Source organism: Carcharhinus amblyrhynchos, chromosome 1, assembly GCF_965287045.1.
Source record: "Carcharhinus amblyrhynchos chromosome 1, sCarAmb.v2.hapA, whole genome shotgun sequence".
NCBI lineage: Eukaryota > Metazoa > Chordata > Chondrichthyes > Carcharhiniformes > Carcharhinidae > Carcharhinus > Carcharhinus amblyrhynchos.
In genome coordinates, this window is record NC_137324.1 from 77,368,986 (window position 1) to 77,796,617 (window position 427,632).

Genomic DNA, 427,632 nt, shown 5'->3' on the forward strand with positions numbered 1-427,632 from the left:
GTTAACCAAATGGGTTTTTATAACAATCTGAAATAAAAATAGAAAATGCTGGAAATACAGGCAGCAGCTGTGGAGAGGATTAGGGGTAACATCTCAAGGTTGCAACAGACATGGGCCAGAGATTACAATTCTCTGGATCTGCATCTTGACAGAGAGATGGAGCAAAATTGAAAGGGTAAAATCAGTGTCAAATCAGACCCTGACTCTTCCTTGCTCTTTGACAGCGACAGAAGGCCACCTAGCAAATCTGCCAATGCACCCCTCATCTCAGTGTGCATCTTTATCAGTATTTTCCCATATGACACCCCATGAAATTCTTCACCTGAGTCCCCTGTAGCAGAACTCATCTGCAACCTTGGCTTCCAGTGAGCTGGCATACAAACTATGCTTTTACCAACTTGGCTGTAACCCACTGGTGCTGTTTTCCATCGAGAAGCAGATATTAAGAGGAAATTTGATAGATAAGTTCAGGCTCATGCAAGGTCTGTACAGAAATGTGAAGGGTATACTGTTATACATGGCAGAAGGATAAAGAACTGGAGGATAGCAATTTAGGATGGAAGGAAGCAATGGGAAAATCTTTCCTATGCAGCGAATGGTTAGTATCCAATATGCTGTGCCTAAGAGTGTGATTCAATCAGAGCCTTTGGAAGAGATTTTGATAATTACTTTTCAAAAATTTGCAGTGCTTTTTAAAAACATTAACCTGCAAAGAGCTGACATAAACAGACCAACGTAATGTTTTGCTGATATAATAGTTACCAAATAGTAACAGATGAAGTTTAATGTTTATTAAAGTCACAAGTAGGCTTATATTAACACTGCAACAAAGTCAGAAGGTACCTCAATTCTCTAGCAATTGAGGATAAACAATTAATAATCAGTAGTTAATAAAAGTTGGATTATACTTACTTCTGTATTTTCTATTAATATTCCAATGTTAGAATTTAAAGTATTAAAGAAGTACATGTGCTGTCACAGCCTGAGAAAGAAAACCATGAATAGAAAAGATACATAGAATCCATACAGTTCAGAAGGAGGCTATTCAGTCCATCAAGCCTGCACTGACAACAATCCCACCCTGGCCCTATCCCTGTAATCCCACATATTTATCCTGCTAGTCCCCGTGACAGTAAGGGTCAGTTTAGCATAGCCAATCAACTTAACCTGCACATCTTTGGTGAAGAACATTGGACTCCCTCCCTATTAGGAACACCCACTGTCCTTGACTATTGAAGGTCTGTTTCAGTGAAGAGAGACATCAGTAAGTCATTAAGATAAGAGACACAGCTCAAAAGAAAGCTTCATATTAAGTTTAAAGTGATCTGTGGATTAGAGCCAATAGAACTGAATCCTTATAATTATTACCAGATCTTCAATCAATTAAGGTTAAGATAGGCTTATAATTCTTTTTTGTAAACTAAAAAGGTAATGGGAACCATCCTCATACACATCTGGGGTGGAAGAACTGGTTTAGATATTTGGGGATAGTTGATATTCTTCCTGTCAGCGCAAATAATGTGCCCAACAAACTTCAGGTGGGGTTGAGCAGTCTCCTGTCAGATGGAGTTTGTATGCTAATACTGGGACTGGTTCAGTGACAATTACTCAGATAGTAGAAATTCCAGGAAGGTGTGTAGTGCTTCTCAGAGGCAGTAATGGTTTCTGTGTCGCTATGGGGAGTTGAAGTTGTGGTTTTGCTTCTTCTGGATTCACCATCCACTTGCAAATGTAAAGTTGGTAGAATTTGGTTGATAAGTATACTTGTTTTTCATGCTTTCTCTATTATTTAGTTAATAAGTTTTAGTTCTACTTTCTAGTAAATATGGGTGGACTCGGAGGCAGTCAATACAGTTTCAAAAACAAGTAACAGGATAAAGAGCAAGGAAACAGGCAGGAATCCTACTTCAGGTATGGCAAGTAATAGCAAAACTACTATAATACAAATAAATTGATTAAGCCAGAAGAGAGGAACAAGTTGCCAGAACCCGACGAACTGCATGCTAGGGTTATTATATATTTATTAGTGTCACAAGTGGGCTTACGTTTACACTGCAATGAAGTTACTGTGAATATGAGTGGTTGCAGAGATAATGGAGCCATTGGTTAAAAATTTTCATAACTTGCTAAATTCCAGTAGGCTATCAGAAGATTGGAAAACAGCCAGTGTGATCTCCATATTCAAAAAGGGAAAAAGACATTTATTGCAAGACACTGGAGTAAATAATCAAAGAGGAAATAGTTAACAATTGAGGAAAGCTGAATATAATCAAACCTAGTCAACATGGTTTTATGAAAGCTAAATCATGTTTCACAACTTTGCTTAAATTCTTTGAAGATGTAACAGAGAGCACAGATAGAGGGGAACCTGTAAATGTGGTGTATTTAACTTCCAAAAGGCATTCGACAAAGTGCTGCATATAAGGCTGGTGCATAAAGTAAAAGCCCATGGGTTTGGAGGAAGTGTGTTTGTATGGATTGAAAACTAGCTGCCACATAAGAAAACAGAAAATTGAAATAAATTGGACGGAAAGATATAATTAGTGGAGTGCTGCAGGATTAGCTCTGGGCCTGCAATTGTCAGGATGATTGTGCCTGTACCAACCCTTTGAAATACTTACCTAATTAGTCCCCTCTTCTTTCCCCCACAACTTTTGTCTTTCCAAATTTATATCCATTGATCTTTCCAAGCTGAAACAGCTTGCAAAGGGGGTTTCTTTGTTGGAGTTAATGATAACATTGAGCCTGAAAAGTTCAACTTGAAAATTTGTAAAAGTAGTGCATGACAGGGATCACGGGATACAAGAAACAATAAATACAAAGAAGCGCCTTCCAAATCCATGACACCCAACCTCCACCTAGATGGACCAAGACAGCAGATGTGTGTGAACACCATACCTGCAAGTTCTCCTCCGAACTGCACATCATCCTGACTTTAACTATATCATTGTTCACTGTTGCTGGGTCAAATCCTGGAATTGTCTTCCTAATAGCACTGTGGATGTACCTACACTACAAGGATTGTAGCAGTTCTGGAAAGCAGCTCACCACCACCATCTCAAGGCAATAGGGATGGGTAAAAATTTCTGCCCTTGTCAGTTTTATCAACAGCCCATGAAAAATAAAATTATATTTCCTGGACATTGAAGCCACAGGGAATTTCCCTTCCCATGTTCCTTTTTCCTTTTTCAAATCTGCCAACGATTTTCCCTCTCATAAAAACAACTCTTGCTCCTAGATTCTGACTCATGCCCTACACCCTCCAGTAAACGTCTGCAATTGAATCAGACAGTTTGCAACTGTCCTGTCATCTTTGATCCTGAGATGAACTTCTGAGCACATATCTTCACATCACTCACACTAATTCCACCTCAGTAACATGACCTAATTCTGACTCTTGTCGCCTGCTGCTAAAATTCTGAACCATGCCATTTTTGCCTCTCAACATGACTATTCTAATGCATACTTGGCTGGCCTCTTATGTTTTACCCTTTGTAAACTTGAGGTCATTCAAGACTCTCCTTCCTATGTCCTAACTCACACTGTTTTCCATTCATCCATGACTTCTGTGCTTGCTGACTAATATTAGCTCTCAGTTAAACAATAGTTTGGGTTTACAATTCACAACCTTGTTTTCAAATCCTTCCCTGCCCTCGCACCTTCCAGTCTCTAATGTTGCCAGCTCCACTAAATTCCTTTAATTTCAGCCTCTTGAGCATCTCTTAACTTTAACCATTCCAGCGTTGGTAGCCAAATCTTCAACTATCAACTCATTCCTTTGGATGGAGGATTTCCCTTGTGAAGAAAGGTTGAAGAGGCTGGGCCTGTACCCACTGGAGTTTAGAAAAATGAGAGGTAATCTTTTTGAAACAATCCAGATTCTGAGGATTCTTGGTAGGGTAGATGTCAAGAGGATGTTTCTTCTTGTAGGGAGACTAGTTCCAAGGGACACTGTTTAAAAATAAGTTGTCGCCCTCTTAAGAACATAAGAACATAAGAAATAGGAGCAGGAGTAGACCATCTAGCCCTTCGAGCCTGCCCCGCCATTCAATAAGGTCATGGCTGATCTGACGTGGCTCAGTTCCACTTTCCTGCCCTCTCCCCATAACCCTTAATCCCCTCGCTTATCAAAAACCCATCAACCCGTGTCTTAAAAATATTTAGCGAGGCAGCCTCCACCACTTCAACAGGCAGAGAATTCCAGAGATTCACCACCCTTTGAGTGAAGAAGTTCCTCCTCAACTCCGTTCTAAACCGCCCCCCCTTTATCTTGAGGCTGTGCCCCCTAGTCCTACTGTCTTTTTTGAGCGGGAAGAGTCTCTCCACCTCTATCCTATCCATCCCATTCATCATCTTATACGTCTCAATGAGATCTCCCCTCATTCTTCTAAACTCTAACGAGTACAAGCCTAGTTTATTCAGCCTCTCCTCATAGCTCAACCCCCTCAACTCCGGTATCAGCCTAGTAAACCTCCTCTGCACTCCCTCCAAGGCCAAAATATCCTTGCGCAGGTGCGGTGCCCAAAACTGCACACAGTACTCCAGCTGCGGCCTCACCAATGCCCTATACAGCTGCAGCAAGACCTCCCTACTTTTATATTCAATCCCCCTCGCTATGAAGGCCAGCATCCCATTCGCCTTCCTGACCACCTGCTGCACCTGCAAGCTGGGTTTTTGCAACTCATGCACAAGGACCCCGAGGTCCCTCTGCACCGTCACCTGCTGCAGTTTTTCACCACGTAAGTAAGAGTCCTTCCTACCATTATTCCTACCAAAGTGGACCACCTCGCACTTGCCAACATTAAATTCCATTTGCCAGTTCCTGGCCCATTCGCCCAGCCTATCTAGATCCTTCTGCAGACTCTCCACACCCTCCGCACAATTTGCCATTCCACCAATCTTGGTGTCATCAGCAAATTTCGACACCCTACACTCGGTTCCCTCCTCCAGATCATCTATATAAATGGTAAAAAGCTGAGGCCCCAGCACCGACCCCTGGGGCACTCCACTAGTCACCATCCACCAATCCGAATAGCACCCGTTGACCCCCCACTCTCTGCCTCCTATTTGACAACCAATCCCCTATCCACGCTAACACCCTACCCCCAACTCCATGTCCCTCGACCTTCTGCAATAACCTCTTGTGAGGTACTTTGTCAAATGCCTTCTGAAAATCTAGAAAGACCACATCCACCGGCTCTCCTCTATTCACTGCCCTAGACACATCCTCATAGAACTCCAGTAAATTTGTCAGACACGACTTCCCTTTAATGAAACCGTGCTGCGTCTGCTCTATCAAGCAATTCCCTTCAAGATGCCTCGCAATTTCCTCCTTAATGACGGATTCTAACATTTTACCTACCACAGACGTTAAACTAACCGGCCTATAATTCCCCGCCTTTTGCCTGGCACCCTTCTTAAACAACGGCGTAACATTAGCCGTTTTCCAATCTTCCGGCACTTCCCCGGAATCCAGCGACGTCTGGAAAATAACCACCAAGGCATCCACTATCACCTCCGCCATTTCTTTCAGAACCTTCGGATGCATTCCATCCGGTCCTGGGGACTTGTCCACAATCAGCCCCCTCCAGTCTGTCGAGCACCGCCTCTCTAGTAACAGTAATGTCATTAAGACCCTCCAGTCCTACCACCTTTCCATCGCTAACACCCGGCAAATTATTCACGTCCTCCTCCGTGAAGACAGAAACAAAAAAGTTATTCAATACCTTAGCCATATCCCCATCCCCTACCACTAGCTCCCCTTTCTCATCCTCTAAAGGACCAACGTTCACCCTAGCCAGCCTCTTCCTTTTCATATATTTATAAAAACTCTTGCTATCCTTTTTTATATTAAGCGCTAGCCCAGCTTCATAGTTTCTCCTACCCTTCTTTATCAACTTCTTTGTCAATCTTTGTTGACATTTAAACCTCTCCCAATCCTCTTCTCGCCCACTACTCTTAGCTACTCTAAATTCCCCCGCTTTTAATTTAACACTTTCCTTCACCTCCTTCGTTATCCACGGCTTATTACCTCTCCTCCTACGGTCCTTTTTGACCATCGGAATAAATTTCCGCTGAGCACCAAGAAAGATCTCCTTAAAGATCCTCCACTGCTCCTCAGCAGACCCTCCCTCCAACGCGCTCCCCCAGTCAACATTCGCCAATTCTTCTCTCACCCTACCGTACTCCCCTCTATTCAAACAAAGTACGCGTGTCCGGGAACCCACTTTCTCCTCCTCCATCTGCACCAGAAACTCCACCATACAATGATCACTCTCTCCAAGAGGATCCTTCACCACAAGGTCCCTAATTCTACCTGCCTCATTACATAGCACCAGATCCAAGATAGCTCGCTCCCTCGTCGGCTCCAACACACACTGTTCAAGGAAACTATCCCGGCAGCATTCCAAGAACTCCTCCTCGAGCCCACCGCGTCCAACATGGGTCAACCAATCAATATGCAAATTGAAATCCCCCATAACTACGGCCATCCCATTCCTGCACGCCGCACTTATTTGCGCGTTAACAGCTCGCCCTACCTCCAGATCATTATTCGGGGGCCTATAGACGACACCCACCAGCGTCTTCCTCCCTTTGCTGTTCCTAATCTCCACCCACAACGATTCCATGTTCTGCTCCTTGGCTCCAATATCATCCCTTGCTACCACCTTGATGCTATCCTTAATCAGCAGAGCTACGCCACCCCTTTTTCCCTCCTGCCTATCCTTCCTAAACACTTGATAGCCCTGTACATTCAGCTCCCAGTCCCTGTCACCTTGCAGCCACGTCTCTGTAATGGCCACCAGATCGTATCCATTTGTGTTGATCTGCGCCACCAGCTCATCCACTTTATTCCTAATGCTTCGTGCATTCAGATAAAGTGCCTTCATCCCAGCTTTCACCTGCACCTTATTTGCCGGAACGCCACCAACCATACTCACGCCCCCTACTCCCTCTATTATTGGGACATCCTCAGCCTCTTCCCTTACCTGTACCCTATCCTTAACTTTAGACCTCGTAACGTCACCTACCCTCGCACCCTCCCCCCCCCAATTAGTTTAAAGCCCTGTCTACAGTCCTCTTTACTCGATTCGCCAGCACTCTGGTCCCAGCACGGTTCAGACCAACCCCATCCCGCCCGAACAGGTCCCACCTACCCCAATACTGGTGCCAATGCCCCATAAATTCAAACCCATTCCTCCCACACCAATCCCTGAGCCACCCATTCACTTCCTTAATCCTGTCAACCCTATGCCCGTCTGCACTCGGTTCAGGCAGTAGCCCAGAGATAACCACTTTGTCGGTTCTACTTTTTAATTCCATTCCCAGCTTTTCATACTCCCTCCCCAGATCCTCAGTTTGCATTTTGCCTACGTTGCCGGCACCCACATGTACCACAACGACCGGATTCTCACCCTCCCACTCCAGATTCCTCTGCAGCCCAGATGCGACATCCCGGACCCGAGCACCAGGCAGACAACACACCCTTCTGTGCACTTTGTCATTGTGACAAAGGACAGTGTCTATACCCTTCACTCCACTATCCCCAATCACTACTATGTTCCTTTTCCCCTTCTCTTTACCTATGTCCTGCTGCATCACTGTACCGTGTGCAGTTTGCTCACCAACCTCACCTGCCTCGTCCTCTTCCAGAGTGGAAGCAAGAACCTCAAACCTGTTATGCAGATTAAGAGGCTGAGGCCTCCGCTCCTCACCCCCTTTCCTCCTCCCAGCAGCCCCCTCTTGTCCCTGACCCTTAGAGTTAGCCAGTCTATGGGGGGTGGATGTCACTTGCACCCCATTGACAATGGCACCCTTTCTCCCCCTGATGAGCCTCAGTGTCTGTAGCTCAGAGGCCAGCTCATCTACCTTGAGCTGGAGCTCCTCCAGCAACCTGCACTTACTGCAGACATGGTCACTGGGATGGACCCTGGGGTCCACCAGTTCCCACATCATACAGAAACCAGACATCACATGCCCCTCCATTATTCACTGTAGTAGTTTTGAAAAAAAATTTTTTTTTTCCTTGTTTTTTCAGACGAAGTCACCTGGCCTTTTTTCCCTCAAGCCCTTTTTGATATTAAGCCCTAATAGCTCACTCTGCTTCCCTCTCACTCCACTGCCCACTCCGACGCTGCCCGCTGTCTACACCAGGCCTCCTTTTAAACCTGGCGCTGATTTAAAGCTGTCTGGCCCACAACTCCCTTCTAACCACTCCCTCAGAATTCTTAAAGCAGTAATTACAATAAATAAATGCTTTAAACAGTTCTACAAAGAACAAAGTGCTTTAAACTTATTTTAAACAGGTTTTTAACAGGTAAAATCTTAGCTCTCTCTCTGCTCCTTCACTCGTCTGCAAGGAGAATATTTTTCTCTCAGGATTCTTAGACTGTGGAAGTCCCTTCCCAGGAAAGCAATGGTGGCTTGGTCACTGAATCTATTCATGGCTAATGTTGTAATGATTTTTGATAAACATGGGAGTCAAAAGTTTTTGGGGGAAGAAAGGAAAGTGGAGTTGACACAAAAATCAGATCAGGCATGATCTTTCAAATGGCGCCAATGGATCGTAGGGCTGAATTATCTCTTCTTGCTTCTAAGACTTGAATCCTAAGTCCTAAGTCAAGGTCCTAAATTCTGGAATTCACTAAACCTCTCTATCTTTCCTTCCTGCTTTAAGATACTGCTTGAAACATAGCTCTTTGATCAAGCTTTTGGTCATCTAAACTAATGGGCTGGATCCTCATCCATGAGACAGATAGCAGAAGTTAGGAAAATTCCCAACTCAGCCTGCCAATCTTGGAAGAGATTGCCTGCAAGTACAGGAGTTTCATTTTGGGATGTGGGCTGAAGTGAGGCCAGCTCACCTGGAAAAAGTTTAGAGGCAGCCAGAGCAGTTGCCGATGCAGAGATGGGCTCTTTAAAGGCTCACCTTAGTGCTGTAGGACTTTGCTCCAATTAGAATAGCAACAGAAAGGCCCTTCGCCCTCTCAGTCCTTTTATCCCCACATACTCCCTATGTCCCATCTATGCTACTTCATGCCCCCACCCATCAACCGTGGCTCCTCATGCTCCCCATGCCAAGGTATGTCCACCAAATAGCCCCTACGGTCCCTTACCAAGGTATGGTCCCACTTAACGTCTATGGCCCCTCATGTCCAGTTCTGGCACTTTCATGCCCATTCACCCACTATACACTATATATAAACAATGATTTCTATAGTGACAACAGGATGTGGAAAAAAAGTTTTAAAAAATCATTAATTGATAACTTTCCACTTCCTTAAAACCTCCTCTTCACTACAGTCCAATAAAAGTGTCAATCATCACAAGCCTATAAAGTAACAAAGCAACTGCAAGCACTTGAATCTTCTTTATCTTGTGTCAATGTGAAATTGATACAAGAGCTTCCACATCCAGGGATGTCAATCAAGCAATGCTTTCCCTGAGGCTCAGGTGTTTCAATAGCTAATGGATTTTTGTCGTCCCAGCCAAATACATTTTTTAAGCTTTTTCTTTAAACACATTCTACCATTACTGTTCAGTTTATTGCAGCGATACAATGTTTAGTTAGTGGATGGGCATACGAGTGCCATGACATGGAGGCATGAGAGACGATAGGGTTTCTTTGAGAGGCATACCTCAGTATGAGGACATGAAAAGCCAATGGACATGGGTTGGGGAATACTGCCACGAGGTGCATGAGGAGCACATTGTGAACTTACCTTTCAAAAGTTTCCTTTTTGCAGATAATGGTTCGCAATTCCATGGAGGTGCCACAAACCACAGCTCTTTGAAAACCTGACTTGACTCTATGAACGTTGCGAAAGACTCCCACAATGGGGCTAGTCAGGTCAGAAATGCAGGGTGTGGGTTCGCAACCTCAACCAGCCCACACCCTTAAATCATAGATCCCAGCAATGGGATGGGGAATCTGGACTCTCCATAATTTTTAAAAGAGTCCCGAGTCATCAAGATGTGGTGAAAATCCAAACCAAAATCTCCTTGTCTAACTTGATGTCAAATTTTGTATTGCCACATTGTTGTGAAGTGCCTTGGAACATTTTATTAAGTTAAAGGCACTATATAAATAATATTGGTGTTACACAAACCTCCCACTCTTATGTCTGCTAGAAAATAGTCAACAGAAGCTATCTGAAATTGTTACTTTGCTTTACAAATTAAAAAGAAAAATAGAATACAGAATTGTTTATAAATTAAAACAGAATCTGTCAATACATGTAAATTTTCTCCCTTTCCCTTCATCAAGTACCAGAATGTTATGAAACTTACTGCACTGATTTCATAACAGTCTCTTCATGAACTAAATGCCAAAGTCACCTTCTTAGGTAATGCTGCTGTTACCTAGAATTAAGACTTAATTCTGCTTGTAACATATAATGTGTGTTACAGGGTAAGAAAGGGATATTTAGACTACTGAGTTACATACTGGAAATATTATGAGGTGCCATTACTTGATGTAATTGCTTCATTTCAGTGCAATTGAATCTGTCAGTCTCCACATCTTGAAGAGGGGGAAAGAAATCTCTAACCTTCTCGCATTCTGTGCAGAACCCACAATTGCCCCTTCCCCGCTAAATAAAACTTTGAGCGTGTTCCCTTCTTGATTAAGTTAGGTTTTGAACTGGTCAGTGGCACTGGGGCAATGTAATGTTTTCTTATGTTGTGCTTTAAAGCCATCCAGACAGCAGACGCCCTCATTCCTGGCTATCTGTATCTGCTATCCCTCAATGTGGAGATAGCGGTGTTGGACTGGGGTAAACACAGTAAGAAGTCTCACAACACCAGGTTAAAGTGCAACCAGGTTTACTTATAGCAAACACCACTAGCTTTCGGAACTGGCCAAGAGAAGTGTCTTTGGTGCAGTGTCTCCTCTACCACTTCAAGCAGGGGCATGGAGCCAGCACACTGGACCCTGAGTCCCGGCACTGGCTGGCTGTCAGAGACTGATAGCCAAGTTCCACACACGAGGGCAGCCCCAACCGGGATCTTGGGTTCATGTCACACTATCTGTAACCTCCACAACTTGCCTGGACTTGCAAAATTTCACAAACTGTCCTGTCTGGAGACAATACACGTCTCTTTAACATGCAGTTAACGCTGTCTGCACTCACATTGTCTGTACCTTTAAGACTTGATTAGCTGTAAAAACTCACATTCCAATCACTATTCATGTAAATTGAGTTTGTATCTTTATATACCGTTTGTGATCAGAACCCCCACCCACCTGACAAAGGAACAGCCAGTTCTGAAAGCTAGTGGTGTTTGCTATAAATAAACCTGTTGGACTTTAACCTGGTGTTGGGAGACTTCTTACTCTGCTATCCCTCCCCTACCCCTCTATCCCTCTGGGGTCCCTCCTTCTCCCTCCCCCTACAGCCCCTAGGGTGCCTCAATGTCTCTGAGATCCCTACCTCTCCTTGTTGTGCCTATCTGTCCGCCTTTCCCTCTCTCTCCTCCTCCTCGGGCTGTTATGAAACTTTCTTGGTGGTTGCTTTGTGACATGTTTTTGCCGCAGTTGTTTTGTAACGGTCACTCAGGCCCCGCCCCTTTCCCACCTTCCTCCAATAGAAGCCGCGCTCCGGGGTCACGTGTAGAGTGACTGCCGGCTCGCTGCCGGTGGCTGGCCGCGCATGTGCCAGGCAGCCCAGTCTAACAACGTCGGTGGCTCCGAGTGGTCGGATGGCTAGTGCCCAAACCCGGGACGGTGACCCCACCGCCGGCACCCAAACCCGGGACGGTGACCCCACCGCCGGCACCCAAACCCGGCTGGCGGCCGGCAGCCTACGACCCGAGCAGCTGGGCGGCCTGGTGCAGTGTCTCCTCGACCACTTCAAGCGAGGACATGGAGCCGGAACGCTGGACCCGGAGCCCCGGCACCGGCTGGCAGGCGGCGGCGGCTTCCTGGACTGTGGTGGCTGCCAGGAGCTGCTGGCCCAGCCCGTCACCCTGCACTGCGGCCATACCTGGTGCCGGCACTGCCTCCGGAGGAGTCCCCGCTGCCCGGGCTGCGGAGAGGCGGCCGACCTTCAGTCGCTGCGCCCCAATGTTATCCTCAACTACCTGATGGCTAAGTGGTTCCCGGCTGAGGTCCGGCGGGCTCGGGACAGAATCAGACTGGAGGAGCTAGTGGCTCAGTGCCGCTTCCCCGAGGCTTTGAGATTGCTGGAGCAGCTGGAACTGAGTAAGTGTGGGCTGCTGTTTATTATCTGTGAGAGTCAGTGGGATGCCTGCCACTGACCTTCTGTCTCGTCCTGTTGTGTAACTGAGACACCAGGTTGTATAACTGAACCGAGTGTGAATGTTTTATAAGGACTGGGAAGCTAAAAATTCAGCCCCCTTCCAGGAAATTGATTGGTGACACCCAGAAATCAACTGTGTGTATGTTTGTATTTATTCAGTTCTTGGGTTGTTACGGTGAAACAATAACTCCTCCCTCCCCCTCCTGTCGGCAGCTTTCTTCTTACGTAAACACTCCTGGTTACTTATTGAAAGTTTCATCAGCCCTTACTGACACAGTCGTTGCGCCGAAGCCCTGTTTCTTCGCCAGGACATTCCTCGCTTGCAGCACTTTCTATCCTTAACGAGACGGGCATGTAATTACTTTAATTCGAAGGCATTTTTGTTGGAGATACTGTAATATTGCTTCCGTCGTAAATCAAACATAGCGCACATTTTCAAAACGCAGCAACCTGCTGTCAAATGTCAGATGTACTTCCCGGCATGTTTTACACACGTCAGGAGTACTGATGTAACCCGAACACTTAATTTTGGAAAATAGTTTATCACTTCTTAAAAAACACTTCCTTATGTTCTTGTTTATGATCTACGGACGTAGGAGCAGGCCATTTGGCCTGATCTCAACTCCACTTTCCTATCTCCCCGCCCTCCCCAAATACTTGGCTGCCATGGATATCAGAATCTGTCTAACCTGCATTGAATAAACTAAATGATCCAGCCATCGTTGCTTTCTGGGGGAGAAAATTCCACAGACGATTAATCCTCAAGCAAAAGCTCTCCTTTGTCTTAAAAGGGAGCCTTTTGTTCTTAAACTGTCCCCTAGTTACAGTCTTGCCCCACAAGGGGAAACGTCCTCCTGCTATCCACTGTGTACAGTGACTGATCAATTCTGCTTCAGATTGGTTCAAACGTTTCTTATTGTCTCTAGAATTTATGAAAATGCCGTAAGGTATAAGATACAAGAGTAGGTCATTCAGTTCTTTGAGCCTGCTGTACCATTTAATAAAATCATGGCTGCTCTAACACTAAGTCCACTTTTCTGCCTTATCTTCATACCCTCAACTCCCCAAAACCTGTCAATCTCTGTCTTGAAAATGTTCAAGGACTTGGCCTCCACAGCCAGTATTTAGACAGCCAGTTACAGAGACAGGGAGGGGTGAAGTCAGGACTGATGGATATATAGAATTTACGGGCTAAATCACTTTGTATAAAGAGCAACATAAGAAATAGGAGCAGGAGTAGGCCATCTAGCCCTTTTGAGTCTGCCCTGCCATTCAGTAAGATCATGGCTGATCTGAAGTAGATCAGCTCCACTTTCTCGCTTTCTCCCCATTACCCTTAATTCCCTTGCCTGTCAGAAATCTATCTACCCGTGACTTAAATATATTCAGTGAGGTAGCCTCCACCACTTCAATGGGCAGAGATTCACCACCCTTTGAGTGAAGAAGTTCCTCCTCAACTCCGTTCTAAACTGCCCCCCCCCCCTTATTTTGAGGCTGTGCCTTCTAGTTCTGCTATCCTTTCTAAGCGGGAAAAATCTCTCTACCTCTACCCTATCTAGCCCCTTCATTATCTTGTAGGTCTCTGTAAGATCCCCCCTCAGCCTTCTAAACTCTAATGAGTACAGACCCAGTCTATTCAATCTCTCTTCATAAGCTAACCCCCTCATCTCTGGTATCAGCCTGGTGAACCTTCCCTGTACTCCCTCCAAGGCCAATATATCCATTCGCAAATGCGGGGACCAAAACTGCACACAGTACTCCAGTTGTGGCCTCACCAGTGCCCTGTACAGTTGCAGCAAGACCTCCCTGCTTTTATATTCTATTCTCCTCGCTATAAAGGCCAACATTCCATTTGCTGAACTGAAACACTGAAAAGTCATTTCTCAACATTTGGAACTTGAGAGCATGGGATGAAGTTCGGCAATATTGGCCTAAACAGTTCAAATTATTTACATAATACAGTTTATTGAATGTTTTTGAAATTTCAATGCTGAGAGATACTGTAGATCACAGGAATACACTATCTTAAACCTGACATTTGTAGTTAACTAGTTCCCTTTTGATAGGGTAACATTTCTGTGGGGTGGGGGGGTTGGTTTATGGCAGAAAAACCCTATGGAAGTTGCTGGTATGTGATAATGGTGATAGCGCAAAAACAGAAAATGCTGGAAAATCTCAGCAAATCTGACAGCATCTGTGGAAAGAAGTGAAGACTTGGGAACCTGGGAAAGTTAGTGGTGATATATTGAAGACAGTTTGCATTACGGTATTGGAAGTGATGGACGTATTAAAATGTATGAAGATGGATAAATCTCCTGGCCCTGACAGGTATATCCAAGAACACTGAGGCTAGAAAATAAATTGCAGGAGTCCTGGTTGAGATTATTTGCATCATCGTTAGCCATGGGTGAGGTACCAGAAGACTGGGGGGTAGCAAATGTGCCCTTATTTAAGGACTGCAAAGAAAAGTCTGGGAATTATAGACCAGTAAGCCTAATATCTATGGTGGGTAAGTTACTAGAGAGGATTCTGATGGATAAGATATCGAGGCGTCTGGAAAGACAGGGTTTGATTAGGAGTAGTCAGCATGGCCTTGTGCATGGGAGATCGTGCCTTACAAACTTGTTAGAGCTCTTTGCAGTGACCAGGAAGGTTAATGAGGGAAGGGTGGTGGACATAAACTATATGAATTTCAGTAAGGCCTTTGATAAAGTTCCACATGGTAGGCTGCCTTGGAAGGTTAGATCACATGGAATCCAAGGCGAGCTGGCAAATTGGATATACAATTGGCCTGATGGTAGGAAGCAGAGAGTAATGGTGGAGTATGCTTGTTGGACTGGAGGCCTGTGGTGTGGTGTGCATGATGTGGAGATGCTGGTGTTGGACTGGGGTAAACACATTAAGAAGTCTCTCAACACCAGGTTAAAGCCTAACAGGTTTATTTGGTAACAAACGCCACCAGCTTTCAGAGCGCTGCTCCTTCATCAGGTGAGTGGGGAGCGGGAACGTTATCAAAAATTGCAGCAGGATCTTGATCAGCTGGGGAAGTGGGCATAGAATTGGCAAATGGAGTTCAACACAGGTAAGTGTGAGATGTTGCATTTTGGAAAGTCAAATCAGGATGGGACTTTCACGGTGAATAGGAGGAGCTTAGGGAGTATCGTGAAACAGAAAGATCTTGGAGACCTAGGTACACGGTTCTCCAAGATGGGGTCACAAGTAGGTAGGGCGATGAAGGCTTTTGGCATGCTGGCCTTCAGTCAGGGCACTGAGTATAGAAGTTGGGAAGTTATGTTGCAGTTGTACAGGAGGTTGGTGAGGCCACTGCTGGAGTATTGTGTTCAGTTTTGGTTGCCTTGCTATCGGAAAGATGTTATTAAGCTGGAGAGTGTAGAAAAGATTTCCAAGGATGTTGCCAGGCCTCCAGAGACTGAGTTATAAGGATAGATTGGACAGGCTAGGACTTTTTCCTTTGGCGCTTAGGAGAATAAGGGATGATCTTATAGAGGTGTATAAGATCATGAGAGGCATGGATAGGTTGAATGCACTCAGTCTTTTTCCCAGGGTTGGGGAACCAAGAGCTAGAGGGCGTAGGTTTAAGTTCAGAGGAGAAACAATTAGTGGGAGCCTGAGGAGCAACTTTATTTCACAAAGGGTGATACATACGTGGAATGAGGCAGGGACAGTGACAACATTTAAAAGGCATTTGGACAAACACTTGGATTGAAAAGGTTTAGAGGGATTTGGGGCAAATTCAGGCAAATAGAGTTAGCTTAGATGGGCATTTTGGCCAGCATGGACTAATTTGGGCCTGTCTCCCTGCCATAGGTTCTGAGATTCATTCATTTAAATGCAAATGACAAAAAATTGGGTTACATGGGGTAATTTGAGGTAAATATAAATATGGTAAGAATAGCCTATTTGGAAGTTATAGGTGACTTTAGACCCATGGTTGCCAAAGTTTTCAACTACTTGGGGGTTTTCTGGCTTTCTATCTGGGTCTGTTGAAGATTGATTGCCATGTTACTATGTGACTGTCAGAATGTTGAAAATGGACTAGATGGACCATGGCTGTTTCTCACTCCTATGTTGGTAGCTTACCATCTGTAGTGTTTTGACCAGTAAAAAGTCTAACAACACCAGGTTTCAGTCCAACCGATTTATTTGATAGTAAATTCACTAGCTTTCGGGTTAGCCACTTCGTCAGGTGAGTGGAGAGTTCTGGCCTCAGACAGAGTATATAAAACACAGACAGTTTACAGATTACTGATTAGAATGCTAATCTTTACACCTTCGCATTCTAATCAGTAATCTGTAAACTGTCTGTGCTTTATATACTCTGTCTGAGGCCAGAACTCTCCATTCACCTGACGAAGGGGCTAACCCAAAAGCTAGTGAATTTACTATCAAATAAATCGGTTGGACTGAAAGCTGGTGTTGTCAGACTTTTTACTATGTTTACCCCAGTCCAACGCTGGCATATCCACATTGTGTTTTGACCATGCATATATTTTTCTGCACTTGAAAACTAGCTGCAACTGTGAAGGTTAGAATTCTAAAATTTTACACTTATGGTCACTAAAAGAATGTAGGTATGGAAAATGTACTTGGAAAGATTTCTCACAGCTTAATGCATGTTCCCAAATGCTGAATCAATATATTATGATCATAAGGCATTTGAATCTTTACATTGAAGGGAATGAGTTGCACTGTCAATTGCAATGTACAAAACCTTGTCACTGGTGTTCTGTGCTAAAACATTGGTGCAAAATCAACAATAGATAATCTGTATTTTGATGCCTAACATTTCTTTAGAACCCAGTGATGTTGGTCTACAGAGCTACAGGGCTGAATCAAATGCTGGTCTTCGACTGATCAAAGAAGCGATTGAAGATATGGAAGCAGTATGTTCAAGAAGGCCTGCTTGGCCAGAGGTAGGCAATATTGTGTATTTCATCATTGTGTTCCATAGCAAAATGGAAGCTTGCCCAATCCTAATTAATTCAGTGATGAACCTAATTTATCCTATCATCTCTCCTACAATCTTGCTCTGTTCAGATTTTGTAACTTGACTGTTAATGTATGTTTCTTGAAATCCAAATTTTAAAAGAACATCTCATGCAATCATAGAATCCCCATTGAGTTTGCACTGATTCTGTCATAGTATCTTACCCAGTTCCTCTTTCCCACCCTATTTGCGTAATCATAAACATGTCCCATGGCTAATCCATCTAACCTATGCATCTTGAGACACCAAGGGGCAATTTACCATGGACAGTCCACCTCTGCATGATTGTTTGGAATGGAGAGAAGTAGAAATGGGATGGATTTTATGAATGCATTAGAATACTTTGTCAGGGTGGTTTCCTAGACTCAACCATCTTCTGTTGCTTTATCGATGACCATCCCTCCATCATAAGGTTAGAAGTGGGAGTGTTTACTAATTACAATTCAGTTCATTAACATTCACAACTCCTCAGGTAATGAAGCAGTTAGTTTCTATATGTAGCAAGACCTGGACAATATCTAGTCTTGGTGGCAAATAATGTTCATGCCACACAAGTGCTAGGCAAGACCATCTCCAACAAGAGAGAACCTAATCATTTCCCCATGGTATTCAGTGACATTACTATTACTGAATTTCACACCATCAACATTCTGGAAGGGTGGCGGGGGGGAGCTGGGGGCTGGTTTACAATTCAGCAGAGACTGAACTAGGCCAGCCAGATAAATACTCAGGCTACAAGAGCTTGTGAAGTTGTATGAATGAAGTAGTGGCATGATGGGACAATTGGCCAAGTATTTGGTACAAAATAAGGAAAGCTGACCAAGCTATTCCAAAATGCCAGACCGCTGTAAGACCTGATGAGGCTGACTCCACATGATTAGGGCTGTATGAGTTAGACAAGATAAGGTCAGAGATGACGAAGTCATTGGCCTTCTTTTGTTCTATCAAAATGACAAGAAAAAGTTATGAATAATGAGACAGAGTTCTAGGAGGTCAGCAAATTGTACCATTGTGATGCTACTATTTTTCAAATTCCTGAATAAGCTCTGGTCATGCAAACTGATAATGATTATTATAAATACTGAATTGATTCTTTATGTAATCAATTAACTTAGGGAATTAATAAGTCATAATGACAGCTCTTCGAACTCAAGTTACTGCCACTACTGCATGCAGTCTTTCGTAAATAAAGACTAATTTTTTGGGTCGGAAAGAATTTTTTTGAGTCTCTCTATCACAATCAAGAAGCAGGAAAATTTCCACTTCAACAAGCTGGTCAGAGGTAGGGAATTCTTTGGCAAGGACCTCACCACCTGACACCCCCCCCCCAAAAAAACAAAACAAAAAGCTTGTGCACCATCTGCAAGACATGATCCGGGGTGTAATGGATACTCTCCACTTGCCTGGATGAATGCAGCTCGACAGCATTCAAACCAAAACAGCCCACTTGACTATCTCTCCCTTCATCATCAATGCACAGTGACAGCAGTGTGCTTCATCTAAAAGGTGCATTGTAGTAACTTGCCAAGGTCCTTCAACAGTACCTTTTCAAAATATGTGGAGTTACGGGGATAGGCTAGGTGGACTCAGTGTTGTCTGTGCAGACTCGTTGGGCCGAATGGCCTCCTGCTGCAATGTAGAATTTCTATGATTCTATGAAACCTCTACTGTTTAGGAGGAGAACGGTAGCAGGTGTTTGGAAACATCGCTACCAGGAAATTTCTCTCCAAGCTACATATCATCTTTCACTGTTGCTGGATCAAAATCCTGGAACTCTGGAGCTGTAGCAGCGGCGCTGTCTGTCCAGAGCAGCCAGGCTCAGGCCTTGGCTCTGACTCTCAAACAAGTGCTGACCGACTTCAACAATGAATTGCAGAAAATTGGTATGCAGATGCAGTGTATAATTAAAGGAGACAAATGGAATGTTGGCATTTATTGCAAAAGGATTGGAGTATAAAAGTAGAGAAGTATTGTTGAAATTGTAAAGGGCATTGGTGAGATCACACCTGGAGTATTTTTTCAGTTTTATTCTCCTTATTTGAGGAAGAATGTGATGGCATTGGAAGCAGTTCAGCGGAGGTTCACTAGAATGTTTCCAGGGATGAAGGAAGGGGTTGATGCATGAGGAGAGATTAAACAGTTGGGCTTCTGCTTGCTGGCATTTAGAAGGATGAGGGGATCTGATTGAGGTATATCAAATTTTAAAAGGGATTAATAAAGTAAATGTATGCCAAATGTTTTCTTTCATGGGGCAATCTAGAACAAGAGGTCATGGTATAGGTTGAGAGGCAGTAGATTTAAAACTGAGATGAGGAGGAACTACTTCTCGCACAGGGTGGTGAATTTGTGGAACTCGCCCCGTAGCACAGTGGAGTCTAAATCGAGTGGTTTCAAGAGGGAGATAAACATATTTCGAATTTTAAAAGAAAGATATGGGGAATAGGTGGGGAGTGGATTTGAGACCAGGAAGAGATCAGCCATGATCTGATTGAGCCTGCTACTCCATTCAAAGGGCTGAATTTGCTTCTCGTTCCCATGTAACAAGTGGCAGGAACAGCAAGGGCTGGCCAGGAAAGGGGCCAAGCTGGAGCAGGAAGTGGCAGAGCATGAGCTCGTGTGCCACCCTGACAGAGGTTGATCCTGGTTGCAAGTGTTTCTGGACGGTTGGAGGTGTGCTGGTGGAGAAGACTGAAAAAGCTTTCTACCTGCTCTCAAAAGTAACAGAGCTGCCGAAGTGATTGAGACTCTAAATGCCTAGATGCAAAGTAAAGGCCGTGAGCTGAATGTACTTCTCGCAATACTCAACCAGCTGATGAACAAGGCCGAGAAGGCGGCTTAAGGGGGCCAGTCTTGCTCCCAAGCCGGTGAAACAAACGTCCTGGTGTCCTCGATGGGAAAAAGGTTATTGGTGAAGAGGGTAGTGATGCCTCGAGAAGCACCCAGACTCACCCCTTCCACTCACCACCACCTCAGTGGAGCTAGACTAACAGTTGTAAAATCTGGTGGCTGTTTGACCTTCGGGGAGGTATTTCTCTGAAGCTCTGAAGGTTCCTGTGAGTGTTTTTATTTGTGATTCTATTATTAACCTGATAATTAAATTTATGTGACTGAGAGCCAAAAAAACAGCATTGTTGGTGTGCCTACACGCATGGAGTGCAGCTGTTCAAGAAGGTGGCTCACCAGTATCTTAAGGGCAATTAGTGATGGACAATAATTGCTGGCCTAGCCAGTGATGTCCACATCCTAAAAACAAATTTTTTAAAAATATCGTTTACATGCTTGGACATATGCTGTACAATAGATCTACCAAGAATTATGGAAAATTACAAAGTTGCAGATATTCAAAATTAACTTATTGTAATGGTTGAAAAAACTTTGAATAATGCTCTAGCAATTTTGAGCCTTGACTGAAATATCTCTTCACGAAAATGTAGTCTCGGGTAGTTTACCTAGTGCTTCCTGGACAAATGTTGATTTTAAATTTGTATGCAATTACTTTGTGAGTTCCTATAGTGCACCTTGTAGATGGTACACACTACTGCCACTGTTTGGAGGTGCACAGAGTGAATGTTTGTGGATGGTATGCCAATCAAGTGCTCTGCTTTGTCCTAGATGGTGTCAAGGTTCTTGTGTTATTGGAACGTCACTCATCATCGAGAGTATTCCGTCACACTCCTGACTTGTGCCTTGTAGATAGGAGACGGGCTTTGAGGAGTCAGAATGTGTGTTATTTGCTGCAAGACTGCTAGCTTCTGACCTGTTCTTATAACCATAATATTTATATGGTTAGTTCATAGAACATAGAACATAGAACATTACAGCGCAGAACAGGCCCTTCGGCCCACGATGTTGCGCCAACCAGTTACAAAAACAATGACCCACTAGCCTATACCAATCCCTTTTCGTCCATAAACCTATCCAGAGATCTCTTAAACGCCCCCAAACTAGACGCATTTACAACTGCAGCAGGCAGGGCATTCCAATCCCTCACCACCCGCTGGGTAAAGAACCTACCCCTGACATCCGTCCTGTAGCTACCCCCCCTTAATTTAAAGCCATGCCCCCTCGTGCTAGCTTTCTCCATCCGAGGAAAAAGGCTATCACTATCCACCCTATCTAAACCTCTAATCATCTTATATGTTTCAATAAGATCCCCTCTTAGCCGCCTTCTTTCCAACGAAAACAACCCTAAATCCCTCAGTCTCTCCTCATAGGACCTCCCCACCATACCAGGCAACATCCTAGTAAACCTCCTCTGCACCCTCTCCAATGCCTCCACATCCTTCTTGTAATGCGGGGACCAGAACTGCACACAGTACTCCAAGTGCGGCCGCACTAGAGTAGTGTACAGTTGCAACATTACACTGCGACTCCTAAATTCAATCCCCCTACCAATAAACGCCAAGACACCGTACGCCTTCTTGACAACCTTATCTACTTGATTCCCAACTTTCAGGGATCTATGTACACACACACCTAGATCCCTCTGTTCATCCACACTATTCAAAGTCCTCCCGTTAGCCCTATACTCGACACATCTGTTGCTCCTACCAAAGTGAATTACCTCACACTTCTCCGCATTAAATTCCATCCGCCACCTCTCGGCCCAGCTCTGCAACCTATCTAAGTCTCCCTGCAGACTATGACACCCTTCCTCACAATCTACCACACCTCCAACTTTGGTGTCATCAGCAAATTTACTAATCCACCCAACTATACCCTCATCCAGATCATTAATAAAAATTACAAACAACAGTGGCCCCAAAACAGATCCCTGAGGCACACCACTCGTAACTGCACTCCATGATGAATATTTACCATCCACCACCACCCTCTGTCTCCTATCTGATAGCCAATTCCTGATCCAACTTCCTAGATTACCCACAATCCCATACATCTGCATTTTCTGCAGAAGCCTACCATGGTGAACCTTATCGAATGCCTTACTAAAATCCATGTATACCACGTCAACTGCCTTACCCCCATCCACCTCTTTGGTCACCTTCTCAAAAAACTCAGTAAGGTTAGTAAGGCACGACCTACCTGCTACAAAACCATGCTGACTATTTCTAATCAATTCATTACACTCCAAATAACTATAAATCCTATCCCTAATAATTTTTTCTAAAACCTTGCCCACAACAGAAGTAAGACTCACCGGTCTATAATTCCCGGCAAAGTCTCTGTTCCCCTTCTTAAACAATGGGACAACATTCGCTATCCTCCAATCCTCCGGGACTACACCAGAGACCAATGACGACCTGAAGATCTGAGCCAGAGGCTCTGCAATCACCTCTCTAGCCTCCCAGAGAATCCTAGGGTAGATCCCATCCGGACCAGGGGACTTATCTATTTTCAGCCCCTCAAGAATTTCCAGCACATCCTCTTTATCAACCGTAATACTGTCTATTTTACACCCCTGCAACCCAATGTCCTCCTCAGCTATATTCATGTCCCCCTGCGTGAACACCGAAGAGAAATATTGGTTCAATACTTCTCCAATCTCCTCCGGTTCCACACACAACTTCCCCCTGCTGTCTGTAACTGGCCCTAATCTTGCCCTGACCAACCTTCTGTTCTTGACATACCTATAGAACGCCTTAGGATTCTCCTTAATCCTATCAGCCAAAGTCTTCTCATGTCCTCTTTTAGCCCTTCTCAACTCACTCTTCAACTCCCTCCTAGCCAATCTAAAGCTTTCTAGTGCACTATCTGAGCCCTCCAATCTCATCCGAACATAAGCCTCCTTTTTCTTTTTAACCATCGACTCAACTCTTTTAGTGCACCACGGTTCCCTAGATCTACCAAATCCACCATGCCTGACAGGGACATACCTATCAAGGACTCGCAGTAGCTGCTCCTTGAAAAAACTCCACATTTCAGACGTTCCCAGTCCCTGTAATCCCCTAATCCAATCCATGCTTCCTAATTCACTCCTGATAGCCTCATAATCGCCCTTACCCCAGCTAAAATTGCTGACCCGAGGTTCATGCCTATCTCTTCCCATCACTAAGGTGAACGTAACCGAATTGTGGTCACTATCACCAAAATGCACACCAACTTCCAAGTCTAGCACCTGGTCTGGCTCATTTCCCAGCACCAAATCCAATATAGCCTCACCTCTAGTTGGCCTGTCTACATACTGAGACAAAAAACCTTCCTGCACGCTTTGTACAAACACTGACCCCTCTAGCGAGCTAGAACTATAGCAACTCCAATCAATATTCGTAAAGTTAAAGTCCCCCATAACAATTACCCTATTACTTTCACTCCTAACCAGGATTGTCTCCGCAATCCTTTCCTCAACCTCTCTAGAACTTTTAGGAGGTCTATAAAAGACTCCCAACAGGGTGACCTCTCCTCTCCTATTTCTAATCTCCGCCCATACTACCTCAACTGACAAGTCCTCATCAAACTTTCTCTCCGACACTGTGATACAGTCCTTGACTAGCAATGCTACCCCACCCCCCCTTCTACCTTCTTCTCTACTCCGACTAAAGCATTTGTACCCCGGAACCTGCAACATCCATTCCTGACCCTGCTCTATCCATGTCTCAGAAATGGCCACAACATCAAAGTCCCAGGTACTGATCCACGCTGCAAGTTCATCCACTTTATTGCGAATACTCCTCGCATTAAAGTACACGCATTTCAAACCCTGCTCCGCCCCACCCCCACTATGCCGTGCCTTGCATTCCCCAACTATGCCCCCCTCACTTTCACCCCCTTTCCTCACTATCCCTCCCCCCCTCCGAATCAGTTTAAACCTTCCTGCATCGCTTTTGCAAATTTACCCCCCAGGATATTGATTCCCCTCTGGTTCAGGTGTAGACCATCCCTCTTATAGAGGTCCCACCTTCCCCAGAATGAGCCCCAATTGCTCAAGTACCTGAACCCCTCCCTCCTGCACCATCCCCTCAGCCACGAGTTCAAACTTTCCCTCTCCCTATTCCTCTCTAAACTATCCCGTGGCACAGGCAAGAGTCCAGATATAACTACTCTTTCTGACTTCGCCTTTAGTTTCCACCCCAACTCCATAAATCTTTGCTTAATATCCCCTTCCCTTAATCTCCCTATGTCATGTGTCCCCACATGAACTATAACTTGGGGTTGATCTCCCTCTCCCCTAAGAGTCCTGAATACTCTGTCCGATACATCCTGGACCCCAGCCCCTGGTAGGCAACACACCAGCCCAGAGTCCCTACCCTTACCTCCAACTCTCCTATCCGTCCCCATAACTGTGGAGTCCCCAATCACGAGGCCCAATCTCTTACCCCTAACCACCTGAGGCTTGCCAATAGGCTCACCCCCAGAGACCTGCTCCCTTTGGCTATCCCCAGTTGATTTCTCCTCAACTGTAGCCTCCAGGACCGAGAACCTATTTTGGAGGGGAACAGCCCCAGGGGATTGTCCCCCCAACTGCTTTTTGCCCCTCTTCCTGGCAGTGACCCAAGACTTATTCCTAGGAGTGACTATCTCCTTATAACTCCTTTCTATGTCCGCCTCCACTTCCCGAATTATACGGAGCTCCTCTAATTCCCCTTCCAGCTCCTTTACACGCTCCTCCAGAAACTGCAATCTAACACACTTCCCACAAGTAAAATCACCTGAAACACTGTGGGAGTCCCTCACTACATACATCCCACAGGAGATGCAGCTTACAGCCTGAACTGCCATCCCTGAATCAATTACCAGCAGAAAAGTAAAAATATAAAAAAAAAACTTCCCTCACACTTATAATTAGGTTAGAGGAGGTGGAAGGGTGGGATTCTCTACCAGTGTAGAGAATCGGGAATCCTCTCTGCACTAATTTATAGTGTTAGGGGCACGAGAGAAAAAAAAAACTACAACTACCGGTAAGCGTCCTAGTGACGACTTCCGGTTTCTAACTAATTTAAAAAAAAACCGCCGAAACTCGCGACTTAACACTAAAAATAAAAAGTTAAACGGAATAAACAGAAAAATATACCTTATTTTTGCCTCCTCGCACGCCCAAAAATCGCTGCCTCTCGACTCAGCTCCACAGGAACAATGAGGCCGAGACACGGAGGTAGGTGCTTTTAAACCCGAAAAAAAAACTACAGTTCGTTTCTGGTCAGTGGTCACCCCAGGATGTTGAAATTGGGAGATATGGCGATGCCATTGAATGTTGTAGATGATGGTTAGAATCTCCTTCATTGGCACTTGTATGGCATGAATGTTACTTGCCAATTATCAGTCCAAGCCGGAACCTTGTCCAGGTCTTACTGCATATTGGCACCGACTGCTTCATATTCCACAAATGATGCTGAACGTCCCAATTTCTGACCTTATGATGGAGCAAAGGTAATTGATGAAGCAGCTGAAGATGGTTGAGCCTAGGACACTATCCTGAGGAATTCATGCGGTGATGTCCTGGAACTGAGAATTTACCTCAGAACCACAATTATCATCTTTTGTGCTAGATATGACTTCAACCCTCAAAAGGGTTTCTCTCCGATACCCATTGTCTCCGGTTTTGTAGGGTTCCTTGATGCTACACTTGGTCCAATGCTGCTTTGATGTTAAGGGCAGTGACTCTCACCTTACCTCTGGCCTTCAGCATTTTTGTCCCTGTTTGAACCAAGGTTATAATGAGGTCAGGAGCTGAGTCATCCTGGTGAAACCCAAGCTGAGCATAGTGAGCAGATTATTGTTAAAGTGTCACTTGATAGCACTGTTGACCCCTCCATTACTTTATTGAAGCAGTTGATGTAAAATGATTTGAGCTTATCATTTTACCCAGCTATTTGCTTCCAAGTTTTGTTGTTTCAGGTTTCTGGGCACTAGTTCCTTGCAGCCACTTTCCTAACATTTCTGCCTGATTTATTGATTAAAAACTTAAATGTCAATGTAATGTTTCGAAGGTACTGATTATAATATAAACATTTCCTCATGTATTAACACTAACATTTATGCCATATATAGATTTTATGTGATTTGCTGTCACCTGTTCTTGAGAATATCAAAGAAGGATTTCTACACAGAAATCAAGATTTGCCAGCACACGTGTCTACTAGTATAGGCTGTTTTCAAATGGCACCTAATTCATCAGAGTTGAAAGATGATGAGGTAAGTGATGGTAATATGTTCTCAATTTATATTTCTTCACATTTAGGTTATTATGCTGTCAGTTTTAGCAATTCTAATTACACTCAGCACATGTGATCTCAACATTTCTTGTTTAGTGGGACTACATTAAACTATCGTGTAACTGTGGTTTTGAGTTCTAATGTTAACCAATTTGTTTGCAATGCGCATGACCCAACTGGACAAACTTGATGATATAAAGCAGTTGGGTTAATCCTTTATACAAATATTTCAAGTTTGTTGCTTCAGGTTGCTAGGTATTAAATTCCTATTCAGTCACTTGCCAAATATTTACATTTGACCAAACACCACTTTTATGGATTAGAAATTAATTTTAATACCCATTTAACTTTTTAAAGAAGATACAGATTATCTACAGCATAAAAATTTTCCATTTATTAATGATTTTGTCCACAGGTGACTTAAATGGGGATAAATTAATAATGCAGTAAACATTAGAAAGCATATTTCTTTATTAATAAACTGGAGTGGAAATATATATTTAGCAACTAGTTATAGGTTCTGACATGATCACAATTTTGTTACAATCTGGTAATAGGTCTGCAACTTTTGTAAAGTAGACAAAATTTGAAATCCCCGATAATTAACAAAGAGCCACAAGATTCCACAATTTTAAATTGGCAGAAGCAGTTTTAGAATATAAAAGTTAGCAAAGCAAACAGTCAAAATTATTTACCTTGTAGCTCAACATCCAGAATTAATGAGGCAAATGTGAATTAACATGCAAACTATGGTCGAATGCACCACAATCTGCACATTAAATGGTAGCTACAACTAAGACAAATCCCAGGAACTTCTCAACAACCAACTTGGAATCAGCAATTAAACTCTTGTCTTCCTCATACAAGAAATAAAAACAGGAGTAGGCCAACAGGCACTTCAAGCTTGCCCTGCCATTCAGTACAATCGTGGTTGATCAATGCTGGCTTCAACTCCCTTTTTGTGCCTTTTCCCCAAAGCCCTCCATTCTTCGATCCATCAAATATTTATGCACCTCCACTTTGGAATTCTCTTCCCTGAAGTGTGGCAAAATCTGGAACCCTAGAAGCATTCAGAGATTCATCACCCTCTGTGAGAAGGAATTTCTACCGCCTCAGTTTTAAATGACTAGTCCTTTGTCTTGTAGCTATTTTCTTTTGTTTGAGATTCTGCCACTAGTGAAAACATCTCACCATCTACCCAGTCAAGGCTACTCAGGATCTTGTATGTTTGAATAAGGTCACCATCACCCTTCTAAAGTCCAAAGAATATGGACTCAGACTACTTAGTCTCCCTTGATAGGGATGAGCCTGATGAATCTCCTTTGGACTGCCCCCAATGTTACTATATCCTTTTTTTAGGTAAGGGGACCAAAACTGTTCACAGATGAGTCGTCTTCCTGTACAATTTTTTTTAAAAATTCATTTGTGGGATATGGGTGTCGCTGGCTTGCCAACGTTTATTGCCCATCCCTAATAGCCCTTGAAAAGGTGGTGATGAGCTGCCCTCTTGAATCACTGCAATCCATATTCTGTGGGTTGACTCACAATGCCGTTAGGGAGAGAATTCCAGGATTTTGACCCAGAGACTGCGAAGAAACTGTGATATATTTCCAAATCAGGATGGTGAGTGCCTTGAAAGGGAACTTGCAGGTGGTGGGGTTCCAATTTATCTGCTGTCCTTTTCCTTCTAGGTGGAAGTGGTCATGAGTTTGGAAGGTGCTGTCAAAAGATCTTTGAATTGCTACAGTGCATCTTGTGGATTATACACACTGCTGCTGAGCGGGGTGTTGGAGAGATTGAATGTTTGTAGATGGGCGGCATGATGGCACAGTGATTAGCACTGCTGCATCAGCGTCAGGGACCCAAGTTCAGTTCTAGTGTTGGTCACTCCCTGTGTGGAATTTGCACGTTTTTCCTGTGTTTGCATGGGTTTCCTCCCACGTTCCAAAGATGTGAGAGTTAGGTTGATTGGCCATGCTAAATTGACCCTAGTGTCAGGGGTGTTAGCAGGGTAAATGTGCAGGATTACGGGAATAGGGCCTGGAGTAGGATTTTGGTTGGTACAGACAAGATGGGCTGATTGGCCGCCTTCTGCACTATAGGGATTCTATGGATAAAAGTGATTCCAACTAAACAGGCTACTTTGTCTTGGATGGTGTTGAGCTTTGAGTGTTGTTGGAGCTGTACCCATCCAGACACACTTGACTTGTACTTTGTAGATGGTGGATAGGGTTTGGGGAGTGAGGAGGTGAGTTATTCACCCCAATATTCCTAGCCTTTGACCTGCTCAATTGCAACAAAACCTGCTATCTTTAAATTTCTTTTCAGCTTCCCCTTTGAGCATATAGCATCTGATTTCCCTCAACATCTGCTCCAAATCTCACTGTCCCAATGGATATCATTGGATCCTTGTAATTCAATAGTAAGAATAAGGATTAGAAGCAGGAGTGGGCTCCCTGGCCCTTCGAGCCTGCTCTGCCATTCAGTAAGCTCATGGCTGATCTTCTCATAGACTCAACTCTGCTTACCTGCTCACTCAGCATAACTTTTAATTCCTTTAGTGATCAAAAATCTATCTATTGTTGCTTTAAAAACATGCAATGAGGCAACCTCAATTGCTCCACTGGGCAGGGAATTCCATAAATTCTCAATCCTATGGGTGAAGAAGTTCCTCCTCAACTCATTCCTAAATCTGCTCCCACTTATTTTGAGTCTATGCTGCCTAGTTCTAGTCTCATCCACCAGTGGAAACAACCTCCCTGCTGCTACCTTGTCTATTCCTTTCCAACTTTCATATGTTTCTATAAGATCACCCTTCATTCTTCTAAATTTGAATGAGTAAAGTTCCAGCCTATTCAGTCTCTTCTCATAAGCCAACCATCTCAACTCTGGAACCAATCTAGTGAATCTCCTCTGCACCCCCTCCAGTGCCTGTACACCCTTTCTCGAGCAAGGAGACCAAAACTGTACATAGTACTCCAGGTGTGGCCTCATCAGTACCATATGCAACATAACCTCCCTGTGTTTAAACTCCATCCCTCTAGCAATGACGGACAAAGTTCCATTTGCCTTTTCAATTACCTGCCACACCTGCAAACCAACCTTTTGTGATTTGTGCACAAGGATACCCAGGTCCCTCTGCACAGTGGCAGTATGCTGCAATTTTTTACCATTTAAGTAATAGTCCATTTTGCTGTTGTTCCCATCAAAATGGGTGATCTCACATTTACCAACATTGTACTCCATCTGCCAGACCCTTGCCCACACAACAGACTATCTCTATCCCTCTGCAGACTTGGTATCCTCTGCACACTTTCCTCCACCACTCATCTTAGTGTCATCTGCGAACTTTGACACACTACTCTTGGTTGCCAACTCCAAATCATCTATGTCTTCAAAGAATTCCAGTCAATTAGTTGAACATGACTGCCTTTCATGAACCTATGCTGCATCTGCCCAATGGGACAATTCCTATCCAGATGTCTTGCTATTTCTTCCTTGATAGATTCAAGCATTTTCCCTACTACAAAAGTTAAAGTAACCAGCCTGTAATTACCCGCCTTTTGTCTACCTTTTTTCAAAACAGTGTCATCACATTTGCTTTTTCCAATCTGCCAGAACTGTCCGAGTCTAGCGAATTTTGATAAATTATCACGAGCACATTTGCTATTTCCCCCACTATCTCTAAGTGCTCTGGGATGCATTCCATCAGGGATAGGAGACCTATCTATCATTAGCCCCATTAGCTTGCCCAATACTGCCACTTTAGTGATTAATGACTGTTTCTCTACTCCCAAAACTGTTCCACTGGATTCACAAGGCTGCACCCCATCACCTAACTACCCAAATGATCCCAGCTCTCAGGCAGCTCTGACCAGAACAATTTTTGGGCATCTCTGAGCACCAATCTCAGCAGCATGGAGCTACAATGGCTCCTGGAGCTTCTCACTGCTTCTCAGCCACTACTATGTGCACTTCAGCTGCTACCTCTCAGCTCCTGACTAAAATTGTTCGCATGGGCTCACTTTTCACTCTACATTCATGTCCCATAATCTTCAATTTAGTGCCATCTTTTACTTGAAAGGTCTATCTCCTGCCTCTCTCTCTGCTTACATCAATGGTGACACATGTCTCCATAGCAAGTACCACAAAAGCACTGACAACAGGAAATGCTTTTGCCCTTATCCCACTTGGCTCTTTGCACTTATGCCGGAGCCCTGGGAACATAGATTTTATAAAAGACTTCTGATGCTTGAAGTTCATCAATAAGATTTATAATTTGCACTACAAGTTTTATCACTTTAGATGTTTCAAGTTCTACTTCTTGTGACAGATGGTCATGTGTTCTCACCAATTCTAGTTTGCCATTATTTGACTCTTGTGCATTAAAGTTGGTTCTCCACTATGATCAGTTTTTCCTCCTTTAGATCCTAGTTCCTCATGCAGCCTTTGACTTTCTTACATCTTTAATACTAACTTTTCTAGGTTGTGTGCCATTTGTCACTCCACTTCATCCTCTTTATAAGTGATAAGCCTCTTTAGTTCGGCTGTGGTAATTATAGGAAGTTTGGCAAGTTTAGTATGACCAAGCAACTGCTGCCACCATATTGTCGTCTGTGCATGCCAAATCATTACCCAGTATAATACTATCCCTTCAATAGGTAAATTAGGAACAACTCCCATAGTAATAATTCAGTTTGCTAAGTCACTTTGTAAACTAACTCTCGGAAAGGGAGTAGCAAGTTTCCTATTAATACTTTGTCTTGCCTCAAACCATCTGGAAAGCAGATTGTATCATCTGCCTCTAATGATTGAATTGCTCCAGTGTATCCCAGAACATTAATTTGTTTACTTGTTTTGCTGGAGGATTAAAGGATTATCCCACAGAGCAAAATCTATAATCTCCAGTAACTTCACTCACTTTATCAGTAACCAGGGAAGAATCCCCTTAACTATCCCAAGCCCTATCCCCCACTCTAGTGGGTTCTGGGAGACACATTGCAATTGTAACACTTTTTGTTTAAACTTCTGTTTCCTTTATAGTACTGATACAGTATTTTCTAAAGACTTCTTGGGTGTCGCTAACATTGTCACCAATTTGATATTAAGAACATAAGAACATAAGAAATAGGAGCAGGAGTAGGCCATCTAGCCCTTCGAGCCTGCCCCGCCATTCAGTAAGATCATGGCTGATCTGTTGTGGCTCAGTTCCACTTTCCCGCCCTCTCCCCATAACCCTTAATCCCCTCTCTTATCAAGAACCCATCAACCCGCTTCTTAAAAATATTTAGCGAGGCAGCCTCCACCAGTTCAACGGGCAGAGAATTCCAGAGATTCACCACCCTTTGAGTGAAGAAGTTCCTCCTCAACTCCGTTCTAATCCGCCTCCCCTTTATCTTGAGGCTGTGCCCCCTAGTCCTACTGTCTTTTTTGAGCGGGAAGAGTCTCTCCACCTCTATCCTATCCATCCCATTCATCATCTTATACGTCTCAATGAGATCTCCCCTCATTCTTCTAAACTCTAACGAGTACAAGCCTAGTTTATTCAGCCTCTCCTCATAGCTCAATCCCCTCATTTGACAACCAATCCTCTATCCACGCTAACACCCTACCCCCAACTCCATGTCCCCTGACCTTCTGCAATAACCTCTTGTGAGGTACCTTGTCAAACGCCTTCTGAAAATCCAGAAAGACCACATCCACCGGCTCTCCTCTATCCATTGCCCAAGACACATCCTCATAGAACTCCAGTAAATTTGTCAGACACGACTTCCCTTTAATGAAACCGTGCTGCGTCTGCCCTATCAAGCAATTCCCTTCAAGATGCCTCGCAATTTCCTCCTTAATGACGGATTCTAACATTTTACCTACCACAGACGTTAAACTAACCGGCCTATAATTCCCCGCCTTTTGCCTGGCACCCTTCTTAAACAACGGCGTAACATTAGCCGTTTTCCAATCTTCCGGCACTTCCCCGGAATCCAGCGACGTCTGGAAAATAACCACCAAGGCATCTGCTATAACCTCCGCCATTTCTTTCAGAACCCTCGGATGCATTCCATCCGGTCCTGGGGACTTGTCCACAATCAGTCCCTCCAGTCTGTCGAGCACCACCTCTAGTAACAGTAATGTCATTAAGACCCTCCAGTCCTACCACGTTTCCATTGCTAACACCCGGCAAATTATTCACGTCCTCCTCCGTGAAGACAGAAACAAAAAAGTTATTCAAGACCTTAGCCATATCCCCATCCCCTACCACTAGGTCCCCTTTCTCATCCTCTAAAGGACCAACGTTCACCCTAGCCAGCCTCTTCCTTTTTATATATTTATAAAAACTCTTGCTATCCTTTTTTATATTAAGTGCTAGCCCAGCTTCATAGCTTCTCCTACCCTCCTTTATCAACTTCTTTGTCAATCTTTGACATTTAAACCTTTCCCAATCCTCTTCTCGCCCACTGCTCTTAGCTACTCTAAATTCCTCCGCTTTTAATTTAACACTTTCCTTCACCTCCTTCGTTATCCACGGCTTATTACCTCTCCTCCTACAGTCCTTTTTGACCATCGGAATAAATTTCTGCTGAGCACCAAGAAAGATCTCCTTAAAGATCCTCCACTGCTCCTCAGCAGACCTACCTTCCAACGCGCCCCCCCAGTCCACATTCGCCAATTCTTCTCTCATCCTACCATGCTCCCCTCTATTCAAACAAAGGACGCATGTCCAGGAACCCACTTTCTCCTCCTTCATCTGCAACAGAAACTCCACCATACAATGATCACTCTCTCCAAGAGGATCCTTCACCGCAAGGTCCCTAATTCTACCTGCCTCGTTACATAGCACCAGATCCAAGATAGCTCGCTCCCTCGTCGGCTCCAACACACACTGTTCAAGGAAATTATCCCGGCAGCATTCCAAGAACTCCTCCTCGAGCCCACCTCGTCCAACATGGGTCGACCAATCAATATGCAGATTGAAATCCCCCATAACTACTGCCGTCCCATTCCTGCACGCCGCACTTATTTGCGCGTTAACAGCCCGCCCCACCTCCAGATCATTATTCGGGGGCCTATAGACGACACCCACCAGCGTCTTCCTCCCTTTGCTGTTCCTAATCTCCACCCACAACGATTCCATGTTCTGCTCTTTGGCTCCGATATCAGCCCTTGCTACCACCTTGATACTATCCTTAATCAGCAGAGCTACGCCACCCCCTCTTTCCTCCTGCCTATCCTTCCTAAACACTTGATAGCCCTGTACATTCATCTCCCAGTCCCTGTCACCTTGCAGCCACGTCTCTGTAATGGCCACCAGATCGTATCCATTTGTGTCGATCTGCGCCACCAGCTCATCCACTTTATTCCGAATGCTTCGTGCATTCAGATAAAGCGCTTTCATCCCAGCCTTCACCTGGACTCTATTTGCCGTAACGCCACCAATTGGGACATCCTCGGCCTCTTCCCTTACCTGTACCCTATCCTTAACTTTAGACGTTGTAACGTCACCTACCCTCGCACCCCGCCCCCCCCCCCATTAGTTTAAAGCCCTGTCTACAGTCCTCTTTACTCGATTCGCCAGCACTCTGGTCCCAGCACGGTTCAGACCAACCCCGTCCCACCTACCCCAATACTGGTGCCAATGCCCCATAAATTCAAACCCATTCCTCCCACACCAATCCCTGAGCCACCCATTCACTTCCTTTATCCTGTCAACCCTACGCCCGTCTGCACTCGGTTCAGGCAGTAGCCCAGAGACAACCACCTTGTCGGTTCCACTTTTTAATTCCATTCCCAGCTTCTCATACTCCCTCCCCAGATCCTCAGTCCACACTTTGCCTACGTCGCCGGCACCCACATGTACTACAACGACCGGGTTCTCACCCTCCCACTCCAGATTCCTCTGCAGCCCAGCTGCGACATCCTGTACCCGAGCACCAGGCAGACAACACATCCTTCTGTGCACTTTGTCGTTGTGACAAAGGACAGTGTCAATACCCTTCACCCCACTATCCCCAATCACTACTACGTTCCTTTTCCCCTTCTCTTTGCCTATGTCCTGCTGCATCACCTGTACTGTGTGCAGTTTGCTCACCAACCTCACCTGCCTCGTCCTCTTCCAGAGTGGAAGCAAGAACCTCAAACCTGTTATGCAGATTAAGAGGCTGAGGCCTCTGCTCCTCACCCCCTTTCCTCCTCCCAGCAGCCCCCTTTTGTCCCTGACTCTTAGATTTAGCCAGTCTAGGGGGGGTGGATGTCACTTGCACCCCATTGACAATGGCACCCTCTCTCCCCCTGATGAGCCTCAGTGTCTGTAGCTGAGAGGCCAGCTCATCCACCTTGAGCTGGAGCTCTTCCAGCAACCTGCACTTACTGCAGACATGGTCATTCAGCTTCCAATAATTTGCTTTTACATTCCCCGTCTTACAGCGGTGGAGGCATACTGATTTTTTTTTTACATCGCCATTATCCTCAATACTATCATCCTGATTGATGATAACAGCTTCTGCCTTCTCCCTAAAGCCAGAATCTTTTCTATTCCCCCAGTTTCCCTGTGAGTTTACAAATGGAGATCTACTTCCCCCTGGCTGCCTGCTTCTTTTATTTAAGAAACTTTGCAGTCCTCCCAGTATGACCTGAAGTTATTGAACTGATGTTTTGATATTCTTCCAGTTATCATCAGCGTGTTCTTATTTCAGAGTTCAATCATGCATCCCACTTGCTTTCTCATTGGCAAATTATTGCAAAGGTTTCATTCAACCTTTTTTAAATTCCTAAATTTTAATTGATATATTTTGGGGACAAGCTCATGAGCTTAAGTACTGCAGTTTTAGCACTCTCATAATTTGAGGATTGTACTTCTAAAAGACTAGAATAAGCATCCATTGCTTTCTTCAACAAAGCACTCAGCAAAATTTGAATCAGTGTCCTCTGGCCATTCTAACTTTGTAGCTGCTTTTAACTCCATCCTCAGTGAAGTTGGGTACTAAATATAGATTGTTATTATCAAAGCTCTGAATGGGACACCACATGTGAACTCACTCACTTAACCCTAACGTTCACACACCGATCAAGGTAGCAAATTCAACAATGGCCAATTTGACATCCTATCATATCTTGTGTACATTTCTACAAAAAACTGTAATTTTAATTAATATTCAACCAAATCTTAATCCATTACAACATTTTAATCTTTTCAATCCATATTACAAAACTGCCCTAAATTCTGCTTGCTTCCCAGTTACTTGATCTCTTTTCCCGAGACTTCGTCTCACTGGATTCACAGGACTGCACCCTGTCATATAATCATTGTCATAATCCCAAATCTCTGGCCTCTCTGACCAGAACACCACTGCTCCTGGGCTTTGCTGAGGCCCAACTCTTAGTGGCATGTAACCAGTGACCTTTGGCCACTTCTTCAGTTGCCAATAAGCTTCTAAGCCTCAGCTACAAATGGACCTATCAACAGCACTTCAACTGCCACTCTTCAGCCCCTGACTTGAACTGTTGAGCTCATTTTTCACACCATACTTCTGTTGTTTTCATGCAATCCTTTGTGCATGTGTGGGTTGTCCCCTGCTTCTCTCTGCACTTCCATCAATGTTGGCCTTCGTCTCCATGGCAAGCACCGTGAAAGCACCATCAATAGACACTCAAGTGTTGGCTGCCACTTTGCTTTCTGTGCTTGTCAGGGGAAGGAAACCATGAAGAGACCAACATTGTTGCAGGAAGTAAGTGAAGTTATGTGATTACTTGTGTCTGTAGTAAGCCATTTAGAAAGACCTGGGAGTTGATTAGCTCTTATATCATATATAATAATATGATATAATATGCAAGACTGGGCGGAGAAGTGGCAGATGGACTTCAACGTGAATAAATGTGTAGTGGTCCATTTTGGCAGGACCAATGGGATGAAGGAGTACAATATCAAGGGTAGGAGACTTAGCAGTGTTGAGGAGCAGAAGGACCTTGGGGTCCGGGTCCATAGGACTCTTAAATCAGCCTCACAGTTGGAGGATGTGGTCAACAAGGCTTATGGTGTACTGGCCTTCATTAATCGAGGGATTGAGTTTAGGAGTCGGGAGGTAATGCTGCAACTTTATAAGACCCTTGTCAGACCCCACTTGGAGTACTGTGTGCAGTTCTGGCCGCCTCTCCACAGAAAGGATGTGGAAGCTATTGAGAAGGTGCAGTGGAGATTTACAAGGATGTTGCCCGGATTGGGAGGCATGCTTTATGAAGATAGGTTGAGGGAGCTAGGTCTCTTCTCATGATAGAGGTATATAAGATACTGAAGGGAATAGACAGAGTCAATAGTGAGAGACTGCTCCCTAGATTGGTTACAAATACAAGAGGACATGATTTAAGGGTGAGGGGGGAGAGATATAATTTGGATATGAGAGGAAGGTTCTTTACGCAGAGAGTTGTGGGGGTATGGAACACGCTACCGAGTAGGGTGGTGGAGGTGGGAACGTTGGACTCGTTTAAGGTTCAGTTAGATAGGCACATGAGTGAAACGAGGATGGAGGGTTATGGTAGGGGTTATTAAATAAGGGTTAGAACCTCGAGACACCGGAAAGGCAGGCTTGTGATTAACGTTTGTCTTTTATTCCGCAGGTGGAGGTCCACCTCGTTGTCAAACGAGGGGCATGCACACGGTGGGTCGTGCGTGGGCTGCTCTTGGAGGTTCCAGGAGTGGCCTAGTACTTCGTGTCGGTGTGTGTGCTTGATCCTGGACCGGTAGACGGGCGCCGCAACAGCTCGGTGACTAGCACTGCTAGCTGTGCAGATACATGGATTTGGGCCTGTGTCTGTGGGAGTTTGTGCATTCTCCCTGTGGATGCGTGGGTTTCCTCCGGGCGCTCCGGTTTCCACCCACACCCCAAAGATGTGCTCTTAGGCTGATTGGTTTTACCAAATTGACACTATTCTCCCCTGAATCTGGCTAAGTCAGGGGTTCTATTCGTAGACACGCAGAGTAGAATAGGTGTAGGGTGATGCGGCGGCGTGGGCTCGTTAGGCCGAAAGGCCTGTTTCCCGTGCTGGGTTGTTCTTTGTTCTCCCTGGAGAGACGAAGGTTAAGAGGTGACCTGATAGAGGTTTATAAAATGTTGAGAGGAATAGATAGGGTGGATTCTCAGAGGCTATTTCCCAGGGCTGAAATGGTCACTGAGAGGACACAGGTTTAAGGTGCTGGGGAGCAAGTACAGAGGAGATGTCAGGGGTAAGTTTTTCACTCAGAGGGTGGTGAGTGAGTGGAATCGGCTGCTGTTGGTGGTGGTAGAGGCGAACTTGCTGGGGTCTTTTAAAGACTTCTGGATGAGTACATGGGATTTAATGGGATTGGGAGTTACAGATAGTTCTATGGCCTTGTAGGTTTGGATATGATTGGCGCAACTTGTGGGCTGAAGGGCCTGTTTGTACTGTAGTGTTCTATGTTCTATGATATAAGGCAAACCACCGACCAAAAAGTAAAGAGGAATTAAATGCTTAAGTTTTGAAGCTTATCTTTAAAATGCACTCCAACTTCATTACTGGCATACAGTATACTTGTTGTGTCGCTGGATTAACCCAAAGGTTGAGTTTGTATTCTGCAGTAATGTAAAATTGAACTGGTAATTTTTGGGCTTACAACAGAAAATTACTGTTTAATCTATTGAATTGTCATTTTTCAGGGGGATAACTCCTGCAAGGAAGGGAATCCTCCTTTGCAGATGCCATAGGCAATTAAGAAGACAAATGGAATTTTGTCCTTCATTGCTAGAGGGATGGAATTTTAAACAGTGAGGTTCTGTTGCAGCTGTATTGGGTGCAGGCCACACCTCAAGTACTGTGTACGCTTGTGGCCTCCTTGCTTGAGATAGGATACTCTGGCACTGGAGAGGGTGCAGAGGACATTCACTTGGTTGATTCTGGAGTTGAGAGGATTGGCTTATGAGGAAAGACTGAATAGAATGGAGCGATACTCATTGAAATTCAGAAGAATGAGGGAAGATCTTATAGAAACATAAGATTATGAAGGGAATAGATAGAAACAGGAAAGTTGTTTCCATTGGCAGGTGAAATTAGAACTAGGGGGCATAGCCTCAAATAAGGGGGAGCAGATTTAGGACTGAGTTGAGGAGGAACTTCTTTACACAAAGGGTTGTGAATCTGTAGAAATCCCTGTCCAGTGAAGCAGTTGAGGCTACCTTATTGAATGTTTTTAAGGTACATTTTTGACCAGTAAAGGAATTAGGGATATAGTGAGTGGCAGGTAAGTGGAGCTGAGTCCACAAAAAAATCAGCTGTGATCTTATTGAATGGCATAGCAGGCTCAAGAGGCCAGATGGCCTACTCCTCCTAATTCTTATGTTAACCTGCCATCCCTAGTGAGTCTGGATTACATGCGACTATATACTGTAGCTAGCCTTTAAGGCCCTGAAGCATTTATTTATAGGTAAAAGTTACTGCCTAACCAATATCATACCGGTAATTGCCACATCTCAAATACAAACCACTAAATGAATATACTGGTACCTAAACATTTTAGATTCTCAGGTGAATGAGATAATTATAAAGCTAAGAAATTGAGTCTGAGCTTTCCCTTTGCATTTTTGACTTTCAATATTCTGGTATGTATGATGCAGTATTCAGCGATTAATACAATGATGGGTTTTCACAACTTGACGTGATCTTCAGGATTTCAATGTCTTTTAAACATTGTTGACAATATTAGTGCAGAGAGGTGTTGCACATATGAATATAACTCTTTTTTTTTGCACTAACAAACTTTTGTTGTGAATCAGCAGATGTCCAATGTGCCGAACTCCACAGAGGAAGAGTTAGCATGCCCAAGTCGGACCCATTCTGTTCAGTTGTTACACAGGGTGGAGTACCTTGTTGGTCTGAAAAAGATTTCTTCGGCTCCACTGCTTTCATGCCAAGAAAAGGCTGTTCTAACGAAAAGAAAACTTACTTTCAGTGATCAAGAAGTAAAGGAAACTGGTGATGGAAAGAGTAAACACCAAAAACGGGGTCAGTTAAGTTCACAAAACTATGTTGAGCTGTTTTAGGTAGCTCAAACAAATTGGCAATGCCAAAATTTTAACTGTCTAATGAATGTAATTTTAATATTTCTTGTTTCTTCCTTCAACAACTTCATTAAGATGGGGGAAGGCTCCATTTTGTATTTACAGGAATATATTTTTTAAAAAACTCTTATTTTAAAAAGAGAACTATTTTGTTTGATTGTAATGGAAGACCTTTTGGTTACTCAACATTATGCTTACCACTCCACTGTTGAACTGCATTGATTTGAAGATAGGCTCTCTGAAGTGAAGACTTAAGTGTTTAAAAAGTGAATGATTTGCTATTTTGTTTAGTTTCACTTTGTATCATTAAAAAAACACTTAAGTAGTATCTAATTCAGAATGTTTTTCAGTGGATGATTTATTTTTCTAGTAAGAAATTTTAAAATAAGTGCATTTTTAATCAGATGCTGAACAATTGTTCCACTCATCGAGTTCTGAGAGAATAGTAACTAAGGATCTAATCGATGCATCAGATTTTGAGTGCTCTCTTTGTATGAGGTAAGAAAGCATTTTGATGGAATGGCAAATGTGTACTAGAATAAACTCTTAGACTACAGCCCCTCAGGTAAATTGCTTTCCTCATGCTTGTTCTAAGTTTTCAGTTCCTGCATCTATATGAAAAAGTTTTTTTTTAAAATATACCAAACTAATTTGGATTATTTTTTAAATAATATTTTGCCTGATTTTACTTGTTGAGGAGGCAGATTTTCTGTGTTATAGTTTTAAGTTGACGTGTACTTTTTGGCTTTAGTTTAAATTGTTTCAGAAGTACCCCCCCAGCCCATTTCACTTTATTTCCTTAAAGTGCCCTTGCTATTGCCTTTTTTCTTTACCTCTTAGCCTTTTTCAAATCCACTTTTTATTCCTCCAATCTAACATTTTACTTCCTACTACCTTTTTTATATTCCTGAGGCATTTATCATGGAAACTCTACTCACTCATTAAATGTTTTTTTGTCTTTATAACATCCTTCTATACTCTCCATCTCTCATTTGAAGATTCATTTCCCAGAGCTACATAAACATTTTTAGGACTAAGAATTTACTGATCTAGTGAAGTGCATTCTGTTAAGTATTTCTGACTTGACCATTTTTGTGACACATTTCAGTTTATCTTGATGCAGTTAAAATCATTCTAGTGTTCAAGAATAATACCACTTCCTTTTTTTCCATTCTGTCCATATGGATTATTTCTTAATGCAACCCAATGCATCTTGTATTTTACTGCTAAATTGTAATTCTTTTGTGACATTTTCATCCTTTCCAAGCTTGAGCTATATCAGTTGCATTGCTCCATGATTAAAGTTTTGTTTTAAATGCATGCATATAACTCATTCCTGATTTTAATTTTTGAAGTACCTTTTTGTTCTCTTTAATTTGTCATTCCCTCTACTCTTCCTAAGATCTTTCTTTATTTCTTCATTTTAGCTTGTCCTGTTCATATGGAGCTGTTTGTTTTTTTTAAATGCTGCCTTCTATATAGTGAGGTTTCACTAAATACCTCCAGTTGTGTGTTTTTATTATTTTGTCTTATTGCAGCTACCTATGTAATATATTTACATTACTAAAAGTAATTTTCTGAATTCGGACACTTGCAGATTGTTCTTGGAACCCATCACTACACCCTGTGGCCACACTTTCTGTAAAGGTTGTTTGGAACGAAGTTTGGACCACAATCCACTATGTCCACTTTGTAAAGACAGTCTAAAAGAAGTAGGTTGCAGACCATGCTGATTATGTCTTGAGGTTTTATAATGGTCATCAATTGACATTAACAAACAAATTCCATTTAAAAACTTAAATGCTTAACATGAAATGCTTGATGAATATTACAGGCTCCTGCAGGTAATTTTCATCAGTTTGATGTCTTTATTTGGCAATCGGGTGATTCATTAAAATTTTTAATGACAGTAGAAAGCTGCCATTTTAAGGTTTGTCTGACAGTCAACAAAAGTCATTTTTACTTTGTCCGTGAAGTGATTTGAGAGCTTGCACTTTGGATCTGTAGAATCATAGAATCCCTATAGTGCAGAAGGAGGCCTTTCGGCCCATCGAGTCTGCACTGACCACAATCCCATTTAGTAGTTTGATGGATCTGGTTTATACTTAACTTTTTTTAAGCACTTTTTCAAGCGGACATGTCCGTGTGTAGAATGGAATATGTCCTGATAGCATCAAACGCTGCTAGGTCAGGTCTGATTGTCAAATGTTGAGTAATGTTGACTGTCAACAATCGAAAAGCAACCTTCGTTACATCAGTTTGTATTTCCCACCCAGTGATATTGGCAATTTTGGGATGTGAACTCATAAACGACTGACTTGAAAATGTTCAAACTGATTTCAAGTAGAATCTGGATCTGTTTTTGGAAGAGTCCTTTCTTCTTTTCTGGGCTGGTAAATAGCCTGTTGTTCTCCATTGTTATCAACACAACAGTTTATTGAGGGTAGTTCAATTCAGCTGTACTAACAAGCAATTAACATAGATAAGATGTAAGGCAACCAGATTGCTTTCAAGAAGTTCCAACAGATTAGTAACATGAAATTAGCATTACTGTAATACAGCCTCAGGGTCTTGATAATGTTTACTGTCATGTTCCTTCAATAAAATGTACTAGTCCGAGGGACTCATAAGAACATAAGAAATAGGAGCAGGAGTAGGCCGTCTAGCCCTTCGAGCCTGCCCTGCCATTCAGTAAGATCATGGCTGATCTGTCGCTGCTCAGTTCCACTTTCCCGCTTTCTCCCCATAACCCTTAATCCCCTCTCTTATCAAAAACCCATCAACCCGCGTCTTAAAAATATTTAGCGAGGCAGCCTCCACCACTTCAACGGGCAGAGAATTCCAGAGATTCACCACCCTTTGAGTGAAGAAGTTCCTCCTCAACTCCGTTCTAAACCGCCCCCCTTTTATCTTGAGGCTGTGCCCCCTAGTCCTACTGTCTTTTTTGAGCGGGAAGAGTCTCTCCACCTCTATCCTATCCATCCCATTCATCATCATAAACGTCTCAATGAGATCTCCCCTCATTCTTCTAAACTCTAACGAGTACAAGCCTAGTTTATTCAGCCTCTCCTCATAGCTCAACCCCCTCAACTCCGGTATCAGCCTAGTAAACCTCCTCTGCACTCCCTCCAAGGCCAAAATATCTTTGCGCAGGTCAACGGGTGCTATTCGGATTGGCGGATGGTGACTAGTGGAGCGCCCCAGGGGTCGGTGCTGGGGCCTCAGCTTTTTACCATTTATATAGATGATCTGGAGGAGGGAACCGAGTGTAGGGTGTCGAAATTTGCTGATGACACCAAGATTGGGGGAACGGCAAATTGTGCGGAGGGTGTGGAGAGTCTGCAGAAGGATCTAGATAGGCTGGGCGAATGGGCCAGGAAATGGCAAATGGAATTTAATGTTGGCAAGTGTGAGGTGGTCCACTTTGGTAGGAAGAATGGTAGGAAGGACTATTACTTACGGGGCGAAAAACTGCAGCAGGCAACGGTGCAGAGGGACCTCGGGGTCCTTGTGCAGCAGTTACTAACCATGGCTATAAACAGCTGCTTCATTCAGTTTTAACCTTGGGTACACTGGGGATCCTGTTAAGCATTGGGGCCATTGCAGGATATCACACACATTCTGATTAATCAACAAAGTTACTAATTTTGGAGAGTTTTTAATGGCACTTCAGTAGCTTCTTCTACTATGCTTCATTCCTACAATGGTAGAAAGAAATCAACAAGGCTGGCCAGTATACTAGGAGCTCCATAAAGTGGAAAGAGCTTTTTTTATTAGTTCCTGGGATGTGAATGTAACTGGTACGATTAGTATTTATTCTGCATCCCTAGTTGCTCATGAGAACGTGCTGCGTTCCTGAACTACTACAGTACATGTTGTGTATGTACACCCATTGTGCTATTATGTGACAGTTTGATATAACTGAGTGGCTTGGCTATTTCAGAGGTGAGTTGAGTCAACCACATTTCTGTGGATCTGGAGTCGCATGTAGGCCAGTCAGATTTCCTCTCCTGAAGGTCATTTGTGAACCAGATGTTTTATTACAACTAGTTTTATAATGGGCATTAATTGAATTTACATTCACCCAGTGCCATTGGTGTTTCCAGGCAGTAGCCCAAGCCTCTGGATTATTCATTCAGTAACGTGCAATCAGCTAACATTAAAAAAAATGGTACGTGGGCATCAGTGGCTGGGACAGCATTTATTGCCCTTCCCTGATTGCTTTTGACGGGGAAGTTCAGAGTCAGCCACATTGCTGTGGATCTGGAGTCACACGTAGGCCATGCGGGTAAGAGTGGCAGGTCCCCAAAGTGTCTTAGTGAACCAGAGAGGTTTTTAATGACTATCGACAATGGTTTTAAGGGCATTAGACTTTTAATTCCAGATGTTTGATTTAAATTTACATTCCACCATCTGCCATGGTAGAATTTTGAACTAGCATTACTCTGGTTTCTGAATTTCCAGTCCCATGACGATACTACTACACCACTGCCTTCCCTAATGTACGCTAAACTACAGAATGGAATATATTTTTAAAATGACAAACAAATTGTCTTTATGTAATACAAAACTTGTTTGATTATTTACCCATCATTTCCTCTTCATCCCCCACACCCCACCAAGCCCAACCCCAGTCAAAAAACCTAATATTTGTTGTGTAGCAGTGGTGAAATTAACAGCTAATGAATGAATCTAAATCAAGTTATTCTCTTGGTGTTCCTGACACCTCTGCCTTAATGATAGAAATGTATTGCATAAAATAAACCAAGTGACTTAAAGTATCTTTCTCTTTAGTATCTTGAGAAGAGGAAATATGCTGTCACCTACTTATTGGAAGAAGTGATTGCAAAGTATCTTTCTGAAGAACTTCACGAAAGGCAAAGAATTCATGACGAAGAAACTGCAGAACTTTCAAAGTAAGCTATTATTTGTGAAATATCTTGTACTGCTGGAGATGAGATTTTAAATAAGTCATACAAATAGAACGTTACACTGCAGAACAGGCCCTCGATGTTGCGCCGACCAATTAAGAAAAAAGCAATGACCCTCTAACCTAAACCATTCCCTTTCCATCCATAAACCTATCCACGGACCTCTTAAACGCCCCCAAATTTGGCGCATCTACAACTGCAGCAGGCAGGGCATTCCATACCCTTACCGCCCTCTGGGTAAAGAACCTACCTCTGACATCTGTCCTTTAACTACCACCCCTTAATTTAAAGCTATGTCCCCTCGTGCTAGCTTTCTCCATCCAAGGAAAAAGGCTATCACTGTCCACCCTATCTAAACCTCTAATCATCTTGTACGTTTCAATAAGGTCTCCTCTTAGCCGCCTTCTTTCTAACGAAAACAACCTCGAATCCCTCAGCCTCTCCTCATAGGACCTTCCCTCCATACCAGGCAACACCCTGGTAAACCTCCTCTGCACCCTCTCCAATGCCTCCACATCTTTCTTATAATGTGGGGACCAGAACTGTACACAATACTCCAAGTGTGGCCGCACCAGAGTTTTGTACAGTTGCAACGTGACGTTGCAGCTCCGAAATTCAATCCCCCTACCGATAAACGCCAAGACACCGTATGCCTTCCTAACAAGCTTATCGACTTGATTTCCAACTTTCAGGGATCTATGCACATATACACCTAGATCCCTCTGTTCGTCAACACTATTCAGAGTCCTACCATTAGCCCTATACTCTACACATTTGTTATTCCTGCCAAAGTGAATTACCTCACACTTTTCTGCATTAAACTCCATTTGCCACCTCTCGGCCCAGCTCTGCAACTTGTCCAAGTCTCTCTGTAAACTATGACACCCCTCTTCACTATCTACCACTCCTCCAACTTTGGTGTCATCGGCAAATTTACTAATCCATCCTTCTATACCCTCATCCAGATCATTTATAAAAATTACAAACAGCAGTGGCCCCAAAACAGATCCCTGAGGCACACCACTTGTAACCGAACTCCATGACGAATACTTTCCATCAACCACCACCCTCTGTCTTCTATCAGCTAGCCAATTCCTGATCCAATTAACTAAATCACCCTCAATCCCATACATCTGCATTTTCTGCAGAAGCCTTCCATGGTGAACCTTATCAAACGCCTTACTAAAGTCCATATATACCTCGTCAACTGCCTTATCCCCATCCACCTCTTTGGTCACTTTTTCAAAAAACTCAAAGGTTAGTAAGGCACAACCTACCCTTCACAAAACCATGCTGACTATCTCCAATCAATTCATTACTCTCTAAATAACTATAAATCCTATCCCTAATAATTTTTTCTAATACTTTGTCCACAACAGAAGTAAGACTCACCGGTCTATAATTCCCGGGAAAGTCTCTATTCCCCTTCTTAAACAATGGGACAACATTCGCTATCCTCCAGTCTTTTGGCACTATACCTGTGACCAACGACGACCTGAAGATCAGAGCCAGAGGCTCTGCAATCGCCTCTCTTGCCTCCCAGAGAATCCTAGGGTAAATCCCGTCCGGCCCAGGTGACTTATCTATTTTCAAACCCTCAAGAATATCTAGCACATCCTCTTTATTTACTTCAATACTATCCAGTTTACAACCCTGTAACCCAGTGTTCTCCACAATTACACTTACGTCTCCTTGCGTGAATACCGAAGAGAAATATTTGTTCAGTGCCTCTCCAATGTCTTCCGGCTCCACACACAACTTGCCACTGCTGTCTCTGACTGGTTAGGGCAAGATTAGGGCCAATCTTCTATTCTTAACATATCTAAAGAAAGCTTTAGGATTCTCCTTAATCCTATCAGCCAAAGTCTTCTCGTGTCCTCTTTTAGCTCTTCTTAACTCACTCTTTAGCACCCTCCTGGCTAATCTATAGCTTTCCAGTGCACTACCTGAGCCTTCAAGCCTCATCCTGACATAAGCCTCCTTTTTCTTTTTAACCAGCGAATCAACTTTTTTAGTGCACCACGGTTCCCTTACTCGACCATTTCCTCCTTGCCTCACAGGGACATACCTATCAAGGACTCGCAGTAGCTGTTCCTTGAATAAACTCCACATTTTGGATGTTCCCAGCCCCTGTAGTTTCCTAGTCCAACCTATGCTCCCTAATTCTCTCCTAATAGCCTCATAATTACCCTTCCCCCAGCTATAACTACTGCCCCTAGATTCATGCCTATCCCTTTCCATCACAAAGGTGAACGTAAGTGAATTGTGGTCACTATCACCAAAATGCTCACCAACTTCCAAGTCTAACACCTAGTCTGGCTCATTTCCCAGCACCAAATCCAATATAGCCTCACCTCTAGTTGGCCTATCTACATACTGAGTCAAAAAACCTTCCTGCACACTGTGTAAAAACTGACCCCTCTAATGAGCTAGAGCTATAGCTATTCCAATCAATATTAGTAAAGTTAAAGTTTCCCTTAACAATTACCCTATTACTTTCGCTCATGTCCAGGATCGTCTCTGCAATCCTTTCCTCTACCTCTCTAGGACTTTTAGGAGGTCTATAAAAGACCCCCAACAGGGTGACCTCTCCTCTCCTATTTCTAATCTCAGCCCATACTACCTCAACAGACAAGCCCTCATCAAACTTCTTTTCTGTCACTGTGATACAGTCTTTGACTAATAATGCCACTCCTCCCCCCCTTCTACCTCCTTCTCTACTCCGACTGAAGCATTTGAACCCCGGAACCTGCAACAACCATTCCTGTCCCTGCTCTATCCATGTCTCTGAAATGGCCACAACATCAAAGTTCCAGGTACTGATCCACGCTGCAAGTTCATCCACCTTATTGCGAATACTCCTCGCATTAAAGTATATGCATTTCAAACCATGCTCTACTCCACCCCTATGATGCTGTGCTTTACAGTCCTCGTCTATGACCCCCTTAATCTCATCCCTGCTACTCAGGATCCCACCCCCCTGCATAGCCTTTGCAAATTTTCCCCCCAAGATATTGGTTCCCCTCAGGTGTAGACCATCTCCCTTGTAGAGGTCCCACCTACCCCAGAATGAGCCCCAATTGTTCAAGAACCTGAACCCCTCCCTCCACCATCCCCTCAGCCACAAGTTCAAACATTCCCCCTCTCTGTTCGTCTCTAAACTATCCCGTGGCACAGGCAAGAGTCCCGAGACAACCACTCTGTTTGATTTGATTTGGCCCTAAGTTTCCACCCCAACTCCATAAATTTCGGTTTAATATCCCCTTCCCTTATCCTACCTATGTCATGTGTCCCCACATGAACTATGACTTGGGGCTGACTCCTCTTTCCCTTAAGAGTCTTGAACACCCGCTCTGAGACATCCTGGACCCCAGCCCCTGGGAGGCAACACACCAGCCCTGAGTCCCGTTCATTACTGTTGACTCTCCTATCTGTCCCCCTAACTAAGGAGTCCCCAATCACCAGGCCCAATCTTTTACTTCCCCTACCCACCTGAGCCTTCACAGCAGGCTCACCTCCAGAGACCTGCTCCCTTAGGCTATCTCCAGTTGATTCTTCCTCAACTGTAGCCTCCAGGACAGAAAACTTATTTTGGAGGGGAACAGCCCTGGGGGATTGTCTCCCCGATTGCTTCTTACCCCTCTTCCTAGCAGTTACCCAAGAATCATTTTTAGGAGTGACTATCTCTTTGTAACTCCTGTCAATGTCCGCCTCAACCTCCCGAATTATCCGGAGTTCCTCCAATTCCAGCTCCAGCTCCTTAACACAATCCTCTAGGAGCTGCAAGTGTGCACACTTTCAGCAGGAACACTACTGGTGTCCCTCACCTCGTACATACTGCAGGTGGTGCAGCGTACTGCTTGAACTGCCATCTCTGATACAATTTCCAGGAGGGAAAAAAAACTTCCCACACACTTTATTATTAGGTTAGAGGAGGGGGGAGGGTGGGATACTCTACCTGTGTAGAGGATCGGGTTTCCTCACTGTACCAATTTATAGGGTCAGAGAGACAAAAAAAATCTACAACTACCGGTAAGCCTCCTTATGATGACTTCCGGTTTCTAGTTAATTTAAGAAAAGGGAAAGAAAAACTACCACTGCTCGCTACTTTAACAAAAAAGAAAAAGTTAAAAATTACTTTAAACTCAAACTCTACACTCGCCCAAATCGCTGTTCCTGTGGAGCAGCACGGAGAGGCAATGAATAGAATTCTTTTTTAATTGAGGTAAGGAATCATAAATTAATATTGAGGATATTCTGGATTACCAGTCTATATTCAAAAATTCTAGAGAAATTAGAGAATTATTGATATTAGTGTCATTATTATGGGAGATTTTAAATATCCACAAATTTAGTGGTATTATTGCTAGACTATTAATTCAGAAACTCAGTCAGGGTTCAAATCCTGCCTTGGTAAATGGTGGAATTTGAATTCAATAAAAAAAAATCTGGAATTAAGAATTTATTGACCATGAAACCATTGCCAATTGTTAGAAAAACCCATCTGCTTCACTAATGTCTTTTAGGGAAGAAAACCTGTTGCCCTTACCTGGTCTGGCCTATGTGTGACTCCAGAGCCGCAAGTAGTTGACTCTCAACTCCCTTATAAAATGGCCTAGCAAGTTCAAGAGCAACTATGGATGGGCAATAAATGCTGGTCGGCTAGCAACACCCATGTCCCATGAATGAATAAGAAAAAGTCAGGCTAAATTAGAGAAGAACAAAAACTGCCTTTGACTCTTGTTGGCCATGGTTTTTCTCCTGTGACTTTGGCTTTAAGTGCTGCAAATTGTACACCAAATCTTGCGTTTAAATTTATGGCCCTAAATGAGTGGGTGAAGCTAAAAAAATCCCTTCACTCAGGAGTTGCTTAGAAAATGCTACAAAAATTGCCAAAAGATGATTTGATACATTTATAAAAAGTAAGCAGGAGAGTGGAATTGCACTAGGTTGTTTGTGTGAAGGAAAATGGGCTGATGGCTAGGTTTTACACAGAACACCACAGCACAAACAGGCCTTCGATTAATGAAGGTCAGTACACCATACACCTTCTTGACCACATCCTCCACCTGCGAGGCTGATTAAGAGTCCTATGGACCCGGACCCCAAGATCCTTCTGCTCTTCAACACAGCTAAGACTCCTACCCTTGGTATTGTATTCCTTCATCCCATTGGTCCTGCCAAAATGGACCACTACGCACTTATCTGCGTTGAAGTCCATCTGCCACTTCTCTGCCCAGTCTTGCATCCTATCTCTGTCCCGCTGCAACTTCTGACATCCCTGCAGACCATACACAACACCACCAACCTTCATATCGTCTGCGAACTTACTAACCCATCCCTCCACTTCCTCATCAAGGTCGTTTATGAAAATGACAAACAGCAAGGGTCCTAGAACAGATCCCTGGGGCACTCCACTGATGACCGACCTCCATGCAGGACAAGACCTATCCACAACCACTCTCTGCCTTCTGCAGGCAAACAGTTCTGGATCCACAAGGCCAAAGCCCCTTGGATCCCATGCCCTCTCTCCTTCTCAGAAGTCTTGTATGGGGGACCTGATCAAACGCCTTGCTGAAGTCCACGTAAACCACGTCTACCGCCCTTCTTTTGTCAATGTGTTCAGTCACATTCTCAAAGAATGTGAATGTGTTATAACATTCTGATAAACTGGTGATGGCATAATTGATGTTAAATTTGATATTTGAAATTGTTCTATTGATGGTTTTATATAGAAACCTGATAGTAAAGTTTATCTATTAATTGATTTGAAAGAAGAAGCTTGTATTGCCTTTCACTTCACGGCCAACGCAATACCAAGTACAGCCACTGTTGGCTGCAGGAAGAGATCTAGGGGTACATTTCATAGCTCCTTGAAAGTGGAGTCACAGGTGGACAGAGAAGTAAAGAAGGCATTCAGCATGCTTGGTTTCATCGATCAGAACATTGAATACAGGAGTTGGTGGGATGTCTTGTTGAAATTGTACAAGACGTTGGCAAGGCCACACTTGGGATACTATGTACAGTTCTGGTTACCCTATTAGAGAAAGGATGTTATTAAACTAGGAAGAATGCAGAAAAGATGTACTAGGATGCTACTAGGACTTGATGATTTGAGTTATAAGGAGGGGCTGGATAGACTGGGGCTTTTTTATCTGGGGCATAGGCTGAGGGGTGGTCTTATAGAGGTCTATAAAATAATGCGGGGCACAAATCAGCTAGATAGTCAATATCTTTTCTCAAAGGTAGGTGAGTCTAAAACTAGAGGGCATAGCTTTAAGGTGAGAGGGGAAAGATTCAAAAATGTACAGAGGAGCAATTTTTCTCACACAGGGTGGTGAGTGTCTGGAACAAGCTGTTGGATGTAGTAGTAGAGGTGGGTACAATTTTGTGATTTGGATAAGTAAGTTATGTGTAGGAGTTATCGTGCATTTTGGTAATAAATGCAATACCCCACAAGTATGTTAACTTTGATTACTCTGTGTTATAGGGCTTTTATGCTGTGCATTGTATAATAGACTTTATATGATGCATGTGATCAAAATCATGCATTCTTATCAGTCCCTGATTATCCATAGGTTAGGTGCTGTTCAGTGGTAAAGTAGGAGGCCTTCTGCAATTCAATTGTGTTTCCTTCCCACAGACAATTGGGCCATAACTTGCCAATTAAGATTTCAGTATTTTTGGAGGCGAGAGATTGTGAAAGTAAGCCTTCGTACTCATAATTTATATTTGCTTCTCTACTTTTTTTTTCCTTTATAGGAAATGAGTAACCCTGCAATGGAACTTGCCCAAGTTTAGACTTTTTTTTATTTTGGCTTTCCTCTTATGTGATATAGTGGGGTGGCAAAATCAAATTATTTCCTGGGGAAGGCAGGTTTTGAACCAAGGATTTGAAAGAACTTCAGGAATGTTGTGAAATATAAAGTCCTTTCTATTGCTTTTTCTTTTCCAGTTTGACCAAAAGTGTTCCAATTTTCGTGTGCACTATGGCATATCCTACTGTGCCTTGTCCTCTTCATGTTTTTGAGCCACGGTATAGGCTTATGATTCGAAGATGCTTTGAAACTGGTACAAAGCGATTTGGAATGTGCATCAGTGATCCACATAATGGGTATGTCGTAAACTAATTATGACTCTTGTTTTAAAGTTATTAGCAAATAGCTATGGTAGCAAGGCTCAGAATGAAGGATACATAACCACAAAGTAAGTCACTTTCAACAATAAAAGTATCAACAATAATGTAATCAAAACTTAATGGTATGTTCCACAGATTGGAGTGGAATGGCACAGGATTTTCTGAATAATTGTGTAGGAAGACTTTGAACAAGTACAGGCTTCATCTGGAGAAGGAGCTGGTTCTGCCAGTTTTTTGCTCTGAAGATGGGCCTTTTTACTTTCATGATAGTAATTGGATATTATTGGGCTGAGGAAAACGGCCTTGTATTCCAGGATGGAACCATGCCTAAAGTAATGTGCGTAAGCAAGAAATATCACCAAAATTGTTACATCACGGCTTTACAAAAACGTTCTTTAGTGAACATAGCCAATGCAGCTAAAAGAGCCCACAGCATGCCCAAATTTGTAGATGATACCAAATCAGAGGATAGTTAATGCTGAATAAGGCCAATAAAAAGGTGCAGTGTGATTTTGTCTGCTGTGGGATTGGGCTAAAAAGTGGCATATGAAATTCCATGTCTGCAGATGTAACAATGATGCGTTTTGCTTTTTAGAAAGAAAACTGCAGTAACCACACTCAATGAAAGTAGCCTCATGGAAGAGCAAAGAGTTTTAGGGTACACCTTCATCCAACACTAAAGGCAGAAACTTGGATTGATTGTCTCTTTTAGTAAAAGATCAGAATTCTAGATTTTATCAGGATTGAATATGAAGTCCAAGGAATAAAACTGGTTCTAATGCAATTGTATCCCCACTGCCATTGCAGAACACCCACTCTTTACAATAAGCCACCTGTTGAACATAAAGTTCAGTCCTGAAATCTAAGTTATTGATTTATTATCCAATAAATAAGTGACAACAAAGACATGTTTAACCAAATTTATGTTAGATTTACGACCCAAATGTGCAAATGGTATCTGTAGGTACTAATATAAAATATGTCTGAAGTCCTGTAAAACTATTAACTTTTAAGGTTGTGATCATCCATGAGTCCAAATAGTATTTTAGAAAGATTTTAAACCCAGATTTCAACAGCATTGCAGAAAAGAGGACTCAATTACCCTAGTTTATAAAGTATTAAGTAAAAGAAAATCCTTATGCCTGTGACACACAACTTACAGACTTTGCTCTTAAGAGTAACACAATCTCCAATATGTTCTGTCAAAGATGGAACAAGCAGTAAACACGTTAAATTCAGGAGCAATAAGTGAAATGCCAAGCCTACAAAAGTCAGAATAGCTCAAAGGAGCAGAGAGTTTAACAATGGACCATAAATCAACTAGGGTGACAGAAAAATAAAGTTGAATATACCATATATACGTGAAATGTTTGCAAAGAAAGATGAGTTAAGAGTACAGAAATTTTAATGGGTTTCATCTAGTGTGAATTATTAGATGTATTTGCAAAGAGACCAAGTTGAGGAATTAAATATTCCAGAATAATTGATTATATGAAGCGATAGCAAATTGTAAGGGAAGATGGGTTACCTTGATTATGAAGCATGACATAAAGACAGCAAAGAGAAAGGGGTGGGACTGATCAGCTGTGCCCCAAGACTGGAAGTTCCTGACTGAGCTCAACAGGTCTTTAAAAGGTCCATCAAATTTTCTGTCTCGCCCATTACAATTCCTGCAGTGGGCAGGACAGGAAATTTCAGGACAGGATCTTGTCTCAATCAAAATGTTAAATCAGTTTGGGTGGAGCTAAGAAACAACCAGGCTAGAAAACAATTATGAGAGTTGTTTATATGTTCCCAAATGTTTGTTGGAGTGTTGTTGGATTATACATTGTGAAATTAGAATACATATAACAACAGCAGGACAGTAACCATGGAGGATGTTAAGAACATAAGAACATAAGAAATAGGAGCAGGAGTAGGCCATCTAGCCCTTCGAGCCTGCCCCGCCATTCAATAAGATCATGGCTGATCTGTTGTGGCTCAGTTCCACTTTCCCGCCCTCTCCCCATAACCCTTAATCCCCTCTCTTATCAAGAACCCATCAACCCGCTTCTTAAAAATATTTAGCGAGGCAGCCTCCACCACTTCAACGGGCAGAGAATTCCAGAGATTCACCACCCTTTGAGTGAAGAAGTTCCTCCTCAACTCCGTTCTAAACCGCCTCCCCTTTATCTTGAGGCTGTGCCCCCTAGTCCTACTGTCTTTTTTGAGCGGGAAGAGTCTCTCCACCTCTATCCTATCCATCCCATTCATCATCTTATACGTCTCAATGAGATCTCCCCTCATTCTTCTAAACTCTAACGAGTACAAGCCTAGTTTATTCAGCCTCTCCTCATAGCTCAATCCCCTCAACTCCGGTATCAGCCTAGTAAACCTCCTTTGCACTCCCTCCAGGGCCAAAATATCCTTGCGCAGGTGCGGCGCCCAAAACTGCACACAGTACTCCAGCTGTGGCCTCACCAATGCCCTATACAGCTGCAGCAAGACCTCCCTACTTTTATATTCAATCCCCCTCGCTATGAAGGCCAGCATCCCATTCGCCTTCCTGACCACCTGCTGCACCTGCAAGCTGGGTTTTTGCGACTCATGCACAAGGACCCCGAGGTCCCTCTGCACCGTCGCCTGCTGCAGTTTTTCGCCACGTAAGTAATAGTCCTTCCTACCATTCTTCCTACCAAAGTGGACCACCTCACACTTGCCAACATTAAATTCCATTTGCCATTTCCTGGCCCATTCGCCCAGCCTATCTAGATCCTTCTGCAGACTCTCCACACCCTCCGCACAATTTGCCTTTCCCCCAATCTTGGTGTCATCAATCTTCATATAGACTGAGTAAGCCACATTTGCAGTATTAGTGTGGAGGCCTAGTTCATGAAATCCACAGTGGAGATGTTGCATTGTTCTTACAGAATACAAGTAACATCCCAGAAATGACTGTAAATCAGGAATTACGAGTGCAAGAAAATAAGTCCCCAGCAAAGTTGTATTTGTTAACCCATAGTTCAACAACTTTCAAAATCCTGGGTCCTTAAGAGAAGTGGAGAGTGAGATAGTGGATATGTTGATTTTAATTTTCCTAACTTAGGGGAATGTTGCATTAGATTGGAAAATAGCTAATGTAATTCCTTTACTCAAAAAGGAAAGGCAGCAGAAAACTCAACTACAGGCCAATTAGCTTTACATCTGTAATAGGGACAATGTTAGAAGCTATTTTTAAAGATGTTATAACGGCATTTTATTAGGCAGGTTTTGTAAAAGGGAATCGTGTTTAACCAATTTATTAGAGTACTTTGAAGAAATACTACATCCTTCGGATAAAGAGGAACCAGTACTTAGATTTTTCCAAAGGCATTTAATAAGATTCCTCAACAAAGGTTATTGCGGAAAATAAAAGCTCCTGCTGTAGGGCGTTACATAGCAAATTGGCTAGCTAACAAGAAATGGTAGGTATAAATGGGTCATTTTCTGGTTGGCAAGATGTGCTGAGTGGTGTGCCACAGGGATAGGTGCTGGGGCCTCATCTCGACAATTTATCTAAAATGATTTGGATGAAGGGACTGAATGTATAGTTGCTAAATTTGCTGCTGACACAGATAGCTAGGAAAGTAAGCTGTGAAGAAGACATGACGAGGCTACAAAAAGACAGGTTAGGTGAGTGGGCAAAGATCTGGGAAATGGGATCTAATATGGGAAGATGTGAAATGGTCTATTTTACCAGAAAGAATAAAAATCATGTTATCTAATGGTGATAGATTGCAAAGCTGTATGATGAAGAGGGATTTTTGTGTCCTAGAGTGTGAATTGCAACAGGCAAGAATGCAAGTGCAGCAAGTAATTAGCAAAGTTCAAAGAACATTGTTGCTTATTGTAAGGGGAAATGAGTATAAGAGTGTGATGGTAACGCTTCAGAGTATTTCTGAGATCACATCTGGAGTACTGTGTACCATTTTGACCTCTATTTAAGGAAAAATCTAAATGCATTAGAAGCAGTTCAGAGAAGCCTTAGTAGATTAGTACCTGGAACGGAGAAGTTATCTTGTAGTGATGGGCTGGGCTTCTAACCACTGGAGTTTAGGGCAGCACAGTAGCACAGTGGTTAGCATTGCTGCCTCACAGTACCAAGGACCCTCATTCAATTCCAGCCTTGGGTGACTGTGTGCACTTTGCACATTTTTCTTGTGTATGCATAGGTTTCCTTCCACAGTCCAAAGATATGCAGGTTAGGTGGATTGGCCATTCTAAATTGCCCCTTAGGTGTAGGTTCAGCGGATTAGCAGGGTAAATATGAGGTTATGAGGATGGGGCCTGGGTGGGATGTTCTGTTGGAATGTGCGTGTTCGTGCGTGCACGGAATGTAACAGGAAGGGAAAGAGCATGCAATCATGAGTGCACCAGTAAATATAGTCCAAGAAGGGGGAAATGGTTTTAAATTGAGAGAGGAAGGAATGTTTTGATAAAGGGAGATTTAGGAAATTCAAAGATAAAAGTTGAGGCAGTAGAAAAAGATATTGATGTGGGACAGGAAGAAGCAGAGAGTTTGACAGTAATATTGTATCAGAGTCAAATTGTGTTTGTGAATGAGGATAGTGTTTGACTAATTTATTTAGCTTCTTTAAGGAAACAGCAAGCAAAATGGATAAAAGGAATCTGTGTGCTTTACTTGGATTTTCAAAAGGCATTTCACACGCTACCATGTCAATAGTTACTGTACAAAATAAGAGTTCATGGTGCAGAGGGTAGCACAATTGCATAGATAAAGGATTGGTTAGCTAACAAGAAACATCTTTAGGGTTCTGCTCCTATTTCTTGAGTTCTATTTTGGTTTCATATAAGTAATTTCCATTATTTACAGATTTACGGATTATGGCTGTATGCTACATATAAGAAACATTCACTTCCTTCCTGATGGGCGATCTATTGTGGACACTGTCGGAGGAAGTTGTTTCAAGGTTTTGCAAAGAGGGCAAAAAGATGGATATTACATTGCTAATATTGAATACTTGAAAGATGTTAAGGCAAGTATAATTTGCAGCACTTGAACGTAACACAGATTGCTATGCCCCATGTTGCAATTGTCCATTAATTTTAGTGGACAAAATATCCAGTAGGTCTACTGACTTATACATTTTGAACTTTTGATGAATGCTGTCAATGGACAAAACTTCACACCAGGAGTACAGACATGTAAATTTCCCTCAAACTATCATGTCAAATATTTTTGCATGCCTTCTGCGCTTTAAAAAGAACTTGGGTATGTTAATACGATCAAGCTTGGACTTGCCTGATGAGATGAAAATGAGTTATCTGAGCTTCCCAAACTAAGAGGAAATCCAACTGAAAATCCACACAATTAGTTCTTGTACTCTGTTTAAATTAGCAACATCCCCTGGTGCAATGTTGCTACTATGTGTACTATCCACAGGATGCACTGCAGCAACTTGCTAACACTTTGAAAACGCCTCCCAAACTCTCATCCTTTGCCACCTGGAAGTACAGGAGCGGCAGGTGAAGTGGGGACATCTAGCATTAGTTTTCCATCAAGACAGTCGCAGTCCTCACTTGGATATGTACACCATTTCTTTTTTATCACTATGTTTGAAATCCCAGTACTCCTATTTAAAACACTGTGGCGGCACTATCACACAGAAGTTTCAGTGGTTTAAAAGAAGGCTCATGAGTTTGAGGCAACTGATAATAAAGAATAATTGCTGACTTTTCCAATGACATCCACATTCCAAGAAAAAAATTAAGCAAGCAATTGCTGTGTTTTTTTGTTTTCAGTTTTCTATCATTTTGAAACAAGAGACAAAATTCCAAAACACATCTGTTGTCTCCTAGCAGTGTTGGTGATATTGGCAAGAATACAGTTTGTTCAGTATCCCAATTTTTTGATTTTGAAAATGTTGATGGGCCAAAACTGCATGATCTTATTCTGTGCTCAGATTCAGCCTGACAGCTAGTTTGAACTTAGTTTTGTTTACCTTCCTATAATTTCCATATATTGCAATAATGTCATTATGATTGGCTCAAGTGATTAAGGTAATTTGGTGTTCTCAAATTTCATTTAAATATTTTAAATGTGGTATATTGGATATGACACAAACCAACAAGAAAAGTCATTTGCTGCTGTTGGTACTTTAAAATATGTATTGAAATATAAATCTATATTTGTTTTCAGGTTACAGGAGAGGAGTTGGATAAACTTATGGATCTTCATGATGAAGTATATGCCCAAGCTTGCAGATGGTTTCAAAACTTGAAGAGTAGATTTCACATTCAAATCCTTCAGCATTTTGGACCGATGCCAGAGAGAGAAACAGATTTGCAGGTATTACAACTGTCATTAAAACATATTTATTTTTCTTGATATGGATGCCAAGATTAATAATATACTTCAGCATTGTCCACATCAATTGAATTCAGTAAGCTACAATGAATTGTGGACTCTTCAAATCCTTACTGTTGCATGCTGATAGAAGTCATAGCAGAAATACTTCACAGGTGTGATGAAAAATCCACAGAGCGGGAATTGAGCAAGTTTTGGAATGACTCAAAGCAAGTTGAAGAGGTAGCCATAAAAAAAACTTCTGATTTGTGAGAAGACAAGTGAAGCAGGATGGAGGAGTTTAGGAAGAAACTGTTTGCTAGGTATATGATGACTAAAAGCTATGCATAGGTAATGAAGTAGTGGGAGAGCAGGTATATGCTATATTCCAGGTTAGCATGGGAGATGTAGGTTAAATTTTTCTGGCATTCTAGATGTCATCACACACATTAATATAAGCTCAATTTGAAGTTCAAAGTCACCTGGTGTTTGGAAATACTGAGACTTGTGTGAGCTTGTCTTGATGTTGATTGTTTAGCAGCTTGAATACAATACTGTTTACTCCTTGACTAGCACCACCAAAGCCATTTGGCCATATCTCATTGCTGTTTGTTGGGACTTAACTGTGTAAATTGACTGTTGTGTGGTCCAATATTACAACAGTGACTAGATTTTAAAATTATTTAGCTGCAAAGCATTTTGCAATTAATGTCCCAAGGTTGTGAAAGCTGCTATATAAATGCAAGTTGTTTTTCCCTTAAAACAATATTTGTATTTAGGGCCCTCCAAATGGACCTGCTTGGTGTTGGTGGCTCCTTGCTGTTCTTCCTGTGGATCCCAAATATCAGCTTTCCGTGTTGTCAATGACATCCTTGAAGAACCGCTTAATTAAAATTCAGAAGATTTTGACATACTTCTCCAGTGCAAGAGACCAATCCAAGTGACAATTAGCCTGGACTTGAAGGACCATCCAGTCCTGTTTCCAATCATGATTGGATTATTTGCTGTTTTTTTTGAATGCAATGCTCGTTTGAGTGAGATGTAAAAAGTGGGTGTGGTTTTGAAACTAATTGCAAAATATGCTGCAACAGAAGAAAAGCCTCACCTTATTTGTATAGTACCAAGAAGGGTGGTTGTGATGAACCATATTTGACTCCAAGCTATTTCTGTGAAATTTTTGAATGGACAGAAATCCCATGATTTTTGTACTTAGTTTTGAAGTTGGTCTGATTATTTGAACTATCTGTGCTAAATGCAGAGAGTTCAGAGCACTACAGATATGTTCTGGCCTTTGAGCAATATAATTAGAAATTGAAAACTGCCATCATGATTTGCATTTGGATTTGTCACTGTCTATTTTGAATTGGCTGAATTTTGCGAGGATATGGGTGCTGGCGACCCTTCATTAGTTACTGAATTGAGACACTGATGTGCAGCAACCTATTTGACTATCACAACTATGCAACTTGTGTCCTCACTCATATCAATATGTGCTCACTTTCCAGCAAGAGTTACATCCAAAAACTGCCAACTCAACATAGAACCAGATATTAAACTTGGGACATTCTAGAATTTGTGGCTTATTATCATACAAAGGAAATGTTGCATATAGTCAGGAATCCATCGGCAAGATAGGATTCCTGATTTTCTTAATGTTACATTCCAATTTTTCAGTTCTGTGAAATGTTATGTGCTGTGCAGTAATCATATATCATCACAAGATTCTAATTACTTGTGATTAAGTAGTAATTATTGGAGGCCAATCTTTGAAACAACTGGAGACTAAACTTGAAACTACATCAACTCAAATAACATTACATTTGGCTAATCTATCTGTTTGCTTAAAAGTGAACTATAAATTATTAGTCTGTTTTTGTTTTAAAAAGCAGAATTCTTTACATTTAGTATTGTCATGGTTTGTATCTTTGCTCCATGGATTTGTTTTTTCCTGATTTGTGCTGGCATTGTGCCAGGTATTGACTTCCTCATCTGTAAATTTGTAAAAAGTTTCTACAACTTTTCAGCATTGGTTTGTATATTTAATTTATTTTTTGAATAAAATAAAGATCAGAAATGAAGTTTCTAATGTAGTTTGAATAGAATTGAATCTTTTCACTCTGCACTAATTTAATGTTGACGTGCGTTTCTACAAACTTCAATTCTGTGAGTACCTAGTTTGGGATTGATCCTACATACTATATAGGTATGGAATCTACATATTTTATAAAAATTCTTTCATCTGTTCTTTTCATTCCAACTTTTTTGGACAATTACTATTTAACAGATTCATACAAAAGAAGTAAGATGTCTTAAAATTCACTTAACCTTGTGTTTTATCCACGTTAACGTGGATAGAGGATTGGTTGTCAAATAGGCAGAGAGTTGGGGTTAATGGGTGCTATTTGGATTGGCGGTTGGTGACTAGTGGAGTTGCCCCAGGGGTCGGTGCTGGGGCCTCAGCTATTTACCATTTATATAGATGATCTGGAGGAGGGAACCGAGTGTATGGTGTCGAAATTTGCTGATGACACCAAGATTGGTGGAACGGCAAATTGCGCGGAGGGTGTGGAGAGTCTGCAGAAGGATCTAGATAGGCTGGGCGAATGGGCCAGGAACTGGCAAATGGAATTTAATGTTGGCAAGTGCGAGGTGGTCCACTTTGGTAGGAAGGACTATTACTTACGTGGCGAAAAACTGCAGCAGGCGACGGTGCAGAGGGACCTCAGGGTCCTTGAGCATGAGTCGCAAAAACCCAGCCTGCAGGTGGTCAGGAAGGCTAATGGGATGCTGGCCTTCATAGCGAGGGGGATTGAATATAAAAGTAGGGAAGTCTTGCTGCAGCTGTATAGGGCATTGGTGAGGCCGCAGCTAGAGTACTGTGTGCAGTTTTGGTCGCCACACTTACACAAGGATATTTTGGCCTTGGAGGGAGTGCAGAGGAGGTTTACTAGGCTGATACCAGAGTTGAGGGGGTTGAGCTATGAGGAGAGGCTGAATAAACTAGGCTTGTACTCGTTAAAGTTTAGAATGAGGGGAGATCTCATTGAGATATATATGATGAATGGGATGGATAGGATAGAGGTGGAGAGACTCTTCCTGCTCAAAGGACAGTAGGACTAGGGGGCACAGCCTCAAGATAAAGGGGGGGGGGTGGTTTAGAACAGAGTTAAGGAGGAACTTCTTCACTCAAAGGGTGGTGAATCTCTGGAATTCTCTGCCCGTTGAAGTGGTGGAGGCTGCCTCGCTGAATATTTTTGAGACGCGGGTTGATGGGTTTTTGATAAGCGAGGGGATTAAGGGTTATGGGGAGAGGGCGGGAATGTGGAACTGAGCCACGACAGATCAGCCATGATCTTATTGAATGGTGGGGCAGGCTCGAAGGGCTAGATGGCCTACTCCTGCTCCTATTTCTTATGTTCTTATAAATGATCATCTTTAAAACTCTGTACAAAGCAATATACATCAATCTTGCATCTAATACTTGCGTGTGCAGTTTGGTGACAAATCATGAAAACCTCTTCTCCCAAGCCTGCTTATCCAGTATTGAAGATAGCAAGAAATCTTCCTAAAGTAAAAATATTGCACCAGTTTCTTTCTGTACTGCTTCCTGCAACCTGATCTTTTGAGCAATTGGATTATCATAAACGGGATGAGAGGTCATGTGTTTTTTTTTAGAATGTTACTGCCTACCTTTTGCTTTGGATATCCTGCAGTGATAGCTGTGATCGCTGCAACTTCAGTGGAGGGTTAATCTGCACCATGATTAGCTGCTACCTAACCACATCCAGGAACTTGCCAGGTTTTCTTTTTATCTTGGTAGCATCCCTGACCTGCAATGCTGTCCTGTTGTTCCAACTATCCTTTGCTTGTGATGTCATCAACTCTAGTGGGTCAGGCCAACAATGATGCACTTACTCCAAAGCAGGAGACCCCTAACAGACCAGGCCCATCCAGGTCTCTGGAGGAGACCTGTCAAAATAATCTCGGATATCAGGACATAACCGTCAGCAGGCTGCCTTCACCTCTGCTGTGCATGTTGGAGGCAGCACTTTGACACAGCAGTAGAGTTAGGAAAATTAAATTTGAATGCACAATAGTTTCATGGGTGTTCATCCACTGTATGTTCACTGTGTTAAATATATTTCACACTTGTGTATCCTCAACTTGGGTATTTATTGGCTAATCAATGTGATGCAAGATCTCACATTTGTCCAAGTGTACAAAATGAATCCTCCAACCACTTGCCCAAAATATGTATCCTCTTGTCCTTCCATTTCAGTCAGTCATTCAATCACATCAACGATTTGCCTTTAGTTCTACATCAGTGACATGAGCAATGGCACTTCCCATTAAAATGATGGCCGCACAAGATGCGTGAACTTTGCATCTGAGGTAGCGATAACAAGACTCCTGTGAATCGTTCATAAGAGTTAGTGACCTTCCTGATGCTGTTTTCTTAATGCTACATTCCAATTTTTCAGTTCTGTGAAATGTGCTATGCAGTAATCCTGCATCATCACAAGATTCCAATTACATGGATGCATAAGTACTTTTTGTGAACAATATTTGCAGTCTTTTCATACAAATGCACTTTGCAATGTGCTTTATTTTGTGTGGTTTCAGTTTAAATATTAATCATTGAACACCACAGATGCTTATGCTTCTGAGTACTGTGATTTCTTCTCCATGCTTAAGGCTGAATGTTATTCCTCTATTAGTCCCCTATTCTTCCATAATGCAAAGCCATGGAACTTGATTCAAACTGGTTATATTTGAAATGTTGAGTTGATCCAATTTGGAAGAAGTAACACGACAAACACTCTGAATGGCATAACCTAGAAAGTTCAGAGGGATTTGGGGTGTTTTGCCTACAGATACCTGAAGGCAGCAGGACAAGTTAATAAGATAGTTAAGGTGTATGGGACACTTGCATTTATTAGTCATGGCATAGATTACAAAAGCAGGAAGGTTACACAATTTTGGTTAGGCCACAGCTGGAGTACTCTGTGGAGTTTTGGCTGGCACAGTATAGGAAGGATGTGAGCACAGTGGAGAGGTGATTTACCAGGATGTGGCCTTGTTGGAGCATTTGAGCTATGAAAAGAAGCTGGATAGGCTTTGGTGTTTTTCTTTCAAGCAGAGAAGGCTGAGGAGGGACCTGACTGAGATTGAGGGGTACAGACAGGAAGTGGATATTTTCTACTCCCTCCATGCTAGTGCTGTAGTTAAGAAAGCCCACCAATGCTGAGTTATCATGGTCACCATTACTGAACCTATTAACTAAATTCAAATTCCACCAGTTGCTTTGGTTGGATTTGAACTTGTGTCATAAGAACATAAGAAATAGGAGCAGGAGTAGGCCATCTAGCCCTTCGAGCCTGCCCTGCCATTCAATAAGATCATGGCTGATCTGAAGTGGATCAGTTCCACTTTCCCGTTTTCTCCCCATAACCCTTAATTCCCCTGTCTATCAGAAATCTATCTACCCGTGACTTAAATATATTTAGCGAGGTAGCCTCCACCACTTCAACGGGCAGAGAATTCCAGAGATTCACCACCCTGTATAGTTGCAGCAAGATCTCCCTACTTTTATATTCTATCTCCCTCGCTATAAAGGCCAACATTCCATTCACCTTCTTGATCATCTGCTGCACCCACAGACTGGGTTTTTGCGACTCGTGCACAAGGACCCCCAGGTCCCTCTGCACTGTAGCATGCTGCAGCTTTTCACCTTTTAAATAATAATCCCTCCTACTATTATTTCTGCCAAAGTGGATAACCTCACACTTGCTAACATTATACTCCATCTGCCAGGTCCTCGCCCACTCGCTCAGCCTATCCAGATCTCTCTGCAGACTTTCCGCACCCTCCACGCAATTTGCTTTTCCGCTTATCTTCGTGTCCCCTAGAGCATTAGCCTAGACTTCTGAACTGCTAGTCCAATGATATTAGCATAACTCTGCTAACATTCAAGGCTTTGGGCTGAATGCTGAAAAGTGAGATTAGTGTAGATTTAGTGTCATTTTATTGGTGCATAGTCGATGGCCTGAAGGGCCTCTTCTGAACTGTATGACTCAGAGTCTTAAGATCAGATGAAGTTAAAACAAAGCTTGTTTTGAAGATTGATTGATTTTGTTTGGAGATGCCCTCTCAAGTACATTTTTTCAGTTTCCTGATTCTATGCATAGTGCTACCACTTCACCTCTTTTTATTGCCATTTTGATGTCAGCTAGTTTGAGTTTGGTACTGCAATTAGGTCTATATAGTTAAGAAGTTGTTCTGCAACCTTTTCTTCACAACTTGTAAAACTGTCAGCAATGGATGTTGTGAAAGATCATTGGCTGGGTTGAACTTGCCTGGCTTATAATCAACATGGAAATCATACTCTTGTAATTTGAATATGCAATGTTCTTTTTTTTCTCCCAAGAGATGTGGGCATCACTGACAACGTTAGCATTTGTTGTCTGTCCTTAATTAAAGGAGAGGCTTGAATGGCCATTTAAGAGGGCGGTTAAGAGTGAACCACATTTTTGTGGGACTGGAGTTACATTTAGGCTAGATTGGGTAAGGACAACAGTTTTCTTTCTTTCATTAATGAACCAGAACATTATTATGATTGCTGAGTTAGCATGGTCACCACTATTAACTAAATTCAAATTCCACCAGTTGCTGTGGTTGGATTTGAACTTATGTCCCCAGAGCATTAGTCTAGACTTCTGAATTGCTAGTCCAATGATATTAGAAAATCTAAAGAGACAGCAGAGTTATGCTGTGTAGTTGTTGAATAAGTTCATTAGTGGTTTATGACCAGTTATTATTTCAACATCTCTACTTGTATGGAAGTGATTAAAGTGTAAGATTTTCCATGTAATTTAGAGTGCTTCCCTTTCTGTTTGCAATTAATATTACTCTACAGATGTTGATCTGCTTGCTATCACAACAATTGATTGGTTACCTGCTTTGTCTTCTTGCACCTAAGTTAATCGGTTTTGCATCCACAATTACCTAGGTGATTTTCTCAGGAAATAGAAATTTGAGCAACATGCTGATTGGCTTGTCCAACCCATGGCCCACAGACCACATTCAACCCCAAAACCTCTGCATGTGGCCTCTGAAGCTAGTTTGCGAAATGCCACTCAAACAGGTAAGTTGGAGTGGAAGATTCTGCATGGAGCTACTTCTCCAGTCACAGACCTCTCCTGTCCCATGATTACTGCTGATAGGCTGAGCCTAATGTGTGTGTGTGTGTGTGTGTGTGTGTGTGTATATGTATGTATGTGGGGTGGGGGAGGTATGAGACAAGGGAGTGTGTGTGTGTTGTGAGCAGGGATGGGTGAGGGAGTGAGAGAATTAACATTTGTGAGAGTAAGAGCATGAGTGGAAGTGTGAATGTGTGAGAGTGAGCAAGTAGTATAGACTTTTAGTCCGATTAACTGGCCCTCGTTGCACACAAGGCATCATCTCCAATGACTTGTTAATTTATCAAACCTTGATGGTGGAAAAGTGTGTCAATATTTTACTGTCTCCTGTTATAATGCAGTAACATGACTTGATCAAATTGGTCAATCTAAGAGTGAGCTTTCTTTGGGCATCATTTAATTTCAATTGGTGGCTGCCATTCTTTTTGGGAAATCAAATAAACTGAGGGACAAATTAAAAGGGTCAGCCCTAAGAGGAGGGGAACCACCTGAAATAAGAGAAAAAGCAGAAAGAAAACTTAAAACATTAAATCAAAATGTAATCAATCAAAGGGGTTGATAGTACACCCCAGGCCCTGCAGTGCCCAATGAGCTCAGAAGACCTTAATGATGTTCTCAAACACCGTATGCTTCCTTTCCAGGACCACCCAGCCACAGTACAGGGGCTGGACGATTCCCTTGGTTGCCCACTGCCTGGGCCTGTTAACAGCTCATTTGGCTAGGCACAGGAGCAGGTTCACAAGGAGGTCCTCCACTTTCCCCATTCCCCTCTGCACCAGGTGCCAGATCAGGAGTGAGGGACTTAAAGTGCAAACAAAATATCAGTAGTTTTTGGTTACCAATGACGAACAAGTTGCAACTAAAGCTGAAGCTAACTCATTTTATTACCATGGATGTCTCCTGCTGCAGGATTAAGGCTCTATTGATTCTTATACTTGCTGAACAATCAATTCTCTGTCACTGTTGATTTGTACTTGTGTTTTTATGAATTGTGATTTGTTGCATAATTTCTATTGCTGTGACATTATCCTGTTGACTAGGTCACTATTGTAAATGAGAATTGGGTTCTCAAATGACTCACCCAGCTAAATAAAAATTAAATAAATTAATACTAAAATTGAATATGCAAACTGTAAATGTTCAATTTGGTCTCTAATGGCACTGTCAAGCAAATTCCTAGCATTTTGTTTAAAGCCATGTGACACGTTTCATTGTGTTACTCAGTGTTGCATTGTTCAAAGTCCCAATGTTTGGATGACACATTAAACTGAGGACACATCTTGTCCTTTTTAGTGGACATAAAAAACCCTGACATTGAACTACTGGAGGATTTTCCTCTAATGTCCTGAGTCAAACATATCTCTCAGCCAAGAGCACAGAGATTGTGGTTGTTATTTCATCGCTGATTTTTGGACCTTGCTGTGTACAAGGTGTCTAGAATTTCTCTATTACAATGGATCCAAACTTCAAAGTGGCTTTCAGTCAGATTACTATGCTACTTCCAAATTCTTTTGCATCTTGACATACCTTTTTAACTGAAGTCAGGCAAGATAATAGTGCAATATGTCCCCAGGGCCTGATGTTGACATAGAGTGAGTGGGAATTGAGGGCAGGGGCCAAGAGACAGGCCTGGCAGATGAGGGCGATGAGTAAAGGAGTCTCAGTGGGGTGAGAGTCCTGTGAGGATGGTGGAAAGCAGCAGGGGAGGAAAAAAGAGTCAGACTGTAATAGAACCATCTAAAGTTTGCAATTTAAATTTTTTTAAAAATTTGGTTGGTTCCCAATGTAGACAAAGTTTATACTTCCAAGCAATTACATTGCAAACCTTACCTGTGAAGTTCTAAAAGAGGTTCCCCAACACATCTTTGGAGTATTCCCCCATTATGACACACAGGAGCTTAGAAGTTATGGCCCAATGGTAACTATGCTTCTTTGAGTATTTCTTGAGTCAAAGAACTTTGCAAACACCAAGTCCTTTCCTCTGTTGGCACCTGATAGCAGTAAATGTATGGAGAAGCATTTTTGGAATGGAAAATCTTTAATTCCATACTGGCCAATCCTACAGAACTATGCCAACATTTGCACACCACTAACAATTTACTCCCGATATGGTTTCAACAGTCACTTGCAGTTAATGAAAACAAGACAAGCATTAGTGTGAATAGTCTGCCTATCAATTTATTATTCAAAACAATTACCTGATAAAGCACAAGTTTTAGCTTGTGACTCTTAAATTAATAGCAATTAGTTGTGATGAAACAACTAAGTGGCTGATTTAACAGAACTGTCATATTAAAAAGCACAGAATGCCAAGCGATTGATTTACATTTTAAAAGCAAGGAAACCTAGTAGTGTGCAGTTTTGGTCGCTGTACTTACACAAGGATATTTTGGCCTTGGAGGGAGTGCAGAGGAGGTTTACTAGGCTGATACTGGAGTTGAGCTATGAGGAGAGGCTGAATAAACTAGGCTTGTACTCAGAGTTTAGAAGAATGAGGGGAGATCTCATTGAGACGTATAAGATGATGAATGGGATGGATAGGATAGAGGTGGACTCTTCCTGCTCAGAAAGGACAGTAGGACTAGGGGGCAGCCTCAAGATAAAGGGGGGGCAGTTTAGAACAGAGTTGAGGAGGAAGTTCACTCAAAGGGTGGTGAATCTCTGGAATTCTCTGCCCATTGAGGTGGTGGAGGCTGCCTCGCTAAATATTTTTAAGATGCGGGTTGATGGGTTTTTGATAAGCAAAGGGAATTAAGGGTTATGGGGAGAGGGCGGGAATGTGGAATTGAGCCACGACAGATCAGCCATGATCTTATTGAATGGTGGGGCAGGCTCGAAGGGCTAGATGGCCTACTCCTGCTCCTATTTCTTATGTTCTTATGTCACAATTGCTTGTGACTTTAAATGTTTTATGTTCATGGTGACATAATAAAAGTAGAACTTACTGTTTATTCAGCAGTTATCATTTAATGAGCACGATCAGGAACTTCCCTTGCAATGAATCTTTAAAAATATTCATAAACAAGCCAGAAATTTGTGGGACAAGCCTGAATTTCAGGATAAGGGCAGAATGGAGTCAATCACCAACATGCTGACAATTGGGAATGAAAAATATTTTAGTAAATGTCAAGAACAAACCAACATATGTAGAGTTAAATCCCTTCTACTCAAATACTCAACCTCTATGGTAATGGTGTAAGCAAAACATAAAAATCATTTGTTTTCTTACCCAACCAACATGAAGATGTGCTTTATTATGCAAATATCAAGCAAACTCATTTTAGTGAAAAAATCCACTGTAATCTTTGTTTAGATTATTCTAGAATAATCTCAAAATAGAACTTGATTTTGTAGCAGTAGTCCATAAATTGTTAGTATTATAAACAGAGTTACAGCATAAGAGTAAGGAAAGATGTTGCAACATAGAGAACTTCAAAGACTGTACAACTGGTCTCTTTGCCCAGGGAAGAATATACTTGCCCAAGATCAGAGGATGTGCAATAAAAGGTGCACTAGATTGATTCCTGGGATGAGGGGGTTGATTTATGGGCCTATATGCTAAAGTTTTCAAAAAAGTGACGATCATAAAATATTAAAGCTTTACTGAGATAGATCCAGAGAAGCTGTTTCCATTGGCTAGAGTACAGAACTTGGGAGTCATAGATTCAGGATAAATACTCAACCAGGAAAAGGAAATACATTTTTCACTCCAGTTTGTAATCAGAGGCCATTAGCTGCTGAGGTATTGAGTAAATTCAAGCTCAGTCATGCTCATCTTGAATGAGGGAGCAAGCTTGAGGGATGCCCTACTCCTATTCATGTTTTTCTTAAACTGATTTGAAATTCTTTACTTTTTATAGGAGCCAAACAAGATAATTTGTCCATTTTATAAAAGGACACTGAAGTTTATCTTTAAGTTAATATGACAATAGTGTTATTCAGTAATGGACTGATAAGTGAAATCAGGCAAATAGACAAACATTTTTAATTCAAAATCACTGTCACTCATTCAAGAACAGTAGAGAGTAAAGTGAATCTTTTCACATAGTACAATCTTTTGATCACAGGTTTCGCAACTGCTTGTCAGCTTGCTTCAAAGAGATCCAAGTGCTCAACATGTTTGCCCGCAGCTTTGCCCACACCAAGTGATCAAACTGACCAAAGATCTGAGCAGCAAATAGGGCAGCTGCTTCAGGAAATAGCACGGTAGAGCAGCCAAGACCTAGAAAAAAGGATTAACATATGGTATCTTTTAGAAAAGAAATTTTGAATTTTCATTCTACTGCATCTGGTATCTGTAGCAGATGCCACTTGATTATATCATTGATGACTTCTTTAGCCCTGGTCGAGCCCTCCACCATAAAATATCCCAGCCTGCGAATAGAAAACATACAGACAATTTTCCATACTGCCAGTTGGACAAAATACCATAGCTACTGGAATAGTTTGGCAGGAGGTAGTTAATTCTAATACACAAACCTGCAACATTATTGCAAGGACTTCAAACCTAATTGTTGGTGGCAAGTCAATTTCTTGCAACTTTGGTTGACCTGGCTTTAATGAATGTGAGGAGCTTCAATTTCATTGCATTTTGACTGATTATGCTTGTGAACTCAAACCCATATTCTTTATCACAGAAACCAACTTTTACCTCTAACATTACCTGCCTCAATCCATCACTGCTAAAACTCTTAATTGTTCAATTACAATACTCCCCTGACCAGCTAACCATCCTCTATGAATTAAGCTCCTCTAACTCAGTGTTGGGTAAGTGGCACCATGGTGGCACAGTAGTTAGCACTACTGCCCCACAGCACCAGGGATCCAGGTTTGATTCCCAGCTTGGGTCACGGAGTTTGCACAATTCTGTGTTTGCGTGGATTTCCTTCGAGTGCTCCGGTTTCCTCCCAAAGCGGTACTGGTTAAGTGGATCGGCCATGCTAAATTCTCCCTCAGTGTACCCGAACAGGCATTAGAGCGTGGCGACTAGGGAATTTTCACAGTAACTTCATTGTAGTGTGAATGCAAGCCTACGTGTGACTAATAAATAAACTTTGATATAGGCAGTTTAAGTTGCATTAAATTAGCCTGTTGTCACCTAGGTGTGTTGAAAGCATTGTTTGACTGAGAGCCAACTTAAAATGTTCTTCTTTATACATAATTCTCTTCCAATCTCAAAACCCCTTCTGCCTCTTGCCTTGTGTAGCCATCCTTTCAGGCTCCATACTTTAATTCACTCCTTCAATGTCAAAAGGTGCTAAATGCTTTCATTGTAACCTCACTTAAAACATGGAGCTCCACCACAGTCAAGGATGAGGATCTGTTGTTTTGCAGCCATCTCCAGCTCTGATTAACATTTGATTGTCTGCAGTATAGCTATGCTCTGACCTACTGGTTGTTGGACCATGCAGTTTATTTCATTCACAGCTGCTTTTGACATTTAGCAAGCAAGTCACCTTGAGCTGAAGCTTCACAAGATGGGTGCCTTGTTTAAGGCATGCCACCCAGTGGGCTTTGTGCCTGGCAGAGTCAGATAGGCTTCACATCAAACCAGGCTTGATCTGCTCTGGTTTGAGGTAATCAAGATGTAATGTACAGGTCAGACAGAGATTAAGCTGTGGTGGTATACAATGATCCCATGAAGCTGTGCAATCAAAATTGCCACACAGGCCACAAACACAGGGAATTAAAGACCAGCAGTGGCATACAATTATGCTGTTAAAAGCCTGTTACATATCCCATTAAACATGGTAATACCATGTTACACTTTAAAAGTGAAGATTTTACCTTGACAAATGATTACTACATAACCTTGAAGACAATCACAGACAGACAACATACAAGTTGGGAATGACAAGGTCAAATAGATTACATAATGTTACTATGTGTATACATAGGATTCCTTGATGCAATTACTTCCAATAAAACCAAAAGCTTACCACTAGGCATTCGCAGTGATGACCAAACATCTTCAGCACCCCAATCAGCAGAGATGGGAGGACAATTTATTACAGGGCAGGTGGAGTTTCCAGACAGCACTGGTCCTAAACCATTACTCCTTCCAGCAACTGCAACAAATACTGTACGAACTCCATCACCTAAAAATTCAAAAGAAAAATAGAGATGATTCTCTAAATTGCAATCTGACAAAGTAATGACCTGCAATCATTTATGTTCCACTTAAAAATACAGAATTAACCAAATACACAAATAAACAATAATATAGTGTATACAGAGCTGAAAGTAGTACCAATATTATACCCTGTCACTTTCTCCAATCCAAAGAATTGAATTGGTGCAGCATGAATTGGTATCATCAAATCATTTCAAATGAATCAAGTCCTGAAGATAGAAACTGACATTTACTAACAACTGAGTTGCACTGTGTTGAATAGTCCTTCATTATTTTCACATGTGGGTATCACTGTATAGACCAGCATTTATTTTCCACCCCTAACTGCCCTGATGAAGGAGCAGCATCCTGAAAGCTCATGCTATCAAATAAACCTGTTGGACTTTAACCTAGTGTTGAGACTTCTTACTGTCCAGACCATAACTTTGGTGATGAAAGTAGACCAACAGGGCAGTAATTGGCTGGGTTGGATTTGTCCTGTATTTTTGTGGACAGGACCCCACATTGTTATAGCTAATCTGGAACAACTTGTGTAAGACCCCAGCTACCATTGGAGAACCTTGGCAGGGCCCATTTTGCAGTATCCAGTCTCTTCAACTATTTCTTGATATCACAGTAAAGAGAATTCACTGAAGACTGACTTATGATGCTAGGGACCAGGGGAGGGGGGTGGATCATCCATTTGGTACTTCTGACTGAAGATGGTTTTGATTTATTGTCACACACATTCTGATACTGAGAGAAATATTTGCTAAATGTTTCAAATTTTCAAATACCTTGCCTTTTGCAATGATATACTGGGCTACCATTTATGACAGATGGAATTATTTGTGGACTCTTGGTATTAGAAAATGGAATGAGTTGTTAGTCCAGAAAAAAAAAAATGCATGAAATGCAGTACAGATTAAGGAGCAAAGGAAGTTATATAATCACAGATGGTCAAAACTGCATGAGTGTGCAGAGGAATGCAGTTTGAGCACAAGTTTGCTACTCTGTACTGCAGCAATGCCACTTGGGTATAGAGCTGGGGGTGCTGATGGAGGCAAAATGCTTCTAAGGGCAGTTGATAAAGCCCCAACAAGTTCTGAAGGAGGAGGATAGACATTTCCTGTTCATCCCCCTTTGCTACATTTCTCAAAATTAAACCAGGAACTTCTATCAAAAAAATTCAACGACTGTTGCTGGTTACATACTTATAGGAAATACCAGTGGAGATAATATTCCTCTTTATACCAAGTTAATTTAATCAATTATGGGTACTAAATTAATCACATGGATGACAAAGTCTCAATGGATGATAATTTGTGTAGTGCATGTGATATTTTTTAGAGCCAGAAAGACGCCTTTTGTTCAGGAATACCAGCTCTGATAAATTAGCCACTTAAAAAAAACTGATGTTCCAAATAGATCAACTATGGAAGGGTCTTTAAATCTATATTTTAAGGAAGTTTAGCATTTGTTTTTAGCATGTATTTCAGGCTTTACTTTATGCATTCACTGTTTTATGAACCAATTACAATTAAAAAAACAGCAAGCAAGAGGTCCAAAATGAGCATGGCATTGAGAGAAATTGGGAAGATGTAGTGAAGGACAAATAACTGGCAGTCCAAGTTAAGAGGGTGCATAAGGCAGGAAATTTTATACAGGAGACAGCTTAGAAAAAGTCAAGATTTTACTGGAAAATGAAGTACAATTTACACTTTAGTCATAATTTCCAACGCAGGTACAAACTCTGCAAGTTTTCTGAAGTGAATTATTTTGCTCAAGTTGTCAATCAAGTTCATTTACATTTTACCTAGCTTAGAATCTTACAATACGAACTGCACTTTAGAACAATTTTCCAGCATTAAAAAATGTTTTGAAATATATTTGAGTGGCAATCTAATGCAATTTTGTTAATACGGCTGTAAATGGCTTATCATAAAAGAAAATGAGCATTTTTAATGCAGGAGTGTCTAGCCCACTAGTAAATAAGCAATTTTAAATAGCTGAAAAGACTTAAAAATGCTTGGTTTTGTGTACACTAGTCAGCTTTACTAAATTTAACATTTTATCCATGCAGCTAAAAAATTTCCCAAAAGCTGCATGCAGGCACAATCAGTAACTTATATATCAACTATCATGCCATCAGGACACTCCAAGGCCATTACAGAAACGAACTACCTGTCGCAGTTGCAATTAGCAGTCAAAGCAATGTCTGCACCCATAGGTTGCAATGTGATAGCAACTAAAGTGATATTGATTGACAAACAAAGATCAGTCAGGGTAGTGGGAATAACTCCCCTGCTCTCCACTGAAATAGTGCCACAGGATAGTTTACATCAATCTAAGGGAGTAGACAGGGCCTCAGTTAATATCTCATTCAAAATACAAATCTTTATAGGAGGGATCGAGCAGGAAATCAGGAAAATTCTTCTTTTCTCGTTTGAAATACTGACCTGATCTTTTACGCCCATGAGAGAGACCAAAGTTTATAATCTCATCCAAAAGATGACACCTCTGGTTGGACAGCTCTCTCTCAGTACAGGTTAAAAAAGCTAATGCTTTAGATACATGACTTTGCACAGCTGCTGCCAGAACTTGTGTTTTCCAACATCTACAAATGTCAAAACTAAGTTAACATGGTCATTGTGGGACCTCTTACTAAAGAAAGAATCACAAGCAGCATTCAAATTATCCAGGAGAATTAGTTTCCCCTGCCCCCACTTTTAATCTTAACATGTATATTTCTCAATCCTCTGCTTACCTTCATATTCTGCTTTGATCTTTAGTGTTTCATCAGTACCTTTGTGAGCGGATGAGACACGCAGTTCACATGGTATACCATAATTTGCACAGGCCCGTTTAATTTTTTGGCTGTGGTCAAGATCACTGCGAGATCCCATAATCACCACCACTCTTCCAGATGTCCTTGCCACCAACAAGTCCTGGACAGATATTAACACAAATAAAGTCAATTTTGTGTTTAAAATTTCCAGCAGTTGTAGGCACATGCACCAAAACTACTTGATTGTTTCAATACAGACAACATTTGGAACTAAGGGATAGGAATAAAAAACAAACAAATGTAACCACCACATGTACAGATTAGTACATCAGTTAAGTTTCTTTGAGTTACTCAAATGAAGACTTCACCTAACTCAGCACATTTTTAGTGCTACTTCGTTAAAATATTTTTATTGATTTAAGGGACGTGGGCTTCACTAGCATGGCCAGCATTTATTGCCCTAAAGTGGTAGTGACCCGTCTTCTTAAAAGCACTGCAATGCTGGTGAAGTACATACACCCATAGTGCTGTTCATGAATTTTGACCCAGCAACAGTGAAGGAATGGAGATATATTTCCAAATCAGGATGGTAAGGGGCTTGGAGGAGAACTTCCAGAAGTTAGTGTTCCCACGTAGCTACTGCCCTTGTTCTTCTAGATCTTAGTGGTCATGGCTTGGAAGGTGACATCTAAGGAGCCTTAGTAAGTTTCTGCAGTACGTTGGTGATAAAAAAAAGTTTGTGGATGGGATGCCAATTGAGCAGGCTACTTTGTCCTGGATGGTGTCATATCCAAGACTTGAACACATCCAGGCAAATGCATTTCTTTGCACTCCTGACCTTGTGCCTTGTAGGATGGTAACCCTACAAGGGTAGCTTCTCAACACCAGGGATATAGGTTTGATTCCAGCTTTGGTTGATTGAGTTTGCAGGTCTCCCACTGTCTGCATGGGTTTCCTCCAGGTACTCCAACTTCTTCCCAAAGTAGTACAGGTTGGATGGGTTGGTCATGCTGGATTGCTCCTTAGTATCCAAAGATGTGTTGTTAGGATGATTAGCAAGTTAAACATGTAGCTTTTTGGGGATGGGCTGGGGGTGGGTCTGGGTAAGATACTCTGTCAGTGAGTCAGTGCAGACTTGATGGGTCAAACGACCTCCTTCTGCACTGTAGGAAGTTATGTTCCATGGTGAACAAGCTTGGAGTTGCTTGCCACAGGATTCCTACACTGACCTGCTCTTATACACAGTATTTATATGGTCAGTCCAGTTGAGTTTCTGATCAACAGTAAATCCCCAGGATATTGATAGTGGGGTATTCAGCAATGGTAAAACCATTCAATGACATGGGGTAGATATGTTCTCTTGTTAAGAGATGGTCATTGCCTGGCACAAGTGTTACTTGTCAGTCACCAGCTTAAGCTGGATATTGCCAAAGTCCTGCTTCATTTTGATATGCACTGCTTCAGCATCTGAGGAGTCACAAATGGTGCTGAACGTTGTTTGTTGACAATCACACATCCTTAATTCTGACCTTATGATGGAAGGAAGGTAATTGGTGAAGCAGCTTACGATGGTTGGAACAATTTCACTACCCTGAAGAATTCTTGCAATGTCCAGGCGTGGAGACAATTGACCTCCAACATCCACAACCGTTTTCTTTTGCACCAGGTATGACTCCAGCCAGAGATTTTTTTACCTGATTCCCACCATCTCGTTTTGTTTGAGCTCCTTGATGTCAAATTGGGCAGATTCTGCATCGATGTCAAAGGCAGTCGCTCTCATGTCTTGAGCTCAGCTTTTTGTCCATGCTGAATCAATGATGTAGTGAGGTGAAGGAGCTGAGTGCCCATGTGGAACCCGATCTGAGTGACAGCAAGCAGGTTATTGCTAAGCAAGTGCTGTTGAAAGCAGCAAGTTCTGGAGCACAAGTCTTCAATGCTACTGCTAGCATTTTGGTCAGGACACAGCCTTTGCAGTATCCAGTGCCTTGAGCCATTTGTTGATATTACGTGGCGTGAACCTCTGGAGACACAGAGGAGTCATCCACTTGGCACTTTTGGCTGAAGAATGTTAGCTAATGCTTCGACCATATTTTCTGCACTGTGCTAGGGTCCCCCATCATTGAGAATGAGGATATTCATGGAGCCTTCCAACTTGAGTCAAAGAAAAACAGCCACAGGGGTGGGTGGTGTGTGTGGTGACTAGAGGCTTGGTCAAGAGATAGAGGTGGGAAATGCACAACTATCAAATAGATTTGTGAATGCAAGAGTTCAGAGTTGAAGATTCTGCATGGGTTTTAGACAGAAATGGTCACAGACAGGGAGAAGTGACCTGTGAAGGAATTTAAACAAGAGCTCAGGATTTGAAATTTGTGGCGTTGCTAGAAGTCAAAATAAAGTCAATAACCAAAATGGGAGATGGGCCTAAATCTGGTGAAGGGTGGGATATGGACAGAGTTTTGGAACAGGTGAAGTGTATGGAAGGAGAGGGTGAGAGATGAGAGACTGGCCAAGAGAGTAATGAAATATGTGAAGTTGGAGATGAAAGATATGGATGAGGGTTTCAGTGGTAAATAGCTAAGACAGGAGCAGACTGGCAGCATGGAATCTCCACATCAAATTTTATGCCAAGAAGAATAGTTTACTTCAGAAATAGTGATAAGCAAGGTGGATGAAATTTGTAGCAGGTGCAAAAGATAATTTTCTCGCATTAATTAATGGAAAGTTCAGCTTAAATGCCAATATTCAGAGCTACAAGAAAGTGGGTTATTTACTTCTGTAATATCTTGTCGTCCAGCATACACGGTGAACACATAGTGCCAGTTAATTTTTTTAATTACTCTGGACAGAGGCACAATAATCAAATCTGACCCAATAATTGAAAATTTGCGATGTAAAGCCCAAGAACAGTTTCTGCAGATTTACAATCTATTGTTGTTAGCTTCTTTTTGAACATAGTGAACAGTTTCCAAAAAAAACAAGCTGTCAGAATGCTGGATAAGGTTTACTTACTTTAATTAGTCATAATGATAGCAATAATAGATGTACAAAAGTATTAGCAACTTGACTATATAACAATACCTGCACTCTTTCTGCTACCCACTCAAAATTTCTCTTGACCATTTGCATAGCTTCAGGAGTCACTTCTTTGAGATCACGATAAACCTGAAGAAAAAAAATGTACAGCAACTCAATCCACAAAAGGGCAGTTTCTATCATGTGCAAATCAGTGGCTTATTTCACAAGCACAATTTTTAAATTTTAATTGCTGATTATTGGTGTAAATTAAACCAAGGCTGAAGTTAAGAAACAACTACGGTTACATAATATTGGCAAAAATAGTGGAAGCATATATTTTCCAACATTGGTTTTATGAATGAGCAATACTGACAAGTTATAAACCAGAGATTCATTATGTAGCAATATTACTTACAAATATCTAAAAAAGTCAAATTGTGCACACCAATTGTATTACAGCAAGGTATCAGAGATACTCTCTATAGGAAAAGTTTTTAAATTGAAAAAAAATAGGCGGCATCTGTTGACCAGTCATATGTGCAAACAGCCACTGGCAGCCAGCCTCTTGTTGGTCACGCAGTACAAAGAATATTCTCATGGTAGAATCATCAGGCTCCACATCCAGGCATTAGTAACCCACCTAAATTTGAATTGGTCTTGAATGTGTATCCAAACAGGCACTAGAGTGTGGCAACTTGGGGATTTTCACAGTAACTTCATTGCAGTGTAAATGCAAGCCTACTTGTGACACAAATAAATTTTAAACTTAAAGCAGTAAAAGTGCTGACTCTTATTGTTCACCAAGCAGAATGCAGGTGAGAAATCGTGACTGAAGGCTGAGTTTGAGAGGATGGATGCTGAGCAGAAAGATAAACTGAGCTTAGAGATGGGGTGGGGGAAGGAAGCCACAGTGAAACCCTTATAGTGAAGGGCAGATCTGGTATTAGAAGTTATCTGGCTGGGAAACTAATTGGCAGCAACTGTAATTCCATAAGAGCACAATGTGTGAAAATTATAAAAAGGAGTGTTTTATTTCTGTAAAGTATAAGTTACCTACCAAAAGTAGTTTTTAATCATTTGTTACAGTAAAAGTTTTAAAACTTGAAAAACGTGCCTAGTCATTTTTTCAGCTAGTAAGTGGAAGCTTGAATTTCTTTTCAAAAAGTTATCCTGTTCTATGAAGAACTAGAGGACAATTCAACCTAGAAAGCCAACTACCTTCATCACAAAGCTGCAGCCTTAACAGTTCATTGATGTGCAGTGTAATTTTAACTCAAAATCAGGAAGCCTGCATGGGACCAAACTATATCCAAGAAAGGCATTAGCCGAATGGCCAGAAGAGCCAAGTTGATTTATGGAATCTCTTAAGACCTCATTGGCCAGGAGGTCATCGCAAATCTAACTTTTCCCTCCCAGCTAAAAGTCTCCATTTAAACACTTCCCCATCATTAAAATTACACTGCACTGTTTCCTTGGGAAATGGATGTCATGAACTACTATCCAAATTCAATATCCTATGGAATTAGGTAAAGATAATTCCACTAAATGTTACACAGGCCCAGGTTTAACTATTTGAGGGATTCACTCACACCTAGAGTTAAAAATTGACCCCTTGAAGTCAAGGGCCTAAACACAAACCTGTTTATCTTTTTGCAGTTTGCGATCTCCCAAAGGCCACAGTCTCCACGAGTCATTGTCAATGACATCAGCGAGTAAGATCTCCTTGGTACAAGCACAAACTCCAAATTCCACCTAGTTAAAAAAAATCAGCAAAAACAATTGATTCACAGAAAGTCAACAACATTACTGTGTCACAGTCAAGACGTGAAGGAATATGCATTATTTATTCAAAAGCTGGACTACTTTACATAAAAGTTTGTGCTTTTCAAAATGGACATTCACTGAGCTGGTCACATGCTGGCATTCAGAAGTTGAGCCGTTTGGAAGCATACAAGGACTAACACCTCAACAAGTCCTGGTAATGTAACACCTTTCATCACAAACATTCCAGCCAAGCTAACAGTCTATCTATTGCAGCTAACAGGTGCTAATCTCCAATAATGATGCTTATGGCCCAAGCATTAATTAACAGAAAAAAACCAGAAAAGTGTTGGAAAATCTCAGGCATCTATGAAAAAAAAATTAGCCAATATTTCGAATCTAGATGACCTTTCATTCTAAATGGCTTCAACAAGGCAGCCTAATTTGACCAATCCAAAATCAGTGCCTCCAACAACAAAAGGAATCCTGACTCCAAGACCTCAAGATTCCAGGGGATATACATCTTGCACCCAACTTCAGGAAGCAGCAGGAGGCATGTTATATGATCTCTCCCAAGCTGCACCATAATATTGCCTTGTAGAACTGAACTCAGGCAGTTACTCTTTGACGTCCCTCGAGACCAAAGACCCTAAGCACTAGCCCGAGTTGTCCACCAACATCAGGGACAACTCAGTGCAAGTGGAATTTAACCCTGAAAAAAGAGTGTGTGAGGACTAACAAGACTGGGGAAAACAGAATAAACAGCAGGATGCCATGAAGTACGGGGGCTCAGAGATCTTGGGGTGCATACCTGCCTTTATTAGCCACAGCATAGAACATATGAGCAGGGGAGTTATGATGGAGCTATTAAAATGCTTGTTATACTACAGGAAGGATGGGATTACACTAGAAAAAGGTTCAACAGGAAATTTACCAGGATGTTGACTGAGCTGGAGTGTTTCAACTTTAAAGAAAGGTTGGTTAGGCAAGGGTTGTTTTCCTTAGAGAGCAGAGTTGTACAAAATCACAAAGGACATAGATCAGAAGAAACCTTTCCCTTTAGTATAGTAAGTTGATCAGTAATGAAGAGGCATAGATTTAAAGCAAGGGGCAGAACGTTTAGAGGAAAAGTTTTTCCACCCAGAGGGTGATGGGAATCTGACTCTCTGGCTGAAAAGGGTGGTAGAGAGAGAAACCCTCAGAACATTAAGGAACCATTTAAATGGTTATGGACCAAGTGCTGGAAAATGGCATTAGGATAGGTGCTTGATGGCCAGTGCAGATACAATGGGATGAAGGGCATCTTTCTGTGCTGTAGAGCTCTGTGACTCCATGACCATCAAGCTGGTGGCAGAAGAACAAACTCCGGCCTTCATTAAACCTGATGGAACCTTGGAACTCGTGCTTCCTGGATTTACTCAGTATGTCTGCCTTCTCCCATCGTGGAACTTCTGGAACAGGATCACCATACAGTCGACCAACTTCCCCTTTAAGGGAACATTCCATGTGACTTTTGATTCTGGACACACCTAAAACCCCAACTTGTATTTTATCACGATTGTGCCAAATCCTCTTTTTCCATATTTATTTGTTGCGCAAGTTCAAAAGGTGTGGACGTTGCAAAACCCTTCATGCATGAATAAACCCTTATTTTATCTCACCATTGCTGTGCAAGTTATGCATAGGAAGATTGGAACTCTCCAAATGTAAGAGTTTGGGGGTGTAGGTTGAAAAGATCTACTCTAAGATTGACAGACTCTGCTAGGACTTTTGTTTAGTCAACTTAGACATAGAATTCACTTTAAATCCATGGGGAGCAAGTTTGTTAGTAATTGTAATGAGGTTTTAAATGGTACATGAAATAACTCATTATTTCATACATATAAATATTTCTACACATTTTTAGAAGTTAAACAAAGAAATTTTGATGCAGAGTGCCCTTTGACACTAAACATGTTAGATACAGTCCTTTAAAAACACCGAAATATTGGAATCACAAGGCCATAAAGGACACCTTATCAGAAGCAACTGATACAAGAATGACTTTTAATGAAGTTGCCTTTACAGTTTCTAATCAGAGTCAGAAAGACATTAATGTCTTAGCTAATGGAAGAGTTATGGTAGGGGACTTAGTGGGAACCGACAAGAATTCATGGTAACAATGACACTCCTCCTAGCTACTCCTGTAGCTAGTGATAAAGAGCTCAGTCATTGATGAGCAATATATGTGTTTCATTACATTGCCAATAAACAAACTTATCAGGTCTATAAATCAGAATATCCTGAAGGCAAGTTGAGTTGACCACATTCCTTAGCGATTCAGTTAACTTCACTGACAAGGCCACAAAATACTAACGGTTTTTGTAAAGCCCCCCTTTTAGTGAAGATGCTTTGTGAAGCTGCTATCAAAATGGAGATATGATGTCCAACTAAGAAACTAGAGGGCAGGCTTAGCAATGATGCATTGGGGTATCCTACATGGTCTCAGATCAGGATGGTTCAGTATTTTTTTCTATTGGATCAATATGTTAAGTATGTCATTTGTAATACTTTTGATTGAATTGAGTCCAACTGACTGAGCTGCAGAACTGTACAAAGCAGGATAATTTTCTTTGTCTGGTGGAGTAGTGCCTCTGACCCATTGTGTCAAGACTCTCCCCTTGCCAGCAAGTAAAATAAAGAAAGACAAACTGTTGCCTACACATCTTGTGTTAATGTGTTTGTGTTAAAGTTGAACTTGGAAGATGAGATTTTTGACAAAAACCCTTTATGCGTGAATAAACTCATTTTACCTCAGTTGCTGTGCAACTTATGCATAGAGGATTGGAACTCTCCAAATTTAAGGGTTTGGGGAAAATACAGCACATTAATAAAAAAGGGGGAAAATCAGAACATACTATCTGTTTACAGACAGGTAGTGAGCAGGGAAATGAGAGCAGTTTAAAATCAATCTACCATCCTGTCCATAACACTTGGACTAAGATAACTACTTACCTTCATGTCCACAAGTGTACAATCTTGAGTTGCCCAGGCTTTCTCCAGTATCTCAAACACAGCCAAAGTGGAACGACTCATGATATCCACTTCACACTGTTCAATTTTCAGTCCCCCACAGTTAAACTGAGCCTGAATCAGTTGCTCTTCAGACCACTGTGGGTCATTATTAGCATCATCCTTAAAAAGACAAATACTTGTGATTTAGGTTGCAAGAAAGTACAAGCAGTTTAACAAGATCATTTTACTCAAAGTTTGTGTAATCTTTGGCTCAGTTGGTAGCACTCACCACCAACTCAGGCCATGTGTTCAAGTCCATTCCAAAGCCATCACTGCAAAAGCTAGACTGAGAGGTGACAGAGATGGGCAACATGGGTTCAATGACAATTCTGCAATATGCAGGGACAGAAAAACCTATGGAATTAATGTGTATAAAATTTTGAAGTGCCTCTCTGGACCCTTTTGTATTTCTCCACTCTCACCTTAAACCTATGCCTCTAGTTTTAGGCTTCCCTTCCTTTGGGAAAATATATCTTCGCCTTTCATTATTTTACAGACTTCTAAAAGATCACCCCCAAGCCTCCTACGCGCCAAGGAAAAACAAATCCCAGTCTACCCCACCTCTCCTTCTAACTCAAACTATCAAGTCCCCATGGCATCCTACTAAATCTTTTCTGCACTCTTTCTAGTTTAATAATATCCTTTTATGTAAAAGGATGACCAGAACTGTAGACAGTATTTCAAGTGTGGCCTTACCAATGTCTTGTCTAATTTCAAGATGTCCCAACTCCTGTATTCAATAAAACTCTGGTTAAGCCACAACTGAAGTATGGTGTCCAATTCTCATCATCACTTTGAGAAGAATGGGAGTGCCCATGAGAAGATTTACAAGAATGGTTCCAGGGATAAGGGATTTTGACTACAAGGTTAGATTGGGTTGTTTTCCTTAGAACAAAGGAGATTGTGTGTGGAGATCTGATAAAGAGAGCCACACAATGACAGGTTCAGATAAGGTAGACAAAGATAACCTGTTCCAATGGCTAATAGCATAGGAACATGAGGATACCCAATTTTATTTTTACAAACAATGTGTGGTAGTGTCCAGAAACACACTGTCTATGGGGGTTTTGGAGCAGAGGTGATCAACAATTGCAAAAGGAAAATATTTCCTAATGTTTCTTCATTCAACTAGAAAAATAAACTATAAAACATCTTAAATTCATTCAGGGAAAGTAGATTGGCTGGTTAAGCCAATGTTTATTGCCCATCACTAATTACTTGAGGAAGGAATGGTAAGCTGTCTTCTTCAACTGCTGCAATCCACGTACACTTAAAAATTTTAGTCAAAATAAGGCTTACATTAACACTGCAATGAAGTTATTGTGAAATTCCTCTAGTCACCACAGTCTGGCATCTGTTCAGGTCAATTACACCTAAACAGCATGTTTTTCAGAATGTGGGAGGAAACTCACACAGGCACAGTGAGATTGTGCAGTGACCCAAGCTGGGAATTGAACCTGGCTCCCTGGTGCTGTGCTAACCACTGTACTACCATGCCATTGTATGATGCTGTTAGGAAGGGAGTTCCAGGAGTTTAACCCAGTGACCATGAAAATTGATTAAGATTAAATGTTACAGCTACCTTAAAAAACATTTCCAACTTTGGAGGGCAGAACTTGTATCCTTCTTTCACACCAGGGTTTCTTTTCAGAAAAGAGCCAGTGGCTATTCTTCTGCAGACCCACTCAATAGGAATCATTTGACAGTTAGCTGCCACAAATGCTGTTTCACTATGTTGCTTTTCAAATGCTGTTTTTATGCCTTTTAAAAAAAAAGAGTACTTTAAAAGTTTCAATCCTCCAAAAAGACCAGTACTAATAATACAAATACTCCAAAAAGCCTAGTAAAGTTACCAGCATCCTGCAGCAATTTGAAAACAGAAACAGTGGTTTTGGTAGATATTGCAGCCTTCCCCACCATCTGATCTTTCCTGACTGCATTGCCAGCTGTAATCTGGTCCTTGGACTGAATCAACACTTGTCCTGGACAATCCAGTAGTTCATATACTTCTTTGGTCTTTCCTTCATTCAATTTTTTGCCAATTTTCAATTCTGAAGAGAAATTTAATAATAAAGACATTGCAAATTGAATGCTTAATCAGTGAACATTTTAAAAATGAATTGATACAAACAAAAAACAAAAGTTTTTACACACAGTCCCCCAAGTTCACTAAAGAAACTCATCTAAAACTCTGACAGGAACAACAGTCGTTGTTGGTCAAAGATAAACTCTGGTTATTTCACACGATCAAGATTATACAATATTCTTATTACACAACTGTTCAGAAAGCAGTCATAAGATCTTAAATAGAGAAAATAATCCAGGAAAGCCTTCCACAAAGTGGTAGTAGTTTAAACAGCAAAGTTATACCAAGTATTCCAAAAAGAAAACTTTTACTCACTCACCTCCAACTTTCTCCATTTTGGAAGATTTACAAATCTGAAATTTTTTTGAAGAATATTTAGATTATTAAAGACATCAAACATATGCAGCTTAAAGCTATACAGCTACAAGCTTCCCATCTTTCACTTCACTCTAACCCCATTTTACAACCAGTTCCAGTCCTGGCTTTAGGTTTGTGAGACCTCACCATTCCATTATTAACAAAGGCGGCAAATGCAGATCTCGGGGACAGTTCAACTGAGGAGCTTTCGCTATCCCCTCCCCCCCCCGGACATCTGACGCTCCTCATTGTATTTATGTCTGTTCGGGCCCCCGAACTACCCCTAGCCCTCCCGGCGTACTCTTCTTCCCCATTCCCCAACCGTCCCGGGTACAACAACAAACCCCGGACCACCTGTTGCGCTCCAGGCCGCGGGCTCTCCAACTCGACTCGTGCTCGCGCGATTCGTTTTAGAACAGTCAGATTTTAAATGAGATGTACCAAAACAAGACCCAGGCAGGGGGTGGCGAATGGTCGTTACCAAAAATTACCTCTTTATGTAAGGTGGGTGAAAGTGTACCCATGAATTCCTCTATATAATTATTCAATATCAACACTGCACAAATAAGAAAGATCAAGGTCAACTATAAGTGACATATATTTGTATTATTTTGCACCATGCCCTCCTATGGTGGTTTTGGTGCGGTCTAGGCTTGGGGGCGGGGGGGGAAGGGGAGCACGTGGATGGTTGCTGAGGTTTGGTGGGGGGGTTGAGAGTCAGGTCGGGATTGGGGTAACTTTATTGTTGAGCGGGATAGTGGCTGGGCTGGGTATTGAGCTTCCTCTTTTCCTTCGGTTCTTACTGAGTCGGTGTGGTGCGAAGATCCTTCCGGGGTCCTAGTGGGAGCCATGGAGTTTGAAGAGTCGGGGATCGGGGAGGAGTGCGGCGTTTTCGGCTGTGTTGCCACCGGCGAGTGGCCGACTCACTTAGATGTGCCTCATGTTATCGCCCTGGGGCTGGTAGCACTACAACACAGGTAACACCGCAGCACCTTAACATGCAGCTGTGAATCCGTCCCCCAATGCAGGCACATCATGACAACACAATGAACCGTTTGCACAAATGGTTTTGTTGCAACATTTCTGCAAACTTTTTTCTTGATATTTGAGGGTTAGTTGGGCGAGAGAGAAAGAAGTGTATTGACAAACACGCTGTTTAATAATATAAAACACTGCAGAATGCTGGTAATCAAAGATTTAAAAACAGGATGCTGGAAAGATTCGGGTCAGGCAATTTTTGTGGTACGCGAATAGAGGGTTAACCTTTTAGGTTTTTTTTTATTTCATGGGATATGGACATCTCTGGCTGGACCAGATTAATTTTCTTTAATTACTCTTGAGAAGTTGGCGGTGAGCTACTTTCTTGAATCACTGCAGCCCATGTGGTGTAGGTACACCCACGGTGCTGTTAGGGAAGGGGATGCAAGATTTTATCCCAACAACAGGGAAGGAGCAGTGATTTATTTCCAAGTCAGGATGGTAATGGCTTGGAGGAGAACTTATATAGTGGAGTTCCCATGTGCCTGCTACTCTTGTCCTAATAAAGAGTAGTGGATTTGGAAGGTGCTGTCTAAGGAGCCAATTTTCATCGGTAGTGGAGGGAGTAAATGTGGAAGGGATGCCAATCAACCAGACTGCTTTGTCCTGGATGGTGTCAAGCTTTTTTAAAGTTTGTTAAAGTTTATTTATTTGTGTCACAAATAGGCTCACATTAACACTGCAATGAAGTTATTGTGAAAATACCGTAGTCACCACACTCTAGCACCAATTCAGGTACACCGAGGGAGAATTTAGCATAGCCAATTCACCTAATTAGCACTTCTTTTGGACTTTTGGAGGAAACCAGACTACCCAATGGAAACACACACACAACGTGTGCTCTCAGCACAGTGACCCAAGCCAGGAATCAAGCCAGCGTTCCTGACGCTGTGAGGCAGCAGTGCTAATCACTGTGCTAGAATGGACCATTGTTATTGAAGCTGCAGTGATCCAGACAAGTGGAGAGTATTCCATCACACTAACTTATGTTTTGTGAGTGGTGGACAGGTTTTGGGGAGATATGGAGTGAGTTATTTGCTGAGGATTCTTAGCCTCTGATTACTTCTTGCCACAGTATTTATGTTTGATTTGATTTATTGTCACATGTGTTAGTATACAGTGAAAAGTATTGTTCCTTGCATGCCAGACAGACAAAGCATACCATTCATAGAAAAGGAAACGAGAGAGTGCAGAATGTACAGTCATAGCTAGGGTGTAAAGAAAGATCAACTTAATGCAAGGTAGGTCCATTCAGAAGTCTAGCAGCAGGGAAGAAGCTGTTCTTGAGCTGATTGGGATGTACCTTCAGACCATTGTATCTTCTCCTGAAGGAGAAGGTGGAAAAGAGTATATCTGGGGTGTGTGGGGTCCTTAATTCTGCTGGCTGCTTTGCTGAGGCAGTGGGAATTCTAGACAGAGTCAATGGATGGGAGGCTGGTTTGCGTGATGGATTAGGCAACATTCACGATCTTTTGTAGTTTCTTGCGGTCTTGGGCAGAGCAGCGATACAAGCTGCAATACAACCAACAAGAATGCTGCCTATGGTGCTTCTGTTAAAGTTGGTGAGAGTCATAACTGATGTGCCAAATTTCCTTAGTCTTCTGAGAAAGTAGATACATTGGGCTTTCTTACCTGTAGTGTTGGCATGGGGAGACCAGGACAGGTTGATGATCTGGATACCTAAAATCTTGAAGCTTTTGACCATTTCTTAGTCCTTGTTGACATATATTGGGGCATGTTCTCCACAACACCTCCTGAAGTCAATGATAATCTCCTTCATTTGGTCGACATTGAGGGATAGATTATTGTTGTCACCAGATTCTCTATCTCATTCCTGCACTCTGTCTCGTCATTGTTTGAGATCTGACCCACGACAGTGGTGTCATTAGCAAACTTGAAAATCAAGTTGGAGGGAAATTTGGCCACAGTCATAGGTGTATAAGGAGTAAAGTAGGGGGCTGAGAATAGAACCTTATGGGGCATCGGTGTTGAGGATGATTGTGAAGGAGGTGTTGTTGCCTATCCTTACTGATTGTGGTCTGTGAGTTAGGAAATTCAGGATCCAGTTGCAAAGGGAGGTGCCAAGGCCCAAGCAATGGAGGTTGGAGATGAGTTTGCTAGTAATAATGGTGTTGAAGGCTGAGCTGTTGTCTGTAAATAGGAATCTGACATGGTGTCTTTGTTATCGGTGTTCCAAGGTTCAGTGCAGGCCTAGGGATCTACTGTGGAACTGTTGCAACGGTAGGTGAACTGTAGTGGATCCAGGAGGCTGAAATTGATTCATGCCGTCACTAACCTTCCGAAGCATTTCGTAATAATGGATGTCAGAGCCACCAGACGATAGCCATCAAGGCACTTTGTTTGGATTTTCTTCAGTACTGGGATGATGGTCATCTTGAAGCAGATAGGGACCTCAGATTGTTGTAAAGAGAGGTTGAAGATGTCTGTGAATATCCCTGCCAGCCGATCTGCACAGGATCTGAGTATGCCATTCACCATTTGCTTTCCGTGGGTTGACCTTCAAGAAAGCTGCTCTGACATCTGTAATGGTGACCTCAGACACAGATTCATCCGATTAGTCCAGTTGAAGGTCTGGTCAACAATAAATCATGATGTGGAGATGCCGGTGCTGGACTGGGGTAAACACAGTAACAAGTCTCACAGCACCAGGTTAAAGTCCAACAAGTTTATTTGGTAGCAAAAGCTAGTGGCGTTTGCTACCAAATAAACCTGTTGGACTTTAACCTGGTGTTGTGAGAGTTCTTACAATGGTAAATCCCCAGGATAGTAGGGAATTCAGCAATAGTAAAGCCATTGCATGTCATGGCACAGTGGTTAGGTTCTCTCATGTTGGAGATGGTTATTGCTTGGCAGCTGTAAGACATGAATATCAATTGCCACTTGTCAGCCAGACTTGGATATTGTCCAAGTCTTGCTGCATTCGGATGTGGACTACTTCAGTATCTGAAAAGTTGTGAATGGTGCTGAACATTGGAAGTAGGGATTTTCACCAACGACTGCACAACCTTATGATAAAAGGAAGTCATTGACGATGCAGATGGTTGGATCAATCACACTATCCTGAGGAACCTGTGCAGTGACATCCTGGAGCTGGGATCATTGACCTCCAATAACCATAACCATTTTCCTTTGTGCTAGATGTTTGTCCGACCAGCAGCAAGTTTTCCACTGGATTTCCATTGACTCCAGTTGTGCTACGGATCCTTGCTGCCACACTTGGCCAAATATGGCCTTGGTATTAAAAGCATTCAGTTTCACTGCACATTTGGAGTTCCATGTTTGAACCAAGGCAGTTAATGAGGTCAGAAGCTGAAGTGTCCTGGCGGAACCCAAACTGAACATCAACAAACAGATTTCTTTCATGGGATTTGGGTATTGCTGGCAAGATCAGCATTTGTTGCCCGTCCAAAGCCATTTGATTTATTATTGTCACGTGTATTGGGATACAATGAAAAGTATTGTTTCATGCACGCTATACAGACAAAACCTACCATTCATAGGGGAGAAGGAAAGGAGAGGGTGCAGAATATAGCATTACAGTCATAGCATACACCTAGGGTGTGGAGAATATATGGAAGATTCACTCAAAAGCTTGAGGGCAGTAGGGAAGAAGCTGTTCTTGAGGCAGTTGGTACGTAATCTCAGACGTTTGTATCTTTTTTCCTGATGAAAGTAGGTGGTTATGCTGGCTGCTTTACTGCGACAGCAGGAAGTGTAGACAAAGTTAATGGTTGGGAGGCTGGTTTGCATGATGGACTGGACTACATTCAAAGCCCTTTGTAGTTTCTTGTGGTCTTGGTCAGAGCAGGAGCCAAACCATTTTTGAGGGCAGCTATGAGTCAACTACATTGCTCTGGGCCTGGAGTCATGTGAAGGCCAGACCAGGTAAGGATGGCAGATTGCTTTCTCTAAAGGACATTAGTGAACCAGATATCATCAGGAGATTTCATGTTTGACCTGATGCCAGGAGGCTTCATGGAGTCTGGAGTTGATGTTGAGGCCTCTCAAGGGAACTCTCTCCCGACTGTCATGGAGTTTAACAGCATAGAAAGAGGCCCTTCAGCCCATCGTGTCTGCTGGTTATTAGACGTCTATCTATTCTAATCCCATTTTCCAGCAGTTGGTCCATAGCCTTGCATCCTATGGCAGTTCAAGTGCTCATCTAAAAGCTCCTTAAACGTTGCAAGAGTTCCCATCTCTAAAATCCTTTCAATCCATCAGTTCCATATTCCCACCACCCACTGGGTGAAAAAGCTTTTCCTCAAATTCTCTTTAAGTCATCCTATACTCCCTGGATATTGACCGCACAATGAAGGAGAAAAATTTCTTCCTATTTACTCAAGCTATGTTCCTCATAATTTTGTACATCTTGATGAAATCCATCTTTGGCCTTATCTGCTCTAAGGAAAAGAACACCAACTTATTTAGTCTCTCTTCATAGCTAAAATGCTCCAGCCCAGGCAATATCCTGATGAATCTCTTCTACGCTTTCTAGTGCAATCACTCTAGCTGTGGCTTAATGAGTGTGTTATATAGTTCCATCGTAAGTTTCCTGCTTTTATATTGTATGCTTCGATTAATAAAGGGAAGTACCTATATACCTTCTTAACCACCTTATTTATCTGTTCTGCTGCCTTTACGAATCCTTGGACATGCACCGCAAGGTCCCTCTGGTCCATTACTTCCTATCATTCTAACATTCATTGTATGCTACCTTGCTCTGTTAGTCCTCCCAAAATGTATTCCCTCATGTTTTCAGGGTTAAATTCCATTTGCCACTGTTTTACCCATCTGACCAGCCTGTCCATGTCCCTTGTGATCCTTGCTATTCACCACACTAATTTTTGTGCCATCTGCAAACTTCAGTACAAAACAAAGAACAAAACAGCCCGGGAAACAGGCCCTTCGGCCCAACGAGCCCGCACCGCCATTTTAACATTACAAGTCCCCCCATCCACCCATGACCTTTATCTATGCTTATGGCATTCCACATTGAGGGAAAACTAATTTAGGGACAATTTATTACCTCCAATCAGCCTAATAGCACATCTTTGGGGTGTGGGAGGAAACTGGAGCGCCCGGAGAAAACCCACGCAAGCACAGGGAGAATGCGCAAATTCCCACAGACACTGGCCCAAATCCATGTGTCTGCACAGCAAACAGTGATAGTCACTGAGCTGTCGTGTTGCCCAGCATCTGGTCCAGTATAAGCGTACACTAACGACGGGCTGCTGGGCTGTCTGTAGTACACCCCTAGCATAGTAATCACTCCCTTCCTATTCCTCAACTACACCCACAGAGACTCAATTCCTAACTCCTCTATATTATCCTCCCTCTGCACCGCTGTGATGTGCTCCCTAACTAACAGCACCACTCCCCCTCCTCTTTTCGACCCTCCCTGTCGTGCCTAAAACACTTATACCCAGGAATATTTAGCTGCCAGTCCTGCCCTTTAAGCACGTCTCGGTCACTGCCACCACATCTAAATTCCTCGTGAACATTAAGGCCTTAAGTTCACCCGTTTTTACCTGCCACACTTCTCGCATTAAAACAGATGCACTAAAGACCCACAGGCCCACTCGGATCCTCCTACTCCTGGGAGATTTTCCTCTCATCTGGACTTACCCTGTCACCCAACTCGCTCCCAATCCCAGTGCCCACTGAGCTATCTGTCTCCTCCCCACCACCTCCCCATATTAATTTAAACCCTGCCGAAACACTCCAGCTAACCTCCCAGCTAAAATATTTGTGCCCTTCCCATTTAAATGTTCCCCATCCCACTTGTACAGGTGCCCTTCCCTCACAAAGACTTCCCAATGGTCTACAAAAGTAAAACCCTCTGCCCTGCACCAATCCTTCAGCCACGCATTCAGCTGTTATTCTCATTATTCTTAGCCCCGCTATTACTGGGCACTGGCAGCAGCCCAGAGAATGCCACCCTGGAGGCCCTGCACTTCAGCCTGGCCCTGAACTGCCTACGTATATCCTCCTCTGCTCTTCCTTCCTACATCCTTCTCTCCTTGATAAGGTACCTCACAAGAGGTTACTGCAGAAGGTCAGAGGACATGGAGTTGGGGGTAGGGTGTTAGCGTGGATAGAGGATTGGTTGTCAAATAGGAGGCAGAGAGTGGGGGTCAATGGGTGCTATTCGGATTGGCGGTTGGTGACTAGTGGGGTGCCCCAGGGGTCGGTGCTGGGGCCTCAGCTATTTACCATTTATATAGATGATCTGGAGGAGGGAACCGAGTGTAGGGTGTCGAAATTTGCTGATGACACCAAGATTGGGGGAAAGGCAAATTGTGCGGAGGGTGTGGAGAGTCTGCAGAAGGATCTAGATAGGCTGGGCGAATGGGCCAGGAAATGGCAAATGGAATTTAATGTTGGCAAGTGTGAGGTGGTCCACTTTGGTAGGAAGAATGGTAGGAAGGACTATTACTTACGTGGCGAAAAACTGCAGCAGGCGACGGTGCAGAGGGACCTCGGGGTCCTTGTGCATGAGTCGCAAAAACCCAGCTTGCAGGTGCAGCAGGTGGTCAGGAAGGCGAATGGGATGCTGGCCTTCATAGCGAGGGGGATTGAATATAAAAGTAGGGAGGTCTTGCTGCAGCTGTATAGGGCATTGGTGAGGCCGCAGCTGGAGTACTGTGTGCAGTTTTGGGCGCCGCACCTGCGCAAGGATATTTTGGCCCTGGAGGGAGTGCAGAGGAGGTTTACTAGGCTGATACCGGAGTTGAGGGGGTTGAGCTATGAGGAGAGGCTGAATAAACTAGGCTTGTACTCGTTAGAGTTTAGAAGAATGAGGGGAGATCTCATTGAGACGTATAAGATGATGAATGGGATGGATAGGATAGAGGTGGAAAGACTCTTCCCGCTCAAAAAAGACAGTAGGACTAGGGGGCACAGCCTCAAGATAAAGGGGGGGCGGTTCAGAACGGAGTTGAGGAGGAACTTCTTCACTCAAAGGGTGGTGAATCTCTGGAATTCTCTGCCCGTTGAAGTGGTGGAGGCTGCCTCGCTAAATATTTTTAAGACGCGGGTTGATGGGTTTTTGATAAGAGAGGGGATTAAGGGTTATGGGGAGAGGGCGGGAAAGTGGAACTGAGCCACGACAGATCAGCCATGATCTTATTGAATGGCGGGGCAGGCTCGAAGGGCCAGATGGCCTACTCCTGCTCCTATTTCTTATGTTCTTATGTTCTTATGTTCTATGTGTATGATTAGATCAACCTGGGTCCCGTCGCCCTTCAAAATTCCCTCTACCCTCTCCGAAACATCCTGTACCCCTGCTCCAGGGAGGCAGACTATCATCCTGGAGTCCCGCTTTTGCCCACAGAACAGCCTATCAGTTCCTTTAACCCTCCTATCCCCCACCACTATCTCACATCCAGCCCCCTTCCTTCCCTCTGAGGCATTCTGGTCTTCCTCTCTTGCCCTTCCTACCCCAGTTGTCACCTTATCCCTGATAGTTTGCGAGACTACCTCTGGGGTGGCCTTAGTACCATGACTCCTTTTTTTTTTCTCCTTTCTAACAGTAACCCACCCATTCTCTCTCTCTCTCTCTCTCTCTCTCTCTCTCTCCCCCCCACCCCCACCCCCGGATCTCCACATGACCATGGTTCCTATCCATTATTGCCTCGCTCTCCCTGACTAAAAATAAATCTTCCACACGCAGCTCCAGTTGCCTAACCCGGGCCCTCAAACACTGCAACTCCAGACCTTTGGTGCAGATCTGGACTTTCGGGAGATGTGTTGTCTCCAGGAAATCCCACATATTGCACCTAACACAGCTGACGCGTCTCCCCAAGGACCCTGCCATTTGCCTGACCACCCTTAGAGTTTTGGATACAGAAATGGAAAACAGGAAGAAATGAACCAGTAACTCAACTTGCCTAAGCCCAGTGTGCCAAAGCCCTTACAGCACTCACTCTGCACCCACCTCACTCTGCTGCCGGCTCCCAACACTGCCCGTGGTCTACTGCGGCCTCCTTTTTATACTTCCGTGCTCCCTTCCCGACTGCCCCCGCGCCTAGCTTCCGCTACGGAAAGTGAAAATAAACAAAAACCCCGCGAACCGGCAAGAGAGAGAAAAAAAACTAACTCGCAAATTCAACACTCACCAGCCACCAAGTGTACTGCTCCAGAGAACAATGAGGTGGACCCACAGGTGAGTACCTGACCTGTACGCCCGCGCTCCCTTCCCGACTGCCACTGTGCCTAGCTCCCGCTACGGAAAGCAAAAACAAACAAAAACCCCGCGAACCGGCAAGAGAGGAAAAAAAACTAACTCGCAAATTCAACAGTATACCCCCCACATTTCCATCTAGCTCATTAATGTGCAATCCCTGTGGACATAAGCTTCCAGTCACAAAAACAACCTTCGAACATTACCCTCTGCCTGCTGTCACTGAGCCAATTTTGGATTCAGGATCCCAATTGAGGCCGTTCTTGTGTGCGCAGAACTTGGCTATCAGTTTCTGCTCAGCGACTCTGTGTTGTCGTGTGTCGTGAAGGCCGCCTTGGAGAACGCTTACCCAAAGATCAGAGGCCGAATGCCTGTGATCACTGAAGTGTCCCCCAACAGGGAGAGAACACTCCTGCCTGGTGATTGTCGAGTGGTGTTCATTCATCCGTTGTCGTAGCGTCTGCATAGTCTCCCCAATGTACCATGCCTCAGGACATTCTTTCCTGCAGCGTACCAGGCAGACAACATTGGCCAAGTTGCAAGAGTGTGTACCATATACCTGGCGGATGGTGTTTTCACGTGAGATGATGGCATCCGTGTCGATGATCCAGCACATCTTGCAGAAGTTGCTGTGGCAGGTTTGTGTGGTCTTGAGTTCACTGTTCTCCTGAAGGCTGGGTAGTTTGCTGCAGACAATGGTCTGTTAGAGGTCGTACGGTTGTTTGAAGGCAAGTGAGGGTGTGGGGATGGCCTGGGTGAGATGCTTGTCTTCATCAATGACATGTTGAAGGCTCTTGAGAAGATGTCGTAGCTTCTCTGCTCCATGGAAGTACTGAACGATGAAGGGTACGACTTACCTGGGTTTGCAAATTCACACTAACTGTCCTGGCTGGAGACATAAGAACATAAGAAATAGGAGCAGGAGTAGGCCATCCAGCCCTTCAAGCCTGCCCCGCCATTCAATAAGATCATGGCTGATCTGTCGTGTCTCAGTTCCACATTCCCGCCCTCTCCCCATAACCCTTAATCCCCTCGCTTATCAAAAACCCATCAACCCGCGTCTTAAAAATATTTAGCGAGGCAGCCTCCACCACCTCAATGGGCAGAGAATTCCAGAGATTCACCACCCTTTTGAGTGAAGAAGTTCCTCCTCAACTCCGTTCTGAACTGCCCCCCCTTTATCTTGAGGCTGTGTCCCCTAGTCCTACTGTCCTTTCTCAGCGGGAAGAGCCTCTCCACCTCTATCCTATCCATCCCATTCATCATCTTATACGTCTCAATGAGATCTCCCCTCATTCTTCTAAACTCTAACGAGTACAAGCCTAGTTTATTCAGCCACTCCTCATAGCTCAACCCCCTCAACTCCAGCATCAGCCTAGTAAACCTTCTCTGCACTCCCTCCAAGGCCAAAATATCCTTGCGTAAGTGCGGTGACCAAAACTGCACACAGTACTCCAGCTGCAGCCTCACCAATGCCCTATACAGCTGCAGCAAGACCTCCCTACTTTTATATTCAATCCCCCTCGCTATGAAGGCCAGCATCCCATTAGCCTTCCTGACCACCTGCTGCACCTGCAGGCTGTGTTTTTGCCACTCATGCACAAGGACCCCGAGGTCCCTCTGCACCATCGCCTGCTGCAGTTTTTCGCCCCGTAAGTAATAATCCTTCCTACCATTATTCCTGCCAAAGTGGACCACCTCACACTTGCCAACATTAAATTCCATTTGCCATTTCCTGGCCCATTCGCCCAGCAATACACATCTCTTTAACCTGTGCTAACCTTGTCTCCACTCACATTGTCTGTACCTTTAAGACTTGATTACCTATAAAGACTCGTATTCCAACCATTATTTTGTAAATTGAATTTGTGTCTTTATATGCCCTGCTTGTGATCAGAACTCCCACTTACCTGACAAAGGAGCAGTGTTCCGAAAGCTAGTGGGCTTTTGCTATAAATAAACCTGTTGGGCTTTAACCTGGTGTTGTGAACTTCTTACTGTCACATGTAGGCCAGACCAGGATGGCAGATTTCCTTCTCTAATAGGCACTAGTGAACCAGATGGGTTTTTAAACATCAACAATGGTTTCATGGTCTTTAATAAACATTTTAATTCCAGGTTTTTTGCTGATTTCAAATTCCACCATCTGCTATTGTCGGATTTAAACTCAGGTCCCCAAGCATTACCCTGGGCCCCTAGATTACCAATCCAGTGACAAAACCACTATGCCATCTCCTGCCCTTCCTCCCACCCCATTTCATCTAATCCCATCCCTGCATCCTTCTAGTACTTTCTCTTGTGCTTGTTTAACTTCACCTTAAATGCATCTTTACGTTTGTGTCAGTTGCTTGTGGTGAGTTCCACATTCTAAGCACACTTGGCTTGTGCTGTGTTCTTTACATAATTCAGTTCTGAATAGAATTTGACATGACTGTATGACAAAGAAGAAAATATTTGACCAAACCTATTGTTGTGAACAAGCTTGTGCAGGGTCAGGATTGTGGATAAATCAGAAAGACTATGCTGCTAGCTACTAAAATTAGCCTAATGCAAGAAATACATTTTTTGAATTCTTTTGAAACTGAAATGTAGCCCACTAATGAAAATAATTAATGTAAAATTGACTGCCATTGACTTTCTTTTACTTTCTTAGTGGACAGTTGGAATGCTACTAATGTCAATAGAATTAATGAGATAAATACTGGCCAGCTATTATGAATGGCCTAATTAAGACTGAGTGCATCATGAGTGCGCTCTTTTCTAGCCTACAAAATTAAACTATTTGAAAATGTCTTTATGGGCTATAACAAACAAAACTGTTTGGATTCTTGGAACTTGAGGCGAGGGCTTTTGGATCCTCGAAGCTGGGGTGGGGAGCTGACCAAGTTGGAGGACTGTTGGGTTCCTTAGGTTCTCAGAAATGAAAGCTGTGGGGATGGGGGTGTGTGGTTGCTGTTGTCTCAGAGCTGAGCGTGTGCTGTTGGGTGCTTGGAACTGGGGGAGGGGGTGACGGTTGCTATTTGGTGCTTGGAGCTGATGGCTGCCCAGACTTCCAGAGGGCCAAGAGAGGCAAAGCTTGGGGAGCCCAGGACAAGACAGTGAATGCCATGGTGAATATGTGGGAATTTGTGAGTGTGTGTGTGTGTGTGTTGGGGGGGGAGGGTGAGGTGAATCTGCCTACGTTCAATCTGAAGTTTAGCTTGTATATTAGAATCAGAAGTAGGCTTACATTAACACTGCAATGAAGTTACTGTGAAAATCCCATAGTTGCCATTTGTTCAGGTACACAGAGGGAGGATTCAGCACGGCCAATGCACCTAACCAGCACATGTGGAAGAAAACTGGACCGCTCAGAGGAAACCCACGCAGACAATCTCTGGTTTCTTATTCCCACAGCCATACACCAACACACTGTTTCCAATCAACATACACTGACACACACTAGCCATTTGTGATTAATTCCTCTTTGTTAAAGTAACACTTACTGCTGTGACATTGCCGTATTTTTCTTCAACAGTTTTCTTTATCTTAAGACCCTGACTTTTTTATTGAAATTTATTATTCTGCCAAATCTTATCTTTCTAAAATTTGATCATTGGCCCTTGAGCAAGAAAATATGCGAATATGGATCCCCGGGCAAAAATATTAAACAGCTTGATTTTGATGTCTTTTGAATATCATTTTTGGCAGTTAGCTGTTAGAAGTGTGACTTTTATCAGTTGTGATTTGTATAATCACTCAATTTGTATTTTCAAAGATCCTGTCGGAAATTTTTTTTACAGATATAAAACTGCTATTCACCATGTAGTTTCTTTTTAAAAAATTGAACATTTGGAATTATTCTGACCCAATTCAGAACAATCATGTAGGGAGAATGGACTATGTTATGTTATTTAATTAGCCTCTACTTGGCGTAACTGTTACTAAAATGGCTCCCAAGTGCCATGAGAACTCCTGAAAGGGTGAGACTCCATGGGAATGAAATTTATGTAGGAAATCAGGATCTTTGAAAGATATAAGACATTTATCCAATTTATATTAACAGTTATAAATTGTGTCTAATGAACACCTATATCATTTCACAGTTCAGAGGTGCAGCACTTTCAAAATTATGTTTGTGAGGCAAATAATCACCAATTATCTGTTAAGCTGACAGTCAACTGATTAAATTAAAAGTATCAAAGCAATCCTGATGAGTAATTATTAAAAAGACATGGAGCTTGATTATTTTTTTTCCTCAAAACTGCAGTTCATAAACCAGCAAGTCTATCAAGCTAATTTCTTCTCACTGATTTTGGCTGCTATTTTTCTTCAAAATTAGAAGTAGCTGTAGTGTTTATTCCCCCAACTATGTTGGGGCATGATTTGGAAAACTCTAGATATCTGCTTGGCTGGCTGATACAGTCTTCCTTGAGGTATGTTCTATGTTCTATGTAGTGGTGTGTGAGCTCAAGTGCACTCCAGGATTTGAGCACACAGTTATGGCCGACTGCAATATCTTATTGAAGGAGTTCTGCATTCTCTTGTACGCTATTATTTCAATGAGACATTGAATTGCAATGTCCTAGTAGACAAAAAATACACTAAACACTCAAAAAAGAAAAGCAAGGCACTTCTCCAAGTGTTCTAGCCACTATTCACCCCTTAACCAATACTACTCAAAAGTGATTAACTGATTGCTAATCTTGCTTTATTACTGTTCACATTGCCTGCTGCATTTATGTAAACAAGTGGCTGTGAAGTGTCTTTTGGATGTTCTGAAAATGTGAAAGCTACAATATAAATTCGAAATTTTTATTTCTTACCCCTGGTAAGCTGAAGATTTGCCTGAAATTTACCATTCATTATCTGGTCTACAATAATCAGAATGTTTTATGGAAAGCCACATCATCTTGATCAGGTACAAAAGTTCGGATGCAGGGTCATCAACCTAAAACATTGGACAAGATTGTCCGGCCTCCCAGCTGTGCTCTTCTTGACGGTGGAAAGCGGCATGCCATTTTCTGGCAGTGGGATTCTCTGGTCCTGCTGCTGTCAATGGTCCTTCTCATTTAAGGCACCATGTGCCACTGGGAAACCCATGGGTGGGGGTACACTGCGGCAGGACCATTAACACTATTTCTTTGTCCACAGATGCTTTCTGACTTGTCTGTTTCCAGCACTTTCTGATTTTATTTCAGATTTCTGGTACTGCAGAATGTTATTTTTGTGTTGTTGTAAATGGTTAAAGGCTGTGCTCGTGAACAATTTTTGTGTACGCGAGGGATGCATTATGGATGTTGCAGTTTTCACCCTGCTATTGTACAAGTCTATTCTTTTATCCGTGTGCACAGTGAAAATCTTGTAGAAAATTTGTAACAATGTAAGGTGAAGGCTTTTGGAAATGTCAGTCAGTTGTTGCATTGTTTCAATAAATTAACTTCATTTAAAGTGATATATGTTTAGACTGGATTGGGAATGTAAGAAATACTGGACGTCATATGATAGCCTAAGACTCCTCATGCTTTGTGCCAAAGAAGATCCTTAAGCATTAATGTTGACCACAGAAACATCACTCTAGAGCATGCAACCTGTCATATGAAAGGTGCCTCTGATTCTGTAGTGTGAGCAGTTGGCCAGCTGCATCGAGGTAAATTTGCTGACTGCCTGTAAAGCTTATTGTGTGATCCAGTTGTGTTTTTTAGATCATTATTTTGGCATTGGAGCACAAGAGTATTTTTTTCCCTGAAAAGGAATGCGAATACAGTATTCCAAATACATATTCCAAAAAAAATCTGCAAGATTAATTCTCTAAATTTAACACTTCTGAAAATGAAATCTAGAATAGATATGCAATTTTCTTGGACTCAGTGTATGTTTTTTTTGTTGCAGCCAAAGGTACTCTGAAATTAACTTGGATATGTTGAAGAGTTTTGAGGGCAAAGAGGTTATTCGAAGTGATTATTGGCTTGGAGAGTCAATGGTTTGATGGTCATCCAGAAACGTTGTGTGGCAATGCTATTTACTTTTTGCTGATAAATGGGTTTTATCTAGCATTCTGATAGTTGTACTACAAAGTCCACTGTGTTACAACCAAAGAGTTCTCCTTTTACTGAATAAATATATTGTGCATATTAGTTTCCGTCATACAATGTAAGAGAATTGATATCTTCAACAAAACTGTCTTTCTTTCCCCTCTTTCCTCCTCGGTATAGAAGTTTGTCAAGATATAACGACTTAGTTTCCTCAAATAATGAAGATTACTTAAATATTGTTGAAAAGAGAGACATGTTGCTGAAGCTTTTTGTCTTGTGTTCATTGAAGCAAATGCAAAAATGTCAAATTTTAAACAATCATAATTTATACTGCAGGGGAAAAGGGATGCTGCTTTGTTGGCAAGTTGTGATTGGCTAAGGCATTGCTATGGAGAAAACAACAGGGAATTATAGATTCCCCAGGTAATTCAAGAAAGACTCAAGGCTTGAACATCGTATTAATAGAAAATACCACCACCCAAAGCAAAGCATCTACTATTGTGACTGCAATTAGATAGCACTGGCTCATTTTTGCTTACTAGAAGTGACATATTCATACACAGGGATCCGTTCTGTGCAAAAAAGGAGGGATATGTTAAAGTCTTCTGCTTTTTAAAAAATTATTCGGATGACCATTGCTTTTTACAGAGCAACACCTTGGACAAATGCAGTCAATTTACCAAACTTTTGACACTCTTTCCCCTATAGTATAAATTATTGTGATTATTTGAAATTTTGGATCCTTGTATCTGTCCTGATGAATGCAAGATAAAAAAAACTCTGTACAATGTCTCTTTTTTCAGCTATATTCAAGTTTTGTGCTATCAAACTTATGCCTTTCTGTACACCTGAGATAGAAGATTACTTAAATTTCATTATTTACATTATGGTGTCTTGCATCCCTCCACCGTATCCTGAAGTTTTGGCGTATTTCAAGATTCTATTATGACAAAATTATTAAAATTGTACATTTAACACATTAGGTCAACAATCAAAGATCTCATCTCAAACACATAACATACCTCTTTAATTCAACCTATCTAACATTGGAATTGCCTTATTTCTAAGGTGCTGCCAACTTAAAAATATACTTCCTATAGCTTAAATTCTAATTGGAATAATGTTGGTTTGAGTATTTCTGTGTAAAGTTAATCTGAAGTAACTTTCACAATGGTCCATTTTTATTTTAAAAACTAAATCTATGACCTGTGGTAAGAGAAAGATTTAAATTGTTTCAAGGTATGCCTGAGAACTTCCTAGCAAAAACAAATAATAGAATTGTCTAATTAGAAAAATGCAAACTATTTTTCCATGGTAGTTACAAAATAAGTTTTGTAGAGTGAGATTTATGTGCCTACTGATTGCATTTGGTTGTACCTTGAGACATAGACTAATTAACAGCACAGAAGGAGGCCATTCAGCCCATAGAGTGCATGCTGGGAATCTGAGCAATCTGGTCAGTCCCACTTGTACTTGATCCATGTAAACCTGCAAGTTAATTTCCTTCAAGAGCCCACCCTTTTTTTTATATTGATTGATTGTTTCCACTTCCACCACCCTCCTGAGTAGCAAGTTCACAGCCATTAGCACCTTATGTGTTTAAAACAAAAGTTATTCTAAAGTGTGGTGACCCAAACTGGGTGCAATATTCCCATTTGTGGCCCAAACAGTAAACCTTCCTGCCTTGTACGCCTCTATTTATGAAATCCCATTGTCTCAGTATGACCTGCCACCTTCAAAAAATGACGCACATGCACCCACAGGTCCCTCTAACCCTGCACAAATTTTAGAACTGTGCCTGTGAATTTATGTAAGGGAATTAAGGGTTATGGGGAGTAGGCGGGTAAGTGGAACTGAACCACTATCAAATCAGCCATGATCTTATTGAATGGCAGAGCAGGCTCGAGGGGCTAGATGGCCTACTCCTTATGTTCTTATGTGCCTCTCCCTAATACTTTTTTCTAAAATGCATCACTTCACATTTCTCTAATTTCCATCCCCCATTTACGTGCTCATTTTTCTAAGACGTTGGTGGCAATTTGTCTCATCCTCGCTTTGTCACTCTCAAGTTTCACATCATCACCAAATTTTGAATTTCCACTCTATTCTAAGTTCACCCACAAAGAAAATAGTGTTTCTTGCAAGATCCCTTTGGGGAACACCACCATTGATCATTCTGGAGAAAAAACATTTACCATTGCTTGCTGTTTTCTTTCGAGTCATTTTTTTAGAATCCAATTTAACACTAACCGTCTTATTCAGTGAACCTCAATTTTGTTAACCAGCCTTTTAAGTAGTGTTTTGTTGAACAGTTTTTTAAAATCCACATAGATAACAACCACAACATTCCCTTAATCAACTTTGTTACTTCATCAGGAAATTCAATTAGATTAGTTACTTTGCCTTTTACAAATGTGCTGGGAATCCTTAATTAATTCAAACCTCTCCAAGTGTTTTTTAATTTCTAAAATCTTAATCACTGTTGGTGTTACATAACTGGCCTGTAGTTGCTAGGCAGTCCTTGCATATTCCTTGAATAAGGGTTCACATTTGTCAGTCTTGATTGCTCTGCACGTTTCCTATATCTAGGAAAATTGGAAGATTATGGCATGCCCTTGTGCCGTGTCTATCCCCACATCCATCAGAAACCTAGAATGCAAGTCATCGTCACCATGTGACTTTTTTCCCTAAATATATCCAGCCTTTTCAGTACTACCTCCCTCTCAATTTTCACTCAGTCCATTGCTTCTACTAACTCATGGTATGGATATTTCATCAGGCTCCTCTTCGTTAGTAAATATAGATACAGAGTACTCATGAAATATTCTAGCCTTGCCCTCTGCTTCCAAGCATATCACCTCTTTTGTCCATAACAGGGTCTACTCACTCTTTACTATCTGCTTGTTATTTACATGCAAGTAGAAGATTTTCAGGTTTCCTTTTATATTGATTACCATTCTATTTTCATACACTTTGCTACTCTTATTTTCCTCTTTACTTCCCCTCTAAACTTATTGTATTTTCCCTGGTTCTCACTTGAAGAATTCATCTGACTGCAAGATAAACCTTATAATCGCTATCTCTTTCGTCATCCGAGGAGTCCTATTTTTGATTCCTATGGCTTTCACCTTTGGGATGTACCTAGCTAGTATCTGAAGCATCTGCACCTTAAAGATGACTCATTGTTCCATAACAGTTCTTCCTATCAGACTTTGATTCCATTTTATCCAGGCTAGATCCCCTGCATTTCTCCCCAGCTAATCTAACCCAATGTGATCATCACTCTTACCCAAATGTGCTTCACAAGACACTTGGTCTACTTGGCCCAGTTCATTTCCCAAAGGCTGATCTAGCAAAGCTTCTTTTCTAGTTGAGTCAAGAACATACTGATCAAGGGGATCCTTCTGAATACATTTCAGGTACTCCTTCCTTTCTTTATTCTTTGCTGTAATGTTAAATATTTTGTGTAATTAAAATCACTCAAGGCAGATTCGATAGGGTCTTTTAAGAGACTTCTGGATGAGTACGTGGGACTTAGTAGGATTGAGGGTTATAGGTAAGCCTAGTAGGTAGAGATATGATCGGTGCAACTTGTGGGCCGAAGGGCCTGTTTGTGCTGTAGATTTTCTATGTTCTATGTTCTAGTCTAGCTCTGCTCTGTTGCTCCTCTATCTCTCTCACTATTTGGACACCAGTAGAATGTCACCAGTAATATGACCTTACCATTTTTTTCTTTCCCAATTCTTACCAAATTGATTCTGTCCTTGCCCCTCAAGAATAACCTTGAGCTGTTCTGTTTTTATAATTTCAAACTTCTAAGTATTTAGAAGCATACATTCAGTGTGGAATTTTGCCCTGCTATTGTAAATAGATATGGAAAAAGTCTTTCACTGATATCAGGATAAGTGAAATACCATTAATCCCACTGAGTAATATATTTATCTCTGTGAAACAAGATCTTCCTCTCTCAGTATAAATGTCATCCCTGTGCATTATTTAAAGCTCTTGCTTTATTATCGTATACGAGCTACTAAAGTGCCATAACAGACTAATGAGAAAAGATGCTTCTGTACTACAGGACTTAAAAGTTACAGAGCAGCTGAGGGATAGTTTTTTTCCATTAAGAAAACAATGGACAATTTTTGAAACTTTTGAAATTATGTTTTACAGAGGGCAGGAAAGTGCTGGAATTGTGACAAGTAATGGAGGTTCCCCACCACTATATATGACACACAAGGTATGTTTTTTATTTTGCAGTGGGCTGTAATAAATTTTCACAAAGAATTTTATTGAACTCAAATTAGGTTCAGTATTCTTTTGTACAGTCTCATTGTATTATGGTACTATACCTTTGTTTTCAGAAAACATGAATTACTATTTTCCAGTAGCTTTGCAACATTTACTTAAATTTAAATTTCCTATATCTTGGACTTTGTTGTAATTTAATAGCAAATTTCAGATAAGATTATGTTTTGATTATTTTCCAGTAAACAGATGATGTGAATTTTTTTATACTTTCGGTAAATTTTGTGTTCATTTGAACTGCAAGATGTTGGCATTATGCATCCAGTGTCTGAGATTAGTGCTGTCTGCTCTTGTCAGGGAAGCGTGTCCTTGTGCACCAATGTGAATTGCCACACATATCACTATGTCATCTCTTAATTAAAAATTGCTTAATTCAAACTACACTTTGTATGGTTAAATTGCTAAATCCAAAGTACTAGATGAATCAACAACATTCAAGAAGCTTGACACCAGGACAAAGCAGCCCATTTGATTGGCACCCCATTCTCTACCCTGGACATTTAGTTCCAACACTGCCGACATACAGTGACAGTAGTATGTACTATCAATAGCATGCACTGCAGCAACTTGCCAAGGCTCCTTCGACAGCAGCTTCTGAACCTGCAGTCATGACCGATTAGAAGGACAAGGACAAGGACAAGGACGAGTAGATGCATGGGAACACCACTACCTGCAAGTTCCCCTCCACGCCTCATAGCATCCTTGCTTGGAACTATGTCATCAAACTTTCACTGTTGCTGGGTCCAAATCTTGGAGCTCCCTGACATACTGTATTTTGTGTATACTTACATCATGCGGACAGCAGCAAGAAAGAACCATCTTATCAAAGAAAATTAGGGATTGGGCAATAAATACTTGGGGAGGCGATGGCCTAGTTGTATTATCACCAGACTATTAATCCAGAAACTCAGCTAATGTTTTGGGGACCTGAGTTTGAATCCAGTCACAGTAGATGGTGGAATTTGAATTCAATTAAAATCTGGAATTAAGAACTACTGATGACTGTGAAATCATTGTCAATTGTCAGAAAAACCCACCTAGTTCACTAATGTACTTTAATAAAGGAAATCTGTAAGACAAGACTTATTGTGTCTTTACCATTCTGGCCTACCTGCGACTCCAGAGCCACAGCAATGTGGTTGACCCTCAACTGGTTTGGGCAGCTAGGGATGGGTATAAAAATTGCTGGCCAGCCAGTGACATCCATGTCACATAAATATATATAAACCCACATCCCATGGAAGAAGAGAGCTAAGCTACAGTCAAAGTTAAGTGATTCTTCTAAGTTTAACAGAGGAATGCACTGGAAGTAGCCTACAAAATTAACTTCATGTTGATGCTGTAAATGCTTTTGTCTCATGATGTTGGCTGTTTGAATGTAGCACCTAGTAGTGAATTACAGGTGGGGAAAAAACGATTGCTGCAAACTAAATTCAATGATTTTTTTTCCATTTCATTTTGCAAATACTGAGAAGACTTGTAATAATGTTAAAATTCCTAACATTTTAGATTCATGTTGAATTTCAAGCTATAACGTCTTTGGAATAATCATAGCAATGTTGCAGTTCAGAGGCCTTAATAACCTTCAGGTCAAAGACTTGTGCAACTGCTCTTCGGAACTTAGTTTTGGATCTAAGCAAATATTTTAAGTCCTGAGGCTGTAATTTCAAAAGACAAGATAAAAATACTTGAATATGAACTTTGTGCTATTCCTCTTTGGTTTAAAAACTGTAAAGATTTTACTATGTCCTCAAATCAAAAAAAAAGGTAATGTTGAGCAGGACCTAAATTCTGCATTTGATATAGAATTGCATAATTTAATCCTTGTTGCTCCCTGCGAAGAACACCCTATGGGGTGGTCAGAGCTCATGTTGTTAAGAGTGCAGGTTCTAGAAGTATTACTTGTTCATTCAGTCCATATAAAACAAGTCTCAGGTGGACTTGGTATTTTCAAATCCTGGAGTAACACTCCTGAGAGTAGAACTACAGCTTTGTAATAAATGTATATAAAATGTAACAAGTTAGTTTTCCATTGATATAAGGTCTCAAAGTTGTAGTTAAAGAAATTATTTTAATTAAAGTAGTAAGTTATTCTTCCCTCAGAACAATGATTTTAATTATTAATTTACGGGTTATGGAGATCATCATTAGATATGCGTATAATTTTTTTTCACAGGGAATGGGCCTCATAAACAGTACTTTTCGTGAAGAGCAAATACAAAAGCTTCGCAATGGAAACCTGGGAATAGGACACACACGATATTCTACATCAGGCATTTCTGAATTGCAGAATTGTCAGCCATTTGTAGTGGAAACTCTTCATGGAAAGATTGCTGTCGCTCACAATGGAGAATTAGTTAATGCAAAAAAGTTAAAAAATAAGGTGCAGTATGGCATTATCAATAGTGTTGTTACATTTAATAAGTCAATTATGTAGAAAAATTTGCATTTTGAAAAGTTAATTGATCCTCAGTAAATAATGTACCCTAATGAGACAAAGGTTTCAGGATGGATAATAGATTAGTTCAGTTTTCTGGTAAAAATGTTAATCAAATCTTGATGTGTTGGTTACAAATCCACAGTATACACGAATAAATACTCTGGTCAAACAAAGACATTGATCAATAACCTGTCTTATTGAGCACAGAAACAAGATTCAAATGTCCTAAAAGGAGAGAGCATGGTGTAGGCATTTCCTGCCCCAATCTACCTGCAGTCCCCTTTCCTTGGAACCAACCTTGGTCTTCTGATGCACGTGTAGTAGGAGATTGCTGCTGTTTTGCCCATAATATGCCTTTAAAGTAGATACATTTTGATGCTTTGTCAAATGTTTGTATGCATTTTGTCATTTAACCTGTAATAATTTGAAGCTTAATGCAGAATGATGAATTCAATTTGTACAGTGAAGTTGAGTGTGATTGGCTATGTATTTTTCAGGTTGTAAAAGATAACTTTTTCAATTTACGTAGGTATTACGACATGGAGTTGGCTTATCAACCAGCTCTGACAGTGAGCTTATCATACAGCTTCTCGCTTTGACTCCACCAAAGGAGGAAGCTGATACACCTGACTGGGTAGCCAGGTAAGGGAAGGTTCTGAAACTTCCAGCTCCAATTTGGTACAGCAGCTCTAAGTATAATGGAGGAAGCTCATTTTGAAGTACAATTACAAGTGTAAGTTGATTCAGGGCATGGTCTGATACTGATGGAAGGCAGTGTGAGACTCCCTACAATCAGAAACAAATTCTTCACACCGACATTACAGAGAATTGTTAGATGTACGTTTAGAGTATATCAACTTTATAATTGAACTTGCTTTCTTGCCCTATTACCTCTGCGGTTTCTAAACATATTATAAATATATAGTTTGCATCATCACATAACTTGTAAATCCTTTTCAGATTTTTATTAAAATTTGTTCTCCTCCGCATGCAAATGACTCTCAAAATTCATGGGACTTGATCTATTTTTCAAATGTTGTAATTTCCAGCAATTTTTAAAACATCCATTAGCAAACATTTGTTACTTTTAATCAGAACAATTATAAAAAAGGATGTAGTAATCACCTTTCCCAAATGCCTTCTGGAAATTTAAGTACAATACTCTTTCAATCAAATTGATCACTACAAAGGACGGTGCTTCTTTTTATGTATGTGTCATAGCCTGTTGCCTCCAGTTTCAATTCTTCAGCTGATCTTTTGAGGTCTGCCATTACTTGGGTGTAAATTTAGCTGTGGTCTTTTCTTCCTCCTCTTCTTACATTCACTTGATTTAATCAATTCCAAACATTTGGAGAGTTCTGCTTGATAAGATTGAAGTAACTCTTCCACTTCATCTGTAGCCAGGCTTTTAGATCCCTCCTCCAACTTGTTTTGCAAATGCAACATCTTAGTCCAAATTGGGGAACTCTATGAAATCATTCACAGGCTCAGACCAAACCTTTTTCCAGCAGGCGTTGATGGTTAATTTTTTAAAACTCATCCCATGCAATTCTCCCTATTAATATAAGCATGTTGAATTCTACCTATCAATCATGGACAATGGCTGAAGGATTTGCTTCCATAATGTTGAGAATGTGGTTGAAACCGCTGTGCTCGTGGTAAGCTTTGAATGTTGCAACAACTCCCAGTCCATTGGCTGTCTTCAAGATGAGGTGGATGTCCAGGAACGTTATCAAGATTAAGTCGGCCCATGAAGGACAAGTTCTTTTTCCTCATAAAGTCCCCATCTCATGCAGAAAGCAAATTTCAAACAGTCTTCAAATGCTGTTGCTGTAACCCAGGTACTGCTGTTAGTTTCCAAAAAAGTCTGGATTGATGAAATTTTTTTTTACCTTTTTAAAGAAATCAAGGGCTTTCAGAGCTATAAACGAGTTGGTTTACACTTAAAACCAACCACATTGCCACAGAGAGCGTTAGTCTGATGTTTGCGGTTTTAAAACGTAGTGCTATCCTTTCTACTTTGAATATGCAAAGCCTATTTGGCATTTTAACATAAGAACATAAGAAGAAATAGGAGCAGGAGTAGGCCATCTAGCCCTTCGAGCCTGCCCCGCCATTCAATAAGATCATGGCTGATCTAAAGTGGCTCAGTTCCACTTGTTACGCTGCTAATGTTACGCTGTTGTTTAAGAAGGGTGCCAGGCAAAAGGCAGGGAATTATAGGCCGGTTAGTTTAACGTCTGTTGTAGGTAAAATGTTAGAATCCGTCATCAAGGAGGAAATAGCGAGGCATCTTGAGGGGAATTGCTTGATAGAGCAGACGCAGCATGGTTTCGTTAAAGGGAAGTCGTGTCTGACAAATTTACTGGAGTTCTATGAGGATGTGTCTAGGGCGGTGGATAGAGGAGAGCCGGTGGATGTGGTCTTTCTGGATTTTCAGAAGGCGTTTGACAAGGTACCTCACAAGAGGTTATTGCAGAAGGCCAGGGGACATGGAGTTGGGGGTAGGGTGTTAGCGTGGATAGAGGATTGGTTGTCAAATAGGAGGCAGAGAGTGGGAGTCAATGGGTGCTATTCGGATTGGCGGTTGGTGACTAGTGGAGTGCCCCAGGGGTCGGTGCTGGGGCCTACTATTTACCATTTATATAGATGATCTGGAGGAGGGAACCAAGTGTATGGTGTCGAAATTTGCTGATGACACCAAGATTGGTGGAACGGCAAATTGTGCGGAGGGTGTGAAGAGTCTGCAGAAGGATTTAGATAGGCTGAGCGAATGGGCCAGGAAATGGCAAATGGAATTTAATGTTGGCAACTGCGAGGTGGTTCACTTTGGTAGGAATAATGGTAGGAAGGATTATTACTTTCGTGGCGAAAAACTGCAGCAGGCGACGGTGCAGAGGGACCTCGGGGTCCTTGTGCATGAGTCGCAAAAACCCAGCTTGCAGGTGCAGCAGGTGGTCAGGAAGGCGAATGGGATGCTGGCCTTCAGAGCGAGGGGGATTGAATATAAAAGTAGGGAGGTCTTGCTGCGGCTGTATAGGGCATTGGTGAGGCCGCAGCTGGAGTACTGTGTGCAGTTTTGGGCGCCGTACTTACGCAAGGATATTTTGGCCTTGGAGGGAGTGCAGAGGAGGTTTACTAGGCTGATGCTAGAGTTGAGGGGGTTGAGCTATGAGAGGCTGAATAAATTAGGCTTGTACTCGTTAGAGTTTAGAAGAATGAGGGGAGATCTCATTGAGACGTATAAGATGATGAATGGGATGGATAGGATAGAGGTGGAGAGACTCTTCCCGCTCAGAAAGGATAGTAGGACTAGGGGGCACAGCCTCAAGATAAAGGGGGGGCGGTTTAGAACGGAGTTGAGGAAGAATTTCTTCACTCAAAGGGTGGTGAATCTCTGGAATTCTCTGCCCGTTGAAGTGGTGGAGGCTGCCTCGCTAAATATTTTTAAGAAGCGGGTTGATGGATTTTTGATAAGAGAGGGGACTAAGGGTTATGGGGAGAGGGCGGGAATGTGGAACTGAGCCACGACAGATCAGCCATGATCTTATTGAATGACGGGGCAGGCTCGAAGGGCTAGATGGCCTACTCCTGCTCCTATTTCTTATGTTCTTATGTTCACTTTCCCGCTTTCTCCCCATAACCCTTAATTCCCTTGCCTACCAAAAACCTATCTACCTGTGTCTTAAATATATTTAGCGAGGTAGTCTCCACCACATCAACGGGCAGAGAATTCCAGAGATTCACCACCCTTTGAGTGAAGAAGTTCCTCCTCAACTCCATTCTAAACTGCCCCCCCCCCCCTTATCTTGAGGCTGTGCCCTCTAGTCCTGCTGTCCTTTCTGCGTGGGAAGAATCTCTCTACCTCTACCCTATCCCTCCCCTTCATTATCTTATACGTCTCTATAAGATCCCCCCTCATCCTTCTAAACTCCAACGAGTACAAACCCAGTCTATTCAGCCTCTCTTCATAGTCCAACCCCCTCATCTCTGGTATCAGCCTAGTGAACCTCCTCTGCACTCCCTCCAAGGCCAAAATATCCTTGCACAAGTGCGGCGACCAAAACTGCACACAGTACTCCAGCTGCAGCCTCACCAGTGCCCTGTACAGTTGCAGCAAGACCTCCCTGCTTTTATATTCAATCCCCCTCGCTATAAAGGCAAGCATCCCATTTGCCTTCCTGTTCACCTGCTGCACCTGCAGGCTGGGTTTTTGTGACTCATGCACAAGGACCCCCAGGTCCCTCTGCACCGTAGCATGCTGCAGCTTTTCTCCCTTTAAATAGTATTCCTTCCTTCTATTATTCCTGCCAAAGTGAATAACCTCACACTTGCTAACATTGTACTCCATCTGCCAGGTCCTCGCCCACTCGCTCAGCCTATCTAGATCCCTCTGCAGACTTTCCACATCCTCCACACAATTTGCTTTTCCACTTATCTTCGTGTCATCAGCAAATTTCGACACCCTACATTGAGCCCCCTCCTCCAGATCATCTATATAAATGGTAAATAGTTGAGGCCCCAGCACCGATCCCTGGGGCACTCCGCTAGTCACCAATCGCCAATCAGAATAGCACCCATTGATACCAACTTTCTGCCTCCTATTAGACAACCAATCCTGTATCCACACTAACACCTTACCGCCAACTCCATGCCTCCTAACCTTCTGAAGCAACCTTTTGTGCGGCACCTTATCAAACTCCTTCTGAAAATCGAGAAACACCAATTCCACCAGTTCCCCTCTTTCTTCCAAAACAGGCCAGTTTTGATTGTGATAAAGAACTGCTCTGATGGTACCCTCGCTCCTCAGTGTTGCCTGGGGAAACTGCTGTAACTACATGGCCAGCTGGTGCACTATCCCCCACCAACTTCACATTATGAAGCTCAAAATGTCTTTTAAAGCAAGCAAACCATCTTGTGTTGACTGACAATCCTGTGGACCACTAAGAAGAGGCCTCTTCTTCACTGTAGCACCAGCACTACGCTCCTTACTACAATTCAAGTATCTTATTTCAAATAATTGGGCCATTAATTGAGATTTCTGCTTTGATACTGGCGCTTTCAGATTGCCAAAACTATTTCAGACAATGTTCTGGTCTTTTCTTCTTGTTTATGCTATCCTAGTTTCCTATCATGGGCTGTCTTCTTTGAGTAGAAGTGGCTCTTTTCAGCTGACTTGAATATGTGATGCTATCAAAGTGCCAACATAGCCATTGTGGATGTAATGACCTAATTAGTCTTCATGCAGTGGAATTAACAGCCGATTTTACTATAGCATCACGGAAAACATGGTAAAGTCAGGTGTGAGGCTATTAACATGATCTGCGTCCGTGTCTGTGCAGATGCTCACTTTACCAAGGCCCAGGAATGGCCCGATCTGATTTGTGCCTGAAACAGACCCAACGGCAATTTAAATGCATTCGCATGCATTTAAATTGAATTAATGAACTGCTCACCCAACTTTCAGTATTTCACCCTTTACCACCCCATTCGCCAATCCAGAATGGGGCCAAAATGGACATGCTAAATAGAAGTCTGTTTCGGACGCTCCAGCTGCTGAAGAGGTATGTTCAGAGCTTTCAACAGCTCTCTGACTCAGATCGGTGGTGCTGGTGGTGGCGGGGGAGAGAGACAGGCCTGATCATTCTCTGGTGAGAGGGTGGGGAGGGAAAAGGAGGTGGGTCAGGTGTATGTCCGACAGGGAGGGGAGGGAGGCCAGATCATTCTCTGGGGGGAGGGGGCTGCTGATCGCTCACTGGTGGAGAGGGGAGGGGAGCGGATGGTTCTCTTGGTGGGAGGGGTTGCTGCTATCACTCCACGGGCGATCGGTTGGGAATGGGGCAGGGGGTCACGATCGGTCTGGGTAGCATAGGGTGGGTAGATAAGGAGGACATGATATCTGTGGGGGCCCTTGTCCTGCTTTTCGGTCCCAGCCAGCTTTATCCACTTTTTGCAGCCCGGGAGCGATATTACACGGGCGAGCTTTTTCAGTTTTTTAACTGCGCATGTACAGTTCAGAGCTCTGATTGTTTCAGGCGTGCTAAGCCCCACTCACAGCATGATTCAGACCTGTGATTTTTCTTTCAGGCTAAGTGTGTATGGGGCCGCCTGGAATAGATTTTCAAGTTGGATCTGAATTGCGCCCAGATTCAGCACTTAGGGCCAATTTTACCATTTTCATTCTAAATGACTTGATCTGTTTGATCTGAATATATGCAAAGAGGTATATGATTGAGCACTTCCAAACATTGGCTTGCGCGGTTGAATACATGGGATTACATAAATAGGACCTGGGTGGGATTGTTGTCAGTTGATTGGCCGAATGGCCTCCTTCTGCATTGTAGGGATTCTATGTACTGAATAATAATTTGTGGAAAGTATTGAATGTAATTTAAGACTGACTGAGAGGGGAAATTATTATAAATGACAGGTATGTCAAACAGTAAAGTAATGAAAGGTGGCCATGATTTCTTTTTGTCTGAATTGATAAAAGTCACAATAATTCTTCCTACATTGCCTCATGGCAATCTTGTCCATTGCTATTCTTGGGTAGTTCGCCCAGTGGTCCTGCTGTACCTATCCTGAAAAGGTCACCATGTTTCAATTCTTCCATCAGCATTTGTATGTCCAATTTGGAGAATGCTGGGCATTCTATTTTCTGCAAACTGCTTGTAGACATGTTTTAAAACACAAGGGTACTGCCCTCAAAACTGCAATGGCCAGAATCTTATCACCGTTCACGCTGGCGAGATTTTACCATCCCACTGCATTGAACGGAGATTTGACTGGCTGCCAAATTCTCTGATCTTGCTCCATCAGGAGTGTGCGCAGAAGAGAGTGCGGCAGATAAAATTTAAATTGTCCACCGCCATGGAATTTGATTTGATTTATTACTGTCACATGTATTAGTAAACAGTGAAAAGTATTGTTTCTTGCACGCTATATAGACAAAGCATGCCGTTTATAAAGAAAGAAAGGAGACAGTGCAGAATGTAGTGTTACAGTCACAGCCTCTGCATGCATCCACGGAATGAGTTTGTACTCGCAAGCTTTTATGCTAATGGCTCTGTGAGATTGCGCAAATGCTGCTGGTTCATGAAATTCAAAGGACTATGTGAATACTCCTCTTGTACTTTCTTAGCACAGTCAGATTTATGGCTAATCAGGAATTTAAATAGTTTCATCTGATTCACGTGGAGAATAATCATTTTAGATTTCTTCACACTGCTTTGGAGTACCATCAAATAACTTCATGGCGCTTTCTGTGGACTAGCACCTGAACCAGTTCTGGGTACTGATCAGAAAGCATGTGAGCCAATGAGAAACCAATATTGACTTGAGTATTTCATTTTAGCTGCCAAATAGTAAATCCAGGTGTATTAGGTGACATAAATTAAAACATTTCCTTTTAGAATATGTCAACCATGGCTTGGATGGTAGCACTCTTAGCTCTGAATTACAGGATAACAAGTTCACAGTCCACTCCAGGGAACAGTGTTGTAGCACTGAGGAAGTACTGTACTGTTGAAGATGCTGTCTTTTGGATGAGATATTCAACTGAGATCTTATCTGCCTGTTGGGGTAAAGTGTTAGTGTGGATTGAGGATTGGCTATCTAACAGGAAGCACAGAGTTGGAATAAATGGGTGCTTTTCTGGTTGGCAGTTGGTGACTAGTGGCGTGCCGCAGGGATCAGTGCTGGGGCCTCAACTGTTTACCATATAATGTATCTGGAGGAGGGGGCTGAGTGTAGGGTAACAAAATTTGCTGATGACACGACGATGAGTGGAAAAGCGAATTGCGTGGAGGGTGTGGAAAGTCTGCGGAGACATCTGGATAGGCTGAGTGAGCGGGCGAGCACGTGGCAGATGGAGTATAATGTTAGCAAATGTGAGGTAATCCACTTTGGAAGGAATAATAGGATGGAATATTATTTAAATGGTGAAAAGTTGCAGCATGCTACTGTGCAGAGGGACCTGAGGGTCTTTGTGCACGAATCGCAGAAACTCAGTCTGCAGGTGTAGCAGGTGATCAAGAAGGCGAATGGAACGTTGGACTTTATAGCGAGGGGGATAGAATATAAAAACAGGTGGGTCTTGCTGCAACTGTACAAGGCACTGATGAAGCTGCAACTGGAGTACTGTGTGCAGTTTTGGTCCCCTTCTTTGCGAAAGGATAAATTGGCCTTGGAGGGAGTGCAGAGAAGGTTCACTAGGCTGATACCGGAGATGAGGGGGTTAGCCTATGAAGAGAGGCTGAATAGACTGCATCTGTACTCATTGGAGTTTAGAAGGCTGAGGGGAGATCTTATAGAGACGTATAAGATAATGAAGGGGCTAGATAGGGTAGAGGTAGAGAGATTCTTTCCACTTAGAAAGGATAGCAGAACTAGAGGGCACAGCCTCAAAATAAGGGGGAGGAGGTGCTGTTTGGAACAGAGTCGAGGAGGAACGTCTTCTGTCAGAGGGTGGTGAATCTCTGGAATTCTCTGCCCATTGAAGTGGTGGAGGCTACCTTGCTGAATATATTTAAGTCACGGGTAGATAGCTTTCTGATAGATAAGGGAATTAAGGGTTATGGGGAGCAGGTGGGAAAATGGAACTGATACACTTCAGATCAGCCATGATCTTATTGAATGGCAGGGCAGGCTCAAAGGGCTAGATGGCCTACTCCTGCTCCTATTTCTTATGTTGGGTGATTGCGAAAGATGTCTTGGCACAGTTTTGAAGAAGAGCAGGGGAATTATCCTGTGTCCTGACCCATTTTCATTCCTCCATCAATGTCACAATAATCAGATTAACTGGCCATCAACTCATGGCTGTTTGTGAGCAAGTTGATTGCCACGTTTCCTTCATTTTGAAGTGACCATACTTCAAAATCCACGTCATTGGCTGTAAAGCACTTTGAGACATCCAGTAATCCTGCAAACGTGCAAAGTGCTGTATAAACTCTGCTTAAGCTCTACCTTGATAATAGTATGCATATAATTTTTTTAAAAATCGGGGTGGGGGGTTGGAGTATTGGCACCCATATTGATTTGGCATATTGCAACATTGCAAATCTCCCAAATTGGAGTGCTCAAAGTTCCAGTGCAATGTTATTTGTATCTTATCCAGATTAAATCATGCATGAATTCTCTTCTGCTCAAACTTAAAAAAACATTGTATTTGCTTTGTCACGAAGATATTGTGCCATTAACAACTCAAGACTGTCCAGTAAAACTAGTTATGGAATTTTCTGGCAAGGTGATTTTGATAATCTTTTATAGTTTGTAAAGAGGAGAAATAACTTATTGTTGTTTATCTTAATCTCCAGAATTAGGAATTTGGTGACTGCAACATCAATCTCTTATTCATTACTACTTATGTACAAAGATGTAATTTATGCTGTCCGTGACCCTTATGGGAATCGTCCTCTATGCCTTGGCTGCTTAGTACCAGTTTCTAAACTGCATAGTTCAGGTAAGAAACAACTAATTTATAAAAACAAACCTTAACAGAAATGAAATGCCAGGGCATGTTCCATGGAAAGTATTATCAGGCATTATCACTATGGTCTTTTAAAATATATATTTTTGAAGTAGCAGTTTAGGACCCATTTTTAATCACTGGAAAAGATTTTAGTTTTAATCTGTAATATTCAAGAAGATTGAATTCAGATTAGCAGTAGGGAATGTTACTGAAATATTTGATTTTTTTCCCATCAGATACATCATGATATAAACAGCATTGTTTTCCTTTCTTACACTAATTGTTCTTGCCGCTCCACTGTTCCCAAGTGGTGGTTAGGTTTTTTTCCCCCAATATCTGCTGTAATGGTATAAACAACAACTTTCATTTTATATAGATTTTTTGGTGTAGAAAAAGGCGCTTCACAACTAAAGCAAACAGGTGCATAGTTGGGGAGAGAGATGTTGGAAAGGGTGACTGAAATCTTTATTGAGTATATGACTTTACTTTGGGGGTGATTTGGGAAAGAGACTAAAGTTTTGGGAGGAAGTTTGAGAGCATAGGAACAAGCTTGTTGAAATTCTGCTGTCAAAGTGGAGTATACAGAATGCTATAGGACGATAGTAGAGGTTGGGCTGGAGGATACTCAAGTGGTAGGTAGGGCGAGGCCATGGCAAGGTTTATGGATGAAAGAAAAGATTGTAAATTTAATATATTGAAAAACTCTAATCCTGTGTACGTCAGTGAGAATGGGTGGATTTAGTGGGATACATGCAGCAGAGCTTTAGATACTAATTGAATAGCAGAATGCAGCCAATGTTGGTAACTGAAATAAAACCAAATGTTGGAAATACTCAGCAGGTCAGACACCATCAATGCAGCGAGAAACAGAGTTGAAGGTTCCTGGACAAGGCATCAGATCTGGGAAAAGCTAGAGATGTAATAGTTTCTGAGTAGGACAAGGGAAGTTCTATGATGGGTTGTTGTGGTTGCCAGTTTTGAGACACTATGGGCAGGATCTTACTAGCTCGCAATGCCAGTCAATCGGCATGGCGAGCGGTTAAGATAAAGTGAAAAATTGGGTTCACTCCTGAATTCTCACATCTTGTGATTTACTAGCCCCGTTTGTGAGGCTGATTTAAATATTGATGACCCACATGCTATTGTCTGGGCTCATTTACCTTAGCCCGCTCGCCGGTGAGGATCTTAGTGTAGTCCCCACCAACGGGGACCAATCGTGATGGCCTCACTGGTGGGAACAGAGCTGCGATCAGGGGAGACAGTATACTGGGAGACTAGGGCGTCTTTGCAATGACACCCCTTGAGCTTAGCAGACAACCTCTCAGGCGAGCTGAGACTCCATCCCCCACCCCACACTTTACTTGTGAGATTTGCATTATGGCTGCTGTATTGCACAGAATGTTGCAAACATTACCATTACTTACCTCACTGAAAAGACTTCCCATTTTCTCTCTTGGCTGTTTTACGCTTAGAATTTTTTTGAGACAATTCCACACTATACCTGTACAATTTATCAAATAATAATACCATCAGTTCAATGTTTAATAACAGATTTTAGGATTGTTTAAGTATAGTTTCTGCTAACTGCAGAAATTTTATGCATTTTTGTTTTGATTCTATTATGTTCTTCCTTTTGAACTTAGGAGAACCTGTTACTGAAACAGAAACTGAAGGATGGGTAGTTTCTTCTGAATCATGCAGTTTTCAATCTATTGGAGCCAGGTGAGACTGATAATAACTTTATTAATGGTGGGAGTGAGTTATAACACAAATATATACATTTTTAGAAATGTATTGTTATGGTTTGAAGCATGTTTAAGCTTTCAGCAAACCTAACAAGTATCACATCAAGATTACAGTGCATGATAGATACATTTCCATATCAATTGAACAGTCATTGTCATAAATTTTTACAGCATGGAAACAGGTCTTTCAGCCAACTTGTCCATGCGGCCCTTTTTTTAAACTCCACGCTAATCCCAATTGCCCACATTTGGCCCATATCCCTCTATACCCATTTTACTCATGTAACTCTCTCAATGCTTTTTAAAAGACAAAATTGTACTCACCTCTACTACCTCTGGCAGCTTGTTCGAGACACCCATCGCCCTCTGTGTGAAAAATTGCCCCGCTGGTGTGACTGAAATTTTTCTGAAAATCTGTGTGTTCAGACATTGACATTTTGGTGGAGTAGGCAGAAAAGTGAAAGATGAAGTTCAGGGTGGAGGAGTGATTCATTTTGGCAGGACGAATAAAGGAGGAAGTCTAAAGGAGATGCAAGAACAGTGGGAGCTTGTTGGCATAGTGGTTAGCACTGCTGCCTCACTGCACGAGGGAACCGGGTTCAGTTCCGGCCTCAGGTGACTGTTCTCCCCGTGCCTGTGAGGGTTTCCTCCTTACGACCCAGTCTCGACCCATACTCCAAAGATGTGTAGATCAGATTGATTGCCATTCAAAATTGCCCCTTTCAGGGAATGCGCAGGGTAAGTACGAGGGTTGAAGGGAATAGGGCTGGGTGGGACTGTTGTCAGTACAGGCTTGATGGGCTGAATGGCCTCCTTCTGCATCGTATGATTCTAATATCTGCATACATTAGTGAAGGTGGCAGGGCACTTTGAGAGAGCAGTAAATGCAGTATATGGTATCCTAGCTATCATTAATGGAGGAATTGAGTACAAGAGTAAGGAGCTCATATTGAACTTGTATAAGGCACTTGTTAAGCCTCATCTGGAGACTGCATCCAGATCTGATCACCGTACTTGAGGAAGGATGCAAAGGTATTGAGAGAGTACAGAGGAGATTCACAAGAATAAGTCCAGGGATTAAGACCATAGCTACAAGAAGATAAGGCTGAGAGGAGACTTGATAGAGAGATTTAAGACCCTAAGAGGTATGGACTGGTTAGAGTGAGAAACTCTTCCCTCTCCCGAGATGGTCAGGAATTAGAAGGCACGGATTCTTAATGATGGGGAAATGCATCAGAAGTGAAGTAAGTAAAAGCACTTCACTGAGAGGCTGTTTGGAATCTGGAATAATCTTCCTTAAACCCTATTCCAATATTCATTTAAGATTTTGGCTGATCTGACATCTAACTCTCTACCTCTTTACCCCTTGGACTAAGGGAAACCCCAGATTAAAAATAATAACGAGTGAGCATCTGTGCTCCTGTATTTTCCAATCTTTGCGTATCCCAATAAAAATAACAGATCTGATAAGTACTGTTGGATCTTCAGGCTGCCCCAAAGTGCTTTACAAAACAAATGGTTTTCCAAGTTTGTTTAACTTTGCATGCTAATTTTACCTGTATAATAAAAATTAAGTGCAGGGGGTTGGGGATAATGTATTGAGATGAATAGAAGATTGGTTGGCAGACAGAAAACAAAGTAGGAATAAATGTGTCTTTTTCCAAATGGCAGGCTGTGACTAGTGGGATACCATACAGATCAGTGCTAGGACCATAGCTATTCACTATGTACATGATTTAGATGAGGAAACTAAACTTAATATCTCCAAATTTGCAGATGGCACAAAGCTGGGTGAGAGGTTGAGTTGTGAGGAGGGTGAGCTGTGAGGAGGATGCAGAGGTCCTGCAATGTGATTTGAACAAATTGAGTGAATGGGGAAAAGAATGGCAGGTGCAGTATAATTTGGATAAATGTGAGGTTGTCCACTTTGGTAGTAAAAGCAGGAAGGTGCTATCTGAATGGCCATAAATTAGGAGAGGGAAATGTACAATGAGACCTGGATGTCCTCGTACACTAGTCACTGAAGGCAAGCATGCGGGTTCAGTGGCAGTAAAAAAGGCGAATGTTATGTTGGCCTTTATAGGAAGATTTTGGTGCAGCAGCTTGAATATCTTGCTGCAATTATACACATGGCCTTAGTGAGGCCACACATGGAATATTGTGTGCAGTTTTGGTTTCCTTGTCTGACGAAGGAAATCCTTGCTCTGGAAGGAGTGCAGAGAAGGTTTGCTATGCTGATTCCTGGGATGGCAGGACCAATGTGTGAGGAGAGATTGAGTCTGTTAAGATTGTATTTGCTAGAGTTAAGAAGAATGAGGGAGAATCTCATAGAAACCTATAAAATTCCAACAGGACCAAACAGAGTAGATGCAAGAAGGAAGTTACAGATGGTGGGGGTGTCCATAAGTAGGCGAAACAGTCTGAGAATACAGGATAGATCATTTAGGACAGATGAGGAGAAATTTCAACCCTAGACTGGTCAGCCTGTGGAATTCGTTTAGGCCAAAACATTGATGGGGGCGATTCTCCCATGCTGCTGCACTAATTAATGCAGCAGGCCAGGAGAATCCAGGTGATTCGCAGGTTTCGTGCCCCTCTAGCATCTCCTGCCACCAAATTTCTGGACAGGAAATCAATGGGGAGGCGCAAATGGTCATTTAAATGGTCATTTGAATAAAATTTAAGTGAGATGAGCAGGCCTGGGACTGAAGTCTCTTTCTCCGACCGACCCCGCTGGAGTGAAGGGAGGGTACTTGGGGGCCCCCCCAGAGAGTTTAGTGGCTGCCCGAGCAGTGCCCACCTGTGTTCCTAGCACTGCCCAAGGGGCAAAGTGCCAATGGCACTGCCCGTCAGGCAAAGGGTAGTGCCAGGGGATGAGGCCTGATGAGGTGGGGCCTGGGGGGAGCCCGTGAGGTTGGGGAGGGGGTTCAGCTGCCACTATGCATAAAGATTGGTGGAGGAAGGAGGAAGGCCAGCGATTGGAGGTGTGGCGGGGTGGGGGGGATGTGGGGCCAGACTTTACCATTTGAAGGCTAAGTGCTGGATCCAGACGTAAAACGGATCTGAGCCCGGAATCCTCATTCCAGTGCGCCCATACACTTTTTGACGGCTCCGGTCCAGTCTGTGCTGTGGGCTGAGGGCTTGCGCAGTTTGAAAAAAACTGAAACAGCGCGTTGGGTGCGAAAAACAAAACAGAGAGAGCCAGGGATGGGGGGAGAGGATGAGCAGCGATCGGATCCCCTGGGAGGCGCGCCCCCCTCCCCCCCCCCCCCCCCCCCACCTCCAAGGCAGGCCCCTCCTTGGCGGAGCACACCCCCAACCTACCTGGATTGCTGCTGTCCCTCTACCATCCTCCTGACCTGCACTCAATGTGGAGATGTCAGTGTTGGACTGGGGTGAACACAGAAGTTTCATAACACCAGGTAAAAGTCCTGTAGGAATTTCCTGCAGGACTTTAACCTGGTGTTGTGAGACTTCTTACTGCAGTCGTTGGACAGCCTGCAGTATCTTCCTGGCCTTCTGCTGGCGTCTGTTCAAAGGGGAGGGGGTGGGGGGGCGGTGGGCACAGATGGATCTCTGGTTGGGGAGGGGGTAGTGGAGGATGGACTTGGGAGTATCTCCACTACCCCCCTCCCCAAGCAGAGATCTATCTGAGCTCCCCCCCCACCACCCTTCCGGCAGATGCCAGCGGAAGGCCAGGAACGTGCTGCAGGGGGGGTTCTGCCTCCCAGGCGGTTTGGATCATAGTGGCGGGGGGAGGTCTGCGAAGGGTGTTTGAGGAGGATGGGCTTCTGAGGCTCCCCTGCAGAAAAGGAATCTGCTTTGGACTTTTATTCTGCAGGTTGGTAACAGTGCGGATCCGGAACAGATCCGAAGATGGTTAAGTGGGATTTGGCAGTAGAGTTGGGCACATGGTTCATTAAGTTGATTTAAATGCATTTAAATCATTGGGCTGTCCGATTGGGGCACGGACTGGATCTGTGCCCAAGTCAGGTGTTAGTAAAGGCACTATCTGCTCGGCTTCAGGTGCAGATCGCGTTACAGGCCCGACACCTGAACTTACTGCGATTTCGCACCCGAAAAGAAGCGCAAATTTTTGGTAAAATTGGGCCCGTGGCCAGCCTGTTTGGGGGGTGGGGGGTCGGCACTGCGGTGGGAGGGGCGGGGGGGGTCGGCACTGCGGTGGGGGGGGGGGGGGGGGTGGTTGGCACTGCGGTGGTAGGGGGTGGGTGGGGTAGCACTGCGGTGGGAGGGGACTGGAAATTGCGGCGGGCTGGAAGGGGAAGGTTGGGGCGCCAGTTCTTTAGCTGTGGGGGCGCACAGGGCTGGCCAGCGATCGGGAGGCCAGCAGTGTGTGGCCACTGCACGTGCGCTGACCTTGGCATTAACAAATCAGCGCATGCACAGTGGCTTGCTCAGTGCACAGATTTTAGCTTCTCCAGTGGGAAAAAGTCCTGCCCCCTGAAATTTAATGATATTCACGCTGGTGGCCTCTGCAGCACTCAGAATGTGGGAGACTCTTCTCTGAATTCCCACTGAAAAAAACAGCATGAATTACTCTAGTTTTCGTGCGAATTCGACACTTAGAGTGTCGACACTTAGACACAGGGAGAATTCTGCCCTGTATGTTTTCAGGAAGCAGTTAGATATAACACTTGGAGCAAAGGGGATCAAAGGATATGGGGAGGAAAGTGGGATCAAGCTATTAAGTTGGATGATCAGACATGATCGTAATGAATGATGGAGCAGATTCAAAGGACCGAATAGCCTCCTCCAGATCCTTTTTTTTTAATGTAACCACTCACTGCATAAAGAATGGGGAATGGGCCACTTGGTGCCAATATTCAATAATGGCAATAAGTCAGAACCAGGATTTAATTAAAGGCAAGATGCTGGAAAAGATTATTGTAAAAACACTGTCTGACCACCTACAGACAAGGTGTTATTCATGGGTCTTAACATTCCTTCTGGAAAACCTTCCTGGTTAAAGTCACCAGGTTGATTGAATCCCATGGGATTAGCAGGCCAATTGGTGTTAGGTAACTAATTGATACCATTCTTCTAGATGCTGGTGGTTATTATTGATCGCAGTTTTGCTTAGGATCCAAATACTAATGGAGACCCCAAAGATCAATGTTTGGGTCATTTCTACTGATGCTATGGATAAAGATACGTGAACAGGCTGTGAATTTACAAATTATGCAAAAATATTTGTGGACTTCAGGATTATAAATGAGAACAATAGATGAAGGATAGATCCTGATGTGCTGGGAAATGTGCCTGTGTTTGGCAGATGTTACTTAAAGTCTGCTGTGGTGCCGTTAGTTGCACTCCCATCTATGAGTCAGAAGGTCTGGGTTTAAGTCGTACTCCAGGGCTTCAGCAAAAACTCAATGCTGACCACACTTATATAGTACTGAGGGGGTGCTGCGCTGTCAGAAGTATTATTTTTCAGATGACACATTTAACTAAGGCCCTATCCCCTACTTAAGTGGATGTAGAAGATCCCAGGATACTATTTCAAAGAGCAGAGAAATTATCCCTGATGCCCTGTCCAATATTTATCCTTTAACCAACATTGTAGACGATTATCTGCATGTTATTAAATTGCTATGAGAGCTGACTGCCTTCTTTCCTACATTAAAACAGTAACCTCACTTCAAAAATAACTTATTGTCTGTAAAGTGCTTTGAAGCATCCAGTAATCATGAAAAGAACTATATAAATGTGATTCTTTAAATATAGTGTTCTGTATTTGAGTAGGAACAACAGCAAGCATATGTATATCACACAGGGTTGCATGTTCATGGCTGTTGAGTGGGACAGTCGAGAAGTTAGTGAAACTGATTTTGAGAAAAACTTACGTTATGGTTGCTCATTCTTTAGTAACTGCTATAGGGTATTCCACTGCTTCCTTGATGACATTTATAAATTTTGAATGAAGGGCTTTGGAAAGTGAGTAATTACCGCTTGATAGATATTTTTATGAATTTTTCCTCTACCATTTTTCTAGGTACTTTCGTGAAATATTACCTGGAGAAATTGTGCAGATCTCTAAAAATGGTATTCAGACACTTGATCTTGTACCAAGGGCTGGAGGAGATCCACCTGCTTTCTGTATCTTTGAGTATGTTTATTTTGCCAGACCTGACTCCATATTCGAAGGTAATTCTGAATTTACAACAGAATGCTCCACAATTTTTAATTTTCTTGGATCTTGTTTTATATTTTAGTGGAAACTTTACTGTTATTGTGAAACTATTTGTTTTTGAATCTTTTTCTAAGATAGAATTTAATTGTACTGATACAAATTGGCCTGAGAAGGTCTCAAAACTTCAATCAGGGATACATCTGTCTGCTGTACTGATTTTTACTTCGGTGCACACCACTGTAGTTAGATTGTCAAGAAGTAGAAAATGATAATTAATAAAATCTCTCATTTTTGTCATGAAATACAAGAGCAGGAGAGTAGACCACATGGTCTATCGAACCTGCTCTGCCATTCAGTACTATCATGGCTGATTTTGAGCTTCAGCTCCATTTTCCTGCCTTCTCCCCATTTTCCTTAATTCTCTGAGAGACTAAAAATCTTACCTATCCCAGCCCTGAATTTATTCAACGATGGAGCATCCACAAGCTTCTCAGGTAGAAAATTCTAAAGATTCACAACCCTTGAGTAAAATAACTTCCCTCCTCCGTTCCAAATGATCAGTCCCTTAGCCTACAACTTTGCCCTTGGGTTTAGATTCCCTTACCAGTGGAAATGATCTGTCTGCATCCATCCTGTCAAACCCCTTCAGAATTTTATAGATTTCAATGAGACTGCGCCTCATTCTTCTAAAATGTACCACCGCCAATGAAATGTATTCTCCCTTAAATGTGATGACCAAAACTGCACACACTACTTTAGATATGGTCTCACCAAAATCCTGTAGAACTGTAGCCAGATATTTCTTATTATTATACTCCAATGCCCTTGCAATGAAGGCCAGCCTGCTATTTGCCTTCCTAATTGCTTGGTGCACCTGCATGCCAGCTTTGTGTTTCTTATACAAGTCTCTAACACTCTTTAAACATAAACACTTATAAGTTTCTCCCCTTCAAAAATGTTAAAATGTTCTGCTTTTTAATTCTTATGATCAAAATGAATAACTTCACACTTCCCTATTTTACATGCCATCTGCCGTCTTGTTGTTGACTCACTTGCCCTATCTATATCTCAGTGCAACTTCTGTGTCCTCCCCACAGCTTACCTTTCCACCTAGTTTGGTACCATCAGCAAACTTAGATATGTTACTCTCTATCTCTTCACGCAAGTCATTAATACAGATTGAAAATAATTGAGACCCCAATGCTAATCCTTGCAGTATTCCATTATTCACTGCCTGTCAACTTGAGAAAGTCCTGTTTATGCCCACTCTGCTTTATATCCATTAACCATTCCCAAACTGACATATTTCCCTCAACTCCATGAGCCCTTATCTTATCTGTTGACTTTTTATGCAGCACCATATCAAATGCCCTTTGAAAATCCAGGTTTCCCTTTTTCTACCCTATTACTTTCATTCAGGCTTAAGCACACAATCTTATTAAAATTCCAACTTCAAAATGAAACTCACACAAAAATGATACTCATATAGTTAAGCAAAAAAAGTTTCCTTGATTTCCATTTCATACAGTCACATAAATCTGTACTTGAGATGTAGCTGAACTGTATTTACATGCATATCAATTTCCTTTAATTCATAAGGACAGATGGTATATACAGTCAGGCAACGTTGCGGGCGGCAGCTTGCCATTGAAGCACCTGTTGATGCAGATTTGGTCAGCACGGTTCCAGAATCTGCTACTCCGGCAGCACTTGGTTATGCACAAGAGGTATGTAACAAATGCATAAATTAGTGGCAAACATAAATGCAATTAGTTAGAATCATGGAATGATACATAATAGGAGGCTATTTGGCCCACCTTGTGATGCCTCTTTGGTAGAGCAATCTGATAATCACTGTTCACTTCCCAGAGCTCTGCAGATTTTTTTCCGTTACAGTATTTGCCCCTCACTTTTTTTGAAAGTTACTATTAGATCTGCTTCTGCCTCTTAGCAGTGTATTCAAAATCATAATTATCCTTTTTTTTTAAAGAAGCTTTCTTTTGTTTCTTTTGGTATTGAACCTTCAGGCAATGGAAATGGGTTGTTCCTTTATTTACTCTGTTAAACCACTTCAAAGTATTGAACACCTCTGTCAGATCTCGTTAAACTTCACCACTCAGGAATCTCCATCTCTAGTCTCTCCACATAATTGAAGCTCCTTATCCCTGGCTCCATTCTAGTAAGTCTATTTTGCACCCCTCTTCAAGGCAATCTTCCTAAAATGCAGATTAGATTTAACATAATACTCCATCTGATGCCTAACTAGTATCTTAAAAGTTTAGCATAATTTCTTTGATATTAATAAAGTCGTGAATCCTATAAGCTTTTAAATAACTGTCTCAATTTACTCTGCTATCTTCAAAAGATTTATTTACGTGCACTCCCTTAAAAATTTTATTATTTAGTTTAAATTGTCTCTCCTCATCCTACCTACCAAATGTATCGCAATACACTCTGTTAAATGTTATCTATTCCCATTTCACCATTTGTTGATGTTCTCCTGAAGCTTGTTATTTATATAATTTGAGTTTTATCGCATGCAAACTTTAAAATTATGCCCTTTATACCCAAATCTAGGTAAAAAGCAATGGGCCAGAACATGGGAAGAAAATAGAATATGAGAATAAACTAGCAAGATATATAAAAACAAATTGTCAGAGCTTCTATATGTATGTAAAAACAAAGAGAGTAGCAAAAGTAAAATATTTTACTTTAATGTTGTCCTGTGCTGACACAGGAGAAATTACAATGAGAATAAGAAAATGATAGAGGCATCAAACAAGTATTTTTGTCACTGATCTTTAAGTTGAAAACACAAAAAGCATACCAAAGTAATGAGTATGAGGAACTTTATATACCAGTAAATACTAGTGCACTGTCATTACCACACTACTGCTGTCTTCCTCTACCCACCCCGTCCCAGTTTCACTGTATTTCCATCACCACTCCCGGCAGCCATCCCCAACTTATTTCTTATCTGAGCAGTTAATTCAAAAGCTTTAAGAACAGATGCTTGCCACGGGTGACGCTCTAAAGAAGTGCAAAGTTAACATTTGTGTTTAAATCTTTTTGGAATTTACAAATTGTTCTTTTTTGTAATCTCTGTTACAGGCAGGACTTCCTTATGTAGAAGTACTCTGCAAAAACCGATATGTGGGCAGAACATTCATTGAACCAAATACAAGATTGCGGCAGCTTGGAGTGGCACAAAAATTTGGAGCCTTGAGTGATAATTTTGCTGGAAAGAGGATTGTGCTGATAGATGATTCAATTGTGCGTGGAAATACTATTTCTCCAATCATTAAAGTCCTGAAGGAAGCAGGTGCCAAAGAGGTATTTATTAGAAAGGGTGTCTCCAAGAAGTTACCATTTATTAAAATGACGTGCATTAATGTGAGATTGATGCTTAGACAAATTTATGTAATCAAATTTAAAGTAATTTAAAAAGATTGTTGATGCACACGTGATCTTTTGTGCTTTGCTACTTGAGGCATTTCAGTGATGTAACACTTCGTTAAATAATCACCAAATATGAGTTTTAATTACTTGTTTTTCTTCAACTGGGAAGCAAAGAATACAAATTGGATATCTTATCTTTCTAAAATTGCCTTTGTAGGTACACATCCGTGTAGCTTCACCTCCAATAAGATTTCCTTGTTATATGGGAATTAACATTCCAACAAAAGAAGAATTGATTGCCAACAAACCAGAATTTGAAGACCTTGCAGGCTATATAGGTTTGTGGATATTTCTGTTTGCAAAGTAGCAATTACAATGCAAGTAGAGTTTACTGTCAATCTGTTGTTAAAGTAATGGACCTCTTATGGTTCCACTGTGCATTCTTAGGGATGGAGAAATGAAATTGTATTGGAATACTTTTGTTGATTCAATAATGGTGGATCTATGCTCATTACATAGTATTATGATCGGGTGAGGACGGGTGCAGCTGAATTTTTGCAAAAGCTAGTTCATGTGTTTCTCTTTCGATGCTTATTTCTGTCTCCTCCAATTCAATTTTCAGATTGTTCACCTGAGATTGAAATTTCAGGTTTCTTAGCTTTTGATTGGATTTCAGTCTGTCAATATCTAGCCATATTCTTCAATGGATATGGCCTTTAAACTGTTCCAAGTTATGTCAGTCTGCTCTAGAAAATACTAGCTTTGAAAGTGGACATGTTATTAGTACTGTAACACTGGGAATCCATTGAGGGGGCCCATAGAGGGCTGGGTGGTGGGGGTTTGTTAGCTGGGCATTGGCACCTTGGCAGTGTCAGCCTGGACCTCTTGCACTGCCCAAAGGTCAAAGTGCCAATGCCCAAGGGACTCCTTTACACTGCCCACCAGATTTTCTCTAATTTTCTCTAATTATTGCACTGTATGGCAGACATCTGTGATTATTCCGAGCCCAAATGACTCACCTATTTGCTAAATGCACTAAAAGTCGTATTTTTCTTTGTTTTGTAGGAGCAAATAGTGTGGTTTATCTCTCTGTTGATGGATTGGTATCTGCTGTACAAGAGGGAACTATGAGTCTGCAAACAAATTCCATCCTAAATAATACAGAAAATGATAAAACATCATCTTCTAGACAAACAGGTCACTGCACAGCTTGTCTCACAGGAAAATATCCTGTGGAACTTGAATGGTGAAGTTATTTTGATTGTATGGTCTTAAGTGATTCACCGATGACTTTTTTCAGCTTTGAATAAACCTTGTAAGGACATAATAGTGCTCTGCTATTTTCTAGACAGCACCTGTAAATAAGCCTTTTCTTGGTTATTGAGTATGTTTTGTATCCTCTAGATGCTTCCATGGATGCATATATTTTTGTAAGTTGTGCCACTATTATGTACACTTTGATTTTATAAATCAACATCCTGAATTATTTTCTGTTTGCATTCCGTGGTACATTGCAAGTAACAATGTGTTTCTCAATTGTAGAGTTTCTTGACTAATGTCAAATAGATTACTGTTGTTGGAAACCATTCTGACTGCAATGAGCAAATACATTTTTAACTGTTGTCAAAAATATTTCAAAAACTATTTGGATTAAAAATTCCCTTTGCTGTAGTTAATGTGAGAGAACTCAACAGTGCAGGATGTGTTTTATTAGACCTGATTCACTAATTATAAGGGTGTTATAACCTTGAACATACAGTGCTATCAGTATGTGTGTATACATGTGCTTTTTCACCTTTCTAGCATTTCACTTGAATTTTGCTTTTAACCATCCTTAAACCTGTAGAATGTTGCTGTGTATCTTCTTCTCACATGTGAGTAATAAAGGACATGATGTTTTGTAATATGATACTAGATCAAGATTATGTAATGCTGACAAGACTTTGCAGCAAAATTATCATTTTTGGTAGGTCTATTACTTCAACATGTTGAGTTACAATTTAATGTTTACAATGCATTTAGAGTTTTTGAGTGTCTAAATTTTGGGCAGGTTGTCCTAGCTCATTATCTACTTAAATTGACAAAGGTTTTTAAATGGAAAAGCCATCAATGTTTCAAAATCAGAATTGTTCTAACTTTAATGTATTACTAGATATTCTATACTTGCTTTGTCTATCGTGCCTTTCTTTCTCAAGTACAAGCATTTTCCTTTCACGGTGAAAGTTACCTTTCAAAATCTTGTATTTTTGATTATAGTATATATTTTTGATTATTATTAATGGAAATACACACATCACATAGAGAATACAATCCTGTATCTGTCTAAGCAAAAAAAAAATTGAAATAAACATAAAGGAGTCATATTGGTTCCATTCTTTTCTTTCTGTTCGTAATTCAGTTTAAGAGAAAAACAATGTTAACTTTTCCTCGATCACTGAGAACTCATAAGATGAATTAATGTAATAAATGTCTATTTCTAGAACTTCTAATAGTGCATCATTTTGTTTTAATACATACCAACTTAGCTTTATCAGACTTAAGGACATTGACAATATTGTTACAGAAAATGAAATCAGTAAATCTTCAAATAACTTTTAATGAAACCTGTTTTCATGCATTTATTTTAATCTTCCAGCCATAACTTTGCATGACTCTACCACTCAAGTATTCTGTAGGCCTGACCATATCCATGTTGTAAAATTGAACATTGTTTCTTTTTGATCTATTATGTAAAGAAATTTAGCTCCATTTCCATTGCTATGGCAGTGGTGTCAGTTTGATGTTTCTGTTTGCATTGTTTTTAATTAGTTTGAATACTTGTGACCTTTTGAATTCTGAGTAAAATCCTCTTCAGTTCCACTTGGGAATCTTAAATAAAAACATTAAGATGCAGATTTTGTGGTAAGTGGCAAAGAGATTTTGCCCTTCTGTGACAACAAAAAAAGCTGCCTGCAAAGAACTAGTCTTAGAGCCATAGAGTTTTACAGCACAGAAAGAGGTCTGTGCTCTCTTTGGTGTGGATTTCACTTTTCCTGACATTACTTTGAATCTGGCACCAAATAAAGTGGATCTCCAGGCATCTAGCAACAACAATGTCATGAAGTAGGCTGAGCAGCCAGTCATACTGAAGATTTCTCAAATAGCGAAAAAGGAATTTTAAAAACACCAATAATCAAATAGCGGTTTGCTAGTACAGAACTTGAGTATTGCTTGAAAAAAGAGACATGCTATAGAATCTTTTGTTTTGCATTTGTCAGGATCAATTCACAAAAGTACAATTTGTAAGGGGAACAATTTATTTTCAATACGTAGGTGATATGTTGCTACCTTTGAAGCTGCAGTTGCATATAAGAATGTCCTTACTTTAATGGGCTTCCTCCTGCGCTCAGATTGAAGCAGTCAATTGAGTCCCCTTTGCTCAATGTGCAAGTTGAGAAATCTGCGAATGGGTTCTCCAATACGAATTAATGCAAGCCTACTTTCGCTGGTCAGTTTACACATTGAGATTCCATAGTTCCATACATTATAAGATTGACTTTATTTGCAATATTGTAAAAGGAGTCTAACATATTTGCCCACCCTGCCAGCTCAATGCTAAAATAGGGCACATCAAAGCCATTCTGCAGGATAATGACGATCCTAGTCAGACAATTGCTGGCTGCACATCGTGCAAACTCATGGGGTCTAAGGCTGCAAGCTTTGGTCTCAAAAGTGCCCATTCGACCTTCAATTATCCTGGAAGTGTAAGATTTCAAAAATTTGAGCGACAGACGAAGTTGGCTGTTTCATGCTGTAATTATGCTGAGCATCACAAGTGGTTTGCTCTGTTAACAGAATGTTGCTGTGAAGCCAAAAAGACATTCTGCCTATCGCAAATTAATAATGTAGATGAGTTTCAGTGTTGTGTGATGTCAGTCATTAGGCTGTATGTCCTAATGACTGGTGGATTGTATCAAACAGCATGTCCCTTCAGTTATTGACGAAAAACAAAGTATCATACCCAACAACCCTGTGCTTGCAAAACCCAAAATAGTGCCCAATAGTAGATGTGATTCTGTGACTGTTTAACAAGTGCATGCCAATCACTAACAATGAATTTAAGATTATCAGTCAGGCTTTCAGTGCAGCTCACTTACACATGGGGGGAGGGGCAGTCTTTCCTTTGTAGATAGCAGCATATCCACACATTGCACCTTTCTCAACTAAATCAAAAGATTGGAGAACAATCATTCTCTGGTTTATTCCCCAGGACAATGGTTTGAATTTAAAATAAAGCTTGGCAGTTAATTGTCTCCTGGTGCCGTGGCATTTTCCATGGCAACCTCTCTGCAAATTAGTGTCTACTTGCTAACCAATGAGCACTCATGCAGTATAAATTGTTCTTCCTTTTTCAGTTGGTATTCCGGCAAATTATCCTAATATGCAAGATGAAAAACTCCAACAACATGCGTCTTTTTTTCAGCAAAAAAGTGATTATTCGCTTTTCAATATAATTTTACAGAAAAACAGATAACAGCATACACATGGGGTTAGGCTGAAATTATCATAAACTTCAAATATGTTTAAGAATATGAAAAAATTACCTTAGTGAAATTTAACATTCCAAAATATATTTCATGGTCAGTGAAGTTGTTCAGAAGTAACTAGAACTTTGTTTAAAAACCAAGTTACATCTCATTCAACCAATGCAACTTTTTAAAGGATTTTTAAACTAATAGCATAAAAGTGGAAGTTCTTGACAATTTACTGATTCATAATTGGACCTCAGCACATGCAAAGAAGGAATTGGTGACAGCCAGTTTTGGATTTCCTTATTTTAAGTGCACATGTGCGGACTCTAAGTTGTTACATGTTTCAGAATAATGATGGCGACGCTATCTTATATGTGTCACACGTTGTTTTGTATTTGCATCATTTGTAGTTTGATGAAATGTAAATTAGCACATCAGTTTTATTTCTTGACCAATAAAAAAAACCAATCATTTATCTTGCTTTCTGCTTGTAGGACCTGGTTGTAGGTAAATTAGCTGCCACATTTGTTTATGTGATAACAATAATGCTACACTTCAGAGTAACTCATTGGCTGTGAAATGCTTTGAAATGATCTGAGATTGCAAAAGATTCACGTGTAAAGGCAAGTTTATTTTACCTGGGATTTGTTTACGTTATTAGAGATCTAAATTCAGTTTGATGCCAGTTTCTAGGGTAGAAGTATTGGAATTCTAATCCATGGTATTGTTTTTATTATTTCATAAATGAAAACATTTAATTGCCATGCAAAATGCAACAGGTTTCAGCATTTTCTCTCTAATTTAAATGTAATCAGTGAAAGACATCTTGTGTAACTTTTGATTTAAGAATGTGCTAGTTAATACAAAAAGTTGCTGTTTCAGTGGGGAAACAGCTTATAGTAAGAAATGAAATCCAATTGATTTTGGCAGTTTCAGGTCCTGTTACAATACAATAGTGTCTCAAAGCCAGCTGTGCTTCAAATTGGAGTTTTGAAAACTGGACATTTTTTACAATGAGCTGTATATCAATTTTAATTGAGTCAAGCAATAGCTTAGCCAGACAATTTGGTGTTGCATTGGTGTTGTGCCTTGCTTGTAATTCCTTTTTGCCACTTGTGTACCAGTGTGTTTTTGTGGTCTGAGCAACCAGTGACCACAATATTGTGTAATACCAAATTGATTTTTCTACAATAGTTATGTATTTGGGTGTATCAATGTATGTCTTAATTTTATATTCAAGACTTACCATTTGTCATAATAAACATGTCTTGATTATTCTCAAAGTATTGTCTGGATCATAATTTAATTTATTAGTGTCACAAGTAGGCTTACATCAACACTGCAATGAAGTTATTGGAAATCCCTAGCCGCCACACTCCGGTGCCTATTCAGGTACGCTGAGGGAGAATTTAGCTTGGCCAATGCATATAACCAGCATGTCATTCAGATTGGGAGGAAACCGGAGCACTTGGAGGAAGCCCATGCAGACAAGGGGAAAATGTGCAAATTCCACACAGTGACCTAAGCTGGGAATCGAACCTGGATTCCTGGTGCTGTAATGCAGCTGTGTTAGCCACATGCTTCCTATTGTTGCAGTTTTGGGACTCCTTGTGCTCTCATTTCGAGTGGGCAGCTACAAACGTTAATAACAGTTCTTAGGATGTGACACAAGTTCCCCTCGATAAGGTGGTAAGCCACTTCATTTATTGAACCATGTTGTGAAAGTGGCAGCTGGTAGGCAGTTCGTGTGCTGGTCTAATGAAAATGAATAAATGATGATATAAGGATGGTGTGTGTTACTGTGCACTTTTTCTTGTTTTTCAGTGGAGCCTGCAGCTTTGGAGTGTTACCAAAAAAAAGGCCTAACCACTTGCTGCAGGAAAGCTTGTTGATATTGTACAGCAAACCAGTGCTGAAGGGAGTGATTTAGCTTCATATCAATCAGCTTAAATAATCAGGATAGATCATTTTGTCCTGGATATTGTCAAACTTCTAGTATTGGTATAACTGTGCCTTTTCAAAATAAAAATTACATTTATATAAAACCTTTTGCAACCACAGGAAATCAAAAAGTGCTTCACAGCCAATGAAACCACTGTTCAAAGCTCAAATATTGAGTGTGGTGACACAGCAAGGTCCCACAAACAACAACGTGATAAACAGAGAACTTTTGTGATGAGGAAGAAATAGTGGTTAGGATACTTGGCATAACTCCCTTGCTTGTCAAAGGAAAAGTGCTCTGAACTTGTTTATATTCCTGTGAGAGGACAATTAGGGCTTTATTTAATAAACCTTTTGAAAGAAAGCACCTCAGCATTCATTCCTGCAGCATTCATTCAGTACTTCCTTGAGGTATCAGCTGAGATTTTTGAGCTTAAAGCTTGGTATTGAACCCAGGTCAAAGTCAAAAGGATGTGTCTTGAATGCAATCCACTGAACCATAGGAAACGAATGACTCCCTGAAATGATTGGTGAGCAGCCGGAGACCAAAGGATTAAAAAAATGGACAAGTTGAATGGCCATTGTCTTGGTGTTGCATGGTAGCACAGTTGATAATTGAGAAATAGGCTGAGGGGAGTGGTAAATAGTCAAGTTACCACATAATTTTGCTGTTATCCAGTTTTCAAGTTTGGCTCTGACTAGGCATGTATGGAAATTAAAGTTATGGCCTAGATTTTACACAATGAAGCATCCTTTCCAAGTGTCCAGAACTGGACACAACACTCCAGTTGATGAACAAGTTTGTTTTATATACTCTAGGTAAAGCTGAGGCAGTGTTATGACATTTTTAAGTTTTTGTTTGGCCTTTATTGCAGGCTACATTGTGAAGTTCCCTCAATATTGTTACTCTGTATTTGGTACTTTCTGTAATTGGCATGCACATTTGTTCCTGTCCAACTTTTCTATTAATTGGTGGACTATGGTATACCCCTAGTTTTGAATGGATTTCACTTTTGTAGAGGAGTAGCAGAAGGTGCTGTTAGTTTTGCCCTCAATGTACACGTCAATGCTACAGTGATTCACATTTAGCACTCACGTCCACATACTCCAAGGACATCAGCACTGCCAATGCGCATGCCCCTCAAGACGGAGGGAAACAACGGCCTGACGTTACTTTCGTCAGAGGGGGGAGGCGGTGGTGGGGACCATACGGAGTGGATTGGGGATAAGCGTGTGCCGACGACCCAGGCGCCCATACGGTGATGTCTGAGGCAGGGACGGGTACAGCGGAGGCCGAGGGCCGGGCCTGGATCTGCGGGCGAACAGTTCCGGAGGAGGAGGCGGACGGCGCAGCCTCGGGCCGGCTGCAGGAGCTGGTGTGGCGCGCAGCCGCAGTGCAGGGCGCGCGGCGGGCTGTGTGCTGGGAGAGCGAGGCGGCAGGTGGCTCATTATGTTACACTTACAGCCAGGTCACCTCGCTGAGCAATGCACTGCAGCAACTACTACAATTACACTGCAATACCAACCATGGACATGTCATTGGATTATACTGCCAGCCTACAGTAAATTTACCCAGCTGTATTTTAGGGTAAATACTACTTGTATTCCTGTGATACTGCTCCTCTCATCCCACCGCCCCTTATTTATTTATCCATCATCAATGTGCAATATTCTGTCATACTTATTTTTATTAGTCAGAAGTAGGCTTACATTCACGTTGTAATGAAATTACTGTGAAAATCCCCTAGTCGCCACTCCGACGTCTGTTCGGATACACTGAGGGAGAATTTAGCATGGCCAATCTACCTAGCCAGCACATCTTTGGAATGTGGGAGGAAACCCACAGACTTGGGGAGAACATGCAAACTCTATACAGACAGTGACCCAAGTCTGAAATCAAACCTGGATCCACGTGCCACCCCACGGGATCTGGGAAAGATCCTGGAATCCATGTGGTCAGCGTAAACCAGTGGGCATGCTCATCACCATTGATATAATGTATAGAATTCTAGTGCACTTCGTACTGCTTTTAATATTTTCCCAGCAAGAACATGAAGCGATTCTATGAACAAGATTTCCATCCACTGTAGTCATATCGTTTAAAAAAAAGGCAGAATGTCAACTCATTACAAGACCCCAGAGAGACTCTGACACAATGCTCATATCCAATCTCTTTTCATAATTTCTGGTACTTCTAGAGCATAGCCTCCAAATTTATGGTGGGATTTTGTCAGATGGGATGCATTTGCTGCTGTCTCCTTCAATTTAAAAATCAATCTAAACAATCAAAGCTTTCACCCCTGTTTAAAAGATGTGGTTGATGAGTGAGAGACTGGAATTGGAGGGAAAAAAAGAACTTAGGGTGTCTAGATATACAAATCACTAAAAACTGCAGTACTGGTACAAAAGGTAGTAAAAGCTAATTATTGTTGGCCTTTATCTTAAGGATCATAATACAAAGGGGAGAAAGTGATGCTTTGGTTGCATTGAGCCTTGGTCAGACGTTATCTGGTCCTAGAGAGCATATAGTGTGGATTGATAAAAAAATAAACAGAGACTCTAAAGTTGTTAATTATGAGAACAGGTTCTATGTACTGGGGTTGTGTTTCCTTTAGTTCAGAAGATTGAAGGTAATTTAAGTTAGGCTGTGTTTTCTGCAAGCATGGTATATGGGCATTTCAACTGTTGCTTTTTTATGTCATAGAACATAGAACATTACAGCGCAGAACAGGCCCTTCGGCCCACGATGTTGCGCCGACCAGTTACAAAAACAATGACCCACTATCCTATACCAATCCCTTTTCGTCCATAAACCTATCCACAGATCTCTTAAACGCCCCCAAACTAGGCGCATTTACAACTGCAGCAGGCAGGGCATTCCAATCCCTCACCACCCGCTGGGTAAAGAACCTACCCCTGACATCCGTCCTGTAGCTACCCCCCCTTAATTTAAAGCCATGCCCCCTCGTGCTAGCTTTCTCCATCCGAGGAAAAAGGCTATCACTATCCACCCTATCTAAACCTCTAATCATCTTATATGTTTCAATAAGATCCCCTCTTAGCCGCCTTCTTTCCAACGAAAACAACCCTAAATCCCTCAGTCTCTCCTCATAGGACCTCCCCTCCATACCAGGCAACATCCTAGTAAACCTCCTCTGCACCCTCTCCAAAGCCTCCACATCCTTCTTGTAATGTGGGGAGAGCTACAAAGTAGGCAGAAGCCAAGACCAGAGATGGCACTGCTCAAGTCATCATGACTGTGTTTTAGGTGGCCAGGTACATCTCACTGGCATTTTTGACAGGCTATCTTTGTAATTTAATTAGTTCATTCTGTTTACAAATTTGCCTTAAACATTTGAAAAACAGGAAGGGAACTGCTTCTGATTTTCAGAGTTTAAGCAGGCACCTGCCTCAAGGAAGGGTGAAGCCTGTCTGGGTTAAATAACATGAAGAAACATTGTTGCATAGAAATGCAGATAATGTAGACTTAATTTCAAAAAGTTACTAACATTACCCCATCTTGTGAACAATTAAAAACCATTTTATTCCCAAAAATTTCATAGATGTAGACTGGTGATGCATGTGCATAATGACATCATTGACATGTGCAGAGGGCACTGTCATGTGTTGTGTGATGTTAGTAGATTACTGCACATATGCAAACCAGTGTGCATGCACACCATCTTGCATTGGCAGGAGAACAGTGTTTAATTTATGTGTTTAAAACATTTGATAGTTACAAAAAAACTGTTTCCTCTGCTGAGGGAATCTCTAGTCTTAAGTCCCCCATTCGCAGTACTTGGCTGGTAAATCCGAGTCTTGTCAAAGCCCTCAATATCTTTCATGAAATGTGGACCATAGAATTGGACACACTAGCTGATACATGACAAATAATGTATTGAGATTTAACCATAATATCCTTGAATTTGTATTTTGTCTCTGTTGAAAAGCCGAGGAATTAGTATATTTTTTCAATGGCTCATCAACTTGTGCTGCCGACCCCCAAGATTTATCTATTTGAACCCCAAGATCTCTTTATTACACCCTTTAAAATTGCGCCATTTAATTCATGTTGTCTATCTTAATTTTTCCTTCTAAAATGCATCACCCCGCTTTTCTGCACTGTAGTTTATCTGTCTGCTCGTTTCAGCTGTCTGAATATGCTCCCCTGAAGGCTGCACCATACACCTCATGGCAGAATACTTTTGTATCATTTGCCAACATTGAAATTACGCCATTTAAACCCAAGTCCAGATTGACCCCAATGTGTACTGCCTTCCAATCTGATACAAAACTTTTCACCACTAATCTTTGCTTTCTATCTCTTACCAATTTTCTTTCCATGCTGCTATTGTACTTTTAATCCCAGGAGTTTCAATATCTTAAGTATGTAGAGGAAAAAACATTTAAGTAGTAAAGATCACAGAAGAGTAGGCAATTTATATTTTCTGTCTTCTGTTTATTAATATAGAAGCATAAGGGATGATTCTTATTTTGGAACTAACATTTTGTATTACTGTTTCTCTACATTTTAGAATTCTTCAAATTGGAGCAGCTTTTTGCCCAATTGATCCAGAAAGTCCACCTCGCTTATCAGCTTATTTTGTTCAAAGGTGTAAGTTGAAATATATCCTTGTTCAGGTAGATATGATGCAGGTGAGTTATTGAGCGATAAATGGATATGAGCAAATAAAATTAATTAAGAAATACAAAGTTGGCAAGTTGACAACATACTCCAAGGGTGCTTTGATGAGAGGCGAGTGGAGGTTAACAACAAAATATATTTGCATTTGTGAGCACCATTAAAATAACAAAACATCCGGAGTGATTGTACAAAAGAGTGGACAAGGATGTGATTATTAAACAGAATATGACTCTGAGCCACTTAAGGAAATATTGGGACAGACGAACGAATGCTTGGTTGAGGGGCATTTTTAGGAATGATGGAAAGGGAGAGATGTGGGGCAGTTTAAGAAGGAAATTCTAAAACATAGAGCCAAGATAACTGAAGGCACAGCCACCAGTGGTGGAGCAGTTTTAGAGATGCAAATGAGGCCATAATTAGAGGGGTGAAGAGATGCCGGAGAGTGTTGGCCTGGAGGTGGAAACAGGGATGGGTGCTCTGAGGTTAGGAAAACAAGGAGGAGAATTTTAAAATTGAGGAAAAGGAGTCAGTGTCAATCAGTGAGAACAGGTGATAAATGAACAGGATTTGAGATACAGTGGCAGAGTTTTAGATGATGTAGAGTGGAAGATCGGGAGCCCAGCCAACAGTATATCAGAGTAATCAAATCTAGAGGTTACAGAGGGTTTTAGCAGCTGATGAGCTGAGGCAAGAACAGAGATCATAAAATCCCTACAGTGCAGAAGGAAGCCATTCAGCCCATCGGATCTCTGACAGAGCATCTTATGTCCCCATCCTCACAACATATAGCTCTCAGGATAAAGGGATCGAGGGATATAGCAGGAAGGAGGGAATCAAGATATCAAATTCGATGATCAGCCATGATCAAGATGAATGGTGGAGCGGGCTCGAAGGGCCGAATGGCTAACGCCTGCTTCTATTTTCTATGTATTTCTCAATATTTTTAAGTTAATAGATGATATTGCACTAGCTAATTTTAATTTCATATGAAACATAAGAAAAGCTCTCACCAAGAGCTTTGACTTATAATGAAGTTTTAAATATCAACCTAACCGCTTATTTCACATCAGGTATATGTATTCATTAACGTTTTCCGATCTTTGTTCTGAGAATTATAGAGCAATACAGCAGAGAAACAGGCCATGTGGCCCAACTGGTCTATGTGGACCATGGTGCCCTTCCAGCTAGTCCCAATTGCCCAAGTTTGGCCCATATCTTTCTAATCCTTCCCCATCCATGTATTTTTCCAAATGTTTTTTAAATGTTGTTATTGAATCTGCCTCATCCACATTTTCTGGCAGTTCATTCTATATATACACAACCCTCTGCATGAATAAGCTGCCCATCAGGTCCCTTCTAAGCCTTCCCCCCTTCATCTTAAATCTATGCTGTCTAGTTTTCAGTTCCCTGAAAAAAAGAATAATATTTCTTCATCCTAACTATTCCCCTCATGATTTTATACACCACAATAAGGTCACCCATCATTCTCCTACGTTCCAAGGAATAAAGCCCTAGCCTGGCCAATCATTCCCTATAATTCAGGACCTCTAGTCCTCCTGAATCTTCTTTGCACTCTTGCTGGTCTTTCAATGTCTTTCCTAGAACAGGGTTACCAAAACTGTACACAACTTGGCCTCACCAATGACTTATACAACTGCAACACAATGTCCCCACTCCTATACTCAGTGCCCTGACTGATGAAAGCCAGGGTGCTAAATACCTTCTTCACCATTCTGTCTATCTGTACTGCCACTTTCAACGAACTATGTACTTGTCCCTCTGTTCCTCAACGCTTTATTCTTTTGCGTAATAATCATGGACTTAACTTTTGAAGGAAACATGTACTTACAAGTTAATAAATAGTGTTATGATTTTATATTTCAGAAATTCAGGGACTCTCTATCAACCTGGTTATACATTGATGTTGAATATGATATACCAATGCTAAACATAGTACTTGTGAAGATTCAGTGGCAGGTAACTAACGTGGATTCCCAATCTTCAGAGCTTGGAAATGAAGAAAATATAATTTACGGTAAAATAGGACATTTAAGCAAAGACAAATTGGAAACTGCTGAAGAAAATAACAAAAAACATGTGCCGAAGAATGTGGATTGCCAGAGGCATGGGTTTATGGCATATATTTTACAAACATCGGGTACTACGGGAACTCCAAAAATTGTTCAAGTGCCACATCAGTGCATTGTTCCTAACATATTGCATCTCAAGTAAGTTTAATTACAAGTGATTATTGCCAAGCTGAGAATTATATGTTTATTAATGTCAATGCATCATGGTTGTTTATTCTTATTGCAGTTATAAAGAAAACCTAATGCATTAATGAAAGGAAAGGTCCTGTCAGGCAGTTGATCACGTGACATATATTACACCTGGCACATAATATGAGTGACTGTTTCACCATGAGCCCATTACAGGCTGCTGATAGAATTCATTGCCTTTGAATTAGTTTCTTCAGGTTTTTGTAAATTCGTTTGCATATTAAAACCAAAGTAGGAAGCATTGTGCAGGATAAAAATAAAAACAGAAAATGGAGGAAATGGTCAGCAGGTCTGGCAGCATCTGTGGAGAGAAAAACAGAGTTACTGTTGATGTCCTTAGTAACAAGTGAGGCTTGGCTGTGCCCTCCAAAATCAAAGCATCAGCACAGTACTGGGTTCTGTTTGATAAGTGAAACGAATTGTTGATTTTGCTTGATTGACATTGTTAATTGTTTATAATTTCTTTCTGTGATCTCTTTGTCATATTCAGTATTTAATTGGGTAAGAATAAGAACGATGAAATGTTTGAAGCCTGATTGACACTTCTATAGAATTATAGGAACTGCAGACTTGTGAATGGGTATTCTTCTCTCAGCATTTCCGCACTTACCATTGTTTTCATATAGCTCGTTAGTAACGTACAAAGTGCATATTGAGTAGTGGGCATGGAAGGTTCATGAGTTGGCATGGAGAATAAAAGGAGTTGTGCAATTGGTTGGGTTTATGAGTTGGAATGGAGGAGGCATGAACCTTCTAAAGGTTACCTCATCCAGACTGTGGTTCATGAAGGATTGGGAATCATAGAAACAATTGCCCAGTGCCACGAAAATTGCAGGGGAGCTGTGAGGAGATTCTTAGCCCCACACTTGAACCAGCCAGTCAGGAGTGCAAGGTGCAGGCTCTCCACGTGCACTTCTATCTTGTGCCACCAAAAATTGGAGACACTAGAAATGGAGCTGGGAATCACAGAATCATGTCCTACTCACTGTTTTTAAATGGCTCCGGAGTTGTCTAGAACTGTCTTCAAATCACGTCCCTGGATTCAGCGTGGAGGAGAGAGGGATGTTCTTTTCACAGCAGGCCTCCATGGTTAAGGGGAAGATCCAAGAGGAACAGTTTATTAAGGTAGGGCACGTCCATCTCCAAATCTAAGGAATCTTACAATTAAATATGATACTTAATAGGATAGAGAAATTAATCCCAAACAAAAATCTCAGATCTACATCGAGCGTAGGACAAGAAGGTACAGGATTGTCACTAAAGGAAAAATCTAGGTTGTATCTGGATATAATTCTTTAAACAGAAAGTGACTAGTAAGTTGAATCAGTTAGTTGCAAGGTGTTTTGAGACTTATTGAAAGAACCGCTAAATGTTGTAAGAGTCAATCAACACTAGCAACTTAGCAGACCAAGGAGACAAGCTAACATCTGTGACATTTTCAAAAAAGGGGATAAAAGTCAGCCAGAAAACTACAGATCTGTATCCCTCACTACAGTCATTTGCAAATTGCTTGAATATATTGTTCATACTCATGGAGCACTTTGAAGTTCATAATATCCTGGTAGATAGTTAGTTTGGTTTTCAATTGAAAAGATCTGTCAGAACACAGGTTTTACAAATTGTAGATGGCCTGGCTTCAACCTTTTAAAGAAACAAAACTACTCACTTGGCAATACTAGATTTCCTAAAAATCTTTGACACAGTTCCTCAACAAAAGCTCTGGAATAGGGAGACATTATTAAAACGGATCCAGCACTTCCTTACCAAAGAAGACAAAGGGCCCGATTTTACCATTTTGATTCTAAGTACCGAATCTGGAAGTGTTTCCGATCTGACTTTTAGACCCGTTCGCAGGCACCCCCATACACACTCGTCCTGAAAAAATAGCCGCGATTCTGAATGATGCTGCAGAAGTCTGTGGGCAGGGCCCGAAACATTGCTGCTCTAATTGGAGTCTTCAACTGCACATGCACAGTAAAAACGCTCCCCTGCCACATTGCTCCTGAGCCGCATAATGCATTCCTCCTGGCTCCCACAGATATTGCTCCACCCCCACAACATAACTGTCGTCCTTATCCCCTGCTACCCAGACTGAATGTGCCCCCCGCCCCCTTTCTCTCTCTCTCTCCCTCTCTCTCTCTCTCTCTCTCCCCCCCTCCCCCCTTCATGGACTGGTGGGAATTGGCGCAAACAAGCGCCTGATGCCCTCTAGCAATGACAAAATACGAGATAGCCATCCACACAAACTACAAAGATTATTTGTTTTCAAGACAGTATAATCTACACTGTTCTCTGCCAAGGACATTCCCGCAATGGAACAAACTGCTTAAGGAAATATACACAACCCTATCACTTGAAAATCTGCAAGACCCATCTTTACATTATTTCCATTTATATGTTTTCATTATCAGAGCTATCATTTCAGCAGATCATGCCTGGTTTAGTTAGAATTGCGTATGTAAAAGTTGGCAGAATATGGATGTTTGACGTGATCCTGACACAGCTAAATCAGAAGGTGGTCAGTTTGGTAATCTGGAAGGATGAGCACTCATGGGTTGAAGGCTCTTTTTCATTTGCCCTATTTTGTGATCTTGTAACTGTATCATTAATTAAACTGCTAACTTTAAATAATCTCATGCCTGAGCTAGATCTTTACTTTAGCTCCAGCTATGGTTTAATAGTCACTGGTTTGACTGACCAATGGACACACAGTGAGACTATATTGGAAGAAGAAGAAGAATTTGATACATTCACAGTATTTCATTATTCTGCATGTATCTTATCTTATTCTGCCAATCTGCAAAATAAAATCACTCATATTCCTCGTGGGTCATTTTCGTTGTATTCTTATCGATGACACTGCATTGTAAAATACCCTTATACCGCAATTGTTGCTATTTTGCTTTCTGTTTTTGATCCATTTTAAAGCTTCTTTTTGTTTCACAGGTCTATCTTCAAAGTTACACCAGATGATGTAATTTTTATGGCTTCTCCTTTGACTTTTGATCCCTCGGTTGTTGAAATATTTGTTGCATTGAGCAGTGGAGCAATGTTACTCATTGTTCCCCCAGTCATTAAAATGATGCCAAAGAGACTAGCCAAGGTGCTTTTTCAACATCACAAAGTTTCTGTTATGCAGGTATGGTGATACTGATCAACTTCATAATTTCATAGAACATGAATTAAAATTTATTTGGTCACAAAAATTATAGTGTTTTTCCAGCTGCAAACCTGAAGCTTTATAGCTGGCTCTAATTGGCTTTATAGATCAGCAAAGACAGCAAAATGTTAACTTGATAAATGCACATACCCGGTATAGAACTGAGCCATAGGGCCACACTTTCACAGAGTCGGGAAGATTGCACAAAGCCCCGGATTCAGAAATCCCATCCCCATTTCCTATCAAAACCATTTTCACTGGAGATGGGGTGAGGCCATGATTCGCAATTGTGCGAATGTATCTGCCAGGACATTTTCAGGTAGTGCAGAGTTTAAATAGATGCAATTTTTTTTGCAGCAAATGAATGAGCAGGGTTTTACGGTGATGACTATATAGACAAATTGTAAAAGCTTCTGAGTGCCTCCCAAAAGCTGTTTTCCTTGTGCAGAGCTCAGCAAACTCAAGGTTTGAAGACAGAGTTTGTGACAGAGCATGATATTGGGAGGGGTGGGCTTATGGATTTGGAAGGACATAATTGTGTAGTGCTTTGGGATCATTCTATATTTAGCCAAGTAGATAAAGCAGACTGTCAGACTCACTGGATGAAGGATGTGCAGCGAAAGAAGGAGTTCGAGAAGAATGGGCATCGCACCATCCTATATATGGATAGTAGAGGAAGGGTAGTGGAAGTGGGAAAGCTCGCTGATGATTACGCAGCATTCATTTGAGACTCATCATATGAAGCAGTTCATGTCCAGATGCAGCGAGAACCAGGGCAACATTCAGGCTTGGGCTGATGTGATAAATAACATGTGTGCCACACACGTGCCAGACCATCTACAATAAGACCAACATCCCTCAACATTCAATGGCATTAGCACACTGAATTCCCCACTGTTATCATCCAGCCTTATAAATACTGTGGATACAAAAGCAGGTCAGAGACCAGGAATTCTGCAGTAAGTAACTTATCTAATTACCCAAAGCCTGTCCACAATTTATAGAACATAAGTCAAGAGTGTGATGGAATACTGTCCACTTCCAGGATGAGTGCAGTTCCAACAACACTCAGGAAGCTCAAACTCATCCAGAACAAAGTAGTCCACTTGATTGGCACCCCATCTTCGACCTTAAACATTCACTCCCTTTGCCTTTAACACATGTTGCAGCAGTGTGTGATCTACAAGATGAAATGCAGCAACTTGCCAAGACAGCATCCTCCTAATCCGCAACCTCTATCACTTGGAAGGATAAGGGCAGCAGATGCACAAAACATCACCACCTGCAAACTCCCTTCCAAGCCACATGCCATCCTGACTGGGAACTATATAGCTGTTCTTTCTCTGTCACTAGGTCAAAATCCTAGAACTCTCTTCCTGACGGCACTGTAGATGTATCTACTGTAGTGGCTGAATAATGCAACTCACAACCAACTTTTTAAGGGCAATTAGAAATGTGCAATAAATGTTGATGTAGTCGGTGATGCCCACAGTCTCTGAACAAATAAAATAGTGGTCAGAGCCAAGTGACCCAGCCAGGAGTTGGCAGAACCACACCAGAGTGCATCAGGGAAGAAGACTAGGATGAGGATATGTTATGAAAGAAGGGTATACTGTTTCCAAAGAAATTATTTCACTATGACTGAAGGAAAGTGTTGATGAAGGCTCAGAGTTTCAATAGAAGTAGTTGGAGAGATCTGTGTCGTGGTGATGGAATATCTTGCACCACAACAACCAATCCCCTGTTTTATTGAAGGTCATTTGTGGCCTTCAGTTTCTAAGTGGCCAATACTTTAGGAGTCTACTGGGACCTCTGTAGTATCTTTCAGTCAGTTGACCACCGATGCATCACTACTGACACCAATTACAATCTCAGAATCATTACCTGGAAGCTGTGGCCTATTCTCTGTCAATAGACCCCAAGTTTTACTATCTACAAAATGCGCTGCAGTACTTTCCAAACTCTCAACCACTTCCATCTAGAAGGACAAAGGCAGCAGATACATGTGAACATCACCACCTGCAAGTTCTCCTCCAAGCCATTCACCGTCCTGACTTGGAAATATATATCGCTATTCCTTCACAGTTGCTAGGTCAAAATCCTGGAATTCTCTCCCTAACGACATCATCGGTCAACCCACAGCACATGGACTGCAGCGATTCAAGAAGGCAGCTTACCACCATCTTCTCAAGGCAACTAGGGTTGGGCAATAAATGCTGGTCTAGCCAGTGATGCCCATGTCCAACGAATGAATAACCAAAAATATTGTTTGCCTTCATTACTACTTATGCATAGCGTGCTAATGGTTTCGGTGCTCTATCCAGCAGTATTCCTGTCCTGAATTGTATCCAGCCCAGTAGATTAGTTTATATTCCCCTGCCTAATCTTTTTTTGTAACTTAATTTCTCTCTTACTCCACGTTAAGTAATATTTTCCACTGGTGTTGGGGCGAGGGATGAATTTGACTAAACTGTGATGCCCACGTCACTCAAATAGCACACTCGTACTGCTTCAGATCACGTGGGGAATAATCGCTTGGATGTGAGAGGGTTGCTTGAAGTATTGGAACTGGTGCTAAAAAGGAGTCTGCATTTGCAATAAAAGAGGAGACAAAATTGGGAATCAGGGAAAATAGTGATAAAGAGGCAGTGATAAATATAGATATAGACCTTTTTGTTGTCAATCTTGAAATAATTCAATTTAATTTCTTTCCCTCTCTGTCTAGGTCACCCCAACATTGATCAAACGGTTTGGATCAGAAGTCATGACATCAGTAGTGCTTTCAGCCAATACTTCGCTACGTGTATTAGCACTAGGTGGGGAAGCATTTCCTTCACTGTGTGTACTCAAAAGCTGGCGGGGAGAAGGAAACAGAACCCAAATATTCAATCTTTACGGGATTACAGAAGTATCAAGCTGGGCTACATACTACAAAATCTCTGAAGAAACCCTGTGTAGCGCCATTCAGTTGTAAGTCTGTTTAATGTCTTATATAAAAAGAAAGTTTTGAATCCTCAAGAGCTTGTCAAAGTGAATTAATTTATTTTGAAATGTAGTCATTGCTTATATACTAGGCACCCACAAAACAGTAATGAGCTGATTAACCTGTTCATTGTTTTGCTTATGTTGGTTGAGAGTTAATTATTGGTCAGATTATTGGGCACTTTTGCCTTTTGGAATGGTAGTGTGATCTTTTATGTTCACTTGAGCAAACAGATGGGACTTTGATTTTACAACTCATCAAAAAGACAGCAGCTCCAGTAATACAGCATTCACTCTCAGTACTGCAGTGAAGTGTCAGATTATGTGCTCATTCCTATACTACGACTTGAACCCATGGCCGTTCTGAATTAGAGGCAAATGTGCTATCAACTCAAGAGCGGCACAGTGGGATAGTGGTTAGCACTGCTGTCTCATAGCACCAGGGTCCTGGGTTCGATTACTTCCTTAGGTCACAGTCTGTGTGGAGTGTGCATGTTCTACCGCATCTGTGTGGGTTTCCTCTGGCTGCTCCAGTTTCCTCCCACAGTCCAGAGATGTGCGGGCTAGGTGGATTGGCCATGCTAAATTGTCCCTTAGTGTAAGAGGGACTAGCTAGGATAAATGCGTGGAGTTATGGGGATAGAGCCTGGGTGGGATTGTGGTTAGGGCTGACTCGATGGGCTGAATGGCCTCCTTTTGCATGTACAATTCTGTGATTCTATGAACTGAGCTAAAATGACCTATGAGATTAATTTAACAGTTTTTTTCTATCATTAAAATTGTTTGACATCTAAACCAATTATTTGTACCTTTGTAACACATCCATTAATGTACTATTGAATATATTATTGACTCAGAAATTGATCTAATTCTTTCATGAATCATCTAGCCAATTGTTTGCTGACTGGCAGCATTTAATATTGATTTGACAGTAAGGGAGAGTTTATGATATATGAATGTTATTGAATTATGTTGGTTTGATGTAATGCTGGAGCAGCCAAATATTTTGATAATAGAATATTTTGTTGAGAATTTTGATGACATTTTTAGAAGGAGGAAAATTGCCTCCGGAGGCAATCTCTGGGGTAGGGCTGACAACCAATAGTTTGCTCCGCAATAGGGTTTTTTTTTGGCAAGCTTCAATCCCAAATTTTCTGCTGAGTTGATTCCTTCTCTTTCAGACGTCATCATTGTTGGTGAAGTGTTATGTTCAGATTGTATTACTCAACTAGGTGTAGATCAGACTTGGTTTTCTGTGCAGTAGGTTTAATTTTTCTTAGAAGATGGGCCTCTTAATTATTTTGGGAACGTGCTGATGTGATTGTAATAGTATTATTCCCCAAAATGTAAGTAAACCTAACCATGTTAATACTTGGATGCAGAACTTAAATCATCTTTGTAAAGCATCAGTGGTTACCTCACCATTGTGACTACAGATATCGATGTACTTTGGAGTGAATAGTCCAGGTTCCTTTCATAACGGTCAGTAATGTTGGGGAATTTTGTAAAAATTTAGCATCTTAACTATGTTTTGAGAATTAATTGTTAACTGTGTTTGCATTTCAGACATGAAGGATGTGTTCCTTTGGGATTTCCTCTTTTGGGAACTATTTTGGATGTTGTAGATAACTCTGGTCAAATAATTCATGAAGGAGAAGGACAAGTTTTCATAGGTAAAGAATTTTTGTGTGTAGCTTCTCAACAAAATAATTAACATTTGCCCCTGACTTTGTCCTTGCTGCAGGTCAAAGTTCGTAAATAAAATTCTGAAAAGGATATTAGCCTTCGTAATCATTCTGTTTGATTATGTCTATGTTTTGCCAGTCTTCTCATTCACCTTAAGTGTAATTACTCAGTAAATTTTTTTTTTAATCTTGCGGAAGACATTTTTACATACGTTTGCAGCCTCAAGTTGTTAACTACTTATGTCCCTATTCTTCAAGTATATCAAATGCAAGTATTTTTCTTTAATAAATCCTACATTTTCCACTGAGATCAGTCTTTTGCTGCTTTGGTTTTAGAATTAGCATCGGAGGTTTATTATGTCCTGATTAGCCTTTGATAACATTGGTTTTGTATTTCTGAAGTAACAGCTACCAAAACTAGTAGATGCAGTGAAAACTAGCAATGTTGGAAATACTCAAAGTGATACAGCATCTGTGGCGAGATTGGAGGTATAGACCCCCAGGCAGAAGGGGAGAGAGAAAGAACAAAAGGGAAGGGCTGTGATAGAAACAAAGACAGGAGAAGTTAAATGATAAAATATTTTATAATATATGGATTGGATAATGATGCTAAGCCAACTACAGAAAACGACAATTCTCTAGCTGCTATATTTCAAACATATACTTGTAAAACTCAGTTCAACGAAAAGTCTCTGACTGAATTTGTAATTATCGCCCTCGAGGTATCTATTTTCAAATTAACAAGAGGCCAGTAGGTAACTTGAGACTGTGAAATGCAGCATATGTCACCTGTTGTGGCATGAATTATGTTTCAAATTTCCATAAGTGAGACCACGAACAATACATTTATTCACATGGATGCAAATTCTGCAACTTTGGGCGTTTGTTGACAGAATGAAAGAGTCTGTCAGAATCAGGCTTCAACTTTGAAACAAGGATGCAAAATGTCATTAAAGTGTACAACTCTGGACTGGCTGGCCAGTGCACATTGTAAGAACGTGTAAGAAATGCAGGTAAGAATAAAGGGTTTTCTCGTTCTTCCTTGATTTGGCTGCATCTCTGCAAACACTAAAGCTAAAACATCTGAGCAGATGGCACCCTCAGCCCATGAATTTAAGAATATAAGACCAAAAGAATCTCACAAAGCTCTTTGAATTGATGCTGTTGTGTTAGAGGTACTAGAAGTATGATCCTTTCATCATTCTCACAAAAAAACATGTGTTTCAGTGACTCTGATCTGTGGTACACCCCTAACGACCACAGAATCCAGATTCAGACCCACACTTCTGACCTGACCAAAAGTGGTAAACATGAGTAGAGCATATTTATCTTGCCTACTCTCTTGATGTCCATTTCAAATACAGTGCACAGAAATCCTCATTGTATTTTATTCATTGAAGGTGGTAAAGAGCGTGTATGTTTCCTTGATGATGAAAAAACTGTGTGTCCAGGCACAATGAGAGCCACTGGAGATTGGGTGATCATTAAAGATGGACACATGTATTACAAAGGTCGTCAAGACAACCAGATTAAACGCCATGGGAAACGCCTAAATCTTGAAAGTGTCCAGCAGGTAATTCTGCGATTAAGTCCACCTGTGATAAATGTGATAGAGAGTTGCTGAAATTGCAGGTGTACTAATTAGGTTCCGTAGGAATATGAATAAATCATGAAATCCAAGCAGATTTGTCTGTTTATCATTGAGCATTGAAGCAGAACTAGGTTTGGGTGCAAGATACAGAATTTTTTAATTAAAACTAATGGACTGCAAGAGAAATCTATTTAATAATATTAGAGATGTCACAAAATATGGTGGAATCTATTCAGAATTTAAACATTTTTGTTCTGGATCTGATTTTCCATCAAAGAGCTGAATTTTCCTTGACTGGATCGGCACAGGCTTGGAGGGCCAAAGGGCATATTCCTGTGCTGCATTGTTCTTTGGTAGCAAATGCGTCCATTTACACACCATTTGGAATCCTGCCCTCCCTATCTGGTAGTTCATTGAAAAAAGATGTCAACCTTAAAATACATTTTAGGAGTCACAGAGATGGTGACAAATTGGTAAAGTTTCTTCATTCAGCTAAGGGAACTGGGATGCACTCACAGTGCTGTTAGGCAGAGTGGGAGTGCTGGGATCTTCACCCAGTGACAGTGAAGAAATAGCGATATGTTCCAAGTCAGGGTCACGTGTGACTTGGAGGTGAACTTGCAGGTGGTGGTGCTCTCATGCAGATGCCCTTGATCTACTAGAGGTTATAGGTTTGTGAGGTCCTTTCGAAGGAACCTTGATGAGTTGTTGCGTTGTGTCTTATAAGTGATACACAGTGCAGCGACTGTACGCTTATTGTGGAGGGAGTGAATGTTAAAGGTAGTATATTGGGGTACCAGTCAAGCTTTCTGCTTTGTTCTGAATGGTGTCAGATATCTTCACTGTTGTTGAAGCTGCTGTTATACATAACTAGAGTTCATGGTTCATGGTAATACTTTACAGACAATTCAGATTAAAGTTTAATTGTAAATGCAACTAAAGCAGCACGAGGACTATTATACTTTAAATGTTGAGACCATGTTGGTTTAAGAGTTAACCTGGAAAGGTAAGATTATAAATTAACAGGTAGGTTTACTTAGCAGGAGAATTGGAGACGAGGTGTCTATACTGATTGCAAGGAAATACAGCCCAGAGAGTTGTTTTCTTTTGGGAGTTAGACCATTCATTTAAAGGCATCCAGTGAGCTCTAGAAAGCTATATTGGCATGGAGATGTGTGGGGCTTAAGAAAAATTGAGTGTTTTAATTTATCTGCATTTACTGGGGGAGTGAGAGGTCTGTGGTGGGAGTGAAGGCCATACCAAAAGGTTGCTGTTGTTAACAGGCTCCAGGCAGCATATTGTTATTAGTGCTGTGTGGTTGTAGTACATGAGAAGTCTCAGGAGTTGCTTGATCACTCCATGCAGTTAGGGCTCAGGAGAGACTCTAGCTGAGAATGTGGCAGCAGGTCACTGATTCCATGCTGGAAAGAGTGGGCTGAGGAGAAGTCCCAGGAGATTTTACAGCTTTGTGTAGTTGGAGAGATTGGAGGTTGGTGAAATCCAGGGACAGTGCCAGCCCAGTGAAGCTAGCTAGCTATTAAAGGGCTGAAATATCACCAGTATCGCAGAATTGTTATACTCAGGAGGAGGCCATTTGTTCATTGTGCCAGGACCGGATGGAATGCATCCGAGGGTTCTGAAAGAAATGGCGGAGGTGATAGTGGATGCCTTGGTGGTTATTTTCCAGACGTCGCTGGATTCCGGGGAAGTGCTGGAAGATTGGAAAACGGCTAATGTTACGCCGTTGTTTAAGAAGGGTGCCAGGCAAAAGGCGGGGAATTAAAGGCCGGTTAGTTTAACGTCTGTTGTAGGTAAAATGTTAGAATCCATCATCAAGGAGGAAATAGCGAGGCATCTTGAGGGGAATTGCTTGATAGAGCAGACGCAGCACGGTTTCGTTAAAGGGAAGTCGTGTCTGACAAATTTACTGGAGTTCTATGAGGATGTGTCTAGGGCGATGGATAGAGGAGAGCCGGTGGATGTGGTCTTTCTGGATTTTCAGAAGGCGATTGACAAGGTACCTCACAAGAGGTTATTGCAGAAGGTCAGGGGACATGGAGTTGGGGGTAGGGTGTTAGCATGGATAGAGGATTGGTTGTCAAATAGGAGGCAGAGAGTGGGGGTCAATGGGTGCAATTCGGATTGGCGGATGGTGACTAGTGGAGTGCCCCAGGGGTCGGTGCTGGGGCCTCAGCTATTTACCATTTATATAGATGATCTGGAGGAGGGAACCAAGTGTAGAGTGTCGAAATTTGCTGATGACACCAAGATTGGTGGAACGGCAAATTGTGCGGAGGGTGTGGAGAGTCTGCAGAAGGATCTAGATAGGCTGGGCGAATGGGCCAGGAAATGGCAAATGGAATTTAATGTTGGCAAGTGGGAGGTGGTCCACTTTGGTAGGAATAATGGTAGGAAGGATTATTACTTACGTGGAGAAAAACTGCAGCAGGCGACGGTGCAGAGGGACCTCGGGGTCCTTGTGCATGAGTCACAAAAACCCAGCTTGCAGGTGCAGCAGGTGGTTAGGAAGGCGAATGGGATGCTGGCCTTCATAGCGAGGGGGATTGAATATAAAAGTAGGGAGGTCTTGCTGCGGCTGTATAGGGCATTGGTGAGGCCGCAGCTGGAGTACTGTGTGCAGTTTTGGGCGCCGTACTTGCGCAAGGATATTTTGGCCTTGGAGGGAGTGCAGAGGAGGTTTACTAGGCTGATGCTGGAGTTGAGGGGGTTGAGCTATGAGGAGAGGCTGAATAAATTAGGCTTGTACTCGTTAGTGTTTAGAAGAATGAGGGGAGATCTCATTGAGACGTATAAGATGATGAATGGGATGGATAGGATAGAGGTGGAGAGACTCTTCCCGCTCAGAAAGGATAGTAGGACTAGGGGGCACAGCCTCAAGATAAAGGGGGGGCAGTTTAGAACAGAGTTGAGGAGGAACTTCTTCACTCAAAGGGTGGTGAATCTCTGGAATTCTCTGCCCGTTGAAGTGGTGGAGGCTACCTTGCTAAATATTTTTAAGACGCGGGTTGATGGGTTTTTGATAAGAGAGGGGATTAAGGGTTATGGGGAGAGGGCGGGATTGTGGAACTGAGCCACGACAGATCAGCCATGGTCTTATTGAATGGTGGGGCAGGCTCGAAGGGCTAGATGGCCTACTCCTGCTCCTATTTCTTATGTTCTTATGTTTGCACCGGTTCACCAAATGAGCATCATGACTTAGTGCCATTCCCCTGCCTTTTCCCTATACCCATGCACATTGTTTCTATTCAAATAGTCATCTAATGCCCTCATGAATGCCCTGATTAAACCTGCCTCCTCCACACTTCCAGGTAGTGCATTCTCAACCCAAATCATTGTATGAAAATGTCTTTCTTGCATCACATTTGTTTCATTTGCAAATCACTTTAAATCTGTGCTGTCTCATTCTTGATCCTTTTATGAATGCAAACAGCCCTATCTACTCTTTCAGCCACCCATGATATTGAACATGTCTATTAAATCTCTTCTTAACCACCTTCTCTCCAACGAGAACTCTCCCAATCTCTCCAGTCTATCCTCATAATTAAAGTGTCTCATCCCTGAAAACATTCTTGGAATCCTCTACTGCACTCTCCCAGAACTGTACATTGCAGGAAATTGGTTGTGTACTTATCCAGATGTTAGACCAGATTATAATCTGTCTAATTTTCCTGTATAACTATTCAGGTAGGTGTCATGGAACTATGCAGAATACTATAACAGAATTAGGGACAATACGGAGAGTTCAGAATACAGGGGTATTGCCCATTGGAAGTTTAAACTTCCCAAGCAATTCACATGTATGTCTGCATGTTAGTCCTTAAATAGTGCATCTTCATTTGTATGTCTAGATTTCAAAGATCCAGAGACTGGATGATTTGGTCTAGTATTGATATAAGTATAACTGAATACAAGCTTCCTACAGTAATTCACATTTAATGGAGGCACCCTGTTAACATATACAGAAAATGAAGGGAAATGGCCAGGTGAATACTTCACAGGCCTTAAAAAGCTAGAACCCAGGAAATTCATGGCAAGTATTAACATTTGTTAATAGTCTGGACAGAGTATTTTCTGCTGATGTCTTCTTCAGTACCCTGATATTATAATCATCTAACCTCTGCCCTGCTGTAATCAGTTTTTGTTATTAGGACAAAAGCATATAAGATAATTAAAAATGTCTCAATAAGATTATAATGATTTGATTTTTTAAAGAGCAGTATGAAAATTATAGGAGCCAAAATTACTAATTGCCAAAATGAAGAAAAACAAAAATGCTCTGATTACATCATCACATATTATGCCCTTAATAAACTCAGATTGTTTTTGTTGTGAACTCATCAAACATGTATTGAATTTCCTTATTGTGAAAACTGAATTGCCAATATTTCTAGGTAGCTGAAGGTTTGAAGCAAGTGGAAGCCTGTGCAGTGGCCAAATATGATCAAGATAAGCTAATTCTCTTTGTAGTGCCCAGGGGCATTGCTAAACTTCGTGAAGGAATTACCACCAATTTCCGCAGGGACACCCTTCTTGAACTTGGAAAATACCTCCCTTCCCATGCTATTCCAGATGATGTTGTCCAGATCGATTCACTACCATTTACAACTCACGGTAAACAAATTCTAAATTGCAATTTAACATTCTGAGCCATATGATGTATTTGTGTACTGTATTTTCTTAAACATGACGGAAATTTTGGTTTGCATTGGTAATATATTCTAATATATTTTTGATTGATGAAATTGAACACAGCGCTTTAGAACATGCAAAACAGATCTGAAAATGCAAAGTGTACTAACAATACCACACAAAAATTTGCACATGTAAAGGAAGCTAATTGGTCATCATAACTTTGCTCAAACACTTTAAAATTAATGCTTCTGGCTTATTCTCTCCTTTAACACTTATGTGCTACAAATATTTACTCATTTACAAGAAGCAACCACAATTGTCTTTCCATAATGAGTTGCTATATGGTACGCACAACACAGGCTTTACACATATTTATCATAGTCTTGTTCATATTTAACATAGCCTCTTTGCTTTTATCTTCTATGCCCCATATTTAAAATCCTAAATATTAAGAGGATGGGGCTTTTCTTTGTGGCTTTATGTGCACTTGCAATTTCATTTTCAAGGTATTATATTTCTGAAATCCCAGATTTCTCAGCTCATTCAAAGAACAAAGACAATTACAGCACAGGAACAGGCCCTTCAGCCCTCCAAGCCAGCGCTGACCGTGCTGCCTGACTTAACTAAACCTCCTATCCTTCCAGGGACCATATCCCTCTATTCCCATCCTATTCATGTATTTGTCAAGATGCCCCTTAAAAATTACTACAGTAACTGCTTCCACTACCTCACCCAGCAACGAGTTCCTAGCACCCACTACTCTCTTGTACATCTGCCTTGTACATCTCATTTAAACCTTGCCCTTTGCACCTTAAACCTATGCCCCCTAGTAATTGACTCTTCCATTCTGGGAAAAAGCTTCTGACTATCCACTCTGTCCGTGCTTCTCATAATCTTGTAGACTTCTATCAGGTCTCCCCTCAACCTCTGTTGTTCCAGTGAGAACAAACTAAGTTTCTCCAATCCCTTCTCATAGCTGATGCCCTCCATACCATGCAACATCCTGGTAAGTCTTTTCTGTACCCTCTTCAAAGCCTCCACATCCTTCTGGTAGTGTGGCGACCAGAATTGAACACTGTATTCCAAGTGCGGCCTGACTAAGGTTCTATAAAGCTGCAACATTTTTAAACTCAATTCCAGCCTGATGAAGGCAAGCATGCTGTATGTCTTCTTGACTACCTTCTCTACCTGCATTGCCACTTTCAGTGACCTGTGTACCTGTACACCAAGATTTATTTGCCTATCAATACTCTTAAGGGTTCTGCCATTTTCTGTATATTTCCTACCTGTATTAGACCTTCCAAAATGCATTACCTCACGTTGTCCGGATTAAACTCCATCTGCCATCTCTCCGCCCGAGTCTCCAACTGATCTATATCCTGCTGTACCCTCTGATGGCCCTCGTCGCTAGCCTCAAATCCACCAACCTTTGTGTCGTCCGCAAACTTACTAATCAATCCAGTTACGTTTTCTTCCAAGTCCCTGTTTCTTCCCTGTTACTTTTGCACCTTGCTAAAATCTGCCTACATAGCTGTTCCTCAATCTCCCGCTGCAGTTGGGTGGCCTATAGTAAGTCCCCAACATTGTGACTACACCTTTCCTATTCCTGAGCTCTACCCATATTGCCTTGCTGTAAGAGCCCTCTGAGGTGTCCTTTGTGATGGTCTCCTTAACCAGTGGTGCAACTCCTCCAGCCCTTTTATGTCCCCTCTATCCTGCCTGAAATATCTGTATCCTGGAATGTTAAGCTGCCAATCCTGTCCTTCTGTTAACTAAGTCTCTGCAAAGGCAACAACATCATAGTTCTAATACTAATTCAGGCTCTAAGTTCATCTGTCTTACCTGTTACACTTCTCACATTGAAACAAATGCACTTCAGTCCACCAGACCCTCTCTGATTAGCAATCCCACCCTGCCTGCTGTTTCTCTGTGTCTTACTGGTCTTACTCTCTGGTTCCCTTTCAGCTAATTCACCTTTGCTTTGGTCCTTACCCCCTTGCCAAACTAGTTTAAATCCTTCCATGTGACACCAGCCAAAATATTTGTGCCCCTCCAGTTTAGATGCAACTCGTCCTTCTTGTACAGGTCCCATCTACCCCGGAAGAGACCCCAATGGGGTCCTGTCAATATAGGGGAAATTAAGTATATAGTGCAGAAGGAAAGTATTGTTATTTTTGTACTCGTAAATATGTCTGTTTGAAGCCTCTCTAAAATCCAACCATTTTATCCAGAACCTGATTTAGCCCTTTCATTCTCCAAATTTCCTGCACTTTGCTGAATCAAAAACTAATCTAATTTTGTAATGTAATACTTCACTTATTGCACTAAGGTGTCATTTTTCCTCTGTATGACTAAAGGGAACATGAAACTCTTTATTTTGCTAAATTTAGTGTATAGCTTCCATCTTTTGTGATCATGTCACTTGGTTCCCCATCGTAGTATTACATAAAAATATATCAGTATTGTTTTATTATGTTAGAAGTTCCGTTCATATCTAATTTGTGTAAATGAGATTATTTTAAAATAATGCAAACCAACTATCATAATACAGTAATGTTCTTCTTTAGAACTTCTCATTAGGTTTGACCATTAAATTGATATTGAGTAATTTGAAATATAGATATGTACATACATATTTGCATTACCTGTTATAACTAGGCAAAATAGATCGAACAACTTTGATTCAGATCTATCAAGAACGGATGAAGAATTCAAACTGCACGCCAGGGAAGAAAGAACTTTGGGAGGGTATTCATCGGCTTTGGAAGGTAAGATTTTTATGTTTTTATTATTGGCTGAGTCATTTCTTTATTCATGTATAAATTAATTATGAATAACTGCTGCACCAGAGAGTAGAAGATTGGCAGTCATCAGATTCTTTAATTATCTGTTATTATAGGAGCAGAAGAAGGCCATTCAGCCCTGTGAGCCTGTTTCACCTTGCAGTTAGATCATATAGCTGATATGTATCCTAACCTCGCCAAGCTGCCTTTACTCCATATCTCTTAACATCCTTAGCCAGCAAGAGTCCATCTACACATTAATTCTCCGGCATTATGCAGGTTATGTCTTAAATTATAATGCACAGTATACAATTAACAGTTGTTGGTGTGTAGTTCCAACAATGCTGAAGAAGCTCAACATCATTCAAGGAAAAAGAAGCCTGTTGATTGTTCCCAATCCACCACCTGCAACATCCACTCCCTCCACTACCAACACAGTGGCAGGATGCATCGCAGCAATTCACCAAATCTCCTTCGAGAGCACATTTCAAACCCATAACCACTACCATATAGAATGACATGGGTAGCAAATACATGGGAACACCATCACCTCCATATTCCCTCCATGCCACACACCATCCTGATTTGGAACTATATTGTTGTTCCCTCCTTGTTGCTGGGTCAAAATCCCAGAAGGTTCTGCCTAACAGCACTGTAGGTATGTCTACAGCACATAATTGCGGAGGTTCAAGAAGACAACTCACCATCACCTTCTCAAAGGCAATTAGTGGTGAGCAATTGCTGGCCTGGGTAGCGACATCTCGTGAAAAAAATAAAAGAAATTCCACATTTTTTGTCTTTAAATTTCACTTAATCTGAACAGTATATCAGCAAATTAAGGATAATAAATGATTTAAAGAATTTGGCAGCTGCCTATCCTCATCCCTCTGGTTAAATGCAGTGACATCTGGTGTTCTCTATATGCAACTACAAAGCAGCATTGCAATGTGGTAAAGTATTTGACACACTAAAATGTAAAACTAAAATAAAGTCACAAATTGTGAGTGAAAATATTCAAATAATATTGCAAATCTCCGTTAGGTATATTAGAAGTGCATTGATAACCATTCATTGATCAGTTGAAAGAATATTACAAATCACTTGTAAAGCAATTCAGTAAATTCTACTTCAGTTTAATAAGCCTTTAGAGAGTACAGAAGATCTGTTGCTGTATGAAGAACCAATCTTAACAAGCAGTTGAAAACTAATCCTTGAAACTGTTTTTATTTAATAGAACCATCAAAAGGAAGATGACTTACACCATTTAGCAAATATCTATATCTGAGAGCTCCAAAGATATGCATGTGTGATGCTTTCTCTTTTTGGTAGAAGAGTTCTGTCTATAATTAAACATATCTTTAGGAAAATCAGAATCACAAATATAATTAGCCTTAGCTTTATGAAAATAAAAGAACCATTTCACAGTAGACATAGTTACTAATCTATGGCCAGACTAAAAATATTCAGCACATCTATTGGATATGTATACAATTGATTCATCATCTGAACCTTCAGAAGGTTTCTCTAGCTACAACTCTTGAAATTTATGAATATTAGGGAAATATGCAACAGCAGTATTCATATCATTATTTATTTTAGAAATATCTACATTGCTCTACTAAAGAATCAGGAAAGACAACATGGGCAGGCTAACCTTTCTCACCATTCTGTTCTTCTGTGATTTTATATTTATTTTGTGATCTGTAAATGTTAAAACTCTATTAATATTAAATTTAATATAAGTTGTACTGATCATTTTGGGATATAGGTAACTAAATATATGTGTTTAAAAAAACACAAGTCAAGTAACAATTTGTTTTATAAATGATATACCTTTATCTTCTCTATTATTTCTAATGTTGATAAGTTGAATCAATGCATGTCATAACATGTAATTAATCAATCCAATTTTTGCTTTCTGGCATGAGCCAAGTAGATTTAACAGGTTGCCCATATAGTTTTTTGATGCAGGTATTTATTTGCAGGTTGTACTCAATCTTCCAGAAGACATGCCGGATGCCTCTGAAAATTGTATGTTCCTGTATAGTGGAGGGGATTCCCTAACAGCTTTGAAATTTGCAGAAGAAATTGAGACATTTTTAGGCCAAAAAGTATTTGGGCTTACTGAAGTTATTTTAAATAATTCTTTTCTGGACATTTACCATCATATTAACAATTCCATATTCTGTGAAGCCAAGGTTGAGGAGGAGCCTGATGATAAAAATGACAGAAAAATGAAGAGACAAAGGATTAATGATGTAAGTACAGAGTCTCAACCAGAACTGATTGAACAGTGGCGACCAACAGCAACATTTGCTAACATTACCACTATAAGTAGGGGGAGTCAGATCACAAAACTAAACACTACTGTAAGTTACAAAAATTATGCAAATAGTCCTGATATACAAGAAGAAAAAGAGTTAATAGATGATGAATCAAATGGAAAAGAAAAGAAAGAAAACAATTCTTTCAGTGTGAATGAAAATGTGAATGCAGATGAAGAGAAAATGCCAATTAAGAACAGCAGTTGGGAATCATTGGTAACTAAAGTAATAAAACCACCACGCAATGATGGAAAGCTCATGCCGGAAGATCTTCTTGCGAATTACAGAACAATATCATTGAAAATCAGGTGGAAATCTGACACTGCAAAATGTGTTGATGCATCTCCTCTAGTGGTAGTATCAGGGGATAATGACTCAAATGAAACTGTGTACATTGGATCTCACTCGCATAGGATGCAAGCAATTGATGTCCTTTCTGGAAAGATAAAATGGGAGAGGATTCTTGGAGATCGGATTGAATCATCTGCATGCATGTCCAGATGTGGAAACTTTATTATTGTAGGTATGAAACCATATTTTTGTGCTTAGGATACATTGTAATAACCTGGCTGTATAAATTGAGCAAGAATTTGACTGTAGGGTATAGTATCTAAGCTGAGTTAGCATGCCTACAAATCAGAATTCTTAAATCTCAAGTGATATATATGTCACCTTGCAGAGGTTGAGAAAACTCGTTAATGATTACACAGCATATTGCAGCAGGAATTTTCAGTATATCTCCTTTCTGTTGCTCCTCCTCAGTTCTGATCTTTGCAAACAGGAGAAACAACAAATAGCAGCATGCTTTTCTAATATACCTGATAAACTAACATTGGCATATTTGAGTTATTACTTCCCTGTTAGGATACTCAGAATACTAAATGGCCATGAAATTCAATATGATCTGAAAATGAGTGTGAGCATCATGATGTGTGATTAACCCACTCTGTTTCCATCTGATGCAGGCAGCAATGACTTGCTTGATGCTATTAGCCTGTTCGTTGCCTTGATTATAGTGTGCACTAAACATGCTGTTGAATAGCTGAGCATGATTGTGAGTGGATAGATTTTGTCTATGTTTGAGTAGCCCTTGATAAGGAAACGATTCCCCACCCTGCCTTAAATGCCGCTGGTACAGTGGACTGGTGCAGAATAAAGCCATCAAGACTGCTGCCAGGATGCAAAGTGATGTGCTTAGTATGGGCTGGACAGTGAGGGATTGGAAGCCTTTACAGTTGCAGTACATCTTAGAATTGGCATGTGGTGTTATGTGCCCATAATGTGACCTGTGTGCATTCACTGGGGAAAGTTGAAGATCCTGGTGAAACTGCACGCTGGCTTCACTATGGAAGGGAAAAATACAATGTATTTCCCTCTCTTTTCAGACATTAGATTGCGACCTCCCTTATGTAACAGTGGATGGCAAACCGCAAAATATACCAGACACGAAGAGTGATCACCCTCACAGCCATTGGTGATGCTGTCCTTTCTAGCTTTGGGACTGCAAGTCTGCCTGCCGCAAGTGGCAGATTTTAATCAGAATCATCTTGATGAATCAGAGATATTGCATGCACTGTTCCTCACTGAGGCTGTGATTGGCAGATTGATCCCCAAAGACCCTGGCTGGTTATGGCTATTCATCCTTTCTGAGTATGTTATCGTCCTTTTTGTTGCTTCAGCTCATTCTCCCTTTTTGTGCTGTAGTTTAAGAGGCATTAAGACCATCCCACCCATGATTGGGAACACATTGTCAGAACAGACCCCTAAAATTGTCAACCTTCATTACACACCACTTCACTTCCAGTACACATTGGCAACTTCAAGCAGCAGTACAAAATCTCCAAACGCTTCTACCAACTCAGCAAGTGCTAGTCAAAATCAAAATCAATTTGAAAGTAGCTAATGATTCCTTTATGTAGCCAGTGATGGGCAGGAGGATTGACTTGTGCAATGTAGCAGTTAGCATGAGATTGAGTTACTGGACCTCTGATTGGCAGCTGTCTCTTGGAAACAGGATCTTCACCCTTAAAGGAATGGAAACTCTGATATTGCCTGATGAGCGTAGACTTGAACCAGGGCCCAGGGTGCTGTGATGGGGTTGTCCCTGGCTTCTGGGCATGTTGTTGGAACTGATACTATTTAATTCAACCCTAGGAGACAATCAAATTATCCCACTAGAAAAATAAAATTGCTTTTCTATAGCCCCTTTTACATCCTCAATGTCCAGGAAATATAGCACTTGGTGTTAAATTTTGGTTAACAACTCTGCTGTGAAGCATCTTAGTGTGGAATGGACTGCCTGCTGTGATGGTGGAGTCGTACTCCTCAGGAACTTTCAAGCAGTTATTGGATAGGCACATGGAGCACACCAAAATGATAGGGAGTGGGATAGCTTGATCTTGGTTTTGGACAAAGCTCAGCATAACATTGAGGGCTGAAGGACCTGTACTGTGCTGTACTGTTCTATGTATGTCTATGTATCTATGTATTATTACTCGATTAAATAAGCTGAAGAAATGCAAATTTTTAATGTAAAATACAGTCTAGAGGGTTTCAGAAAATTGTCACAGCACAGCAATTGCTTCAATTTCAGCCCTCCCTATATAAATACTTCCTAAGGTCTTAGTGATGATTGTATTGTGTGATTTATTATCCAGGTTGTTACGATGGTTCGATCTGTGTGCTAAGAGAGAATGATGGAGAAACATATTGGATGTTTTGGACTGGGAATTCAATAAAAAGTTCTCCCGTTATGGATCCTGACCTAGGGCTTGTCTATGTTGGATCACATGACCAGTATGTCTACGCTTTGGATATTCTTGTAAGAATTTCAGCTGTTTTGCTTTAAAAGCACTCTAAAATCTGTTTTTTGGAACAACTTATTTTGGGAAACACACTTTAAAAATTTTGTTTAGCCAGGAATGTTCCATAGTTCATTCTGTTACAAATTAGTTGAAATTTATTTTCTACACAACTTACAGCACCTTTAACCTGCTTAAAAAGTCCCAATGCAATTCAGAGGATCATTGTGATTTTTTTTAATGGCAACTTAAAGGGACTTACTTGTTTGCAGCGTGTTTAGGAACCTTTGGCTTGCTTTGTGACCACACAGCTTAGACAATTTGATTTGTTGTGTTGGAGTCCATGGAGGAATTTGAACTCGAGAGTATGAATTTTTAATTTGAGGCATAGCTAGACCACAAGCAAAGGGGTGATAGGCGAAGGGGACTTTGGGTGAATCAGAATATGGCAAACAGATATCCGGATAGATTGAAGTTTACGGAGGTTGGAAGATGGGAGGCTAGTCAGGAAAACATTGGAGTAATTGAGCCTGAAAGTTAACAAAATTTTGATGAGGGTTATGATAAAATCATAGAATCCCTCAATGTAGAAGGAGGTCATTCAGCCCATCAAGCCTGCACTGGTAACAATTCCACTCAAGCCCTAACCCCATAACCCTACGTATTTACCCTGCTAATTCCCCGACACTAACGGGCAATTTAACAGCCGATCAACCCAACCCATCAATCTTTGGATTATAAGAGGAAACCCACGCAGACACATGTGCAGATTCCACACATATAGTCACCCGAGGCCGGAATTGAACCTGGTTCCCTGGTCCAGTGAGGCAGCAGTGCTAACCACTGTGCCACCACGTTGCCCCAAATGGTATATAGATGTAACAATATATAGTACGTCTATTCTTGGGTGACATTCATCCACTAAATGATGAAATTTCCTGTGCAACAAGGTTGCATTAGGCATGAATTTAATTCCTGTGACCTTGAGACCAGATTGTGATCGGAGAGATTTAGGAACTTTTGTCTGCTAAATTTGAGTATGATCCAGTGTGCCTGAGATATTATTCTGGTGCACAACCTTATCAAGAGTCTCAAACTGTACTGTTACTGTGTTCTGTGATTTACGTAATCAGTCATCAACAGCCAATAAATAATTATTACCCTAAGGTCGCAAAATCCAATAGTTTCCAGTATTATAACCAAAATTATTTACTTTCATAATTGCTTGTTATTTTTTGTGCATAGGGTAAAATGTGTGTCTGGAAATTGCACTGTGGAGGAGGTGCTGTGTTCTCAACTCCTTGCTTAAATAAATCACCACGAATACTGTATGTAGCAACCCTTGGAGGATCTTTAGTGGCTGTCAATCCAGTAAGTAGCTAATAAGTAATAAAAAATAGTGTGTGCTACGTAACAGCACCTCCTGTGTGTACTTTCTAAATACTTGTCAAATAGTACAAATTCTATGAAATACATTGTATATAAATGCATGTTATGTTGTATTAGACATTGTAAATAATTCATGTCATTCACAATATGGCAGGATAAACCATGATTTGAATTTATAGTGTTTATATTGAATATTTTGTGCTTGCCAAGGAAAGCACTAAACAAAGAATCTGTCAAGCTCTGCTTCGATAAATAACTATCCTTCAATCTTTGAAAAAGGATAAGAAATAGTAGAGATATTCGCATGTTTAAAAATGGAAATAGGTAAATGTGATTATTTTACAATAGTTAAATGAATATGAAAGGAAAAAACAGCATTTGTATTGTTTTTATTGCAGGACACTGCGAGTGTAGTTTGGAAACGTTCTTGTGGCAAGCCTTTATTTTCTTCACCACAGTGTACTACAAAGAGTGTGTACATTGGTTGTGTTGCTGGGAGCCTACAATGTTTTAGTCACAATGGTGATCAGGTACAACTTGATTTGACATTTAAGTACCTAAGAAATATTTTGATTTAGTATCTGTTTAATTTCGTCACATTTTAAGCTGATATTTAAAATAAATTCTTTGAGATGCTTGGTAATTCTTGATTCAGTTGTATTTGATTTGTGTATCAATTCTAAAGTGTATTGGTTCGCATTGTTAGTAATTGACATGGATGAATTTTTAGATCATGCTAAATTAATTCATACTAAATTAACTCACTCGGATGTCACTTTTGGCTAACAGTAATCGTAGCTCTGAGCTGAAAGGTTGAGGAGTCAAACCCCACTCCAAACACTTGAACCCCAAAACCTAAATTGACACTTCAGTGCAGTAATGAAGTGTGGCACCTGTCTATCCTCTTATATGGATATAAGATCTAGTGACTCTCATCAAAGTAAAGCAGAAGAGGCCTTGTGGTATCCTGACCAACATTTATCCCTTATCCAAGCTAACTAAAAAATAATGGTTCATCTCACAGGTGTTTATTTACCAGAATGATAGGGAGTGGGATAGCTTGATCTTGGGTTCGGACATAGCTCAGCACAACATCAAGGGCCGAAGGGCGTGTTCTGTTCTGTGTTCTATGAGACTTTGTGTTGTGCTGCATTTGACTACCAAGTAACAGTGACTGCATTTTCAAATGTAGTTAATTATCTCCGCAGCAGCCTGAGATATCACAAGGATGTAATATGTTATACAGGTGCAAGTTTGTTCTGTTCTTTAACGTGGTTACTGACTTTTAGCTTTGGCAGTTCTCAACTGGAGGCCCAATCTTTTCTTCCCCGTGCATCTGCAATTTTGCTGCAGCAGATCAGAAAATAATATATGGATCTCATGACTGTTTCGTGTACTGCTTGAATGAAGGTGGAAGTCTACTGTGGAAGTTTGAAACCAGCAAACAAGTATATGCAGTTCCATTTGTTTTTACCAACTGTGATCTTGATGATAGAACATTAGTAGCTGTGATTTCTACAGATGGAAACTTATGGATCTTGGCTGCTGCAACAGGGAAGCTGGTTACTTCATATTCACTTCCTGGTGAGGTATTCTCTTCACCAGTCTTGTGGAAAAAAACACTTATTGTAGGTTGTAGAAATAACTATGTTTATTGTTTGGAAATGTCTGCACTAGAACAAAAAGCACAAACTGTCTTGGGTGAAAGTAAATAGTTTCCTGAATAATTAATTGCATCTTTTATATGTGTTCTCAGAGTGATTCATTTTGTTTGCTAATTCATTGTAATCATCCAAGTGCAGGCAGCAGCATCAGACCTCGAGCTAGCATTGCTTTGAGAGTTACAGGAAGTTTTTATGTAACTCCAAACACTTAACCTGAATCACACTGGGAAAGGGTGTCAGTCACTGAATACATAATTATATGAAAAGCGTGGAACTGGTAAACCAGGTTTTTATTGGTTTGGAAAAGATCTTCATCGCTCCATAGCTCTTTTCAAGGATCAATAAACCTTTCAGCCGTGGCTGAAAGTTAAATTTGATACATAAAAGAAAGAAAGCAACATCCATATTAAATCAAAACGTAGAGAGACTTACTGGGGGTGATTCTCCCATCCTGTTGAGTTACTTTTGTGGTGCAGCAGGCTGGGAGACTCTAGCAGCGACCGTTTCACAGGCTACCCACTGGGCATCAATGTCTCTGTGTATCTCCCGGATGGCGCCGGGGGGCTGCCACCTTGGCATTGCCAGCCTGGACCCCTGGCACGGCCCAAAGGGCAAGGTGCCAATGCAGTTGGGTGGGGGGAGGTCCCATTGGCACTCTACCTTTGGGCTGAGTAATGTTGGACTGGGTTATGTAGAAACTTGATGTCTATATTTTGGGCTGAGTGACAGAGGGAGGCCAGCAATCAGAGCTGGTGCACTGTTGGTGCAGGGAGGGGAATCTGCCATCCTTACCTGGTCTGGCCTCCATATGACTCCAGACCCATAGCAATGTGGTTGGCTTTTAGCTGTCTTCTGACAAGCCACCATGTCCCATGAAAAATAAAGAAAAAGTAGGTAAACTTGTCTTACAATAAGAAGGCACTGAATGATCAGACTTCTGTAATTCCCAGCCAAAGAACATGGAGCCAGTTCATTCTTCAAAGCTGATAGTTAATTAGAAATGTTTACTTATCATTTGATAATGGTGTCCTGCTGTGAAATTAACTACTTTAAGAACTTAACATAGCATCACTGATAAAAAATAATGGTGTCAGCAAGTTAGATCTCACAAATCATTCTTATTCGTTAAAAGATAATGGAAGTGATAATCCCCAAAATATTCTTAAGTGTCAAATTCATGTAAAAATTGGAGTAAATCATGCTTGTTTTGTTCATCGGGAGTTTCAAAATGTATCTCCTGCACTCTGTGCAATGCTGAGTGCACTCGTGGGACAGACTTTCTTTTCCAAAAATATACTTTATTCATAAAAATCTCAAATAAACCATTGCAAATCTACATGTCTTTGAATTGCAAACAGTGCAGAATTAAAACTTTTTACAGTTCTATACAAATTACAGTCATAACGTTTCAAAACTTAAAACTTTATACATGCCTCAGAAATTACTGTGTGCCGTTATTTCTCAGTTACGCAGGCTGAGGGTATTCTGCAGTTCCCAGGCCCTCGGTCTGCCTCCGTTAAGAGGCCTTATAGTGTGGCCTTTCCCCGTTGTGCCTTTGCAGTGGCTGCTCCAAGCTTCAGTGCATTCCTCAGCACGTAGTCCTGGACCTTGGAATGTGCCAGACTGCAACACTCGGTCGAGGACAGTTCTTTCAGCTGGAAGATCAGCAAGTTTCGGGCGGACCAAATTGCATCCTTCACCGAGTTGATGACCTTCCAGCAGCAGTTGATAATTGCCTTGGTATGCGTCCCCGGAAACAGCCCGTAGAGCACAGAGTCCTGCGTCACCGAGCTGCTCGGGACGAACCTCAACAAATACCACTGCATCTCACTCCAGACCTTCTTTGCAAAGACACACTCCACAAGGAGGTGTGCGACCATCTCATCAGCCCTGCAGCCGCTTCGAGGGCAGCGTGCGGTGATGTTGAGACTTAGAGCGTGCATGAAGGATCTGACCAGCCAAGCCAGATCTTGGCGCTTGTTTGTGAGTTCCGGTGATGAAGTGTTCTGCTAGATGACACTGACTGTCTGCTCACGGAACCATCCGACAGGATCCGCCATCTCCTTTTCTCTCAGGGCCCCAAGGACGTTACGCGCTGACCACTGCTTAATCGCCATGTGGTCAAAGGTGTGTTTGCGGAAAAATTTCTCCACAAAGGACAGGTGCAGCGGTACGGTCCAACTACTCAGAGCATTCCCCAGCAGTGTGGCCAGACCCATCCTCCACAACACTTGGGATAGGTAGAACCTCAAAAAGTAGTAGTACTTGCTGTTAGTGTACCGAGGATCTATGCACAGCTTGATGCAGCCGCACACAAAGTTGGCCATCAGGATGAGGGCGGCGTTGGGAACGTTCTTTCCTCCATTCTCCGGAGATTTGTGCATCCGTCTTTGATAAATTTGAAGATGGCCTGCGTCACTGTTGCAGCACAGGATTTGGGGATAGGCCACGTACAACAACACGGACAGCACCTTGCATCGGATCACCAGGATTTTTCCTGTCATGGAGAGGGAGTGTTGCTCCCACAAGCCCAGTTCCTGCCTGGCTTTCACGATGCACTTGTCCCAGTTTTTGGTGCATGCCCCTGCCGCTCCAAACCATATCCCCAGCACCTTCAGGTAATCTGCCCTGAAGGTGGAGGGGACAAACATGGTCTCGCTCTTACCCTGGTTGACTTTGTATCCCGAGGCCAGCTCGAACTGCTCGCAGACCTGGAGGAGCCTGTGAACAGATGAGGCCAAGCCACGTCATCCATGTACAGGGAGGCTTTTACCTGCGTGCCTCCGCTGCCCGGGATTGTCACCCCTTTGATGCCTGGGTTACTTCTGAGGGCCTCAGCAAAGAGTTCAATACAACACACAAAAAGGAGAGAGGGCAGCCCTGTCTGACTCCAGACCTGATTTGAAAGCTATCTGATTCCCACCCATTGACTGAAACTGCGCTACTGATGTCTGTGTAGAGCAGCCGGATCCAATTGCAGATTCCCTCCCCAAAGCCCATTTTGGAGAGCACATCCATCATGTAGCTGTGCAATAATCTGTCAAACACCTTTTCCTGGTCTAGGCTAATGAGGCAGGTATCCACCTGCCTGTCCTGTACGTAGGCGATCATATCCCTGAGTAGCGCCAGGCTGTCAGAGATCTTCCTGCCGGGTACAGCACAGGTTTGATCAGGATGGATCACTGACCCCAGAGCAGACGTGACCCGGTTGGCAATGACTTTGGCCAGGATTTTATAATCCACGTTCAATAGTGAAATGGGTCGCCAATTTCTAATTTCTTCCCTTTCCCCCTTCTGCTTGTAGATGAGGGTAATGATTCTTTTCCTCATGGATTCTGACATCCTGCCTTCCAGAAGCATACTCTCGTATACTTCCAGGAGGTCCAGGCCCATCAAGTCCCACAACGCCGAGTAAAACTCAGCCGGTAAGCCTTTTTACCCTTCTGAAAGGACTTGACGGCCTTCGTCAGCTCATCCAGAGATACCGGTCTGTCCAGGCTGTCCCGCTCGCCGTTGTCTTAAGACCTGCGTGATAGATGACAGGAAATACTGGGAGGCCGTGCTGTCTGTTGGCTTCAGGTCATACAGTCTGGCATAGAAGGATTTGCAGATCCTCAGAATGTCAGACTGCGATTCCCTTACTAAGCCGTCTTCTTCCTTCAGGCTGCTGATCACAGAGGTTTCTCTGTGTACCTTCGCACTTTTTGTCCTGCTCCACGGAGCAGACCCTGGACCGGAAGATGACCTTGGCTGCCTCCGAGGCAAAGAGCAAGGCTTGCTGGCTCTTCACCTCCTGGAGATCCTCCCTGACATCAACCCCCATTGACTGCAGTTGGAGCAGTTCCTGCATGTTTTTCTGAAGTCAGGACATATCCCCCCGTCTCTCCCTGGCCTTCTGAACCCCTTTGCGAATGAAGAACCTTTTGATGATATCCCACCAAAGCGATGGAGACTCAAAGAAGGGTTTCACAGTCCTCCAACCATGGTAAACGCTCCTGAGTTCCTCGAGATTCTCTGGGGTCAACAGTTCTACATTCAGCTTCCAGGACCCCCTGCCCACTTTCTGGTTTCCCTCCAGCTGACAGTCGGCCAGCAGGAGGCAGTGGTCAGAAAAGAACACCAGCTTGATGTCGGTGGGCTTGACTGTGAGCGTGCGGGACACAAAGTCGATCCTGGAGCGGACAGACCGTCAGGCTGCGACCACGTGTACCTATGCTTCCCTCCGTCTGCTGGGTTGCTGAAGACGTCGAGCAGCTTGGCATCTTTGACCATCTCCAGCAGGGTTCTGGACATAGCGTCCAGTTTGTTTTCAGCCCTGCTGGATCGGTCGGCCTTGTCAATGATGCAATTGAAATCCCCACCCAGAATGACCGGCTTGGAGGTGGTGAGCAGCAGTGGCAGCTGCTCAAAAACTGCCAGCCACTCGGTTTTGACAGCAGGGGCATACACATTAATCAGTCTGAGAGGGCAGTTTTTGTACGTGACGTCTGCTACGAGGAGGCGACCCCCCCACCACCTCCCTAACTTTGGAGCAGCACCTCCCTGCAGCAGGATGCCTAGGCCCCAGGAACAGCAGTCGTTCCCACCTGACCAGATGGACGGTCTGTGGGACCACACACTCAACCAACGCCTGTAGCTGCTGAGGTGAGGTATCCCACACTCCTGCAGGAACAGCAGATCGGCCTTGACATTGGCCAGGTAGGACAAGGTGGCCGCACATCTCAAGCCGTTTTTAATGCTGCGTACATTTATAGTGGCAAACTTTAAAGCCATTTCTACAATTTAAAGGATTTGTCAGTTCTTGTCAGTGTGCTCTAGGTGTTGCATCCCTGTGGCACTGACAAAATTCTGCAGACCTGCAGGGCTGAGGTAGCAGACCGACCCTGGCTCAGATCCCCGACAGCAACTGGGTGACATTTGTGATGTTGTGCTGCCATCAGTTGGTGCCGGGGTTGCAGGCTGGTCTCCACGCTGGACGTTGTTAGTGTCCTTGTTTCTGCTCTGCGGGGTCAGGATAGCCTCGGCAGCACTGGTGCCTCCATCGCCTGGATGGACCCTGTCTGTTACGATGGTGGTGGTGGTTTGTGACTGCTGTGGTTCCCGTGTCGCTTTTACGCTGAGCCGTTTGACGTTTTGTCGTCTGCCAGCTTTCTTTTCCTCATCTGAGGAGACGTCACCACTGGAGGCTCTACCACAGATTTCCTTTTCCGGTTGTTTTTCCTTGACCTTGCGTCCTGCCAGGGGTTCTCGGGGCCTGCTTCCTCTTGCGCCATGTCCTCTGCTGTTGGTGGTGCGGATGTGTCACCCTGCTGCATTGGAGGGTCCCACCCCTGTTTCCGAAGCTTTCTCAGGGTCAGCTTCTTTTGTGGTGGATTTCTTGTTTCCTGAGGCAGTAGGAGCATTTGCCTTCCTTGCTTCGCTTCTGGTAATCTGGGCGTAGGTGATTTTGCGCTTGGGGCTGTAAACATGGCCAGCCTCCCCATACAGGTTGCAACATTTTCTGTCATTGCAGTCGTCGGTCACATGCCCCTCCTTCAGGCAGTTTCTGCAGAATGTGATGCTGCAGCTTGCGGCAAAATGGCCGGTTTTGCCGCAGATGCAACACACTTGTGGCTGCCCTGTGTAGTACAGGAAACCTTGATTCCCCACGATGGCAAAATTGGAGGGTGGTTGCGGAAGACCTCCCTTGGGTTAGGTCTTCAGAGTGACTTTCACCTGTCTTTTGCAGGTCCAGATCCCATACTTGTCCATAACGTCCACGCTCTCTCCCTTCACCTCCACGTACCTGGAAAGGAACGTCAGCACGTCATCCGCAGGGACGTAGGGGTTATACATCTGGAATGTGATAACCCGGTTCCGCTGGGACGGCATGGCAAACAGGGGCTCTGCCGTCAGGATAGAGAGGGGCCCCTGTTTGCCTTTCTCCTTCAAGGCTGTCAGGAACTTGACGCATCTTGACAGGCTCCTGAAACCAACATCCACATAGGGCTGGTTGCTGTATTCAACCACACCGTAGATGTCTGCTGCTTGGAATCCACAGCACTCAAACAATACCTTCTTGACGAGGTAGTCGCGGCCCACAGGTGAGCCTCCACCTGAAGGCTTCACCCATGTGCTGTTGGCAGTCCCTGGCCTGTAGCTTTCGGAGCAACTGCAGCCAAAGCTCGAAAACACTGAGTCTTGATGTACCAGCGTTAGGTCCAAACCAGAGGCTTGAAACCAGCATGAAGATCCACCAATAGCAGCAGAGCTCAAGTGTTGTAGACGGTCATGCACTTGTAGATCCAAACGCGCTCTGATGCCTGGAATCTGTTCTGATAAGAACAGATACTACACTTGATCTTAGCCAAAAGGCTGAGAAGCGATCACTTTAGAAACACATTTCTCTAGGAAAACACTATAGAAATGATCCCTAAGAATATAATTGCCTTTTTGCAGGACAAGCGCACACATAACAAGTGAGTATGAGCTAGTTTATTATGTTCATATAAAGTTAATAGGTAGTTGCTGCAATAGAAACAACCTGAATTGTTTTAGACTCTCCCAAAAGTCAGGTGAACTGGCAGTCTTTGAAATAAAGCTCATGTTAATACAAAACTAAAACTTACAATAGTTTTTAAATTGAAACTAGACAGGATTCAGCATCTTGATCATTTGTACCATATTATTGTAAAAGAATTTCGCAAAACATTTATACTATTTGTATGTAAATAAATAAGAATTATTTTGTGTATCTTGTATTTACATTGAAGCATTATATCCCAGCAGATTAGGGATCATTTACATGAAGTAGAATAGTTTGTGTTCAAGTTAATTATGATTGTAGGCAATTTTTAGCCTGAAAATATAATGGAGAGCTGTTCAAGCTATTAGAATAGTTTAGAAGCTGGCAGTCTGTGGCGTGCGTGTCCCCAGAGGTCATCTACATTTACAAGTCAGAACTGTGACCCTTTACTTGGCTAGATGAGTACAGCTGCATAAACACTCAAGAGGCTCAACACCATTTGGGTCAAAACAGTCTGCTTGATTGACAGACCACCCATAACTTTAAACCATCACCCCTCCATCACCAGCAAACTGTGGCTATACTGTGTGTTACTGAAAGATGCACTGCCGCAGCTCGACAAGGCATCTCCCAAACAAGTGACTTCCACAACTTAGATGAATAAGCACAGTAGGTGCATGGGAATACTATCATTCCATCTCCAAGTCATACACCATTCCAGATTTGACATGTATCACAGTTCCTTTACTGGTCAAATCCTGGAATTCCCTACCTAACAGCATTGTAAATACATTCATCACGTGGGCAGCAGTCATTGGAGAAGCAGGCATGCCACTAGCAGCTAAACAGCAAATAGAAACAGGCAATAAATGCTGGCCTTGCTGATGACATCCATAACACAGAAATGAATAATTTATAAAACTGGGTAATAGAGATCTTAGCATCTTGTACTTACATGTGTGCTTGGACTGAACTCAACACTGACTAATATTGTAAAATATACTTGCAGTGTTGAGCACAATGTGGAATGCCACTGGATGGAGCTAGAGAGTAGGAAAATACATTAATATTCCCCTAACAGGAGTTGATGATTTCTGTTGTAGTGGCACATCCTCACAAGGAGAAGTTGGAAACCATTAGAATTTGCCAGTAATTGGCATAGGGAGCCACCAGGTGGCTTCATTGTACCCAGCTGTTTAACGCTATATGTGCCGTTTTGACTTCTAAAAGGCATATGTACCAATACACACTTCTGCTGCACCAACTAGCCACACCAAGTGCAATCTTAGGGCATTAGCATGCATAGAACAAAGAGAGAACAAAGAACAAAATCAGCCCGGGAAACAGGCCCTTTGGCCCAACGAGCCCGCGCCACCACCTCAACGCCACCAGTCCCCCTCTCCACCCATGGCCCTTGTCTAATGTTTTATGGCCATCCAGATTGAGAGAAACTGATTTAGGGACAATTTATTCCTGCCAATCAGCCTAACAGCACATCTTTGGGGTGTGGGAGGAAACCGGAGCACCCGGAGAAAACCCACGCAAGCACGGGGAGAATGCGCAAACTCCCACAAACACCGGCCCAGATCCATGTGTCTGCACAGCAATCAGCGATAGTCACTGGATGACAGTACTGCTATTTTTGAGGTCAATGGTTTGACTAATACCCTCTCCTAATAGTTGCCAAATGGTATAGAACCATAGAGTCCTTAAAGTGCAAAAAGAGGCCATTCAGCTCATCTAGTCTGCACCAAATTTCAGGAAAAGCATCCCACTCGAGCCCTCCCTTCCGTCCCATCCCTGTGACCTGGTATTTAACAGTGTTAATCCACCTAACCTACACATCTTTTGGACACTAAGGGCAACTTAGCATGGCCAATCCAGCTAACCTGCACATCTATGGAGTATGGGAGGAAACTGGAACATCTGGGGAAATCTATGCAGAGAGCAAAGCTGGAATCAAACCCAGGTCGTCGGTGCTGTGAGGCAGCAGTGCTAACATCATGCCACCATGCTGGTCCTAAAGAGTTGAACACTTTGGAGAAGTCATCAACTGCATTCCTGATCTTATGGCCTGGAGAAGGCAAGACTCCAGAGTGGTAAAAGTACATTTTCAGTGTCAGAGAGGCTGTTTGGAGGTAATTATGGCTGATCATACCCTTAACCATTGAATGGGATTTGAAAGGAAAAGACCCAACTACTTCTGGCATATTGGACTGATAACTATTAGGAGAGTAATGCAATTATATGCCCTTCTGAAGTTTTAATGCAAAATTTTTCTGTAGCCTCAGATCTTCTTAGTTTACTGCAATAAAATATTTTGTGCTGCCTATACCTAAGTGGAAGTCAATATAGATCATGGAAAGCAGTGGTCCTAGTACTGATCCCTAGGCATCTTTTTCCAGTTTCTGAAACAACTATTCAGTCATTACCATTTACTGCCATTAGTCAATTCTGTAATCATGCTGCAACAGACTCTTTTATTCCATGGGCTTCAGCTTTTCTGACAAGCATATTAAGTGGCAATTCTATCAAATATCTTTTGGGAGTCTATATTAAACTTCACTTTTCCAGATGGTTTGTTAAGTTTCTCTGGATTATCATTTCTAAAATCTTCCCCATCGCTGATCAACCTGTAGTTGCTGGGTTTGTCCCTTTGGAGAAATAATGTAACATCTGCAATTCTGCGGTGGACTGAATGTATTGTAGCCAAATTTGCTGATGTTACAATGATAGGAAAACAAGTTGGGAGGAGGACAATCAAAAGGGTATGTTAAGTGGGTGGGCAAACATTTGACAAGTGGAGTATAATATAGGAAAATGTGAAGAATAGAACAGGTGAATGGTTTCTTTCCCTGCAGGGAATTAGTGAAGCAGATGGAATGGAATTTTATAACAATCCAGTAGTTACATGGTCACCATTACTGATACTATTTTTTTTTAAATCCAGATTTGTTTAATCAACTGAACTTAAATTCCCCAGCTGTAATGCTGAGATTTGCAATCATCTCTCCATTAGTTCAGGCTTCTAGATTACCAATTAGTAACATAATCACCATGCCACTGTATCCCATTGGATCTATTCAATGAAAGCCATGCCACCATACAAAATGTGATAGAGCAAACAATTGGCATGCTTAAAAAATGTTCCCACCTTAATCCATGACCAAATGGCAAAATCATTTGTGCATTAGAAACCCATTGATAGCTTCAGCCAGCTTGGCTGAAGCTCTTTAACTGAGTTGTGTCATTTCTGTCGAATGTTTTTATACCCCGTCATGGGTCAAATTAGCTCACCGGCACTTGTTTTTCTGAGACTGCAGCCACCACAGGATTGGGAAAGTTTCTGCATGCTTATCTAGAGATCCTGATGCGGGATCAGAGAGGCTGCAAATGAGGCTGAGGTCTGCTAAGGATAGAAGAGTATGACAGCATCTCCACTTAAGCACTGTGGATTTAAGTGGCCAAGGAAATCAGTAGCAGGCATTTAATCCCCCCAACTTGGAGAGAGAATCTAAAACCTCAGGAGAGTGGGAAAGATGAGTGACGTAACACTTTCAGATGCCAAACTCTATACTCAAACTTGCCCAGCATTCTCCTGAGCGGCATTCTTCAGGATAACAGTTTGAAGCTCAACTCATTTCTCTCTTTCTTTAGGCATCTCATTATATCCCCATCTGAGCAGCCAACATGCAAACCCTAATCCTATTATTATGGCACAGCAGATGGTAAATACCAAGATGCCCAAATCTTAAAGGGAAACTTGAAACTGTTTTGAAATTTGTGTATTATGAGGAGGTTTTCAGAAAATCAGGAAGTAACAGATCAATTGTGATGATATATATAAGTGAAGCATTTGATAAGATAAAGAAAAAAATACATCTAAAACATCAAAAAGTACCCTTTTTACCTTTCTAAACAGATCTTGCCATTAGTTATCATTCCAACATGCCAGAAATAGTTGGGCTTTTTCCTTTCAAGTCCATTCAATGGTTAAGAGTGTGATCAGCCTTAATTACCACCAAACAGTGTTTATAGATTTTCTAATCTATAAAATTCCGGCAAAACAGTGCCCTGCTGTTTTGAAAGGTTTCATTGCCAGCAAACAGGTTTTCCAGATCTGGTCTTGTTCATGGTCTGTCTTTGTTGAGATCTTATCAGCCACCATACTGTCCTCTTTGAGATGTAACCAGCTACCCAGAAGCACAGTCTTCAATATTTTCTTATTACGTTTTCCACCTCTATTCATATTACTTCATGTCATGTTTAAAATTAACGGAGCACTGAGGATTTCTAAAGTGAACCTTTAAAAATACAATGCAGTATTACATTTTTCCCCTTTGAACTCACCCTGTATTGTTACCTACAGAATCAATCATTTTATTGTACCTCATGGCTACTATATTTTATGAATGCACTTATCCTATATTTCTTCATCTATTTACAGTCTTGCAATTCGTGTATGTTTCTCTTTGAAATACATCAAACAACTTCAGCTCTGACAAAAGCCCTAAAACGTCAAAACACCTTGAAAACACAGTTGAAAGTATCTTTTATACCTTTCTAAACAGATCTTGGTTTAAATAACTAATAGTGGTAACAGTGCTTATAGCTTTTCTAATCTATAATAATTTCAGCAAAACTTCACCACACAATGCCCTGCTGTTCTGAGGGGTTTCTTTGTTAGCAAACTGAAGCTACTTGAATATTTTAATTACCCGATAGGTATATGGGAGTTCTCCACTCACCTTCAATCCCATCCGGGTGAAACCCTGAAGTGAACAGGATGATGGTGGAATCCTGATGAAGTCACTCACATGGGATTTAACTCCACCAGGCTCATCCAATGCACTTCATCCAAACTCAAAACATTGGCTCTATTCTCTCCATGAATGCTGTCAGACCTGCTGAGATTTTCCAGCATTTTCTGTTTTTATTTCAGATTTAGGGCGATATGGTGGCATAGTAGTTAGCACTATTGCCTCACAGCTCCAGGATCTAGATTCGATTCCTGGCTTGGGTCACAGTCTGTGTGGAGTTTGTATATTCTCCCCATGTCTGCATGTGTTTCCTCCGGGTGCTCTGGTTTTCTCTCACAGTCCAAAGATGTGCAGGCTAGGTGCATTGGCCATGCTGAATTGCCCCTTAGTGTCTCAGAATGTGTAGGTTAGAGGGGTTAGCAGGGTAAACATGCGGGGTTATGGGGACATGGTCCAGGTGGGTTTGTTGTCAGTGCAAACTCAATGGGCTGAATGGCCTCCTTCTGCACTGTCAGGTTTCTATGATTTCCAGCGTCTGCACACAGTGTTTTGCTTTTAACTTCAAACCACTTCTTACATTGACTTATGTAAATTTTTATCCAAGTTCTCCTGGTTTCTTCTGTTCATCACCAAATCAAACCAACTGCCTTCACACTTTCTCATTGATGTTTGTCCTTTGCCATTTGTTCTGTCTCTAATCCAATTAAACCAGTCACATCCCCACAAGCCTGTTTTTCAGTATATAAGAATATGACAGCAATATTACAAAAGACAATATTAAAACTCTTGTTCTTCCCTTTTGGAAAATTAACCATTATAATTCAAAAAGATGGACTAATTTTCTAAAACCTTTTCACATGAGTTACTGCTTATCTCTATATTCAAAACTATTACATTACGAGATGCATCCATTAGGTTTTGCTGTATCAAAATAATTCATTTCAGTCCCTTCTTTAGATTTCAAATGTCCGTTATTCCTTGAAATTTCAACTCTTGATAATACACCAGCAATTAGGCTTTCTCATCCAGCCACAACTACGATCTGAGTAAAATGTTTATAGTAACAAATCCCATCTAAAGTGAGTAAAATTCCCATCTCAAAAACTTAAGTGGATAATAGGTAGCGTAAACAATTGTCTCTGATGGATTGTTGACAACATAAATTTCACAAAATGTTGCAATGCCTTTACCTGACACAGCATTTCTTTTTTGATGATGGAGTGATATTACAAAAGACAAAACATTAAAACCCTTGTTTTCCTGACAGTTGCCCTCACTGAACAGCAGACACCCTCCACAAATTAAAGTTACATTTCTCTCCTTGCTGCAGACAAGCACAGAACCATGGTGGTATTGCAGAGATCGGAGGTGGGACAGGGTGGTGGGTGACCCTCTAGTTACAGCAACCAATTAGCCATTGGCAATGCATGCCCACCTGGTCCACTGGGAAGGCAGTCTTGTTCAAGGGAGCGGCAGACATTAGCGACGACCTGCCATGAGAAGCCTGAACCTTCTGACGCATTGATAGAATCATAGAACCATAGAAAATTACAGCTCAGAAACAGGCCTTTTGGCCCTTCTTGTCTGGCTGAAACGTTTTTTGCCTAGTCCCACTGACCTGCACTTGGACCATATCCCTCCACACTCCTCTCATCCATGAACCCGTCCAAGTTTTTCTTAAATGTTAAAAGTGACCATGCATTTACCAGCAGCTCATTCCGCACTCCTACCACTCTCTGCATGAAGAAGCCCCCCCAATATTCCCTTTAAACTTTTCTCCTTCCACCCTTAACCCATGCCCTCTAATTTTTTTCTCCCCAAGCCTTATTGGACAAAGCCTGCTTGCATTCACTCTATCTATACCCATCAAAATCTTATACACCTCTATCAAATCTCCCCTCATTCTTCTATGCACGAGGCAATAAAGTCCTAACTTATTCAATTTCTCTCTGTAACTCAGCTTGTCAAGTCCTGGCAACATCCTTGTGAACCTTCTCTGCACTCTTTCAACCTTAATTACAATCTTCCAGTAACTAGGTGACCAAAACTGTACACAATACTCTAAATTTGGCCTCACCAATGCCTTATACAACCTTACCATACCACTCCAACTTTTATACTCGATACTCCAATTTATAAAGGCCAATGTACCAAAAGCACTCTTTACGACCCTATCCACCTGATGCTTTAACATATTGGGAGAGCAGATCCTTTGCCTGTAGATCCTGTGTTGAGGCTCTCACCTCCTTTCAGCTGACCCTCAGTGTCCATTCTCTCTACTTGTAGAGTGGTATGCAACTGAAGAAGGCAGCTGGTACTGATGCTGGTGCGGCTTTTGCTGGTGCTGTTGGCCATTGTGTTGCTTCTCCCTGACCTCTCATCAAAGGTGGAACTTGGAGCTGTATAAACTGCTCCTATATCATTGTGAAGGCAGCAGGCAGTGTAGCTGAAGTGATTTAAGTACTAGACAGGTGATGTGTCTTTCAAGAAATTGACAAATATCTATCAAGCAATGCCAGCAATCTGGGAGAAGGAGTGCTTTGAATAGTAACTCTCACCAAGCCACGGCTGAAGCTCTGCAGTTTCACAAATCAAAGCCTTTTGTTTTACTGAAGAAGTTACTCTACTCTGCAGTCACCTCAGTGCCCCTTTTGAGTTGCTGACAGATTGGAAACTGGTGCACAGGCTATTAAAGGTAAAATTCAGGGGGGAAACAGTGCTAAAGGAGCTGTTTGAATATTTTAAATACCTGATAGATATAATGGGGTCCTCCACTCACCTTCAATCCCATCTGGGTGAAACCCTGAAATGGATGGGATGACGCCAGAATCCTGATGAGGTCCCTTTTATGGGAATTAACTTTACCAGGCTCACCCAATGCACTTCCCCTTGCCAGAAAAAATACACTGCCCCCCCCAAACCTCCCACCATGCTGTTGTTATCTGGACCCCTCTGGAAGGGCCCTACAGTTTGTAGCATGCTGCCTGACCTTGCTATCCGAAAAGAAGAGCTGTTGTAATCCACTATCCAATGACCAACTGAGAAGCAGGAAGTGGAGGAAGGGAGAAGACAACCAATTCAGTTCCTTTCTGGCCAGGTTGTCCAAGGTTGATTCATCCAATTGTGATACCAATAAATTCCCTGTCCATCATCAACCCCACAGCTTTGTTACTGACCATCACATTGCCTGCTGGGCAGCAATCATCAAATAAAAGCCATCACAAAATAAACACTCAAAATGAAATTTATAAGGCAAATCGTACCATATTGCACACAAATACCAACACATCACCTTTGTTTATTCTCTCAGTAATATTCGTGGTCTGTTGCAGAAAAGGTTGCTTATCTGCTGTGACACCCTGCAAGTCTGTTTGAAAACTGGTAAATGCAACCATGATGGTAGCCATCTGAGCTTGCATGACTTTAGTTTGAGTACCCAGATGTTAGGTGCCTTCTGATTGTGCTACAATGAAAGCTGAGACAATGGCCATCAAATGATGCATTACGGTTTTGTCCACTAATAACGTTGATCACCATTTTCATGCTAGAAAGACTATGCTTAAAGCTCAGTGTGTAAAGATCTGTGCTAAGTTGGTTTCAGGGACCTCTGTACTCCTTGACATTAGTTACAGGCTTGTTAGTGTACTATAAGTTTCAGTGTGCATATTCATCACCTTTTTTCTGTAGGCTAACTTATTAAAGTCCTTATCCAAGTCCTTTGCAGCAGAAATTTGTATCTGATCTTGCCTTCCAGTGAGTGTTTTCATTCATGGCTGTGGATGTCACCAACAAACCCAACGTTTTTGTCCATCCTTATTTGTCTTTGCGAAGGCAGTGGTGAGCCACCTTCATGAATGACTGCTTGCATGCTGTGTCCAGGAGCTTGCTAGGTCATTTCAGAGAACATTTAACAGTCAATAACATTTCTGTGAGTTTGGAGTCACATATAGACCAGGCTGGAATAGGCTTGCCTCAAAGGACATTATTAAACCAAATGGGTTTTCATGACAATCTGATCATTTCATATCACCATTACTGATATTTGTTTTTTTATTCCAGATATATTTAATTAGCTAACTAGCTGGTGTAGGAGGGCATACAGAAACCCCTGGGATTTTGAAGATTATTAAAACAAAGTAGACTAGTTTAGAATAGGGATCACAGTATGCCTTATATATATCATAAGGAATCACAAAGTGCCTATATATTATATATATCTATATATCATGTGAAGATATTGTTTGCATAGACACTAATATAAACATTTGTAGAGAATTTCAAATAACTATTATAGATTTAAAATGTTTTTTCAAATGTCTTGTAAACTTTGGCCAAGATGCAGCCTGCCCCAAAGCATAATGGGAAATGGGCAGAACTAGACAAGCCACATTCTTTGGAAGCAATAAGGTATAGAATATATTCTTTATTATCAGTAAGAGACTTTGCAGCTGCCAGCTATCAAGATTTTAAAATGAGGTATTTAGCTTCTCGTTGCAATGAATAGACATATTCAGCTTCTACTGATAAGGGGAGCGTCCAATAGTTTGCAGGTAGAGAAGGCGATCCTTGAACCTACCGGATTTGGGTAGGTAAGGTTGCCAGGCAGTGGAATAGAACTTCCAGGTGCTGTTGATCAATGAATTCCCAACTCTGCTGGAAGATAGAATGCTGTTGGCCAAGGTAAATAATGTGTATTAATGTAATTGAATTATCCAGTTCAGATGATAGGTTGGGTGGGAGAAACAAACCTTCAAAAAGGTATATCTGTTTTACACTTGTACTGTAACGTCAGAGAGACGTTGGAATCTCCCGGCTATCTCTCTCCCAATGTGTGTTGGTCAAATAAAAAATGTATTTAACTGCAAACTGTCTTTTGTGGATCTTTGCATTAGCTGAGTTCAGCTCAAAACATGGCACCAGAGGGAAGCCCCCAGAAAACTCCCTTACAGCTGGTAACTTTGAACTCATGTCTCCAGATCAATAGTCAATACAATAAAGGGGGAAATAAGTTTTAGTCTTGATCTGTCACAGCTTTAACTACCCAGCATGTTTCACCCATTAGGGGATCAAAGGTTATGAGGAAAAGTTAGACGAATGGGGTTGAGAAATTTATCAGTCATGATTGAATGGCAGAGCAGGCTCGATGGGTCAAATGACCCGATTTTGCTTGCATATCTTATGGCCTTATTGTCTTATAGTCTTCTTCAGGTTTGTAAAATGAAGAGCAAGAGATGATGCAATGCTATGGCCATCAATTGTATGTAAAAAACAAGTCAAGACCTATTCTGCACACGCTGTTCCAAAGAAGTTAAACGAAAACTGTAGATCAAATAAATCTTCCAGTCATACACTCCAGCATGTGTTCCATTGGTTAATAAAATGTATTTATTACATACAACACTTTTATCATTACACACTACAGGACCAAATGCAGTGTTGGAATTCAAAGTAACATAAACCCAAAAAGAAAACACAATTAGAAACAATTGCACTTTGCAACACTTTAAAAAATAAAATTAAACCAAGTTACAGTAACATTATATCATAAAATTACTCTTGGATATGGAATGAGAGTAGTAATAGAAACAATTATTTTGACTAAATGTCACTTAGCCATTTATATTGGTATGGTTACAGGAAATAGTCCGTTTACAACTTGTATTTAAAAACAGTAAATGAAAATGTAAAATTACAAACACAATAAATATGTTCAGCAATGACAAAAGTTCTGTATTCCAAAAAAATTAAGAATTGTGCCCTTGAGTAAACGTTTTGATATTTTATTCTATATTAAAATTAACTACACAGTGCTTGTTCCTTTCAGTGCTGAATAAAAGGGGACTCCATATAATCAACAAATGTTGTGATAGGGTTTTTAAGGATTAATTAAAGCAACAGCATAATAGTACTTAATGTTTGTTAGTGCAAAGTATCTTGAGCAAACATTTGGACAATATACAGCTATCATATTTCCATTTCAATCAGTATAAACTGCCACCCCAAATATAATTATTTACTGGAGTAACAGGGTCGTTAAGTTTTTCGGTGCCAGGTTTGTCTGCATAGTATCTACACATGAACACAGTTAGCATATTAACTGGTTGTCATATATTTTAACACATGACCCTCATCTTTTATATATTTCAGTGTATCTCAGGACAATACCAATCAAATACATGAAATATTACTATTGATATAGCATTTGTATTTGGACAACGTTGAACCCTACCAGGAACATTAAGCTGAAATGTAATATGATACCCTAAAATGCAGTTCTCCAGGTGTGCTTCTGGAGGTACTTTAGGGTAAATCAACAAAAATCCAGTTACTTAAAATTGAATTCTCTTTACAATATGCAACAATTGAAACAATAATCTGTCCTCCTTTCCACATAATATATACTTAAAATTCCACAATTAAGAATGCACAACGAGTCACTTCTCAAGCAGATATGGGAAATAAGAAAAATGTTCCCAACAAATTAAAGGTCATTTAATCTGTAAAATCTTGCTGAAATGTTTCCAGCTTTCTTAGCAAGTGTGTGTGACACACCGCAACAGCAAATGTCTATTGTGAAAACCTGCATTAAAATTACTTCTGTGTTAACATGCTGTATATTAAGCAATAAATTCTTAATTTTCTGACCTTATTTTAAGATTTGTTTTATTTTGTATTTGCTTTAAGAAACATTGTGTAACATCTTTCAGGGGAAAATCATGTTACAAAAAATATACAGAGCTTTCTTCCTAAATTTTGATTTTAGGGTAAGTAAATTTATAGGTTACCATATTTGCCATATCTAAATAAAAATATTTTATTTATTTACATTTGAATGCTTTTCTCACCTATTTTAAAATTTCATAATCTGAACCAGAACGGGACTAACATCCTTGCAGGACATTTTGCTAGTGGTGTTGGGAGGCGTTTAAACCAATTTTGTAGGGGGAGGGGACACAGATGATTAGTAGAATAAAGGCATGGAATCATAGAGCAAAACAAGAAGTATTGTATTAAGTTTCAGGTGAGTAAGTATTAAGTTTCAGGTGAGTAAGGCCAGGCTGGATGTCCTCTATTTTAATGCCAGGAGTGTTGCTGGTAAAAGAGATGAGTTGAGGGCAATGATTGACATATGGAAGTGTGATATAGTAGCTATCACAGAGACATGGTTGAAGGAAGGACATGATTGGCAACTCAGCATTCCAGGATATAGAATCTTCAGGTGAGACAGGGGTTGAGGTAAAATAGGAGGAGGCATTGCATTATTTGTTAAGGAGTCAGTTATTGCAGTAAGGAGAGATCTTGGACAGGGTGTCAAATGAAGCTTTGTGGGTAGAGTTTAGAAATAAAAAAGGGCAGCCATATTGTTAGGTGTTTATTATAGACCTCCAAATAGTCAGAGGGATATTGAGGAGCAAATATGTATTCAGTTTGTGTAGGTGTGTAAAAACAGTAACAATAGGTTTATTGTAGTAAGTGATGCCAACTTTCCCAACATTAATTGGGTTATACGTAATGTTAAGGGCTTGGATGGATTGGATTTCTTGAAATATGTACAGGAGAACATTTTAAATTAATATGTGGAGGGTCCAACAAGGGAGGAAGCTGTGTTGGACCTGATTTTGAGGAATGAAGCCACATAAGTGGCTGAGGAGGTGGTGGGGAGCTTTTCAGTGATGACGATCGATATGGTGCAATTTAAGCTTGTGATTGGACAAGGAAGTAGACAAGCTGCAAAAAAAAGTTTGGATTGTGGGAGAGCAGATTTTAGTAAAATAAGACAGGATCTGGCCAAGGTAGGCTGGCAACAGAAGAGCAGTGGGGGGGCATTCAAAAAGGAAATGGAAGGGTGCAAGCCCAGCATGTTCCCTCTAGGATAATAGATAGGAATAATAAGCCCAGAGAACTGTGGATGACCAGAGCTACTCAGGATACAATGAGAAGGAAAAGAAAGGCTTTTGAAAAATACAAGGGAACAAATCAGTGGTGGCATTAGTGAGGTATAGAAAGTGCAGGGTGAATCTTAAGAAAGCAACTAGGAATGCAAAGAGGGAATATGAGAAAGCTCTAGTGGTAAAAGTAGGGAAAATCCCAAGGTATTCAATATCAATGGAAAGAGAATAACCAAGGAAAAAGTAGGGCCCATTAGGGACCAAGGAGGCAATCTTTTGTGGAGCCAGGACGTCGGTAGTGTTGAATGAATACTTCACATCGGTCTTCACAGAAAAGAATTTCCTACCCATGGAATGGAATTCAGTGAGAGAGACTGTGAAGTTCTTGAGCAAATTGACATCGGGGAGGAGAAGGTATTGGAGGTGTTGGCAGCTTTAAAAGTGGATAAATTTCCAGGTCTGTATGAATTGTGCCCTAGGCTGCTGAGGGAGGCAAAGAAGGAGATTGAAGGGGTCTGACCCAAATCTTCAATTCCTCTCTGGACATGGGGATGATGCCAGATGACTGAAGAACAGCTAGTATTGTTCCATTATTTAAGAAGGGTTTTGGAGATAAATCAGGGAGCTAAAGACCAGTGAGTCTCAAGTCAGTGATAGGGAAACTATGAGAGAAACTTCTGAAGGAGAATATCTATGTCCATTTGAAGAGGCAAAGCTTGATCAGAGATAGTCAGCATGGCTTCATCAGAGGGAGGTCATGTCTAACAAATGTGAGTCTATTTTGAGGAAGTAACCTGGTGTGTAGATAAGGGTAATGCTGTTGATATAGTCTATATGGATTTCAGCAAAGCCTTTGACAAGGAGACTTGTAAAGAAGGTAAATTCGCATGGGATACAGGGTAATTTGATAAAATGGATTCAAAATTGGTTCAGTTGTAGGAAACAGAGGGTGATGACAGAAGGCTGCTTTAGTGCTGGATGCCAGTGTCCACTGGCATGCCACAGGGATCTGTGTTGGGCCTCCTATAATTCATCATTTACATAAATGGCAGTGTTGACAATGGGGGGGTAGGTTTAGTATGCTTGTGGATGACACAAAGATTGGATGGGTGGTTAACTGTGAGATGGAGTTCCTTAGGCTACAAGATATAGACAGAATGGTCAAATGGGCAGATGTGGCAGATGGAATTTAACCCTGAAAAGTGTGAGGAGATATACTTTGGAAGGAGTAATTTGACAAGAAAGCACTCAATGAATGGTAGGACACTAGGAAGCTCTGTGAAACAAAGGGACCTTGGCGTGTCTGAATGAGCTAATGGCACATCATAACATTTAGGGCAATGGGCCAAGTACTGGCAGATGGGATTAGGTGGGACTTCAGATATTTCTGGTGCATTGGTCAGACTCAATGGGCCGAAAAGCTTCTCCTACACTGTATGATTCTATGAATCCCAAGATTTCATCATCCAAAGAACTATCATTTGGAACTAATGAGTTGAATTAAAATTGTGTTAGAGACTACTTGGAGAAGGAGCAGGAATAGATATTGTGGGGATGGAAAGGAATCAGAAATTAAATCAAAGGTCTAAAACATTGGTAGCAGGACATAAGCCAAACAGCAGTAAGAATGTAAAATTTAATGTTAAAAAATTGAACAACTATTTGAAGAAGTCAGTGAAACATGGGTTGTGTGTTAGATAAAATGATAAAAAATACTGGATGGTTAAAATCTGAGATAAAAACAAAAAAGTCTGCAAATGCGCAAAATTAGGAAAAATGTTGTGATTTCAAGTAAATACCTCTTGTTAGAAATAGATTGTGACACATAGCCATCATATCCCAGTTCTAACAGAGCTTCAATTTTAGTACAGCTTTTCTTTCTAATATAGAACAACCTGATGTGTTTTAAACATTTTCCATTCACAGTTATACATCTGTCTTTTTAATCAGAATTTTACCAGCTATTAGCAACAATGAAAGTTTTGAACTCAATGCAAGTTATAATTTCAGGAAAACTTAAGTCAATGTAAATTAGGATGTTCAATGTTTTCCTTTTGGCTTATTGCCATGGATAAATGCATAAATTATAAACTGGCAAATTATAAATACACTTTTACAGTCTTTTTGTGCTGATTGTATGGTTCATATCCTTCTTCTGTCCATGTGCTGCATCTCAGAGATGGTCATGTAGCCAGGGTTTAAAATGTAAGAACTATGGGGGAAAACATGTGTGTTTGTGTGTGGGTGTGGGTGTGTGTGTGTGTGGGTGGGGTGGGGGTAGGAGTGCTGGGTAAGACACTGAGTTGGTGCGGAATCAATGGGTAGGCTGAATGCCTCCTTCTGCACTGTAGGATTTTGTGATTCAACGAATAACTACTGTACCCTTGAAAAAGTCCTACAGTCCCCTGAAACAGGTAGTGCAAAAACCATGAGACCACATGGAAGGATTAATAATTTAGACTTCTAAGAAATAATTGAATTGACTGATGGAAGCAGGTTTACGTGAATTGAAAGACTCCATAGCGCTGAGAAAAACACTGCTTTAGTGAAACCACAGTTATTGAAGAAGCAATCAGTGATGACTCATAAAGATCATGAAGCTAAAATATTACCCAAGAGTGTTGCAGTAGCTTTTATTTCACTAACTGAAGGTTGTAATAACTTCTAGATTAGATTAGAATGGTTCATTTTTATCCAGACAAGCTACATAAAAGCTGTGGTCTTTATATTGTCTCATTAGTTTTATCATGTCCTACACACTTGATACTCTTGCTTTCTTTTACTTTCTGGGAGATATCAGCAAATCCCATAGAATATGTTGCTTACATCATTTTATACAATTAATAATCAAAATTAAAATGATCATGATTTTAGCTTTATGTTAGAAATTGATGATCAAAATCAGCTAGTAGAATATTCTCAAATATGGACCAATAATCCCTATTATGTCATGAAATGCAAATGCAACATAATAAGCAAAGTGCATAAATTGGCAATTTAAATAAAAATGCATATTGCTTAAATGATAATGGATGGCTTTTTGTACTATACAAGGAGTCGGAGAACTGACAGGTTCAATCTGAGTTAATTAGCCTGTTAATTCCTACTCCAGGATGCTGTACCAGCAGTGTTGCAGCTATTCCTGCCAGGTTCAGTAATATTTTCCTTTCACTAATGTTTATGAAAACATTAATATTTGGACTAAAACAGTTGATTTTACTACAAGCATGCTGAAAACCTTGTGTTCTGTTGTGTATCAGAACTAATTATTTATGCGTGAGTTTAAATTTAGCCTTCAGATACACAGACTGCTCTATTGTAATGTGATGGAATCAAGACTAAAGCCCAAATCTTTCAATCAGAGTTGGAACCTGACAAAAAGCTACCCACTTACCTGGACTCCTTAAAAAGGCTAGACCATGATGCAGAAGACTTCCCTCGGTGCAGGAATCCATGCAGAGAGCAGCAATGAGAATCAGCGCAAAAGACATGCCCCCTTTTTATGGCACTAGCTGCAATAAGATAAATTTAAATGTCCAGTCTGATTGTTGGTGAATGGGTGAGTGGATGAATGGGTACATGAGGTAAGTGGGTACAGTAGCAGATTGGTGGGGTGGTAAGGTAACAGTGGGTCAGGTGGTAGGGTGTCAGGTATGTAGAGGTTGTATGGTGGCAGATGAATGAAATGGATGAATAGGTTGGTGTGTTGTGGTGTAGTTGGATTAGTTTCGGAGGGGTTGTCAGGTCAGGGGGGTTTGTGGAAGGCGTTTGGGGGCTCAGTGTTGGTGACTGGGAGTCAGTTGTATAGCTACCCAGGAGCCAGACCAGGATTTGTCAGACTAACATTTCCTGGTATCTATTCAGGTAAGTACAATGGAACTGTCAGAAATGTCCAATTCAAACTCAGAATTGGAGACTTTTTCAGAGGGTCCTGGAAAGCAAGGAATTGCCCATTGGTTGTTCAAACTTCCTGGATAATTCCCACAGCGTCAGCACACCAGCAACTCTGGGATTCTCAAGGCATATCTTGGGTTAGATGTCCAGTGTTCAATGATCTGGAGAGCAGAAGATCTGGGCCATGTTTTTAATTAAATCTGTGGGAGTTCCTTGTTTACACTAACATTGGAAAAATGCTCAAAAATGTGCAATTTTATTTATAATCGAAGAACTGCCATAGCATTTGACCCAATTGTTCAAAATAACTCTTCTAAGTTCAGAATAGTAAACAGTTGAATAGCACTGTTGAATAGTTGTTTAAATAAAATTGAAATTATGATTGCACACTTAGACTATCAAATCCGCTGAGAGCCATTGTCTTTATAATAGTTTCATTGCATTTGAAAGCCACTAGAGATCAACAGTATTCCAAACATTTGTAACTGTCGGTTTTTCCAATGTCTGTTACTTTCCCTTGTGATTATGCTATCATTTTCATGCTGAATTTAAGCCTACGGCAATGTAAGTTTAGCATAAAATGTATGGTATTATGGTGTTGAATTTTAATCTACTATTGCCATACATGTTTTAGCAAGTCCCAAGCAATGATTGAACATTGGTAGAGAACCAGGAGGAATTGATATAATACACCAAAATGGGTCAGTATCCAAATCTCCAAGTTGGCTGCATTCAGTTTAAGAACTAATTTGCAGTTTAATTCTGCTCATCTACGAGATATTAATAGTACCATGAGATATAAAGTCAAAAAGCCCTGAAGCTGCTGCTTTTTCTTCTTGATAATGAGAAAAAATCTTAAGCAGTAAATCCTGCTTGAATTTTGTTTATCATCCTGCTTAAAACATATCCGAAAAGTTCTTTGATCTTTTGGTGGTAGCGTTTTCTCAGTTGGTGAAAATATTAGGTGTGACAATTTTGAAACTGTTTATAAGCCAGGCATTCGCAAACTTTGTTTGGTCTTGGCAAATTTGGAAGGTGACATGCATTGTCCCGCAGTGGGATTTTGAATGCTGAATGTATTGTTGGGAGTTTTCAATCCTGTGTTCTTTCCATGGATGTGAGTTTGCATTTTGGGGAGAAGGTATCAAGTAATGGAGAAAAGAAACAAACAAATGATGTGGAGTGTCATGGCAAGGAGAACCAAGATGCCAACAAATAAAAAATAATGTGCGGTAAATAAAAAAAGACAAAGATAGAGGACTAGATAGAAGTGGAAAAAGGACAGACATACAAATGAGTCAAGAAATAATTACTGTTAATATACAAAGATGGAGAAGAACCAACTGGCAAGACCAAACAAAAACTTGGGGAACTAGTGAGAACAGGCCCACAGAGGAAAGTGTGGGTGTCATGACATTGTCACTGGACTAGCAATCCAGAGACCCAGCATTATGCGCTGGGAACCCGGGTTTGAATCCCACCATGGAAGATGATGAAATTTGAATTCAATAAAAATCTGGTATTAAAAATCCAATGATGACCATGAAACCACTACTGATTGTTGTAAAATGTCCTCACTAACGTCCTTTAGGGAAAGAAATAAGAACATAAGAACATAAGAAATAGGAGCAGGAGTAGGCCATCTGGCCCTTCGAGCCTGCCCCGCCATTCAATAAGATCATGGCTGATCTGTCGTGGCTCAGTTCCACTTTCCCGCCCTCTCCCCATAACCCTTAAACCCTTAATCTGTCGCCCTCACCTGGCCTGGCCTACATGTAACTCTTAATTGTCCTCAGGGATGAGCAATAAATGCTAGACCAGCCAGCGACACTCACATCCTATGAATGAATAAAAGAAAATACAGATTTGTAATGGATTGGAGTCAAACTCAGAACAGAAGCTGCTAGAAAGGCGATTAGAATACAACACCAGAAAGTAGAAGAGGCAGATGCAGACCCAGGTGTGGATGGGAGGGGGCCAGTAGTTCAGATCTCTTCAAGGTCAAAGTACATAAAGTAACATGTCAGCTACAAAAGGATATTGAAAGGTGGATGAGATATGGGGGTGAATTTCAATGGAGGCTCTCCGACTGCTTAAACATCAATGAATAGCTGTGGAAATCCTGGCAAAATAGTGTTGACTACAATGGTGCCAATATTCCATTGGTTCCCTGATTATCAACACACAATACAGGAGAAACCCAGCAGAAATTCATCCACTGTGCCCTTTTCTAATCTTGTTACTACAGAGCAGGAGAAATAAAACAGACCTTCAAATGTCTGACACGGATTAAAGTAAGAGGGCGCCACTGATGTGCAGAGGATACATTCAGAAAAGCATTTTATGCAGCAAATGCCATTTACAATAGACATCTTACCCAAACCCTGTATAAAAGATAAAAGAAAAGAAAATTGTCTTCTAGATGAGAAGGATGGGGGCAGGGTGGCGAAACCATTTTTCATTTCTACTTTAGGCTGGTTTAATTTTTACTATGGCATTTTAGATTTGTTTCCTGATCTATATTACTCTAATTCCTATTTTAATTGTGACTGAATTAACCACCTCTTTGAAAGAAATAACCTTTCTCTCTTGTTCCTGTTAATATTATTTTGCAAACAAAACATTTCTTTTCTAGAATCACAGACATGTACATCATGCCAAAATCCAATCCAAAAATATAGTTTAACTAAATGCTAAAATTAAAATCAAGTTTCATTTACAATCAGGTTATGAAAATATTTAGTATTTTGCTGAAGGGCTTTGGGACACCATTTAGATGTCCCTACAATACAAGTCAATACTTGAGAAATTTTTGAGCAAAGGGAATGCTCTTTCTCACAGGTTTTGAAAAGTGGTGGTCGCAGGAGGAAACATTACCACACTCAGTTGAGAACTGGAACAGGTAAATGTATGCAGTGGCTTTTTGTGTATGCTGCTTTTCATCTATGTTCAAATTTACAAACAATATTGGAAAGCTACAGGGAATGTGAATCAAAATTTACATTTGCAAGCCATGTGTTATTTGCATTCTTGATATACTGAAAAAGGTGACATATGCAGCACATGCAGTGCTTTTTATGGTTTTAACCTATTTTGAAAAAAAAATACGCTTTAGCACTTTTGTTTAGTGATAGCTATACAAGATATAGTGGCAGTTCCCAAACGACTTGGGTTCATTTAATTATCTGAGGACAGTCGCTCCAAGCTTTAGCTTTTCTCTTGGCAAGGGCTAGCCAGGCAGGTTCCACAGATACCGGTGCAGCATCGGGAGTTGAGAATCTCTTCGGTAATTCTGTTGCCGCCTGAGTTGATGCCACTGAATCACAAATTTCAACTATGCAAAGAAAATTTAGAAAAGATTATACACAAAAATGGATTTTATTGAAGAGCAAAGTATAAGGTATAAGAAGTAAGGATTTCTTCTTACAACAAAATAAAACCATCAATCTAATTCAATGTGCTGTCACTTTTTTCTCTTCCCCTCGACCTTCTAAAAGTATTGACTCCTTATTCGACACAGTCCCACAGGCCAATGTTTAAGCCTTATCAGTGATTTTCAAACACATTGAGGAAAAGGAGGAATAACAGTTGGTTTGGTTTCTGTGTTTTTTTTTCATTCGTGGGACATGGGCTGGCCAGCATCTATTGCCCATCCCTAGTTGCCTTGGAGAAGGTGGTGGTGAGCCACCTTCTTGAATCGCTGCAGTCCATGTGCTGTGGGTTGACCCACAATGCTGTCAGGGAGAGAATTCCAAGATTTTGACTCAGCGACTGAGAAGGAATGGTGATATATTTCCAAGTCAAGATGGTGAGTGGCTTGGAGGGGAACTTGCAGGTGTTCCCATGTATCTGCTGCTCTTCTCCTTCTAGATGGAAGTGGTCATGGGTTTGGAAGGTATTGTCTAAGGATCTTGGGTGAAGTGCACCTTGTAAATAGGACACACTGCTGCTATTGAGCGCGGTGGTGAAGGGAGTGGATGTTTGTAGATATGTCCTGAATAGTGTCAAGCTTCTTGAGTGTTGTTGGAGCTGCACCCGTCCAAGCAAGTGGGGAGTATTCCATAATACTCATGACTTGTGCCTTGTAGATGGTGGATAGGCTTTGGGGAGTTAGGCGGTGAGTTACTCGCCGCAGTATTCCTAGCCTCTGACTTGTTCTTGTAGCCACTGCATTTATGTGGTGAATCCAGTTGAGTTTCTGGTCAACGGTAACCCCAAGGATGTTGACAGTGGGTGAGTCAGTGATGGTAACATCATTAAATGTCAAGGGATGGTGGTTAGAGTGTCTCTTATTGGTGATGGTCATTCCTTGGCTTTTGTCTAGCATGAATGTTACTTGCCACTTGTTAGCAAAAGCCTAGATATTGTCTGGATCTTGTTGCATTTGAACATGGATTGCTTCAGTATCTGAGGAATCACAAATGGTGCTGAATATTGTGTAATCATTGGCGAACATCCCCACTTCTGACCTTGTGATGGAGGGAAGGTCATTGATGAAACAAGTGAAGATTGTTGGGCCCAGGAAACTATCCTGAGAGAGTCCTGCAGAGATGGCCTGGAGCTGAGATGACTGACTATCCACAATCCCAACATCTTCCAATGTAGCAGGTATGACTCCAAGAGCAAAGAGTTTGCCCCATAAGACCATAAGACATAGTAGTAGTATTAAGTCACTTGCCTATCGAGTCTGCTCTGCCATTCAATCATGGCTGACATTTTTCTCATTCCCATTCTCCTCCCTTTCCCCATAACCTCTGATCCTCTTATTAATCAAGAACCTATCTATTTCTGCGTTAAAGATGCCCAATGACCTGGCCTCCACAGCCTTCTGCGGCAAAGAATTCCACAGATTCACCACTCTCTGGCTGAAGAAATTTCTCCTCATCTCTGTTTTAAAGGATCATCCCTTTAGCCTAAAACTAGCCAGCTGGTTCTAGTTTTTCTTCTCCACATCCACTCTATCCAGGCCTCGCAGTATCCTATAAGTTTCAGTAAGAGCAACCCCCTCCCCAATCCTTCTAAGCTCCAACGAGTACAGACCCAGAGTCTTCAACCATTTCCTCATATGACAAACTCTTCATTTCAGGGATCATTCTTGTGATGGGGTTTTAGTTAAGTCAGACAATATGGTCGGTGCAGGCTTGGAGGGCCGAAGGCCTTGTTCCTGTGCCGTAATTTTCTTTGTTCTTTGAAACTCCGCCGGACCTTCTCCAAAGCCAGCTTTTCCTTCCTTAGATACCAGGTCCAAAACTGTTCACAATATTCCAAATGAGGTCTGACCAAAGCCTTATACAGTCTCAGAAGTATATCCCTGCTCTTGTATTCTAGCCCTCTCAACTTGAAAGTTAACACTGCATTTGCCTTTCTAACTGCCAAATGAACCTGCACGTTAACCTTAAGAGAATCTTGAACAAGGACTCCCAAGTCTCTTTGTGTTTCTGATTTTCTCATTCAGAAAATAGTCTTTGCCTCCATTCGTCCTTCCAAAGTGCATAATATCACATTTTTACACATTGTATTGCATCTGCCACTTCTTTGTCCACTCTCCTAGCCTGTCCCCGTCCTTCTAAGAACATAAGAAATAGGAGCAGGTGTAGGCCATCTAGCCCTTCGAGCCCACCCCACCATTCAATAAGATCATGGCTGATCTGAAGTGGATCAGTTCCACTTTCCCGCTTTCTCCCCATAACCCTTAATCCCCTTGCCTACCAAAAACCTATCTACCCGCGTCTTAAATATATTTAGCGAGGTAGCCTCCACCACTTCAACGGACAGAGAATTCCAGAGATTCACCACCCTTTGAGTGAAGAAGTTCCTCCTCAACTCTGTTCTAAACTGCCCCCCCTTATCTTGAAGCTGTGCCCTCTAGTCCTGCTGTCCTTTCTGAGCGGGAAGAATCTCTCCACCTCTACCCTATCCATCCCTTTCATCATCTTATACACCTCAATAAGATCCCCCCTCATCCTTCTAAACTCTAACAAGTGCAAGCCCAGTCTATTCAGCCTCTCCTCTTAGCTAAACCCCCACAACTCCAGTATCAGCCTAGTGAACCTCCTCTGCATTCCCTCCAAGGCCAAAATATCCTTGCGCAAGTGCGGCGACCAAAACTGCACACAGTACTCCAGCTGCGGCCTCACCAACGCCCTGTACAGTTGCAGCAAGACCTCCCTACTTTTATATTCAATCCCCCTCGCTATGAAGGCCAACATCCCATTTGCCTTCCTGACCACCTGCTGCACCTGTAGGTTGGGTTTTTGCAACTCATGCACAAGGACCCCCAGGTCCCTCTGCACTGTAGCATGCTGCAACTTTTCGTCCTGTAAGTAGTAGTCCTTCCTACTATTATTCCTACCAAAGTGGATAACTTCACACTTGCCAACATTGTATTCCATCTGCCAGGTCCTCGCCCATTCGCTCAGCCTATCTAGATCCCTCTGCAGACTTTCCACACCCTCCTCACAATTTGCTGTTCCACTTAACTTTGTGTCATCAGCAAATTTCGACACCTTACACTTGGCTCCCTCCTCCAGATCATCTATATAAATGGTAAATAGCTGAGGCCCCAGCACCGATCCCTGGGGCACTCCACTAGTCACCAACCGCCAATCCGAATAGCACCCATTGATACCAACTCTCTGCCTCCTATTTGACAGCCAATCCCCTATCCACAATGTCTTACCCCCAACTCCATGCCCCCTAACCTTCTGTAACAATCTTTTGTGCGGCACCTTATCAAATGCCTTCTGAAAATCGAGAAACACCACATCCACCGGTTCCCCTCTATCCACCGCACTAGACACATCCTCATAGAATTCCAATAAATTCGTCAGACACGACTTCCCCTTAACGAATCTGTGCTGGGTCTGCTCTATTAAACAATTCTTCTCAAGATGCCTCGCTATTTCCTCTTTGATGCAGCCCTCTCCTTCCTCAATATTACCTGTACCTCAACATATCTTTGTAGCATCTGTAAACTTAACAATAGTGCCTTCAGTTCCTTCTTCCAAATCGTTAGTGTATATTGTGAAAGGTTGTGGTCCCAGCACCGACCCCTGAGACACACCACTAGTCACCAGTGCCAACTTGAAAAAGACCCTTTTATCCCAACTCTCTGCCTTCTGCCAATCAGAAGTCTCACAACCCAGGTTAAAGTTGGTGTTGTGAGGCTTCTTACTGTGTTTACCCCAGTCCAATGCCGGCATCTCCACATCATTTCTGCCAGTCAGCCAATCCTCTATCCATGCCAGGATCTTACCCTTAGCACCATGGGCTCTTAACTTATTTAACAGTGTCCTATGCGGCACCTTGTCAAAGGCCTTCTGGAAATCTAAATAAATCTCGTCAACCGATTCTCCTTTATCTAACTTTCTTGTTACCACCTCAAAGAACTCCACCAGATTTGTCAGACATGACCTCCCCTTGACGAAGCCATGCTGACTCAGTCTTATGTTATCATACACTTCTAAGTACCCCACGATCTCATCTTTAATAAAGGACTCAAAAATCTTGCCAATGACCAAAGTCAGACTAACTGGCCTATAATTTCCCATTTGCTGCCACTCTCCCTTCTTAAACAGTGGTGTTGCATTAGCTATTTCCAGTCCTCTGGTACCCTGCCTGCCTCCAGTGATTTCTGAAAGATCACCACCAATGCCTCCACAATTTCCTCAGCTATCTCTTTTAGAACCCTGGGGTGTAGATCATCCAGTCCAGATGATTTATTCACCTTTAGACTTTTCAGTTTCCACAGAACCTTCTCCTTAGTGTTGCCCACTGCACTCACCTGTGCCTCCTGATTCTTCTGGAGCTCTGGCATCCAACTGGTGTCTTCCACCATGAAGACTGATGCAATGTAACTATTCAGTTCCTCTGCCATTTCTTTGTTTCCTATTATTACTTCTCCAGCCTCATTTTCAGTGGTCTAATGGCTATTTTTGCCTCTCTCTTACCTTTTATATATTAAAAAAAACTCTTGTATTTCATCTTCTTCCCCCTTATTACTTTTTTAGTTGTCCTCTGCTCACTTTTAAAGGCTTCCCAATCCTTCAGATTCCCACTAATCCTCGCCACTTTGCATGCTTTTTCTTTTGCTTTTATGCTGTTCTTGACTTCCCTCATCAGTCCCCTGATACCCATTGAATCAATATTTTGCTAGAGCTCCTTAATGCGCACTTAGTTGAATGTGGCCTTGATGTCAAGGGCTATCACTCTCACCTCACCTCTGGAATTCAGCTCTTTTGCCCATGTTTGAACCAAGGCTGTAGTGAGGTCAGGAGCTGAGTGACCATGGTGAAACCCAAACTGGCGTCACTGAGGAGGTTATTGCTGAGCAGGTGCTACTTGATAGTACTGTCGACGACCCCTTCCATCACTTTACTGATGATTGAGAGCAGGCTGATTGAGCTACAATTGGTGCGATTTGTCCTGCTTTTTGTGTACAGGACACACCTAGGCAATTTTCCACATTGTTGGGTAGATGCCAGTGTTGTACCTGAAATGGAAGAGCTTGACAAGGGGAGTGCCAAATTCTGGGGCACCAGGCTTCAGTACTATTGCCAGAATGTTATCAGGGCCCATGTTTCTCTGATATTCATTGACTTTGATAATGTAATAATTACAGTCTATAACTGGATTAATAATCCAGTGGCTTGCACCAATCATCCAGAGAACCAGGGAAATGTGACTGTTTTGTACTCAGTTAAAATAAACCTCAAAATTAGCAAACTAAACCCATTTTTAAAATTATTTGCAATAAGAATGGTGAGCATGGGTGAGGTTATGAGTGCTCATTTTTATTAAGGAGACAGCAACATTTGTAGTCTGCACATACATAATTAAACATGGAAATCAGGAAGTTGCTGACTTGAGTCCCCCAGCTCCTTAGAATCATGGAATCATACAGTGTAGGAGATGCCCTTTGGCCCATCGAGTCTGTATTGATGTGCGAGAAGTACCTGACTTTCCACCTAATCCCATGTGCCAGCACTGGACATGTTATGATGTGCCAAGTTCTCATCCAAATACTTTTAAAGCATGTGACGCAAACCACCTCCACGACCATCCCAGGCAACGCTTTCCAGACCATCACCATACTCTGAGTAAAAAAGCTTTTCCTCATATCCCCCTTAGACTTCCATCCCCCTCACCTTGAACTTGGGTCCTCTCATAACTGACCCTTCAACCAAGGGGAACAGCAGCTCCCTATCCATTCTGTCAATGCCCCTTATAATCTTGAACACCTCAATTGGTCGCCTCTCAGTCTTCTCTGCTCCAATGAAAACAATCCAAGCTTATGCAACTTCTCTTCAATAACTTAAATGTTCCATCCCAGGCAGTATCCTGTGAATCCCCTCTCCACCTTCTCCAATGCAATCATATCCTTCTTATAGAAGCTTTGTTCTGGCAGTGTCTTGCCAAAAGACTCAGTGTTCACATACATCAACAACTATAGTCACAGTGTTACAGTTACAGTGTTTACCCACTCGACACCTATTAACTGCACCAGAACAAGTTAAGGCTTGTTCTTTTGAGTGCAAGTGAATCTTTACCAGCATGGCAAATCTTAATTACTGCCAAACATCTCTTATACAAAAAAAACTTTTAAAAATGTGAAGCCTCACTCCTTCCTCTTTTCATCTTGTTTTCCATACATGGTTTGGTATTGAACTAAATATTCTCACTAACAGTTACTGGTTTGGACTCTGTGTAGCTCATAAGGATTCTTCAATCTGACTGGTTAAAGAGACATGTTGTCTGTAACTCTGTTCAGACATTACAAAGAATAATACAGTGACATCGATTTGTGATGCACACACGGCCAGAATGCATGTAAGACCACACATTCTTTGTTGGGTCTAACAACTTTAACAAGTTTCTTTAACATAGGAAACCATCTCAAGATGTTTCACGGCAGCGTTATCAAACAAAATTTGCCACTAAGCCACCTTAAGAGATATTAGGGCAAATGACCAATAGCTAGGCCAAAGAAATGGGTTCTAAGAAGTGCCTTTAAGAAGAAAAGAAAGGTGGAGAGGTATAGGGAGAGAATTCCAGAGCTTGGGTCATCGACAACTGAGGCATGGCCAGAAATGATGAGGCAATTAAAATCAGGAATCCTCATGGTCAAATTTGGAGAAGAAAAGAAAACTTGAAGGATTGTCGGGCTGGAAGAGATTACATGGACCGAGAGGGGTAAAGTATGGAGGGATCTGTAATTAAAGATAAGAATTTTAAAACTGAGGCATTGTTTAACCATGAGTCAATGTAGGTCAGTGAGCACAGTGGTAATGGGTGAACAGGATTTGGTGCAAATTAGGGTATAATAGCAGAATTTTGGGTAGCCTCAAGTTCAGAAAGAGTAAAAAGTGGGAGGATGGTCAGGAGCGTTTTGGAATAATCAAATCCAGAGGTAACAAAGACATGTTTAAATGTTTCAGCAACAGATGAACTAAATCAGAGGCCAGTAGGGCAATGTTAGGGAGGTTGAAATAGGCTGTCTTAATGATGGGAACAGATATGTGATCAGAAACTCATCTTAGTCAAATATAACACCAAGATAACAGTCTGGCTCAGTCTCAGATAGCGGTCATGAAAGAGGTTGGAGTTGGTGGTTGGGGAATGGAGTTGTAGTGGGTATGAAAGACAATGGTTTCAGTCTTCCCAATATTGAGTTTTGCTCCTCCAACATTGGATGTTGGTCAATTAGTCTGACCATTTTGAGTTAGTGGGGTGGTTGGGTGAGATGGTTGTGAGGTAGAGCTGGGTGCTTTCAGTACCCATGTGAAACTGGAACTGTGTTTTCAGATGTTGTTGCTGAGATGAATGTGATATCAAGGAGCCTTGGCAAATTTGAAGTCAATAGAAATCAGTGAAGAAAACTCAAATGGCTGGTATATGGAAAGATGGCTGTTGGTGTAAGAAGTCAATCATCTCACCCCCAGGACATCACTGCCACAGCACTCAATATTGACTCAATTATCTTCAGTTGCTTCATTAATGACGATCCGTCCAATGCAAGGTCAAAAGTTGGGATATATGCTGATTATTGCACATTGTTCAGTACTATTCGCAACTCCTCAGATAATGAATCAGTTCATGCCTGAATGCAGCACAATAAGTGACAAGTAACATTCACACCATACAAGTGTCAGGCAATGAGCACCTCCAACAAGAAAGTCTAACCATGTTCCTATGATCTTCAATAGCTTTACCAGCTATGAATCCCTCATTATGAACATCCTGGAGGACTAGAAACTTAACTGAATCAACTACATGAATGCTGTGGCTACAAAAGCAGATCAGAGGCTGGAAATTCTGCAGCAAGTAACTCACCACTTGATTCCCTAAAGCCTGTCCACAAGACACATGTCAGGAGTGTAGAGAAGCAAATTAGAGTGGATGCTGGAATCTGAAACCAAAAGAGAAAATGCTGGAAAATCTCAGCAGGTCTGGCAGCATTTATAAGAAGAGAAAATAGCTGATCTTTTGAGTCCAGATGACCGTTTGTCAAAGCTGACTTGCACCAAGTTCCATGCTTTGACAAAAGGTCAGCTGGATTCGAAGCATCAGCTCTTTTCCCTCCTTACAGATACTGCCAGACCTGCTGAAATTCTCCAGCATTTTCTCTTTTGGTATCGGGTGTGTGATGGAATACTCTGCCTGAATGAATGCAGCTCCAACAACATTGAAGAAGCCTGATAATATTCAGCTTGATCAGCACATCAACCACCAATTTAAACGTTCACTCCTTCCATAGTGAACATACTGTGACAGCTGTGCGTACTATCAACAAGATGGCTTGCAGCAATTTGCCAAACCTGCTTTGACAGCACCTTCCAAACCTGTGAATTTTACCATCTAGAAAATCAAGGACAGGAGGTGCATGGAAATTCAACTCTCTGCACAATCTGTTCCAAGTCACATGCACAATCTCCCTTGAATCTAAATTCTGAAATGCCTTATTTAACAGTGCTGGGAGTGTACCTACACCACAGGGACTGCAGAGGTTCAAGAGGCTCACCACCACCTTCTCAAGGGCAATTAGGGATGGGCAATAAACCTTGGCCTTGGCAGTGATGCCCACATCCCGTGAACTAATGAAAAGAAATTCTTGTAAGGTTGAACTCGTATCTTGATTTGCTTTCTTCATTGACAGCATCTGGGTCTATACCATTTTTGAGTGAAATCATTTGAGGATTTTCAGGGCCTTTGTTTTAATTTTTGGTCAACAGAGGAGAAACTGCATTGAAAAAAATAAACTCGCTGTGGCAAGTTGAAGTTCTACAGAATGACTTTCTCATATGGAGAGAGCAGTAGAAATATTGGGAGCATACTCTTCCAGGATCCCCTCGCACTGAAAACATCTCAAAGGCTGCAACATTATTCATTCAATGTTATTTCAAAATTGTAATGCATATGAAACGGTTTCATATTTAAGACTTGGGCTGGGAATTTCCTCCCCATCTACAGCTTGTTTTGCGCTGGCACACCGTTCGCTGGCAGCAGGATTTTCTGGCCCCAGTAGGGTTTCCTGATGAATGCACCCCTCACCGCGGGAAGCCGTCGGCAGGACCATTCAGTTCCACCAGCGTAAACAGCAGCAAGATTATGGCGTTCAAGTTTCTAGGTTGTACTGTTACTTTTCAACGCAATTCTCCCAATTTCTGACAAACTGACGCAAAATCCCATAGAATTTCAAGCACAAATTGCGTTCAGCGCAATTTGAGTTTTGCGGCTTTCACACCATTTTTCAGGCCACGTTCCCAGGGCACATAATCACCATTGGAGGTTTCCTAATTGTGCACCTTTTAAGACCAATTCTTATATTTTTTAAGTCACTTTCAGAAGTTCAAGTTCAGGTTACTCGCGGTGGTAGATTGACAGACACTGGCTGTAATTCTCTGATGTCATACACCCTGCCACCGCTGCCAGCAAGAATGGAGAATTTGGCACTCAGTCAAATCTCCATTCACAGCAGCAGGACTGGAGAATCCAGACCATTGTGATTTAAGATGCTTATTGTTTAAATGATTAACCTCATTTACAGCTGTGGTAACCAAGGCCAGGATTTTCCAGCCCCCCTGCAGTGATTATTCCACTGGAGGCGGCTCACCACTGGCTGCCAGCAGTATCTCCTGGTCCTGCCAGAGTTGATGGTCATTGGCATGACTTGCTGCCATACCGCTGGGGAATCCATCACAGGGGGTTGTCTTCGGTGGGACCAGCAGATTCCACCAGTGGGAAGAGCCAAAAGATTCCTCCCTAAATTTTACAAAATTACCACTCTTAAATCTATTAAGGAATATTTTTAAAGCAATGTTTCAAAAAAAAAGTTTAAAATGCTGCCAGATTCCATGCCTTCACAGCAGATTTTATGTTTGGGGACACGCAAATCAGTTTGAACAGAAACGCAGACACAAAGGGCGGAATTTTACCGGCACGTCTGCCCAAGTTTCGCACAATCCCACCTGTGGCCAATGGAGAATGCCGTTCTCTGAGCCAAGCCTGCCCCTGGAGTCAGGGCTGGCATGCCGGTAAAATTCCGGCCTAACACTTTTCAAAATGATCTCAATTTTGTGTGCAATTTATAGCAAAACCAATGATTGCAACAAATATGAAAATGCTATCCCATCAACTAACAATAACTTCTTAATATATGCATACATGTGCTCTTCAACAAAGGTATCAAGTACCTGTGACAGAATTTGGAAGTGTGGCAGATTTTTTCAGGTGCTCACGGCGTTCCACTTTTGACATAATATTGCTCCCAATTTTCTTTTCTTCATCCTGACTGGATTTCTGCAATGTGCTCATGTAGTGATTGCCTCCTTTATTGTCCATGGAGCTGGATACTATTGTCTGTAATGATAAAGACAGACAAAAATCAACAAGAAGACATTTCTGCTTTCTCCCCAATGTATTTTATGGGTTGGTTTTCTTATTTGTTTGTTCCAACTACAAGATGATCATCATCAATAGTGGCACAGTAGCACAGTAGTTAGCACTGTTGCTTCACAGCGCCAGGTACCTGGTTCGATTCCAGGCTTGGGTCACTGTCTGCGTGGAGTTCGCACATTTTCTGTGTCTGTCTGTCTGTGTGGGTTTCCTCTAGGTGCTCTGGTTTCCTCCCACAGAATGAAAGACATGCTGCTTAGGTGCATTGACCCAAACAGGCACCGCACTGTGGCGACTAAAGGAATTTCATAGTAATTTCATTGCAGTGTTAATGTAAGCCTCACTTGTGACTAATAAACTTTGAAATGAAAAATTAACCCCTTTACAGAAAAAGTCCAGTTGTGGTAAGAAGTCCATCTTAGGATAGCTCAAGTTGGATGTGTTTCTGGAGGCTTCATCACATGACCTCTCACCTCATACCAATCTATGCCCGTGTTCCTGCCAATGGGGTGAGGTTTTTCCAGCCCGACTGCATTATTTAAAGAATGAAGGCACATAGCATAAAACGATGGCCAACCCACCACCTTACACCTGCCCTCCACCTGTTCCACATATTGTGGAGGGGCTGGTATGGGGTCAAACAACCCACTAACCCATAGGCCCATTGAGACCCTAAAGTGGATAAATAACTGCCACTTAAGGGCCTCATTTAACCTCCATTACAATCTTCTGGTCCTTTCAAAAGTCTGATGGCAGCAGAGAAGAAGCTGTTCTTGAGTCGTTGGTAAGTGATCTGACTTTTATATCTTTTCCCTGACAGAAGAAGGTGGAAGAGAGTATATCCAGGGTGCATGGGGTCCTTGATTATGCTAGCTGTTTTACAGTGGTAGCGGGAAGTGTAGACGGGGTCAATAGATGGGAGACTGGTTTGAGTGATGGACAGGGCTAGGTTCACAACCCTTTGTAATTTCTTGCAGTCTTGGACAGTGCAGGAGCCATATGTACCAAGCTGTGATACATCTGGAAAGGATGCTTTCAAAGATATGACTGTAAAAATTCGTGAGCGTTGTAGCCGACATGCTGAATTTCCTTAGCCTCCTGAGAAAATAGAGGAGCTAGTGGACTTCCTTAACTGTAGCGATGGCATGAAGGGACCAGGACAGGTTGTGGGTGATCTGGACACCTAAAAACTTGAAGCTTGCAACCATTTCCACATTGGCAAGGGGCGGGTAGTCCATCTCCTTGTAAAATCCATCTCAATGGCCCACCCTCTGGATGAATTCCTTTTCCACTCCAATCAAAAAACTGACTTTTTCAGACCGGAGTTGATTAATTTTGACTGTTAATCAGCCATTTTTCTCCATCGCCATTATGTTTATAATTAGTAAATTGAAGAAAATGAAAAGCACACAATCTTTTTAATGGCCCTTTGATTTCTCTCCTGGGTCATTCACAGCAGTGCCATGGAAATGTCCCTCCAATTCCTGGAGACTCTTGGAAGATTGGTAACTTTTATCTGTTTTGTAATATTTTGTAAGCAACTGCCTGAAATGTCTATATTTTGGTGTTACAGGAAACACCATACATGAATAACTATTCTCAAACTGTTCCACAAAATTTCAGAGAATTTTTACAGTGTGGAAGGAGGCCATTTGGCCCATCATGTCTGCACCAGCTCTGTGAATGAGCAAATGAATTGAGAGTGCCTGCCCTTCACATCAAGGCAACATTTAGCCAAATATGGCATCAAGGAGTCCTAACAAAACTGGAATCAATGAAAATTTGGAAAACTCTCTGCTGGTTGCAGTCATACCTGGTACAAAGGAAAATGGTTGTGGTAATTGGAGGTCAATCATCTCAGCTCCAGGACATTACTGCAGGAGTTCATCAGGGTAATGTCCTGGCAATTGTCTTCAGCTGCTTCATATCTGACCTTTCTTCCATCATAAAGTTAGATGTGGGAATGTTCACTCATGATTGCATAAATTTTCGTACCATTCGCAACTCCTCAGATACTGAAGCATGGTGGCACAGTGGTTAGCACTGCTGCCACACAGCACCAGGCATTCAGGTTCAATTCCCGGCTTAGGTCAGTGTTATTTGCTGCTTGTCAGCCCAAGCCTGGATATTGTCCAGGCCTTGCTACATTTGGACATGGACTGAATCATAGAATGCCCATGATGCAGAAGGAAGCCATTTGGCCCAAGTCTGCACTGACCACAATCCCACCCAGGGCCTATTGCTGTAACCCCACGTATTCCTCTTGCATCTGCATGGGTTTCTTCCGGGTGTTCCGGTTTCCTCCCACAATCCAAAGATGTGTGGGTTCGAAGGATTCGCCATGCCAAAATGGCCCTTAGCATCAGGGGATTAGCAGGGTAAATACATGGGGTTACAAGGATAGCACCTGGGTGGGATTGTGGTCGATGCAGATTTGATGGGCTGAATGGCTTCCGTATGTAGTATAAAGATTCTATGATTCTACGATTCTGCGATTCGTCCATGTCCAAACACACCATGACCTAGGCAGCATCCAGGCTTGGACTGACAAGTGGAAAATAACATATAAGACAGAGGGTAGCAGTGGAACCGTGCGTTTCTGAGTGGAGGGCTGTGACAAGTGGCATTCCTCAGGGATCAGTGCTGGGAGCTTTGCTGTTTGTAATATATAGAAATGATTTGGAGGAAAATGTAACTGGCTTGATTAGTAAGTTTGAAGACAACACAAAGGTTAGCGGATTTGCAGAGAGTGATGAGGACCATCAGAGGATTCAGCAGGATATAGATCAGTTGGAGACTTGGGCAGAGCGATGGCAGATGGAATTTAATCCAGACAAATATGAGGTAGTGCACTTTGGAAAATCTAATAAAAATAGGAAATATACAGTAAATGGCAGAACCCTTAAGACTGTTGATGGACAGAGGGATCTGGGTGTACAGATACGCAGGTCACTGAAAGTGGCAACGTAGGTGGAGAATGTAGTCAAGAAGGCATACGGCATATTTGCCTTCGTTGGCCGGGGCACTGAGTTTAGAAATTGGCAAGTCATGTTGCAGCTTTATAGAACCTTATTTAGGCCGCACTTGGAATATAGTGTTCAATTCTGGTCACCACACTACCAGAAGGATGTGGAGGCCTTGGAGAGGATTCAGAAAAAATTTATCAGGATGTTGCCTGGTATGGAGGGCATTAGCTATGAGGAGAGATTGGAGAAACTTGGTTTGTTCTCACTGGAATGACGGAGGTTGAGGGGCAACCTGATAGAAATCTACAAAATTATGAGGGACATGGACAGAGTGGACAGTCAGAAGCTTTTTCCCAGGGCGGAAGATCAATTACTAGGGGGCATAAGTTTAAGGTGCGAGGGGCAAGGTTTAAAGGAGATGTATGAGGCAAGTTTTTTTACACAGAGGGCAGTGGGTGCCTAGAACTCACTGTTGGGGGAGGTAGTTGAAGCGGACACTGTAGTGCCTTTTACGGCATGTTTGGACAAATACATGAATAGGATGGGAATAGAGAGATATGTTCCCTGGAAGGGTAGGGGGTTTTAGTTCAGTTGGGCAGCATGGTCAGTGCAGGCTTGGAGGGCCAAATGGCCTGTTCCTGTGCTGTAATTTTCTTTGTTCTCTTTGTACACAGGTGCCAGGCAATGACCACCTCCAACATGAGAGGATCTAACCATTGCCCCTTCACATCCAATGACATTCCCGTCGCTGAATCCTCTACTATCAGCATCCCGGGGGTTATCATTCATCAGAAACTGAACTGGACTGGCCATACAAATACTGCAGCTACAAGACCGTGTTATTCATCCTCTGATTTCCCAAAGCTGGTTCACCATCTACAAGGCGCAAGTCAAGAGTGCGATGGAATACTCTCCATTCGCCTGGACGCGTGCAGCTCCAACAGCACACAAGTTCGATACCATCCAGGACAAAGCAATCCGCTTAATTGCAGCTCCTTCCACAAACATCCAATCCCTCCACCCCTGACACACAGTGGCAGTAGTGTGTACCATCTACAAGATGCACTGCAGGAACTCACCAAGGCTCCATAAACTGCACCTTCCAAACCCACAACCACTATCATCTAGATGGACATGGACAATAGATCCTTGGGAATACCATGGCCTCGATGGTTCCCTCCAAGTCATTCACTAACCTGGGAAATATATTGCCGCTCCTTCACTGTTGCTGGGTCAAAATCCTGGACTCCCTCCAAAACAACACTGTGGGCGTATCTACACCTCAGAGACTGCAGCAGTTCAAGAAGACAACTCACCATCCCCTTCTCAAGGACAACTAGGGATGGGCATAAATGCTTCCCTAGCCAACTACACCAACATCCCATAAATGAATTGTTAAAAAATTTACTCAGTGCCATTCTCCCGCCTTCACTCAATAACCCTGCACATTGTTACTTCAAAAATAACAGTTTAATTTCCTTTTGATTGCCTTGGTTGAAACTGTCTCCACACAACTCTCAGGCAGTGCATTTCAAACCCTAACTACAGGTTTCTCTCTTTTGCTTTTGCTTCTTTTACAAATTACCTTGAACTTGTGCTTTCTTGTTCTCTATCCTTTCAAAGTGGCAACAATTTGTCCTTATGACCCCTTTTGATTTTGAATATATCAAATCCCCTCAACCTTCTTTTCTCCAAGAAAAATACTCCCAACTACTTCAATCTATCTTCAGAACTGAAGTTCCTCACCTTTGGAATCATTTTCATGAATCTTTTCTACAATCTCTCCATTGCATTCACATCCTTCCCGATGTGCTCAGGACTGAACACAATATGCCAGCTGAGGCCAAATGTGTGTCTTATACAAGTTCAAAATCACCTTCTTATACACTTATACTCTATGCCCCAATACTAGGCCTGGAATGAAGGGCTTGTCGTGTGAAGAACGGTTGAGGACTCTGGGTCTGTACCCATTGGAGTTTAGAAGGGTGAGGGGCGATCATATTGAAATTTGCAGAATGCTATGAGGCCTGGATAGAGTGGACTTGTAGAGGGTATTTCCACTAGTAGGAAAAACTAGAACAAGAGGGCACAACTTTAGGCTAAAGTGACAATCCTTTAAAACAGAGATGAGGAGGAATTTCTTCAGCCAAACAGTGATGAATCTGTGGAATGTTTTGCCACAGAAGTCTGCGGAGCTGAGCTTGTTGAGTTCTTTAATACAGAGATAGATAGGTTCTTGATTAATAAGGGGATCAGGAATTATGTTGAAAAGGCAGGAGAATGGGGATGACAAAAATATCAGCCTTGTTTGAACGGCAGAGCAGACTCGATGGGACAAATGGCCTAATTCTGCTCCTATGTCTTATGATCTTATAATAAAGCCTAGGAATCATTACACTTTTTCAACCGCGCTCTCACATGTCCTGCCACTTTCAATGACTTATGTACATATAGGACAGCACGGTGACTCAGTGGTTATCACTGTATCTCAATCCCAGAGACCCAGACTCAAGTCTGGCCTTGGGTGACTGTTCATGTGAAGTTTGCATGTTCTTACATTCCAAAGATGTGCAAGTTAGGTGGATTAGCCATAGTATATGCACAGTGGTATGGGAATAGGGCAGTGGGGGTGAGTCTGGGTAAAATGCTGATTTGCTGCAGAGCCAATGGGCTGACTGGCTTCCTTCTGCACTGTGGGGATTCTATGAGTCAGGTCGCTTTGCTCCTGGACTCCCTTTAGAGATGAATCCAGTGTATCTCCATGAATCACTTTACATTTTTTTTAAAATCTTCATCCGGCACCTGTCTGTCCATATCACCAACTTGTTTATGTCCTTCTGAAGTTCTACACTAACTCATCACAATGTACAATGCTCCCAAGTTTCAAATGTATCACAAATTCTTCAGTGAGATTCACCATCAACTTTCCTTTTCAAATTAAACTGTTACAAAAAATAGCAATTAATTTGTTAAACTGTTTGTCAGATAGTGTTCTGTTAATTATCTTTTTTGAGCACTTTCTGATCACAAGCATATGCATTTCATCTCGACATTCCAGGCCTCTAATTCAAATTTGTTAGCCATTTCTTTTCTAATTTCACACCCACATTTTTAAATAAGGAGACAAGCCACATTGTTTATTTCCCAGGAGTTTCATTTGATTTAAATTGTTTGCTGTCATTTTCTTCCTTCTTCCAGGGCCTGATTGTACGCAGCACAATCTCCACATCCTCGCTGATTCTGAGGCTACTTGTAAGAAGTTCTCCTTCACTGTGAACATGACATTTGTCTGTGACAGGTAAACTCAAATTACAGTGTTCTATTTCTCCTGCACAAATTGTGTCAGATATGTAAGGTGTTGGAGACATGCTACGGAGATGTCAGTGGTTAATATTTTTCTTCTAATATATTTTTCTGAGGAGGTCTTGTGGCAGCATCCATACTTCTGGGCCAGAAGTTCTGGGCTCAAGTCCCACTTCAGGACTTGGTGGCCACAGAAGGTACATAGAGAACATGACCAAAAAGGTTCATTACCACTAGGTGGTGGTGAGCTGCTTTCTTAAACTGCTGTAGTCCCTGAGGTGTAGGTAAACACATAATGCTGTCAAGGAGGGAGTTTCAGGATTTTGACCCAGCAACAGTGACAGACCGGTGCATGTGGAGTTGCCCACTCAGTGTTATGCTACCAGCCTCTCCAGCAGGAATAGGGCCCCTTTATCGCAATTCACACCCTAGGGCTTTCTGTGATATACACAGTGTGGGAGATTGATTTTGAAAATCCCACTGAAAAAAAAAGCAGCGGAATTTACTTTGGCTCTTACGCAAATTCGACACTTAAAATTTTCATAGGAGAATTCTGCATATTAAATCCAATATAACTGTTCCCCGGAACTCTGTTCCAAAGAAGGTGAAGTTCTGAAGAACAGTTATATTGGGACTTGAAATGTTAATTCTGCTTCCCTCTGCACAGCTTTCCCAGCACCTTATTTTTGTTATTTCACATCCTGAGCACTTGCAGTATCTTGCATTCATTCCTATGATTGTTGCATTATTGGGAAAAATTATTGTCACCATTATATTATTGATTCTTACTAAAAGGTACAATCCTAATAGCTTTAAAATAAAACTGGCTCTCACAGACTAGAGGTGTGGTCTATTTGATTCGGACTGGTATTTATTATTAAAGTTTAGAATAATAGAAGGTGCATACATTCTCTTTAGCCTGCTTCTCCGCCAGCTTAGCTTCCCTGGCTTGTCTTCTCTCCTCTCGGCTGGCCTGCTGCTCACGGAATCCTTTCTGCTTCTGCATCGCTAAGGTGATCCAAAGAGGCTGGGCAGATTCCACCCTATCCACGAGCCTTGAGCTGTCCAGAGAATGTCTACTCTGCAGGACAGGTTTCTCTGAAAACAAAATGTGGAGCTGATTAATTTTCACCAAAAGGATGTTAATGAACCAAAAACTGGTGATGCAGGTACACAAGTAATCAGATTATTGAAATCAACAGCATTCACATGTCAAAAATGAAAGCTAAATGCAGAAAAAGAGCTCAGTAAATATCAATCGGGAATGAGTAGATACTTAACCTCAAACTCTATCAAAAAAGAAATAAAGACATTTACTTTAACATTCAATATTTGATGGAGTTGAAATGAAATGAGTAAAAAACATATTTCAGTATTAAATAATAAATATCAAAGAGGCAAATTTTACCCCTGCCCACCATGGGAATCAGAGCAGGAGAGGGGCAGACCATGGAAAGGCCTGTTAACCTCGGGCTGGATTTTCTGGTTTCGGGTGAGCGCTGAATCCTGAATTTATTCTACATAACCCCAGATAACAAGAAAAAGAAGAGACTGAAATATTGACATGCCTGGAATTTTAACAAAGAACAGATGTGAAAGAGAGGGATTTCAAGCTGTGTTGGATAAATAATAAATTCATTTTCCAAAAACAATTATTAAATCTAATATTGTAATATTGCTATAACATTGGCTTACTGTTTCTCACTTTTCTCTGCTCTTCTTGGGAAATGCAACTTAAAAGGGAACTCTGCAATCTACTTAGAGATTTTTGTCAAATCCATCATAAAATGGTCGCCAAGTGCTAGTCTAGAGTGACATTGTGGTTACTGTCTCTCCAATTTCCCTGCCTCACCTCTACCTCCCCAAGGAAAATGTTTGACCCTCATTCTACAGTCACTGACAACATGTGTGAGGAATTGAAACTGTATTACAGAAGACTGCACAAAAAAATGGCATTTGACCAAGATCTGAAGGCAGCGCATTTTAAATAATAGCATTCTAATTGAAATCAATGATGAGTATTACAAAATATATAAATTTTAGGTCAAAATGTTAACAGTGATAGTCACATGCATTCTGTTTTAGAATTTATCACCCTTTCCACATCTGGTGGCTTGGAGCCAAATTCCGACAGCTGTGTTTTTCAAATCATGTTATATGACTTTTACTATTAACAGTGCCTGTACGGTTGAGCTGGAATGTTAAATTAGCTTCAGGTTAATAGATTAACGTTTTCGCAGCTGAGTAGTTTCAGAAACCCTTGCACAAGTCAGAAAATAATTTGCAGATATAAAGAGGCATGAATTAACATCACACATTTTCCACTGCTGCATTTGAATAAGCTGCAAAGACATTAAATCTCTAATTGTTTTAATACAGTTCTTTTTGTGTGTTTGATACACACAGTAGTTGACCTTCAGCTATTGGGTGAGACTGTCTGGCCTCCCCACAGTGTTTCCTTGGCAGACGAAGGCAGCGTGCTGTTCACTGGCATTGGCATCACCTTGTCCCCCTACTGCCAATGGGAATTCCCACTGCAGCCACCCTACGCTGCCAGGAAACCTTTGGCAGAGAGTGCACAGCCGGTAGAACTGGAGAATTCCAGCCACCATTTTTGGCACTCAAGATATATTTAGTTTACCTCCTATCAGCTGTGAATAATGGTACTTTCTAAATTCATCTTTTTCCTGTATAAGATAAATGGAATTACTTATGGAACAATGGATATCCTGAGGTATTCACAACATCATACTTCAGTCAAGGAATTCAAATGAACTCTGACAGAGGGATGCCTGAGTGCTTTAGAACCATCCTCTGACCCCGAAATGACAGTCTCACTATCAATCTATATTGCCCATGTTTTTAGTTATAAGTAAAGGTTCAAAACATTGAAACCAGGCTGTCTGTAAGCTCTTTACTGCCATCTGTATGAGCTCACCTCAGTTACCAGAAGCGAGTTTTGAACTAATTTCTGCTTGACCACTTAGCAGCAACGGGGGTCTGAAGTAGGAGACATACTTACACCTTATATGATACAAAACTCTTGATTTTATAGAACAGCGAATTGTCTGACCTGCCATGAGCAACTACACTGGAGATCTGCTCCTTGATGCATATACATGTCAACACTCTGGGTGGGGGAGGAGGAGAAGAAATTCAACTTCCATCTTAAATGGATACATAGGGCAAGATTTTCCTCCCACTCTGCAGCACGTTTCACGTGGTCAGAGGTGGTGCAATGTTTTGGTCCCACTGTTGTCAATGGAGTTTCCCATTGAAAACACTCCTCACCACCCGAAAGCCTGTGGTGAGGATGTGCTGTTGGCGGCAATGTAAACTCCTGCTGGTATAAACGGCAGCAAGATTTTGGCGACAGAAGCAGCCTGGGTGCATCACCTAACCAAGCCAGTATTGTTCAAATGTCCTCAGTGAGCAATGGACTCAAAATGGGTCAGCAGTAGTGCTGATTCCCAGAAGGAAAAAACTGCATTCTTATTTCCCCGAATTACTGGTGTGCCATTTTAAAATATACAAGACCAGTTCAGACCAATATTCTTACTAATATTGTTTTTTCCCTTGTGTTTGGGTGGATAGCAAATTGGCCATGTGTCAGGATAGGCCAGAGATTTTTAGATGGCCATGTGAAGCATTCTTCCACCTTATAAACAACAGTAACAAAAATGAAAAATTTCATTTTCCCATTTCAAAATTTGTTTACTTGGGAAGTTTTCAGAATGTAATTTTTTTATCTCTTGTGAAAACAAATCACAGAAAAATAAGCTTTCTATGCTATAAGCACAGAAAAAAGTAAATATTTCAGAATACTGATTATAATTATCTCTCCTTCTCTGTCTCTGCTTTATTCTGTACCTGATACAATAAAAAATTTGAGGGGGGTTGTGGTATCTCTGGTCTCCTAGCAGCGTGTTTCGCATGATGGGAAGTGGTGTGCCATTAGCTGGTGGTCTGATCTTCTGGTCACACCACTGTCAATGGAATTTCCCACTGATTGCACCCCATGCCACTGGGAAACGTGCAGCGGGGTGCACCATCAGTGAGACAGATATCACTGTTGTGAACAGCTAGTTATGGTATTAAGCATGAAATGTTACCTAACAATGGTGCTTGAAAATGTCATGTTTCCAAGTCTTTTGAAACAAATATATCTTCATACACATGCATAATTCAAGAGCTATTCGACTAAACCATGAGAGAAATTCTGGAAATGACACATATACAGGTATTTTATATTATTCCCTGCGGGTGTTCTGGATAAAAAAATTTCCAGTCAAATTACTGCATCTTGGAACAGTGACTGTAAAGTAAAAAATACAATAATATTCATGACAGAATCCCTACATTACAGAAGGAGGCCATTCGACCCATTGAGTCTGCACTGGCCCTCCGACAGAGTATCTTATTCAGGCCAACGCCCCATCTGTCTCCTTGTAATCCTGCACATTTACCCTGCCAATCTACACATTTTAGGACACTAATGGGCTAATCATTGTGCCACCATACCGCCACAGATTGTAGACTCAATTCCAATGTAAATTTAACAGCATTATTGTGCATCAGGATTCTGTTTTTCTCTACACATTCTATATAATTCACTATAACCACTTCTCTGTGGTATCAAGTTTCAAAGTCTCACTTTTTTTTGGTTATTAGGTTTCTTTTGAATTCCCTATTAGATTTCCTGCAATGATTTGATGACCTCTAGTTATGCTATTTCCTAAAATGGGAAATATTTTATCTATATCCACTTTATCAAAACTTTTTATAATTTTAAAAGACACTATTAGGTCATTTCTTGGCCTTTTCTCAAGAAAACAAAATCAATTCAATCTTTCCCTGGTAATGTATACCCCACAATTCCAGTATCATCCATGTAAATCTCATCTGCACGCTCTCCTGTAATTTGTTACAGTCCTCCTCAGCATTGACTATCTCCCCCCACCCAGCCCAGCAACCCCCCATCCCACCTCCACTATTTGGTGTCATCGACAAAATATTTAAATTTTTTTTCCCCAGAAAGTTTGTAATTTTTATTGGATATAATTATTATCAAAAAGATAACAGACTATGTGAGCTTGAAATTTGGATTTTGTGATGTGTGCACTTTTCCAACATGGCTAAAGTTAACCATGTGGTGGGGGGTGGGGGTGGGGGGGGGGGGGGGTGCTGCTGGGGGCGGGGGGGTGGTCAGGGGTCAGGTATTGCCTCTTTACCACCAATAGGAAGTCTCACAACACCAGACCAAAGTTCACCGGCACCATAAGCCTTCAGAGCACCTCTCCTTCATCAAGTGAGCACTCCAAAAGCTCATGATTCCAAACAAACCTGCTGGACTCCAGTTGATTAGAAAACCTGGTTTTGATTCCAAAGTCCAAATTATTAATGTGAATTGTGAACAGCAGCATTCCCAGCACTGCTCTTTGTGGGAACAACCCTTCCCACCTTCTGCCATCCCTTCCCTTTACTCCCATTCTCTGCTTTCTGTCTTGAAGGTAGTTAATAATCCATTCTGCCACTTGCCCCTGACTCCCCATTCTCTGGCATTATTCATTAGTATAAAATGGAGCATCTTGCCAAAGGCCTTTTGAAGAGCTAACCTAACCCTAATGCATTATCAGTGTCTACTCTCTCTGTTACCTCCTTAAAATATTTCCACGTGCATTGTCAGACCCACAAAACACACTTTACACCCAACCAATTACTTATGAAGTGGAGACTGTTCTGTCGGTATGCGGAGCAATTAATCTGTAGACAGCAATATCCTGCAAACTATAAATGAGACAAATGAGCTGCTTATTGTATTGTTGGCTGAGAGAAAAATCTCCAGCTCTTTCCCTGTTGTGCCATGGGAATATTTACATCCACCTGAACAGGCAGATAGGATCATGTTAGCTTAACAGATGATCTGGCAGACAGCACCTCCAGCAATAAAGTGCTCTCTTAAGTACTGCACTGAAGTACCAAACTACATTAGGTGCTGAATTCCTGGAGTGGGACTTCAGTCAAGTTGGCTCAGTTGCTGGCATTAGTTCAAATGGAATAAATTTGCAAAGCACCCAACCAATTACAAAACATTTAAATAAAATTGTTCTAAATAAATTTTATAATTAATAGATGGCAGAATCAACAGCAGGTAAATAAAGAAATAGCGTTGGATTTGCTGGTACTTGAGACTGCAACGGTGAACCAAGAGAAGAGATCACACAAATTAGGCTTGAATTACCTGTAATTTAGAATACTAAGGAATAATTTGGGGAACAGATAGGATAGATTGGGAAAAAATATTTCTGCTAGTTCTGCTTTTTCAGTCTAGGAATGACATAGCCAGCAAACAGAGTTTGAACTTTCAGAAGCGAAATGAGGAAACATTGGGGGCAATTCTCCCAAAAAGGGCTGAATTGGCGGGAGAACTGTTCTAAATCCCGACTGTTTTTTCAGTTCGTCTTCTCACCCTAATCTCTGCACTCTGTGCACTGCAGAGGTCCCAGTCATGAATCTCATTAAGTGTTTGGTGGGGGACAGAGCCTATTCGCACCAAAGAGCCTGTAATTGGCAGGATGAACAGGTTCCTGCACATGCACACATTGCTGGGAGATCGCTGGGAAGTCCTCCCAGCATTCAGATCACTGCCTCAAACCCCCACTCACATCACTGGTCTCATTGCTGGCCCCCACACCCCCCCACATAGCCATCACTGGCCTCATCGCTGGCCACACATCAATGGCCTTATCGCTGGCCCCCACACCCCTCCCACATAGACATTGCTGGCTCACTGCTGACCCCACAACCCCTCCACACACAGGCATGGCTGCCCTCTCACGTCATGCCCCCATGAATCCAGATAATGTGGGTGCCCAATCCCTCCATCCCTTTGAACATACTGTCCTTACTGCTGCCCTGCAGAGAACAAGCATTGTGATGACATGTACAATCTTAGCTTGTGATCATTCCCTCGCTTGAATGGGAGCCTGGAATATTGCACCCACCCTGGGCACAGCAGCCTATTGAATGGCAGCCAATCAGCACCCCAAGGGATGAATGACACTCAACTGAATACAGCCTTCAAAATCTCTCACAAGTATTTGTTGCCAACGGGCCCTTGACTGGCCACACTCACTGCAGCTGCACTTCCCTAATAACTAGAGCTGTATATAAGCTGTAGGAATGGGCACACAGCCGGTTATGCCACAAAGATGGTTGCACAGAAAAACCGGCACCCAGATTTTCAGAGGCCAACCAGGAACACCTGCCAGATGCCATGGAGGAGAGGCATCATTGTCTGTGCCCTGGCCAGGGCCCTAACCCAAAGGGCGTATCTGCCACTGCATTGTGGGAGGAGATGGCAGAAGTGGTGAATGGCAGGAGCCTGACACCACACTCTGACAGGCAGTATCACAAAAAAATGTACAACCTTCCTCAACCTTACAACAGCAAAGGTGAGTGAGCATCCCACTTGGAACCCTGCAAATGCTTGGCACGGATCTCCAACCCTGCTTACATACCTGAAGGGCATGCAACAAGTGACCCTTCCCCAGAACAGAATTAAACCCCTTCCCTTCACCCCTCAATGAGCACCCTTCAATGATGATCCCTTTCCCTGAAACAATGCCCGAGACACAGGCACTGCAACATGTTAATGCTTGCTATCCACCATATGTTCCCTCAGGGAAAAAAAACCCACAACGCATGGGAGATGACACAGACTGGTGGTGTTGTGCCTGACCTGCAGCAGCTGAGTAGCATGGAGGAGAGTGCCATGAAGCTGGTAGGGGGTGATGGGCCTTCCCGAATGGTCACCGACAGCCAGGCCAGTGTACAGCATGCAAGTGAGCAAAAGTGCACCCTCAACCTTGGTCCTCCTCCAAGTTAGTGTGATGCAGCATGAAATGTTTTGCCTCCCTCCTCCCTATTGTGTGTTCTTTGCTCCACCTCTGGACCCGCAGGAACCTGGCCTTTCGTGTGTTGTCACCGCTCCTACTGCTGTTTTTTTCAGCATGCCTGCCCTACCTTCCACAACATCCACCAGACCCTTGGTGTGTGCCCCCTCCCCGCACCTTGGCCAAAAAACATTGCTACCCTGACCCACATAGCTGTAAGGGATGGGGACACGTGTGCATTCGGAGTACAGATAGGAGTCAGACTTGAGATGCACCAGGGGCAGGATCCCAGTGTGCACAACAGCGAGTCATCATCATCCTCCAGCCCTCAGCCAAGACTCGCAATCATTGCCAGCCCCGGCGCATTAACGGGGTCAGATGTTTCTGGGGGATATGGTGGTGGAATGACAGGAGCAGGGGAAGGGTGATGCGGTGGTTTGAGGGTCCACGTTGGTTTGGAGGGGGAATAGTGGCTGCACTTGCTCCTGGGGTGTGGTGGATGTGTGTTGGTTGCACCCCCCCTCTCACTGCACAGCACCAGCTAGGTGAAGCAGGCTACAATCAGGCGTCTCTCACTACCCTTCTTTGCTGGACACCTGTCATCGTCACCTATCGTCTTTCCTCTGGCTCTTCATATGGCGGAACGACCACCTCGCCACCTTGCTCTTCCTCCTCCTCCTGGTCCAGCTGGTCTCCCCGCTGCAGGGCAATGTTGTGAAGAGCATAGCAAATGATAGCTATGTGTGAAGCAAAGGGTCATACTGGAGAGCCCCCCCAGAGCAGTCCAAGCAGATGAACCACATCTTTAGTGGGTTGACGCACTGCTCAACGATGGACCGGGTGGCTGCATGGGCCGTGTTGTAGCAGGTCTCCGCCTCGGTCTGGGGCCTCTGCACAGGCGTCATTAGCCATAACCTTAGTGAGTAACCCTCGTCACTCAGTAACCATCCCATGAGTCTGGGCTGTTCTTCAAAGAGCCCAGGGATGTCCGACTGTCGTATAACAAAGCTGTCATGGACAATCCCTGGATGGCATGCATCGACCTGCATGATCTTCAGCTGATGGTCGCAGATGATTTGAACGTTAAGGGAGTGGAACGCCTTCCGGTTCAAAAATTGCTGCAGCCCTGCAAGGGGGGCCCGCAAGGTGATGTGTCCCCCAACCACTGTTCCCTGCACGTTCAGAATCCCGACGATGGATGCAAAGCCAAGAGCCCGGGACTTCTGCTGTTCACGGCCCACATCAGAATTAATGAACTGTCCTGCCCTGGTATGCAGGGGATCTGTAACCTGCCATCTGTTCATGGGGGCCTGGGAGATCCCAGCTAGGTCGCCAATGAGAGCCTAGAATGACTCGGAGGCATAGAAATCGAGGGCAGCTGTCGCCTTCACGTCCACAGGGTGCAGGTGGCCACTACTCCCTGAGCTGCCAGGTGTGACAGCACCTCACAAATGTGTTGCACCGTGACCTTGGATAGGTGAAGCCATCAACGGCACATCTCCTCCGAATGGGCTTCAAAGGAATTGCAAGCCCTGTACCTCCTTGCCCTCGGCAACCTCCGCCTTCTGTGCAGCTTCTCGGGAGCCTGCTCACCCACTTCCTGCCCCTCAGTGCAGCCCCCTGTCCTCCTTCCTGAGGATCTGGTGATGGCTGCTCTTACGGTGGTCTCTCCATGCTGCCACCTCCTGAGCTGCCGCCCCCTCCTGCTCCACCCCTGCTGCCACCAAGATGGCCAGCTCCAGATTGAGCAAACTGAGATCCATCTGCACAATGGGGTTTGGAAAAAACATAGAGTGACGGATTATTATCATTGGCTGCACAGACCCAGCAACACCCCAATCCTTCACTTGGGCCAGAATCCCCACTTATTGGAGCTGGCAACCCCACACAATCCATGGTGCCATGCGTGGCCAGATTAGGGTTGTGTGAGATTCCCATCATGACAAATGCTGGCACAGATTATGCAGGTCGGTGTGTAGCCATGGGCAGCGATGCGCACCCTTGAGCCATTGCTGTGTGTGCAACTCTAGCATCTGTTACAGGTATGTGTTGCTGGTCCGTGTCACAGGGCAGGGACAGACTGCAAAACAGCACCAGATGTGTGCCCAGTGACAGCAGATTCCATGCAGTCCATGTCTGAACCTCTGCACCCTGGCCTGTAGCAGCAGCTGCTTCATCTGGTTAGGCCTCAGTCACATGGTACGCTCCACTCCCACCCCAGAACACCAGCACTTAGTAGAGTCTCTGACCACATCCCGTGCAAGATTGCCACTGCAAAGTGCTGTGGAGGAGGAGGGGGAGCTGGAGCCCTCGAGGCTGCTTCCACACTGTGCTTCAGCACTGCCCAGGAGCAGGGAGGTGGGAGACCTCAAGGCTGCTTCTTCCCATATACGCTTAAGCGTTGCCCGGGTGGGGGGTCAGGGGGGGTTACAGGAACACTTGAGGCTGCTTCCCACACTGTGCTTCAGTGCTGCCTGTGTGTGTGGGGTTGGGGGGTGGGGGTGGGGGGGGGGGGGGGGGTGGTGCGCAGGACTCTCTGACAGAACAGATGTCACTGGTCCATGGGTCAACACCTGAAGGCAGCAGAAAGAAGGCCACCAGGCATGTTCAAGGCCTGCCTGCAACATCTCCCGTGCTCCTCTGGCAGCACTTACCTCATTTGCGCCAAAGTTACATCATGCCAAAGAGTTGGGAGATGCAGACGAGGGTGGAGATTCTTGTGTGGATCCTGATAATGGCATGTAAAAGAATGTAAACTAATGCTAATTGGTGGGCCGCTGACTTTCAGCAGGTTCCCAGTGGCACCATTTTTCTCCGGCGGGGAGATGTGCGTGGGAAAAACTGGTGGGGAACCTGCAAAATATCCCTCAAACTTATTTTACCCATGTAGCTGTCTAAATGCTTTTTAACACACAAAATTGTACCTGCCTCTACTACTGCCTCTGACAGCTTGTTCCAGACACTCCCTACCCTCTGTAAAAAAATTGCCCCTCTGGGCACTTTTGTATCTCTCCCCAATCACATTAATTCTATTCCCTCTAGTTTTAGATTCCCCTTCCAATGGGAAAAGATGTTGACTATCTAGCTTATCTATGCTCCTCATTATTTTATAGATCTCGATACGATCACCCCTATGTCTGCACTCGTTGGAGTTTAGAAGGGTGGGGGGGATCTTGTAGAGACGTATAAGATAATGAAAGGGATGGATAGGGTAGGTAGAGAGATTCTTCTTGCTTAGAAAGGATAGCAGGACTAGAGGGCACAGCCTCAAGATAAGGGGGGGGGCGCAGTTTAGAACAGAGTTGAGGAGGAACTTCTTCACTCAAAGGGTGGTGAATCTCTGGAATTCTCTGCCCGTTGAAGTGCTGGAGGCTACCTCGCTAAATATATTTAAGTCACGGGTACATAGGTTTTTGACAGACAAGGGAATTAAGGGTTATGGGGAGAAAGCGGGAAAGTGGAACTGATCCACTTCAGATCAGCCATGATCTTATTGAATGGCGGGGCAGGCTCGAAGGGCTAGATGGCCTACTCCTGCTCCTATTTCTTATGTTCTTATGTCTCCTGTGCTCCAGGGAAAAAAGTCCCAGTTTATCCAGCCTCTCCTTATAACTCAAACAATCAAGTCCCGGTAGCATCCTGGCAAATCTTTTCTGCACTCTTTCTAGTTTAATAATATCCTTTCGATAATAGAGTGACCAGAACTGTACACAGTATTCCAAGTGTGGCCTTATCAATGTCTTGTACAACTTCAGCATTGTATTCAATGTTCTGACCAATGAAACCAAGCATGCCGAATGCCTTCTTCACCCCTCTATCCACCTGTGACTCCACTTTCAAGGGGTTATGAACTGTACCCCTAGATCTCTTTGCTCTATACTTCTCTCCAACACCCTGCCATTAATTGAATAAATCCTGCCCTGGTTCAATCTACCAAAATGCACCACCTTGCATTTATCTAAACTAAACTCCATCTGCCATTCATCAACCCACTGGCCCAATTGATCAAGATCCTGTTGCAATCCTAGATAAACTTCTTCACTGTCCACTATGCCACTAATCTTGGTGTAATCTGCAAACTTACTAACCATGCCTTCTATATTCTCTTCCAAATCATTAATAGAAATGACAAATAGCAGTGGACCCAGCGCTGATCCCTGAAGCACACTGCTGGTTACAGGTCTCCAGTTTGAAAAACAACCCTCTTCAACCAGGCTACCTCACCCTGGATCCCATGAGATTTAACCTTATGCAACAACCTACCATGCAGTACCTTGTCAAAGGGCATGCTAAAGTCCATGTAGACCACATCAACTGCACTGCCCTCATCTACTCTCTTGGTTACCCATTCAAAAAACTCACAAATTTGTGAGACATGATTTTCCATTCACAAAGCCAAGCTGATTATCCCTAATCAGTTCTTGCCTCTCAAAATGCCTGTAGATCCTGTCTCTCAGAATACCTTCTAACAACTTACCCACTACAGATGCGAAGCTCACTGGCCTGGCTTTTCCCTACAGCCCTTCTTGAACAAAGGCACAACATTTACCACCCTCCAATCTTCAGGCATCTCACCTGTGACTGTCGATGATTCAAATATCTTTGCTTGGGTACCCACAATTTCCTCTCTAGCCTCCGACAATGTCCTGGGATACGCTTCATCAGGTGCCGGGGATTTATCTGCCTTGGGGTGCTCTTAAGACTTCCAGCACCGCCTTCTCTGTAATATGTACACTCCTCAAGACATCACTATTTATTTCCCCAAGTTCCCTAACATCCATACCTTCCTCAGCAGCAAATACTGATAAGAAATATTCATTTAGGGTCTCATCCATCTTCTGTGGATCCGCACAACGATGACCTTGGTGATCCTTAACAGGCCTTACTCTGTCCCTTGTTACTCTTTTGCCTTTTATGTATTTCTAGAAGCTCTTTGGATTCTCCTTTTCCTTCTCTGCCAAAGCAATCTTGTGTCCCCTTTTTGCCTTTCTGATTTCTCTCTTAACTCTACTCCTATACCCTCTACATTCTTCAAGAGATCCACTTGATCCCAGCTGTTTATGCATGTCATGTGCCTCCTTCTTCTTCTTGACCGGGGCCTCAATATCCCAAGTAATCCAGGGTTCCCTACTTCTACCAGCCTTGCCCTTTACTCTAAAAGGAATGTGCTTACCCCAAACCCTGGTTAACACACTTTTGAAAGCGTGCCACTTACCAGACATCCCTTTTCCTTCCCATTTACCCCCCCAAACTAACTTTTGGAAGTTCCTGTCTAATACCTTCAAAATTGGCCTTGGTCCAATTTAAAGAACAAAAAAAATTACAGCACAGGAACAGGCCCTCGGCCTCCAAGCCTGCACCGACCATGCTGCCCGACTGAACTAAAACTCCCTAACTTTCCAGGGACCCTCTATTCTCATACTATTCATGTATTTGTCAAGGCGCCCCATGAATGTCATTATTGTATCTGCTTCCACTACCTCCCTCAGCAGTGAGTCACAGGGACCCACCACGCTCTGTACAACAAAAAGACTTGCCTTGTACATCTCCTTTAAACCTTGCCCCTCGCACCTTCAATGTATGCGGCCTGGTAATTGACTCTTCCATCCTGGGAAAAAGCTTCTGACTATCCACTCTGTCCAAGCCCCTCATAATCTTGTAGACTTCTATCAGGTCACCCCTCAACCTCACTGTTCCAGTGAGAACAAACCAAGTTGCTCCAACCTCTCCTCATAACTAATGCCCTCTGTACCAGGCAACATCCTGGTAAATCTTTTCTGTACCCTCTCCAAAGCCTCCACATCCTTCTGATAGTGTGGCGACCAGATTCGAACACTACATTCCAAGTGCAGCCTAACTAAGATTCTATAAAGCTGCAACATAACTTGCCAATTTTTAAACTCAATGGCCCAGCCGATGAAGGCAAGCATGCCATATGCCGCCTTGACAATCTTCTCCACTTGCAATGCCGCTTTCAATGACCTGTGTACCGGTACGCCCAGATCCCTCTGCCTGTCAATACTCTTAAAGGTCTGTCATTTACTACATATTTCCTTTCTGTATTAGACCTTTCAAAATGCATTACCTCACATTTGAGTTCAAAATTTAAAATTTAAAGTTTAAGATTTAAAATTTGGAATTTTAACTTTTGGGCCAGACCTCTCGTTCTCCATAGCTATCTTAAAACTAATGGAATTATGTTCACTGGCCCCAAAGTGATTCCCCACTGACACTGACATCTGCCCTTCCTTATCTCCCAAGAGGAGGCCATCCGCATACTGAATGAGAAATTCCTCCTGAATACACTGAACAAATATCTCTCCGTCCAAGCCTCTAATACTATGGCTGTCTAGTCAATATTGGGAAAGTTAAAGTCCCATACTATTACCACCTTATTTTTCTTGGTGCTATCTGTAATCTCTTTAAATATTTGTTCCTTCAATATTTGACTATTTTGGGGCCTACAGTAACAATTGATGCTAGACCAATTGATAAATTCAAAATTGAAATTGATTGACATTTGTTGTGGACTGGCAGGTCGATGCCAAGGTAGGCAGATTAAAATGCCCACCTCTATTTGCTAGGACATCAGCCCATTTCAGTAGATGAGTGTGAGATACCCTTAATCTCATCCCCCTTGCCCCCTCCTTCCTCTAGTATGTACAGAAATCATGAGCACAAGAATAACTTTGGGAAGTCTTTAAGATGTAAACGGCTTTGATGTAGGCAGGATTACAGAGACATGGCTGCAAGGTGGCCAGGGATGGGAAATGAACATCCACGGGTATCAGTATTTAGGAAGGACAGCAAAAAGGAAAAGGCTGTGGGGTTGCATTGCTTTTTAAAGAGGAAATGAAGGCAATAGTGAGGAAGAATATTAGCTCTGGCAATGTGGAATCTGTATGGGTAAGAAGTACCAATGGGCAAAGAAATGTTAGTGTAGTTTATATAATGACCTCCAACCTGTAGTGGTGATGTTGATAACAGAATTAAACAGGAGATTAGAGATTATATGATAAAGGAACATCTGTAATTATGAGTGACTTTAGTCTGCATATAGATTAGGCAAATCAAATTAGTCACAACAACATAGAGGAGAATTCCTCGAGTGTACACGGGGTGGTTTTCTTGGCTAATTCATTGAAGAACCAATAAGAGAACAGGCCATACTTGACCTGGTATTGTGTAATGAGAAATGAATAATTGGCAATCTAGTTTTGTGACACCCTTGGGGATGAGTGACAATATTACGATAGAATTCTTCATCATGATGGATAGTGGCATAGTGAATTCTGAGACTAAGATCCTGCACTTTAAAAATGGAAACTACTAATGGTATGAGGCATGAGTTGGCTGTGATGGATTGGGAAACATAACTTAAAGGGATGATGGTGGATTGGCAATGGCAAGCATTCAAAGAACGCATGAGTGAACTGCAACAATATTTATTCCTGTTTTTTAAAAAAGAAAGTAAAACAGGAAAGTTGGCCAAACCACGGCTAACAAGGGAAATTAGAAACAGTATTAGCTCCAAGAAAGAGATATAAATTGTCTAGAAAAAAAAACAGACCTGAGGATTGGGAGCAGTTTAGAATTCAGCAAATAAAGGACAGAATGATTGATCAAGAAGGGGAAAATAGAGTATGAGAGCAAACTTGTGGGAAAACATAAAAACTGACTGTAAAAGTTTCTGTAGGTATGTAAAGGCAAAAAGACTGCTTAAGAAAAATGTAGGTCAAAAACAGGGAAATTTGTAATGGGGTACAAAGAAATAGCTGATCAACTAAATGCATTATCTTCATGAAGGAGGACATAGTGTGTAGTGAGTGGGAGGAACTGAAGGAAATCAGTATTAGTAACGATGTGGTGTTGGAGAAATTGATGGGACTGAAAGCTGATAAATCCCTAAGGCTTGATGATCGACATCCCAGAGTACTTGAGGAAGTGGTTCTAGAAATAGTGGGCATATTGGTTGCCATCTTCCAAGTCTGTAGATTCTAGAACAGTTCCTACAGTTTGGAGGGTGGCTAATGTAGTCCCACTATTTAAAAAAGGGAGCTGGGAACTATAGAACATTCAACCTGATGTCAATAGTGGGGAAAATTTTACAGTTAAGGATTTTAAACTGGCAGATTGGACAGTCAGCATGGATTTACGAAAGGGAAATGTTGTTTGACAAATCGACTGGAATTCTCTGAGGATGTAACTAGTAGAGTTGATGATGTGGAGCCAGTGGTTTATTTGGACTTTCGAAGTCCCAATATAAGAGATTAGAAATTAAAGCACATGGGATTGGGAATAGTGCATTGAAATTGATAGAAAACTGGTTGGCAGACGGAGAGTGGAATAAATTGTTTTTTTTCCGAATGACAGGCAGTGACTAGCTGGATACTGCAAGAATCAGTGATGGGACCCCAGCTATTCATAATAAATACGAATGATTTTGATGAAGGATGCAATATTGCCAAATTTGCAGATCACACAATGCTGGGTGGGAGGGTGAGCTGTGAGAAGGATGCAGAGAGACTTCAGTGTGATTTGGAAAAGTTGAGTGAATGGGCAAATGCATGGCAGATGCAAAATAATGTGGATAAATGTGAGGTTATCCAGTTTGGTAGCAAAAACAGGAAGGAAGCTTATTAACTAAATGGCTGTAAATTAAGAGAGGAGAATGTGTAAAGAGACCTAGGTGTCCTTATACACCAGTTGCTGAAGGGAAGCATACAAGTGCAGCAGGCGGTAAAGAAGGAAAATGGTACGATGGCCTTCATAGTATGAGAATTCGATTACAGGAACAGGGATGCTTGTTGCATTTATGCAGGACCTTAGCAAGGCCACATCTGGAATAGTGTGTGCAATTTTGGTATCGTTATTAGGAAAAGGATGTTCTTGCTGTAGAGGGAGTGCAGTGATGGTTTGCCAGACTAATTGCTGGGATGCCAGGACTGACTTTTGAGAAGTGAATAAGTCAGTTAGGATTATATTCACTGGAATTCAAATGCATCAGCGGGAGATATCACAGAAACCTACAAAATTCAAATAGAACTAGACAGATAGATGCAGGAAGGATGTTCCCAATGGTGAGAATGTCCAGAACAGTGGTCCTCAAACAGTGTGTGTTGGAGCCGACGAGGGAGCGAGCTATCTTGGATCTGGTGTTATGTAATGAGGCAGGTAGAATTAGGGACCTTGTGGTGAAGGATCCTCTTGGGAAGAGTGATCATTGTATGGTGGAGTTTCTGATGCAGATGGAGGAGGAGAAAGTGGGTTCCCGGACATGTGTCCTTTGTTTGAACAGAGGGGAGTACGGTAGGATGAGAGAGGAATTGGCGAATGTTGATTGGGGGAGCGCGTTGGAAGGTAGGTCTGCTGAGGAGCAGTGGAGGATCTTTAAGGAGATCTTTCTTGGTGCTCAGCAGAAATTTATTCTGATGGTTAAAAAGGATCATAGGAGGAGAGATAATCAGCCGTGAATAACGAAGGAGGTGAAGGAAAGTGTTAAATTAAAAGCGGATGCGTTTAGAGTAGCTAAGAGTAGTGGGCGAGAAGAGGATTGGGAGAGGTTTAAATGTCAACAAAGAATGACAAAGAAGTTGATAAAGAAGGGTAGGATAAACTATGAAGCTGGGCTAGTGCTTAATATAAAAAAGGATAGCAAGAGTTTTTATAAATACATAAAAAGGAAGAGGCTGGCTAGGGTGAATGTTGGACCCTTAGAGGATGAGAGGGGGGACTTAGTGGTAGGGGATGGGGAAATGGCTGAGGCCTTGATAACTTTTTTGTTTCGGTCCTCACGGAGGAGGGCGTGAATAATTTGCCGGGTGTTAGCGATGGAAAGATGGTAGGAGTGGAGGGCCTGAATGACATTATTGTTACTGTCGGTGCTCGGCAGACTGGAGGGACTGATTGTGGACAAGTCCCCAGGACCGGATGGAATGCATCCGAGGGTTCTGAAAGAAATGGCGGAGGTACATAAGAACATAAGAACATAAGAAATAGGAGCAGGAGTAGGCCATCTAGCCCTTCGAGCCTGCCCCGCCATTCAATAAGATCATGGCTGATCTGTTGTAGCTCAGTTCCACTTTCCCGCCCTCTCCCCATAACCCTTAATCCCCTCTCTTATCAAGAACCCATCAACCCGCTTCTTAAAAATATTTAGCGAGGCAGCCTCCACCACTTCAACGGGCAGAGAATTCCAGAGATTCACCACCCTTTGAGTGAAGAAGTTCCTCCTCAACTCCGTTCTAAACCGCCTCCCCTTTATCTTGAGGCTGTGCCCCCTAGTCCTACTGTCTTTTTTGAGCGGGAAGAGTCTCTCCACCTCTATCCTATCCATCCCATTCATCATCTTATACGTCTCAATGAGATCTCCCCTCATTCTTCTAAACTCTAACGAGTACAAGCCTAGTTTATTCAGCCTCTCCTCATAGCTCAATCCCCTCAACTCCGGTATCAGCCTAGTGGTGATTATTTTCCAAACGTCGCTGGATTCCTGGGAAGTGCCGGAAGATTGGAAAACGGCTAATGTTACGCCGTTGTTTAAGAAGGGTGGCAGGCAAAAGGCGGGGAATTATAGGCTGGTTAGTTTAACGTTTGTTGTAGGAAAAATGTTAGAATCCGTGATCAAGGAGAAAATAGCGAGGCATCTTGAAGAGAATTGTTTGGTAGAGCAGACGCAGTGCGGTTTCGTTAAGGGGAAGTCGTGTCTGACGAATTTATTGGAGTTCTATGAGGATGTGTCTAGGGCGGTGGATAGAGGAGAGCCGGTGGATGTGGTCTTTCTTGATTTTCAGAAGGCGTTTGACAAGGTGCCTCATAAGAGGTTATTACAGAAGGTCAGGGGGCATGGAGTTGGGGGTAGGGTGTTAGCGTGGATAGAGGATTGGCTGTCAAATAGGAGGCAGAGAGTGGGGGTCAATGGGTGCTATTCGGATTAGCGGTTGGTGACTAGTGGAGTGCCCCAGGGGTCGGTGCTGGGGCCTCAGCTATTTACCATTTATATAGATGATCTGGAGGAGGGAACCGAGTGTAGGGTGTCAAAATTTGCTGATGACACCAAGATTGGTGGAACGGCAAATTGTGAGGAGGGTGTGGAGAGTCTGCAGAAGGATCTAGATAGGCTGGCCGAATGGGCCAGGAACTGGCAAATGGAATTTAATGTTGGCAAATGTGAGGTTGTCCACTTTGGTAGGAATAATGGTAGGAAGGACTATTACTTACGTGGCGAAAAACTGCAGCATGCGACGGTGCAGAGGGACCTCGGGGTCCTTGTGCATGAGTTGCAAAAACCCAGCCTGCAGGTGCAGCAGGTGGTCAGGAAGGCTAATGGGATGCTGGCCTTCATAGCGAGGGGGATTGAATATAAAAGTAGGGAGGTCTTGCTGCAGCTGTATAGGGCACTGGTGAGGCTACAGCTGGAGTACTGTGTGCAGTTTTGGGCGCCGTACTTACGCAAGGATATTTTGGCCTTGGAGGGAGTGCAGAGGAGGTTTACTAGGCTGATTCCGGAGTTGAGGGGGTTGAACTATGAGGAGAGGCTGAATAAACTAGGCTTGTACTTGTTAGAGTTTAGAAGAATGAGGGGGGATCTTATTGAGACATATAAGATGTTGAATGGGATGGATAGGATAGAGGTGGAGAGGCTCTTCCTGCTCAGAAAGGACAGTAGGACTAGAGGGCACAGCCTCAAGATAAAGGGGGGGCGGTTTAGAACGGAGTTGAGGAGGAACTTCTTCACTCAAAGGGTGGTGAATCTCTGGAATTCTCTGCCTGTTGAAGTGGTGGAGGCTGCCTCGCTCAATATTTTTAAGACGCGGGTTGATAGGTTTTTGATAGGCGGGGGGATTAAGGGTTATGGGGAGAGGGCGGGAATGTGGAACTGAGCCACGACAGGTCAGCCATGATCTTATTGAATGGCAGGGCAGGCTTGAGGGGCTAGATGGTCTACTCCTGCTCCTATTTCTTATGTTCTTATGTTCTTAACCCAGGGGTCGTAGTCTAAGGATAAGGAGTAAATCTTTTAGGATTGAAATAAGGAGATAGTTCTTCACCCAGAGAATAGAAAGACTGTGGATTTCTCTACCACAGGAAGCAGTTGAGGCCAAAATATTGTATGTTTTCAAGAAGAAGTTAGATTATGCCCTTGGGGTGAAGGAGATCAAAGAATATGGGGGGAAGGCGGGATCAGACTGTTGAGTTGGATGATCAGCCATGATCATACTGAATGGTGGAGCAAATTGGCCTACTCCTAATCCCATTTCTGTGTTTAAAATTGTCAAATTAACCAAGCTCATTGTCCTTTGATAGCTATCTCAATAATTCCTATTTAGGTGAATCAATTATTGGATTTCAAGTTCACCCAAGCATTCAAAAGTTGATTCCATCAGACCACTGTATCAACAAAACACTCAGAGCTGAATATATTAATGCCTTTGAAATCACTCAGAGTCCAGCCATATTTTCCAAGCTTTGATGCAGTGAAATAGAAGGATGAGTTGAAAAAAATGAAAAGATTAAAATACAAAGAACAATAGATGTACTCAAATCTGAATTTCAATACTGTTCAATGCAAAACAGCATTTTATCCAGTGGATAATGTAATCTAAATCATCTGAAGACTTTTTTTTCTAAAACTGTAGTCAATTTACTACTTGCCCAATTCTTAATATCAAAAGCCCTATTATCAATCACTGTATTAGGAACATTCTTCATTTATCATATAGCATTTTATTATAACTTGCAAAATTAGATACATCTTTTTTGAAATTCATAGAATTCCTACTGTGCAGTAGGAAGCCATTCAGCCTATTGAGTCTGTTAAAAGATTTCTGACTCCAGAACAGGGATCCACATGGTTCACAATACCTCTGAGCTGGTGTGAACCAAGTTGCCTTTAAATTTGTTAGGCGAGGGGGTTCTTAAATGCCCACCTCTGCAATGGAGCAGATAACGTCAATATAGCTCAAGGCGGGCTTACGAGCTGTGCCTAGTCATGGGAATGGGGTGGTTTCACTCTCAATTTTTAAAGCCCGTCCACCATGGGTTGACCCACATTGGGACAGGAAAATCTGGCTCATGGAATCAGCCTGCAAGTATTTATATTCTTTTCAAACATATCCGTTGATTCAGTATCAATAGCCACGTTCAGTACATTTCACATTCTTAAATAGCTTATATACGAAGAATTTTTTGATTCAATTTTAACCAGCTTGTTTCATAATGCATGGTGTCATAATGATGGAGAAAAAAAAACCATGGAATAATACATGGAAATATTCTCTTTAAAAAGGGCACAAATCCTGAAGCTCTCTGAGAAATGAACTGTTAGCCACAACTGGAATAGCTGCAGGGTATCTCTCTAAGGGACAATGGAACCCCTCCCTGTGTTTCCAGAGAAGGTAAAAGCATCCAGAGACTGATTATGATCACCGATAAAGACAAAGGAACATAACAACTATGTCATGTCAAAGACCCTGGGTGTAATTGCCAGATGGACTGATGTCTTCTGGTTTCCTCTTGGAATACATAAGGAAGGGGGTTATAAGCTAACAAAAAGCTACCCAGAGCCTGCTTTCTACCGGCCTACCTGTGTCTTTCTATCAGTCTTAGGCAAAGCAGCTGGAAATTTCATTATTGAAGATATGACACAGTGCTGGAAATAGTGCTCCTGCGGAAAGGATATGACCATCTTTTGCAGGAATATCTAAAACTCTCTCTCGCTGACTGTGGAAGTCACCCAGCCAGCAAAAAGGGATCACAGCTGGAAAAAAAGAACTGAAATCTCTACCAAACCACAGAACTACTGCACCGAACAATCAACTGTTCATCAGCAAATGTCAATTATACCTGATCTAATACATAATGGCTGTAACACTTCATCATGTGCTCCTTGCAAGTCAATAACTGTTCCATGTAACCTTTTATGTATATTTACTTACTTTGGACTAAATTCTTACTTTTGTATTAATGTAGATGCATGTGTTTTACCAGTTTTCCTTACCTTTTTAATAGTTAATAAACTTATTCTATCTTAACTCAAGAAAGCCTGGTTGAATTGGCTCCTTTTTAAACATAATTATTGGATCTGGAAAAGATGTCCAATGGAAGGGAATGTTGTTAGATTATGCCTTGTTGATACCAGCAGAAATAGGATTTGAATAAAGACTGAAAGATCCACCACATGAACAGCTGGAAAATTCCGGCCTCGTAGCCAGAGAGATTTTGGGAACAAGGTCAGATACAGGTGTTGCTACACCAGGCAAAGAAATAGGACTGTTTTTGGGATAACCACCAGTCTGCTGGTGAGACTCGATCCCTGTTGAAGAAATGAGGCTTGTGGAGAGTTAAAGACCAAATAGTTATGTTCTTATGTTCTTATGTTAACAGATGGTGCCTTGCTACTGGAAGCCCAATCAATTTGGTGCAGAATATTCATAAAGGAACTTTCTTTAAAAGGATCCTGAAAGGTTCACCCTGGTAGGGCAGCAGAAAGATCCTGTTAAAGCAGTTTGGAGTTTTATGCACAAGGTTACATATCTACTGAGTATGTTTGACTGCATAAGCATGTTCAAGGGATTTCTGATATGTTAAGAAGTTAATGAGAATAGTTTTTTTTATTTTAGTGCATTAGCTGCCCACCAAATAAGGTTTAGTCATTGGTGATTTTAGTTTGTTCATCACAGTAGAAGTCTTAAATATGATAAAGAGTCATAGAGGTTTATAGCATGGAAACAGGCCTTCGGCCTAACTTGTCCATGCCACCTTATATCTTGTTCATTTCTTAATGTTGGTCACTGGGAAATTCATATCTCTTTTTAAAAGCTATCTGTCTCTGTGGAAATTATAACATTACATAAGACACAAGCCATTATCTTTAGGCGTTTATCTCACTTATAACCTTTTCACCTTATGCTTTGTATACAAGATTTGTTTATTATATTGTGGGTGCATCGGCCAATTTTTATCTTTTACTGTGGCATGTGATGTCTAAGCAACAAATCCCTTATCAGGATATGATCCTTTTCCTGGACATGGATAATTATTTATCTGCATGTTTCCAAACTGTCTAAGGTTTATACACAATAACAATTCAAATTTCCCTTTCTCCCACTTTGGCTGTAGTACTAAAATTGCTAAGAGAAAAGTGCTTAAGCATGCTGACCACTTAAATCATCTTATTGCATTCTAACAGTTCCTCTAAGCATCTCTATTAGACACCCCTGAACTCCTCATTTCTAAGCACTGTAACATATGTTTACTTAGTTCACCTTGGAAGAATGTTACTGAATTTTTCTGCGATGCTGGTTTATCTTTCCTGAGATATTGCACCCAAAACTGAATGTCCAAAGAAAATCTGGCCAGTGCTCAATATATTTGCAGGAGCATGTCATTGATTTTCTACTTCATTCCATTTCTGATTTAGCCTAATGTGTCATTAGCCTTCTTGATACTTTCATGGTAGCTTTTAATGATCAAAACACTGTATTGAAAAAGCTGAATCTTGTTCGTACACTTACTTGCCTCCAGCATGTCTTGCCATTGATCAACAATATTGCTGACAAGCCCTGAATAGTTGAAACATAACTGGTTTCAAACAACCTATACTCTCGTTAGTTGCCAGGATGTTACTGCAACTTGCTTAGTAGAGATTTATCAGAGTAATAAAATCTGGGCTGAATGCCAGGACAATATTCTCACCATGAATGTTATAATGAACAGTTTTTCTAAGATCAATACTAGTTCTGTCGCACTTGTTTTATTTTCAGAATATTTCAGTTTTACTCTAATAAAACCTGGTCCAGCAATTCTGAGATAGAAATTACTGAGTGATAAGTAACAATGCAAAAATCAGCTGTGGCTCAGTTGGTTCTAAATTCAATAATAAAAACAGAAAATGGTGGAAAAACTCAGCAGGTCTGGCAGTATCTGCTGAGAGAGAAACAGAGTTAATGAGCTGAATTTTCTGGTCCCACCATCGTAGCGGGCAAGGGGTGGACCATGGAAAGGTCTGTTGACCCCGGACAGGACTTTCCGGTTTTGGGCCGAGTGCGGCCAGAAAATCCCGCCCGATTTTGCATGTCCGTATGACTCTTGTTCAGATCTGAAAAGTCATATGGACTTGAAACGTTAACCTTGTTTCTGTCTCCACAGTTGCTGCCAGACCTGTTGCGTTTTTCCAGCATTTTCTTCTTTTTATTTCAGATTTCCAGCATCTGTAGTATTTTGCTTTTATGCTAGGTTTTAAGTTCAAATCAGTGACTTGAGCACAAAATCTAGGCTGACACTCCAGTGCCACTGAAGGAGTGCTATAATGCTGTTGGTGCCACCTTTCGTAAATGAATTAAACCGAGGCCCACTTTGCATCTCGAATGGATGTAAAAGGTGCCTCGGCACTATTTCAAAGAAGACATTTCTCAAACAACACCTACAACTGGGTTATTTGGATTTATCACACTGATGTTTAAGGGAGTTGCTGTACACAAACTGACTGCAGTGTTTCCTCTAACAACAAGTGCACTCCAATAATGCTCCATTGTCTGTAAAGTGCTTTGGGGAATCAGAGGGATGCTATACAAATGCACGCCTTTCCTTTATTTTCACAATACAGTGCTCCGAAAGAATGGAAGTGCATGACCAATATATAATGAAGCACACTGATACCAAAATACCTACAAAAACTTCACACTTTGCCTACCTTTCTTAATGAAGTCTGACTTTTTGTCTGCCCTCTCTCGCCATGGAATGTTGATTGATGGGAAAAAAGATTTTCTATCCTTTCTTTCCTCTTCTTCATTCTTTAATCTGTATGTTTGGCCTGAGGTATCATTCTTCTCATCTTCATTTCTCACATTTGAATCAAGTGAAGTCTTTGTGTTTTTGAGATCTGCACTCTCAGTCAAGATTGTCTTGTTTAAGGTGTGGTGTGGGGATGGAAGTGGGGTGAACCGTGTAGGCTTGGGCGCTAAAGCAGGTTTTTGAGATGGTTGTGGCTTTGATGAGATGTTCTCATTTGAAAGTGCAGCGAGTTTATTTTTTACATGTTTTGCCACATCAATACTACTTAGATGTGTAATCCCAGTCTGTGAAATGTCTGAAATGCTATTTGAGCTGTCTTTCAAAATGTTACTATTCTTATTATCTTTTCTACAAGAGTATTGCTTACCAGGGACAGTGTATGATTCACGCTCTTTATCTTTTGAGGCGAGAAAGGCTGGAATTCCGTCCATACTATCTCCAGCACTATATCGTTTCTTCCGTTTCTGTTCTCCTTGCTGTTCATAGTGGAACCGGAGGGAATAGTGCGTCCTCCTTAATTTTATACCAAATGGTGATGTGTCCATTGGCGCCCCTTCTGTTTGCATGCTCAGATTTGCAGCAGCTTGGTTAAAAACTGGTGATTGAGTTTGCGGCAGCGAATGTTCTTTCCTCAGTGTAGCGGGAAGACTTGGAACTAGAAACGATGGAAGATCTTTGGCAAACTTGTAACCTTCAGCAGCATCTGCTATCCGAATGTTGTGATAATCTGTGTGTGAGTCATCTTTCATGTCTTTGGCTACGTCCTGTGCAATGTCTCCGGATGTCAAAGACCTACTAGGCTCAGAAGAGTCCATTGTGCAATTATGCGCAAGCATGGTTTCCTCAGGGGTAGTTTGTTTCTCTGTTTCAAAAGAGACATTTGTTTTCTCAGAATCACTGATTTTATTGCCATCTGCCCATTTCTGCCATGCAGGTGTTATGGAAAATTTTGCATTGGCAGACAGAGTTTTTCTCAAGCTGCTATGCGTACTGGAAGCTCTGAAAGTGGTCCAGTCATCGCTGAATCTGTCATGAGCTCTTCTTTCTTGAAACCTTTCATCTGAACTTTTAAGAATTTTTGCCCTAATGGTAGCCCACTCAGTTAAAGCCGTTGATCTGGACTGGTCAGCTGATTGCTCTGGATCGAATTTGGATTTACCGATTCTGGTCGCCTGGCTGGATTTACTTGGTTTTTCAACAGGTGGCAACTCAACACTTTTTCTCTCTTCTGAAAAGCCAAGCAAAGTCTTGCAGGCGGTGTCCTTGATCTGTTTCAGATCAACAGCAGTACTGCAAAGTTGAGCTCCCGTAACCAAAATGGCTGTGTGGGGAACATAAATTGAGGATGACAGGCCTTTACCTGGCTTCGTTGAGGACTGTAAGTCACTCACATCTGAGGAAGGAACAGCTTCCCTTGGATGGGTCACAGGGGTTAGGTTAACTTTCTGAAAAATGATTTGCTTTTCTCCTGAAGCAACTTGGAATGAAAATGGGCTTGGCATTGTTTGTCTTTGATCCACCTCTTTCCATCTAAGTTCCCCTCTACGTTGCTCCTCTTCCTGTGCCTCAAGGAATCTTTGTTCTTCTTGGATTAACAGCTCAGCATCCTTTTGACTCAGTTCTTCTTCCCTCTGCTGTTCCTTCAAATAATTCTGCCTCTCTACTTCTTTCTGTTGTTTCTGCCCTTCAACATCTTGTGTTCCTTGCTCTTCATTTAGATGTTTGTTTTCAGCAGCATGGCAATACTGTTCTTCTTTCCTCAGCTTATGTTTCAGATCTTCTACCTCCAAACATTTCCATTCTTCTTCCTTCACTTTCACCTCATCAGAAGATGGCTTTTCTGCTTCCCTATTTTGTTTCTCCATTTCATGATGTTTCTTTTCCTCCTCATCTACTCTCTGCTCCTCCACTTCACATCGTTGTTCTTCCTCATGTAATTGCTGCTCTTTCGTTTCACATGTTTGTTCTTCATCATGTAATTTCTGGTGCTCCAATTCGCATTTTGGTTCCTCCTCATGTATTTTCTGATCCTCCATTTCGCCAACTTTTGGTTCCTCCTCATGTGATTTCTGTTCCTCTATTTCATGACATTTCTGTTCTTGCTCATTGAATTTCTGCTCCTCTATTTCATAATGCTTCTGATCTTCATCTTGTGTTCTTTGTTCTTCTGTTTCCTGTTTTTGTTCATCTCCCCATTTCTTTTGTCCCTCCAACTCATGATGTATTTGTTGTGCTTCCTGCCATTTGTGAATCTCTGTTTCAGCTCTGCGTTGTTGTTCCTCATCCATATGATGCCTTTTCTCTTCCAGTGCTTTTCCCTCTTCTATTTTGTAATGTTTTCGTTCATGCGTGACACAAGTCTGTTCCTTCTCTTCCAGCTTATAGTCAAATTCATGGATAGTAATGCTCCGCATATCCTACAAGTTACAAAGATGTTAGTTCATTTCAAAAACTTCTATAACATTTTTTTAAAAAAGTTTATTTATTCGTGTCACAAGTAGGTTTACATCAAAACTGCAATGCAATTGTTGTGAAAGACTCTAGTTGCCACAACCTGGCACCTGTTTGGGCACATTGAGGGAGAATTTAGCATTACCAATACACCTAACCAGCACATCTTTTGAACTGTGGGGGGAAACTGGAGCACCCAGAGAAAATCCATGCAAACACGGGGAGAATGTGCAGACTCCACACAGTGACCCAAAGCCGGGAATTGAACCGGGGCTCCGGAGCTGAGAGGCAGCAGTGATTAACACTGTGTCACCATGCTGCTATTTGCACCTATCTGTAATAACAATTTAAATATCAGATACTCCAGTCTCAGCCTCAAAAGAATACTCCCACTGCACCTATTTGATGGTTTCCACTTCCTTGATCAACAATAATAATTTAGCAACAGTTCTGTCCAACGGTTAGAGGCTTGAAAGCAGTCACATGTCAACCTACTCACTATGGTTAGAATATGATAAGCAGACAACATGCAGGGTTGAGTAAAAATGAGGTTGATACTCTCAAAAGAAGAAGAAAACAGGTGCCTTGTGATCATAGCAACTGGAGTGTGAACTGACAAATCCATTGCTTCATCCAGATTCAATTATTCTACTTTGTTCAGCCAAATGATATTTCAATGGGCAAGCACAGATCAATGCCGTTGAGTGTGGTAATGCTTAATGCTTTTGGAGGAAAAATTAGGAGTGCAACTTTAAAAAATAAGGAAGTAATGATAAATATACAAATCGTGGTTAGGCCATAACTCATGCAATTTTAGTGTGCATAATAGAGAAGACATTAAATCCTCAGAGCACATACTATATAAGTTCACCAGAAATGAGAAACTCTTGAGCACAGATGTGAGTTAAATGGCTAAGAAGTAATGTAATAAAAGTTTCTAAAATTATGATTATTTTAAATTACTTGCACTAAGATTACTTCAAATTACTTAAATTACTTATAGAGTAAAGAGGGAAAGATCATTTCCTCTGGTTGGCATTATTGACAATGCATCATTCATTTTAAATTAACAACAAGAGGATAAGGAGATGGATGAGGAGACATTTCTTGATGCAGAGCATTTGGAAAGTGGACATTTTTCCGACTGGGAAAGATTGAGGCAGAAACAATTGCTTTAAGGGACATGGGCTAAACATGTGAATCAGAGAAAGTTACGGGACTCTGATCTAAGGTCAGCAGTGGGATGAACTTTGGATCATACTAGCATAGAGCCAGTAGAGACACATGCCAAAATTATCACTTTCTGTTCTGTGTGTATCATAAAATAAATGAGTGGCACCTTACTGATATTGGATGACACGCGTTACTGCAAACTCTCCTAACCTGAAAGATTAAAGCATATGAAATTCTCACAATAAACTGAACAGTTGATTTACCCGTGCAAGTCTCCCAGGTTTCTTTGAGATTCTCTGATTTCTTGGCTTGACAGAGAGTTTATGTTTTGCAGCAGTGTTGTCCAGGCGGCTCATAGACTGTGGTACAGCATCAAGGTTAATTGACTCAATAGTCCCAACAGAACACCCTCGAGTGAGGTGACTGGTGGGCCATGAAGATCGAATAGGCATGGCCTGTAAAACAACAGTTATAGTCATTACATTTTAAATAGATTTTAAATAGGCAAAGAGTTACAAATTACCTTAAGAGAAGAAAGCGTTGCTTAAATTAAAATGAAAAAGAAGCTACTATAGATGCTGGAGATGTCAAACAAAGTCAGAAGACACTGGAGCTTTTCTCATACAAGTTTCTTCCTGAAATGTTAATGTGTTACTTCCGTCAAAGTCCCAGAGAACCTAAAATAAAAGCGAAATACTGCAGTTGCTGGAAATATGAAATAAAAACAGAAAATGCTGGAAAAGTTCAGTAGGTCTGGCAGCATCTTTGTGGTGAGAGAAATTCAATTAATGTTTCAAGTCCATTCTCTGGCCACACTTGCCTGAAAACCGGAGATTCCTGCCCGAGTTCAATGGACCTTTACGTGGTCCGCTCCCCCACCCGCTAGAATTCCAATGGCAGACGTGATAGGAGAATCCCAGGCCCAATGTCTCTTCTTCAGAGCTGTAGATGACTCTTTTAAACAGCTGCCTGGCCACTCAGCAGTCCCTGTGCCACCTTCAAATCTGTGCCTAGGAAGACCCATTGTGCGGGCTGTTTGTAGTAGTCTCATAAGGAGGTCTTGAGACTTGTTTGGCTGAACATATTGAGAACACATAACTTCAGGCATACCTCATGACTCAGTGCTATTCTTCATGGTTGCTTCTACGAGACTACCACTGTACTATCATGTGACTATCCACATCATAATGTGTGGGTGGTGCTGTTTCCCCAGTTCCACCTTAACCCTTGCTATACTCAACACCTTTATACTATAACTCCATCCTGCACCAGCATTCCTGGAATGAAGATCCTGCCATTTTAGAGCACTTTCTATTGAGGCAGATGTGATGAACTGGGAAATTTCCCAATTCCTGTTACCCGACTTGGGAACAGAATACCCAGGTCACTGTATTTGACTTGTTCCAGCGCTTGTTGTTTATGCTTAAGTACTGGTGTACAGTACTAGATTTTTATGAAACAACTGTACTTTTTCTAACTGAAATATTAGATAGCCAAATTTATAGATATTACAAAATGATTGCAGTTTTACCAACTCTCTCTATTTTCAAACTTATTTGCCAGCTTCCAAGATATAAATAAGCTGTCAACCATTATCTAGGTGATGTCAAACTTTGTTACCTGTTCTTCTGCTTCACTTCCTGTTCCACCTAAACATAAGGAACTTAGCCGACTGGATGGATCATTGGGCTGGAGAATGGCAAATGAAATAGAAGGATGGATTAAAAAATACAGATGGTTATAAAAGTGAAAATAATTACAGAAGATAAAATAGAAAACACTGTGAAAGCTGCTTGAATCCAAATGGGAAATGGTGATATTAAACAATGTAATAAAAAGTACTTTGCAATTTTGAAATAAATTCTAATTTCATCAATAAGGCTAGTTTTAAATTATGCAGCAATATTCAATTCACCTCATTTCCCTATCATTCCATACATTCAAAAATTATTGAATGATAGAAATGGAATTAGGATTAATTACAAAAAATGTAAATGGTACAATGACATTAATTTCTAATGGATGCTTGAACAGTATTACAGTTAATCTGAACATATGATTAAGGAACAGGAGTAGGCCATCACCACTGCAACCACACCAGCTTTGCCATTCAATAAGGTCATGGTTGTTCTGATTATGGCCTCATCTCCACATTCTACCTATCCCCTGATAACTTTGACTCCCTTGTTAGTCAAGAATCTACCTACCTCTATCTTAAAAATATTCATTGGCCTTGCCTCCACTGCTTTCTGTGTAAGAGAGTTCCAAAGATTCACTATCTTCTAAGAGAAAAAAATTTCATCATCTTTGTCTCAAATGGGAAACTCCTTAATTTAAAATATGTCCCCCTGTTCTATTCTCTCCCACAAGGGGAAACATTCTTTCAGCACTCATTCTGTCAAATCCCCTTACAATCTTATGTTTCACTTTAAATTCCAATGAATACAGGCTTAGCCTATCCAATCGTTCCTCAAGTTAAAAGAAGATGTTGGAAGCTATTACTAAAGATGTTATAGCAGGACACTTGTAAAAACTTAGGGTAATCAGATGTGATGAACTGGGAAATTTCCCAATTCCTGCTACCCGACTTGGGAATGAAAATCCAGGCCACTGTATTTGACTTGTTCCAGCACTTGCTGTTTATGCTTAAGTACTGGTGTACAATACTAGATTTTTATGAAACAACTGTACTTTTTCTAACTGAAATATTAGATAGCTAAATTTATAGGTATTACAAAATGATTGTAGTTTTACCAACCCTCTCTATTTTCACACTTATTTGCCAGTTTCCAAGATATAAATAAGCTGTCAACCAATATCTAAGTGATGTCAAACTTTGTTACCTGCTCTTCTGCTTCACTTCCTGTTCCACCTAAACATAAGGAACTTAGCCGATTGGATGGATCATTGGGCTGGAGAATGGCAAATGAAATGGAAGGATGGATTAAAAAATACAGATGGTTATAAAAATGAAAATTAACATGGTTTTGTGAAACAGAAATCATGTCTAACCAATTTATTGAAATTCTTTGAATAAGTAGCACATGAGACCCTTTTTACCATTTTGATTCTAAGTGCTGGGCAGACTTGAAATTGAGACTGTTTCAGATCCAACTTTTAGACCCGTTCTCACTCTGCCTTCCAAAATATCAGCAATTTTGGATCATACTGTACAAGTCTATGGGCGGGGCTTAATGCACCCAAAACCGTGTAACTCCGATCAGCGCCTCCAACTGCGCATGCGCAGTAAAAACAGGTAGAGTGCCGTTCCCCTGCCACATCCCTCCAGGGCCGGATAATGCCTCCCCTGGCCCCTTCAGACATTGCCCTCCCCCACATTACTGACCCGTTTATCCCCCCACCCCCGCCACCCAGACTGATCACGGGCCCCTCTCCCTTGATCACACACAGAGTGGCAATGGACCCCCACTCCCCCCTCCACTGACCACAGGCAGAGTGGCAGCGGAATCCCCTCCCCCTCCCCCACCAATCGCAAGCAACAGACACCCCTTTCCCTCCACTGATCTTAGGCAAAGTGGCAGCGCCGCTCCCCCCTCCCTGCCCCCCACTGATTTCAAGCAGAGAGCCATCAGATGCCAGGCACTTACCTCCTCCCTAACTCAAATGCCCGAATCAGACTTTTGTGGAGCATGTCTGTTTTGTGCCGATTCTGGATGGGCAAATGCAGTGGTAAAGGGGGAAGTGCCGGTATGATTAAGCATGCAGTCCATTAAGTCAATTCAAATGTATGAAAATGCATTTAAATGGCGTTGCGCCCATTTCGGGCATGGTCCCGATTGTGTCCATTTTCCAGCCTTAGTAAAGGGGGAACAAGCGCGAAGGCGGACGCTGATTGCATTACTCGCCTCATACCCGACTTTACCAACTTTTCGCGCTCAAAAACAGATGCAACTAGATGGTAAAATCGAGCCCAAGCTGTGGATTAAGGGGAATCTCAATGGATGTACTGTCGTTAGACTTTCAGATAAAGTGCAACAAATAAAGCTTAGGATGTAGAGGGTAACACACTGGCATGGATAGAAGATTGGTTAGCTAAGCGGAAATGGGGTATGCATAACTGGATATTTTTCTGGTTGGTAAGATGTTACAAATGGTGTGAGTGAGGAATCAGTGCTGGGACCTCAACTTGTTGCAATTTATACAAATGACTTGGATGAAGAAACTGAAAGTTTGGTTGCTAAATATTCTGATGAGACGGAGATGGGTAGGAGCAGCATGATGGCACAGTGGTTAGCACTGCTGTTTCACAGCACCAGGGACCCAGTTTCAATTTCGTTCTGTGTGGAGTTTGCACGTTCTCTCTGTGTCGACGTGGGCTTCCTCCAGATGCTCCAGTTTCCTCTCACAGTCCAAAGCTGTGTAAGTTAGGTGGATTGGCCATGCTAAATTGCCCCTCAGTGTGTAGGTTAAGTGGATTAGCTATGATGGATGTGCTGGATTGCAGAGATGGTGCAGGAGGGTGGGCCTGGGTGGGATCTCCCACCATGCCACTCTAGTCCTGGACTTCCTCCATGTGCTTTCAACAAGGTTCCCAAAACATTGGTGGCGTCCCTTCACAGTGACTGAACACTTGGTCATGCCCGAATGAGGGAATGAGGATGTCTCCCAGATTATATAGGGCTACTGTCATTCATTCCGGTCACTGTCAGTGTGCACTCTGCACCTTTTGTGGTGCAGCTAGCTCCTCTATCCCACATGCCTTAGCCTCCAGCGACATTGAACATTAAAGGTATAGCTCACAAAGGCTAATGTTAAATCAATAAAATTTCACTTCTGCATCACCCATGATGTGATCCCGGTCATTGGGGGCAAGTGAGCTGCTTTCAGCCAGTCAGACAGTCACTGAAGCTCTGTGAGGATCTATGCACTGTCCCAACTACAAGTCATCATCATCTTCCTGCAATGTAGGGACTATAGGAAATGTAACAGGAGCCTTAACACGGAGAGTGTGTATTGCAGTGGCACAGTGGTTAGCACTATTGTCTCACAGCACCAGGGATCTGGTTCTATTTCCGGCTTGGGTCACTATCTATGTGGAGTTTGCACGTTCTCCCTGTGTCTGTGTGAGTTCCCTCCGGGTGTTCCAGTTTTCTCCCACAGTCTCAAAGACATGCTGTTAGGTGCATTGACCCAAACAGATGTCAGAGTATGGCAACTAGAGGAATTTCACAGTAACTTCATTGCAGTGTTAATGTAAGCCTTATTTGTGATTAATAAATAAACTTTAACTTTTGCCATCAGTCAGATGGGAATTCAGTGATCACAGAAATCAAGTGAAGATAATCCGATTTCCTCACTGGATGTCTTCATCACACTCTAACAGCAATGAGTATGTCCTGAACTTGCCTGCCTTGACTGGTCATGACCAACATCCTCCCCTCAAGGACTTCCTCAGCCCTGTCCTCTTCAAATCCTTCTCATCAAAGGCTACTCCCTCCATCTCTTTCTCGGCAGTTCCTCCCCGCGTTGCAGTGCTAGATTGTGTGGGGCACAGCAGGTGACCATGATGTATGACATCCTCTGGGATGTAGGGCTCCACCAGAATGGTCTAGCCACCAGACCCTCATCTTCAGTATCCCTATGTTCTCTGCTCCACCAAAATGCAAGTTGCAGTGTGAGCCCCATTGTATCTTGTCTCAGTTGCACTCCTGTGGCCTCCATGCAGGCATCACCAGTCACCTCCTTAGTGGATAGGCCTTGTTCCCCAAGGTGCTAACCTTGCAGATGCTGTGGATCCTGAAACATGTCAAGGATCGCCTTTTGAAACCAGTCATGATTTGTGCTGCACTGACAGCATGCTGCCATTGGTGGGTTTTTTAATGGGTATTATGATTCCAGACTATGTGCCTAATAATGAGATGCAAATGTATTCAAATGAGGTTCCTGAAATTGCACAGTGGGAAACGTAGCCCATCTCTGATGGGGGAAGGGTCAATTGTGGCAAGCTTTCATGCTGACGTAAAACACGACTTTGATCTTGCAATATTTTCCGCTCCTGTTATTGAACCTGTGTAATGCTAAATGGGAATGGAAAATCCTGGCCAATGTGTAGGACTTTGCAATGCCAGTGCTCAGTCATTAAGGAGTTTTGTCTCTATGAAAATGTGGTGAAGCCATTTATAATAAACAAAAATACAGTTTTACCATATGTTTGTAAACAATTGGCAAAATGTCACCAACTATTTCACTTGGAGGAAGTGCCCCCGAAACCTGAAAGGCCTGATTTTGTTATCTGTCCAGAGCTGTAAATATCATTCACCGAGATTCCTCTTTCCACAAGATATATCTTTTGAGTATTGCTTCATTGCTCCAATTACATCATGGAAAGCTCCCGAATTTCAACAGATTTTTGTAGGCTTTTTAATGATGCATCTGCCAACACTTTATCAGTCCTGTGGTGTTGTGAAAATGAGACTGTGGGCACCCAAATTGCCAATTTCAGTGGGTCAAATGAGAATGATGCAGCCTCTACCCAACTGTCCAAGCCTATCTTTGAAAATGAGACTATGAATCTACTTCATACAAATTGTTAGGTCAACACACCAAAATCTAATGATAACTGGATACTCACCTTGAGTGTTGAACCTGGTAATTGGACTTCCTGCAGAACGGATTGTTCCAATGGACTTTGGAGAAACACATCGACCTCTGAATTCTTCCCAGTATCTTCCATTCTTTTCCCAGTAAGAGTCAGGGGGGGCTGGCCAAATTTAATATTTTTTGCCAATTGGCGCTGAGAAATAGAACAAAATATAAAATTAATTTGTTTTCTCAAGCTTTTCAAATTGCTTGATGTTAATTTATAAAAGCAATAAGAACTCATCTGAATAAAAACACAGTATATGCTGATTATCCTGTTTTTATTCTGATTTCTAAATGAGACCTTGGATCTTTGTACATTGTTTTCACTCATAGAACCATTAAAGTATCATGCTATATAGTGGGAAAACATACACTTAATCTAACCATCTTCCTCTGCCACACCCTCCCCATAAAAATTATAGATTCATTGACGTTTGTGGCACAGAAGAAGGCCATTCAGCCTATTGCGTCCACGCTGGTCAACAGAGATCTGACTACACTAATCCCACTTTTCAGTGCTTGGCCTACAGCCCGAAAGGTTATAGCAAGTGAATATCTAAAAACTTCTTACATTTTACCCTTTCAGGCAGTGAGTTCCAGACTCCTGCCATCCTTTGAGTGAAGAAGCTTCTCATCAACTTCCCTCTTAGTCTTCTAACTCTTACCTTAAGTTTATGCCCCCAGGCTATTGACCCTTCTATTAATGGAAAAAAGTGTTTTGGCTGCACCTATTGATGGACAGCACATTTATTGTATGTATCATTTGTAGATATATATATGCAGCCACATTGTTGAGAAAAACACGATAACAATTTAATGAACATTATAAATCAATAATATTGCTGAGAAAAAAAGGATGTATTTTCTCCTACCCAGGAGGAGAAATTCTAGCTTTCCTGACTCACTGGATGCTCAGCATATTGGAGCTTTCAACTGTGAAGAACCAATCTCAAGAGAAATGCTCAACTGAGAATTGGTCAACAAAGAGCGAGGGCATTTAAAACAGAGAGAGCAATGTGGGATTAGAAGCATTCTACAGTGCAGACATTTTACAGTTCCTTTCACTTTCAATAAGCTTTCTCATCACACAAACAATCAACATCAAATTATTTGTTTCAGAGAATGAGTATTACAAGAAAGAAGGTGAGAAATGTGGGAATTTTTGTTAGTACTGATTTGAAAATAACTCAGCAACTTCTTTTGCCTGCACATTGAACTTTGCTCAGCCTATAAAATCTTGGTATATCCACTCAACGTCTCCTTGTTGTTTGTCTTTTTATTGTCATGAATATATGCTTTATACAAAGCAACAATTTTTAATGCACTGGCTGAAAATATGGTTGGAACTTTTAAGAAACAGGCTTTTTTAAAAAACAAAAGTGATTTGAATTCACAAGATGGTCCCCTAATTTGCATTACTGGATTTCAGATTCTAACCTCATTGAGATGGATATGGCAGGTCTACAAAAACCCCTCAGAGGGGTTTCCTATTCCATTAGCACAAGGCCCTGATACTGAACTGGGTGGAAACAAACCATCAAGCCTAATCAATTGAACAATGGGACCCTGGCTAAAAGGGGAAATTTCCTGACCTGATCTGATCAAGCTACAATCGGAATATGCAATCATATTGAATTATTGGTCAGTTGGAGAGGGTGGCGACATAATAAGTTATCCTTTTGGACATTTTAAGTAGATTTTCCAAGCAGATTTGAAGATAAACAGCTGAGAAGCAGAGGGAAATTTATCATCTGTCTTCCCACCTAACCTGCAAGAAATAGGTGCTTTTCTGCTTTGGTTTTCTGTACATTAAGCAAACAGAAATTTTAAAGTCACCAAACTAGAGGCTGTGAATTCTTTTCAACTTTTATGGATTCAATTTTGGGAAGTTCCCTCACCTCATCTTCCCTCTCACCCTCACTAAGGGGCAATTTAGCATGGCCAATGCACCTAACCCGCACATCTTTGGACTGTGGGAGGACAGTCCCTGCACCCTCAAATGAATGCTACTATCTGACTTCCCCCCTTCCTCACCGGCAACCCCTCTCTGAATGGCGAGGTGTACCATGCTGTGACCATGAGTGACATACATGATGGAATGTATTGCAAAGCTCCTCCTGATCTGTCAAGGCATCTGAACCTCATCTTCAGCAGCCCAAATGTCTGCTGTATGATGGCCCTGGTGTTTTCATGGCTGTCGCTGAAACTCTTCACCAAATCTGTCCTGGAGTCATGATCCATCTCTTGATAGGTTAATTCTTGTCATTTAGAAGCCAACCATCCAGGGAATCAAAGAACAAAAACAAAGAACAAAGAACAATACAGCACAGGAAACAGGCCCTTCGGCCCTCCAAGCCTGAGCTGCTCACACTTCCAACTAGGCTATTCGTTTGTATCCCTCCATTCCCAGTCTGTTCATGTAGCTATCCAGTTAAGTCTGAAATGATCCCAGCATGTCCGCCTCCACCACCTTGCTTGGTAGTGCATTCCAGGCCCCCACCATCCTCTGTGTAAAATACATCCCCCTGACATCTGTGTTAAACCTTGCCCCCCGCCCCCCACCTTGAACCTGTGACCCCTTGTGTTCATCACCTCCGACCTGGGAAAAAGTTTCCCACTGTTCACCCTACCTATGCCCTTCATAATTTTATACACCTCTATTAGGTCACCCCTCATCCTCCGTCTTTCCAGGGAGAACAACCCCAGTTTACCCAATCTTTCCTCATAGCTAAGACCCTCCATACCAGGCAACATCCTGGTAAACCTCTTCTGTTCTCTCTCCAAAGCCTCCACGTCCTTCTGGTAGTGTGGCGACCAGAACTGGACGTAGTATTCCAAATGTGGCCTAATCAACGTTCTATATAGCTGCAACACCATACACCAACTTTTATACTCTATGCCCCATCCTGTAAAGGCAAGCATGCCATATGCCTTCTTCACCACCTTCTCCACCTGCGTTGCCACCTTCAAGGATCTGTGGACCTGCACACCCAGGTCCCTCTGTGCATCTATACTCCTGATGGTTGTGCCATTTATCGTAAAGCTCCCCCTATATTAGTTCTACCAAAATGCATCTCTTCGCATTTATCTGGATTAAATTCCATCTGCCATTTCTCTGCCCAATTTTCCAGCCTATCTATATTCTGCTGTATTCTCTGACAATGTTCATCGCTATCCGCAAGTCCAGCCATCTTTGTGTCATCCGCAAACTTAATGATCACACCAGTTACACCTTCTTCCAAATCATTTATATGTATCACAAACAGCAGGGGTCCCAGTACAGAGCCCTGCAGAACACCACTAGTCACAGGCCTCCAGCCAGAAAAAGACCCTTCCACTGCTACCCTCTGTCTTCTATGGCCAAACCAGTTCTCCACGCATCTAGCTAGCTCTCCTTTTGTCCCGTGAGATTTAACCTTTTGCACCAACCTGACATGAGGGACCTTGTCAAAAGCTTTACTAAAATCCATATAGATGACATTCACGGCCCTTCCCTCATAATCATTTTGTCACCTCCTTAAAAAACTCAACCAAATTTGTGAGGCATGACCTCCCTCTTACAAAGCCATGCTGTCTATTGCTAATGAGATTATCCCGTTCTAAATGTGCATACATCCTATCTCTAAGAATCCTCTCCAACAGCTTCCCTACCACGGACGTCAAGCTCACCGGCCTATAATTACCCGGGTTATCTTTGCTACCTTTCTTAAATAACGGGACCACATTTGCCATCCTCCAATCCTCTGGGACCTCACTTGTGTCCCATGAAGAGACAAACATATCTGTTAGAGGCCCAGCAATTTCATCTCTTGTCTCCCTGAGCAGTCTAGGATAGTTGCTATCAGGCCCTGGGGATTTGTCTGTCTTAATGTTCCCTAGAAAACCTAGCACTTCCTCCCTTATAATTGAGATTTTCTCTAACGGGTCAACACATCCCTCTGAGAGACTCCCAGTCAACATGTCCTTCTCCTTTGTGAATACTGATGCAAAGTATTCATTTAGGATCTCACCTACTTCCTTGGACTCTAAGCATAATTCCCTTCCTTTGACCCTGAGAGGTCCGATTTTTTTCCCTGACAACTCTCTTGTTCCTAACGTATAAATAAAATGCCTCAGGATTCTCCTCAATCCTGTTTGCCAAGGACATTTCATGACCCCTTTTTGATCCCCGTTTGAGTTCTTTCCTACTTTCTCTGTATTCCTCCAGTGCTCCATCTGCTTTTAACTGCCTGGACCTAACATATGTCTCTCTTTTCTTTTTGATTAGATCTTCAATTTCCCTGGTTATCCACGGCTCTTGAATCCTACCTTTCCTATCCTTCCTTTTTACAGACTGTCCTGCAGCCCTATCAACTGCTCCTTAAAAGACTCCCACATGCCAGATCTGAACTTACCCTCGAACAAGATCTCCTAATCAACAGCCACCAATTCCTGCCTAATCCAGCTATATTTAGCCTTTCCCCAATTCAGCACCTTACCCGTAGGACAACACTCATCTTTTTCCATTGCTATCCTAAAGTTTACAGAATTGTGGTCACTATTTGCCACATGTTCCCCTCCTGAAACTTTGATGACCTGACCGAGCTCATTCCCCAGTATTAGGTCCAGTATAGCCCCCTCTCTAGTTGGACTATTAACATATTGTTCCGAAGAACCTCAAATGAATAGGTCTGCACCTGAGAGTTACACAAAATGCACAAATCGTGGTTGCCTGGATAGCTTGTCCATACCTGCATAATCAATTTTGGGTGGCATGGTGGTACTGTGATTAGCACTGCTGCCTCACAGCTCCAGGAACCTGTGTTTGATTCCTGGCTTGGGTCATTGTCTACGTGGAGTTTGCACATTCTCCCTGTGTCTGCATGGGTTTCCTCTGGGTGTACCAGTTTCCTCCTACAGTCCAAAGATGTGCGGGTTAGATGCATTGGCCATGCTAAGTTGCCCCTTAGTGCCTCAGGATACATAGGTGTAAATATGTGGGGTTACAGGGATAGGGCCTAGGTGGGATTGTGGTCGATGTAGACTCAATGGGCTGAATGGTCTCCTTCTGCACTGTAGGATTCTATTCTATGATTCTAATCCATCGATTATAGTCACAAACCAACAAGATGCTCAAGGAGTGAACGCCCTTCCTGTTGATAAATGTGCAGGGCTCGCCAACTGGAGCCTTTATAGTGTTGTTCGTACAGTCAATCACTCTTGAGACCCGCTGGAAACTTGCCATCACCACAAAGCCTCTGGCTCTTTCACGCTTTATACAAAGCAACAATTTTTAATGCACTGGCTGGAAATATGGTTGGAACTTTTAAGAAACAGGCTTTTTTAAAAAAGAAAAGTGATTTGAATTCACAAGATGGTCCATTGAGAACCAAATGTAACTATCTGCCCTTCTGAACATTGCATCTGTAAAGACCTTGATAGAGTAGTGTGCAGCAGACGGCAGAATGCCACTGAAATCTTCACACGTAGTCTGAAAGGATTGTGTTGCAAAGAAATTCAGCGCAAGAGTCACCTTTAGAGATACAGGTATCCACTAACACAGTCGGATGGGATTCCTCTACCAGCACATCACAAAGGGAGGTGACTGTGGATCTTGAGAACCTGAGTCTCCTTTGGCATTATATTTTAGTCTTCTGACGTAGCTCGGTCTCTACCTATATATTTGAGGGGCTGCCTCTGTTCTATACCTCTGTTGATGATTCATGATGGCTTCATCATGTTCTTGGTCTGGAAGCTCTGCCACTCTCATGCACCAGCAGTGCATTATTTACCTTCTTCCTCTCCCTCTCAATCTCCTCCTCCTTATCAGAGGATGTGTCCCACAGAGACAACTATTCTCATGTCTACCCCAGTGAGAATGCTCAGATGCTTGTGAGGGTCAGAAAGGGCCTCTTAACAGCAAGAATAAGGCTTTGAGGTAACAAAAAGTATGAAATGGAAATTCAGTTTTTTTTTAATAAGGCAGTCACAACATCCTGAAACATGGAACCATGGAAAAGTTACAGCAATGAAGGAGGCTATTTGGCCCATATTTTCCAAGCCAGTCTGAAGACACCCAGGCACCCTTTCTAATCCCATCTTCCTGCACATAGCCCATAGCCCTGTAGTTTATAGCATTTAAGATGAGCAGCTGAGTTCAAAGGACTGAGTTGGAGACTTCAAACCCACCCTACATAGAACAAAGAACAAAGAAAATTACAGCACAGGAATAGGCTCTTCGGCCCTCCAAGCCTGCACCAACTATGCTACCGGACTTAACTAAAACCCTCTATCCTTTCGGTGACCATGTCCCTCTATTCCCATCCCATTCACCCTGCAAAAAATCTTCTGACTATCCATTCTGTCCATGATTCTTATAATCTTGTAGGCTTCTATCAATTTCAGGCAGGATAGAGGGGGATGTAAAAGGGGTGGGAGAGTTGCACCATTGATTAAGGAGAATATCATAGCTGTTCTGCGGGAGGACACCTCAGAGGGCTCATACAGCTAGGCAATATGGGTAGAGTTCAGGAATAGGAAGGGTATAGTTGCAATGTTGGGGGTTTACTAGAGGCCAACCAACTGCCAGTGGGAGATAGAGGAACAGATATGTGGGTAGGTTTTGGCAAGGTGTAGAAGTAACAGGGTTGTTGTGGTGGGAGATTTTAACTTCCCCTATATTGACTGGGACTCGCTTAGTGCTAAAGGCATGAATGGGGCAGAGTTTATAAGGAGCATCCAGGAGGGCTTCTTGAAACAATATGTACAATAAAAACTAGGGAAGTGGCCATACTGAATCTGATATTGGGAAATGAGCCCAGCCAGGTGATCAATGTTTCTGTAGGGGAGCAGTTCAGAAACAATGACCACAATTCAGTAAGCTTTAAGGTACTGATGGATAAAGACAAATGTAGTCCTCAAGTGCTAAATTGGGGGAAGGCTAATTACAACAAAATTAGGCAGGAACTGAAGAATGTAAATTGGGGACAGATGTTTGAAGGCAAATCAACATCAGGCATGTGGGGGGCTTTGAAGTGTAAGTTGATAGGGATTCAGGACCTGCACATTCCTGTAAGAATGAGGGCTAAGTATGGCAAGTTTTGGGAACCTTGGATAACAAGGGATATTGTGAGCCTAGTTGAAGAGAAAAAGGAAGCAATTTTCAAAGCTAGCAGCCTGGGAACACATGAAGGAAGTGTGGAATACAAGGGAAGTAGAAAAAAAGCAAGGAGTAAGGAGGGCTAAAAGGGGTCACAAAAGAGCATTGGCCAGCAGGATTAAGGAAAATCCCAAGGCTTTTTATACATACATAAAGAGCAAGAGGGTAGCCAGGGAGAGGGTTGGCCCACTCAAGAACAAGGGAGGGAATCTATGCATGGAGCCAGATGAAATGGGCGAGGTATTAAATGAATACTTTGCATCAGTATTCACCAACGAGAAGGACTAGGTGGACGATGAGTCTGGGAAAGGGTGTATAGCTAGTTTGGGTCATGTTGAGATCAAAAAGGAGGAGGTATTGGCATTCCTGAGAAACATTAAGGTAGGCAAGTCCCCAGGGCCTGATGGAATATACCCCAGAGTACTGGGAGGGCAAGGGAGGAAATTGCTGGGGCCTTGAGAGAAATCTTTGTATCCTCATTGGCTACAGGGGAGGTACCAGAGGATTGGAGAACAGCCAATGTTGTTCCTTAGTTTAAGAAGAGTAGCAAGAATAATCCAGGCAATTACAGGCAAGTGAGCCTTACAACAGTGGTAGGGAAATTATTGGAGAGGATTCTTTGAGACGGGATTTATTCCCACATGGAAATGAGTGGTTGTATTAGTGAGAGGCAACATGGTTTTATGAAGGGGAGGTCATGTCTCATGAACTTGATCAAGTTTTTCAAGGAAGTGATGAAGATGATTGCTGAGGGTAGGGCAGTGGATGTTGTGGATATGGACTTCAGTAAGGCCTTTGACAAGGTGCCTCATGGCAGACTGGTGCAGATGGTGAAGTCGCATGGGATCAGAGGTGAGCTGGCAAGGTGAATACAAAACTGGCTCGGTCAAAAAAGACAGAGGGTAGCAGTGGAAGGGTGCATTTCTGAATGGAGGGCTGTGACAAGTGGCGTTCCTCAGGGATCAGTGCTGGGACCTTTGCTGTTTGTAATATATATAAATGATTTGGAGGAAAATGTAACTGGTTTGATTAGTAAGTTTGCAGACAACACAAAGGTTGGTGGATTTGCGGATAGCGATGAGGACCATCAGAGAGTACAGCAGGATATGATCAGTTGGAGACTTGGGCAGAGAGATAGCAGATGGAGTTTAATCCAGACAAATGTGAGGTAATGCATTTTGGAAGATCTATTACAGATAGGAAATATATAGTAAATGGCAGAACTCTTAAGAGTATCGATAGGCAGAGGGATCTAAGTGTACAGGTGAACAAGTCACTGAAAGTAGCAATGCAGGTAGACAAAGTTGTTAAGAAGGCATACGGCATGCTTGCCTTCATTGGCCAGGGCACTGAGTTTAAAAATTGGCGAGTCATGTTGCAGCTTTATAGAACCTTAGTTCGGCCGCTCTTGGAAAATAATGTTCAATTCTGGTCGACACACTACACAAACATGTGGAGGCTTTGGAGAGGGTGCAGAAAGATTTACCAGGATGTTGCCTGGTATGGAAGGCATTTGCTATGAGGAGAGGTTGGAGAAACTTGGTTTGTTCTCACTGGAACAAGTTAATTGTTAAATAAATGAGAACCTACTAGGCATGAAACACGCTCTCCAAGCATTTTATTGCTCACACCATGTATTATTGAAACAATTGGGACAATAATAAGCATAAATATCCCATTTGATCAAATTGGAAAATGCAAACAAGATCCCACTTTCTCTCACCACCCACATGCCATATTATCTGGATCTCAGGTTGAGAGATATCCACATATCATTGAACAAGTTCCCACAGGATATTAAATACAGGCAATACTTCAGTCACTAATTACCCCGAATTAAAGGTTAGCAATAAGTTACAGAGATACAGAACCATGAATTCAATTAACCTTCCTGACGGTTTGGCTGCAGAACAGCTTGGCAACTCGCCATCAGACTCCCAGATTTACACTATTTTAACGGTTAGGAGCATTTTGTTACATTTCTGGATCTTGTACTCAGATATTCCTCTCACATTCAGTGTCAAAGCTTTGTTCCTTAGTGAACAGTAGTATGTCTCTTGTATTGTCAGTACTTGATAATGTACGGCTGAAAAAAAAATCTGTATTCTATCTGATTTCTGAACATAACCTAAACCTCCTTGAATTCTCCTAGACTTCAGAAAGCTCTAGGATTAAAATTTAAATTAGGTTGTAGGAAATTGGCAGAATATATGTTCCCACTTTGATAAAGAAAATAATCAGCAGGTACAAAGTACACACATTTGAATGCACTTAATCTGATATAATCTCCCTTAGTATTACATTTCCTACACTTCTCAAGACAGCTATACAAACCCCTAATACATTCTGATACATTCAAGTTCAACAAGGAACAAAGGAAATCCTTGGCACCATCCTAGTATTCTGTCTGAGATTTTAATTTCCCAAACTGCACAAAGTTCCCTAATTCTGGCCTGTCCAAAATGTTACACCATTTACCATTACTTCTTTACTCTCGTACTCTTTGCATCAATTCATAATGCCCTTCTTAAGAACATTATCACTTTATCTAACACTTTTAGGGAATTAAATCATACCAAATTCTCTCAACCATTGCACTGGATTTCCATCCTGTGAAACAGCTCAGAAAAAGAATCTCAACCATATTTGGGAAGTTACACTCATTCTTGTAAGAGAGCAGAGACTGCACCTGCTTACTACAAGACTACATATGCAGAAGGGATGAGGCAGACAAAACTTTAGCTGGAGGTTCCTCATCCCTAAACTCTAAGGGAGCCAGTAGAACACTGCATGATTAATGAGGATCAGCTATCCGGAACACAGAACTGGCCCAGATGGAGGCATCCAAGCAAGAAAGCTGCTAGGATTCCAGGAAAGACGTTAAAAAAAGAAAATAATGTATTGTACCTCTTACACAAAGGCTAAGCTGAGAGGAATGAGTTCAGTTTCTGATGTTGGTTGGACACTTCCCCCTGGATGGCAGCCAGACATTAGAGCTATGGGAAGGGAGCACAGGAAACCACTAGTTCCATGCCAGTAAGGTGCCTCCCATTGACTTCAGCAGATGAGTGCTGGAGACACCAACAGGCCTGACCTCAGTGTGACTGTGAGGATTGTGGTCTATGCATTGTCAACAGTTATCTCTGATAACTATTCCACATCCTCCTCAAGCACACCTACATCCTCACTCACACCAACTGTAAAAACTGAAGTTGATCCATATATTTGTCTTTAAGTGATCCTCCAAAATCAAACTTCCTTCTTCATCCTGACTGGCATAACATTGATGTGGGGAATAGAGGGTTAATATGTTTAGAATGGGTTGTGTCCATGGAAGTTGTCTCTTATTGTAACCCTTGTCTTATATATGTCTGTTGTTTTCCTAGATGTGTTTGCTAGGGGTGGAGTCACTATAGTTGGTAAGCCTGAGGTGTTTATTGAGTTTAATTTTTTCACTTTATTTCTGTTTTTTTTCCACTAAACATGCAGACAAAAAAACTTGGACAGCTGTAACCGTACTGTGGATAAATGTACGATTATTGTAACTGCTCTTCAGTGAACTGAAGCATCTCTATCTTACATTCTTGTGAGAGAGATTTCTTACCTCAAACTAACTCTGGATTCTAACTCTCATTTGTTTCACAGCAAACACTATTCTTTTACATTTAAAGACTGCTAAAAAAAACACTATTTCCTTTTATATTACTTGCTAATCATTTTGTCATATTGCATTATAGCCGGTGGGTTCCTGCATCCTCTTGCCACATGTTCCCAAACCCTCGTGATTAGTTCATCAAAAGTAAACTGTAAATAAATCATAATTTCACCACAAACTGCTAGAGTGGGAGCAACTCTGAGGCATCTCCTGGCTTATGAATTTGAAGATTTCCCACAATTGATCTTTCAATTTATTTGCTAACTTCTCTGCCCCATTAATCTGGGCCAGGTTCCTACTTAATTTACAACCAGCACTTTACATTTGAGCCTTCCTGCCCTTAAATTGAACATAGTAATATCATGTTAGTTCTTTCCCAACTACTCTAAATTCATGTCAATTGCTTGCCCCACTTCATTTCCCCGTCTTTATTTAGGGTTAATCTAATTAATTTATTTGTATATTAATTTCCAAAAGTAACACCAAGCAACAGCTCTATCCTGTGAAGGCTGGAAGTTGGTTTAGTTTATTTATTAGTGTCACAAGTAGGCTTACATTAACACTACAATGAAGTTACTGTGAAAATTCCCCGAGTCATCATACTCTGGTCCCTGTTTGGGTACACTGTGGGGGCGGGGGGGAGAATGTAACATGGCTAATGCACTTAGCCAGCACATCTTTTGGACTGTGGGAGGAAACCGGAGCACCTGGAGGAAGTCCATGCAGACACAGGGAGAACGTGTTGACTCCAAACAGACAGTGACCCAAGCCGGGAATTGAATCCGGGTCCCAGGTGTTGTGAGGCAGCAATGCTGACCACTGTGCCATTATGCCGCCTCATTTCTCTAATGCATTCTAGTATTTTGCAAAATTGGTAAAAATGATTGGCTTGGTCCTGTGGACTGTTGATTTTTGAATCTTAGGTCAACATCAGAAGATTCATATCTCTAACTATTGGTACAATTTTTTTACAGTAATTTGATGCAAAGTAGAGGGCAGCTTTTAGATACTCCTGTCAGACTATCAGGAACTAGGGAAGAAGTTAAAAAGTAGAAACTCAAGGTTTGTAATCTCTGGATTACACTCAGTGCTATGAATTAACAAGAGTAGAAATAAGATCATGAGTGGCTTGAGGCATGGTGCAGGAAGAAGGGCTTCAGATTCTTGGGCACTGGGATCAATTCTGGGGTAGGAAGTATGCATTCAATAGCGGTAAGTTGCATTGCAATAGGTTCTGTACCATTGCCTTTATGGTGAAGCTCATTAGTGTGGTTGAGAAAACTTAAAATTGGCAAAAAGATGGCACTAGCATATGTGTTTGAGCGATTCAAAATACCCTGATACTAAAGCATGAATAAAGACTGTTAAAACAGAGTGGATTAACTTAGGATAAGAATCATAGACTGTCTTACACATTTATTTTATAGAGGTACTATTTGCATTGAAATACATATAACTACAGTTAGAGAATTCAAACATGTATTTCTGAAAAATGTGTTATTGAAAAAACATACATCTTGACTAATGACACAGAGTTCTAAGGCATCATGGAAAGTAGTCAAGTAAAGTGAATCACATTCTTTCTAACAGTACACTCAGAGAAGTAAAGCTCTTATGGACATGGTGTCTAGACAGTCCCCATGAATAGAACATTTCATCAGCCAACAGCAAAGCTAGTGATCCCAGATAGCTTAATGAACAAAGTATTAAACCAGATAACATGGTCTGCAGCAACCAACAGGTGGCCATGGGAAAGACAGTCAGAAATCATTCGTAACTACTATTCCCATGCTGTCAGAGAATAAATGTAATTGGCCAAAGCACATGACATTTGTTAATAATGACTGATATGTAGTAATGATGATTAGTTCGTTTCTGACTGGGATGAGCCAGTGGGCATGCAAAATGACTTTTGGAAATTGTACAGTTATACTGCCAAGTGTTGGAATGCCCAACACTTGTCTCTCAGCATATGTTGGTCAATAAAGGTTGGTCACCAGGACACTGTCATCACAAGTCTTTGTATCAGCTAGAGTTCAGCTGAACACTTAACGTCTGAAAAAAACCCTACAATATGGAAGTAGAAAAAAGGAATAAGGCACATAAAGGAGAGAGTGTTGAATAGCACTAGCAAAGAAAATAGTACTATACTCAATGGGAACAGAGTATTAAGAATATTCATTCCATGATATTACCTACAGCTACCTTCTAACTCCAAAGTAAGAGGATTAGAATTATTTTCTGTAAACAGGGACTGAACCACCCCAACTCGGAGTTGGCTTGAGGCAATTATTATATATGCAAAGCCAATAGCAACTGCATGCATTGGCTCAGGCCAGGGTCACATGGCCCATGCTGCAATCTTCCAGTCAAAGCAGTGTTGTTATCACCATATGTTGCAACATCTCTCACCTGAAGAGTTTGTATTTTTCCTGGGAGGTTTTCCTGGAATGTAACTTCTGCTGTTCCTCCTTCACCTGCTGAGCCCTCTGGGATAAAAATACTGTCATGTGACAATGCCCTGGTTCCCATGCTAGTGCTAGCAGACCTGTCAACATTTTATAAATAGGTTACAAGGTACAAATTCTGTTAATACCTTGCTTAATTTTACTCATATTAAACAGGTATAATAAAAACCTGTCACATGTGGCCCTGCCATTTACACTTCAAATGTATCTTTTTAAATTAATTCTCAGTAGTATTTATGCATCTATATTTTACCAAAGTGTATAGTTACAGATATATTTTGTAAATATAAACATGTAAGGTTTTTTTTGGATGAGTAGATTTACATCTATACGTATATATTTAAAATCACTGCATTAATGGGCTGGCTAGATCTAATTCATCAACTTGCTTCAGGCTTTCTGTCCTGTCTTGGTCAGCATTGTGGGTATGTGAACATTGGGTGGGTTGGGCTTAGCTCTACCTGTAGTTCAATAATCTGTCTGAACTCACAAGTGAAGAAAGTCAACTTGAGGAGGTATTGGAAGATTGTCAGCACTTCCAGGGGCTTGCTGCCTTCAGAAGAGAGTAAGAGGGCATTGGGCTACCATTTGCCAGAAAATGTTGAGGTTGGGTGGTGGCAGGGTTGTGTGTTAGTTAAAACAGTTTTGATCATTGAGGAACTTATTTTTTCAAAGGTTAATCATTTAAATCATACATGTGAACATCTGAAATATCACCACTGGAGGCCTTCTACCGAGGTTTGGGCCTGAAATTGCAATGGAGAAAACCAATTCAGACACACATTGCCTGAGATTGCTGTAGGAGACAGAGATTTTCAATCATATCCAATCACAGGAGGTAAGGAAGGTGTTGTGGCAAGTTCAACAGACCTTGTGTCAATTTGTTGGATAACAATTTTAAAAATATTTCAGTCTCATCCCAGGCAAAGTGTGTGACGTTTATAGGGATACATCTCCCCTCCTCAGAGTGCTCTTCCTAATGAAAAGATGGGGAATTCATTCACATGATCAAAAAGAGAAATATACTTCAGTGTTTCTAAGACTAAAATAGTTTCAAACCTAGTCTTAGAGATGAAATTAATCCATTACACTAGCACACTTCTATAATTCATTTCAATTTTGAATATGTTTAAGAAAATAGAGTTTTGCTCTATATCTATCTGCTTAAATATAAATCCCATAAATAAACAGATTACAAGAATAATGTTCAGCAAAATGTTTATGAAAAATCAAATTGTTAATTACTCATTGCAGCTCTTTTAACAGTTACCTCTATGATTCTTATTTTTGGACACACACTCCAAGTCCAAGTTTGGGAAACCCTCCTTAAAAGCATGCTTTGATTTTTCATAGGTACCCTGATTCTGTCCATGTCACAAGTATCTTCCATACCCTTATTTGCAGTGGTTCAAGAAGGCTGCTCACCACCATCTTCTGAAAGGCAACTGGAAATGGGCAATAAGTCCTGGCCTAGCCAGTGACATCCACATCCCATAAATGAATTTTAAAAAATGAGGGACGCTGATATTGAAAATACAATAGCTAGTTTTAAAAATGAAGGGAAGCCTAAGGGGAATACTGCATAGAAAAATGCAATCAGAAATATCACTTCTGCCTTTAGAGAAATAATTTTTAAATTTTCTATCTGACTTGAAAACCTCCCAATGTAAGTCTCCAGAACAGCACTAAGTACATCCACAATGGAGGGGAAGTTTCCTGTTTCTAGGAAGCAGCTCCTTTCATTTTAACAGTGCTTGAAATGTTCCACTCCTTGGTATTGTCTGTTTTTAAACTGTATGTTATGTTTTTTGGTGTGTAAAATATCAGCCAAAACCAGTCAATTGCAATAGCATATTACAAAGTCCAATGTCAATAAATTCTGTCAGACAAAACTTTTATTCCATTGAAATCTGGATTTTAAACTGTATTGTCATTTGTCCGATAGACATCCTGATATTAAATTGAGAAGAAAACATTTTCCCCACAATTAGAAGCCAATTATTTCAGACAACAGAACCAATTTACTCCAGCTTCAACTCAGTCAACCATAAGGATAACAGTTTTCCTGCCAAATTTAGAGCAAATGAAAGGTAGCATAAGAATTATACTCATAGAATCATACAGCGCAGAAGAAGCCCTTCAGTCCATCGACTCCACACTGACACATCAGAAACACCTGAACTCCCACCTAATCCCATCTACCAGCGCTTGGCCCCCAGCCCTGAATGTAACAAGTGCCCATCCTGGTATCTTTTAAAGAATGTGAGGCAACCTACCTCTACTACCCTGCCAGGCAGAACATTCCAGACCACCACTTTCCTCTGGGTAAAAAGGTTTTTCCTCACATCCCCCTAAACCTCTTGCCCTTCACCTTGAACCTATGTCCCCTTGTGACTGATCCTCCAACTAAGGGGAACAGTTGCTCTTTATCCACTTTATCCGTGTCCCTCAACATCTTGTACACCTCGATCAGGTCGCTCCTCAGTCTCCTCTGCTCCAGTGAAAACAAGATGACGGCATTGGACTGGGGTAAACACAGTAAGAACTCTCACAACACCACCCATGCCTACACAATCTCTCCTCATAACTTAAATGTTCCATCCCAGGGAGCATCCTGGTGAATCTCCTCTGCAACCTCTCCAGCGCGATCAATTCCTTCCAATAATGTGGTGACCAGAACTGCACACAGTACTCTAGCTGTGGCCTCACTAAAGTTCTATACAACTTCAACACGACATCCCAACTCCTGTATTCAATGTTCTGACTGGTGAAACCAAGCATGCTAAATGCCTTCTTCACCACTCTGTCCACCTGTGGCTCCACTTTCAAGAGTTATGAACATGTACCCCGAGATCTCTTTGTTCTGTAACTCTCCCCAATGCCCTACCACTAACTATGTCCTGCCCTGGTTCAATCGACCAAAATGCATCACCTCGCATTTATCTAAATTAAACTCCATTTGCCATTCGTCAATCCTTGGCCCAATTAATCAAGATCCCGTTGCAATTGGAGGTAACTTTCTTCACTGTCCACTATACCACCATGGTGTCATTTGCAAACTTACTAACCATGCCTCCTATATCTCCCGCCAACCAGAAAATAACCCGTTCATGCCTCCTCTCTGTTTTCTGTTAGGTGGCCATTCTTCTCCATGCCACTGTTACCTTTATACTATGAGCTTATTTTCTGCAATAACCTTTGATGTAGTACATTATCAAATGTCTTCTGAAAGTTGAAGAATAGTAAATCCAATAGTTCTCCTTAATTCATAGCAAATATTATTTCTTCAAAAAACTCCAATAACTTGATAAAACACCATTCTCTTTCACAAGACCATATTGACTCTGCCTGATTATCTTGAATTCATCAATGTGCTCTAAATTTCATCTGAATTCATCTATATGCATCTGAAAGCTTCTAACATTTTGTCTGTGACAGATGTTAAGCCAACCAGCCTGTAGTTTCCTGGATCCCTTCCTTTTTGATTAAAGAAGTGACATTTGAAATTTTCAATACGGTGAATCTGGTGAATTTTGGAAAATGAAATAACATAAGAACATAAGAACATAAGAAATAGGAGCAGGAGTAGGCCATCCAGCCCTTCGAGCCTGCCCCGCCATTCAATAAGATCATGGCTGATATGTCGCTGCTCAGTTCCACTTATCCGCTTTCTCCCCATAACCCTTAATCCCCTCTCTTATCAAAAACCCATCAACCCGCGTCTTAAAAATATTTAGCGAGGCAGCCTCCACCACTTCAATGGGCAGAGAATTCCAGAGATTCACCACCCTTTGAGTGAAGAAGTTCCTCCTCAACTCCGTTCTAAACCACCCCCCTTTTATCTTGAGGCTGTGCCCCCTAGTCCTACTGTCTTTTTTGAGCGGGAAGAATCTCGCCACCTCTATCCTATCCATCCCATTCATCATCTTATATGTCTCAATGAGATCTCCCCTCATTCTTCTAAACTCTAACGAGTACAAGCCCAGTTTATTCAGCCTCTCCTCATAGCTCAACCCCCTCAACTCCGGTATCAGCCTAGTAAACCTCCTCTGAACTCCCTCCAAGGCCAAAATATCTTTGCGCAGGTGCGGTGCCCAAAACTGCACACAGTACTCCAGCTGCGGCCTCACCAATGCCCTATACAGCTGCAGCAAGACCTCCCTACTTTTATATTCAATCCCCCTCGCTATGAAGGCCAGCATCCCATTCGCCTTCCTGACCACCTGCTGCACCTGCAAGCTGGGTTTTTGCGACTCATGCACAAGGACCCCGAGGTCCCTCTGCACCATCGCCTGCTGCAGTTTTTCGCCCCGTAAGTAATAGTCCTTCCTACCATTCTTCCTACCAAAGTGGACCACCTCACACTTGCCAACATTAAATTCCATTTGCCATTTCCTGACCCATTCGCCCAGCCTATCTAGATCCTTCTGCAAACTCTCCACACTCTCCGCACAATTTGCCGTTCCCCCTATCTTGGTGTCATCAGCAAATTTCGACACCAATCACCACCAATGCTTCAAAAACAAAAAATGCTGGAGAATCTCAACAGGTCTAACAGCATCTGTCAAGAGACAATAGGGCCAATGTTTGTCTCGATGACCCCTCGTCATAACTAGTTGATGCTTTTACCATCAATGCATCAACTATCTCACTAGCCACTTCCTTCATGACCCTAGGATGAAATCCATGAGGACCTGGGCATTTGTCAACCTGCAATTCCATGTTAAGATACAAATCAAGATAAGGTCACTAGGTTTAAACAGATATATAAACAAGTGATTGTATTTACACTCTTGTTTGCAGGGGCACTGCCTGTACTGGACAGCTGCCGGCTTCTTATTGACCAGTTGCTCTCTGAGGTTGAACTTCCTGTCATTGAGGGGTAGATTACCTGCTGCCAAATCTATTAATGGCCCATTGGCCATTCAATAGCTGCAGGTGGGGATCCCCACTGCCCCCTCCCAATATTTTAATTGGGGAGCAGCGACCATATGTTATAGTGACAGGAGGATATTATACATGCATGAGTGGCTCCATTAGACTGAAAAGATCTGGTGATCTGATCTGAATGGTTAGGTTTTATAAAACAATGTAGCACTTATATATGATATACATTCAGTATAGAAGGCTATCCAAAGTTTAGCAGCTCCAAATCACCATTTGATGAGGAAGACTTGAGGCTACAGGAGGTTAAAATTATCAAATTATCAACGTTTGATGAGAACGAGCATAAACGTTAATGCATTGTGATTTATTGTGTTAAATTGAAACCCATAAAGCTGGTGGGTGAACGTCTTATTGCTTTACTCAAAATGTTATTGATGGGCGGCACAGTGGCACAGTGGTTATCACTGCTGCCTCACAGCGTCAAAGGTCCCGGATTACTTCCAGCCTGGTTGTCTGTGTGGATTTCTTCTGTATGCTCCGGTTTCCTCCCACAGTCCAAAGGTTAGGTTGATTGGCCACGCTAAATTGCCCCTTTGTCAGGGGATTAGTATGGTAAATACATGGGGTCATAGGGATAAGGCCTCAGTGGGATTGATGTCAGTGCAGGCTTGATGGGCTGAATGGCCTCCTTCTGCACTGTAGGGATTCCATGACTATACTAATGAATCTACTAATATCTAAAAATGACACGTTCTGATCACATTTGAATATATTGCAAATATTACACACGGTAAGTGTGTATGCACCATATTCTTATACCGTATTCGTTTTTTAATTCATTTATGGGATGTGAGCATCGCTGGCTGGGCCTGCATTTACTGCCCTCCATTTCAGAGGGCATTTGAGAGTCAACCGCATTGCTGAGGATCTGAGTTACATGTAGGCCAGACCAGGTAAGGACAATAGATTTCCTTTCCTAACAGACCTTAGTGAACTTGATGGGTTTTTACAACAATTTACAATTGTTTTATGGTCATCATTAGACTTTCAATTCCAGATATTTATTGAAATTAAATTTCCCCATCTACCATGATGGGGTTTGAACCCAGGTCTCCACATCTTGCCCTAGGTCTCTGAATTACTAGTCTAGTGTCATCTTTCCTAAATGAATATATTGCATATATTATACATGGTAATTTCAGAAAGCACCATATCTTGTTTTAGCAGTGCCAAACTCAAATCCAATTAAGTTTCAGTAATTGACTCTGTGTTTTTCTCAAATTAACCTGCTGTTCTATCATTTCATCTTGGTTCCAGTTCCTCAAGCAAACACTCAACATGCACGATTAAAAATAATGCTGAATGTAACACAAGTCAGAATTATTGGTTCATGACTTTACTACGCTACAGGACTTCTATACTCTGTTTAAACTGCAATGAAAAAATATAGTTCAAGGAGTTTTTACCTTAATTCATCTTCCGATTCCCCATCAGCTGACCCAATCCCATTTCGAACATCCCCAGTCGATTGACTGGATTTTAGATTTACTTTCTCAGGAATTATGGGCGGTACCTTCCTTCGTTTTTTACCGAACAGTTTCCTTAATGGTTGGAATTTGCCCTGCTTTTTCTTCTCTGTTAATTGCAAGGATCACATACACTTTATGTATATTATTTGCTGTTATGTCAAAAGTCAACGTTGATTGCATAGAATAAACAATATTGTACAGTCATATGCAAAACATGGGCAAAGTACAATTCTGACATCAGCCAGGCATCTTCTGTAGTTTAGCAACTGGAGTTTCTTGCAGCTAAAAATATATACTTGTAAAATGTTTACTTGTTGGATGCATTTAACCTTAATACAGTTTTAAGGTTTTATAAGGTCACATCACTCTAAGGCCAATGAAATGAGGCGTCAGAATTTATAATCAACTTGCTGTGATGTGGAAATGCTGCCTGCAAACAATAGTTCCACCCATTACAATGCTGTACCTCAATGACAACTTGTGTGGGGCAGACAGGAGCATTGTGAGCTACACTAAGTGTCTCCCTATGAACATTGATGGAGAAAGGTTTTGGCCACCCAGATTCTCTAGGACAAAATGTATTTCGAGAGGTTGAGCAAAGCGGGTAAAAGTGGATTAACAGCCTGTTTTACACTCCATTTGAGAAAGAAAATCATGTGAGGTATAAAATGCATGTTTGTTATCACCTGTTTAGTGCTTTGATTTTGTCCCATATGTATGTGTACACACACACACACACACACACACACACACACACACACACACACACACACACACACACACACACACACACACACACACACACACACACACTTTACCTGATTGCTGTCAGTTGAACTGGATTGTCTGGAACCAAAAATGGATTTGCAAATCACAAAAACCAGGGAAGAACACTGCTGATAGCAGGAATGGTCTCCTTTCTAATCTTTTGTGAAGTTAGATATACAATCACCCAATGCACTGGATAACAGATAAATGCAGACTAATTGGATTAAGCCTCAATTTACACTTAGCAACTGCACAGATCTTTGCCCTCTTATTCCAGAAAGTTTTATATTAATAAAGAATTATTGAAGGATTATTTAAAGAATTTTGGGATAGGGTCATGCAAGACAGAGGTAACATGCAAACACATAACAAAGTTACAAATTTCAAACCTATGCAAACCCACTATTTTGTTAGCAAGTTATAAATAAATGAAAAATAGGCAAATAGCTCAATTTTTTAAAGAAGTGGAGCAATATAATTCCCACCCCCTTCCCCACTAGAATCTTTGGGCTGGATTTACAATTGGGGTGCCCTTTCAACCTTTTAGGGAGGTCCTGATTCCTGGATTCCCCACCCTATATCTGGGGTCTATGATTTTCAGTGGTGTCTTCACAGGGTGCAAGCTGGTTGGGTTGCAAACCTACACCCCATATTCCTGACCTGGCTGACTCCATTACAGGGATAGACATGTTCTAGTTCTCTTCAATTTTCGTGGAGTCGGATCAGCTTTTCAGAGTCGTGGTTCACTATACCTGAGAGATGTTGTGAACCCGTAATCTGCACAAGGGCGCCTTTTTGAAAAATAAGTTCAAAAGATCCTCCTCATGCTCCCATGTCAAGATATGCCCCCCATCAATTTCCTACAGCCCTTCATACACGCCCCCATGTCAAATTATGGCACTTCATTGCCCACTCACCCATTGTAGCCCGTAGGCATGAATCTAATAGTGAGAGCAGGATGTCTAAAAAAGCTGTAAGGAAAGGCATTCATTCATAAATTTCTATTGTATGGAAAACATTTGCTTATTACCCTAACAAATGTGTTAATATCCAGGCCATTTAAAGTATAAGATCATAAGAACATAAGAAATAGGAGCAGGAGTAGGCCATCTAGCCCTTCGAGCCTGCCCCGCCATTCAATAAGATCATGGCTGATCTGAAGTGGCTCAGTTCCACTTTCCCACTTTCTCCCCATAACCCTTAATCCCCTTGCCTACCAAAAACCTATCTACCTGCGTCTTAAATATATTTAGCGAGGTAGCCTCCACCACTCCAACTGGCAGAGAATTCCAGAGATTCACCACCCTTTGAGTGAAGAAGTTCCTCCTCAACTCCGTTCTAAACTGCCCCCCCTTATCTTGAGGCTGTGCCCTCTAGTCCTGCTGTCCTTTCTGAGCAGGAAGAACCTCTCCACCTCTACCCTACCCATCCCCTTCATCATCTTATACGTCTCAATAAGATCCCCCCTCATCCTTCTAAACTCCAACAAGTACAAGCCCAGTCTATTCAGCCTCTCTTCATAGTTCAACGCCCTCAACTTCGGTATCAGCCTAGTGAATCTCCTCTGCACTCCCTCCAAGGCCAAAATATCCTTGCGCAAGTGCGGCGACCAAAACTGCACATAGTACTCCAGCTGCGGCCTCACCAGTGCCCTGTACAGTTGCAGCAAGACCTCCCTACTTTTATATTCAATCCCCCTCGCTATGAAGGCCAGCATCCCATTTGCCTTCCTGATCACCTGCTGCACCTGCAGGCTGGGTTTTTGTGGCTCATGCACAAGGACCCCCAGGTCCCTCTGCACTGTAGTATGCTGCAGCTTTTCGCCCTTTAAATAGTAGTCCCTCCTACTGTTATTCCTGCCAAAGTGGATAACCTCACACTTGCCAACATTGTATTCCATCTGCCAGGTCCTCGCCCACTCACTCAGCCTATCTAGATCCCTCTGCAGACTTTCTACACCCTCCGCACAATTTGCTGTTCCACTTATCTTTGTGTCATCAGCAAATTTCGACACCCTACACTCAGCTCCCTCCTCCAGATCATCTATATAAATGGTAAATAGCTGAGGTCCCAGCACCGATCCCTGGGGCACTCCACTAGTCGCCAACCGCCAATCAGAATAGCACCCATTGATACCAACTCTCTGCCTCCTATTTGACAGCCAATCCTCTATCCACGCTAACACCTTACCCCCGACTCCATGCCCCCTAACCTTCTGTAACAACCTTTTGTGTGGCATCTTATCAAACGCCTTCTGAAAATCGAGAAACACCACATCCACCGGTTCCCCTCCGTCCACCACACTAGACACATCCTCATAGAATTCCAATAAGTTCGTCAGACACGACTCCCCCTTAACGAATCCGTGCTGCGTCTGCTCTATCAAACAATTCTTCTCAAGATGCCTCGCTATTTCTTCTTTGATGATGGATTCAAGCATTTTTCCCTCAACAGACGTTAAACTAACCGGCCTATAATTCCCTGCCTTTTGCCTGCTACCCTTTTTAAACAGTGGCATAACATTAGCCGTTTTCCAATCTTCCGGCACTTCCCTGGAATCCAGCGAGGTTTGGAAAATAATCACTAAGGCATCCACTATCAACTCTGCCATTTCCTCCAGAACACTGGGATGCATTCCATCCGGTTCTGGGGACTTGTCCACCATCAGTCCCGCTAGTCTGTCGAGCACTATCTCTCTAGTGACAGTAATTGCATTCAGGCCCTCAACTCCTACCATCCTTCTATCTTTAATACCCGGCAAACTATTCGCGTCCTCCTACATGAAGACCGAAGCAAAAAACTTATTTAAGGCCTCAGCCATTTCCTCATCCCCCACCACTAAATCCCCCCTCTTTTCCTCTAAGGGTCCAACATTCACCCTAGCCAGCCTCCTCCTCTTTATATATTTATAAAAACTCTTATAATCCTTTTTTACATTTAGTGCTAGTTTAGCTAAACTAGTTCAGTTCAACAACTGAAACTGCAAGTACTTGAAACCTCTTTATTTTCTGTAAATAAACATTGTGAAATTGACAGCATAGATCAGAGAGACAGAGCTGTCACTCAAGCAATGGTTGCCCCAGGGCTCAGGTACATCAAAAGGTTGATAGATTTAGGGCTCTCAGCCAAGCCTCATACTTTAGCACGGGTATATGAGAGGCCATAGAGGGGTGACTGGGGGCATATCTTGGCATAGGGAGCATGAGGGAAGGCACAGGGTTTTTTAGGGGGCATTTATTGGCATGAGGGGCCATAGGGGACACTTGAGGGCACAGCTTAACATGAGGGACCCCAGCAGGTGTTTAGGGGCATAAGATGGCATGAATGGGGCATGGGGATAAGGGAGAGTGTGGACTGAGGGCTAGAGGGCATTCTTGTTTTTATTATAACTGGGATGACGTCCCATTGCACTGAGGCGAGCATTGCAAGCAGCGCGCCCCTGCCCCTAACAGCCCCTGAGGCTGACACTAACCTTTCTCCTGAGTAAGCTGGTCCAACTTGTAGGACCCCACCCCAACCACCCAAAAAACAGAAAATCCTGATTTGAAATGGGCACATAAGGCAACTGAAAAAATTTGATTGCTTCCTATTAATAAGCTTTTATATGCCATTTACTTACCCTAACTGGCAATCTGTCTCTTATGAATAGACAGCTCTGCTGCCCTCGAACCCACCTCTGGGAGAATGGTCACAGCATAAGATCACGCCTACAATCTGACATGCTGGCTGGTGGAATTGATTTTTACGCCTGTCTCTCTTTGTACTTGGCCTTATATGTTCTGGTAGAGAACTGGGGATGGAGAGAAAGAAGCAGCAAACCAGGGATTTGGGGGCGGGGTGGAAGGCAGGCAGGGGAGGGGGGTGGTTGCAGAGAGAAGCATGAACAGATTGGGAGAGAAATAGAGAGAGAGAGAGAGCTCTTCACAGATGCCTATTTAATATGCTGAACAGTGCAACATTGCACATGGGCGATTAGCATCCCACCCCAGCAAAGATCACCCCCTCTTCCGAGCCTTGCCATCAAAGTTAGATTCTGGAATGGGTGATTTTAGCTTAGGTTTGATTTATTGCTTTTACAACCTGATGTGCATTGTAAGAAGTAATAAAAAAGCTTTCGTTCAAAGTTACTTCCTACATGTTTCAGTTTCTATTCTGAAAGCTTTCTGTCCTTTCGTCCTCGTTCTCTGATTTAGAATTTATGGTGTTCATTCTTCTATAAAAGAAGAGGTCAAATACTAAACCAAGATTTTATGATACGTAGCCACTCAGATAAGATAAACGCCATGATATTGGCAAACAGGCAAATGTCATGTGGAAAATGTCACATAATTTAAGCATCATACGATCAGCAGCATGTGATTAAATGCTTTGTGGCAGGCGACATGAACAAATTTCCAGAGATATGCTGAACCCTAATGCAGGGTAGTTTGATTACTTATGCTGAATCTTGTCCTTCTGTCTTTTAAATACAAGTAATCAATAAATCATATAGGTGCTGCGATACAATCTGGTAAGTTAACAGTGCATTATCCCAGAGTACATCATTAAACAGACTCACCCTTTGCAATAAACTTTTCAGTATTCCAGCTGAATTTAAACACCAAATAAATAATTACAAAAGAGTTTTTTCATCCAGAAATATAATTGATATTACAATAGAGACCTGAGTTAATAGGACGATTAGCGTATAATACTGCTGGTGCACTGGTAATGTGCTATATGCAATGATATTAAATTGGAATATATTGTATTTTTCACGTGACTGGACAGAAAAGCAATCATTATTCACCACAGACCTGTTAATGATACACAGCGCAAAAATAAAATTTATTAGGTTAACAGCATTTCCAATTAAGTAATTAATTAACCAGGGTCCACAGAGGACCATAGGCAACTCTCTCCATCAGTGAGAAAGAGACAATTGATTATATGTAGCTTGAGGGCACCACGCCACAGCATGGGGCAAGGTGTGAAGGCAGGCTTCCGCAAACAGCACAGCAGATATATGGATTGAATCCATGCTGTTGGCGCACACTCTAGCCAGCTAGGCAACTGAGCCAAATGATTCGCACAATGAAGTGATTAGCTTTTAATAGATCAAAACAATAGTTCAAACCACCAAAATCAAACAGGATGGGGAGAAGTATGCAAAAATATCAGGTCAGGCTCATTTTCGAAGTTGTACTTCAAGCCTCACCAAAATACCTCAGGCGAGCAGCAGATGTCACGTCTCCAGAGGCACTAGAGGGTTAAATGTTGGGTTACTTCCATCAGCAGCAACAGCCGTGGTGAGTCTGGGGTGGGCAGGACAAATGTAGGGGATGTAATCATGCTTAGCAGTCAAGAATGCTGTGCGGCTGGAGGGTGCACTCATGTTTCTCATCAAATCATAGAATCCCTAGAGGCAGAAGGAAGATATTCGGCCCATCAAGTCTGCACCAACAACAATCCCACCCAGACCCCATCCCTGTAACCCCATTTACCTTGCTAATCCTCCTGACACTAAGGAGCAATTTAGCATGGCCAATCCACCTAACCCTTTCGCACAGTCAGAGGTTATTGGAGCACCTGGAGGAAATCCATGCAAACATAGAGAGAATGTGCAAACTCCACACAGACAGTGACCTAAGGTTGGAATTGATGCTGTGAGGTAGCAGTGCTAATCACTGTGTCACCTTGCTGCTTCACAATCAAATTTAAAAATTATGTACTTATTCTTTTCATGCTGGACTCATGTTACGCCATATTCATGTTTGCTCTATTTCTCTGCGGAGTCCGAAACATCTGTTAGGTTCCTTATTAGAATAAGCAACAGACATAAAGTCATTTTTAGGTGGCCACCATAGACACCAAAACATTTTTCTGAGGTCAATCTGGCACTAAACATTTTTCAGGCACCTTTGAGTGCATAATTGATCATTGTTGTCCCCATTTTTCCACTGAGAAAATGGCAACAATGATGGTCAATTTATATCCTTTTAACTTAAAAGCCCGATAACTTTATGAAAAAGAAATGCTTTCAATCCTTGGTTTGTTTGGGGAGGAAGTTGAGGCTGTTGTACTTTTATCATTTTGATTTACATCAAGTTTTACGTGGAAATTTTCTAACTGCGCACTGCGGGTGGGAAGCTTTATCCGTGTTAGTGGAGGCTCCCGATCAGCAAAGTGAGAAAAATAACCCCATGTGGTTCATTTGGCAAATTTGCTAATTCATAAAAGCTTTTCGTTAAAACATTGATTTTGGTGGGATGTAAATTATCAGGTTCTTCAACGAGAAAATGACAATCCCTCCTCAGGATTGCAGCCCACCCGAAAGTAATAATTAATCCCCCCTGCACCAGCGTCTCTTTAGAGAATAGTATAACTAATCTCAGTTTAACGCTCATCACACTCAGTATTTTTAAAACAGAAAATGTACGTTTGTAATTGTAAAACATAATAATGATGTTTCATTCAAAGGATTCCTTTGTTCTTTGCTTAGCTAATCAGTTTAGAAGTACATTCTAAGGGTGTAGGGTCTGAGGTCTGTACTTCAGTCGGTAATCATTATTGTGATGCTGCAAAGCTAAATTCACCCAAAATTGTTCCCATAGCTGCTGCCTGACATATTACTCTTAAAGAACCTATTTGCTAATAAAATGGTTAGGTCCTTTGTTGTTTATAAGCTGCTTTCAAAATACTTCATACCTAAGTACCTTATTAGATTCTATTATTACATTTTAGAAGTAACCTGGATCACTTATGCTGAAAATCTGGCACTAACTTCATTCAGCATTGGTGCACCAAATTCACAGCAGTTGGAGATTAAGACAAATCTGTAACCTCATGGCCCGGCATTTCCTTGAATCTACAATTAGCATCAAGCCAAGGGATTAACCCAGATTCGAAGAAGAGTGCATGACGAAATGTCAAGAGCAGCAGAAGGCAGAGTTAAAAATGAGATGTAAATCTGGGGAAGTTACAACATGGGGCTACTTGCGTGCCAAACAACTGATGCAGTGTACAACAGAAAGAGCTAAGCAATCCATCAATTAATGGATCAGATCTAAGGACTGCAGTCCAGCGTAAATGGTGGTGAACAGTCAGACAACTAACTGGAGGGGGAAGGGGAGGAAGGTGCGGACATGGTGCTCTATAATACCCCATCATCAATAATGGGGAAGCCCAGCACATCAGTGCAAAAGACAAGGCTGGAGCATTTGCAACCATTTTCAGCCAGAGTAGATGATCTATCCCTGCCTGTGCCTGAGATCCCCAATGTCACAGATACCACTCTCCAGCCAATTCAATTCACTCCACGTGATACCAATGAATGCCTGAAGGTACCTAACATTGAAAGCCTATAGGCCCTGACAACATTCCAGCAATTGTACTGAATATGTGTGCTCCAGAACTAGTAGTGCTCCTAGCCAAGCTGTCCAGTACAACTACAACACTGACATCTACCTGGCAATGTGGAAAATTGCCCAGGTATGTTCTGTTCACAAAAAACAGGACAATTCCAAACAGGCCAATTACCGCCCCATCAGCCTATTCTCGATTATCAGCAAAGTGATGGAAGGCATCATTGACACTGCTATCAAATGGCAATTCCTCAGCAATAACTTGCTCATAGACATCCTGTTTGGTTTCTGCCAAGACCATTCAGTTCCTGACCTCATTACAGGAGTGACTGCCTTTGACATCATAGCAGCATTTGACTGAGTATTGTGTCAAGGAGCCCGAACAAAACTGGAGAAAATGGAAATCGGGGGAAACTTCCTACTGGCTGGTATCATACCTGGTGCAAAGGAAGATGAGTGTGGTTGGTTGGAGGTCAATCATCTCAGTTCCAGGCCATCACTGCAGGAGTCCCTCAGAGTAGTTTCCTAGGCCCAACCATCTTAAGCTGCTTCATCTATAATCTTCCTCCATCATATGGTGAGAAATGGGGATGTTTAGTGATGTTTGCACAGTGTTCAATACCATTCATAACTCCTCAGATATTGAGGCAGTCCATGCCCATATGCAGCAAGGCTTGGACAACATTCTGCCGTGGGCTGATAAGTGGTAAGTAACACTGGACCAGACAATGCCAATCTTCAAAAAGAAAGAATTTAGCTGTCTCCCCTTCCCTTTCGATGACATTACCATCATGGAATCCCCCCAGTAGCAACATCCTGGAAATTACCATTGACCGGAAACTGAATTGGACCAGCCATGTAAATACTGTGGCTACAAGAGAAGGTCAGAAGATAAGAATTCAGCAGTGGGTAACTCACCACCTGACCCCCCAAATCTGTCCACCATTGAAAAGGCTCAAGTGAGGAGTGTGATGGAGTACTCTCCACTTGTCTGGATGAGTGCAACTCCAACAACACTCAAGAAGCTCAACACCATCCAGGACCAAGCGGCCCACCTGACTGCACGCCAAACATCATCTTAAACAATCCCCTCACCAGTGATGCACAATGGCAACAATGTGCACCATTTTCAAGATGCATTGCAAGGCTCCTTTGACAGCAGCACCACACCTTCAATCTTTGTCACCATGGTGGAAGGGCAGCAGATGCGTGGAAACACTGCGACTTGCAAGTTTCCGTCCAATCCACACACCATTGTGACTTGGAGCTACATTGTCATTCCTTCACCGTCATTGATTCAAGTCCTGGAACTTCCTTCCTACCAGCTCTGTGGGTGTACCTACACTGAACGGACAGCAGCAGTTCAAGGAGGTTGCTCACCAGCACCTTCTGAAGATCAATTATGGATGTGAAAAACATGCTGGCCTAGCCAGTGACCTCTGCACCATGTGAAAGAATAAATAATTGCATTGAAGGCAGTGCAGCAATGTTTCACTGGGCTGGTCACTCAAATGAATGTGTTGTCCTATAATGAGAGACTGAATAAACTGAATCTAGATTCTCTGGAGTTGAGAAGAATAAGAAGTGATCCCATTGAAACATTCCAGGATATGATGACCTTTGACAGGATAGACACTGATACATGTTTTTTCTAAACGGGGGAACAAAGGTGGAACAGTCTCAGGATATGGGGACGATTAGTTCAGGCTGAGATGAGGAGAAATTACCTTATTCAGAGGGTTGTGACTGTTTAGCATTCTCCAATCTAGAAAGTTGTGGATGTGTCATCACTGAATACATTTAAGGCTGAGATAGACAGATATTTGTTCTGAGAGAATCGAGCAATATGGGGAGAATGTGTCTCTCCATGACCACGACCAACCATGACAGTATTGTAAGATGCAGCAAGCTCCACAGGTTAGATGGTCTCCTACTCTGATTTCTTAGTTTCTTAGCTTTGAATACAGGAGTTGGAATGTCTTGTTAATGTTGTATAAGACATTGGTAAGGCCGCACTTGGAATACCGTGCGCAATTCTGGTCACCCTTTTACAGAAAGGGTATTATTAAACTGAAAAGAGTGCAGAAAAGATTTACTACGATGCTACTAGGACTTGATGGATTAAGTTATAAGGAAAGGTTGAATAGATTGGGACTTTTTTCTCTGGAGGTAGGAGGCTGAGGGGTGATCTTACAGAGGTCTATAAAATAATGAAGGGCAAAGACATGGTAGATAGTCAAAATCTTTTCCCAAAAGTAAGGGAGTCTAAAACTAGAGGGCATAAGTTTAAGGTGAGAGGGGAGAGATACAAAAGTGTCCAGACGGACAGTTTTTTCACACAGAGGGTGGTGAGTGCCTGGAACAAACTGCCAGAGGCAGTAGTTGAGGCGGATACAATTTTATCTTTTAAAAAGCATTTAGATAGTTACATGGGTATGATGGGTATAGAGGGATATGGATCAAATGCGGGCAACTGGGATTAGTTTAGGGGTTTTAAAAAAAAGGGCGGCATGGACAAGTTGGGCAGAAGGGTCTGTTTCCATGCTGTACACCTCTATGACTCCTTAATGACAGCCACCTGCTCAGTTTTTTCAAAGGCTCTGAAGGTCTGGACTTTTAATCAAAGGAAAAAATCAAAGCACACGATCCAGATGGCACCTTAAGATAGGAGGTTCCAAACTATGTGTCACGAAACCTAATGGGTTGCCAAAGTTACATTTGGAATTGCAAGCTGCCCCTCTTCCAGGAAACAGAAGGTGACCAAAACACAAAGGTGATTTGAGAAATCTGTGAGCTTTATAGCGATATTGGACTCAGTATCACTGGAATAACTTGGTTGAAGAGAGACAAACAAATATAGGCCATTGTCGATAATATTGTACTCAATAAGGTGTACTTCAATTCCAATTCTCTTCTAGTGCAGCTCTAAGGCAGACTTTCACCCACTTCTATAGCTAGTAATTCATGGGACAGGTAGTTAGTTTATTGCCAGGGGCTTATAGCTTGAGGGACGCCACTCCATATTAAGTAAGGCTGACAAGGAGTGTCTCCCACTCTTTCTACCAGCTATTGGAATGTCTGGAAGGATTTGCAGGTTGACATACACAATCTGCTTAACTGCACTGTGAACGCACCTTCCATGGCCATTAAATCTTGAACTGGGACTCGAACCCAGACCTTCTACTCAGAGGTGGGGATGCTACCCATTGTGCCACAAGACCTCCTAATAAGGTGTATAGACAGATTGAATGTTCTTGAAGGGAATCAGGGACTAGGAAGTGGATTTAATTCTTTTAACAGCATTATTGAAGAATAAATGTCCATGAAGGACCAATTTCTTTGGGACAGACTCGAGGTAATTTTTGGCAGATTGGTATTCAGTCAGAAGGATGAGAAGACACAGACTATCAGACTTGAAGAAAAACTTCAAATTCATCCTAATTTTCATTGCTCAGGATTACTTTTTCGTTGAAGAGTTTTCTTCAAGAAGAAGTACTGCTTGAATGAACCGTTAGAGAAATGAATGCCAATATATTTCCAGTTATGATGTTCTTGTATTGAGTGATAAAGTCCACAGCTGGACTGTGAGTGTTAACATACTTTAATCTCTCAGAAAGTATCTCACGAATTGCATTAAAAAAAATAGAGCTTTTCTTTAAAAGAATACATTTTGTACCATTGTAGTGAGATATGGTAATATTGTAGAATAAGCAATCATTGTCAGAAAATGCTGGGAAACTCTTCAGATCTGGCAGCATCTGTGGAGAGAGGAACAGAGGTCAGGATTTTCCAGTCCCGCCCTGGTGAGACCTGCTGCAAGAACGAGGTGGGCCAGGCAAACTGTCATTGACTTCTATCAGGATGGGGCCAGAGTTAACATTTCAAGTTCAATATTACTCTTCATCGAAAATGAATAGAGGTGGAAATGTGGGGGTGGGAATGGGGTGTTTCAGATGGAGTGAAAGGGAAGGCCAGGGAGAAGGTGGTCAGTGCAGCACTCCTTCAGTAATGCAGTAAAGTGTCAGCCTGAATTATGCATTAAGTCAGAATCCTAGCATTTTGACTCAGGGCAAGAATGTTACCAACTAAAATAAATTGACAAGTGTGGATTATATTCACATGCCCAAGCAGCTCTGAATGAGGAAGCATTAATACAATGTCAGGCAATATGCATATTCTATGTTAAAAAAATCTATATTTGAGTAGGGGAAAATGTCTTTAGTGCTTTCCTCACTTCACTTAGACAGAAATCTGACAAAAGCCCTGATTACCAAATGTTTGTTGAAGCTACAATGAAAGCACTTTACACCCCAATATCTGTTTAAGACACTGATCTTGATAACCCCTTCAGGCTCAGTTTTGTACGCTGGATTGTGGCCCTTGGAGTTGACGAATCTGCAAAGGGCTGCTTCTCCAATCACAGGCTGTTTCCCTCCCTTGTTTGCTGCTGATAACTTCTCTAGCAGAGAGCCTGAGAGACAGTGGAGTGCACAGGTCCCCGGACAGTGTGGGGGCTGTGAGGAGAGAGAGGCTGCAGTGTCCATGAGGGTGAGGGAGCGAGGCTGCTCAGTCCATGGGGGAGGTTGCTATGCAGTGTTGGGGGGGGCGGGTGTGGTGGGTTGTAGGGAAGTGGGGAAGCAACTGGTTGTGGAGCTTGATTGGAAGGTGTTTGTGTGTGTGAGAGAGAGACAGTGTATGTGTGAGAGACTTTGTATGTGTAAGAGAGACAGAGTGAGAGTGAATGAAAGTGAGTGAGTATGCAAGAGAGTGAGTGCATACATGTGACAGTGAGCAAAAGTGTCAACATGTGAGAGAGAGTGTATTTGTGTGGGAGGGAGAGTGAGTGAGGACGTGAGAGTGAGAGTGTATGATTCGAGGGATTGTTTGAGAAAGAGAGAATATGTTTGAGGAAGAAAGTGAATGAGCATGCGTGAGAGGAGAGTGAATGTGTGAGGAAGAGACTGACTGAGTGTGTGAGAGAGAGAGTGAGTGAGCCTTTGTGAGGAAGAGTGTGAGTGAGTGTATTGCCGTTATTTTACAACCTCACCCACTCCAGAATTGGGGTGGGCAAGGCTCACGGAATGGCATCCTCCATTGGCCTTGGGCAGGATCTTACGAGCCTCAGATGGGCAAGGTCGTAAGATACCTGCTTATGAATGAGTGAGAGAGTGAACATCTGAAAGGGATAGAGTATGTGTGAGGAAAAGGGTGAGTGAGCATGTGAGTGAGTGAGCATTTGTGAGGGAGAAGGTGAGTGTGTGAGAGAGTGAGTGTGAGTGAGGAAGAGGAAGAGTTGAGTGTGTGAGAGGGTGTGAGTGTGTTTGAGGAAGAGGGTGTTAGTGTGAGAGAGTGGGTGAGTGTGTGTGAGGAAGAGGAAGAGTTGAGCGGTAGACAGAGGGGAACCGGTGGATGTGGTGTTTCTAGATTTTCAAAAGGCGTTTGATAAGGTGCCCCATAAAAGGTTGCTTCAGAAGGTTAGGGTGCATGGAGTTGGCGGTAAGGTGTTAGCGTGGATAGAGGATTGGTTGTCTAATAGGAAGCAGAGAGTTGGTATCAATGGGTGCTATTCTGATTGGCGGTTGGTGAATAGTGGAGTGCCACAGGGATCAGTGCTGGGGCCTCAGCTATTTACCATTTATATAGACGCTCTGGAGGAGGGGGCTGATGGAAATTGTCGGATGACGAAATTTGCTGATGACATGAAGATGAGCGGTAAAGCAAATTGCGTGGAGGGTGTGGAAAGTCTGCAAAGGGATCTGGATAGGCTGAGCGAATGGGCAAGGACCTGGCAGATGGAGTATAATGTTAGCAAGTGTGAGGTTATCCACTTTGGCAGGAATAATAGTAGGAGGGATTACTATTTAAAGGGCGAAAAGCTGCAGCATGCTACGGTGCAGAGGGACCTGGGGGTCCTTGTGCATGAGTCGCAAAAACCCAGTCTGCAGGTGCAGCAGGTGATCAAGAAGGCGAATGGAATGTTGGCCTTTACAGCGAGGGGGATAGAATATAAAAGCAGGGAGGTCTTGCTGCAACTGTACAGGGTACTGGTGAGGCCGCAACTGGAGTACTGTGTGCAGTTTTGGTCGCCACACTTGCGCAAGGATATATTGGCCTTGGAGGGAGTGCAGAGGAGGTTCACTAGGCTGATACCGGAGATGAGGGGGTTGGCCTATGAAGAGAGACTAAATAGACTGGGTCTGTACTCGTTGGAGTTTAGAAGGATGAGGGGGGATCTTATAGAGACATATAAGATAATGAAGGGGATAGGGTAGAAATAGAGAGATTCTTCCCGCTTAGAAAGGACAGCAGGACTAGTGGGCACAGCCTCAAGATAAGTGGGGGGGGGGGCAGTTTAGATCGGAGTTGAGGAGGAACTTCTTCACTCAAAGGGTGGTGAATCTCTGGAATTCTCTGCCCATGGTGGAGGCTACCTCACTAAATATATTTAAGTCACGGGTAGATAGGTTTTTGACAGACAAGGGAATTAAGGGTTATGGGGAGAAAGCGGGAAAGTGGAACTAATCCAATTCAGATCAGCCATGATCTTATTGAATGGCGGAGTAGGCTCGAGGGGCTAGATGGCCTACTCCTGCTCCTATTTCTTATGTTCTTATGTGTGTGAGAGGGTGTGAGTGTGAGAGAGTGGGTGAATGTGTGTGAGGAAGAAAGTGTGAGTGTGAGAGAGTGGGTGAGTGTGTGTGAAGGAGAGGAAGAGTTGAGTGTGTGAGAGGGTGAGTGAATGTGTGAGAGCGTGAGTGAGCTTGTATGAGGAAGAGAAAGAGTTGAGTGTGTGAGAAGGTGATTGAGCGTGTGAGAGTGAGTGTGTGTGAGGGAGAGGATGAATGAGTGTGTGAGAGATTGAGTGAGCGTGTGAGAGGAAGAGGAAGAATTGAATGTGTGAGAAGGTGAGTGAGTGTTTGAGGAAGAGGAAGAGTTGAATGTGTGAAAGGGTGAGTGAGTGTTTGACAGTGAGTGAGGGAGAGGGTGAGTGAGTGAGTGAGGGAGAGTGAACGTGTGTGAGGAAGAGGAAATTGAGTGTGTAAGAAGGTGAGTGAGTGTGAGAGTGAATGAGCATGTGTGAGGGAGAGGGTGAGTGTGTGTGAGAGAGTGGGTGAGTGAGTGTGTGAGAGAATGAGTAAGTGTGTGTGAGGGACAGGGTGAGTGTGTGAAAGAGTGAGTGAGTGTGTGTGAGGAAGAGGGTGAGTGAGTGTGTGAGAGTGAATGAGGTGTGTGAGGAAGAGGAAGAATTGAGTGTGTGAGAAGGTGACTGAGCGTGTGGGTGAGTGAGAGGGTGAGTGAGTGTGTGAGAGTGAGTGAGCATTAGTTAGTGAGAGTGTGAGTGAATGTGTGAGAGAGTGAGTGAGCAAGTATGAAGAGGAAGAGTTGTGTGTATGAGGGAGAGGTTGAGGGACTGTGTGAGGGAGAGGGTGAGTGAATGTGTGAGAGTGTGTGTGAGGGAGAGAGTGAGTGAGTGAGCGTGTGTAAGGAAGAGGAAGAGTTGAGCATGTGAGAGGGTGTGTGAGTGTGTGTGAGGGAGAGGGTGAGTGAGTGTGTGAGAGAGTGAATGAGCATGTGTGAGGGAGAGGGTAAGTATGTAAAAGAGTGAGTGAGCATGTGTGAGGAAGAGGAAGTGTTGAGGATGTGAGAGGGTGAGTGAGTGTGTGAGGGAGGGGGTGAGTGAGTGTGTGAGAGGGAGAGGTTGAGTGAGTGTGTGAGAGAGTGAGTGAGCGTGTGTGAGGAAGAGGAAGAGTTGAGTGAGAAGGTGAGTGAGCATGTGTGAGGAAGAGGGTAAGTGAGTATGAGAGTGACTGAGTGTTTCTGAGGAAGAGGAAGAGTTGAGTGTGTGAGAGTGAGTGAGTGTGTGTGAGGAGGGGGGGTGAGTGAGTGTGTGAGAGAGCGAGTGAGCGTGTGTGAGGAAGGGGGTTGTGAGTGAGTGTGTGAGAGAGTGAGTGAGCGTGTGTGAGGAAGGGGGTGCGTGAGCATGTTTGTGTGACAGGGAAAATACTCTTATTACATTGGTCAATGAATTGAATTGATATTATTCCTGGCTTGAGACAATTCACACCTCTTTAAACCTCTCTCCACTCACATTGTCTATACCTGTAAAGACTTGACTACCTGTTAAGACTCGCATTCCAACCATTATCTTGTAATTGAGTTTGTGTCTATATATGCCCTGTTTGTGAAACAAATCCTGCACTCACCTGATAAGTCTGAAAGCTCATGCTAACAAATAAATCTGTTGGACTTTAACCTGGAATTGTGAAACTGCTTACTCTTTCTGCTTAGTAAGTTATTTCTTTTGTTAATACCTCATTTTGTTTTGAAACTGATAGAACATAGAACATAGAACATTACAGCGCAGAACAGGCCCTTCGGCCCACGATGTTGCGCCGACCAGTTAAAAGCAATGACCCTCTAACCTAAACCAAACCCTTTCCATCCATAAACCTATCCACGGATCTCTTAAACGCCCCCAAACTAGGCGCATTTACAACTGCAGCAGGCAGGGCATTCCAATCCCTCACCACCCTCTGGGTAAAGAACCTACCCCTGACATCCGTCCTATAACTACCACCCCTTAATTTAAAGCTATGCCCCCTGGTGCTAGCTTTCTCCATCCGAGGAAAAAGGCTATCACTGTCCACCCTATCTAAACCTCTAATCATCTTATATGTTTCAATAAGGTCCCCTCTTAGCCGCCTTCTTTCTAACGAAAACAACCTCAAATCCCTCAGTCTCTCCTCCTGATGTTTAATGTTTTAACATTACCTTTCCAAAATTTGCTCATCGACCTTCAAGTGAGGAAAATTGGAAATGTAGCTCCCTACATAAAAAGGTTGGACAAGCCTGGCTTAAACAAACACATAACGTACCCCACAGGCTCTGGGGTGGTGGTACAGAATATAAATAGAGAACCTGCAGCCTCACTGAGTGCTCCTTGAACTTTCATGAAGCTTTTGTGAATTTGTTCAGATTGCACACGAGAAAAGAATTCATAGAAAAGCTCCTGAATGTTATTGTAATGCAAGATTGGAAGTATCCTGCTCAAGCAACATGTTATTGTTAGTCTGATGATTCATAGCCATTTACATTTCATTTTCAAGTACTTTCTTTCCAGCAGGAATTTGAATAAAACTCTACTAAAGCATATTTTTACTGTGGCATTGGAGACAAGTATCTCTCCATTCTGTTTTAAAAATGTCTTATAAAAACTTTGGCATTGAATTCTTATGGTGTAATATTTTTAGCATGAGTTCATCTTGCAATTTTCAGCACTGCTAATCAAGAAAATCATTTTTACAGGATTGCAGAGTTAATCCAATTGTAACAATTTAGTTTAAATTTATAGAAGCAAAGGTGTTATTATCTCTTGGTGGGAGACACGGTTCATTTATTAACAGACATACAAACATATGACATAGGAACTGGAGTAGGCCACTCAGCCCTTCGAGCCATCTCTACCATTCAATAGGATCACAGCTGATTTGACTGTAACCTTAAGCACACATTCCTGTCTACCCCGATAATCTTCCCCCTCCTTGTTAATCAAAATCTATCCAGCCCTGCCTTAAAATATTCAAAAGCCCTCCGCTGCTACCAGAGAGGATGGAGAACTTAATGCTCAGCCAAGTCACCATTCACTGCAGGGGGACAGGACAATTCCACTGGCGTGAATGGCAGGAGAGTCCTGCCCTGTTCTTCCACTGCCTTTTGAGGTAGAGAGTTAGGCACTTCTTTCAAGATCCCCAGGATGAAGTCCATCAGCACCTGGAGATTTCTCATCCTGCAGCTTCAACAATTTGCTCAGTACCCTTCCCTGATGATTGTAACTTTCCTGAGCTCCTTTCTCCTTTCCATTACAGGGTGGCATGGTGGCACTGTGGTTAGCACTACTGCCTCACAGTGCCAGGGACCTGAGTTTGATTCCCAGCTTGACTCACTGTCTGAGTGGAGTTTGCACATTCTCCCCATGTCTGTGTGGATTTCCTCCAGGTACTTCAGTTTCCTCTCACACACCAAAAGATGTGCAATTTAGGTTGATTGTCCATGCTAAGTTGCCCTTAGTATCAGGGGGACTAGCTAGTATAAATATTTCTTAATTTCTGAGATGTTATTTGAATCCTCTATGATGCAGAGAAATGCAAAACACTTCTTCAGTTCATCTGCCATCTCTTTACTTTCCATCATTAATTCCCCAGACTCACTTTCTATCGTACCAATGTTCCCTCTGTTTATTTCAATATCTTTAAAAGATTCTAACAATCTATCTTTATATTTCCAGCTAGCTTATTAGCAGTGGGACAGTGGACTTCAACCAGAGTATCCTAGTCAGCTTGTCTGGCCTCTGGAGCCAAAGTGGTTAGGTCAGTGGACAGGCTCAGATGTCCACAAAGATGGGGGTGAAGTGATAGTAATCAGGCAGGTTTTCTAGTGAGCAGAGGAGCACCTCTGCTCTACCCAGTTCAGAGCAAATATGGCAACTGTGATCCTTTGTATGTGATAAGACCCTGACTTGCCTTTAAAAAGGGGCTACTGGCAGCAAAGCAGCTGTGGGTCACCATCCATCATTCCCGAAGTGCCACTGCCCTGTTTCTGTCAGAAAATTCCATCGGGCCAATAAAATTGCACAGTACAAATGGTAGCCATTCAGCCCATCACAGGTCTGACGTCTCTGAAAGATCTAATTTAAAAGCTGCAGAGAATCTGGACTTAGAACCTCCTGGACTGATCTGGAAGTGAATATCTAAGCTGATACATAGGTGTTTTTTCTAGTCCAACAGTAACATTTATGCATAAATAAAGCTCAAGGAACATTAATTTTACATCATGACTTCTGGCATATAAGAACATATAAGAAACATATAAGAAATAGGAGCAGGAGTAGGCCATCTAGCCCTTCGAGCCTGCCCCGCCATTCAATAAGATCATGGCTGATCTGTTGTAGCTCAGTTCCACTTTCCCGCCCTCTCCCCATAACCCTTAATCCCCTCTCTTATCAAGAACCCATCAACCCGCTTCTTAAAAATATTTAGCGAGGCAGCCTCCACCACTTCAACGGGCAGAGAATTCCAGAGATTCACCACCCTTTGAATGAAGAAGTTCCTCCTCAACTCCGTTCTAAACCGCCTCCCCTTTATCTTGAGGCTGTGCCCCCTAGTCCTACTGTCTTTTTTGAGCGGGAAGAGTCTCTCCACCTCTATCCTATCCATCCCATTCATCATCTTATACGTCTCAATGAGATCTCCCCTCATTCTTCTAAACTCTAACAAGTACAAGCCTAGTTTATTCAGCCTCTTCTCATAGCTCAATCCCCTCAACTCCGGTATCAGCCTAGTAAACCTCCTCTGCACTCCCTCCAGGGCCAAAATATCCTTGCGCAGGTGCGGCGCCCAAAACTGCACACAGTACTCCAGCTGCGGCCTCACCAATGCCCTATACAGCTGCAGCAAGACCTCCCTACTTTTATATTCAATCCCCCTCGCTATGAAGGCCAGCATCCCATTTGCCTTCCTGACCACCTGCTGCACCTGCATGTGAAAGTAATCCACAAAGCTTTATTAATGAGGATGGATGAAAGGACTTTCATCCTTTCCCCAATGATAAATGGAGGGATTTTGGTAATAGTGGATCCATGGAAAGATGCCATTACTTATTCAGAGGGACTGGTTCACTTAGAATTTCCCTTTAGTAACTTAATAAACTTAAAGAGTTCAGATAAGGTAGACTGAGATTGGAAAGGAGTTTAAATTGGTGACATATCTTTCAAATACCCATTTATAAACAAATGAAATCATTTTACATGCAACCGCATAGATGTTGCATTGGAGTGTTGCAATTGGTAGTATTCCCACGTCAGAACCTGAAGGCAAGGCTTCAACTTTGACACCAGGCTGTCTGGGAGAGTGCTGACTAGAATTACTTACCCAAATAAAAACAGAAAATGCTGGATAAACTTAGCAGGTCTGGCAGGATCTGTGGAGGGAGAACCACTGTTAATGTTTTGAGTCCATATGACCCTTCTACAGAAGGATAGAAATGTGATGATTAATATTGTTGGGGAAGGGTGGGGCAGAGTGGAAAGTCAGGAATAAGAACATAAGAAATAGGAGCAGGGGTAGGCCAGCTAGCCCTTCGAGCCTGCCCCACCATTCAATAAGATCATGGCTGATCTGTCGTGGCTCAGTTCCACATTCCCGCCCTCTCCCCATAACCCTTAATCCCCTCGCTTATCAAAAACCCATCAACCAGAGTCTTAAAAATATTTAGCGAGGTAACATAAGAACATAAGAAATAGGAGCAGGAGTAGGCCATCTAGCCCTTCGAGCCTGCCCCGCCATTCAAAAAGATCATGGCTGATCTGTTGCTGCTCAGTTCCACTTTCCTGCCCTCTCCCCATAACCCTTAATCCCCTCTCTTATCAAAAATCCATCAACCAGGTAGCCTCCACCACTTCAACGGGCAGAGAATTCCAGAGATTCACCACCCTTTGAGTGAAGAAGTTCCTTTTCAACTCCGTTCTAAACCGCCCCCCCTTTATCTTGAGGCTGTGACCCCTAGTCCTACTGTCCTTTCTGAGCGGGAAGAATCTCTCCACCTCTATCCTATCCATCGCATTCATCATCTTATATGTCTCAATGAGATCTCCCCTCATTCTTCTAAACTCTAACAAGTACAAGCCTAGTTTATTCAGCCTCTCCTCATAGCTCATCCCCCTCAACTCCGGCATCAGCCTAGTAAACCTCCTCTGCACTCCCTCCAAGGCCAAAATATCCTTGCGTAAGTGCGGCGACCAAAACTGCACACAGTACTCCAGCTGCGGCCTCACCAGTGCCCTATACAGCTGCAGCAAGACCTCCCTACTTTTATATTCAATCCCCCTCACTATGAAGGCCAGCATCCCATTAGCCTTCCTGACCACCTGCTGCACCTGCAGGCTGGGTTTTTGCGACTCATGCACAAGGACCACAAGGTCCCTCTGCACCGTCGCCTGCTGCAGTTTTTCGCCACATAAGTAATAGTCCTTCCTACCATTATTCCTACCAAAGTGGACCACCTCGCACTTGCCAACATTAAATTCCATTTGCCAGTTCCTGGCCCATTCGCCCAGCCTATCTAGATCCTTCTGTAGACTCTCCACACCCTCCGCGCAATTTGCCGTTCCACCAATCTTGGTGTCATCAGCAAATTTCGACACCATACACTCGGTTCCCTCCTCCAGATCATCTATATAAATGGTAAATAGCTGAGGCCCCAGCACCGACCCTGGGGCACTCCACTAGTCACCAACCGCCAATCCGAATAGCACCCATTGACCCCCACTCTCTGCCTCCTATTAGACAGCCAATCCTCTATCCACGCTAACACCCTACCCCCAACTCCATGCCCCCTTACCTTCTGCAATAACCTCTTGTGAGGTACCTTGTCAAATGCCTTCTGAAAATCAAGAAAGACCACATCCACCGGCTCTCCTCTATCCACCGCCCTAGACACATCCTCATAGAACTCCAATAAATTCATCAGACACGACTTCCCTTTAACGAAACCGTGCTGCATCTGCTCTATCAAGCAATTCCCCTCAAGATGCCTCGCTATTTCCTCCTTGATGACGGATTCTAACATTTTACCTACAACAGACGTTAAACTAACCGGCCTATAATTCCCTGCAGTTGCAGCTAAGGACAGATTAAGAGGGATGTCATGGACATAAGGCTAATCTCTCCACAGCTGCAGCCAGATCTCTGATCGTATCCAGCATTTTCTGTTTTTGTTTCAGATTTCCAGCCTCCGCAGTACTTTGCTTTTACATCTCCAAATATTGGGTTGGCATTCAGCAGAATATTTCAATGCAGGCGGAGTGACCACTAGCTCAGTGGCTGTATTCCTCCTCAGAGTCGGAAGGATTGGGTTTCAACACCTCTCCTGATCATCTGATGAACAAAGCACTGACTCTGATAACTGAGTTAACATCCAACTGGGGTGCTTGCATCTCATGGGTGGGCTGCAACCCTTCCGATTGACCAAATGTAAATGTAGGCGGGACTCCTTAGCCTTGGTCACAATCCACCTCAGAGAAGCAAAAGATTGTGAGGAACCACTCAGTTACTCTTCCTTGGTAAGTGGCTCAAGAAACTTGCATATGAAGTCTGAGGTAGGAGCTTTCTCTTTTATTTATTAGTGTCACAAATAGGCTTATATTAACACTGCAATGAAGTTACTGTGAAAATCCCGTAGTCCCCACACTCTGGTGCCTGTTCGGGAGAATTTAGCACGGCCAATGCACTGAACCAGCATGCCTTTTGGACTGTTGGAGAAAACTGGAGCATCTGGAGAAAACCTATGTAGACACAGGGAGAACGTGCAGACTCCGCACAGACAGTGACCCAAACTGGAAGTGAACCCAGGTCCCAGAGCTGTGAGGCAGCAGTGCTAATTACTACGTTGCCCTTTCTTAGAGCTGTCCTCGGGCAGAACACAATGGGTGGAAATGTTGCTGGAAGGCAAACATACTTGAACAAATGCTGTTAATGGTACCTAAAGTCACTTAGTTTTCACTTGACTAGTAACTCCGTGATCTGCTAACTCTGCAGAGTCACTAATTTGTTGTTATCTTTGATATTATATCTGATGGGTTTCCAAAATTAAACAGTGGAATCTACCACAAATTAGTGACATGTCAGTGAGAATTTGGGCCATGATCTAGACTTTTAGCTCAATGCAAATGCTTTGATAATATGATATTTGATATGAAATCCATCATACAACATTTGCAGCAATTTTAGTTAACTTCAGATCTCTGAATGTATCACGGAAATCAAAACAGGAAATATCTTTACTTGTTTTCTACTTTCACCATCTGTGAGTGGTTATTGTGCCAAGTACTTAGACAGTAAGCTGAGGTTCCAATCATATACAATGAAATGAATGTTTTTAATTGAAAGGATTTATCAGCGAAACTCTCCAGAGATAACAAGGTTCGTGGAACTACATATGTTAATTATTTTAAACAGCTTGATTTCTATGCTAGATTACTGTTGCAATCTGACATTCTGAAAAGCTCTCCTCTCCTGAAAGCAACAGCCGCAAACACTAAGGAGTTCGGTGTGTATTCTGTTTTTGCTAGGATTTCCAGTGTCAAAGTTAAAATGGACAAATGGGAAAATTCCAAAGGAAATTTATCCCTCACATTTCCTCTGAGCATCAGAAGTTCAATCTGACCCTAGCCACTGTTAGGTTTCGTATAATTGTTTAACAGAACTTTAATTGTAGTAACATTCGGTGTTGCTTTTAGTTGTGAAATAGCAGGTAATTTTATGTATTTATTTATCTATTAGGCACAAGTAAGGCTTACATTAACACTGCCATGAAGTTACGGTGAAATTCTCCTTGTCGCCACAGTCTGGCACCTGTTTGGGTCACTGAACGTCTTTCAGAATGTGGGAGGAAACTGGAGCACCCAAAGGAAACCCACACAGACACGGGGAGAACATGCAAACTCCACACAGATAGTGATCCAAGCTGAGAATAAAACCTGGATCCCTGGCTCTGTGTAGCAGCAGTGCTAACCACTGTGTGACCGTGCCGCCCCTTGAAAAGTCCCTTGTAAAGATCCCTTGAATCCTCAATGCAAACTAATGAACAAAGTGCATGTTGTTTTACATCCCACAGTAATCATTCATTTGTACACAATACAAAATGCTAGGCTCCAGTCCCAGCAAAGAACCTCACTCAATAGAAGTAGCAGCTCAGAAAACTCGGGATTGAGGATAATCTGCCGAATCGGAGGTATTCCCAATTTTCCAGTCATTAAACTCAATGATTAGAAATGTGTAAATGCTGTGAATTGAGTGCTCTGGTCTCAAGTCAAATTCTCTGATTCATGCTCTTCTCACAATTTGAAGCTCGAATGAACATCCAGTAACGTCTTATACTTCTTACTATCACATAAAGTTAGAAATGACCAATCTTTTGCTTTTTATGCCCCATTAAAAGACAAAGCTGAAAATGAGACCAGAGATTTGTTGAATAACGGGCAGTAACTCCAGGCTAAATTAAGTGTAAGTTTTTAAAATGTTATCAAGACTGTGACAGAATAAGAACAATAAGAACGGTGAGCATCACTTTGTCAAGCAACTAAATGGTGCAATCTTGGAGTGGCATGGTGGCACAGTGGTTAACACTGCTGCCTCACAGTGCCAGGGACCTGGGTTCAATTCCAGCCTCGGATCACTATCTGTGTGGAGTTTGCACCTTGCTCCCGTGTCTGTATGGGTTTCCTCCAGGTTCTCTGGTTTCCTCCCATGCTCCAAAGATGTGCAGGTTAGGTTGATTGGCCATGCTAAATTGACCCTAGTGTCAGGGGAATTAGCAGGGTAAATATGTGGGGTTATGGGGATAGGGCCTGGGTGGGAATGTGGTCAGTGCAGACTCAATGGGCCAAATGGCCTCCTTCTGCACTATAGAGATTCTATGATCCTAAACATAACAACAGAAGTAGGACATTCAACCCATTGAGACTGTTCCACCATTCAATTAGAACATGGCTGATCATTTACCTCAGTACCACTTTCCCACATTATCCCCATATTCCCTGATGTCATTAGTCTCCAGTCGCCTGTCGATTTCTGTCTTAAATAACAATGATGGAGCTTCCATAGCCCTGTGGGGTAGAAAATTCCAAAGATTCACCACCCTCTGAGTGAAGAAATTCCTCCCACTCTCAGTCTTAAATGGTCTCCCCTTATCCTGAGGTTACGTCCCCTGGTTTTAGATTCATGAGCTAGGTGAAACATCTGGGGCAGATTTTCCGGCCAAGCTCACCCCAAAATCAGAAAATCCCACCTGTGGTCAACAGACCTTTTCATGGTCTGCCCCTCATTGGTACGATTCCCATGGCGGGCGGAACAGGGAAATTTGCCCGCTGATCTCCATGCCACACTCTGTGAGAATTTTGTAACTTCCAATGAGGCCATTCCACATTCTTCAAAATTTTAGGGAATATAGATGCAGTGGCAGTTGCACTGTTCACTGGAATTATCACTGGACTAGCAATCCAGGGACCCAGAGTAATGGTCTGAGGGCTGGGGTTTGAATCCCACCAATGGTGAAATGTGAATGCAGCAAAAATCTGGAATTAAAAGTCTAATGATGACCATAAAATCGTTGTCGATCACCATAAAAATCCCCAATTTGATTCTGTAAGGGAAGGAAATCTGCTATCCTTGTAGGTCTGGCCTTCATGTGACTCCAGACCCACAGCAGTATGGTTGACTCTCAAATGCTTTCTGAAATGGAGGGTAGTTAGGCATGGGCAATAAATGCTGGCCCAACCAATGACACCCACATCCTGTAAAAAATATGAATTTAAAATAATCTGTCCTCATACAATAATCGTGATATCCCAGTGATTAATCTGGTGAACTTCTGTTGCACTCCATCACTAGCAAGTAAATCTTTCTTTACATAAGGAGACCAAAACTCTGCATAATACTCCAGGCGAGGTCTCGCCAAGACACTGAGGGCCTCTGGCGATAAATTGTGGTGGCAAGCAGTTCCAGGTGGCGCCCTAGTCTCTGGCCAGAATGGCAAGGGTGCCCCAGGAGGGGGTCCTCCATGTCCATGGGAGGTGGTGGGGGAGGTTTATCCTCAGGCATGGATTGGCCCATCCACTAAAGATGGCATCCTGGGATGAGAAACTTCAATTATGAGAATAGATTAGAGAAGTTTGGACTGTTCCCCTTGGAGAGAAGGCAGCCTAAAGCAGATTTGATTGACATGGTCATGAGAAAGCTGGACAGAATAGATAGAGAAAAATTGTTCCTGCACATAAAATGATCAAGAATGAGAAGGTTAGATTTAAAGTAATTTGTAAAAGAAGCAAATGCAACGTTTGTGAAAAAAAACATTTTCACATGAGTCGTTTGGGTTTGGAATGCACTACCTGGAAGGGTGGTGGAGCCAAATTCAATCAAGGTATTCAAGAGGGCATTTAATGACTATTTGAATAGAATCAATGTGCAGGGCTATGGGAAAAGGGCAGGGGAATGGCACAAAGATACAATGATCATTTGGACACCCGGTGCAGACACATTGGGCCAAATGGACTCCTTTGGTACTGTAACAATTCTGTGATTCTGTGGCATGGGTCTTTGAATGAGGAGGAAGAGTGAGGGCTTTGCTCTTTAGAGATCTTCTTACATTCGGAGTACCTCTGCACAACCATCATTGCGCAAACATAAAACAGGTATTGTACAAGCAAACAGGTCCTGGGCAAACTGGGAGACTGGCTGAGTAAATGTTTGGGGCACAACGTTTGGAAAGGATATGAGAAGGTGGACTTGCAATAAAAGATTACAGGTCTGCTGTGTTTATTTCATTAATGCTGATTCAGGAACACACACTTAAAATAGAGCACACATTTCTGCATTTTCTAACATAATTGAAATTGCAGTGTTTTGGAGGCTTTTTTCATGCAACACGTTCTGAGGCAGCGTCACATTTTCAGATGGCTGTCAGATCTGAGACTTTGCCATGATTGATTTCAATCTCCTGTTTGCTCAGTCTGAACATTTCATGCTTGAATAATAAAAATCCATTAAATTTGATAACTCAATAAAACAATCTGGTAATTGAGCAGAACTTTGCATATGTTAATCAAGCAATTTGCAATCTGAACATGAGCAACACTATTCATCTTCCTGGCATGTTCGTATGGCATACGCATCCATTGGTGCATTACATTGAAATTTCTGCTTCTAGGATGACTGCATGTTGGTAATGTACCTGACCTTTGGTCATATGCAGAACGAAACAGGACAGCTTAATTGTGTGTTAAATATTCATCATTCTGTGAGAGCAGGTAAGATATGGGCGTCAATTTTTTTACCACGAAGGAGTGGGGCATAATTGGATTGGGGATACATTCTGTTCCTGCTCCCACTCCCAAAATGCCCACTCACCATATTCGACTATCAGTGAAGTAAGTTTCAGCAAGTCAGGTGGAAACCAACTACTAATATCCTAAATGCAATCAATGCTGTTCACAACCATAGTTTAAGGTTACGAACATGCTGATATTCCAGGAAGCGAATGGTACCCGAATTATTCAACAACCATTTATATTCAAATAACACCTTTGTAATGAAGGAAATGTCCCAAGATTTTTCACAGGAGAATTGTAAAACAAAGTATCACACTGAGCCACAGTGGGAAACATTCGGTCCAATTTTTCCATCGAGTTGCGCCCATAATCAGGCAGGAAAGCTTGGTAAAGTCAGGCCACAACTTGGCAAAGTCATGAGTAGTGTGATCTACGCCCACCTCCGCACCCATTCCTCTTTTACCAATCACCAAAAATGGCCGTTGTCTGGATCGCGTCCAAAACAGGGGCGACGTCAATTTAAATGCATTTGTACGCATTTAAATTGACTTAATGGGCTGCACGTCCAAACTTACCAGCATTTCCCCCCTTTACCATTGTGTTTGCCCATCCAGATTCGGCATGAAACAGACATGCTCGGCAAAGGTCCGATTTAGACGCTCCAGCTTCTGAGGAGGTAAATTCAGAGCTTCCAGCAGCTCTCTGACTCAGATTGGCGAGGGAGCGGCGCTGAGGGAGGTGGGTCAGATGACTCTCTGGTGGTGGGGGGGGGGGGGAGGGAAGTGGGTCAGATAGCTCCCTGGTAGGGGGGGGAGGGAGGCGGGACACATTGCTCTCTGGTGGGGGAGGAGGGGGAGAAAGGGATCTGCTGCCACTCTGCGTGTGATTGATGGAGGGGACAGGGACAGGGGGCTGCGATCAGTCTGGGTAGTGGGGGAGTGGGGGGAAAGGAGGTCAGTTATGTTGTGGGGGTGGAACAATGTCTATGGAGGGCCAGGGGTGAGGCTTTATCCGGCGTGGGAGCGATGCGGCAAGGGAGCATTTTTTCTACTTTTTTTACTGCGCATGCGCAGTCGAAGGTGCTGATCAGAGCTGCAGGATAGGGTTTCAGGCATGTTAGGCCCCATCCGCAGGTTTCTGCAGTGTGATTTGGAATCACTGCTACTTTTTCAGGCAGAGTGCGTTATGGGGACGCCTGAGAACGGGTTTAAAAGTCGGATCTGGAACACTCCCAGATTCAGCACTTAGAATCAAGATGGTAAAATCAGACCTACTAAGTCAGCTGACCAAGGGCTTGGTCAAAGAGCAAAGAGGTAGGATATAACAAGTGTATTGAAGAAGGAGAGTCAGAGAAAGAAACAGAGAGGTACAAGGAGAACTGAAGACACAGCCACCAATGCTGGAGCAATTAAAATTGGTGATGTGCACGCAAGAGGCCAGAGTTAGAGAAGCACAGATATCTCAAAGAGTTGTTGGGCTGCATGAGATTGCAGAGATAGGGAGGAGCGAGGCCATTGTGGGATTTGAAAACAAGGATGAAAAGTTTAAAATCAATGGGCTGAATTTCCCGTTTTTTTTGCACAACGTAGGCTGAGGCGAGAAAACTGGCGTGCAGCTCGTCATATTGTGTGGCAGTGTGTGCAGAAAAGGTCCGCAGGGTTGGCCGATGCTGTCACAATGGCAGGGCAGAGCTGGAAAATGGCAGCAACGCTGGGAATCCTGAGATTGCGGCGCCATTTTTAAAGGGCGCCTGGATTGCCGATAAGAAATGAAGATCTCTCCCCACCATGGACACAGAGGAACTCCCCATAGATAATGAGAACCTCCTAATGGAGCTCCCCAAATGGCCCAGCCATTCTCCCCTCCTAGCACTGCAGCGTCAGAGTGCCTGACCAGTGCCGGGGGCAATCACAGCATACTGCCCATACATGTCTTTCTCCCTCCAACCCCCCACCCCGGGGATTGTAAGAACATAAGAACTAGGAGCAAGAGTTAGCAGTCATGAGTAGTGCAATCTACGCCCACCTCCGCACCCGTTCCAGAGCAGCCTGCTCTGCCATTCAATAAGATCATGGCTAATCTTTCTGTGGACTCAGCTCCACTTACCCGCCCACTCACCATAGCCCCTAATTCCTTTACTGTTCAAAGATTTATCTATTAAATTTATCTATTAAAATCATTCAATGAGGTAGCCTCAACCGCTTCATTGGGCAGGGAATTCCACCTCAACTCAGTCCTAAATCTGCTTCCCCTTATTTTGAGGCCATGTCCCTAGTTCTAGTTTCACCTGCCAGTGGAAACAACTTCCCTGCTTCCATCTTACCTATTCTCTTCATAGTCTTATACATTTCTATAAGATCTCCCCTCATTCTTCTGAATTCCAATGGGTATAGCCCCAGTCTACTCACTGTCTCCTCATAAGCCAACCCTCTCAACTCTGGAATCAACCTCATGAATCTCCTCTGCACCCCCTCCAGTGCCAGTATATCCTTTCTCAAGTAAGGAGACCAAAACTGTACACAGCATTCCAGGTGTGACCCCATCAGCACCCAATACAGCTGCAACAGAACCTGTTGAAAATTCCATCCCTCTAGCAACGAAGGACAAAATTCCATTTGCCTTCTTAATTACCTGCTGCACCTGCAAACCAACTCCTTATGATTCTTGCACAAGGACACCTCTGCACAGCAGCATGCTGCAATTTTTCACCATTTAAATAATAGTCCATTTTGCTGTTTTTCTGCCAAAATGGATGACCTCACATTTACAGTTACCTCACATGTACTTACTTGTGCGTTCCTAATAGGTCCCTTTCCTTGCTCCTGTTATTAAAATCTGTGGCATCATGCTTGCAAAGGGAGGATTCTAAACATGGAGAGGACAATATGGCGGGGAAACCTGTTATTGAGATGTTAATTTATTGAAATGAGGATCCAGACCTTTCTGGGTGGGAACTTTGTTACATCATCAGTGAAGGGTGAGAAAAATCAGAAAACTGCTCATGAGATTCTTATTTTCTGACTCTCACAAGACTTTGCACCCATGTCACTGTCTGCCCTCGCAACGTATCCTGGTGCAAAATATGTTGCTTTAATGAAAACAGAAGAGAACATATTCTTGGATTTTCCTTCACTGTTTTAAGTTGAAGCTTTTGGATAACTGGATGAAAAAATTTCTCTTGTGATACCTATCCTAACCCACAGCTAAACAATGTTCTCAAATTATACTTTACACTTCATAAAAGGGTTTGTTAACTGACTATTGCATAGAGTCTATTCCTGGTAACGTGGTCAATTTTTGTGCTGAAGACCATGAAAGAAGCAATACAAATAACACAACAGAAGAAAAATTTGTGCTAAAATTATGTTATCAGATAATTGACACGTGATGAGATACTTCTGTGCTGTTCAAACTGTGTCCAAGTCTTGCCGTTAGTGTCTATTCCCTGCAATTGCTATAAGAACTGTTTGAAAATAATCACAATGATATTTACATGAAGAATAATACGACCGATGTTTCTATTTGTGAAGGAATTAGAATGCATAATTTCAAAATCAGTGTTTCCCCCCATTTGAGGTGGAAATAAGGAGGATTTTTTTCTCACAGAGGGTCAATAAACTTTCGGAATTCTCTTCCCCAAAGAGCAGTGGGGACTGGATCACTGAACATATTTAAGGATGAGGTTGACAGATTTTTGAACTACAAGAGAGTCAAGAGTTGTGGGGGTGGATGCAGGCAAGAAAGTAGAGTGACAGCCACAATCAACCAGCCTGCTCCAACATTCAATAAGATCTTACCGAATGGCAGAGCAGGTGCCAGAGTCTGAATGGCCTCGTTCTGCTCTTTATTCTTTGGTCAAATATGCACAATCTGTGAAAGAATTTGCTTCAATACATGAAGAATGGATAACCAAGACATACATCCGTGCATTCTCGAAAATAAGTCAAGGTGAAATATTTGGAATAATATAACTTCCTACTCTCTAAGATAAAGACGTTGAGGACATTCTCCTTTCCAGTGAATACCTCTTTTTTATGGCTAATTTCCAGTGTGAACATATTTTGTCAACTTGTGCTATTCTACCCAGAGAACAAGAAACCATCAGACCATCCATTTGTATCTTTCATATACACTCCCATTTAGAACATAGAACATAGAACATTACAGCGCAGAACAGGCCCTTCGGCCCACGATGTTGCGCCGGCCAGTTAAAAAACAATGACCCTCTAACCTAAACCAATCCCTTTTCATCCATAAACCTATCCACGGATCTCTTAAATGCCCCCAAACTAGGCGCATTTACAACTGCAGCAGGCAGGGCATTCCAATCCCTCACCACCCTCTGGGTAAAGAACTTACCCCTGACATCTGTCCTATAACTACCCCCCCTTAATTTAAAGCCATGCCCCCTAGTAGCATTTAGTACCATTCGTTCCTCCCTGAGAACAAGAGCATGGGAATATTTTCACCTCCAAGTTCCCTCTAAGCCATACACCATCTCGACTTGGACAGCCATCCCTTTACAACTCCATACCTAACTGAGCTGTGGCAATTCCTGCATCAACTCAGGTCAAATCTGCACAAGGACAACACCTACTATTTTACCACCTTCCTCAGCAATGATGAATCAGTGCACTTTCATGTTGATCACCACTTGGAAGAAACATTCAGGGTGGCAAAGACACAGAATGTATTCTGGATAGGCAACTTCCATGCCCAGGTCCACCAAGAGTGGCATCACTGCTGACAGAGCTGGCTAACTTCTGAAGGGCATACCTGCCAGACAGGGCCTGCACTGGGTGGTGAGAGAACCAGCAAGAGGAAATAAAACTTAACCTGACTGACCTGTCACAGATGCAACTCTTTACGACAGTACTCGCAGGAGTGACCACAGAACAGTCTCTGTGAAGATAAAGTATCATCTCCATACTGACACTATCACCGTGCCATAGGTGATTCAATTCGGGCACTCCAGTTCGTGAGGAGGTAGGTGCTGAGCATCCGAGAATCTCTGCTGGGTCTGCTGCCACTCTGCCTGAGACCAGTGGGGGGAGGGGAGGGGCAGGGGGATCCGCTGCCACTTTGCCCGAATTCAGTGGGGGGGGGAAGGGGAATCCACTGCTTCTCTCCCTGAGATCAGTGGAGGGGAGGGGGGTCCACTGCCACGCTGCCTGAGATTGGTTAGGTGGGAGGGGAGCAGGGGCCCATGACCAGCCTGGGTGGCGGAGGGTGTAGGAGGATAATGTAGTCAATAATGTTGTGGGGGGTGGGGCAATGTCTGTGGGGGCTAGGGAGAGACATTATCTAAATGGGATGGGATGTGGCAAAGGAGCAGCATTCTTTTTTTACTGCGAATGCGCAGTTGAGGCGCTGATTGGAGTTACACAATTTTGGGCAAATTAAGCCCACCCACAGGCTTCTGCAGCGTGTTTCAGACTTGCTGCTTCTTTTTCAGTCAGAGTGCGTATGGGTACGCCTGTGAACAAGTCTAAAAGTTGAATCTGAAACATTTCTAGTTTCAAGTCCTCCCAGCACTTCGAATCAAATGGTATAATAGGACCCAGCATGTCTGTTTTGTGCCGATTCTGGATGGGTAAATGGGGTGGTAAACGGGGAAGTGCTGGTATAGTTGGGCATGCAACCCATTAAGTCAATTTAAATGCATGCAAATGTATTTAAATGGCTGTCACATCTGTTTCGGGCGCAATCCCGATCGTGTCCATTTTCGGGCCTTGGTAAAGGGGGAATTAGCACGGAGGCGAGCGCAAATCGCACTACTTGCCTCATGCCCAACTTTACCAAGATTTCACGCCCAAAAACGGCAGAATTTGATAGCAAAATCGGACCTATAGTGAGAGAATCTATACATCGCTCCTTAATATTCAACAACATTATTATTGATGAATCCCCCCCAACTATCAACATCCCAGGAATTGTTAATATTCAGGTTAAATTAGAGAAGCCAAATAAATGCTGTGGTTCACCTCCCGACTCCCCAAAGTCTGTTCACCATCTACAAGGCACTGATCAGGAATGTGCCTGGACGTGTGCAGCTTCAACAAAGCTCAAGAAGCTCGACACTATACAAGACAAAGTAGCCTGCTTGATGCATACCCCATCCACCATCTTAAACATTCACCCCCTCCAATACAAGTACACTGTGGCAGTGGTGTGCTCGTTTTGCAAGATGCACTGCAGGAACTCTTCCACGACCTCTACCAGCTGGAAGGACAAGGGCAGCAGATGCAAGTCAACACCATAACCTTCAGGTTTCGCTCGAAGTCACACATCATCCCGACTTGGAACTATGTTGTTGGTCCATCACTGTTGTTAAGTCAAAACTTTGGAACTCACTTCCTAACAGCACTGTGGGTGTATCTACACCATATGAACTGCAGAGATTCAGGAAGGTGACTTATTACCACCTTTGCAAGGACAATTAGTGGTGGACAATAAATGTTGATATTAGCAGTGACCTCCACATTTTGCAAATGAATAAATGAAGGAATGAAATAAGAGGAAGTCAAGTTGTGAGACAGAAATTGCACAAGGTACAGGATAAATATATACAATTATACTATTCAGCAATACAAAACACTGTATTCCCAAATCCTCTCTTGCACTGCCAGGAATAGGAAGAGCCAAATTCAACCATCCCAAAATCCAGTCTGTTTGTGAGAAGGACAAGTGCAATGTCATACTTCTGCCTATCTTGAGAACCCATCATGAATCACAAACCTGGGGCCAATCTTGGGATGTTCCTGGCCTGAAATTCTTCATTACCATGAAGCTTTCAGAAGAGCTGATGTTTTTATTCAAAGCCACACGCAGAACAAAATTCCAGGCTCTGAGGATATGTGTGGTATTATCCGATTAGTCTCAGTACATGAAGGGCTTGCTATGGGAACATCCTGTCTGTTTTTGTTTCCCGTCTTGAGAGGAAAGCAAAACATGAAATATCAAACTGCAGAATTGCTTTTGTTCCTGCCTGTGTTATTAAGAATCCTAATTATATACAGTAAATCGAATTTATTGGTAACAATTGGGTTTTCGGTTCAGCCAGTTATTCACCAGATGAATCTATTTGAATTTAGCATGCTAATGCAAATCATTTTACTAAAGCTACCATCAATATTGCATCTCATCACCGGTAAATCAATTTAATAATTCTATTGCTGACTTTTCAATGTCTCATACTTATCTGGCTTTTAACTAGCATTCAAACCTGGAATTGTCTTTTGATCTAGAATAAAATGATTACATTAATTCATTTTATTCTACCAATAAACATCAGAGGGAATTCTATTATCGTTATTCTACAGTTAACTGTTCCAATGGAGATATATTAACTGTTCCAATGCAGATGGAGTATAACGTTGGCAAGTGTGAGGTTATCCACTTTGGAAGGAATAATAATAAAATGGACTATTATTTAAATGGTGATAAACTACAACATGCTACTTTGCAGAGGGACCTGGGGATCCTGGTGCATGAATTGCAAAAACTCAGTTTGCAGGTACAGCAGGTGATCAAGAAGGCAAATGGAATGTTGGCCTTTATCGCGAGGGGGTTGGAATATAAAAGCAGGGAGGTCTTGCTGCAATTGTACAGAGCACCGGTGAGGCCACAGCTGGAGTACTGTGTGCAGTTTTGATTGCTGCACTTGCGGAAGGATATATTGGCTTTGGAGGGAGTACAGAGAAGGTTCACCAGGTTGATTCTGGAGATGAGGGGGTTAGCTTATGAGGAGAGATTGAATAGATTGGGCCTGTACTCACTGGAATTTAGAAGGCTGAGCGGTGATCTTATAGAGACATATAAGATAATGAAGAGGCTAGATAGGGTGGAGGCAGAGAGATTCTTTCTACTTAGAAGGGAAACAAGAACTAGAGGACACACTCTCAAAATAAGGGGGAGTCAGTTTAGAACAGAGTTGAAGAGGAACTTCTTCTCTCAGAGGGTAATGAATCTCTGGAATTCTCTGCCCATTGAAGTGGTGGAGGCTACCTAGTATGTTTAAGTCACAGGTGGATAGATTTCTGATCAATAAGGGAGCAGGCGGGTAAGTGGAACTGAACCACTACAAGATCAGCCATGATCTTATTGAATGGTAGGGCAGGCTCGAGGGGCTAGGTGGCCTATTTCTGCTCCTGTTTCTTATGTTCTTATGTTCTTAGTAACTATTTTGCTCCATGTTAAGGGAGCCTTATTTTAGTGTTGAAATTTCATCAAATATTGAATATCAGTTTTGTTTCATTGCCTATGAGTCAGAAGATTGTACACTCAGGCTTGACTTGAGAATGTAATCCACGCTGACACTGTGTATTGAGGAAGTGCTGTGCTGTCAGAGTTGCTGGGTTAAAAATTCTTTTGTAGACCACTGCAGACTATGTAGATTTCCCAGGGCAGCCATTTTACCTGCGTGGCCCATGTAGGATGGTGAGCACCATGTAGGTAACATCCTTGCATGGTCTGGAGAAACAAATTTTGCAACGAAGCAATGCTATCTGAAATAATTTTTAGCCTGCAGTCTTTCAGTTAAACTTTGGTTTTCTTCGGTTGGACATAAAATCCCATCCTATTTGAAGGAGAACTTGGAAATTGTCCTGGATCCTGACTAATATTTATACCTCAGCCAATAGCATTAAAAAAGATTATCTCATCATTTACTTCATGGCTATTTGTGGCAGGTTGATGCTAACAAATTGCATAAAGGAGCAATGGCGCAGGTTGCGCAACTCATCTCACACCCAACTCAACAAATTTTTGTGCCCAAATATGGGCACTACTTGATGATAAAATCATGCCCAGATTCTCTGTTAAGGAGGTCTTCAAGATGCTCCTTCCAGCACATGCTGACTGCCTCTGTGTTCTTGATGAGCAGCCCTTCATTCTTTTCCATCATGGGCTGGAGTCTTGGTACTTGGGCCGCAGGTGATGTTGACTGCACGAACAAACTTCTCGCGTCATGGTTTTCCACTACCTCCTGGACTTTCTCCATCTGCCGTCTGTTCTTTAGGTCATGGATTTTTGCTGGACTTCAGCCATATGTAGAGCTGCTTTTTTGCTCTCGAGATGGGTTGCTGTATCAGGTTCAGAAATGCCTTGCACATGCAGCTTATCAGATACTGGTTCTCATTGAACCAATTCTGATGTCTTCTGGTTGAATGACCAAGTGTTTCTTCACAGGTGCTGATTATGGCGGCCTTGTGGGCCGACCAGAAGCTGTGGGCACTCTGCATGTCTGGGTCCCGAGAGACATTAGGTTGGCAATGAGTTGCTGGCTGAATTGGGCTGGCTTATAAGGGTATTTGAGTGCTTCGGTGCTGATTTTCCTGTGGCAGTGGTTCTGTTGCCAATGCTGCTTTGGGGCAACATTGATGTTGATCACAGATAGTGGTCCGTCCAGTAGTCATTGTGTCCTGTCAGGACATGGGTGATACGCGCACGTCCTTTTAATCTCTCGCTTAGTCAATGACGAGAAATTTCCAGCGCTTGTAATGAGGGTGTTGCCATGAGGCCTTGTACTTGTTTCTCTAATGAAACAAAATGTCGGCTATGACAAGGCCACTTTCTAGGCATTTTGTCAGCAGAAAAGCCTCCTGGGGAAAAGCCTCTGAGAGTCTACCCGATCAATACTTCTCATCATCTTATACACCTCTATCAGGTCCCCTCTCATCCTTTGTCTCTCTAAGGAGAAAAGATTGAGCTCTCTCAACCTATCCTCATAAGGCTTGCCACCCAGGTAGCATCCTTGTAAATCTCCTCTGCACCCTTTCAATGGCTTACACATCCTTCTGTAATGAAGTGACCAGAACTGAGCACAGTACTCCAAATGGGTCTGACCAGGATCTTATACAGCTGCAACATTATCTCCCAACTCCTAAACTCAATTCCTCGATTGATGTAGGCCGGTACACCATACGCCTTCTTAACCACGGCAAAGCCGATTTGAGAGTCCTATGAACCTGGACCCCAAGATCCTTCTGATCTTCCACACTGCTAAGAGTCTTACCCTTAATATTATATTCCTTCATCCCATCTGACCTGCCAAAATATACCACCACACGTTTATCCAGGTTGAAGTCCATCTGCCACTTCTCTGCCCAGTCTTGCATCCTATCTATGTCACACTGCAACTTCTGACATCCCTCCAAACTATCCACAACACCTCCGACCTTCGTGTCATCGGCAAACTTACCAACCCATCCCTCCACTTCCTCATCTAGGTCATTTATCAAAATCACAAACAGCAAAGGTCCCAGAACAGATCCCTGGGCACTCCACTGGTGACCAACCTCCATGTAGAAAAAGACCCACCTACAACCACTCTCTGCCTTCTGCGGACAAGCCAGTTCTGGATCCACAAAACAATATGTATCCTGCCAATGTGTGCATGACTTCATACAGCATCATGAGACATGTGGTCAACAGCTAGTCCTTTTTGTCCAGAAGCCACCTTCTGGCCTGTTGTGGTGACTTAAATACAGATGAACAAGGGGATTGCCACAGGATGAAAGAATCATGACAGCTGCCAAGATACTGGGAAGTTACTTGCATAATGCACGGTGTATGATCACACACCAGCTGGTTGTTGGAGGCATGGAAATACTTTCAATTTCAGTATATCTTAGAATTGACATGTGGCACTGGCTGAGCGATGGGCACATTGTCAATGGCACCTTGTATTCTGAGGAAGTTGATAATCTTTGTGAAATTCAGTGTTCATTCCACCCACTCCTCTCCGGCAGTGGGATTCCGAGGCTCAACGACTTTCCTTATTCAAGAGTGGATGGCAAAGTGGAGGATGTTGCCCGCTCCAGCAGGAAGAAACTAGGTGATAAAAGTTCACGGGTAATGCCACCTTCACAGTCATCATCAAAATGGCATCTAGGGAAGCCAAGCGCCAGAAGTGTGCATTGGCACTACAGATACCATCGCAAAACCAGATGCTACAGATCTGAAATTCATGTCCCCTCTTTTGAAGCCCTTAAATATCAAAAACAAATTTTTGATTAACTTCTCGATGCAGTTTTCTGGATGCGCTCAATTATACTTATATGTAATTAAGAATAGATAACATACTAATACAATTATATACAGTCAGGAAAATATGAACACTTTGTACATCTGTGGCAAACATACAAATGGTTATAGCAATCCATTTCTTTTTGATCAGGGAAACAATGCTATTAATTAATTCAGGGAAATGAACTGATTTGATCTTTCGATCAAAGACACAATTGGAGCTTTATTTCAATGAAACAAGCAATTCATACTTTGCTACACTGTATCCAAAGTCACACAAAACTGCCTACTTCACACCAGAGTTTCCTGACAACAGTTCAAACATGTGGGTAGATTTCCAGTCCTACCAACTAAAGCAGCACCGGAAGAGTTGGTAGCGCTTGACAAACACACATCATGCTTATGATGGTAATAAAAGGACCAGGCAGGTGCTTTGCAAACTTCTTTTTACTAATTTAGGAAACCAAAAGCCTTGCTTGAATGTCCACGGCTGAAATTTTCCCTGGGATTCCACCTTATTGTACATGAGTAAATTGGATGGAAATACAGGAGAGAAGCCCAGCACAGAATCCCAAGCAGTAAATCTGCATCCTTTATTTTGCTCCTACTTCATTGGTTGTGTCTTGCCCAGCCCACAAACAACCAATGGCAGAAGAATCAAACTAAAATACTGCGAGTGCTGGAAATCTGAAATAAAAACAGAAAAGCTAATCCAAGTTCTTGCCATATTTTCACAATACACTCTGACCTTCCCTCTCTGATGCTGAATGTTTGCTGCAGTCAGCAAAGGACACTTTATCCCCTTACACTCTCACCTCAATGAATTTTGAACATGGCACAACGCTGAACTCTCCTTTCATCACTTCCACTTCCGTACTCACTTTGAGCGGAAGTCCTCCCTTCATTCTCAATGGATCCTTTCACCCACTTCCAGTCTTATTTGGTCCTCTCCCACTGGTCTCCCACCCTTGATCTTCTTGAGAACTGTTAGTGTGACATTGGTCATCTTTATTTCTCTGCTCTCTGCACCTGTCACCCTCCATTCTCTCTGGTCCAATCCTGACTATTATTAAACCCGCTGACAAGGGTGCTGCTGTTGTTGCCTGGTATACTGACCTCTACCTTGCAGAAACTGAGTGTCAACTCTCAAATACTTTCTCCTACTTCTTCCTGGATCATGATCCCACCACCAAACATCAAGCTATTGTTTCCCAGACTGCCACTGACTCACCTCTTCTGGAGATCTTCCCTCCACAGCCTCCAACCTCATATTCCGAATGTCACACAGCCCGTTTCTACCTCCTTCCCAAAATCCACAAACCAGACTTTTCTGCTAGAACCGTTTCAGCATGTTCCTGTCCCAATGACCCTTATTTTTCCTATCTTGCCTCTATTGTTTTCCACAGTCTCTTCCCACCTACATTTCAGATTCTTCTGAATCACATTACTGTGACAATTTCCAGTTTCCTGGCCCTAATTACCTCTTCTTCACTTGGGACATCCAATCGCTTCACATTTCCATCCTTCACCAGGACATTCTGATGGCTGTCCGCTTCTTCCTTGACTAGAGGCCCGAACAATCCCCATTCACCAGCACTCCCCACTGCCTGGCTGAACCTGTTCTCTCATTAAACAATTTCTCCTTTAACTTGTCTCACTTCCTGCAAGCAAAAGGTGTGGCTGTCTACAATTTTACCAAGGCCAGGCTTCCACCAATCAATCGCTCCATATTTACAGTGAGTTCTGAATGCCATTCAGTGGCTAGAGTACAGATCAGATTGACTGACAATCCTCCATGGTCATTACAACAGTTTGGGTATTTGCATGGGCCCCAGTTACACCAGCCTTTTTATGGGGTATGTGGTACATTCTTTGTTCCATCCTATTCAGGCCCTCTCCCATAACTCCTTTTCCGTTCCATTGGTGACAATATCCATGCTGCTTCCTGCTTTTATTTGTACCCGGAAAAATGCACTAATTTTGCTTCCAATTTTCACTCTTTTCTCACCTTCATAGATAGTCTACATTTGACATTTCCCTCCTTTTCCTTGATTTCTTTGTCTCCATTTCTGGTCATGGACTGTCTATCAATATCATTACAAACCTGCTGGCTCCCACAGCTACCTTGACTACACTTCCAGACACCCTGGTTCCTGGAAGGACTTCATTGCATTCTCCCAGTTTCTCCTCTGTCATGTCTGTTCTGGTGAGACTAACTTCCATAATAGCATTTCTGACATGTCTTCCTTTTTCCTCAGATGGAGATTCCCCCCCACTGTAGTTGACAGGGCTCTCAATAGTGTCCCAACTCTTTCTCCCACTTATGCTCTCACCCAGAGCCACAATAGGGTTTCCTTAGTTCTCACTCTCCACCTCACCAGCCTCTGTATTTGAAGGCTCGTCCTCTGCCATGCCTACCAACTCCAGCACAATTCCACTTGTCAGTGTTCTGAAGTGACCATTCCCTCCATGACACTGTAGTCCACTTCTTCATCATTCCTTCCCACAGCACCTTCAACAACTGTTTGACTGATTTTGGATTATATGAAGTTGGTGGAACAGCATAGACCACTGCAGTTTGACTTCAATTAAATAATGAGGCATTTGTATTCCTGGCTTAACTACTGGTACTGGTCTTGTTGCATCCTTTATCATGATGTGGAGACCCTGGCGTTGGACTGGGGTAAACAGAGTAAGAAGTCACACAACACCAGGTTAAAGTCCAGCAGGTTTATTTGGAAGTACAAGCCACTAGCTTTCAGAGCGCTGCCCCTTCATCAGGTGAGTGGGAGTTCTGTTCACAAACAGGGCATGTAAAGACACAAACTCAATTTACAAAATAATGATTGGAATGCGAGTCTTTACAGGTAATAAAGTCTTTAAGATGCAGACAATGTGAGTGGAAAGAGCGTTAAGCACAGGTTGAAGAGATATGTATTGTCTCCAGACAGGACAATTAGTGAGATGTTGCAAGTCCAGGCAAATTGTGGGGGTTACAGTTAGTGTGACATGAACCCAAGATCTCAGTTCAGGCCATCCTCATGCGTGCGGAACTTGGCTACCGGTCTCTGCTATCATCCATTACTATTGGCCTTCCTCTAAAGCCGAGGCATATACAGCTTAAAACTTCATTTGTATATTTCAAATTATAAACAGAAGCAATTCAAGCATTGAAATTGCTGCAGACATTGAACATTTGTTCTACAATTGATTGCATTGTTTTATGAATCTGTTTGTTCCTGCTCGAGTTTCTAGCTCCCATTGTGGGGACGTGAGTCATGATTTTTAGGCCCTATCTAGAAAACCAGAAACCAGATTGCAAATTTAAAACAAGTTTTGTATTTGATTGGTGTATATTAGTCATAGTTGTTGTATTTTTTTCCTTTTTTTTAAAACTTGTTGCCATCTACTGAGGCATTGGAAAAAACTATGATGGGAATATACCAGGAGATTGAACTCGGACATATAATTGACTACATCCAATAGCCTAGACAAGCTGACGATGTTTCTCCACACACTGGGAAAATAGATGGCATTGGTACACTCACAGTGAATCTTTTGAAAACAGGCGCTTGTACAGTCCTTGAAGAATCAATTTCTGAGAGTACTTCTGATGGAACATTTTCAATTGTCCTCTAAAGTAGCTAAACCTACTTCAACTGGAGTAAGGTAGGGTTAAAGCAGACATAAGAACATAAAAGTGAAAGATAAATACCATTTACCCGAGTGAGCAAACTTTTCTCATTGGCAACCTACTCTGTCAGGGACCTTACCCCAGCTCACTAAACTCCAGAAGGTCAACACCATCAAAGGACACTCTAATTCTCAAAGGCAACCGAGTAGAATGCTGGAATGGCTACCTTCCTCACACCTCTTAGAACACAGAACATAGAACAGTACAGGTCCTTCAGCCCTTGATGTTGTGCCGAGCTTTGTCCAAAACCAAGATAAAGCTACCCAACTCTCTATCATTCTGGTGTGCTCCATGTGCCCATCCAAAAACCGCTTAAATTCCTGAAGTGTCCAACTCCACTAACACAGCAGGCAGTCCATTCCACACCCCAACCACGCTCTGAGTAAAGAACCTACCTTGGACATCCCTCCTATATCTCCCACCATGAACCTAAAATTATGCCCTCTAGTAACAGCTATATCCACCCAGGAAATAGTCTCTGCATGTCCACTCTATCTATCCCCATCTTATAAATCCATAGTAAGTTGCCTCTCATCCTCCTCCGCTCTAAAGAGCCCTAGCTCCCTCAATCTTTTCTTATAAGACCTACCCTCCAAACCAGGCAGCATCCTGGTAAATCTCCTCTGCACTCTCTCCAATGCTTCCACATCCTTCTTATAGTGAGGTGACCAGAACTGCACACAATATTCCAAATGTGGTCTCACCAAGATCCTGTACAGTTGCAGCATAACCCCACAGCTCTTAAACTCAAACCCCCTGTTAATAAACACTAACAACTATAAGCCTTCTTCATGGCTCTATCCACTTGAGTGGCAACCTTCAGAGATCTGTGGATATGAATCCCAAAATCTCTCTGTTCCTCCACATTCCTTAGAACCCTGCTGTTGACCCTGAAATCCACATTCAAATTTGTCCTACCAAAATTAATCACCTCGCACTTATCAGAGTTAAACTCCATCTGCCACTTTTCAGCCCAGCTCTGCATCCTATCAATGTTTCTTTGCAGCCTACAAGAGCCCTCCAACTGATCCACTACTCCACCAATCTTGGTGTCATCAGCAAATTTACCGACCCACCCTCAGCCCCCTCCTCCAAGTCATTGATAAAAATCACAAATAGCAGAGGACCCAGCACTGATCCCTGTGGTATACCGCTGGTAACTGGTCTCGAGTCTGAAAATTTTCCATCCACCACCACCCTCTGGCTTCTGTGAGATAGTCAGTTACTTATCCAATCAGCCAAATTTCTGTTTATCCCACACCTCCTTACTTTCTTCATGAGCCTACCATGGGGAACCTTATTAAACGCCTTACTAAAATCCATGTATACGACATCAACTGATCTACCTTCATCTACACATTTAGTTACCTCCTCAAAGAATTCAATCAAATTTGTGAGGTAAGACTTACCCTTCACGAATCCATGCTGACTATCCTGGATTAAGCTGCATCTTTCCAAATGGTCATAAATCCGATCCCTCAGGACCTTTTCCATTAACTTACCGACCACCGAAGTAAGACTAATTGGCCTATAATTGGCCTATTACCTCAATGGATATGTGATGTGGAGCTACATCTACAATCCTGTGTGTGAAATTCTCTGTCAATATTAAATCTTTTCATATTATTTCTTCTGTCGAGGTACATTTGATTCTATTTAGTTACCCAAAACTCAAACTCTACTTGTCAGCAAAGGAACATGCTGTTCAAGAAAGCAGTTCTGCACAACTTATATCATTTCCATTCCCTTTTCTACATTTACTCCCCCTTGGAGCTCATCAATGTGTAGGTAAGTAAAATCTCATTGAATATTAATTTTATTATCACTTATGTCCCTCATTACTCTACAGATCTTAATTTCCATTTTGCTCTTATCATTAGGAATTGGGAACAAACCCTTCTTTTAAATGAGTGTATTCTATAAAATATGAAGATCAGAATAAAAATACAATAGTCTGGAACTGTTATCATATAAATGCCTGACATTTTCTCGTCTCCACCATCTCAGCAGAAGCATCGACCCATTCATTTAAAATGAACAAATGCCTATGTTAAAACAGTGGGGAAGAATTTAAGAGAAGCACATTGAGGATTTATATAAAAGACTGCTTACAGTAATTTCCAGGCTAATATTACAAATAGGGGCGTCATGGTGGCACAGTGGTTAGCACTGCTGCCTCACAGCACCAAGGAACCAGGTTCAATTTCGGCCTTGGGTGATTGTGTGTGCAGAGTTTGCATATTCTCCCTGTGTCTGTGTGGGTTTCCTCCAGGTGCTCTGGTTTCCTCCCACACTCCAAAAGATGTCCAGGTTAGGTTGATCTGCCATGCTAAATTGTTTCTTCGTGTCAGAGGAGATTAGCAGGATAAGTACGTGGAGTAACGGGGATAGTGCCTGGGTGGAATTGTTGTTGGTTTGGACTCGATGGGCCAAATTGCCTCCTTTTGCACTGTAGGAATTCTATTCTATTCTAAATGCATCTTCATTAGTGATTTACACAAAGTTGCAAAACTTGTTTCAAACTATAGTCAAATACCAATAACATGGATTCTAGAATTTAATTAATATTATAACTAATAATTTTACATTGCATGCAAATACTGATTAAAATTCATAGCCAAATCTATGGTAGTATGGCCTCTTTAAAGGGGGCAATCCCTGAAGGCCACATGATCAGGCCAGACCCTATGGAGAGGCAGTGTGGAAAGCCAAACTGATTGGGTGCAAGAATGCGCGTGCTGGGTTGTGGAAAAAACTCAGTTGAAGCCAGGGAGGAATGGAGAGTAGCAGTGTGTTCAGTCTGTCAGCCCCTCGTTTTATATATATAACTACTTGTCTTTGGAAAAAAACCCTTCATAACTTTAAGCTACAATGAGTCACCTTCACGTTATTACAAAATCATTTCTCTGCTAATACAGAACCAAAATACTACAGAGCTGGACAATATCCAGGCTTGGGCTGACAAGTGGCAAGTAACATTCGTGCCACACAAATGTCAGGGAATGACCATCACCAGAAAGAGACACTCTAACCACCATCCGTTGACATTCAATGGTGTTACCATCACTGAATCCACCACCCACCACCCCCCCCCCCCCGCCCACTGTCAACATCTTTGAAGTTACCATTGATCAGAAACTCAACACATAAACACAGTGGCTACAAGAGCAGGTCAGATGCTAGGAATACTGTGTCAAGTAACTCACCTCCTGACTCCCCAAAGCCTATCCACCATCTACAAGGCACAAGTGTGATGGAATATTCCCCACCTGCCTGGATGTGTGCTGCTCCAAAAACACTCAAGAAGGTTGACACCATCCAGGCACCACACCTACAAACATCCACTCCCTCCACCATCGATGCTCAGTAGCAGCAGTGTGTACTACCTACAAGACGCACAGCAAAAATTCACCAACGACCCTTACTCAGCACCTTTGAAACCCACAACCATTTCAGATACATGGGAGCACCACCACCTGCAAGTTCCCCTCCTAGCCACTCACCATCCTGACTTAGAAATATATTGCCATTCCTTTGCAGTCGCTGGGTCAAAATCCTGGCATTCCCTGCCTAACGGCATTGTGGGTTTTTAATTCCCATTTTTTGCTGGTCATTTGTTACTTCCTCTTCTAATGTGCATCACTTAACCTCTATCTAGATTAAAATCCATCTTCCATTCCACAATTTGTATTATGTTGATCCACATTTTTAAACTACTGCTTGGACATATAGACAGATTAATGAATTTAGAACTACAGCCTGTTCTTGTTAATTTGAAATTTGAAGCAATCTTAATAAAACAAGACAGGGTGCATTTCAGATTTCTATTTGAATTAACAAATAATTTTAACTTAACCATTAGAATTAATAGAATTAGATGAGTGTAAAATTAACAAGCTTAGAAGTCAGCAAGTTTTTTTCATATAGTAAAGTAGATACGATGAATAAAAACCCAGGCAAGCAGTAATTAAACAAAAAAAAATCAGCTCTTTTAGGATATAAAAGTTAATCACAGGGTTAATGAAGGTGAAAGTAGCTGAATAAATCCTATGCTACTAGAACCATGAGTAATCCATTTGTATGATGGAACTGAACAGAGTTGAATAGAATGGGTGAAGGCTGAATTATGACACTGGACACTTTATTCCATTACCTTTAAGGGTTAGGGAGAAATTCTGGTGGTGCATCTTTTTGCAAGTTGTACTTGTGATTGGCTACCTCCCTCAGAAGACTGAGATCGTTGGTTAAAATTGTACAAATTGTAACAAGCAGGGTTAATGGGCCAAATGACCTTCTTTATGCCAGTTATGTCACCATCGCAGTCTCTTTGTCACAATCTATCTGGCATTAGCATTCTGGTGCTAACACCATCACTTCAATCACAGAATATGAAGAAATACTTAAAGGCCACCATCTTGTTGACGCTTCAACCTTCCCAATGACCAATGTGCCATTCCTCACAGCATTCAAAATTAACTATCAGCTTTTCACAAATATCATTTTCTCACTACTAATTGTTCAAACGTTTTGTTTCTCTCATCTTCTCTCTGTCTGACAGTGTCACATGTAGATCCAAATTGCAACTCCAACAAACTGTGTAATTCTTGTATTTTTCATGATGTGCACTATTTAGGAAAACATCATGCTCATGATGCCAGTATTTTTGAGCTCCAAAGTGGTTTCTTTGACATAACAAATGGATTTTACCCAGCTATTTCAGTTTCTTTTTCCTCTGATTGCTGTTAAACTCACATGACGAAAATTAGACGATCTAGTGCTCAGTGAGAGCACCCCAGTGGATGTGCCCCTTCACAATAAGTACTCCTGTCTGAGTACTGCTGGGGGGGGAAGCTCACCTGGGGGAACCAGCAGTGGCTGTGTCTCTGGAGCAGAGTCCGGCCCTGAAACTCAGATGGCTAAGGAAATGAGGAGGAAGGCAGTATTAATTGGGGACTCTACAGTGAGGGGATCAGACAGACGATTTTGTGGAGGCAGACGGGAGTCTTGAATGGTGGTTGCCCTCCTGGTGCCAGGATCCAGGTTGTCTCTGGTCGCGTCCCAGAAATCCTGAGGTGGGAGGAAGAGGAGCCAGACGTAGTGGTACATATTGGTACTGCTGACATAGGTAGGAAGAGGGGAGGGGTCATGAAAAGAGAATATGGGGAGTTAGGTAGACAGTTGAGAAGGAGGAACACTAAGTTAATAATCTCGGGATTGCTGCCTGTGCCACGGGAAAGTGAGAGCAGGAATGGAATGAGATGGAAGATGGATGCATGGCTGAGGGACTGGTATTCAGGTTGTTGGATCATTGGGACCTCTTTTGGGGCAGGTGTGACCTGTACAAAAAAGACGGGTGGCACTTGAATCACAAGGGGACCAATATCCTGGCAGGAAGGTTAGCTAAGGCTACTGGGGAGACTTTAAACTGGAAAGGTTTGGGGGGAGGGAATCGAGATGAGGTGACTGGGAGCGAGGAGGTTAGCTTGAAAATAGAGAAGGATTGTAGACAGTGTAAGAGGGAGGGTAGACAGGTGATAGAGGAGGGGAGTGCTCAGACCAAAGGTTTGAGATGTGTCTATTTTAACGCCAGGAGTGTGGTGAATAAAGTGAATGAGCTTAGAGCGTGGATTGCTGCTTGGAAATGTGATATGGTGGCCATTACAGAGACTTGGATGTCTCAGGGACAGGAGTGGATACTTCAGGTGCAGGGTTTCAGAAAGAACAGGGAGGGAGGCAAAAGAGCAGTGGGGGAGGAGTGGCACTGTTGATCACTCCTCAACAGTGATGGTCAACAGTGTCACGGCTGTAGAGAAGGTGGATGCCATGGAGGGATTGTCTACGGAGTCTCTGTGGGTGGAAGTTTGGAACAGGAAAGGGTCGATAACTTTGCTAGACCGCCCAATAGTAACAGGGATGTTGAGGAGCAGATAGGGAAACAGATGCTGGAGAGATGTAGTAATAACAGAGTTGTTGTGATGGGAGACTTTAATTTCCCAAACATCGATTGGAATATCCCTAGGGTAAGGGGTTTGGATGGGGAGGAGTTTGTTAGGTGTGTTCAGGAGGGTTTCCTGACACAGTGTATGGATAAGCCTACAAGAGGAGAAGCTGTACTCAGTCTGGTACTGGCTAATGAACCTGGACAGATGTTGGATCTCTCAGTGGGAGAACATCTTGGATATAGTGATCATAACTCTATCTCCTTTATGCTAGCATTGGAAAGAGACAGGATCAGGCAAGCTAGGAAAGTGTTTATCTGGAGTAGGGGAAATATGAAGCCATCAGGAAGGAAATTAGACGAGTAAATTGGAAGGAGGTGTTCTCGGGAAAAAGTACCAAAGTAAGGTGGCAGATTTTCAAGGAATGTTTGTCTAGAGTTCTGTACAACAACATTCCATTGGGACAGGGAGGTTTTGGTAGGTCACGGGAACCGTGATGCACGAAAGTTGTAATGAACCTAGTCAAAAAGAGAAGTAAAGTGTACAAAAGGTTTAGAGGGCTAAGAGATGTTAGGTATCTAGAGGAGTATATGGCTTATAGGAAGGAACTTAAGAAGGAAATTGGGAGAGCCAGAAGGGGTCATGAAAAGGCCTTGGCAGGTAAGATTAAGGAGAACCCTAAAGAATTCTACAAATATGTGAAGAGTAAAAGGATGACATGTGAAAGAATAGGAACTATAAAATATGAAGGTGGGAAAGTTTGTAGAGAACCGGTAGAAATAGCAGAGGTGCTTAATGAATACTCTACCTCAGTATTCACAGTTGAAAAAGATGTGGGTGGTTGTACTGCAGGCTTGTGGCAGACTGAAAAGATTGAGTCTGTGGACATTAAGAAAGATGTGTTGGAAGTTTTGAATAGCATCAAGATAGATGTCGCCGGGACCGGATGGGATGTACCCCAGGTTACTGTGGGAGGCCAGGGAAGAGATTGTAGAATCTCTGGCGGTGATCTTTGCGTCATCGATAGAGACAGGAGAGATTCCAGAGGATTGGAGGATTGCAAATGTGGTTCCTACATTCAAGAAAGGGAATAGAGATAGCCCAGGAAATTACCGACGGGTGAGTCTAACCTCAGTGGTTGGTATGTTGATGGAGAAGATTCTGAGGGACAAGATTTATGAACATTTAGAGAAGTTTAGTATGCTCAATAGTAGTCAGCACAGCTTTGTCAAAGGTGCATCATACCTTACGAGCCTGGTTGAGTTTTTTGAAAACACATTGATGAAGGAACAGCGGTAAATGTGATTTATATGGACTTCAGCAAGGCGTTCGATAAGCTCCCCCATGCAAGACTTCTTGAGAAAGTAAGATCCAAGGGGCTGTTGTCTTGTGGATCCGGAACTGGCTTGCCTGCAGAAGGCAGAGAGTGGTTGTGGATGGGTCTTTTCTGCACGGAAGTCGGTCACCAGTGGAGTGCCCCAGGGATCTGTTCTGGGACCCTTGCTGTTTATAATTTTCAGAAATGACCTGAATGAGGAAGTGGAGGGATGGGTTGGTAAGTTTGCTGATGACATGAAGGTTGGTGGTGCTGTGGATAGTTTGGAGGGATGTCAGAAGTTGCATAGATAAATGTGTAGTGGTCCATTTTGGCAGGTCAAATGGGATGAAGGAGTATAACATCAAGGTTAGCAATGTAGAGGATCAGAAGGACTTTGGGGCCCAGGACCATAGGACTCTTAAATCGGCCTTGCAGGTAGAGGATGTGGATAGAAAGGCGTATGGTGTACTGGCCTTCATCAATCAAGGGATTGAGTTTACATAAGAACATAAGAACATAAGAAATAGGAGCAGGAGTAGGCCATCTAGCCCTTCGAGCCTGCCCCGCCATTCAATAAGATCATGGCTGATCTGTTGTGGCTCAGTTCCACTTTCCCGCCCTCTCCCCATAACCCTTAATCCCCTCTCTTATCAAGAACCCATCAACCCGCTTCTTAAAAATATTTAGCGAGGCAGCCTCCACCACTTCAATGGGCAGAGAATTCCAGAGATTCACCACCCTTTGAGTGAAGAAGTTCCTCCTCAACTCCGTTCTAAACCGCCTCCCCTTTATCTTGAGGCTGTGCCCCCTAGTCCTACTGTCTTTTTTGAGCGGGAAGAGTCTCTCCACCTCTATCCTATCCATCCCATTCATCATCTTATACGTCTCAATGAGATCTCCCCTCATTCTTCTAAACTCTAATGAGTACAAGCCTAGTTTATTCAGCCTCTCCTCATAGCTCAATCCCCTCAACTCCGGTATCAGCCTAGTAAACCTCCTCTGCACTCCCTCCAGGGCCAAAATATCCTTGCGCAGGTGCGGCGCCCAAAACTGCACACAGTACTCCAGCTGCGGCCTCACCAATGCCCTATACAGCTGCAGCAAGACCTCCCTACTTTTATATTCAATCCCCCTCGCTATGAAGGCCAGCATCCCATTCGCCTTCCTGACCACCTGCTGCACCTGCAAGCTGGGTTTTTGCGACTCATGCACAAGGACCCTGAGGTCCCTCTGCACCGTCGCGCGTCTGAGCGGGCAGCGGAGTGAGTGGGAAGCAGAGTGAGTTAATAGGGCTTAATATCAAAAAGGGCTTGAAGGAAAAAGGCCAGGTGAGTTTGTTTGAAAAAAAAACAAGGAAAAAAAATTTTTTCAAAACTACTACAGCAAGAAACAAGGAAAAAAATTTTTTCCCCATAAAAAATTACAGTGAATAATGGAGGGGCATGTGATGTGTGGTTTCTGTATGATGTGGGAACTGGCGGACCCCAGGGTCCATCCCAGTGACCATGTCTGCAGTAAGTGCAGGTTGCGGGAGGAGCTCCAGCTCAAGGTGGATGAGCTGGCCTCTGAGCTACAGACACTGAGGCTCATCAGGGGGAGAGAGGGTGCCCCTAGACTGGCTAAATCTAAGGGTCAGGGACAAAAGGGGGCTGCTGGGAGGAGGAGGAAGGGGGGTGAGGAGCGGAGGCCTCAGCCTCTTAATCTGCATAACAGGTTTGAGGTCCTTGCTTCCAGTCTGGAAGAGGACGAGGCAGGTGAGGTTGGTGAGCAAACTGCACACGGTACAGTGATGCAGCAGGACATAGGCAAAGAGAAGGGGAAAAGGAACGTAGTAGTGATTGGAGATAGTGGGGTGAAGAGTATTGACACTGTCCTTTGTCACAATGACAAAGTTCACAGAAGGGTGTGTTGTCTGCCTGGTGCTCGGGTACAGGATGTCGCAGCTGGGCTGCAGAGGAACCTGGAGTGGGAGGGTGAGAACCCGGTCGTTGTAGTACGTGTGGGTGCCGGCGACGTAGGCAAAGTGCGGACTGAGGATCTGGGGAGGGAGTATGAGAAGCTGGGAATGGAATTAAAAAGTAGAACCGACAAGGTGGTCGTCTCTGGGCTACTGCCTGAACTGAGTGCAGACGGGCGTAGGGTTGACAGGATAAAGGAAGTGAATGGGTGGCTCAGAGATTGGTGTGGGAGGAATGGGTTTGAATTTATGGGGCATTGGCACCAGTATTGGGGTAGGTGGGACTTGTTCGGGCGGGATGGGGTTGGTCTGAATCGTGCTGGGACCAGAGTGTTGGCGAATCGAGTAAAGAGGACTGTAGACAGGGCTTTAAACTAATTAGGGGGGGGGAGGGTGCGAGGGTAGGTGACGCTACGAGGTCTTAAGTTAAGGATAGGGTACAGGTAAGGGAAGAGGCCGAGGATGTCCCAATTGGTGGCGTTACGGCAAATAGGGTCCAGGTGAAGGCTGGGATGAAAGCGCTTTATCTGAATGCACAAAGCATTCGGAATAAAGTGGATGAGCTGGTGGCGCAGATCGACACAAATGGATACGATCTGGTGGCCATTACAGAGACGTGGCTGCAAGGTGACAGGGAATGGGAGATGAATGTACAGGGCTATCAAGTGTTTAGGAAGGATAGGCAGGAGGAAAGAGGGGGTGGCGTAGCTCTGCTGATTAAGGATAGTATCAAGGTGGTAGCAAGGGATGATATCGGAGCCAAAGAGCAGAACGTGGAATCGTTGTGGGTGGAGATTAGGAACAGCAAAGGGAGGAAGACGCTGGTGGGTGTCGTCTATAGGCCCCCGAATAATGATCTGGAGGTGGGGCGGGCTGTTAACATGCAAATAAGTGCGGCGTGCAGGAATGGAACGGCAGTAGTTATGGGAGATTTCAATCTGCATACTGATTGGTCGACCCATGTTGGACGAGGTGGGCTCGAGGAGGAGTTCTTGGAATGCTGCCGGGATAATTTCCTTGAACAGTGTGTGTTGGAGCCGACGAGGGAGCGAGCTATCTTGGATCTGGTGCTATGTAATGAGGCGGGTAGAATTAGGGACCTTGCGGTGAAGGATCCTCTTGGAGAGAGTGATCATTGTATGGTGGAGTTTCTGGTGCAGATGGAGGAGGAGAAAGTGGGTTCCCGGACACGCATCCTTTGTTTGAATTGAGGGGAGTATGGTAGGATGAGAGAAGAATTGGCAAATGTGGACTGGGGGAGTGCGTTGGAAGGTAGGTCTGCTGAGGAGCAGTGGAGGATCTTTAAGGAGATCTTTCTTGGTGCTCAGCAGAAATTTATTCCGATGGTTAAAAAGGACAGTAGGAAGAGAGGTAATAAGCCGTGGATAACGAAGGAGGTGAAGGAAAGTGTTAAATTAAAAGTGGAGGAATTTAGAGTAGCTAAGAGCAGTGGGCGAGAAGAGGATTGGGAAAGGTTTAAATGTCAACAAAGATTGACAAAGAAGTTGATAAAGGAGGGTAGGAGAAGCTATGAGGCTGGGCTAGCACTTAATATAAAAAAGGATAGCAAGAGTTTTTATAAATATATAAAAAGGAAGAGGCTGGCTAGGGTGAACGTTGGTCCTTTAGAGGATGAGAAAGGGGAGCTAATGGTAGGGGATGGGGATATGGCTAAGGTCTTGAATAACTTTTTTGTTTCTGTCTTCAGGAGATAATGTTGCAGCTTTGTAAGACCTTAGTCAGACCTCTCTTGGAATACTGTGCTCAGTTCTGGTCGTCTCATTACAGGAAGGATGTGGAAGCTATTGAAAGGGTGCAGAGGAGATTTACAAGGATATTGCCTGGATTGGGTGGCATGCCTATGAGGATAGGTTGAAAGAACTCAGTCTTTTCTCCTTAGAGAGACGAAGGATGAGAGATCACCTGATAGAAGTGTATAAGACATTGAGAGGTGTGGATCAGGTGGATTCTCAGGCTTTTTCCAAGGGCTGGAATGGTCGCTCCGAGAGGATTCAGGTTTAAGGTGCTGGGGAGTAGGTACAGAGGCGATGTCAGGGGTAAGTTTTTCACTCAGAGGGTGGTGGGTGAGAGGAATTGGCTTCCGTTGGTGGTGGTGGAGGCAAATTCGATAGGGTCTTTTAAGAGACTTCTGGATGAGTACATGGGGCTTAATAGAATTGAGGGTTATAGGTAAGCCTAGTAGGTATGGATATCATCGGCGCAACTTGTGGGCTGAAGAGCCTGTTTATGCTGTAGTTTTTCTATGTTCTATGTTCTAGGCAAATATATGAATAGGTTGGGAATGGAAGGATATAGACTCTAAGTGCATACGTTTTTAGTTTAGGCCGGCATCATGATCGGCGCAGACTTGGAGGGCTGAAGGGCCTGTCCCTGTGCTGTACTTTTCTTTGTTCTTTGTTGCTCTTTGTATGAAGGGTACATTCACTTTAACATTAATTGAATAGAGCGTAAAAAGTCCAGGTCACTTCAAATCACAATATATTCCAATCAAGTAAGAACCAACTTGCACATCAAAGCAACAGTACCCTACTTAGCAATCCCAAAACTCTGGTTATTGTTACAGTTCACACTTCAGTCAAAGAGAATGCCTTGAAAAGCTCACATATTGTGGCTTAATGTCCCTTTGTACTTTGGTTTCTCACATCTTAGGCCCTCACACATTTCAAAATAATAAGATTTAATAGATCGTAAGAAGTTTTAATCTCTAATGCTGTTGGAAATGCAGTGGATGTATTATAATTACTATAATTGTATTATAACTACTATAATTGTTACAGTAATATCTCTTGAGAACTTTGTCTGAACTACAGACTTGTTTTCAGCATTTGGAGAGAAGTATAGTTAGGTGACAAGGGCTCACTTTGGAAGTAAACAGAATTCAGTTTAGTTATGTACAGGTAGTAAGTAACATATTTTGTGCAAAGTGCATTGAATTTTACAAATGACGTTCTTCAAACAATTGTATCTATTTACCTGCAGCATCAGTGTCAATACACTTTGCACTAACATCTTGTTTAGTATCCATTATTTCTGTTGTCATGATTACATCTGTATCACTGAAAAAAAACAGTAAGTACAGCAATACTGATTGTGCATGGTAATTCTCGCTTTGCATCATTTTTAGTCTCATGTATACAATATTAGCAAGAAACAACACATATCTTTACTGAGTATCTCTCTGAATAGATCTCTTAACTCATCAGGTACTGCTGAAATTAAATTGACCATCGCTGAAGTAAATGGGATTCAGATAATTTATATGGGGAGAGGCTACACAATACGGGGAGATCCAGGTGTCTTCGTACACGAATAGCAAAAAATTAGCATGCTGGCCCAGCAAGTAGCTAGGAAGCAAATGGAAAGCTGGCTTTTATTGCCAAAGGAATGGAATATAAAGGTAGGGGATCAAAACAAAGCTGGAAGTACATGTCCGTCAGCATCTGTGGACAGATAAACAGATAAGTTTCTGGACAAGGACTTTACTTCAAAAGTTCAAACTGGCGACATACAGGTCAGAGGAGGTGATAGTAGTGTTCTAATCAAACTTCAAGTTTAATACTGCATCTAGGTCTGCCATTCAACAAGTAAGAAAGATGTTGAAACACTGGAGTCAATGCAGGAAAGAACTGGATCTCAGAGTTATGAGGAACTGAAGGAAAAACCAGGTGTGTTTAGCTTAGAACGAAGGGGCTGGAGGGTGAGCTGCCTGAACCCCAGTGTAAATGTTGGGGCGAGCTCACCTCTGTTTGGCTGGATTGACCATTTAGTTTTTCAGCTAACTGGTTTTTAATTATCATGCAATGGGATATCTCTAGAAGGATGTCCAACTTAAAAAATTGCTGGCCAATTGGAGATTGGCAGCTCTGCACTGCCAGCAGCATCACCAGGAGTGATGGCCACTGCTGGTACTACACTGAGGACATTGAGAAAACAATCAGCGGTGGAACCAGGCCTAAAAGGTAAGCAGCTCTGAAGAAGAATCTGAATTCTAATCGTTAACTTTGTTTCTCTCTCCATGATACTGGCAGACCTGCTGTGCATTTTCAGCACTTTCTGTTTTTATTTCAGATTTTCACCATCCGTTTGCTTAAATTTTAACTCTTGCTTTCCATCCCACCACTTTCCCTCAGCCTGACCCTTCTTTTTTAGATTTATGCTTTCAGATCCCACAGGAATTGCAGTCAGGGCAGCTTCACAATGAAGGGTGAGAACTATACCCGACCTCTTGATCTGACAACTGCAATCCCCAGCTCAGATACTGAAACTGTAGAGGGCAGCAGAGAGTCTGAATCAGGACACATGATGTGACCCTAGACATGAGTGGATGCCTGTCAGGCGAGGGGGAAAGGATAAATCATGTGTCAGCTCACCAGAGGACATGAATTCTGTTGTAGAGGACACAGATGAGGAGGTTAACTGGGCAACATACAGGCATGCACGCGGAGATGTACTCAACAAGTGCCCTTGCTGTTTCTTCTCAGCCAATAAAGAAGTCTCACAAAACTAGGTTAGAGTCCAACCAAGATCTGCCAGTATCGTGGAGAGAGAAACAAAGTTAACTATTCGAATTCAGATTCTTCTTCAGAGCTGCTTACCTTTAGGCCTGGTTCCATCGCTGATTGTTTTCTCGATATCCTCAGTGTAGTACCAGCAGTGGCCATCACTCCTGGTGACGCTGCTGGCAGTGCAGAGCTGCCAATCTCCGATTGGCCAGCAATTTTTTACGTCAAGGACTATCAAATAAACTGGTTGGATTCTAACCTGGTGTTATGAGACTTCTTACTGTGTTTACCCCAGTCCAACGCTGGCATCTCTACATCTTCTCAGCCAACGAGTCCACACTCTTACTACCAATGCCGAGATGGCACAGTCCACAGCTGGGCCATCTATGCCCTGAACTGACGGAGAGCATCCTCCAAGGCCATCTGCTGTCTCCGCCAGTGAAAGTCAGCAGCCTTCTTTAGCCTTGCCACAGCCACTGGGGCAGCATTACACGGAGCGCTGAAAAAGGCTTGGCTGGAATATGTCAGTTTTGTGTCTATTATTGGATGTTTATTTTTTATTTGTTCATGGGGTATTCACATCACTGTCAAGGCCTAACTGCTCTTGAGAAGACTGTGGTAAATAGCTTCTTGAACTGCTGCAGGTCATGTGGTGGTGTTCTTCTACAGTGTTATTTTTATTTTTATGTCAGGATTTTAGCCAAGAGAGTATTGTGACAGTATGCAGAGAATTGACTGTTGATGGGATGACATCTCAAAGGAGTCTGGACAAAGGGATGCTCTCCCTCCAGGTTCCTTTCCTTTCTTCTTCCTCCCTTTCCATAGAACATAGAATCCCTACAGGGCAAAAAGAGGCCATTCAGCCCATCAAGTCTGGGCTAACTCACTGAAAGAACATCTTACCTAGGCCCACCATTGGCTTTCCATTAAGATTAAGGGCAGCATGGTGGCATAGTGGCTAACACCGCTGCCTCACAGCTCCAAGGACCTTGGTTCGATTCCCGGTTTGGGTCACTGTCTGTGTGGAGTTTGCACATTCTCCCTGTGTCTGCGTGGGTTTCCTCTGGGTGCTCCAGTTTCCTACCACATTTCAAAGATGTGCGGGTTAGATTGATTGGCCATGCTAAATTGCCCCTCAGAATTTTGGATTGTATAGGTTAGAAGGATTAGCGGGGTAAATATGTAGGATTGTGTTGTTGGTGTAGACTCAATGGGCTGAATGGCCTCCTTTTGCATTGTAGAGTTTCTATGATTCTATGATTTCTAAGATGTTTCACAAAAAATATATAGAGAATAGGAACAATGTCAAATCTCATTGCAAACTAGCTTTATATGACGTGTATCATTTTGTATCACAAGAAAGCATTCTTCACCACCATCTCAAAGGAAATTAGGAATGGCAATAAAAGTGAGTGAAGTCCATATCCTTTCAATCAGTTGAATGAATTTAGAAAAAATTTTGCATGTTCTAAGGACCCCCTCAAATGAACTGGAAAGACTTGCAATCGGCAGAGCAAGCAAAGCACTTCCGAGATGAACCTGACTAAAATGGTAAGGTCATTCAGCAAACTACTAGAATGAATGATTATTTCTGCAGTGATCATGTCAATGGTTCAAAATTAACATGTATCTGAAGAAAGGGGAGAGCATTACAGGCAAATGACAACCTGTTACAAAGCAGCACATCGTATGGTGTACAGTTACTCTTTCCATCTAGGTTTACCGGCAGCTAAAACGTCACTCAGCTTAAAAATGGGGCAACCACTTCCAAAAGGGCTTTATTTCACAAAGCAGTAATAACATAATTGCAAACAGATTAGATAAAGTTGGGGAAGAGGGGCAGTCCTTTGGCATGTTGCTAATTATGGTTCACAATGGAGTTGTTCTTGTCATAACTATCAAAGTTTAATTGCCTGATTAAACCTCAGGTTAAGTTAAACTAAATAAATTAAATCAAAGGGAAGATTTTGTCATGATTTGTGTCTAAGGATTAGTTTATCTTGTTGCTCAAAGTGCATCACAGAATGGATCCCTCTACCTTCCTCCTCCCAAAAACCCACTTCTTGAAATCATTAGCAATTAACAACCTTGCACTGAATTATTAATAAATGCAGTTCCACCATAAAGATCAGTAACTGCAATGGAGCCCTGTAAAACAGCAGGGAATAGAGAGGAAATACTGAACACACAGCTTAGCAATTCCAATTGCTGTTTGTCTCATTTATGAAAAATCTGATCATTGGTAATGATAAATGACTTCCATTAAAAACTTGCGTATTTTAGCACCATTCTGTCATAAATGAGACATTTAAATTGCTATAACATGTTGTGCTCTTTCTTTTTGATGTTTCATTGCCATTATCAAGAACAAACACCAACTGAATTGATGCTGTGTATGTAAAAACACATTTATTCTACACCTGAAGTTGACTGTAGACTCAGCTGACTTAACAGTACTATAGTTGGGTAATCATTGTTCTTTCCCCTCTGCATTTTACTTTGCATTTGTTATGCCATAAACAGCACATTTAAACACTAGTAATATAAATAATTAACATTATGAACTATTCACGTAACATTTGCTATAGTAATAAAGATAAATGGCCACTTTCACATCTTACCTGTTTGCATTTTATGAGTTCTGCTACTTCAGTTCCATCTTCTATGTAGCAAGGTATAAATGGAGCCATTGAGGCACTAGACAAGGTGTCAGGTAACTAAACTGCTGCACTCACACTGTGTTTATTGTTAGAACCATTCGAACCAAGCCTCGTCACCAGCTGCTCCATGTGTATTAGTGCAGATACCTTTACACCTAAACAGCAGAGTCGCTCTTCCATCACTGCAAACCGGATGGTTGGCTACAAACCTCTAAGTAGAAAATCAATTTATCATTGCTTAAAATTTGCTGTATCTCTGAGAATCTATTAGGCTTCCGTCATAGTTCATACAAACATAGGAAATAGCAGCAGAAGGAGGGGCACTGGGCTCCTTGAGCCTGCTCACCATTCAAACATATTATTGATGATCTACAATCTCAATGCCACTTTCTGGCACTATCCCAATATCCCTTGATGTCTTTACTATTTATTCCTACTGTATGTTTTCTGTCCATTAACCAATTCTCAATCTGTATCGGTATATTACTCTCAATTCCACATGCTCAAATTTTGCTTACTAACCTCCTGTGTGGGGCCTTAACGAAAGTCTTCTGAAAATCCAAAAACATGTCCACTCTCTCACGCTTATATATTGTTAGTTATATCCTCAAAAATTTCTAACAGGTTTGTCAGACATGATTCCCCTTTCATCAATCTATGTTGGCTCTGTCAAATCCTAAGTGTTTAGTTATCACATCCTTTATAATTGATTCTAGTTACTTCCCTACTACTGATGTCAGGTTAACACATCATACAGTGGAGTTATATTTGCACTTTCCAACATGTAGGAACCATTCCAGAATGTACAGTGTTTTGAAACATGATCAACTCGCATCAGTCTATCACTACACCCATCCCTTTCAATACCCTGGAGTGTAGATCAACTGTCTGTAGGGAAATTATCAACTTTCAGTCCCATTAATTTCTTTACTATCAATGCTATTTTTTTCAGTTCTATATCTTTTCCTTAAAGAGACACATAAAGGGCAGCTTTTTCTATTTCTGCCAATGCGGGGAATCGTGGCAGGCAAAGACATTTAATTTGTTGAAAGACAAAAAGTCTGTTTCCCGACAATGAGATAAACTGTGCAAATTTGTTCTCCCAACTTTCAAGGTGAATTGAATTTCTAATGAACAAGGTTGGAAATCCCATTGTATTCATTAGCATATCACCTCAGCTCTTTAGACAGGATTTGGAACAGTCCATTTTACAATTTTATGTAAATGGTGTGCACTTGGCAAGCTTCACCTCAACCATGACTCTGAGGGCCAATGATGTTGCGTTTTCCTCCTTGGGGACATCGTGTAACTTCACTCATGGTGGGGCGGAGGGGGAGACGGGGTGTAGAGTGGCAGGTTGGAGCAAAGGCTGGGTAGAGGAGGCAGGCTTACAGGAGAAGGGTAGGAAGAGCATCAGGCAAGGTGGGGGAGGATAGCAATCAAGGAAAGGGGAAATGTCAGGATGAGAAGGGTGGAGTGTCTGGGGAAGCAGGGAGGAGAGTGTCTTTGAGGGCAGGGCTCATGGTATCAGTAGAGAGGTCCTGAGCGAAGGACCAGGGTAAGTGATAGGACAGAACAGTAAGAGGGTGTAGCAAGATGCAGTAGGGTGCCAGGTGCAGGGTGAGAATCTGATAGGTAAAGGTCTCTTTAGGTGGGTTACGGAGAAGGACAAGACTCAAATAAGGGGAGGGGCAGGATCAGGGTGGGCATGAGGATGGTAATGGGTGTTGGCTCTGAGGGGAGGAGTGGAAGCGGAGTAGCCTATAGTCCAGGGCAAAGGGCAAGGTTCCAGCGTGACAGAGGGGAGAGGAATGGTGATATTGGGTGGGTCTACAGTGATGGGGGTGATGGGGGTGTTGGTGGGTGACAGGGGGAGAGTGGTGTTGGTGGAGGGAGTTTGAAAGGTGATGCCTACCGTTTTTCTAAACTGACCTAATGCAGTTGGTCTGAAAGTGAGATCTGTCGAGGTAGGAGGGGAGTCTTTTTGGGTGGGGGGAGTTCAAGGTCAGCACATGGATGAATAAAGGGACACCTTAATAATAATGAAGCAACTGGATGTCAAAGATGCTCAGTTGTGTTTTCCTCCCCATGGTGAAATATTGCAGTAAATTTCTTCCTGACCCGTCGCTCTCAGAACATGGAGGTCCCAGCAAGGTGTGGAACTGCTGTTCATTCTGTGCCATTTGCACTGGCTGCAGTCAGAGGCAGAGATGAAGGAAGAAGCGAGGAAGGTGAATGCCTGAAAGATGAGGAGAGGGACAGCCCATCACCATCTGATGCCAAACCATAAGGAGCAAAGACCTTGCGAAGTGAGAGGCAGCGGGGCCTCTATACGGTCAAGATGCTGGTGAACCTGGGCAGCTGCAATGGTGACCATGGGTGTAACACAGACATCAGCCTTATCCAGGGCTAAGTGAAAGGTAATGCCAGAGGCACCCTTGTATGTCTCAGGATGTGGATGTACACATCTGCCAGCTTCTCAACTACAACCTGCTACCACAAGGATTTTGGAGAACTAATGTGGAGTTTCTAGCCTGCATTGAGTGCATGAATGACCAGGTATCCTTTAAATATGATGCCAGGTCCTCTAACTCCACAAGATAACATCAGCTGCCCATCTCACCACAAGATTCACTGAGTTCCTAATTGCATAACTAATGAGCTAAAAAGTGGAAGATTGTGCATGTTCACCTGCCCCACCACCCAGTGGGAATCACATCAACTTTCCTACCTGCCATCAGACAGAATTGAAAATTCACCACCATTTCCTTATTCTCCATTATACATCCTTCCATCTCTGCCTGTAATTGGGCCCATATCTGTCTTTGCTTCTCTTTTCCTTTTCACACAGCTAGAGAAGCTTTTGCGGTCTGTTTTGATGTTTCTCGCTGGTTTGTTTCTATTATCTCTTTCTTGTCAGTCTCTTGATCGTCCTTTGCTAAATTCTGAAAAGCTCCCAATCCTCAGGCTAGCTACTTATTTTTAGCAACTTTGTAAGCCAAAAACAGAAAATGCTGGAAAATCTCAGCAGATCTGACAGCATCTGTGTAGAAAGAATACAGCCAATATTTCGCGTCCAGATGACCCTTTGTCAGAGGCTGAGCATGCTGTGCTCAGCAATAGACTCAGCTTCGCACCCTTACGTCCCCACCTTAATGAATTTCAGGCTTGACATGATGTTGAACTCTTCTTCCGCTGCCTTTGTCCCCTTGCTCACTTCTTTGGGCAGGAGTCCTCACCCCATTCAGCAAACCTTTCACCCACCTCCAGGATTCCCCCTCCGCCTGGCCCTCTCCCTCCAGCCTGCTCTTGATCTTTTCATCAAGAACTGTCAGCCAAACATTGGCCATCTCAATTTTTGTGCTCCTCTCAACCAGTTTAACTTGTCTCTTTCTGAGCTTGCTGCACTTCAGTGTCTCGGGTCCAACCCTGACATTGTCATCAAACCCGCCAACATGGGCGGTGCTGTTGTTGTCCAGTGTATGGACCTCTACCTCACAGAAGCTGAGCGCCAACTCTCAAGTGCTTCCTCCTATCTCCCCCTGGACCATGATCTCACCACTGAACATCATGCCATTGTTTTCAGGACTTTCAATGACCTCATCTCCTCCGGAGATCTTCCCTCCACAGTTTCCAACCTCAGTCTCCCAACCCCAGATAACTCGCTTCTTCCTCCTTCCCAAAGTCCACAAATCCGACTGCCCTGGTAGGCCCATCATGTCAGCCTGTTCCTGACCCTGCGAACTAATTTCCTTCGGTCTTGTCTCCATTCTCTCTCCTCTTGTTCAGTCCCTTCCCACCTACATCTGCGATTCCTCTGATGCCCTACGTCATATCAACAACTTCCAGTTCCCTTACCTAAGCTGCCTCCTCCTCACCATGGATATCCAGTCTCTACACCTCCATTCTCCCACCAGGATGGCCTCAAAGCTCTTTGCTTCTTCCTCGAAGAGGTCTGAACAATCCCACCCATCACTACTCTCCTCTGTATGACTGAACTGGTTCTCTCACTGAATAATTTTTCCTTTAGCTCATCTCACTTCCTCCAAAAAGGTGTGGCTATGGGCACCCACAGTTATGCTTGTCTCTTTATGGGTTATGTGGAGCATTCCTTGTTCCAGCCTTACCCCTGCCCCTTCCCAAAACTCCTTTATCGGTACATTAAGAACATAAGAACATAAGAAATAGGAGCAGGAGTAGGCCATCTAGCCCTTCGAGCCTGCCCCACCATTCAATAAGATCATGGCTGATCTGTCGTGGCTCAGTTCCACATTCCCGCCCTCTCCCCATAACCCTTAATCCCCTCTCTTATCAAAAACCCATCATCCCGCGTCTTAAAAATATGTAGCGAGGTAGCCTCCACCACTTCAATGGGCAGAGAATTCCAGAGATTCACCACCCTTTGAGTGAAGAAGTTCCTCCTCAACTCCGTTCTAAACCGCCCCCCCTTTATCTTGAGGCTGTGCCCCCTAGTCCTGCTATCCTTTCTGAGCGGGAAGAGTCTCTCCACCTCTATCCTATCCATCCCATTCATCATCTTATACGTCTCAATGAGATCTCCCCTCATTCTTCTAAACTCTAACGAGTACAAGCCTAGTTTATTCAGCCTCTCCTCATAGCTCAACCCCCTCAACTCCGGCATCAGCCTAGTAAACCTCCTCTGCACTCCCTCCAAAGCCAAAATATCCTTGCGTAAGTACGGCGCCCAAAACTGCACACAGTACTCCAGCTGCGGCCTCACCAATGCCCTATACAGCCGCAGCAAGACCTCCCTACTTTTATATTCAATCCCCCTCACTATGAAGGCCAGCATCCCATTCGCCTTCCTGACCACCTGCTGCACCTGCAAGCTGGCTTTTTGCGACTCATGCACAAGGACCCCAAGGTCCCTCTGCACCGTCGCCTGCTGCAGTTTTTCGCCACGTAAGTAATAATCCTTCCTACCATTACTCCTACCAAAGTGGACCACCTCACACTTGCCAACATTAAATTCCATTTGCCAGTTCCTGGCCCATTTGCCCAGCCTATCTAGATCCTTCTGTAGACTCTCACCACCCTCCGCACAATTTGCCGTTCCACCAATCTTGGTGTCATCAGCAAATTTCGACACCATACACTCGGTTCCCTCCTCCAGATCATCTATATAAATGGTAAATAGCTGAGGCCCCAGCACCGACCCCTGGGGCACTCCACTAGTCACCATCCGCCAATCCGAATAGCACCCATTGACCCCCACTCTCTGCCTCCTATTTGACAACCAATCCTCTATCCACGCTAACACCCTACCCCCAACTCCATGTCCACTGACCTTCTGCAATAACCTCTTGTGAGGTACCTTGTCAAATGCCTTCTGAAAATCAAGAAAGACCACATCCACCGGCTCTCCTCTATCCACCGCCCTAGACACATCCTCATAGAACTCCAGTAAATTTGTCAGACACGACTTCCCTTTAACGAAACTGTGCTGCGTCTGCTCTATCAAGCAATTCCTCTCAAGATGCCTTGCTATTTCCTCCTTGATGACGGATTCTAACATTGATTGTTCCAGTGCCACTTCATGCTCTCATTGGGACCTGGAAAAATTTATCAATTCTGCTTCCAATTTCTATCCCTCTATCACCTTCGCATAGCCCTTCCTTGGCCTGTCTCCATTTCTGGTGATAAACTGTCCGCCAGTATCCTTTGCAAGTCACCGACTCCTACAACTACCTTAACTACTGCTCTTCACACCCTGCATTTTGTAAGGGAGCTCTGACAAAGGCCATCCAGACTCAAAACATTGCCTTTATTCTCTCTCCACAGATGCTGTCAGACCTGCTGGGATTTTCCAACATTTTCTGTTTTTCTTTCAGATTCCAGCATTCACAATATTTTGCTTTTGTTTTATTATAAGCCTCATCCTTGGATCTAATACAATCTTTAACTTATTTTGTTAGCCATGGTGGATTACTTTTCCCACTGGGTTTTTGTGCCCCAGAGGAATGCACATTTGTTGTTGACCATGTATTAATTATTTACATGCTATTGTCAGTCTACCATCATAATTTTTAATGGAGCTTCCTAAGCTACTACAGCCAACTTTCCCTTCATAGTTTTGTCATCTGTAAATGTATTTCTTTTGCCAGAGATGTATGAAGAAATTCTCTTAGGTAGTCTTTCTCAAATGTTCTTCCCCTTTCCTCCTGAAAGTACTAACATATGCTGAGATAAGGATCTACATGTTTGTGCAACACTCCAACACTCAAGAGCTGCCTCTCAATCCAGTGCACACTGGGAGACAGGATGTGTTGATATAGCAAGGATGTCTGTCAATTGTAGGGGTCCTGCCCTGGGTTGTTTGAAGCTTAATGGGCTGGGGACAACACTACTGTAGCACTCCTGGCTCATAGGCAGTGTAATAAAAGCACTTTAGCTCACAGGTGGTGACCTTTCACCCTACCATTAATCTGCACAGATGTCTAAGGCAAAGTAATCATAACCTGCAGGTATTAAAATACAATGAATTGAAATGGGTGCTTCCAACGTTCTTTAGTAGCTGAACCACTTCCTGAGGGCAAGTCAGGAACCAATATCCTACTGACCTGCCTCCACAGATGTGTATGGGATGGGGTCAGGATTCTGTTTATTACCATTTTTAACCTGCTACCCACCTCCTTCCCATCCAACCTGGGAGTTAAAACTACACAAGTTTCTTCCCATTGACAGAAAACTATGGAGATTTGATTTGATTGTTTTAACATTTTTCTCCCCTTGTCAACTGTAATATGGGAATTGATTAGGGGTGGGAAACCTGCACTCCGAGGACCACAGCTGCCCAGTAGGGTTCTGAGTGTGGCCCACAAGACATCTTGTTGACTGTGGTCCATGAGCAGAGCTGTTACGTTCCTCTGGTTTCCATCCACATAGCTTTTTTCCGACTGCTATGACAAAAGTGATACATACATAAAGTAAGAGCAAATGAAATGAGGTGCATGCTGATTGCACCCAACATTGATTATGAGAGCCATGTGCTCCCTCTGTATCCAAACAAGCGTAAATATTTATTTTGTTTTTACCACTTGAAGTTTGATGACAGTTCTATTAATAGATGAATGATGAAGCATTTTCTATAACTTGTTATGAAATATTCAGCATGTATTAAATGTATTCAATCTTATTCAAGCTCAAGAACAAGCTCAATTTCAACCTTGTAGCCCACTGAGATGAAGGAGAGCCATTTAAGCAGCCTACTCACCAGCCTAGGCTGCCCTTCACTGGATTAGAGTGTTTCTCACACCCTATCGTTTTAGTCCTGTTCTTCAATTAATAAAGTTAATTAAATTTAGTTTGCTTTCACTCCAAAATCTACCAAATTTATTGTTTTTGGGGAGGAGAGAGGAAAGCAAATCATAATGAAATTGTAATAAAACTAAATTTTAGTCTCAGGGCTATAAAAGGGTGAAATACCTTCATTCAAAGCCAAAGACTGACTGACCATACCTACTCATGTTGCGCCTGCAAAGGCAGCTGACTTCAGTTTGTGCAGAGAATGCATTACCTTCCAGCCAGCACTTGACAGGAGACTCATTGTTCAATCAATGTTACAAACTGTTCATACAGTGTCTCACTCTGAATGATTTCATCCACCAACCTGATTTTCAGTGGGAAGTCACCGATATGCTACAATATTCTTTTGTCCACTACCACACATATATTAAAGGCATGGAATTAATCTACTCATATTATTAAAGATTTGCTTTACAGAATAAGTATTAATTCATTGTCAGCAATTGGCCTGATTGATTTCTTTCCTTGAGTGGGGTTGATGGGCCCAGCCTGCCACCGGGATTGTTTGGGTCGCACCGAAAGTCAATAGACATTTAGCTGGGCTGCTGAATCTCTGCAGTGCGTGTCCTTCCATAATGGGATGGAAAACCATGGCCAATATAGTCAAAATGGTTTAAAAACAGAAACTTGTTGGTAAATTATACTGTCGATTCGACAAATTGATTTTTCTCACACATAGACTGGGATTTTATCAGCCCTACGGAGATGGGTTGGGAGGCAAGAGGACTATTAAATGAAGGTGTTGTTAAAGCAATCCAACATTTTCTTCCTGAATATTATCAGAGTTGGGAATGGCAGTGGTTATTGGTGCTCACTTTACAACCTTGCTGGAATTTTACCAACATTGGAATAGTCCCCTGTCTCTTGGTGAGGTGAGAACTATGAGTGGCATCTTGGGGGTTGGGAGTAAGGGGGTTTTCCTTTCCCAAGGCTCCAATGCCCAATGCAGGCTGTTCCCTGGCAGCAATGATCTCTCCAAGCTCTGGCACTGACACTGGAAGGTTCACCCCCATGCACACTGCAGCCTGCCTACCTGGTACACTGGCATTGGCATATAAAATACATTTTTAATGTACCTACAAGGGTACCTTCCCCCCTTCCTACTAGAGCCTTAATTGTCAGCACCGTACAAATGGTACTGCAGAGGCTACAGAGCTGCCAGCCCTCTGATTGAACACTGATCCCAGTGGGGGCCTCTTAATTGTTCATCACTGGTAAAATCACCCCCATGGTCCTACCATTAATCAGTGCAAGCTCGGAAACTGGATTTTGTCTCAAAACCAGGACCCACGTCACGCCTGTAAAATCTCAACCATAGAATCTATGCTTTTCTCTATCGTGATGATAACTATGGTGACCATGAATTCCCCCAATGACAATGCAAAGAGTCATGAATGACAGACATTGCCATTAAGCTGAGAAAACACTGAAGTAAAAGTGTAACTTAATACTGAATATAATGGACTCTAAGTGATAGATAATTAATGTTACATCCAAAACTCTTACCTGTTTGATTATTGAGATATTTCTACCCTTCCCCACCATACTAGTGTGCCCAACATTAGTACTATTTATATTTATATGGAAAGTCATCATGAGCTTTTAGAAAAAAGGTCCTAGCAACATAAACCAAAACATTGTACAGATAATGTGAGTATTGAAGATTCTGCATTCAGCTCATTACAAATAAAAGTTCTGTCATTTCAACAATCTACTGCAACTGTTTATTGACTCCTGAGAAAGTGGGAGGCATTCTGAAATGGTTCAATGAATAGTATACATTCATACTTTCAGAACAGTAAAGAAAAAAATGAGATTGTGTAACAGGGCTAAGTTTTTACATTCCAATTTTACATTCCAGAGGCATACAATATATAAAACATAAAAGAATAGTGAAATTGCAAGAGAAATCTAACTGAGGACTGACCTGCTTCACTTTGCCAGTAGTTTTATTGATCTTACTAATTTTCTTAAAGCTATGCCTTGTAATGCATTATCTTTATTGAATGGCAGAAAGGCACATTTTATCTACCATTGAAAACAGTGGGTCAAAGCAGAACATCTACAACTATGGTAACAAGATGGGAATGAAAGTTCCGTCAGAATTTTAGTCTAAAGAGAAGCAATTCCTTTTCTGAAAATTCCTGAGGACATAAGGAGGTTGTGGGACATAAGAAGGTCACAGATGGTTATAGATAGGTTGAGTAGGTGGGCAAAAATCTAGCAGATGGAGCATAATGTGTGAAGTTGTTCACTCTGGCAGGGAGAACAAAATGGCCGAGTATTAATTAAACAGGGAATGCCTGCAGGATTCTGAAATGCGAAGAAATCCAGGTGTTCTGGTGCATTAGTCACAAAATGCTAGTAAGCAAGTACAGCATGTAATTAAGAAGGCTAATTGAATGCTATCCTTTATTAAGAGACGTATTGAACGTAAAAATAAGGATGTTATGCTTTAGTTATACAGGCTATTGGTGGGACCACACCTTGAATGCTGTGTGCAGTTGTGGCCTCCTTATTTAAGTAAATGCATTGGAGGCAGTTTAGAGGAGGTTTACTATATTGATACTGGAATCAGTGTGTTTTCTTATGAGGATAGATTAGACAGACTGACCTTGTTTCCACTGGAATTTAGAACAGTGATTGAAGTATATGAGAGATGAATGGTATTAACAAGGTGGATGAGGAAAGGAAGCTTCCTCATGTAGGGAAATCCAGAACCAGGAGGCACAGTTTTAAAATTAGTAGTCACCCTTTTAGGACAGAGATGAGGGGTATATTTTTCTGCCAGTGAGTTGTACAACTTTGGAACTTTCTGGCTCAGAAGGCGGTACAGGCAGGGTTATTGATTATTTTTAAGGTAGAGATAGATAGATTCTTGTTAGGTAAGGGAAATCAAAGATTATTGGAGGCCACAGCATACTATGCTAACAGTACAAATCATATTAAACAGAAGCATTGTGCAAGGTTAAAAGAAAGTAATAAAAACTGGAAAGCTTAAAAATTGCTACAAAGCAGAAAAATACATTTCTGGAGTCACCACATTCTTGGTCACTCCATTAATACCACTCATCACTATCTCTAGTTATGTAAGGATTGCTGCTGTCATAACGATGACAATGTCAAATTAAATACTTGAACATTGAGAATGGATCCAAGTCAAGCCAAAATTAAGCAGTGGCAAAATTTTAACTTGTTACGCAAGCTACCTTTGCTAAATAATGACCTTTTGAACATAATAAGACATTTATTTTGGATGGATGTTACCTAAAATAAATAAAGTTAATAACTAAAGATAATATTGTTTAAATGTTGCTGACAGACAGAAAACAAGTTTAAGTTTCCTTAACTACTTGGGAATGTTGTTCCATCATTGGACAAAATAAAAGGGGACAATAGGGTGAAAATAGTCGGTTTTGACTTGTTTTTGAAATGACCAATCATTTAAAAGAAGTCTGGGAATTATAAAGAAAGTTTTGCAGTTTGCTTCCCCACTGCCCATCGATTGGAAATCAAAGAATTATACGGTGCAGAAGGAGACCATTCAGGCCATCTTGTCTATGTTATTCCTGAAAAGAGCTAGCAAACTAGCCTCTCTCCCCTGCTCTTTCCTCGGAGCCCTGTAAATTCCCACATTCTGCCCAAGCCAGAGGAATAGTGGTTGAACACTATCTGAATGGAGCAAATAATTCCTCTAACTTCTTAAGCTTTAACCCACCTCCTTGCCAAAAGCATATAAAATATTATGTGCAGTCTCTATCGCAGAATAGAATGATTTCCTAGGCCTCTTCAGAGGCAGTATCCTGATGCCACAGTCAGAATGAATCCTGGAATCCTAAGCTTCAACTACCACCTTAGCACAACATAATATTTCAAAGGACTTTTTTCCCCTACCCAGCTAACAAATATAGGGGATTAAATCTAATTGGTCTATTCAATTCTATTCTATCAGTCCCAGCATGATGCCACCAGTCAACACATCTTCCCCTCATTCCCCCTGTCAGCATTCTGTAGGTACTATTCTCTCTAAGACACCCTGGTCTACTCCTCCATCACACCCAACACCTCACCACCGCCAACGGCACCTTTCTATGGAATCCTAGAAGGTGCAACACCTGCCCCTTCACCTCTTCCCTGCTCATGATCCCAGGGCCCAAACACTCCTTTCAGATGAAGCAGCGCTTTACTTGCACCTCCTTCAATCTGGCTGATTACATTCACTACGCCCAGTGCAATCTACTCTACATCGGAGAGACCAAACACAGACTGGTGACCGCATTGCACAACACCTTCAATCCAGCACTAAGCAGGACCCAGACCTTCCTATCACTTGCCATTTCAATACATTAACCTGCTCTCCTGTCCATTTTTGGCCTTTTGTAACGTTCCAGTGAAGCCCAACACAAACTGGAGGAACAGCACCTCAACCTCCAATTAGACACTTTACAGCCTTCTGGAGTGAATACTGAGTTCAACAACTTCAGAGCATGAATTCGCCCCTCTACCTCTACTCCATCTCCATTTATTTTATTTTGTTTCTTCGTTTCATCCTATTCATACATTTTTATTACTTTATATTCTTTTTTTCCCACTCACTTTCCATCTTGTTTAAACAGCCCCCACCCCCTCCATCCTACTAGGGCCAAATGCCACATTCCTTAAGATGGCACCGGAGTGTAGTGACTTCTTGCAAGCTGTGTCCAGCATACCTTCTAATCCTATCTTTTACTCTCATTCTATGCTTCTAAAACTTCATTCCAACTCTTTTCTTTGCATCCTAGCTATGAATGTAACACTGCATTCTGCTCCTTTCCTTCTCTATGAACGGTATGCTTTGACTATAAAGCACGAAAGAAACAATACTTTTCACTATATACTAACACAGGTGACAATAATAAATCAAATCAAATTAAATCAAATCAAATTAAATCAAATCAATAAAACACTTGTAACATAAGCAGGGCCTAGTTTTATGGCTGATATAAAATTGCTAAATTAAAGAATTGGGCATATTAAAAATCAAGCCTCAGGCAGGCTAGTTGTACAATACACAAACCTGTCTGGGCCTGACTCATCAACCTCCTACCAAAGGTCATTGCACCCTACTGATACTTGGCAGGAGATCATTGCACCCCATTGAAATGCACCAGCCTATTGTTAGAAGCCCAGGTTGGGCCAGACTTTCTGTCACCAAGAGTTCCTGCAGTTGGCTTAATCTGATAACAGGTTACATGTAAGCAGCAGCATGGAGATGGACACCTGGGGGCGGACCCTGGTGTCCTGTCAGGCAGACATCAAGAAACCCACTGGGTATTGGAACCCCTTCCTGGGACCTCATTGGCCGGAAGCCAGAGAAGTTTCTGGAAAGGCAAGCAGGCAGGGGATAAAGGAACACACTTGCAGACACCAGGAGGGAAGACTGGAGAAGACTCGATGAAGGAGACGACCCTTGACCGTTCGGAAGGTTGACCAGAGAAGAAGGAAGGAAGGAGCTGCCATCGAGACTCACCTTCATGACGACAGACTCGAGGGACTCAGAGAATCGAGCCTGCAGTTTGAGCCAAACCACCTTTGTGGGTAGTATATCTGATTTTGTTGTTTTATGTGGGTAATTTAAGGGTTAGTAGTGTTATTGTTAATAAACTTGTTGAACCTTTACTTGTGTTTGTCATTTGTCCACCTTGCAAATAAGGGCATCGGGGTAAAACATTAGAATAAGTAAACTGGTTGAAAGAATCAGAGATATTTTAACATTTCAGCCCACTCTCACCTCTGTTCTGCCATCTTCACATTCTGATCTCTTAATGGACGCTCTTAGCACTATTCGCAACCTTTATCATCACCATTTACATTCTCTTTGTCTTTCTATCTGTGCAATTCCTATTTATTACAGCATCCCTCCCTCTGCCCCCCTCACCCTCACAGTATAAATCTTGTCCATCTTTTCTTGTCTTCAGCTCTGACAAAGGGTAATCCAGACTCAAGACATTGGCTCTATTTTCTCTCCACAGATACCATCAGACTTGCTGAGATTTTCCAGCATTTGCTGTTTTTGATTCAAACTCCAGCATCTGCAGTATTTTGCTTTTAGCCTATATACTTTGTGCTCCATGCCCATGCAGATGGTTTTACACTTCAGTAATCAGGTGGTGAAATAGTTTGGGCATAATCAAATTAATATGTAATGGAAATGTTCATTTTAAAGTTTCATTTTAATTTATGTCCTTAGGCCTCACAGGAATATTCTTGATATTAGAAAATCAGCAAGAATTGCTAAAACGGGAGGGGGGTCAAAAAACCTCAGTTAGTGGAAAGTAGAGCAGATTTCTGCTCAGGGCAGGAATTTGGAATGGAGATTGGTTTCTTTGGAATCCTACTAAGGTGGGGGGGGGAGAGATACAAAGGTGTCCATAGGGGCAATTTTTTCACACAGAGGGTAGTGAGTGTCTGGAATAAACTGCCAGAGGTAGTAGTAGAGGCGGGTATAATTTTGTCTTTTAAAAAGCATTTAGACAGTTACATGGGTATAGAGGCATATGGGCCAAAGGTGGGCAATTTGGACTAGCTTAGGGATTTTAAAGAAAAGGGCAGCATGGACAAGTTGGGCTGAAGGGCCTGTTTTCATGCTGTAAATCTCAATGACTCTACTCCACTTATAACATCCCTTTAAATTTTGCTGGCTGGGAAAAGGGTAAATCCTCTTGTTATGATCCCAGACCAAACCCTCAAATTTTGATACACCCCAGGCATAACCTCCAAATTTTGTTATGATTCAATTAGGGACCTGTGACATTTTTTGTATTATAGTAGATTTAAATTACAGTTACTTGTTAAGAAAACAAAGGCATAAGATTCCACAGTTTTAGACACACAGGAGAACTTCTACTATACAGGTCCCACAAATTTTCCAAACAATCCACCAAGGTGTCAATAATTACTGTGAGATACAAGAATCCTTTAAAACTCTTGCCTTTCCCATGTGAGATTTTAGCTCCACTCTTTTGAGGACCAAGGCCAGAACTCTACTGCCCTGCAAGTCGCGGGAATCGAAGCAGACACGGGCTGGACCGTGAAAAGGTCCGTTGACCTCAGGCACAATTTTATGGCTTCGGGAGAGTGAAGTTATAAAATCATAAGAACATAAGAAATAGGAGCAGGAGTAGGCCATCTAGCCCTTCGAGCCTGCCCCACCATTCAATAAGATCATGGCTGATCTGTCGTGGCTCAGTTCCACATTCCCGCCCTCTCTCCATAACCCTTAATCCCCTCTCTTATCAAAAACCCATCAACCCGCATCTTAAAAATATTTAGCGAGGTAGCCTCCACCACTTCAACGGGCAGAGAATTCCAGAGATTCACCACCCTTTGAGTGAAGAAGTTCCTCCTCAACTCTGTTCTAAACCACCCCCCCCTTTATCTTGAGGCTGTGCCCCCTAGTCCTGCTATCCTTTCTGAGCGGGAAGAGTCTCTCCACCTCTATCCTATCCATCCCATTCATCATCTTATACGTCTCAATGAGATCTCCCCTCATTCTTCTAAACTCTAACGAGTACAAGCCTAATTTATTCAGCCTCTCCTCATAGCTCAACCCCCTCAACTCCGGCATCAGCCTAGTAAACCTCCTCTGCACTCCCTCCAAGGCCAAAATATCCTTGCGTAAGTACGGCGCCCAAAACTGCACACAGTACTCCAGCTGCGGCCTCACCAATGCCCTATACAGCCACAGCAAGACCTCCCTACTTTTATATTCAATCCCCCTCGCGATGAAGGCCAGCATCCCATTCGCCTTCCTGACCACCTGCTGCACCTGCAAGCTGGGTTTTTGCGACTCATGCACAAGGACCCCGAGGTCCCTCTGCACCGTCGCCTGCTGCAGTTTTTCGCCACGTAAGTAATAATCCTTCCTACCATTATTCCTACCAAAGTGGACCACCTCGCACTTGCCAACATTAAATTCCATTTGCCATTTCCTGGCCCATTCGCCCAGCCTATCTAGATCCTTCTATAGACTCTCACCACCCTCCGCACAATTTGCCTTTCCACCAATTTTGGTGTCATCAGCAAATTTCGACACCATACACTCGGTTCCCTCCTCCAGATCATCTATATAAATGGTAAATAGCTGAGGCCCCAGCACCGACCCCTGGGGCACTCCACTAGTCACCATCCGCCAATCCGAATAGCACCCATTGACCCCCACTCTCTGCCTCCTATTTGACAACCAATCCTCTATCCACGCTAACACCCTACCCCCAACTCCATGCCCCCTGACCTTCTGCAATAACCTCTTGTGAGGTACCTTGTCAAACGCCTTCTGAAAATCCAGAAAGACCACATCCACCGGCTCTCCTCTATCCACCGCCCTAGACACATCCTCATAGAACTCCAGTAAATTTGTCAGACACGACTTCCCTTTAACGAAACCGTGCTGCGTCTGCTCTATCAAGCAGTTCCCCTGAAGATGCCTTGCTATTTCCTCCTTGATGACGGATTCTAACATTTTACCTACAACAGGCGTTAAACTAACAGGCCTATAATTCCCCGCCTTTTGCCTGGCATGCCCCCTAGGCACCGATTTCCTGCTGCAGTGAGACTCCCTCACCGACAGATCACCTCCCAGTTCCTCACTCTGTTCTCCCAAGATTGTTTCCCATAGGTAAAGTGGACTCAGAGTTAGGGGATGCACAGAAAGAAGCCAATTCTGGAATGAGACATAGTTAGACTGTGTCATTGGGAATTTGGTCCTGGTGGGAATTCAGTGCCAAGGCGAATAGAGATGCTGTTTTTTCTACTTTTCTTTCATCCTCCAGTAGTTGGTACATTTTCTCCCACAGTCTCCAAGCTAGGTGAATGGAATTTCCTATTGCTTCATCTGTTTAGTGATTACCTAATTGACTAATTAAATAAATATGGTTGGACAGAAATGGCAGGGCTGCTGTTGTGGTATGACTGTGGGAATCTGTGCAGTGCACTGCAATCCTAGGGTAGGCGATGGCCTAATGGTATTATCGCTAGACTATTAATACAGAAACTGAGCTAATGTTCTGGTGGACTTGGGTTCGAATCCCACCACAGGGCAGATGGTGGAATTTGAATTCAGTAAACATATCTGGAATTAAGAATCTGATGACCATTGTCAGGAAAAACTCATCTGGTTCACTAACGTCGTTTAGGGAAGGAAATCTGCCTTCCTTATCTGGTCTGACCTACTCATGACTCCAGAGCCACAGCAATGTAGTTGACTCTCAACTGCCCTTGGGCAAGTAGGGATGAAGAATAAATGCTGGCCAGCCAGCAAAGACCATGTCCCACAAATGAATAAAAGAAACCATAACCAGAATCAATGTCTTCAACTTAGAAACTTCAGCTCAGAGTTGTGGACATTGTGGGACAACAGGGAGGGGAAGAGTTACCATGACATTTTGTTCCAGGAGGCAGTAAGGATTCTGCCTAACTCTTTAGGTTAGGGAGAGTCTTAGTTAATGGTCAGGGACGGGAGGATGTAACTTTAAGTCAGGCATGTACGGGGAGTCAGCATTTAGTTTGGAGAAGCCTCAGACTTTGTCCAACATGTATGAGGTGTTTTCCACCTGTGTGGATGAAGAGAAGGACTGCAAGATGGATGAACAGATTAAGCATGGTGAAGGCTGCCATTCAAGTAAAGTGAGCAAAAAGGAATGTAGCGATGATAAGAGCCAGTATAAACAGGGGATAGATAACATTCTCTCTAGCTGTGATCAGCAGCTCCAAAGGTTGCCTAGCCTACCCAGTGTCAGGTTGAAGGAAATCTCCTCACGATTGGAGCGGGAGGAGAAGATCCAATTGTCATGGTCTATGTGGGAACCAAAAACAAAGGTAGAACCATGAGTGATGTTTTGCCAAGAAAATTTGGGAAGCTAAAGTTCAAATTAAAAAGCAAAACTTCAAAAATTTTTGGATTGCTTGAGCCGCCAGTTGGCATTGACTCAAGCAGATTAGAGCGTTAAGTGCATAACTCAAAGAGTGATATACGAAGAAGAAGTTTTGATTCATGGGGGCACTGGCATCAGTACTTATGGAAGACTGAGCTATTCCATTGGGATCAGCTCCACATGAGCCAGGCTGGGACCAGTGTCCTGGCCAGTCATATAACTAGGGCTGTGGACAGGGCTTTAAAATAAAAAGAGAGAGTGGGATGAGGATGGGTTCAGCTGACGGAAGGTTTAGAAATCCAAAAATAAGGATTGAGGCATCAGAACAGTGTAATGATTGGGGTAAAGACAAGCAGTATAGGATAGAAGGTGACAGAAGCTTAACAAAAATTGTAACATTGCAGGGAATAGAAGCAAAAAAAATGAAACAAAAGAATTTCTTTAATTTACTTTACCAAGCATCTGCAATAAGATGAACTCGTGGCACAAGTAGAGGTAAGTGATTTAGATATAATTGCCATTACAGTGACAATGGTTAAAAGAGACAGGATCGTGTTGAGGGAGGGGCGGGGGGTTGGTGAGGGGGGGGTGGGGGGGGGGGTGGTGTTATGGCACAGTGGTTAGCACTACTGTCTCACACGCCAGGGACCTGGGTTTGATTCCTGGCTTGGGTTGCTGTTTGTGTGGAGTTTGCATGTTCTCCCCGTGTCTGCATGGTTACCCGAAAGAACCCCGCCCCCGTGTCTGCATGGTTTTCCTCTGGGTATGCCGGTTTCCTCCCACAGTTTGAAAGACATGCAAGTTAGATGTATTTACACAAACAGGTGCTGGAGTGTGGCGACTGGGGAATTTCACAGTAATTTCATTTCAGTGTAGATACTTGTAACTAATAGATTAACTTTATCTTCCAGCCCTGCTGTGGCAGGACTCACTGTGGGGCATGTGACAGACCAGCCAAAGTTCCACTGGCTTTTGGAGAGACCAGAAAATCTCAGCAGCGAGTGGTGCTGGAATATCCCAGCCAAAGTGATAGAGGTTGGGAAAATATTCACAGATCCACTGGAAAATAGTGATCAAAATACCACTGATTTCCATGTTAAGTATGAAAGTGAAATACTCAATTGCGAGCAAGAATTTTAATCTTAAACAGAGCTAATTACATAGCTTTGAGGTGAGAACTGGCTAAGGTTAATTGGATAAATAAACTAAAGGCATGGAGGCAAATGAACAATGGGAAACATTTAAAGAAACATTTCAAAATGTTCAACAAAAATACATTCCGTTGAAAAAACAAAAACTCAGCAAGAAAGACCCATTCCTGTCTCACTCAGGAAGGACAATATTAAATTTGAAGTAGAGACTTACAATGTTGCAAAAAAACAGGAGCAAGTCTGAGTATTGTGAGCAACATGACTGAGCTGCCTCCAAATTCATCATAGAAAAGGGCTTAATATATCCCCCTTTGAGTGAATAGGTCACCTACTCCTCCACCCTCCCTGTCAGGATGTATCAACACTCTGGCAAATGAGAGAATTCACCAGGACACTGCCAATAACCCAGCAGAGTACTTTCAGACACTTAACAAATATCAAAGATTTAACTTGCCACAATCAGGGTACCTGCTTTTTAATTTTTTCTAATTCACTGGATGTGGGCATTGCTGGCTGCGCCAACATTTATTTCTCTTCAACTAAGTGACCTGCTAGGGCAATTAAGAGCCAAACACATTTGTGTGGAGCCAGAGTGGGGAGGGCAGATTTCCTTCTCTAAAGGACTTACTGAACCAGATGGTTTTTACAACAATCAACAGTATTTCTTGCTCTTCATTAAGCTTTTAATTCCAGATTTTTATTGAAATCAAATTTCACCATCTGTTGGTGGGATTCGTACCCAGGTCCCCAGAGCATCATCCAGGGTCTCTGGATTACCAGAATACTGACAGTATCATTTTGCCACAGCTTTCCCACTATTGAGGCACAACTTGCCACTTTACACTTATTTTATCAAAGCAATTGTTGCCTGGATCTGCTTAGTCCAAATCTGCAACCCTAATTTCTCATAAACCGGTAGGGCTGCGTGACATGAGGGTAGTGCCAATTTGCTGCATCTGCGCGCACCCATATTTTTGGTAAATGCCACACAGCCAAACCATGCAGGTAGGCAACGATGCCACAACCTTCCCCCAGGTAGACCCTCATAGTGCTGCAATAAGCAATGCTATGCATAGAATTCCATGCTCCTTATCAAGGAGTCTTCTGCTCCCATATCCCTGGATACCTATGGCTAACAAAAACCTAGCAATTTTAACCCACATCCATTAATAGAAGTGGCGTGTGAAAAGAAGACTGAGGACAATAGGAATCCTACACTTGTGTTGCATTTCCTTTGCTCTGCACCACAGAATCATAGAATCCATTCAGTGCTGAAGGAGGCCATTCAGCACATTGAGCCTGCACTGGCAACAATTCCACCCAGGCCCTATCCGCATAACCCCGGGTATTTACCCAGCTAGAACCCCCTGGCAATAAGGAGTAATTTTGCATGGCCAATCAACCTAACCTGCACATCGCTAGAAAGTGGGAGGAAATTGGAGCACCAGGAGGAAACCCATGCGGACACAGGGAGAATATGCAAATTCTACACAGTGACTCAAGGCTGGAACTGAAGCCACGTCCCTGGCTCTGTGAGGCAGTAGTGCTAACCATTGTACTACTGTGCTGCCCTCTAAATGGAATGAGCTTAGTTTGACAAAATCTCAATTAATAAACACTGCATCAATTCACAGACCAAACAGCTGCTTCGAATTGGGGGCACACAGTGGGGAATATAATAATATTTACAGGACGTCTCCTTCTGGGAGAAGTGTTTGACCTTTGTTTGCAATCACACACTGCAGCGATGGAACTCATGGTGAAAAGTACCATTGTGTTTGTGGCACATGATGTGATCAGAATGAAATTGGTACACTGCTCTTTGAGTTCTTTCCTTTCTCCACTGAAGAGTCCTGGGTGCATCTATTCTTTAAAACAGCAGGTTAGAAGTAAAGAATCGCCCCATCTATGAAGATCTAATCCTTCAATGTGCACTTTTTAAAGCTCTTATTAGTGTGTTTACACTAACTCGTTATTTGAACTCCATCTTTTGAAACAGCCAGTTAATGTGAATACAATAATCAGTGCACTAAAGAAAGTACATAAAGAGAGTGAAACCCTGTGTGCACAAAACAAATCATTCAAAGTGAGGAATGAATTGCTGTCGGTTGGAATGGATTAGTTAAGTGTTGTTCAATTTGCAAGAATGGGTTAAAAGCAGCTGCCTAACCCAGTTACAGGCGCATGCTACTTTGCTGAAAAGAATGACCTTGACGGAAGTGTAGAAGGTGACTGAGCAATACAAGACTAGTTCCAATTTAATGACATTTTTAAAATGTTTGCAAAAATAATGGCCATTGATTTTGGATAATCAGTAAAAGAGGATCATTACCTTATAAAAATCAATAGATTTTATGCTTCATGTATTAGGTTACCCAGTATAATGTAGAACAAATTTGTAATAATTATTAACAGGGGTTAATACCAGCTTAACAGTCCATAATAAACAGCAAAAGCTTTAAATGCTTGCGGAATTGCACAATTGCTGGAAGGGTGGTGCAGCAGATGCTAATTCTGAACAGGCCCGGGACCAGTCCAGGGCCCATTCTAAATTATACAGCTGGATAATCTACGTATAGGAGAAAAGAGCACACTGCAGTGTCTAAATTACTGAATTTTTGAAGATGTGACATAGACAATAGATAATCATAATGCAGTAGATATAATTTATTTATATTTTCAGAAGGCATCGAAAGATAAGGTATCTCATTATAGACTACTAATGAATAAGGTCAGAGAATGTGGAGTCAGTGGACAAGTAACAGACTGAATTGCTGGCTGACTTCAAGCCAGAAAGCAGAGATTGAGAGTAAAGGGTAGTTATTCAGAAAGTGGCAGAAGGTGGGAAGTGATGTTTCACAAGGATCAGCACTGGGATGTCTACTGATCACAATTTATGTCAACAATTTGAATTCTGGAATCATAAACACTAAATTTGCAGATACCATATTGGACAGGGAAACCATAGTTAACCCCCTTCATCTTTAAGTGGCTATTAGTGATCTTAATCAACTATCACCTGCAGGTGTGTGACCCTGGTAAGCTTCCAGTTCTGCCTCCAGGAAAGTGGCCTAATTGGTGGGGGTGGGGGCGGGGGTGTGGGAGGCAGCCGGGGAACTGGTACATCAGCCAGGGTTGCCATTTTCAGCATCCCCGCATCTCTATTCTCGGCTACAGCAGGAGCTCAAATTCTAGCCCCATGAGCTGACCTTCCTGGACCCTGAAGGTCTCCTGTGGAACCATGGTGTCTCTCCACATGCCCACTTGCACCACCATTGTCTCCAGCAGCAAATCTGTCACTGCTGATCTCTCTGTCTGCCCCGATGTTTTATTTCCAAGAATTTACATTGCAGCAATCTTTCTGTGCAGCTTCCCTGCCTTTAAGAAAGAGCAGGCTGCCTGTACTGTGTGATAAGCAAACAACCTCCTGCTGTGAGCAGAGCTCATCACAACACTCACAAGCATAGACCAGGAGAAAAAAATGCAAGCAGAGACCAATATTGGTGGCACAGCAGCTAACATCACAATCTTTCAGATGGGGAGATATGTGAATTTTGCGTGTCACTCACCTCAATCAGGATGGGTGTGAACACCATAAATTGGAACTGCCGTTCCCAAAATGAGCCAAACTGAATTTCTCAGCCAAGGTGCTCCCATTTCATATTGTAATAGTTCTGAACACTATAAATAAATCCATTGGAGTTGATTGCATTTGCCTGTGTTTGTATTTTTAAATTTATTCTCAGCGTGTAGGTGGTGATGAATCCTCTTCTTGATATGCTGCAGACAATGAGCTATTCTTTGCATCAGCTCAACATCGGGCACAAAGGAAGAAGGTTTTACTTTTAGAAGGTCTATCATTTCAGCTCCAGGCCATCTCTGCAGGAGTTTCTCAGGGTAGTGTCAGAGACATAATCATTTTCAATGGCTTCATCAATAATCTTCCCTCCAGAAGTGGGGATGTTTGCTGATGATTGAACAATGTTCAGCGCCATTCGCCACTCCTCAGATACTGAAGTAGTCTGTGTTCGCATACAGCAAGAGCTGGACAATATTCAGACTTTGGCTAAAAAGTGGCAAATAAATGCTGGCCTATCCAGAGACACCCACATCCCAAGAAAGAATTTTCAAAATACATCTGAAGAACTTGCTGGGCCACTTCAGAAGACAGGTAAGAATTGACCACATTTGCATAGAACTATAGGGCTGACCAGGTGAGGGAAGACAGATTTTTTTCCAGAAAGAAAATTAATGATCCAGTAGAAATTTAGTCCAACTCCATTGCTTTACTGTCCCTGATAGTGATTGCTGACTTTTATTCCCAGATTTTTAAAAATTGAATTCAAACTGGCCTTCTGGTTGGCTGGCAGCTCTTAGAGGTGCTCTCTTGCCCCTTAAAGGAAAGGGGCTTCCAACAGCATCTTGTTAGGGGGCTAAGTTGCTATAGAGTACAACCGTGGCTCCCCCAAGCAACCAAGGTTGGGATGCCCATGATTTTCCAGCCCATGGGCAGGGCCACAATCACACCAACAAAATCTAGCCTGTTAACTGGCCTCTGGGCTACTCATTCAGGAACATACCTGTTATACCACGTTACCCTTTCTTGGCAACAAGCACATTTTAAAACAATATCTTAAACCATTAAAATTGTAACAATTACTGAATTGACACTCTTAAAGTTTGATTTCTAGGTTCATTTTTTAAGATCCAAAAGCAATGCCAGAAGTCCTTTATGGCAGTTTCAGTAAAGCGCACAGTAAGATACAGCATTATTTTCTCTAATGAGCAACCAAAAAAGGAGACTGATTGATTAGAAAGACAATGGTTTTACATCTTTGACAACAAGTAACTTGATTTCATGAGATACAATACTAAATTTTCAATTAGGAATGTAAACTTCATTGGAATTGATGCTAGCTCTTATTTTGCTTGAATGATGAGGATGTTTCTTAATCTTATATGGCTCAGCAGAAGGCAAGACTCTTCCCAAAGTAACTATAGTTACCTAAGCAGTTAGCATAATGAGGTTTGTAGTGGTACACAAGAAAAAGATCATTTCATCAATCAAGAAGGATGGCATGAATGAGGAAGTTTGGATGGAGAGGGGAAGAACAAGAAGAAAGATATTGTGAGAAATGATAAAGGGTGCCACAACTTGTTTTGCTGTTTTCCTTACAATTAGATTGACAATCTGATTTTAAATAATAATCAGTTTGGAAAGTTCAGAAATGTCAGACGCCAACTCAAGAGTTTTTATTATTTGAAATGGTTATCTTGTTAACTGTATTGGTGAAATTTAATTTTACTTTATTTCTTTTGGTGTCATTATATGTTTTACTTGTTTGCACTGATTCAAATTCATGGCTGTTCTTATTCATACATGTCTCATTTTGACCTCTGCCTAAACCTCTCTATCAGATTCCCTCTTGCTTTGACAGAACACAAATTAGAGGTGGGCCCAGGGCACGCTAATATTATTTCAGATTTGTTGGTATTCAATGCATGATGTAAATTATGAAACTAATTATGTGGTATTAATTATTCTGTAGCCCTGCATGCATTTGATAAAAACTGTTTCAGAACAAATCACATCATCAGCAAATATTCAGTGTAGCTTTCTTTGAAGATTGAATAGGCTTTAAAAAATAGCAAGCTTAATGTGATTAATGCCAGGAAAACTACTGGAGAAAGAATTTCAGTCATTTTATTCTTGTTTTCTGTTACTTGTAGTGTAAATAATTTTAAAAGAACGTGCCCGAGCACTCACCCAGTAAAGCACCCGCCACAAAGGATGGAATTAACACCACAGCACACAGAAGAAGATAATTTACATGAGATGATTGTTGGCTGCTTTTATCGTTGACAAGGAAAGCCAGAGGCCTGTTACTAAACAAATTCTACCATTACTGTCAAGAATCTAGATGCAACTGATGTTAAGACCCTTCCTCATCTAACAATCAATGGAACAATCTAGACATGTTTTATCATGGCTCCTGTTCTTCTCCAACCTTGGGCAAGTGGGAAGCTACAAGACTTGGCTCTCAAAGATAGGCAGAACTTATGCTCCTACTTCCCCCCACCGCAGTCTCCCCCACCTCAGCCCATCTGTATGGACATTGCACAAGAAATGTTTGAAAAGTCCGTCAAGTCTCATGATTGGGTGACATACAATAAGGGACTGGCAAATGGCCATTTTTCTTACCTGAAATAGCGAGTCTTCCATTGGTGAAATGAATTATTGAACTCCAAAAACCCAAATGAGACATATTCTTTTCTAAATGTCAAGGGTATCTATGACAACACTCTGCAATTAGCTATGCAAAGTTCACAAGATCTAGAGGAGGGCCCTTCAGTGTGAGCTGCAGTGCCAGGAGTAGTGCATTGTAGTACATAGTTTTAAAGGAAGCTTAATAATAGTGGCTACGCCGAGCGGGGGCTGGGAGTGGGGTTGGAGGGGGGAGGGATGTGAGAGAGATAAGCCATTTACAAAAGCATGAGCTCTGCAAATCGATCAATGCATGAAGATAGTCATTTGCTTTTACAGCCATAGAAAACGGTGTGAAGACGTAGCATAACTCAGTCCTGTCCCTTTGGGCCACACTCAAAATGATTCAAAACCAGTGAGTGTGGTACAATAGCACAATGTCATGCACCCAGCCATCTGTCATTCTTAACAGAATCCAGGAAGTGAAATTCTCCGATAAATCCTGACTTTGCACTGATGCTAGCTTATTCATTAAAATTATTGTCAGGCAAAATTTCACTTCATCTCGTGTTAAGAACAATGGAGGAAGATTTCTTCTGTGCTATAAGCATAGTGATTTTGTCACACATTTCAAACAGAGGAAATCTCCTCATGTTGTTTTCTTACCATGTCTCTGACAATATCAATTTTTAAATTTTATTCATAAGAACATAAGAAATAGGAGCAGGAGTAGGCCAGCTAGCCCTTCGAGCCTGCCCCACCATTCAATAAGATCATGGCTGATCTGTCGTGGCTCAGTTCCACATTCCCGCCCTCTCCCCATAACCCTTAATCCCCTCTCTATCAAAAACCCATCAACCCGCGTCTTAAAAATATTTAGCGAGGTAGCCTCCACCACTTCAACGGGCAGAGAATTCCAGAGATTCACCACCCTTTGAGTGAAGAAGTTCCTCCTCAACTCTGTTCTAAACCGCCCCCCCTTTATCTTGAGGCTGTGTCCCCTAGTCCTATTATCCTTTCTGAGCGGGAAGAGTCTCTCCACCTCTATCCTATCCATCCCATTCATCATCTTATACATCTCAATGAGATCTCCCCTCATTCTTCTAAACTCTAACGAGTACAAGCCTAGTTTATTCAGCCTCTCCTCATAGCTCAACCCCCTCAACTCCGGCATCAGCCTAGTAAACCTCCTCTGCACTCCCTCCAAGGCCAAAATATCCTTGCGTAAGTACGGCGCCCAAAACTGCACACAGTACTCCAGCTGCGGCCTCACCAATGCCCTATACAGCCACAGCAAGACCTCCCTACTTTTATATTCAATCCCCCTCGCTATGAAGGCCAGCATCCCATTCGCCTTCCTGATCACCTGCTGCACCTGCAAGCTGGGTTTTTGCAACTCATGCACAAGGACCCCGAGGTCCCTCTGTACCGTCGCCTGCTGCAGTTTTTCGCCACGTAAGTGATATTTACCATTTATATAGATGATCTGGAGGAGGGAACCGAGTGCAGGGTGTCGAAATTTGCTGATGACACCAAGATTGGGGGAAAGGCAAATTGTGCGGAGGGTGTGGAGAGTCTGCAGAAGGATCTAGATAGGCTGGGCGAATGGGCCAGGAAATGGCAAATGGAATTTAATGTTGGCAAGTGTGAGGTGGTCCACTTTGGTAGGAAGAATGGTAGGAAGGACTATTACTTACGTGGCGAAAAACTGCAGCAGGCGACGGTGCAGAGGGACCTCGGGGTCCTTGTGCATGAGTCGCAAAAACCCAGCTTGCAGGTGCAGCAGGTGGTCAGGAAGGCGAATGGGATGCTGGCCTTCATAGCGAGGGGGATTGAATATAAAAGTAGGGAGGTCTTGCTGCAGCTGTATAGGGCATTGGTGAGGCCGCAGCTGGAGTACTGTGTGCAGTTTTGGGCGCCGCACCTGCGCAAGGATATTTTGGCCCTGGAGGGAGTGCAGAGGAGGTTTACTAGGCTGATACCGGAGTTGAGGGGATTGAGCTATGAGGAGAGGCTGAATAAACTAGGCTTGTACTCGTTAGAGTTTAGAAGAATGAGGGGAGATCTCATTGAGACGTATAAGATGATGAATGGGATGGATAGGATAGAGGTGGAGAGACTCTTCCCGCTCAAAAAAGACAGTAGGACTAGGGGGCACAGCCTCAAGATAAAGGGGAGGCGGTTTAGAACGGAGTTGAGGAGGAACTTCTTCACTCAAAGGGTGGTGAATCTCTGGAATTCTCTGCCCGTTGAAGTGGTGGAGGCTGCCTCGCTAAATATTTTTAAGAAGCGGGTTGATGGGTTCTTGATAAGAGAGGGGATTAAGGGTTATGGGGAGAGGGCAGGAAAGTGGAACTGAGCCACAACAGATCAGCCATGATCTTATTGAATGGTGGGGCAGGCTCGAAGGGCTAGATGGCCTACTCCTGCTCCTATTTCTTATGTTCTTATGTTCTTATTATTCCTACCAAAGTGGACCACCTCGCACTTGCCAACATTAAATTCCATTTGCCATTTCCTGGCCCATTCGCCCAGCCTATCTAGATCCTTCTGTAGACTCTCACCACCCTCCGCACAATTTGCCTTTCCTCCAATCTTGGTGTCATCAGCAAATTTCGACACCCTACACTTGGTTCCCTCCTCCAGATCATCTATATAAATGGTAAATAGCTGAGGCCCCAGCACCGACCCCTGAGACACTCCACTAGTCACCATCCGCCAACCCGAATAGCACCCGTTGACCCCCACTCTCTGCCTCCTATTTGACAACCAATCCTCTATCCACGCTAACACCCTACCCCCAACTCCCTGTCCCCTGACCTTCTGCAATAACCTCCTGTGAGGTACCTTGTCAAACGCCTTCTGAAAATCCAGAAAGACCACATCCGCCGGCTCTCCTCTATCCACCGCCCTAGACACATCCTCATAGAACTCCAGTAAATTTGTCAGACACGACTTCCCTTTAACGAAACTGTGCTGCGTCTGCTCTATCAAGCAATTCCTCTCAAGATGCCTCGCAATTTCCTCCTTGATGACGGATTCTAACATTTTACCTACAACAGACGTTAAACTAACCGGCCTATAATTCCCTGCCTTTTGCCTGGCACCCTTCTTAAGCAACGGCGTAACATTAGCTGCTTTCCAATCTTCCGGCACTTCCCTGGAATCCAGCGACGTCTGGAAAATTTAATGAAGATTTTCTCGCAGTATAGCCATTTCAAAATTCATGTGCCTGTTCATTTTTAAAGTATATCATGTTATGGTGCAGGCTTGCAGGGCTGTTCCTATGCTGTAATTTTCTCTGCTCTTCACAGAATCCCAGAATCCCAGATTGCAGAAGAGGGCTTTTGGCCCATCCAATCTGCACTGATGCATGAAAGGCCCTGACCTGCTCACCTAATCCCACTTGCCAGCACTTGGCCCATAACCTTGAATGTTAGGTTATGCCAAATACTCATCCAGGTAATTTTTAAAGGATGAGATGCATCCCGCCTCCACCACCCTTCCAGACAGTGCATTCCAGACCGTCACCACCCTCTGAGTAAAACAATTTATCCTCAAATCTTCCCTAAACCTCCCACCCCTCACTTTTAACTTGTGTCCCCTCATAACTGACTTTTCAACTAAGGGGAACAGCTGCTCCCTATCCATCCTACCCATGCCCCTCATAACGTTAAACACCTCAATCAGGTCGCCCTCTCAGTCTTCTCTGCTCCAGAGAAAACAACCCAAACCTATCCAATCTCTCTTTATAACTCAAATGTTCCATCCCAGCCAACATCCTAGTGAATCTCCCCTGTACCCCCTCCAGTGTGTTCACATCCTTTCTACAATGTGACAACCAGAACTGCACACAGTATTCCAGCTGTGGCCTCACCAAAATGCTATACAACTCCATCATGACCTCTCTGCTTTTGTAATCTTTTCCCCGATCGATTAAGGCGATTGTGCCATATGCCTTTCTCACAACCCTATTAATCTGCCTTTCCACCGTCAGAGATTCTTTGTTCTTTATTAGTCCACTACCTGTTATTTCAGAAGAACTATTGATAAATTGTGGAACACAACTTAAAGAATGAGAAAAAAACAATTACAGTTTTAACATTTTTGATGCTTACAATTTGCTAATATCTTAAGGTATTAGTAAGTATTGTTGCTGGTATGTTAATCAATAACTCACTAATTAAAAGGTACAACCCCAAGTGGCAGTTGCTGATATTAACTGACAATTGCTTAACATGTTTCTATTTCACTGTTAATCTACCCTACAATAAACTAGATTTACCATTATATTATAATTGCAGACCATGGAATGTTGTTTGAATCGATTATTTATTTGTCTACTAATGTTCATCTCTGAGTTACAATATATGAGTAAAAAGTAAAGTCACCATAGTCCCAGATGATCATAGGCTGCTCTCTCCTTTGGGGGGGTGAGCTAACTGGTGGTGATTTAACCTGACAATCACCACAGCTCAGACAAGGGACAAAATGAGAAGGCAGGTCCTTCATGAATAACCTCAGCTGGTTTGGGAATTGAACCCGTGCTGTTGGTGTTGCGCTGCATCAACTGTCCAGCAACTGAGTTAACTGACGCCCAAACAATGGCACCCAAAGACGTACAAGTACAACTTCAGAGACTTACTTCTGTAATTTCAGCAGAAATCTCAGAGAAATGGTCAAAACGGGTTTTTCCATTCTTTATCTGGAATTTCGGCCAATCTTTTGCCAAAATGACAATGGTAGGTTGGATGAATCACTGCAGATGATAATATACTAAATGTATTCTGAAATTGAGAAGACCTTCCAATTTTCCAAAATTGCTAAGAATCCATTTCTTAAAAACAATTTTTTGCATTTGCAAAATATGCCTGGGGCAATTTTGAGACTTTATGACACTGAGCTACAATTGCCAGGAGTACAGATGGGCTATTGGACCAGAGACTAGCATTCTTGTTTATTACTGCATGCTGATTTGAGGGGAAAAAAATGGCAGTATCATTAGTCATTGCTAGCTTTGTTAAAGGTCCAAATTTTACATTAGTAAATCCTGGGTGAGATGTTGCAGCTTTCTTCCCACTCATTCTCACTGCAAGGGGGCCCTGTGTGTTTGTGTCATCAAAAATGACTTAATTTGATTCTGGCTTCTGTTGGTAAAATTGCTTCTTGCCTAAGAAATCTTCAAAAGCATTCTCTAGCAGTGTCGCTATTGTCCTGACTAAAATCCTGGAAATTTCTTCGGAGGAACAAATCAGATAATTTCATGTTATCCATAACTTTGCATGAAAGAAGGCATGTCAGGATGATCAAGAACCAACATTGCCCCTTTGGTGCCAAGTTGCACTAATCAATATTGCAGACAGTTATGCAGCTATCTAACAAAGCCATGTGGACTTGTCTGCTCAAGGTTTGGATCAACAATGTAAAGCTGCACCAACTGTTGCAAGAAATCGTGTAAACTACCAAGCAGCGCAATCTGGTATATTTAACGACTGCGATGATTACCCAAGGCCTGAAACTTAGCTGCTCCAACATAGCCTCTTTCAATTCTCACTGCATAATTTTCTTTCTGACCATTACTTGAAACAATTTCAATATAAGCTTCTGGAACAGTTGAGGTAAACTGACACTGTGCTGCCAGCAGGGAGAAGGTACACAGGCCTGAAATAAGACTACAATACTGCAGCATTAAATTACCAACCTACACTCCCTTCCAGCATAATTTCCCTCTGAGAGTTTGAGACCAGTAAATCAATGTTGGCATCATAACTTCCTCCTTGATGTACTAAAGACCTCCGTTCCTTGCATAGATATAAATTAATTCAGATCTCAGCTGTCAGTTTCAGTTTTCTGCCTGCTCCTCACGCCCACATTCCACAGTCCTTACTGTTTGAAGTTATTTTAATACTTTTCCTAAGCTGTTTTACTGCATTTTCCAAAATAAATTCTCCCCTCTTTCCAGCTTTCTATAAGACTGTTTACACATCATGTCTCAGACCATACAGGTTATACACATTCACTGTCTCTTCGTAAGGCAGATACCTCATTAATGTCTTTAATCTGTTATCCTCCTTCCCCTTTCTTTCAATACTAGATTGAGTCTTTTCCGGTTTCCACTTTATTCAAAGGCTCGCAAACCAAAACATGAATCCACCTTATTTTTTTCTGATGCTGACCAACCTGTATTATATTTGTGAATAGTTAACCACCATGCTGCCGTGTTGTACAACATCTTCTGGAATGAGTTCAAAGAGTTGTTCTCCATTGTTCAGGTCACCATGGCAAATCAACACGACCAGCATACACGGTTGGCATAAACAACCCTCATTGAAAAGTCCACCATATATTAATCCTGGTAAATAAATAGCAGTGATGTAGAGATGCCAGCGTTGGACTGGGGTAAGAAGTCTCACAACACCAGGTTGAAGTCCAACCAGTTTATTTGATAGTAATTCCACAAACTTTCGGAAACGGTGTACCTTCGTCAGGTGTGTGGAAGGTTCTGATCAGAGAAGGGCGTATAAAGTCACACACAGTTTACAGAATACTGATTAGAATGCAAGTCTTTGCAGCTAACCTGCTATTCAAGTCTTAAAGATGCAGACAATGTGAGTGGAGATAGCTCTGACCTTCGGGCAAGCATTCTCCAAGGCGGCCTTCACGACACACGACAGCGCAGAGTCGCTGAGCAGAGACTGATAGCCAAGTTCCGCACACGAGGACGGCCTCAACCGGGATCTGGGGTTCATGTCGCACTATCTGCAACCCCCATGATCTGCCTGGGCTTGCAAAATCTCACCTACTGTACACCTACTGTACTGTAATAAATAGCAGCACATATATAGAATCACTCCATCTATACATTTTGCAAGTAATTTCCAATTTGTGCTTGGAAATGTAGGATTGCAACTGTTATCGAACAAAATTTGACAACAGGACACATAAGGGAATATAAGGTCCAAGCTTTTGGCCATCGATCCTAAAATCCTCTTATGTGGCTTGGTGTTATATTTTCTTTTATATCTGTGAGGGGCACTGTGATATTTTATTAAGTTAAAGGTACACATATACCGTATATACTTGTGCAAAAGTCAGCCTCATGTAAAAGTTGATCCTTGTCTTTCAAAACCCAAGGGCAGAATTTTCCGACTGTGCTCACCCCAGTGCTGGAAATTCCTGCTCAAAGTCAACAGATCTTTGCATGGCCCACCCCAGCTCACTACGATTCCCACGGCAAGTGGGACAAGAAAATTCTGCCCCAAAACTTTCAGAACCAAAATATAATCCTGGAGATGGTAATGATTCAGTGCTGTTATAATTGTATAAATGCTAATGAAATGAGTATCCATAAAGAAATAAACATTAATTAATATGGAGAAAATGTACATATTTTGTTCTTTTTATATTCTTTCATGGGATATGGGCATCATTGGAAGGCCAGCATTTGGTGCCCATCCCTAATTCACCTTGAGCTGAGTGGCTCACTCACCATTTCAGAGGGCAGTTAAGAATCAACCACATTCCTGTGGATCTGGAGCCACACATAGGCCAGACCATGCAACAATGGCAGATTTCCTTCCCTAAAGGGCATTCGCAAACCAGACAGGCTTTAGCAACAACTGATGGCAGTTTTGTGGTCACTATCATGGAGGTAACCTTTTGATTCCTGAATTTATTAATGAATTGCTGTGGGATTTGAACCCATGTCCCCAGAGCATTAGCCTTGACCTCTGGATTATAAGCCCACAGACATTACCACGAGGCCACCCCAGAGAAATAAATGTTAGATAATTAATATGAATTGATCATTGTTGTTGGTTTATACTTTATTGCATTGCTTTAGTCTTTTTGAATTTCACTTAAACCCAAATCAAGCCTGGATAGCAACCCCTCAAAAGCATTAATCGTGTAAAAATCAATCTCATAACTTCTGGCTGAACAAACTGGTCTCAAAAATTCAATTTTCACATGAGTATATGTGGTACTTTATGACCAATTTATGCTGTTGTTATGACCAAATACCCTTTTAGAAATTCGTTTATGGCATGTGGGAGTAGCTGACTAGATCAGCATTTATTGCCCATAACTAGTTGTCCTTCAGAAGGAGGTGGTGAGCTGCATTCTTGAAATGCTGCAGTCCATGTAATGTAGGCACACCTATAGTGCTGTTAGGGAGGGCATTCAAGGATTTTGGCCCAGCGACAGTGAAGGAACAGTGATATTGTGACAGATAGCTTAGTGATAAATAAAGAAGAGGTGCTAAAAGGGCTGTATGCACTCCAAGTAGAGAAGTCACCAGGCCTGGATGATGAAATGCATCTTAGAGTGCTGAGAGAGGTAAGAGATTAAATTGCAAAGCCATTGCTTCCCTGAACACAGGTTTAGCCCTGGGGGACTGAAGGAATGCAAATGTGACGCCGTTGTTTAAGAAAGGTGCAAAGGATAACACAGGAAACTATAGACCTGTCAGCTTTGCATCAATAGTGGGAAAACTGGTGGGGGCCATAATACAGAAGAAGATAAATATACACTTAGGAAAAAATAAATTAATACTGGACAATCAACTTGGCTTTGCCAAGGGCAGATCATATTTGACAAATTTAATTGATTTCTTTGACAAGGTGAAACAGGCAGTGGATGAAAATAGTGCCATGGATATTTTATATTTGAACTTTCAGAAAGCATTTGATACGGTGCCACATTGGAAGGTTGGTTAGAAAATTAGAAATATTTGGGATTGATGGATCTTTAGCAGCTGGATTAGAAGTTGGCTAAGAGGTAGGAAACAGAGTGCAGTAGAGATAGGCATTTCTTAGACTGGAGACAAATTGAAAGTGGTGTGCCCCAGGGATCAGTGTTAGGATCCTCGCTTCTGATATAAACAATTTAGAGATAGGTTTTGAGGGCAAAATCTCTAAATTTGCAGATGATGCTAAGCTAGGGAGGATAGTGAATTGTGAGGATGACTCTGAGTGACTTAGAGTCAAAGAGGTTTACAGCATGGAAACTGGCCCTTTGACCCAACTTGTCCATGCTGCCCATTTTTTTTAAAACCCCTAAACTAATCCCAGTTGCCCACATTTAGCCTCTATACCCGTTGTACCCATGTAACTATCTAAATGCTTTTTGAAAGATAAAATTGTACCCGCCTCTATTACTACCTCTGACAGCTTGTTCCAGACACTCACCACCCCCTATGTGAAAAAATTGCCCCTCTGGACACTTCTGTATCTCTCCCCTCTCACTTTAAACCAATGCCCTCTAGTTTTAGACTCCCCTACTTTTGGGAAAAGATATTGACTATCTACCTTGTCTATGCCTCTCATTATTTTATAGACCTCACCCCTCCAATGCTGCAGAGAAAAAAGTCCCAGTCTATTCAGCCTCTCCTTATAACTCAATTCATCAGGTCCCGATAGCATCCTAGTAAAGCTTTTCTGCGCTCTTTCTAGTTTAATAATATCCTTTCTATAATAGGGTGACCAGATTTGCACACAGTATTCAAAAGTGTGGCCTTGTAAAAGTCCAAAAGTCTCGTAAACTTCAACGAAATGTCCCAACACCTGCACTCAAATGTTCTGACCGATGAAACCAAGCGTGCCAAATGCCTTCTTCACCACTTTGCCCACCTGTGACTCCACTTTTGAGCTATGAACATGTACCCCTAGATCACTTTGTTCTGTAACTCTCCCCAGTGCCCTACCATTAACTTCAGAGGGACGTTGACAAGTTGGCCAGTTGGGCAGACACCTGGTAGATAAATTTCAATGCAGTGAAATGTGAGGTATTTTGGTATAAGAAACATGGAGAGACAATACAGGATCAATGATACAATTTTGAGGGGACTACAGGAGCAGAGGGACCTCAGGGTTCAAGTGCATGATTCTCTCAAAGTGGCCAGACAAGTTGAAACAGTTGTTAAGAAAGATAAGAGAATAGTTGAATTATAAATTAGAGGCATTGTGTATAAAAGCAAGGAAGTGATGCTACACCTCTACAAATCATTGGTCAGACCACATTTGGAGTATTGTGATCAGTTCTGTGCACGTTACTCAAGGAAGGATGTTAAATTCCTAGAGAGAGTCAAAGGAAATTTACTAAAATGATGCCAGGAATGAGGATTTTAGATAAAAGAAAGATTAGAGAATTTGAGTTTATTCTCCTTGAAGCAGAGAAGTTTAAGATGTGACCTTAGGTATTCAAAATTATGTTCAATTTGGCAGGGTAAACAAGGATATTCTGTTTCCACTAGATGGTATATCAGTGACTTGGGGTCACAATTTCAGGATGGTCGGCAAGAGAGCCAGGAATGAGAGGAGGAGAAACTTCATTATTCAGACAGCTGTTGGGATTTGGAACGCACTGGCAGGGAGATTGGTGGAGGCAATTGCATCAAAAGTTTAAAAAGAGAGCTGGATATATATTAGAGATTGATGAATTTATAGGGCTACGGAGATAGATCTGGAGAATGGCACTAAGTGCAGACATGATGGACCAAATGGCCTACTTCTGTGCTAGAAAATTCTAATGATTCTATGATGCTGGGATGGTGAGTGGCTCGGAGGGGAAGCTCCAGTTGGTGGTGTTCCCAGGTATCTGCTGCCCTTGTCCTTCAAGATGGTAATGGTCGTGGGTTTGGATGCTGCTAAGTGAGATCCTTGGAAGGAACCTTGATGAGACCCTGCAGTGCATTTTGTAGATGGTACTCACTGCTGCTATTGTTTGTTGGTGATGGATGGATTGAATATTTGTGGGCTGCTTTGTCATGGTTGGTGTCTTGAGTTTTGTTGGAGCTGTGTTCATCCAGACAAGTAGAGAGCATTCCAACATATTCCTGATTTGCGCCTTGTAGCTGGTGGACAAGCTTTTAGAAGTTAGGAGTTGAGTTACTCGCCACAGGATTCCTAGCCTCTGACCTGCTGTTGTAAATATATAGCTAACCAGCTCACTTTCTGGTCAATGGCAATCCCCAGGAAATTGATGGTGGGAAATTCAACTATGGCAATGCCTTTAAATATCAAGGGGAGATAATTAGATCCTCTATTGTTGGAGATGGTCATTACCTGGCACTTGTGCGGCGCAAATGTTACTTGCCACTTGTCAGCCCAAGCCCGGATATTTTCCGGGTCTTGCTATAATTGGACATACACTGCTTCACTATCTGAGAAATTGTGACTGGTGCTGAACATTGTGCAATCATCAGTGAATATCTCCACTTCTGACCTTATGATGCAGTGAAAGTCATTGACGAAGCAGCTGAAGATGGTTGGGTTTAGGACACTGCCCCAAGGAACACCTGCAATGATGTCCTGGAACAGAGATGACTGATTTCCAACCATCACAACCATCTTCCATTGTGCCAGGTATGACTCCAATCAGTGGAGGTTTCCCCCCAATTCCCAATGACTCCACTTTTGTTGGAGCTCCCCGATGCCACGCTCGGTCAAATGCTGATGTCAAGAGCTGTCACTCTCATCTCACCTCTGGAGTTCAGCTCTTTTGTCCATGTTTAAATCAGGCTGTATTGAGATAAGGAGCTGAGTGACCCTGTCAGGACCTACATTGAGTGCCAGTGAACAATTTATTCCTGAGTAAGTGCCACTTCATAGTATTGTCGATGACCCCTTGCATCACTTTGCTGATGATAGAGATTGATAGGGTGGAAATTGGCTGGGTTGGATTTCACTTTGTCAAAAAGGTAGGTTTTGAGTAGCATTTTAAGGGTGGAAAGAGAGGAAATGAGGTAGCGGGTTTACTGTGTCTGAAAAGTGAACAGCCACTAATAGTGGAGTAATTAAAATTGGAATTTCTCAAGAAGCCAGAACAGAGGATCACATATATCTTGGAGGGTTGTAGGGTTAGAGGAAATTACAGAGAAAGGTGAGACCATGGAGGAAATTGAAAACAAGATTGAAAATGTTAAGTTAGAGACATTGCTTAATCGTGAGCCTACAACGGTCAATGAGCAGAAGGGAGATGGATAAATGGGATGGTACAAGTTAGGCCACAAGCAACAGTGTTTTGAAGTACCTCAAGTTTCTGGAAGACAGAACATGGAAGTCTGGCTAGCAACACAATGGAGCACTCAAATCTGGAGGTAACAAAGCCATGGATGAGAGTTTCAGCAGCAGATGAGCTGATGCATAGAACCGTAGAAAATTACAGCTCAGAAACAGGCCTTTTGGCCCTTCTTGTCTGTGCCAAACCATTTTTTGCCTAGTCCCACTGACCTGCACTTGGACCATATCCCTCCACGTCCCTCTCATCCATGAACCCATCCAAGCTTTTCTTAAATGTTAAAAGTGACCCCACATTTACCACTTTATCTGGCAGGTCATTCCACACTCCTGCCACTCTCTGCGTGAAGAATCCTCCCCCCTTAATATTCCCTTTAAACTTTTCTTCTTTCACTCTTAACCCATGCCCTCTGATTTTTTTCTCCTCTAGCCTCAGTGGAAAAAGTCTGCTTGCATTCACTCTATCTATACCCATCAAAATCTTATACACCTCTATCAAATCTCCCCTCATTCTTCTACGCTCCAGGGAATAAACCATTGAACCCTACAGTACAGAAAGAGGCCCTTTGGCCCATCAAGTCTTCACCGACCACAATCCCAACCCGGCTCTATCCCCATATCCCTACATATTTTACCCACTAATCCCTCTAACCTATGCATCCCGGGACACTAAGGAGCAATTTTAACATGGCCAATCAACCTAACCCGCACATCTTTGGACCGTGGGAGGAAACCGGAGCACCCGGAGGAAACCCACGCAGATATCAGGAGAATGTGCAAACTCCATACAGACAGTGACTCGAGCCAGGAATTGAACCCAGTTCCCTGGAGCTGTGAAGCAGCAGTGCTAACCAATGTGCTACCATGCTGCCCAAATAAAGCCCTCACCTATTCAATCTCTCTCTGTAACTCGGCTTCTCAAGTCCTGGCAACATCCTTGTGAACCTTGCAGCATGCAGCATGTAATCAGGGGAGATTATGAAGGTAGGAAAAGGTGATCATAGTGATAGCACAGATCTGTGGTCAGAAGCTCTCTCGCGATCAAATAAAACACCAAGATTGAGAGCAGTCTCGTTAAATTCCAGGCAGGGCGATGGAGTTGGTGGCTAAGAACTAGGTTTGTGACAGGGACCAAGGCATTGGCATCCCAATATTCAATTGGAAGAAATTTCTGATCATCCAGTCAGGTATGTTGGACAAGCCATTCAATAATTTAAATATAGTGGAAGGATACCAGAGGCAGAGCTGGGTGTCGTCAGTGTACTAGTGTAAATCATTCTGTGTTTTCAGCAGTGCAGTGAGAAATAGGTGTATTAATCCTTAAGGTCACCAAGATAATGGTGCAGGAATGGAAAGAGAAACCATTGCAAATGATACTCTGGTTACAGCAGGTTAGATAAGAATAGAACCAGGCCACTGTACTCCCATTCAACTTGACGACCATGAAAGATTTTGGAAGAGGATGGTGGTTGAATGAAAGCCAATAAACAGGACAAAAATGGACCTCCGACACAGTCACATAGGATGTCATTTGTGACATTGATAAGATCTGTTTCAGTATTGTTAAAGGGCAGAAACTCAATTGGAGAGATTCAACCATTCACATGTAGAAAACAATTTTATGGAAAAACATGCTGCCTGTACAGAGTACAAATTGAAAATAAAACAGCAGCTTGTGCAACACCCTAATGACATCACCATCAAAGCATGTGACTGGCTCTTAAAGCAATCATGAAACAGTTAAATATATAACAACAGCCCCCATTGGTAAAAAGTGGCCATCAGATACATTTGGAAGCATGTTTTGTTACGGCAGTTGGCGTGAGACCCTCAAGCTTCCCCAAACACTGGTGTTCTGACTATCAAGAATGTTTATCCTCTGCGTGTATATGCAGTGTGATAGACATGGTCTCCTGTGAGCTGCATCTCTCTGCTCATTCCTTCTCTCCTGTGGAGTGACAGCTCTGTGAGCAACAAATTGTTGTTGCTCCTGTCAATACTCCTACTGGTGCTGTTGATACTACTGGTGATCACATTCTCGTTTGAGGTCCAAAGTAAAACACTTTGGGTGAGATTTTCCGGCCACACTCACCCCAGACCTGGAAAATCCCATCCAAGGTCAACAGACATTTCCATGGTCCGTTCCTCACTCACTCCGATTCTGGTGGGGAGCGGCACAGTAAAATTCGCCCCTACGTCGTTCTGATAGTTCACAGCTGCAAAATGAAGAGCGGCCGTACAAACCTCCTAGAATTGTAAAGTAACCTCCAGAATAATGAAAGTGACCTCAAAGTTTAAAAGTAACCACATGTACAAGGAACAAATCCTTTCACAATATCAGGCAAGAAAGGAGCTGCAAAGTATCAGTATGTTTTGGCTTATTTCCCAGTCATGTCTTCATTCCTCTCAATTACTGCTGTATTCTCACCTTGTTCTTACTGTTGAATTCCAGGAAGCCTGGTAAATCTGTGCATCTACAGTTAAATTGCAAAAGCCAAGTTATTATCGCTGTAATTCTAATTGAGCAATTAACATATCGAAACTTCCTCTCTGAGGGGGGTCATCCACACACACAGCCTAACTCGCTGCAGTTAAGTGTGGAAGTTGGTGGGTTGGAGCCAGTTTCCCATCATGTTTATCTATTTCCCTGCTTTTAAACCCCTCAGCTGTTCCCCATATACTCCCACAAGTTAAAATGCACCCATGACTTAACCAGGGGCTTCGTATAAAACTGCAGTATACAGAACACTAACTATAGTGTAATTATAAACTTCTTAGCAGTGGTCACAGAAGTAATGACATGCAGGATGATAATATCCACAATATTTTCTTCATGTTGAATGAATCTAATTACATATAGTTAACTACCACATTTTTGAAGAAACTTGAATTATTCATTCTCACATTATGCAGTTTTCTGTTATCTTATTATTCATCTCATTAGAACATTGTCCAGCAGACATTATTTGACACAGGTTTTTACTCATAATTACATGATACAACTTCTAGCAACTAATAAAGACAACCTTAAAATTGTAACAAAATCTTGTATGGTCACTAATAATAAAGGGAGCAGCAAGTGAGCCTTCATTATCTTGGGAAAAGAACAATTACTCTGCAAAAAAGAGAACTGTTTACCAAAGTAATAAATACAAATAATAAATCTCTGATAATAACTGATACAACTAATATACCTGTTGTGGTGTCAGTCGTCTGTATATAAAAAGAAAACCAAATCCAACTCTGGCCTCTTGTGCAGCCCCAATTTTCTTTGCTCCATTGCTGATGGCTGCCTACCCCTTAAACTCTAGAATTTCCTCCCCGAAGCTTTCTACTCCTCTCTCCTCCTTTAAGACAACACTTAAAACATATTCATGTGAGTCAGCTTTTGATCACCTGCTCCAATGTCTCCTTTGATTTGGTGCCAGTTTTTTCCTTTTCCTGTGAAATACTTTGGAATATTTTACACAGTAAAGATCTTATTTATCTGCAAGTTGCTTTTGTGAATTGCCTCTGACTTCCAGTCAATGTTGAGTTAAATGATCTTAGTTATTACAGCACAGTCTAGATTCACACCAAGAAGAGTGGCAACTTGGTCAGACAGTACTTGTGCAGGCATGTTGAAGCATGAGATCAGTGCCTTCAGTAGAGAAAAAAAAACAGAGGAAATTAAAACATAAGATAAGGAATGATATGGAAGCAGAAGGTCACTATTAAATACAGATGAATTAAATCAGTGGAGCCAGAGCAGGAGTCAAATACAAAAAAAAAGCTACAGAAGTAATTGTCCTTAAAGGAATTATGTCCTCTGGAGGGAAAACATTTAGCAAACTTTTTCCCAGTTCTTTATGAATGCAAGATGTAAAGTGTTTTGTTTTTTGCAGCCATTTTGCCTGTTATCCACCACACCAAAAATGCACTTTTCAAAACACTTTCTTAAAAAGGTGAATTGTACATGATGGCAAACGAAATGTTGATGAATAATCCAACTATGTAAAATAGTTGGAAAAAGTCAGCTGTCATAAAAGACACGTGAGCAGAAGCAATGGAGTCTTAACTTTCTTTTTACGTTATTTTGATATCTAATGATTGGGAGCAGATACAGCTGTAACAAATAAAGCTATCAGCTGGTTAAAGGCACAGAAAGCCTTTAAAAAATGGCACTGGAGCATTAACCCATTCATTACAGATTTCCAATAATCAGAACATCCAGCTGGCTTGTCTTGACTACTTTTTAAGGCCAAAGCAGAGATGGGGTAGGAGTGTGAAGGTTCCTATATCCACAAAACAAATCTAACAGTATTTTATATGTGTGACGGTGAAGGTTGGAGCATCTAAAAGTCTGGAACAGGTGTTATCGATGTTTGCAAGAAATTTAAACAGATTAGCAACACAATGAAACATTTCACTTTGAGAGCTTCACTCTACAAATACAGTGCTCAGGGCGAGGTGGCTTGCCACAGGGATATATCCAATTCCACAAGGTAAAGTATCACTGCAAGTCCCCAACTCAGGATGAAGGCAAAAAGATCAATCTAACTAAATGTTTGCAGTCAGAATATGGTCTGGTTTTCTTCAACAGTGTAGGTGATGCCCAGTGAGTGCTCACTAGTCTCAGGTTTCAAGTGATGGTAGGTGCCATGCAATCTCTTTCTAAAGTTACCCTGGGCATTTACAAAGCATGAAAACAGTGGCAAACAGTCCAAGTTGGTCAGCTGACCAGCAGCTGATACAGTGCATTCTAAGGACCATACCTTGTTTTCATTGCACCAATGGCTGGAAACTGAGTGGCCCCAGAGCAACCTCTGTCAGGTGCATGGCCTGACAGGGGATGGCGACTGAGCAGAGCTGGAGTGAAAGTGGCCCAGATGTTTCTTTTAATTTCTTCATTCATGAGATGTGGGCACCGCTGGCAAGACCAGCATTTATTGCCCCATCCCTGATTGTCCTTATACTTAGTGCCTTACTAGACCATTTCAAAGGGCAGTTAAGAGTCAACCATATTGCTGTGGATCTGGAGTGATAGGTAAGGCTGGCAGATTTCCTTCCCTAAGGACATTAGTGAATCAGATGGGTTTTACACCAATCAATGATTGATGATGGTTAACACTTACCTAATATTTCAGATGAAGGTATTAATTGATTGTATGTTAGCATCCCACAATGTTTTTGTTACATCAGCAAAGGTTTATTTTTAGCTATCTTTCTTATTTTTGTTTTTCTCGTAAATGACTCCATCCTTTCCTTTTTTACTTTCCTTCTTCCTTTTCTTCAGACTTCACGTCATTTTCCTCTGCTGTTGTTTCCTTCAGTTTTTTTTACTGTTTAAAGAGTTGAGGTTATATTTAAAATTAAAATAACATATGCTAGTGCTTTATTTTGAAATTGAATAGATTTGTTGAGGCAATTTTGGTTATAAAACCATTTTTAGCCTAGTTGTTTTTCATTATTTGTTCAAAGTAACGTGATTACACATTGTCAGGCATTCCTCCTGAATGGAGCAGACACCTGTCAGGCTATCAGATTGGTACCACTGTTGAATACAATAGGCAGCCCATACTGCATTTACCTCTTGAATCCCAGCCACTTTAACATGCAATTAGTTTATTTATAGCTTGTAGTTAAACTGCAAGGCACCTTTCCTACTACATTAAAGATCCCGGTTTTCACCACGATTTATTGCCAAGCTATAAAATCCTGTTCCTTTGGCAGACATTTTATATTTCTCATTAAGTTTTATATTTTAACTGTCTCCATGGATATGTGCCAAGAAACTCCTAGTTCAAGATGAATACTAACACATCTTACAGTCAGTTGTCATCGCTAAAAGAGTGAGAATAAAAGCCAGTGTGAAACCTATTTCCCCTGAAGCACCAGGGATCAGAATTAATCTCCTTTCATAGGTCAACAAAGGAACAGCAACGAAAGGATCTCTGTTATTATAAGCGTGGATTTGACTTTGTGCAAGTATAAGACAAGTGACAGTGAGTTGGCAGCACGCATTACAATTCTTTCCCATTTTCACTTCCATTTACAATCTTAGATAAAGGTAAGAACCAATCCAAAAGCAGCTTTTACAAAAACACTCAAGCATTTTACATGTGGAGACAGAGAGGCAGGCCTTGGGGTTTTGCATTGGGATATTAAGAGAGGTGACTTGAAGCATAGCCAAGAAATAGATTTTAGGAAGAAGTTTACAGGTTGGGAAGATCATGGAGGGATGAAAGGTACTGGGAGTTCAGACAGTGGGATCAAGTCGGCTAAAGTTTCTCCAGAGAAAGTGACACAGACCTAAATGGCAACATCTTCTACAGAACTGAAAGGAAAAATAGATCATTGCTAAAGCAACAGTTGGAGAGGATGGATAGGTTGGGGACAGGGATTTTCAGACGGGATTGATAATAGAGAATTTAAAAGGGAGAGTCGGTGCATGAGGAAAGAGAACCAAAAGCAAAATCATCTGGGAGAGGGGTCATGTGCATGGGAGGAAGGAGGAAAGTTTGAGCAGTCAATAGTTAAGTCGGGAGGGTATCAATCAGGCAGGAGATGAAGGGGAAAATGAGCAATGGGAGAGTGGTGAGGAAGATGGAGAAAAGTGAGAGAATGATAGAAGGTAAGTGATCCAGTAAAAATGGATAAAAGAAGGTTAGGAACACAGGGGAAGAGAAAGTGAAGGTAACAACCAACACATCTACACAGATAATCTCAGTTTTGGAGATAGAGAAATTCAAGAATTCTGAGCTCTTCACATTATTTGTTGGGAATTAAGGTGGAGAGAACAGAATAATGGGATAAGAGGAAGCAGTCAGCTGTAGAGGCAAGAAAGGGAAGCTTAACCCTGTCCCACTGGTATTTCTGAGAGAGGAGTTAGGATAAACTGAGCGGGTTTGCATCTCATTCCCACCATTCACATTTTAACTAGAGGAGTCAGGCCCAAATTTAAGTAGTCCCCGGCACCAGACTGGGCCCATACGAATCTTGACTTCAAACCACCAGGAGTGATATCGTTCCTAACAGCTTCAGACAACGGTTGGTATTAATGAATGGTAAAGTAGCTTGGAAGCCAAAACAACTCTGAGTCTCAAGTTCTGAGTGTCCAGACTGCTCGACAACTACTGCAGCTCTCCATTTCCAATTTCTATCTTGTTATAATCAGAAATAAAAGCAGAAAATGTTGGAAAAGCTCAGCAGGTTTGGCAGCATCTGTGGAGAGAAGTAGACATCTTGAGTCCATTTGACTCTTCTTAGTTGATAACAAAGTGGGGGTGGGAGCTGAGAGAGTGGAGTGCACAGGTTCAGAAAGAGACAGGTTGAAGTGGGTGAGAGGAGCAGAGAAATTAAGACGGCCAATATCACACTCCCCTTCTTAATGGAAAGGTCATGAGCAGGTATGAGGCCAGAGGGGGAGATCTAGGCAGAGGGAAAATACTATAGGTGGATGCAAGGATTGTTGAAAATGGCAAGGGGGGAGTAGTTTCCTGCTTTAAAAAGTGAGCACGGAGACAAAGGTGGTGGAAGAAGCAGGGGAGTAAGCAGATAAAACTGAGTTCTTTGCTGAGCACAGAACATTCAGCATCAGATAGGAATAGTCTAAGGGTATAGTGAATACACAAGAAGAGCTGGGATTAAAAGAAGGGATTGGGTCAGATGGATGGGAAGGGGTCCAGGATGGCATTGGTATAAATAAATTGTTGGAGCTCATGTTCCTTAATACCTGAAAGGAAGAGAAAAAGTTTCTTGTTAAGGCATTGGATGAGATGAAAATGAAATGGAACTGAGGACAAGGACAGCTTTGAGATAGGGCAAGTTGATGCTGCTAGGGAGATAGCGGTCGCGTGTGTACATAGAATGGCATATGGCACTGAGTGTACTCTTGGGATGCAATGAGAACAGGAGGTCCAAGCAGCATTTCAAAACATGAAGGATGGAACTTGATTTGTAATCCACATGGGGTAAGTAAGAGACAGGGACAGTAGCTGTGAAAGCAAGTTTTGGTAAGCATCTTATCAAAAACTGGAAGGGAAATGGAAAGCAATGAAGATGAACATGGTGAAGGAGACAAATGAAAATCCTGTCAGAGAGAAAAGCAGAGTTAAACAGATTTGAAGCTTTGGATGGCATCATGCCTTCCATGTTGATCCTGAAGGAAGTCCTCACTTAAGGATGTTGCATTCCAGAAAACTCCAACTTTATGATTTTAAGTGAGTCATAGGTTTCCACAGGAATCAATGTTAAAGCCAAAGTTAGTTTCCTTTGGACATCTCTCAGGCAGAAAAAACAGTATAGTTGAAAAACTGTACCATGTAGATGCAGCACAGTGCATTCCCAAATGAAATAACTTGCAAAGTAAAATAAAATGCAATGTTAATTATTTAAAAGAGTTACAGTACACTCACCTAAATACAGTACTTTTAGATTGACTAGGCTCCATTTAGTAGCAGAAGTCAGTGCAGTTAGCAGCTGAAGTCCTCGAGCTACATGCACCAACCAAGTCAGCCATTGGGCACTAAGGTAAGAAAAAGGCCAGAAGGCCAGGAGGTGAGACTGAGAGGTCAGGATGGGAAGCATTGCCGGGGCGGAGGTAAGGTCTGGAGAGGCAAGGCCAGATGGTGGCATGGCTGGGGGAGAGGCAAAGACAGGCGGAGGCATGGCTGGGGGAGAGGCAGACAGGTGAAGGCATGGCTGGGGGAGAGACAAGACCAGGTGGAGGCATGGCTGGGGGGAAGCAAGGGCAGGTGGAGGCATGGCTGGGGGAGAGACAAGACCAGGTGAAGATATGGCTGGAGGAAAGGAAAGGCCAAGTCGGAACATGACTGGGGAGCAACAGAAGGGGGCAGCGGAAGGAAGAGCGATAGATGGCGAGAATGGAGGTGTTATAGGAAATATTATGTAAGTTTGGTCAAAGAGGTAGGTTTTAAAGATCATCTTGGAAGAGGAAAGGGAGGTAGAGAGTTGCAGATTTTTACAGAGGAAGTTCCAGAGCACATCGTCTTTGCCGCTAAAGATATGACCACCAGTGGTAAATGGCTTAGTACTGGGATACCCAAGAGGTCATGATGTGGGTATGCCGGCGTTGGACTGGCGTAAACACAGTAAAAAGTCTGACAACGCCAGGTTTTAGTCCAACCTATTTATTTGATAATATATTATCAAATAAATAGGTTGGACTGATACCCAAGAGGCACCGGGAACAATGGAGGTGATCTCCTTGATCTTTCCATAAGAATCTGTAGTCCAACCATTGCACCATCAAATGTCCTCTTGAACAAATCCAGTACTTTCTCCTCCATTAATACCTTTGCAGTCAATGGGAACTAAATTTGGGAGACATGTAAAACAGCCTGCTGATTCACTATCATGTATTTTACACTATCACGCATCGACATAATTGACCCCTCTTTCGCAGATGTCCTCCCGACATATATGTAAAGAAAGAGGGGCAGTCTGATGGAGTTTGGAAACGGGGGGTCAGCGAAGCATTTGCTTTGCGCTTGATGCAGGGTCACTTCTGACCCCAGGACTCCTTTGAAACGTAGGATGAGGTTTCATGAACTCAACAAAGCAGCCAATGCAAGCTGAGAAATTATTAAGAATAATACATTCCCTACTGCTGAACAATATTTTTGAACCTCTCAAAACCTCCGTGCCCACGCAAACAAGCAAGATCGTTCATTCACCCCTACGAGTATGTTGCTTTCACTCTGGTACGCCAAATACATGCAAAACGCATATTGCTTTTCTTCCTAAATCTTAGGATTATCAGTTACATGCCAGAGAAAATACAATAGTAATCTTAATAGTGGATACAATTATCATTCAAATCACCAATTTGGAAGACACTTTCATTGGTGCTCTTGATCCTTTTCTTTATATCACTATCTGTTTGCTTCAATCTTCAAGACTAAATAGCAACCTTTTTTCAAAGGGGACAGAATGCCCCAGCCTGTAAGAATCTCAGGCATCTAGCCAAATTCACTCCTTCATTCTCATACGTCTGCCGTCGCTAAAACAGTAATACTGATTAAGGAAATAAGAGCTTTTGGCTACATGCCAGATTGCACTGTGGGAAGCACAAGGCTCCACATGAAGTGAGTAATTATGATTTCTTTCAAATTTTGTTTTCTGCAATTGGTTATTTCAAAATATAAGAATACATGAAAAATAAAGGGCTCGTACTTTTATCTTTGTTCAATATAAACAAATCCAGTGGGTCAATAATGTGTTGTTCAGCAACTAAAGGGCTGATGCACAGCGGGTCCTAGTAACACATATTGAAGCCGGTTGCATTGTGAAATGCTTGTGGCACTGTTGGTCTGTCCTTAGGTCTAAAAGAATGTTAATGAAGTCCTGTCTCCATATTAGTTTCAGCGCCTGAATAGTTGCCAGAGTTCAATATCCATATAAAACAGATGCTGTGCGGCTGGCCTTATCAGTCATATTGGGTTGCTGTTCGTTATAGGGGAATGTACTTTGCAGTTACATTAAGTGGTTGCATGCTGACCCAGCAATTTCACTGATTATTCTATGGTGTCCTTGAATTTTATGAAAGCAGTAGTTCACATCTTCTTAAAGCTGCATCCCATCTGCTATCAGTGAGAGCTGTAATAACCTTTGCTTAAGTGATATCTATGAGTATCCCAGTGATCATCTTTGTTTTTGGTAGAGGAAATATAGGATCAGAAAAGGCAAGCAGTGTGTTATCGCTACTTGTTGGCTCCTAAGCTCTGTCTCTTGACATGCTTGTCTAACAGCTATTTGCCAGCCAGATGTTGTTGCAGTGAGTTTGGCAGTAACAGAATTTTAAAAGAGGTCTCAAAATCAGGGTTCATTGCTCAAGGTTCATGTTGGTAAGCCAGGGCAAGCTTGGCAGTCACCCCATTGACCCCCTGCTCCCTGCAAATTAAAATTTGAGTTGCATTTATTTGTTGCTCTCTCCACTTCGTATTTCCAAGCTGGAAATGGAGATGGTGTTGTGGTGCTAATGTCACTGGCGAATACTCCAGGTTCAAGTCTTATTAAGCAATTGGTAGAATTTAAATTCAATTAATTAAAAAAAAACTGGATTTGAAAATAATGCCACTAAGCTACCACTGATTGTTGCTAAAAACCCAACTGGCTCATGAATGTCCTTTAGGGAAGGTTACTTTCACCATTTTTCTCCCTCACTTCAGAAGAAGAGTCATGCAGATTCAAAACTTTATTACCCTCTCCACAGACACTGCAAGACCTGCGGAGCCTTTCCAGCATTTTCTGTTTTTATTGCAATCTTTACCTTACTCCAGGTACACACCAAAGTGGTTGACTTTTAATCATCCTCTGAAATGGCCTAGCAATCCATTCTCTTCAAGGGCAATTATTGAATTGAATTGATTTATTATTGCTAAGTACTAAGATAGAGTGAAGAGTATTCTTTCTTGTGAGCTAACCTGACAAAACACACTGTTCATAGAGTATTTGGGGAGAAGGAAAGGAAAGGATGCAGAATATAGTTTTATAGTTACCAGTATGGTGAGGAGAGGAAAATCAGCTTAAAATGTGATATGACCATTTAAAAGTCTGATGGCAGCAGGAAAAAAGCTGTTCTTGAGTTGGTTGATATGTGTTTTCAGACTTCTGTATCTTTTTCCTGATGGAAGAAGGTGAAAGAGAGTATGTCTGGGTTGTGAGGGCCCCTTGATTATGCTGGCTGCTTTCCCGAGGCAGTGGGAAGTATAGATGGAGTCAAAGGAAGGGAGGCTGGTTTACATGGACTGGGTTACGTTCACAACCCTTTGCAGTTTCTTGCGGTCTTGGTCAGAGCAGAAGCTATATCAAGCCGTGATGCATCCAGAAAGAATGCTTTCTATAGTGCATCTATAAAAATGATAGAGAGTCGTATTGGACATGACAAATTTCATGAGCCTTCTGAGAAATTAGAGACGTTGTTGTGTTTTCTTAACTATAGCACCAGCATGGAGGAACCAGGACAGGTTGTTGGTGATCTGGACATCTAAAAACTTGAAGCTCGTTACCATCTCCACTTCATCACTGATGTAGGCAGGGGCATATCCTCCACCAAGCTTCCTGAAGTCGATAACTATCTCCTTCATTTTACTGACATTGAGGGAGAGATTATTGTCATCGCACCAGTTCCTCTATCTCTTGTATTCCGTCTCATCATTGTTTGAGATCCGCCCCTCTACAATGGTGTCATCAGCAAACTTGAAAATGGAATTGGAGCAGAATTTAGCCACACAATTAGGGATCAGCAATAAAGGCTGACCTTGCTGGTGATGCCCACATCACATGAAAGAGCAAAATAAAAATTGCAGCCATTTCATTGGCCTGTTTGCTAAGTTTTCTACTCAGTTATTTTGGGGCAAAACCTTCCTTATTTCAGCAAACTTTCTATTTTTTTCCAATTGCACTGGGCCAAAAATTCACACTCTAAATTCGGGCGTCGGGCCTTTTACGTGATCTGCACTCAAATCCGAGCAGATCGCAGCTTTACCGACACCCGATTCAGGCGCAGATCTGGTCTGCGCCTGAATCGAGCGGCCCGATTTAATGAACCGCGTGCCCAACTCTCCCACCAAATCCCACTCTATCTTCTTCTGGTCCGTTCCAGATCAGCGCTGTAAGCGACCTGCAAAATAAAAATTTGAAGCCAATTTTTATTTTGCAGGGGAAAGTGGCTTCAGAGCCTGCATCGGCTCTCTGATCCAGATCATCCTCTGGGGGGGGGGGGGGGGGGGGGGGGGCATCCTCGGGGGAGAGAAGGAGGCGGGTCAGAGTATCCTCTGGGGGTGGAGGAGGAGGTGGGTCAGACGTATCTCTGGAGTGGGGTGGGCGAGAGGGCTGATCATTGTCTGGTGGTGAGGGGGAGGTCCAATCGCTCACTGATGGGAGAGTGGGGGGTGGGGGGTGTGGATGGATCTCTGAGGGGGGGACAGGAGGTTCCACTGCCACTCTGCGGATGATCAGTGTGGAGGGAGGGGGGTCATGGGTGTCCAGTGCCACTCTGCAGGTGACCCCTCCTCCCCACCAGAGGAATGAATCCCTCCTCCTGGAGTGGATGTGCAGCCATTCTGGGAGGAGGGACTTGTTCCTTCAGTGAGGAAGAGGGATTGCCCACAGAGTGGCAATGGACCCTCCCTGCCTCCCCCCCAACCACAGATCCATCTGGGACCCCCGCCCCCCCCCCCGCTCCTTCCCACCCACTCCCCTCCGCTTCCCCCCCCCCCAGTAAGCGATCGGGCCTCACCCTCCCCACCAACGATCAGCCCTCTTGCACCACCCCCCTCCCCGAGATATATCTGACCCGCCTCCTCCTCCTCCCCCCCAGAGGATGCTGTGATCTGCCTCCTCCTCTTCCCCCCCCAGAGGATGCTCTGACTCACCTCCTGCGCCCACACCTCCACCACCATGCACCCCCCCCCCCCACCCCCACCACTCCCCCAGAGGATGATCTGTGTCAGACAGCGCTCCCTCCACCTTCTGCTTTTTCCTTCTTTCCTGACCTGGGCATGTTTTTTCAAATGTTTTTTGAACTGCGCATGCATAGTTCAGAGCTCCGATCGTTCTGGCAGTGCTAAGCCCCGCCCACAGCACAGATCGGACTGCAGCCAGCTGAAAGCATACAGGCGCACTGCAAAGCGGATTTCAAGGTCTGTACTACACCCAGATTCAGCACTTAGAATCAAAATGGTAAAATCGGGACCACTGTTTTGATTCTTCATTGTCCTTTTAGTTTTATACCCTGATCACTACTGTTCTCTTATTCTCACATCGCTACTTGATCCTTTGCACTTATCGTAGAATCATAGAACCCGAGAGTGCATAAGGAAGTCATTCGGCCTATTGAGTTTGCATGGACATAGCATCTTTCCCAGTCACACCCCCTGCCCTATGCATGTAACCCCATGCATTAACCCAATGATCCCCCTAACCTGCACATCTTTGGACTGTGACAGAAAGCCAGAGCACCTGGAAGAAACCCATGCAGACATGAGTAAAATGTGCAAGCTATACAGGCAGTCAGCTGAGGCTGGAATTGAACCGGGCGCCTGGTGCTGTGAGGCAACAGTGCTAACACTGTGCCACCATGTCACCTCATTCTGAGAACTAAATCAAGCAATTCTTTCCTTATTGGATTAGAATCATATTGGTGCAAAATTCATTGCCACAGGGCTGCAGGGAATGGCATTGAGGAGGCTTAGCGTCACTTTGCTGAGGTACAATGCCACTTCCTCCACAGTATTCCAGCAGGAAGAGGATGAATGCACAGGCATTCCTGGCATGCCCTACAAAGCTGTGAATTTATACTGTCCTGACGTAACATAGACAAACCAGCTAGCATCATGCATTAAACATTGACTCCCTCCACCACTGACACACAGTGGCAGCAGTGTGTACCACCTACAAAATGCACTGCAGCAACTCGCCCAGCTCCTTCAACAGCACCTTCCAAACCTATGATCTCTACCATCCAGAAGGACAAAGACAGCAGATTCACGGGAACACCATTATCAGTAAGTTCACCTCCAAGCTGCACACCATCCCAAACTGGAACTCTATTGCTGTTCCTTCACCATCGTTGGATCAAAATTTTGGAACTCACTTCCTAACAGCACTGTGTGTGTACCTACATCAGACATGTTGCTGTGCTTCGAAAAAGTGGCTCAACATCACTTCCCAATGGCAATTAGGGATGGGCAACAAATGCAGGCCTCGCCAGCAATGCCCATACTGCAGGAAATAGTATAGTGTGTATCCAATGCAGTAAGATATAAAATCAGGCTTCAACTTTCCAACTAAAACTGCTTTAAATTTATGGGTATTTCAGATAGCAGATTGCTCTAATAGAAGCTAGCTGTATGATAAATGCTCTCACACACACTAGTTTTTAGAATGAGTATTTGTTTGTCACTATACATGCTTTAGAAACTTGTAGTAATTCATTGCAACTTATCTCTTTGCAAGACAATTTTGCACGTTACAGAAAAGATCAGGCCGAAACTGGAAATCTTTGATTGCTATTAAAGAGGCCACATCAAGCAGTGTCCTTTGGCCGTTGAAGGTGTGGATCCTGGGTGGAATTTCCTGTGATGCCTCAGTCCTCCACTAGTCCCCTTTAATACAAATGAACTAGCAGTAAACCCCTCCACTATTCAACTAAGCAAATCTGCCAGACTCCCCTCTCTGGGATGGGGTCGCCACTGCGACTCTACCTTCACCCACTTCAGTTTCTACACAGGTCATGTTATTATTTGTCAGTCTTTACTCTCTGCTATAAGATTCTATTCTCCAACCTCCACCCCCCATCCTTGCTGTCAGCTGTTCCTTATCCCACCTTCTCACAAAAAGCCTCTGTTACTATCCTTTTATTTCCCTTCCAAGTTTTTTGTATGTTTCCCAGCATTTTTCTGCATTTTTAGCATTAATTTTATTACCTGCCTCCTTCTACAACTGTATCGTTGATTTATTGGCTACAGGCCTTCATAGGACTCTAGCTTTTTCTCCTGGTAAAAATGTTTTAGTTTGTATCTGATCCAACTCTTACTTAAAATATTTCCTGTGGCTGACTTGCTGTTTTATCTGCCACTCTTTCATTTTGTCTGATTAAATCCAATGTTATTGTTTCGAGCACAGTTTTGTATCCATTTGATGATAACCAGAGTTATGTTGTGGTCAGTTTTTTTCTTCTGCCAGGTTGCTTACCTGTCCTGGCTTGTTATTTAGATAGTTAAACATTGCAGGCTGCTGAAATTCCAAATGGGTTCCAATGGTGCTCTATCAGAATTACAGCAGAAGATTGGTTGGATCATCTCAGGATTTTAGCCTTGACATCTTTTATCATTCATTACTCTGTGGAGCTTTTGCAAAACAATATCAGAAACAGAACAAATTAAAGCAGGAAAGCAAAAAGTACAGCAAACAAAAATAGAAGTGCTCGCTGATTTTTCCTTTCTCATTTTATACAAGGCTGGGAATGACAGTCCTGTACATTCATGTTATTCTGCATTATTTGTACATTAACTCTGCATCAAACTGGATGCAAATATTTCAGAATTCTTGAGGGTTTTCTGGCAGCTTTGCTAGTCTACAAAATCAAGAAAATAAACATCTGGGTACATCTGTGTCAGGCTTGTATATATAAGAGAGAACTGCAACCTTAAATAAAAAGCGGGCTATATATCTTGATGGTACTTTGTGACATCAGCACCACTACATTATCCAACCTATGTAACATATCCTGTTCTTTTTGTCTAATCCCAATGGTTTGCCTTAATTGAAAGATTTCAAGCTTTCACGTCATCTGAAATCATTACACACCCAGTAACAACAATTTCTCAATCCTTCTCAGTTAAGAAAGATAAGATTAATGGGTGCTCGGTGAACATTAGATTGAGTTTAAAAAACGCACCCATGTTGCTTATCTCACAGAGACAAGTGTAAAAACAGAGAAGCATTGGAGATGAAGCCAAAAAATTAATAAAGTAATAGACCTAGAAGATCCACACAATGAATGACATTATTGTTACACCAATGAGAAACCATATAAACCTGTTAGACTTTAACCTAGTGTTGTGAGACTTGTAACTGTGTCTACCTCAGTCCAACACCAGTATCTGCATATCATGGCTAATGAGAAAGGAACTGTATCCACAAATAGCCTGGAGAGGTATTTCCGTGAGAATTTCCTAGGTCATTTGATTATCCATGAGAGTAACTATTGATGCAAAACCTATGTAAAATGGGCCTTATATGTTGTGATACATTTCAATTAGATTGCAGTGTTTGAAAAATTAACTGTTGCAGTTATTGGCATAAACCCCATATAAAACCTAATCCAGACAACATCCTTGTAAATCTCCCCTGCACCCTTTCTACGGCTTCCACATCCTTCCTGTAATGAGGCAACCAGAGCTGAGCACAGTACTCCAAGTGGGCTCTGACCAGGGTCTTATACAGCTGCAGCATTATCTCCCGACTCCTAAACTCAATTCCTTGATTGATGAAGGCCAATACGACATACGCCTTCTTAACCACATCCTCTACCTGCGAAGCTGATTTGAGCATCCTATGAACCCGCACCCCAAGTTCCTTCTGTCTTCCACACCGCCAAGAGTCTTACCCTTAATATTATGTCCCGTCATTCTATTTGACCTGCCAAAATGAATCACCACACACTTATCTGGATTGAAGTCTATCTGCCACTTCTTCGCCCAGTCTTGCATCCTATCTATATCTCGTTGCAACTTCTCACATCCCTCTTCACTATCCACAACACCTCCAACCTTTGTGTCATCGGCAAACTTACCAATCCACCCCTCCCCTTCCTCATCCAGGTCATTTATAAAAATCACAAAGAGCAAGGGCCCCAGAACAGATCCTTGGGGCACTCCACTGGTGACTGACCTCCATGCAGAAAAAGACCCATCTACAACCACTCTTTGCCTGCTGTGGATAAGCCAGTTCTGGATCCACAAAGTAATGTCCCCTTGGATCCCATGCCCCCTCACTTTCTCAATAAGCCTTGCATGGGGCACCTTATCAAATGCCTTGCTGAAGTTCATATGAACTACATCTACTGCTCTTCCTTCGTCAATGTGTTTAGTCACATCTTCGAAAAATTCAACCAGGCTCGTAAGGCCCGATCTGCCCTTGACAAAGCCGTGCTGACTATTTTTGATCATACTAAATGTTCATAAATCCTGCCTCTCAGGATCTTCTCCATCAACTTACCAACCACTGAGGTTAGATTCATCGGTCGATAATTTCCTGGGCTATATGTTCTCCCTTTCTTGAATAAAGGAACCACACCCACAATCCTCCAATCCTCCGGAATTTCTCCTGTCTCCATTGATGATGCAAAGATCATTGCCAGAGGCTCTGTAGTCTCTTCCCTCGCCTCCCACAGTAACTGGTCCTGGTGACTTATCTAACTTGATGCTTTTCAAAAGCTCCAACACATCCTCTTTCTTAATGTCAACATGCTCAAGCTTTTCAGTCTGCTGCAAGCCTGCACTACAACCACCAAGATTCTTTTCCACTGTGAATACTTAAGTATTCATTGAGTACCTCTGCTATTTTTACCGGTTCTATACAAACTTTCTCACCATCACACTTGATTGGTCCTATTCCTTCACATCTCATCCTTTTGCTCTTCACATACTTGTAGAATGCCTTGGGGTGTTCCTTAATCCTACCTGCCAAGGCCTTCTCATGACCCCTTCTGGCTCTCCTAATTTTCTTCTTAAGTTCTTTCCTACTAGTCGTATACTTCTCTAGATCCCTAACATTGCCTAGCTCCCTGAACCTTTTGTAAGCTTTTCTTCTTGACTAAATTCATTACAGCTTTCATGCACCACGGTTCCTGTAACCTACCAAAACTTCCCTGTCTCACTGGAACGTTGTTGTGCAGAACTCCAGACAAACATTCCTTGAAAATCTGCCACATAACTTCTGTACATTTCCCTGAGAAAACCCGCTTCCAATTTATGCCTCTAATTTCCTGCCAATGGCTTCATAATTCCCCTTACTCCAGATAAACACTTTCCTAACTTGTCTGATCCTATCTCCTTCCAATGCTAATGTAAAGATGATACAGTTATGATCACAATCCCCAAAATGCTCTCCCACTGAGAGTTCTGACACCTGTCCAGGTTCATTTCCCAATACCAAATCAAGTATAGCCTCTCCTCTTGTAGGCTTATCCACATACTGTGTCAGGAAACCCTCCTGAACACACCTAAACACCTCCCCATTCAAACCCCTTACACTAGGGAGATTCCAATCGACATTTGGGAAATTAAAGTCTCCATCACGACAACTCTGTTATTAGTACATCTCTCCAGGGTCTGTTTCCCTATCTGCTCCTCAACATCCCTGTTACTATTGGGCGGCCTATAGAAAACACCCAGTAAAGTTATTGACCCCTTCCTATTCCGAACCTCCACCCACAGAGACTCCGTAGACAACCCCTCCATGACGTCCATCTTTTCTACAGCCGTGACACTATCCCTGATCAACAGTGCCACTCCCCCACCTCTTTTGCCTCCCTCCCTGTCCCTCCTGAAACATCTGAAACCCATAAAAATGCCTACAAAACTGTGTACATTTTAATGGTATAATAAAATTCTGTCATCAGAAGTGCCAAATTAAGCTAACAACAGCCCATTTTTGTGAAACAAAACATTAAGGTAGCTCTCGCCTGGAGTTATGGTATTGAAGATACACAGTAGGAACTTCCATTATCTGAATTGTTCATTTGAAAAAGGCAGCAGGAATGATTCAAATAACTAGCACAAAGTAAAACATTTCCTGTAGTTAAAAAAGATTAAATTATATAAAAATGTGGTTCTAATTATTAAACAGATTAAGCTGTACTTTCACATCTTCATCATTGTAAAAATACGGACAAGAAATGCCAAAATACGTTGGGCCTGACATTCTTAATCTACTGAACTCACATGGGAGAAAACAGAAAAAGATCAACCGACATAAATGACTTCCTTCCTGACATCTTTCTTTCTTCCTTACATTTTGCTCTGTCCATTAATTGAAATCATCATCAAGAAGTTTTATCATTCCTCTTGTCTCCATACCTACGAGAGATTGGGTGGGGTGTAAATCAAACATCTAAGCAAAACCCATTTCATTCATGTCAACTGGGTTAGGCTAAAAGAAGGGCTTCTGAAGTCATTCAAAGAGCAACTATACGTTACGCCAGAGGATTGTGGGTTTCTAAGGATAGAATGTAGCAAATAGCCTAGATGGTCTCTCTCTCTCTCTCATCAGCACTCATCTTCATGAACTAGCTTACTTAGAGTAAATGGATTAAGACCTCAAGTTAAAATAGAAACAGAAATTTGATACTTATATTTGCATAATTTGTTTGACAACATCGCCCAATGCAGTTATCTCTAAATGTAATTCAATCTTTCCCAAGCTCAAAACTGTTAAATTCTCTAGTCCTCACAATCTTAAATTCTTCCTGGAATCCTCAGACTTTTCAATAGTCTGTAATATATATAGTATATATATTTATGTGCGTGTGTGTGTTTTTGGGGGGGCGGGGGGGGTGGTGAACGAATGCAGAATTTTGAAGTTACACCCGATTTACATTTGTCAAATGCTGTTCTTGCAGTTAAAGCTGAAATTTCCCAAGAATTAATTACACTATGCCAGAGGGTAAAATAACCGTGTGTAATGAAGGAATAGTCCCTAACATTATCCTGACTTGTCAAACCTGTGGTTAGCACTGCTGCCTCACAGCACCAGGGACACGGGTTCAATTCCCGGCCTTCGGTCACTGTCTGTGTAGAGTTTGCACATTCTTCCCATATCTGTGCAGGTTTTCTCTGGGTGCTCCAGATTCCTCCCACAGTCCAAAGATATGCAGGTTAGAGTCAGGGGGGCTAACAGGGTAAATACGTGAAGTTACTGGGATAGGATTTGTGTGGGATTAATGTTGGTGCAGGCTTGGTGGGCTGAATGGCCTTTTCTGATCTATAGGAATTCTATGATTCTATGATTCTCTATCAGCAATTTGGCAGTGCTTGTTATTTTATACATTGAGAAACAAAGGTGATAGCTATGTAGTGAAGAATTGTACCTGTTTGACAATAAATGCATTAATAAAATTCTACATAGATAGGGCATTAACAGCAGCTGTGAGGTGGACTTCTTCTACCTGATCAATGCAAATTTATGCATCATGGGAAACTGCACCCCATCCTCTCCTCCCCCCCAGCCTGGCTGCTCAGAGATAAAACGGTGCCCAATCTCTGCACTGACAGATAGTGCCCCCTGCTACCCCCTTCACCACCAATCCTGCATCAAAGAGGGGCATCTCCCCCCCAACATGAAAAGAATTTGTCAGCCCCTCCACCCCACACCACAGATATGAGGATGACCTGACCCTCCACCAGCAAAAGGCCTGTACGTGGCTGCCCCCTCTCCCACCATAAGAGACACTCAAAGATGTACCCCACTCATGTCCTTTCCCATGATCCCCTCAAGACCCACAGTGCCAATCGTACATTGGCCCTTGGCACCCTGGCAATGACACTTTGTACTCTGAGGGGAAGGGATGTCAAGGAGGTATGTGTGTGGCTGTGTGTCTCTCCACCAATGCCAGGCTGCTGAGAGAGATCCCCCAGGTGTCTTGGGGGTGTGTGGGTTTGGATTTGGGGCAATTGGTGGACCTTGGCTCCATTCCCTGGAATAAGGGTCTTGTGTCTAGACCGCCCCTTCTAGCCCTGGGAAACATAAACATCACTCTTGGCATTTCATTTCAGGCCTCTCTCTGATCAAAGTTTTCATTTTGGTCTGTGGACTATGAAAACTTTGAGGTGCCTAATCATTTTAAATTCCACGCTCCCTGCACACCAGCAACCTTCCAAGTCCCAGCAGCACCCCATTCTGCAAAGGGATTCCCCTTACTCTATCTAAGAAGCTGTAGTTATGTGAAGACCCCTTGCTCACTCAGCTCCATTCACTTATCACAGCATTTATTTCAAGTCTCTGAACCTTCATAGAAAGCTCAAAGCCTTTGAAATCCCTTCAAACCCTTTGAAAACCTTTGTTTCCACTCAACTGCAGTCCAGTCCTTTTATCCCTCCTTTGATTGACAGCTTAACTGTTTTAAGACAGCATATAGTCAGCTTTGTTTGTTTATCTTTCCCTTCGCTGTTGAATGCAGCTGAATTTGGCCCATTGTTCCTAACCACAATGTTTATCCAAGGAGGACCTAAGAAGTTGCCTGCAGCTGCTGTGGTCCCAGCAGTTTTTGAAGTAGCTGTAGCTACGTGCTTTTTCGAAATCTGATCTATTTACCACTGTGGTGATGTCACACAACATGATGGATATGATGACAGGGCTTTGACAGAATTTTCCATTTTTTTCCAAAGTGCTGGCTCAGGTGAGAAAAGTGGTGGGTAGCCCACCAGCCACACTGCTGAATTTTCCCACCATATTTTCCAACATTTTGAGAAAAAAAATTGCTGGAAACCCACACCGCCAGTAACTTCAGGCTTTCAGAGATTAGGGCACTGTTTTTAAAGGGTGCCCCAATCTAACAGCACTAAAAAGAAAACCAAAGATCCCTTCATAGACATGGCGAACCACTCCGACCTCCACCACCCACCCCCCCACAACAATACAAGGGCACAGAGAACCCCTCCTGCACAGGCACAAGAAACTCAAACAGACATGGAGAGCCTCCTATAGCCCTCTGTCTGTATTCTGGTGAGGCATTGGCAATTTAAAAATCCATACAGATTTTAAAATTGGAAAATCATCAAAAGTCATTTGTCAATCACGAACATTTTCTAAAATGAGTCACTTGGATTAGTGGTGAATCAGACACATTAGGAGTGTTAGAATATTTAATTTCTCCCTGTTTATTACGGCAGTGTTAGAAAAGGCCTGAGGTAGATTCATCACTCTGATGTGAAGTGACTATGATTTCTAAGAATTTGTGCTGAGGTCAGGTTCTTAGAATTTTAATGAAAAAAAAATTGCTTAATCTCCTTTCAGTTTTGTCCATTGCCATTCCATGCAGTGATTAACTTTTATCTCAGCTTCAGAGACTGTCAAAAGCAGACATCCGGCTATGTTGCTGATATACATGTCGAAGGTCACATTCAAATCATTTACACACTAAACAGGACATATTAGTGCTTTGGATGTAGAGTTGCACATTTATCCAGTAAAAACTTTTAAATATCTTCCCTGTGAATGTATTTCTCAGAGCATTAATGGAAATGTATCCAGACACAAACAATTGCACTGTGGTAGTGACCATTTGAATTCCATTGTGTCAATCTCTTTGAAGAGATAGAAAATCCAATGGAAGCCAAGTTTAGGGGTTTGATTTGTACCTGCTCTGAATTGTAGGTTGTTCTAATGGGTGACATGAGCACGTTGGTGAACAGTGGAGAGAATGGTTGAAGGTTTCAGGGAAACATCACAGAAACTAAGTATATTTAGGCACAATATAAGAATGAGCAGAGATCAATTATACAGAAGTGCCAAAGAAGCAAATCCATGTGTTTCCCAATCGGAAACCATGGATGAACAAGGATATCCACTGCTTGTTGAAGCCTAGGTCTGAGGCGTTCAAGTCAGGTGAATCACAGTTTGGCATGGCTCCTTCTCTGTCCAAGACCACAAAAAACTATAGAGTCATGAACGTAGCCCAGTCCATCATGCAGACCAGCCTCCCATCCATTGATTCTGTCCACATTTCCCGTTGCCTCAGAAAAACAGCCAGGACAATCAAGGACACCATGCACCTTGGACATACTTTCTTCCACCTTCATCCATTGGGGAAAAAATACAAAAGTCTGAGGTCGCATACCAACTGATTCTACCTTATATTACGTTGTGGACCTATCTTATATTAAGTTGATCTTTCTCTACACCTTAATTATGACTGTAACGTTGCATTCAGCACACTCTCCTTTCCATCCCTCTGTATGGTGTGCTTTGTCTGTACAGTGTGCAAGAAACAATATTTTTAACTGCATACTAATACATGTGACAATAATAAATCAAATCAAAACAAATCAAGAAAAATTAAGCAGATGTTGGAAACATGAAATAAAGCACACAGAAGGTAGAAAATACCCAGCAGATCTGACAGTGTCAGCGTAGAGAAACCAATCTAACGGACCAGGCTTTCCCCTCCCAGTACTGAGTAAACCCCTGCTGGGATGACCAAACAGGTGATGTACAAAATAACAATTTTATACTGACCTCACCATTCTCACTACCCTCCATTATCCCTAGGTCAGAAACTGTGGCAGGTTGCACACTTTGAGTAATGTTGGGTTTATGATTTAAATGCCTGCTCCAAACACAATAGGCGAGATTTAGTGGGCCTGTTCACCATGGGTGCAAATCCCATTATGGACACTAAACCTGGCAAGAGGGTCATAGAAGGATTTGCACAGGAAGATCTCAGTTTGAGTTCTTCACCATTCCCCGTCAAGATCAGGTTCACGGTCAGAGAGTTTGACTCTGTCCAAGTAAGTGACTAATTGCACTTAACTTGCATCAGGCCTCCTAGAGAGCAGTGATGTTTTCACCAGTTTCCCGGTTGGTCTCACAAACTAAATTCCATGCATCAACTCTGTTTTTCTCTCTGCGATGCTGTTGACTGGCCAATTAACACTTCCAGTATTTTCTGTTTTCATTTCAGATATCAGTTATGCCCAACGCATTTCAATGTTTTTCATTGCAAATTGTGCACCAATTATGCCATTTTGTGGGCAGGAATTAACAGAAATTCTCAGGGCCTCATACCACAGCATCTTAATTCATCATTTACCTTATTTAGTCTCTCATTGGTTTCAAATTTGTTGATATCTTGCACTGTAAATGTTAGAAGTTTAGCGATATTTCTGAACTGGCTTGAATATCCTGTTCCAACATTCTTGAACAATTATGCAGAAAATGAGGTTTTGAAATTGAGCCCTGGTTTTTAGGTTACAAGTGGTGTTTTGCCTTCAGAATGTCCAATATTCGCCATGTCAGATGCACAGGGAACATCCGCTGGAATCTTTAGAAACATAGAAACATAGGAAATAGAAGCAGAAGTAGCCCATTCAGCATTTTGAGCCTGCTCCTTCATTCATTTTTGATCATGGCTAATCATCAAATTCAATATCCTGATCCTGCCTTCTCCCCCATATCTCTTGATCCCTTTAGCCCTAAGAGTTACGTCTATAAAAATATTTATGGAATAGGTAATGGTAACCCCAATCAGCGCCACATGTAGATTTGATGGCCATTGCTGCCAGTTTGGAACTCAAGTAGCCAGCTAATGTCATCTCTTAAGCTTACACTGGTAAGCACTGGTTCACACAGTAAAAAGTCTGACAACACCAGGTTTTAGTCCAACCTATTTATTTGATAATATACTCACAAGCTTTCGGGGTTAGTCCCTTCGTCCTGTGCATCTGACATGGCGAATATTGGACATTCTGAAGGCAAAACACCACTTGTAACCTAAAAACCAGGGCTCAATTTCAAAACCTCATTTTCTGCATAATTGTTCAAGAATGTTGGAACAGGATATTCAAGCCAGTTCAGAAATATCGCTAAACTTCTAACATTTACAGTGCAAGATATCAACAAATTTGAAACCAATGAGAGACTAAATAAGGTAAATGATGAATTAAGATGCTGTGGTATGAGGCCCTGAGAATTTCTGTTAATTCCTGCCCACAAAATGGCATAATTGGTGCACAATTTGCAATGAAAAACATTGAAATGCGTTGGGCATAACTGATATCTGAAATGAAAACAGAAAATACTGGAAGTGTTAATTGGCCAGTCAACAGCATCGCAGAGAGAAAAACAGAGTTGATGCATGGAATTTAGTTTGTGAGACCAACCGGGAAACTGGTGAAAACATCACTGCTCTCTAGGAGGCCTGATGCAAGTTAAGTGCAATTAGTCACTTACTTGGACAGAGTCAAACTCTCTGACCGTGAACCTGATCTTGACGGGGAATGGTGAAGAACTCAAACTGAGATCTTCGGAAGGACCACACCCCCACCAACTCCCCACCTCTGCCCTCCGACCCAGAACATTTCCTGGGATCATTATCCCCTTCAGGTTAGTTGCTGCTGGATTTCTATGCATTCTTGTTGAGACTGTTGATGTGTTTGGTGCTTCCTGGGATTGGTTAAAGTTGCTAAGATCCACAAGCAGTGAGGTGACACATGCTGCAGGTCTTCATCCTGACTTCTGGAACTTGACACAAACCATCTACTTCCAGAAATGGAGTAGGATTTTGCATTTTGGATTGGGACTTTCATTTGACCCCAATGCAGGGGGTCCCTCACCATGCCGGAAGCAGTCACCCAATGGTGAATTGCCTGGATTGGTCAATTAGCCCAACATTCAATTAAAAAAAGCAGGTGGGGGTTCGAAGCTGGAAGACCAGTAAGAAGCCTTCCAACCCTGAAGAAACTGCAGCTAGCCATTAAAGGAAAGAGAGAGAGAGAAGGCATCTCTATTTTCAGGTTCCTCTCAGCAACATTAAGAAAATATGAAATAAAAAAATGGCCACACTAGCCAGACCACCATTATGGTGGTTATCCCTTTCAAAGGATGGCCTGTGGTCACAGCTGTGGTCTGGTAAGCTGGAGCAGGGTGGGTAGGAGAGTTAGGTTTGCTGCTGGGGGCTTGAAAGCTGACTGAAAAATTCTAGTCTGTCTCTGATCACTGGCCTTAAATGGCCTCTTAACTAGTTTAATAAGCTACCCACCGGCTGTTCTACCCCTGAGTTAGCCTCCAGAAAAATGGCTCAGGGATGAGATGGCACCAGAAGCCACCGGCACAGAATTACACACAGGAGAGTCTTAATTCCCACCCTACATCCTGCCCATGGATATAGTAGATTGCCTTCTCCTTGACCGACTGCACGGCAGGATGAATGAACGGTGGCATCCAGGCTGGCTTTAATAGTGCAGACTTGCTTTAACTTGTGAGAGCCTCTAATAATTTTGTGTCCTACTCCCAGTTGTGCAGCCACTCAACACTGGGCAGCACGGTGGCACAGAGGTTAGCACTGCTGCCTCACAGCGCCAGGGACCCAGGTTCAATTTCAGCCTCTGGTCACTGTTTTTGTGGAGTTTGCATGTTCTCCCAATGTCTGTGTGGGTTTCCTCCAGGTGCTCCGGTTTCCTCCCACAGTCCAAAGATGTGCGGGTTTGGTGGATTGGCTATGCTAAATTGACCCTTAATGTTAGGGGGATTAGCAGGGTAAATATGTGGAGTTATGGGGATAGAGCCTGGGTGGAATTGTGTTCAGTGCAGACTCAATGGGCCAAATGGCCTCCTTCTGCACTGTAGGGATTCTATGATTCCATGAACACTTGGCTTGGGCTTGTCCACCATAATCATTTATTTAGCAAAACAGAGTTTCCACTCCACCTGCATCAGCAGCATTGGGCTAGGGGAATCCCCTCACCTATTTTGAGGGGGTCATTATAATTTTGCAGCCAACATTTTTCAGGGAATAGGTAGCAGAATGTACTACAGAATGGGCCTTTATTTCCTCAGACATTTGTAACCACTGTTGTAGAGGTCAACTGAATAAATCATGTGATTTTGTGGGTTTTATTTATGGTTGCTATCAGCTGCTGCTTCAACTATGTTAATTAAAAGATGTTCATAAAACATTATCAGGGCTTAGGGGCATGTTGGAAAATTAAAGGCAAGTGGCTTATTATGAAAGGATGGTTATCATTTCAATTAGCAGGAAATGAGAGAGCATTCCACAAAATAAATATTTACTATTATGAAGTAATCTTCTCACAATGAGTGCCCACAGATCACTTTCCAATCATGGAATTTTCATGCGCAACAAAATATCAACTGCAATCAATTCTGCATTAAATTAATTCCCTATGTTTTCACAAATATATTCCTCGACTCCCCAGTTAAGTAAATTGCTCACATCCTTGTGAAGTTTTTCATCAGTATTTTTGACGGTCATTGATGGAAAGAGATTAAATGGGGGCAATTTTCAGCCCCTGTTCACTGTCAGAGAGAACGGTGAGGCAGGCTGAAAATCCGGAGAGAATCGGTAAGCACGATTCCATCAGGAGAGATTGCGTTCTGTGATTTTCCCCGCCCTCGCCGGTGACATAGCGAGGTACACTCCCACAAAGGGCAAAAATCTCATTTAGACCTCATCTGGGTGCCCTTTCTCCAATCTTTGAGAGCGGCATGGTGGCACAGTGGTTAGCACGGCTGCCTCACAGTGCCAGGAACCCAGGTTCAATTCCAGCCTCAGGTCACTGTCTGTGTTGATTTTGCACTTTCTCCCTCTGTCTCCCCACATGGGTTTCCTCCGGGTGCTCCAGTTTCCTCCCACAGTCCAAAGATGTGTAGGTTAGGTGGATTGACTGTGCTAAATTGACCCTAGTGTCAATGAGGGTTATGAGTGTGGAGTCTTGGTGGGATTGTGGTCGGTGCAGTCTCGATTCTATGATTCTATGATAAATGTATTTTCAATGGGTGGTGATAACTGTTTTGGGGAGGGGTTGAATGGGTCCAATTGCTGTGATGACTGTTTTAGAGAGGAGGGGAGATATCATTGTTGACTGTTGGTGGGCAGGGTGTTGCCAGTGTTGATTGCTAGAGGTGGAGAGGGGGGAGGGGGGGTGCATGTTGCTGGCTTTGATAGCAGAGAGTTGGGGGGGGAATGCTACCATGGATTGTGGGGGTGCTTTGATCACCCCTGCGACCTCGGTGATGGGGTGGGGCAAAATGGTTTATTCCCCTGATCCCCTTTAAAAAAGTGTCCTGATCTGAATCAAGCCAGCTTTGCTGTCATTTTCAGGCTCTGCCTCTTAACCTGACACTACTCTTGTGGAGCTGGCCACGCCTGTCTCCCTTCTACTGTCAGATTTCCCGAGCCCTGGAAAATCATGCAGAAGCAGTAAATTTTAAATTAGACTTCCGGTCGCATTGAGAACTCAATTTATATAGGTTAGTAAAACATTGCACCACTCCTGAGGACAACTGGTCAGCCTGTCTCCGTCACAAAAAGCAGCAACAGATGCATGTGTTACAGCCACATTCTGCACTTGTGATAGTTTAACCCCGCTCTCACTGCCCAACTCTTTCTTGCCTGACATTGGAGGGGCGAGGGTTGGAGGTTAATATTAAAGCCATTGTTTTCTCCTGGGTATTTTCCCTAAAGTTATGAGCAAGTTGGATGACAAGGGTTTTTGGGCATACGGTGTAAAGTCGGAGACTTTCAGGGAAAAAAATGCCAAGTAGCAAGTCAGCTTATTGACAAAGCAGGTTTGAAGTTCAGAGTGTTGCTAACTTTGCCAGGGCCCTCAGGTAAGTATGCATCTAAATGCAGAGAGATTTAGAGCTGAAAATATTGTCCCTTATACAATTGAATGATATTTCTTCATTGCAATGTTAAAAACTTTCTGAGCCATATTTGCTGTCAGCTACCTAATGTTAGTTTAATGTATAAATTCATCATGTCAAACTGCAGCCTCCTTTTTCGGCATTTTTAGACTTATATAATACATGACAAGCCTTGTTTTATCATTTCAAGTCAGCTGTGAATTCACAAGCAAATGGTAAAGAGACAGAAATAAATATTTCACAGGCTTGAGGACTTTCCATTGGGGAATATGGGGAAGGCCCATCAGGAGCATAGAGAATATTGCAGGTGCTTAAAAAAGAAATTAGGAGGGCAAAGGGGGTGTCATGAAATGTCATGGTCAAGGCATTTCATAAGTATATTAGGAGCAAGAGGATGACCAAAGAAAAAGTGAGGCCCATTAGATACCAAAGGGGCAATCTGTACATGGATATTTTTCCTTAGTGAATACAGATTCAATATATTAAGGTTTTAAGTTAATATATTTAATCAGTATTCAGTAAGGAAAAAGACATTGTAGCTGGAGACTTCAGTTCAGAGGATGAAATTCTAGAACACATTACGATTAATAAGAAAGGGGTCTTAGAAGTTTTAATGGGCATATAGGTGCAAAAAGCCCCAGGGCCTAATAAGATGCATCTTAGGCTATGTGAGGCAAGGGAGAATGTTGTTGGAGCTCAGGTGGAGATATTTAAATCTTCACTGGCCACAGATGAAGTGCCAGATGACTGAGGGTAGCTAATGTGGTCCTTTATTCAAGACGGGCAGCAGGGACAAGTCAGGTATTTACAGGCCAGATAGTCTGATGTCAGTGGCAGTTGATGTGGTTTACAAAGATTTCAGTAAGATCTTTGACAAGGTCCCACATGGAAGGCCAATCTAAAAGTTAGAGCCCATGGGATCCAAGGCGAGTTGGCAAATTGCATCCAAAATTGGTTTGTTAGTAAGAGGCAAAGGGTAATGATGGAAGTTTGCTTTTGTGTTTGGAAGCCTGTGACCAGTGGTGTACCTCAGGGATCAGTGCTGGGACCTTTGCTCTTTGTTATATAAATGAATATTTGGATGTGTATATGGAAAGTGTAATTAGTAACTTTGCAGATGACATGAAAATTGGTGGTGTTGTTGATAGTGAGGAGGACAGTTTGAGGCTACAGATTGATATTGTTCAGTTGGTAAATTGGGCAGAGCAATGGCAGATGGAATTTAATTCTGATGAATGTAAGGTTGTGCAGTTTGGGAGATCAAATAAGGGTAGGATATACAGAATGAACGGTAGGTCCCTTGGGAGTATTGAGGAACAATGGGACCTTGGTGTACAAGTCCATAGATCCCTCAAGGTGGCAGCACAAGTGGACGGGTGGTGAAGAAATCATACGGAATGCTTGGGACATAGAAAATAAGAGCAGGGGCAAATTAATAAAACATTGGTTAGCTCACAGATGAGGTATTGTGTGCAGTTCTGGTCACCACACTTATCAGAAAGATGTGCTTGCACTGGACAGGGTGCAGGAGAAATGCATTAGGACATTCATAAGTTCATAAGATACAGGAACACAATTAGGCCATTCGGCCCATTGAGTCCATTCTGCAATTTGATCAAAGCTGATATGCTCCTCATCCCCAATTTCTTGCCTTCTCCCCATAACTCTTCAACTCATTGCCAATTAAAAATCTGTCGAACTCCTCCTTAAATTTACTCACTGTCCCAGCATCCACTGCACTTTGGGATAGCGAATTCCATAGATTTACAATTCTTTGGGATAAATAGTTTTTCTTCAACTCTGTTTTAAATTTGCTACACCTTTTCCTAAGACTATGACGTCTCGTCCTAGAATGCCCCACAAGAAGAAGCATCAACTCCAAGACTCTTTTATCCTTACCTTTTATCACCTTGTATACCTCAATTTGATCTCTTATTCTTCTAAATTCCAAAGAGTATTGGCCTAAACTGTTCAATCTCTCTTCATATGACAAACCCCTCATCTCTGGAATCAATCTAGTAAACCTTCTCTTAACTGCCTCAAATGCCACAGCATCTTTCCTCAAATAAGGGGACCAAAATTGTGCACAATACTCCAGGTGCAGCCTTACCATTGCCTTGTACAGTTACAACAATACTTGCCTGGGATGGAAAGTTTCAGCTATGATGAGAGAATGGATAGGCTGAGTTTGTGTTCCCTAGAACAGAGGAAGCTGAGGGAGGATTTGATACAGGTATACAAAATTATGAGAGGCATAGATAGGGTAGATCATAAGAATCTTTACCCCATGGCAGAGGTGTCTAAGATGTCTCACAACACTGGGTTAAAGTCCAACAGGTTTAATTGGAACAAACGCCACTAGCTTTCAGAGCGCTGCTCCTTCATCAGATAAGTGAGAGATCTGTTCACAAACAGACCATATAGAGACACAAACTCAATTTACAGAATAATGATTGAAGAGTCTTTACAGCTAATCAAGTCTTAAAGGTACAGACAATGTGAGTGGAGAGAGCATTAAGCACAGGCTAAAGAGATGTGTATTGTCTCCAGACAGGACAGTTAGTGAGATTTTGCAAGTCCAGGCAAGTCGTTGGGGTTACAGACAGTGTGACATGAACCCAAGATCCTGGTTGAGGCCGTCCTCATGTGTGCAGATCTTGGCTGTCAGTCTCTGCTCAGCGACTCTGTGTTGTCGTGTGTCGTGAAGGCCACCTTGGAGAACGCTTACCGAAGATTAGACATCACCAACATTCAGCCTCTGATCTTCAGGTAAGCGTTCTCCAAGGCGGCCTTCACGACACACAACAGCGCAGAGTCACTGAGCAGAAACTGATAGCCAAGTTCCACACACATGAGGACGGCCTCAACCGGGATCTTGGGTTCATGTCACACTATCTGTAACCCCCACAAGTTGCCTGGGCTTGTAAAAGCTAACTAACTGTCTTGTTTGGAGACAATACACATCTCTTTAACCTGTGCTTAATGCTTTCTCCGCTCACATCGTCTGTACCTTTAAGACTTGATTAGATGCAAAGACTCGCATTCCGATCATTATTTTGTAAATTGAGTTTGTGTCTTCATATGCCCTGTTTGTGAACAGATCTCCCACTCCCCTGATGAAGGAGCAGCGCTCCAAAAGCTAATGGAATTTGCTACCAAACAAACCCGGTGTTCTGAGACTTCTTAGACATGTTTAAGACCAGAGGCCACAGGTTTAAGGTGAGGAACAAGTTTAGAGGAGACCTGAGGAAATATTTTTTCACCCAGAGGGATAGAAATATGGAAAATGCTGCCTCAGAGGGTGCTGGTGGCAGGAATTCTCACAACATTTAAGAAGCATCTGGATGAATGCTTAAATTGTGAAGGCATAGTAGACTGTGGACCAAGTGCTGGTCAATTGATTAGTATAGATTTGTATTTGATGGTTGGCATAGGCATGGTGAGTCAAAGGGTCTGATTCTTGTTGTGTGGCTGATTCTAATCTTATTGAAAGGTGGAGTCAACTCATGGAGCCAAATGGTCTGTTCCCACTCTTAAATCATACATTGGGATGTAAAAGTGCTGATAACTGCATTTGTTTGGACATCAAGTATTATAATCTGCTGTAGGAGGTTATTTTCATTCATTCATGGGACATGGCTGTCACCGGCTGGTTGGCATTTAATGCCCTCATGCCATTCCTTGTGGCATGAGGGCAGCTGAGAGTCAACCACATTGCTCTGGAGTCACATGTAAACCAGAACAGCTAAAGAGGACAGGTTTTCTTCCCTAAAGGATGTTAGTGAACCAAGTGGATGTTTCCGACAATCTACAATGGTTTCGTGGTCATCAGGAGATTCTAGCGTCTTGGAAATTTAATATGCTAAAGAAACTTTATATATCTAAGTTATATTTCTTTCTCAGCCAATGCACAAAGTGGACAAAGCAAGCACCGGGCGGCACAGTGGTTAGCACTGCTGCCTCACAGCACCAGGGACTGGGTTTGATTCCCAGCTTGGGTGACTGTCTGTGTGGAGTCTGCACATTCTCCGCGTGTCTGCATGGGTTTCCTCCAGGTACTCCGGTTTCCTCTCACAGTCTGAAAGATGGGCTGGTTAGATGCAGTGGCCATGCTAAATTCTCCCTCAATGTACCCAAATAGGTGCCGGAGTGTGATGACTAGGGGATTTTAACAGTAACTTCATTGCTGCATTAAAGTAAGTTTGCTTGTGACACTAATAAATAAACTTTAAACTTAAACTTTAAGCCCTTAACCTATCACCTTGCTTGCTCCAAAAACCAATTCAAATTCACATTGAATCCAATTCATAATCCCCACAAAAGAGACATACTAGATCCAAGCTGACAAGAACAGGCATCATACCTGATCTCATGCTTGATCCTATGCTTGCTCTTGGCCAAAAGGTTGAGATATATATGTGTGCTTCCAACAAAGCTGTGCTATTCACAACTACCCAATCTTTGACACTTTTGATGTGCAGACTGCACATTAGGTTGGTGCCATTAACTTGCATTTATATAGTGCTTTTTAAAAAAACACATGAATTTACTAGTGTTGCTGGCAAAAGCACCATTAATATTCTGATATCTAAAGTTAAAATTTTAAAAATTTATTAGTCATAAGTAGGCTTACATTAACACTGCAATGGAGTTACTGTGAAAGTCCCCAAATCATCACACTCTGGCACCTGTTCAGGTACACTGAAGGAGAATTTAGCAAGGCCAGTGCATCTAACCAGCACATCTTTGGATTGTGGGAGGAAACTGGAGCACCCGGAAGAAGCCCATTCAGACACAGGGAGAATGTGCAGACTCCACACAGACAGTGATCCAAGCCAGGAATCGAATCTGGGTCCCTGGTGCTGTGAGGCAGCAGTACTAACCACTGTGCCACCATGCCATCTATCTCATGTGGAATAGACATTAGCGTTTATTTATAGTGGATCATTTGAATACCAGAACATGTTGGCTTCCTGAAATCATATGGTGCAGCAATGTTATTGCACCTGTACACTAGATGGATACAGCCTTTCAAATGTCCTCCCATGTGTTAACATTTCATACTGGCTACAGTAAGCTTAACTCTTGCTACAATATCTGTACATTGAGGATTGCTTTTATTATTACAGGGAGAGAAAAGGTTAAAACTTTGCCTGCAATTTCCTTCCACTCCCAAGATATCGGCTAATTCCACAGCAATTTCACTGCTTGCCACATGGCTGTAACATAATACAGCATTTCTGCCTCAGAGCCTGCAGCAGCTTCCACCATGGAAAGTCCCCAAGAGGATAAAGTCATTGAGGTTTCTCAAACTTACAAAAATAACTTGAAATTAAGTCAGTATGTGACATAAACATCGGAGTCCTACTTGGGTTATGGGGAAATAATGCGTGAGTCACCTCAGACAGCATCCACACAGTGAGAACTGTCTACCCTGCAGCATTCAATGGTTTATTTTCCAATAATGCAGAGTCTCTAGGTTATCTGCTGTTTCTGACACCTGTCAAATATTTATGCTGTTATGCTATCTGAGTAAAAAGTCTGACAACACCAGGTTTTAGTCCAACCTATTTATTTGATAATATACTCACAAGCTTTCGAGGGACACCCTCTTCGTCAGGTCACCTGACGAAGAGGGTGTCCCTCGAAAGCTTGTGAGTATATTATCAAATAAATAGGTTGGACTAAAACCTGGTGTTGTCAGACTTTTTACTGTGTTTACGCCAGTCCAACGCCGGCATACCCACATCATGCTATCTGAGTCCAGGGATGGTGATTTTAATGACTTAGAAGAGTGTAACTGCTCATTACCACCGCCCTGTATGATCCAACATTGCTTCATGCAAACAACAGGCTCTCTACCCCAGCCTGGCCACCAACAACAACAATCTTATCAAAAGACTTACATTTATAAAGCAGTTTCCACTACCTCTCCCGACAGCGAGTTCCAGGCACCCACCACCCTCTGGGTAAAAAACTTGGCTGGTACATCTCCTTTAAACCTTGGATATCTCAAAGTGTGCTTTGCAGCCAATGAAGTACTTCTGAAGGGTGATCATGTAGTAAGTTAAAAAAAAATTGATGGTTATGAAAAGCTCCAAGGCCCGTCTCACAGGCAGTGATAAGTTTTGAGATAAGTTTTGACCCCGAGCCACATAATTAGAGCAGGTGACTAAAAACTTGGTCAAAGAGATAGGTTTAAAGAATCAGCTCCTGGAATAGTTAAGTGAGGAATTCCAGAGGAGGCTCAAAATCACCAAGGGTGCAGCAAAGGGATTTAGAGAGAGGAGCAGGCGCATGAGTGTTCACATATGATAGTATATTACAATCACTTGCCTCTCTGAAGAGAAAGTCTCCTCACCAGGACCTCTTTGAAAAATCAAACAGCTGAGGAAAATTGATAAGTTGTAACATGGTGAGGATTTATTTGCTCAACTGAAAACTTTAATTTAAACAGTGAAACTTAATAATATAAAGCAGCAAGGACTGGAGAAAGGATGGGTAGGCAACAAGCTGGGAGATCCATCTGAGCCTCAGGCTGCATGAGCATCGAAATTAATAAAAATTGTGAAGTAACAAGTTTTCTGAAGCTGGCAGGTTTAATGATTAAATCCACTGGCATTAAATCAGCTCCTCCGCACACAGGAACAGTCGTGTCTCCAGGCAAGTATATAAAAATGCATAGAAATTATAACGCATTGCCATTCAGCCCGACTGGTCTGCCTCAATATTTGCCTTCCACATGAGGAAATACTTCAAATAGCCTTTATCCACCCAGCTCCCATAATTCTTTGACCCATTTGCCTTCCAATTGAAGTCTGAACATTGGCAAGTCTTTTAGTGTAGTCACAAGGGGGGGCAGTGGTGTAGTGTTATTGTCACTAGGCTAGAAATCCAGACGCAAAGAACAAAGAAAATTACAGCACAGCAACAGCCCTTTGGCCCTCCAAGCCTGCACTGACCATGCTGCCGACTAAACTAAAACCTCCATCCTTCTGGGGACTATATCCCTCTATTCCCATCCTTTTCATGTATTTGTCAAGATGCCCCTTAAAAGTCACTAGCATATCTGTTTCCACTACCTCCACCGGCAGCCAGTTCCAGGCACCCACCACACTCTGTGTAAAAAAAAACTTGCCCCATACATCTCCTTTAAACCTTGCCCCTCGCACCTTAAACCTGTGCCCCCTAGTAATTGACTCTTCCACCCTGGGAAAAAGCTTCTGACTATCCACTCTGTCCCTGCCCCTCATAAACTTGTAAACTTCTATCAGGTCATCCCTCAACCTCTGTCATTCCAGTGAGAACAAATTAAGTTTCTCCAACCTCTCCTCATAGCTAATGCCCTCCATACCAGGCAACATCCTGGCAAATCTTTTCTGTACCCTCTCCAAACCTCCAGATCCTTCTGGTAGTGTGGCAACCAGAATTGAACACTATATTCCAAGTACGGCCTAACTAAGATTCTGTAAAGCTGCAATATGACTTGCCAATTTTTAAACTCAATGCCCCAGCCGATGAAGACAAACATGCCGTATGCCGTAATGACTACCATCTCCACCTGCATTGCCACTTTCGGTGACCTGTGTACCTATACACCCAGATCACTCTGTCTATCAATACTCTTAACGGTTCTGCCATTTACTGTATACTTCCTATTAGACCCTCTAAAATGCATTACCTCACATTTGACTGGATTAAACTCCATCTACCATTTCTCTGCCCAAGTCTCCAAACTATCTATATCCTGCTGTATCCTGTGGTGGTCCTCATTGCTATCTGCACATTCACCAATCTTTGTGTCATCCGCAAACTTACTAATCAAACAAGTTACATTTTCCTCCAAATCATTTACACATATTACAAACAGCAAGGGTCCCACCACTGATCCCTGAGGAACACCACTTGTCACAGCCCTTCATTCAGAAACACACCCTTCCAATGCTACCCTCTGTCTTCTATGATTGAACCAGTTCCGCTCGCCTCTAATCCCAAGCGACTTTATCTTCTGCACCAATCTGCGATGAGGGACCTTGTCAAAGGACACGGAGAACCATACACAGAAACTAGAAGCAGGAGTAGGCCATTCAGCCCTTTGAACCTGCTGTGCCATTCGTTATGATCATGGCTGATCATTAAATTCAATATTCAATTCAAATTCAACTCAAATTCAAGCAAAGTTTTGACAAAGGGACTTGAAGCATCAGTTCTTTTCTCCCCTGACTGGTGCTGCCAGACCTGCTGAGATTTTCCAGCATTTTCTCTGTTGATTCCTGTTTGAATCTTATAAGTTTCTATGAGATCACTTCTCATTCCTCTAAACTCCAATGAATATAATCCTAACTGATTTAATCTCTCCTCATATGACAATCTTGCCATCCTCGATAAACCTTTGCTACATTCCCTCTATAGCAAGAACATCTTTCCTCAGATAAGGACACTAAAACTGCACATAATTTTCCAGGTGTGGCCTCGCCTATACAATTGTAATAAAACAATCCTATTGCTTTGCTCAAATCCACTTGCTATGAAGGCCAACATATCATTGCCTTCTTTACTGCCTGCGGTACCTGCCATCTTATTTTCAGTGGCTGATGCACAAGGACAGCAAGGTCTCGCTGAGAATCCACCACTCTCAATTTACACACATTCAAATAATAATCTGCCTTCCTATTTTTGCTACTGAAGTGGATCTGTTCTCACTGCACAATATCCAGTGCAAAATGGGCAGTTCTCTTGTTGGTTCATCAAAAAATTGATCCAGAAAACCATCCCGTATACACGCCAGAAATTCCTCCTGTACTGTGACTGATTTGATTCTCCTAATCTATATGCAGATTAAAGTTATCCAAAATCACAGATGTTCCTTTATCACATGCATCTCTGATTTCCTGTCCAATGCTATTCTCAGCATTACCATGACAGTTTGGTGGTAGGTATTCCCCCCCCAACAAATATTCCTTGAACCTTGCTATTTCTTAACTTGATCCATATAGAATCCACAATGTCTGTGCTAATACCTTTCCTAACATTGTATCAATATTTTCTTTAACCAGTAATGCAATTCCACCACTTTTTCCTTTCTGTCTGTCCTTAAACACTGAATAGCTCTCAATATTTGGTTCCCATCTTTGGTCATCTTGGAACAATGTCTCCTTAATCCTAACCATATCACATGCCTTAACATCTATCTACACAACTAATTCATTCATTTTATTTTGAATGCTCCAAGTGTTCAGGTACAAAACCTTAAGGCTAGTCCTTTTAATGTTCCTTGTCCCATTCCTACTATTTCTTAACTGTGTCCTTATCTGATTCTAGCATTTGATTTTCTTTTTTTCCTTGCTGTCTTTTTCTCTTGTTCTTGATTCCCCTGCTCTGAATCCTTACATAGGTTCCAATTTCCCTGCCATATTAGTTTAACTGTCTCCTCTCCCAACCATTCTAGCAAGTACACCCCCCCCCCCCCCCCACCAACCAATAAAGCATGCCCCACTCCTGCCCAGGTGTAACCCATCCAGCCTGCACAGGTCCCATCACCTCCAGTGCCAGTCCCAATGCCCAGGAATCTGAAACCATCTCACTCACACCATCTTTTCAGCCACATATTCATCCTATATATCCTGCTGTTTCTACTCTGACTAGCATGAGGTACCAATATGATCCTGAGACAACTACCTTTGAGGTCCTACTTTTCAACTTACTTCCTAGCTTCCTATATTCTGCTTTTAGGACATCATCCCTTTTTTCACCTATGTCGTTTGTACCAATGTATACCCTGACAACTGGCTGTTCACCCTCTCCCTTCAGAATGTCCTGCAACTGCTCTGAGACATCTTTGATCCTAGCACCAGGGAGTCAACATATCATCTTGCAGTCTCTTTTGCAGCCACAGAAACATCCAACTATTTCCCTCACAATTGAATTCCCTATGACCATTTAATTTCTGAACATTTTGCTCCTCCCCTGTGCAGCTGTGCCAACCTTGATGCTGTGAATTTGGCTGCTACTATTAGCCCCTGAAGATGCTATCCCTAACCTTTTTATTTAGCCACATCCTTCTACTAGAGTTCTAAAGAGGAGGCATTGGACAATATTTTCCTGCAATGGTTTTCTTTAGACCAAGAATATAGTTATCTGAAGTCACCTGAGTTCAAAACCTTAAAGATTAACAAATGAAACTTAATAATGGAGAAGTGTTCAAACATTGACAGGCCACAGGGAGTTCAGAATCCCAAAGGTCCTATCATTAACACAAGATTTTATATTGATTCACTGTGCAGAGTGACTGATTTGGGTCAAGAAAATGTAACAGCACAAGTGTGTCATTAACATAATTATTAAAATAAGGGATCTCAGTGAATTTCACATCTTAAGGTGAGACTCCACTAACAGCATGTACCTTGAGTACTTATTTAAAGTCAGGTCACAAGGCTTGATAGAACACTGAACAAAGGCTAAGTGGAGTAAGTGGACATGGTAGCAGGAAGCAGCTGAATGGAGGCCAATGTCTAATCCTCCCTCAGTAGCAGTGAGCCAGATTCCTACTTTATAATCAGCAGCCCATAGAGGAAGGGCTGTTAATTAACTGAAGTGCCTCATGTAATCTCTTTGGAACATTATGATCATTCAGCATGACTTAGTGAAGATTCTGTTGAAATGCAGCATGAAAACCTCTGTCGCAAGGCAGAATAGTTTCCTAAACTTGAAGTTCACCATGGAAGAAGTAGTAACTCCATGGGCATCTGTAAGGGAGTTTGCAGAGCTTCAACTCAGAAAATTATTATGGCCTGATGTCAGATGCATAACTAATTGTGACACACAGCATGCATCCGAATCAGGAAGTGTTAAGTTCAACTGGAAGCTGACTCCAAATTATTGGCCTTCTCAGTGACAAATTCTCCCTTCACTACAGAGATCTGAACAGCTAAGTTTAAAATTTGGAGCACTGGGCAACTGGGATTCAATGTGGTCCAATGAGGAACAAAGTGATAGGTGAGTGTTGCAGGACAGGATACAGGCAGAAGACTATTGGATGAGTTAAATTTTACGCATGGGGCTAGATACCAGGCCAACCAGGAGGATATTGGTAAAAGGTAAAAAAGGCATGAGGGTGTCAGTAGCAGATGGGCTGATTTAAGAATGGAAGGAGGTTATTTTCCAATGGTACAAGCCAATGTTGTTTGCAGTGGAGATGATATGGGCTCAGAAACACAAGATTGCAAACAGTTTGATCCAACCTGAAACAATGATTATAGAGGGAGATGGAAAGTATGTGAGGGATGTTAGATTAAGACAGAAACAAAGGTTTTAGTATTTCCAAATTGCGGTGAAAAAAATTGTGGCTCATTCGGACTGAATGTTGGTTAAGCAGACTGGCAGCTCAGAGAAAGATTACAAAAGCTTAGACATGTGGTGAACAGTTAGACTTAGGTAGATGTGACCCCTACTTCTTCCAATGATGTTGCCAAAGTGGAGCATGCGAACAAAAGTAGGGTGCGGGGAAGGTTTTTTTTAAAATGATCCTTTAAAGACACCAAAAGTAATGGTAGCATGGTGCAGGGATGGGAAGTGAAACCATTGCTGAGGATGTTTCTGGGTCATACAGAAAGTAAAAGTAACAAAGCAGCCAAACAGCAACAATGGCTACATATTGAATGAAAGAAAAGTTTTCATTTTACAATGAATGTTTCACTCTCTGGTAATGCTCCGGGCCATATCTGTCATTGTCAGAATTCTGGAATACCCAGCTAAGCAGAAAAACCGTGTTTGATCGGTTGTTGTGACTTGGTTACCTCTTTCATCTATTTGATGTCTGAAGTCTGGCAATTGCCATGTAGGTCAGTTCTGGTATTTGTAAAAAATAAGTGGCATATAAGTGGAAGATAGCATTTAGCTTAATAGTCTTAAACATATCATAACTCCAGATTTGCAGTTGTACAAAGACAAACTTATCCAGGTCATTCTATGTGATAACTGTGTACTTGATAGATGTAAGAAAGTCACCATGGGATGATGTACTTTGCCCTCAGGAAGACCACGGTACCTCATCTCTCATGCTGAGGAATATTTGCCTTGTAGCCATTCTCTCATTGGCAAGCATTTACAATCCTCCTTCTGGATGGTTGTGAAATTAAACAAGGTGCCAGCCAATTTCACACAAGACTGCGCTATGGAAAAACATATTCTGAAAATAACACATGGAATGGAAAAATGTGCAATTTACAAGGATAAACTTCCTGGATCTGTGGAATGGAATACAATTTTCCACAACTCATAGGAAATCCTTAAAATTCAACAAATGAAAAGAGATTGCAGAAGGAATTCTTCCATAAAAGAGAAAAGCTAACAGACACAGATACCTTTGGAAATGGTGAGTCATTCTAATAACACTTTCCAAATCTGCTAGCAAGGGCTGAGTTATCCTCCACTTTAGCCATTTTTCCAGTATCGTATATCATAGAATAGATCATTGAATCTACAGTACAGAAGGAGGCCACTTGGCCTATTGAGAATGCACCAACAACAATCACATCCAGGTCTTATCCTCGTAACCCCACATATTTACCCTCCTAATGTCCCTGACACTAAGGGACAATTTAGCACAGTCAATCAACCTGCACTTCTTTGGACTGTGGGAGGAAAGTGGAGCACCCAGAGTAAACCCGGAGAGAATGTGCAAAATCTACACAGACAGTGACCTGAGGCCGGAATTGAACCCAGGTCTCTGGCAGTGTGAGACAGCAATGCTAACCACTGTATTACCATGCCATCACTTGTAATATCACTGTATCAGTGGTTTTACAAGCAACAGGAAGACACAGCAGCTCTTACTGAACTCCATTTGAAGCTTCTTTTGTTTGGTTCTATCTAAATTCTAATATGACTTTTTTTCAAAAACAGCACATTAATAAATGTTAATTATCATAAACCAGCCACCATCCTTTTGCAGTGTGGTATTCCACAAGCAATTAAATCACTATCTCCTTATTTTATTGTAGTATGAATGTATTAATGTTGAGAGAATAAACATTTACTAGATATGTATGATTTGATTTTATAGTACATGCAACAGCCCCAAATACAGTCATCTTTTGTCCCAATCATAATACATGCTGAGTAATGGGTAATTAAATGAACAACTCTGCATATGCCTTTCAAACAAGTGAAACCATTCTGATGAAGAACTGGTACCATTGTTGACTGTAAAATACATTTCTGAGCCAAACAGAGACACAATTATATCTGCAGAAAATGGAACTTTCAGGTTCTATTACCAGAGGCCATAGTACAAAATTAATTGAACACTGTCCTTGCCAGATATGTCAGATGTGATGCTCCATCATTCAGGTAGCACAATGTAAGGAATAGTTAGAGAAACAGCTGCAGACACAGCATTTGTAGCACCTGCATTTGTAGCAAAATGTCTGTACAGTACTCAATGACAGGTGCCATCATTGTCTCTCAGGCAACTTTAGACTTTAAATCCTTGAAACGAGGTTCAGTCAGCTCTGAGTTTTATACTGGTAAGTCAGCATATTCATATTGATATTCTATAAAGTATCCAAATTTAATTTGTTTTTAATTCAGAAGCAATGGAAATCAGAACTAGTACCAAGGGCAGTCTTAATTCACCAAGATGTTCGGGGGATTGCATTTGCTTAACACATTTCAAAGAGAAAACTGATTTTCTCGGCTTTAGGATATAGTGGTGAGTGTCCAGTTGTTTCTGACCAACTCTACAAAGTGTAAATGGTTCTTCCTTTATGTGTCTCTTTATATTTTTGCTGCTCAGTTCTTTTAGTAATTTTGGTGATGAAGAAAATCATAGACATGTGACACACCCTAAGTTGTTTTAGTTTTTATTGTGCAATTTTCTACTGAATTGAAGTCAACAGAAATGAGATCAACTGAGGTGTGCAACAGGTTGTGTGGAGTCTCATCCAGTGGGTATATACATATCGGAGAATTGGATGGGGCATGATCAAAGTTTCTCAATGCTCTCCATCTTCCATAAATATCAACTTGTCCAAAACTCTACTGCTCAGATGCTGTTCCTTGCTGACATACTTGCCATTCATCCCTCAATACTTCAATTTTAAATTAACTATCATTGCAATCTCCTTCATTACAATATTGCCCTCAACATCCCATTCTTCTGACCCAAGCCTTTTTTGTATATTCTCTCCGACCTTTACCCCTTCAGCCTTTCGATGGGTCCTGGTTATGTGAATTATTCCTAATCAGTCGACCTTCAATTACACGCTCTCCTTCTTTAAAGAAAACTCTCAAGGTTCAGCTGCAGGATTTATCTCCTGTGGGGACAGGAACTTTTTTTGTTATGTATTTCTTAAAATTCAGTCATGGGATATGAGCATCATTGACTCAGTCAGCATTTATTGCCCATCCCTATATCCATTTGCCAAAGTGCTGGTGAGCTGCTTTCTTGGATAGCTAGAGTCCCTGTGGTGTAGGTGTACCGATACAGTGCTGTTGGAAAGGTGTTCCAGGATTGTGACCCAGGGACAATGAACAAATGGTGATGTAGTTACAAGGATGGTTTGTGACTTGGAGGGGAACTTGCAGGTGGAGGTGTATCCATGCATCTTCTGCCCTTGTCTTTATAGGTGGAAGAGTTTGTGGGTTTGGAAGATACTGCTGAAAGGGCCTTAGTGGGTTACTGCAGTGCATTTTGTATATGGTGCACACAACTGTCAATTGTGTGCCAGTTGTGGAGGGAGCGAATGTTTGCAGTCATCCTGGTAAATGGGAGTATTCCATCAAACTCCCTATTTGTGCCATTGAGATGGTGGACAGGCTTTGGGGAGGAAAGAAGCGAGGAACTTGCTTCTTTCCTGCACTTGTAGCAACAGAATTTTATTGCTGGTCCAATTCAATTTCTGATCAATGGTAACTAGCAGGATGTTGATAGTGGGGGATTCACCAATGATAATGCCAATGACAATGTCAAAGGGAGGTGGTTAGATTCTTTCATATTGGATATGCCACTTACTGGCCCAAGTCTGAATGTTCTTCACGTCATACTGCATTCAGGCACAGGCTGCTTCATTATCATAATACAAACCCACTTTGTACCTTATGATGGAAGGATGATTACTAACAAAGCAGTTGACCTGGGCATTATTCTGAGGATTTCTGACAGTGATGTCCTGGGACTGAGATGATTGGCCTCCTGCAAGCACAACCATTTTCCTTTGTGCTAGCTATGACTCCAACCAGTGAAGAGTTAGCCCTCTGATTCTCCATTGACTCTAGCAGTTTTGCTAGGCCCTAGCAGTTTTGCTAGGGCCCCTTGATGTCACACTTGGTCAAATGCTGCCTTGATGCCAAGGACAGTCACTCACATCTCAAGTTCAGCTTTTTTGTCCATTTTTGGACCAAAGGTGCAATTAGTTTAGGAGCCAAATGAGTCTGGAGAAATCAATCATCCCAGATGATGAAGGTGATATTTTTACTCTCGTAGGTTGAAAAAGAAAAAAAGTGACAACCAAGAAAAGTCTTCATAAGGACTATAAAATATAATAAACAGTACATCTGGAATATCAAGGAGTTACTCTGCAAACAATGAAATTCTAGTCTTAACTTGGCTCTGTTGATAGCACTCTCATTTTGGAAGTTAGATGATTGTAGATTCAAGTCCCAACGTTGTTTAAACACATAATGCAGAATCGTTGGAGGTGTTGTCTTTCAGATGTGATTTCAGATGCAGGTGATTGTAAAGAGCCAGAAGCACTATTTGAAGGTCAGTAGTGAACTTGCATGGACAGTTTTTCTCACCGGATCAATGCACGATTTAGCATAATTCATAACTGGTTACTTCAAAAATTTGATTGAATTTTTTGAAGGGGTAACCAAGAAGGCAGATGAGGGCAGTGTAGTTGATGTTGTCTACATGGAATTTAGCAAGGCCTTTGACAAGTTACCACATGGTAGGTTGTTGCATAAAGTTAAATTTCACAGGATCCAGGGTGAGGTATCTAAATGGATACAAAATTAAAACTGGAGTCTGTGACCAGCGGTGTGCCTCAGGGATCAGTGTTGGATCCACTGTTATTTGTCATTTATATTAATGATTTCAATGAGAATATAGGAGACATGGTTAGTAAGTTTGCAGATGACACTAAGATTGGTGGCATAATGGACAGTGAAGAAAGTTATCTCCAATTGCAATTTGACAATTGGGCCAGTGGGCTGCTGAATGGCAGATGGAGCTTAATTTAGACATATGCAAGGTAATGCCTTTTGGTAGGTTAAACCAGAGCAGGACTTACTCAGTTAATAGTAGGGCATCAGGGAGAGTTACAGAACAAAGAGATCTAGGTGTACATGTTCATAGCTCCTTGAAAGTGGAGTCACAGGTGGACAGAGTGGTGAAGAAGGCATTCGGCATGCTTGGTTTCATTGGTCAGAACATTGAATACAGGAGTTGGGATGTTGAATTTGTACAAGATATTGGTAAGGCCACACTTGGAATACTGTGTGCAATTCTGGTCACCTATTATCAGAAGGATATTATTAAACTAGAAAGAGTGCAGAAAAGATTTACTAGGATGCTACCGGGACTTGATGCGTTGAGTTATAAGGAAAGGCTGGATAGACTGGGACTTTTTTCTCTGGTGTGTAGGAGGCTGAGGGGTGATTTTATTGTGGTCTATGAAATAGTGAGGGGCACAGATCAGCTAGATAGTCAACATCTTTTCCCAAAGGTATGGGAGTCTAAAACTAGAGGGCATAGGTTTAAGGTGAGAGGGGAGAGATACAAAAGTGTCCAAAGGGACAATTTTTTCACACAAAGGGTGGTGAGTATCTGGAAGCTGCCAGAGGTAGTAGTAGAGGCGGGTACAATTTTGACTTTTAAAAAGCATTTAGATAGTTACATGGGTACAAAGGGTATAGAGGGATATGGACCAAATGTGGGCAATTGGGATTAGTTTAGGGATTTAAAAAAAGGGTGGCATGGGCAAGTTGGGCCAAAGGGCCTATTTCTATGCTGTAAACCTCTATGACTTTGAGTCTAAAAACTTGTGTGCCTAAATTGCTTGCTGTTTTTTGCCCAAAGAACAGTGACTGCACTGCATAAGTAATTCACTAGTTATAAAGCATTTTGAAACACACACTCAATATGTGATCAGGCAGAATAAAAGTGTGTAGAACTGCAAAACTGGGCATCAGTGAGTGGAATTTTGTAGTTAACTTTTTTCAGGAAGATGCAGGATGAAACTTGTATCTACCCTGCGATCATACAGGGTAATTGTTCAGTAAAGTAACACACCCTACTGCTTCAACCACGAACTATTGTTTATGGTTAAAGCAAGATATTGTTGTAGCCATGAAGAACAACGGTACAACGGCACAAAGGTTAGAATGGCTGCCTCACAGAACCAGGGACTGGGGTTTGATCTTGGCTTAGGTCACTGTCTGTGCATGTGTCTGCATGGGTTTCATCCAGGTGCTCCAGTTTCCTTCCACAGACCAAAAGACATGCTGATTATTTCCTTTGCCATGCTAAATTCTCACTCAGTGTACCCGAACAGGCACCGGACTGTGGCAACTAGGGGATTTTCCCTCACCCAACTGCCCACCTCCCAACACCTCCTAACCCAACTGCCCACTTTCCTCACCACCTCCTGAACCAACTGCCCACCCCCAACACCCAACCCAACCGCCCACTTCCCCAACACCTCCTGACCCAACTGCCCACTTCCCCAACACCTCCTGACCCAACTTCTGAAACACCCCCTGACCCAACTACCCACCCCCAACACCTCCTGACCCAACTACCCACCCCCAACACCCCCTGAACAAAGTATCCACCCCAACACACCCTGCACCAAGTATCCACCCCAACACTCCCTGACCTAACTGCCCGCCCCCAAACCTCCTGACCCAACTGCCAACTTTCCCAACATCTCAGATCCAACTGTCAACTTCCCCAATATCCCCGACCCAACTGCCCACTTCCCCATCACCCCCAAGCCAATGCCCATTTCCCCAACTCCCCTGACCCAACTGCCCACCCTCAACATCCCTGACCCAACTATCCACTCCCAACACCTCCTGACCCAACTGACCACTCCCAAACACACTCCACCCACCCACCACCCATTCATTCACCACCTACTCACTCACTGAGAACTTCTGATAGCTTTAAACATTTGCCTGAATATGACAGCTAATGTCATAAGAAGAGGGCCTGTCCTCTTCACTACTTTTCTACGCCATTCTTATCATTGATGACTATGCTGAAGAATCGTTGCTGCAGCCTGAGCAGGAAGTCCCAAATGGAAGGACACAAAAAGACCAAGACACAATGATCTTTACAACAGCAGCGATTGCTCCAGTTTGACTAGAAGATCTAGCCCATTAATGTAAGGGATCGCTGCAATCTTCTTCATAGCAATTTTCAAAAAAAATCTTTTACAAACAAGTTAAAATTAGAGTGGACAACACTGTTGTTCCGATTCTCCTTTTTCAGTGCTTTGAGAAGAAGAAGATAAAACAGGCTGACAATGCATCCTGTGCCATTCCTTTGCACTGTATTGTTCATCAGCGGCATTGACTGGAACAGGCCTTCTTCCATTTTCACACCAATAAAGACAAAGCAGCTCACTTGATAGGCACCTACCCGTTACCTTAAACATTCATTCCTTTCACCACCATCTTACAATGGCAGTGCTCTGCAGCAAGCTGCCAGATTCCTTCAATAGTACCTTCCAACCCTCCAAACTTCACCACATCACTTCACTGTCCTTGTGACAGGACAGTTGCTGTACAGGAACACCTCTCAACTTCCTCTCCAATTCACACAGCATCCTGACTTAGAACTACATCCTTCACTGTCACTGGGTCAAAATCCTGGAAGTCCCTCCCTAACAGCAATGTGGGTGTACCTACACCACACAGACTGCAGTGGTTCAAGAGGGCAGCTCATCACCAGCTTCAAGAAAAATGAGGGATGGACAATAAATGCTGGCCTTGCCGATGATGCTCACATCCCAAGATCAAACAACAAAATATGTTCAATTACAGAGAATGATACATGGCATAAACAAGTAAACAAGGAAAGTCTACCTAAACTTTTCTTAAACAACAAACTCTGATAAAGGATAAAAAAAAGATGATTAACACAATAAGGTTCTTCAACACAACCTACAAAGATAATTAATTACAAAGTGTTCCAAGGAAAGACATTTTTTAAGATATAAGAAATGGGAATGGATTGAGAGTAATTCAATTTTTAATAATAATAATTAAAACAATAAAGATTGAATTTAACTATTGTTATCTGAACATTGGAAGTATTCACTAAATATCAACAAAGCAGTAGATTGTTTGCATGTGATCTTTTTAGACATATCCTACTACACTTCTCTTTTCTTAAAATGACATGATTCTTTCAGCCCAAGAAGAATGTTTTCCTTTTAGACAAATTTTATAGATCCCACCTCTGACAATGTAATAATCATGATAAACTTCTGTGGTCATTACTACCTTGTAAGGGATTTTGCACAAATGTTGGTGCTCAGTGCTGAGGTGGGAGAAGGAACTAGATTGGCTTCTTACAGTCTAGCCATGTTCGTTAATGCAGGCTCTTATAAGCATCAATCAGTACTTTTTCATTTCTACAACTTATTTTTTACGTTGACACAGAATGCAATATATACAGTGCAGTATATACTAGCATAGGGATTAGTTTAGCTTAGTTGGCTCGACAGCCAATGGCCTTGTGATATTATTGCTCAGCTAACGTTCTGGGAATCTGGGTTTGAATCCTGCCATGGCAGACGGTGGAATTTGAATTCAATAAAAAATATCTGGAATTAGGAATCTACTGATGACCATGAAACCATTGTCGATTGTCAGAAAAACCCATCTGGTTCACTAATGTCCTTTAGGGAAGGCAATCTGCTGTCTGGTCACATGTCTGCCTACATGTGACTCCAGAGCTAGAGCAATGTGGTTGACTCTCTTGGGCAGTAAATGCTGAGCAGCTAATGACATGCATGTCCAACGAATGAATAAAAAAAGCTGATTATTGATGCAGAGTGATGCCAACAGCATGGTTCAATTCCCCTATTGGCTGAGGTTATCCATGAAGGCTCCACTTTCTCAACCTTGCCTTTCATTTGTGGTGTAGTGATCCCCAGTAAATCACCACCAGTCAGCTCTCCTACTCAAACTGGAGAGCAGTGTATGCTTATCTGAAACCATGGCAAATGTATTTTTACCAACATAAAAAAGAAATATTCTCTTTTTCTGACTTCAATTCTCCAGATTAGAGCTGCAAATTGAAACACCTTTCTGTCAAAAATGTGTTTTACTTTTCAAATCCAAGTCCTACTGACGTCTGATGATATTAGGCACGAAGGAAGACTGTCACTAAAGATTATTTCCACAAAGAAGGGTTAATTCCTGAAACAAATGTTAGCATCTCATCTGGATTGAAGTTCACTGCCAATTCCAGTGATATTCTAAAATCTATCAGTAAACAAGAAAATCTGAATAAAAGCACAATCATTTAAAACAGGGGAGAAGTTCAGGACAGGGAAAGGTCACTCTGCCCATCAAAGGTCCTTCTAGCACACAGACTGAAAGAATTACTTTTGTGGGATTTAACTGTAATTTGAACAACTGTATTGCTATTGCCTCAATGTAATTATTTCGAACATTTGAATCAATCGGGTGCATTGTATCTGCTGGAATAGAAACAGATTTTTATTTTTCCTACTTTAAGAATTTTTGTCCAGCAGCATTGACAAAACACACCTGATGACATTTACAAATGGATGAATCATAAATCAGTTCCAGAAAATATATTGAAGGTATATTGAAGATATATATTCAGGTCAGCCCCATTTCTTACACCATCAGATTAGTTTTAAGATCCTTCTTGTCAAGGATATTAAATTTTCACCAATGAAGTACTGATTTATAGTAAAGGTTTTCCATAATCTTCAAAATCTAACTAATATATTGCGCATACAAATCCATTCAAACTTTATTGCAAACAACTGTTTCTATCTACATCAGATATAGGTGCCACACTAATAAATTCATTTCAACTGCATTGTATAGTATGGATTTACAAATGACAATGGAAAGTCAATCTGACAATCCATGGTGAAAGAAAATGCAATGAAGCAAATCAATGGCAAAAGAAATGAAAAATCTGTAATTCAGCTGTGAACATTCGCAACATTTTATTTTACATAAAAAATGTACATATTATATAGTTAAAAGAAACATGTTGGTTTTATTTGTAAATGCATTTTAATGGTTTAACAGATATGTGGCATCTTTTCCACAATTCACACTGATGACTGCTAAACATTCTGACTTGCTCTAAGTCTAATGCAAATCTTTAAATAGTAAGACAGCATTCTAAACAACAAGGTAAAGAATCCTTGGCCAGTTAAAATTCTGTTGTCCCTAAAATCATAGAATCCCTGCAGTGCAGAAGGAGGACATTCAGCCCATCAAGACCGCACTAACAACAATTCCACCCAGGCCGATCCCCGAACCCTAGGTATTTACCCCGCTAGTCCACCTGATACTAATGGGCTATTTTAGCATGGCCAACCAACCTAACCCACTCATCTTTGGAACGTGGGAGAATACCAAAATACTTGGAGGAAACCCATGCAGATATGGGGAGAATGTGCAAACATCACAGAGCCAGTCACCCAACGCTGGAATTGAACCTAGGCTCCTGGTGCTGTGAGGTAGCAGTGCTAACCACCGTGCCACCCACACTGAAAAATTGCGATTCTAACTTCCCATCTGGCTTGTTAATAAACTAGGATTTTAACAAAACAGGTAAATACTTATAGCATCGCCAACTACTCAGGGACACAACCTATTACTGAGTTTACAGCATTCTTTGCTTCAACGTAGTTTTTGTAAATGAGAAGCTACTAATTTAAAATATTTTTAAAGCAAGACTCTACTGCAAACTACTTTCTACTAACTGGAATCAATACATTCTAATAAACTATCCACTAATAATTTACAGCATTAGGACGAATTATTAAATTGGCCTTTACGATAGCTTGTTCATTGGGCTGTGTCTCCTGAGGTGTGGTGAATGTACTTACTCATTTAAACTCGCATCATTAAATGGCTGTAGGTGAGATGGATTGAATGGCGTTCAATAACTGATCTTACGCCCAGCCCTAATGATTAAGAATGATCGGCTCTTCAAGGGCATAATAGGTTATTTTTATGTTGTGTGCATGCAACCTTAGCATTCTCCCTAGCAATATATTATAAAGAATAGGATGGCTACACAATGAATCGAGTTATTTTTCATGGCAATTCACTCCGGTATTTGATATACTAAAAGATGCGCGATCACTATGTTCTCTGAAATCTGTGAATGCAAATGTTAAGAATAAAGAGAAAAGCTGTTGAAAGATGGCTGAGTTATTTACATATCTTATCATCCTCTTTGAATCTATGTCTGTGTGTGCATGTAGTAAAACCAATGGAAATCTGCCTGTTGTCTACTTAGTCAAATGGGGAATATAGTTTGGGTGCACAGGGTTGTACTAGAGATTAATTCCCACCTACATTTCATTTTAATTTTAGTATAAATAGACAATATGTGTGCTTTACAGCAACAAACCGGCCTCTTAACAAAACCATATTCTGAATGGAAAAGCTGTCATTTTGCTTTTTGTTGTAGTAAAGGAAGGATAAGCAACAGAAATATTCATTCAAAACACAGCAGTGTATCTTCCACTACACACAACGGGCTACATGTCAAGTAATAAAACTGCACAGCTAGTGTCAAATACAAAAAGAAAATTGCTGATAAATTATGCCATTTGAAGCTGACGGGGGTGCTTTTAAAACGCCCTTACCCCCAGCGGCACCGATTTGAATCGCATATTTTTTGCCCCATGTAAATGAGTCAGCGATCACTAAGAAGAGGTGGGCAGATTTTTTAAAACAAAAAAATTGTAAAATCTAACACCTTAGATATGAAAACTACATCTTCTATGTAGATATAAATCACATTGAGAAGCCGCTGCTTTACTGTTCCATCCACCTCCTGTTTTTTCACCATTTACAGTGACTGAGTGACTGAGTGCCTTTTTCTCTGCTTGACCTCTGCATCGCTTTGCCAGTTACTCCTGCTCCCTCTTTCCTTACACTGTCAATAAACACATGGCTCACTAACACATACATAAACCCACAGGAACTGTCATCAGCATATACCATAAAACAGCGAACAACAGCATCCACCATTTACGCGAGCTTCAGTACTAAACAGCCATACCTTACATGTAATTCACCAGTTCAATCCCTGATCACATTGCTCTCCCCTTTTCTCTCTGCGTCGCTCGCTACACGTTATGGCGTTTCCTTTTTGTTGTTTATTTGGGATGTACCAGTAGGATGCTGTGCAGTCCAGCGGTTTGGGTTCTATTCCGACTCCATTGCTGCTTCTGCTGAGGGAGGACCAGAATATGGCAAAGAGCTGTCTCCTGAATAATCCCACTCTCCCTATATGGACCATTGATCAGCCCTTTCTCCATCCACGTGGGGGGAGTGAGGGGAGCTGCTCCTGCCTGTAGCCAGGCAATTACACAGGGCGCTTCTTACCGGCGAGTGGTTTCATTTGAGCTGCACTCCCCTGATACAAAGAATCAAAATTCATTGCAATTGTTAAACTTGGATTCAACCTTGCAAAGAGTAGATTACAATTAGGATGCCTTATGAAACACAATGTCAATTATGGCAAAAGCATCTTGATTCTACAGGAGTTTACTGCGTGGGTCAAATGAGAAATCTGTGACTTTCAATAATTATTTGCTGAAATATCGAGTCCACTCCCCGATGCAAGTGAAACCACAGCCAGAATAAACATGATTCTATTTTCTATTACCAGATTTAAAATGTTCGTCCTATTCTTAGCTTTGTTTTTGTTTATTTTGTTTATTTGCCCCGGGAGGTGGTTGGCCAAGAAATATTTCTGGGCGGCAGAGCAGAATCACCTGGGTCCGGTCCCAGGGTCCCAGCCACAGACCGAGCATCAGCCAACTGATCGCTCTCAACAGAACATGACCCAGACACATTCACATCCGTTTTGCTTCATTCATTTTAACGCTGCCCCCATCTAGCGGCTAAGCCTGCTTCTCACTAAATTCCCTCTCAATCACCTCCCGTAACCCCGGTTTGCTGGCTCCGACTGACACGGGGTGTGGTCAATAATCGCTAGCGATTGAACATGTAGTGGGCTCGCCCATTCGGAAACATGACCATATGCAACTGAAAGCGAGGAGAGATTGTGATATCATCCTCCGTGCATGCAAATCTTTCAGTAGCTGGATTGAAGCTAGTTTGAAGTTTCCCGGTTATCGCTTTTCCACAATCATATTTTCTCAACATGAACACTACTGTTGAAACATGTTACAATTTTTTCACAGCTATTCAGACAGGTGCACTTGTGGAACCACTGGCCTGCGTTAACTTATCCTGCCACATCATGTGTGTTCTGACTAGAATGATTCAGCTGACAACTGTGTAAGAAAAATGTGTATTTTAAAATTGGAAAAGCAGCGATGACAAAAGACACCAGGCACACCTTTAACAGTTTCATATTTCTCCTATCCCGTTCCCTTTTCCCACCCCCTGACCCTTTCTTCAAGGTGAAAAGTGGTTCAGAGATGCAGTTGTCTCAATTTTGTTTGCTATGCTGACAGTAATGATAATGAAAGGTCCAAGTCTTAAAGCATTGGTTGATTTTCCCCTTTATGCCTATAATTATTACAGGTAGTGCACCTCCCACTCACTATTAGTCAGAGGCTGGAACATTGTCAGGTAGCTTAGTAATTAGGGCCAATAGAACTGGAAATGTGGCTATTCACTGGCATTGTCACAGACGCACATTATACAATAATGTATATTTCCAATGTTCTACTCTCTTCAAATTGCTACCAGATGTGGGATTTGGTTCCCAGGGAGCCTGTGGGTTCTTCAGTAGGTTATCCAAGTGATCGTTTTTCTTTATTTGTAAACTCAAATTATTGCTGACGTTATTTAACTGTGGAGGGTATTACAGCCCTGATCCTGTTCTTACACCACTCCTGCATGGAGGTATTTTCCAGCAGGAATCATTGACTGGTGCTCTGGAGCAGAAACCTGTATCCCTGCACAGCCAGTTGTGGCACACCAGTGGTAACTTAGTTTGTGTCCATTAACTCAGCAGTGGCCAGGGATCAAACTAAGGCACCAGACAGTATCTTGAGGCACTAGCCAACAGGAGAGCTTATTAGTCTTCATTTTCTTTTTAAAGATGGTCCTCCATATTTGGATCCACAATCACTATTCTCCTATAGGGAGTGTGTAGGTGATTTGGATTCAGATCTCTGCCAATAGTGTTTTGCAGTCACTATTAACTGTGCAGCCCAAAAGCAAAATACTGCGGATGCTGGAAATCTGAGATAAAACAGAAAATGTTGGAAATACTCAGCAGGTCTGACAGCATCTGTAGAGAGAGAAGGGGGACGACAGGGGGGATGGGATATTTCAGGTCATGCCCTTTCATCATGGTCAAGAACTGAAACGTTAGCATTGATTATGCAGTGGCAGCCTGAGATGACTCAACCTCTGATTCATTTTCACTCCTTCCCTTCTTGAGTGTCTGCTTTCATGTTCAAAATGTAAAGCTTACACTAAGAAATCATCAGCAGAACACATGCTGTAGCAGTACATGCTGCATAGTTCATCATTCACATACTTGGCACATTATTTAAGCCACATCAGCTGGTATTGCTTCTCTTTCAGTACAACTTAAATAAATAGAAACAGTCTCCAATTCATAGGATGCCTAACCTGAAATAAATATTTGCCTTTATTGCTACTGTTGGTCGGACTGTCATTCCATTGCTGAAGCTCTCCTTGTAATTCTATTCTAAAATTACATTAAACAGGGTAGCTCTTCTGCTACCTCACTAGGACTGGCATTTTAAATGTAAGAAGTGAGCAGATTGTAGCTTCACATTCCCACCCACTTGCCACCTGATACAATTTCCCAGGCAGTGTATGGTCCAAAGGCATTGAACTGTGAATATGTTATTTTATCTGAACTGAGGGGTAAAGGAAACAGGTTTAGAGCCCACTGGAGAAACAATGAAAAAAATTAAAATCTAAGAAAAATTAAAGGATGTGCTATTTATATTGTGCTACCTTCAAGATGATATGCCTAGTGATGGATTTAAAGCAAAGCAATGGTCCATGGAGAACTTAATAATCAGATATTTGATTCAGGCAATCCTTTCATTCAGAATATTACTGTAAGACTTTTTTTTAGTGCTTTATATCAACACAATCACAAAAATAATCAGTTTCTTACTTAATGAAGGAATCAGTGACTAGAAGAAAATGTCACCTGTTAGCTAAATAAAAAGATATAGAGCTAGGAATCAGGTCCAAATAACCTTATAAGTTTATATTTTAGTAAGTCCTAATAGAAAATCAATAGGAAATGTTGAGTGTTCTGATCTTTTTAAACTTCAGTGATGCCACATGGAGATACCTAAGTCCTGGCACTTACTAATCTGCACCTAAAATGGAGAAAAGTCAGTTTCTCTTGAATGGACTCATGAAGGTGCACTCTCTCCCTCTATTAAGTAATCATAAACTTTCACTGTATGAATTTATTCAGAGACTCTTCCACTTGGTGATGAGTTTAGACAAATATCAAAAAAAAATTGCATCTCTCTCCACATAATCATTGGCTGATAACAAGCATGCCCCAAGACACCTCTCACATCAAAATCACACAAGAGGGGGAAGCTGTTGATTCCTCTCAGTCCATGAAATGTGCATATGTGAAATGTGACCTGGCCCCATTCTGGACCCAGGGAAATAGTAAGTGCTACGTTCAGGGGCAAGATTTCTGATTTTCATCCTTTTCTCCCATTTTTGCCAAAGCAGCAAAAATCGAAGTACCATAGCAAAAATCCAGGCCTGTGTCTCTGGAGATACACATTTAATGCACACACGTATGAAAATGAGTTTCTTAGATATATTTACTTTTACTTCCTTGGCTACAAGAAGATCATTTTTAAAAATATTGGAACAGCATTACAAGAAGGATAGTCAGTCCTACCTCAGGGTGATCAGCTATAAGCAATGAATGTGATCTTCCAAAGCTACTGACATTCTGAGAAAAAAAATCAGATGTTGTGACTGAATCATTTATTCATTCAGAATATTACTGTAAGACTTTTTTTTAGTGCTTTATATCAGCACAATCACAAAAGTAATCAGTTTCTTACTTAATGAAGGAATCAGTGACTGGAAGAAAATGTCACCTGTTAGCTAAATAAAAAGATATAGGTCTAAAATTGAAAGTTAGTGAGCTAATTAAGGCTTTGATCAGCCATGATCAAAATGAATGGTGGAACAGCCTCAAAGGGCCAAATGGCCTATTCCTGCTTTGATTTTCTATGTTCCTATGATCCTTTATTAAACTTACTGTGCATTACAAAGAACAGTTGTTAACTGATGGTTTTATAACTTAAGATTTCCTTTAACAAAGACATTGAAATCCTACAATAAGGCAATTGAATCATTATTACTGAAAAGCATTCATGTCGTACAATAAGCAGACATTTTAATCCAGTGGACAAATCAGGGGACAGGAACACAGGATCCTGGAAAAACTCAGCAGATCTGCCACTATCTATCAGAGAGAAACCAAGTTAATGTTTCGAGTCATAGCTCCTTTGACGGAACACAGTAACCAGGGGAGTCTGGGTGGCTATTTGTGCAGCTATTTTCCTTAGCAATGCAGCCTTTCAGACAGAGAAAAAAACATGACTGGAAATGTGGAAGGGTCAATGGAGACAAAATTGAACTGTTGACCTCTCCCTCAATCCATGCTGCCCTTCCCTTGTGGAAGTATCAGACATGGAAGGAGATAGCTGAAGAGGTCGATATTACTCTGTCGAGAATCTGAGAGAAGAGACCAAAACTGAAGAAATCTGCTCAAGACAGTCAACATTATGGCTGTACATATCAAACATCTGCCTTAAGTGGAAGTAAGTGCATATAAGAAAGTCACCTCTGTTAACTGCAGCAAAATATTTCAGATGTTTAAAATCTGAGCTAGAATATGGTAAAAGAAACTGAGCAGATCGGGCACATCTGTGGAGAGAAAAACACATTTAACCTTTCAGGTCAATGATCTTTTAGCAGAACTAAAAACAATTTCAGATCCAATTGGTTTTAAGTAATTACAGACGAGACAGCGAAAAGGGGGAACCAGGGCGAACAAAAGGAAAGGTCTGTGGTAGGGTTGAAGGCAGTAAAGATTAAATAGCAAAAGGGTTGCTGATGGCAGACAAAACGAGATGATAAACAGGCAGGAAAATGAACACAAAATGGATCTAAATGAGATATAAATGGGAGAATCAAAATCATCACTAAGTGCTGTTGCTCCAAAGAAATGGTGACAGAAGTCATGATCTGCAATTGTTGAGTCCAAAAGGCCATAAATTGCCTAATCAAAAGATAACCTGGTGTTCTTCAAATTTACTTTAAGTTTCATTGGAACCAAGTAGGAGGCTGAGGCCAGATCGGTCAGAGTGAGAAAAATGGAATAGAGAATTAAAATGGTGGACAGATGATGTGAGATAATCTTTGTTTGGCCTCTGCAATGTGGTGGAGTTGCATCATGAGCAGTGATTGAGATCTACTAAACTGAGGGAAGTGTATGCAAATCACTATCTTACCTGAAAGGAGTGTTTGGAGCATTGAATAGTGGGAAGCGAAAAGGTAAAAGGACAGATGTTGCATCTCCTATGCTTGCATGGGAAGAGGTGGTGGGAAGAAAAGGTTTTGGAGATGATTGAGAAGTGAACCAGAGTGTTATGCAAGGAATCGTATCATTGGAATGATGAAAAGCGAGGAAAGATATGTCTGGCAGTGGCATCATGCTGGAGGAGGTGGAAATGGTGGAGCATGAACCTTTGAATGTGAAGCCTGGCGAGTGGAAGATGAGAACTAGAGGAACTCTATTGTGGTCTGGGAATGAGAAAATAGGCAAAAGCAGACATGCAGAAATGGAATGGGCGTCATCAAGATCCTGTCAATCATATTGGAGGGAAATCTTTGGTTGCGGAAAACTAAAGAGATATTGAAAGCATTGTGTGGAAGGTAGATGTAAAGTGGACAGAGAAGCTGGGAGAATGGAATACAATCCTTTAGGATGTAGGGTGTGAGAAAGTGTATTCAAGAGGGCTGTAGGAACCAGAAGGCTTATAGTGGATATTGGTCATATAAACATATGAATTAATAGCAGGAGTAGGCCACTCAACCTGTCAAACCTGCTCTGCTATTCAATAAGATCATGGCTGATCTGATTGTAACTTCAACTTCATAGTTCTACCTACAATACTTGGAGACAGAGAAGTCAAGGAAGAATGGGTGATAGACCAAGTGAAGGTGAGAGAAGGGTAAGAATTGGAATGCAGGTTAATGACATTTCCTAGTTTAGGATGAAAGCAGGAAACACACTGATGAAGCCATCAGTGTATCAGTGAAGTAGGGCACGTTAGTATGACTGTAACAAAGAACATTCTACATATTCCACAATTAGGCAGACATATTTAGAACACACGCAGGTTCCTATAGCAATGCCTTTTATTTGGAAAAAGTGATTTAAGTCAGACAAGAGGATTTTCACTGTGAGAACATGTTCAGCCAGGCTGAGGAGCTTGGTGTTTCATGAGGACTGGTTGGGCATCTTGGATGGAGATATAGAGATTTGGACATCCCTCCTTTTCATACGGATCAACTTTAAATCTGTGGGGATAGGTGATCATTATCCAGTTCTCCCATAAAAGAATCATGGCTAGGAATGTTCTGTATGAATGGGCTCACTCAGACATCCTGTCATCCATCATTTTCTTTGCATTTAACAACACAGAGAGACCCATTCCAGGGGGTACAGGTAGTATTGATGAGGAATTGATGTGACAAGGTGCAGAGCACAAGATGTTATAGGATCCAGATGGGAATATGGAGCCTAATGTATTTAAGTGAAGGAGCAAGACACATAGCTGCTGTTTGCAGAGTACAGATGTGATGATCGCAGGGTTTTTAAAAAATTCTTTTATGGCATGTAGGCATCACCTGCTAGCCCAGCATTTATTCTCATCTCTAATTACCCTTGAGGGGGCATTTTAAGAGTCAATCATTTTAAGAGTCAATACTGTGGGTCTGGAGCCACACATAGCCAGCCCAGGTAATGATGGACAGATTGCCTTCCCTAAAGGACATCAGTGAACCAGATGGGTTTTTATGACAAATGTCAATGGTTTCATGGTCATCATTAAGACTCTTAATTTCAGACTTTTACTCAATTCAAATTTCACCATCTGCTGTGGTGGGATTTGAACTTGGGTCCCCAAAGCATTACCCATAGTCTCTGGAATACTAGTCTAGTGACAATATCACCATGAAGAGAGAGATGCTTGAAGAGCAGCAGACAAACATTAAGTTTTGTGTCTTGCCAAGAAGACATGATGTAAAAAAAAACTTACAAATTTGTTTCTCTTCCATACTCTCCTGTTTAAACCCTCTTTTTTAATGGACAAAGGCTAACTCATCAACCACCTGAAGTTGAACCCTCCTCTGCATTGTATGGGTGTTCCTTCCAAGCCAACACAAAGGACTAGTAGGAAAGATATCTGTGCCAGCCAACTGTGAACAACAATTACAGATGCACTATAGAAAGCATTCTTTCTGGTTGTATCACGGCTTGGGTATGGTCCCTGCTCTGCCCAAGACCGCAAGGAACCACAAAAGATCATGAATGTAGCCCAATCCATCATGGAAACCAGCCTCCCATCCATTGACTCTGTCTACACTTTCCACTGCCTCAGCAAAGCATAATTAAGGACCCCACCTACCCCAGACATTCTCTCTTCCACCTTCTTCTGTCGGGGAAAAGATATAAAAGTCTGAGGTCACAGACCAACCGACTCAAGAACAGCTCTTCCCTGCTGCTGTCAGGCTTTTGAATGGACTTACCTTGTATTAAGTTGATCTTTCTCTACACCTTAGCTATGACTATAACATTACATTCTGCACTCTCTCATTTCCTTCTCTATGAATGGTATGTTTTGTCTGTATAGTGTGCAAGAAACAATACTTTTCATTGTATGTTAATACCATGTGACAATAATAAATCAAATCAAAATCAAGTCAAAGGCAGAGCTATTGTGACTCCTCATCGCCAATGTTGTGCTCATGGTTCAACAGTTATCTGCTCAAAAGATACTGAGTTTAAACAAGGGTCCTTAAAGTACATCGATGGCTTGACTCAAAACAAAATTTTGAATGTGTTAATAAATCTTAGTTTTATTTCACTTAAAGAATTTGTTGTAGGGTTATTTTTAACCTCATAAACTGAGGTTTGGGAATCGGCCCATTTCATCAAGGAGGAGGATACTAAGGGAAACAAATTAAATTAGAAATTAAAAATACTACTTTATGGGCAGAAGAGGAGAACAGTAATAATAATTCAAACCACCTCACCCTTATGTCCATTAACACAGCTCCCAAGATATGCAGCAAATTGACACAGGTAGTGTATGCTGCCCTGATACACACCATAAAAAGTCTGACAACACCAGGTTTTAGTCCAACCGATTTATTTGATAGTAAACTCACAAGCTTTCGAGGGGACTCCCTCTTCATCAGGTGAATGGAGAGTTCTGGCCTCGGACAGAGCATATAAAGCACAGACAGTTTAGAGATTACTGATTAGAATGCGAATTTTTACACCTAACCTGCTGTTCAAGTCCTAAAGTGGCCGACAATGTGCGTGGAAGGAGCACTGATCACAGGTTAAAGAGATGTGTATTGTCTCCAGACAGCACAGTGAGTGAAGTTTTGCAAACCCAGGCAAGTCACGGGGGTTACAGATGGTGCGACATGATGACCATCGCTCGACAATCACCAGGCAAGACTGTTCCCTTCCTGTTGGCGAACACTTCAGTGGTCATGGGCATTCAGCCTCTGACCTTCGGGTAAGTGTTCTCCAAGGCGGCCTTCACGACACACGACGGCGCAGAGTCGCTGAGCAGAGACTGATAGCCAAGTTCCACACACATGAGGACGGTCTCAACAGGGATCTTGGGTTCATGTCACACTATCTGTAACCCCCGTGACTTGCCTGGGCTTGCAAAACCTCACTCACTGTGCTGTCTGGAGACAATACACATCTCTTTAACCTGTGATCAGTGTTCCTTCCACACACATTGTCAGTCACTTTAGGACTTGAACAGCAGGTTAGGTGTAAAGATTCGCATTCTAATCAGTAATCTCTAAACTGTCTGTGCTTTATATGCTCTGTCCGAGGCCAGAACTCTCCATTCACCTGACGAAGAGGGAGTCCCCTCGAAAGCTTGTGAGTTTACTATCAAATAAATCGGTTGGACTAAAACCTGGTGTTGTCAGACTTTTTACTGTGTTTACCCCAGTCCAATGCCGGCACATCCACATCACTGATACACACCACCATGGAAAAAGCTTTCAGCTCATTGCCAAACAGCTTGGAGAATGTGGTAACTGCAAACACATCAGAAAACCTTTATTTCTTGTAAGCTCCAAGTAGGTCAATCAATTCAATGTGGAGGTATTTTAGGGGACCATCTAGAGAGGTACTTGTTGAATAGATGATAAAATATACAGGGCAGCATCCTAAAGGAACTAGAGGGTGTTCATCTGACGCTTTGGTAGAGTTTGAAGATTTTTCGTAAAATATGAGCTCTGTTTTTCTGGACAGTGGTAATTACATTCCTGATTTCAGTGCTGGTGGAGAATTGTTATTTGCTTTCAAACACAATGGTTGAGAGGTATTTTCTGAATTAACAAAAAAGTTGGCTTATTGAACTTGTGTTATTTTTAATTATTCATGACTTGCCTGTGTTTTAATCCTTGTTCTATTGCATTTATCCAGCATCTTTAACAACACAATAAAGCATCCTAACGTGCTTCCCAGGCATATTACTGAACACAATTTGATGCTGAGCTACCTAACAATACAATTAGCACGTGATCAAAAACTTAGTCAAAAAGGCTGATTTAAAAAAAATCTTAATGAAGGAGAGAGACAGCACGATACTCAGAGGGGTTTAGGGAAGAAATTCCAGATTTAAAGTATGGATTCCAATGGTGGAACAATGATTATTGAGATTGCACAAGAGACTAAGTATAGATATCTTGGAGGGTTGTATGGCTGTAGATGGTTACAGAGATAGGGAGGGACAAAGTCATGGATGCATTTGAAACAAGGTTGAGAATTTTAACATTGAGGCATTAGCCGACTAAGAGCCAAAAAAATGACAGTGAGCATGGGAGTGGTAGACCTAGTATAAGTTAGAGTACCGGCAGCAGAGTTTAAATGGGTTCAAGTTTACAGAGAGAGTATAAGGTGGGAGACTGACTACGTAAGCAAATATTCCGTTTCTAAGAAGAAACAATTTCTGTTAACCATTGATAAAGAGTCATTCAAACTTGAAACATTTGGTTCTATTCTCTCTCCACAGATGCTGTCAGACTTGCTGCAATTTTCCAGCACTTTCTGTTTCTGTTTCAGATTCCAGTATCTGCAGTATTTTGCCTTAATATTATTATTCTGTTAACCATTCTTTGTTGTGAAAATACACACTAATGTTTTCTCCTGTGAAACATTCTGACTTTACACAATATCAGGTTGAATTATTGAACATAGTGTTTTAAAATTATTTGTATCTTGCTTCTGAGTGTTTTGCTCCCTCGTTCTAATGCCACCAGTTGCCTTCGTTAGCACGCTTCATCTCCTTGTTATGTAATGGCATTCACAAAAAGTATTAACACATCATCAAACAAATAATATAGATATTAAGAACAGGGATATTAATGAGGTTCATTGCATGTTGATTTAGCATGTCTTACCTTCTTCAGTTTATATTGTAATCTCATAAAAATCTCATTTCATTTTTAGAGGCTGGGAGATCAGTTCCTCATTTCTGTCCTGTCACTCTACAAAATTCCCTTGTGCCTAGATTGCTTCTGCTTTCCTTCCCCCTTAAGTCATAACATTTATTAACACCAGTCTTCTCCTCTGATTCTGAGATATTTGACTCCCCTTTTGAAAAAAAACTCTGTTCACTGAACGCCATGTCATTTTGCCAAGAACAGCATCCTTGAGCAAGTGCTGTGCCTCAGCTGGATAATATTTGTTTCCAGCTGGCTTGACAAAGAACATCTGACTATGGTATGATGTTTATTAAAGGTCCTGTGTTGTCCCATTTTGGGTAACTCAATAATGACAGAAACAAGCTATACTCTTTCTAAGCATTTAGATATCACTGTTGCATTTGTGCTGCTGAGCCAGTCACATGAGTGAGCCAAGAAGGAATGAAACTGGTTTTGTCATGAGTCTGATTGTTTAACTACTCATGAGCTCCTTGAGTCTGTTGATAGTGCTCTGCTCTGAGACAGGAGATTGTGACTTAAGCTTCACTGCAAGTGTCGAGTATATAATCCAGTTTGACTATATCGTAGGATTGCTGCTTTATCTTTCAGAAGAGATGCTGAACTGAGGACATAAATGAAATGTTGTACATGCAAAGAAGCTGAAATTTAAAAAAAAACAGGCAATCTTGGAAACACCAAACATGGACAGTTTTTAACAAAAAAAGGAACAATGTTACTGCTTTAGGCATAATCCTCATAAGACCTGGAAAAATCATATCATAAAGTGTGGTGCTCACTTTATATGAGCTTTATATGGATATGCAGCATCTGAAACACAGTACAAAGGATCTCCCTCATTTGAATAAAGTAAATGGTGCTAATGAGTCAAATTTATCATAACTGTATATTCTCAGCACCATCATGTTGATTAGTTGCTTTATCAGATGTCATGGACACTAGGTGCTCACCAGTCCACACCACTACCTCATGTGTGGTACTCAAGGCATAAGTGTTACAGACACTAATGAGGGGATTGCATTAACGAGCCCAAGATTCTTACTTAATGTAAGGGTAGATCGCACATGTATTTAATTACCTACTCACAGAAGCTTTAATTGGGGGACTCATTTGCTCTGGAAACTGGTCTTCGACTGTAATTCTCATGGGACACAGGCAGACACCCTCACTGTATCCCTGAGGAAATAATATCAATGAATGTTTTGAGTAATTAACACCTCCCACTTGAGCCATGATGAGTGACATACAGAACTTTTGTCCACTTTTGAAGATCACATGTTCAACCATTGCCTGAGCTGCTTTTGATAAACACTTCAACAAACTAAAGCTGTCTTTATTTAAAGCATATGTTTAAAATGCTTTGAAATCAATACTACAATTGTCCATTTTCCTTTTTTCTAATAAAACATTCATATTGTGAATACTGACTGTAGTTACCTTTTAGCTTTTTTTTAATACTTGCACCTACTCTTTTGACAACTACATAGGATATAATGCACAAAAACAAGCCATTCAGTCCAACCATTCCATGCTTGTGTCAGTGCTCCACTGGAACCTCCTTCCATCCTTTCTCATCTAAATCTACCACTGATTGGATAATATCAACCTTCTCCCTCACATATTTGTCTAGTTTTCCCTTAACTATATTTGTATTATTCACTCCATCCACTCCCTGTGGTTACAAGTTCCATATTCTCACCATTCTTTGGGTAAAGTTCCTTCTGAATTCTCTGTGGGATTTCTTGGTGGCTATTTTACATTGAGAGCCTTTAATTATGCTCTTCACAACAAGAGGAAACATTCCCTCTATATCTTATTTATCAAAACCTTTCATAATTTTATAGAGCTCTATTAAATCACCCCTCTTCTGTTGTTATTCAGTTAGATTACCCCTTAGTCTGTCAATCATTTCCTGATCTGTCTATCCACAGATTTCCGGTATCATCCTTCTAAATCGTCTCTGCAGCCTCTCCAATGTCTCTATATACATTTTATAATATGTTTACCAGACCTGCACTCAGTACTCTGTTCAATTCCATCCCAGTAAGAAGTCTCACAACACCAGGTTAAAGTCCAACAGATTTATTTGGCAGCACCTTCTTTCAGAGCCTCAAGCTCCTTCTTCAGGTGACCAACCTGGTGTTGTGAGACTTCTTACTGTGCTTACCCCAGTCCAATGCCAACATCTCCACATCAATTCTATCCAGTCAGGAGTAAAGCCTGGGGCTTTGTTTGCTTTTATATGGAGAACTTGTAGCATAACTTCTATTGATTTTGTACTGAGATAGACCTTTGTTCCTCTCACCTTCCAAGATATAAATAACCTTTATCTTTTAAATACTAAGTAAATAGTAATTACAGAGTAAGCGGTAATCAATTTAAGATAGGGAGGATTTTTTCTCTGAAGGTAGTGAATCTGTAGAATTCTTAATTGAATTGTGTTCTAGACGCTGGGTCACGAAATATGGTCAAAGCTAAAATAGACAGATTTTTTAATCAGTAAGGGAATTAAGGTCTATGAGGATAAGGTGGGAAAGAGGAGTTGGGGATTATCATTTCAGATCAGTCATGACCTTGTTAGATGGTGGAGCAGACTTAATGGGCCAAATGGTCTACTTCTGCTCCAACATCTTATTGTCTCATTGTTAAAAATAAATACTTTTCGCTATGAGACTTCCTAGTTACACAATTAGGCTGTACATTATTGTGAATGAACAAAGGTTATTTTGGCCAGTGTAAAGAAAGGTGTTAAATGATTGCAGTGCTATTAATGCTAGCCTGTTTGAAAGTCTTGATTTCGTTCACAACTTTGATCCTAATTGCTGATTATCATAATTTGAATGTGCCTGGAGCTTCCAAACAGATACCTGCAAAGATTGTGAGGGGATACTTAAAAGCTGATATGGTTCAATTTTCATGAAGCAACATATATGGGTTCCCTGCATCATGCCTCTAATACATTTTATTTTAAATATTGCATTAGCCCAGCTATGATCTGATTGAATGGAGTGGAACAGGCTCAAAGGGCAGAATTTGCCTATTTCTGCTCCATGTTCCTAACTTTCTTGTTTCCTGTTATCAAATCCTTGATCTATGCTCATACGGCACCCTCAACAACATGCATTCTTACATTGTGCAGTAATCTTTTCGGTGGCACATTATCATATACCTTTTGGAAATCTAAATATACTACATCCACTGGTATTTCTTTATGTACATGTTATATCCTCAAAGTAGTCTCTGTGGTAATAACAACAAGGACCGACAAGGTGGTTATCTCTGGGCTACTGCCTGAACCGAATGCAGACGGGCGTAGGGTTGACAGGATTAAGGAAGTGAATGGGTGGCTCAGGGATTGGTGTGGGAGGAATGGGTTTGAATTTATGGGGCATTGGCACCAGTATTGGGGTAGGTGGGACCTATTCGGGCGGGATGGGGTTGGTCTGAACCGTGCTGGGACCAGAGTGCTGGCGAATCGAGTAAAGAGGACTGTAGACAGGGCTTTAAACTAATTAGGGGGGGGAGGGTGCGAGGGTAGGTGACATTACGACGTCTAAAGTTAAGGATAGGGTACAGGTAAGGGAAGAGGCCGAGGATGTCCCAATAATAGAGGGAGTAGGGGGCATGAGTATGGTTGGTGGTGTTACGGCAAATAGGGTCCATGTGAAGGCTGGGATGAAAGCGCTTTATCTGAATGCACGAAGCATTCGGAATAAAGTGGATGAGCTGGTGGCGCAGATCGACACAAATGGATACGATCTGGTGGCATTACAGAGACGTGGCTGCAAGGTGACAGGGACTGGGAGCTGAATGTACAGGGCTATCAAGTGTTTAGGAAGGATAGGCAGGAGGGTAAAGGGGGTGGCGTAGCTCTGCTGATTAAGGATAGCATCAAGGTGGTAGCAAGGGATGATATTGGAGCCAAGGAGCAGAACGTGGAATCGTTGTGGGTGGAGATTAGGAACAGCAAAGGGAGGAAGACGCTGGTGGGTGTCGTCTATAGGCCCCCGAATAATGATCTGGAGGTGGGGCGGGCTGTTAACGCGCAAATAAGTGCGGCGTGCAGGAATGGAACGGCCGTAGTTATGGGGGATTTCAATCTGCATATTGATTGGTCGACCCATGTTGGACACGGTGGGCTCGAGGAGGAGTTCTTGGAATGCTGCCGGGATAGTTTCCTGGAACAGTGTGTATTGGAGCCGACGAGGGAGCGAGCTATCTTGGATCTGGTGCTATGTAACGAGGCAGGTAGAATTAGGGACCTTGCGGTGAAGGATCCTCTTGGGGAGAGTGATCATTGTATGGTGGAATTTCTGGTGCAGATGGAGGAGGAGAAAGTGGGTTCCCGGACACGCGTCCTTTGTTTGAATAGAGGGGAGTACGGTAGGATGAGAGAAGAATTGGCGAATGTGGACTGGGGGAGCGCGTTGGAGGGAGGGTCTGCTGAGGAGCAGTGGAGGATCTTTAAGGAGATCTTTCTTGGTGCTCAGCGGAAATTTATTCCGATGGTCAAAAAGGACCGTAGGAGGAGAGGTAATAAGCCGTGGATAACGAAGGAGGTAAAGGAAAGTGTTAAATTAAAAGCGGAGGAATTTAGAGTAGCTAAGAGTAGTGGGCGAGAAGAGGATTGGGAGAGGTTTAAATGTCAACAAAGATTGACAAAGAAGTTGATAAAGAAGGGTAGGAGAAACTATGAAGCTGGGCTAGCACTTAATATAAAAAAGGATAGCAAGAGTTTTTATAAATATATAAAAAGGAAGAGGCTGGCTAGGGTGAACGTTGGTCCTTTAGAGGATGAGAAAGGGGACCTAGTGGTAGGGGATGGGGATATGGCTAAGGTCTTGAATAACTTTTTTGTGTCTGTCTTCACGGAGGAGGACGTGAATAATTTGCCGGGTGTTAGCGATGGAAAGGTGGTAGGACTGGATGGTCTTAATGACATTACTGTTACTAGAGAGGCGGTGCTCGACAGACTGGAGGGGCTGATTGTGGACAAGTCCCCAGGACCGGATGGATTGCATCCGAGGGTGCTGAAAGAAATGGCGGAGGTGATAGTGGATGCCTTGGTGGTTATTTTCCAGACGTCGCTGGATTCCGGGGAAGTGCCGGAAGATTGGAAAACGGCTAATGTTACGCCGTTGTTTAAGAAGGGTGCCAGGCAAAAGGCGGGGAATTATAGGCCGGTTAGTTTAACGTCTGTGGTAGGTAAAATGTTAGAATCCGTCATTAAGGAGGAAATTGCGAGGCATCTTGAAGGGAATTGCTTGATAGAGCAGACGCAGCACGGTTTCATTAAAGGGAAGTCGTGTCTGACAAATTTACTGGAGTTCTATGAGGATGTGTCTAGGGCGGTAGATAGAGGAGAGCCAGTGGATGTGGTCTTTCTGGATTTTCAGAAGGCGTTTGACAAAGTACCTCACAAGAGGTTATTGCAGAAGGTCGAGAGACATGGAGTTGGGGGTAGGGTGTTAGCGTGGAAAGAGGATTGGTTGTCAAATAGGAGGCAGAGAGTGGGGGTCAACGGGTGCTTTAGGATTGGCAGATGGTGACTAGTGGAGTGCCCCAGGGGTCGGTGCTGGGGCCTCAGCTTTTTACCATTTATATAGATGATCTGGAGGAGGGAACCGAGTGTAGAGTGTCGAAATTTGCTGATGACACCAAGATTGGGGGAACGGCAAATTGTGCGGAGGGTGTGGAGAGTCTGCAGAAGGATCTAGATAGGCTGGGCGAATGGGCCAGGAAATGGCAAATGGAATTTAATGTTGGCAAGTGTGAGGTGGTCCACTTTGGTAGGAATAATGGTAGGAAGGACTATTACTTATGTGGCGAAAAACTGCAGCAGGCGACGGTGCAGAGGGACCTCGGGGTCCTTGTGCATGAGTCGCAAAAACCCAGCTTGCAGGTGCAGCAGGTGGTCAGGAAGGCAAATGGGATGCTGGCCTTCATAGCGAGGGGGATTGAATATAAAAGTAAGGAGGTCTTGCTGCAGCTGTATAGGGCATTGGTGAGGCCGCAGCTGGAGTACTGTGTGCAGTTTTGGGCGCCGCCCCTGCACAAAGATATTTTGGCCTTGGAGGGAGTGCAGAGGAGGTTTACTAGGCTGATACCGGAGTTGAGGGGGTTGAGCTATGAGGAGAGGCTGAATAAACTAGGCTTGTACGCGTTAGAGTTTAGAAGAATGAGGGGAGATCTCATTGAGACGTATAAGATGATGAATGGGATGGATAGGATAGAGGTGGAGAGACTCTTCCCGCTCAAAAAAGACAGTAGGACTAGGGGGCACAGCCTCAAGATAAAAGGGGGGCGGTTTAGAACGGAGTTGAGGAGGAACTTCTTCACTCAAAGGGTGGTGAATCTCTGGAATTCTCTGCCCGTTGAAGTGGTGGAGGCTGCCTCGCTAAATATTTTTAAGACGCGGGTTGATGGGTTTTTGATGAGAGAGGGGATTAAGGGTTATGGGGAGAGGGCGGGAAAGTGGAACTGAGCCACGACAGATCAGCCACGATCTTATTGAATGGCGGGCCAGGCTCGAAGGGCTAGATGGCCTACTCCTGCTCCTATTTCTTATGTTCTTATGTTCTAATAAGATAAGAGCACCAAATCTCCAAAAATGGCTTCAACCAGACTTGGTCAACTTAAAACTGCCAAAGGTCTCACCCCCATCTCTAACAATCTAGCGCCAAGGACATGTACTCAAGAGCTCGCAGCAACAGCTTCTTCCCTGCTGCTATCAGACTTTTGAATGGATTTACCTTGCATTAAGTTGATCTTTCTCTATATCCTCGCTATGACTGTAATACTACATTAGGTACTCTC

General features: G+C 42.3%; 5 protein-coding genes and 1 non-coding gene across 14 annotated transcripts; 3 read left to right on the forward strand and 3 right to left on the reverse strand.

Moving 5' to 3' along the window:
* Nucleotides 1-11,678: 11,678 nt before the first annotated feature.
* Nucleotides 11,679-59,908, forward strand: LOC145342058 (LON peptidase N-terminal domain and RING finger protein 1-like). 3 transcript variants are annotated; one of them, XM_080187248.1, is made up of 11 exons: nucleotides 11,679-12,202; nucleotides 17,076-17,194; nucleotides 26,215-26,358; nucleotides 39,158-39,386; nucleotides 39,847-39,940; nucleotides 41,040-41,154; nucleotides 44,237-44,358; nucleotides 51,329-51,487; nucleotides 56,364-56,526; nucleotides 57,690-57,839; nucleotides 58,616-59,908. In XM_080187248.1, the coding sequence occupies exons 1-11, from the start codon at nucleotides 11,701-11,703 to the stop codon at nucleotides 58,778-58,780; spliced, it is 1,962 nt and encodes a 653-aa protein (XP_080043374.1). In that variant the 5' UTR covers nucleotides 11,679-11,700; the 3' UTR covers nucleotides 58,781-59,908. The 3 variants fall into 3 exon arrangements, with proteins under 3 accessions (XP_080043374.1, XP_080043391.1, XP_080043384.1); XM_080187265.1 differs by having other exon boundaries at nucleotides 59,342-59,908; XM_080187258.1 differs by having other exon boundaries at nucleotides 39,161-39,386.
* A 7,956-nt stretch (nucleotides 59,909-67,864) lies between these two features.
* Nucleotides 67,865-345,087, reverse strand: paics (phosphoribosylaminoimidazole carboxylase, phosphoribosylaminoimidazole succinocarboxamide synthetase). 2 transcript variants are annotated; one of them, XM_080187296.1, is made up of 11 exons: nucleotides 345,082-345,087; nucleotides 84,563-84,587; nucleotides 84,171-84,204; nucleotides 83,619-83,816; nucleotides 83,348-83,526; nucleotides 81,706-81,885; nucleotides 78,589-78,702; nucleotides 77,014-77,097; nucleotides 73,915-74,095; nucleotides 70,975-71,133; nucleotides 67,865-69,257 (listed from the first exon to the last, which is right to left on the reverse strand). In XM_080187296.1, exons 3-11 carry the CDS (start codon nucleotides 84,184-84,186, stop codon nucleotides 69,097-69,099), a joined length of 1,272 nt encoding a protein of 423 aa, XP_080043422.1. In that variant the 5' UTR covers nucleotides 84,187-84,204; nucleotides 84,563-84,587; nucleotides 345,082-345,087; the 3' UTR covers nucleotides 67,865-69,096. The 2 variants fall into 2 exon arrangements, with proteins under 2 accessions (XP_080043422.1, XP_080043415.1); XM_080187289.1 differs by lacking the exons at nucleotides 84,563-84,587; nucleotides 345,082-345,087 and adding an exon at nucleotides 85,012-85,074 and having other exon boundaries at nucleotides 67,912-69,257.
* On the forward strand, nucleotides 85,058-132,686 carry ppat (phosphoribosyl pyrophosphate amidotransferase). The gene is made up of 11 exons (XM_080187277.1): nucleotides 85,058-85,185; nucleotides 103,634-103,700; nucleotides 105,945-106,151; nucleotides 106,738-106,850; nucleotides 115,523-115,668; nucleotides 117,321-117,399; nucleotides 123,436-123,587; nucleotides 125,173-125,300; nucleotides 126,685-126,906; nucleotides 127,190-127,310; nucleotides 128,038-132,686. Exons 1-11 carry the CDS (start codon nucleotides 85,058-85,060, stop codon nucleotides 128,220-128,222), a joined length of 1,548 nt encoding a protein of 515 aa, XP_080043403.1. The 3' UTR covers nucleotides 128,223-132,686.
* aasdh (aminoadipate-semialdehyde dehydrogenase) lies at nucleotides 134,635-166,707 on the forward strand. Of its 3 annotated transcripts, XM_080187183.1 has the most exons (14): nucleotides 134,635-135,012; nucleotides 137,960-138,080; nucleotides 139,954-140,297; nucleotides 143,295-143,487; nucleotides 146,234-146,478; nucleotides 148,057-148,163; nucleotides 149,576-149,748; nucleotides 154,179-154,398; nucleotides 157,078-157,187; nucleotides 159,188-160,049; nucleotides 162,184-162,347; nucleotides 163,573-163,698; nucleotides 164,115-164,246; nucleotides 165,006-166,707. In XM_080187183.1, exons 1-14 carry the CDS (start codon nucleotides 134,687-134,689, stop codon nucleotides 165,429-165,431), a joined length of 3,549 nt encoding a protein of 1,182 aa, XP_080043309.1. In that variant the 5' UTR covers nucleotides 134,635-134,686; the 3' UTR covers nucleotides 165,432-166,707. The 3 variants fall into 3 exon arrangements, 2 of the variants coding, with proteins under 2 accessions (XP_080043309.1, XP_080043322.1); XR_013886493.1 differs by lacking the exon at nucleotides 165,006-166,707 and having other exon boundaries at nucleotides 162,184-162,322; nucleotides 164,115-164,226; XM_080187196.1 differs by lacking the exons at nucleotides 163,573-163,698; nucleotides 164,115-164,246; nucleotides 165,006-166,707 and having other exon boundaries at nucleotides 159,188-160,045; nucleotides 162,184-162,316.
* Nucleotides 171,561-171,746, reverse strand: LOC145351337 (U2 spliceosomal RNA). The gene has a single exon (XR_013888390.1). It is a non-coding gene; the product is annotated as a U2 spliceosomal RNA (small nuclear RNA).
* cracd (capping protein inhibiting regulator of actin dynamics) lies at nucleotides 190,185-410,356 on the reverse strand. Of its 4 annotated transcripts, XM_080187208.1 has the most exons (11): nucleotides 410,099-410,356; nucleotides 317,105-317,187; nucleotides 263,121-263,289; nucleotides 256,712-256,847; nucleotides 243,496-243,657; nucleotides 238,524-238,592; nucleotides 237,167-237,358; nucleotides 233,647-235,696; nucleotides 209,498-209,688; nucleotides 202,120-202,285; nucleotides 190,185-191,762 (listed from the first exon to the last, which is right to left on the reverse strand). In XM_080187208.1, the coding sequence occupies exons 2-11, from the start codon at nucleotides 317,169-317,171 to the stop codon at nucleotides 191,602-191,604; spliced, it is 3,363 nt and encodes a 1,120-aa protein (XP_080043334.1). In that variant the 5' UTR covers nucleotides 317,172-317,187; nucleotides 410,099-410,356; the 3' UTR covers nucleotides 190,185-191,601. The 4 variants fall into 4 exon arrangements, with proteins under 4 accessions (XP_080043334.1, XP_080043341.1, XP_080043350.1 ...); XM_080187215.1 differs by lacking the exons at nucleotides 263,121-263,289; nucleotides 317,105-317,187; nucleotides 410,099-410,356 and adding an exon at nucleotides 258,038-258,519; XM_080187224.1 differs by lacking the exons at nucleotides 263,121-263,289; nucleotides 317,105-317,187; nucleotides 410,099-410,356 and adding an exon at nucleotides 257,638-257,743.
* Nucleotides 410,357-427,632: the final 17,276 nt, after the last annotated feature.

Bases quoted from the DNA above. Each gene is read 5' to 3' on its own strand.
- paics (XM_080187289.1), bottom strand. From the start codon at position 85,059: ATGGCTCCCACTAGGACCCCGGAAGGATCTTCGCACCACACCGACTCA. The intron at 81,886-83,347 runs GTAGCTGTAACA...TGTCTTTTTAAG, and splicing joins AGTTGGAAATGTTTTTTAAG to GATGATGCTAATAATGACCC. The intron at 71,134-73,914 runs GTAAGCAGAGGA...TTGAATTTTTAG, and splicing joins GATCAAAGCAGAATATGAAG to GTGATGGAGTTCGTACAGTA.
- aasdh (XM_080187183.1), top strand. From the start codon at position 134,687: ATGTCTGAGGCAGGGACGGGTACAGCGGAGGCCGAGGGCCGGGCCTGG. The intron at 140,298-143,294 runs GTAAGTTTAATT...TTTGTTTCACAG, and splicing joins CCTAACATATTGCATCTCAA to GTCTATCTTCAAAGTTACAC. The intron at 143,488-146,233 runs GTATGGTGATAC...CTCTCTGTCTAG, and splicing joins ACAAAGTTTCTGTTATGCAG to GTCACCCCAACATTGATCAA.
- LOC145342058 (XM_080187248.1), top strand. From the start codon at position 11,701: ATGGCTAGTGCCCAAACCCGGGACGGTGACCCCACCGCCGGCACCCAA. The intron at 26,359-39,157 runs GTAAGTGATGGT...GTTGTGAATCAG, and splicing joins CAGAGTTGAAAGATGATGAG to CAGATGTCCAATGTGCCGAA. The intron at 39,387-39,846 runs GTCAGTTAAGTT...ATTTTTAATCAG, and splicing joins GAGTAAACACCAAAAACGGG to ATGCTGAACAATTGTTCCAC.
- cracd (XM_080187208.1), bottom strand. From the start codon at position 317,171: ATGACAACAGAAATAATGGATACTAAACAAGATGTTAGTGCAAAGTGT. The intron at 256,848-263,120 runs GTAAAAACTCCT...AAATGTTGACAG, and splicing joins GAATCGGAAGATGAATTAAG to GTCTGCTAGCACTAGCATGG. The intron at 243,658-256,711 runs GTGAGAGATGTT...TCTATTTCTCAG, and splicing joins GAAAAATACAAACTCTTCAG to CGCCAATTGGCAAAAAATAT.
- ppat (XM_080187277.1), top strand. From the start codon at position 85,058: ATGGAGTTTGAAGAGTCGGGGATCGGGGAGGAGTGCGGCGTTTTCGGC. The intron at 103,701-105,944 runs GTATGTTTTTTA...TTTTTTTCACAG, and splicing joins CACTATATATGACACACAAG to GGAATGGGCCTCATAAACAG. The intron at 126,907-127,189 runs GTATTTATTAGA...TTGCCTTTGTAG, and splicing joins AGGAAGCAGGTGCCAAAGAG to GTACACATCCGTGTAGCTTC.